The sequence below is a fragment of the Tachyglossus aculeatus genome, chromosome X3 (genome assembly GCF_015852505.1).
Source record: "Tachyglossus aculeatus isolate mTacAcu1 chromosome X3, mTacAcu1.pri, whole genome shotgun sequence".
In the NCBI taxonomy this organism is placed as follows: Eukaryota; Metazoa; Chordata; class Mammalia; order Monotremata; family Tachyglossidae; genus Tachyglossus; species Tachyglossus aculeatus.
Window position 1 is genome coordinate 2,202,172 of NC_052099.1, and position 576,716 is coordinate 2,778,887.

The 576,716-nt window shown below is 47.5% G+C and overlaps 3 protein-coding genes and 2 non-coding genes across 5 annotated transcripts; 3 read left to right on the plus strand and 2 right to left on the minus strand.

Moving 5' to 3' along the window:
• The first annotated feature begins 11,808 nt into the window (after window positions 1–11,808).
• LOC119948966 lies at window positions 11,809–11,946 on the plus strand. The gene has a single exon (XR_005457067.1). It is a non-coding gene; the product is annotated as a small nucleolar RNA SNORA7 (small nucleolar RNA).
• Window positions 11,947–61,653: 49,707 nt separating this feature from the next.
• Window positions 61,654–333,229, minus strand: FARS2 (phenylalanyl-tRNA synthetase 2, mitochondrial). The gene is made up of 8 exons (XM_038770346.1): window positions 333,179–333,229; window positions 324,325–324,398; window positions 320,970–321,585; window positions 319,408–319,567; window positions 305,289–305,420; window positions 214,038–214,198; window positions 176,558–176,709; window positions 61,654–61,949 (listed from the first exon to the last, which is right to left on the minus strand). The coding sequence occupies exons 3-8, from the start codon at window positions 321,561–321,563 to the stop codon at window positions 61,811–61,813; spliced, it is 1,338 nt and encodes a 445-aa protein (XP_038626274.1). The 5' UTR covers window positions 321,564–321,585; window positions 324,325–324,398; window positions 333,179–333,229; the 3' UTR covers window positions 61,654–61,810.
• On the minus strand, window positions 140,336–140,473 carry LOC119949003. The gene has a single exon (XR_005457102.1). It is a non-coding gene; the product is annotated as a small nucleolar RNA SNORA7 (small nucleolar RNA).
• A 71,831-nt stretch (window positions 333,230–405,060) lies between the features above and the next one.
• Window positions 405,061–520,234, plus strand: LYRM4 (LYR motif containing 4). The gene is made up of 3 exons (XM_038770345.1): window positions 405,061–405,159; window positions 438,900–439,020; window positions 519,801–520,234. Exons 1-3 carry the CDS (start codon window positions 405,074–405,076, stop codon window positions 519,867–519,869), a joined length of 276 nt encoding a protein of 91 aa, XP_038626273.1. The 5' UTR covers window positions 405,061–405,073; the 3' UTR covers window positions 519,870–520,234.
• Window positions 520,235–541,900: 21,666 nt separating this feature from the next.
• RPP40 (ribonuclease P/MRP subunit p40) lies at window positions 541,901–554,481 on the plus strand. The gene is made up of 8 exons (XM_038770365.1): window positions 541,901–542,071; window positions 544,842–544,986; window positions 547,761–547,829; window positions 547,961–548,056; window positions 551,093–551,218; window positions 552,593–552,791; window positions 552,901–553,035; window positions 554,260–554,481. The coding sequence occupies exons 1-8, from the start codon at window positions 541,949–541,951 to the stop codon at window positions 554,456–554,458; spliced, it is 1,092 nt and encodes a 363-aa protein (XP_038626293.1). The 5' UTR covers window positions 541,901–541,948; the 3' UTR covers window positions 554,459–554,481.
• The last annotated feature ends 22,235 nt before the right edge of the window (window positions 554,482–576,716 follow it).

A 576,716-nucleotide genomic window follows, 5' to 3' on the forward strand; every position in this document is an offset into this window, starting at 1 on the left:
AAATGAAAATCCAGGTCTCCTGTACTCCTTCACTCACCCAATCGATCACATTATTGAGCACTTACTGTGTGTAGAGCACTATACTAGGTGCTTCGGAGAGTACAATACAACACAATAGGTGGTAGGCCCATTTCTGTTCAAACCACTCTCCTATGTTACTCCTACGATATTCCTACCACCTTCTTACCATAAAGCCTTCCAAATACACTGATTCCCAAAGCTTGTTGAACTGTGCTTGCAAACTGAAATAGCAGATTATTCAACCTCAGATTATTTAAACAACTCTTTGCTTTTAAATGAGCAGTTAAAAATGAAATCTCTAAATTATGAACATAGCCTTATTTTTGTGTTTTTGGAATTGAAATTCTTTAGCATAATAACATTAACAGCCTCACAGTTAATGACTTAATAAATGACTCCCACTTTTGGCTTGGTAAATATTTCTTTCTCTATAATCATTTATTCTCTTGCAGGAGGCATATTCTGAGTCATAAACTCAGCCACGAGAATTGTTTTAAGTTTATTTTATGCAATGTTTAGTAGAAACTTCTGAAAACATCCGTTGGGGGGATACTGGATTTCTTTCTCTTTTCTTCATTTCCAGCAGGCTATTTCTTAAAATGAACATTTAACCCATCTGGGCCTGGGCCTGCATCTTTCTCAAATGGAGGAAATTTAGAACTAAGCACGTCTGAAATTCTCTACCAGGGAAGAAACCTGATTGTGTATTGTTTCCCAGGCTGTCGGAGGGTTCTGTGGGATTGGGAAGGAGGGTTGGGGAGGATGGTGGGTCTTATACTAGTGTTTTGGTTGAATTTAGGTAGAGAAGAGGAGAACTCTGCCTTTTTTATCTGGCGTTTTCTTTTTTTTAAACAAACTGATTTTGTTATCATTTCTTTCCCGGCTGTGGGCTTAGAAGAACTCTCAGAATGCTCCCTCCCTGAGGTGGTGAGGCGGAATTAAGGGGAACAAGGAGCCCAGGGGAAACAAGATAGAGGGGCACCCTTCGGAGCTGGACCCACACTTCACTGAAAACGCTGATTTCCTGAAGCCACAGGGAAATTCCAAAATGTTCAGTCCCTCGACTTCCTTCGGGTGGAATACAACTCGGCCAATAGGAAAAGCAGGAGGCTAGAGCATTCTAGGCCCGGAGGGACCCCGCCACTAAGCTTCAGGGCGGAGAGAGGGTCACAGTCAGGGAAACTGTTCACTGACATTTATAAAAGCACTAGACACCTTCAACTTTGGCAATTGCTGAAGAAATTCATCTGTACCAAGAAATTTACCAAGATCCTCAGGCTACTGTACCCCGGAATAGCTGGGCAAATGAGGACTGAGGTTCCCTGCCTGGCTCTTTCCCCATTACCAACGGAGTGAAGCAGAACTGTGTGGTAGACCCATTTCTGTTCAAACTATTCTTCTCTGCCATGCTTGTGGGGGTAATGAGAGATCTGGAGGCTGGGGTCAGGATTTGCTTCAGGTCGACCAGGAAATTCTCCAACTAAACAGGCTCTGAGCATCACCTGCAGTCTCTGAGATGATGACTGGGGACTTTAGGTATATACACAAGAAGATGGGCAAATTACTATAGCACTATGAACTAACAAGTACAGGCCCATAGCCAGAAAATCCCTACAGATAACCAGCGATTTTTACTGGCAACACAGAACTTAAAGCGGTTAACAAATCCCGTTATCTAGGCAGTCCAATGATGCACGGGTAAATAAAGAGAAGGAAACCAACTTGAAAAGACCATCAGGTTTTTCGGAAGACTCCAGAGTAGGGTTTAGCAACAATGCGACAGCAAGTTAAGGTTTATAAGGCTGTTTTTCTGACCAACCTCCTTAAATGTCAGTCAGTATTTTCAGTCATGCCCTTGGATGCTTGCTTCATCGTAGCTTTTAATCATCTTTCCCATCTTCCTGGCTTGTGTATGTGTCTTCTTCAATTCCTCATGCAGGAGTTGCTCGGGAAGTCTGTTGTCATGAAATCATACGCTCCACCTAGGAAAGCTGTGTTGCTGTGAGCATTACATTTAAATCACCCTTCTAAAAATGTTCCGAAAAATGCAGTGTTTCTTACTGTAGTGTTTGTTCAAAAGAGAGATGACTGTAGTGTGAAATCTCCCTAATGTTTGGCTGGCTAGAGTATGAGATACCACCGTGATTTAAGAAATTTCAAAGTTTTGTCTACATGTTTACCTTCCCATTTGGTTCACCCTGTGCAGATCTAGCCATTCAGTTTGGCAGTAGACTACAACAGATCTGTTAATACGTTCTTACAGACCAGCCTTGTTATTCATGGGAATTACCCCGGTACAATCAGAAGAGGTACTCTTTTTTATATTATTATAAATATAGTAACGTCAGTTGTTAAGCACTTATTGTGTGCCAAACACTTCGCTAAGCACTGGGGAAGATACAAGATAATCAGGCCCCACATTGGGCTCACTTGAATCCCCATTTTCCAGATGAAGGAGCCGAGGCACAGAGCAGTTATGTGACTTGGCCCAAGGTCACACAGCAGACAAGTGGCAGAGCAGGGATTAGAACTCAGGTCCTCCGACTCCCAAGCCTGTGCTCTTTCCACTAGGCCATGCTGCCTCGTACTCCTTTACTGTAGTCAGTTATTTATTGAACATGCTTTCGTTTATCTGGGTAGATGTGCTGAAATACATTGCTACAGCTGTTCTTGATTGGTAGAAGCGCTTTGCCTTTGGTCAAGATCCCAATATCCATTGATTGGGTGGAATGGACTTCGTCCTCCTCGCTCTCATCATTTCCTCCTCCCTTCTGAGGAATGGTCATGAAATTCCCAAATTGAGAGATCAGTTTCCGGAATAGTAACACCAGGTTTCAATCTCAGATGTATTTAATTAGAATTCATAAATTAATAGCGCTTCTTCACTAAAGATCTATCCTAAAGCCCTTTGGGATTCAAGGAACTGCTCAACTGAAACAACTCACCAGCTCTGCCATCCTTAATGAACATACAATTTAATCTAAGAATAGCAAGGCATTGTTCTAAAATTAAAAATCATCACCAAAGCTGGGTGGCAGGATGGCTTGATGTGGGGTCTCAACACACCTGGTTGATACAGATTTAATTAAGGAGTTTAATTTGCATCAATAAATTATCATCAAAAGTAAAATAAAACTTAGTTTGTTAACATTCGATTTCATTTAGGTGTACAATTAGTGGTTTTAGTCTTTTGTAAAATAATTCAGCCAAGAAATCAATTTTAGCACCTACAGAGAGCACAACTGAGTCTATAATTACAGTCTTCCAAATGCTAATTGGAAACAGTTCCGAACAGGAAATGCACATATATATTATATCCCTGCTTACCAGCAGTGACTAGAAACGAGTTGAAAATTGATACCTCATTGGATATTTCAGTAATTCACCTTTAGTATTGACACTCCGGAAAAAAAAAAATAAGGTATTGGATCGTTTCTTTTGAAGACTGTTTTTTATTTGACCCACAAGATCATTTCAATTTTCTCATTAGCTTTGATTTTGTTGCTCATTCTACTCAAAGAAAAAGTGAAATTGAGTTGGAAAAATGGAAACAGATACAACAAGGTCACTAGAATAGTGGAATGACCCAGTGACTAAACAGAACACTGGGTTATGCTTCTCCATTAGGCAGATTTGTGATCTGCCCGGATTTTATTGGCGTCATTAAAGCCGGCACCAAATTCTGCTACCTCGTCAGTACCCTGTCTCATGACGCGTGGCTACTCAAAAAGACAGGAAACAGAATTGAAAAGCCCAGCGTGGCTTTTAGCAGATGACAAGACAGAGTGGAGACCCCTGAGCAGCAACCTTACGGCCAAGTTGAAAGTTAATAAGGTTGTTCTGATTCTATATCAATCAGTAAATGTTATTACTCTGGGCAGAGTATTATGCTAAGTACTTGGGGGAATACAACAGACTCGGTAGGCGAGGTCCCAACTTTCGAAGAGCTTACAGTCCAGTGATGGAGACAGACATTAGAATAAAACACAGGTAGATGGACCTGTAAGTAAGAGCTGCGAGGATGGGTGGTGGGATACCAAGTGATCAGTAGGAATGGACTCAAAAGCCTAGGCGATGCACTGGGGAGGGAAAATAGGTTGGAGATATGAGAGATTAGGGAGGGGAGGCTTCCTGGAGGAGGGCTTTAAAGACGGGGAAAGTAATGGATGGCAGTGAGACCTGAGCTACTGCAGAGGACCCATCCCTCTCCTGGAGAAATTGCATCAGCATGAGCTCTATAATCCATCAAAACCCAAACTCTGTCCTCCTGACTTCCCCATCACTTAAGACAGCACCACCATCCTCTCTGTCTCTCAAGCCCCTTAGCCTTGGCATTATCCTCAACTCATTTCTCTCGCTCATGTCACACATTCATTCTGTAACCAAATCCTGCCAGTTCTACATTCACAAAGTTGCAAAAATCCGCCCTTTCCTCTCTGTCCAAACGGCTACCACGTTGATGAAGCAATGATCTTACCTCGTCCTTGAGAACCGCATCAGCCTTCTCACTGACCTCCCTGCCTCCTGTCTCTCCCTGCTCCTGTCCATAATTCACTCTGCTGCCCGGGTTATTTTTCTAAAAGCAGTTTAGTCCACGTTTTCTCACTCCTCAAGAACCTCCAGTGTTGCCCTTCCACGTCCTCATCAAACAGAAACTCTTTCCCATTGCCGTTAAAGTAGTCAATCAACTCTTTCCTCCTACCTTACCTCGCTTATATCCTACTAAAACCCAGTAAGCATACTTTGCTCCTCCAACACCAACCTATTCACTGAATCTCTATCTTGTCTAACTTATTGCCGATTCCTTACCCATGTCCTGCCTCTGGCCTGGAATGCCCTCCCCCTTCATATCTACCGACTCACCCCTCCTTCAAAGCCTTATTAAAAGCACATCTCCTCCAAGAGACTTTCCCTGACCAAGCCCTCATTTTCTCTACTCCCTCTCCCTTCTGTGTCATCCTCGCACTTGTATCTGTGCTCTTTACTCAGCCCCTCTCAATACAGATATGCACATATCCTTTATTCAATTTAATGTCTGTCTCCCCTTCTAGACTGTAAGCTCCTTGTGGGTAGGGAACGTGACTCCCAACTCTGTTACACTGTACTTTCCCAAGCTCCTAGTACAGTGTTATAGAGAAGCAGCGTGGCTTAGTGGAAAGAGCACGGGCTTGGGAGTCAGAGGTCATGGGTTCGAATCCCGGCTCCGCCCCGGTCAGTTGTCAGCTGTGTGACCTTGGGCAAGCCACTTAACTTCTCTGTGCCTCAGTTGCCTCATCTGTAAAATGGGGATTAAGCCTGTGAGCCCCACGTGGGACAACCTGATCACCTTGTATTCATTCATTCATTCATTCAATTGTATTTATTGAGCGCTTACTGTGTGCAGAGCACTGTACTAAGCGCTTGGGAAGTACAAGTTGGCAACATATAGAGAGGGTCCCTACCCAACAGTGGGCTCACAGTCTAGAAGGGGGAGACAGAGAACAAAACAAAACTTATTAACAAAATAAAATAAATAGAATAAATATGTACAAATAAAATAAATATCCCCCCAGCGCTTAGAACAGTGCTTTGCACATAGTAAGTACTTAACAAATACCATTATTATTATTATTATTATTATTATTATTATTATTATGCCCTTGGGTAAGTGCTCAATAAATACAATTAATTGATTAATTGATTGATCAATTAACATCAAGTGATGGGGCAGGATTCCCAAATAGTCATTCAATCTGTTCAATCATATTTATTGAGTACTTACTGTGTGCAGAGCACTGTACTAAGCGCTTGGGAAAGTACAATACAGCAATTAAGAGAGACAATCCCTGCCCACAACAAGCTCACAGTCTACAGAACTATGAGGCCTAGAGTCCAGTAGCTCACCAGCACTGAAGCAATGCTCACAGCAACACAGCTCCACCTGCACAGGACATGTGGGGTGAATGGACAATAATAATCATAATTATTATTGTTATTATAATTAGTGATACTAATAATATCATTTGTTAAGCATTTACTATGTACCAAGTAGATAATGGGGTTGGTGGACACAGTCTCTGTCCCACGTGGGGCTCACAGTATAAATTGGAGGGAGAACAGGTATTGAATCCCCATTTTACAAATGAGTAAACTAAGGCCCAGGGAAGTTAAGTGACTTGCCCAAGGTCACACAGCTGGCAATTGGCAGAGCTGGGAATAGAACCCAGGGCCTGAGGCACAAGCAAGCCTAGAAGGCAGAAAAAAAAAACAATTTAAAGCCATGGTGAAGTGCTGTCTCAAATAATGTGACTTTAAAAGAGGACCATGGGAAGACCCACTGCAGCAGCCAGACCAGCTTGGCAACCAGCAATTGGGAGAGAGATGTCTTCCTTCAGCAAAGGTGTCAAGAAGACAGCAAGAAACGGAACAGCAAATAGACAGCACTGGATGGACAGAGAGGATCTCCCTTTAATGCTGAAAGGAGCAGTGGTTTGTGTCAGTCTCCTCAGCCATGCCTGCAGACATGGGTAGGATCTTACCCGTGGAAATGTCGGGATGGATCCTTGAGGATTAAGGCCGTTTCCCCCACCACCACACCACCACCACCACGATTGGAACATCTGGACACCTTCCCTGTATTACCCTCCGCTGATTACTTCCCATCCAGGGCAGCAGCCGGGCATTGTATAGGGATGGAGATTCCCCCGGCTCTCTTCCACACTGGGGAAGAACTGCCCGGAACAGCCTGGTTTCATTCTCGGCGACATTCACATGAAAGAATATGCGTGCGGATTTCGTTCGATTTTTCCGCCCACATTTCGTCACCGACACCTTGACTTTAAAACTATGTTTATTTCTCTACCTTACTGTTCTGTGTCTTCACTGGGAATCACACCAGTCACTACATGCCTTATTAACAAGTAACTGCTTATTACAGGATTTTACTCCAATCCCTGCTAGTGTCACTCCAGGAAAACGCATCACTGAAACGCTCTGGGATCATCAGAGCTCTACTGCAATGAGGGGTGTGTGACAACTCAGTTCATCCAAGCCACCAGATGGGACGGCAAGGCAGATTGCCTTAGAGTCAGAGGAGGAGGCTACGCCCTGATAGTCCAGCTGGCCGACCCTGAGGAGGTTGGGGGGGGGAGGGAGGGGTTCTCTCTTCAATCAATCAGTAGTATTTATTGAGTGCTTATTAGGTGCAGAGCATTGTACTAAGCTCTTTTTTTCTGTTATTTGTTAAGCATTTGTCAAACACTGTTCTAAGCACTGGGATACGTACAAATTAATTAAGTTGGACACAGTCCCATCCCGCATAGGGCTCACTGTCTATGTAGGAGAGAGAGCAGCTATCCCCATTTTACAGTTGAGGAAACTGAGGCTTGCCCAAGATCACACAGAAAGCAATCAACAGAGCCACATCAGAACCCAGTATTGATGTCTGTCTCCCCAAGTCTAGATTGTGAACTCAATTGTGGGCAGGGATTTTCTCTATCGCTGTACTGTACTATCAAAGCGCTTAGTATAGTGCTCTGCACACAGTAAGTGCTCAGTTAATATGACTGAATGAATGAAGGTCCTTCTGACTCTAAGGTCCACATGGCCTCTCCACTAGGCCACGCTACTTCTCTTGGGAGAATACAATACAATATAGTTGATAGACACAGTTCCTGCCCACAAGGAGTTGACAATCTAGTGGGAAAGGAGGCATTAAAATGAATTACAGATTGGGGAAATGGATATGTATAAAATTGCTGTCAGGCTAGGGGTGGGGAGAATACCTCCTAATTAGCATTCTACAAGGCAGCCTGTGCGTATCCTAAAAACCTGCTCTATCTAAATCTTCTTCCTCCTGAACAAACAGGGTCATTTAGCTCATAACATTCACGTTCTAATCATGTTGTCCTTTTTTAGATTGGAAAAAGCTTGGTCTCGCCTGCTGTTTTCTCTTTGATGTCCAAATATGTTTATGCCTTCCGCATATGCTCAGGATTCCTTGGATGCAACGAGAATTCTGAGCCTTTAAAAAAGAGTCGATATTCAAAGCCATGGTGGGGGGAAATTCACCGGCCGGAAACTGGGAAGAGTGAAAGACAGTGAATGGAGCACAGAGAATGTGTTTTAGTTGGGAGCAAGCACTCAGATATAACCTCACCCACTCTTCTAATTGCTCTGCCCCAGTACGAACAGCTCCACCTGGATCCTCAGGGAAATCTTCTGTTTGAATGAGGTTGGTGGACAATCCTTCCATTCCCATCAGATGCTGGCAGTATCTGTCAAAAAATCCAATTTCAGGCAATAAATGTACAATGCACCTCTCAGCGCCACAGCTCCACTCCACCCCGGCCGAGGAACGGAGAAGCGGCACGGCCTAGTAGAAAAAGCAGGGGCCTGAGAGTCAGAGGTCCTGAGTTCTACTCCGGACTCCACAGCTAGTCTGCTATGAGAGCTTGAGCAAGTCATTTAGCTTCCCTGGACCTCAGTTTCTTCATTTGTAAAATAGGGATTCAATACCTGTTCTCCCTCCTCCTTAGACTGTGAGCCTCATGTGGGATAGGACTGTCTTCAGTCTGATCATTTTAAATCCATTGCAACATTTGGCACAGAGTCAGTATTCAACAAATGTCATTATTATTTGAAACAGGCTTGCCTCTTCCTCCTGTCTCAGCTGCTCTCCATTTGAACTGTCTGCCTGGGAACTCCCTCCCACCTCCCAATCAAGTTGCCGTATTTTCTGGGAGATCATTTCCTCTGGCTAGATAGATGCCCTAGTGAATGATAGTATGGCTAGTGAGCCCTGAACTCATCAGTGCTCCCTCCCTTTGGCTGTGGCTGGGGCAGAGACACCCTGGCTGGGATAGAACATCAAATCTCCACATTTTCCCTCTAAGTGACCACTGTGAGATGTTCAGCAGGAGTCATTATGTTCAAAGAAAAACCGGAAGGCCCCCGTAACATCTTCCTTGAGTAACAGGGTGGGAAACAGGTCAGTCAGTAACTGCTACCTAAGTAACTGCTACCTAAGTCAGTAACTGCTACCTAAGTCAGTAACTGCTACCTCAGGCCCAAATGGCCAGTGAAACAGAGAGTCAAACCTGTGTTGATTCCAGAAATTGCCGCCTTCCTACTAGTGTAGAGATGCGCCACCTTATATTCACCCTCTTCATCGTCTGTAGTACTTACAGAGCGCAGCACACTGTGCTGCTGGGCAGGGTCTAGAAATCAGAGAAAACAATAGGTCCTCAGGCCCCCTGGATTTATTTGTCCACCATTTAATCCAGCTGGACTGTCCTTCCCTTCCCATGCAGGGAGGTGCAAAGGAGCAAATAAATTAATTTCTCTGTTAATGCAGCCCTGGGCTGGGTGGGGAGAACGAGGTACTTAAAACCTCCTTCATGCAGTGGGAAGGGGGAGGTATTTTCTTTGATGCAGAACTGGAAGTCCTAATAGAAAATGGCAATGTAAATAGAATATGATACCCATGGGTGTCTAAACAGTGCCCTGAGCTATGCATCACTGTACTAAGTGCCAGATGAATGCCATATTAGGTGCTTGGGAACATGAAATAGAATTAAAAGAATGGGAGAATTAAAAGAATGGGAGAGCTGTGGTTTGATGGATTTAGAGGGGAAGGGAGTTCCAGGAAGAGGAAAGAGGAGCAGAAGGAGGAGCAGAAAGGGATGGGGGTGGCCTTGCCTGGATAGCAGAGTGGGAGCCTGAATGCTTTTCTTGTGGAAACCCAACTCCAGTCTCAGTTCTGGAGGCCCGGGGCAAGGAGAGGCCCTCCCAGGGACCACAAGAGGGGCTTTGAGGACTGGGTGCATCGCAAGTTGGCGAAGACAGTCCCCCCTTGCTCTCTTCTCCCTTCCATCCCACCCCCTGCTCTGTGAGAGAGAGCACTGATACCAGCCCCCCGGGCTACCGGGGCACAGGACACCAAGTGGAGGGTGCAGACGCCAGACAGAGAGTGGAAAGTGTAGAACACAGAGCAGAGAGCACATAGTGCAGAATGGAAGGTGCTGAGCTGAGATTGCGGACAGAACAGAGTGGAGAGAGGAGAACAGAGAGTGCCCAGGGCAGAGCACCCACAGAAGGCAGCGGTGTTGTTAGCAACAGCTGCAGCGGCTGAAGGAAACTGGAGCTAGTCCTGGGCGAGTTTCCCGCAGTGTGGTCCTTGCCTCCAGCCTGGGGCCCGCAATACCTCAGGCGATGCTTCTAGACTATGAGCCTGTTGTTGGGTAGGGATTGTCTGTATTTGTTGCCGAATTGTACCTAGCAAGCGCTTAGTACAGTGCTGGGCACACAGTAAGCGCTCAATAGCTACTATTGAATGAATGAATGAATGCTCCCCCGCATTCTCCCTTGCCCCCATTCAGGGAAGGGAAAGGATAGAGGAGGAGAGGGGCAGTACCGAGCGGCAGCATCATGCCCACAATAACAGGTGTTCCTGTCCTGCCCTAGTCTGTCCCTGCCCCAGTCTTTCTGCCCCTGTGCCAGTCAATCTAACCTTTGCTACTCCCCCCCGCCATGCTGTGGCTGGGCTGGGACAGGGGAAGGGAGCTACAAGGGGCCTGTTGGGAAGCAACAAGCTCAGGAGAGATTGGGGCCCGACGGCATGGTGGGGTCTGAGGGGAGGGTGGGTTTCACCTGGCTGAGTTTGCAGGCAGAGGGCTCTCAGCAGAGATGGGCCGAGGGGTTGGCGGGGTTCCTGGCCCATGGGGGCCCTTAGCTGTGACCCCTAAAGTTTCTCTGTTAATGCAGCCCTGGGCTGGGTGGGGAGAACGAGGTACTTAAAACCACCTTCATGCAGTGGGAAGGGGGAGGTATTTTCTTTGATGCAGAACTGGAAGTCCCAGTAGAAAATGGCAATGTAAATAGAATATGAACTAAGCAGAATGACAAGGTGGAAAGAGCATATGAACCCAGGAGACCTGGGTTCTAATCCCAGGTATGCCATTTACCGTGTTTTGTTTTGTCGTCTGTCTCCCCCTTCTAGACTGTGAGCCCGTTGTTGGGTAGGGACCATCTCTATATGTTGCCGACTTGTACTTCCCAAGTGCTTAGTACAGTGCTCTTCACCCGTAAGCGCTCAATAAATATGATTGAATGAATGAATGAATGCAGGGTGACCTTGGGCAAGGCACTTCTCTGTGCCTCAGTTTCTCATCCTACAAAATGGGGAGTTACTATCTGCCCCACTGCCCTCCACCAGCCTTAGACTTTGAGCCCCCTGAGGGACAGGGCCTGAATCTAATCTAATTGTTCTGTGTCTATCCCAGCACTTAGCCCAGTGGGTGGCACATACTGAGCCCTTACCAAATAATCATCATCATAATAATAATGATAGCATTTATTAAGTGCTTAGTATGTGCAAAGCACTGTTCTAAGCGCTGGGGAGGTTACAAGGTGGTGAGGTTGTCCCACGGGGAGCTCACGGTCTTAATCCCCAATTTACAGATGAGGGAACTGAGGCCCAGAGAAGTTAAGTGACTTGCCTGAAGTCACACAGCTGACAATTGGTGGAGCCAGGATTTGAACCCATGACCTCTGACTCCAACGCCCGGGCTCTTTCCACTGAGCCATGCTGCTTCTCTAATAATAATAATAATAATAATAATAATAATAATAATAATAATAATAGTTCCTCCACAGTGAAGTAAACTATTATTCAAGAGGATATAAAATTTATGATTGACTCTTTGTTCACCAACTGTTCAAAGGATTTATTTTGTTTGGCTCTTCTGAGCAAAAAGGCTGCCGACCCCTGAGCTAGGAGGCACGTTTGGAAGGAGGTAACGTAAACTGCCCCTCTCAGGGTCACACCTAGAGAGTTTCCTGTACTCTACCAGTCTCGACTAGGGGAGGGAGAGTCAAGCAGAGCCGTACTCATTCCATTTCTAGCTTGGGCAGTGGCTAGTGAGTGGAAGGCCATCTGCTACAAGTCAAAACTCACCCGTGCTGGGCAGCAGCGACACGGGAGAGAGTCGAGAGCGGAGACTCAGGCTGACTGCATGGAAGGACGTAATGGTAAACCACTTCTGTATTTTTACCAAGAAAACTCTATGAACAGGTGGAGGTGGGGTGTTCTGGGAGAGATGTGTCCATGGCGTCGCTATGGGTCGGAGACGACTCGACGGCGTAAGACAAGACAAAGCGTATGCTGGGAGAAGAGAGCAAGAAGATACAAAGGAGAGAAGTGGCAGAAAGCCTCAAAGCCGATCAGTGGTCTGTAGCTTCTGTTTGATGCTGAACGGTTGAAGTCACTCATAAACCCACCTGTCTGTGCCCCACCCCTGCCCGTCCTTTGCTTACCCAGAGAACTCTCACCACAAGTTGGGTCTACCGCTCCATTCCACCTGGACTCCGTGCATCTCTAATAATAGAGATTATTATAGCATGGCGGGGGGGAATAGAATGGCAGAGGTTAGATTGATTGGCACAGGGGCAGAAAGATTGGGGCAGGGACAGACTAGGGCAGGACAGGACTCTGTGCTCGTCCTTTACTCCACTCTTAAATCCCCATCAGAACCCTAAAAGTCCATCTTTCTGACTAGCTGAATGAGGTTGGGAAGAGGGAGGTCTAGGGAAGGAAATAAGGAGGCAGAGAATGTGCTTTTTCTGTTTGGCCCAGGAAGGTGGAGATCATTTTTTAAATAATAATTATTATTACTATTATTATTATTATTACCAAAGTCCATCTTTCTGACTAGCTGAATGAGGTTGGGAAGAGGGAGGTCTAAGGAAGGAAATAAGGAGACAGAGAATGTGCCTTTTCTGTTTGGCCCAGGAAGGTGGAGATCATTTTTTAAATAATTATTATTATTACTATTATTATTATTATTACCATCGTCCTAACCGTTAGGTCTTTCCACTAGGCCACCCTGATTCCCATAACTTCTACTAACTCTACTGTTCTCTCCCAAGCATTTAGTACAGTGCTTTGCACACAGAAGGCACTCAATAATTACCAATGATGAGTGGATTGATTGACTGATGTACCAAAGACAACTTCCTCAGGAGTGGAGCCTCCCTTATCATGTGATGCTAATCAAGCTGAGTTTCCAGAAAAATTGAGAGGAAACTTGGTTTGGGAGAGGAATTCTGATGTGAAACATCCAAATCGGAACATTTGTGGTGAATAATAATCATGGTATTTGTTAACGCTTACTATGTGCGAAGCACCGTTTGAAGCGCTGGGGGGGGATACAAGGTAATCAGGCTGACCCATGTGGGGCTCACAGTCTTCACCCCCATTTTACAGATGAGGTAACTGAGGCACAGAGAAGTTAAGTGGCTTGGTCAAGGTCACACAACTGACAGGTGGCGGAGATGGGACTCGAACCCATGACCTCTGACTCCCAAGCCTGGGCCGCTTCCACTGAGCCTGTTTCCGCTCTGAGTTTGGGTCCATTAAGTAGCTCAGTGAACAGAGCAAGGGCCTGGGAGTGAGAGGGACATGGGTTCTAATCCCGGCTCCGCCACATGTCTGCTGTGTGACCTTGGGCAAGTCACCTAACTTCTCTGGGCCTCAGTTACCTCAAATGTAAAATGTGGGACAGGAACTGTGTCCAACCTGCTTAACTTGTATCTACCCCAGCGCTTAGAACGGTGGTTGGCACATAGTAAGTGCTTAACAAGTGCCATAATTATGATTATTAAGGTTGCCTCATCCTGGAAAGATGGGGGCAGCCACCTTGACTGTCACTGCAGCCGGAGGTGACCGAGAGGAGCCTAAAACTCTGCCTCTCCAGCTACAGTGCCCTGTCCGCTCCTCTCCTATCTATCCTTCTCCTGGTATTTCGCGGTGTTTTTGTGTTTTTACTATTTCATCCTTCCCTGTGTGTCTGTCACCCAACCCCTCTCCCTCCCCTTAATATCAGAATGTGTGCCCCTGGAGGGCCAGGGACCATGCCCAACTTTCACCTAGGTATTTTTCCTCCAGTGTTTAGTACAGTGCTCTGTACAAAGTAGTGCTTAATAAATGCCATTATTATTCCAACTACTTACATATATGGAGAAGATACGTTTGGGGGTAATTGATTGTCCAATAAAATATGTAATCAATCTACGAATGATATTCAGTCAGTCCCAGACTGAGCCCCCTCTTCCCCATCCTCCCCGCCTTACCTCCTTCCCTTCCCCACAGCACCTGTATATATGTATATATGTTTGTACATATTTATTACTCGATTTATTTATTTATTTTATTTGTACATATTTATTCTATTTATTTTATTTTGTTAATATGTTAAAATATGTTTATTTTGTTAATATGTTTCTCTGTCTCCCCCTTCTAGACTGTATATATGTATATATGTTTGTACATATTTATTACTCGATTTATTTATTAATTTCATTTGTACATATTTATTCTATTAATTTTATTTTGTTAATATGTTTTGTTCATATGTTAAAATATGTTTCTTTTGTTAGTATGTTAATATGTTTCTCTGTCTCCCCCTTCTAGACTGTGAGCCCACTGTTGGGTAGGGACCGTCTCTATATGTTGCCAACTTGTACTTCCCTAGCGCTTAGTACAGTGCTCTGCACACGGTAAGCACTCAATAAGTACGATCGAATGAATGAATATTTATTGAGCGCTTACCGTGCACAGAGAGCAATGTACTAAGCCCTCGGGAAAGTACAGCGCGACAGAGTTGGTAGCTGGTTTCCTGTCCACAATGAGTCTGCTCTAGAATATATAATATATGAATTTATAAAACGTAAGAGGCGCACTCTAGCCTTGGATGAGCAAAAAATTATATTAATAGCATCCCAGGATATTACTATTATCGTGATCACTGTGAGAGTCCAGTTTATCAATGCTTGTACAACACTAACAAGCGATGCAGCCACGGTGCGGAGGCTTAAAGATGAGGAAGGTTGAAAGGCAGATTTCCAAGGGAGGTGAACCTCTACGACACAGGGGCGCAGCTTGAAGCGCCATTGCTCTGGAAGGTCTTTTGGAATCTAAAGAGGTGGATTATTGGAGTTCTAGGGAAGGGTTAATGGGTCCTGCCGCACTAGTGGGGGAATCAGTCCATTTGAATCGTTATCACCTTGGAGTAAAACAGCCAGTGGTGGCTCTTCCTGGTGATGTAATGCTCCGAACCCAGGCTTTCACTGGCTGAGCGTTTTGCTGTGTTCCGGCTATTTATTAATTTCAGAAACAGCAAATGGCATCAACAAAACATAGAAAGAGAAGGGAAAAAACCTAAAGCGCCGATTTCTCCGTGGGGAGGGGGACAGTGGAGTGAGTGGCAGAACGACAAAACCAGCACAGTGGCACCCTGCAGCGGGAGAGCGTCTTTGGTGTTTAAGGGAGTAGGGGGCACCGACTCTGGAAAAGGTGCCAATTCCAGACTCTCCACCGCTAATACAGATTCCGGGCTTCCTGCTTTTGAAATTGCTCCGAGTGCAGGTGGTCGGAAACTCTGGAGTCCCTGCGGATTGATACTTTGTGGTGGCAAGGAAGCCAGAAAAGACAGAAAACAGATGGCGAAGACCCATCCAGACCACATCATCTGTATGGTCCTACCCTCCCTCCCTCAGTCACTTTCCTCTCCTCTCTTCCCTCTAGACTGTCAGCTCGTTACGGGCAGGGATTGTCTCTATTTGTTGCTGAATTGTACTTTCCAAGCGCTTAGTACAGTGTTCTGCACACAGTAAGCACTGAGTAAATACGACTGATTGATCGATCGATTGATTCCCCCCTCCCCAGACACCTGCATTTCGTCAAGCAGCAACGGCTACATACGTTTCAGTGGCCGTGCTCAGTGTTGGGCAACCACCTTCAACTGAGCAGGGGCCGGCTGATCGGCTGCCAGAGGTTGTATGCAGTAGTCCAGTTAATCAGCGATCGGTGGTATTTACTGAGCACTTACCATGTGCAGAGCACTGTACAAAGTGCTTGCAAGAGTACAATAAGAGCTGGTAGACACATTCCCTGCCCGTAAGGAGCTTACAGTCTAGAGGGGGAGATAGACATCAATATACAGATATGTACATAAGTGCTGGGGTCCCTCCCTCCTCATGAAGCGATCCCGAGGGAAATCCCTCCTTAGCCCCTCCCCAGTTGCAGTCTTGCTAATCCTTGATTTTTTTTATCTTATGCTCTCGGGTCGTTTCCGAACCATAGCGAAGCCGTGGACTCATTTCTCCTAAAACGCCCCGCCTCCACCTGCAATCGTTCCGGTACTGTATCCATAGAGTTTCCTTGGTAAAAATACGGAAGTATTTGCCTCCTTCCATGCAGTCAACTTGAGTCTCCACCCTCGACTCTCTCCCGTGCCGCTGCTGCCCGGCACAGCTGAGTTTTGACTCGTTGCAAATTGCCTTCCAGTTGCTAGCCACTGCCCAAGCTAGGAATGGAATGATTATGCCTCTGCTTGACTCTCCGTCCCTTGTCGAGACTGGTAGGGTCCTGGAAACGCTCCAGATGCGACCCCGAGAGGGGGAATCCTTGATTATACTGTGGGTTTTACCTACCTGTCTCTCTGTGTGTCCCAAACGATGGCCCTAAATACCACAGCAGCCCTGGGGACCGCCATATTGTGCTTTCGGACACTTGGGTTTTTTCTAAGTAGGATTGTGAGCCCACTGAAGGACAGGGATCATGTCCGATTCACACCTGTGCATTCTCTCCCAGTATTTACAACAGTACTTTACTCTCAGTAAGCATTTAATAAATATTATTACTTGAGAAAAACCTGAGGAGAGGGTGCTCAGTTGCTTCCCAAGCTTCCCAAGAGCTTTCCTACTCACCTCAGGAATTCCCTCTTCATAGCCAACAGTCAATCACAGCACTTACGTATCTGTAATTTATTCATTTACATTAATGCTTCCCCTCTCCACCTAAGCACGTTGCGGGCAGGGAACGTCTCTACCAACTCTGTTAATAATAATAATAATACTGGCATTTATTAAGTGCTTACTATGTGCAAAGCACTGTTCTAAACACTGGGGAGGTTACAAGGTGATCAAGTTGTCCCACGGGGGGCTCACAGTCTTAATCCCCCATTTTCCAGATGAGGTAACTGAGGCACAGAGAAGTTAAGTAACTTGCCCAAAGTCACACAAAGCCCAAAGTTGACAATTGGCAGAGCCGGGATTTGAACCCACGACCTCTGACTCCAAAGCCCGGGCTCCTTCCACTGAACCACGCTGCTTCTGTTGGACTGTACTCTCCAAAGCGCTCACTACAGTGCTCTGCACACAGTAAGCGCTCTATAAATATGATCGGTTGATTAGTTGATTTGTGAAAGGGGGGGGTCACAATTGCGACCCTCTAAATAAGGGGCCCTCCATTTTAACATGAGGGTCTAGGCTCCCTGGGGCCTGGAAGTGCAGGGATAAAAGCACTTTGGGCTGAGCCTTTGAATCATGACTAGACTCTGGTGGCATCCTTTAGTTCTGGGCTTCTCCTGCTCCCAATGAAAGGGACAGTGGTCCTGTTGCTTAGTGCCTGGGACGTCAGGTGATTCCTGTTCAGTCTGCCCCATCCTTTAGGATCCTCGGGGATGATCCCTAGCCCATGTAAACAGCCGCTAATGAAAATGGGGAGATCTTCCGCTTGGTGTAGAGACACAAACACCTCAAAGCTAGGTGCTTGTAATAGCCTCTCTCTCTCCTGAGCCCACCACTTAATTGGAAATGGTGCAGCCTACGAAATCCCTAGCCTCAATCAAGGCTCTGAGTCTGGCTTCACAAACGCACGGGTTAACGCACCCGGCGCTCCGATCCCCGGGCGGGACCGATCCCGCATCTCCGGGCCTCCGCCTCCTCGCTGGCCGCGGGATGCCGGGAGAGGGGTGAGTTCGGAGGAAAAATGAGCTGTGGGGCCCTGGGTAGGGTGAGGTCGGGCTCTGGAATTAGTCTGAGCTGAACAGAGACCAGAATCTGTTCTAACCCAGGGATATGCTGATAAACTGGACCAATCTTTTGAAGATTGGCCTCCTCGCCCCCGTCTTTCCCCTCTCTCCTGATGAAACCGACGTGAACAAACACAAATATGAACTTTATATTGTAACCTCCTCTTTTTCTTCATGTGTCCTGGTTTCATTTGTCTTTCACAGAATGAAGGCTCCATTCCGCTTTCCAACTTGGACTGTACCAGTCAAGACAAAGGGAAGGTGTCAGGGGAATTTTTTTTCTTCTTTCGTGCCCGTCCTGCTTTGTCTGGGTTTCTGTCCCATTTTCCTTAGTTCCCCTGTTTTCAACACACTAATAATAACTTAGAGAATTAGGGAAGCAGCATGGCCTAGTGGGTAGAGCATGGGCCCGGGAGTCAGAAGGGCCTGGACTCTAATCCTGCTTCACCACTTGTCTTCTGTGTGACCTTGGACAAGTCACTTCACTTCTCTGTGCCTTGGTTACCTCATCTGTAAAATGGGGATTAAGACTGGGAACCCCATGTGGGACATGGACTGTGTCCAACCTGATTAGCTTGTATCTACCCCAGCCCTTAGTACAGTGCCTAGCGTGTAATAAGCACCTAACGAATGATAAAAATAACTGGTATTTATTAAGGCTTACTATGTACCACGCACTCACTGTTCTGAGCACTGGGATAGATAAAATACAATCAGGTCAGACACAGTCCCTGTCCTACACTGGACTCACAATCCAGGGGGGAGGGAGAGCAGGTATTTAAGCCCCATTTTACAGATAAAGAAACTGAGGCCCAGAGTTAACTTGCCCAAGGTCACACAGGAGGCGTGTCAAAGCCAGGATTCAAACCCAGGTCTTCTGCCCCCTAGTCCTGTGCCCTTTTCATTTTACCACGCTGCTTCCCAATATTAAACGGGGCTGGGATCACCCCTACCCAATCTGGAATCAGAGAGGGAATCTGCCGGAAGAGGCTTAGGAAAACGTAAGGAATGGTGGCCAGCGCTGCTGTACTTGACCGAGGAGCGACTGTAGTAGAAGCTCAAGGGCCTCTGAAAGCAGTCCTGGGCCTTTACGTACTGGAAACCAAGGCAGCCGCATGTGGGGAGCAAATGCTGTCAATGGAAAATTCCCCAGAAGAGCTTGAGGCTCTGGGTGAAGAGAAGGAGCTACAGATGTACCGATAATCCACCGGTAGACGACTTTGGGAAGCAGCCAACCTGCGGAGCTCCTCCTCAGAAAGCACCCCGCAAACGCCACCTGATTGCTGAAGACGACAAGACCAAAATCAATTTGGTTACATTGCCACCCAGTTGATCCATATTGTGTTGGGTTTTGCGTCCCTAAGCCAGACCTGCTTTTTCAAAGACCTGATGCTCTTGGCCGTGGCAAACAGATAACGGGCCACTCTTTTTATAGCTTTGTCCTACTCTTGTTCCCACTCGCCCCCCCACCAGCCAGATGATAGCAGGAGATGTCCTCTACTCCCACACAACACGTTTAACACTTGAACCCTCCTCTTTTGGTGGTTTAAGACCCATCAGTTCTTTCCTGCTGGTCAGACAGTGATGAAAATATCCCTGGTTTTCCCTTTGAAAACTCCCGCTCTCCTAAATGCTGCACTACTAAAATAGAAAGGATAAGAGAGGCCCCGCTGCCTCGTTTTCCAAATGCCTGGCGACCCTTTAGTTTCTCATTTTCAAGGAAGGTTCTTCAGGTTGAAATCATAAAGGAAATGTCAATCATCGAATCTTAAGGGTGTTTTGGTAAAGCCACACTTGCTTAGGCAGACTTCTATAAGCAAGGAATACGGAAGCGAAATCTCATCTTTCCCTAACATCGAGGTCACATTTTCCATAATCTTCCCTAACTTCAGTAGGTCCTAGTGAATCAGCCTAGGAATCAGGAGACCTGGGTTCTATTTCCAGTTCCACCACTTCCCCCGTGAAGTAAGCAGGGTAAAGGGGCATTTTTCCTGTTTCAGTCCGGTTGACCCCACGTCCTAAATTCACTGCTACCGTCTCTCCCAAATAAAACCTCTTGCTTTCTTTCTCAGAAATAGGTAGAAACAGATCAGAGCTCTCCAAGACTTCTAAACTAATTTGCTAGGTAGGGCCCCTAGGTTCCCCTGCCTTTGGGAACTCACCTCCTCCAGGAGGCCTTCCCAGACTGAGCCCCTTCCTTCCTCTCCCCCTCGTCCCCCTCTCCATCCCCCATCTTCCCTCCTTCCCTTCCCCACAACACCTGTATATATGTATATATGTTTGTACATATTTATTACTCTATTTATTTATTTTACTTGTACATATCTATTCTATTTATTTTATTTTGTTAGTATGTTTGGTTTTGTTCTTTGTCTCCCCCTTTTAGACTGTGAGCCCACTGTTGGGTAGGGACTGTCTCTATATGTTGCCAATTTGTACTTCCCAATCGCTTAGTACAGTGCTCTGTACATAGTAAGCGCTCAATAAATATGATTGATTGATTGATTGATTGATTGATTTGGTCTCTACATCTACCTCCAAAGACTGTGGCCAGATACGTGCAATCCATAACAAAATCCATTGGCCAGTTTAACGTTACCCACAAGGCTCTTTCTACCCATGTAGTAACTCGGGATCGCAACTCGGAGACCCTATTTGATTGTGCATGGGAACAAAGGGAGGCACAGTGGCTCTTGGGGGTTACTTTTGTCATCAACACTGTAGGGGTGACAAGAGATAAGTGCCTAGACTACTGCGACCCCTAATAATAGCTTCACAGGGGACATGCTGCTTTCTGGAGTTACTCTTTTTTTTATGGTACTTGTTAAGCACTTACTACGTGTCAAGTACTGTACTAAGCTCTGGGGTAAATACGAGATAATCAGGTGGACATAGTCCCTGTCCCACAGAGGGCTAACAGTCTAGGTAGGAGGGAGTAGGATTGAATTCCTATTTTACAGATGAGGAAATTTATGCACAGAGTAGTGATGTGATTTGCCCAAGGTCAAACAGCAGACAAGTAGCAGAGGGGGGATTAGAACCCAGGTCCTATGACTCCCAGTCCCAAGCTCTTTCTTTTAAGCCACCCTACTCCTTCTTTAATCAAGCAAGCAAGCAAGCAGTGACATGTATTGAGCATGTATTCTATGAGTGCACTGTACTAAGCGCTTGGGAGAATACAATAGCACAGAGTTGGCAGGCATGACCCCTGCCCTCAGGGAGCTTACAGTCTAGTGGGGAATCAAATATTGATTTACTGTAAGGAGTGAAGGGGTAGGACACGTCACCCCACTCCTCGAAAAACTCCAGTGGTTGCCCATCCAATCAATCAATCAATCGTATTTATTGAGCGGTTACTGTATGCAGAGCACTGTACTAAGCGCTTGGGAAGTACAAGTTGGCAACATATAGAGACAGTCCCTACCCAACAGTGGGCTCACAGTCTAAAAGGGGGAGACAGAGAACAAAACCAAACATACTAACAAAATAAAATAAATAGAATAGATATGGACAAGTAAAATAAATAAATAAATAAATAGAGTAATAAATATGTACAAACATATATACATATATACAGGTGCTGTGGGGAAGGGAAGGAAGTAAAATGGGGGGATGGAGAGGGGGACGAGGGGGAGAGGAAGGAAGGGGCTCAGTCTGGGAAGGCCTCCTGGAGGAGGTGAGCTCTCAGTAGGGCCTTGAAGGGAGGAAGAGAGCTAGCTTGGCGGATGGGCAGAGGGAGGGCATTCCAGGCCCGGGGGAGGACGTGGGCCAGGGGTCGATGGCGGGACAGGCGAGACCGAGGCATGGTGAGGAGATTAGTGGCAGAGCAGCGGAGGGTGCGGGCTGGGCTGTAGTAGGAGAGAAGGGAGGTGAGGTAGGAGGGGGCGAGGTGATGGACAGCCTTGAAGCCCAGGGTGAAGCCTGATCCACCTCTGCATCAAACAAAAACTCCTCACCATTGGCTTTAAAACACTCCATCACCTTGCCCCCTCCTACCTCACCTCACTACTCTCTTACTACAACCCAACCCGCACACTTTGCTCCTCTAATGCTAACTGTCTCACCGTGCCTCGATCTCCCCTACCTCGACAATGACCCCTCGCCCACGTCCCGCCTCTGGCCTGGAACGCCCTCCCTTCTCATATTAGACAGACAGTGACTCCCCCCCCCCCCCCACCCCTTCATCATCATCAATCGTATTTATTGAGCGCTTACTATGTGCAGAGCACTGTACTAAGCGCTTGGGAAGTACAAATTGGCAACACAAAACCTTCAAAACCTTATTGAAGTCACATCTCCTCCAGGAGGCCTTCCCTGACTAAGCCCCGCCTTTCCTCTTCTCCCACTCCCTTCTGCATCATCCACCCCCCAACCCCAGCCCCACAGCACTTATGTACATATCTGTAATATATTTATTTATTTTTATAATACATAGCAATGTCTGTCTTCCCCCCTCTAGACTCATTGTGGGCAGGAAATGTGTCCGTTTATCGTTGTATTGTACTCTCCCAAGTGCTTAGTACAGTGTTGTGCACATAGCGTTCAAGAAATACAGTTTGAACGAATGAACGACTAAGGTATTGGACTTCTTCCCTCCTCATATTCAAAGCCCTCTTTGAATCCCACCTCCTTCAACCAGCTTTTCTCAATGAACCACCTTCATCCTGAATTTCACCAAGCCTTCAGTTGCCTTTTGCGCTTATATAGTGTGTACTGCAATTGAACATTTCATTTTATTTAATCAATCAACCACCTCTATTGAGCACACTGCTTGTGAATATGCCATGTGGACAGGGAAGGTCCTGGAGACTTAGTGTATTGCCTTCATTAGGCATCCAGTAAATATCATTAATACTACTACTACTACCATTACTGCTTCGTCTTCTTCTTCTACCACTATTACTCCCTGCTATTAAAGATCACCCAACTGTGTTTGTACAGCTAGAGCTAAACCAGAGATGATGATGGTATTTGTTAAGCGCTTGCTATGTGCCAGGCACTGTGCTAAGCGCTGATCGGAGCTGAGGGCCCCTGCTCCGGACCCTCTTTTAATCACCACCCTTGTGTGCGTCATGCCCCCCACCCCATCCCCAGTCTGGGTGGTGTTTTGGGGAGGGAGAAGGAGGGAAGTATCTGAGGGAGGCAGTAAAGGTTGCTTCCGCTCCCTGCCTTGACATCTCCTGTTGCTGCCCTTTTCTTCCGGCCAGTTTTCCACGCTGCCAATTGTTATATTGTACTCAGTACAATACTCTTCACACAGTAAGTGCTCAAGAAATATGATTGAATGAATGATTGATGGCCAAAGCAGGAGGGAACCAGCCCCTGGGGACATTTTCCCTCCCCATGGAGTTCCCAGGGTTGGCTTCCATTGGTCATCCCGTCCCGCCACAGACACACGGCAGCTGCAGGGCTACAATCACAGAGCTACAGGCTGCTGAGGTCATTTGTGTTCAGCTATTTTCTTCTTCCACCGAAAAAGCCAGCTCGAGAAATCCAGTAATTGCAGGGGACTTTTCAATCTCCCAAATAAGCAAGCCGGGGCCTGGGGGTCAGTGGACCTGGCTTCTAATCTCTGCTCCGCCACTTGTCTGCTGAGTCGCTACGGGCAAGTCACTTTGCTATCTCTGTGCCCAAGTTTCCTCACATGTAAAATGGAGATTAAATCCTACTCCCTCCTACCTAGACTGTGAGCCCTATGTGGGACAGGAATTCTGAGTTTATTTCGGGGTTTTAGGGAAGCAGCATGGCTCAGTGGAAAGAGCCCGGGCTTTGGAGTCAGAGGTCATGGGTTCAAATCCCGGCTCCGCCACTTGTCGGCTGTGTGACTTTGGGCAAGTCACTTCACTTCTCTGGGCCTCAGTTACCTCATCTGTAAAATGGGGATTAAGACTGTGAGCCCCGCTTGGGACAACCTGATCACCTTGTAAACTCCCCAGCGCTTAGAACAGTGCTTTGCACATAGTAAGCGCTTAATAAATGTCATTATTATTATTATTATTATTATTATTTGTGGTGCTTATTAAATATTTACTATGTGCCGAGTAATAATAATAATAATAATGGCATTTATTAAGCGCTTACTATGTGCAAATCACTGTTCTAAGCACTGGGGAGGTTACAAGGTGATCAGGTTGTCCCACGGGAGGCTCACAGTATTACTCCCCATTTTACAGTTGAGGTAACTGAGGCACAGAGAAGTGAAATGACTTGCCCAAAGTCACACAGCTGACAATTGGCAGACCGGGGATTTGAACCCATGACCTCCAAAGTCCGGGCTCTTTCCACTGAGTACTGTACTAAGCGCTGGGGCAGATACAAGATAATCAGGTTGGACACCGTCTTGCAATCAGAATGAACACAAATCGTAGTCATTCCAATTCTGTGTGTATTTCAAACTTGGCATGTTCCCCAAACAGACAAAGCACACACACACACACACACACACAAAAAAAAAAAACACACACAGACACCTTTAAGTCATCCACCTCAGGGCTTCCTGAGGCTCATCTCTGAACAAGTTCCCTATGCTACCATTTAACCCAGGAACACCATGGCCCTCTGGCCAAATTTGACTGAGTTGTAGCTCTGAGACCAGAGAAAAAAGGGACCCAGAGCATGTTCCCCTTTCCCCCCAGCTCTTGCCCCTCTCCCCCTGGGACCCCTGGGGTCCTTGGGGCTATTTTTCAAAGGTTCCTCAGCCGGCGAGGGAGGCTCAGTGGGTGGAGGGGACTGGAGTGGGTAGATTCTGGAGAGTGAGTGTTTGAACAGGCGCTGCGAGGAACAGGAAAATGGCTTTTTATAGAGCCGCAGTGGGAGGGCAGGTGAGGAGGACAGGAAAATTTTAAAGAGCGTTGAGTGGGGTGGGGCGGGTGGAATAGCAGAGGAAGGAGCGGTATGGAAGGGGCAAGGTGAGGGTGGGGCTTTCCTGGCCTCCTCCCAGGAAAGACGACACAACAAACACACTTTGTATTTGTACAATATTGTACAAATATTATTGTACAAATAGAGTATTGTACAAAATACAAGTATTGTATTTGTACAATAGAAGTGAAAGTCCCCCTGTTGTGGTTTACCTCTCTCTCCTGTTCTCTCTGTCCTCGCTCTCCTCTTTCTCCTCTCTTCTCTCTCTTTCTCTTCTCCTTTTTCTCTCTCTCTCTTTCTTTTTCACTCTCCCCCACTCTCCCCAGTTGACAGTATAGGCCTGAAATTTCCTTTCCCTCTCATCACAACATTTGGCAAAAGCCTGCAAGGACTCCCTCTTTAAGACCTCTGGCTCTGACAACAGTCAAGAGATACCAGCTCCCCTGTCATCGTGGTTGGCAGTGAGCTAAATCAGTCACAAGGTTGCAAGCCTGCCTTTTCTCCCCTAAGGGAGGGAGAGTACAGTAACACCGCTTTCAGATTCAACATGCCTGCGGAGCATAAAAGCTGCTAGCCTGCACCACGCTGCATACAGATAAGCTGGAGTGCACAAATGTAGCACTGCTGTAGTTTACTGACAAATATTATTTACCAGGCAGCCTTATTACATTTCTAATATGGTAGCCCCCCCGTGCATAGCTTGCCATCTATTTTGATCTCACCGGCCTAACGCTGCAGAAGTTCAGCCACTGTGTGACGTTACCTCGGTAACATTCCCCTCCTTTCCCCTTGACAGGGTTAGAGTTGGGTAGCCCCCGATGCAGTCCCTCAAAATAGAGCTCGGGGGGTGCCGAGGGGTGGGATGAGAGGGAGCTCACAGGGTGTCAGCGCCGGGAATGGGGGACGGGGGTGTGTGAGATGCTTCTGAGAAAGAAGGACAGGGATGAGGTGATTAGAGGAAGGGGATTGAGGGGACCTGGGAAGGTCAGCGTGAATGTTCGACCAGAAGTTCTGGGCAGTTAGAACACGGCTCCTTCTCTCCAGGAATTCATAATGATTGATATCATGATACTATGATAGCAGGTGGACAATGGCATTGTACTGCTCTTCTCAACTGCTTTTAGATACCCGTCCTCCCTCCTCCTTAGACTGATTAACTTGTATCTACCCCAGTGCTTAGAACAGTGCTTGACACATAGTGATTAACAAATACCAGGGATGGGTTCATTGGTCCATTGGTCAGAAGGCTAGATCAACCTTTCTTGGGTCATAATGTTCCCCGTTTCTGACTCAATAGGTCTCACATTATCATCTTCTCCCAATTTCCCTGCTCTTCTGGGATGCAATGGTTCCTAGAGTGTTGCAGGGTTGGGAATCATGCCCATTCCTACAAGCAGTTTAAGGGAGGGAGCAAAATGTCCCATTCTTAGCTGGGAGAGAGGGACCTGATGGAAATCAGTATGAGATGTTGCAAATCACAGCAGGAGAGAAAAGCTCAGTTTAATGAAATCCCGGTCTCCCATGTTCATTCATTCATTCAATCAATCATATTTATTGAGCTCTTACTGTGTGCAAAGCAGATGCATTTTTGGGTGAGTTTCTCTCTCTCTGTGTGTGTGTGTATATGCATGACACACATTCAAAATCCGTTGCACACATTCAGTCATTAAAATAATTTATTTTTAACCAATGAAGTATGTACATATTGATATTGCCTTGGAGCAGCTGTAGTTCTTTGCTAACAAGTTATTGATTTTGTGTGCCTACTTACATTGTTCTGATAGTCTGCAAAATAATTGCAGCACAGTGCTATGGTCTGTACCAGCCTAGACCTGAGGAACTCTACGAACACTGAACTTAAAGCAATCACTGAATTCTGCTACCTAGGCCAGTAATACTCGAGTTGATAGAAAACAGATTCCAAGAGGAGAGCCTGGCCTTCAGAAGGGACTGTAAGACAGAGTTTAATGACAATGGGGCCCATGCCCCACCTCCAGCCCCTCCAGTCTGCTGTCGCTCTGGTCACCAACAGCAACATCTCCACCCCTACACTTTCGGAAAGGTCGGGCGGTTGTGCGATTTTTGTGGCTTTTTGAATGGTATCTGTTAAGCCCTTAAAATATACAGGTACTGCCCTAAGTGCTGGGGTAGATACAACTTAAGTTGGACACAGTCCACGTCCCACATTGGGCTTACGGTCTTAACTCCCATTTTTCAGATGAGGTAACCAAGGCACAGAGAAATTAAGTGACTTGTCCAAGGTCACACGGCAGGTATTGCAGAGTAAACTTTCTGCTGCTTTAAGTGCAGCTGCCGTCGGGCGCAAGTGGATTTTCATGTTTGCACCCCATCCACGCGGGGTTTCTCCAACCAGTCCCCCACAGATGGCGAGGGGCGACTCTAGCTATCCTCTGAGTGAGGATGAGGTTCTCGAGAATCTGAGTAAGTGAAGGGGAAGAGAGAGGAGGAAGAAGAGTCAAAGTCTGGCGGAAATGCAGTGGCGGATCCAGGGGTAATTGCAGTGGCTAGTAGAAATGGACGTTCTGGAATTATAGTTTTGCCTGTTAACTTGTTTTGATATCTGTCCCCCTGCTTGTAGAATGTGAGCCCGTCGTGGGCAGGGATTGTCTCTCTTTGTTGCTGAGTTGTACTTTCCAACCGCTTAGTACAGTGCTCTGCACACAGTAAGCGCTCAATAAATACAATTGAATGAATGAATGAATGAACTTGAAGGAAGAATAGATGAGAGATGGAGCGGGCAAGATACAGCCAAAACAACAGCCTTTGGGTGGCAAAGAACAGGCTGAATCCTTTTCTTTCCATTAAGGCAGGGGTTGAAGGAGGGGACTAATAATAACTGTGGCATTTGTTAAGCACTTGCTATGTGCCAAGCGCTGCTGGAGTAGATATGAGATAATCAGGTCAGACACAGTCTCGGTTTCATATAGGACTAAGTAGGAGGGAGAACAGGTATTGTATCTCCATTTTACAGATGAGGAAACTGAGGCCGAGAAGGAAAGGGATTTGCCCAGGTCGTACAGCAGGCAAATGGTGGAACCAGGACTAGAACCCTTGGACTTCCAGGGCTGTGCTCTAATAATTAGGCCTCGCTGACTTTCTGAGTAGTGGGAGAAGGCGAGGCTTCTCAGGAAACAGCAGCAGCAGAGGGAAAAGAGGAATACTGAAGGAGCAGGAAGGTTTGGACAAGTTTTGTCTTCTTGAGTGCTAACTTTGTAGGGCATCTGATTGGACTATGGATGTGCCTGGGCACCCTTTTCTGATCTTCCAGTACACAGTTGAAAGGGTTGATTTACGGCCTGCTAATGAGCCACATCCTCTGATTGGTTCCTGCGGACGGGATCTGATTCGTTTGAATTATCTGCCAGTCATATGATGCAATAATACATTATTAACATATGCACTTATTAACATGTCCACTTTAATTTAACAGATAGGGCAGGGGAAGGAAGCCCGTGTCTTGTATTTGATACCTCAGCCCCACAGTACTTAGGCAGACATTCTTATACTCTAACATTTCCCCTATCTATAATAATAATAATAATAATAATGGCATTTATTAAGCACTTACTATGTGCAAAGCACTGTTCTAAGCGCTGGGGAGGTTACAAAGTGATCAGGGTGTCCCACGTGGGGCTCACAGTCTAGAAGACTAGACTAGTCTAGAAGACTAGACAGTCTAGAAGACTGTGAGTCCACTGTTGGGTAGGGACCATCTCTATATGTTGCCAACTTGTACTTCCCAAGCGCTTAGTACAGTGCTCTGCACACAGTAAGCGCTCAATAAGTACGATTGATTGATTAATTAATCCCCACTTTCCAGATGAGGTAACTGAGGCCCAGAGAAGTTAAGTGACTTGCCCAAAGTCACACAGCTGACAATGGGCGGAGCTGGGATTTGAACCCATGACCTCTGACTCCAAAGCCTGTGCTCTTTCCATAATGTCTTTCTCCCTTTGCATGTAATGGCATTTATTATTATGTAATGGCATTTATTATTAAGTGCTTACTATGTGCAGAGCACTGTTCTAAGCGCTGGGGAGGTTACAAGGTGATCAGTTGCGCCATGTGGGGCTCACAGTGTTAATCCCCATTTGACAGATGAGGGAACTGAGGCCCAGAGAAGTGAAGTGACTTGCCCAAAGTCACACAGCTGACAATTGGTGGAGCCAGGATTCGAACCCATGACCTCTGACTCCAAAGCCAGGCTCTTTCCACTGAGCCACGCTGCTTCTCTAAAGACTCTAAGTTCTTTGCGGCCAGGGATTGAGCCTTCCGATTCTGTTCTGTTGTACTTTCCCAAGCATTTAGTACAGTGCTCCGCACCAGTAAGTGCTCAATAAATACCATTGATTGATTGGTAGCTAGGAAGAGGTAAGGAGGATGGTAGCCCATTCTCTTTGAAACTATCCCCTCCCATTTCTACTGTGCTTTCATCATCAATCATCAATCGTATTTATTGAGCGCTAACTATGTGCAGAGCACTGTACTAAGCGCTTGGGAAGTACAGTATTGAGTCTTCCAGGGCAGGAGGGAACAGTGCCAGTCACTGAAGTGATGTTGTATTGTGTTGCTGCAGTTATCTTAAAATAATAAAAAACAATTATTCATTCAATCGTATTTATTATTATTATTATTATTAATAATAATAATAATAACAATGGTATTTGCTAAGTGCTTACTATGTGCCGAGCACTGTTCTAAGCGCTGGGGGGATACAAGGTGATCAGGTGGTCCCACGTGGGGCTCACAGTCTTAATCCCCATTTTCCAGATGAGTTCACTGAGGCCCAGAGAAGTGAAGTGACTTGCCCAAAGTCACACAGCTGGCAAGTGGTGGAGCCGGGATGAGAACCCAAGCCCGGGCTCTTTCCACTGAGCCACGCTGCTTCTCTATTGCACGCTCACTGTGTGCAGAGCACTGTACTAAGCGCTTGCTCTGCACACAGTAAGCGCTCAAGAAATACGATTGAATGAATGAATGAATGAATGAATGAATGGCCAGTACAATTCAGCAACAAATAGAGAAAATCCCCACCCATAACCAGGGAGTAGCACTGATAGAATCAAAGTCTAAACAAGCCTTATAAATGAATGAATGAATGAATGAATGAATGAATGAATGAATGGCCAGTACAATTCAGCAACAAATAGAGAAAAATCCCTGCCCATAACCAGGGAGTAGCACTGATAGAATCAAAGTCTAAACAAGCCTTATAAATGAATGAATGAATGAATGAATGAATGAATGAATGAATGAATGAATGAATGGCCAGTACAATTCAGCAACAAATAGAGAAAATCCCTGCCCATAACCAGGGAGTAGCACTGGTAGAATCAAAGTCTAAACAAGCCTTACAAATTATCAATAAATGTGTGAGTCTGTCGGGGTGCTTATCAAGAAGCAAAATTGTCCTATAAAGTGGCAGGGGGTGGGGCGGGAGGGGGAGTTCTTTGAAACTCATCTCACGTCAGACGGAAATAACTGAAGGTGGGGAGGATGGTGGAAGGGTGGGAAAGAGTATTTAAGAATGCTTAAATCATATTCTTCTCCAGTTTTCCTAAACAGCCATGGAGGATTTTGTCTCAGCTGGTAAATTAATTTACTCCTTCGGGTTTGGAGACTTGGGTGAGGTGGTGTGCTGGGAAGGGAAAAATTTTGATCCCAAGCGCTTAGTACAGTGCTCCGCGCACAGTAAGCGCTCAATAAATACGCTCGAATGAATGAATGAATGAAGTGAAGAGACCGTGTCGGGCCCCAACAGAGACTCTTCCCACCCCCTCCAACCTCCCCTCATTAAAGTGGTGTCTAAATTTCAATCACTCTTCTGCGATTGTTTAGAAAATATTCCTTTTATAGTTTCCCTGATTTGTGCTTAATCATTTTCTTCTTGTTTAATTAGACTGGGTTTATATCCATAGCCTGTCTTAATTATATAGGAAGCTGCCCTCACTTTGATTATGTCTTTCATATCTTTCCAAAGCAAGAGTCAGTCAATCATCAGTATTTTACTGGTTTCCACTACGCGCTGAGTAGTGTCCTGGGCAGCGAAGAAGGGGGTTGTAAATGGAACCACCCCATTTAGTACGAATTAGGATAATGCAAAATTTATTTCAGATCTGTTCATGATTTGACCATCCGCTCTCATGCCTGAACTTGATTTCTATCTTAAACCAACTTTGGCTTCGGTAGAGTTCTTACGTTGTGATAAAATGGGAGGGGGATAAAAACCCCACATTAGATGGTTTTCATTTTAAGAGAAAAGGGTGTCTTTGGTAAGCCTTACTTTAGTCATGAATATTGAAGTTATAGGCCAGAGAATGGGAAACAAAATTTAAGAGTTCTCCTTGCATTGACTATTTGATCTGATTTTAAGCTTTTAATCAGTTGAGGCAATAAATGTCTCTTGGCATCAGCTTTCTTTCACACAGTACTCTGCAGATTTGACATTCCCGTTCCTTGATTAAAATGTCAGTTGATCAGCTCTAAGCAGAGTCGACTAGGTAATTTCCCAGCAAACAGAAATTAAAAAGTCTTCCTCCACCAAGCATACATCAACATAACTAATTAAAATGAGTGTACTTTTGAATGAAACTCGGTGACTGCTTTAGCAATTCTCTTGCTGTCACGAGGAAATTGAAGCACAAAGAAGTGACTTTGAACGATAGCGGGCAAGTGGTGGAGCCAGGATTAGAACCCAGGTCCCCTGAGTCCATAGCGTTTACTATATGTGAAGCACTGTTCTAAGCGCCTCTAGTCTGTAAGGTCCTTGTAAGATTCACTGAAACCGAGGCACAGAGAATTAAAGTCACCTCTCTCTTCACAATGCTTCTGAAATATTATTCATTCATTCATTCAATCGTATTTACTGAGCGCTTATTGTGTGCAGAGCATTCATTCATTCATTCATTCATTCAATCGTATTTATTGAGCGCTTACTATGTGCAAAGCACTGTTCTAGGCGCTGGGGGGGTACAAGGTGATCAGGTTGTCCCACGTGGGGCTCACAGTCTTCATCCCCATTTTACAGATGAGGTCACTGAGGCTCAGAGAAGTGAAGTGACTTGCCCAAAGTCACACAGCAGACATGTGGCGGAGCCGGGATTCGAACCCATGACTTCTGATTCCAAAGCCCGTGCTCTTCCCACTGAGCCAGGCCGCTTCTCTGAGCACTGTACTAAGCGCTTGGGAAGCACAAGTCAGCAACATCGGGAGAAGCAGCGTGGCTCAGTGGAAAGAGCCCGGGCTCGGGAGTCAGAGGTCATGGGTTCTAATCCCGGCTCCGCCACATCTCTGCTGTGTGACCTTGGGCAAGTCACTTCACTTCTCTGAACCTCAGTTCCCTCATCTGTAAAGTGGGGACTAAGGCTGTGAGCCCCCCGTGGGACAACCTGATCACCTTGTATCCCCCCCCAGCGCTTAGAACAGTGCTTTGCATGTAGTAAGCGCTTAACAAATGCCATCATTATTATATAGAGATGGTCCCTACCCAACAACGGGCCCACAGTCTAGAAGGGGGAGAAGGGGCTGTTTGGACAGAGAGATGGGGAGAGACTCGAGCACTAGCACATCGCTCGAGGAAGCAGCGTGGCCTGGTGGCTAGAGCACAGGCTTGGGAGTCGAAAGGACCTGGGTTCTAATCTTGACTCCACCATGTGTCTGCTGTGTGACCTCGGGCAAGTCACTTAACTTCCCTGAGCCTCAATGACCTCATTCGTAAAATGGGAATTAAGAGCATGTGGGACAGGGACCGCGTCCAACCGAATTAGTTTACATCGACCCCACTGCTTAACACACAGTAAGTGCTTAACAAGTACCATTATTATTATTTTGGGAGCTGCGGGCAGAACCGAGATCAGCACCCATTTGTCACGGTCAACTGCTCCGCTCCCCAGACTCAGTGCAGATCAGGAGCCGACTAGGAAAAGTGGAATTTCATGGCACGCCCGCTGGATCAGAACCAACTCCCGGAATGCTTCAGGTAAAGTGCCTAAGTGCCCGGTTGCGGCCCTTCTGATAAAGATGCACCAATGAATACTTAATGGTAGGCACTTTCCATAAACTAATACGCTCACTTCATTGTAAGTGTTCCACGGCATGAGATCCATTATTCTCAAGCATTCTGCCAGCCAGAAAACCCTCATTTAGTACTGTTTTCTTTCTTTTTTTTTTTTTCCCCATCGAGACATCACGTGCTCTTACAAAGATGTGCTCCTGGAACAAGGCATCAGATTTGATAGTCACTTAAAAGCCCAGGCGACACCCCATTTGCCCATTAAATGCAGCAGAGTGGATTCCTTAGGTGTTCTCCCTGCCTTTACGGTTCCCAAATCCTCTCACGGATCATTTGAATCCTTAAGTGATTTCCCCCCTTTCCCCAGTAAATTCCAGGCACTTATGATCCGATCGCTGGGCGGTCAAACTGTCTCTTGTTTTAATAAATAGCTCCGAGCAGAAAAGGCCCATTTCCCTGACCCTTGCTTCTTGAAAGTGGTGAGAGCAGCACTGAAAGACGTTGGGTTGGTTGCAAACTGAGTCACCGGCTAATCTTGTTGATTCCTTGATAAATGTTCTGTATATATTCATTCATTCACTCAATCGTATTTATTGAGCGCTTACTGTGTGCAGAGCACTGTACTATGCACTTGGGAAGTACAAGTTATATGTTTGTATGTTTATGCAAGTATATATGTTTGTATGCATTTATTACTCTATTTTATTTGTACATATTTATTCTATTTATTTTATTTTGTTAATATGTTTTGTTTTGTTGTCTGTCTCCCCCTTCTAGACTGGGAGCCCGCTGTTGGGTAGGGACCGTCTCTATATGTTCCCAACTTGGATTTCCCAAGCGCTTAGTACAGTGCTCTGCACACAGTAAGCGCTCAATAAATACGATTGAATGAATGAATGCTAAGAGCTGAGGACGCCGACAGGATTCGGAAGCAGCATGGACAAATAAATGTTCACCCAATTCTTCCTCCGGATAATCTCGACGGTCGGATTCAATGCCTCCTAATGGTTCTAAGACGGACGCCGATCCTTTGATCTTCATCTCAATCCGCTGGCTTCCGCGACCTTGCTCCCAATCCCACCCTGGCTTCCCGCCGTCCGGACTCACCACTGAAACCTGTCTTGACTCAAGGCCTGAGAGACTGAGCTGGTTTGTAAATAAGAACTGTTTACGTGGAGGATGGCAAGCTCCTTGAGGGCAAGGATGGTGTCTCAACTCTGGCAGTGTGCTCTCCCAAGCACTTGGTCTAGTTTTCTGCACACAGTACGTGCTCAATAAATATCACGGGTTGATTAATTGGTTGACTGAAGTCTGAGGAGTCCCACCTCCAAGACCTATTCTGTGTTGGCAGGGTGGTCTCGGTTTCTTGACTCAGTTGCCCTGTCAGCAGCATCTTTCTGTGTACCCCCATCAAGATGGAAAGCTCCGTGTAGGACAGGGATTGGGTCTGATCCGCTTTGTTTATTTTTGCCCCAGGGCTTAGCATAGTGCTTGGCACAGAGTAAGGACTGTGAAGCAGTGTGGCCTAGTGGATAAAGCACAGACCCGGGAGCCAGAGGACCCGGGTTCCAATCCTGGCTCCTCCACTTGCCTGTTGTGGGACCTTGGGCAAGTCACAACTTCTCTGTGCCTCAGTTTCCTCAACTGCAAAATGGGGATTCAGTACCCATTGGGTTTTTTAATGGCATTCGTTAAGCCCTCACTATGTGCCAGGCACCGTTCTAAGCGATGGGGTAGATACAAGTTCAGCAGGTTGGACACAGTCCATGTCCCCAGTGGGGCTCACAGTCTCAACCCCCATTTTACAGATGAGGTAACTGAGGCACAGGCAAGTGAAGCGGCTTGCCCACGGTCACATAGCAGACAGGTGGCGGAGCCGGGATCAGAACCCAGGCCCTCCTGACTTTAGGCCCATGCTGTATTCACTGGGCCGCACTGTTCTCTCTCTTACGTAGACTGTGAGCCCCACGTGGGACAGGGACTGCATTTGGCCCGATCGACTTGTATCCCCTCAGCCCTTAGAACAGTGTTTGACACACTTGACAAATACCACAGCTAATCACTAAATCAGAAAATGGACTACGCTAAGCCACCCTACCGTAGGGCTCTGAACACGTGGATTCACCCGGCAGAGATGGTGTTGGCTAAAAAATAAAAATTGTTTCTTAAAATACAGACTGGACGAGAATTCTTTCCTTCCCCGCGACTGCTCCTTTAGGTAGGTTTTCTAGCAAGTACTGGAGAATGAGTGGGAAGGCTGAGGCAAGGATGTGGTCAGTCCACAAGGTTATTTAATAGGTTCTTGTGAAGTGAACCTCATTGCTTAGGGCAGCCGTAGAGAAACTTTGAAGAATGACATCAGAGGGCTTCCTAAATGCCTCTGAATGATAGGATGTTTCCCTCCAGTGAATTACTAAACCATAAAAGACGTTTGCTCCCTATTGTCCCTGAGACCGTGGTCCTTCAACGGCTCAGATTCCTGGGTTTGGCCAGGCAGTGTGATGGTGCAGCGGAATTTCCCAGGCTGCCCATTCACGTGTAAGGTGGCCACTGAAAGCCCTTGGGAAATATCAGAACAGGAGACACACACAACATCACGCGCGTTCTACTGGGAACACAGAGTGGCATGACGGTGGATGCATTCCTGTTTCGGGAGGCCCAGGAGCATTTTTCCAGGGACATTCCCTTAGAGAAGCAGCACGGCCTAGTGGATAGAGCAACGGCCTGAGTTAGAGCCGTAATCCCGGCTGTGTTGCCGGCTTGATTCTGATAAAATGGGGGTTAAGACCGTGAGCCCCACGTGGGACGCGAACTGGGCCCAGCGTGATTACCTTGCACCTACCTCAGCACTTCGTGCTGTTCCCGCACTTTACAAATACCATTAAAAACAAACAAACAAAAAGTCATTCCTCGTCCCCCACTTACCCCAGAGTCCGGGCGTTTTCTCCCCGCTCCACGCAATATCGGACACTGCTTCTGAGCTGCCGAACATGACAGCGGGAGCCGTAGCCCGGGGAGGCTGAAAATTAAAATTCTGGACATAAGAGCATCTGGTCCTGAATCTCTTGGGGACGGGGGACGGGCCAACGGAAGACTGGACTGTCTATTGCTAAAGCTGGGCAAATGGCCACCTTACCTGCATAGCCCAGCTGGCCGAGCCTTTGTTTAATTAAGTTCTTGCTGACTTGGAGAATCATCCAGAACAGAGCTACACGTTTCCCCGGTTTATTAGATCATTTCAGAAGCTGCTTGAGTGGGCCAGCCTTCCGATTGGTTGATGCAGTGAAAGTAGCTCATTTCTGCTAAACCCACCTTCTGTCTTCGCCTGGCTTCCTGCAAGTGGGGCAGGGAGAAAGTTTTTTTTTTCCCAGTCTTGCTTCCTGGCAGTGACAATCGTTGGAATGCCGGAGGTAACTGGAGGAACACAGAGCTGAGAAGTAGCGTGGCTTAGTGGAAAGAGCATGGGCCTGGGATTCAGAAGGATCTGGGTTCTAATCCTGGCTCTGCTGGGTGACCTTGTCACAAGTCACTTAACTTCTGTACTTCAGTTACCTCATCTGTCAAATGGGGATTGCAGTTGCAAAACTCTGTGTCCAACCTGAGTAACCTGTATCTGCCCCAGTGCTTAATACAATGTCTGGTACATAGTAAGCAACTAAGTGACACTTAAAAAAACAACAATCAAACAGGAACAGAGGTGAGAACCTCATTCCTGATATTCCTCCCTTTTCCGCTGCCAAGCCATGGCTTGTTTTCATGTTAGGTGTTGGTGTCCGAGCCAAGTCACAGCTGACTTTAAAATCCATCACTCTATTTATTTATTTATTTATTTATTTTGCCTGTACATATCTATTCTATTTATCTTATTTTGTTAGTATGTTTGGTTTTGTTCTCTGTCTCCCCCTTTTAGACTGTGAGCCCACTGTTGGGTAGGGACTGTCTCTATATATTGCCAACTTGTACTTCCCAAGCGCTTAGTACAGTGCTCTGCACACAGTAAGCGCTCAATAAATACAATTGATTGATTGATTGATCAAAGTAAGCCCGGAAGGAGATTCGTAGGGGGGAAAGCGAAAAGCACAAACTACAGATCTCCCAGTGCAAAGAGGCTAGTTAAGCCTTCATTCCCCACCGATCATTGGGAATCTCTGGGTGGAGACTGGCTCTTTTATCAATAACAGGATCATCCCACCCCCTGGGTGAGTCTTTTAGACTGTGAGCCCACTGTTGGGTAGGGACTGTCTCTATGTGTTGCCAATTTGTACTTCCCAAGCGCTTAGTACAGTGCTCTGCACATAGTAAGCGCTCAATAAATACGATTGATGATGATGATGATGGGGCTGAATTTTCCGCAGGGAGAGCTGCAGGAGGAAATTCCATTTTTGAGCCTCCTGCGGTGTGCTGTGCCTGACCTTTCTCCCAAGACTTAGCCAGAAGTTCCACGTGGTATAGCCCTACTAAAATCACATTTCCTCCAAGAGCCTTAGCTGTCTAAGCCCTTACGTATTCACCGTCCATTCTGTATCGCCTTTGCGCTTGGGAATGTACCCCTGGAACGCTCCCAGCCCACCCCACTTATGTACATATCCACCTGTAGTTTATTTTAATGTCTGTTAGCTCTTCCTGGGCAGGGATCGTGTCTACCTACCCTATGGTATCATATCCTCCCAAGCAGTTCGTACAGTGCTCGGCACATAGTAGGTGCTCAGTAAATATCACTGATTGATTGATTGATAGCTTACCTGAGGTAAAAAGGAAGCTGGAGTGGGTTAATTTGGCGTTGACCTTAGACTAAGCCCTTTTCCCGGCCAGTTCCCCAAGCAAAGCTTTCAGGCAAGCCATGCAGCTAATCACGTGGCTATTGATTTCCGTTAATCAAATCTTCAAGTTCCGCCCCTGCAGCTTTGAACGTCGGTGGCTGAAAATATCATCCTGTAACCCTGGGCTCTGGCATTTTTCTGTTGCTGTATTCTTTCCACTTTGTAGTGTGGATGATTAAATCCCAGCTTCGGTCACAGGCGTGAGGATCTGGTTCAGCCATGACCACTGGAGCCTCTACAGAGCTCTCCAGTGGGTCCTGGCTGGAGGGTTTAATCCCACATCATCCCTTATAATCGCTCTAAATACCGGACTAATTTAGGCCTAGGTTTGGGGCGGGGGGGTTACAGGGAAGCAGCGTGGCCTAGTGAATAGCGCAAGAGCCTGGGAGCCAGAGGACCAGGGTTCTAATCCCATCACCACCACTTGTCTGCTCTGTGACCTTGGGCAAGTCACTTAGCGTCTCTGTGTCTCAGTACCTCATCTGGAAAATGAGGATTAAATTCTCCTCCCTCCAATTTAGACCGTGAGCCCCATGTGGGACAGGGACTGATAATCTTGCATCTACCCCAGTGCTTAGAGTACAGGGCCTGATAAGTAGGAAGCATTTAACAAGTTGCCATAAGAGAAAAAGAAAATCCTGCCGGTTCCAGGGGATCGCTGAGGTACAGATTTAGGAGGTCCTCTCCCGAATTCCCTAGAGCACACGTGTCCCCTGTCACTGATGTACGCATATTGAATTAGGAGTGGAGGCCTGGGATGTGATATTTGGGATTTCTTCCCACATCTGGGTGGAGGGAAGGAGAAGGAGACAAGACTCTACCAGCCAGCACTGACTGCATTCGTCATTCCCTCCGTTCATACGTGGTAGAAACTGGTAATGAACATCTATAAATTAGGTTAATAGGCTTCCTCTTTAGGGCTTCCAGAACGCACACCCCTCTCTTTCCCTGCTCTAATGGCGATGGAATCCACACATTTCTGTCCTTCACCTAAGCCTTCTGTTTCCCCAGTCTCACAGTAATCCCTGCGGAGACTGAACAAAATATCACCAGAAAGAGTAAACAGCAGCAGCAGCAGCAGCAGCTGCCTGCCCATAAAATCTCAGAATTAATGAACGGGGCCACTCACTCCCAGGTTTAGTGCAAACAATTTTCCTTTTATAGAACCAACTGTACTCTCTGGGACACACATACACACACACACACTCTCACTGGTTATTAAAACAGAGCGGAGAAGCAAAATGCACCTTTCCCAAGCTCTGAGATGCTTTGGGATGCTTTGGGAGTTTCAATTTTGGGAATGAGAAGCGGGGCAGACGGCAGTAGCTCTACTTCCTAATCACTCTTCAAGCAGGCCCATCATCCTAGGCAAATATTGATGCGCTGGCATTCATTCAAGCTCTGTAGAGTTGGGACTTCCCGCATCTTTCATTCTAATAATTATTATTAATACTATTATTATGACGTTTGTTAAACACATAGGAAATGTCAGCACAATACTAAGCACTGGGGTAGATACAAACTAATCACGTTGGACACGGTCCCTGTCTCATATGGAGCGCACAGACTAAGTAGGAGGGAGAACAGGTACTTAATCCCCATTTTACAGCTGAGGAAACTGAGGCACAGAGAAGAGAAGTGATTTGCTCATGGCCTCAGCCGGGATTAGGACCCAGGTCTCCTGTCTCCCAGGCCTGTGCTCTAACCACTAGGCCACCCTTCCCCACACTGTTTTTGAGTGGGACAGCGGGGGGGGGGGGGGGGGGGAGAGGCCCAGCTCTCCTCCCATCCGCAATCCCAGATCTCTCAATGTGGGCGGGGATTGTCTGTCTTTATTGCTGAATTGTTCTCTCCAAGCGCTTAAGTACAGTGCTCTGCACACAGTTAAGCGCTCAATAGATATGAGTGAATGAATCTCTCCTCTCAGTAGTCACTGGTTAACACGGGGCATCAACCAGAGCTAGCATCTCAAGTGAAAGGATTCACCCCACCAGGTACAGAATGCCCTCAGCCCAGTCCTGATCCCTCCAACTCCACTGCCTTGTCACACCATCGGCAGGCAGGGGACTGGACTGAATGATCCCCCAGCTTGCTTCCAGCTCTGAAAAATCAGTTCCCGGGACAGCAGAGATAAGCAAGTACAATGTCGGGACCCTGAAATTTGTCACTTGACTTGGCTCTAGTCTCACATCTTAATAATTCAATTTACAATTGTGCCATTTGTTAAATGCCTATTACGTACCATGCACAGTGCTACGCACTGGGGTAGATACAATCAGATCAGACATAGTCCCTGTCCTACACAGGGCTCGTAGTTGAAGGAGAAGAGAGAACAGGTATTTCATTTTCATTTTACAGATAAGGAAACTGAGGCACAGAGAAGTTAAATGATTCGCTTTAGGTCACTCAGCGATCAGATGGCAGAGTTGGGGCTAGAACCGAGGTCTCCTGCTCCCAGGCCTGAGTTCTTTCCACAAAAGCACACAGTTTCTCCATTTCCCCAATTTCCTTCCAGGTGTCTGCAAACATGTAGACGAGAAGCAGCGTGGCTCAATGGAAAGAGAATGGCTTTGGAGTCAGAGGTCATGGGTTCAAATCCCAGCCCCGTCGGTTGTCAGCTGTGTGACGTTGGGCGAGTCACTTCACTTCTCTGGGCCTCAGTTACCGCATCTTGAAATTGGGAATTAAGACTGTGAGCCCCCCCCCCCCGCCGGGGACAACCCGATCACCTTGTGACTTCCCCAGCGCTTAGAACGGTGCTTTGCACATAGTAAGTGTTTAATAAACGCCATTGTCATTATTATTATGTACCTATAGAATGATTCCCATTGCTCCAGCTGAAGGTAGGAGAGGAATATTTCCAGTGATCTTACTCCCTAGGCAAAGCCGCTCCCACGGGAAATGGGGGAAGCGTTGAATAAATACCACTGATTGACTGATCGATTGATTTTGCTTTGCCCTTGGGTCGACATCCTTTCGTCTGAAGGGGGAAGGGTGGTTATTCCACCATTAGCTCCTTCCGCAAATACCATCGGCTGCCTCCCCCTGTAGCCAGGGGTCCAAGGCCGCCGACCTCTAGACCCCAACTTTGAGTCTTCTAGACTGTGAGCCCACTGTTGGGTAGGGACTGTCCCTATATGTTGCCAGCTTGTACTTCCCATGCGCTTAGTACAGTGCTCTGCACACTGTAAGCGCTCAATAAATACGATTGATTGATTGGTTCGGGCTTCTGCCAAGCCTCTGTTAACCGTTGCAAAGCCTAGAAAGGCCCGAGCTGCAAAACCTAGACGGACTTCGCCCCATCGCTAGGTGTTGAGGAGGAACCTCCTCAGGAGGAATTTGCTGATCGCCGTGGCTGGCAGGCTGGTCTGGCATCGTTTTAAACCGGGACCGTGGGGCAGGCTACGCGGGACAAACCAACTCTGAAGGATCTTTGCAGCGGAAGTGGCAAGGATTCTCCAGCTGCTCCGGAATCCCGGTGCTGGGTCCCCACGGGCTGACTTGGGGAGCAGCGGGAAATCACTCCAGGGAAGGGGAGATACCAAGTACTGGTCCAGGGATTACTTGCTTCCTCCCTCCACGTGAACTCTAGCTAGAAATCGAGGTTCCATGTTGGTGGCTCAGACGTAGCAACAATACATACATAGCCGAGCATGTGCCAGGAAGAAAAATGAAGAGCTGGTATTTTTCTATTAAGGACCCTGTCTGTTTTGTCATTCCTGTGAACACTGCTCCCAGAATTTCAAAGAACTCTTCCCCGCCAATGGCCCACCTGCCTCCCTGCCCTGTGTAGGTGGGTCGGAGGAGGCCGAGTGCTCAACGGCGTGTGACACTGGGGCAGGAGTCATCCTGAATCCAAGGGCAACCCCATCACCTGGGAAGACATCTGGCTGCATCTGAACTGGATTGTGGATGGCAAAAATGATTTCAAACGACTTCAACGGATGCCCGAGGATTTATTAGCGGGGGAGTCTCCCTTGACTCCCGGGTCAAGGGAGAATAGAGACTTCCGGAGTCATGAGGACCCACCGAGGCTGGTGGAATGATGCCTGGGTTCCAGTCCCGGCTCTGCTGCTTGCCTGCTGTGGGACCTTGGGCAAGTGACTTCACTTCTCTGGACACCAGTTTCCTCATCTGGAAAATGGGGATTCAATAGCTGTCCTCCCCGCACCTTGAGCCCCGGAACGGGGACCACGTCTGATGTCCGATAGGAAGCAGCATGGCGCAGTGAATCGAGCACAAGCCTTGGAGTCAGAAGGTCATGGGTTCTAATCCCGGCTCTGCCCCTTGTCTGCTAGGTGACCTTGGGCAAGTCACTTCACTTCTCTGGGCCTCAGTCACCTCATCCGTAAAATGGGGATTGAGACTGTGAGCCCAGTGTGGGACGGGGACTGCGTCCAACCCTGCTCTCTGGTATAATAATAATAATAATGATGCCATTTATTAAGCGCTTACTATGTGCAAAGCACTGTTCTAAGCGCCGGGGTGGTTACAAGGTGATCGGGTTGTCCCATGGGGGGCTCAGTCTCAATCCTCATTTTATGGATGAGGTAACCGAGGCACAGAGAAGTGAAGCGACTTGCCCACAGTCACACAGCTGACAACTGGCGGAGCCGGGATTTGAACCCATGACCTCTGACTCCAAAGCCCGGGCTCTCTCCACTGAGCCACGCTCCTTCTCCACCCCGGGAGCTTAGCACAGTGCCTGGCACATAGTAAGTGCTTAACAAATACCAAAATTATTATTATCTGATTGTCTTGTACCTTTCCCAATGCCAGTGCTTGCAGAGAGTAAGCTCTTAAACAAATACCATAATGATAATAATATCATCATTATTTTTCCCCCCACCAACTTGGAAACACCTCTGCGCTCCATCTGCCCGATCCTTGAATAAGGAGGCTGGACTTTAGGGGCCCTTAGAGTAAAAAGCTGCTGCTACTGCTGCTGCTCTGTTGTCCCGTCTTCTGGGAGTCCCGCTGGTTCGGAGGGCTGCGCTCTCTGGAAAAGATCCGTAAAGACCGTGATTGTTGTTTTGGAACAAATCCTTTCTAATTGTGTGTCTTCCTGGACGTTCCTCCCTTGGCACCTGTCATGGTTTCCCCCCTTGGCCTGTCTCCGAGCCCCCACGGAAGAGGCAGTGGTGCAGGGGACGTTGGCGAGCTGCTCCCACACAGAAGAGCCCGACCATCCCCTCAAAGTCCGGGCTCACCTTCCGCCCACCGCCGCGCCACCTTGTCGCTCCCCCAGACCGGTGAGCCCAGTGGCACGTTCTGCCCCCGTGCTCCACCCCAGCCCGAGCCATACGAGGGGCTTACGTGAGCCCGGCGTGGCAGCCTCCAAACTGCCCTGGAAAACAAAGGTAAGCGGAAACGACCAAAGGAAAAAAGTGCAAAATCCATAGGGGACACCGTTGCCATAGGAACCGATGTTTCAGCTTGCTTCCGATAATTAATGGCGAGCTGTGTGCTATTACAGCATTCCTGAAACCTCACTTCTCCTCGTGCTGCAGTGCAGAATGGAGCATCACCTCCCCGTTCATAAATATTTCATGGCCACTGGCTGCAGCGTTTCATCATCGCTGATAACACTTGGCCTAATTCACCCATTCTTAGACTCTTGTTGTCCTGTCTGGAGAGCAACTTGCATGACTTCCTTTGTCTTCTGCAGTCCTCAGTTTTCTTTTTTCGATAGTAGCCCTGGTAGTATTTATTGAGCACCCTTTTGATGCTGATGAGGATGTTGCTGCCGCTGATGTATGTATTACGTGTTGACTACGTGCCGCAAGTTAATCAGGTCAGATGCATTCCCCGTCCCCGACAGGGCTCCCAGTCTAAAGGGAGAGGAAGAACAGATGCAGTGCATTGTCCTAAGTGCTTGGGAAGTACAAAATCAAAGACGTGGTATGTTCCCTGCCCACACGGAGCTCACGGGTAATACAACCGTAAAAGTTTTTACAACCAGAGTGCTCAAAATATAATTATTTTAGTACACATGGGTGCTGGGATTGGTGTATGTATATATATATTCATAAATTCTAGAGTTGGTTGATGAAATCACGTGTCTCGGCGTCCTGGGACATCAGCCGGGGAGGGCTTGTTGGAGGAGGTGGGAATTTAGGAAGGATTTGAATGATAATAACAATAATAATAATATTTATTACATGCTTACTATGTACCAGGCACCGGACTAGGAGTGGGGTGGATGAAAGCAAATCAGGTTGGACAGAGTCCCTGTCCCACGTGGGGCTCACAGACTTAATCCCCACTTTACAAATGAGGTAACTGAGGCACAGAGACGTGATTTGCCCAAGGTCACACAGCAGGCGAGTAGCAGAGCTGGGATTAGAACCCAGGCCCTTCTGACTCTCGGGCCCCTGATTTCTCCACTCGGCCACGCTGACAGCTGTCCGAGGTGAGATGGGAAGGTGTTCCAAGGAATAAGCGAGGAGACCGAACCAGTCAGGCTGAGAGTGAGGTACAGAGCTTCTTCTAGATTGTAAGCCCCTCTAGGCTGTCAGTTCATTGTGGGCAGGGAACACGTCTAAAAACTCTGTTGTACTGCATCCTACCAAGTGCTCAGTACAGGGCCCTGCACAAAGTGCTCAATAAATATGACTGATTGACTGACTGATTGGCAAATACCCAAATTATTGTCTAATAGGCCACAATGGATGAATCAATAATGCTTATTGAATGCTTACTCTGTGCAGAGAGTGCTGTACTAAGGGCTCTGCACAAAGTGCTCAATAAATATGATTGACTGATTAATCGGCAAATACCCAAATTATTGTCTAATAGACCACAATGGATGAATCAATAATGCTTATTGAATGCTTACTCTGTGCAGAGAGCGCTGTACTAAGGTCTCTGCACAAAGTGCTCAATAAATATGATTGAGTGACTGATTGATCGGCAAATACCCAAATTATTGTCTAATAGACCACAACGGATGAATCAATAATGCTTACTGAATGCTTACTCTGTGCAGAGAGTGCTGTACTAAGGTCTCTGCACAAAGTGCTCAATAAATATGATTGACTGACTGATTGATCGGCAAATACCCAAATTATTATCTCATAGACCACAATGGATGCATCAAAAATGCTTCTTGAATGCTTACTCTGTGCAGAGAGCGCTGTACTAAGGGCTCTGCACAAAGTGCTCAATAAATATGATTGATTGACTGATTGATCGGCAAATACCCAAATTACTGTCTAATAGACCACAATGGATGAATCAATAATGCTTATTGAATGCTTACTCTGTGCAGAGAGCGCTGTACTAACGGCTCTGCACAAAGTGCTCAATAAATATGATCGATTGACTGATTGATCGGCAAATACCCAAATTATTGTCTAATAGACCACAATGAATGAATCAATAATGCTTATTGAATGCTTACTCTGTGCAGAGAGCGCTGTACTAAGGGCTCTGCACAAAGTGCTCAATAACTATGATCGATTGACTGATTGATCGGCAAATACCCAAATTATTGTCTAATAGGCCACAATGGATGAATCAATAATGCTTATTGAATGCTTACTCTGTGCAGAGAGCGCTGTACTAAGGGCTCTGCACAAAGTGCTCAATAAATATGATTGATTGACTGATTGATCGGCAAATACCCAAATTACTGTCTAATAGGCCACAATGGATGAATCAATAATGCTTATTGAATGCTTACTCTGTGCAGAGCGCTGTACTAAGTGATTGGTAGAGTGAAATAAAACAATATAACAGAGTTGGTAGACACATTCCCTGCCCGCAATGAGCTTACGGTCTCCCCACCTTGAAAGCTCTCCTAAAAATCCCATCTGCCTCAATAAGTCTTCCCTGATTAACTCCTCAAAACCCATCAGCTACCTCCGGCACTTTCATATTTACTTATAATAATAATAATGATGGCATTTATTAAGCGCTTACTCTGTGCAAAGCACTGTTCTAAGCGCTAGGGAGGTTACAAGGTGATCAGGTTGTCCCACTTGGGGCTCACAGTTTGCATCCCTATTTTACAGATGAGGGAACTGAGGCCCAGAGAAGTTAAGTGACTTGCCCAAAGTCACACAGCTGACAATTGGCAGAGCTGGGATTTGAACCCATGACCTCTGACTCCAAAGCCTGGGCTCTTTTCCACTGAGCCACGCTGCTTCTCATAATGATGATGGCATTTGTTAAGCACTTGCTCTGTGCAAAGCACTGTTCTAAGCGCTGGGGGGATACAAGGTGATCAGGTTGTCCCACGTGGGGCTCACAGTCTTAATCCCCATTTTACAGATGAGGTAACTGAGGCTCAGAGAAGTTAAGTGACTTGCCCAATGTCACACAGCAGACATGTGGCAGAGCCGAGATTCGAACCCATGACCTCTGACTCTAAAGCCCATGCTCTTTCCACTGAGCCACGCTGCTTCTCTACTTATACCCTCCCTCACCACTTATATAGAGATGTGTGATTGATTACAGAGTCGATGTATTTATCCTGATTGCTCCATTTGTGATAAGCACGGGCCTCGGAGTCAGAGGGTTTGGGTTCGAATCCCAGCTCTGCTACCTTTCTGCTGTGTGTGACCTTGGGTAAGTCATAACTTTTCTGTGCCTCAGTTTCCTCATCTCTCAAATGGGGAGTCAATACTTTTTCCTTCCTACATAGACTGTGAGCCCCATATAGGACAGGGACTATGTCCAATGCGAATTACTGCATCTACACCTCTACTTAAAACAGTGCTAGATGCATAGTAAATGTTTAACAGATTAATTTTAATTCATTCACTCATTCAATCGTATTTATTGAGTGCTTACTGTGTGCAGAGCACTGTACTAAGCGCTTGGGAAGTACAAGTTGGCAACATACAGTGACAGTCCCTACCCAACAACGGGCTCACAGGCTAGAATTCATTGATTAATATATTTTTATGCCTGTATCCCTCGTCAGAGTGTAAGCTCCTTGTGGAAAGGGATTGTGCCTTCTGCTCCTTTGTACTTTCCCAAACACTTTAGTCCAGTTCATCACATCCAATGGATGCTCAATAAATATTTTTACTATTACTATAAGTACTACTACCAGTACTTCTACTACCATTCATTCATTCATTCATTCATTCATTCAATCCTATTTATTGGGTGCTTACTGTGTGCAGAGCACTGTAAAGATGGCATTTATTAAGCACTTGCTATGTGCAAATAATGTTGGCATTTGTTAAGCGCTTACTATGTGCAAAGCACTGTTCTAAGCACCTGGGGGGATACAAAGTGATCAGGTCGCCCCACGTGGGGCTCACAGTCAATCCCCATTTTACAGATGAGGTAACTGAGGCTCAGAGAAGTTAAGTGACTTGCCCCAAGTCACTCAACTGAGAATTGGCGGAGCCGGGATTTGAACCCATGACCTCTGACTCCAAAGCCCGTGCTCTTTTCCCTGAGCCACGCCGCTTCTCTGTACTAAGTGCTTGGGAGAGTACAATATAACAATAAACAGACCCCTTCCCTACCCACAACGAGTTTACAGTCTAGATGGGGGGGGAGACAGGTATTACTATAAATAAATAAATTACAGATATGTACATAAGTGCCGTGGGGCAGGGAAGGGGGATGAATAAAGGGAGCAGAAGGGAGCGGGAGAGCCCGTTATTGGGTAGGGACCGTCTCTGGATGTTGCCAACTTGTACTTCCCGAGCGCTTAGTACAGTGCTCTGCACACAGTAAGCACTCAATAAATACGATTGAATGAATGAATGAGAAGAAGAAAGGGGGGTTTAGTCAGGGAAAGCCTTTTGGAGCAGTGCTTGACACATAGTAAGTGCTTAGGCGCTTAGTACAGTGCTCTGCACACAGTAAGCGCTCAATGAATACGATTGAATGAATGAAGGAATGAATGTATATATGTTTGTACGTATTTATTACTCTATTCTATTTGTACATATCTATTCTATTGATTTTACTTTGTTAATATGTTTTGTTTTGTTGTCTGTCTCCCCCTTCTAGACCGTGAGCCTGCTGTTGGGTAGGGACCGTCTCTATATGTTGCCAACTTGTACTTCCCAAGCGCTTAGTACAGTGCTCTGCACACAGTAAGCGCTCAATAAATACGATGGAATGAATGAATGAATGAACACTACATTTAAAAAAAGGTACTGAATGCCCATTTTCTAAATGAGGAAACTGATCGCAGAGAAGCCCAAGCTCACACGGCAGGCAACTGAAAAAGCTAGAATTAGAACTCAGGTCCCGACACCTAGACCTCTGCTCTTTTTGAAGTTACTTTTATAGTATTTAAGTGCTTACTTTGTGGCTGGTACTGTACCAAGTGTTGGGATAGATACAAACGTATCGGGCTGGACACCGTTCCTGTCCCACGTAGGGCTGGGTCTTCATCCTTATTTTACGGAGGAGGTAACTGAGACACGGAAGAGCGAAGCGACTTGCCCGAGGTCACCCAGCGGACCTGCGGCGGAGCTGGGATTCGAACCCAGGGCCTTCAGACTCCCAGCCCGGTGGTCCATCCAGGCTGCTCCCCGGGGGGCTCCTGCTTGGCTGCGGGGCCGTCTGGGTGTTGGCCATCCTGGTCCCGGTTGGACTGTGCACCTGTGCCTGCTGGAGCCATTTCTCGGACGTCCCCACTCAGAATTTAGTGTGGCTTTGGGGGGTTGGTGATGTGCTCTACGAAGTCACTTGGAACTGGGGTTGAGTTGTGGACAGAAACAGCCCTGGCCGCTTATTTCTCGATCCACTCGTTTATTCCCATCTAGACTCACCATCTTTTAACTACCCGCTATTTCGCCGTTTGTACCTCTCTAGATTATAAGCAGCCGAAAGATGCGCTGTTCTCCATTCCCCCCCAAGTGCCCCATCCAGTCCTCCGCACACAGCTGGTACTGCTGATGAGGGTGACAACGCTAATGCTGGTGCTTCCTCCAGGATAGCAACGGAGCGTGGCCTCGGGGAAATTAATCCATCAATCAATCGTATTTATTGAGCGCTTACTGTGTGCAGGGCACCGTACTAAGCGCTTGGGAAGTACAAGTTGGCAACATATCGAGACAGTCCCTACCCAACAGTGGGCTCACAGTCTAGAGGGGGGAGAAGAGTACGGGCCCGGGAGAGCAGAGGATCTGCATTCTAATTCCTGTTCTGTCAACTGCCTGCTGCGGGATCTCGGGCAAGTCGTTCAACTTGTCGGTGCCACGGTTTCCTCATCTGTAAAATGGAGATTAAATATCTGTTCTCCTTCCCACTTTGTGTAGATCAGGGACTGTGTTCAACCTGATTATCTCATATCTACCCCAGCTCTTAGAACAGCGCTTGACCCAGAGTAAGCGTTTTGGGGGGGGGATTTTTGTTGAGTGCTTACTATGCGCCAGACACTGTACTAAGCGCTGGGGTAGATACCAGGTAATCGGGTTGGACACCCACGTGGAGCTCACAGTCTTAAGGCTCGCAGTGCTCAACAAATACCACCACCACCACCGCCTGGAGGAAATAATCTGATGCTGGATGTGGATGCTAAAATGCAGGTGTTCCAGTAACTACCCGCTGGGACAGTCCAATGCAGATTCAATCTGAAACTCTCCTGAAGAAAGAAAGTGTGGACTGGTATGTGCTAAATCCTAAGTATGCTTGCAAAGGCTTAGTAGTGCCCAGCAAATCCACAATTGTCAACATGCCTTCCCTGAAGGGAGAGAATAGGGCAATTTAAAAACTGGAAGATACACAGTCTTCCACTTGATATTACCCTAATGAGAGGCAGCACCCATCTTCAGCTGCTCCAGCAGGATGGTATCTTTTCTGCATATTCATTCATTCATCCAATCGTATTTATTGAGCGCTTACTGTGTGCAGAGCACTGTACTAAGCGCTTGGGAAGTACAAGTCGGCAACATATAGAAATGGTCCCTACCCAACAACGGGCTCACAGTCTGGAAGGGGGAGACAAAACATGTAGACAGGTGTCAAAATCGTCAGAATAAACAGAATTCTAGCTCTATGCACATCATTAACAAAATAAATAGAATGGTAAATATGTACAAGTAAAATAAATAGAGTAATAAATCAGTACAAATATATACAAGTGCTGTGAGGAGGAGAAGGAGGTAGGGTGGGGGGGGATGGGGAGGAGGAGGAGAGGAAAAAGGGGGATCAGTCTGGGAAGTCTTCCTGGAGGAAGTGAGCTCTCAGTAGGGCTTTGAAGGGAGGAAGAGAGCTAGTTTGGCGGATGTGTGGAGGGAGGGCATTCCGGACCAGGGGAAGGACGTAGGCCGGGGGTCGACGGCGGGACAGGCGAGAACGAGGCACAGTGAGGAGGTTAGCCGCAGAGGAGAGGAGGGTGCGGGCTGGGCTGCAGAAGGAGAGAAGGGAGGAGAGGTAGGAGGGGCCGAGGTGATGGACAGCCTTGAACCCAAGAGTGAAGGGTTTTTGCTTAATTCGTATGTTGACAGGCAACCACTGGAGATTTTTGAGGAGGGGAGTGACATGCCCAGAGCGTTTCTGTACAAAGATAATCCGGGCCGCAGAGTGAAGTATAGACTGAAGCGGGGAGAGACAGGAGGATGGAAGATCGGAGAGGAGGCTGATGCAGTAATCCAGTCGGGATAGGATGAGAGATTGAACCAGCAAGGTAGCGGTTTGGATGGAGAAGAAAGGGTGGATCTTGGCGATGTTGTGGAGGTGAGACAGGCAGGTTTGGGTTAGGCCCCGAACTTAGCCTAACCCATAGCCTAGCCATCTGCGAATGCTCATCTTGGTCCAGCAAGAAAGCTGATTGCGGGGAACGAAGAGGGCTATCTGGGATGCAGTAAGAGGAGAGAGCGATGCGGTAAGAGGAGAAGATCTGATGGCGTCCCTTAAAACCAATGATCAGAGGTTTCTCCTTGATCTGGGTAGGAATGGATTTTCAAGGAGGGGAGTGATGTGTGCAGAGCACGATCTTGGCAGCAGAATGACACATGGAGGCAGGACAGCGGCTGATAGAGCAGTGGAGCCGGGATATGATCAGAGTGTGGCCCGGAGTGGAGACCATTTAGTTGGAGATGAAGGTGTGGATCCAGGAATTGTTTGCAGGAAGAATCAGCAGGATCTACTGACGGTGCGACTTGAGAGTGAGGAGTCGAGCCTTCAGTGACCGGGACGGTGCAGTGTTGGTAACTGACTCGGAGGACTGGATTTGGAGAGGGCTAGCAATCCGTAGCCATGGGAGCCACCTCAATAGCCGCTGCAGACTTTGCCGCTCACATTGACCAGCTTTTTTCAGGATCCCTCAACCTCATCAGCTCTGGCCTGAAACTCCCTCCCCCTTCATACCCAACAAACCACTACCCTCCCCGCCTCCAAACCCCTAATAAAATACCGTCTCCTCCGAGAGGCCTTCTGCAAATAAGCCCTCATTTCTCCTCCGCCCTCTCCCTCCTATGTCACCCTTGCACTTGAATCTGTACTTTTTAAGCACTTGATATTCACTCCCACTCTCAGACCCACGGTACTTACAAACATATCTGTACTTTATTTTAGTGTCTGCCTCCCGCCTACGCTGTAAGCTCCCTTTGGGCAGAGAACGTCTACCAACTCTGTTGGATTGTACTCTCCCAAGCGCTTAGTACAGTGCCCTGCACACAGCAAGCGCTCAATAGAACGGTTGATTGATTCCTGCTGAACCTATTCCCCACTCATGCCACGCTAGTACTCAACAACCTTCAGTACCGATAACACAGCTTCGGCAGGTCGTCCCCACTGCCCAGCGCCCTTGTCGTGGTGTGGTGCGGTTCCAAATTTGGGGAGGTTGCCGTGTGCTGTGCCTCTTTTTGCATATTTTCTTATGGCCCCCACGGCCCCGGCGCGAGCCCAGCTGGCAGGGGAGAAAGGAAAGGCTGCAAGAGGCTCTGTGCCAACCACTAGCTCTATAATCAGTCCCTTCACACAGGAGCGCGATCCCAAACACTTTCTGACCGGCTCTTCCCTCTAGACTGTAAGTTTTTTGTGGGCAGGGAACACGCCTACCAACTCTGATATATTGTATTTTCCCCAGCGCTTATTACACAGTGTGCCCTGCACACAGTAAACGCTCAATAAATTCCACTGATGGATCGCTTGGAAGCAGCGTGGCTCAGTGGAAGGAGTCAGAGGTCATGGGTTCAAGTCCCGGCTCCGCCAACTGTCAGCTGCGTGACTTTGGGCAAGTCACTTCACTTCTCTGGGCCTCAGTTCCCTCATCTGTAAAATGGGGATTAAAACTGTGAGCCCCCCCCCGTGGGACAACCTGATCACCTTGTAACCTCCCCAGCGCTTAGAACAGTGCTTTGCACATAGTAAGCGCTTAACAAATACCATTATTATTATTACTGGATGGAGGCCCATCTGCCATTTACAATGGGTGACTCCACCGGGACAGCCAGCAGGCTATCAGCCAAGGGTCTGAATGCTCGCTGAAGAAATCCAGCTCGCACTCACCTCCCAGCACGCGGGCCCTAATCCACAAGCTTCGTTCCCTAGGGAGACTGTATGCAGCACAGTGCTCTGCACATAGCGAGGGCTCAATAAATACAATTGATTGATTGGCTGACACTAAAGGCAGAGAGCCCCAAAGAGTGTCTCCTTTGAGGAAAATCTGGCATCTAACTAGCCTGGGAGTCAGAAGGTCACGGGTTCAAATTCTGGCTACACCACTTGTCTGCTGTGTGACCTTGGGCAAGTTACTTACTTCTCTGGGCCTCAGTTACTTCATCCGTAAAACGGGGTTAAGGCTGTGAGCGCCACATGGGATCCGGACTGTGTCCAACTCGATTTGTCTGTAGATCCACCCCAGTGCCTAGTACAGTGCCCGGTACAGAGTAAGCACTAAACAAACACCATCACTATTATTAGTAATAATAATAATAATAATAATAATAATAATAATAATAAAAAAACAATCTCCACAGGGTTCCCCGGCCCTAGCCCAAACCCACGCTGCTGCATCTCCAAAGGTCTTGAAACAGTGGAGACAGGCCAGGCATTGAGCAGGTGGGTTTGAGGCCCTTCGTTTCTAGTTTCCTCACGGACACAATAACCATCATATTATGACATGGCACGTTCCTGCATCGGAACCTCGTTGACAGTGCACAGCAGAGACACTTGATGTACCACAGGCTCCCTGGAATTGGACAGGGCAGAAAATGCTAGCGGTTTCTTTTTTTTAAGAGAGAGGAAAATAAATTCATTTAAACGAAAAGATCAAACCAAAAGGCCTCACAGGAGAGAGCCTCTCCTAAAGGTCTGCTGTACTCTCTCAGCCTGATTCCTGAGGTGACCAGTGGAATTGACTTGGGAAACCTTTTTTGAACTCCCTCCACCCAGCAAGCTGGTACGGTCCTAGCCGTTAACCTGCTAAAGAGGAAAGAAGTGACGGTCTCCTTGGTAACTGCCGTTCATTTGATCAAGATCCTATCCTTCCAAATGATGCTCCTGAGTTTAGCTTTTCACTTGGTTTAAATTGTGCTTATTGTCCAGGGGCCCGCAGTGAGATGTACAGGAACGATACACTGATCAGTCACCCTTTGAGGCATCTGCCCGGAGCTAGTTCTAAGACCTTGTTTTTCATATCCAATTGATCATCCTCTCTTCAGAAAACCGAAACTATTTCAGAAAATGAACTATTTCAGAAAATGAACTGATGAAATAACACACTCTCCCCCCTCTTCAAACATCTATAAACATTGCGATTTTAGAAAACCTAGAAGATCCAATATGTGTACTGGCAATCTTCGGGCTTTAAAAAAAGCAAGCCAACAACAACCCTGGCAGCACCAGCCAAAGAAACCTACTGTAGCAACCTTCAGAAGGCCAAATGCCTGTTTCCAATTAGCCATCCATCTTATATTGCCTCGGGTTACTTTCCACTTTGAGGGAGGAACAAGAGCTCGCCAGGTAGCGCGGTAATGACTACAAGGAGTTCCGGACTTTGGCTTATGCGTCCTATAAAACCCATCATCTCCCACGGGAAATATGTCACCAATATGGGACGAAGACCGGGTTTAGTTGCAACTCTACTGATTGGCGCCTTGTAGTTCTCCATTGACGGAGACGCAGAATGCTTGGGGACCGAGTACCGGTTTGGGATCCAATCCATCAAGCGATTATATTTATTAACAATTATGGTATTTGTTAAGTGCTTACTGTGGGTCAAGTGCTGCTCTAAGCACTTTACTGAGTGCTTACTGAGTACTTACTGGGCGCAGAGCACTGTACTATGACTTGGGCGAGTGCAATATGACAGGGTGGTTAACACGTCCATGACAAACGTACAGTCTAGAAGAATCCAACTGCTGCAGTCCCCCTCACCGAGACCAGACTGAGCTAAGACCTCCCAGGAAGAACGGGCACTTAGTGCGCCCAAAAGGGATGTGTTTCCAACTAACAGCCCTCCCTGCCACACGGAAGTAGATCGCCCGGGGGTTTTCAGGGCATCATCTCTCGTCCCAGCTACTGAGTGAACTATATGTAGTATTCATAATAATAATAATAACGATGTTGGTATTTGTTAAGCGCTTATTATGTGCCAAGCACCGTTCTAAGCGCTGGGGGTAGATCCAAGCTATTCAGGTTGTCCTGCATGGGGCTCACAGTCCTCATCCCCCATTTTACAGATGAGGTAACTGAGGCAACGAGAAGTTAAGTGACTCACCCAAGGTCACACAGCAGGCAAGCGGCGGAGATGGCATTAGAACCCATGACCTCTGACTCCCAAGCCTGTGCTCTTTCCACTAAGCCATGCTGCTCCTCTACTGCTTCATCTTTACTCAGGGAGGCGGGAAGGACACTGAGGAGCTAATAGGCCCCCACATATCATCTCACTGAGGGAATCAAATGATGGGATACGATGGGTTGAAAATCGGTCCAGAAGTGCCTTGGCAGACACATGTCTGAAAAATGTAAACCTCAACCATCGCGGCCCTGCTTGCCGCAAAGAGTGTGAACGTGAGTAGGTAAATGAGAGGTCTCTCTTTGTCACCCAATCAGGATGTTTGTTTCCCTTAATGATGACGATGATAATCATTGTTAGTACGGTGCTTGGCATATAACGAGTTATTTAACAAGTATTATAAAAATGTTAATAATAATTATGATACTTGTTAGGCGCTCACTGTGTGCCAAGCACTGGGATAGATACAAGATAATTAAGTCAGACACAGTTCCTGTCCCACATGGGACTCACAGTCTAAGGGGAAGAGAGAACAGATAATGAATCCCCATTTTACAGGTGAGGAAAATGAGGCCCAGAGATGTTAAGTGACTTCCCCGAGATAACACAGCAGGCCCTTCTAACGAAGTGGACTTTGGTGTGCCCAAGATCCAGGCAACATCTTAAATTCTCACAATGGAACTTCTGGCCAGAATAAATACGGGGCCAAAAGGTTTCTTACTTTGTCGACCTCTAGGACTTATAAAACACTATGATCTTCCTCAGATACAAAGGAATCCGGCTTCTGCCAGGCTGAATTGGGACAGAAATTCTACGAATGTTCACTGGCTGACACGAGTGGGGTCACTAGGGACATTAAGAAGCCGGTGTATCCGTCCCGGAATATATTTCGGTCTGGGATCAGGAGTGCCTCCTTCATTCAATAGTATCTATTTAGCAACTGCGGAGTCACAGCACTACAGCATATAGAAACACAGGCACTGCAGGCTCCCACAGAGCTACGTTATCTTACCTGTGAGTCCTCATTTGTCCCTGGCTCCAAAACTTCTTAGTAAAGCATTTTTATAATACCAATTTCAGGGTCCAGTGTAAGGGTGTATAATAAAAAATGTGGTAGTCTGAAGTGCAGCGTTTTCTTTGCAGTGTTTTTCCGGAAGCCGGCTTTTACTCTTTCATTTTCCTAAAACATCATTCTGCACATATCTCCCCACTCCTCCCAGACTTCTACTGGTTATCCATTCCATTCGGCATCGAACAGCACCACTGGTTTTAAGGCAGTCGATCAGCTCTCTCTCCCTCCTACTTATCCACTCTTCTACCCCCACCAAGCCCCAGCGCACTCTTCATTCCTCTCAAACTAACCTACACACCTTGCCTCCTCCTTATCTCTCCCTCTGCCAATTTCTCACTCAAACACTCCCCCCACTGCCTAAAAAGCTCCCTCCCTCTGACAGACGCCAGCTCTCCCCTTCTTTAAAGCCCACCTGCGGTCCCCGATTGGAAGCACTCGGGTGTTGCCAAATCCCTGGGATGTGCAAGCGTGAGTGGTCGGCTCTCAGAAAGTGGGGGGCTGTGGCTCCCATCACCCCTGCGGAGTGGGTAGCATCTAGGGTTGTGGCCTGTGAGCTTCATTCTCATTACGGTAGTAGCAGTATGATGGGTGGAATTCAGAGATGTTACTGCATCTTCACTTTGGGGAATTGCCAGGTAATAGAAGCTGGGTAGCTTCATCTCCCTGCGTGCCCTCGGCCCCCAGACAGGAGCTGAGGAACTCTCTCCTGCCGCCAGCATGCTCTGCACGTGCTGGGATGGGTATAAAAGCCTCTTCGGACCCTCTTCCCGCCCAGCCAAGCTAAACATCTGATAATTCCTTGACTCTCCTCTCTCCTTCAACCCACATATTCAATCTATCACTTAATCCCACCTGTTCAACCTTTACAACATCGTTAAGATCCACCCTTTCCTCTCCATCCAAACTGCTATCATGTTAATCCAAGCTCTTATCCCATCCTGCCTTGATTACTGCATCAGCCTCCTTCCTGATCTCAATGTCTCCTGTCCACCCCAATCCATAGTTCACTCTGTTGCCCGGATCATTTTTCTACAGAAATGTTCAGTCCATGTTTCCCCACTCCTCGAGAACCTCCAGTGGTTGCCCATTCACCTCTGCGTCAAACAGAAACTCCTTTCCATCGGCTTTAAAGCACTCAATCACCTTCCCCCCTCCTACCTCACCTCACTACTCTCCTACTGTACCTCAGTCTCGTCTATCTGGCAACTAGCCTCTCACCCACATCCCACCTCTGGCCTGGAACACCCTTCCTCCTCATATCAGACGGACAATTGCTCTCCCCCACTTCAAAACCTTATTGAAGGCACTTTTCCTCCAAGAAGCCTTCCCTAATCCCTCATTTCCTCTTTTCCCACTCCCTTCCGTGTTGCCCTGACTTGCTCCCTTCATTTCACCCCCATCCCACCCTACAACACTTACGTACATATCTGTAATGTATTTATTTATATTAATGTCTGTCTACCCCTTTATTGTGGACAGGGAACGTGTCTGTTATATTGTTGTGTTGTACTCTCCCAAGCACTTAGCACAGTGCCCCGCACACATTAAGCGTTCAATAAATACAACTGATTGATTGTAACCTCACCTCTCTGCATGTTCCCTCACACCATCGAGGAGACCCTAACCCACCCTGTTTTTCCACCACTCCATTGGAAAAGAGGAGAACAGCACCTGCAGCATGAGGCCTCATATAACTTCAGACTCATGGCCGTGGTAGTAGTTGTTGCGGCTTCAGGTTTACTGTGAACTCTGAACCATAAGGAGCTTGAAATTTTGTTCTTCTAGCTACAGCTCCTTATTGACTTTGGCTTTTATTTTCTGAATTGCCTATTCAACCTCATCCCTTAAGCTGTTTTAGTATTTGACTCGTTTCATTCCTCTTGCCGCGTCTGTCTCCAATCTTCTCCCATCCTTATATTCATTGATTCTGAGCCCCTTGAGGAACAGGTTCCGTTAGAAACCAGCGTACTCTTTGCCAGCACTTAGTACTGTACTCTGTACAGAGTGATGCTTAAAAAATACTATTATTACTATTTTGATGGTATTTGTTGAGTGCTCGCTATGTTCTAGGCACTGTACTAAGAGGAGGGGTAGGGATCAGATAATCAGGTTGGACGCAGTCCATGCCTCACATGGAGCTCGCAGTTTTAATACCCTTTTCCCAGATGAGGTAATGGAGGTACAGGGAAGTGGTCAAGATCACAGAGCAGACAAGTGGTGGAGCCAGAATTACCACTACTACTTGCCTAAAGTCACAGAGCAAAGCAGCATCCAGTGACTTCACTGATATGGTATCAGGATTCCTTGATCTTGGTGCTTGCAAGCTTCTTTGAGGACACTGTTTAGAAAAGGATCAGCAGAAAGCACCAAAAAGCTTCCCTTTTCCCCTGTCTTCCTAGTAAAAAAAAAAAATATCACTTCTGGAGATCAATACAATTACAGAGATTATCAAATAGCCAAAGCTAAACTCACTACATATAGACATTAAATACCATCACTAGTGTGCTAAAGTGAGAGAGCTGGTTGGAAGAGAAGTGGGGAGTGAGGAGAGAAAGCTCTTCCCTTGGTAATTGGGAGGAAAATGGGCTACAGGAAATTAATGAGATTTTGATTATGGTTCTCAGTAGGAGACACTTGTCAAGATAGTATACCTGTTTACCCTTCCCACTAAGGTTATCTGAGAGCAAGTGGCTAATGCCCCAATTCTCTAAATTGCAGAGCAATTTGCTGCTTGGATCCTTTTCCTATCCTAATCTCTTTACCAGAGTGAGGAAACCAGATAAGCCAAATTAAGCTGCAAATTTGCTATCAGGAGCTGGGGCAGAGGCAAGGAGAGAAGGAGAGACAGAGCTTTACATAAGCCCTAAATCCTGCAAACCAACTCCGTAAATACCTCTCTGGTTGCGATCCTGTTTTTCCACTTGAGGTTAAGTGTTAACGCCAAGGTGATATTGGTGGAACGTCTCTAGAAATCTCCCTGGTTCCTGTGGAAGATTCAGGTCTCACAACCATATCGGAAATTGGACCTTACCAACGCCCGGTAGGCCTTCAATTTGGTCTCAATCTTGATGTCACGTTTGTTCCACGTGTTCTTTGAGCTTCACAAAAGTACTCTAGCTTTCTTGATTCCATTTGCTACTTCCTTGTCTTTTCGGGAAACACGCTACTTCAGTAACCACAGTGTCGGGCTGATTCGGAGAGATTTTTCGTAATTATCTCGATGTGTGCATTTCCCAAACCCGGTCAGCAGTGGCGAGGTGGGTGCTCCTGGGTGAGTGATTCAACTCGGTAGCTTCCCCCTACCTGTTATTTATTTTAATGTCTGTCTCCCTTGCTAGATTATAAGCTTCTTGAGGGAACGAATCGTGTCTACTAACTACAGCTGTTCCCTGAACACGGTAGGAACTCAACAAATACCACTGACTTCAAGGTACTCAGTCAGCTTTCTCCCTAGAACTTACCCCGACTCTTCTCCCACTCCATTCCAGCTCGCATTCCCCGTTCCTCTTAAGCTAACCTAATCACTGTGCTTTGTTCCCATCTCTCCTGCCAGAGGCCACTTGCCCACCCCATTCACCCTGCCTTGTGATCTCTGCCCACAAGGAGCTTATAGTCTACAGGGTGAGACAGGCATTAAAACAGATTAGGGATAGGGATGGCACATCAGCACTCGACACTGCCTGGTCATTTATATGTTCATAACCGCTCATAACACTTACATACCTATCCTGCAAGCTGCGAGCCGCTGCCTTTGCTTGCCCGGTCAGAGGAGCCCAGCGGAAATATAACTCATTGCCCTCATTGTCGAGTTCCTTGGGCCATGTAGCAGGAATTTGAATTAAAATCTGTTGGGCCACAAGGCAAGCAAGAACAAAATTCTTCAAGCGTGAGCCTCTGGTCTTGGAGAACGGGACCTGTGGAGTGGGGCAAAATTAAGGGGAACAGGCACCGAAATGTCTTAGGGTGGGATAGAGAGGGGGAGAGAGGGGCCAGTAGGGCAAGCAGAATCATTCACAAGTATCCCCATAGTGGTCCCAAGTCGAGTCACCGGCCAGGATAGGTCCCTGGGTGCCCCCATGACAGGCCTGTTCTCTAGGTCAACAGGGCTGCTTCCACACGGGCTGCGGCTGTGCCGTCCTGGGTGGATGGCCAGACTGGAGTTTGTAGGGCGGAGGTGGAGGGATAAGGAGGCACCATTTTCCTGTCTTCCCCCTGTCCCACCTCTCTATGAAGGAGCGACATGCACACCACACTGACAGCCTTCCCACCCGGCCCTTCCCTTCGGGTGGGAGGCACCCACATTCAGCCAAACGTTTTGTTTCTTCGGCTTTGTGGGGGCACAAACGTTTTTCGTAAACCGTAAAGCGGGAGATGGGGCAGAATGGCCAATTGGGACGTTTCAAGCTGCCCTTTCTGCTGCGGGCTTCCGCTGAGACTAATGCCGGAGGCTGGTGCTGCTTGGGAAGTCCAAGGAGGGAGCGGACCGTAAAGGAGCCTTTCTTACGGGCACTTAGCGGTCCAGCCCACTCTTCATGGTCATTTTGGACTTTATCCTCCTTAGGGACGAAAGGCAAAGGAACCCACTCCTTGAACAGGGAATGCTAAGCAACTGTTTCAGGTAAAGCAAATGAAGTCAGTGGTTGAAGCGGCGTGGCTCAGTGGAAAGAGCCCAGGCTTTGGAGTCAGAGGTCGTGGGTTCAAATCCCGGCTCCGCCACTTGTCTGCTGTGTGACTTTGGGCAAGTCACTTAACTTCTCTGGGCCTCAGTTCCCTCATCTGTAAAATGGGGATGAAGACTGTGAGCCCCACGTGGGACAACCTGATCACCTTGTATCTACCCCAGCGTTTAGAACAGTGCTTGGCACACAGCAAGTGCTTAACAAATACCTACATTATTATTATTAAAGTCAAAGACTGTGCCCCTTTTGTCTATGGGTTGCCTGCCATTCCCCTGTTAGTCAACAGTAGTGGTAATATTGGGTACAGAGCACTGTACTAAGCTCTGGGAGAGAATATCCGGGTGGCCCTCGTCCCTCGGCAAGGTGGCTCACAATCTAAAAATAAAGAGGAGTGAGGGGACTGGCGACAGATAGATAAGGGGAGATGAAACAAAAGACTACAGGAGCATGAAGACCAAACACAAAGCAGTCGGGTACTACGGCAGGTGGAGTAGAATCTCAGGCTCCCCGTGGGTCAGAGTCCCCAGTCACAACCGTAGCCCTCCGGCAGCAGCCCCCCGGTCTTCCGGAGCTTTTCTTCCGGAGGTTTAGGGGAGGCGATGCCAGGCTGCGGTTGCTTTTCCCCATCCCGAGGGGCCGGTGGGAGGCAGTCTGGGATGGAAACTCTCCGTGACCCAGGGGAGAGCCGGTGAGGGGTCCCGGGCAGCCTAGTACAGGGGAAGGCTGAGGGCCCTGTGAGCCGTAATTGGAGGCTGAAGGGGGGCAGCAGGTACCCGGAGGAGTCGTACGGCCATCTGATGGAGAGGCCCGGGGCACGACTGGCTGCGGTGTAAGTCCACTCAGGCATCCCGCGGTGCACAGGGCATGCTGGGAGCAGCCGCAATGGGGAAGAAGAGTCCTGAGCGGGGGCCCTGAGGCGACAGCACAATACAGTACAATATAATCAGCTCAGACCCACTCCCTGCCCCATGTGGGGCTCACAACCTAAGCGGGAGGAAGAAGAGATAATGAACGTCCATTTTACAGATGAGGAAACTAAGGAACAGATAAGCAAAGTGGCTTCTGCGTCGCCCTGACTTCATTCATCCCCCTTGCAGCCCCACAGCACTTATGTCCATGACCCTAATGCAATTATTTATATTAATGTCTGTCTCCCCCTTTAGATCGTAAGCTCCTTGTGGGCAGGGAATGCGTCCGTTTATTATTGTATCGTACCCGCTCAAGGGCTTAGTAGAGAGCTCTGCCTACAGTAAGCGCCCCAAAAATAGGACCGACTGACTTGTCCAAGGCGAGACAGCAGGCAGGTGATGGGACCAGCATTAGAACCCAGGACCTGTGACTCCTAGGATTTGGCTCTTTCTGCTAGGCAATACTGCTTCTGAGGTGAGCCCTGAAGTGGGCCCTTTTTGAAACCCAGCCAGAAGCAGAAGCAAACACTCCTCTATATTTGGAGTTTGGAACTGTGTCCCTGCTTCGCTTACCTCTAAATATGGATGGCAGGTATTGTGAACAAGGGAACACACCTGGCGTTTGTATGTTAATAAACCCCGGGGACCTATTGACCATGCATAGACCCACCAGGCACATCTTTTATAGCGTTAACAGGTTATTGCCTCTTCCCTCTTTTCCCCTTCCCAAAACAAAAGGCAAATATCCACAGTAATCTTTAATTCTCTTAAAGCCCTGAAAGCAATCCATTTATCAAAAGCTGTTTGGCATTCACATGCAGACCCAGTAGCCTTTCCTGATTTGGAAAAATCTCCCCGAGGCAGGTGGCCATTCCCGGTAACCCAGCTGAACCATGGGGACGTCAAAACCTGCCTTCCACTCCCAGCACCTTCACGACTGCCTTCTGAATGGCTCCATGAACCTGGGCTACCTCTTCCTTGGTGAGCATCTTCTCCTTGCGGTGGTAAACGATGCGGTAACAACGGCTGACCTTCCCAGTCCTGGAAAGAGGAAAAGGAAAAGAGAGGGATGAGAAATGATCTCACAGTGAATGGCTGGTGAGATTATACCTGGTCAAACTCCCTGCATCTGCAACGGGTGGGGCAGTGATTGTCTCTCCTCTTTTAAGTATGGATGTGCACAGCTTGGAGAGTTCGCCCCTTCCCTTGGCAGGTTCTCTAAGTACCCTACGGCCAAAGAGTTCCTCCTCCACTGAACCAAACCCTTCCTTGCTATAAAATGCCAGTCCCTTTCCTGTGATTCAGTGCTCCACGAGGCAGGAAACGGCTGGTCACAGTCCTCCTCATAATACCTGAAGGCAGTTATTACGCTTCCCCCCTCTCAGTGGGCAACTGGAGGTTCTGGTTGGCCAGTCCACAGCTACCACAAGGCTAAATCTGCCCCTGGTTTCCGACATTTGGGTATTAGCGAAATATTCCACCCCGCACCCCCTCTTCACTGTCAGGGCTCGCCAGTGGTCCAAATGAGGCCTCTGCGGTAGGCCAGGGCGCAGAAGTTGGTCTGTTCAGGATTAGCCAGCGTGATGGTGCCAGCTTCTAGGGCACCTGAATTCCTCCTGCGCCCTGGCCACCCCTCTTGGGTAGGGCTCAACAGTGGACATGCTTCCAATGGTAAAGCATGGAAGGGCTGTGAAGACAATTTCACAGCGTCAGTGACAATCTGCTGGGCTACGGTGAACCCCGGAGACTGGGTCTGAGGGTAAATCCTCACGGCTACCTCAGCTACCTGGGAATCGTCACCTCTCCCCATGAAGCCTAAGACAATTTCTCACATTATCTCTGGGTGATGGCAAATCTATTGGCCTGAGGGATCGACACACTTTGGCATTCAGTGTGGTCCAAAGCCTGGAGCAGTGCGGCCTGGTGGAAAGAGTACGAGCCTGGGGGTCAGAGGCCCTGGGTTCTAATCCCAGCCCTGCCGCTTGCCTCGTGTGTGACCCTGGGGAAATCACTTAACTTCTCTGTGCCTCAATTTCCGCATCTGTAAAATGGGAATTCAATACCCGTTCGCCCTCCTACTTAGACTGTGAGCCTCACGTAGGACAGGGACCGTGTACGACCCGATTATCTTATATCTACCCAAGTGCTTAGGACAGTGCTGGACACACAGTAAGCACTTAAAAATACAATAACAGCAACAACGACGATGACGATGAGGATGATAACGACTCCCTGTAGATTTTTCCACAGCTCCAAACTTGAGAAATGGTAAATTTTCCCCTCGGTTTTCCTTTGGCGCTACCTAGGGCCGAGGCCGGACCTGTGGCGAGCATCCAAATCAGGAACATCGAGTTTGGTGGGTACCGCTGCTCTCTGCACCGTAAACATGTAGTTTCCGGGCCCCCGCTCCTTTCTCTTTTCATTAAGCCTTAATTGATTTGTGTCCTATGTATTCTGAGCCAGCCTAGGGCTTCCAAATAATGAAACACAGTAAATAACAAAACACGGCTCAGCAGGGAAAAGGAGGGGCCGGAGGGATGTGATTTGCTGTGACTAGAAAAAAAGGCAAGGCAGGAGTTCTCCAGATGGAAAGCCTTGTTTATAGTCCTTTGACCGTTTCCCTAAATACTTCTGGTGGAAGAGGCTTGAAGGGAAGTAACTAGTCCACCCTCCCTAATAGCTTTTATAGCCATTAGGTCTGCAAAAATGATGCCAGGCTTGCAGAGCCGCTGCTCGTATTCATCTCCTCTCCTACTGTTCCTTGAACCCTAAGTCTGAGGATATGAGCATCTACCTCGGCAACTCCGAGTTCTCCCCGTATATGAAGCTGTCACAAAACCCAACACGGATGACACAGAGGACGGAAGATGATGATGATAATGGTATTTGTTAAGTGCTTACTACGTGCCAAGCACTGTACTGAGCGCTGGGGCAGATACAGGGTAATCAGGTTGTCCCACGTGGGGCTCACACTTTTAATCCCCATTTTCCAGATGAGGTAACTGAGGCACAGAGAAGTGGAGTGACTTGCCCAAAGTCACACAGCCGACAAGTGGCGGAGCCAGGATTAGAACCCACGACCTCCGACTCCTATGCCCGTCCTCTTTCCATTAAGCCATCAGCAGTGCACTGAAAATTCTAGGAGTGTGCTCCTAATCGTTTCCATTAATAAATCGTATTTATTGAGCGCTTACTGTGTGCAGAGTGCTCTACTAAGTGCTTGGGAGAGTACAAGCGCTTGTAGAATTGGTACACATTCCTGCCCACAATGATAGTGTTGAGTAGAGTTTCCCACTGAACATAATCGCCGACATAATCATGGAAATAATAGCCCAGAAGTGGCGAGGTGACGGTTGGGGGATATAACCTGGGGCGATTTGAAATTAATCGGGGAAGGCCTCTTGGAGGAGTTGGGGTTTCAGAAGGGTGATTTCGAAGGCTGGTTTAATCCTCACGTGCTGCGTTAAGTGGCCTGACTTCCTGCCGGAGGATGATTTGGCTTTGGCAAGAGGGGCAGTGCGTCCCCAGTCCCCCGTTTCAGCTCCAAATAGCAATGGGGCTGTTGACCGTGGAGACGCCGGGGCACCCCGGTGCTGTATGGGGACGAAGGAAGGCCTTCGAGTTGTTTCAAAAAATTAAGAAACAATTTGGAAGAAAAATCACATACTTAAAGAAACTTGCTTAAAGCAGGCTGTTGGCTAAAGTCGGGAAAAATTAAAACAGTTTTACCATAAGTCTGCACTTATACCAACAGCAAACTGTGAGCTCCTTGTGGGACAGAGACTGTTCTGACCTGATCAACTTGCATCTACCCCAGTGATGAGCGCTCAATAAACAGCACAATCATGTATTAAGCTGCTAGCACCAAGCAAAATAATAACCGGGGTATCTGTTAAGTGCTTACTTCGTGCCAGGCATTGTTCTAAATGCTGGGGTGGGTACAAGCAAATCGGTTTGGACTCAGTCCCTGTCCCACATGGCGTCCACAGTCTTACCCCCCATTTTTCAGATGAGGGAACTGAGGCCAGAAAAATGAAGTGACTTGCCCAAGGTCATACAGCAGATAAGTGGCAGAGCCAGGACTAGAACCAAGGGCCTTCTGACTCCCTGCTTCAAACCGCAAAACTGATCACTTTCGCTTATAGTTAAAGACTATAAACCAATCAAAGAATTTTTGCTAGGAACAATGTGTGGAACATTTGCCCCATTCATCCTAAACGGTAATCCAGCAAAAATAAAACTCTACAATACCCTGTCTTTGCTCCCGAGAGGTAAAATCCTGTCACATTTATCTTTTCACTTACCTTGGCAAACTACTAGTGACCAAGGTAGGAGACGTACTATGTCGTCCCTATTCCGTGGCTAGGAAAACCAAGATAAGCTGACAGACGTTCCACGGAGTTGGTCATCATCACTACCAGTTTTTCCTGAGCACCTTCTGGGGGAGAGCACTGTCATGGGTACCTGCTGTGTGCAGAGCACTGCACTATGTACTTTGGAGCATACAGAAAAAGCAGCTGACGTGGGCCTCCCGGGAGTTCAGACTGGAGCCCAAATCTTCCATTCCCCAGCCCAGGGCTCTTTGAAAAAACTGAAGAACCTAGAAAATTGTAAGTAAAACCTGCTGGTTTCTGTGTTCAGCTGCTTGTTGTCCTCAAGCCTTCTCTTCTATTTGACTTCCGGGGCCAATTAATATACTGAGAAAGCTAATAACCCGGGCCTTCAACAAACATCTTTTAATAATGGCATTTATTAAACGCTTACTATGTGCAAAGCACTGCTCTAAGCGCTGGCGGGGGGGAATACAAGGTGATCAGGTTGACCCACACGGGGCTTACAGTCTTCACCCCCATTTTCCAGTTGAGGTAACTGAGGCACAGAGAAGTGAAGTGACTCGCTCCAAGTCACACAGCTGACAACTGGCGGAACCGGGATTTGAACCAACAACCTCTGACTCCAAAGCCCGGGCTCTTTCCACTGAGCCACGCTGCTTTTCCTCCTTTCCTGCCCGAGTTTCCAAAGTCCTGCCAGCAATTTTTCAGTTAACGGGCCCCACGTACTTTCTCAAAAACCTGAAAATTCGGTACCGATCTTTCAGCATTTTTCCACAATCCTAATCTGACTCCCGCTCTACCCTGTCCCAAGGCTCTGCAGCTTCTCAGAGGGGCAAGAGGGGCACCTAGCCTCTTTTTGGCTGGCTCTGTAGAAGGACCGTGGCTGAGGTTTCTTGAAAAATGGTTTGGCTGTGAGTATCCCAGTAGTCAGGACTGTGTGCATCTAAAGGCCTTACTGTGGTTATAAGGAAGAGAATGGGGAAGGGCTATAAGTTTCCAGTTGTCTTAAATAATAGATTAAAGAAAGGAGGCATAAATATTTAGCAGGACTTCTTTGTTCTCCACCTTTTTTTTGGACCAGCTACATGGTTCAATTAATGAGTACAAAAAGACTTACTAAAAATAATGTCGCTGTCAAATTAAAAATGTATCCGATAATGGGCTTAAAAGGGAATTTATAACAGAATTTAAAACCATCAAGCCCCGTAAGAAAGAAGTCAGGCTGGAGCAGAGCGACAGCAGGGGCCAAAGTATTTTCTATTACACAACCATTGGGTTCACATTGGCAACAGAACATGCTGCAGTCTTGGAAAAAATAAAAGCAAGAACCCGTCGAGGGACACGGCCAAAAAAATAATCTCCTGCAACAGTCTCAATGGTTTGTCTTCCCCTCTCTGTGCACACAGCCGTTGTCCGGTGTCCTTGGGACGGTCAGCTGTCCCAAAATAGACACTTTACGATCCAAGCGGCACAGCGGTACGGCCGGTATACGACCAAGGCATTACTCAACAGGTCAAGATTGAATAGGCGAGGCCGTCACAGGGTACCTTTCCGGATGCCTCTTGCTTCTATCCGACACGAGTCTCAGTGTGCCCCGACACCAAGCTTCGGAAGGCACCAAATGATAATAATAATAACGTTGGTATTTGTTAATCAATCGTTCAATCAATCAATCAATCAATCATATTTATTAAGCACTTACTGTGTGCAGAGCACTGTACTAAGCGCTTGGGAAGTACAAGTTGGCAACATATAGAGACAGTCCCTACCCAACAGTGGACTCACAGTCTAAAAGACTGTTAAGCGCTTACTATGTGCCAAGCACTGTTCTAAGCACTGGGGGAGATACAAGGTTATCCCACGTGGGGTTCACAGTCTTCATCCCCATTTCACAGATGAGGGAACTGAGGCCCAGAGAAGTGAAGTGACTTACCCAAGGTCACACAGCTGACAAGTGGCGGAGCCGGGATTAGAACCCATGACCTCTGGCTTACCACTGAGCCACGCTGCTTCTCATGTTCATTAATTCTTTCAATCGTATTTACTGAGCGCTTACTGTGTGCAGAGCACTGTACTAAGCGCTTGGGAAGTACAAGTTGGCAACATATAGAGACGGTCCCTACCCAACAGTGGGCTCACAGTCTAGAAGATCATCCCACCTCAAAGGGGAACGCATCCAGCCCATCAATCTGCTACAGTTGACCCCTCCCTCAGCCCCACAGCACTTCTGTACATATTCGTAATTTATTTATTTATTTACATTAATGTCTATCTCCCTCTCTAGAACGCAAGCTCATGGTGGGCAGGGAATGGGTCTACCAGCTCTGCTACACTGTATTCTCCCACATGCTTAGTACAGTGCTCTGCACACAGTTTTGTGCCTGTCTACATGTTTGACTGTCCGTCTCCCCCTTCTAGACCGTGAGCCCGTTGTTGGGCAGGGATTGTCTCAATCTGTTGCCAAACTGTACTTTCCAAGCGCTTAGTACAGTGCTGTGCACACAGTAAGCACTCAGTAAATGCGATTGAATGAATGAATGAAGAAATCAATAGACTGACTGATTGCTCAGAGAGCAGTAAATGGAGAAATGCGCAGTGAATCCAGGATGCCACTTGCTCAGCAGGACTGGCCCAACCAACCCCATTTTGGGCCTGATGCCAAATCTCTTTGCCACCGACTCGGGCAACACCTTCTTCACGAGGGACTTTTGGAAATCAGTTGGTTGACATTTGAAAATCATTACAGATACACGGGTGTTCAAAGGCCCTTAAATAATAAACTCTTTTACAGCACATTGAGGGGTCCTTATTAAATGCAAGCCAAAGGGAAAAGATGCAACTAGAATGGGGTAGCGTTTGGAGTGAGAGAACCCAGCTCCATCTTTGTCGTGGCATAATGGTTTTACTTATAAAATAATAATAATTCTGGTATTTGTTAAGCGCTTTCTATGTGCAAGGCACTGTACTAAGCGCTGGAGTGGACACAAGCAGATCGGGTTGGACACAGTCCCTGTCGCACAGGGGACTCACAGTCTCAACCCCCATTTTACAGATGAGGTAGCTGAGGCACAGAGAAGTTAAGTGACTTGCCCAAAGTCACACAGCTGACAAGTGGCGGAGGCAGGATTTGAACCCATGCCTCTGACTCCCAAGCCTGTGCTCTTTCCACTGAGCCACGCCGCTTCTCTACGAAGCTATGATCTCGCTCACCAGATCTGGTTTTGAACCGTAAAGATGCCTCATGCTCTTACTGCTTGGCTCAGTGGAAAAAGCCCGGGCTTTGGAGTCAGAGGTCACGGGTTCAAACCCCGGCTCTGCCAATTGTCAGCTGTGTGACTTTGGGCAAGTCACTTCACTTCTCTGGGCCTCAGTGACCTCATCTGGAAAATGGGGATTAAGACCGTGAGCCCCCCGAGGGACAACCTGATCACCTTGTAACCTCCCCAGTGCTTTGCACATAGTGCTTAATAAATGCCATCATAATTAAATGCCATCATTACTGCTTCTATATTCTTTTCTCCAAGAATGCTGTCCCCCGGAGTAAGCCGCAAGATGCAAGCCCAGTGCAGACTTCTAATCCAGTTCTTGAGGAAAGAAGACTGGGGGCAAGAGACCCCAAAACGGTGTTGAGTTTCAAATACACATTTTTCATTTCTGCTCTCGTTCCGTGTCGCTGGAGAGGGCCACGGGGACCTGTGCTTTGCAGGTGACTTGCGTTCTGAGCCAAACGTTCACTAAAGTCCAGAGGGAGCTCTGAAGCCCCCAGGACTGCTCCAATTTTCACAACCCGGAGCTTCTGACTGAGCGGGACACGCCAAGCCCCTGAAATACATACAGACCAATAGGTTGCCCGTGGCCTGGAGATCAGCTGAGCTACACATCCACGGACCCCCACTGGGCTTCGGAAGTGTAAAAAGTGAAAACATTTGGCTTGAGGCCAGCTGGGGATGGATGCAAATCGAATTTGGCCACAGGACCCCACTCCTACTGTACAACCAGATTCTTCTACTCCTGGCCAACCCTGCTCCCTTTGGTTCTCTTCCCCCCGACCCCTCCGAGGGCACCTGGAGTCCAAATCTTCCCTAGCAGAAGTTGCCCGGAGGCAAATCCTGCAACTCTGATAGGAGACGCAGCAGCATGACCTAATGGGCAGAGCACGAGCCTATGAGTCAGAAAGACGTGGGTTCAAATCCCAGCCCCGCCACTTGTCTTCTGTGTGACCTTGGGCAAGTCACTTAACTACTCAGTGCCTCAGTTACCTCATCTGTGAAATGGGGGCTTCATGTGGGACAGGGACTGTGTCCAACTACCTTATACCTACCTGGACACTTAGTACAGTGCCTGGCACACAGTAAGCACTTAGCAAATGCCATAAAAAAAAAATCCTCGCTCCTCACTTTCACACTCAGTCTCCTACTAAGACCTATAGATTTTTCCTCAGAAATATTGCACGGCGCTGTCCCTTCCTCCCTACCCAGTCTTCACTCTGGTTCTAGCCCTTGTCCTCTCGTGATCGGAGTGTGGCACTGGTCTCCTCGATGGTCTCCCCGATTCCAGCCTCTTCATCTTTCAGTCCACACTTCACCCTGTTGTCCGTCTTTCAGTCCACACTTCAAAACCCTCCAATCTTTGCCCACCTCTCCGCGTCGAGTAATGGGCTTCATGGCTTTCCACCACTTCCCTTTACCTTATTTTTCAGCTCTCCTCATCTGCTACTTCCTTGCCCACGTGCTTCGCTCCCCTCAAGCCCAGCTCCCGGCTATAACTCACTCTCATCTTGCCGACACCTGACCACAAGTCCCGGGAGCCTGACCCCCACTTTCCCCACTTTCAAAGTCCTCATAAAATCCCACCTCCTCCATCAAACTTTCCCTGATTATATATAATTACTTGAAATCTTGTTAATCCATTGGCTGTCTCTTGCACTTATTTCTTTCTTTATGGCCATCCTCAGCATTTGGGTACATATGCATAGTCAATATTTCTTTATCTGTACACTCCCGGTGGGCAGGGAAAGTGTCGTGTGTCTTTTGTATTTCCCAAATGTTGAAAACAGAGCAATGAAATCAGTAGGCACTCAATAATTACTACTACTAAAGAGAAGCAGCTTGGCCTAGTAGAAAATGCACAGGCTTGGGAGTCAGAGGAGCTGGTTTCTAATCCTGGCTCCGCCACTTGTCTGCTGCGTGACCTTGGGCAAGTCACTTAACTTTTCTGTGCTTCACTTCCCTCATCTGTAAAAGGGGGATTAAGATTGTGATCCCTCCGTGGGACAGGGACTGTGTTCAACCCGATTTGCTTGTATCCACCCCAGCGCTTAATACAGTGCCTGGCACATAGTAAGTGCTTAACAAATACCACAATTATTATTGGTGTTATTACTACTGCTGTTACCATTAAACAATAGGTTACTGATGTTTAATGTTTGAGAATTTATAATAAAAGGAATTTCACATTACTTTCCCAGAGGATCTGGAACAGCTACTAATTCACAACATGTCAGTCAATGGGAAATGACACAACCACATTTTCAAGTTGTATCCTGCAACTATAAACCTTTTTATTTCTAATGTTTCACGAAATGTCATATGGCCCAATCAGATGAAAAAAAGGAAGCATCATTGGAAGATGAAGACGAAGATAAAGGGGTTGTCATTTGAGTAACAGTGTTGAGATTGTTTCATGCCCTATATACAGCAAGAAATCAGTAATAGGCTTCAGTGGCCACTGCCTCTTCACAAAATGTGCTTGCTTCTGACCTGGGACTGAGTGATGTGAGATCCTGTTGAGGAAACTGCTTTTCAGGCCAAAAAACCTGGCAGCCTTCAGTAAAACTCTTTTTGCCTGAAATGCATGACAATGACAAGAGTTGAAGATTCAATGTTTAATAGAATTGATTTTTTTTAAAGATCTACCTGTAGTCCGTTCAGCCAAAACCTGTCAAAAACTCAAGAATACGGTGAGATTTAGCCAGTGGCTTGGAAATTTGGGCTCTAGACTGGGTCACAGCTGGAGCTGCATGCTTTAGAACCCTTTTAAACGCCTGGCCGACAGCCTGTCAAGAAAAGACCAGAAGAACTACACAACTCAGGGTGCAAAGGCAGTATACCTCCTTTAAGCCATTGGGAGCATTCTAGGAATAGCTTGGCTTCTCTGCCAATAATGGAAGAGCCATATGTGGCTCGACCCTCCTCTGGATGGGGTGGAGTTTACTGCAGTGTTCTGCACACAGCAGACACTCAATAAATACTACGGCATTGGTTGATTGACTGGGAAAAAAAGGCTGGCGTGTTGTGTTGTTTACCGCTCCCCAAGAACGCAGCCAGAAAAATTCCTTGTGGTGAGTTATCTCTCTCTGCTTAGACCATGCCTGGACAAAAGGGAAGTTACAATGAGCTAATTTGGGGTCATTTATACCGAACACTTTTCCATTCACTTTTCTCAAGAAAAGTCTTCAGATGCCAACCCCCCCTTTTTTTTGGGTACAGTACGTGTCCAAACACATAGCGAGTGGCTTCTCACTATGTGTATCAGAAAATTCATTCATTCAATCGTATTTATTGAGCGCTTACTGTGTGCAGAGCACTGTACTAAGCGCTTGGGAAGTACAAGTTGGCGACATAATCAAGATTTGCATTTGTAGCTTTTAATTTCAGTGTCATTAAATATCATTCCATATACCTCCATCATTCTCTCTCTATTGATAATCCTTCCAATAAGCAATTTTGATTGAATCTTGACTTTGGCTATTATTCTCTTTGGGAATCCAGTTCAACCACAGTGACTGGGGTCTTTGCAGAGCTGCGGGTTATTCTGAATATGAGGGTCCTGATTTTTGTCCTTTTTAGTACTAGTTCAGTGCTATTAGGCGGCCCTAACCTTACTCTCATGAATCAAAAGCTTTTGAATCTAACAGATCAGTTGAAAACATGATGATCCCATTTAAACTAGATGAATGCCCATCCTACGCGGAGTAGCCAAAATGCTGGATTAGGTTTCTAATTGGATAAGTCAAATTGACTGCCCCTAAACCTACTCCCCAATCACAAGTTATGGATTTGATTGAGCTCATGAGAGGGAAGTGCTTTCAGGACTTCTGTAAAAATCCCCAGTATGAAGTAAACAACAGAGTCGAATCAGTTAAATATGTCTTTTCTCCCAAAACACTGAGAAGAACTCGTCCTTTCCAGCTTTGGCACTTCCCCCATTTCGAAAAGACATCCTGAATGTGTCTTTCTATTTTTTTTTGTGCCGAGAATCTCAGAGAAGTAATTCTCCTGAGCTAGAATCTGACAAGAGTTAATGAAAAACAATTGGTGGAGAGCAGCGATGCCAATGGCTACGGGCTTTTGTTTTAAGCAAGAAGAAAAGAGAGGTTATTGGAAGTTTTGAGGAGGAGAGTGACATGGGTAGCTACATGCATGATAAACCACAGAGGACAGAAGCTAATAATAATAATAATAATTATGGTATCTGTTAAGCCCTTACTATGTGCCAGGCACAGTACTAAGCGTTGGGGCGGATGTAAACAAATCGGGTCGGACACAGTCCCTGTCCCACGTGGAGCTCACAGTCTGGATCCGCATTTTACCTCACAGATGAGGTAATTGAGGCACAGAGAAGTTGTGACTTGCCCAAGGTCACACAGCAGACAAGTAGCGGAGCCAGGATTAGAACCCGTGACCTTCTACTCCCCAGCCCGTGCTCTATCCACTACGCCGTGCTGCTTCCAAAAGAAGCAGGAAGACCAAAAGCAGGAGAAAGAGTGCAGAACTACTGAGCTGTAGTTGGTGAGGGCTTGCCCCTGCAAAGTCCTGCAATTTACACCTGACTGGAATGATTTCCAGGCAACAGTACGTGCCCGCTTGCCTACTTTTCAGAATGAGGAAAACAATTACTGCAGATCCTCTGGAGCAAAGTCAGAGCGGGGAAGGCCAGTTGGCTGGAGTGCCCTGTCCAGGGGCTGGGCAAACTAAAGCTACAGAACTCAATTCGGGCTATTCCTATATACTTTCATTCATTCATTCATTCTATCGTATTTATTGAGCGCTTACTGTGTGCAGAGCACTGCACTAAGCACTTGGGAAGTACAAGTTGGTAACATAAAGAGACGGTCCCTACCCAATAGCGGGCTCACAGTCTAAAAGGGGGAGAGAAGTGAGAGGGGCAGGAATCAATCGTATTTATTGAGCGCTTACTGTGTGCAGAGCACTGTACTAAGCGCTTGGGAAGTACAAGTTGGCAACATATAGAGACGGTCCCTACCCAAACAGTGGGCTCACAGTCTAGAAGGGGGAGACAGAGAACAAAACCAAACATATTAACAAAATAAAATAGAATAGATATGTACAAGTAAAATAAATAGAGTAATAAATATGTACAAACATATATACATATATACAGGTGCTGTGGGGAGGGGAAGGAGGTAAGATGGGGGGGGATGGAGAGGAGGGCGAGGGGGAGAGGAAGGAGGGGGCTCAATCTGGGAAGGCCTCCTGGAGGAGGTGAGCTCTCAGTAGGGCCTTGAACGGAAGGCATGGAAGACACGGGCTGCAGGCTGCACTTGTGTAGATGAGAAGACCTCACCTGCCTGATTTATATTCCCACTCACCTAAACCCTCTGGATTTGGGAAGAGTGAAAGAAAAAAAAAATATTAACGCTCACAGTGCACTGCTGAACACCCAAGGTAAAAAAGATGGACAGAGAGATGGAAGCTTTCAGTAAATGTGTTATTTGACTGTACAGCTGGACAATTTCTTCCTCTTGGACAATGAAACAATTACTGAGAAAGGTAATTAGTGACTTTCATTAACAAAATCTCTCACGCGCATACACACAAACCCCTCCTCCCCTACCCCAGCTCCCCTAGGGCTCTTAGTACACTATTCGGTCAGGGAAGTTGGTTTTCAGGTAACAATAAAAGAGGCTGAGAGTGAGTGAGAGAGAGAGAGAGAGAGAAAATACCGATTCCAAGAGGGCTGACTGGCTGGTTTATCCCACACCAGACACAATAGCTGCTTTAAATGCACATGCCCATCATGCATGCCACAGACATGCTGGAGCCGTCTGACGCAGAACCTCGCTTCCGATTCCTTGCCTAAGATGCTATAAGGCAGCTAAGTGGATTCAGGGAACTGCGGAGTCATTGTCATGAAAGATCAAGTTGCTTCGGACTGATGATGAAACCGATATTGCCAGCGCCCGAGAACGTTTTCTCTGGGATTAAAAAGGGAGCACGGAAGCAAATGTGTGCAGATGTCGCGTGTATCGGTTTTCAAGAAAAATGAGTAATTAAAAATTAACAACCTACAATTACAAAGCATCCACAACATTATTTTGCCATTTATCTTTTAATTACAGATGTTCCACGGTGCGGACTAAGCTAGTTATGAAATCTGCGCAGACTTTTAATGGGGAGAGGGGAGTGGGGGTGGAGAGAAATACAGTCAATTCACGGCACTTCTGTATCAGTTATGACACATTTTTCACATCGAAAGAAGACGGAGGGTCGGGGGTGGGGGTGGGGGATTCTTCAGTACGTCATATAAATCATTGATCTTTCACCTCTCAGGACATTTTTACATTCCGACCGAGATGCTAAATGAATCCAGCCCTTAACGTCTGAGCCCAAATTACAAAACCACCACTGTGCACATAATTCATCCTGAAGTAGCAACTCAATGAAAAGCCCAAGGCACAGCTAGTCTGAGGACTATATTATCTTTCATCCACGGTAAGGATGATTAGTAGGGGAAATGTCACATTCATGGTGTTAAAAAATGTTCGGTAGAACACGCACGCCCTTGGGCGTGAACTGGGGGAAAAGAGATCAGAGCGCCTCTCCCTTGGTGATTTCCAGGGGCCCTTTTGAGTGATTGATAATTGGAGCTTGGTTTGCTCAAGGTGACTTTGTGGAGTCACCTGGTCACTGATTTAGAGTCCATGCCAGCTGTTCTTGGGGGTAGAGGACCAGTTCCTGTTTGTAGCTGGGCCAGCCCCCCGAGGCGCCAAGAATTCCTGTCTGAGTTCTTCTGTCTTCTCCAAAGGGCCACTGGTGATACACAAGATGGGTGTGCGCGTGTGTCGGAGCAGGAGGGGGGTGGCATGATGATGATGATGGCATTTATTAAGCGATTACGATGTGCAAAGCACTGTTCTAAGCGCTGGGGAGGTTACAAGGCGATCAGGTTGTCCCGGGGGGGGGCTCCCAGTCTTGATCCCCATTTTACAGATGAGGTCACTGAGGCCCAGCGAAGTGAAGTGACTTGCCCAAAGTCACACAGCTGACAGTTGGCGGAGCCGGGATTTGAACCCCTGACCTCTGACTCCAAAGCCCGGGCTCTTTCCACTGAGCCACGCGGCTTCTCATGTTCTCCCCCTGCCTTCTGGGGAACTGAGGAGCAAAGAAGTTGGCAGGGAATACGAGTAGACTAGACTGTAAGATCCTCTGTCGGACCGTCAACTCCTTGAGGGTAGGGAATGTGTACACTAGCTTGACTGTGTTCTCCCAAGCACTTAGTACAGTAAGCACTCAATAAATGCCCTCAATAAAAGCACTCAATCAATCAATCAATAAATAAATAATCCACTGATTATTTAAACCAATCTCCTTGGGGGGATTTATTGGCTAGTGACGTCCAGAGATTGTAGTGTGCAAACGAATCAAATTCTTATTTTTGGTCATTCTTACCCCTCACTCATTAGGAAAGCTGAGCCCGCCAGACGGCTCTGGAGTCTCGGTCTTCCCACCAGCAACTCTTCACGCAGCACCACTGCCTTCCTCAGGAAACTGCCACCCTCAGGAAAAGAGGGCCAAGCATCCCAAGAGCAGGGTTTTAATCGATGAATCGACAGTGTTTACTGAGGGCTTACGTGTGCCGAGCACTGTACTAAGCGCTTGGGAGAGTACAACGGAATTAGCAGACACGTTCCCTGCCCATAACGAGCTTACAGTCTAGAGGGGTTTTAGATTCAGGTTTACTGTTCTCCTTGATCGCTGCCTGATTCCATCAGCAGAGGAAACCGCTCTGAAGATTTTTAAGTTAGAATTCAACACCTTCAACAATTTTATGGAAAGACTGATTTCCCAGGTACCTAGTACAGTGAGACGCACTAAGCAGGCACTCAATAAATGCTGCTTGAGGTTTTGGAGGGACAGAGAAGAATGGACTGTAGAATACCGCGCGGCAGCCAACCAAACAACACAGCAGAAAGCGATGACTGGGATGAAGGCTCTAAGTAGCTAAAGCTAAAAATAGGGGAGAAAGAGTAACCTCCCTAATTGACAGAGGGTCTAATAATAATAATGATAATAACTGTGGCATTTACTAAGTGCTGATAATCAGGACAGACATAGTCCTTGTTCCACGTGAGGCTCACAGTCTCAGGGGGAGGGAAAACAGGAATTCAATCCCCATTTTACAGACGAGGAAACTGAGGCACAACTGAAGTTCAGTGACTTGCCCAAGGTCACACGGCAGCCCAGTGGCAGAGCTGGGATGAAAACACAGGTCTCCTGATGCTATGGCCACTCAGCCTCTTTCCACAAGGCCACTTGGACCTCTGAAGCTGCTCAGGATTCTCTATCACTTTGTTTCCATCTCACCGCCGGCAGCCGGAACGGCCCATAGTCTAAGACCGAATAGCATCGACTTCCTGGTATGGTTCAAGCAAAGCACATCCTGGCCTTAAGTGTAGTTAAAATCTACAAGGATAAACGGAAGCGATGGAGAAGAAAGGCTTGGGGCAATGCAGGGGCAGAGCTCAGCGTGGAAAGGCGCATGCAGGCTGAGTTACAGTAAATATTTTCTCTTGATGGATCTAAACGGCTTTGGAAAAAGCTTCCCGAGGGATGTGGTGTAATTTTTTTCCCATTTGCCATTTAAAAGCTGCTACACCATATATAAGATGAAGAACCCAAGCAGGGAATACTCCTTCCCAGCCTGGCTTTTTCCATCTCATTTCTGTTCCTTCATTTCTCGCTTTGGGGAAGTAAGCAACCTAGGGCCTCTCTGTCTTGCTTCAAAGGATAGTTTGGGACAGGATTCCCCGTGTCTTGCTTTTCCTTATAACGGAAAGGGACTAACTTTTTGGCCTAGATCTTACCGGCTACTCCCTCCTGATAATAATAATTGGGGTATTTTTTTTTAATGGCATTTGTTAAGTGCTTACTATGTGCCAGGCACTGTACTAAGAGTTGGGTATTTACAAGCTAATCAGGTTGAACACAGACCCTGTCTCACATGGGGCTCACAGTCTTAATCCCCATTTTACAGATGAGGTAACTGAGGCACAGAGAAGTGAACTGACTTGCCCAAGGTCACACAGTAGGCAAGTGACCAAGCCAGGATTAAAACCCAGGCCGGGGCTCAATCCACTAGGCCAAACACTGTGCTAAGCTCTGGGGCAGACCCAAGATCACCAGGTTGAGCACAGTCCCTGACCCACATGGGGCTTACAGTTGCAGGGAGCAACTCAGCAGCATGGCCTAGTGGGTACAGCCCGGGCCTGGGACTCAGAAGGACCTGGGTTCCAATCCTGCCTCTGCCACTTGCTGCTGTGTGATCTTGTGTAACTTCTCCGTGCCTCAGTTACTTTATCTGTAAAATTGGGATTAAGGCTGTGCGACAGGGACTTTGTGCGACCCCAGTTTCTTGTATCCACCCCCAGCGCTTAGTACAGTGCCTGGTACATAGTAAGCGCTTAGCAAATACCACAATTATTATTATCATTAGTAACTGCCCAAGTCCTATTTGATACAATATATTGGATGTGCTGAAGGGAGGGGGTTTGTGCGACCCCAGTTTCTTGTATCCACCCCAGCGCTTAGTACAGTGCCTGGTACATAGTAAGTGCTTAGCAAATACCACAATCATTATTATTATTATCATTAGTAACTGCCCAAGTCCTATTTGACACAATATATATTGGATGTGCTGAAGGGAGGGGGTTTGGAGGAGTGAATCGTACAGTACAGAGAATATTTTTCCTCACCAGGGAAGTGAGGCTAAGTGCCTAATGTCTGAGGTGCCTAAACCGGTCAGCTAGTTCCACCTACCAGCCATCTCTACTGTCTCCACATCCATCCGATTAGGCAAGAGCTTCCTTAACAGAGATTCACCGCCGGGGTCAGGGTCAGCCAGCGCGGGAAAGTGCCCAGGGCAGCAGGGTCCCAGTTAGGCCTCGCCTTGGGCCAAGTCAGGGGTCTCCTGCCCCACTGGGTTGTACTGGATGGAAGGAAGGACCTATTCTTCAACCATTCAGTTGGTAACTGGTTAGTGCTGTTCAGAAACAAGTGAGATCTGTCCACCTTCTTTTCATTTAGTAACCGGTAGCTGCAGTAGTAATAGTATTTAAGTGCATACAGAGCACTGTAAGTGCTGGGAAAGAATACACAGTCACGGTCCCCTGTCCCTCAGGGGACTCACAGTCTGAAAACAGAAAGGGGGTGGAGGGCACTGGGAACGTGTATGTGAGGGGAGAGTAAGGGAGATACAAAGAAAACATAAAGGCAGTAGACAAAGAGAGCAGTTGGGCACTGTGGCGGGAGGAGCGGAATCGCAGGCTCCACGCGGCTCAGAGTCCACGGTCGCAACCGCGGCCATAGCGAGCACTCCAGCGGGAGCCGCCCGGACTTCCCGAGGATTTATGGATGCGGCGCCGGGTGGCGGCCGCTTTTCTCCATCCATCCCGCTCTCTACAGGTGCAGCCCCGTCCATTAGTTCTAATAATCCTCCGAGGCTGGGAAGCAGACTTTTCTCCCTTCCGATGGGGGACATTAGGTTAAGCTTAGACACCGGACCCCTTATTCTGGGTGGAGTTTTTATAGCTGTCAAAGGGAAGTGCGGCAGCACACATGGAAAGCTGGCCTACTCTATTTTCGCAATGCAGCAGTCCTGTAGGTAAACCCAGGCTCTCTGGCCGCCGGAGCCTTGGACCGGGGGCAGTGTGGACTAGTGGAAAGAGCATGGATCTGGGACTCGGAGGATCTGGGTTCTCATCCCAACTCCATCACTTGCTTGCTGGGTTAAGTCTCCTAACTTCTCTGTGCCACAGTATCCTCATCTGAAAATTCCTGTCCCGCCCCCCTTCCTACTTAGACTGCGAGCCCCATGTGGGACAGTGACTGTGTCCACCCTGATTATCTTTTATTCCACCCCAGTGCTCAATACGGTGCTTGGCATATACTAAGCGCTTAACAGATATCACAATTATTATTATTAGTTAAACGTGAGAAGTCCATACTGGCTCTTGTAAGAGGATGAAAACCACTATACACACTAGGGGCTTGATTATACCAATACGATGATAATACCTTCAATTTCTATAGCACTTGTTTTTCCAAAGTGCTTTTCTACATCAATTCTGTAAGGTAATTTTCCAAATTTCCATGTAAAAAATGGAGAGACAGGCATTATTATGGCAATTATATAGCTTAGGAAGCTAAGCCCAGAGAGACTTAAGTGACTTGCCCCAGTTCAGAGTAGGTCAGTAGCACAGCTGGGATTAATTCATTCATTCAATCGTATTTATTGAGCGCTTACAGTGTGCAGAGCACTGTACTAAGCGCTTGGGAAGTACAAGTTGGCAACATATAGAGACGGTCCCTACCCATTAATGATAATGGTGGTTTTTGTTAAGCGCTTACTATGTGCCGGGCACTGTTCTAAGCACTGGGATAGATACAAGGTCAACAGGTTGTCCCACGTGGGACGTAGCACTCAGGCCCTCTGACTCCGACCCACGTTCTTTAATAACGGTAATAATAATAATAATGGTATTTGTTAAGCACTTGCTATGTGCCAAACACTGTTCTAAGCGCTGGGGTAGATACAAGGTAATCAGGTTGTCCCACGTGGGGCTCACAGTCTTAATCAGCTTACTGTTATACTGTACTCCCCCGAGCACTTAGTACAGTGCTCTGCACACAGTAAGCGCTCAATAAATACGACTGACTGACTGACATTTTTTTCTCCGAGGATTTCTTTCACTTTGCCAGGTAGCCATGCAAGGTTTCTATTTGTTTATTGGTGATCTTGTTTTGTGCCACACATTCTTTCCCGGGGCTCTTATATGACCTTTTAAAAGCAACGTCCAAGGTTACCGTTTTTTCAGTTACCCCTTGCCCTAACAACAGTTCAGATTTTATCATCGCCTCCTTTATTAAAAAGTAATAGTCTTAGGGTTTTTTTGCTTTCCCTCCCCAGCAAAAATAGTAAATCAAGCAATGGTATGTATTGAGAGCTTAACCATGTGCAGAGCACTGTATCCAGCGCTTAGAACAGTGCTTGGCACACAGAAAGCGCTTTACAAATACCATCATTATTTTTATTCAAGCACTTGGGAAAGTACAATAGAGTGGGTAGACATGATCCCTACTCTTCAGGAGCTACTAATCTAGTCGGGGATTGAATTTTATTTATTTTATCTCTTTATTTTTTTATGGTATTTGTTAGGTGCTTACTATGTGCCAGGCACTTATTAAGCACTGGATTGAATTTAGCATAATTGAATTATGATTTCTATTACAGAAGGTAGCTGAACCTCAGATACTCCCGTCCCAGGTTTTGCTATGTAGGCTCTAGGATTAGTTCTTCTGTAAAAAGTCATTTTTTCTGCCCCCAAATCTTCCCTCTACATTTTGTTCCGATGAGTTATTCAGCCAATCTATGTGATAATAATTGAAGCTTTCCAGAATTACTACCTGCCTTCAGCTACTTCTTTATGATGTGAATCTCTTTATGACTTGTACTTGGTAAACTGCAAATATGCCAGAATAAGGACGTTATCTGTCTGGGAACAGAATCAAGGTCAGGACAACCTTCATTTGCTCCTTTATGGATTCATTTTAGAATTTCTCCAGGGTTGAGAATTGCTGTCCCAAAGACTGGCTGTGTGCCTTGGAAAACTGGATAGAGTTTCTTCTTTCATTGTGCAGGAAAAGTTTACTTTTCCCCTAAACCACTACCTGTCAGTGTAAACTTCCCTGTGCCTCGGTTGCCTCATCTGTAAAATGGGGATCAAGAGCGTGAGCCCCAGGTGGGACAGGAACTGTGTCCAACCTGATTGGACTGTATCTACCCCAGGGCTTAGAACAGTGCTTGGCACATAGTAAGCGCTTAACGAATACCATCATTACTATTATTGTTGTCAACAAAAGGAATCTGAGGGAAAAGAAACAGCCCCTCTATTAAGCATCCAGCAGGGGTGGCTTCCGTCAACCTGGTGTGGGAAATTCTGTCACTGTTCCAGAAATAATAATATTTAATATAATATAGAAATATAAATAATAATAATACATAATAATAAATAATTTAATATAATATAGACATATAATAATATTTAATAATAAATAATTGTGGTTTTTGTTAGGCGCCTACTATATGCCAAGCATGGTACTCAGTGCTAGGGTAGATACAAGATAATAAGGTCCCACATGGGGCTCACAGTCTAAAGGAGAGGGAAAACAGGTATTGAACCCCCATTTTGCAGATGAGGGAACTGAGGCACAGAGAAGTTGAGGTCACACAGCAGGTAAGTGGCAGAGCCGGAATTAGAACTCAGGGCCTGTGACTCCTAGCTCTGTGCTCTTTCCGTTGGGCAACACTGCTTCCCTAAATCTTTTAAATACCCTGCCAGTAAGAAAGGCAGATTAGCAGGCCATCTATCAGGCAAGCCGCTTTTTCAGAATTACACAAAAAACATTCTGGTTCTCTAGCAAAAGCCGAAGTAATAATATCTTGTGGAGCGCTACAAACCTAAGTATCAATTGATGAAAACAATGCTGATGATGAACAAACGAGACCCTAACAGGAACTAGTTGCAGTCAATGGGATACCTGGGATTCCCCCATTTTGGGGGCAACTATTGAATCCCACATGCCATTTTCATACTGCCAAACTGCCGCTACATTAAACAACCTTCCTCTGCACTACAGATTTATTACTCTATTTATTTTACTTGTACATATTTACTACCCTATTTATCTTATTAATGATGCACATATAGCTACAATTCTATTTATTCTGACGGTTTTGACACCCGTCTCCATGTTTTGTTTTGTTGTCCGTCTCCCCCTTCTAGACTGTGAGCCCGTCGTTGGGTAGGGACCGTCTCTGTGTGGTGCCGACTTGTACTTCCCCAGCGCTTAGTACAGTGCTCTGCACACAGTAAGCGCTCAATAAATACGACTGAATGAATGAATGAATGAATGGTGTTTCTGTCCGACCTCTGAGCCGCCTTTCGCCAGCCCTCCCGAGCAGCACGAGGCCACGAGCCGAGCCGTGGGTTTTCAAATAGGGCATGCCCTTTCCCTCAGGGCTCAGGATACCTAGGAGGTGCTGGGCCGCTCTGTTGTGTCACCGCTCACAGCCCTGTAAGGCAGGTGAGGCCTAGCAGTTACTTTTTGAGTGTGGACTCCCCATTTTCATTCTATCTGCAAACAACTTATTTTCGGCCAGGGCAGGGATCCACGCAGGTGCGCCCTGAGATTGCCTGCCCGTTTGCTGCCACCACCTCCTCTCTCAATCGATCAGTGGTATTTATTAGCACTTAATGTGGGCACAGCACTGTCCTAAATGCTTGGGAGAGCACAATACAGAAGAGTTGGGAGAGACATTTCCCGCCCACCAGGAGCTTACGGGCTAGAGAGGGAGACAGACATTAAAATAAATTATGGCTAGGTACATAACTGCGGTGGGGCTGGGGGAGGGATGAATGCTTAGTACCCCCAAACAGGGAAGAATTTGAGGTTCAGCTAACTTCTTCTACCCCTGCTGGGTGGCGGCTGAGAATGGGAGGGCATCATACGTAGTGGCTAGCCTTACCCTGCAATGGGGAGTCTCACCGAATTATCAGTTCACCGTGCACAGACTCCTCAGGAGCTCTCTTTACTTACAAGCCAATAAACTAGTGTTTATTTGATTTCACAGCTTCAACAGCAACGGGAACTGAACAATGAAATCTTCAACCAGATCCAGCAATAGACATGCTCCCCGACCTTATATTCGTTCCTGATCTACAGCTGGGAGGGGTCCTGAGGCATGAGCAGTTTCCTCAGCTTCCCTACCCCAGTACTTAACAAAGTGCTTGGCACATAACAAGCACTTAACAAATACCACAATTATTATTATTACTGTGTGAGTCTGGCCTGGACCAGCCCAGCATAACAATGAATAAACCGTGAAAATCAACCGTGAAAATCAATCAATCAATCGTACTTATTGAGAGCTTGCTGTGTGCAGAGTACTAAGCACTTGGGAGAGTACAACTGTGAGCCCCCCAGGAACACTGTGAGCCCCCCGGGGGACAACCTGATCACCTTGCAACTCCCCAGCGCTTAGGACAGTGCTTTGCACATAGTAAGTGCTTAATAAATGCCATTATTATTATTACTACAACAGAGTTGGTAGACATGTTCCCTGCTCACAGCAAACGTACGGTCTAGAAAATGTGTGGAAGTGCAGGGAAAAACATACTCCCTATGTCCCTCCTCACCTGCATTTGGAAAATTGGACTCTGGACCAGCTTCTCAGAGTGGCGAGGGGCCTGAAACCCACTCCTTTTGCCACACCGCTAAAATCCTCCCTTTCCTCTCCATCCATTCGGCTACCACGTTAATACAAACACTCATCCTATCTCGCCCGGATTACTGTATCAGCCTTCTGTCTCTCCCCACTCCGGTCTATATTTCACTCTGCTGCCCGGATCATTTTTCTACAAAAACATACCACCCCGCTCATCAAAAAACTCCAGTAGTTGCCCATCCACCTCCATATCAACCAAAAACTCCTCTCCACTGGCTTTAAGGCACCTTGTCCCCTCCTACCTCTCCTCACTTTTCTCCTTCTACAACCCAGCCCACACACTTTACTCCTCTAGGGCTAACCTTCTCACTGTGTCTCAACCTCGCCTGTCTCACCACTGACCCTGGCCCACGTCCTGCCTCTGGCCTGGAACGCCCTCCCTCCTCTAATCCGACAGACAACGACTCTCCCTCGCTTCAAAGCCTTACTGAAGGTGCATCTCCTCCAGCAGGCCTTCCCAGATTAAGCCCCAGTTTTCCTCACCTCCCACTCCCTTCTGCGTAGCCCTGACTTGCTCCCTTCGCTCTTCCCCCCACCCCAGCCCCGCAGCAGCACTTATATACATGTGTGTAATTTTGTAGATTTGTACTGATGTCTGTCTTCCCCCTTCTGGACTGTGAGCTCATGGTGTGCAGGGAATGTCACTGTTTATTGTTGTACTGTACTTTCCCAAGCGCTTAGCACAGTGTACACAGTAAATACTTAATAAATACGAATGAATGAATGAAAGAACCTACAGTAACTGCTCACCCATCTCTACATCAAACAGAAACTCCTTACAACTGGCATTAAAGCACTCAAACAGCTTTCCCCCCCACCATATCTCACTATTCTCTTACTTCAGCCCAGCTTGCATATTTCACACTTCTAACACCAACTTGCTCTCTGTGCCCCAGTGAAGATGATGATGACAGCCCAATTGCAGCAGTCTATTTTCCTAACACTGCCCGGAGCCCTCTAAAAATCCAGGATTGTCCAAGAAACTCCATGATGTTTGGTCAGACGCGTCAAGATTAGGCGCTCAGGGGTGTTAGGAGAGTCACACTCATTACTGTTCCTTTTTCCACCACCATTAGGGTTAACAAACTCACTCTCCTACTTATCAGAGCCAGGTGGATGAGCGGATACCCCTGAGAGTCATTTGGAAGTGCAGAAACCCGGAACCAACTGAATAAGTAGTTACCACAAAGAGCACAGAGCACCTGACCGTGTGGTTTGCATTGGGTGAAAAAAAATCAACGCTTCCTTAGCTTGTTATCCCTCCCTGTGCAAAACTCAATGGATGTTCGATTCATAGATGAAAAAGTGACATGATTCGTGAGGACTGAAACCCGGACGAAAGAATTAGAAAACCCATACTGATTGAACTTCTGCCCACAAATCCAATGCTCTGCTGACAGGGATAAGTTTAGGCCAACAGGGAAATCTAGGTTTGAGGGTTATCTTAAGCATCAGCTCTAGCTTGGGACCCTCCCTTCTCTTGCCCCTCCACCTTCTTTATGCATGTCCAAGCTCAGATTCTGGAATGGGATAAGGACTTTGGAATTTTCATTGCTTCTGTTCGTAGACTATTTTGGGAAATAAGGAAAACTCTGCTATAGAATGACTAAATTTAAATGCAAACAATCAAAACTCCAATTAAATATTTTCATTGGGTAAATGGCATAGAAAACAGGTATATTTGTCTTTTAAAATTACTTTAAGTACCTGAAGATTTAAGCCTGTCTGTTTTTCCTCCACAACATTTCTCAGATCTGCCTGGAGATCTCCATCCTGCTGCCCTCCTAAACCCAGTTATGTGTCATATCATGTGTCGGGAAGCAGCGTGGCTCAGTGGAAAGAGCCCGGGCTTTGGAGTCAGAGGTCATGGGTTCAAATCCCGGCTCCACCACCTGTCAGCTGGGTGACTTTGGGCAAGTCACTTCACTTCTATGGGCCTCAGTTCCCTCATCTGTCAAATGGGGATGAAGACTGTGAGCCCCCCCGTGGGACAACCTGATCACCTTGTAACCTCCCCAGTGCTTAGAACAGTGCTCTGCACATAGTAAGAGCTTAATAAATGTCATTATTATTACTATTCTTATTATTATTATTATATCCCGGACTTGACTACTGCATCAGCCTCCTCCCTGGCCTCCGGGCCGGCAGGTCTCCAGCCTCTACCCTCTCTGCTCTACATTTCACTCTACTCCGCAAATCATCTTATGTCTCTCTCTCCACATTGTACAGAAACTCCTGTCCATTGGCTTCAAGCCCTCCATCAGCTCACTCCCTTTCACCAATCCACTTTTTCCCCCCTAAGAAGCCTCAGCTTGCACTGTCCGTTCATCCCGAGCTCACTCTCCCACAGTGCTTCGTTCTTACCTTCTCCCAATTCTGACCCCACCGCAAACCCTTCCTCCTATCTGGAACTTCCTCCTCATTCAAATCTGCCAGATTTTTTCTCTCCCCATATTCAAAGCCCTTCTGAAATCACACCACTTCCAGGAAGCTTCCCTGAATGAATTTTTCTTCTCCCAGGTTACAGGCTCCAAGCTATCATCTCAGCACTTTGGCACGTACAATCTCTCACTGCACTTTCAACCACCTTGACTTAGATCATCAATCAGTCAATTAATCCAATTGAGCATTTACTAGATGCAGAACACAGTATACAGAGTTGGTAGACACGCTGCCTGCCCACAGTGAGCTTACGGTCTAAAGGGAAAGACAGACATTAATATCAATAAACAAATCATGGATACGTAGTGCTGTGGGGCTGAGGGAGGGGTGAATAAAGGGTGCAAATTCAAGGGTGATGCAGAAGGGATTGGGAGAAGAGGAAATGAAGGCTCACTTGGGAAAGGCCTCTTTGCAGAGAGTCAATATGACTTTTAAGGTGGGGAGAATGATCCTCTGAGATGAAGAGGGAGGAACTTCCAGGACAGAGGAGGGATGTGGGAGAAGGGCTGATGGTGAGATTGACGAGATTGAGGAACAATGAGTAGGTTGGCATTAGCAGAGTGGGCTGCTGTTACTGTGTTATCAGGGAGATAAGGTGTCAGAGACAAGGTGATAGAGTGCTTTAAAGCTGATGGCAAAGGAGCTTCTTTGTGATGTGGAGGTGGATGGGCAACCACTGGAGGTTCCTGAGGAGGGGGGAAACATGGACCAAAAGGTTTCGTAGAAAAATGATCCGGATGGCAGGGTGAATTATGAACTGACATGGGGAGAGACAGGATGCAGGGAGGACAGCAAGGAGGCTGATGCAGTAATCAAAGCAGGATAGTAATCAACGTGGTAGCAGTTTGGATGGAGAGGAAAGGGCGGATTTTAGTGATGTGCAGGTTGAACCAACAAGATTTGGTGACAGATTAAATATACTTGATTTAAGCACTCTTCCTCCGTTCTGTAAGTTACTAGGTGAAATCGAAGCTCCTTAAGTGCAGGGATCATGTTTCCTACATATACTGGGCTCTCCTGAGCGCTTAGTATAGGGTTCTGCCCCCAGCAGGTGCTAACTGGCTACGATTGATTGACAGATAGCACCATTTACAGGGTTTTCATGTCGGTGAGTACGGGAATGAACTTCTGGGCATACTTCTCATCTTTCTTCCCAACCTCTCTCCTCTGCCCCAGTTTCCCATCACTGTAAACACCACCACCCTTCTTGTTACGCAAGTCTGCAATCATGGCATTGCCCCTGACCCATCTCTCTCATTCAACCCTCATTTTCAGTGAGTCACTAAATCTTGTCGATTCTACCTCCTCAACACCTCCAGATTTCACTCCTTCCTCTCCATCCAAACTGCTACCGCATGGTTCAGGCACTTGCCATAATCAATTACTGCATCATTTTCCTCACTGATCTCCTTGCCTCCAGTCCACACTTCGCTCTGTTGCCTGGATCACCTTTCTAGGAAAGCATTCTGTGCATGTCTTCCTACTCCTCAAGACTCTCCAATGGTTGCCCACCCACCTCCACATCAAGCAGAAACTTCTCACCATCGGCTTCAAAGCTCTTAATCGACTCTCTGTCCCTTATTTATCCTTGCTCTTCTTCCACTATGACCCAACCCACCTACTTCGCTCTCTCATACCACCCTACTCACTGTCTTTCGCTTTCTCTCCTTACCCACAGTCAACCCCTCACGCCCTCTCTCCGGCACAGAGCTCCCTCCCCCTACATATCCAACCGAACAGCACTCATCCTATCTTCAAAGCCCTGCTGAAATCACATCTCCTCCAGGAAGTCTCCCTGGACAAAGCTCTCATTCTCCCCTGACCCACCACCTCATTTTCCCTCTCTCCGTGGCTCAGTGGAAAGAGCACGGGCTTTGGAGTCAGAGGTCGTGGGTTTAAATCCCAGCTCCGCCAACTGTCAGCTGTGTGACTTTGGGCAAGTCACTTAACTTCTCTGGGCCTCAGTTACCTCATCTGTAAAATGGGGATTAAAATTGTGAGCCCCCCTTGGGACAACCTGATCACCTTGTAACCTCCACAGCGCTTAGAACAGAGCTTTGCACATAGTAAGCGCTTAACAAATACCATTATTTCCCTTCAAAGCCCTATTGAGAGCTCAACTCCTCCAGGAGGCTTTCCCAGACTGAGCCCCCTCCTTCCACTCCTCCTCCTCCCCCTCCCCATCCCCCCGCCTTACCTCCTTCCCCTCCCCACAGCACCTGTATATATGTATATATGTTTGTACATATTTATTACTCTATTTATTTTACTTGTACATATTTATTCTATTTATTTTATTTTGTTAACATGTTTTGTTTTATTGTCTGTCTCCTCCTTCTAGACTGTGAGCCCACTGTTGGGTAGGGACCGTCTCTATATGTTGCCAACTTATACTTCCCAAGCACTTAGTACAGTGCTCTGCACACAGTAAGCATTCAATAAATACGACTGAATGAATGAATACTGCCTCTTCCATGCACTTAGTCCCACTCCCTACGCAGTTAGGCGCACACCCCCTCCCCTCCAAATCCAATCCTGACAGCACTTAAGTACACTTCCTATACACAGTTGCTTCGCCTACGTAAAATTCATTTTAATGTCTGCCTCCCATTAGACTGTAAACTCTTTGAGAGTAGGGATCAGGTCTACCAACTGTACTGTATTCTCCCAAGGATTACTTTGCTTTGCACAAAATAAGTGCTCAATAAATACCACTGATTGACAGTGTTGATGAGACGTGACCTGGGGGGGGGGTTCAAGTGTGGTTAATAAGACTCGTCTAACAACCCCTTTCTCATCGTATGCAAGCTTCTGCTGTCATTAGAATCATCTAATTTCAAATTTCTGAACAACGGGTTGTTGCTCCGCTGCTTCGCTGCTATCCACGGTGACGTCTCATCACCTCAACTGTTGGTCTGTTTTGTGTTCAAGTGTTTCTCCAGCTCTTGCTGATGGCTATCCCTTAAGAGCTGAAGTACTTGGCTATCCCGTTGGCAAACGTTTTCTTCACATGCCCTACCTCGTGAATCATTTCGAAAAGAAGCAGCGTGGCTTAGTGGAGAGAGCATGGGCCTGGGCTGTAAATTGCGGATACCCGTTCTCCCTCCTGCTTAGACTGTGAGCCCCATAAGGGACAGGGACTGTGTCCGACCTAATTAAATATGTACCTGCTCTAGCGCTTAGAACAGGGTTTGATACATAGTAAGTGTTTAAATACTATAAACAGAGAACAGCTCTTGTAAAAAACCAAGAATGAACAAGGACTTGCTTGGTCTGTGTCAACCATGTGAGAGTCTGTGCGGTGAACGTATCCTTCCTCGTGCCTCACATAAGATTCGAACCCCAGCTGGGGCCCCCGAGACTCCATGGGAAGGCTGTCAACTTGCCTAGGCTTGCGGATGGAAGACAGATAAACTGGTGGGGGAGGCTCGGGTGGAGAGAGCAGGAAGGTTGACTACAGACACGCTCAGCAATGTTAATTCTGGTTGTGACTCAGGTATCTGAATTTTAGACTATCAACCATTCATTCGTAGCAATTGAGCCCTTACTGTGCACAGAGGACTATACTAAACACTTGGGAGAGCATACTACAACAGACTTGGTAGACCCATTCCCTGCCCACAGGGAGCTTACAGTCTAGATTCAACGTCATTATTGGTGAAGATCAATGGTCCTTCCAGGCTGGTGTTCTGTCTCTCATCAGGACATAACGACGCCTAGTTGACATCCATCCCAGTGGCTTGGGATATCAATCAATCGTATTTATTGAGCGCTTACTGTGTGCAGAGCACTGTACTAAGCGCTTGGGAAGTACAAGTTGGCAACACATAGAGACAGTCCCTACCCAACAGTGGGCTCACAGTCTAAAAGGGGGAGACAGAGAACAAAACCAAACATACTAACAAAATAAAATAAATATGGGAAATGTCATCCAACAGCCTTAAAACCCTGCTTTAAGCCATAACAATTTTGTTTCCTTTCTGCCCCGGCAACTGGATCCCTTCTACAGCAGTGCAGAATCCTCACCTTCCCTACGCCACACTAGATAGGACCCAACTATTTCCAAGATCTTTTAGCTCTTTACAACGCTACCCAGAACTGTTCAGCATACTGCAACATCTCTATGACATAAGGAAAAAAGCTGTATTAGGACGATTTTAAAGATGCCCCAGGCATGTGAAGAATCTCTTGTCCGTTACCTATCAATCAATCAAATTTACTGAGCATTACTGTGAGGCGGAGCACTGTATGAAGCACTTGGGAGCATACAACACAATATAACAGATTCCCTGTCAAAACTTATGTGAGGTAGACCTGCATTGTTTCTCATTACTATATATTACTACCTTCTACCTCCAGAAGGAAATGTGGGCTGCTTGCATGTTTTTTCATGCAAGTACATTTTTGCCTTTATTTGCAAGGCTGGTTTGTAATCTACCAAGGGTCCTGACAACCAATTTCTTTTAAGAATCATAATAATAGTAATAATTGGAAAGCGCTTATCATGCACCAAGCACAATCAGAATAATAATTAATAATTGTAGCATTTGTTAAGTTCTTATTGTATGCAAAGCACTGTACTAAGCACTGGGATGGATTCTCTTGTAAAGATAATCAGGCCCCAAATGGGGCTCACGGTCCAAGAAGGAAGGAGAACAGGCGCTGAATCCTCGTTTTGCAGATGAAGGAACTGAGGCACAGAGAAGTTAAGTGACTTGCCCACGGTCACTCAGCGGGTACATGGCGAGGAGGGGATCAGAACCCAGTCTTTTGAATCCCAAGCCCGTGCTCTTTCCACTAGGCCCTACTGCTTCTCAGAACAAAAGGTCTTCAGCACTGAGAAAACACGTTTTCCTACTTAAGCAGGCATGCGGGGATAGAAAGAACTGGATTTCTTCCCTGACCTTTTTCATCTTCATTAAAGAGGGCTTTCAAGCCTTAGACTTTCAACTCAAGTACATTGTCAATGACTCTCCTTCCAAAGAGTAAGCTATACTGTTGGCCACTCTCATTCCTCACACTGTGGCACCACCACCCCTGTAATGCTTCATTCACAAAACCGTAAAACGTGCCATGAGCGAAGGGTGCTCACTACAGCAACACAAAGTGTAACAGTTGCCAGGCTTTCGTTCTGATCATCTTCTAGCATTAAACTTTCACACGGCTGTGTGAGCATGACTCTAACCGTTTGATACTCGGGCTGTTTGTGAAGCTACAAATGGATAACCAAACTATTAGCACTGATTAAGCGCTGTCATAAATCAATAACAACACTGCAGCCTTTCAACACCTGTAAGAACTGTAATGCTTCATCTTAGCCCAAGACTTTCCAATGCTTTAGACTGTCTGAAGAACTGCAAATTAAGGGGAACTTTGGGAACTACGAAAATAGTGCCGGGTGGGTAGAGACTGCCTGCTTCTTCCAATGAAATGGCACGGATGTGACTAAACAAGCCACCAATCCTGGGTATTCTTGCACTGTATTAATTCATTCATTCGATCGTATTTATTGAGCGCTTACTGTGTGCAGAGCACTGTACTAAGCGCTGGGGAAGTACAAGTCGGCAACATACAGAGACAGTCCCAACCCAACGACAGGCTCACAGTCTAGGAGGGGGAGACAGACAACAAAACAAAACATGGAGACAGGTGTCAAAACCGTCAGAATAAATAGAATTATAGCTATATGTGCATCATTAATAAAATAGAGTAGCAAATATGTGCAAGTAAAATAAATAGAGTAATAAACCTGTACAAATATACACAAGTGCTGTGGGGAGGGGAAGGAGGTAGGGCTGGGGGCGGGATTACTACGTGCAGAGCACTGGAGGAGTACAATACAACAGAGTTGGCAGATACATTCCCTGCCCACAATAAGCTTACAGTCTAGAGGGGGGAGACAGACATCAGTATCGAGAAATAATTTATAATATGTAATTATAGATGTGAACATAAGTGTTGTGAAGGTGAGGGTGGGCCGACTATCAAATAATCAAAGTTCAGATCAGACTTCAGGTCAGACTCCCTCAGGTTTTCCTGAGAAATCTGAAAAAGGAGCTGCCAGGAAAGGAATAGGGAGACAAGAAAGATGAAAATGGTATAATGAATATATAAAAAGAGATAACCTAAGGAGGTAGGGAGCAGGCGAACCAGTCTGAGCTTCTTAGCACATTAAATTCACCTTGACTTTCAACAGAAAGTAAGGAACTGAGGCAAATTGCTGTTGAATGCTTGGATACCCAGAAGTGTTACCCGGTTCCATTTCCTTTTACTTGCTAGTAGAATTTGACCGACTCTCAGCTTTGTTTTCTAGACACTCAAGCCTGAAAGGGTTAAAAAAAAATCAATGTTTGCCAAATAGAAGAGAAGTGTCTTTGTAGGGAGACTTTTTTTTTTAATACTTCTAAAGAGACTTTCTTCCAGTTCACTTCTCATTGAAGTGAGTCCTTAGAAAGTAATACATATGATGGAAAAAATAAAACATACCGATAAAAAACAACCCAACACAATCCTTGGGAACTGAATCCACTTCAGGGCCAGCAAGGGCTTTATTCTTTCAAAGGAACTGTGTTTGGAATCAAAGGGATGAAGAAGGGATGTGGGAGGGGGGGGCCGACAAAATTGAGAGGCTGGGAAGCGGTGTGTAAAGAGTGAATGCAAAGTGATGGATGGTGAAAGCTTCCCACTGCAGATTGGATCCGTGGGAGATAAGAAACCCTCAAAAAATGCCTGGCTCTCCCTCTGCTGCAGGAATCTGAATGGTGAACAATACAAAAACTCTTCCGCGGCATATGCAACGGTGTCCGACCCGATTGCCTTGCTTCTAGACGGGCAGTTAGTGCAGTGCTTGGAGCACAGTTAGCGCTTAACGAATGCCACTATTATCATTATGAAACACTGAAGATAAGCCACAGGATCTCAAAGTTGCCACCGACATCGCCATCTCCGAGAAGACCGGCGATAAAGCCCTTTGTAGCAACTACTGTGGTCACAGCAGTACGCCGAGATACTCTCATCTATCCTGCTGTCCACCCGTTGCCCACATCCTTTCTCAAGCCTGGAGCTCCCTCCCTCTTCCCATCCAACAGCCCACCACTCTCCCCACCTTCATAACCCTCCTAAAATTACATTTCCTCCCTGATTAAGTCCTCCTTTCCCCCACCCATTCTCCCTTGGCCGTGTATCCTTCGAGCACTTTGATACACCCCCCCAGCCCCACAGTCTCATCTTGTCTCACGCTGTCAAGTCGTCTGCGACCCACAGCGACTCCACGGACACATCTCTCCCAGAACGCCCCACCTCCATCTGCAGTCGTTCTGGTAGAGTATCCCTGGAGTTCTCTGGGAAAAATACGGAAGTGGTTTTCCACTGCCGCCTCCTGCGCAGGAAACTCGAGTCTCCGCCCTCAACCCTCTCCCAAGCAGCAGCTGGCCAGCGTGGGTGAGTTTTGACTTGTAGCAGATGGCCTTCCACTCGCTCGCCACTGCCCAAGCTAGGAATGGGATGAGGAGGCGTCTGCTTGACTCTCCCTCCTGTAGCGGAGACCGGTGGAGGACTGAAAACTCTCCAGGTGCGATCCTGAGAGAGGAGCCCCACAGTACTTATGTAACTATCCTTTTACTCCACTATTTCCCCTATCCTTAATTTATTTTAATGTGTCTCCTCTTATAGACTGTAAGCTCCTTGTAGGCAGGGATCGTGCTTACCAACTTTATATTTCCCAAGTGCTTAGTACAGTGCTCTGTGCAACAGTGAGCGCTCAATACATACCCTTGATTGGTTAATTGACCTCAGAATCCTCCATCACAGGCAAAATCCTAGCCTGAGTTCTCCCAGATTAGTTCAATCATCAACCGATGGTAATTATAGAGAGACCGAGAGTTAGCTATAGAATACCCTTCCACTCTTTCGGGAATCTCTATATGCAAACGATAGGTGTAAATGATTATAAACTGCCTTGCCGAATCAGTTAGGCATTACGGAAGCGCAGTGCATCGAAAGAAAACCGAGATGACATATCAGCCTACACCAGGGAAGCGATAAACATTTGACAATTTATATTGGCAACACAGAGCGTGATATCGCCATAGACTTCTACTACCTACGTAGCAACATTAATCAACAATGCAACGTTAGAAAACGAAGTAGAAAATCAAATAAAGACGCCCAGCGCGTCCTTTGGGAGACTGGCAAACACGGTGAGGTGGTCGGGCCCAGACCAAAGTAAAGTTCTACGGCCTTGAAGTGCTGTGCAACTTTTCTCTATGGCTGTAAGACCTGGACACTCCACAGATGCCACACCCAACTCCTTCAGCAGTTCCGGCGGCGTCGTTTCTGGACTCTTCTCAACATCAAATGGTGTGGCCAGGGGCATAAAGCCTGGGCTCCGGAGTCGGAAGGACCTGGGTTCTAATCCCGCCTCCACCACCTGTCTTGCCCTTGACAAGTCACTTCATTTCTCTGTGCCTCAGTTTCCTCATCTGTAAAATGGGAATTGAGGCTGTGGGACACGGCCTGTGCCCAACTTGACTAAGCCTGTGTCTACCCCTGCACCTCGAACCAACTTAACAAATACCACAATTACTATGAAGACAGTACCCCAGAATGAAGTCAGTCTCCTAGCATGGAAGCTACGCGCACACAGCTGGGCCGGGTGGGAAATGTGAGGAGGACAGACAAAAGTAGGCTACCCCACCAGCTGCTATATGGTGAGCTGAAATTTGGAAAGCGAAAACACGGGAGGACAGAGGAATCATTTTAAGGATGCAGTAAAACAAAAGCCTTAAAAGCAAGCTGAAAATCTCAGCTTGAAGACAATGCCAGCTGAAAACTGGAAGTCGACTGAAGTAAACAGACCACCACGGTGCCCGGCAATCAAGAAAGGAACAGCCCTTTTAGACAGCTGCAAACCTTCTGTAATATATGACTGGATTTTAAGCCTGCATGTTGGCTTGTTCTAAGGCCCTTTTCTGGGCCAAATGGGGATAGATAGGGCCATCGGAGCTGAAACTGCTAATACAAAGTTGCCAGGGTGGACTAATCACCCACTACCTACCTTTTTATACGGATTTAAAGACGACCAGGGGTTGATTGGGTAAAATGGTGGAAAAGCAGGGCAAAGAGAAGTGAATAATCAGCCTCTGATACTAGATCCGACAAACTGCAACTGACCCATTTTATTTTTATAGAGTTTAGTGATTTGGATCACGGATTCGACCACACAGATACCTGGTGGTAATAAGACGCCACTGAGAGCAGGGCATGTGAATCATTCTTGACTTAAAGGAGCTGCCTACAGGGTACCACTGAACGAAAAGCAACAAAAGTTCTGGTGCGTAAAAGCCTTCAGTAGCATCATTTTTCACAGATCACAGAAGAGGAAAGTGTTTCCCCTTATTTGATTCCAGGGATAATGGTCCCAGTTCTTTGAAGATGAAAGCTGTCTCCCGTTGGCGGTTTCCCCTGGGCCCATCTGGAGCACGGTGGTGTCACCATTTCTGACTTGACGCAAGCAGAGAGATAAATGAAAACTAACTCGAGCTGTGCTAAATGAAAATTCCTAGTGGCTCTACCAAGACCCTGGTCTTTTCAAAAGTCCCTAAGTGGCCATCTGGTCCTTGGAGAAGGATTTTTCTCCTCGGATGAAAAGAGGGCAGAGGAGGGGGAGGACGGAAGATGTTTTCTAGCGTTCTGCTTCCCACTGTGGCTTTCGGCTAAACACTCATTCATTTAATGAGGACCCTGAGGTCCTGGCCTCGGATAGTTTGTGATCTTGGCACACAACCCTCCATTTTCTTCCATTTATACAGTTCCTTCTCCCACTCTCCACAAATACGCACGCAAGGAAAATGTCAGGCACGGACCCTAGCGTAACAGCCTCGTAGGCCGGGTTCACACGGAAGTTTTTCACTTCAGATCCTCACTCGAGATCCTTTTTGTCCTGGCGAAAGAAAGTGCTTAACTCCGGGGCCTCATTAAGGCGTTCCATCCGGTAGTTCAGACTTTCCATCTCTCTAGAAAGATCTTTCTCCAAAATGTTGCCCATAGAGTTAGAGTTACATCTACTTTACTCTCCAGGAGGTGCTCAACAAATACAAATAGAGAAGGAGTGTGACCTAGTGGATGGAGCACGGGCTCGGGAGTCAGAAGGACCCGGGTTCTAATCCCGGGTCTGCCACTTGTCCGCTGTGTGACCGCGGGCAGGTCACTTCACTTCTCTGGGCCTCAGTTACCTCATCTGTAAAATGGGGATTGAGACAGTGAGCCCCACATGGGACGGGGACTGTGATCAACCTGATTAACTTCTATCTAACCCAGCGCTTAGTATAGTGCATGGCACATAGTAAGCGCTTAACAAATACCACAATTATTATTATTATTATTGAGTTTTGTGTACCTTCCTTCCTACTCCTTGCACTCTGAGGTCAAAAAATGGGTTCTTTGAATCCTAGTATGAAAGGTTCAAAGAGTACGATGAGTCCACAGCCGCCCTAAGGCAATCTCCACAACTCGACAATGTGTTCCTCAGCTCCTTGGAAGAGAAACACTACACAAACAGAAAGCCAGTGAAAGAGGGTTTTCAGGCCAGCCTTTCCACAGCATCTCTGTCAAGATGTTTAGGATGCCAAGACTGGAGGAATAAAATACTCTTTTGAAACCCCGAGGTGAAGCCTTTGTCTCAGAAGCCTGAGGGGATAGTTGATTCAAGATGCACGTTTGACGTCATTTGGGGCAAAAAAAAAAAAGCAGTGATCTGGCTGGTCCATCTGCTGACCTGGGAGCATGCCACACCATTTGTCCATAGGCAGTGGCCTTTCCCACTCCCTGCTTTCATCAATCTGGAATTGAGTGGAAGGCTGACATTAGCAGCCAGATTTACGTCACTGGATAGTCCTCTCCTTTGCTGGATTAACCTGGTGTCATTTGGGCCCTTGTTCAGAGTCCAGGTTGGCTGGGTAAAATAGGCCCTAATAATAATAATGATAATGGCATTTATTAAGCACTTACTATGTGCAAAGCACCGTTCTAAGCGCTGGGGAGGTTACAAGGTGATCAGGTTGTCCCACGGGGGGCTCATGGTCTTAATCCCCATTTTACAGATGAGGTAACTGAGGCACAGAGAAGTGAAGTGACTTGCCTGACCTCAGCCTGGCTTTGCATAGCACGGCACAGGCCCACTCTGGCTGGCTCTGCCCCCGGGCACCACGGTCAGGATTCTATGTGCCAGTCGACATCCTCTTCCACAGTAGGTTCTAACAATAATAATAACGGTGGCACGTGCTAAGCAATCAATCAATCAATTGTATTTACTGAGCGCCTGCTATATGCAAAGCACCGTATCAAACACTGAGGAGAGTACAGCAGAACAGAATTATATAGACACATTTCCTGGGCACAACGAGATTACAGTTGAGGGTGGGGGTAGACAATAAAACAAATAATTTATGGATTTATACATAAGTGTTGTGGGGTTGAGCGTGGGGTGAATGTGTGCTCTGGGGCCACTATGTGCCCAGAACTGTACTAAGCCCCGCAGTAGATAAGAGATAATCAGGTCAGATACATTGGGTTCACAGTCAAAGGGGGAAGGAGAACAGGTATTGAACCCCATTTTACAGATGAGGACTCTGAGACACAGAGGAAGATAAGTGACTTGTCCAAGGCCACAAAGAGGGCAAGTGGAGGAACTAGGATTAGAACCCGGGTCCTCTGATTCCCATGTCCTTGCCCTTTCCACTAGGCCACGCTGCTTCTCTAGGGCCACATCCATACTCTTGGGCCCCTGCTCTCTTCTTGCCACGGCCTTAGAGACTTGCCTAAGGATACTGACATAAATGCTATGTTGATGGGGTGGGTGGGTATCAAAGTGCTTAGGGGACCATGACTCAAGTGTCTAAGTGATGGAGAAGGGAGGGAGAATAGGGAGCAAAGATGAGAGATTAATTAGGGTTGGCTTCCCGGAGATGGGATTTAGCGGGGTTTTTGAAGACGGGGAGAGCGTAGGTCTGTCGGATGTGAAGGGGAAGGAGGGAGGAGGTGAGGAAACGGTTGAAGGTGAGAGAGAGGTGCCTTGTTCTTCTACCAGCTTTTATCCATGCAGTTTATTAGAGGGACTAGGAAATTACACAGACAGAAGTACATTCCCAATCAACAATGGGAAGATGGGACTGATGCCTGAGTAAACTGCTGCTGCTGCTGAAAAGTCATTTCAATGCCAAACGATGGAGAAATCACAAGGTCCCACTCTGAAGTCACTGAAAATCATACCAATGAAAGAATCTTAAAAAAAAAAAAGTTGGATGTTTTCAGGAAACCTGAAACTTCAACTTTTTTCCAAACGTGGGGTCTAGCAGTACATGATAAGTGTGTGAATTTAATTGCTGGAAATGTAGGTGTGACTAGATTCGTGACTGGTAACCATGTCTTCCTTCTGTTACCATATGGTGTTTCCTTTAATATAAAAACCCTACAGAAATAATGACCAAAAATTATTCTGAAGCATTTGTATAAGTTTGATTTTCTTTGGCATAGAAAAACCCAAAACTTCTTTATTCGAGGTGGATTTATATCTCATTAATATGAAAGATCCAGCCCGGGGTCTTAAATTTCTGATCGATCGATGGAATTTATTGAGCGCTTACTGTGTGCAGAGCACCTGGGGGTGTATGATACAAGAGCTGCCATGCTACCTCCTTTCCAAAAAGTAGATTACTGGGGATTTGCTCATCGCTGAGACTTTTTGAGAAGAATAGTGTTTGTTAAATGCTTACTACGTGTCAAGCACTGTTCTAAGCCCTGGAGTAGATACCAGCTAATCAGGTTGGACCTAGTCCATGTCCCACATGGGGCTCACAGTCTTAATCCCCATTTTACAGATGAGGGACCCGAGGCACAGAGAAGGGAGGTGACAGCAGACAAGTGGCAGAGCCGGGATTAGAACCCAGGTCCTTCTGACTCCCATGACGGTGTTCTATCCACGCCTAGGTGCTTCCCCGGTTATTTCATCTCGTTCGCTGCTTCTCGAGCTTTGCCGTACATTCGTCTGCAAAACTGTGCCAGTTCCCCACACTTCTTCTTCCCTTCCAGTCTTCTCTTCCCAACCTTAGTACTTCGGCATTCACAGCCACCTGAAGCCCGTTTATACACGAGGATTTACAAATTCTGCTATCGAAGCACTTATTTATTCCCCATCTTTCCAATTACTTTCTGTAAAACGTTTTGTTCGTCTCCCTTTTTAGATTCTAAGTTTGTTAAGGGCAAGGATTGTGCCTTTTGGCTTTGTTGGACTCTCCCAAGAACTCAGTACAGCGTTTTTCACAGTAGGTGCTCAACAAATGATTGATCTTCCCAGCAGGGCCTTATCCTCCTTGTTTTCAAGAAAATGTCTTACTCTCTGCTTCCGAAGAACCCCATATCCAGGTCTGAATTTGTGCTGTTTACCCAACGAGGGCTGCTCTGTTATTTCTCCAGATATGGTTATTTATCATCTGCCCACACAGTGTATGCAGCCTTTCTCTAGTGCTTGAGATTTGCACCTACACAGTTAAACTGCAGATCCTTGGATGAGTGCCTTGAAGAAAATTCAAAAGCAGCCAAAGTTTTCCACAAACATCATTTTTCAAAATTAATTACATCGACTGGGGAGTGGGGATTGTCTACACACAGGGAGGGGCCAGAAAAGGGAGTGAGGGAAGCAGTGTGGCCAAATGGAAAGCGCCCAGGCCTGGACCTGGGTTCTAATCCTGACCCTGCCGTCTATGTGACCTTGGGCTAATCACTTTACTTCTCTGTGCCTCAGTTTCCTCATCTGTAAAACGGGGATTAAACACTTCTCCTCCTTCTTACTTCGACTTTGAGCCTCATGTGGGGCAGTCACTGGGTCCAATGCGATAAACTTGTATCAACCCCAGTGCTTAGAACAGTGCCTGACGCCCAGTAAGTACTTAACAAATACGATCATCATCATCATTACTATTATTAGAGAGCAAGAACACAGGGGATTTTATAAGATGTGTAATTGTAAAGATTAAACAGGCTTGATATGTGCAGCATTTCGAAACACCCAACCTCTCCGTCACGGGGCAAAGAGGATCACTTGAAGGTCTGAAATGGTTTTAGGTTCATTTCAAGGGACTGGTTTTTCCTGTTCCATTTAAAACTGTCACCATTTTCCTAATAAACAGCCCGAATACCATAGTAAAAACTCCCTTGGGGCTGAGATTAACATACCAATTTCAAGCTTTTTTAGAGAGAAAAATAAAATTTTAATCAGTTGTCCTTTTTGCTTTTTGCTGATAATAAAAAAGGAACAAAATGACAACTTGGGGGCATATCTCCGAGCGAAACTGAGGTAAGCATTCTAAATGAGTCGGTTGGCAAGACTTAGAGGGTCTGGGGAGGCTATTAAGGCAAAAAGAGTCTCGAGATGGGGATTTTACTAAAACAATTAGGGGCACTTGGGTAACAATATGATGGCGTCACACACAGACAGTATCACCTTCGGCAGTTATCCCGCTTTATCATTTGGTAGATAGGGAGGCAAGGAGGGGAATCCTGAGTCACAGCAACTACGGTGCCAACAGGGCAACACAGAAGAGGTGAAGGTGGGGGGAGACTGCCCAGTCAGTCAACCTGACCTCTCGCTCTACACCTTGGGGTGTTGGGAACTAGCTAGGGAAGGTCTGTTGAAGGAGGTGGGATTTTAGGAGGGCACTGAATGTGGGGAGAGCAGTGGTCAGTGGTATTTGTGGAAGGAAGAAGGAAGGAAGGAGCCCCTGTATGGGCAGAGGCAGGAGAGATGAGTGAGGTCAAGGTTGCCCTGTTGGCACCATAGCTGCTACGGTCAGGAATCCCCTCCTTGCTCCCCTGGCTCATGGTAGCAGTTTGGATGGAGAGGAAAGGGCCGATTTTAGCAATTTTGGGGTGGCTTAGCTTGAGGAGAGTGGAGAGAGGAAGCCGGGGAGTAATGGGTGAAGAGGGCAGATATGTAAACTGGGGCGAGTGGGTGAGTGAATGATCAGGATTCAGGCTGGATCCATTCCCTGTCCCGCCAGTTTTATCGGGGTCGAGCTCTGTCCTGCTAGAGTGGGGCAGGAAGTGCAAGAAAGTGGCGACTGTTGGTCAAGGAATGGGCCTGTTTTAATAAGCCCACTATTGGGTAGGGACTGGCTCTATATGTTGCCAATTTGTACTTCCCAAGCGCTTAGTACAGTGCTCTGCACACAGTAAGCGCTCAATAAATACGATTGATGATGATAACGATGATGGTGTTAAGTGCTTACTATGTGTCAAGCACTGCTCTAAGTACTGGAGTAGATACGGGCTAATCAGATGGGACACATTCATGTCCCACATGGAGCTCACAGTCTTAATCCCCATTTAACAGATGAGGGAACTGAGGTACAGAAGAAGTGAAATGACTTGCCCAAGGTCACCCAGCAGACAGGTGGCGGTGCTGGGATTACAACCCAGGTCTTCTCTTTCACCTGGAAGAATTGGTACTTTGGCCATTCAGGTTTAACTCGTTTAATGTGTCTTTTTGCCCCGAGCACTTGGTGTGCTTTACTCGGCCATTAGCCCAAAAACGATTAATTCTGGTTACCTTGAAATGAAGCTTAGGCAGTACATACTCAAAATCAACTCAAAACATCAGTACATACTGACAGTACATACTTGTACATATTTACTATTTTACTATTCTATTTATTTTATTTTGTTCATATGTGTTGTTTTGTTGTCTGTCTCCCCCTTCTAGACTGTGAGCCCGCTGTTAGGTAGGGACCGTCTCTATATGTTGCCGACTTGTACTTCCCAAGCGCTTAGTACAGTGCTCTGCACACAGTAAGCGCTCAATAAATACGACTGACTGAATGAATGAATCAGTAGTTTGGGTCCTAGCCCCTTCCTGCTGTGGGATGCTTGATTTTGCCTGTTTCCTTTAAGTGCTCTATTCAGTTTATTTTTGAACAATGAGAGCTACAGATACTTGTTATATGAATGAATTCTGTGGCTGCTAAGAGCCACTGGAAACTAAAGTTAAGTCACAGAATACCCGCAGCCATATAATAGACATTAATCAAAAATACTCTTGTTTTCCTGGTAGTAGGTACATCGTTTTCTTTCACTATGAAAAGAGAAGAGGTGGACTCAAGATTTAGTGCCCTTGACCCTGACATTTCACCTCCTTAACCACAGCTGGGAATTTTATGACTGCTAGGCCGAGAGAACCCTGAAATACTGTTGCTCCTTTCACACTAATCTTCATCTCTGTTTTTTGTTATTTGTTTGCCTTTCCTCATATCACTGTTGCCAACACCCATCTCCCCTACCTGACCATGCTCATCGTTAAGATTGCAAGCCCTTTCTTCTCCAGTGCATAGACCAATGCTCTGCACAAAGAAAATGCTTAATAAATACTATTACTATTCCAAAGAACACATTTTTCTAATTCCACGATCTTCTGGAATATGTATGTATTGAGGAGGAGATGGACATACAGTGGATTTTAAAGGAATTTGGGCCGTGAGAAACACATCACGTTATATCCCATCGCGTCCCTAAAAAAAAAAAGAGAGAGAGAAAATTTTCCCAGATTCCCCATAGCATCAATTGGTAGGGAATGAAAAACAGGATAGCAGTAGCAAAACCATCATCTTTGGTAAACTGGAGATGCTGGCTTTTGCTTCTGGTTTTCCGTCTTAATTCTCTACTAATGCTGTCTATGTTGTCTCCTTTCCTCTCAAAATCCCATCTACAAGGCTGATGCGTGTCACACTTGCTCCGGCCCACACTACTACTACTAGTAATAACAATAATAACAGTGGCATTTGTTAAGCGTTACTATGCGCCAAACTGTTTTGAGCTCTGGGGGTAGATACAAAATAATCAGGTAAGTTACAGTCCCTGCCCCACATGGGGCTCACTATCTTAAATGGGAAGGGGAAGAGGTGTCTAGTCCCGGTTTTACAGTTGAGGAAACTGAGTCCCAGAGAAGTGAAGTGACTTGGTCAAGGTCACACAGCAGGCGGGTGAGGCAGAGCTGGGATTAGAACCCAAGGCCTCTGATTCCCAGGCATGTGCTGCTTCTACTAGGCCCACATGCATCAATCCTGCCCAGTGCTCTATGCTGTTGGGCCACCTACACAATAATAATAATAATAATAATAATTGGCATTTGTTAAGCACTTACTATGTGCAAAGCACTGTTCTAAGTGCTGGGGAGGATACAGGCTGATCAGGTTGTCCCACGTGGGCTCACAGTCTTAATCCCCATTTTACAGATGAGGTAACTGAGGCCCAGAGAAGTTAAGTGACTTGCCCAAGATCACACAGCAGACATGTGGCAGAGTCAGGATTCGAACCCATGACCTCTGACACCAAAGCCCGTGCTCTTTCCACTGAGCCATGCTGCTTCTCTAATGTCTGGGCATGTGCCCTAAGCAATTTTAACAAAGCGTAACGTCAATCGCATTTCTGGCATGAGACTTGGCCACTATGCAAGAAGCCAAGATTGCACTGCATGACATGAGATTAGACAGGGTAATTTGCCCCACCTCAGCACCAGTTAAGCCCCAAATAATCAAACGACTAGACTTTTGAAGCACAAGGGGCTACTGCCTCATTTTTCGATGCCCGGTCACGCACTGGAGGGTTTGCGAGCCCTGGTCACCTGTCCCCGAGGTACGGTCGATTCATGAATTATCCACATGGTGGATTTCATGAAATAGATGTTTACAATCTCGGTGGCCGCAAGCCTAAAGAGACCACATTTTCTTGATCTTACGGTGGAATAGAGGCAGGGAATGAGACCCCTAAGCAGGAAGACAAGGAAGACAAACAAACTGCACACCCACACACATTCATGCAGTGAATCAGAGAAGTGCCCAAGGCTACTCTTCCCCTGCTGCTAACCGCTCTGCTACCTGTTGAACTGTCATTATGGCGGCAGCTGCAAGCTGTCTTCCAGGGGTTTTCAGCGCAGCCACCCTGAATTGAGTTCTGGCCCCCAATCTAGTTCTTCTCCTTCTCAGTTCCTTTTCTGGGCTCCTCCTGCCTCCCACCCCCTAACTAAAGGAATCCCTCAAGGCTTGATCCCGGGGGGTCCCCTTCTAGTCTCCACCCACCTTCGGAAAACTCATTCAGTCCCATGACTTCAACTACCATCTCTATGCAGATGACTCCCAAATCTCCATCTCCAGCCCTGATCTCTCCTCTTCTCTGCAGTTTCCGCATTTCCTCCTCTTCCTGCCTTCAGGGCATCTCGACTGGGATGTCCCACCGAGACCTCAGACTTAACATGCTCAAAATTGAATTCCTAATCTTCTCACCCAAACCTTGTCCTCTTTCCCATCACTCTAGGCAACAACACCATCCTCTCGGTCTCAAAAGCCGGCAACATTGGCATGTTCTTCAAATCATCACTCTCTTTAACCCACATATTCAACCTGTCACCAAATCCTGTCGATTCAACCTTAACAACATCACTCAAATCTACACTTTCCTCTCCATCCAAACCACTACCGCGTTAATCCAACCTCTTGTCCCATCCTGCCTTGATTACTGCATCAGCCTCCTTGCTGACCTCAATGCCTCCTGTCTCTCCCTGCCCCAGCCCCTACTAGACTCCGCTTCCCGGATCATTCTTCTACAAAACCATTCAGTCCACGTTGCCCCGCTCCTCAGGAAACCTTCAGTGGTTGCCCATCCAGCTCCACCTCAAACGGAAACTCTTTAACATTGGCTTTAAAGCACTCAATCACCTTCCCTCCTCCTACCTCACCTCACTACCTACACACTTTAGCTCGATCTTCTCTATCTCGCTGCCACCCTCTCACCCACGCCCTGCTGCCGCCTGGAATGCCTTCCCTCTTCTTAACTGACAGACCATTACTCTCCCCACCTTCAAAGCCTCACTAAAGCACATCTCCTGCAAGAGGCCTTCCTTGACTAAGCCCTCATTTCCTCTTCTCCCACTCCCTTCTGCACTGTCCTTGCAATTGGATTTGCACCCTTTATTCAGCCCCATAACACTTATGTACATAATCGATAACTTGCTTGTATTAATGTCTGTCTCCTCCTCTGGACTGTAAGCTCACTGGGGGTAGGCGACGTGCCTACTAAGAGAAGCAGCGTGGCTCAGTGGAAAGAGCCCGGGCTTTGGAGTCAGAGGTCGCGGGTTCAAATCCAGGCTCCGCCACTTGTCAGCTGGGTGACTTTGCGCAAGTCGCTTCACTTCTCTGGGCCTCAGTTCCCTCATCTGTAAAATGGGGATTAAGGCTGTGAGCCCCCCCGTGGGACAACCTGGTCACCTTGTAACCTCCCCAGCGCTTAGAACAGCGCTTTGCACATAGTAAGCGCTTAATAAACGCCATCATTATTATTATTACTAATTCTGTTATACTGTCCTCTGCACACAGTAAGCGCTCAATAAATATGACTGATTGATTCCAGACTTTTTCTCTAAGCAAATGCTTCTGGGAATATGCGTTCCAGGTCCCCCCTTTTTTAAAAATGATATTTGTAAAGGGCTTACTAAGCGTTAAAAGCTGTACTGTGCGCTGAGATAGATACAAGATAATCAAGTTTGGGCACCATCCATGTCTCACACGGGGCTCACAGTCTCAACCCCCATTTTACAGATGGGGGAACTGAGGCACAGAGAAGTTAAGTGACTTGCCCAAGGTCACGCAGCAGTCAAGTCGGTGGAGCCGGGATAGCAGTGTGAGGCTGTGACATCAGGATCAGACAGCATTTCTGGGGCAATGAGTCCAGGTTTCTCATTTTATATTTATAGTCACCCTGTATGCATGTAAAGTTCCTGCCAGATGGATCTAATTCCTGTAGAGAATGGCTCCTTACTGTCACTTTACTCAAGGAAAGAATAATTCGAGTATTTTACTCAACTTGGCCGAAAGCGAAAATCATTTTGAAGACCACATTCTTTCTAGATCAGCGGCATTATCCTGTCTCCAGTCAATTTGGTTTACGAATATCCTCACTTCAGAAGCGAGGAAAGCGAGAAAACAATAAGCTATAATGGACTAAAATCCATAATTCACATTCTACTTTCAACATTATAATGGGGTAATCTCTGCAAAAGACGGCAAAAAGCATCGTCATTCACAGTTGTTAGTTCAATCTGGAATAAACACAAAATTACTGGATGAATATGCAGGCCGGGCAGGATTCTGCTATTTAAGTTTTCCAAGAAACTACATCCGTGCGACTCTGACCTCCCACTTCCAGGCAAAATGAACAAAGGATGCGGCAGCTGTTAATGAAACATTAATGGAGAATTTGCAAGAGCGCGAGATGCTCAGTTCACCAAAGGTTCATTACTACACTAAATTTCCATTTATCAGTGCACTGTCTGAACTATTTAGCATTCGATACGTTCAGCATTTTAAGCTCTGAGAACCATTTCAACGATACTGTACTGTTTACCTTTTAATACCTGAGCTTTCTGAAAAATATCTTCTGAGATGGCAAATGAACTGTGATAAGGGAACGGCCTAATTTCGAATAGTCGCTGCCGGCGATTTCTGCATTCGTTTCACTCCAATACTGTGAATGCATGGCTGTGTGCAATGACACGCAGCATGGGTGAGTCTTCAGGAGTCTGAAATCGGATTTCCCATAGTAGGTAGCTCCGAAGGCCATTTTGAGCAAAGAAAGCTCCCTAAACATCCTAAAAAAAGCACAGAAGTAACGCTGCTTTGGGTCATACAAGTGGCAGGCGTAAATTAGTAGATTCATATTCGATACACTGAATGGTTAATCAAAATACTCATATATGAAGTGCTGTGGATGGGCATAAATTGGAACATAAAGTGCTCAGGCAACTGTTGAGCTGATATGACTTGCGGTGTGGACAGTTATTCAATCAATCAATCAATCAATCAATCGTATTTATTGAGCGCTTACTGTGTGCAGAGCACTGTACTAAGCGCTTGGGAAGTCCAAGTTGGCAACATACAGAGACAGTCCCTACCCAATTCAAGGAAGGCTTGTTGGAGGAGATGGGATTTGAGGAGGGTCATGATGGCGCAGCGTGGCCTGGTGGAAAGAGAACGGGCTGGGGATTAGAACCCAGAGGACCTGGGTTCTAATCCCGGCTCTGCTGCTTGTCTGCTGTGTGACCTGGGCAAGTTACTTAACTTCTCTGTGTCTCAGTCACCTCCTCTGTAAAATGGGGATTAAGACTGTGAGCCCCATGTGGGACAAGGGCTGCGTTGTTGTCTGCCTCCCCCTTCTAGACCGTGAGCCCGCTGTTGGGTAGGGACCGTCTCTACATGTTGCCGACTTCTACTTCCCAAGCGCTTAGTACAGTGCTCTGCACACAGTAAGCGCTCAATAAATACGAATGAATGAACAAATGATGATTTTGCATATACCAGTACTTAGCACAGTGCCTGTCATGTAGTAAGCTCTGAAGAAGAAATGAAACAAGACAGATCTGGCAGGTTTTAGAGGGACGGGAGTTCCAGGCTGGGAGCCAATCGATCGATGGCATATTCCGATTAATGGTATTTATCGAGCATTTACTGTGGGCAGAGCACTGCACTATGTGCTTGGGGGAGTAATAATGATAGTAATAATTATGGCATATGTTAAGCGCTTACTATGTGCCAAGCACTGTTCTAAGCGCTGGGGTAGACACAGGGTAAGCAGGTTGTCCCACGTGGGGCTCACACTTTTAATCCCCATTTGACAGATGGGGTAACTGAGGTACAGAGAAGTTAAGTGATCTGCCCAAGGTCACACAGCAGACGTGCTCAGTGGCAAGAGCCGGGGCTCTGGAGTCAGAGGTCACGGGTTCAAATCCCGGCTCCACCACTTATCAGCTGTGTGACTTTGGGCATGTCACTTCATTTCTCTGGGCCTCAGTTCCCTCAGCTGTAAAATGAGGATTAAGACTGTGAGCCCCACGTGGGACAACCCGATCACCCTGTAACCTCCCCAGCGCTTAGAACAGTGCTTTGCACATAGTAAATGCTTAATAAATGCCATTATTATTATTATTATGTGGCAGAGGCGGGATTAGAACCCATGTCCTCTGACTCACAAGCCCGTGCTCTTTCCACTAAGCCACGCTGCTTCTCACGATACAATATCACAGAGTTGGCAAACACGTTCCCTGCCCACCACGAGCTTACAGTCTAGATGGGGAGACGGACGTTAATCCAAGTGACTAAATTCCGGATATGCACGTAAGTGCTACCGGAGCTGAGGGTGGGGTGAATATCAAAGTCTACAAGGGTACCGGGCAAGGGCCAACATGGGCTAGGAGCTAGAGAAGAGTGAGCCCAGAGTAGGGTACAATTAGGAGGTGGGTTTGGAAGGAGTAAAGAGTGCCAGCTGGGAGTTCCGGGTGAGGAGAGTAGACATAGAAGACGGACAGAGGTAGCAGATGGCCTCGAAACATTGTACGAAGACTTAAAGGATTAGTGGCTCTTGCACTAATCATCACGTTTTGGTGTAGCAAAACATTTGCCCCCTTCCTTCTCCCCTCCCTAACTGCCATCTTCAACTGTTCACCCTCCAACGGCTTCTTCCCCACTGCTTTTAAACACACTCATATCTCCCCTGTCCCCCCCAAAGCCCTCCCTTGACCCCACAGACACCTCCAGTTGTCTCCCCATCTCCCTCCTATCATTCCTCTCCAAACTCCCCAAGCGAGCTGTCTCCACCCGCTGTCTCCAGTTCCTCTCCTCCAATTCTCTCCTTGACCCCCTCCAATCTGGCTTCCGTCCCCGTCACTCCACAGGAACCGCCGTCTCAAAGGTCACCAGTGATCTCCTTCTTGTCAAATCCAACAGCCTCTACTCCATCCTAATCCTCCTCGACCTCTTTGCTGCCTTTGACACTAACCACCACCCCCTTCTCCTGGAAATATTATTCAACCTAGGCTTCAATGACGTTGTCGTCTCCTAATTCTCCTCCTATCTCTCTGGCCGCTCATTCTCAGTCTCCTTTGTGGGTTCCTCTTCTGTCTCCCAAACCCTGCCCTCTCCCTGACTTTCCCATCACTCTAGACGGCACTACTATCCTCCCCGTCTCACAAGCCCGCAATGTTGGTGTCATCCTCGACTCCGCTCTCTCCTTCACCCCTCACATCCAGTCCGTCACCAAAACCTGCCGGTCTCACCTCCGCAACATCGCCAAGATCCGCCCTTTCCTCTCCATCCAAACCGCTACCCTGCTGGTTCAATCTCTCATCTTATCCCGACTGGATTACTGCATCAGCCTCCTCTCTGATCTCCCATCCTCCTGTTTCTCCCCGCTTCAGTCTGTACTTCACTCTGCTGCCCGGATTATCTTTGTACAGAAATGCTCTGGGCACATTACTCCCCTCCTCAAAAATCTCCAGTGGCTGCCTGTCCACCTATGAATCAGGCAAAAACTCCTCACTCTCGGCTTCAAGGCTGTCCATCACCTCACCCCCTCCTACCTCACCTCCCTTCTCTCTTACAGCCCTGCCCGCACACTCCGTTCCTCTGCCGCTAACCTCCTCACTGTGCCTCGTTCTCGCCCGTCCCGCCGTCGACCCCCGGCCCACGTCCTTCCCCTGGCCTGGAATGCCCTCCCTCCGCACGTCCGCCAAGCTAGCTCTCTTCCTCCGTTCAAAGCCCTACTGAGAGCTCACCTCCTCCAGGAGGCCTTCCCAGACTGAGCCCCCTTTTTCCTCTCCTCCTCCCCACCCCACCGCCCTACCTCCTTCCCCTCCCCACAGTACTTCAAATATATACATTTCAACTATATATATACACAAATACATACATACATATAAATATATACTTCAAATATATACATTTATACATATTTATTACTCTTTATTTTACTTGTACATATTTACTACTCTATTTATTTTATTAATGACGTGCATATAGCTATAATTCTATTTATTCTAACGGTTTTGACACCCGTCTCCATGTTTTGTTTTGTTGTCTGTCTCCCCCTTGTAGACTGTGAGCCCGTTGTTGGGTAGGGACCGTCACTATATGGTGCCGATTTGTACTTCCCAAGTGCTTAGTACAGTGCTCTGCACACAGTAAGTACTCAATAAATACAATCAAATGAATATTCAATCTATCACTAAATCCTGTTGGTACAACCTTCCCAACGTCGCTAAAATCCGCCCTTTCCCCTCCATCCGAACTGCTACCACGCTGATCCAAGCACTCATCATTTCCCGCCTTGGCTACTGCACCGGCCTCCCCCTCGGCCTCCTGGCCTCCTGTCTCTCCCTTCTCCAGCCCATATTTCACTCTGCTGCCTGGGTCCGTTTTCTGAAAAAAACCTTTCAGTCCATATCTCTCCACGCTTCAAAACCCTCCAACGCCTCCATCCACTTTCACATCAAAGGGAAACGCCTTTTCATTGGTTTTACGGCACTCACCCCTACCTCGCTTCTCCCTTTCCGTACCACCGGTCTCCCTCTTCAAGCCAAGCTGGATGTAGCTGTGGCCGAGCGGTTAAGGCGACGGACTCAGGTTCGAATCCTGCTGACCACCGAATGTTTGCCCGGGCTTAGTGCCGTGAAAATAGCAGTATCACACAGGCGGCTGCCCTGCATTTTATGGCACCATGCTGCAGCGTGGGTACGATGCAGTCAAGTCAATGGTACATGGATTTTGTATGTAGAAATCCTGCACACACCTCGCAGCCTGCTGTAACCCGTCTGTTTGCTTGTGGGGTAGGAACGTGACTAGCGGGGATAAGAAGATGCGGGAGGGCTGCAGCGAGCCCCCGGGACCGCCATGATCGGTTTCTTCACGCACGTCTTTGGTCCCCGCATCTTCAAGGCTGGCCAAGGTTTGTGCACCGCTAATGCTGGGAGACTCCGGCAGAGAAATCTGCCCCATGCGAGGGATGGAGCTGGCTCAGAACTCTCACTTGCACCAAGACTCGGGGAGCATAACAGCTTGGAATCAGTGTGGAGCCAACTGGAAAGCTGGCACCATCAAAATGGCATGTGAATCAAGGAAACCCGGCTCCCCGGGGCAGAATCGCCGGCCAAGCCCGTGTGCCAGTAGCAGATGTCGCCGGAGACAGCTGCAAGATACATTTCACATGGAATGGCCAACCGGAGAGGCGGCCACTGAAGCGCAATCGGCCCAGAAGCGCCGCTTCCCGGAGTTCGGCTTCACTGGCTTAGGTGTGGGAAGCGGATGCATAATGCGGCTAAAGGGGGAGGCAAACGGGAGCAACTGGAAGCTGGGGAAGAAGAGGAGGAGGAGAAGGGGAAGAGGTGGGGGAGGAGATAGCTGTAAGCAGGGAACGTGCCCACCAGCGCTTCTCCTAAGCGCTTAGTACCGAGCTCTGCTCATGGTAAGCGATCGATAAACACCACTGATTGAAAGGGAAGTACAGAATAAAGAAACGACAGGTTCCCCTCCCACAAGGAGCTTACGTTCTAATGGGAGAGACACACATTAAAAATAACTGTAACTAGAGCGGTCAAAATAAACAATTGAGTACCAAAACATAAAAATGCCAAATCGGCCTGTAGGAGTTTCCGGGAGCTCCCAACCAGGCCCTGAAGAGGTGACAGTTAAATACATTATCCCATTACGGGGCATGGCTTCCATTTAATTGGCGTAAGTTTTAAATTCCTTACCTCCCAATTCCAAATCCCTCTAAATGAATGAATGTTTCCTCCTGCAGAGACTCACAGTGGATTAAAAGAATCATTCTGCACAATCCTTCTGAAGAATGACTTAAGCCAACATCACTGGAAACACAAAGCCCTCCCAAGCTCCCCAATTAAAAACCCAACACAAATACCGTCCAAATAACCATGACAAATTGCTGTCTTTCGTGACGGGATCTTCTCTCACGCACACCTAAGAACAAACTTCCCCATCCCTGGCTCCCTCGGCCTTTCCAGGGCCCTGAAGGGGGAAAGAAGCAGAAACCAAGAGAATCGCTGAGAGCGTTGAATGCACCCAAGGAATAATTCAGATTTAAAGGAAGGAGTTACAATGGCCAGGCAGAAAAAAAAAAACTGTTTTGCTCAACTTTGTGGACGGTCACCATGTTGGTCCCGGAGAAACGAGAAAGAAAAGGTTGTCAATTTTGACCCCTGCATGCATACAAGTGGCCTTATGCCCCAACCTGGTTAGATCAGCGATCATCCGGGTTCACGTAATATCTCCGGAAGACACAGGGCCACCCTGGGGTCACCCCCGAGGAGAGAGGAGGCAACCCTTTCTGACTGGACTCATTAAAACTAATTTAATCAATCAATCGTACTTATTGAGTGCTTACTGTGCGCAGAGCACGGTACTAAACGCCTGGAAGCGTACAATATAACAGACACGTTCCCTGCCCACAGTGAGCGTACAGCCTAGAGGGGGAGACCGGACGTGAATCCAAACGAATAAACTCTGGATATGTACACAAATCAAGATATGTCATTTAAAGACTGCAATTTTAAAATATGCGGTTTAAAGAATGAATATGGGAGGGGAGGGGCATTCTTCCGGGGTGGAAATCTCTGTTTTCAGTTGCCCACATAGCTTTGTCAAACACTTACTTTCAAACTTGCGTTTCCCAGAGTTTGCACAAAACCAGTTACAATACTTCTTTGGAGGAGAAAATCTGTGCAAATCCTACTTAGCTATTGCGGAAGGGGTGAAAAGAAACACATTTTCCCTCTTGTCCAAAATGCACTCAACATTTTCTTGTACTCCGGGGGTCAAAAAGCTACGAATTTAAAACTCGGCGGACCGAGAGGCAGAAGAAAGGAAGTGAAGCCAAATTTAAGGAAAATCCGATCAGCATTTTTAAAGCGACGAAGGTTGAATATATGCTGCGCTAGACGTATGCAGCAACACATTTTCTACTTAACTTTAAGAGGCTACGGCAAACAAGACCTAGAGCTAAAGTGCTCCAGCTCCCCCCTTCACTAACGTGCATTTGTCACCCTAAAAAGAACGAGAAGATGAAACTCAACATTAGGCTGTGTCAAGAACGGCAAAATTAAAGATTCTGCCTATCGATCGATCAAGCAGTCAATGACATGTATAGAGTGCTTACTATGTGCAGAGCACTGTATTGAGTGCTTGGGAGGGCACCGAAGCAGCGTGGCCTAGTGGTTTGAGAGTCAGAGGCCGTGGGTTCTAATCCCGGCTCCGCTGCCTGTCTGCTATATGTTGCCAACTTGCACTTCCCAAGCGCTTAGTAATAATAATAATAATAATAATGGCATTTACTAAGCGCTTACTATGTGCAAAGCACTGTTCTAAGCGCTGGGGAGGTTACAAGGTGATCGGGTTGTCCCACGCGGGACGCACAGTCTTCATCCCCATTTTACAGATGAGGGAACTGAGGCCCAGAGAAGTGAGGTGACTTGCCCAAAGTCACACAGCTGACAAGTGGCGGAGCTGGGATTTGAACCCATGACCTCTGACTCCAAAGCCCGGGCTCTTTCCACTGAGCCACAGTGCTCTGCACACAGTAAGCGCTCGACAAATACGACTGAATGAATGAACGAATGCTGTGTGACCTTGGGCAAGTCCTTGAACTTCTCTGTGTCTCAGTTACTTCACGTGGAAAACGGGGATTAAGACTACGAGCTCCACGTGGGACAGGGACTGTGTCCAACCTGATTACCTAGGGACTGTCTCTATATGTGGCCAACTTGTACTTCCCAAGCGCTTAGTACAGTGCTCTGCACACAGTAAGCGCTCAATAAATACGATTGATTGATTGGTTGATTACCTTGTATCGACCCCAGTGCTTAGAACAGTGCTTGGCAAACAGCAAGCACTTAATTCATGAAATGCCATAATTGCTATTATCAATTCAGTTGGAAGACGTGATCCCTGCTCTCGCGGATTTTACAATCTAGTGGAGGCGCTTACTTCAGGGACCATCAGCTAGTACATAGTTGTCTCTCCTATGGAAAGACGAGGCCCACACCGTGCAACTTTCCCATGGGGGTGGGCGATGAAAAGACTGAGTCCTTCCCATGAAGATTGACCCCCGCTAGGCTGATGTATTTTCCGTCGCAGTGACTGCTGCTATTTTTGACCTCTTAGTCTCCCATCCACTTACAAAGAGCCACTCTTAAAATAATAATAATAATAATGGCATTTATTAAGCGCTTACTATGTGCAAAGCACTGTACTAAGCGCTGGGGAGGTTACAAGGAGATCAGGTTGTCCCACGGGGGGCTCACAGTCTTCATCTCCATTTTACAGATGAGGGAACTGAGGCCCAGAGAAGTGAAGTGACTTGCCCGAAGTCACACAGCTGACAATTGGCAGAGCCGGGATTCGAACCCATGACCCCTGACTCCAAAGCCCGGGCTCTTTCCACTGAGCCACGCTGCTTCTCTTCTAGGAGGCTGGAGGTGATGCCTGTTTTTTCCTATTATTTCTAGCGTGCCGGGAAGCAGTGAGGCCGAGCGGAAAGAGCCCGGTCGCGGGAGTCGGAGGAACTGGATTCTAATCCTGCCTCTGCCTCGCCTGCCGTGTGACCCTGGGCGCCTCAGTTCCCTCATCTGCAAAATGGGGATTTATTACCTGCTATCTCTCACCCTTACTGTGAGCCCCATGTGGGACAGGGACTGTGTTCAACCTAATTTGCACCTATCTCAAAGCTTAGAACAGTATTTGACGCAGTGCTTAAAAAAACACAATTAACAGCATGGCACACAGGATAGAGCAGGCGCCTGGGAGTCAGCAGGTCATGGGTTCAAATCCCGACTCCACCACTCGCCCGCTGCGTGGCCTTGGGCAAGTCACTTCACTTCCCTGTGTCTCAACTACCTCATCTGTAAAATGGGGATTAAGACCGTAAGTCCCAGGCGGGACAGGGACTGTGTCCAACCCGATTTGCTTGTATCCACCTCAGCGCCTAGTACAGTGCCTGGCACACAGTAAGCGCTTAACAAATACCATTATTATTTCTTTATACATGGCTCACCAACGTTGACTTTGTGCAACAAGCAAAAATACCACTGTTTTATCCTTCCTCTTTGCTTGTAGATTTCTGCTCATTTTTTTCTGCTTCGGCTTGATGTTTTCTCTTAATGTCCCCGTATCTTATCTGGGTGTTTGCTACCTATACGTAGGATTACGTGCTTCATCCTGAATTTTTCCTGCACCACTGGAGATCTGATAGGTGTATCTGCTGAACCTGGGTTTTACACTAAAGATGGCACATTCAAACCTTACATAGCCCCTATAACGCTTGAGGTCTCCATTTTAATAGTGCAGAAATGAATCTCTGCATAGGAAGCAGCTACAGTGCCTGTCCTGGTCATCTTGTACCTATGCTTGGATTCTAATCCCAGTTCTCCCACTTGTCTGCTGGGTGACCCGGGGGAAGTGGATTAACTTCTCTGCGCCTCGGTCACCTCATCTGTATAATGGGGGTGAAGGCTGTGAGCCCCATTATATCTAACCCGATTCGCTTGTACCTACCCCAGCGCTTAGTACAGAGTAAGCACTTAACAAATACCAGAAAAAACTTCAAACAATGAACCACCGTTTCATAAATGGTTCACAGATAATACAGTTCAGAAAAAAAATGCTTTCAACATGATTTATCTGATCTTATTTATCTGATCTTATCTTATCTGATCTGATTTATTTATCTTTATCTTATGCTCCTGGATCTTGAGAACTTACACAGAGCTTCTGCTGCCACCCCAATGTCTTTTTTTCTTTCTCTCTTTGTTGTGCGGCTGTTATGAGGCAACCGGCCAGGAAAAGATGGAAGCGCGTGGGCCGCAGCGCCTGGCTTTAGAAAAGGAGCTGGAGGGAGAGAGCAGGATGCTGGCTCACGCTGTGGCTCTTCCAGCCTTCCTTGGGTTCTCTTGGGCTTTCCTAGGCTCTCCCAGAGCCTCCAGTCTCTCCCGGGCTGCCAAATCGTTCTGATAACATTGGACACAGTCACATTTCCAGCATGGCCTACGCAGAGCCAGAGTGACCAGTACAGAACAAGGTCATCTCTTTCATCACTCTCCCCGACCCTGCCGTGGACTTACGGTTTCACCTACTGGCGTGTAGCCCCACAGACTTTGCAAAGCCAAACGCGGCCGACGAGAGCCGACTCTTGTGATTCGGGGAACGATCATCCACGGGGCTTCTCCTCACTCTCCCCCGTTGGCCATCGTTTGGCTGGTTCCTCCCGGCTAGCCTTTCCAATCGAGCGTGGGTTCAGATGGGGGGAGTAGGAAAAATCTAATCGGTCTGTGTTCCTCCTTGCTAGCCAGGATTAAGGACGGAGAAATGGAAAAAAAAACTGAGGGCAAGAATGGGATTATTATTACTGTTATCCCCCTCTAGACTGTAAGCTTGTTGTAGGTAGAGAACATGCCTAGCAACTCTGCTGTACTGTACTCTTTCAAGCGTTCAGTATAGTGCTCTGAATGCAGACTACACTAAGTCCTCACTAAATAACACTGATGATGATTCGAAGATTTCGATTATTCTACCTCTTGTCAAGAATGCTTCCAGAAAGACATAATGGAGCGATTACGATCCAGATTCTGTCCTTGTTAAGAGAACAGAAGGTAGAAATCAGAAGGGTTGGGGGGGGGTAGGGACTGTCTCTATATGTTGCCAACTTGTACTTCCCAAGCGCTTAGTACAGTGCTCTGCACACAGTAAGCGCTCAATAAATACGATTGATTGATTGATTGATTGATTGATGGCCCTTTCTGCCCTTACATGGGCCTACGTTATTCCATTCTTACAGGGTGACTCAGGTCCCCAGCGATATCTTCGGGGCCCCGCTACATTTTCTCAGTTTATTTTCTTACCTTATAACACGAATGTGGCAGGTCTGCTCAAATCGAGACGTCGCCTCCTGAACCGTCACCTCTCACCTCCCTCCCTCCGCCACCACTCTTCAAGCCCCCTAGTTCTCCAGAAGCCCCGTGTCCACGGAAGGCAGATGGTGAAGTGGGGCTTCGGTGGAGCTAAACTCATCACCTCCTGGCTCATCGCCGGATGTAGAGAAACAGGACGGAGGAAGAGGAGAAGGAGAAAGAGGAGGTATCCCCGGCTGAGATGGCCAACCTGATTTGAGCCTCTCCAGTTTCAAAGAGCTCCCTACGGAGAACTGCTTTCTACCCTAGCAAAGAAATAGAACGCATGGGATTTCCAGGTCCATTTTAGACAGAAACATTTAAACACGTTCAGTTCGCTCCCATCCACTGATTCAGGTAGATGTGCCATGCAACAGCAATGAGATGGTCTGAACATCTGTACCAAGGTACAGCTACGTTGAATTTCACTTGGAGGCAGTCTTAGAGTCTCTGAAGAATGCTTTTCACAAGCTCCTCATCAGGTATTTCGAGAAACATTTGGAATAATCTTTCAGACTGAAGATCTTGGGGGGAAAAGGGGTGATTTATCCTCCGTTAAATTCAAAAGAAAGGTGCTCTTCATACGCTGGATTCAATAATGTTTGGCGGGGATGGATCAAGGGCTCCAACTGCTTGGTTTGCTGCAGCCATTACAGATTCCCCAATTCCCAGATCAGTGTTGCTGACACACCAACTTGCTCCTGGCAACAGCTAAAACCTTTCCGAGTTGCCACCTTGCTCCGTTTCATCTGAAACCAAAGTGGCGGCCATTTGCCGACTTTGCTGGGAATGCTGTTTAAACGGAATCGAACGAGGAGAAATAGTTTCTGGTCTAATTTTCATGTAAACCCATCAGATCCCCAGCTCCCAGTTTGCTGTGAAATCCCTAATAGAAGCCCAAGCCATATTTAGAAAAGGTGACGGGCTATCTCTGAAAAACCAGACTTAATAATTTCACATTCGATTTACAGTGGAAGATCCTCTGCCAGCAAAAGAAGGGTGCATGGCTTTTTAACACATAATATTTTTTTTTTTACTGCAATGATGTGACAGTGCTAATCTGTGAATAGCATAAGCAAAGATGTTGCTGATGGAAAAATATAAACAAGATTAAACTGGGAAGCTCCGCACAACCAAAGCTTTCCTGATGAGGCACACAACAGACTGCCTGTGGTCAAATCAGACATGTCCCTCTCTGGCCCACAGAGAACTGTACGTGTTTCTGAGTGGCAGCCTTGACTGATTTCCTGCCCTAGTGGGAAAAATCCAGGCCCGGGGGTCGGCGGACCTGCGTTCTAATCCGGGCTCCGTCCCTTGCCTGCTGTGTGACCTTAGGGAAATCACTTAACTGCTCTGGGCCTCCGTTTTCTTATTTGTACAATGGGGATTCAATCCCTGTTCTCCCTCCTATTTAGACTGTGATCCCCATGTGGGACATGGACTGCATGTGACCCGCTTACCTTATAATTGTACCAGGGAGTACTACAGTGCTTGGCACATGCTTAGTGCTTAATAAATACCACTCCATCCTAGTGCAGGCTCCTCGACAGTCATCAATAACTCAGCATTAATCACATGCCTCTTGTGTGCACAGCACTGTACTAAGTGCTGCAGAACATAAGAGAGAAGCAGCGTGGCTCAGTGGAAAGAGCCCGGGCTTTGGAGTCAGAGGTCATGGGTTCGAATCCCGGCTCCGCCACATGTCTGCTGGGCAAGTCACTTAATTTCTCTGAGCCTCAGTTACCTCATCTGTGAAATGGAGATTAAGACTGTGAGCCCACCGTGGGACAACCTGATCACCTTGGAACCTCCCCAGCGCTTAGAACAATGCTTTGCACATAGTAAGCGCTTAATAAATACCATTATTATTATTATTATTATTCAAATCCCAGTTCCGCCAACTGTCAGCTGTGTGACTTTGGGCACGTCACTTCACTTCTCTCGGCCTCAGTTCCCTCATCTGTAAAATGGGGATTAAAACTGTGAACCCCCCGTGGGACAACCTGATCACCTTGTAACCTTCCAAGCGCTTAGAACAGTGCTTTGTATATAGTAAGCACTTGATAAATGCCATCATTATTATTATTATTATTAAGAGAGAAGTAAAAGCTCACTCTGTCCCAGAAGACTTTGTAATCTGATAGGAGACACAATATCTTTTCTCAATGAATAACATTTATTGTGTGCTTACCTTATACTGAGAGAGTACAATAATAGATTTGGTAGACATGACCCCTGCCCTCAAGGAGATTATAATGTAGCAGGGGATAGAGACATTAAAATAAATGAATGACTAATAAACACTGGTTAATATACACCCCTTACTCTCTTTCAACTCTCAAGTTCAGTCCGTCACTAAACGTTGGATTATCCTCCACCACATGTGCCAGATCTGTAATGAGAATCAGGGAAGATTTCCTTTTCGTTTTCCCCGTCTTTCTTTCTTCTTGAGGATGGTGACCGTGGTGGCATTTCCTTGGTGATTCTCAGGTAGAGGAAAACCCCATGCGGATGTTTGAGGATTAGGGCCCCTCCTTGCTTGTGCGCTCATTTGAATCTGCCTTCTCCTCCAAATTCAATTCCCTTACCCACCCCCAACCCCATTCCCGGATGTTCTTGCACCACTAACCTCTAACTCCCACCTTCCACTCCCTCTGCTCCTGTACTTGAGTAAGTTGATCACAGCAGGAGGAAATCCAGGCACCAGGCTGCGCTGCTAAACAGAGCTCAACTCTGCGGCTCCACAACCCTTTTATTCTGCCTTTATCAACTGCAATGCCCACAACCCCACCAATGAGAGCCCTACTGAGAGCTCACCTCCTCCAGGAGGCCTTCCCATACTGAGCCCCTTCCTTCCTCTCCCCCTTGTCCCCCTCTCCATCCCCCCATCTTACCTGCTTCCCTTCCCCACAGCACCTGTATATATGTATATATGTTTGTACATATTTACTACTCTATTTATTTATTTTACTTGTACACATCTATTCTATTTATTTTATTTTGTTAGTATGTTTGGTTTTGTTCTCTGTCTCCCCCCTTTTAGACTGTGAGCCCACTGTTGGGTAGGGACTGTCTCTATATGTTGCCAACTTGTACTTCCCAAGCACTTAGTACAGTGCTCTGCACACAGTAAGCACTCAATAAATACAATTGATGGATGGATGGATGGATGGATGGATGGATGGATTCCAAACTTTTCAGTCCCTCCTGAGGGCCCCATCACCTCCCTCTCTAACACTGATGACCTCACCGATCCTTTCTTGGTAAAACAGAATCCACCAGGACTGAACTTTCCACAAGTGACCTCCACCGCTTTCTTGCCACTTCTACCTTCTCCTCCTTCCCTGCTGTCTCACTCTATCCCCTCCCACTTCTTAAAACACTTGCTCCAATTTGCTTCCCTCACTTAACACTACCTTCAACCTCCCTCTCCTAAATGGCTCCTTCTTCTCTGCCTTCAAACAAGTCTTCCCTATACTTTAAAAAAAAAAATCTCAGGCTCCCTCCATCCCTTCCAGTTATCACCTCGGCTCCCTCCATCCCTTCCAGTTATCACTGAGACTGAGCCCCCTCCTTCCTCTCCCCCCCGCCTTACCTCCTTCCCCTCCCCACAGCACCTGCATTTATGTATATATGTTTGTACGTATTTATTACTCTATTTATTTTATTTGTACATATTTATTCTATTTATTTTATTTTGTTACTATGTTTTGTTTTGTTCTCTGTCTCCCCCTTCTAGACTGTGAGCCCACTGTTGGGTAGGGACCGTCTCTATATGTTGCCAACTTGGACTTCCCAAGCGCGTAGTACAGTGCTCTGCACACAGTAAGCGCTCAATAAATACGATTGAATGAATCGCTCTCATCTCCCTGCTCCCATTCCTGATCAAACTCCTTCAGCTGGTTGTATACACTTGACACCTTCACTTCTTCTTCACCAACACCCTCCCTTTCATTCGTTCATTCAATCGTATTTATTGAGTGCTTACTGTGTGCAGAGCACTGTACTCAGCGCTTGGGAAGTACAAGCTGGCAACATATAGAGACGGTCCCTACCTGACAGTGGGCTCACAGTCTAGAAGGGGGAGACAGACAACAGAACAAAACATATCAACAAAATAAAATAAATAGAATAAACATGTACAAGTAAAATAGAGTAATAAATATGTACAAACATATATACAGGTGCTGTGGGGAGGGGAAGGAGGTAAGGTGGGGGGATAGGGAGGGGGAGAGGAAGGAGGGGGCTCAATCTGGGAAGGCCTCCTGGAGGAGGTGAGCTCTCAGTAGGGCTTTGAAGAGAGGAAGAGAGCTAGTTTGGCGGAGACCCACTACAATCAGGCTTTCTGCCTCTTTGCTCCCCTGAAACTGGACTTTAGAATGCCATCAATGACCTCCTCATTTCCAAATCCAATCAGGGCTTATTGTGGGCAGAGCACCGGACTAAGCACTCGGGAGCGAACAATACAACCGCGTGATCCCCGGCCACAAGGAGCTTGCAGACTGGATTAGCCCCTTCCTCTCTACCCAAATAGCTACTGCTTGGCTCCAAGGTCTTGTTATATCAGGGTGAGCCTCCTTCCCTTCAGTCTTCCCTCACTTCAGTCTAAACCACACCCTATCGCCCACATCGTCTTCCTAAAGCGTGGCACCCATGTCTCCATTCCTCGGAGACCTTCAATGGTTACCCATCTCTCTTTAGATCATTTAGAAACTCTATACTATCAGCTTCAAGGCTCTCCATCAGCTTCTTCCATTTAAATATCCGTTCTCTTCATCTGCTGCTTCCCAGCTCAGAGACTTTATTTCCCTCAAGGTCACTTTTCAGCTGCACTCACTCTCCCGATGCCTGGCTAAATCTGTTGCCCACATATAAACTTCCCCTCCCACAGACTCTGACAGACTAAAGTACTCCCCATCTATTTTTTTTAATGCACTTCTTAACCCCTTTCTACGTGCCAGGCACGGTACTGAGTGCTGGGGTGGATACAGGTAATCAAGTTAGACCCAGTCCCTGGCCCACAGTGGGCTCACAGTCTAAGTCAGAGGGTGGAAGATTTAATTTCCACTTTTACAAAGGAGGTAATTGCGGCACAGAGAAGTTAAGTGGCAGCAGACAAGTGGTTTAAGCAGGATTAGAACCCAGGTGCCCTAACTCCCAGGCCCATACTCCTTCCATAATAATAATGATGGCATTTATTAAGCGCTTACTATGTGCGAAGCACTGTTCTAAGCGCTGGGGAGGTTACAGAGTGATCAGGTTGTCCCACGGGGGGCTCACAGCCTTCATCCCCATTTGACAGATGAGGGAACCGAGGCCCAGAGAAGTCAAGTGACTTGCCCAAAGTCACCCAGCTGACAACTGGCAGAGCCGGGATCCGAACCCATGACCCCCGACTCCAAAGCCCGGGCTCTTCCCACTGAGCCACGCTGCTTCTCTTTCCATCTCCAAAGACCTGTTAGCCTTCCCTGATTAATTCACAATATCCCCAGTTACGTCCACCCAACAGTCCTACCCTCAGCACTTTTAGGTATATTTTAGTTGCCTAGTCAACTCTGTAGCTGCTGCATGCCGATACTGCCCTATTTCCTGTTGTATCCTTACCCTTCCTCCTGCTCCCATCGTTTAGAAATATTTTTTGCCTGACTGTCTGCCCCATTACATTGTAAGCTCCTGGAGGGCAGTGAGCACTGTCCTCCTCCAGGTGCTTAGTATATTGCTTCCCGCACAACAGGTGTCCAACGGATTTCGCTGATGATGATGCTGACGAAAAAAAACGATGATGACCGGTGAAGTTGCTTCTAAAGAGAATGGGTTTAGGGTTTTCACTGAGGCTAATCGTGTACTCGTGTAAACCCAGCGGCCTAGTTCTAATAATAATCATACTCATAACAGTAATGATTGTAGTATTCTTTAAGCACTTAACACGTGTCAAGTTCTAAATTCTCTTCCGAGACCGCATTTACTTTTCAGTTCCCTATACTGCTGGTGAGAGATGGTTCCCTGATCGGTAATGGAAAGGCAGGTTTTATCAGTACAGATTACTTCACCTGACGCTTCTCTGAATTAGCCCCATGCTGATATCCCAAAATGAGGTAGTGACAGGGACCCGATGGGAGAAATTTGTTTCTTTCAGCTGATATGGCAACAAGATGATGATACCAAGCGGCTCCTTAATGCGAAGGAGCGAGAGAAACAAAGCCGAAAGAAGAAACGCGAGTAGGCGCTGACAGAAGCCCGGGGGCTCTGCGCTGATTGTGCCTTTGGAGCACAGCCACACGCAAAACATTTGTTTCGCTCCCCACACTTTGGAGAAAATTCACCACAAGCTACTCAACGGTCATTACGGGTCCACCTGGCTTGGAAGCAGCAGAAACTCCCCTACAGAGACGGGAAGGCCGTCCCGCCTCCGTCACTGCATCCCACGGAGCACCGGTCTCCTGAAATGCCGACAGAGTCACTTCCTTCCACAAAACTCGGCGAGTCACAAAATCACGCTGGCACCTTAAGTGGTTTTCCACCAGCTTCAACGCTTGAATCCACTGGGAAATGGTTGCCCGAGTACAGATGGCAAAAAGTCCCCAGATCGATGGCAAGCTTCGAGATGCACTTACACGCGCAGAAATCCCGCATCTGTTTTGGAAAGGCTCTCCTGTGTTTGGGTAACACAGACCGCAACACTGGGCCCCGTTCTTTTCCATTTTTTGAGACGGTGTCAACTGTTCCTGGGAAAGGGCGTGCTCCCCTGAAGTTCCTCCTCATCCTCACAGGCAGGACTAGGACACAGCCTAGAAGACCAGAAGCACGGCCGAAACAGCCCGAGGAGACACGCGTACGAGAGGGAGCCGCTTGCGCGCGAGCGAACTCGTGTCTCAACCGCCGCCCGGCTGCTCCTAAAGACACAACGTGGGCTTTTCTGTTCAATTAGGAACTTTCCAACGTCTTCCCGACTGCGCTCCGATTTTATAAAATAAGTGGACAAATATTACAATTTTGCTTAATGAACACAGCTCCCTTGAGTGGGCTCGGTGCTCTCCCCCTCCCCCGACCCCATCTGCTTCATCCTCTTTGTTATATTGAGAAACATAAGCAGGAAGATAAAGCTCCCAACACAGAGGGCAGCAGATGCCATTTTTTTTTTATTATGAGTAGAATTAAATTACCACAAGTGCCAATGGTTAAATATGCATTAGGCTCTTGTCGGGGTGGTGAAAGATCGGAAATAAGGAGGAAGGAAAATGAGGCTTTTATCTGATATTTTACTGTGTCCATTTGGTAACTCCCAGGGCTGAGCTGCCTTCAAGAAAGCCCCTCCCACCCCAACTCCTTTAATGGACTGAATTCCGCTTCTTCTGTGCAATCTACCACGTGCAGGCTTTCAAAAAGTAACAGCAACAACGTGAGTCCCGGTTTAAAAGAGTTAAGGGCATTATTTACTCAAAACAACAATTTCTTTTTTCAAAGGCACCTCTGCCTATTACTGCCTACCCAGTATTATTATTTCTACCTTGGACTGAGAAGATCCTCCTATTTTTAAGGAGCTTTCACATCGATCACCCCACTTCGTTCTCGCACCACGCTTCCGACACCCAGAGGGTGTCGAGGCAGGGGGAACCGAGGCACGGCGGGCACGCCGTCCTTTCCGGGTGATGACCGTCGTCATCATCCTGAAGCGGCTTCTCGGTCGGCTGGGGCACGATATGGAAGTGGCATTTGTAGACAGCTAGAAAAAGTTAAACTCTTAAAAAGACGGAGGCTCCCAGTCGGCGCCGTACCGGTAGTAATACTCCGTGTGGCTGTCCCTGAGGCCCTTTCCACTGTCCACCTCCTCTCACTCCTCAACTCCAACGACCTCCTGCTCCACCCCACCTCACACTCTCACCAACTCGGCCACACTCGCGGTCTCACTATCTCCAGTCGCCGTCCAGTCTCGACCCTCCATCGCCTCTGAAATGCCTCCGTCAGGCCAACGACCTCCCCCCCTCCTCTCTTTCCCACCTCTGGCAAATCTGTCCTACTCCCGGAGACCTCTGATCTTGAGAAGCAGCGTGGCTCGGCGGAAAGGGGCCGGGCTTCGGAGTCGGAGGTCGGGGGTTCAAGTCCCGGCTCCGCCAACTGTCAGCCGTGTGACTCGGGGCAAGTCACTTGACTTCTCTGGGCCTCAGTTACCTCATCTGGAAAATGGGGATTAAGACTGTGAGCCCCCCGTGGGACAACCTGATCACCTTGTAACCTCCCCAGCGTTTAGAACAGCGCTTCGCACATAGTAAGCGCTTAATAAATGCCATCATTACTATCTTTTGAACCCTCCCAATATCCTTACCCTTATCCCAATATTCTTACCCCCAGTAAGCGCTCAATAAATATGACTGAATGAATGAATCATGCCCTATTCGATCTCCATACCCAAATTAATCAATCAATCAATCGTACTTATTGAGCGCTTACTATGTGCAGAGCACTGTACTAAGCGCTTGGGAAGTACAGATTGGCATCACATAGAGACAGTCCCTACCCAACAGTGGGCTCACAGTCTAAAAGGGGGAGACAGAGAACAAAACCAAACACACCAACAAAATAAAATAAATAGGATAGAAATGTACAAGTAAAATAAATAAATAAATAAATAGAGTAATAAATATGTACAACCACATATACATATATACAGGTGCTGTGGGGAAGGGAAGGAGGTAAGATGGGGGGATGGAGAGGGGGACGAGGGGGAGAGGAAGGAAGGGGCTCAGTCTGGGAAGGCCTCCTGGAGGAGGTGAGCTCTCAGCAGGGCCTTGAAGGGAGGAAGAGAGCTAGCTTGGCTGAGGGGAAGAGAATTACCTTCTCTTGATGCACAATTAGACAGCCTCAACACCACCCTCTCTATGAACACAACTCCTTTGCACCTGTGGCCCTCCGCAAGTCACCTCGCTTCTCTGCGCCTCAGTTCCCTCATCTGTAAAATGGGGCTTCAGACTGCGAGCCCCATGTGGGACAGGGACTATGTCCAACCTGATTATCTTGTATCCATCCCAGTGCTTATCCTCTCAGGGTCGCACCTGGAGCGTTGCCAGTACTCTACCAGACTCGACTACGGAAGGGCGAGTCAAGCGGAGGCATATCCGCTTAACACAAGCGCTTAGTACAGTGCTCTGCACATAGTAAGCGCTCAATAAATACGATTGATGATATCCGTTCCGTTCCTAGCTTGGGCAGTGGCTAGTGAGTGGAAGGCCATCTGCTACAAGTCAAATATCACCCGCGCTGAGCAGCAGCAGCATGGGAGAGTCGAGGGCGGAGACTCAAGTTTACTGAAGGGAAGGAGGCTATGGTAAGCAACTTCTGTATTTTTACCAAGAAATCTCTACAGATACACTGCCAGATCGATTGCAGGTGGAAGTGGGGCGTTCTGGGAGAGATATGTCCACGGTGTCGCCGTGGGTCAGAGACGACTCGACGGCATGACAGGACCCCAGTGCTTAGAACATAGTAAGCATTTAACAAATACCATTATTATTATTATTAACTATTAAACACCACTGATTGATTGCCTGATCTCCCAACCTCTTCTTCCCAGCTTGGGAACAGGCACTTGAGGCCTCCGAACTCTTAACTCATATAGCTAAACTGCAGCCTAGGGGAAGCAACCCCTCTTAGCTCGCTTTTACATTATCCCCAAGGAGACTTTTTGAGAGTTTCACCCATAGAGAATGCCCAGAATGATGCATTGCCTTTTTAGAAATGCAAGTTCCAATTTTGTGACCTTGAGGTAACGTCTAATTAAGAGAAACTGCACCGCCTTAGGCATTGCCATTTTATCGTTATTCAACACCGGCAACACGCTAGGCCAGTAGATGACAACCAAAAATGGTAGCCATGCCCAATGCTGAGGGAGGTTTGGAGAAATCGGCGCGTACCTGTGTCCGGAATCCTGGGCTCCTCACTGTGACCTTTAGCCCTCTTAGATGTGGTGGACATCAATGGGAAGCAATGGGAAGTCCCGGTCCCTTCTGGGTCTCCAAACCAGAATTTAGACTGCCAACCCTAAAGTGGGCATCGGTGTCCACTGCACGGACATAGCTTGTGTCCCCCCTTGTTCGGCAGCTAAGAAAGCCATCGGCACATCAAACGATCGATCGATCGATCAATGGTATTGATTGAGCGCTTCCTGCGCGCAAAGTACTCTACTAAACTCTTGGGAACGTACACTACAACGGAGTTGGTCAACTCGTACCTTGCCCACGGGGACCTTACGGTCTACGGGGGGAGAAAGAAGCGGTTTTGCTGGTTCAATCGATGGTATTTATTGAGTACTTGCTGTATTACAGCGCTCGGGAGAGTACAATTACAGCAGGATTGGTAGACACTTTCCCCGTCCACTTAAACTTACAGTCTATAAGGGGGAAACAGGCATTGAAATAAATTACGGATATGTCTACGGCAAGACAAGCCATAAATATGCGGGGCTGAGAGTGGGGTGAATAGAAAGCGCTTAAAGGGTAATAATAATAATAATGATAATGATGGCATTTATTAAGCGCTTACTATGTGCAAAGCACTGTTCTAAGCATTGGGGAGGTTACAAGGTGATCAGGTTGTCCCACGGTGGGCTCACAGTCTTCATCCCCATTTTACAGATGAGGGAACTGAGGCCCAGAGAAGTCAAGTGACTTGCCCAAAGTCACCCAGCTGACAACTGGCGGAGCCGGCATTTGAACCCACGATCCACCTGCTTAGGTGACACAGGGGTGGGGGAGTAAGGGACAAGAGGGCTTAATCAGGGAAGGCCTCTTAGAGGAAAAGTTATTTTAATAAGGCTTCGAAGGGAAGGTGGAGAGAGTGGTGGTCCACTGTATATGAAGGGAGAGAGAATTACAAGCCAGGAGGAGATGGGCAAGGAGTCGGCAGCGAGATAGATGAGCTCGAGGTACACTGAGTAGACGGGGTTAGAGGAGGGAAGTGTGCAGGCTGGGTTGTACTAAAGAATCAGTGCGGTAAGGTAGGAGGGGGAGAGCTGACTGAGTGATTTAAAGCCACTGGTCGGGAGTTTCTGTTTGACGTGGAAGTGGACGGGCAACCGCTGGAAGTTCTTGAGGAGTGGGGAGATGTGGACTGAACTTTTGTTAGGAAAATGATCCGGGCAGCAGAGATGAATAAGGCCTGGAATTGTGGAGAGGCAGGAGGTGGGGAGGTCAGTGAGGAGGCAGATACAGTACTCAGGACAGGACAGGATAAGCACTTGGATCAGCACAGGAGTTGTACGGATGGAGAGGAAAGGATGGATTTTAACAATGCTGTGAAGGCAGACGGACAAAATCTGGTGACCGAGTGAATATGGGGGTTGAGTGAGAGGGATGAGTCGAGGATAACGCCAAGGTTACGGGCTTGGGGTACAGGGAGGAGAGTGGTGCTTTCTCTCTACAGTGAAGGGAAACATGCGGAGGACGGGGTTTGGGTGGGAAGATGCAGAGTTCTGTTCTGGACAAGTTGAGTTTGAGGAGTCAGCAGGGCATCCAAGGAGGGATATCCTGAAGGCAGGAGGAAATATGAGACTGGAGAAGGAGAGAGGTCAGCGCTGGAGAGGTAGATTTGGAAACCGTAGTTGAAACCGTGGGAAAGAAAGAATTCTCCAACCGAGTGGGTGCAATGGAGTCTTCTAGACCGTGAGCCCGTGGTGGGCGGGGATTGTCTCTATTTGTCGCTGAACTGTACTTTCCGAGCGCTCCGAACAGTGCTCTGCGCACAGTAAGTGCTCAATAAATACGACTGGATGAACTGAAGGAATAACGGAGATGAGAAGGGGACACAGAACTGAGACGTGAGCCACCCCCGCAGTTAGAAGATGGGAGTCAGAAGAGGAGCCCGTGAAAGAGACCGAGTAGGAACGGTCGTGAAAACAGCTTGAGTGAGGCCAGGGTTAAAATTCAAGCTTCAATCCTCTAACGGTCCAGCCCTAACTCCAACTTTTTTTGCAGTCTTTGCCCTTTAGTACCTGCTTGGGTGGAGGAGTGGAGAGAGGGGACTGGATCCTCTGGGGGAGGGAGGGGGGTGTCGATTCTGCTCCACGTTGGGAGAAGCTGCAGAAAGCTGCACACCACAGCCCCTGCTTTGCAACTGTCTTCTTTCCCCAATAATCGAGATTGATGGTTTGATTCTGCTTAGTTTTTCATTTTCAAAACGTAAAGCCCTCTCTACTGCAAAGGCAAACAGCAGCCCCCCTCCCTCTCCACCGGGCTCATCTTTTCTGTGAAAATTAAGTAAGAGTCAAGGAACGAGAAAGCTCCCTTTCCCGGATCAAAAGGATACATGGGATTTGGAGGATTGCGCGGTAGAAGAATTTACTGCCAGTGTCTCCTGCTGGTTTTGTTCCCCCGGCTGGGTGATTCGAAGGTATCTGGCTGTTCGGATTCATCAAGATTGTCTGCTAGCTGTCCCTGGGCAGCACTTGGAGTGACACCGACAGGGCCTGTTTGCTCTCCAGGGAGAGGCCGTTGGTCAATACTGCAAAGACCCAGTATTAGCCGGGGCAGCACAAACAATCAATAAGTCATCTCGCTCTGGTTTAGCCTGGGAGCATATGCTGAATGCTGCCTCTGAAACCCGTCTCCCTTTTCATCGACGCACGTGAACGACACTATGAATACAGTGCTGAGCGTGGCCTTTTATCTTTTAAGGATTTTTTTTTTAACTTGGGCGCATTATCTACAAATGTCACTTCCACACGGTCCTCCTTCTGAATGGGGGAGCGGGGGCGGCAGGATGAGGACACGGGGTTTTGCACGGAAAGCACGGGATATCTGAGTCGATACTGGCATTTGAGTCAGTCGTTTGAGCACCGGGTGAGGCTGCAGTGTCGGATGGGTGCTCACCACATGCCCTGGGAGAGGCCGGCGTCGCTCAACAGAGTCGGACAGAGGCCGAGATCGCGCCTTTCAGATCTGCCCAAAGACCAAAGTGACTGGCGACCCCCACCATAAGGGCTTACGGACTCACCCCACCTCCTTCCCCGAAGGCACTTCTGTACAGAGCTTAAAACTGGGTTGCTTTCCCTCCCTGTAAGCGTCTGTCTCCCCTAACTAGACTGTGAGCCCAGCACTTAGTACAGTGCTCTGCACAAAGTGCTCAATGAGTGCTCAATAAGTATTCAATAAGTACTAATACTACTACTAAGTAGTAGTATGGCCTAGTGGATAGAGCACGGGCCCAAGAGTCAACCCAGCTCCACCACCTGTCTGCTGTGTGACCTTGGGTAAGTCACTTCACTTCGTCATTCTCTCAGCTGTAAAATCGGGATGAAGACTATGAGCCCAGTGTGGGACAGGGACCGTGTCCAATCCGATTGTCTTCTATCTACCCCGGCCCTCAGAACAGTGCTTGGCACATAGTAGGCGCTTAACGAGCACCGCAGTTATTATTATTACTCCCGACGGGTTGACCGATTGGGAATTGGTACTATCCTCCTGAGGTACCTGCCATTTTCCAGCTCTGGTCTGTGCGAACGTCGATGAGGAGGGTGGGCAGTCGCTGCGGTTTAGACCAAAGCGGTTTTGTATCCTACCTGGTACGGATATGCCACTGGATGATTTCACGAGGGGTGCTCCGGGAGAACTCGGCACATCTTTGCACACCGGCACGCGTGATGTCCGGTGGGGGGGATATAAGGAGATCAGGTTGTCCCACATGGGGCTCTCTGTCTTAATTCCCATTTTACAGACGAGGTAGCTGAGGCCCAGAGAAGTTAAGTGACTTACCCAAAGTCACACGGCTGACAAGCGACGGGGCCAGGATTCGAACCCATGACCTCTGACTCCCAAGCCCGGGCTCTTTCCACCGAGCCTCGCTGCTTCTCTTAAATTAAGAGTTTACTAGGTGCCAGGCACTGCACTCAATGCTGGGGTAGACGCAAACTAATCAGGTTGGACACAATCCACGTGTCACATGGGGCTCACGGTATCAATCCCCAATGTACAGATGAGGTAACTGAGACACAGAGAAGAGACATGACGTGCCCAAGGTCAGCCAGCAGACAAGTGGCGGAGCTGGGATTAGAACCCAGGCCCTTCTAACTGAGCCACGCTAGTGGAAAGAGCCCGGGCTTTGGAGTCAGAGTTCATGGGTTCAAATCCCGGCTCCGCCAACAGTCAGCTGTGTGACTCTGGGCAAGTCACTTCACTTCTCTGGGCCTCAGTTCCCTCATCTGGAAAATGGGGATTAAGACTGTGAGGCCCAGGTGGGACAACCTGATCACCTTGTCTCCTCTCCGGCGCTTAGGACAGTGCTTTGCACATAGTAAGCGCTTAACAAATGCCATCATTATCATTCTAACTCCCAGGACCGTGCTCTATCCGCTAGGCCATGCCCTCCTGACAAGAAAATACAGCTTCTTGTTCTTCCTCCAACAAGCCTTCTCCAGTGAATTTCCCAGCCCGCTGAGCCACGGCATCTCTTCAGCCAAATCTACCACTTATAAACGTACTTACACCCTCCTCAGGAATCTGTGTACTCGGTGTACTGTGTGTACTCAATTATTTATTCTGACCAGTCTAGTTGTAAATATTTTTTAAGTTCGAATGTGAGCTCCTCATGGACAGGGAACACGCCAGTGTCTCCCAAGCAACGCCACTGCTAGTATACTAATGATGAGAAATTGCTCAAACATAACTTCTCTCTATTTAACTTTATACAAACCAATTTTCTACATATAACCAGTCTTTGATTGAATGCATTTTTTTAAGTAGATTAGGGAAATGATAAAAAACAAGACTTAGAATTCCTTTCCAACAGCTCAATTACTCCAAATTCATCATTTTTAACCAAGCATTAAATTCAATTTATCGGCAAATCCTGTGGGAAAGAAGCTGCTTTCTCCAAGTGCAGCCCTAATGTGTAGTGCCACGCTTGGGGAGTGGAGGGAAAGGAGCGGGTTCTGTCGGTCTTAGCATCTCTCTCCTATCCACCGGCTCCGAGCGGGCCGTTTCCCGGCTGGGCCAGGGCCTATTCTTTAAAACAAACCCTGGCACACAGAGAGGGCAGGAGAAGGGACAGACGATTATCCAACGGACTCTCCTCTCCTCCAAAGCCTTACTGAAGGCACATCTCCTCCAAGAAGCTCTCCTCGACTAAGCCTTCCTTTCCTCTTCTCCGTCTGCGTCCCCCTGACTTGCTCCCTTTATTCATCTCCCCTCCCAGCCTCACAGTCCTTATGTCCATACCTGTCATTTATTTATTTATATTTACGTCTAGACTTTAAGCTCGTTGTGGGCAGGGAATATGTCTGTGTATCATGACACTATCCTCTCCCAAGTGCTTACTACAGTGCTCTGCACACAGTAAGTGCTCAATAAATACGACCGACTGACAGACTGACTAAGGGAAGAGTCTTTGGAGGTAGGGCAGGTGAGAACACGTGTGCGGGCTCCTTTCTGACTCGGTTCTGGTCTCTCACATGCCGGGGCAGGGATTACGCGACGGATTCTCCTAATTCACTTTTATTCGGAAAGTGGAAACCTTTTGGATCAACACGATTAATTATTTTCGGCAGGTGGCGGCGACACTGCTGAAAAAAAAATCTACATTTTCACAAAAGCTAAGTGGTCACAATGGGTAATGTCCCTTCTTTACCCAGGAACCAGGCACACGTGGATTTCATGGCATAAATAAGGAAAGAACATTTTCATTTTACATTCTACATCTTTAAGGAGAGGAGTTATTCAGCATGTTTGCCCAGCCGAAATTGCCAGTGAGTAGTTTATTTTCCAGAGAAACTGGAGTATTTCCACATGACGCTTTATGCTCATTTCCTTTCAGCACGGCAATCTTGTAACTGCGAAGGATAAATGAATCCCTAAAGCGCCGCAAAACTTCCGTAGTAAAAATGTAAATGGGTTACCCCCTCCATTAAAACCTCACTGAATGGCAACACTTTAAAAGCAATCATTCACCTGTTGCTCACAGTTTAAAAGCCAAACTATAGCTCTTCCATAAATCACCAGTCTGTTGTAAGATTAGTGGAGTGGGGGGAAGATTTACAGGGATTTTCCTAGGAGAAAATAAAATATTTAGATTATCTTGAAAGTAGGTTTTAGATGGCACATTTTGCTCTTTCATCAATGCTAGCTGACAACATCTGACAACTTTCTGTGTGACTGTTGCCTCCTAAATCCATTCCACCCCAAGGACATTAAAGATTAATGTCGGGTTGTGTTTGCTATCTTTTCCTAGAACTTCAAGAAGTTCTCATTTCGACTTCTGGATGTAGAAAGAACCCTGTGGGGTCAGAAGGCCAACTTATAAATGTATCTGCGCTTGCACTGTGATGGTGAAAGGGAACGATTCCTATGAACTTGGGCCTGAGACTGGATCCCCTTTTGTTTTCCCAATTTCCCCACGTTTCCTTACTTATTAGGAGTCACTACAATATCATCCAGGTCAATCATTCTGCCACTTATGCAACACTATCCCTTGTCGTCTGAAAGGAATTCTGTCTGGCCAAAAAGGTACATTTTTTTCCTCTTGCACCACTGGTTTCTGACCTAAGAGAATTAATTGCCAAATTCACCCAGATAATTACACCCAACGCACAGAACGCCCCCCCACCCCTGATTCACCCCCACTTCTGGTTCTCGGGGAGGAAATAAGATTATTTTTCTAAAAAGGAATAATAGTAATTAACAACTGTGGTATTTGTTAGGCACCTACTTTGTGCCAAACACCGTACTAAGTGATGATGATGGCATTTATTAAGCGCTTACTATGCGCAAAGCACTCATGTGCACAATAATCAGGGTGGAGACAGTCCCTGTTCCACATGGTGCTCATAATTAAAGGGGGAAGGAAAATTTGTCATCAATGCCCATTTTACAGATGAGGAAACGGAGACCAAGATAACTGGGTTGGACACAGATCCTGTCCCACATGAGCCTCGCAGTTGAAGGGGGAGGGAGCACACGCCATGAATCCTCATTTTACAGATGAGGAAACAGAGGTCCAGAGAAGTTAGATGAGTCACCCAAGGTCACCCAGCCTTCAAAGAGCAGAGGCAGGATTAGAACTCGGGTTCTTTGACTCTCAGGCCTGTGCTCTATCCCGTTAGGCCACGCTGCTTCTAACTGCACCAAACACTTTTCATTCTGAAAGCAATCTTCTCCATAAGGCCTGTAAACCTGGTAAAAAAAAAAAAAAAAAAAAAAAAAAAAAACCACAGCACTTTCCTCTGTCAGTGACAATCTCTTCCTCCCCAGGCCACAGCTTTGACTTTGTCTATGACACCAAAAATCTGTCTTTTTTTTTCTTTCTGCCTGTATCTCGCCCTTTCTGTCTCACTCCATCTCTATCTCCCTCCCCCACCTTTTTGGCTCACTCTTCCTCCCTCTTTCTGTTTCTGTCCATCTGTCTCTTTCTTTCACTTTCTTCCCACTACCCCTTCCCAAAGCCCCCTGTAAGGACAACACACTCTTACAGGATTTTTCAGCAACTGACGGGACGCCTGAGGGGACAAGAATTCTGCAGATCTGACCCCAGCCTTCCCGCTCCATGACTTTGAATATGACATCTCCATTTTCTCATGCGCAAAGTGGAGATGACACATTAAGGGTTAACTAACTGGCTGCGAGGTTCTCCAAAAATATGAAATCACAACTAAATGCAAAATCACAGTGCCTATCTGATGCCAATACTACACGACTGCAGAGGTGAGTTGTCATTTGTATGCATGCAGCAGTGGTTAGCACCCAGAATTGCTGCTTGGTTTTTCAAATCTGGATTTTTTTTAAAAAAGGTTAGGAATTCCTCAACCGCCCACTGGGCAGAGAAAACCTGAATAAACCTATTAACCCCAATCACTAAATGAAAAGGAGGAACTTCCTAGCATATTCACAGGTTTATTCACTTCAGGAGTCTGCTTCACATTCCAAAAAAACAAAACCTCCAGGAAATCATTTTGGTGACTTTCTCTTGACTGTGTTGATGAGCAATGACATCCTACTTCTAAATGACATTAAAAACTCATTAATCCTCACCCTATGTGAGCTGGGAGCTGGGACCAGAGAGCATCCTCATTTTATAAATGTAGAAAACGGAGGAAATCAGCAACTTGGACATATCGTGAATTAGAAGGCAACTCTGTAGCTGCCAGCCAAAGCTGGATTGAAAGGACAAATCTATTTCCTTCCACGCCAAGAGCAGAGATGCGGCGGTGGAGAATGAGGTACCCTGACCCCTCCGACAAGCTTTGTACTTTTTATTACTTTTTCTCCACCTCTCTCCCTTCCCCTTCTTTACTTCCCCTTTTCCAGTCTCTCACCCTTAGTCTCCCTTCCCTTTTTCCTTCCAGTTCGCTTCTGTCTCGCCCGCTCCCTCAAAGCCCCATCCCTTCGAAGCACTACCCCCTCAAAGCTCCACTCCTAAATTTGCCCCTGTGCTCCAAATGAAATGTCAGCACCCCTGTTTATGACCGGAAATTTCTGCTAATTCAACGGTCAACTCTAAAGAACAAAAATCAAAATAGGCTTTTGATCTGCTTATAAAACTCTGCAGATAAAAATCTGCTTAGTCTGGCTTCAAAATCTAACACTTCAAAGCAAAGATGTCTCTTGCTCAATGGAAGTTGCCATCATTTGGGGATAAGTATTTTTGCATTTCTGCAGCACCGTTGACGGTGACTAGGCACAAGTGTACCCCAGAAATAACCAGATTATGCCCCTAGTAAGAGGCAACACTAACTTGCAAAAGGCTCACTCACACTCAACTACCCTTCCGTGTCTTTTATATCAACTATCTTTGCATCTTATTCTCCTTCATGAAATCAGGAAGATGCCTTCATTAGCTGACGATTTCTGATGTACGTCTGACTCGGATGTTTACCATACTTTGGCCATTAACATTGATTGTTGTCCCGAGGTGAATTCCCCAAACAAGGCTATTTGGCTTACTTTCTCTGTGGGAAGGAATTTTTTTCAATTGGTCTCAGAAACCAATTTCTAGGTTGGCAAATAATGCCCTTGTTTCTGAGACCAATTTTTAATAATAATAATAATAATAGCATTTATTAAGCACTTACTATGTGCAAATAATAATGATGATGATATTTCTTAGGAGCTAACTACGTATCAAGCACTCTGCTAAGTGCTGAGGTAGATATAAGAGATATCAGATATCAGAGAAGCAGCGTGGCTCAGTGGAAAGAGCCCGGGCTTTGGAGTCCGAGGTCATGGGTTCAAATCCTGGCTCCGCCAACTGTCAGCTGGGTGACTTTGGGCAAGTCACTTCACTTCTCTGGGCCTCAGTTACCTCATCTGTAAAATGAGGATTAAGACTGTGAGCCCCACCGTGGGACAACCTGATCACCTTGTAACCTCCCCAGCACTTAGAACAGTGCTTTGCACATAGTAAGCGCTTAATGCCACCATTATGATTATTATTCTAAGAGAATCAGGTCCCACATGGGGTTCACAGTCAGAGGGAGAACAGGTATTGACTCCCCATTTTACAGATGAGAGAATTGAGGCACAGAGAAGTTATGTGACTTACCCAAGGTCACACAGCAGACAAGTGGCAGGGCCGGAATTAGAACCCAGGTCTCCTGACTCCCGAGCCCGGGCTCTTTCCATTAGGCTTCACTGCTCCCCAAAGGGTATTTCTCTCATAGCGGTGTTGGGGAAGGCTCAGACGATACAAAATGGCAAAAAAAAAGGTTACTTGTTTTGATGTCTGTCTCTCCCCTTCTAGACTGTGAGCCCATTGTGGACAGGAACTGTCTCTCTTTGTTGCTGAATTGTACTTTCCAAGAGCTTAGTACAGTGCTCTGCACTCAGTAAGTGCTCAATAAATACGATTGAATGAATGAATTAATGAATGTCTTCTTGTCAGTAGGACAGAGGTTGTCTCTCTTAACTACACATGTCTGAGCAACACTCAGCTGAACGCCAGAAGTCCGGAAAAGGTTTACTACTGCATCGTGAAAAGATTCTCTCTCAAAATCCACCACGTTTACAGATACGGTCTCACCACTGGCGGCACCATCTTGGAACTGCGGGCCAAGGCTATTGATTTTGTTCGTTGCAGAAGCGCCACAAAACACAAACCACACACTTTGGAGCTCCCGGAATACGGATTCACACTCAGAGTTCCCTTCTAAAACTGCATTTTCTACGGTAGGTGACTCCTATAACAATAGCAATTGTAACGCTGATGGTATTTGTGTACGCTCGTTATGGGCAGGGAATGGGTCCGCTAATTCTGTTGTATCGTACTCTCCGAAGAGCTGAGTAGAGTGCTCTGCACACAGGAAACGCTCGATAAATACAATCGACTGAGTGATTAGGGGCTTACTATATGCCAAGCACTGGTGTAGATACAAAAGCATCAGAGTGGCCACAGTTCTTATTCTACATGGGTTTCGCAGCCTAAGAAGGAGGGAAAAAAGGTATTTTACCACCATTTTACACAGGAAGAAACTGAGGCTCGGAGAGGTCAAATGACTTGTCCAAGGTCATACAGCAGGCAAGCGGTATAGCCGTGACTAGAACCTGCATTTCCTGAATCCCAGGCCTGGGCTCTTTCCGCTAGACCCCTGAAACAACACTGAAGTCGGGTCAAGCTCTTTGTGGGCAGTGAAAGTGTCAGTTTATTGCTGTATTTTCCTCTCCCAAGCACTTAGTACAGTGCTTTGCACATGGTAAGAGCTCAATAAATACGACCGAATGAATGAATGAATGAATGAATTCTGTCTGCGTTGACGGCCAGAAGTTGCTAAACAAGATGGATCAAAAGTCCCTGTGCATCCATTGCGGCTGACGATTTTGCTCAGGGAGCCTCAGCTAAATAAATCGAGATATATTTCTTATTAGAAGCTGCAAACGGCTCCCAAGTGTTTGTAGGCGCGCGCCGTCACGTGCTTGTACACGTGCAACGACATGTCACATCTTGTTCGCAATTCATGTGCTCGTTCAGTCAGAGGGCTGTTTCGAGTTATAAAGCCGTCTTCCCATTAACACCGGTCCGTGTCCAAACTCGCTCGCCTTCGGAGGAGAAACAGAATGGCGCAAGGGGGACGGACGATAAGGTCGCCGAGGTCATCTTACATGTCAAAAGTCACGTGCGCCGCTGTGGGCGTTTTGGCTGCTGACATCACAGCTTCAAGCGCTTAGTACAGTGCTCTGCACACAGTAAGCGCTCAATAAATACGATTGATTGATCACCTCCGGAAAAGCCCCCCTTTCCATCCAGACTCTAGCCCGAGGGAAGACTCAGGACTGTATATATGTATGTACATATTTTTTACTCTATTTATTTATTTATTTATTTTATTTGTACATATCTATTCTATTTATTTTATTTTGTTAGTATGTTTGGTTTTGTTCTCTGTCTCCCCCTTTTAGACTGTGAGCCCACTGTTGGGTTGGGACTGTCTCTATGTGTTGCCAATTTGTACTTCCCAAGCGCTTAGTACAGTGCTCTGCACATAGTAAGCGCTCAATAAATACGATTGATGATGATGATGATGATGATGATGACTCTCTGTCCACCTCCTACGGGGCGGAAAAGCGCGGTGCTGTGGTCTGGAAAGTGCGACTGTCCTGGGCAATTCCTGACCCAGCCCACAGGAAAAAGGCCCACGACCGAAATTGGGACAAATGCTGAGTCTTTGTAGGAAAAAAAGAGTATTTTGGGGAGACAATCCGGAGAGTGAACTGGATATTCCCTAACCACCATGCCCACTAGCTGGCCAATAAGTCTTCCTGAAACCCATCGGTGCTAACTATCAAATTCGAGTGCTGGAATCCGCGGAGGTCAGGGAGTACTTCCGTGCTGATAATAACAAAGTGGTGGTTCACTGGTGGAGGTAGGTGCTCGGGGACTTTTCCTTTTTCCGTATCACTGGAAATTACTCGTAACTAATCACTGGGATTATTGGTAAATAAAGAGAAGCAGCATGGCCTAGTGGAAAGAGCGTGAGCCTGGGAGTGAGAGGATCTGAGTTCTAATCCCGGCTCTGCCGACTGCCAGCTGTGGGACCTTGGCAAGTCACTTAATTTCGCTGTGCCTCACTTACCTCACCTGTAAAATGGGGATTCAATACCTATTCTTCCTCCAATTTAGAAACCCCATGTGGGCAGGGGTTTCTGATAAACTTGTACCTACTCCAGTGCTTAGAATAGCGCTTAGCATATAGTAAGCGCTTAACAAGTACAATGATAAATGAATAACTGAATAAAGGAAACAAAGTGAGGATCTGGAGTCACAGCTCTCTCAGCCAACTGGGTAGGATACTGGGTTTAAAATACGACGGCATCAAATACTGACATTTTCAGGGCATTGATCCATCAGAAGTATTTATCGGACACTTCCTCGATCCTCGGCACTGAACTAAGCACTTGAGAGAGTCACGCTGAGTTAGCAGACGTGACCTCTGCCCGCGAGAAGCTTACAGGCCAGCAAGGGCGACAGACACTTGGAAGTCTGTACAATTAGGGGGAAGCATCAGAGTTTAAACTCTCAGTTTCTATTTTGTAATGTAAACCCTCTCTGAGCCTCAGTACCCTTTACAACAGAATTAAGGGCCTTACATGATGGTGTACAAACTAGGGAAGGCCAGAGGAGAACATGGTGCTGAGAGGGTTTTGAGAGAAGTTGCGCGCCATGGACCGTACTTGGTTTCCCAGCGAGGGTCCTAACACGTGGTTCAGCGGATGCCGGTGGTTCATTCAACACTGGATGAGGAAGTTGCCGTGGTCAGAGACTGCACCCTTACCCTAACCGCCTCTCAGTGCATGCAGCTGGCTACGGGGGACCTGGAAAGAGAGTGTGGATGGCTCAGTGCAATCCATCACTATTACGGAAAAACTAATTTACGCGCTTGGCTTACTGACGGTGGGATAGCTCTTCCCTATCACCGCCAATGCTGTCTTCGAATACGAAAGACAACTACGCCTAACCAACTCTGAGAAGAAGGAATTAGGCAAGCATGATGTTCATTTAACATACGGCCCAGAAACCCAACTCAAAGGCCCTGTGGGAGGAATAGTGAATAAAAATGAACATACAAGCGGTGGTTGTCTTATGCTGTCTGATCCCGTCCGACCCATAGTGACGCCATGGACACATCTCTCCCAGGACGCCCCACCTCCATCTGCAATCGTTCCGGTAGTGTGTCCACAGAGTTTTCTTGGTAAAAATACGGAAGCGGTTTACCACTGCCTCCTTCCACACAGTAAACCCGAGTCTCCGTCCTTCACTCTCTCATGTGAGTTTCGACATGTAGCAGATGGCCTTCCACTCGCTAGCCACTGCCCAAGCTAGGAATGGAATGGAGATGCCCCTGCTCGACTCTCCCGCCCGTAGTCGAGACTGGTAGGGTACTGGAAACTCTCCAGCTGTGACCCTGAGAGGTGACACGGCCCATATAAGCCAAATAACAAGGACTATAATTTGCCTGCAGTCTCTATATGTTGCCAACTTGTTCTTCCCAAGCGCTTAGTACAGTGCTCTGCACACAGTAAGCGCTCAATAAATACGATTGAATGAATCTAGCGGAAGGGTGGAGTTAGTTGTACGGAACAAGCAATGTAAATAATTTCTCTCGGCGTTTCTATTAGTGGGCAAACACGCGACTTCAGACAACTATAAATGCCACAAAGATCTGTATGTACTACTAAAAACGCCAAAACTATGAAAAGGCTGATTTCTCTCCGCTTTTCTTTGTTCCAAGAGCATGTTCTCCAGTGGACTAGCGTCAACATTAACACGAGAGAAAGATACCGCTCCTGAACCGAATGGTTTTGAAGACGCCGTGTTCGGGGATCTCATGTCCATACATCTTCCGTCGCGTCGACCGTATCAGCTTGCCCTCCCTCGGCCCCCGTATATTTGAAGGTGTGATATCCGATAAGACCTGCTTGAGGGTAAATGGGGGAAATCCATCTTTGACAGAGCCGGGAGCCGGGGGCGGATATCGGCCCCGACCGCGGAGTGCGTTCTGGAGAGGGAGGGCCAGCTTGGGATCGGGAGAGGCGCTTGGCGTTTTAAAGCGGGGCACCTCATCTTCCAAACGGACCCTGCTGAAAGCGGCTCCCGTGGCTGAACTGAAAGGATGGGAATTTCGTTGATGGCGACCGAACTCAGCTCCTCTCCTGAATCATCCTGACCTCATTCTGACAGGTCTGGTTGCAACCGGGCCCTGGATCAACGCCAGGCTGTGACTCAGACGTCATAAAACTTCCAAGTGGAAAAAAGAGGGAGAGCGGTACTGTTTCCCCTCGAGCTTTCAAGACCTACCTCTCCACTCCGAAATCAGGCCTGGAAAAGTTAGGCCGCCCTTGAAATTATAGCAATAATTCAATGTATGATTGGGTAGCATCCGTCACACAAAGACGCCTCAAACCCCTTACGAGCCAAAGTCAGCGTAAGCAAACGGGCAAAGGAAAGTTTTCAGAAGGGCCCGAGGGAAGGAGGTGGTTCAGAAGGGGAGGAACAAAAGGATGGAAACCGGCTTGGCCAGCATGGGGTCCACCAGGTTTAGAGGCAGTGTGGGCTAGTGGAAAGAGCAAGGGCTTGGAAGTCCGAAGACCTGGGTTCTAATCACGGCTCTACCACTTTTTTTAATGGTATTTTGTTAAGCGCTTACGATGTGCAAAGCACTGTTCTAAGCGCTGGGGGGATACAAGGTGATCAGGTTGTCCCACGCGGGGCTCACAGTCTTCAACCCCATTTTACAGATGAGGGAACTGAGGCCCAGAGAAGTGAAGTGACTTGCCCAAAGTCACCCAGCTGACAATTGGCGGAGCCGGGATTTGAACCCACGACCTCTGACTCCGAAGCCCAGGCTCTTTCCACCGAGCCACGCCGCTTCTCTGGGGGATGCTGGGCAAGGCACTTAAATCCTCTGTGCCTCAGTTCCCTCATCTGTAAAATGAGGATTAAGACCGTGAACCCCACGTGGGACAGGGACTGTGTCCATCCTGATTCACTATGCCTGGCCCGTAGTGAAGTGATCTGCCCAAGGTCACACAGCAGACAGGTGGCGGAGCTGATTTGCTTGTACCCACCTCAGCACTTAGTACAGTGCCTGGCCCATAGTCAGTGCTTACCAAATACCACCGTCTTCTAAGCCTTAATTTCCTCATCTCTAAAATGGGAATTCAGTCCCTGTTCTCCCTCTTCCGTGGGACGGTCTCCCACCTGATTAGCTTGCATCTGTTGCGCCGTACTCTCCCAAGCGCTTACACAACGCTCTGCACGTAGTGAGCGCTCGACAAATACGTTCGACTGACTGATCTACTTCAGTACAGCGCTTGGAATGTAGTATGTGGTTGACAAAGAGCACCATTATAACTGTGAGAAGATTCTGGAATCGACTGGGGTTGTGGAGGTGGCCGTCGCCATCCTGCTCCCTCCATCTCCGGGAGCAACGGGGAAGCTTCCACAACGGAAGAAGCAGCGTGGCTCAATGGAAAGAGCCCGGGCTTTGGAGTCAGCGGTCATGGGTTCGAATCCCGGCTCCACCACCAGTCTGCCGTGTGACCTCGGGCAAGTCACGCCACTTCTCTGAGCCTCAAGTTACCTCATCTGTAAAAATGGGGATTAAGATAGAGAAGCAGCGTGGCTCAGTGGAAAGAGCCCGGGCTTTGGAGTCAGAGGTCATGGGTTCAAATCGTGGCTCCGCCAACTGTCAGCTGTGTGACTTTGGGCAAGTCACTTCACTTCCCTGGGCCTCAGTTCCCTCATCTGCAAAATGGGGATTAAGACTGTGAGCCCCACATGGGACAACCTGATCACCTTGTATCCTCCCTAGTGCTTAGAACAGTGCTTTGCATATAGTAAGCGCTTAACAAATACCAAAATTATTATTATTATTATTAAGAAGGCGGGCCAAACGGCGACCCCAAGCCACTCCCCCCCCAACCACGGGTCAGGGCAAATACCGAAGCGGTGAAAACGGCATCGGCGACCTTCTGGACCCAGGCTCCTTCGACGCTGAGGAGGGCTTGTCCCTTCTCCACACAGTGGACTTGGGCAGAATAATAATAATGACTACGATATTTGGTAAGCGTTTACCGGGTGCCAGGCGCCGTTCCAGGCGCTGGGGTAGATATAGGACAACCGGGTTGGACGCAGAGCTCACGGTCTTAATCTCCATTTTGCAGACGAGGGAACGGAGGCCCAGAGAAGTGAAGGGACTTGCCCAAGGTCACGCAGCAGATAAGTGGCGGAGCCGGGATGAGGAGCCAGGCCCACGCTCTATCCTCCGGCTGGCAAAATGATATGCGATAGCAGACGATTCGAGCAAACCATCCATCAGCGGTATTTACCGAGCTCTTACTGTGCGCGCAGCACCGGACTAAGCTGTTGTTGGGAGAGTTGGCAGGCACGTTCCCTGGCCATACCAGCTTACAGTCTAGGGGGGAGACAGACATTAAGATAAATAAATAATTTATAATATTTAAATTATAGATACGCGCATAAGTACGGTGGGGCTGAGGGTGGGGTGAATATCAAATGCTCAACGGTCACAGATCCAAATACACACTTTCCCTGGAACTCTCTCCCTCTCCACATCCCGGCAGACCACTACTCTCCCCATCTACGGACAGCCAGGTTGGGTCTCGCGGGGGGGCCAGGTTTCGTAACCCAACTTGTGCTTCCCAAGCGCTTAGTCCAGTGCTCTGCACACAGTAAGCGCTCAATAAATACGACCGAATGACTGAATGAATCAATCTAAAAAGCCCTACTAAAAATCACACCTCCTCCGGGAAGTTTTCCCTGATGAATCTCTGATCTTCGCCCCACCATTCCTTCCCCCTATATGCTTTACTTCGGCAGTTGGGCGCTCAGCCCCTGGGCATTTAGGTACTCGCCGGCCTATCGGCAGCACTTACCTTCATATCTTTAAATAATAATAATAATAATAATAATGATGGCATTTATTAAGCGCTTACTATGTGCAAAGCAGTGTTCTAAGCGCTGGGGAGGTTAACAAGGTGATCGGGTTGTCCCACGGGGGGCTCACAGTCTTCACCCCCATTTTCCAGATGAGGACACTGAGGCCCAGTGAAATGACTTGCCCACAGTCGCACAGCCGACAGTGGCGGAGCCGGGATTTGAACCCATGACCTCTGACTCCAAAGCCCGGGCTCTTCCCACTGAGCCACGCTGCTTCTCCAACTCTAATGGTTCCCCTACCTCTAATTTACTTTTGTGTATGTCTCCCCTGATAGACTGTCAACTCATTTAAGCGCGGGGATTGTGTGTACTATATTGTTCTCGCCCACACACTTAGTATTCATTCAATCGTATTTATTGAGCGCTTACTGTGTGCAGAGCACCGTACTTAGTACCGTGTTCCGCACACGGAAAGCGGTTGATACACCTTCATGAGTGACTGATTTTTTTCCCCTCAATGGTATTTGTTAGGAGCTTACTATGTGCCAGGCACTGTATTACGCGCTGGGACAGATACAAGATAATCGGGTCCCACTTAAGGCTCCCAGTCTTAACCCCCATTTTACAGAAGAGGTAATTTAGGCCCAGAGAAGTGAAGTGACTTGCCCAGGGTCACACAGCAGGCAAGTGGCAGAGCTGGGATTAGAACTCAGGTCTCCTGCTTCCCGGGCCCGCGCTCTTTAAGCGCTTAGTACAGTGCTCTGCGCACAGTAAGCGCTCAATAAATACGATTGATTGATTGATCGATTTCCACTAGGCCACGCTGCTTCTCATGATCGAAAGCTTGAGGATAGGGGTGTGGCGCGGAACGGAGAATGTGGAGAATTCGGTGTTTTATAGAAAAAGCTGCGGTTCAGTTCGACGCTCGGGCCTCTGACTCGATGTTACAGACATTACGTCTATGAGGCAGCAACTGCCTGCGGCCTTTACTTCCCAACCCACTGGCAAGCCGAGCTATTTCGCTGGGAACCGGTGCCCGTCAATCAATAAATACGATTGATTGATTGACACGCTCTCAAGCCTGGCCGGTGCCAAGGGGCACGAAGGAGAGGGGGGCAGGAAAGAAACAGAGGCAGCACGCGCCAACAAGCTCGGGAACATCGGGAAGGCCGCAGCTGTGGCTGTTATTCATCATCATCATCATCAATCGTATTTATTGAGCGCTTACTGTGTGCAGAGCACTGTACTAAGCGCTTGGGAAGTACAAATTGGCAACATATAGAGACAGTCGCTACCCAACAGTGGGCTCACAGTCTAAAAGGGGGAGACAGAGAACAAAACCAAACATACTAACAAAATAAAATAAATAGAATAGATATGTATTCCCGTCATTCCTGGACCCCGCCAGACCCTGGGCGGAGTCTGAAACTCTGCTCCATTGCTCCCGGTACCGCAGCGTTCTTATCTTTCTGATTTTGGGCATTTATCACTGCCCTTGTCTTTTGAGTTGTTTCTACGTTTTATTGCTTCCTCTTTCCTTCATCTGTCCCTTCTCCCCGACTTATTCTTAGATGGGGAGTCCCGGGGGGGCCGGGGACTAATTCGAATTCTCAGCGGTGTATTTTTCTCTGAGAGATTAGTACAGTGCTTTCCACAATGTGGGGGCTCGATAAATTACCACAATTACTACTACTAATTTATGACGGTGGTAAACTAATATTGTGCCTGTCCACATCAATGGGCTGGCCCTTTTAGATTGTGGACAGAATCTAGCTTAGATCCAAGTCCATTTTAGGATACCTTCAGAGGCCACGGATGGTTAAAAAGTGTGGCTTTTCTTCCCCCCCAGCCTTTTATCTTAAAATAGTAAGCTATCATCTGCGGCACATTTTACTTTGAACAATTTCTTCTTCCACTTCTGTTCAGGTCAATCGGTCAGTCAATCGTATTTATTGAGCGCTTACGGTGTGTACAGCACTGTACTAAGCGCTGGGGAGAGTACAATGTAACAATAAACGGAAACATTCCCTGCCCACAGTGAGCTTACAGTCTAGAGGGGGGGGTCCCACTAATGAACTTTTTACTCCCCCTTGACAATCGTATTTATTGAGCGCTTACTGTGTGCAGAACACCGTCCTAAGGGCTTGGGAGAGGATAATACGACGGAGTTGGCAGACATGTGAGCCCCACATAGGACTGGGACGGTGTCCAAACTGACTATATTGTAACTACCCCAGTGGTCAGCAAATAATAAATGCTTATCAAATACCACAATTATTATTATTAACATGACACTCTTTCCAGACTTTGAGAAATGCAACCTGATTCTTACATACCCCACTTCTGTAGGCAATTTATTTATTACCATCCCGTTTTTAACTAATTCAGGACTGCGTTACTAAGGTCACGTCTTCTCCAAGAGGCCTTTCCCCAATATGCCCTCTTTCCCCCGGCTCGCTCTCCCTTCTTGCGTCGTCTACGCACTTTGGGTCTGTGACCTTTGGACGTTGGATATCTGCCCCAATCAATCAATCAATCGTATTTATTGAGCGCTTACTGTGTGCAGAGCACTGTACTAAGCGCTTGGGAAGTCCAAGTTGGCAACATAGAGAGACAGTCCCTACCCAACAGTGGGCTCACAGTCTAAAAGGGGGAGACAGAGAACAAAACCAAACATACTAACAAAATAAAATAAATAGAATAGATATGCCCAAATAAAATAGAGTAATAAATATGCACAAACATATATACACATATACATATACATACATACATACATATACATACATACATACACATATACACATATACATATATATATATACACACATATACATACACATACATGTATATGTATATATACATGTATATATACATGCCCCACCTCCAACACCACAGCACTTAGGTACATACATTTAAATTATACATTATAAATTATTTATTTGTTCTTATTAAGGTCTGAGTCCCCCTCTAGACCGTAAGCTCATTATGGGCAGGGAACCTGTCCGCTAATTCTGTTCTATCGTAGTCTTCCAAGCGCTTAGTACAGTGCTCTGCACATCGTAAGCACTCAATAAATACCGCTGATTGACTGATCCATTGCTTATCTTCCCTATGAAACTGCACGCTCCTCAAGCGCAGGGCTTGAGTCTTAACACAGCGCTTAGAATAGTGCTTTGCACATAGTAAGCGCTTACCAAATACCAAAATTATTATTAACACATAGGACACAGTGTGGAGAAGAGCAGACTGCTTTGTATACCCTAGGTCCTCATTAAATACGTTGTTGATGATGGTGGCGAACCAGAGAAGCAGCGTGACTCGGTGGCAAGAGCCCGGGCTTGGGAGTCAGAGGTCACGGGTTCTAATCCCGGCTCCGCCACACGTCTGCTGTGTGACCTTGGGCAAGTCACTTCTCTGAGCCTCAGTTACCTCATCTGTAAAATGGGGATGAAGACTGTGAGCCCCACGTGGGACAACCTGATCTCCTTGTATCCCCCCGGCGCTTAGAACAGTGCTTGGCACATAGTAAGCGCTTAACAAATGCCGCCATCATCAGCACCATCATCATCATCATCATTTAGCCTCAGTTTTCATCAACCACTCGATCCCCTCAACCTCGGGGATACAGGCCCAGAGGCAGAGTGAAAATGACTCTCATATCGACGGATGGCGTGTTCCTTCCTGGTGGGAAATAACCGTCAAGGGCTCCTGGATAGGGTAACCTCCTCCATCTCAACTGTAGACAGGCAACAAGTTCCAAACGATTTACATTTAACTATAATCAACACGCTCTAAAAAGACTATAATTCCAACTGCACCGTTTGTTTTAAGATAGCATAAGTTAAGCTAATGCACCACAAGTCCCCTGCCATAGGTCGAAATCAATTATTGGAGGCCTTGGGATAACGAGTTTCTTGACACATCATCATCATCAATCGTATTTATTGAGCGCTTACTATGTGCAGAGCACTGTACTAAGCGCTTGGGAAGTACAAATTGGCAACATATAGAGACAGTCCCTACCCAACAGTGGGCTCACAGTCTAAAAGGGGGAGACAGAGAACAAAACCAAACATACTAACAAAATAAAATAAATAGAATAGCTATGTACAAGTAAAATGGAGTAATAAATATGTACAAACATATATACATATATACAGACACATTATTTAGATGTATCACATGAACAACTTACATACTTTACCCTGCCCCAAAACTACCCCACATCTTAGTTCACCAAGTAGGTCTGCACAAACCCGTCTTTAAAATATACACAAGTAAAAATGTACTTAAAAAGCTAAAGAAAATATTACAGAATATATTTAGGTGACTGCTGTATTGTGGCAGGCACGGAGCATGAATATCACTGTTATGCAAATGTCATTTCAGGGGTCATGGAAATTTCAGCAAAACTCCACTTTTCCACTTTCAAGACCTGAATTCACTAGTATTCACAGACGCAGGGCTCAAAGGGAGTCTCTGAAAGAAACCTGGAAACTCCTCTGACAGTCTTTGAAAGGCCCTTTGAGGTGCCGTGAGTTCTCGTAAGTACAGTAAACCAGGATTTCTTAAAATCTTCACGATTTTTTATGGCATGTGTTCAGCACTCACTCACTGTACTAAGTACTATGAGCTAGTCCGGTTGAACACAGTCCATGTCCCACATAGGGCTCACAGTCTTAATCCCCATTTCAGAGATGAGGTAACTGAGGCAGAGAAGTGAAGTGACTTGCCCAAGGTCCCACAGCTAGCAGTTGGCAGAGCTGGGAGGAGAACCCAGGTCCTTCTTGCTCCCAGACCCGTGTTCTAGCCACTGGGCCATGCTGCCTCTCACGTTTTGAGTTTTGGGGATTTTTTGGGGGGCCACGTGACGTCAGCCTTACACACCTACATCTTCTATATTCTGGAGCGGGTCAAAATGACTTTCAATATGAATTTTTTACCAGCCTCCCATATCAACTGGCTTATCCAATTCAACCTGACGCAGTTGAATCAAGCCCCCAGTCTAAGTTATCCCAATAAATGTTTACATGCTTAACGATGAAATGAAGTCCTCCTTCCTCCCTCCCGCCTGAGGTCTCTTGGACATGTGCTCAGTGCGACAGAACTTTAATGGCGACTCTGATTAATCCCCAGGAATTTTGTTTTACCTACCACATGGAAAGTAGCAGCGTGGCTTAGTGGAAAGAGCCCGGGCTCGGGAGTCAGAGGACGTGGGTTCTAATCCCGGCTCTGCCACTTGTCTGCTGTGGGACCTTAGGCAAGTCATTTCCCTTCTCTAGGCCTCAGTTCCCTCAACTGTAAAATGGGAATGAAGACTGTGAGCCCCACATGGGACAACCTGATTATCAAGCACTTAACAAACACCATTATTATTATTTTTAGATAGCATCCATAGCCCAGACACATAATGGAGACGTTATCCTCAGCAATTGTTTTGGCTAAGTCATTCCAGGAGCAAGAGAAGCATGGAGGAAACATGGTGAAGGACGAACTGCATGTGAAATAACCACCAAACCCAACATTTTTTCTGCTTTTGCAGGGGGGGGTCCAAGTCACGTGCACGAATTTCTGGGCAGCAGCTTTGGCCTCCAAAATGTACGGGATTGTATGGAATCCCAATTTCTGGCACTGGGACCAAAGATTCCCCAGCCCTGGACTAGAGATTAGACTGCTCAAGGGATTTCACAGTACCTTTAAGCACCAGGAAGGCAACAGTAAAGTAAGCTTTTCTTTTCTTGGCGATGAAAAAGTTTCTTTTCTCCTTTAAAACTAAATGATGTCAGATAATCTATGGATTAGATGCAATTACATAGCTGAGCTTTCAGGCTGCAGTGGCAGAGTTAGAAAAGAACAGGGGACAAATGTTTGCGTTTATGACAGCTATTGATCTTGAAACAAATAACAGCTGCATATAGCATTGCTGGACCGTGCTGTTCATCCATCATATTCTCCTTGATCTAATATCCAAACATATTACCGTTACTAAGTTTGCATTGGGTGATGCTATTTCCACTGATGCCTACGACCTGCTCCTTTCCTGAACTAAGGAGACGCCACTGCCTCTGGCTGCTCAGATGCTGCTTCAAAGACATCTGCAATGTCCACACAAACAAGATTCTTTTCCGACTCCACACAAACAAGATTCTTTTCCGACTCGTAGCAGAGGTGGATTCTGGACAGTCATAACACGAGGACTTGGCTACGACTGTGGCGATACCCTTTTTGGCTCTCTTCTTTTAGAGATCGTCCAAACTGCCTCCATGCTCATATCCCACGTCGACTACTGCTTCAGTCTCCTCACTGACCTCCCTGCCTCCAGCCTCTCTCCATCCCACTCCACACTTTCCTCTGCTGCCCAGATCATTTTTTAAAAAGAGCATTCAGTTAATGTTTCCCCACTAATAAAAAACCTCCAGCAGTTGCCCATCCCTTTCGTCATCAAGCAGAAACTGCTCATTGTTGGCTTTAAGGCGTTTAACCAGCTCCCTCTCCTCTACTTACCCTCACTAATTCATTCAATAATAAGAATAATAATGATGATGGCATTTATTAAGCGCTTACTATGTGCAAAGCACTGTTCTAAGCGCTGGGGAGGTTACAAGGTGATCAGGTTGTCCCACGGGGGGCTCACAGTCTTAATCCCCATTTTCCAGATGAGGTAACTGAGGCCCAGAGAAGTAAGTGACTTGCCCAAAGTCACACAGCCGACAATTGGCGGAGCTGGGATTTGAACCCATGAACTCTGACTCCAAAGCCCGTGTTCTTTCCACTGAGCCACACTGCTTCTCAATTCAATCGTATTTATTCCTCTTCCAGTACAACCCAGCCCGCACACCTCATTCCTCTAATGCCGACTTACTCACTGTAATAATATTAATAATAATAATTACGGTATTTGTTAAGCGCTTACTATGTGCCAGGCACCGTTCTAAGCGCAGGGGTAGACACAAGATATAAGCAAATCAATTACAGATAGGTATATATGTGCTGTGGGGTTAAAGAAGGGGTGAATAAAGGGAGCAAATCAGGGCGACAGAAGGGAGTGGGAGAAGGGGAAATGAGGCCTTAGGGTGGGCCTCTTGGATGAGATGTTGCTTTCCCTTCTCTGGGCCTCAGTTCCCTCAACTGTAAAATGGGAATGAAGACTGTGAGCCCCACGTGGGACAACCTGATTATCAAGCGCTTAACAAACACCATTATTATTATTATTATTATTTTTAGATAGCATCCATAGCCCAGACACACAATGGAGACGTTATCCTCAGCAATTGCTTAAGTCTATGAAGTGGGGAAGAGTAACTGTCTGTCAGATATGAAGAGGGAAGGCATTCCAGGATAGAGGCAGGATGTGGGCGAGGGGCCAGAGGTGAGACAGACAGGATCAAGGTAAACTGAGTCATCTGGCATTAGAGAAAGTGTGCAGCCTGGGTTGTAGTAGGAGAGCAGCCTAGTGAGGTAGGAGGAAGCAGGGTGAGTGAGTGCGTTAATCAATCAATCAATCAATCATATTTATTGAGCGCTTACTGTGTGCAGAGCACTGTACTAAGCGCTTGGGAAGTACAAGTTGGCAACATATAGAGACAGTCCCTACCCAACAGTGGGCTCACAGTCTAAAAGTTAAAGTCGAGGGTAAGGAGTTTCTGTTTGATGCGGAGGTGGATGGGCAACCACTGCGGGTTCTTGAGGAGTGGGGAGACGTGGACTGAACGTTTTTGTAGAGAAAGGATCTGGGCAACAGAGTGAAGTATGGACTGGAGTGGGGGGAGACAGGAGGCAGGGAGACCCACCAGGAGACTGATTGGCGGGATAGGATAATAGTAATAATAAGTATGGTATTTGTTAAGCGCTTACTATGTTGCCAGGCACTGTACTAAGCCCTGGGGTGGAGACAAGTAAATCGGGGTGCGGGAGCAGTTTGGAGGAAAGGATGGATTTTAGCAATAATAATAAGCACTTACTATGTGCAAAGCACTGTTCTAAGCGCTGGGGAGGATACGAAGTGATCAGGTTGTCCCATGTGGGGCTCACAATCTTAATCCCCAATTTACAGATGAGGAACTGAGGCACAGAGAAGTGAAGTGACTTGCCCCAAGTCACCCAGCTGACCAGCGGCGGAGCTGGGCTTTGAACCCATGACCTCTGACTCCCAAGCCCGGGCTCTTAATATTGTGAAGGTTAAATCGACAGGATGTCACATGCAGGAGCGCAACTGTTTCTTCCCGTGCCGAAATTCATTTTTTTTTCACGGCATCTGTCAAGCGCTTTCTATGTGCCAGGCACTGTATGCTTGCTCCAACTTGTGGATGGAGTCAAACCCAGACTCACGTTGTGGGAAGAACATTTCCAAAACACGGCCATTGTGTTACATCCAACACATGTTCTAGCGGAAATGACTTCATTTACATGGGCCTACAGAAACTACAACTACGGTATCTTTAATTGTTGGCATTTATCTACATTGCTATTTGATGGTGCAGCTATATTACCTGTGCAGGCGGTAAGCTCCTTGTGGGCATTCATTCAGTCATCCAACCCAGTCGTATTTATTAAGCGCTTACTTTGTGCAGAGCACCGCACTAAGTGTTTGGGAAAGTATAATACGACAATAAACAGTGACATTCCCTGCCCACAATGAGCTCGTAGTCTGGGGTGGGGAGAGGGGGGCATCAATACAAATAAATAAAATTACAGCTATAGACATAAGTGCTGCGGGGCTGGGAGTTGCGGGGAGAGCGTAGGAAGCAAATCGGGGTGACACGGAAGGAGATGAGGAAAAGTGGGGCTTAGTCTGGGAAGGCCTCCTGGAGGAGATGTGCCTTCAATAAGGCTTTGAAGCGGGGGAGAGGGATTGTCGGATTTGAGGAGGGAGGGCGTTTTAGGCCAGAGGCAGGACGTGGGCCAGGGGTCGGGGGTGAGACAGGCGAGATGGAGGCACAGTGAGAAGGTTGGCACCAGAGAAGTGACGTGGGCTGGGTTGCAGAAGGAGAGAAGTTGGTGAGGCAGGAGGGGGCAAGATGATGGAGAGCTTTCAAGCCAATGGTAGGGAGTTTTGGTTTGCTACGGAGGGTGGATGGGCAACCACTGTAGATTTCCGAGGAGGGGGGTGACATGTCCTGAACATTTTTGCAGAAAGATGATTTGGGCAGCAGAGTGAAGTATGGCCTAGAGTGGGGAGAAACAGGCAGTAGGGAGGTCAGCAAGGAGGCTGATGCAATAATCTAGGCAGGACAGGATGAGTGATTATATTAAGAGAAGCAGTGTGGCTCAGTGGAAAGCGCCCGGGTTTGGGAGTCAGAGGGCACGGATTCTAATCCCGGCTCCGCCGCTTGTCAGCTGGGCGACTCTGCGCAAGTCACTTCACTTCTCTGGGCCTCAGTTACCTCATCTGGAAAATGGGGACTAAGATTGTGAGCCCCACATGGGACAACCTGATCATCTTGTATCCTCCCCAGCGCTTAGAGCAGTGCTTTGCACATAGTAAGCGCTTAACAAATACCAAAATTATTATTCTTATTATTGTTATTAAAGTGGTACCAGTTTGGATGGAGAGGAAAGGGCGGATTTTAGCGACCGGCAGGGGTTGCCTCTACCAATTCTGTTGCATTGCACTTTCCCAACCACTTAGCCGAGTGTCCTGCACGCACTAAGAGCTCAGTAAATATCACCGATTGTGCTTTTATCATTTAATAAATATACTTATATTGTTTTGGTTAACTTTTTGGACCTCTAGAGTATATTACTGCCCTTTACGTTACTTCCTAGGGGAAATCTATTTCCTTTAGGCTCTTTCACTTAATGCTCCATTTTCATGGAACTAAGAACATTGGGTGGGTAGCACTGTGCCTGCCAATCAACCTTACTCCCTTTGTAAGACAAACTACCTTTGTTCAGGCCTTCAAGAACTTCAATGATCTTTCACACTTCTCTAGTCCCTTCCTTTTCTTAAGCGGACTGTTTCGGATCTGCCCTGCAAACACACTTGGGAGTCCTTAACAAAACAATACAGAGAATCCCGTGACTGCACTTGGACTGAAAAGCCTGTCTCAAATAGAAGGGATCAGGGTCAAGGTAATAATAATAATAATAACAACAATAACATTTATTAAGCGCTTACTATGTGCTCTTTCCACTGAGCCACGTCTCAATCCATTGAGCACAAAGCTGATTCTATGCGGCAGAAGAGATTCCAGAGCAGCAGGCAAGTCAAAGTCATTCCCGTGGATGAGGGGCATCTGTGATTACCCACTCGGCTACTGCTGTGCTTTTAAAAAGCTCGTTTTATTAATAAACGCTTTGCCATCTTACGATTCCCCACAACAAACGGACGTGGGATTGGTGAATGGAATTATGGAGAACTCTGTTAGTGAGTTCCCACCACGGGGGCAGGAATGGTGACCTAAGATTAGCCAGGAGAACCAGGTGAGAAAGGAAACAGAGACAGTTACAACAGAGAGACCAAGCTGGACAATCGATCAATGGTATTTATTTGCAGCTCACTGTTTTCTCTCTGTTAACGCTGGTATGTTTGTGCATTAATATAGTCTGTCTTCTTTTTAGATTATAAACTCTTTGAGGGCAAGGACCGTGTTTTTCATTTTGTTTGCATTTCCCCCAAGCCCCTATCACACTGTGATGCAAACGGTAGGTGCTCAAGAAATTCTGTTTCTTCAGAAACTGACGCAATATCACTTATTCCAGTATTTTACTACTCAGTTCCTGACAATCAGTAAGTTTTTCCTTCTGGCCAGCCAAAATCTCTTCTACTTTACTTCAATTGGTCAACCAATCATATTTACTGAGCGCTTACTGTTGTGCAGGACACTGTACTAAGCCCTTGGGAGAGTCCGACACCACAATATAACAGACACATTCCCTGCCCACAGCGAGTTTACAGTTTAGAGGGGGAAGCAGACTTTTCGAAGCCTAACTGAAGGCACGTCTCCTCCAGGACACCTTCTCCGTGTAAATAAGTCCCGTCTTTCCTCTTCTCCCACTCCTTTCTGCATCACCCTGACTCGCTCCCTTTGTCCTTCCCCCTTCCCAGCCCCAAAGCACTTATGTACATATCTGTAATACGGCTTTGGGGATGGAGAGGGTAATTGTCAGATATGAAACGGGTCAGAGGCAAGACGTGGGAGAGAGGTCGACAGCAAAGTGTGCGGGCTGGGTTGTAGGAGGAGTATAGTGAGGTAAGGTAGCAGAAGGCAAGGAATTTGAGTGCTTTAAAGTCGATGGATTTAGAGGACCTAGAAAATAACTGGTCAACATCCTCCCCATAAAACCTTTCACACATTGGACAACAATTACGAAGCCGCTCGGCTTCCTCCTCCCAGGGAAATAACCACGGACCGTCAGCCTTTCCTCACGGCATTTATCTTCCGTTTTTTCCTTCATTTTGGTTGCTCTAGAGAAGCAGTGTGGTGCAGTGGATAGAGCACGGGCCTGGGCATCAGAAGGTCATGGGTTCTAATCCCGGCTCCGCCACTCGTCTGTTGCGTGGCCTGGGCAATTCACTTTACCGCTCTGTGCCTCATCTGTGAAATGGGGATTGAGACTGTGAGCCCCACATGGGACAGGAATTGCGTCCAACCCGAGTTACCTGTATCCACCCCAGCACTTAGTACAGTGCCTGACACAGAGTAAGAGCGTAATACCACAATTGCTATTATTCTCTGGACTGACAACAATTTCTCAATATTCTTTTTTAGTAGTAATTGTTAAGCATTTACTCTGAGGTAGATATACTACAAGCACATCAGACAGAGTCCCTGCTCTCCACGGAACTCAATGGTCTAGTGTGCGTGGGGACCCAAAATGGACATAGAAATCTTCACACGCATGTGCATCCAGACGGAGGTAGGTTTCTCCGCCGGCTCGAAAATAAACAAACGAAACCGTTCACATTTATTAATATACGATACCTAAACCTATCTTTTCCATCTGAGATTGGTGGCCTGAACACTGACCGTATCGCAAGAAAACAGCGAAATGAGCGGGGTTCCTTGATTGACCGCAGTGGCCTGGAATCGAGCTGGCCTCAGGAGTAATGAGGTTACGAACACGAAACAACAAGCTTCCTTCTAAAACAATGATGACTGACGGAAGAAAGGCTCACGGGAACTAAGCATAAGAAATGTGTGAAGAGGATTATAGGGTGAGCTGTGTAAACCTGGAAGTAAGTTCACAATGAAACAAATATATTTTTTAGAATAGAAAACAGTTTTATGATTATTGAAAATGTTATCATTAATACATTAAAGAGGGGCCAGTGGGCAGCAAACTAAGCCTTCCTTCTTCTCTCCTCTCTCTCTCTCAAAACCCTGCCCAGCCTATCCCCAAAATGCCAAACCTCCCGACTCTCCCAAAGACTCTGCTTCCAATCCCACTCCATCTCTGTGAGATGGGCCTTCTGAAGGGTTGTGGGAGTCCTCCCAGTCTTGTGCAGGAACAGGCAGAAAGGAGAGGGAATGCGTGAAGAAACGGAAAGAATTTGTTCAGTAAAGGGAAAAAGGGAAGCTGAGAATGCAGCCACAGACTTGCTATTTCTGCTAATAATAAATATTATCTGACTGACGCAGGCCAATGGTCAAGGGGAGAGGAACAGGTAATGACTGAGACAGACTGTGAAGAATTGCAACGGGGAAAAAGTTTACAGAAGATCTCTTGCACTGTAAGAGCAAGTTTACAGTGAGGTCCCCCCCACTCACCGCTCTCTTCTCACCATGTCTTCAACACCACTGACTGATCATTACTTCTGAACTGATGGAAAGAAATCAAGGAACCACGGAATCTACCTACGGTGTGATTATACAGAGGAGAAAGAGTTGGGGGAAATCACAAGCAAAACACTGGTTTCTGTCCAAAGTAGATATATTTCAAGGAAGTGTCTCCCCCGACTGCAGAACGGCAGTGATTCTAAATTCATGAAAGAAAAGGCCGGGTGCCAGTACTGAGTTCTGCCACGACGAAGCAGGCAGTCGTTGCATAGAAGCCCAAATAATTGAAAACAAAAATGAAGTATGCATAGACACATCCAATCTAACAGTTTATGGTTAAGTGTTTGGCACCAAGGTTTTCAAAGTCTAACAACTTTGTTCTTTGCGAGGAAAAACGAACAAATCCCCGTTACCTCCTCACCCGCCATTAAAGTTTCTGTGCCAATAATCCCAGGCCCATCTGTTATTTGCAATTCACTTTGTGCTAGGAAACCTGGGAAAATTCAACTCTTGATAGTAAGGTGGTGATGATTTTCCTCTTGATCAATCAATCAATCAATCAATCGTATTTATTGAGCGCTTTACTGTGTGCAGATCACTGTACTAAGCGCTTGGGAAGTACAAGGTGGCAACATATAGAGACGGTCCCTACCCAACAGTGGGCTCACAGTCTAGAAGGGGGAGACAGAGAACAAAACCAAACATATTAACAAAATAAAATAAATAGAATAGATATGTCTCGATGAAAAGCAAAGAACACAAATTGTTGTTAATTAGATTTCAGTTCAATGCTACAAATCACATATTGTTTACAGGAGATTCTGTGTACTTCCCCATCTGATTTAATTTAATTTTATAGGGTGGAGACTCAAGAACTGGAGTTTGGAAATGGCATCTTGATGACCCCGAAGTTGTACCAGGAAGGGAGGTATTCCCACTCCCTTTGTCTGTGATTCCCTGAGCCCCAAAGTTCCCACTCTCTCCCCGTTGCGAACTACAACTCATCTCTAGTTTCTATTCCATTTCTCTTTCTGGGTGCCAACATCAGAATCAAAGGAAAGATATGTGGAACAGAGGACAGAAAATTCATTATTCTCCAAAGTCCCTACTTTATATATGCCTCCCTCTCCTTTTGAAGGCCTTAGAAATGAAACTATTCTCTTCTTCTGCATCATCTTCTTTCAAAACTGCCAGTTCAATCGAAGCTTACTATAGCTTCCAAAATTAGCTCCCCAAACCAAAATCCGCTTCATGAGGTAGGGAAAGGCACTAAAAGCTAGATGCATGCAAGCCTATCTTGGGACAGGAGCCAACTGCCCCTGTTCCCCAGCACTTAAAACGGTGCTTGACACTTGGTAGTAAGAGAGGAGGAGGAGGACGGAAAGGAGAAAGAGGAAGAAAAGGAAGAGGAGGAGGAGAAGTCCTTCCACAGTGTGTAACTCTCTCTCTCTCTCTGTACTCAGAGAAAGAGAGAGAGTCCCCTAAAGTTAACTCCAGCAGCTCTTACAACAACAGCAAATACTAAAAAGCTCTCCTCGGCTTGTTCGCCCATGTCATTCCCTCTTCCATGCTTGATCAGGCAATCTGCTTGGTGCAGTAATGTGGAAAAGTTGCCTTAATTGCATAAAGTGATCATGAATTTGCAGTTTCCAGTGAAGCCAGGGGGATCTGAACCCTCAGGCTTTTTGTTTAGACTAAGCTATCTTCACAGAGATTCAGGGGTCAACACGTTCTCAACTAAACGACTCCTCTCTGGACGTTTCTAATCGTTGTCGTTGCTTTGGTATTTGTTAAGCACTTACTATGGGCCAAGTGCCGGGAAAGATACCGGATAATGAGACCGGACATAGGCCCCGTCCCTCATGGGGCGCACAGTCAAAGCAGGAAGGAGTAGGATTTAACCCCTATTTTACAGGTAGGAAAACTGAGGCACAGAGAAGCTATGTGACTTGGGCCACACAGTGAACGAGCCAGGATGAGAACCCAGGTCGTACGCGTCTCCAGAAGTCAAGTCAATCAATACATCAATCGTATTTACGGAACACCTACCGCGTGTAGAGCACGGTACTGTAAGAGACTCATTCTCTGACCACAGCGAGCTTACAGTCTGGAGGAGGAGACATGAATATAAATAAATAAACTACGGATAGGTACCTAAGTGCCGTGGGGCCGGGAGTGGGGATGAATAAAGGGAGCACGTCAGGGTGAGGCAGAAGGGAGTAGAAGAGAAAGAAAAGAGGGCGCAGTCAGGGAAGGCCTCAGCGACGAAGAAGCGTGGCCCAGTGGAAAGAGCCCGGGCTTTGGAGTCAGGGGTCATGGGTTCAAAGCCCGCCTCTGCCACTTGTCAGCTGTGTGACTTTGGGCAAGTCACTTCACTTCTCTGGGCCTCAGTTCCCTCATCTGTAATACGGGGATGAAGACGGTGAGCCCCACATGGGACAACCTGAGCACTTTGTAACCTCCCAGCGCTTAGAACAGTGCTTTGCACACAGTAAGCGCTTAATAAATGCCATCATCATCATCAACGAGGCTGATACAGTAATCAAGGCGGGATAGGATAAATGCGCGGATTAACGTGGTAGCAGTTTGGATGGAGAGGAAAGGGTGGATTTTTGCCATGTTGTGAAGGCTCAACTGACAGGATTTAGTGACAGACTGAATCTGTGGGTTGAATGAGAGAGAAGAGTCAAGGATCAATCAATCAATCAATCAATCAATCGTATTTATTGAGCGCTTACTGTGTGCAGAGCACTGTACTAAGCACTTGGGAAGTACAAGTTGGCAACATATAGAGACAGTCCCTACCCAACAGTGGGCTCACAGTCTAAAAGGGGGAGACAGAGAACAAAACCAAACATACTAACAAAATAAAATAAATAGATATTAATATTAATAAATATTAACAAAATAAATAGAATAAATATGTACAAATAAATAAAGTAATAAATACGTACATATATACAGGTGCTGTGGGGAGGGGAATGAGGTAAGATGGGAGGGGAGGGTGCTCAGTCTGGGAAGGCCTCCTATATCATCATCATCATCAGTCGTATTTATTGAGCGCTTACTATGTGCAGAGCACTGTACTAAGCGCTTGGGAAGTACAAATTGGCAAAGGATAATGACAAGGACATGGGCCTGAGAGACAGGAGGGGTGGTGGTGCTGTCTACAGTGATGGGACAGTCAGGGGGAGGACAGGGTTTGGGTGGGAAGATAAGGAGTTCTGTTTCCAAATACCAGTGAACTTCAAGACCGTTGGTGCTTTGAAGATCAATCAATCAATGTTATTCATCGAGTGCTTACTTTGTGCAGAGCATTGTACTAAGCACTTGGGAGAGTACGATGAAACACAGTTGGTCGACACATTCCCTGCCCACAACAAGCTTACAGACTAGAGGGGAAAGAACAAACTAACAAAAACCAATGGGCTATGCTGCTCCCTGCCAAACTTGGGGGATTAAGAGAAGAATTACAAGCATATAGATGAATGTGGTTCACCCAGTGTTTAAACTAATACCTGGAAGTAAATTTAGGCACTTCACTTTAAGAATTTCCATCAAGTCTCTCAGGCGGGTCATACCTACAGTGCTAAGTGCTTAGTACAGTGCTTTGCACACAGTAAGCACTCAATATATAAGACTGAATGAATATTCGTTATTTTTTTGGCACCTAAGCAGATGTAAAACACTGGGGATTGCAATGGCTTGCGTCTAGAAGAACAGAGCCACCACCAAACGTCTCTTGACGGATTTTGGCCAGTCAAGCAATCAACGGAGCACTTGGGAAAGTGTGACAACAGAGTTGGTAGATGCAACCCATGCCCAAAAGGAGCTTACAGTCCAAAAGGAGGGAGAGAAATTGAAATGAATTACAGAGAGGGGAAACAGTAGAGTATAAGGAGGTGCCCCCCTCTCTCAGGATGGCACCTGGAGTGTTTCCAGTGCTCTGCCAGTCTCGGCTACGGGAGGGAGAGTCAAGCAGAGCCATCCCCATTTCCATTCCTAGACTGGGCTAGCGAGTGGGAGACAATCTGCTACAAGTCAAAACTCACCCGTGCCGGGCAGTGGGAGAGAGTCGAGGGAGGAGATCTCAACTTTACTGCGCGGAAGGAGGCGACGGTAAACCACTTCCTTATTTTTAAGGAATTTAAGGAATTGATTGATTGATTGATTTTACCAAGAAAACTCTATAGATACACTTCCAGAATGACTGTAGATGGAGGTGGGGCATTCTGGAAAAGATGCGTCCATGGGGCAGAAACGACTCGACAGCAATAAGACAAGAGAAGGGTATGTACATCGGCGAAGTGGGGCTGGTCATCATCAATCAATCAATCAATCGTATTTATTGAGCGCTTACTGTGTGCAGGGCACTGTACTAAGCGCTTGGGAAGTACAAGTTGGCAACATAAGGAGACGGTCCCTACCCAACAGTGGGCTCACAGTCTAGAAGGGGGAGACAGAGAATAAAACCAAACATACTTAACGAAATAAAATAAAATAAATAGAATAGATATGTACAAGTAAAATAAATAGCAAACACAGTCAAATGCATAGGTAACACAGAGGGGAGGGGGGATGCAGGAAATGAGAGTTTAGTCAGGGAAGGCCTCTGGGAGATGTGACTTTAGAAGGGTTTCGAGGCGGGGAGAGTGGTGGGTTGTCGGATACGGGAGGGAAAGGAGTTTCAGGCCAGGGTGAGGACGCGGCCAAGGGGTTGGCTGCAAGTGAGAGGAGATCAAGGAACTGAGAATAGGATGGCAATAGAGGAGTAAAGTTTTTACCAATGTTCATTTTTATTTTTTTATGGTATTTGTGAAGTGCTTATTACGTGCCAGACACTGTAGTGGGCACTAGGGTAGACACAAGCTCGTCAGGTTGGACACAGTCCCTGTCCAAAAGTCTTCATCCCCAGTTTACAGATGACATAACTGAGGCACAGAGAAGTGAAGTGACTTGCCCAAGGTCAGACCGCAGATAAGTGGTGGAGCCAGGATTAGAACCCAGGTCCTTCCGATTCCCAGGCCTGTACTCTATCCCCCAGGAACGCTGCTTCTGCTCTTTATTTGTCTTCCGGATCCTGGGCTGGTAAAAGGGATTTGTCCTCTGTGGAATCAAACTGTTTAGATTTTGCACTGGGAACATACAGATGTGTTCAGTGCGTGTTTAAAGCAGCTGAAGCATTTCCACTCTTAAAAAGGAACCAGAACCATATAAAATCAAATGTATTAGCCAAAGTCTGGTCAGTTAGGTCGCTGGAACAGAAACAAAATCAATCATATTTATTGAGCGCTTACTGTGCGCAGAGCACTGTATTAAGTGCTTGGGAGAGTACAATAAAACAGAGTTGGTAGACGCTTTCAATGCCCACAATCACACTTTCCCCCCTTCAGAGCCCTACTGAAGCCTCGCCTCCTCCAGGAGGCCTTCCCAGACTACGCCCCCCTTTTCCTCAGCTTCCCCTCCCATCGCCCCGACTCGCTCCCTTTGCTCTAATAATAATAATAATAATGATTGCATGTATTAAGCGCTTACTATGTGCAAAGCACTGTTCTAAGCGCTGGGGAGGTTACAAGGTGATCACGTTGTCCCACGGGGGGCTCACGGTCTTAATCCCCATTTTACAGATGAGGGAACTGAGGCCTAGAGAAGTGAAGTGACTTGCCCAAAGTCACACAGCTGACAGTTGGCGGGGCCGGGATTTGAACCCACGACCTCTGACTCCAAAGCCCGGGCTCTTTCCACTGAGCCACGCTGCTTCTCTTCTTCTTCTCTACCCACCCCTCTCCACCCCACAGCACTTGTGTATATACATACACATCTATAATTCTATTTATATCAATGCCTGTTTACTTGTTTTGATGTGTATATATCATTCTGTTTATTTATATCGATGCTGTTGATGCCTGTTTACTTGTTTTGATGGCCGTCTCCCCCGTTCCAGACGGTGAGCCGGTTGTGGACAGCGGCTGTCTCTCTCTGTTGCTGAATTGTACTTTCCAGGCGCTTAGTACAGTGCTCTGCACACAGTAAGCGTGGCTCAGTGGAAAGAGCACAGACTTGGGAGTCAGAGGTCATGGGTTCAAATCCCGGCTCTGCCAACTGTCAGCTGGGTGACTTTGGGCAAGTCACTTCACTTCTCTGGGCCTCAGTTCCCTCATCCGTAAAAACGGGGATTAAAACTGTAAGCCCCCCGTGGGCCAACTTGATTACCTTGAAACTCCCCAGTGCTTAGAACAGTGCTTTACACATACTAAGCGCTTAACAAATACCATTATTATTATTATTATTAATAATAAATACGATCAAATGAGTGAATGAGCTTAAAATGAAAAGAGATGCGATATATAGAAGAGACAACGGAGAGGGCAGAATTTGATCTACTTTAGATTATTTAGGCTGCTTGAGGAGAGCACACCCGTGGACAAAGGAAAACCACAAATAATCGCAAATTCTCATTATGAGGAAATTTAAGGTACTCAATCAATCAATCAATCGTATTTATTGAGCGCTTATTGTGTGCAGAGCACTGTATTAAGCGCTTGGGAAGTACAAGTTGGCAACAATCGATCGCTCTCCCACCTGCTTCTCCACTTTCTTCTCTCACTAACCTGCAGCACATACTCTCCACGCCTCCCCAGCCTTCCCTCCTCACTGGGCCTCTTTCCCGTCTTTCCCATCACCAGTTCCTCTCCCACACCCTTCTTGCTTCCTGGAATTCCCTCCCCTGTTAGCTATGCTGGACCACAGACGTCCTCGTTTTCAAAGCCCTCGGGAATTCAGGTCTCCTCCAGGATGTGATTTCTCCCCGCAACTACTGATCGAGCTCTTCCGTGGCACTTTCACGTTTATGTACCTCGTGGACCACTTCTGTACCTAGCTTATCTACTTAAGCACTAACTCCCAGACATATTCCCTCTTCCTTCTTCCACATAACTGTATTGCATTTTAGCGTCTTTCTCCCCCGCAGGACTGGATAATCCCCGAGGGACCGTATCTATTCTCTCTATCGTACCTTCCCCAAGCGCTCAGTGCTGTATTCTGCACACAGTGGGCTCTCACTAAAAAAACCTACTTACTGATCGATAACCTTCACGTATCGGAAGGTTTCCGCTGGAAGTGATTCTTTTGCCTTTTGCTGCGGCCCTGCCGCTGGCCAAAGTGAAAAAATTCCGAGCACCAAGAATAAGTCTTTCTCTTCCAGTGCACGCTTAATAAATATTCAACTGTCAGCCCAGTTCGGATTTTTTTCCTTTATTCATTTTCTGCCCCTCTGATCTCACATCTTGTTTTTAATCACAGCCTCGAGTGAAATGCGTGTACAGTAATTACTCTTCAGTGCGCTGTGTTAGTGCGCATTGATTAGAAATCATCCTCAGAATGAAAACTGTAACAAGGAAGTTTGATCAAAGGATTATTTCAGTCCTTTGTCTCACCCATATGCCACTGCCTCCTTCTTTCAAAAATAAATTTCACAAAATTATACAAACTATGGGAGAGATGGGAGACTATTCTTAGACTGGAGCTGGTTATTAATACAACCTAAATGTTTCACAAAAATATACGTCTCTTCCCCAAAATATATGCTCTGCGCTTTCAATGTTAATCTCAATGCGGTGTCTCTGGAGTGAAGCCCGAGTTAGTTATAGAAAACATGAATGAAGATGGGTACAGATACAACTTGACTCATTAAGGGCCTGGGGAAATTAGCTCCCATTAACCATTTCAGGGCACCCCAGGGCCGCTACATTAAAGGTCCCTTCCTAAGTATTAAATGTGGGCTTCCCGGCTCTCCTTTGGACCGGACCTTAAAATACAACGTTCCCAGCGGACCCGGCTTCAGGCGATCCGTAATAAGTCTCAGGGTGGCAGGCAGGTTCCTTGACCTATTCGAGATGGCCACCACTCCAGAACTGAGTCTCAGTCGGCCAACTCGGATGCCGCAGGTGGGTGGAGAGGAAGCCGGGGTAGGGCCTGCAGGCTGTAGAGCCCCGGAGAGCAGGGGGATCTGCTCTGATGGTGAGGCTTGGGCACCACCCGGCCCCATGGCGGGGCCGTGGTTTGCGCTAGTTACTGTGGGCACTGACTCAACGCCCAACAACTGTTGTATCTGTTAAGCGCTTACTAGGTGCCAGACGCCGTACTAATCGCTGCGGCGGATACAAGCTAATTGGGTTGGGCACAGTTCCTGTCCTACGTGGGGCTCACAGTCTCAACCCCCATTTTACGGATGAGAAGTAGAGTGACTTGCCCAAGGCCGCACAGCGGCCTCCTAGGCCCTCCCCTGCCCCATTCTCCGTCAGCCCAAACCTGGGGCCGACGGCATCCTCCTAGGACCCCGTGGAAAGCCAGGGGCTGCCTAGGACTGGACGCCACGCAGAGGGCATATGATATCGAAAGAGCCCGGGCTTTGGAGTCAGAGGTCAGGGGTTCGAATCCCGGCTCCACCACAAGTCTGCTGTGTGACCTTGGGCAAGTCACTTACCTTCTCTAAGCCTCCGTTCCCTCATCTGTAAAAATGGGGATTAAGACTGTGAGCCCCACGTGGGACAACATGATCACACTGTGTCCCCCCAGCGCTTAGAACAGTGCTTTGCGCATAGTAAGCGCTTAACAAATGCCACCATTATTATTATTATTATCAAACAGCCCACCAGCCGACATCACCAGGCTCCGTGGTGGAGTGGTCAACGGGACTCTTGCATCGGGCCAGTCAAATGCCTGAAGGCAACCCCGGCCACGGGGCAACGTGTGGCGACAATGGGCCACCCGAACCCCTTACCAAGTCGAAGGCTGCCTTAGTGATCAACCTTCTCTACGCCTGAGAGACTTGGATTTTCTTCAGCAGTTCCAGCCGGTCCCTAGACCGCTTTCACCGGCGTCCCCTACAAACCATACTCACTATCCAACGGCAGGATGAGACCACCCACCACAAGGCCCGAAATCAGCAGAGAGGCTCGGCTCACCCCAGTACAGCTCCCCTGGGAGGGACAAGTGAGGAGCCTGGCCACCTGCTAGATTCCAAGCAAAATATTTACATTAATCTCCGCCTCCCCCTCCAGATTGTAAGCTCCTAAATATGGGTCCGGCTCACCCCGCCTGTTTATTACACAACTCCAGATCCTCACCGAGACCAGCCTAAGCTGAGGTTTCACGGCAGCTGCCACGACAGTCCGACACCCCTTCGTGGGTGACGGGTTAGGCTCGGGTTAGGCTTCAGGATGCTTCAGTTCGATGAAAGGTGCCCTCGCCGCGTGCAGGACGTTTTTCTAAATTATCATTTGCCAACTTTCCCTAAATAGTCACTTAAAAACAGAGAATTCTTATTATTCTATTATTAATAATCAGAATTATTAAATTATGTTCCTTCTCGTCGGGCCCTTGGAGAACCAACTTAGTTCATTCATTCATTCATTCACTCGTATTTATTGAGCACTTACTGTGTGCAAAGCACCGTACTAAGCATGTGGGAAGTACAAGTTGGCAACATACAGAGACGGTCCCGACCCACCAGTGGGCTCACAGTCTAGAAGAATAGTTCTATTTAAAACTGCCACTATTTCACTGGCGTTATCCAAGGGTGTTTATTTTAACGTAGTGCGCAATGAATTTTTTGGCTTATTCATTACACTTCCCCGACCAGAGATATTAGTATTCAAAGGCCAATATTGCAATTCCTCATCCTGTACTCTGAAAGAAGGAAAATTACCTGGAGCAAATTAGTGCAGGCTGCATGTGTCTCTAGCTAGATTTGAAGTATTATTTCTACCATGATTCTGATTCTAAAGCATCCATACATCATGATAAAATGATTTCACCTTGTCAAAATTGTGTGCATTCTTTAAAGAACACAACCAAGAGCTATTAAAATTCAGTAACAACAGTAAACATCATCACAGTAACTGCTCATTACATTCCAAATCAGCCTTTACCTGCAGTTCTGAGGAAACACCCTCCCCACACCTTCTCTTAATAATAATAATAATAATAATAATAATAATAATAATAATGATAATAATGGTGGTATTTGTTAAGCGCTTACTATGTGCCAAGCACTGTTCTAAGCGCTGGGGGGGGTACAAGGTGATCAAGGTTGTCCCACGTGGGGCTCACAGTTTTAGTCCCCATTTTCCAGATGAGGGAACTGAGGCCCAGAGAAGTTAAGTGACTTGCCCAAGGTCACACAGCTGACAAGTGGCAGAGCCGAAATTCGAACCCATGATCTCTGACACCCAAGCCCGTGCTCTTTCCACTGAGCCACACTGCTTTTCTTCCTATTAAAACACGGTTTGGTGGACTTCAGTGCATGGACGGTGCCTGTAAAACTGCCATTTTAGACTATGGGAATTTATAGTAATCATTTTGTTGAATTAAAATAATTGCATCATTGCAATACAAAATTTTGAGATGGGTAAGCACTTTTTGAAACCTGTGAAAGTAAACGTTGATCGGCACTGGATTTTCTGGACTTCAATGTCCCAAATAATAATAATAACAATAAGAATTGTGGGAATTTTAAATACTTATGGTATTTGTTAAGCACTTACTAGGTACCATGCACCGTACTAAGTGCTGGGGCAGATACTAGGTTGGACACTGTCCCTGTCTCACCCAGGACTCACATTCAAAGAAAGAGGGATTAGGATTTAATCCCCATTTTACGGATGAAGAAAACGAGGCCCAAAGAAGTTAAGTGACTTGCCTAAGGGCCCAGAGCAGACACCGGTGGTGGAGCGGGTTTTATTTCCATTAGGCCTTTGCTGTCTGTTAAACGCTTATTAGGAACCAAGCCAAGATAGTAAGCACTGCGGTAAATACAAGATAATCAGGGCAGACGCTAAAGTTCAGGGTGAGATAGAACTTTAATTTCAGGAGTGTCCTGCTGAAATCAGGTTGCCACCTTAATCTCATGTCCTCTTCCGAACACGCCTGTTCCCTAATGTTATAAAACTATATTTTCTCTCAAAAATGGTAATCATCACTTAAGCTTTGACCCAATCCCCACTGGCTCACATGAATATATGTAATAAATTTACATTCCTTCTACATGAAGGATAACGATAGCATAAGAAATATTTGTTCGCTTTTAGGGTTTTCCAAGTGCCCTTTATTGCTATATAATTAGTGTGAAAGTGCAACCTTTCCACAGATATTGATAATTCTGACTTCAGCCAGTTTTGCTAAGATCTTGCTGGGGTAACCCCTTCTCTGCCGGGGTTGTGGAAGGCAACGGGAGGGAGAAACAGCTGTAATCGATCAGATCAAACTGAAGGAAGTACTGTATTTTGTCCTAGCCTAAAATCAGATTGGTACTATTATTTAGGAAAAGTGTGCATGCATCTAAATTGTGCTAGCTATCTATGGCCTGATTGATTTACCATCTGGTGCCTTAAAATGGCTCCAGGAACACCTTTTTTTGCAAAATAGCTCACCGCGTTGTTCCAAAGGTCCGTTTTTCTTAAGAATGATTTCCCTTCAAAATACTAAGACGCTCTGCTCCCCTGACACCCTCCTCCCAAGACTGCATTCTATCAGCTGCTTACTGACAAATCCAATGTGCTGGAGGCCCAAGAAAGCGTGGCTCTGATACCGTAAAATATAGGTCGCTTGAAGAAGAGAGGGGCACAGGCACAGAGCTCTCCCTGACACACAGAAAGACAAACAGATCGAGATTCACGACACATTTTCTCTCTCTCTCTGGCTCTCCGCCTGCTACACGTACACTACGGAGACCTCGGGACGGCGGGGGAAGAGGGGATGCAGCCGGGGCAGGAAGGGTTATGAAACATCGCTCCCCGCAAGACCCAACCTGGCTCCCCGGGAGTCCCACCACTGCTGCCTAATGCAGTTAGGCGATAGCCCTTTTCTGAGGATAAAGACGGCGAGGGCTAGAGGCAAGAAGCTCCAGGGAGCCCATTAGGGAGCTCCCGATCCCGCAGCTTGCCCTTGCTTTGGGCTCCTCTTGGTCTCGCTTTCCCTCCAGTGCCACCGTGACCGGAGTGTAGCGGTTTGTTAGGCCCGTCGGCCCTCCGGCAGGAGGTGAGAATGAGGGATGGGAAGGATAATCTCCCTCCTGTTGCCCCTTAAATCAGGACGGCCGGGCTGGGGGATGGAGGGATTGTGACGGCCGGAGGGCCGTGTTGGTAAGAGGAACCGCTAAGTGAAAAGATGCAGCGTGAAACTATCTCTTCCCTTGTTCCCATGCCTCCAAAACGACCCTCCTGCTCTGGGCTAAGTTCAGGCCTTTATTTCCGTGCTCCTTTTGGGAGAAATCACCCCATCTCTGTGCCTGGAAAAAATAAATGCAGACAAGGCTGGCCGTTCGGTTTGACAGGGGACAGTGTGCTTTCCAGCAGGCCTGCCCTGCCCACTATGGATTCGACACCAGGCACTTAGGTGTCCTGTATTTGGACTGTGAGCCCACTGTTGGGTAGGGACCGTCTCTATATGTTGCCAACTTGTACTTCCCAAGCGCTTAGTACAGTGCTCTGCACACAGTAAGCGCTCAATAAATACGATTGGTTGATTGATTGGACACCAGATCCTTCCAGCCTGACGCCTAGCGCCAAGTTCCGTCCAGGTTCGCCGGGACCGGACAGGGGAACACAAAGGTTTTGGCGAAAGTCAACGTGGGAGGGAGGGGACGCGATGCCACCAAAGCTCTCTTGAAGCAATAAATGCTCCAGGATCAGCCCAACTCAAAGTGCTGCCGCAGAAGGGCCCGTGTGACATCATCCCGCCCAGGTGAACGCACTGCCCGGTAACCACAATCAATCAATCAGTCGTATTTATTGAGCGCTTACTGTGTGCAGAGCACTGTACTAAGTACTTGGGAAGTACAAGTTGGCAACGTATAGAGCCAGTCCCTACCCAACAGCGGGCTCACAGTCTAAAAGGGGGAGACAGAGAACAAAACCAATCATACTAACAAAATATAAATAGAATAGATATGTACAAGTAAAATAAATAAATAAATAAATAGAGGGCCAAAGTCAGCGGTTGCCCTAACTCAGACACAGACAGGTTTAGTGCTCTGTATAACCATCAGTAACATCACCATCATATGAGTATAATGTGCATTCTTCGGTACAAGGAGGCGAAAGAGTTAACAGCGCCAAGCACTGCAAACATCAAGCATGATAACACAACAAGGGAAAACCTTTTTACGTGCACGGGACAGGGTCCCACGTTGACCTTTTCAGTTCAAGGTGAACTGAATTTCACCACCGATAGGGTCTTTTTCAAACACAAAGGACCGCTATAAGGGTATTCAATACACATGTTCCCCTATGCCTTTATTGAATATTGTGTACTGCACGACTCCTTATTTTACGCATTTATTTCATTATTGGCTTTCTCCTTCACTGTACTCTCCCATTTCCTCCTGAATAAGGACGGCCCTAGTTAGACGCCCCACCGCCGCTTCGAACTTAACACGTCCCATATAGAACTCCTCATCTTCCCACACAAACCCTTTCCTGCCAGCCAACACCTCAAACTTAGCACATCCCAATTTTCTCCCTGAGACTCTTCCGTCGCTATAAGACAGCCATCCTCCCTCTATTCATTCATTCACTCAATCGCTTTTATTGGGCGCTTACTGTGCGCAGAGCACTGTATCTCACAAGCCTGCAACCTTGGCATTCATTTCTCATTCATTCATATTTATTGAGCGCATACTGTGTGCTAAGCCCTTGGGAAAGTACTACTACTAACAATAATAATAATAATGCTATTTGTTAAGTGCCTCCTAGGTGTTGGGCACTGTACTAAGCGCTGAGGTGGATCCAAGCAAATCGGGTTGGACACCGTCCGTCTCCCATGTGGGGTTCACAGTCCCCATCCCCATTTTACAGATGAGGGAACTGAGGCCCAGAGAAGTGAAGTAACTTGCCCAAGGTCACACAGCAGACAGGTGGTGGGGCCGGGATTAGAACCCATGACCTTCTGAGTGCTCTGACCACAACGAGTTCGACTCATCGCTCTCATTCAACCCACATGTTCACTTGTAAAACAGATGAAATCCTCCAACTTATTCTGTGAGGCCCGCATGGGACAGGGATGGTGCCCAACCTCATTATCTTGTATCTACCTCAGAGCTTAGTACAGTGCGCGGCATATAGCATGAGCTTAACAAATACCACAATTATTATTATTAACAAGTGCCATGAGAAGCAGCATGATCTTGTCAAAGGGAGTCAAAGGACCTGGGTTCTAATCCCAGCTCTGCCTCATACTCTATTTATTTTACTTGTACACATTTCCTATTCTATTAATTTTGTTAATGATGTGCATATAGCTATAATTCTATTTATTCTGACGGTTTTGACACCTGCCTCCATGTTTTGTTTTGTTGTCTGTCTGCCCCTTCTAGACTGTGAGCCCGTTGTTGGGTAGGGACCGTCTCTATATGTTGCCGACTTGTACTTCCCAAGCGCTTAGTACAGAGCTCTGCGCACAGAAAGCGCTCAATAAATATGACTGACTGACTGAATGAATGAATGAGAGACCTAGGGCAAGTCACTTAGCTTCTCTGTGCCTCAGTTCCCTCATCTGCAAAATGGGAATTCAATGCCTGTCCTCCCTCCTACTTAGACTGTGAGTCCTATGAGGGACCTGATTATCTTGTATCTACCACAGTGCTGAGTACAGTGCTTGGTACATATTAATAAGAATAATAAGCACCATTTTAAAAAAAATATTCTGTCTGCACATCTTCTCTGCACATTTAAGACTGACAGGTGGGGAGTCAGCAAACCCAACAGCAGGTGAAAAGAAGTTTTGATGTAAGACATCGAACAAGCAGAAGAGCTACATCCAGGACCCTGAATGGGAGGCCCATTTCAGTTGATGAATGGCAATTTTTTTTGCCTGGTGAACTAAGCTAATCTTTGCTGAGCCTGGTTATGAGTTCCAGTTTTGACAGTGCTGGATCGAAAAAATGACTTTTGTAACTGGTGTGCTGACGGTGAAAGGGCTGGAGGGGTGGAGAATTGGGGAGGTGGCGGGGGGGATGGCCCCAATTCCCTCTGCTCTCACCTCCCCATCATTCGTCCGTTCAAGGATTTTCTTATACGGGAGTCAAGGGAGAGTTCAATAAACAGTCGGGCCAGCCCCACTTACTTCCAGCACTGCTTTGATCGCTCTGTGTAAAGTGAACATACTTAGCTCCTCTAACACCAAGCTACTCACTGTACCTCACTCTCTCTCTCTCTCTCACCATTGAACTTCTTGCTTCCACTTTCCCTCTTCACATCGAGCAGCCCACTGCTCTCCCCATCTTCAAAACCCCCTCGTCCAGGAGGCCTTCCCTGGTTGAATTTCTCACCTCCCCACCTTAATGCCTCCTTCGCTCCATCACTTGAGTCCTCATCCATCCTCTTAGCATTTAGGGAGCTCACCCCACTCCTTTTTCCAGTAGCACTTAGTGTACGGGACCTTTAAGTTGGCTGCCCCTCCACCCCCAACCTGTAATTTATTTTCATGTCTGTCTCCCCGACTAGACTGCAAGCTTCTTGAGGGCAGGGACTGTATCTAAAGACTCTATTCTACTCCTAGTACAGTGCTCGCATAGGGCAAGCACTCAATAAATGCCCCTGATTGATTAACAGAGGGCTCAAAAATGGGAGGAAGAAGGCTTTTCTACTATCTCAGAGAATTTAAGAGACGTACTTTTTCATTTCCTCTTTCTGTCTCTCTTTTCCCTACTCTTGAGTCACGGCCACAGACAACGTGCCACCTTAGGTGGGTACTTGGGCCAGGCGAGCCAACTCTGTCCCGAGAAAAACTACAGCCACATCATCTGAAAAACCATGCCCTTATATGTGGGGAATGCCAGGGCCCCCGTCATGTGTTTAAGGCTTGTTCCCCCATTCATCCTGCTTTTTCCAACTTACCGAGCATGCTTAGTGCTGGATGAGGGAGCGGCCAGGGGAATTGCTCCATTCACTGTACGGGATTTTACTGGAAGTGAGCGGAAATGGTCAGATTCCACCTGTCGCCCTCCCAACTCACTTTCCAACAGCTTCATCCTGTCCGCTATTACAAAATCTGCCACTCCCAGGAAGTGACTCAAATTATAAGTAAAGGCAGGATGCGGGGTTTATTTTCACTGAAGGAAGAGATACTGTCCACGGTGCAGAAGACGTCCTGATTTCCAATTCACAAGCTTTCCGGAAACCCAATTATTAGACTAGCTGCTGGTCCAGGGCTACGTCCAGACTGCCCGAGTTTTGGGTCACAAAGACCCAAGAATGAGCGAGGGAGAGAGGGAGGATCATGTGAACCTATTGTACTCCCCCAAGCACTTAGTACAATCACATTTATTGAGCGCTTACTGTGCACAGAGCACTGTACTAAGTGCTTGGGAGACTACAATAAACAGACACATTCCCTGCGCACAACAAGCTTACAGTCTAAAGAGAAGGCCTGTCACGCAGTAGACACTCGGTGATTGGTACTGATGGAGCGCTTTGTGCAGAGCAATATACCAAGTATTTGGGAGAGTACAAAATAACGGTCGGTAGACATGTTCCCTGCCCACAAGGAGCTTACAGTGATTGACCGGAGAACAACTTACAAAATGGTCCAAAAGCTATTCAAGAGAGCCCCACCTCCGAATCTATCAGCTGGGGGTCAACGGATGTGGTGGTTTGAAGGGAATCTAGTTTTCAAAGGGCCTACTGTGAATTATTAATGGGATGCAAGAATAGACTGTGTCATTTATCTGACCAAAGGAGTTTAGGAAGCAGTAGAGTTCTAACGGAAATAGCTCATTAAACAGAAGCCTCTGTCCACCCCTCACTTTCTGCTTCCCCAGAACCTGGGGAGGGAGACGGGAAAAGAACCCGCTAGGGCAACTGTAAAGTTAATCTCCGGGAATCCTTCTGCAAATTGACATGTGCTGGGGGGATGAGAAAGAGCAAGGCGTTTGGGGAAGGAATTGACTGCGCCTGAATTTATCTAATGCCGGTTGCAACCAGGTCTGCTGTGCTATACCGCGGAAACGCACTTATAAAGCCAGGCTCAGTGAAAGGGGCAAAAAGGAAGAAAACGCATTCACAGTGCAACCTAAAGATGGTCCTGGAAGCACCGTTCACTTTAATTGCTGAAAAGAACAATACCTTACCTTGTGATTTTTAAAAATTAAGGAAGGAAAAGAAACTCGGTAATTGCGATCGGGAACTATGACGGCCCAGTCCGTAGCCTACTTTTTCGGTCTCCACCAAATTGGACCCTTTTCCCGTCAACATTCAGATCAACAGTGCTCTGCACACAGTAAGTGCTCAATAAATACCATCGAATGATTGATTGATTTCTCAGTATCCTCAGTAGTCAGAGCCTCAAAATTGTGAGCATGGCGTCCCAGGCCATCTCAGCCCTAGGCATATTCCTTCATTCAGACAGTTGTAAATGTACAAGGAACCGCTATCCGCAGTCGGTTCCCAAGTAATTTATTCCTGAAATACATTAGCCAGCCCCCACTTTATGCCAACTTTTGGAAATACCGCACATAAGCTCAATGTGGGCAGGGAACAGGCCTGCTAATTCTGCTGTATTGTACTCTCCCAAGTGCTTAGTACAGTGCTCTGCACATAGTAAGCACTCAATAAATACCACTGATTAATTGAGAAATATTCACCATATTTGCAAGATGATTTTGCTTCTTAGCTCCCAGGTGCCTTCACGGAGTATTTTCAGTTGTTCTGATTACAAATTTAATCCGCTAAGTACCACTAAAAGTGTGGTTCATTTCTGCATGAGGGTTTTATACCTTGCTTAGGCGGTTTTGCTTCTCTACCTGAACTTCCCCAGGCAGACTTACTCTCCAGCCAAATCTCGAGGTTTCAGCCCTCCTAGCATCAGGGTAGTTCTAAGACAGAACACCAGAGCCAGCATAAATACTGCCTTTTAGGAATTATAAATAAGCCACGTTCAATGGCATCAACAGCCTCTTTCCCTCCAAACACCGCTCCACACTCTGGTGGCAATCTGCCTTAACTTTCGGCCTCCTGTTCCTCTTGATGTGAGGACAGGAGACAGCAAGGTCCGGCTTGGGGGTCCACCACAGCGGTGCCTTTGCAGCCACACGATCAACTCTCTTGGCCCCTGGGAAATTCGTGGAAGTTCACCGAGGCAATCAACTTTGATTTGACTTTTAAAAAAGGGTCAAGAGATCAGCCAATATAGAAGACCGAGTAGTAAAGTTGAATTACCGCAACAACGCAGAGAGGAATTGGTCCACTAACAGTGCAGACAGGCGCTTGCCCAGTGACGAGAAAAAGCAAGGCTGAAGTGACGTCAGAGGGTGCAAACGGGGGATTTTCGCAGTACACCCTTTCGGGTGAAAAGTGACTGAGCGAGCATTTCTCTTTGTGACTTGGGAGCTTCGACGGACATTCTCAGGTGCCAGAGGTGGCATACTGAATGACCGCAGATAAAGAGAGGTGCCAAAGGGTCCTCGATTTTAAAGCATCAATTGATAGGACTGGCAGAAATTTTGGAGGGTACTGAATGCTAGGGCAGAATGGTAAAGTGTTACGACGTTGTAACTCTAGTTCCAGGGATTGGATGTCACATTCTTTTTCGAGCAGCCTTTTGAGGGAATTCACCTACCACAGGAACAAGTCTGCCCACCGACGGCTCCCCACCCTCCCCTCCCCTAGAACTCACTGCTGTTGGCGCCGGGCTCCACACAAGGGTCTAGCCAATGCAGCCGGACTCTACAAGGTCAGACCACGGTCAAACCACTGGCTCCTTCCAGAGGGTTAGGATCCTCCCATTTAGCCCTTTTACCGGCCACCCAGATGCTGGAAGATGAGAGTGCATCTGGCTGCTCTCCGCCGGGAGCGGATCGCGGTCGGCGTTCTCTTTACGGGCTTCTTATCCAGGCAGAGTCCTCGCTTCACAATATGTCGATACCCTGCTATGGATGTGATTTTTGCTGACATCTTCTGGAGCTCTTGCGGTTGGGATTAGCAGATCTACGTCTGCTATTGATTCTTTAGGTGAACCTTGGTCCAATTGTTTCAGGGGCTTCCTTCAGGTTTCCTCCGCCTGAAGGTAACGTGAGGGAAGGACAAGCCCCCTGTTTTGGATTTTTTCTTTTCTGAGGGAGATGCTTCTATACGGATAGCATGGCGCTCTTCCTAACCATGCAATTATTCACTTATTTATCGGCCATGATGGGACTGGACCCGTTTTAACAAATGACAGGGGAGACCTGGTGAAGAGGGTACGGCTACAGGAGGCGGGGAGGTGAACTGGGGAGGGTGAGAATAGAGGGAAGATGCCCAGAGGGATCAAATTTTGAAATGCAGGAAGGAGGGGCTCTGACCCGATGGAGTACAAGGACAAATTTATTGTGGAGTTTCTGCCCCTTGGATAGTGGATAACAACAGGACACTGAAGCAACTGCTGAGCAGGAAGTGGAAGTAAAGGGAATACCAGAAAAGTAGGAGAAAACAAGAGGCATTCTGGCCTGCGGGATCTTACAACGTGGGACGATCGTTTTACGGACGGGTAGCAACGGCCACCCATCAGACTCGGAGTGTTTTACTTTGAGCAAAGGCGCCACGCTGCCTGTGGAATAAAAAAGCTAAGCCCTCAAGCAGGCCAAACAACAACCATTACTGCTAACCAGCCGAGAAGCTACGTCTCTCCCACGAACGGAAAGGACTGCAGTTCACCAGCTGACCTTTTCAAACATCTAACTGGAAATGCCGTTCACCGTATCGTCTTAGAGTTTGTACTCTCTGTCTATCACACACGTTGTTTACCCCACAGGAAATGCGAGGGCCCCAGTGAACAAGCGTTACGTTTCCAGACAGCATTTTCCACCCGGTTAGAAGAAACGCCACAGAGAGCTTTACTTACTTTGGATGTTCAAACTGGTCTATGAGGTCAACCTTCTTCACTATTTCTTTTCCAATCGTTCGAACTAAATCATAGAAGTCGTCAACGGCGAAAGTCCCAGAAGGCAGCCAGAAGGAGATGTCATTTGTCAAAGGAGGATATTTGCTAAGAGGCTAAAAAAAAATGAGAAAAAAGCCAACGAACCGTTAGTGTGAATGGGAACACTCTGATCTTATGTGAAGATTTCTGACCAACTGACCGTGAAAAAACCCATTAATTAGAAAAGGTAGATCTTTTGTTAATTTTTAGAAGATTCGTTTTCAAAGTTACAGAGTCCTCTCCCATGTATGTTTAACCAAATTCCTGGGTAGAACAACGAGCTGCAGAAAATCGAACAGGCGATGGTCAATCATCAACAGGCACAATTCATCAGCAATTTTCAAAAATTCAAGTCGCTCAATGCAAATGATCGCAAACTCAATCATCAACAAATTCCTCGACGAGCTGCCGCCACTCAGAACGGGACCGGAAATCTCCCCCTGGATGGAGACTTCTACTCCTGGGTTCTCCCTCCGGAGAGGAGCCATCTCAAGAAGGAAACCGGCTCCACCTGATCAGAAATGGTTTCTGATGGGCTGGAAAGGAAGCAAATCTCCAAAATACTTACATATTTTGCCTTGATCAATGCTTGGACTGCCAAAATTCAACTTTTTTTTTACTGGAAGTCTAAGCCTTGACCATTATTTGCTTGCCTGTTCACCTGTTACATAAACAACTCAGGTAAAATGGGATTGTGGAAGACGTCATAAAAAAACACAGTAGTGTATTCTTTGTGTTCGCAAGACCTCAGTCCAATACATATCTATTCTATTTATTTTATTCTGTTAGTATGTTTGGTTTTGTTCTCTGTCTCCCCCTTTTAGACTGTGAGCCCACTGCTGGGTAGGGACTGTCTCTATATGTTGCCATCTTGTACTTCCCAAGCGCTTAGTACAGTGCTCTGCACACAGTAAGCGCTCAATAAATACGATTGATTGATTGATTGATTCCTTCCCAGCTGAACTTGCGCACCTTGAAGAATGGAGAAGAATGGGATGCGTTGTTATCTCCCCAAATGTTCAGTTTAATATAAAACATTTGGGCTTATCCTTTCATCGTGTTCAGTCGCTAGTAGACTAGAGAAGACAGAAAGTTCAGACCTGAGAAGCAGAGGCTTTTTTAAATTATTATTCCTTATAGTACTTAGGGAGAACCCCTGTGGACAAAAATCTTCGAGGCCATTGGCTATTTCAAAGACTGATAATTCTATTATTTATAATGATCAATTATTATATTAAACTTAAATATTGTGGTTCCATTATATTTTTTTCTAAAACAGGGCAATACTACAAACAGAACTGCAATCAACACGAAGACCAAAAGTCCTTCCCTTTCCTTGCTATTAACCAATTGATCGATATTTAGCATTTTTCCATTACAACAACAAAAAATACACTGTGAGGCAGGAAAGCCGAGAGGAAAGATCACAGGAACCACCGCCCCCCCCCCCCCCCCCCCCGCCGGATCCTGTTCCAGATGTGTACCTTTTCTGCTGTGTGTCCTTGGGCAAGTCACTTAACTTCTCTGTGCCTCAGTTTCCTCATCTGTAAAATGGGGATTCAATACCTGTTCTCTCCCATTCCTTGGACTGTGAGACCAGTGCAGGACAGGGACCGTTTCTGATCTGTTTTTACTGGGTCTACCCCAATGCTTGGCACGTAATAAGTGATTAATAAGAACCAACGTAATCATTATCAGATCCTGTAAAAGCAGTTTAGGTCGGCCAAGCATAAGCCACCCCCTCTGTTCCATATTGTGTACTAAATCCATCAATCATGCACACTTTGTATGGAAAGGTTTCACGGCAGTTGGGAATTACTAAGTGAATCCCTGATACAGCTTGTTAGATAAATTTACCCTGCACTGATTTATCCAAGTCTTACGTAACTTGTACATCTTCAATGACTGTCTGATGAGGACTTCAGAACAACTTTTAAATAAACTCTCCAGAGAATCACAAATGATTATTCAACCTGCGGGATGCATAATGTTGTCAAATGAATTTACCTCCAATGCACACATTTTAAAATTACAATTTAAAAAAACCTACTACATACATAGAAGGGTGAGAGGCCCGCGAAACCCCGACCTCCCGTGACCCCTTTACCTCTATTTATTCTGACTTATTTATTTATTTATTTTGCTTGTACATATCTATTCTATTTATTTTATTCTGTTAATATGTTTTGTTTTGTTCTCCGTCTCCCCCTTCTAGCCTGTGAGCCCGCTGTTGGGTAGGGACAGTCTCTAGATGTTGCCGACTTGGACTTCCCAAGCGCTCGGTACAGTGCTCCGCACACAGTAAGCGCTCGATAAATACGATTGAATGACTGAATATGTATATATGTTTGTACATATTTATTACTCATTTATTTTACTTGTACATATTTATTCTATTTATTTTATTCTGTGAATATGTTTGGTTTTGTTCTCCGTCTCCCCCTTCTAGCCTGTGAGCCTGTTGTTGGGTAGGGACCGTCTCTAGATGTTGCCGACTTGGACTTCCCAAGCGCTCAGTACAGTGCTCCGCACACAGTAAGCACTCGATAAATACAATTGAATGAATGAATATGTATATATGTTTGTACATATTTATTACTCATTTATTTTACTTGTACATATTTATTCTATTTATTTTATTCTGTGAATATGTTTGGTTTTGTTCTCCGTCTCCCCCTTCTAGCCTGTGAGCCTGCTGTTGGGTAGGGACCGTCTCCAGATGTTGCCGACTTGGACTTCCCAAGCGCTCAGTACAGTGCTCCGCACACAGTAAGCGCTCGATAAATACGATTGAACGAATGAATGAACAGTCTTGATAAAACACCAAAGCCAACTGAAGTCAGAAATATTTTCCTTTTCTACTGCAAGGTTGTAACTGTGATGTTAAACAGTCATCTAGGTTAATGGTCAGTGCAGTTAGAGTGACTAGTAAGAAAAAAAAAATCTTTCTGTGGTGTTTTTCTTTTGCCCACCCATGCAGCGTGGTGATACTCTCCCGTTCCAATAGATCACGGCAGCTCGCTGAGCTAATTTAAAGGCATGAATTATTAAGTCAAAAGGGGCCTTATTTGCCAAGAATAAGCAGAAATCTCCTCTCCAGTATATTCAAGCTGTGCTATACATACCACCCAGCAGCACTGCATGAGAAAAGAGAATGAGAATAAAAGAACAGGGAAGAGATGGCTGCTCGGGGCCGGATGAGTGCAACTCTGTAGAAGCCTTCTCGTAACAGCGGCCAAATTAGGCCCCGATTCTACCACGCTGTTACTCAGAAAACTTGTTTCTTCCCAAGACACACGTTTCCCTAATGTCTTAGGAAACCAAAGTGCTGATCTAAGTGGATATTTTAAAAGGCTATTATGGGGGGCATGCTTTGTAAAAAAAAAAAAATACATATATTAAAACCATTCACCATCTGCTCGATTTCTAAGGTCACAAATGACCCTCTATCACCAGAGGCAAAATGTTTTACTCCATCCTGATCTTCCTCTAACCCCTCAGCTGCCTTCGACACTGTACCCCACTCCCTCCTCCTCGAAACCCTATCAGATCTCTGTTCGACTGACGTGGTGCTAAGCTGGTTCTCCTCCCTACTCTCTGGCCGCTCTCACGTTCGCTCGCAGGCTCCTCTTCCGCCTCTCGGGCGTTTCTCAGAGCTCTACTCTTCCTTGCTCGACACACACTCCATTTGTGAGCTCATCCGCTCCCATGACCCCAACTACCCCTCGGTCAATTATTGGTGCTTACTGAGCACTTACTATGTGCACAGCACTGTACTAAGCACTTGGGAAAGTACAATACAATAAAATTGGTGAGCATGACCCCTGCCCGAATTTGAACTTACCCAAATCTCTCCTCCGGCACCCAGCTCCCAACTAGAATCTCCCCTGACCTCCAAGACATCTCCACTTGGATGCCCCAGACTTCATTATCTAACACCAAACCACTCACCTTCCCCCCGAGATCCATTCAATCGTATTTATTGAGCGCTTACTGTGTGCAGAGCACCGGACTACGCGCTTGGGAAGTACACATCGGCGACATATAGAGACGGTCCCCTACCCGACAACGGGCTCACAGTCTAGAAGGGGGAGACAGGCAACAAAACAAAACTTCTCCTGACTTTCCTAACACCACTAGCCCCCGACCCAAAAGTCGGCAACCGCGACTCGCTCCTCGCTTGTCCTGACCCGCCCCATTAAACCTACTGCCAAATCCTGTTGAGTCTTTTGAGACAGCAGCTCCTTGAAGCAATTCCTTCGCCTCCACCCACACAGCTTTGGTCTCCGGTCCAAGTTCTGGTTAAGCCGCAGCTAGACAACTGGTCTCCTTGCCTCCTGTCTCTCCCCTCTCCAATATATACCACCCGTTGCTCTATGGATCATCTTCCCCAGTTTCCCAGTCCTCAAAACCCTCCGCCGGCTCCCCATTTCTCTCAGCATCTAGCAAAAAAATCCTCACAACTGGCTTCAGGGCTTTCCATCCGCTCGCTCCCCCTTACGTGCGGGCTCTCTTCACCTCCCATTCTCCAGCAACCCTGCCGATATTTTGTCCTGTCTTTGGGAGGCAATGCGTGAAGGTTTTTCAAGAGACATAATATTTATCCTGGAACTAAAATGATCACTTTACTCCTCTGCTGAGTGCCGAAACACAATCTCCGCTTAATACAGCAACAGGATTTAAAAGGAAGGGGAAAATGTAACCGCAAAACACTGGTTAGCTCAGTAAATGCTTGCAGGCAGGGAAGACGCCTATCAATTCTACTGCACTGTTCTCTCCTGAACGTCTAGATTGACGCTTGGTACACAGTAAGTACTCAATAAATACCACTGATTAACACTAAGCCCTCACTTCCCCTATCCACCCGCCCTCAGCATCAACTTTCCACCTGGCTGGATACTCCTGCACGACGATAATCACCCCAGCCCCATAGCACTTCTGTCCATATCCTTATTCTCGACTATTTCGCCGCTCTGTAGTTTATTTTAACGCCCATCCGCCCCTGGAGAATGAAAGCTCCTCTTGGGCAAGGATCCCATCTCCCAACTCTACTGCAATGTACTCTCCCAAGCACTTAATACAGTGCACTGCACACAATAAGCACTCCACAGATAATAATAATAATAATAAAGGCATTTATAAAGCACTATGTGCAAAGCACTGTTACCTTCGATTGATTGATTTAATTGGATTTGTGATCAATACGATGAAGGACACTTATTCCAAACAAACGAACGGCTATTGTACTAAACAAGTTGCACCCTTTTGGATCGTAAAGACTTTCTCAGGCAAAGAGTGGCGAAAAGGATCCCCCGGGGAATCGTGCCATCACATTCAGGAAAATACGCAATTGAGAAAGACACGTATTTCAATCCCGTATCACTGTGTGTTAAATAAATCCTGCCTCCAGAGAACATTAGGAGTTCTTCCCATCAATATGAAGCTTAAAAATTTAATTGAAAACTGCTTAGTGCACAAGTACGGAACAAGAGGCACAACTAGCGGTAATTGAGTTTTGAAACCAGCTTTCCTCAACAAATTGTTCTCGTTCTCCGCCAAGGCCGAAACTACACAAGACGGGCATTTACAAAACACTTTTCTTGACTTCCAGTTCCTCTCATTAAATTGCCAAGTGGAAGCTTGGCAGACTTGCTGAAGAGAAATGCATGTGAGAAAAATGAGCGCGAAGAATAAAAATGGAAAGGCTCGCCAGCTACCCACTCCCCCCCCCCCCCCCCCCACGCCAGCGGGCTGGCTTCAGGCAGCGAGTCAGCTGCCATCACCCAAGGGCATCAGGTTGTGGGTTATAATAATAATAATAATGATGATGGTATATGTTAGGTGACTTCCACGCTCAAGGAACTTAGGATGTGGTGGGGGAGAAAGGCCCTAAAATAAATTACGGGGAAAGGAACGGAGTTCACGGGTAGGTACGTAAGTGGTCCGGGGGAGAACGTGAGTGCCCACGTGGCGGTAGATGGGGGAAACGGAGTGGAGAGATGAGCAATTAATCAGGAAACCAAACGAGTGTCCCTGGCCGTGCATCTTAGCCCACCCACAGCAGGAAAGACACAACCTTCCTCATGTTGCCAGCCTGTGCTTCCCAAGTGCTTAGTACAGTGCTCTGCACACAGTAAGCACTCAATAAATACGACTGAATGAATGAATGAACCTTCCTGGATGGCTCATCCCGAGGCTTGCTACCCTGGTTGCCGCAAATCCTCCCCTACGATAAACTCACCCGAAATCTCTTCCTGGTGCGGCCGACGGCACGCTCCCGTTCCCGACAACTGGGAAATGGTGAAGACGACACCCTCCCCAATACACTAACTCTCCAGATGTACTTGAAGATCGGCCTTCAGTGTGCTCTTCTTCAGCTCAAAAATTCTAATGCCTTTAACCGTCCTCCATAAATTCGATTTTTCAGGCAATTATGCTTGTTGCTCTCGCCACATTTTCCTTTCGCTTCTTAAATTGTGCTGCCTAAAATCGGGCGCGTTATTTGTAGAAGGTTGTGACCACGCCGAGGAAAACGGGCAAATTACCTTCCAGTTCCTTATTTCTACATCTCAGAATAGTAACAATAGTCATTTTCATTATTATCATCAATCGTATTTATTGAGCGCTTACTATGTGCAGAGCACTGTACTAAGCGCTTGATTATTACCATTGATTCATTATTACGGTATTTGTTACGAACTTACTATGGGCCAAGCACTCTACTTGTGCAATTCTAATCATGTGCACTTCTAATATAAAACAAAATCCTATAAAACACCCCAGTATATTCCTCAGATTCCCCAACTGGTCCCTTTAGCCCCTCTTTCTATTTAGAGAACAAGAGGGCTAAACAGGATCAAACCAAACAACCACTGCTTGAATATTATCCACATTTTCCCCTAAGACTCAGCTCTTTTTGATGAGTCTTTCGCAGTTATTTTTCCATTCATTCATTCATTCATTCATTCAATCGTATTTATTGAGCGCTTACTGTGTGCATTCATGGGGTCGTGTTTCAATCTAAACACACCTGGACCACTTTTTTCCTGCAAAACCGCAAGGTGCAGTATCAAATTAGTAAACTAAAGTCCAAATATATTAACAATCCCTGCACTTCCTTTATACACTGATTTTGTAATCTAACAAAAATAAACTCAGGTTTGGCTGGCCGTTACCTGTTCTATAATAAACACGCTGTTCCAATGAATGGACCCATTATCCTCTGTATGCCTAGAGATTTTTCTCACTTGGTCTGCTATTTAATTTATATTATTATTTCATTTCGGCCGGTGCCAAGGCACGCTGGGTGGAATGTGTAGGTAGGTAAATCCCTCCTCGGGAGGTCTTATTCCATGACTTCACCAAGGATTTATGTGAACCAGACCATTTTCCCAAACTTTTTTTTTTGAAGTTTCCCCTCATACTGGCTTTCCGTTTTCTTTTGGTACGGCCCAGAGTAACTGCAGAGCCACCTTCAATGTCAAGACAATGTCAATGTCAAGTTGTGTTGCCAACTTGTACTTCCCAAGCGCTTAGTACCGTGCTCTGCACACGGTAAGCGCTCAATAAATACGATTGAATGAATGAAGACAGGGTTGTCTAACTTCTCTGTGCCTGTTACCTCACCTATTAAACGGGGATTAAATCCTCCTCCTCTCTCTGATTTAGACCGTGAGCCCCACGTGGAACGGGGACTACGCGCAGCCTGATTATCCTGTATCGACCCCAAGACTCACCTCCATGTCTGGCACACAGTAAGTGTCTACCAAGAACCATTAAATTAAAAAATGCCACCAACAAGATCTTGGAATCCAATCCAATCACCAGCACCAAGGCTATGTTCCTTGCGACACAGCTTTGCTGGGTGGGACGTTAGAGGAGAACGGATGTAGTAGCAGTAATGGGGTCCATTTGCTGCAGCACATTCATAAGCTCCTTCCCATCGGCATTAAAGCACTCGGTCACCTCGCCTCCCTCTTACCTTACCGTGCTCATCTTCTACTACAGACCAGCATGGTCACTTGGCTCCTCTAATACCAAAGTAGCCACTGTAGCTCCATCTCGTCTATCTCGCCGCCAACCCTCGGCCTGCAACTCCCTGCCTCTTCATACATGGCGGAACGCTGCTCTCCCCGCCTTCAAAATCCTTCAAAAACCACATCTCCAAAAGGCTCTCATTTCCCCTACTCCCTCTCCCTTTCTGTCACCTACACACTTAGAACCGGACCCTTTATGCACTTGATATTCACCCCACCCTCAGCCCTACGACACTTTTGTAACACAGCTGTAAGCTCCCGTGGGCACAGACTATGTCTACCAACTCTCCCAAGTATTGTACTCTCCCAAGTATTTAATACGGTGTTCGGCACACAGTAAGTGCTCAGTAAATATCACCGATTAATTGACTGGAAATTGACATTTTCCACGCCCCGAAGGAGGTCAAACCCTGAAGGGGGAGATAAACCTAAAAATACTTACAACTAGAGTGGTCAAAATACGGTTTCCTAAGCAGATGCTGGGCAACAACTTGAAACTGGGCACAGGCAAGTGGGGAAAACAGAAAAACTATTCTACAGACGTGACAAAACATTCTCAAAAATGCGACATAACAGTGGGCAGTTAGAGACAGCAGCAGCAAACAGACCATCCCGAGAGGGCAAGCAGGAGAGGGAGAGCTCTTTGTGAACAGCGGCTACTGGAAGACCTCCACGGCAAGAGGCGAATCTGAAAAGAGTGACAGGCGCTGCAAACAGCAAGCATATCGGCACAATACATGATAGTCTTTACATGCACGCAGAGGAAAATGCATTGTCTGTTGCCCATCGGTCCTACAGATGCTGCTTTATCCCCCTGTGAAATCATGGATGCAAGTCAAGTAGGCCTTCTATTTTCCAGATACTGTAGTGAGCTTGCCCGGCTTCTGACAAATAGCTATTTATATAAAAAAAAAAATCTTCCATCCTCAAAAACTGTCAGTCAAAATTCATGTCACGTTTTTTAAGTCATAGGGCATATCTTCAGCTGTTACAAATCATCTACAGAACTGCGGTACCCGTTAAGCACGTATACTATGTCCCAAGCACAGAACTCAACGCTGGGGGAGATTCAAGACCATCAAGTTCCAATGAACAAAGAAATTATATAATTCCAATATCCAAAAATATGATCATCAGGACAGATTTCAATGCACAGGAGCCTGAACACAGCAACAAATAACTGGTCTGTGCCTCTGTGCCTCATCTGTAAAACGGGGATTCCAAACGTGTTTCTCCTTCCTACTTAGACTGTGAGCCCCAGGTGGGACAGGGACTGGACTCTCTTGCATCTACCCCGGCGCTTAGCACATATTAAACATTCAACAAATACCACCATTATCATCATTATTATCTAAACCATCAAGCAGACTAAGTATCGAAACTCCTGGAAAATAAGGACGCCTACAAGGTGCCCCGGGACAACGACATCAGTTTATCGATCGATCGATGGAATTTATTAAGCGCTTATTGTGTGCAGAGGATTGTCCTAAGTGTTTACTAAACAAAGCAGCTTTGGGGGGCAAGGAATGAATATGCATTTTTCAGGGACACAGTTGAACAGTTACTAATGTGCACGGCAGGCACCATTAAGACTACACGTTGTGGGCAGGGAATTTGTCTGCCTGTTGTTATACAGTCCTCTCCCTTAGTACAAGTTTCTTGTACTCGGTTTCTCTCCCAAGAGCTTAGTACAGGTTTCTACACACAGTAAGTGCTCAATACATACAAATGAACGGATGCCTCGAGGAAATTATTCAGAGACTGAAAAACTACTTGCAGCAAAGCAGAAAACAGGTTAGAGCTCCTCCCGATCATAACAAAATGGAGGCCTACAAAAACCTGTAATGGAAAATAAAGATCAATCTATATTCGGTTACATTGGCTCTTCCAGGCTACCGTGGTGCTCAACCTTTTATACGGCCACGAGACCTGGACTGACTACATAGGGAACTTCCAGGTTCCGAAGCAGTTTTCCCAGTGCCGCCCATGACGTGCCCTGTAATACAGTCAACTCTCCGTCATCCATACCTACATAAGGAGAATAAACCCAAGTACACCACAGAAATTCCCGAACGGTGAACTGACTGGGGACGCATACGGAGGGGAACAGCAGAAAATGTGAAGACTCAGAGCAGCGCAGACTCAAGTACTGGGATAGAGCAGTGGACTCCGGGGAGCCCCGAGCAGCGGAAGGATCGGCCTGATGGGCAGCCATCGGGAGACGGGTTTCTGTCGACTTTTACTATCTTTATCTCTCTCTGGCTTCAGCTGCAAGCAATGGAGGCGGAGGTGTCGATCACACATTGGGTCTTTTCAGTCAGACATGCACGGATAAATTAGGCTCATCTTTGAAAGAGAAGGACATACACACTCATAAACGCAAAGGAAAAGCTAGAGACGTCGAAGGAAAAACCATCTGGATGTTAGATGCCGCATCTAGACATTAGGATCAATGTAAAAGAGCGCGACCACCGTGGGGTTCTTCCAAACATCCTATGACTATCAATCAATCCACTGATAGCATACACTGAGTGCTTACGCTGTGCTCAACTGCAGAACAGTGCTTGGCACATAGTAAGCGCTTAGCAAATACCACCATCATCATCATCATTTGGGAGAGTGTCATATAATTGTTTCGTACAGTAGAGTGCTGAGGAGAGCCGGTAGAAGGGGTTCGCACCCACAAGAATCTGGGCAATGATAATCAGAAAAAACAGTTATGGTATTTGTTAAGTGCCATGCACTGAACTAAGGGCAGGGATGCAATGCAGCATTGGCAGATCGGACACGGTCCGTGTCCCACACAGGGCTTACAGCCTAAACAGGAGGGAGAGCAGGCAGGCAATCCTCATTTTTTAGATGAGGAAACTGAGGCACCGAGAAATGAAGTGACTCGTCCAAGGTCACACGGCAGGCAAACGGAGAATCCAGGCCTTTGGATTCCCAGGCCCGTGCTGTTTCCAACAGGGTGACACGGAAGTGCTGGAGTGGCAGCACGACGGGGGTAATACTACAGTCGGGGATTGCCACTGGCCACTAGTGGATCCAGTAATGGGACCCAGTAATGGCATTGCTTAGTTTCTTACGCTCCGAGGAATAATTGCTGCTGATACCATTCCAGGGAGGAAAATAAATAGTTTCATTATCACGCGCAAAACCTTGAAACAAAGATTTTGCAATGCACTCGGTGGAAATGTCTGTAATGGGAATCCAGCCAATTTTAAATTATCTTTGCTTGTTGAGAAAAGGAATAGTATGGATAAATTAAATCGGTAGATAATTTTCAAACCTCAATTTTCCCTTAAGTTTCAACTGCCCCTCTTCCGAACCTTTTCAAATCGCGGCTTAAGAGGAATATTTAACTGATTTGAGGTTCACGGTCTTTTCTCTCCTTCCCCCCCCATCTTCTGGCGGAGGTGTTAATAATCGATAAAATTGCTGAAACGCTGGCAGCAGGAGGAAGGAGGAGATCTGGGAAATTCCCCAAGGGGCAGATTAATGTTGTTGTCAAAACTTCAACCTGGAAGTTGTACTCCCTATACTCAATGGGGAATTTCCCTCAAACCGACTAGCCTATAAGTCTTGAACCTGTTCAGAAATCAGCAAATTCTACCACCCCCATCTCCCTTCCGTCCTCTCCAAACTCTCACTGACTGTACACACTCGCTCACTCTTGCCCTCCTCCCCTGATATCTCTTTCTCAAAACAAAAATCATACGTGTCCTTCGTTAAGCACGCACTTTGTACCGTTCATTCATTCGTTCAATCGTATTTATTGAGCGCTGACTGTGTGCGCAGCACTGTATTAAGCGCTTGGGAAGTACAAGTCCACGTCCCAGTCTAAGTGGGAAGGAGAATGAGGATTTAATCCCCATTTTACGGATGAGGGATCTAAGGCACAGAGAAATTAAGCGACTTGGCCAAGGTCACAAAGCAGGCAAGGGGCAAAAACCAAGATTAGCCCCCGAGTCATCTGGTGCCCAGGCCCACGCGCTTTCCATTAGGCCACACTGCAAAAATGATGAGCAATGCAGTTTCTGAGGTGGAAAAGTCAGTAAATCTTTTACAATCAGTCCATTATCTACATGGCATTGTTGGAATATAAAGAACAGTGAGAGAGAAGCCGCAAAAACTGAATGAATGCTGAGGTTAAAAAAAAGGAAACATGAAATTTCTTCCCGAGAGCAGCGTTCGGAAGGAGTCCTGTAGGAATCCAGATTTTACAGGACTCTTTCCGAACACTGCTCTCGGGAAGAAATTTCACGTTTCCTATTTTTAACCTCAACATCCATTCAGTTTTTCTGGCTTCCTAACCTGATTTTTGCCCGTATTACCTGTCCCGGCGAAGTTTCATTCATACATTTCCCTCACCGTACCCACCTCTGAATATTTACTCCCATTCATCTCAGACACGCTACCGTGCCCACACGATGCTCGTAGATATTCGAAAGAGGCATCCTGTCTTTCGTCTCGGGGTTACCGCCGCTCAGACACAACGTAACCGCAGAGACAGGTCGGCCGGTTGACAAATTCACCTAGAAAACCTTCAACTTCCCTTCGGTTGTTCCACACGTTAATCTGTCAGCGTCAAACTGAATCCCGCCTGCGCTTTAAGGCGGGCCTTGGTTAGGCGTGAGTGCTACTGATGAACCATAACCATGTCATATTTACATTCCTCGCGATTCTGACAAGGACTCTACTACCGTGCTTATCCGTTCAGCCTGTTCTCTGGCAAAAAAGCAGAAAGGGGGCCGGGGAGTGGAGAAGAGGTCTGAGGAATGATGGACGGGGGACCCGGGGACGTTGGCCGATCACCTAAAAAAGCTGAGGCTGAAAATGGACCTTGAACTTCCGCAACTACGGTGAATGTGAGGGATGATGCTGTGGAGCTATTAAAATGTTCATCTTCCAAAAAATCTCGTAACTAGCACGTCCCTTCTGCCGGGACCACTCTCATGGCGGGGCACGACTTGGCACTGACGGATCGTGAACGTGTCGTGCGTAGGAATGATTTTCTTGGCGAGGGCGAGTGGGTGGGAAGGCATGAAGAAGGCAGAATCACACTCAAGATCAATCAATCAATCAATTGTATTTATTGAGCGCTTACTGCGTGCAGAGCACTGTACTAAGCGCTTGGGAAGTCCAAGTCGGCAACATATAGAGACGGTCCCTACCCAACAGTGGGCTCACAGTCTAGAAGGGGGAGACAGACAACAAAACCAAACATACTAACAAAATAAAACAGAATAGATATGTACAAGATCCTAGTGATCTCTCGGGTCGGCGACGGACGCTGACCGAAATAAGGGATCGGCGTGAAATAGCCGATCCGTGGCTCAGTGGAAAGAGCCCGGGCTTTGGAGTCGGAGGCCGTGGGTTCAAATCCCGGCTCCGCCACTTGTCGGCTGTGTGACTTTGGGCAAGTCACTTCACTGCTCTGGGCCTCAGTTCCCTCATCTGTCAAATGGGGATGAAGACTGGGAGCCCCTCGTGGGACAACCTGATTATCTTGTATCTACCCCAGCGCTTAGAACAGTGCTTTGCACATAGTAAGCGCTTAACAAATACCAACATTATTATTATTATTAAATAAGAGAAGCGGCATGGTCTAGTGGATAGAGTCAGAAGGACCCGGGTTCTAGACCCGGCTCTGCCGCTTGTCTGCTGTGTGACCTGGGCAAGTCACTTCACTTCTCTGTGCCTTAGTTACCTCATCTGTAAAACGGGGATTAAGATCACGAGCCCCACGTGGGACAGGGATTGTGACCAACCTGCTCATCTTCCATCTACCTCACCTTAACAAATACCAAAAAAAAAAAAAAAAAAGATCCATTCAGTTGAATGGCAAACATTTTTTTTTTCGGTTCTCCGGAGCAGTCATTTTATCAGTTTAATAAATAAAGAACTTGTTCCTGGGGCTAAATCTGTTTCAGTTGAGGGATGGAAGTCACTTTTCTATTGGTTTTCTTATTATTTCCTAAGCAAATTCTTTTATGTGATTATAACTGACAGCTGTGGTTAGAAACCCTTCATATTAGAGCTGGACCAAAGGAAAAACGAAACACTATTAATTTTGATTTGGCCAGGGGAGAGGATCTACAAGGTCTATCAATCACAATGGCAATGATTCCCCCCCGCCCTACCTCCTTCCCCTCCCCACAGCACCTGTATATACATTTGTACGTATTTATTACTCTATTTATTTATACATATTTATTCTATTTATTTTATTTTGTTAATATGTCTTGTTCTGTTGTCTGTCTCCCCCTTCTAGACTGTGAGCCCACTGTTGGGTAGGGACCATCACTATATGTTGCCAACTTGTACTTCCCAAGCGCTTAGTACAGTGCTCTGCACACAGTAAGTGCTCAATAAATGCGATTGAATGAATGAATGAATTTATTACTCTATTCATTTTACTTGTACCTATTTACTATTCTATTTATTTTATTTTGTTAACATGTTTTGTTTTGTTGTCTGTCTCCCCCTTCCACACTGTGAGCCCACTGTTGGGTAGGGACCGTCTCTATATGTTGCCAACTTGGACTTCCCAAGCGCTTAGTACAGTGCTCTGCACACAGTGAGCGCTCAATAAATATGATTGAATGAATGAACGGGTTCTATTCCCTACCCTTCCATCTGTCTGCTACGTGACCTCAGGCAATTCAGTTAATTTCTCTGTGCCTCAGTTACCTCATCCGTAAAATGGGAATTAAGACTACGAGCTTCACGTGGGACAGGGATTGTGTCTAACCTGATTAGCTTGTATCTACCCCAGCGCTTAGAACAGTGCTCGACACATCATCATCATCAATCGTATTTATTGAGCGCTTACTGTGTGCAGAGCACTGTACTAAGCGCTTGGGAAGTACGAGTTGGAGTGTAGTAAGCACTTAACAAATACCATCACCGTTATTATTATGCTCTGAATTACTTGGTGGAGATTAAACAATAGTTAAGTGAGGCTTAAGCCTTCATTAGAGAAGCAGCGTGGCTCGGTGGAAAGAGCCCGGGCTTTGGAGTCAGAGGGCATGGGTTCAAATCCCAGCTCCACCAATTGTCAGCTGTGTGACTTTGGGCAAGTCACTTCACTTCTCTGGGCCTCAGTTTCCTCATCTGGAAAATGGGGATTAAGACTGTGAGCCCCACGTGGGACAACCTGATCACCTTGTATCCCCCCAGTGCTTAGAACAGTGCTTTGCACATAGTAAGCGCTTAATACCATCATCATCATTATTATTATTATTAGATAGCCTGTAAAATAATTTCCTATTCTTTCTCCAGAGGTTTCTGATAAAGCCATTCAAGATACAACCAAGGTTTCAATGACTATAATCCCACTGTATTGTGGGATCTGCCTATATCTGCTCCAGGCAATCAATCAGAGGTATTAATAATAATAATAATAATGACGGCATTTGTTAAGAGCTTACTATGTGCCAAGCACTGTTCTAAGCGCTGGCAGGGCGATACAAGGTGATCAGGTTGTCCCCCGTGGGGCTCACAGTCGTAATCCCCATTTTACAGATGAGGTCACTGAGGCTCAGAGAAGTTAAGTGACTTGCCCAAGGTCACACTGAGTTCTTCTTGAGTCCTTACTGTGGGCAGAGCACTGTACTAACACTTCCTAAGGCGGATCGTGCAGTTTGGGATTCGGGGAAGGGGCGGCCTAGCCTAGGATACGGACAGAAGCTATCGGTAAAAATCAGTGAAGCAAACGGAAATTTTCGTTGGCCTGAGGAATTTTGAAAGCGACTTTTCACCTCCTCATTACTCTTCCAGTTTTCCCCACGTTGGGATCATCCCAAACAATCGGGCTTCTGAATGAATATCGTCTGGCGGCTCTACCCATCCGCAGCTAATAACAGTAAGAATGAGGACGGCACCCGTTAAGCGCTTACTATGTGCCAAGCACTGTTTGAAGCACTGAGGTAGATACACGTTAGGTAGGACACAATCCCTGTCCCACACAGAGTTCACACTCTTGATGATGATGGCATTTATTAAGCGCTTACTATGTGCAAAGCACTGTTCTAAGCGCTGGGAAGGTTACAAGGTGATCAGGTTGAACAACGGGGGGGGGGGGGGGCTCCCAGTCTTAATCCCCATTTTCCAGACGAGGGAACTGAGGCCCGGAGAAGTGAAGTGACTTGCCCAAAGTCACCCAGCTGACAAGTGGCGGAGCCGGGATTTGAACCCATGACCTCTGACTCCAAAGCCCGGGCTCTTTCCACCGCTGCTTCTCTCTTAACCCCCATTTTCCAGATGAGGCCCAGAGAAGTGAAGTGACTTGCCCAGGTTCGCCCGGCAGACACGCGGCGGAGCCGGGATTAGAACCCATGACCTTTAGATTCCCAGGTCCCTGCTCTACCCACTGAGCCACGCTGCCCCTCCAAGTCCCGCAGCGGAAACCAAGACCCGATGGATCCTCTCGGGATCTTTCTTCCAGCAGCAACTTGAGGGTTTTCCTCCTTTGCCTCCAGAATCCTGAAGATTCGTTTCTTTTTTCCATCGTGCTTTAGGGAGTAATTCACAAAGATCCCCACGACCAAATTCCGGGATGACGGAGTAGGAGGGACGAGTCCTACAGCACATCGTTCAGCCTCGGCTTCCAGGCGTTGGACCCCTTCTCTGAAGCCTAATTCTTATTCTGCTCGGAGAAGAGGCTGAAAACCGGGATTTTATTAATGCCATATACATCTGGCTGAGTTAATACACACATGCACAAACACTCCCTCCCTCCTGTTTCCGAATTACACTTTCTACAGCTGGGCGTTCCTGCCTTTTCACGATGCAGACGATGATCCCCGTGTATTTTTTACAGCTTAATTTCCCCTCCTTTCTGGGGCAGGTGGCTATTTGCAGGACGAGATGCCTGTTCGGATGCGGTTAAAACAGTCAACAGGGAAACCGGCTTTTGACAGAACCCTAGATGCTCTTTCTCCCGGGCCACTATTCAACGGAATAAAGAGCGCGTTTCATATTGGCTTCAAAAACCTCTGCCTACAGATCCCTTTGTGTCGCCAAGCCAGTGCCGACGCAGCAGAGACGATGACTAGAGCTTGTAGAAACAAAAACGAGATAGGATGCCCATTTTTTAGCGTAAAGATTGATCAGTTCATTTGGAAATCTGGGCAGTTCTGCTTCATCTGCTGCCCGGGGTGGGTGAGCCGAGAGACGGAAGGACAGGAGGGGACTCGAGACCGGGGACGGACCCAGACCTTTAGACCTTCTATTCAGGGATTCATAATATTTTATGAAATAACAGACCGCCTATAATTGACGGAGGCACCAGAAGCAAGCACGTTCTCCCTTCTGACGTGAATGGAAATTATTCTTTTTTCGTGGGCAGAGGTAAACAAGAGAAGGGACTTGCCCCAGGTCGTGGAGTAAAGTGAACGGCGATCCGCTGTTGACCCACCTGAATAAGCGATCCCCTCTTCGGGAGGAAGTCAAACTCCGTTCTGTATCCTGGATTTTCTTCCAAACAATAATAATAATTGTGGTATTTGTTAAGCCCTGACTCTATGTCAAGCACTGTACTAAGGGCTGGGGCAGACACAAGATAATCTGTAACTTGATGATCGATTGTAAGCCTTGCTTGCTGCATCAGGCTCCCGGCTGACCTCCCTGCCTCCATTCGTTCAATCGTACTTATTGAGCGCTTACTGCGTGCAGAGCACCGTATCGGGCGCTCGGAAAGCGCAATTGGGCAACAAATAGAAAATCCCTACCCGACAACGGGCTCACAGTCTAGAAGGGGGGATAATTTGGTAAGCACTTACTCTGTGCCAAGCGCTGTTCTAAGTGCCGGCAAGGTTGGCAGGTGGTCCCACGCGGGGCCCATAGTCTTAATCCCTATTTTATGGATGAGGTAACCGAGGCACAGAGAGGTTGAGTGACTAGCCCAAAGTCACACAGCTGACAATAATCATAATAATGATGGCATCTGTTAAGCGCTTACTATGCGCAAAGCGCTGTTCTAAGCGCTGGAGGGGATACAAGGTGATCCCCTTGAAGTGGGGGAGAGCAATTATTCATTCAGTCAGTCGTATTTACTGTGTGCAGAGCACTGTACTAAGCGCTTGGGAAGCACAAGTTGGCAACATATAGAGACGGTCCCTACCCAGCAGCGGGCTCACGGTCTAGAAAGATCTTTCCACTGAGCCACACTACAGTGCTCTGCCCTGTATCCCCCCCACTCCTCTCTGCAACGTACCTCTATCCGCTCCAGTTCGCACTCCATCCTGCTGCGCCAATTATTTCCCTTCAAAAACGTTCAGACAGTTCTCCCCGCTCCTCGAGGAACTCCAGTGGTTGCCCACCCACCTCCAGGACAAGCGAAAACTCCTCACCACCGACTTGAAATCGCCTTTCCCCTTGCTACCTCACATGGCTGCTCTCATACTGCAACCCAGTCCGCAAACATCGCTCGCCCGGCGCTCACCTTCTCGCTGTACCTCCAGCTCGTGCTCTGCACAGAGTAAGCGCTCAATAAATACGATTGATGATGATCTCGTCTACCTCTCCGCTGACTCTCACCCACACCCGACCTCTGGCCTGGAATGCCCTACCTCCTCATTTCTAGACCGTGAGCCCGCCGTTGGGTGGGGACCGTCTCTACATGTTGCCAACTTGTGCTTCCCAAGCGCTTAGTACAGTGCTCTGCACACAGTAAATACGGCTGACTGAATGAATAATTGCTCTCCCCCACTTCAAAGCCTTATCGAAGGCACATCTCCTCCAGGAAGCCGTCCCTGACCGAGCCCTCTTCCCCTCTTTCCCCCTTCTCCCGCTTCCTTCTGCGCTGCTCATATAATAATAATAATAATAATAATAATGGCATTTATTAAGCACTTACTATGTGCAAAGCACTGTTCTAAGCGCTGGGGAGGTTACAAGGTTGTCCCACGGGGGGCTCACAGTCTTCATCCCCATTTTCCAGATGAGGTCACTGAGGCCCAGAGAAGTGAAGTGACTTGCCCAAAGTCACACAGCTGCCAGTTGGCGGAGCCGGGATTTGAACCCATGACCTCGGACTCCAAAGCCCGGGCTCTTTTCCACTGAGCCACGCTGCTTCTCATACTCTGATCCCTCATTCACCCTCCCTTCCTTCCCCACAGAACATATGTATATAGCTGTAATTGATTTATTTGTTTATTTAATCATTTATCTTCTATTTATTTATTTATATTAATGCCTGTCTCCCCCTCTAGACTCTGAGCTCACTGCGGGCAGGGAATGTGTCTGATCTTATATTGTACTCTCCCAAGCGCTTAGTACAGTGCTTTGCACACAGTAAGCGCTCAATAAATACGATTGATTGACTGATTGATTTGCACACAGTAAACGCTCAATAAAAACAACTGAATGAATGGATGGACTATCTGATAAAAAAAATCCTTTGAGGCCATTTAGGCATTTTCAATATAGAGTTGCGTTCCATAGTTTATTATAATAACAAATTATTATATTGTATTATTTATGTTATTAATATAAATTACATGATTAACATATTATTATATTATTCATTCATTCATTCAATCGTATTTATTGAGCGCTTACTGTGTGCAGAGCACTGTACTAAGCGCTTGGGAAGTACAAGTTGGCAACAGAGACGGTCCCTACCCAACAGCAGGCTCACAGTCTAGAAGGGGGAGACAGAGAACAAAACAAAACATATTAACAAAATAAAATAAATAGAATATGTACAAATAAAATAAATAGAGTAATAAATATTAAGAGCTTACTATGAGCCAAGCACTACGGTGGATACAAGCAAATCAGGTTGGACACAGGCTGTCATTCATTCAATCGTATTTATTGAGTGCTTACTGTGTATTATATGTTATTATTAACTTGTACTTCCCAAGCGCTTAGTACAGTGCTCTGTACACAGTAAGCGCTCAATAAATACGATTGAATGAATGAATGAATAAGAAGAAATCTAATAAAAAAAGGAAGGATTATGTATTCGGCTTCAGGAACCTGCACTTGCAAGCTGCTTTTTAAAAAAGGTTTCACTAGCCTAATGATAAATGAGTGACGCTTAGAAATCCCCAAGCCCTGCAGCACATTTATTTATCAAAGCATATTAGGTTTCTGCTAAGCAAGCATTAAGCAGCAATCATCAAGCCCCCTATCCATGCGATACGGTCAGGAAACTCAAGCCACTGAATTGTGAGATTGAAAGTAAAAGAGAAAATAACCCATCGTGTCATCTGCTAGACTATAATACTGTCAGGTTACTCACGACAACCTAAAAATCAGGTTGTTTTTTTTCCCGGACATTGTAACTTTCAGCGAGTGCACCCGCTATATCCAGATGAAACTCAGGGTATGGATTTTTCAAGCCCAAGAGAGAGTTTTTTTATTTATGCATTCGTTCATTCAATCGGATTTACTGAGCGCCCAATGCGTGCAAAGCGCTGTATTAGGCGCTTGGGAAGTCCAAGTGGGCAACATCTAGAGACGGTCCCTACCCAACAATGGGCTCGCAGTCTAGAAGGGGGAGACAGACAACAAAACAAGACATGTACCAATCAGGCTATTAAAGGCGTTCACTCTCCAAACCCTTGCAGATTCTGCGAGCGCTTAGGATGCGGGCAGCACAAACACTGGGACACTTCAAAACCGGCAAACCGAGCAGTCAGGATAGAGCCTAACCAGGAAATGGAAAAATTTCCAGGATTGATCCTGGGTAGACGCCTCCAGTGACTGGTCGGTCCGCAGTCTGCTGAAGGAGAACTGACCAAGTAGAAACAAATCCCATAAAACAGAATAAAAACTTCTTTTTTTCCCCCCCTTATAGGAAGCAGCTGCCAGATGGAGGAAAATTCTGGGTGCGGAAGAGCCAGTGTCCATACACACTGGACACAGTGCAACTGATTCTGGCCAGGTTGCATGTATGGAGTCCTAGGGACAAATGTTAAGTAACAAAACTGGCACAGCTAGGAGCCTGTGGCAATTTCACTGAATTTCTTTCAAGGAAGGGCAAACTAAAGATCTTTCAAAATCTCTCAAAAAATCCACCTTTACTGCAAAGGTTAGCGCTACATTTCCCTTCAGTAATTGGTAATTCTGCATTGAACATCATCACCATCATCATCAGGGGTATTTAGGAAGCGCTCACACTGCGCAGAGCACTGTACTAAGCACTTGGGAGAGTACAACAGAGTTGGCAGCCAGGTTCCCTGCCCGCAACGCGAGCTGTAGACGGCACCACCATCCTTCCTGTCTCACAAGCCCGTAACCTCGGTGTCATCCTCTCCCCCTTCTAGACTGTGAGCCCACTGCTGGGTAGGGACCGTCTCTCTATGTTGCCAACTTGGACTTCCCAAGCGCTTAGTACAGTGCTCTGCACACAGTAAGCGCTCAATAAATACGACTGAATGAATGAATGAACGAATGAATCCTTGACTCCTCTCTGTCATTCAACCCACATATTCAATCCATCGCTACATCCTGTCGATCCCACCTTCACGGAATCGCTACAATCTGCCCTTTCCTTTCCATCCAAACCGCTACCACGTTACTACAGTCACTCACCCTATCCCACCTGGATTACTGCGTCGGCCTCCTTGCTCCCCTCCCAGCCTCCTATCTCTCCCCATTCTAGTCCATACTTCTTCCTGCTTCCCGGCTCGTTTTCCCACCGAAACATTCAGGACATGTTCCCCCACTCCTCAGAAAACTCCGATGGTCGCCCATCCACCTCCGCATCAAACAAAAACTCCTCACCTTCGGCTTTAAAGCAGTCAATCACCTCGCCCCCACCTACCTCACCTTACTAGTCTCCTATTCCAACCCAGCCCACACACTTGGCTCCTCTAATGCTAACCTTCTCACCGTGCCTCGATCTCACCTATCTTGCCGCTGACCCCCGGCCCACGTCCTGCCTCTGGCCTGGAACACCCTCCCTCCTCCGATCTGACCGACAATTACTCTCCCCCCTTCAAAGACTTATTGAAGTCACATCTCCTCCAAGAGGCCTTCCTTGACTAAGCCCCCCTTTCCTCTCCTCCCACTCCCTTCTGCATCGCCCTGACTTGCTCCCTTTCTTCTTCCCTCCTCCCAGCCCCACAGCGCTTTTGTACATATCTGTCATTTATTTGTTTTTATTCATGTCTGGCTCCCCCCTCCAGACTGTAAGCTCGTTGTGGGCATTGATTGTTTCTTGTTCTCAAGCGACCGGTACGGGGCTCTGCACACAGTAAGCGCTCAATAACAGTTTAGAGGGGGAGACAGACGTTCCTACGGATGAATAATTTCTAATACGTAATTTATAGATACGTACAGAAGTGAGCAGAACTGATTTTGTCTTTAGATTACAAACCTTTGTGGGGGGGAGGATGATGTATTCGTGCTTTCTGTAAACTGCTAAGGGCGGCCAGGATCCTAAATATTTAATAAATAATGAGGGACTCAAAGAGAAATCCTTCTCAGGCACCCCGGAGACTATATCGCTTCAGAGAGTTTGGCCATGACTGGCAGGCACAGGCTAATTGAGGATCTGGCCTGCACCAGCCTGAAGTTGCATGTTATCAGCCTGAATGGAAACAGGAGCCTTATGGTGGGCTGACAGGCAACTCTGGCTGTGAGCCTACCAAAGCTCATTCCTGGTTTAAGCCATTGTGACAGTGACAACAACAGCACCAATGACGGGTAAACACAGGGACTCCCCATAACGCACTAGGGTCAAGGTCTCTGAATCTGTGTGTCGTACGCTGGAGTATATTTTCCCTTAGTTGGACGTGGTATAGATTAGGATCCATTCCAGAACCTTGGGAAGAGAAATTGGCGAGTCCTCCCTGTGCTTGGTGTACCGGCATCACTCAATCAATCAATAGTACTTACGGATCACCCACACCGAGCCCCGAGCACTTGGAAGAAAGCAATATGGACACGATCCCTGCCCTCAAGGAGGAGAGAGGCATCAAATAATATACAAAAACTGCTCAAATATTTGAGTATGCACACAGATGCGTGCAACGGTGGGGTGAAAGGTAGCTGGCGTATAAATCCTGAGGTGGTGAAAAAATCCTAAGATGATAATAGGAAGGCTATGGCCTGGGGAGACGAAAATTTAATCAGGGGAGCCTTCCGGAGGAGGTGGGATTTCAGAAGGGCTTAGAAGATGGGGAGACCTTTGGAGGTTCAAAGGCAGGAGGAAGGGCGAGAGTCGGGAGGTGGGAGAGTCAAGAATAAAACAGCGTGAGAAGACGAGTTTGGGAGGATGGAGCAGGCCAACAGGGGCATAGTTATGGGAAGAGAGTTAAGAGGTGAGAAGGAGGGAGGGAGCGACTTAGAGTTGAGGATCTGTTTGACACGGAGAGGAACAGGCAACCACTGGAGGTCTTTGAGGAGTGGGGAAATGTGGGCAGAACGTCAATTAAGAACAGCTCTCTGAGCAGCAGAGTGAGGTCAGAAGGGACAGACTGGAGACAGGGAGGTCAGCGAGTAGACAAGTTGGGATCAATTAATCAAATTATCTGAGCGCTTACTGTTTGCAGAGCACTGCCGTTAGCAGAGTTGGTGGAAACGTTCCCCGCCCACAACAAGAGGGATACGACAAATGCCTCCACCAGCGTGGGGCAATTGGGATGGAGAGGAAGGAGTGGATTCTGGAAATGTTTTTGAGGAACAGCCAACAGGCTGAATAAGGAGTTTGAAAGGCCAGAGAGTCAAGCATAATGCCAAGGTTAACTGTAATTGTGGCATTCGTTAATCACTTACTACGTGTCAAACACTTTAAAGCACTTGGGTGGATACAAGAAAACCAGATCACAGTCTCCTGTCCACCTGGGTTCGCAATCCAAGGGGGAGGAAAAACGGGTGTTTTAACTCCATTTTGCAGATGAGGAACCAGAGAAGTGAAGTGGCTTGCCCAAGGGCACACAGCAGGCAAGCGGCAGACCTGGCTTTGCGAAACGGAGAGGACGGTGGTGTTGTCAAATGTGATGGTGAAGTTAGGAGGGGGAGAGGACTGGGGAGGGAAGGTGAAGAGTTCAGTTTTCGGCATATTGAGCTTGAGGTGACAGCGGGATAACCATATGGAGATGACCTGCAGGCACGAGCAAATGCAGAATTCCAGATGGGGAGAGAGGCATAAATGTAAGATCCTACAAAGACGCTATAAAGCGAACAGCAGTGGTGTTTACTTCTTAGGGCTCTAGGTGCATATCTGAAGCAGGCCTTGGGAGGGAACTTGGGCCAGGATCAATCGACCAGTCGCATTTACTGAGCACTTACCGCGGGCAGAGAACTGAACTGAGCACTCGGCAGAGAGTTGGTAGACACGCTCCTTGCCCACGATGAGCTTCCAGTCAACGAGCAGTGCTGTGGATTCTTGTCCCTCAGTGCTTGGTCAGACTGCTCAAGGTGTCACTAAATCGATCCATCGATGCTACTGGGGGCAGAGCACTGTACTATGTACTTGGGAGAGTTCAACCGAACAGCTGGTCCGCACGATCCCTGCCCACAAGAAGCTCAGAAACTGTTGTGGGACGATTCTCTTGGCTGAGGTGCGGGGAATCGGCTGATGTTGCGTATCTTCTTGGGGAGCTCTTCAATGCCTGACACAAACCACGGGCAGGACTACATCCTACAAGGTTACACCTTGTAACCTCCCTGGCGCTTAGAACAGTGCTTTGCACATAGTAAGTGCTTAATAAATGCCATTATTATTATTATTATTATTATTATTATTAAGTCACTTCACTTCTTGGGGCCTCAGTGACCTCATCTGGAAAATGGGGTTGAAGACTGTGAGCTCCCCGTAGGACAACCAGATCACCTTGTAACCCCCACCCCCAGCGCTTAGAACAGTGCTTTGCACATAGTAAGCGCTTAATAAATGCCATTATTATTATTATTATTATTACATCCAAGATCCATACACTGTTGACGACCTAATCTATTTCTTTTAAAATGGCATCTGCTAAGCATTTTCTGTGTGCCAGGCACGGTACAGAGCACTTGGGTTAGAAACAAGCTGATCAGGCTGGACGCCGTCCTTGTCCCGCGTGGGGCTCACAGTCTCAATCCCCATCTTACAGATGAGGGAACTGAGGCCCAGAGATGGGAAGTGACTTGCCCAAGGTCACACAGCAGACAAGCGGCGGAGCAGGGATTAGAACCCAGGTCCACTACGCTATTCTGCTTCTCTACTCTTAGCAGGGGAGGGGAGGGGAAGGGAGCGATTTAGTTGCTGCGGCACTCAGCTGGGACGTCATCTCGGGAACTCCTGTATGCTGTGCATATTTACACGTCCCACAATCTTCTGCTGCGCTCGGGACGAAGGAGCTGAATACCAAAATAAAGGACATTCCCAGGTATTTAACTCCTTTCCCCACCCTCTCCCTTGCTTCTAAGCCTAAATAGACAAGGCTCACGATCCCTGAGCCGAGAGCCGGGAGGAGAGAGGCAGGGAGAAGGGGAAATGAAAACAAGATGGCACGGGGGGGAAAGGAAAGGGGAGAAGGAAAAAGGCATTCAACGGCCCCTGTGGCTACCACCGCCTCTCACCATCCTCGGCCGGCGAGGCAAAGGAAGCAGCAGCGCAGACAAGGTGCGGCCAACTGAGTCACAGCCAGACCTTTGGGGTTCTGGCCAGCAACTCCCATCACACGCGGCCTCGGCAGGTCGGAGCGGCTGCTCCAGAAATCCCGGCAGCAGCTGCTGCTTCTGCTGGAGAGACGGGGGGCGGGACGAGGAGAAGTGGGGGACGTGGGGGAGCAGGAGGAGGAAGAGGCTGCCGCGTTGCCACCATCGTTGACGCTGAGAGTGAGGTTCTCCCTCCGGGCCACTGGTTAATCCATCAATTAATCGCTCGATCGTACCGACTGAGCACCGATGTGAGACTGGGCGGGGAAGGCCTCTTGAAGGAGACAGTGTACAATGCGGGTCTGGGATTCAGAAGGACCTGGGTTCTAATCCTAGCTCCTCCACTTGGTTGCTGTGTGGCCTTGGGCACCTGATTGAACTTCTCTGTCCTCAGTTACCTCATCTGTAACATGGAGATTAATACCATGAGCCCGATGTGGGACACGGACTGCGTCCAGTCTGACTAGCTTGCACCTGTCCCTGTGCTTAGAACAGTGCCTGGCACCTAGTAAGCGCTTAAAAATATTATTGTCATTATTATTTGCTTTTAATAAGGCTTAAAAGGTGGGGAGAGTCCCAGGTTCGATTTTGCCACCGTATCGGCGAGCTGGCCGGCGAGCTTTGCACGTCAGATGGTTGCCCGGCTTACGTGCTCACGCTATCATCAGCGTCATCATCAATCGTATTTATTGAGCGCTTACTATGTGCAGAGCACTGTACTAAGCGCTTGGGAAGTACAAATTGGCAACATATAGAGACAGTCCCTACCCAACAGTGGGCTCACAGTCTAAAAGGGGGAGACGGAGAACAAAACCAAACATACTAACAAAATAAAATAAATAGAATAGATATGTACAAGTAAAATAGAGTAAAATAGAGTAGACTTCCCTCTTCACGCTAGACTTCCCTCTGATTTTTATGATTTTTATGAAGACTTCAGACAACCTACCTTCTCCCTCGTCCTCTTGCATGGATCTTCAACGTTAGACGCAGGCCCGACTGCCGGCCAGTATGTGGGGAGCTTCACATGCCACGCTCCTGCCACTTCACGGTAAGCTCCTTGAGGGCTGAGATCTGTGTACCAGCGCCATTGTACTCTGCCACATTCTCCGTACAGAGTGAGCGCTCTTTAAATGCCAGCGATCGATTGATTAATTAACGCTTTTGAAAGTACTTGAGTAGGGCGTAAGACACACGCTAGGGATATGACACCCAGTTCCGCCCAGTGTTGAGTATGTCACTGGCCATCAGGGCAAGACAGTGCCAACAGAGAAGTTGGGGCGATTACAAGTGAAACCGTACCGAGTTGTCACAGGGCTTAGCCAGGCTCTCGAACAGTACACCTGTAGTTTGGTATTAGCTTTACAGGGAAGAAGCATGGCCTGCTTGCTGTGTGAACTTTGGCAAGTCACTTCATTTCTCTGGGCCTCAGTGACCTCATCGGGAAAATGGGGATTAAGACGGTCCCCAAAGTATGGGACAGGGACTGTGTCCAACCTGATTACCTTGTATCTACCCCGGTGCTCAGAACAGTGCTTGACACACAGTAAGTGCTAACAGATACCATCATTATTTATAGTGCAGTACCACTTGGGAAGCCCTCTCAGGGTCACACCTGGAGAGTTTCCAGTACTCTATCAGTCTCGGCTATGGGAGGGAGAGTCGGGCGTTCGATTCCATTCCCAGCTAGCGAGCGGAAGGCAGTCCGCCGCGAGTCAAAACTCACCCGTGCCGGGCAGCAGCGGCACGGGAGAGTCGAGGGCGGACACTCGAGTTTACTGCGCGGAAGGCGGCAATGGTAAACCACTTCCGTACTTTTACCGAGAAAACTCTCTGGGTACACTCCTGGAAGGACTGCAGATGGAGAGCGGGGCGTCCTGGGGGGGAGATGTGTCCGTGGTGTCGCTACGGGGCGGACACGACTCGACGACATAAGACAAGGCCATTCAGGAAAGCCTCTTCGGCCCACGTTAACCAAAGTATGCCTGTCCGGCTTGAGGAGATAGGCCAGCTTTGGAGATAATGATGATAACGATAATGAGAATCATAATAACTGCGGTATTTGTAAAGTGCTTATTATGTCCCAGGCACTTTCCATAATTGGACACAGTCCCTGCCCCCCAGGGGGCTCACAGCCTTAATCCCCATTTTACACACGAGGTAACCGGGGCACAGAAAAGTTCAGTGTCTTGCCCAAGGTCACACAGCAGACAAGTGGCGGAGGTGGAATTAGAACCCAGGTAATTCTGACTTCAAGGCCGGTGCTCTATCCACTAGGCCATGCTGAGATCTATGCAGTGCAGGATCCCATCTGGGTTCACAGAAAAAGCATTCTGTCTGAGACACAAATCACGAAAATCACAAGAATATTTCTGCGGCATCGATTTAAACGGTAAGAAATCAGCTTACGGCTACAGGAGAGTCCAACTACAGTTTGCGGCTTAAATCTCCCGCGGCCTTTACTGTGTGATAAAGGAGAGACAGCGGATATCCCGGAGTGAGAGCAGGACGATCCGTAACGAAATGAGTCTACGCCAGTACTCTATTTCCTCATCTGCAAATTGGAGATCTGCCTCCAGATCCATCCCGCACGTCACTGTGCCGGAGGATGCGGTGGCCAGAAGAAGAGGACGTCTGCCGGGGCTGCGCCATCAATACAGAAGGTGCCTCGCCGAAAAACCAACCGGGGCATCTGTCGTGGTGGACGGGGCCTGAGGAAGTTTTTTAAATAGCCGGCTGCAGTGGGTAGGGAAGATTGCAATGGCTGCCCTGGCAGCCGCCCGCTGGCATATGGGCAACGGTAAGCTATTGGCATTAGGCTGCGGGTCACCTGGGACGGACGTCGGTTTTGTATGTAACATTCTGCCCAGCATTTTACCATATCCTGTCCCCTTCGGAAAGAGCTTGGGCCTGGGAGCCAGTGGACCTGGGTTCTAAACCAGGCTCTGACACTTGTCCTCTGTGTGACCTTGTGACTTAACTTTTCTGGCCCTCAGTTTCCTCATCTCTAAACCTGGGGACGAAATACCTGCTCTCTCTCCCCTTAGACTGCGAGTTCCAATGTGGGACAGGAACTGTGCCTGACCTAATTATCTTCTACCTACCCAAATGCTCAACACACTGGTTGGCACAGAGTAAGTGCTTCCCAGACACCACAAATATTATTATTACTGTTATTCACTTGCCGAACTTATGAATTTCCCCAAGCTTCCCCGTCACCCCTCAACTCTCTATTGCTTTCTCAGGTGTTTCTCAAGATGAGGTCCCGCGCCTGCGACACCATAAATCCAACTCCTCCTCTTGAGCCTCTGACCCCCTCCCCTCTCGTCTTCTAAACTCATTTGCTCCTACCCGGCGGCACTACCACTTTCAACATCTCATTCTCTGATGGCTCCTTCACCTCTGTCTTCAGGCCCGCTCAGAGTTCCCTCACTATAAGAGCTCTCTACGGATCCCACTGCCCGCTCCAGCTATCTGTCCGCTTCCAGGCTCCTACCCAAACTCCTTTAAATGGGATCACACACACCCTCTGCCTTGATTTCCTCTCCACAGACTCTCTTCAGGAGCCTCTACAGTCTGTCTTTCAGCCCCTTCGCTCCACCAATGACCACCTCAGAGGCAGTCCAGAGGGCTACTGTACTCTGTCATCCTCCTCCTCCTCAACTCGTCAGCTGCTTTTGGCCCCGTGCACCGCTCCCTCCTCCCGGGAACACTATCGGTCCTCAGTTTCACTGACTGGGTGTTAACCAGGTTCTCCTCCTCCCTCTCTGATCACTTCTTTTCAGTTTTGTTCACTGTTTCCTCCTCTACGGCTGCTTCTCTTCCTCTTACTGTGCGTGGGCATCCCCAAGATTCTCTTCTGGGTTCCCTGCTCTCCTGGCTTTACACGCGCTCTCTCAGAGCTCTCATTCACTCACATGGCTTCAGCTACCACCTCTCCGCGGACGACCCAAATCTACCTCTCGGCCCTGACCGCTCATCTGACCTGCAATCCATCATCATCATCATCATCAATCGCATTTATTGAGCGCTTACTGTGTGCAGAGCACTGTACTAAGCGCTTGGGAAGTACAAATTGGCAACATATAGCACCTCCTCTGGTCTCCAGGCCATCTCCGCTGGCACCTTCATCTCCAGACACCTAAAGCTGAACTCCCCTTCTTTCCCCCTAAGCCCAATTCCTCTTCCTGACTTTGTCATCTCGGTCACTTACACCGCCAGCCTCTGGTCCCAGAACCTAGCAACCTTGGGCTCATCCTCAACTCCTTGCTATTTTTTCAGCTCTGTCATTCAATCCACCGTCAAATCTCACTGGTTCTTACTGTACCGTCCAGCCTCTCCCCCAACGTATACTGTATGCTGCTGCACAGATTATCCAAGTGATGTTCAGCCCACATCTCTCCCCTTCTAAAACCCCTCCAGTGGCTTCCTGTGTCTCTCTGCATCAATCAAAAAATCCTGATAGGCAGCTCTCCAACAACTCGCCCCGCTCTGCCCATCTACTCTTTCCACCCGCTATTCCCCAACTGGCTCCCTACGTTCCTACCAAGTCACCCTCCTAGCCGTGCCTCGCTCTCAATTCTCCCGTCTCCTCCCTTCACTTCAGCTGTTCCCCCGAATGGGAATTTCCTCCCTACCCAACTCAACAAGCCTACCGCTCTTCCCACAACCGACACCCTCCTAAAACCCCATCCCTTCCAACGGGCCTTCCCCGATTAATTTCCCTGCACCCTATAGCAAATAAACCTATCAATCAACTCTAGCACTTCCTATCCTATTTATACCCGTGCTCAGCAGATGGGTATGACCGACTGACTCTCATATATGCATATATTGAGTTGTACATCCAACTATTCATTTTAACTACTCCTGCTGGTATTTTTATGCTTGTCTTACCCATTACAGATTAAACTTCCTGTGGACAAGGAAAGTATCAGTACTTTATTCTGTACTTCCTACATGTCTAGTTCAGAGCACTGCACCAAACGACTGATAAAAAATAGTATTAACACACCATCATTTACCCAGCATTTAGCACAAAGCCTGGCTCATTAATTCATTCATTCGCATTTACTGAGCGCTTACTGTCATTCAATCGTATTTATTGAGTGCTTACTGTGTGCAGAGCACTGTACTAGAGCACTGTACTAAGCGCTTGGGAAGTACAAGTTGGCAACATATAGAGACGGTCCTGTACTAAGGGCTTGGGAAGTACAAAGACCAAGCAGTTGCAAGAGTATTTATTGAATGCTCAATAAGTGCAATGCGCTGTATTAAATACTTTGAAGATATCATATCGAAATACATGTCAAAAATCACTGTTTGCCAATATCAAATAATAGCCAAGTTGCCATGGTAATTTTTCATTTGTCAATTAAGCAGGCCTACCTCTTCAGAAGTCACGCATGACTGAGCTTATAAATGATTGGCCACGGCCAGTCAGATTTTTGTACTGTTTCTAGGTAAATTACATTTCACTCAAATGTTCAAACGTTTTTGGAGCTATTTCCTTCCTATTCCCTGACAAAAAAAAAAATCTTAACATTTTTGGTTTTAAATGATACGGCCTCATGCCACTAATCCACAGCTCTGGATCACTTCCACAGCCCACCTCCTTCGCTCTTGTGCACCAGCCACAGGGCTCCGCTGGCCGAAATCTGGATATCAGGCCGACTTGGTCCACTTCAAGTTGATCCTTGAATGCTTTAACTCTGTCCTCTCCTCTGCCCGGCAAAACTATTTGTCCACCCTTATTGACACCCAAGCCCATCACCCGCACCAGTTGTTCCAGACATTTAACTCCCTCCTTAGGTCCTCTGTCCCCCCGCCTTGCCCCCAGTGAGCTGGCCACCTATTTTATTAAGAAAATGACGCTATCAGGCGTGATCTCCCTAAAATTGCCCCTGTCCCTCATCAGCCCCTCCCACTTCCCTCTTCAACTTCCCATCCTTCTCAGCAGTATCTCTACAGGAGATTTCCAGCATCCTCTCAAAAGCCACCCCCTCCACCTGCGCATCTGACCCCATTCTTTCGCACCTTATCAAAACTAGCTAGCTTCTTTCCTAGCTTCTAGCTTCTTTCCTCCCTAACAGCCGTCTCCAACTCTTTGCTCTCCAATGGCTTCTTCTCCACTGCTCTCAAACACGCCCACGTCTCCCCTACCCTAAAAGAAAACCCTCCCTTGACCCCACGGCTCCCTCCAGTTATCGCCCCATCTCCCTCCTACCATTCCTCTCCAAGCTCTTTGAGCGAGTCGTCTACACCCGCTGCCACAAGTTCCTCTCCTCCAATCCTCTCCTTGACCGCCTCCGATCTGACTTCCGTGCCCTTCACTCCGCAGAAACCGCCCTCTCAAAGATCACAAGTGACCTCCTTCCTGCCAAATCCAACGGCCTCTACTTCAGCCTAATCCTCCTCGACCTCTCGGCTTCCTTCGACATGCTCGGCCACCTCCCTTCTACTGGAAACATTATCTGGCCTCGGCTTCACTGCCACTATCCTCTCCTGGTTCTCTTCCTATCCTTCTGGCCGCTCATTCTCTTGTCTCTTTCACGGGCTCCTCCTCTGCCTCCCAGCCGCCAACTGTGGGTGCCCCTCACGGGTCAGTTCTGGGTCCCCTTCTATTCTCCATCTACACCCACTCCCCTGGAGAACTCATTTGCTCACATGGCTTCACCTACCTCCTCTGGGCGGTTAATACCCAAATCTACATCTCCAGCCTCGATCTCGCTCCCCCATCATTGGCTTCAGAGCCCTCAATCACCTCGCCCCCCGTCCCCCAGCTCACCTCGCTACTCTCCTACTACAACCCAGCCCTCACACTTCACCCCTCTGCTGCTGACCTTCTCACTGCACCTTGATCTCATCTATCTCGTCGCTGACATCTTGCCCACGTCCTGCCTCTGGCCTGGGATGTTCTCCCATTCGCTCTTACATCTCCTCTAAGAGGCCTTCCCAGACTAAGCCCCCCTCTCCTCCTCTCCCACTCCCTCCTGCCTCAATCGGACTTGCTCCTTTTGTTCTTCCCCCCTCCCATCCCTATAGCACTTATGTACATATCTGTAATTTCTTTACACTAATGTCTATCTCCCCCCCCTAGACTGTAAGCAGGAAACGTGTCTGTTTATTGTTGCATTTAGTACAACGCTCTGCACACAGTAAGCACTCAATAAATCATTGACTAACTTGCCTAATTAGATCTTTTCTACGCCATCGTCCGCTTTAACTTCACTTTCCTTTAAAATGTGTTCACAATCTTAAGGCAAGATAATTACCACCCACGTAGCACGCCGCATCACACTTGTGTTAGCAGAGGGACAGGTCTGAATGAAACCAGACAGAAGAAATGGTATTTCCCGAACGTATACAAACAATCCTATATGCTTATTTTCTCTGATTACACTACAATTAATTAGCCAATAAATAATGTCTAATGCTGAACTTTACTCGCTCAGGGACTCAAGTTGAATTTACATACTAATGGTTGACTGTTTACCTTTATTAGATCTGAAAATAAACATAATAAATGGATAACCATTTAAGAATGAAGTTTGCCCTATCTTGATGAAAAGTCTAAAACTGAGGCAGTCAATGAATCTACTTCTCCTACTCTAGGCAATAAAGCTAATCCGCGGAAAGGATGATAAATGTAAATCATTTCAGAGCGGCACGCTAATGGCAGACCATCTGGGATGTTCTTTTAAAGGATTGCACAGAAGCTGATGGAAGAGCGCAGTCCGCTCGCAAGGCTCCTTGCTGTGTGAGTCGGAATCAGACGGGCAGCAGTTGAGCCCGGAAAGGTGCTTCTCCATCCTTCCTGTCGATACTTTCTGGGTTTCGTTTCCGGTTCGATAACCAGGACAGGTTCTACCGATCAGTCAACTCGACAGGACTCTACGCCTGGAGATGCCGGCTCCTCGGCAATCGAGTCACCCCGCTAACTGTGGGCCTTGCCGCCTCGGGGCTGCTGGATCTCGGTCAGACTCCCAGGCGCTCGCTCTTTCCTCGATTCCCTGCTCTTCATGTCTGCAACCCTTTCACGGTGGGGGTAGAACAAACCCCCTCCTACCCCTACTCCCTGGGAGACAATCCTCATCTAAAAAATGAGGATGAAATACCCGTTCTCCCCATCCCTTACGCTGTCGGCCCCAGGTGGGACAGGGACTGTCTCTGACCCGACAGGGACCGTCTCTATATGTTGCCAACTTGGACTTCCCAAGCGCTTAGTACAGTGCTCAATAAATACGATTGATTGATTGACTGATTAATAATAATGAATAATAATTGCGGCGCTTGTTACGCGCTTTCTACGTGCCAAGCACTGTGCTAAGTGCTGGGGGTAGATACAAGATGAACGGGGCCCGCATGGGGCTCACGGTCTAAGCAGGAGGGAGAATTGGTTTGGGGCTCCCCATTCTGCAGATGAGGGAACTGAGGCACAGAAAAGTGAAGTGACTTGCCCCAGGTCACACGGCAGACAAGCGGCGGAGTCAGCATCAGCGCCCTGGCCTTGTGATTCCTAAGACCGTGCCCTTTCCACTCAGGCCATGTTGCTTCTACAGTACTCAGGAGGTACTTAGTAAGCGCTCAGTACGGCGCTCGTAATTAGTAACTGCTTAACAAGTACCACAGTTTTTATTGTAATTATAATTACTCCCCAGTTGCTCCGAGACTGAGCTGAGCCCCCAGCCCAAGGTAGCTCTTTGGGCAGTCCCCTCGGGGTCATTTATGGGCCAGGGTCTACATCCCATAGCCCAAAGAGATGGGGAAAAACAGAGTTCTGCAACGATAATCAGTCTCCCAGCCTTGAAGCTATGCTCACCTTAACAGAGTTATTACACAGAGCGGGACACGGGAAGAGAACGGGTGACCGCAGGGTCCCGAAACACCTGCTAGTTGAAGAAAAGGAACTGGGAAACTGAAAGCCAGGAGGGCCTAGGGCGCATTATAAGGCCAAGGGAACAACACTTCAGGAAATGATGCATCCTGGATGAAAGCTGGGCGCCAGCTAATAAAAATAATGATAATTATGGTATCTGTTAAGCACTTACTATGCGCCAGGCTCTCTACTAAGCGCGGGGGTTGGATACAAAGCAAATCGGGTCGTCCCACATGGGGCTCATGGTCGGTACACCGGGTACGACAAACATTAAGCATGGGACGGGATTTTCGTGTGCTCACTTTGGCCTTCTCGGCTGCACAGGTACTCGTAGGTGATCCTTACCATCAGAGGTCTCTTCTTGGAATCATCATCATCAATCGTATTTATTGAGCGCTTACTGTGTGCAGAGCACTGCACTAAGCGCTTGGGAAGTCCAAGTTGGCAACATACAGAGACAGTCCCTACCCAATAGTGGGCTCACAGTCTAAAAGATATGAAGCCCGACACAGAAAGAATGACTTGGAACGGAAAGACTTCTGCGCGTCTAATTTCTATAAATCTGCGCAGAGGATAAGAACTTAAGACTGTTTCTAAAAAGATTATTTTGTGCTATTTTGCTCACAGGAAAAAGCTGCTGGCTTTTTTTTGTGGGTTACTTGGAAGAATATCTCTTGATTTAACGGAAATGTTGTGACAAATGTTGCCTGTGTTTATGCGCAGGAATCGGAAGAACTATCGTGTAATCTGTTATCTTCAAGTTCCCTAGACTTTGAGTTTCACAATATTTTGTCTTTTTCTCTTTAATAAAACTTCACGAGTTTGAGAATGAGGAACTTGGCTAAATACCAATTACTTCTGATAAAGCAAATGGCTGTTATTATTCAAATCGTTCGGCTGTGAACAAAATCAGATTTTTGGGGAAGTTTTATGAGGTTACCCTATTTTCACTAGAAGGCCATTAATAATTGGAAAACTTTGGAAGTCCCAGTTTAAATTTCCTTTTCTTTTATGGCTTCTCGATTTATCTCTAAACTGTAAGCTCACTGTGGGCAGGGAACGTGTCTACCAAGTCTTTTGGAGTGGGCTCTCTCGAGCGCTTAGTACAGTGCTCTGCACACAATAAGCGCTCAATAAATACCATGGAATGATCTCCCGAGACAAATTTACCTTCACAGTATTCTCCCTCGCTATTCCCTTCAAATGAGTCAATGTGTTCAATCTGATTATATCGAATCCACGCCATTCATTCATTCAATCGTATTTACTGAGCGCTTACTGTGTGCAGAGCACTGTACTAAGCGCTTGGGAAGTACAAGCTGGCAACATATAGAGACGGTCCCTACCCAACAGCGGGCTCACAGTCTAGGAGGGGGAGACAGACAACTAAACAAAACATGTAGACAGGTGAATTATCAGCCCAGTGCTACGGTAAATTGTAGGTGCTTAACAAATACATAATATATTACACATATTGAGAGCCTCATAATAATAATAATGATGGCATTTATTAAGCGCTTACTATGTGCAAAGCACTGTTCTAAGCGCTGGGGAGGTTACAAGGTGATCAGGTTGTCCCCCGGGGGGCTCACGATCTTAATCCCCATTTTCCAGATGAGGGAACTGAGGCCCAGAGAAGTGAAGTGACTTGCCCAAAGTCACACAGCTGACAACCGGCAGAGCCGGGATTCGAACCCATGACCTCTGACTCCAAAGCCCGGGCTCTTTCCACTGAGCCACGCCGCTTCTACTTCTAGGCTGTGAGCCCGCTGCTGGGTAGGGACCGTCTCTATACGTTGCCGACTGGGACTTCCCAAGCGCTTAGTCCAGTGTTCTGCACACAGTGAGCGCTCAATACATGGCTCAGTGGAAAGAGCACGGGCTCTGGAGTCCGAGGTCATGGGTTCGAATCCCGGCTCCGCCGCATGTCTGCTGTGTGAGCTTGGGCAAGACACTTCACTTCTCTGTACCTCAGTTCCGTCGTCTGTCAAATGGGGATTAAAACCGTGAGGCCCCACGTGGGACAACCTGATCACCTTGTATCCCCTCCCGGTGCTTAGAACAGTGCTTGGCACATAGTAAGCGCTGAACAAATGCCATCATTATTATTATTATAATAAATACGATTGAATGAATGAATCTCCTTCAGTCTCTGCATTTGCACTTGGTTCCTCTCACGCTAACCTTCTCACTGCACCTCGATCTCATCTAACGTCTGACTGCCGACCCCTCGCCCACGTCCGGCCTCGGTCCTGCAACGCCCTCCCTCCTCAAATCCGACGGATAATTCCTCCCCCCTCCTTCAACGTCTTATTGAAGGCACTCCTTCTCCAAGAGGCCTTCCCTAAGCGCCCCCCTCCCTCTTCTCCCACTCCCTTCTGCGTCACCCGGATTTGCTCCCTCGGCTCTTCCCCTCTCCCAGCCGCGCGGCACTCATACACATACCTTTAATTTATTTCTTTATATTAACGTCAGTCTCCCTAGCTCTAGACTTTGGCTCGTTATGGACGGGGAATGTGCCTGTTTATTGTTGTATTGCACTCTCCAAGTGCTTGGTATAGTGCTCTGCATATAGTAAGCGCTCGATAAGTACGACTGAATGAACGAATGAACTGGAGCAGCACGGCATAACGGATGGAGCACGGGTTCTAATCCCCGTTCCGCCACTTGTCTGCTGTGTGGCCGTAGGCGAGTCCCTTCATTCTCTGTGCCTCAGTTGCCTCATCTGCAAAACGGGGGTGAAGACTGCGGGCCCCATACGGGACGGGCACTATGTCCAACATGATTTGCTTGCATCCAACCCAGCGCTTAGTACCGTCCCTGGCACACTGTAGGCCCCTCACAAATACCGTAATTCTTATTAGTAGCGTTATTAAAAATGTACCTGAAACTGGATGTTCTCATTGATGTCAGGCACACGGAACTGTTCCAGGAATTCCTCATCTTCGCTCCAGAACAAGCGAATGTCAGGGATGTTATACAGGATCATGGCCAGCCGCTCCAATCCCAGGCCGAACGCCCATCCAATCTTCTCCGAAGCCCCAGCTTCAATTTGGGAATTAAAAATAGAGATCAGGGATGGGCTGTAGCGATACTTACGTAAGATATTCATTTTTCCTCGTAATTTCCCAGAAGCAGCCAACCGAAAAATTTAACAATAAAAGTTAGGTGAGTCTCTTCCTATTCATTCATTCAATCGCATTTATTGAGCGCTTACTGTGTGCAGAGCACTGTACTAAGCGCTCGGGAAGTACAACTGGCAACATCTAGAGATGGTCCCTACCCAACAGCGGGCTCACAGTCTAGAAGGGGGAGACGGACAACAAAACATATTAACAAAATAAAATAAATAGAATAAATAGACCCATCATGCGATGGAATTGGAGGCGTGAGGAGGAAAGAAAGGTAGCGAAAAGTGTGCATGACTATGAGAACATTTAGGAAATACTGGCACTGGGGATCTTTTTTTTCTTAATGGCATTTGTTAAGCACTTATTATGTGTCAAACACCGTTTTAAGCACTGGGGTAATAATAACAATAATAATTCTGGTATTTGTTAAGCGCTTACTGTGTGCCAAGCACTGCACTAAGCACTGGAATGGATACAGGCAAATTGGAATGGACACAGTTCCAGTCCCTCGTGGTGCTCACGGTTTCATCCTCCGTTTTACAGATGAGGAAACTGAGGTACAGAGAAGGGAAGCGACTTGCCCAAGGTCACACAGCAGACAAGTGGCGGCGCCAGGATTAGAACCCAGAACCTTCTGACGCCCAGGCTCCTGCTCTATCCACTATGCCCTGGGTAGATCCCATTAATCAGGTCGGATATAAGCAGCGTGGCTCGGTGGTAAGAGCCCGGGCTTTGGAGTCCGAGGTCATGGGTTCAAATCCCGGCCCTGCCACTTATCAGCTGTGATTTTGGGCAAGTTACTTCTCTGGGCCCCAATGACCTCCTCTGGAAAATGGGGATTAAGACTGTGAGCTCCACGTGGGACAACCTGATAACCTTGTAACCTCCCCAGCACTTAATAAATTAATAACAGTGCTTTGCACATAGTAAGTGCTTAATAAATGCCATCATCATCTATTTCCTGTCACACTTGGGGCCAACAGTTTAATTGGGAGGGGAAACAGGTTTCGAACCTCCTCACTGGGCCCCATTTTCGCCTGTCCCGCCGTAGACCCCTGGCCCACAAACTAGCTCTCTTCCCCCCTTTAAAGCCCTGCTGAAAACTCGTCTCCTTCCCACAGCACTTGTGTATATATATCCACATTTATTATTCTATTTATTTTATTAATGATGTGTATCTACGATTCTATTTATTTATAGGACACTATTGATGCCTGTCTACCTGTTTTGTTTTGTTGTTTGTCTCCCCCCTTCTAGACTGTGAGCCCGCTGTCGGGTAGGGATTGTCTCTATCTGTTGCCGAATTGTATTTTCCAAGCGCTCCAAGTACGGCGCTCTAAGCGCTCAATAAATATGATTGAATGAACTGAATGAATCCCCATTTTACAATTGAGAAAACTGAGGCATAGAGAAGCAGCGTGGCTCAGTGGAAAGAGCCCGGGCTCGGGAGTCAGAGGTCGTGGGTTCAAATCCCGGCGCCGCCAATTGTCAGCCGTGTGACCTTGGGCAAGTCACTTCACTTCTCTGCGCCTCAGTTACCTCATCTGTCAAATGGGGATTCAATCAATCAATCAATCAATTGTATTTATTGAGCGCTTACTGTGTGCAGAGCACTGTACTAAGCACTTGGGAAGTACAAGTTGGTGACATATAGATACAGTCCCTACCAAACAACGGGCTCACAGTCTAGAAGGGGGAGACAGACAACAGAGCAAAACACGTGGACAGGTGTCAAGTTGTCAGAATAAGTAGAATTAAAGCTAAATGCACATCATTAACAAAATAAATAGAATAGTAAATATGTACAAGATAATAATGGCATTTGTTAAGTGCTTACTAAGTGCAAAGCACTGTTCTAAGCACTGGGGAGGATACAAGGTGATCAGGTTGTCCCACGTGGACAACCCCCCATTAATCCCCATTTTACAGATGAGGTAACTGAGGCCCAGAGAAGTTAAGTGACTTCCCAAAGTCATACAGCTGACAGCAGAGTTGGGATTAAAACTGTGAGCCCCCCGTGGGACAACCTGATCACCTTGTCACCTTCCCAGCGCTTAGAACAGTGCTTTGCACGTAGTAAGTGCTTAATACCATTATTATTATTATTATTATTATTAAGTGACTTGCCCAAGGTCACACAGTACGCGATTAGCAGAGCCAGGGATTAGATCCCAGGTCCTCTGACTCCAGGCCCATGCCGCTTCTTGGATTCCACGGCACGTCTCTTCTACGGAACGCTGCTTTCTGGCCCAAGTCTTTTCTTCAATCCTACGGTTCCTCAGCCTTTAACTCATCATCATCGTCACCATCATTACTCTAAGCATTTATTATTCCCGCAAAGCGATTCTCGGGAGCCCTCCCTTCTGGCCTGGCAAAGCCCCCAGATTTTCCTCTGGTTCCAAAAGGTTCGGCCACTTATCATACTGACTGGCTGCTCCCTCCAAATTCTTGGGCAGGGGTCCAAATCATCTAGGTGATTCATCAGTGTTTGCAAACAGATGAGCAGCAAAGATGCTCATTACTTTATCTCAAGCTAGAGTTTGGGGGTCCTTGGGGTGTTTCGGGAGCGTCTGAAGTGGTCGTGGAAATTCAAACCGGAGTTTGGTCAACACTGTTACAACACCTCTTTCCCACTGATCACCACTGCTTCTGAATTTTCTCCCCTGCCGCCCTTCTCCCTTATCACCTCCTGCCCCATTTTTCATCATTATTGGTTTTTTCTTTTCCAGCCCCTAACTCTAGGTCTACTTCTGAGAGGAACAACGCGCCAAAAAGGATACGACTGCTGAGACGCGCGGAAGGCTTCATACATTTCCATGTTTGGGGAAAGTTGGGTATGAAAGGCAGAGGGAGTCGAGGGGGCACTCAGCAAGTCTGCGTGATGAGGAACTTACGAAGAATAATAATTCTGGCACTTGTTAAGCATTGCTTATGCGCCAAGCACTGTATTACAAATTTGCCACATATTTGTATATCTAGTTCTTCTGGATGGACTGGAAGTGAGGGGAAAATCAACCGTAGCTTACAGGGAGGGAAGAGGGAACCAGCTGGTAAAATAACGTCACCAACCAGGGTATGATGGGCCACAGTGTGACTTGGGGAGGCTTTAGTTACTTGCTGTTGACCTCTGGCTCATGTCCCTCCCACCTCATTCCACCGGGAACTTGCTTCCCCATCTTCAATCACATTTCCTCCAGAAGGCCTTCCCTGGATGAACTCTCACCTCTCCACCCTAAACTCCCCGCCTGCGACCGCAGCTTCGCACTTTAACTGTTCACATCCTCCTCCCGGTTGTACTTACGGACATACCTTCATATTTCTACCGGGAATTTTATGTCAGTGTCTGCCTCCTTTGCTAAGATGAAAGCTCCTTGAGGGCAGGAGTCATGTCTCACTGTACTTTCATCTCTCGGCCACCCTCTTGCTCAATCCCTCCCTCATCCTTCAAATTGAATCTCCTTCAGGCAGTGCATCACCTATGCACCTGAGTCCTCACCAGCTAAGCACTTAGGTGCTTCCACTTTCTCCCTCCCCCTCACATCACTTACGCATGTTTCTGTAAATTCTGCTGCTTCCCCGGACCCGTTATTTATTTCGGTGTCTCTCTCCCCCGCTATAATGTAAGCTCCCGCAGGGCAGGGATTGTGTCCACCAACTGTACCGTCGTCTCTGAAGTGCTTAGTACAGTGTTTTCTGCACAGAGTAATTGTTCAAGAAGTAAAAACGAATAAAGAAATGGCAGTGCCCAAACTGGATCCCTTCCACCTTAGGTCTCTAAAGCTTCCCAACATTTACAGGCTGCTCCGGAGCAGTCCCCACCATTATAACCCCCACAGACTCTGGAAAGAAGAGGAGGGGGTGCTTAGTCGGAGTTTGAACACCGTTGCCTTTTCCCCCCTGCCAAACCACAGGCTCAGTGGATATGGCACGGGCCTGGGAGTTCGAAGGACCCGGGTTCTAATCCCGGCTCTGCCACTTGGGCAGGTCACTTAACTTCTCTGGATCTCAGTTCCCTCATCTGTAAAATGGGGATTAAGACTGTGAGCCCCAGGTGGGCCATGAACTGTGTCCAATCTGATTAACTTGCATCTACCCCAGGACTTAGAACAGTGCTTGGCACATGGTAAGCGCCTAACAAATGCATTAAAAAGAAAACTGCTCTAAACTCTAAGACCAAAGGAAAAAAAAGGCATTCTCAATTATCCAGGCTTTAACCACCAGTCTTAATTCCTTGATTGAAGGAAAATTTAGCTAACAAAAATCAGATTCTTCCCCTTCTCACCACCTCTCCTCTTCTCACATGTCTCTTTCTCCCTGCCCCTCCCCTCCGTCCCACCTCTTCAGGATTAACAGATTTCCACCTTGGCTGTTCCTTTTTTCCGTCCCAAATCGCGTCTTTTCAGGCAAACCTGATCTCACCTCAATTCCTCCTCAATCGACCGAGAGATTCTGGAAATAGAGTGGATTCTTGGGGAGGGTGGGGGGCGTGAGCCTGTTATCCAGATTCGGTAACTAAGGAACACCCAGGACCTCTCCAAATTATGATGAATGAGGCCCAGGAAAGAAAGTGCTGTGTGAAGTCCCAGTAAGCAGAATGTTAATCAAGTCAGGTTAAAAAAAAAATCCACAAACACTCTCATGGACTGAAATGCTCTCCTCATCTGCAGCAAAATTCCTCCCCCATCTCCGTATAATTGATATATATGGGTTCCCCATACAATCTGGTTCAAATTCCCTTATAAAAGGAAAACGGCACCGGGCATCTCTGAATGCTAAACAACTCGCTGATCAGAACTCCAGGCAAAAAAGTAAACATTTAATTATCGCCTTAAGGGGAAAAGGTGCTCCCGTTCTCGCCCATCAAATCCAACCCTATCTTCCTTTGGGGGAGAGATTTTATCATCCTGTTAACTGCTTTCACAAAACACTACTGTGAGTTGTGTCAGAGTCTGCTCTGTTCTCTCTACTTGGAAAATCAAGTAAGGAACTTCCAGTCAAAAATGACTTATTAGGAGCATCTTCCCTTGTGCAGTACCTAATATAGCACTGCAGAGGTAGGCTAATGAATTACTGAGAGTTTGGGATGGGATTTCTATATTCATACTTACAGCTGCTCGATGCTCAACGGTGAGTGTGTTGACAATTAGCCTAAGTCACCAACTGAAAAGAGCTGCTGCTTTTCAAAGAATTCCAAGGAAAGGGGAGGTAAGAGGGAATACTGCCAGCAAGCGGGGAACAAATACGACGGGAAAATGGCAATACAGCCATGGCAATGAGATCTTCAGAGATTATTTTTAGCAAACAAAAGGCTCAACTCGGAATAGCAATTTTGTGCAGGGGTGGCCTGGAGAATCCGGAGTGCCAAGGACTAAACCTTTCCCTCCTCTCCAGCAATCAACCAATAACGGTATCCAATCAATGGCGTAGTGGATAGAGCATGGGCCTGGGAATCAGAGGATCATGGGTTCTGATCCCTGCTCCGAAACTTGTCTGCCGTGTGACCTTGGGCAAGTCACTTCACTTCTCTGGGCCTCAGTTACCTCGTCTGTGAAAGGGGGATTGAGACCGCGAGCCCCACACGGGACAGGGACTGCGTCCAACCCGCTTCGCTTGCATCTACCCCAGCGCTTTGTACATTGCCTGGCACAAAGTAAGTGCTTAACAAATACCGTTATCATTATTACTATTATTGTTCACTGAGTGCTTACTGTGTGGAGATCACTGGACCAAGCCCGTGGGAGAGTACAGGGCAATGAATTCGCAGCAAAGTTTCCTGCCCCAAATGAGCTTACAGTCTTGAGGAGACAGAGGGAGGGAGGGAGAGGGTGGTGATTCTGCACAGAGCTTCAGACAGCTCTAGGCGGGAAGGAAGGGGAGAGAGGGGGTGGTGAAGCTACAGGTAAAACTCAGGTCCAAGAGAGGGAAATGGAGCCTTGCCAGGGGAGGGGAGGAAAGGCTGAGATAATGACTTTAAATGGAGAGGATGCCTTTAAATGATTTCGAGCCCAGGCATAGGTTGAGGGAGTAATTGTTTCTCTCACAGTCTCCTGGGAAATGTGTCTCACTGGGTCCCGTTGTGGCCCCCTCCCCGCTGGTGCTTCCCATTCCCCCCCTACTCACTCCTGGAAGAGGAGGAGGATTCGTGAGAAGGCACCGGGAAAGGCTGAATGTTCTGTGAAATCTGAGTTGTTGGACTCTCGGTCATATCAATCAATCAATCAATCAATTGTATTTATTGAGTGCTTACTGTGTGCAGAGCACTGTACTAAGCGCTTGGGAAGTACAAGTTGGCAACATAGACAGTCCCTACCCAACAGTGGGCTCACAGTCTAGAAGGGGGAATCAGTCAGTCAAGGGTATTTGAGTGCTTACTATGTGCAGAGCACTGTACTAAGCGCTTGGGAGAGCCATATCCAGGTAAAATTCACCGGCCGTTACTAGAGTTTGGAGTGGGTGCTAGAGGTGGATGAGATGGGAAGGGAAAGAAAGGGATGGGGAGGTGGAGTGGTGCAAAAGCGGCACTGGGGCACGAGAAGGAAGCCGGCACCTCCTCCTCTCCCAGTGAGTCTGGGGGAGTGGAAGAAGAGGAGACCCCGCTCAGGAGAGAGCAGCAGGGGAGACCATGTTGTCTGAGGACAGCCAGGTGCCAGCGATGGCACAGAGGAGGAGAGAGCGGGATACAAACAGGTCGAGGAGGGAGGGGAAGCATCCCCAGGATGGAGAAGGGGTTCCACTTGGTTGAGGCTGGGGAGGTGGTGGGGGGCGGCGGGTTCTGGGAGAGCGGGCGGCACGAGGGGTGGGGAGGGACTGGATGGGAGGGAGTTGACAGGGATGGGGTGGGAGAGAGAGATGGGGACGGCGCAAGGGGTGTCAGGGGAGGGCTAGGGTGGAGGGGAAGGTGGGAGGAGAGGACTGGGATGGGCTACATGGCAGGAACTGCACATTATTACGGTATTTGTAGATAAAATTCAAACGAATCAATCAATCAATCGCATTTATGGAGCGCTTACTGTGTGCAGAGCACTGTACTAAGCGCTTGGGAAGTACAAATTGGCAACACACAGAGACAGTCCCTACCCAACAGTGGGCTCACAGTCTAAAAGGGGGAGACAGAGAACAAGACCAAACATACTAACAAAATAAAATAAATAGAATAGATATGTACAAATAAAATAGAGTAATAAATATGTACAAACATATATACATATATACAGGTGCTGTGGGGAAGGGAAGGAGGTAAGAAGGGGGGGATGGAGAGGGGGACGAGGGGGAGAGGAAGGAAGGGGCTCAGTCTGGGAAGGCCTCCTGGAGGAGGTGAGCTCTCAGCAGGGCCTTGAAGGGAGGAAGAGAGCTAGCTCGGCGGATGGGCAGAGGGAGGGCATGCCAGGCCCGGGGGATGACGTGGGCCGGGGGTCGATGGCGGGACAGGCGAGAACGAGGTACGGTGAGGAGATTAGCGGCGGAGGAGCGGAGGGTGCGGGCTGGGCTGGAGAAGGAGAGAAGGGAGGGGAGGTAGGAGGGGGCGAGGGGATGGACAGCCTGGAAGCCCAGGGTGAGGAGTTTCTGCCTGATACTCTTGCCACCTTCCAACGCTCACTGGAGGCGCGTCTTTCTCCAAGGGGCCTTCCCTGATCGAGTCCTCATTTCCCCTCCTCACAGCATGGCTCAGCGGAAAGAGCCCGGGCTTGGGAGTCGGAGGTCGTGGGTTCTAATCCCGGCTCTGCCACTCGTCTGCCGGGTGACTCTGGGCAAACCACTTAACTTCTCTGTGGCACAGTGACCTCATCTGGAAAATGGGGTTTGAGACGGGGAGCCCCACCTGATTACCCGGTGCTTGGCACATAGTAAGCGCTTAACAAATGCCATAATCATCAGCATCTGTACCCTTTATTTGCCTCACCCTCAGCACTTATGGACATATCTGCAATTCATCTGTACGCACGTCTTCCCCTCAAAACTTCCCCTTCTAGACTGGGAGCCCACTGTTGGGTAGGGACCGTCTCTATACATTGCCCACTTGCACTTCCCAAGCGCTTAGTACAGTGCTCTGCACACAGTAAGCGCTCAATGAATACGATTGAGTGAATGAATGAATGAAACTGTAAATTCCTCGCGAGGAACACGTCTATCAACTCGGCTATATTGTACTCTCCCAAGTACTTAGTACTTAGGAGAAGCAGCGTGGCCCAGTGGAAAAGAGCACAGGCTTTGGAGTCAGAGGTCATGGGTTCAAATCCCGGCTCTGCTGCCTGTCAGCTGTGTGACTTCGGGCAAGTCACTTCACTTCTCTGGGCCTCAGTTACCTCATCTGTAAAAGGGGGATGAAGACTGTGAGTCCCCCATGGGACAACCTGATCACCTTGTATCCTCCCCAGCGCTTAGAACAGTGCTTTGCACATAGTAAGCGCTTAACAAACACCATCATTATTATTATTACTTTGCTGAACACACAGTAAGCGTTCAATGAATACCACTGTCTGACTGATGATAAGTGACTTGCCCAATGTCACAGGGCAGGCAGGTGGCGGAGCCGGGATTAGAATCCAGGTCCTCTAATGATAATAATAATAATAATGTTGGCATTTGTTAAGCGCTTACTATGTGCAAAGCACTGTTCTAAGCGCTGGGGGCGGGGGGTACAAAGTGATCAGGTTGTCCCACTTGGACAATCCCCATTTTACAGATGAGGTAACTGAGGCTCAGAGAAGTTAAGTGACTTGCCCAAGGTCACACAGCAGACATGTGGCGGAGCCGGGATTTGAACCCATGACCTCGGACTCCAAAGCCCGGGCTCTTTCCACCGAGCCACGCTGCTTCTCGGGGTAGCGGAATCGCTGCGATTCTTCTTGCCCAATCCAACGGTTTCTACTCCATCCTAATCCTCCGCGACCTCGCGGCTGCCTTCGACGCCGCGGACCGTGTTCGGTAATTTCCGGAGGACCGCGTCCGACGGGACGGAAGTTTACTGCTGAGTGCCATACACTTGATGAATAACTGTGAGGGTAATGGTTCTTGTCGAAAACCTTTCTGTCGATAGATCCCCCGGCTGTCACTCGGGAGCAGAATTATAAAGCGCATTCCCATAACGTGGGGGAGGATGTAGGAGCAGAATCGAAAGACACTGAATGCAAGCGTAATTGGTCCCTCCCCAGTGTCCGCCTCATAAACTTCACTAACCATAAAAGAGGCTTTACTATTAATCTACTACCAATAATAATAATGATGATGGCACTTCTTAAGCGCTTACTATGTGCCAAGCACTGTTCTAAGCGCTGGGTTGGATACAAGGTGATCAGGTTGTCTCGCGTGGGGCTCACAACTTCAATCCTCATTTTCCAGATGAGGTAACTGGGGCCCAGAGAAGTTAAGGGACTTGCCCAAAGTCACACAGCTGACAAGCGGAGGAGCCGGGATTAGAACTCACCACCCCCGACTCCCACGCCGCGCTCTTTCCACTAATTTACGTCGCTTCTACTTTCCTTGCCCCTTGCTCAGTTCCTAAATGTCTTAAACTGGGCACAGCTCACGTACCACTGTGCACCCTTCATTCATTCAATCGTATTTATTGAGCGCTTACTGTGTGCGGAGCACTGGACTAAGCGCTTGGGAAGTCCAAGTTGGCAACGTGCAGAGACGGTCCCTACCCAACAGCGGGCTCACAGTCTAGAAGAACTGAGCGCTTACTGTGTGCAGAGCACTGTACTAAGCGCTTGGGAAGTCCAAGTTGGCAACATATAGAGGCGGTCCCTACCCAACAGCGGGCTCACAGTCTAGAAGGGGGAGACAGGGAACAAAACCAAACATACTAACAAAATAAAATGAATAGAATAGATATGTACAAGTAAAAAAAAATAAATAAATAGAGTAATAAATATGTACAAGCATATATATATATATCGTGGCTCAATGGAAAGAGCACGGACTTTGGAGTCAGAGGTCATGGGTTCAAATCCCGGCTCCGCCACTTGTCAGCTGTGTGACTTTGGGCACGTCACTTCACTTCTCTGGGCCTCAGTTACCTCATCTGTAAAATGGGGATTAAGACCGTGAGCCCCCTTGGGACCACTTGATCACCTTGTAACCTCCCCAGCGCTTAGAACAGTGCCTTGCACATAGTAAGCACTTAATAAATGCCATTATTATTATTATTACTATTATATACTGGTATATACATATATCTCCATCGAACCCTGTACCCTGTCTCCGTACCTCACCATATCATATTTCGGCATGTCCGGCAGGGACTGCCCTCCCGTAAATCTTCCCAGAAGATGCCGTCTATCGTGTCCTTAAAAATACCCAGAAGGAAATTCCGCCACCTCCTTTACCTGTCCATTCCAGCTGGGGGAAGATCCACACCGAACTACCCCAGGTAGTTTTCTTCTTAATACCGACACGGATGTCGGGCTATTACTCTGCCCACCGAGGATCTGTTTCTGTACGACACTCCAGAAGGCTTTACAGGTTAACAGATTTCTCTTTGCCAGACAAGAGCCCTTTTACCACGTTCGCTGTTCCCTCTCCCCTAAATTGAAATGTTTTCTCTAGACTTCCACTACCTCCTTCAGGCATTTCCATCTCCCTGCTTCCACTGCTGGCCAAATCCCCGAACGGCTTTTATAAAGCCTTTCGTCCAACTTGCTCCCTTTTTAATCCACTACGATCTGGTTTTCACCCCTTTCACACTACTGAGACTCGAAACCCCAAGGCCACCAATGACCCCTGCCTCGCCAAATCCAACGAATTCTCTTCCGCCCCAATTCTCCTTGACCTTTCAAATGCCTTCAACGCTACTGGCCGCTCTCTTCGTCTGCGAACACTATCCAACCTTAGTTTGACTGGCATCTTTATTTTTGGTTCTTCTCTGGCCATTCCTCATTCCATCCTCTAAACGGTAAGCTCTCTGTGGGCAGGGCTGGGCGGCAGATAATAATAATAATAATAATTACAATCAGTCAATCAATCAATCGTATTTACTGAGCGCTTACTATGTGCAGAGCACTGTACTAAGCGCTTGGGAAGTACAAATTGGCAACACATAGAGACAGTCCCTACCCAACAGTGGGCTCACAGTCTAAAAGGGGGAGACAGAGAACAAAACCAAACATACCAACAAAATAAAATAAATAGGATAGAAATGCACAAGTAAAATAAATAAATAAATAAATAAATAGAGTAATAAATATGTACAACCATATATACATATATACAGGTGCTGTGGGGAAGGGAAGGAGGTAAGATGGGGGGATGGAGAGGGGGACGAGGGGGAGAGGAAGGAAGGGGCTCAGTCTGGGAAGGCCTCCTGGAGGAGGTGAGCTCTCAGCAGGGCCTTGAAGGGAGGAAGAGAGCTAGCTTGGCGGAGGGGCAGAGGGAGGGCATTCCATACTGTAATTAATAAATTACAGTATTTATTAAGCGCTTACTACGTGCCAAGAACTGTTCTCAGCGCGGGAGTAGGTACGAGGTGATCAGGTTGGGAGCCCACATGGGGCTCACAGTCTGAATTCCCATTTTACAGATGAGGCAACTGAGGCCCGGAGAAGTGAAGCGGCGGAGCCGGGATTGGAACCCACGTCCTTCGACTCCCAAGCCCGTGCTCTTGCCACTAGGCCACGCTGCGTCTGCCTGTGTGCTTTACGCACAGTAAGCGCTCAATACATACAACTGAATGAATGATATATCGTACTCTCCCAAGAGCTCAGTAGAGTGCTCTGCCCACATTAAGTGCTCAATAAATGCAATTGATCGATTGATCGATTGACCGATTGGCTGGCTCATCCACAAGGCTTGTGTGGCTTCCCTGGCCTTCCACTGTACACTCACTCACTCACTCACATGGGGAGCTCAACCGCTCCAAAGGCTTCAGTTGCCACTTCTGTGAGAATGATTGCCAAACCTACTTCACTAGCCCCAACTTCTAACCTGTCCGGCCGTCTCCCGTTTCCTCCTGCACCCAAGACATCTCTACAGCCGGTACCATAATCTCGACACGGCGATTTACAACTCAGTAGCTGGACGATTTTTACCGCCCCGTCACTCCGCCTCTCAGATCGTGAACTCCCTAATTCCCACCTAGTTACCGGCAACAGCCTTCTTGCTTCTACGGGACTTTCCCAAGGTCCAATGGATGCTGAATAAATATCACTTCAGAAGGCACAGCCCAGGATACAGCCGTGATGTGTTCCTCGAAAAGGGAGATCCATCACAAAAGACTGAATATTTTTCCCTTGGGACTTACGTTCCATTCCGGAATCAGCCCTGACATGACGGCGGGGTCCTACTGCTCAGTAAAAATTATACCGCGGATTCTTCCCCGAGTCCTTCGCTGACTCCCCTTCGGCGATCCCGGGGGCCTTCGGGATCATCTGCTCTCTGAATTCTGCCCCCTCCACCCCTTTTCCCTAATTCCTCTCTCTGGCACTGAACTACTGTTCACATATGTATCTACTCACATTCAACTGCATACTTAATCACTTATTCAGCTCTTCCGCAATGACCTATTTATACTATCTACCCTTGTTCTTCCCTCTGCTCCCATTATCTGCAAGTCACAGCGGTCCGTCTCGTCAACTAGATCGTGAGCTCCACAGGGACGGAGAACGCCCGCTCTGCTTCTGATGTCCTCCTTCCCAAACCCATTCCTCCGATCTTTCCCGGCACGTTAGACTACACCATCCTCCCCGTAATGATAATAATGATGGCATTTGTTAAGCGCTTACTGTGTGCAAAGCACTGTTCTAAGCGCTGGGGAGGATCAGGTTGTCCCACGCGGGGCTCCCAGTCTTCATCCCCATTTTCCAGATGAGGTAGCCGAGGCCCAGGGAAGTGAAGTGACTTGTCCAAAGTCGCACAGCTGACAATTGGCGGGGCCGGGATTCGAACCCATGACCTCCGACTCCAAAGCCCGCGCTCTTTCCAATGAGCCACGACTGCAGTAGCAGTCTCGTCTTCCGCTGCTGAGTCGTTTCCGACCCCAAGTTGCCCCGTGGACGCATCTTTCCCGGAACAGCCCACCTCCGACCTGCAATCGTTCCGCTAGTTTATCCACTGAGTTCTCTCGGTAAAAATAAGAAAGGGGTTTACCCCTGCCTTCTTCCACACGGTAAATTTGCGTCTCCGCCCTCGACTCGGTGTCTCTCGTGCCGCCGCTGCCCGGCACGGGGGAGTTTTTGACTTGTGGTAGATTGCCGCCCGCTCGCTAGCCGCTGCCCAAGCCAGGACTGGAATGGGTAGGCCTCTGCTTGACTTTCCCTCCCAAAACCGAGGCTGGTAGAGGACTGGAAATTTTAAAGCCCCTTGACCACTCCCACCTCACCGCTCTCCTTCTCTTCCCCACAGCACCTGTATATATGTATATGTTTGTACATATATATTACTCTATTTATTCATTTTACTTGTTCATATCTATTCTATTTATTTTATTTTGTTAGTATGTTTGGTCTTGTTCTCTGTCTCCCCCTTTTAGACTGTGAGCCCACTGATGGGTAGGGACTGTCTCTATATGTTGTCAACTTGTACTTCCCAAGCGCTTAGTACAGTGCTCTGCACACAGTAAGCGCTCAATAAATACGATTGATTGATTGATTGATTGATTACTACAACCCTGGCCGCGCACTTCGCTCTGATGCCAGCCTATCACTGTGCCTCAATCTCATCTCTCTCGCCTCTGCCTCTGGCCTGGAATGCCCTCCCTCCTCCGACAGAGTAATCCGACAATTACCCTTCCCACCTTCAGAGCCTTACTGAATCAATCAATCAATCAATCAATCAATCGTATTTACTGAGCGCTTACTATGTGCAGAGCACTGTACTAAGCGCTTGGGAAGTACAAATTGGCATCACATAGAGACAGTCCCTACCCAACAGTGGGCTCACAGTCTAAAAGGGGGAGACAGAGAACAGAACCAAACATACCAACAAAATAAAATAAGTAGGATAGAAATGTGCAGGTAAAATAAATAAATAAATAAATAAATAGTCATAAATATGTACAACCATACTGAAGGCCTGAAGTACTGAAGGCACATCTCCTTCAAGAGGCCTTCCCTGACTACACCCTCGTCTCCTTTTCTCCCGCTCTCTTCTGCGTAGCTCTGATTTGGTCCCGTTAGTCTCCAACCCCAGCCCTTTGGTACATAGCCACCATTTATTTATGCATCTTCCCGTCTCCCCGCTAGACGCGAGCTCGTTGTTGGGCAGGGGATGTGTCTGTTATAGTGCACTCTCCCAAGTGCTTAGTACGCTGTTCGGCACGCAGTAAGCGCTCAATAAATACGATCGACTGATTGATCGTATTAATTTACACTTTTTTTATTTACCCTGTCACACTTCTCTGATCAACGCTGGCAGAACTGTTCTTTCTCTGCACTCCACGATCCATAAATAATCTGCTCCGGTCGCCCCCGCTAGATTGCAAACTCCTTGAGGGCAGAGACCCCAGGTCCAGCTTTTGTTCCACTCCCAGACATACAGGAGGCTCTCAACGGCTGACGGATTTGCCAAGGTGGCTGCCGTGTGGGGGAAGGAGGCTTTGCTTAGGGTCAGGAACCAGGCCTTTCTGGACGTAGTGTGCTTGGACTATCTCCACCAAGAGAACTGCTCTCTTGGCTACTCCTCTCTCCCCTCTTCTCTTCTATCTAGCTGCCCCGCAGACGGGCACCGGGCCTCACCGTCTCCACGGTGGCCAGGCCCACTCTCCAGCCTAAAGGAGGCCTTCAGCCTTAGGCCAAGACCACGTTAAACCGTGTAGACGGGTTGAGAACCTGCCTGTTCGTAAATTCCCGAGGAGCTCCCCAGACTTCCCTCAACAGAACTGCAACTCTTGTTCTGCCGCCTTACAGCTCTATTACTGCCAGGAGTCTAATCAGTTAATCAATCAATCGGATTTATTGAGCGCTTACTGTGTGCAGAGCACTGTACTAAGCGCTTGGGAAGTACAAGTTGGCAACATATAGAGACAGTCCCTACCCAACAGTGGGCTAATGCCCCGTGACACGCTGTATGGCCCGCCGTCTTCACAGCACTACGGAGGGCCTTCCTCTTTCCGGGTACGGGATACGTGAAGAGGTAACTGGGAAAATGCTTATGCATCTTCTACACCGTAAGCTCACTGTGGGCAGGGACTGCGCCTACCAACTCTGTAACACTGTCCTCTCCCAAGTGCTTAGTACAGTGCTCTGCACACGGTAAGCGCTCAATAAACACCACTGAATGAATGAATGCATCCAATCGATCAATCAATCATATTTATTGAGCGCTTACCGTGTGCAGAGCACTGTACTAAGCACTTGGGAAGTCCAAGTTGGCAACATATAGAGACAGTCCCTACCCAACAGTGGGCTCACGGTCTAGAAGGGGGAGAAAAGTAATCCAGTAAGCGCTCAGTGACTGTGATGGGCTGATTGATTGCGCTTCTTTCGGTTGTGAAGCGATGATTAATTCATGACGTATCCCTTCGGATTTTGAAAAACTGCACTTTTATCATCTTTATCAGAAAAATCGTTTCTCAAGATAAAAGTTACGAATGTTCTAAGTGGCTCTTTTTCTCAGAGTTGGTAATTAATTTACTTTTTCTCTGAACAAAGAACTCAATTTAGAATAAGTAATGCAACTGTCACTTAAGAAATGACTGATGAAATAAATGTCAGCTGCTCTAATTCCACAATTCCCAAGTAATGACAATTAATGAAATACTCTTTTCCAGGGGGACTGGTTTTAAGCAGTAGAAAAGGAGCAGCTGAGCTTTTCAAGATTTATTCTCACCACCAAACTGCATCTCTCCTCATTACTACCCACAACATAATTAAAAGTCGACATTTAAAAACAGACATCGAATCGGACCGGAACCCCCTCCAAAAGGAATCCCTTCACTTCTCCTTCGAGGGGTGACAGAAATTTCCAGAGAAGCACGGATCTGTGTTTCTATCTCCAGCCCAGCAAGGAACGTGGAAGAGCAATTCCATCTCTTGAAACCGGTGCATAAAAACAGGCTGTTACCTTAGTTTTTACTGGAGATATTGAGTTGTGTAAATATTCCATGACCCTGCCAAAAATAAACAACAAACCCACAGAGACACAGTTGATCCTCAGACTGCAAAAGGCGATCCAAAACGTATTGGATTGGAGACTGCCATATTCCTAGCAACACGCGAATGACTTTTTTGGGAGGAAGGCTGGCCAGTAGTTTTCCCGAGTCTTACGGCTCACCGGTTGCTTACTCAGAAAACTGAGGTATCGAGTTAGTGGGGATCCTGGGATCTCCCACGGTCCGAGAGCCTATTTCTCGCGGTGTGGACCGTTCAAGCGAACGCAGAGCCGTCCGCTGCAGAAGCTGCGGGCTCGGTGTGCACAGCGGGGTCACCCAAGATGAGCTACCCCGGCTGAGATACCTCGGATCTGCTGGGGTCTTTTCTGAGGTGGGGGGATCTTAGCAAGGGTGATCTTTCTCGTGCAGCCCCACGACTGGATGTGTTGTTTTTCTGTTCTCCCTCGCCCTCCTTTAACGCCTTGATATTCACGCCACCCTCAGCTTCGCGGCACTTCCGAACATATCCTGAATTCGTTTTAAAGTCTCGCTCCCCCTTTAAACCGTAAGCTCCTTGTGGACAGGGCCCACGTCTACCAACCCTGCTGTAGTCTACTCTCCAGATCTCTGCACACCGTAAGCGCTCGGAAAATCCCACCGACTCATGATGTGACTTCCTCCAAAAACTCTGGAGGTCGGAAGAATGTCTCAGCTTTCTCCAAACGCCTCACCCTGCCGGCGGCCGTAGATGCATTTTTCCGTTCAGAGGAGAGAACGACCCACTTATTCCCTCGCAAATGCCATGCATTTTTCGAGCCTCGGCTACAGTTTGGCGAGAGACTCGACAGAATGAAGGGAGTCTAAAAGGGCAGGAGCAGCAGAGTTGGATGAAAATATCCTCATTGTTGGCAAAACCCAAATCACACTTTGGCAAGTCCGTGAACACACTTCTGTGCTATGCTACAGCATGCTAATTAAACTCATACAAACAAAAGGGTTTATCTGTAGATTGATGCAGCTTAACTTCTTTTCATCACGAAAATGTTTATCGGATCCAGAAAAATCCTCAGCTTCTTAGGAAAAAGCCCGATCAACAACTCCAGCGGGGCAGGCCGATTCCCACCGCCGCCGCCATCGCCGCTACGGATGCTGTCTGCGGAGCAGAAAGGCCGATGGCGGTAGCCAAATTACTGAGATTACGGGCCTTTCTCACCCACAGCATTTACGTGCATAACTTTCTACTCGGCCCCTTCCCCTATCTGTAATTTTACCGTAACGCCCGTCTCCCACTAAGTCCCCGAGAGCCGAAATCGTATCTCCCGATTCTACTGGACCGTGCTCTCCCAATTGCTCAGTACAGTGTTCTGCGTACGGTAAGTGCTCGGCAAATATCCCTGACTGACTGGCATTTCAACTCCACAAGTGAAGGATGATGAAAATGCAAGTTTACGGTTCACATTAAAACCCACATTCCGTTCCCGAGCAAGACGAGGGAGCACGAAACCGAGAGGGTGAGAAGCTTCGGTCTCCCCGGGAGAAACGAGACTGCGAGCTCGTTGCGTGGGCGGGGAGTGTGTCTGTTGTTGCGTTCTTCCAGGCGCGGGGTGCGGCGCTTTTGCACGCGGTAAACTCTCGACAAATACGACTGAATGACTGAACGAACTAAACCCCCTCAAATTTCAGCTGCTGGAAGGCTGAGTGAAACAAAAATGGGGTCTGCGGCACTGCCAGACGTGTCTCTCAGCATCAGAACGACCATCCGGGCTGACTTTTAAAAGTCAAAGAACGCTGGGGGGTGAAGGGGGACGGGGGGGGGGGGGGTGTCATGGCATCCTCCCCGCTGTCCATCCTATATGAAAGATGAGTATTGAACTACGTAATTATGTGGGCATTTCTTTCTTTTTTTAAAGCCCTTTCAGTATGTAGCTGGGCCAAGGGTTACTCAAGGCTTCAAGACAGTTAGGAAGAGGATGATACTAAAAAAAAAAAGAGGCAAGGCCTCTTAGGAACTGCTAATGGTCTGTGAAAGAGCTTGGGAACATAGGCTCTGGCTGGCTCAGGGTGTGTTTACTGGTGAATTGGATAGTAGGAGGCTCTCGCTCCATTTGTTACATCGTACCTGGCGGAAGAGAGCCCGGTTTGAGTATTTCGGGAGTTGTGGGCAAATCCACCGAGTGCTCAGTGACCACTCAAAAAGCAGCCTCGAGTTTGCCAGAGATCTCTTTTCTTGCAAGAATTTTCTCTTTGAAAAAGTCACCCTCCCTTTTCTACAGAAAAGCTCTTCCAAAGGAGACGGCGGCTCTTCTCCCCACTGCCTACAAAACAATGGCCTATCTATCTTTCATTCATTCATTCAAGCGTATTTATTGAGCGCTTACTGTGTGCAGAGCACTGGACTAAGCACTTGGGAAGTACAAGTTGGCAACATATAGAGACAGTCCCTACCCAACAGCGGGCTCACAGTCTAGAAGGGGGAGCCAGACAACAAAACAAAACATATTAACAAAATAAAATAAATAGAATAAATATGTATAAGTAAAATAAATAAATAGAGAAATAAATACGTACAAACATATATACAGGTGCTGTGGGGAGTGGAAGGAGGTACGGCAGGGAGGATGAGGAGGGGGAGAGGAAGCAGGGGGCTCAGTCTGGGAAGGCCTCCTGTCTGTCTGTCAGATATGAGGAGGGAGAGTACTCCAGGCCGGAGGGAGAATAACAATAATTATAATTATGGTATTTGTTAAATGCTTATTATGTGCCAAGCACTGTTCTAAGCTCTGGAGCACTGTTCTTTGGGTGAGAGGCTGGCGACAAGACAAAGGAAATGGAGGTACAGTGAGAAGGCAGCCCGTCCAACACAGTAAATGGTGAGGGATTAAGTAGGGGTTCCATTATTTGGGAGAACAGTGTAGTAATAATAATAATTGAGGTATTTAAGTGCTTACTATTTGCCAGGAACTGTACTAAGCGTTGCAGCGACTACAAGCAAATCAGGTCGGACCCAGTCTCTGTCCCACATACTGACTGCCTTTTCATCCATCCCGATTCCCAACTATCCTCTCCACATCCCCAACTTTTCCTTTAATAATAATAGTAATAATAGCAATGGCATTTGTTAAGCACTTACTATGTGCAAAGCACTGCTCTAAGCATTGGGGGGGATACAAGGTGATCATGTTGTCCCACGTGGGGCTCACAGTCTTAATCCCCATTTTGCAGATGAGGTAACTGAGGCTCAGAGAAGCCAAGCGACTTGCCCAGTGTCACACTGTAGATAATGGAAATTAAGAGTCTCCTCCCTCCCAAGCTGCTTTTTAATGTCTAGTAAGACTGCCAACGAGGAAAATATATCACTAATTTCTTATTTATGCATTCTGTACGCATGTATTAGCTATTTACCCCTTTCCAACGTCCTCCCCGTCTATATACGCCGGACCGCCACTCTCCCCACCTTCAAAGCCTTGATTAAAATCCCATCTCCTCCCCCCGGAAATTTGCCTCTGCAGCGTGGCCCGGTGTGGGCTTGGGAGTCAGAGGCCGTGAGTTCTGATCGCGGCCTTACCACTTAGCTGCTGTGTGACCTTAGGCAAGTCACTTAACTTCTCTGTGCCTCATCTGTAAAATGGGGACGTGTGGGACAGGGACTGCGTCCAACCTGATTTGCCTGCATCCACCCCAGCGCTTAGAACAAGGCTTGGCACGTAGTAAGCACTTAACAAATACCATCATTATTAATATAATACTCCCTCTCCTTTATGTGTCACCTACGCACTTACATCTTGTACCCCTTAAGCCTTTGATATTCACCCCACCCTCAGTCATTCATTCATTTAATCGTATTTTTTGAGCGCTTACTGTGTGCAGAGCACTGTACTAAGCGCTTGGGAAGTCCAAGTTGGCACCACATAGAGACGGTCCCTACCCAACAGCGGGCTCACAGTCTAAAAGGGGGAGACAGTCCTCCAGCACTTTTGTACTTTATGTAATTACATGTCTGTAATTTATTTATATTAATGTCTGTCACCCCTCTATCAAATCAATGGTATTCATTGAGCACATACTAGGTGCAGAGCGCTGTACTAAGCACTTCATTCATTCATTCAATCGTATTAAGCGCTTACTGTGGGCAGAGCACTGTACTAAGCGGTTGGGGAGTTCAAGTCGGCAACATATAGAGACGGTTCCTACCCAACAGCGGGCTCACAGTCTAGAAGGGGGAGACGGAAGACAAAACAAAACATATTAACAAAATAAAATAGAATATGTACAAGTAAAATACATAAATAGAGTAATAAATATGGACAAACATATATACATATATACAGGTACACTGTACTCTGCACTTGAGAGAGTACAGACTTGTAAGCTTGTTGTGGGCAGGGACTGTGTCTACCAACTCTTGTATGGACAAACATATCAATCAATCAATCGTATTTATTGAGCGCTTGTGTGCACAGCACTGTGCTAAGCGCTTCGGAAGTACAAGTCGGCAACATATAGAGACGGTCCCTACCCAACAATGGGCTCACAGTCTAGAAGGGGGAGACAGACAACAAAACTAAACACGTAGACAGGTGTCAAAATCGTCAGAACAAATAGAATTAAAGCTACATGCACATCCTGCACACGGCATGCACTGAATCGCTTTATCTACTACTATTACTACTACTATCTGTGAAGGGTGTAGAAGCCGGATTTTTGAATGCCAAAAAGAGAGCTGGAGGAGAGGAAGCGGGAATAGGCAGGAACAGGAGGAGGAGGAGGAGGGGGTGATGGCTGGAGGTCACAGTGGATCCAGGTTGTTTTTTTAAGGCTAGGAGAGATGTCAACATGTTCAAAAGTAGAGGGAAACAAGCCATCAGGGAGTAAGCATTTGAAGACGGTGGTCGGGGAAGGAAGAATGGGCACAAGCGATCTCGGGAAGAAGAGAAAGGATCTGCTTCTAAAGATACATATTAAGAAAAGAAGATTCTTGCTGCTAGATGGAGAACACATCGCTCTGTATCTCAGGAAGGGCCCTTGATTTTGCATGAGCTGCGACTTCCCTCACGCTTACTCAGGCCCCGTTGCGTTACGGAGAGAGTGAGGAACAAGGCTACTTCAAGCCTTCGTATCATTTTCCTGAATATTACCTCGACCACAGCTGAGGCATCAGTGAACCCATGAAACTAAGTATATTTTATTTCCTCTACATTGTATAGCCCATAATGCATATTTTGATCTATTTCTGGGTGCTCGGCATACACCGTGGGTAAGACGTTGGTTCTTAATTGGGCCTGCTCCTGGAGGAAGCTGCGAATGTTATCTATTCGTGATCAATTTCTTTTCGTAATATTTTGTGTTTCGCAACCTCGGGCATATGCCCCTGAAAATTACACATTACACGCAACAGCATGGGGCGATCAAACTAGGTAACCACCCTGATTCCTGTTTAGTTGAAAAGTTGTTCAAGTTTAATTTACAAGCTGCCACTCATCGCCCCACTTGCCTAACCTTCGCTTCTCTCCATTTCCCAACTACGGGAAGACGGCTTTCTTCCTTCTTCTCCAATCCCTTTCTCAATTTAGCTCCCAAATCGGTGGTGCAAATCAAGTTTTCTCTTCCCTTCGCTCTAACTTATGGCTCTAAGGCACTCAATCAGCTATCTCCCTCCTCTCCCACTACAATCCAGCCTGCACATTTTGGTGTCCTAACCCCAACCTTCCCCTCTCAGGGTCGCACCTGGAGAGTTTCCAGTCCTCTACCAGCCTCGGCTACGGGAGGGAGAGTCAACCAGAGGTCTTCCCGGCGCTTAGAACAGTGCTTTGCACATAGTGAGCGCTTACTAAATGCCATCATCATTATTGTTATTATTACCCATTCCGTTCCTAGCTTGGCCAGTGGCTAGCGAGCGACAGGCCATCTGCTACAAGTCAAAACTCACCCGGGCTGGGCAGCAGCGGCACGGGAGGGAGGCGAGGGCGGAGGCTCGAGTTTACCGCGCGGAAGGAGGCGATGGTAAACCACTAATGCCTTTTTACCAAGAAAACTCTCTGGAAACACCACCGGGACGACAGCAGACGGAGAGCGGATTGTTCTGGGAGCGATGTAACGGCTCGACGGCATAAGACGAGACAAAACACCAACCTACTCACTGTACCTCAATCTTGTCTCCCGTCACCGTGGCCCCGTGGCTCCCTCTCTCCTACCAGGAACTCCCTGCCCTTTATTAGACAATGGACCACCACTCCCCCCATCTTCAAAGTCCTGAAACAGTCATATCTTTAGGCCGTATGCTCATTACGGGCAGGGAACGCATTTCAATCAATCAATCAATCAATCAATCAATCAATCGTATTTATTGAGCGCTAACTCGGTTGCACTGTCCTCTCCCAGGCACTTAGTACAATGCTCTGCACCTAGTAAGTGTTCAGTAAAAACCATTCATCGATTGATCTCCACCGGGAAACGTTTCCTCGACTATCCCCTCTTTTCCCCCCTCCCTTCTACGTCGCCAATGTACTGAGGTCCGTAGGAATAGTATTTATTAAGAGCTTTCTCTGTGCAGAGCACTGAACTACCATGATGGGAAAGAGAAGTTTCCATGGTGGAAATTAGACACCGAACCCCGTCCCTTGAGAGACTCACAATCTCTGAATACAGAGAGAGGGGAGAGTAGGGCTGTCTCTTTGTGTTGCCAATTTGTACTTCCCAAGCGCTTAGTACAGTGCTCTGCACGTAGTAAGCGCTCAATAAATACGATTGATGATGACGATGATGAGTAGGGGAGACAGATACATTGGGAGCGACGGAACATTAAAACAGCATAAGGGAGAAGGACGAAGCAGCGTGGCTCGGTGGAAAGAGCCCGGGCTTTGGAGTCAGAGGTCACGGGTTCAAATCCCGGCTCCGCCAACTGGCAGCTGTGTGACTTTGGGCAAGTCACTTCACTTCTCTGGGCCTCAGTTACCTCATCTGTAAAATGGGGGTGAAGACCGTGAGCCCCCCGTGGGACAACCTGATCACCTTGTAACCTCCCCAGCGCTTAGAACAGTGTGGTAAGTACTTAATAAATGCCATTATTAAATTAATTGATACACACAAAAAAACCCAAAAGACAGCAGGGAGCTGTGGCTAGGGGAGCAGAACGTCTGGCGGTTCGGAGTCCGGAGCGTCGGCTACGCGGTTCCTAGCTTTCCCGTGGTTCTGTGAGGTTTCCCGCTGCAGGTGCTGTGCTCGTTCCCGCCTGGGCGGTGGAAAGCGGGACGGGATCGGTGCGGAGGGAGGGGTCTTCCCGGTGGTGCGGGGGGAGGGCAAGGAAGGGGAGCCAGGCGGAAAATGCCGCACGTTTCCCTCGGCTCCGGAGGCGAAGAGGGGCCAAGGTGAAGAGAGGATGAAGAGGTGGGGCGGCAGCTGTTATACCTGGCCCGGTGTGGACAGACAAGGTTGGAGGCAGAGAAAGCTCCTGGGAATACCGAGGGGACGCGAGGCGCTCCTCTGACTCAGCTGCGATGGAAAAGGTCCGCACCCCCAAGCACGGTGACACTCACCCCACCGCACTTCCGTTCACATTCACATGCCCTGTTGCTTCCCCGACCTGTAATTTATCATAATGTCTGCCTCCCCTCATCTGTAAAATGGGCATTAAATCCTACTCCCTCCTATTTCGACTGTGAGCCCCATCATAATAATAATAATAATAATAATGATAAGATTGATGATGGCATTTGTTAAGCGCTTACTATGTGCCAAGCACTGGGGTAGATACAAGGTCATCAGGTGGTCCCAGTCTTCATCCCCATTTTGCAGATGAGGGAACTGAGGGCCAGAGAAGTGAAGTGAGTCATCCGTTCAACTCCTTCCCTCGCATTTACTGAGCGCTTACTGCGTGCAGAGCGCTGTACTAAGAGCCAGGGAGAGGACACAGGGAGAAGCAGCCTGGCTCGGTGCCAAGAGCCTGGGCTTTGGAGTCCGAGGTCGGGGGTTCAAATCCCGGCTCCGCCACTTGTCAGCTGGGTGACTTTGGGCAAGTCACTTCTCTGTGCCTCAGTTCCCTCATCTTTCAAATGGGGATAATAATAATAACAATGATGGCATTTATTAAGCGCTTACTTACATAGTAAGCGCTTAATAAATGCCATTATTATGATTATTCTCTGGGCCTCAGTTCCCTCATCTGTCAAATGGGGATGAAGACTGTGAGCCCCCCGTGGGACAACCTGATCACCTTGTAACCTCCCCAGCGCTTAGAACAGTGCTTTGCACATAGTAAGTGCTTAATAAATGCCATTATTATTATTATTATGAAGTGACTTGCCCAAGGCCACACGGCAGACGAGTGGAGGAGGTGCGACAGGGACTGTGTCTAACCTAATTAATTTGTACTTATCCAAGCACTAGGAACAGTGTTGGACACACAGTAAGTACTTAGCAAATACCATACAAATAACATAAAAAAAGGGCAGGACTCAGGTCTATGAACTCTACCAAGGGCTTGGTACAGTATCCTGCACAAGATAAGCGCTCAATAAATATCACCGACTGACTGATTAAGGTGGTTTTGTTCCTCCATTGGGTGTGGGCGAAAGGGGTAATGGACATAAAAATGAAAAACGTGGCTACGTTTGCAAACCGGTTTTGACCTTTGCTTCGACTGATTATGGCATTTAGCATGCGCCAAGCACTGCGCTAGATACAAGACGATCAGGCCAGACACAGTCCCTGTCCCCCAGTCTAAGCAGGAGGGAGTAGGATGTAATCCCCATCTTACAGATGAGGAAACTGAGTAAAGGGACTTGCCCAAGATCACAGAGCAAGCGGGTGGCAGAGCCCGAATTCGAACCCAGGCCCCCTGCTCTTTCCACCAGGCCCACCTGGCACCACGTTCAAAATGATAATGAATGATTACGGTATCTGTCGGGCGCTGTGCTAAGCGCTGGGGTGGATCTGAGCAAATCAGGTGGGCCACGGTCCAAACTGAGTCCAGACCGGGGCCCGGCAATCAACTACGGCAATGAAATAAATGTTCCTGCCACCCGCGCTGCTGAGATGGTACCTGACCTCGTCGGTCGCCCTTGCCCCCCCGACATCTCGGCCTGCGCCAGGCTGCCGGGACGGCGGGCCGGGAGCGGAGAGGTGGCAGGTGGGCTAGCAAAGCCAATCAGCGTTCAAAGAGATCCGAAATCTGGAACAGCGGTGCACACGCACTCAGACCGTCAGGAGAGCCAAAAAATCCAAATCCGGGGTGGAAAAATCAAATTCGTTTTTTAATAGACACGTACCCCTGACGAGGGAATTCTTTAGAAACATATTTAGCCTACCGGCCTCACCCCGTGGACCCGCTCTGGAGCGGCAAGATCAGCGTTAATGATTTATCCTAAGTCATACCTTCCCTGCTATTTTTTTGTTCAGGAACTTTCGGGGACATTCATCAAGCAGAGCTCACAAGTGCCCAAATAAGCCTCTCCTCCAGCGGGAGGTTCATCCCGTCGGCAGCCCGGCCCGCCGCCTCACTCCTCAATTTGTTCCTCACCTCGCCCCCTCTCCCCCGGACCGCCTCGGTCGCCGTGGGAGCAGGCATTTCGTCGTCAGTTGGATGTCGGCTTGATTTTCTTTTTTCTCTCCTGCCAGCTCATCCGCCTCCAATGTCACTACTGCCTCTTCTTCACTAGAGAGAAGCAGTGTGGACTTGGGGAAAAAGCAAGAGGACCTGGATTCTAATCCCGGTTCAGCTCTTTGCCTGCCGCGAGACCTCGGGCCCACCACGTAACCTCTCTGCCAGTTTCCTCATCTGTAAAGTGGAGATTAAATACCCGTTCTCCCTCCTCCTTAGACCTTGAGCCCCTCAGGTAACCTGATTATCTTGTATTCAGTCAATCGTATTTACTGAGCGCTTACTGTGCGCTTGGGAAGTACAAGTTGGCAATATATAGAGACGGTCCCTACCCAACAACGGGCTCACAATCTAGAATCTACCCCAGTGCTTAGCACACGGTAACTGCTTAACAAATGCCCCAATTATTATTATTAACAAGAGGACAGAAAAAAAAAAAGATGTCCTCGAAGGCAACTGGAAATCCAGGCTGTCAATTTGGGTGACTGGGAGGGAGAAGGCACTCTGGGGTGAAGACAGAAAAACAGCTTTAAGAGACGGTTTCCCCATTTAGTGCAGAGTTCTACAAGATCCTTAATGCCAGCCAGCATGGTGGATGCAGGGGGCTACTAAGTCGGGTGAGGAACAGCGGTGGAATAGTAATAATGAGCATAATACTTATTTAAGCGCTTACGTGCCAAGCCCGACACTAAGCGCTGGGGTAGATAGAAATGCAATCGAGTCAGAGAAAGTCCACGTGGAGTTCAAAGTCAGAGCGGGAGGGAGAAGAGGCATTGGATCCCCACTGAAGAAATGAGGAAAATCAGACGCAGAGAAGTTGGGACTTGTCCAAGGTCACACAGCGGGCAAATGGCAGAGCCTCTCTGGCTCCCAGCTGCGCGTTCTTTCTACTAGACTGAAGCACAGCAAAGTGAAGTGACTTGCCCAGGGGCACACAGCGGGTAAATGGCAGAGCTGGGATTAGGAGCCAGGTCCTCTGACTTCTAAGCCTCTGTTTTTTTCATTAGGCCAGGCTACTTCTCAGCAGCTTTCGAGTCAGCTCTTTCTCCACAAGCTGACAAAACGCCAGGCGACTCAGGTGAAAGGACATAAAACGTCACCACCCGCTTCCTCCCCGGCTCGGGAAATTTAAGTATCCACAAAACGGAAATACGACTGAGCAAAGAGGAATTGGATCAAGATATCCCACAGGCTTTTCATCCTGTGTCAAGTGGACGATCTGCTGACTGGAGGAATTCTTCTGGAAATTATTCCTTCATAAAACAACACATTTGCGAAGGACAGTGCCCCCGGAACTACTTCCTCGGCTTGGTAAACGGGCATGCACCTCTGCCAGGATTTCAGGTGCCCCGTGTAGCAGATCATATCTGGGAAAGGGACGAGGCTGCTGAGGGGAAGTTAAACGCACAGGGAAAGCTGAAAACCAATTCAATGCGAGCAGGAGGCACAGCTGAGCGGCCGCAATACGGAGCAACGCGGCGATTTGAAGGTCACTGAACGCATCCTGGAGAAAGCAGCTTTGCACTGGTTTTCTAGTGTTCCCTGCCATACCGCTTTCAGACGAAGGCTAAAGAATAAATGCTTAGAAGATAAGGAAACGGGACAATTTTGAGTTGCTGGGCTTGGCTCCGGTTTCCTGGCTGAGGGGTACTGCCAGGCCGCAGTCGCCAATGGCTGATGCCCAAAAAGGTTGGTTGCCCCACTCCACCTGGCCAAAGGCACAAAAATCTGGTGGCTCACGATCATTGCTCTGCACACAGTAAGCGCTCAATAAATACGATTGACTGATTGATTGATTGGCGCTTTGAAGGCTGAGCGCTTGGGTGCCAACTCAACCCTCCTCAGGCGTCTTCCTTGGCCAAAGAGGATCTGGTCTGTTCTCACAGGTTCTGTCCCAGAATAGTATCAGCTCAGCCTAGGAGCTGGAGGAAATCCTGAACCATGCCCCAAGTCACATCCCTCATGGCCAGAAAAGCGTTTTCCTCCAGACGGACTGAAAGATAAATGTCCCGTAAGCACTTGCTGAAAATGCCAATGCCCACCTTCCAAGGATGATACCAGTCTCCTGAGGCACTGCTCCTATTTTCAAGTGATCCTGTTTCCATTGATAATGATAGCATTATTAATCATAATAACCGTGGTAAATTCGAGCACTTACTACGACGAGAAGCGGCCCGGGGGTCATAAGGACCTGGGTTGTAATCCCAGCTCTGCCATTTGTCTGCTGGGTGACCTTGGGCGAGTCACTTCACTTCTCTGGGCCTGAGTTACCTCATCTGTAATATGGAGATTGAGACTGTGAGTCCCATGTAGGACATGGACTGTGTAAAACCTGATTACCTTGATTCCACCTCAGCACTCAGAACAGTGCCTGGCACATAGTAAGCGCTTAACAAATACCAAAGGAAACAAATTAGGGCAGCAGAGTGAAGTCTGGACTGGAGTGTGGAGAGACAGGAGGCTGGGGGGTCAGCAAGGAGGCTGGTACAGTGATCAAGGAGGGAGACGGTAAGTGCTTGTACTAACATGGCAGTAGTTGGGATGGATAGGAAAGGGGGGGGGATTTTTAGCAGTGTTGTGAAGGTTCAAACCAACAGGATTTAGTGATGAGCTGAAGATGTGGGTTGAATGAGAGAGAGGAGTCAAGGATAATGCCAAGATTATGGGTTTATCAACCAATCAATCAATTGTATTTATTGAGCGCTTGCTGTGTGCAGAGCACCGGACTAAGTGCTTGGGAAGTACAAGCTGGCAACATATATTTATTTATTTATTTATTTTATTTGTACATACCTATTCTATTTATTTTATTTTGTTAGTATGTTTGGTTTTGTTCTCTGTCTCCCCCTTTTAGACTGTGAGCCCACTGTTGGGTAGGGACTGTCTCTATATGTTGCCAATTTGTACTTCCCAAGCACTTAGTACAGTGCTCTGCACATAGTAAGCGCTCAATAAATACGATTGATGATGACGATGATGATATAGAGACAGTCCCTACCCAACAGTGGGCTCACAGTCTAAAAGGGGGAGACAGAGAACAAAACCAAACATACTAACAAAATAAAATAAATAGAATAGATATGTACAAGCAAAATAGAGTAATAAATATGTACAAACATATATACATTTATAAGACAGAAAGGATGGGGGTGTTGTCCACAGTGATGGGAAAATCACGGGGAGGACAGGGCTTGTGTGGGAAGACAAGGACATGCTAAGTTTGAGGTGTGTCAGTGAGAAGCAGTGTGGCTCAGCGGAAAAGAGCCCAGGCTTTGGAGTCAGAGGCCACGGGTTCAAATCCCGGCTCTGCCGATTGTCAGCTGGGTGACTTTGGGCAAGTCACTTCACTCTTCTGGGCCTCAGTTCCCTCATCTGTAAAATGGGGATGAAGACTGTGAGCCCCCCGTGGGACAATCTGATCACCTTATATCCTCCCCAGTGCTTAGAACAGTGCTTTATATTTTCAGTGCTTAGAACGATGCTTTGCATATAGTAAGCGCTTAACAAATGCCATTATTATTACTATTTTATATATATATACATATATATATATAAAATAATGATTTATGGCTATATATGGTATTTGTTATTTGGTTTGGTACTATATATTATATATATATTATTATATTATTATTGTATTTATTATTATTTATAATAATATTATAATATTATATCAAGTTAATATATTAATATATCCTATATAACATATCATATATAATATAATATGTATAATATAATATATGTAATATGCAATGCAATAATATATAATGGATAATATAATATACGATAATATGATAATATATTATTATTTATCATTATTCATTATTACATCATTATTATATTATATTATTATATATTAGATATTTTATTATATTGTTACACTGTTATATTATTATTAATATATAATAATATGTAATTACATAATATATAATGCAACATATAATGCAATTATATTATATAATATATAATAATATATTAAAACTATAATATCATTAATATTGTTTATTATATATTATTATTATTATTTTATATGTATGATGATATACGGCTATATATGGTATTTGTTATTTGGTTTGGTACTATATATTATATATATATATATATATTATGGTATTTGTTAAGCCCTTACAATACGCCCAGGCACTGTTCTAAGCGCTGGAGTATATACAGATAATCAGGTTCGACAAAGTCCCTGTCCCACATGGGGCTGACAGGCTCGTCCCCATTTTACGGATGGGGTAACTGAGGCACAGGAAAGTTAGGTGACTTAACCAGAGCCACACGACACCAACGTGGCGGAGCCCGGGACGAGAATCCAGGTCCTTCTGCCTGCCAGGCTTGTGCGCCATCCACAAGGAGTGAGTTCAGTGCGGCAGAGAGGGTGGTTTGCATAATACAGTTTGTAGACATGATCTCCGTCCCCAGGCAGCCTACAGTCGGCACTGATTTTACCATCTTCGAAGTTTAGAAATGATTTGGGAAAAATGAAGCAAAAGGGGTTTCCCATCAGCCATGGAAATGGGGAGCAGGGAGAGGATAGGCCATTGAAATACACAGACATCCCCAAACTCATTTCATTAACAATAATAATAATAATGGTATTTGTTAAGCGCTTACTATGTGCCAAGCACTGTTCTAAGCGCTGGGAGAGACACAGGGTTATCAGATTGTCCCATGTGGGGCTCACGGTCTTAATCCCCATTTTACAGATGAGGCAACTGAGGCCCAGGGAAGTGAAGTGACTCGCCCAAGGTCACACAGCTGACGGGTGGCGGAGCCGGGATTAGAACTCATGTCCTCTGACTCCCAAGCAGGGGCTCTTGCCACTGAGCCACGCCGCTTCTCTTAGAAGAAGGCTTGCGGACAAGTTTCAACACTCTTCGCCACCACTGCTACGAGAGCTACTGATTATTGATTTACCTCTCCTTTCCATTCAGTTCTTTTTCTATGGAACTTGTTAAGCGCTTACTACGCGTCACGCACTGTTCTAAGCCCTGGGGTGCATCCGAGTTAATCGCGCCGAGTCCAGTCCCTGACCCACCTGGGGCTCACAGCCTAGGGAGGAGGGAGAACATAATATTGCATTCCGATTTTTCAGTTGAGGAAACTGAGGCCCAGAGAAGTTAAGTGACTTGCCCAGGGTCACACGGCAGGCAAGCGGTGGAGCCGGGATTAGAATCGAGGTCCTCTGGCTCCCGGATCCAAGCTCTTTCCGTTGGGACATGCAGCTTCCCGGTTCTTCCTCTTATATGTGAGTTATTTAGGCTTTGTCTCCCACACTGGACGGCAATAGCGTCTCCCGCCTCTATTGCACGCTCCCAAATGCTTACTACCTTACTTAGCACACAAAAGGGCTTCCCACAAATCAATCAATTTTATTAACTGAGCTCTTACTGAACGCAGAGCACTGTACTAAGCGCCTGGGAAAGAGCAATAGAAAACAGAGTTGGCTAACAAAATCCCTGGCCACCAGAAACTTACGGTTTAGACTGGGGACAGGCATTAAAATGAATTATTGCTAGGGGAAAGGATAAGTCGATAAGTTCCAGGGGTCTAGGGGTGGGGTGAATAGATTAAGGGGTACAGATCCAAGTTTATAAGGGATATGGCGCTTAACAGACACCATCATTATTACCCCAGCGCTTAGAACAGTGCTTGGCACAGAGTAGGCGCTTAACAGATACCATCATCATCATTATTATATTACTGTACATATTTACTGTACATATTGTATACATTTACTATTCTATTTATTTTATTTTGTTAATATGTTTTGTTTTGTTGTCTGTCTCCCCCTTCTAGACTGGGAGCCCGCTGTCGGGCAGGGACCGTCTCTATATGTTGCCGACTTGGACTTCCCAAGCGCTTAGCACAGTGCTGTGCACACAGTAAGCGCTCAATGAATACGACTGAATGAATGGAGTCGGCACTTAACAAATACCATTTTTTTTTAAAAGTACCTACATTTAACGCTGTGGGGCTGAGGGTGGGGTGAATATCCCGCTGTCTTGCTCCCCTACTCTCCCCCGCCTCCCAGCCCCACGGCACTTAACGTACGTATTGTAATTTATTTTCATTAATGCCCGCCTCTCCTTCTAAGCTCACAGTGGGCAGGGAATGTGTCTGTTCTTCGGTGCCCTTAACACAGTAATTGCCCGATAAATACCACCGAATGAATCAACTGATGTGTCTGGATCAACGTAGTAGCAGTTTGGATGGAGAGGAAAGGCTGGATTTTAGTGATGGGAGAACTGACAGGATTTAGTGACGGATTCAATAGATGAGTTAAAACCGATGACTTGAGGAGAACACCAAGGTTAGGGGCTTGTGAGACAGGGAGGATTGTGGTGTCTACAGTCAAAGCAAAGACGGGGGAAGACACGGTGTGGGTGAGAAGATGAGTTCTTGATGAATTGATCTGTCTTCCACGCTTCTGCTGCCTACGTTCTACTCTATATATTACTAAATTCGTTTCCTTGACCAAGTGTCTCTTTTCAGTTGTGTGACTGCGTGCCTTTGTTTTCCAATCTCTATCAGAGTCTTTCCTGATTTTTTTTTCCCTGTCCATAGATCACCCACGAACAAAATGAAGAGCAGATCTCGGGACCAGAACATCTCTTATATAATCTCTAAATTACAACCAGCTGGAATATGAGAGCCAGCTAAATATTAACCTAATCAACTGCAAAAACTTTCACTTGGTATTACCTGTCCCTTTACACTTTCGCCAAAGAATACGTTCTAGCCGACTGGGCTAAGGACTATGAGAGCCGCTTAAATATTAACCCCAACAACTGCGAAAACTTTCAATTGGAATTCGATGTCCCTTTACTTTTTCAGAAAACGAAGTAATATTTGGAGGGAGCAAATACTGGAAAAGTTCTAAAACTTTTTGTTATAGAAGTGAACCAATCAAATGCCTAGCCAACTAAAAACTTAGACCTTAGGATAAAGTCATTAAGCTGAGCATTTATGACATTTTCTAGGAACTGCAGAGAACTTTCAATACCTCTGGCATTAATTTTCAACGTTAATACCCTATTTACCTTTCCAGAAGTTTAACACAAGCACCTTACGGACGGTATTATCTCTTGTTAGAGAACGGTAATGTAGTGTTTTTTTCTAACCGTTCTGATGATAATGGCTACGGAACCAGTTAGCTGAAGTCCCGCTCCGTTTGCCCTTCGTCTCATTTTCGGGAGGTCTAAGTGACGAAACTGACATTAAGCATTTGTCCTAGTTCCGGGAGATGTCGAGATTCAGCTCTGAAGCTGTATTCACCCCTTTATTATAAAACCTCTTCCTGCCAACCCTCTTTCTTTGTCACTTATTGAATACTGAATATTGAATATTGGAGGCCTTCCCCGACTGAGCCCCTTCCTTCCTCTCCCCCTCCCCATCCCCCTCATCTTACCTCTTTCCCTTCCCCACACACCTGTATATATGCATATATGTTTGTACAGATTTATTACCCTATTTATTTATTTTACTTGTACATATCTATTTTATTTATTTTATTTTGTTAGTACGTTTGGTTTTGTTCTCTGTCTCCCGCTTTTAGACTGTGAGCCCACTGTTGGGTAGGGACTGTCTCTATATGTTGCCAGCTTGTACTTCCCAAGCGCTTAGTACAGGCTCTGCACACAGTAAGCGCTCAATACGATTGATTGATTGATACTGAATTAGCGTGGCTCAGTGGAAAGAGCCCGGGCTTTGGAGTCAGAGGTCATGGGTTCAAATCCCAGCTCCGCCAATGGTCAGCTGTGTGACTTTGGGCACGTCACTTCACTTCTCTGGGCCTCAGTTCCCTCATCTGTCAAATGGGGATTAAGGCTGTGAGCCCCACGTGGGACAACCCGATCACCTTGTATCCCCCCAGCACTTAGAATGGTGCTTTGCACCTAGCAGGCGCTTAACAAATACCATCATCATCATTATTATTATTATAACAGTGTTTTTTGTTCCTGCTGTTCTTCTCTGTTTGTTTTTTATTGTTTCTGATTTTTCTCCAGTTTTCCTCCAGAAAGTGGGACAGCCCCCCCGCCCCGGCCTTTAATGAGACATTCTTAATTTAAAAGCTCAATGAGAGCTTACAATGGGTGAGGGCGGAGTGGCGTCGGTTAAAGTCTCGATGGTGACCCGGCCCTCCGCTGTTCCGCCTACCAATTGTTTCAGGTCCAGGGGAGAGGGTGTGGATGACTCAGTGCACAAACCATTCGAGGGCTTGCTCCGTCGGTGGTAGGGCTTGCGGGGGGTTCGGAAAAATGTGTAAAAAGGACTATGTCCCTGGACAAAGCACGGGACTCTGCAGGAGCTCCTCCCTCCAGTGCCGTCTCACTATCATCAGGGTCCTCTTGAAGCTCAGGGACGGTGCTCCTGCTGCTGGCTGAATAAATGGTATAATTGGCAGCCCGGATAGACAGCACTCAAGAAACAGGGCAAATTCATTCATTCGACCGCATTTATTGAGCGCCTGCTGCGTACTAAGCGCTTGTTGGCAACATCTAGAGACGGTCCCTACCCGACAGCGGGCTCACAGTCTAGAAGGGGGAGACAGAGAACAAAACAGAACGTATTAAAATGAAATAAATACGTACAAACATATATACGGGTGCTGCGGGGAGGGGATGCCGGATGCCAAAGGAAAGTTCAAGACCCAGGGCACGGGGCGGTTTGGTGAGGTCGCGGGGATGGGGAGAGCAGGGGAAGAGATAAGGAATAAGGAGCAAGAACAGAGCAGCAGGTGAACCTGCTGAGAGGAACACGCAACCACTCTGAACAACCTCCATTTCACATTTAGACTGTGGGTAGGGACCGTCTCTCTATGTCGCCAACCCGTACTTCCCAAGCGCTCAGTACAGTGCTCTGCACGCAGTAAGCGCTCAATAAGTACGACTGAAGTACGACTCAATAAGTACGACAATAAGTACGACTGAAGGGATACATGAATGAATTTAGATATGCAAAGGGAAGCGGGGTAACGTTTTATGCTTCAGGTTTCGAAAAGGTCAGAAGAAAAATGAAGGTTGGACAGAAAAATTAAAGGAAAAAAGAATGAAAAATTCTGAATTCTGACAGAATTAAAAAAATTAAAAGAAAAAGAAAAAGGTTAGAAAGATAAATTTCTCTAAGGGGACCCGCCGAGAAATTCCTGACAATCACTGGCTTTGTGTAACAGAACGCCACCCCGACACGAAAAAGCCTTCCTCTCTGAAGAAATATCAAATGCTTTCTGCCGGCCATTCGAACAGACAAGTCGGATCGGTCCAATCAATCAATCAATTAATCGTATTTATTGAGCGCTTACTGTGTGCAGAGCACTGTACTAAGCGCTTGGGAAGCCCAAGTTGGCAACATATAGAGACGGTCCCTACCCAACAGTGGGCTCACAGTCACCTTCCTTTTACTTTACTTCTTTATCGGTCCAGTCGGCTTTCATTTATCGTGGGGCCGAAGGCACGGCCTGCGGACTCATCTAGGAGGAGTTCACTTCCCGTCACACTTCGGAGATTTCGCTGCTCGTCAAAATGTCCAGGAAAGGGTGAGGGAGGGAGGAGACGGGGAGTAGTGCAACTCAAATCAGTCCATTTTACAAGCTATCAGCAGCTACCGAAAGGCTGGGTGAGCGAGACTTCCTAACTACGCAGCTGAATGAGATCCTCGGATTGTCTGTCGAAATCACTTAACCACGATAGCTTTGCCCGCCATCGCACGTTAATCAAGACTTGGTCCGCTTTCCTCTCTGCTCTGCTCAGTATGTAGCACACTGACAGAATCCACCAAAATGGTGGGTAAATGACTTAAGATACCTTAAGGAGAGGAAAGAAAAGGACAACTACTTAGCGCTAGAATGTAGTGTGTGAACTCTAGACTTCATCTTACCTCCTTCCCTTCGCCACAGCACCCGTATATAGGTATATATGTTTGTACATATTTATTACTCTATTTACTTGCACATATCTATTCTATTTATTTTATTTTGTTAGTACGTTTGGTTTTGTTCTCTGTCTCCCCCTTTTAGACTGTGAGCCCACTGTTGGGGAGGGACTGTCTCTATAGGTTGCCAACTTGTACTTCCCAAGCGCTTAGTACAGTGCTCTGCACACAGTAAGCGCTCAATAAATACGATTGATAGACTGGGAGCTTGTTGTATCTACCACCTCTGTTGCACTGTACTCTCCCTAACGTTTAGTATAGTGTTCTGCACACAGTGAGTGCTCAATAGGAAACAATGATTGCTTGCTTGTCAGCCCTGAAGTTCCTGGCTTTAGCGACCACCTCTGAGGTGGATAACTGCCCAAATCGACCTAGCACCAACCTGCCAAAGGATCTCACATTACACCGTACTTCCCCGAGCGCTCAGTACAGCGTTCTGCACACAGTAAGTGCTCAACCACTATGATTGATTTCCTCCGGCCTCGGGGACATTGCCACACGGATGTCCTTCTGGCACTTTTCTAACTGAATCCATCTATCACTGAACTCTTCATCTTTCCTCTTATCTTCCCCGTCTCAGTCGAAAACCTCTCCACCACCCCGTACCAGAGGCCGACAAACCCTCGTGTCATCTTGGATTTCTCGCTCTCTTTTAACCCCTTGCCACTTAACTGTGCTGGTTTTCCAGCACCATATTTTTTGGCTCTTCCCCTTCCTCTCCCCCCAAATGGCTACCACCCTGGTTCAAGGTCTCACCGTCTCCAGATTGAACCGCTTTATCAGTCTTCTCGCTTCTCTCCCTGCCTCCAACCTCTCCCCCCGTCAATCTATCATTCACCCTTGAAGTCTGGATCGTTTTCCAAAAATATCGTACCGCTCTTCCCTCATCAAAAGCCACCGACGACTCTACGCGTTCTCCTCCTCATCAACAACCGCGTGTTTTCAGGTCTCTCCACCAGCCAGATGAGTCTTACCTTTCCTTTTTATCCGTTCCTTCATTCATTCATTCACTCAGTGGTATTTACTGAGCGCTTACTGTGCGCAGAGCACTGGGAAAGTACAATGCGACAGCAAACAGGGACATTCCCTGCCCACAACGAGCTCACAGTCGAGCGGTTCATTCATTCATTCATTCGATCGTATTTACTGAGCGCTTACTGTGTGCAAAGCACTGCTCTAAGCGCTGGATCTCACCCCACCCCACCTCCCAACCTAGCTGGACCCCCGACCCTCTTCAAAACTGTCACCCCACAGCGCTTCCCACCTTCAAAGCCCTCCCGACGTCACATCTCCTCCAGGAGGCCGTCTCCAATTAATTTTCTTCTCCCGAGGTCTGCTTCTCCAAACTACCAAGACAGCACTTATATACACTCGGACCCTGAACGTAAGCTCTTTGAGAGCAGGGAGCGCGGCTACCGGTTCTGTTCTCTCTGTAGCGGCTGGTGGTGTTCTGCACACAGCGAGTGCTCAACAAATCCCCCCGACTGACTGGTTATCCGCCCGTTTCCTAGTAAATTTCTGAAAGCGGGGCCGGTCACCTTGGCTGCTCTGTACTCTCCAAAGTGCTAACCCTGGTTTGGGAATGCTGTATACCCAGTGGGCACTCAAAAAGTACCAATGGTCCGTCAATCGATGATACTTACTGAGCACTTACCGTTTGCAGAAGAATGCACTTCTGGGAGAGAAGCGGCATGGCCTAGGGGAAAGAGCACGGGCCCGACAGTCAAAAGACCTGGCTTCTAATCTGGGCTCTACCCACGTTAGTGTGGAAAGAGCCCGGGCTTTGGAGTCAGAGGTCGTGGGTTCAAATCCCGGCTCCGCCAACAGCCAGTTGTGTGACTCTGGGCGAGTCCACTTCTCTGGGCCTCAGTTCCCTCATCTGGAAAACGGGGATGAAGACCGCGAGCCCCACGTGGGACAACCTGACCACCTTGCATCCCCCCCAGCGCTTAGAACAGTGCTTTGCACATAGTAAGCGCTTAACAAACACCATCATTTTTACCTGCTGTGTGACCTTGGGCCAGTCACTTAACTTCTCTGTGCCTCAGTCACCTCATCTGGAAAATGGGGATTAGGACTGCGAACCCCATGTGGGACAGGGACCGTGTCCAACTTGATTAACTTGCATCTACCCCAGCGCGCAGTTCAGTGCTTGGCACACAGTAGGTGCTTAACCGGCACCGTTGACAATAAACGGACACGATCCCTGCCCTTGAGGAGCTTACAGTCTAGAGAGGGCAGGGACCGAATGAATGAACGTGAGGAATGAAAGCGCGATGGCGAGCCGAAGGAGTAGTCAAGGAAGGCTTCCAGGAGGAGGTATGATTTTGGTAGGTTTTTTGATACGGGGAGAGTCGGCCAGAGGTTGAGAGGAAAGGAGTTCCAGACAGGAGGGAGGGTGAGAGCATGGGTGAGAGCAACCATCATCATCATCAATCATATTTATTGAGCGCTTACCGTGTGCAGAGCACTGTACTAAGCGCTTGGGAAGTACAAATTGGCAACATATGGAGACAGTCCCTGCCCACCAGTGGGCTCACAGTCTTAAAAGGGGAGACAGAGAACAAAACCAAACATGCTAACAAAATAAAAGAAATAGAATAGATATGTACAAGTAAAATAAATAAACCATAAGGAGACACAGTGAGAAGGCTGGCTTTAATGGGGCCGCGTGAGCGGGCTGGGTCATAGCAGGAAAGCAGCCGGGATGAATAGGAGGGAGAGAGCTGACCGAATGCCTGCAAGTCGACAGCGAGGAGTTTCTGCTACATGAACAGCCGTCGGAGGTTTCGGGGAAGCGGGACAAAAAGTGCAGAAGATCTTTAGGGAAACGATCCCGGCAGCAGAGTGAAGTACGATAGTAATGATGGCATTACTATTGTTAAGCGCTTACTATGTGCCAAGCACTGTTCTAAGCTTGGGATCAGGTTGTCACAGTCTTCATCCCCATTTTACAGATGAGGGAACTGAGGCTCAGAGAAGGTCACACAGCAGAAGTGAGGCAGAGCCGGGATTCGCACCCGCGCCCTCTGACTCCCAAGCCCGGGCTCTTCCCACTGAGCCACGCTGCTTCTCTGCGTCCGGTCCACTACGGACTGGAGAGGGGAGAGGCTGGAGGCAGGGCGGTCGGCGAGGAGGCTGAGGCAGTAGTCGGGATGGGAAATCAGCGTCGAGGAATTTTAGATGGCGAAGAAAGGGCAAATTTTCGCGCTATTGTGAAATGACAGGATTTGATGGAGGCCTGAATAAGTGGGTTGAATGAGGAAGATGAGTCAAGGGTAATGCCAAGGACATGGGCTTTTGAGATAGGGAGAATGGCGGTGTTGTCTACAGTGATGGGAAAGACATGTGGGGGAAGAGGTTTTGGCGGGGAAGATGGAGCTCCGTTCTGGACATGTTCAGCATGCGGTGTTGGGTGGATGACTTGCATCCGTTTGGGTCGAGGATTCGGAGAGAATACTTTTCTTATCCTACCATCAATTCCCGGAACTTCACAGTCACCTGCCACCTCTTCCCCTCCCTGTTCACTGACCTTTAGTTTGGCAGGGCTCATTTCTTGCTTCCATTATAGAGTAGAAAAGCCTCAGCAGAAGAGGGATTACGTTCCCGTTTCCAATTCATTTTTAATGACGGCAAACAGTTGGCAAAATATCAAGGCCCCATGTCCAATTTCCCCCAGCTCCACTTGGAGCAAAGAGTCTTACATGGGGGAAAATACCGTAACATGGAAAAGCAATCAAGTGGGGGAAAAAAATGACAGCCCAGAGAAGAAAAGGTAAAATGAGGGCAGGAAACTACGTCGCATTTGCATTTCCTAACTAGCCCTCCACTCTGGATCAAAGGCTCGTCAGGCTTTCGCCATTTCCGGAGAAGGGAAAAAATTCCACTCTTCTAAAGAGAGGAAAAACCCAAGCCCCGATCTTACTGACTTCTGGAATCAATGAGAGGACTCCGGACACTACTCACTTTTGGAACATCTGTCCAAACAAAACAGAAATTTCTCCAGTAAACAAGCTGGCCTGGCCAGATTCTGCTTTAAATCCAGGCTTAGAACAGTGCTGTGCACATAGTAAGCGCTTAATAAATGCAATTATTATTATTATTATTATTATTGTTATTATTATTATTATGTATACTTAAGTCTGAGGATGCTAACTGAGCAGATCACTACGAAGTTCAGGGCACATGGGAAGTCCGTGTTGAGTCACAGCCTAGTTCTGTTTTAAGGTGCCAACACGTCATTCATTTCCTGCCAACATAAATCCTCCACACTGCCAGCCCAAATACCTTCCCCGACCTGTCCCTCCAATCATCACGGCTTTATCAATCATACAATCGTATTTATTGAGCGCTTACTGTGTGCAGAGCACTGTACTAAGCGCTTGGGAAGTACAAGTCTCCCCCTCGTCCCCCTCTCCATCCCCCTCATCTTACCTCCTTCCCTTCCCCACAGCACCTGTATATATGTTTGTACATATTTATTACTCTATTTATTTTACTTGTACATATCTATTCTATTTATTTTATTTTGTTAGTATGTTTGGTTTTGTTCTCTGTCTCCCCCTTTTAGACTGTGGGCCCACTGTTAGGTAGGGACTGTCTCTATATTTTGCCAGCTTGTACTTCCCAAGCGTTTAGTACAGTGCTCTGCACACAGCAAGCGCTCAATAAATACGATTGATTGATTGATTGATTGACAGGTCGGCAACATACAGAGGCGGTCCCTACCCGACAACGGGCTCACAGTCTAGAAGGGGGAGACAGACAACGAAACAAAACATGGAGACAGGTGTCGAAATCCTCAGAACAAATAGAATGAAAGCTATATCATCATCAATGGTATTTATTGAGTGCTTACTGTGTGCAGAGCACTGTACTAAGCTATATGCGCATCATTAACAAAATAAATTGAATAGTAGATATGTACAAGGAAATAAATAGAATAATAAATCTGAACAAATATATATATATATGAGTGCTGCCGGGGTGGGGAGGAGGAGAGGAGAAAGGGGGCTCAGTCGGGGAAGGCCTCCTGGAGAAGGTAGGGCTTTTCCCCTTCGGAGCTCAGGTGGAGATCCTGAATTCCCCCCGCAATAATCCAGATGTTACGCTAGAAATCTTAGTCCAAGGCAACCAAAAGCCTTAAAGTTTTCTATGTGGTAGCTGGACATCTATCCTACAAATTCCCCGAAGACGGTAAATTTCCTATCGGAAAAAACCTGAAGTAGCTTACCCTTGGCCTCACTAGAAATGCAGGTCGGCTATTCCGCGACCTTGAAGTTTTATTCCCTAAAACTCACCCACAGAGCCAATCAATCAATCAATCAATCGTATTTATTGAGCGCTTACTGTGTGCAGAGCACTGGACTAAGCGCTTGGGAAGTACAAGTTGGCAACCTAGAGAGACAGTCCCTACCCACCAGTGGGCTCACAGTCTAAAAGGGGGAGACAGAGGACAAAACCAAACATACTAACAAAATAGAATAAATAGAATAGATATATACAAGTAAAATAAATAGAGTAATAAATATGTACAGACATTTATACAGTATACAATCGACAGTATTGGTTGAGTGTCTGCCGTGGGCGGATTACTGAACTGAGCTCTTGGGAGAGTCAACTGAGTAAGAGAAATAGGAGTTGTCTTCAAGGAGCTTACAGTCTAATGGGGGAAATGGCCGGGCCCAAACCCTTCACTTACAACGTAAGAACCAACGTTACAGCTGTCGATGGCAGATAATAATAATAGTGGCATTTATTAAGCACTTACTATGTGCAAAGCATTCATTCATTCATTCAATCGTATTTATTGAGCGCTTACTGGGTGCAGAGCACTGGACTAAGCGCTTGGGCAGCACAAGTTGGCAACATATAGAGACGGTCCCTACCCAACAGTGGGCTCACAGTCTAGAAACGGTCAAAGCACTGTTCTCAGCGCTGGGGAGGTAACAAGGTGCTCAGGTTGTCCCTCGCGGGGCTCACAGTCCCCATTTTCCAGATGAGGGAACTGAGGCACAGAGAAGTCAAGTGACTTGCCCAAAACGGTGGGATAAATGGATACGTACGGGTAAATTCATGTAAATTAAGAATAACCAGTGGAAGAAGCATTTAGCTTCTCTGACTCTGGTCGTCCTCCTATTTCAATCCCTATTTCAATTGCAGAATGAACAATATTGGCCTAATTCGAAGGTCTGATCTGCCCCTGAGTCTGGTTCGGCGTTTAAAAAGAATACCAACACCTCTACGGGGACAAGTGACAATGAAAACAGAACGGGGGAAAGGACGTCGTCCTTTAACCCTACAGAATTTTAGGAATCGTCTACAGCGCCGAAACCCTCCCGTTGGGAGCAGAGGCTTCTCCGCCGAGGAACCCAGCTCCCGTCACGCTAAGCAAATTACGTCGGCACACGGTGGGAAAAAGTTATTAACACAAATTGGTTTAGCGATGCAAGATTTATCACTTTAGACTAATGTGCTTTCTGGCTCCATTCATTCAGACTTCAATTACCTCTACAAAGGCCTCAAAATCATCTAATTATGAAGCCCCAAATACATTTAATAATCGCCAAAAAAATGACGCAGGCACCCATAAAGAAAATGCTGGAAAACTAGATCCATGGTGAAATAAAGGACAAAGGAATGACAGGGGAATGAGGAGTGGCACGGTGTAATCATGATAACGGCATTTATTAAGCGTTTACTATGTATAATAAAGGCATTTATTAAGCACTTACTATGTGCAAAGCACTGTTCTAAGCGCTGGGGAGGTTACAAGGTGATCAGGTTGTCCCTTGGAGGGCTCACAGTCTTAATCCCCATTTTACAGATGAGGTAACTGAGGCCCAGAGAAGTTAAGTGACTTGCCCAAAGTCACACAGCTGACAATTGGCATAGCCAGGATTTGAACCCATGACCTCTGACTCCAAAGCCCGGGCTCTTTCCCACTGAGCCACGCTGCTACTATGTGCCAAGCACTGTTCTAAGCGCTGCAGTGGATAGAGCCGGGGCCTGGGCTACGTAAAAATGGCAAAACAGCACGGTACGGTGGAGAGATCACGGGCGTGGGACTCAGAAGATCATGAGTTCTAATCCCGGCTCCACCGCTTGTCTGCTGTGTGACCTTGGGCGAGTCACCTCCCTTCTCTGGGCCTCAGTTACCTCATCTGGAAAATGGGGATCGAGAGTGTGAGCCCCGCCTGGGCTCTAGCAGGCCCCCTTCTAGACTGGGAGCCCGTTGCTGGGCAGGGACCGTCTCTATATGCTGCCGACTCGTACTCCCCAAGCGCTCAGTACAGTGCTCGGCACACAGTGAGCGCTCAATAAATACGATTGAATGAAGGAACGAATGAATGACAGGGACTGTGTCCAACCTGATTTGCTTGTATCCACCCCGGCGCTTAGTACAGTGCCTGGCACATAATAACCGCCTCACAAATGCCATACCTATAATGATAATTGTTATTATTGTTATAAAATCAGGTGTCTTGCCTCTTCCCTCTCTTCGAAGCATCTCTGTTGACGGTCTATTGATTCGCTCCCTACTATAGTCCAGGCTATGGCTGGGTCGCGGGATCCGCTCTCCCACAGGCTTCCGTAAAATTAGTTAGGTGCCATTCCAAGACCGGCCCTGACGTGACGGCCAAGCCCTAAAGGTATAGATAAATGACACTATAACTCCAAATCCTCGCCCCTACCCCTGTTCTTAGCATCCCCACTGAACCCGGAGTTATGTCCCTCCTCCCGCGTGCCCTCCACCCCACCAAAATGGTACCACAGTCCTTAAAAAAAATTTGTTTTTTGGTGTTCGAATCTGCTGAATCAAAGCAGTCAGATTCCCCATTCTCTCCATTCCCACTCTCCTCCATTCTGGGCAGTCTGAGATCATCGGAGTCGGGGCCAAGGCTGGGAACTTCCCAGAGGCCAGACGAGCCTCCCTGTCCAAAGCAGCAAGGAGCTGACGCGGTCTGCCCCGTCACCTTCCGCTTGGACCACTCTTTGCCCGGCTCGGACCTTCTCCGCTCCCTCTCTCCACGCGTACTTCCCTCCCTTGTTCCCCGCCTCCAGCTGAGCGGCCATGGGAGACAGACCTCAGCCCCAGCCCAAATGGGCGACAATCCCAGAACCATTCACGGCCTCCTGCACGTTACCGCTGCACTTTCCCACGAGCGCTCTGTACGCGGGGGGCACTCGATGAATACCACCGATTGATCGATCGATTGAGGCGAACGGGCCGGGAAGAGGGGTGGGAGGCTGCCGGGGAGTCCACGAGAAGGATTGGCGCTCTTTGGGAACCAGGGGCAGCCACGGTGGCCCACGCGGGCCCTTGGAGGGTAGCTGCCGAGATAGCGGAACTTGGGCCACTAGCCTGTGAGAGGAAGGTTGGAGCCGACCAGACGGCGGTTCCCCCAGTACACCTTGCCAAGAGAGTCCTCCCACCGAACTGGAGATCTTGTTGCCAATGTTGCCAATATATGTTGCCAACTTGTACCTCCCAAGCGCTTAGTACAGTGCTCTGCACACAGTAAGCTCTCAATAAATACGATTGATTGATTGATTGATCTGCTTTTTCTCCTCTTTCTGTAACTCTACCACTCCATCAATCATCCGATAACCTCATTTCACGGCCTGCTTACTGCCTCTTTGAGTCATAACGTGCTCCTCCGACAATCACGCTCGGCTCTTTCTGGTCGGTCTTTCATTTGAAATATGGTCCTTCGTGGAAATGTGCCGCAAAGGATAGTGCGTCGCTCCCTCAGTTTGTCCTCTTCTGATGATGACGGTAACTGGTAAGCCCTTACTATGTATCAAGCACCGTTCTAAGAGCGGGAACAGAAACAAGCTCATCAGGTTGGACGCAGTCCTTGTCCCCCATGGGGCTCACGGTCTTAATCCCCACTTTACAGATGAGGTCACTGAGGCCCAGGGGAGTGAAGTGACTCGCCCAAGATCACACAGCAGACAAACGTCAGAGGCGAGATTAGAACCCAGGTCCAGGCTCATGCTCTATCCACTAGGCTGGTTTGATTATATTCCATCATCTACTACCACAAATCACTGCATGCGTAACAGGACGCCCAGAAAGTTCTTCTAATATTTTTGACATTAATTCATTGAACGGTCTGTCTACATTTGAGCTGAATGCCTTCTCTTCCTAACTTTCTTCTTTGTCTTAATTCTACACCTAAAAGATCAGTAGAGAAGTCTCAAACTTCGATATTTTAACTTCCTCCAGGAGTTTAAACACTGAAACTCAATCAATCAATCACTCAAAGGCATGCACTGTATTAAACACTTCAGAGAGTATAAACGGCAGCCAGGTATGTTCCTTGTCCTCAAAAAAGGCACAGTATAATGGGGCCAACAGACAGGAATCATCTGCAGTTCGTCACAGTGGGATGAACAACAGGCAGAAAGCAGGAGGCAGTACCATCGTACCGGATGAAATAACTGAAGAAACAACTGAATGGGATGGAATCGGAGTACCCAAATGCCAAAGGGTGAAGTTGGTCGGACGTAAGCGGTGTCCTGTGAATTAACTGGGAAAGGCGGGGACGCCTGTCTACGTGTTTTGTTTGGTTGTCTGTCTCCCCCTTCTAGACCGTGAGCCCGTTGTTGGGTGGGGGCCGTCTCCATACGTTGCCAACTTGCACTTCCCAAGCGCTTAGTGCAGTGCTCTGCACGCAGTAAGCGCTCAATAAATACGATTGGATGAATGAACGAATGAAAGATTTCCTGTAGAAGGTGAGATTCTAGGGACACTGGCCACATTTCATTCTTCATCCACTGTTTTCCAAAGTAAATGTTCAATCCTATTTTCGCTCCTTCTGCTTGCACGTCCCGTAATATGCAAGTTCTTGCAATCACTTGCACTAGGAGAATATCATCAGCAAACAATCACGTACAGCGTCTCTCCGTTCACTGGAAAACGGACGGAGACGTGATCTTTATCAACAAACTCCCCCAAACCCCGGAGAACTTTTAGATGAGAGGCTACCGCCCAGCCTCACCTTTCTTTCCATGTCAACTAGGAGAGCATTATTCAGTCGCAAAATCTATGGCTTTGTCTACAGATTTAGGCCCTCCACTATTATTAGACTTAAAGGCAATAAACTGAAATTTAATCAACTTCATCTTTCGGCATCGCTGATATTCACAAGCAAGAGTCCGTTCCCGCTAATAAAAAATAACTTACAACTTGGCCACTCCCGCGGAAAATCCTCAGGACTGGACCCTTCGGGGCTGTGACTGAGTTTAGTAACCTGCTGTTCTTCCTCTCCCTCAAAGAGCAAAACCAAAGAAACGGGGCTTTTCTCATTTGCTCTAGTCCTGCTTAAAGGTAAGAAGGTGGAGTAGACAACCTCAGAATCCATTCCGGATTTGCCCGACTCTTCGATTTTGGTGATAGGAGAGAACTGGGAAACACTGGGAAAGCTGAGACCACCTGGATTTGAAGAACACTTGTCCAAATGACCAGGGTGCAGTGACTGTTTTACCAATTCTGGAACAGCTTACGCGGTTCAGCAGCGAATGTACTGGCTTTCCAATCCTACGAGGCAAAGCTGCTCCACATTCTCAGATGGGAAAGCAAATACATCTATTTTCTTCATGACATCCACCTCTGAAAACCATCTAACTGATTATAATGTGGGAGAGGAAAGCTTATGGAAATCCATTCCAATTACACCTGTCGGGTAGACTAGCCAACGGATGGAGAAACCCCCAGAATCGTTGCCTCGGATGGACCAAATCCTCCTCCTCACAGAAATCAGCAGAGTACCATGGCACGTTCAGACAGGTGGGCCGGTACAAACGAGAAAGGATGTCCTACAGATATAGGCAAGGTGATATACCCACAGGGAGACCTCATCATCACCACAGATATAAAATCGGAGGTGGCTACTTAGAAAGCAGTAATACAGAACAAGACCTGGGGGTTGACTGGATAATGAGATGTGACCTGAAACATGCTGAGAAATTTCTGTTCGGACGGGACCTTTCTGACTTTTCTGGCTTTTTAAAATAGGATACGGTGTCAAAAGACTTTCTGTAATGCAAAGGAAATGACTGTACATCTTCCTACACCACGAAAACAAAGTCAGAACTAAACAGATGGCAGATTGGTCTAAAACAATGACAAGAACGACATCAACCAATATTATTATTCCAGGCCTACCCTATGCAGAGCATTCTAATAAGCGCTCGGGCGAGCAAAAGAGAATAAGTATACACCGATCCCTGCCCTCAAGATCCTTAAAATTTAGCCGGAGCGACAAGAAATCAAATGAATTGCTGAGAGGAGGTCATAATAAAGTAGATAGGTACGCACACAGTTGCTGTGGGATTATCAATACTTAAGTGCTTTGGAGGTACAGAAAGGCTGAAGTGCCAAATGGGAGATATAAAGTGGGCAGAGTACAAATCAATCGGGGAAGACCCACCGGAATGGTGCTTTGTTGTTGTTTTAATGGTATTTGGTGAGTGTTTACATGTGCCAGGCACTGTACTAAGCGCTGGGGAAGATACAGGTTAATCAGGTTGGAGACCGCCCATGTCCCACATGGGGCTCAACAGTCTTAATCGCCAGCTCTAAGCGATGCATGGCTTCTGAGAGACAATCGGTCAGCCAGAAAGCCTAGTCTCATCCTTTTCACATTAATATTTTTCCTTCTTGAAGTCAACTCGGAAGGCCACACCGAAAATGATTCTAGTAGGCCGGGCGCTGTCTTCCCTTATATCACGAGGTGCCTCGTGTCCTTTGCGGGGAGCAGCTTTTAGAATGAGCTCGGGATGAGCGAGGAATCAAAAATAAAGCTGAAATGAAAATATTTTACGGCTACAAGTCACGCTACAGAAGAGAGCCCTGCATCCAAATTCACCAAGGTGAGGACTAGTTTCATAGATCTTGGAACAAAATTGGCACTTCCCAATTTTCCAATTTTCTTCAACTCTCTGGACTGCTTCGGATTTTTCCAAAGATATTAGGATTGATTAACTAGAAGGTTGGAATAATAGCCAACGCTCCTCCACCCGGGAAGCGGGGAACCTTCTTCCCTCTCCCACCTCTTTGATCTCCCTGCTTGCTTTTCAGACTTGCATACTGATCCTTGCATTTGAAGATGTATTATTATTCTTATTATTTCCTGTTCTCCCTCTGTCTTAGACTCTGAGCCCCATGAAACCAAAGATTGATCTTTGCATTAAATGACCAGTCAAAGGAAACAGAGGTCATACACACAAACGCTTTGGTGGAGCGAATGCCCAAGTAACTGGGTGTTACAGAAGTGCTGAAGTAGCAGTACGTGGGGAAATAATAATGATAATAATAATGATAATAATGATGATGGCATTTGTTAAATAGGATAGGGAGTTGAGAGATTAATCGGGGAAGCCTTCCTGGAGGAGATGTGATTTCAGAAGGGTTTTGAAGATAGGGAAAGCAGTAATAGCAGCAGGAGCAGGGCGTGCATAATGGCTGCTGGTGGGAGAGCTTCCAACTGTCACCCCGTTCTCAAATGCCGCCTTCCATGTTGTCGTGCGTCCTCTCCCCAATTCATTCAAAAAAGACTGAATGAATTTGTAGACTGTAAGCTCCTTGTGGTCAGGGATCATGTCCACCAACTCTACGATACCGTATCCATCAACCAATCAATGGACTTTATTGAGTGCTTACTGGGCGCAGAGCACTGTACTAAGCACTCGAGAGAGAACAATACAAGAGCTGGTAAACGTTACTTGTCAACAAAGAGCCTACAATCTACAGAGGGAGAGAGACATCGACAGAAACGAATCATTTACAGTATAAAATTTATAGTTGTAAGTGCTGTGAAGTTGAGGGTGGGGCGAAAATCGAATGCCCAGAGGTCTCAAGTCCAAATGAAGCAGAAGAGAGAGGGAGCTGGGGAAAACCGGGCTTAATAGGGGAAGGTCTCTTGGAGGGAGTGTGACCGAAATAAGGCTTTGAAGGTGGAGAGAGTGGTGATCTGTTGCCAACTTGTACTTCCCAAGCGCTTAGTACAGTGCTCTGCACACAGTAAGCGCTCAATAAATACGATTGATTGATTGATTGATCTGGCATATATGAAGGGGGAGGGAGGTCCAGGCCAGAGGGAGCATATTCGTTCAATCGTATTTATTGAGCACTTACTGGGTGCAGAGCACCGTACTAAGCGCTTATGGGAGAGGGGTGAGTGGCGAGACAGATCAGATCGGGGTACAGTGAGTAGTCTGGTGGTAGAAGAGCCAAGCGGGCACGCTGGATTGTAGCAGGAAATCAAGGCGGTTTAGATAGGATAGGGGCAAGGAGACTGAGTGCTTTAAAGCCGATGGGAAAGAGTTCCTGTTGGATACGGAGGTGGAGGGGCAATCACTGGAGGATCCTGAGGAGTGGGGAGACGGGGACAGAACGGTTTTTTAGAGAAAGGATCCGTGCAGCCGAGCGAAGTACGTACTGGAGTGCGGAGAGACCAGCGGCAAGGAAGTCAGCGAGGAGGCAGATGCAGTAATCAGGGCGGGAGAGGATAAGTGCTTGGATCAATCAATCAATCGTATTTATTGAGCACTTACTGTGTGCAGAGCACTGTACTAAGCGCTTGGGAAGTACAATAACAGTTTGGACGGAGAGAAAAGGGTGGATTTTAGCGACGTCGTGCTTCCCAAGCGCTCGGTACAGTGCTCTGCACCAAGTAAGCTCTCGATGAACATCACTGACTGCTGCCGTGCTGTCATGCCTCCCTGTCTCCATCCAAACCGCTATCACAGTAGTAGAGTCACGCATCCTGTCCTGACTGGATTACTGCATCAGCATCCTTTCTGAGCTCCCAACCTCCTGCCTCTCCCCACTTCAGTCCATACTTCACTCTGCTGCCCGGATTATCTTCTTAGAGAAACGTTCTGGGCATGTCATCCCCCTCCTCAAAAATCTCCAGTGGTTGCCTGTCCACCTCCCTATCAAGCCAAAACTCCTCACTATTGGCTTCAAAGCTCTCCATCACCTTGCCCCCTCCTCCCTCACCTCCCTTCTCTCCTTCTCCATCCCAGCCCACACCCTCCGCTCCTCCGGTGTTAACCTCCTCACTGGGCCTCATTCTCGCCCGCCCCGCCGTCGACCCACGTCCTACCTCTGGCCCGGAACGCCTTCCCTCCTCAAATGCATCAAACAATCATTCTTCCCCCCCTTCAAAGCCCTACTGAAGGCTCGCCTCCTCCAAGAGGCCTTCCCAGACTGAGCCCCCTTTTCCTCCGCTCTCCCTTCCCCCTCTCCCCGCCCCACAGCACTTGTGTATGTATGTACATATCTATAATTTTTTTTAATTTATATTGATGCTATTGATGCCTCTTAACTTGTTTTGATGTCTGTCTCCCCCCACCTTCTAGACTGTATGCCCGCTGTGGGCAGGGATTGCCTCTATTGCTGACTTGTACTTTCTAAGCGCTTAGTACAGCGCCCCGCACCCAGTAAGCGCTCGGTAAACAAGACCGAATGAATGAACGTTGAAGGCTTTGCCTCATTAGCTTTTCATAGTGTTTCTTCTGGCCACCTTGCCAAGGGCTTTTTTTTTTTAATAGCATTTATTAAGCGCTTACTATGTGCAAAGCACTGTTCTAAGCGCTGGCTTTCCCATCTCGGCTCACCACCGGGTCGTCGTTGGGGTGCTGTTGCCCCTTCTTCTGTATTTCCAGCCCGGTGTGAAGGTGACAAGCCCAGACCTCACTGTTTGTGATCTTGTCTTCTCACTTGGTAGAACCATCGCGTGCTGATGGAAAGGGTGGAAATGTCCGCTGGTGGTGGGCAGGGACTGTGCCTTCCCACTCTTTTCTATTGTACTCTTCCCGTCGCTTAGTACAATGCTCTGCACGTGCCACAACTAAATGAACACCACCGACCGAGCGACTGGAAGCCAAATATAACATCTACGCTAGGTCCAGGGCTCACAGTCATAAAGAAGGCCAGACACTCTGACTGTCCTGAACAGCTTCAGTTTGGGCTCAATCTTAATTCCAGGATGGAACACTCTGTCTTTGAGCCTCCCAAAGGACATATCGGCCACCTGGATTTCATTTTCTACCTCCTCGCCTATTATTACATTTTTGAGGAACGTGTTACCGAGGTTGCGGAGTTCAGTAACGGCATTCAGCTCCGTGGCTGAAACGTGTCCAAATGGAACCCCTCATCCGCCCACCAAAACCAAGCCCTCCCCCTGACTTTCCCATCACTGTAGACAGCACCGCCACTCTCCGCCTCACAAGCCCGTAACCTTGGCATTACCCTTGACTCATCGCTCTCGTTCAATCTGTCACCAGAACCTGTTGGTTCTGCCTTCACAACATTGGTAAAATCTGCCATTTCCTCTCCATCCAAATTGCTAGCACATTAATCCAAGCAATCATCCTATCCCGCTCTGATTACCCTATCAGCCTCCGGGCTGACCTCCCTGCCTCCTGTCTCCTCCCACTCCAGTCTATACCTCCCTCTGTTGCCTGGATCATTTTTCTAGAAAAATGATCAGTTCATGTTTCCCTGTGCTTCAAGAACCGCCGGTGGTTGCCTATCTACCTCCGCATCGAACAGAAGCTCCTTAACAGAGGCTTAACACCCTCCACCACCTTGCCCCCTCTTACCTTTTCCACTACAAGTCGGCCCACATACTTCGCTCCTCTAATTCCAACCTATTCACTGTATCCCAATCTAATTCCAACCTATTCACTGTACCTCAATCTCATCTAGCCCACATCCTTTCGCCTGGAATGCCCTCCCTCTTCATATCCACTAGATGATTACTTTCCTCATCTTCAATTACTATTATTATTATTAGTAAATTATCATTATTATTAAAAGCCTCCAAGAGGCTCACTAAGCCCTCATTTCCTCTTCTCCTATTCCCTTCCGTGTCACCCTCGCACTTTTACCCTTTATTCCCCCCACCTTCAGCCCCTGGGAATTTATACATACATATATAAATCTATATATATAAATACACATATACATATATACATATATATGTACATATATATACATATAAATATACATATACATATATACATATATATGTACATATATATACATATAAATATACATATATAAATCCATAATTTATTTAATTTAATGCCTGTATATGCCCCTCTAGACTGTAAGTTCAACGTGGGCAGTGAACATGTCTACCGACTCTGCTACACTGCTCTGTTCCAAGCGTTTAGCACAGCACTCTACGTACAGTAAGCGCTCAATAAATACAATTGATTGATCGGTCTTTACCGATCCTTGACGGTGTTGGAGGGCTTGCCAGATGCGGGTCGGAACAGAAATTTTTTCTGCATCCTAAAGATCGGTCTGTTCTGCTGATTCTGAAAAGTGGTTCGTGATCACCTGTGACTTTTCTTGGGTGTTAGCTTCCAAAGTAAGACCCTCTTCCTATGAAAATTCCCCTATGAGTGAGTCAAAAACCTTGGACGATGCTCGCGGCCTGTGGAGTTGAAAGCCTTCCCCGGGGGAGTTGGAAATGTGTTCCGTCACTAACTTCCAGATCCCTGGTCATCCTTGATCGTGCCTTTGTAAAACAGGTTGAAAAGAAACGGAACAAGTACACATCCCTGACTTACTCCATTGCTTATCCGACAAAGGCCCTTCCATTCCCAGCCTACCATACACCGGCCTTAGCACAAAACGGGTTGGGTTTTTCCCCGACGGCACTTACTGAGTACCTACTGGGCCAGACCACTGCACTAAGCGCCTAGTAGAGTACACAAGAATTGGTAGACATAACTCCCACCCCCCCAATGGAGCTTACAACAGAGTGGGGGAGACAGACCCTGAAATAAATTACAGATAGGAAGAAGGAAAGGGGATATTTAGGTAAGAGAGTACTTATGTCATTAGGCACACACAAAAATAACCATGGGATCGTGTACATTTTCCAGAGCAGGTAAACGTTTTCAGCAGCTGCCAGAGTCTGGGTCTACTGATCAATCAGTCAATCGTATTTATTGAGCGCTTACTGTGTGCAGAGCACTGTACTGAGCACTTGGGAAGTCCAAGTTGGCAACATATAGAGACAGTCCCTACCCAACAGTGGGCTCACAGTCTAAATACTGATGCTATCGAATGATTTTTTTTAAGGTTCGTGACTACAGTACAAAGGACTTGATAGTTGTTCTTCGTATTTCTCCTCTATCGGAGGTGCCTTTTCCTCTCTCTATCTCTCATACCCCGCCTTTCTCTCTACCCTTCCCTCTCTCTCTGCCCCCTCCCCTCGCCCCGCATTCAGAGGCTGGACCACCGACCCCACCTCAGGAAGCTGCATCCTGTGGAGGTCCGGGATGGGACTCTAGAAAACCTGGTGGTTTTTAATCCACGTGAGGAGTGTTTGCGCGGTGAAGGCGGGAGCAAAGCCAAGCTAAAAGGGCTGGGCCCCGGACTACTCTTGCCCCCTCGACGAGCTATACAAAGAGGAGGCTTGTTGCTTAGCAACCAGCAGCATATTGGGAGAAGCCAATCAATAGAGCTCTGACTCTAACCCCTTTACAAACAAAAGTAAAACAGTAATTTACTCTGAAATTCTGATGACAGAACATTCTCCCTTGGGACCTAACCTTTCTCCTCCCCTTTCCCTCCCCTTTGTTGGACAAATATTTATAACTGATTGCTTGCTGACTCACCACAGGGTAAACACTGATGCAGCCTTTACCTGAAGGGGAGGTTAAACTATAAACAAGACATAGGACTGACAGCTAGGAAAACCGGGCAACACTTCTGCACGGAAAACCCGGGTTTGGACTGGTTGGCGATGACCGCACTCAGGGCCGATTTTAATAAAGTGAACCAGTCAACTGCTTACGCCAAGGCCCTCTTTCAAAATACGGGAGTTACAACCCTCGCGTCCCAAATCGGGCGTTTTCTTTTCACGGCTTCCATCAGTTTATTGAAATTGAAAGGCAACTCGGACGTCCTTCAGTCAGTGCGCTGACAAGAACAGAGGCCTTGTTTTTCCAACGTGCGGTTTACAGTATGACTCGGTGACTAACCTTAAAAACACAAAAACGTCCTTCAGGATGCATGAGGATACGTAAGCAAATGTGGCTGCATAGGGACAGCTTTAGTTAAGTCCTTTATGGGCAGAATGAATTCACACATAATTTTCAGATAGGGGAGCGACTGTGAGTTCGTTGATTACTGAACTAGAAAATTCATTATGAAATCAACTAAGCTCAACTAGCTAGAAACGAAGCACGACCCGCAACTCTGAACTACCATACCGGGAAAAAATACCATCTTTCCCAAGGTTAGAAAGACAGTACGTCGTTCATTTTCTCCATTTCTGTTTTCCCTTCCCCACTGCTTGGCTCCTAATGTTAAGTCTCTGTTCCTGTCCACTTCGGGTCTTGTACTTGGGTTTGTTTGGGGTTTTTTAAATGGCATTTATTAAGCATTTGCTAAGTGCTGGGGTAGATACAGGCTAGTCAGGTTGGACACGCCCCGTGTCCCACATGGGGCTCCCACTCTTAATCCCCTTTTTACAGATGAGGGAACAAGCACAGAGAAGGTAAGTGACTTGCCCAAGGTCACACAGCAGACAAATGGCAGACCCGGAATGAAAACCCAGGCCCTTCTGACTCTATCCCTGTGACTTTGCTGTTTCTCCGCTCTCTACCTGGCTCTCGTCACGTATGTGGGCGCTTGAATGTGCGGGTGTGTCTGAATCCCTATGTGGGAAGCGTGTGCTTCGACAGGATCCTACGTTTCCGAGCATGTGAGTTTTTCTTAAACGTACGCGAACTGAATCTACACACGCACGCACGCATGTGTATGTTTGGGATTCATTCATTCCGTGGTATTTATTGAGCGCTTACTGTGTGCAGAGCACTGTACTAAGCGCTCGGAAAGTCCAAGTCGGCATCATATAGAGAGAAGCAGCGTGGCTCAGTGGAGAAGAGCCCGGGCTTTGGAGTCAGAGGTCATGGGTTCAAACCCCGGCTCCGCCAATTATCAGCTGTGTGACTTTGGGCAAGTCACTTAACTTCTCTGTGCCTCAGTGACCTCAACTGTAAAATGGGGATTGAGACTGTGAGCCCCACGTGGGACCTGATCATAACCTCCCCAGCGCTTAGAACAGTGCTTTGCACATAGTAAGGGCTTAATAAATGCCATCATTATTATTATTATTATTATATAGAGATGGTCCCGACCCAACGGCGGGCTCACAGTCTAGAAGGGGGAGACAGACAACAAAACATAGTAACAAAATAAAATAAATAGAATAGTAAAGATGTACAAGTAAAATAGAGTAATAAATCGGTACAAATACTAAGGGAATGATTATCCAGGCACACATTCCTGCCCACTTACTTACAGCAAGGGCTTAAATCAGTCAATCATATTTACTGGGTGCTTACCGTATGCAGAGCACTGCATTAAGCCTTTGGAGGAATGCAATTTAACAGCGTTGGTAGACATGTTCCCCGCCCACAAGGAGCTTACAGTCTAGAGACTAATTATTGCTATTAATATTATTATTACGGCATTTATTAAGTGCTTACGACGTGCCAAGCACTGGACTAATCCAAACACACAAGCACACTCAGCATGTGGCTTGAAGCGCCCGCCATAAAAGCAAGACGGTGATTATGAGGTGACAGGACAGCCAATGTCCACAGAAAACTTCTCTCCGTGCAGGAAAATGAGGGCTGGGAGTTCCGATACGTGTGCGGGGGTAGACTCAGTGTGAGGTGCGGATATACACGTATCAGTAGGATGGGAAGAAAGGCGACGGTGGTTGACCGCGGGGACGGAAGTGGGTATCGTGTCGGGGGGGATCGGCAAGCAAGAGCGAAACCCGCCTGGCCCTGGAGGGAAAAGAATGGGAAGAGAGTGGGAAGGGCTGGGTTAGGGGTGGCAGAGAGGGGAGGAAACGTGCCATAATGGCCATCATCCTCGACGCCCTCCCGTCTTTGAACTCTCCGGGCCGGCCTTTCCACCTAACGGCTCTGAGGTCTGCCCCTTCCCCTCCACCCAAACGGCTACCTCCCCGGTTCGAGCTCTAACCAGATCGCTACTGGACGAGAAGCAGTGGGGCTTGCTGGAGAGAGCGTGGGCCTGGGAATCGGGAGGACCTGGATTCTAATCCCGGCCCCGCCATGCATCTACTGTGTGACCCTGGGCAAGCCACTTAACTTCTCTGGGCCTCACCCGTAAAATGGGGATGGAGACTGTGAGCACCACGCGGGACACGGACTGTGTCCAACCTGGCATCTACCTCAGCGCTTAGCACAGGGCTTGGCACCTAGTAAGTGCTTAATAACTGCCGTAATTATTCCCTCTTACTATATCGGCCGTTTTCCTGGACTCTTAACTTCTCTGTGCCTCACGTCCTCATCTGTAGAAAGGGGATTCAATGCCTGCTCTTCCTTCTCATGTAGACTGTGAGGGAGAGAAGCAGCGTGGCTCGGTGGGAAGAGCACGGGCTTTGGAGTCAGAGGTCATGGGTTCGAATCCCGCCTCCACCACGTGTCTGCTGTGTGATCTTGGGCAAGTCACCTAACTTCTCTGGGCCTCAGTTCCCTCATCTGTAAAATGGGGATTAAGACTGTGAGCCCCACATGGGACAACCTGATCACCCTGTATCCTCCCCAGCGCTTGGAACAGTGCTTTGCACATAGTAAGCGCTTAACGAACGCCAATTATTATTATTACTATTATTTTATGGGACCGGGACCGCGTCCGACCTGACTGTCTTGCATCTTCTACCGTGCTTGGCCGCAGGGTAAGCATTTAATGAGTACCACGGCATTTACTGTCATTGCCGGAAATTTCGGGCACTTCTTCTGAGGAAGAGAAAAAGGGATGGGGCCCGAAATACCCGGCAGAGCCGAGCCAAGTTGCTCTGTCCCTCCGGCATCGCCTGCCCAGCGGTCTCCTCGGCCTGCTCTTGCTAGCTGGGAAGGTAACCGGCCTTCCCTTCCTTCCTCGGTTCCTACGGCCGACACGGGACAGATCCTTCAGACAATTAACGCAAGACATTCCTTCTCGGCGGAGGACCACACGGCGTATATATATGTTCAATGGTAATTTCACCCAGCCCTTTTGGTGGGACACCGGCAGCCCTCGGGAAGGGGGGAAAAGCCACCCATTTCTGCCGGAAAAGAATCAATCGATCGTTGGCATTTATTGAGTCCTTAGTGTGCGCAGAGCACGGTACTGAGAACTTGGGAGAGTACGGTGCAACAGAGTTGGCAACATTAATCATAATAATGGTGTTTGTTGAGCTCCGCTGTGCTCCAAGCCCCGGAGCGACGAGATCATCGGTTCCCACAGTCTAAGCAGGAGGGAGAACGGGTATTGAATCCCCATTTTGCAGATGAGGGAACTGAGGCCCAGAGAAGTGGAGTGACTTGCCCGAGCTCACACAAGCCGACCAAGTGGCGGAGCGGGGATCGGAACTCATTCATTCCTTCGTTCAATCGTATTTCTTGAGCGCTTACTGTGTGCAGGGCACTGGACTGAGCGCTTGGGAAGTACAAGTCGGCAACATCTAGGGACGGTCCCTACCCAACAGCGGGCTCACGGTCTAGAAGGGGGAGACAGACAACAAAACAAAACATATTTACAAAATAAAATAAATAGAATAAATATGTACAAGTAAAATAAATAAATAAATAAATAAATAGAGTAATAAATATGCACAAACCTATATACATATATACAGGTGCGGTGGGGAGGGGAAGGAGGTAAGGCGGGGGGATGAAGAGGGGGAGGAGGGGGAGAGGAAGGAGGGGACTCAGTCTGGGAAGGCCTCCTGGAGGAGGTGAGCTCGCGGTAGGGCTTTGAAGGGAAACAATAATAATGGCATTTATTAAGCGCTTACTATGTGTCAAGCACTGTTCTAAGCGCCGGGGAGATTACAAGGTGATCAGGCTGTCCCATGGGGGCTCACAGTCTTCATGCCCATTTGACAGATGAGGGAACTGAGGCCCAGAGAAGTTAAGAGACTTGCCCAAAGTCACCCAGCTGACAATTGGCGGAGCCGGGATTTGAACCCATGACCTCTGACTCCCAAGCCTGGGCTCTTTTCCACTGAGCAACTCTGCATTTATTAAGTGCTTACTATAATAATAATGTTGATATTTGTTAAGCACTTACTATGTGCCAAGCACTGTTCTAAGCGCCGGGGAGATTACAAGGTGATCAGGCTGTCCCATGGGGGCTCACAGTCTTCATGCCCATTTGACAGATGAGGGAACTGAGGCCCAGAGAAGTTAAGAGACTTGCCCAAAGTCACCCAGCTGACAATTGGCGGAGCGGGGATTTGAACCCATGACCTCTGACTCCCAAGCCCGGGCTCTTTTCCACTGGGCCATGCTGCATTTATTAAGTGCTTACTATAATAATAATAATAATGTTGATATTTGTTAAGCGCTTACTATGTGCCAAGCACTGTTCTAAGCACCAGGGAGATTACAAGGTGATCAGGCTGTCCCATGGGGGCTCACAGTCTTCATCCCCATTTGACAGATGAGGGAACTGAGGCCCAGAGAAGTAAAGAGACTTGCCCAAAGTCACCCAGCTGACAATTGGTGGAGCCGGGATTTGAACCCATGACCTCTGACTCCCAAGCCCGGGCTCTTTTCCACTGGGCCATGCTGCATTTATTAAGTGCTTACTATAATAATAATAATAATAATAATAATAATAATGTTGATATTTGTTAAGCGCTTACTATGTGCCAAGCACTGTTCTAAGCGCCGGGGAGATTACAAGGTGATCAGGCTGTCCCATGGGGGCTCACAGTCTTCATCCCCATTTGACAGATGAGGGAACTGAGGCCCAGAGAAGTTAAGAGACTTGCCCAAAGTCACCCAGCTGACAACTGGCGGAACCGGGATTTGAACCCATGACCTCTGACTCCCAAGCCCGGGCTCTTTTCCACTGGGCCATGCTGCATTTATTAAGTGCTTACTATAATAATAATAATAATGTTGATATTTGTTAAGCGCTTACTATGTGCCAAGCACTGTTCTAAGCGCCGGGGAGATTACAAGGTGATCAGGCTGTCCCATGGGGGCTCACAGTCTTCATCCCCATTTGACAGATGAGGGAACTGAGGCCCAGAGAAGTAAAGAGACTTGCCCAAAGTCACCCAGCTGACAATTGGTGGAGCCGGGATTTGAACCCATGACCTCTGACTCCCAAGCCCGGGCTCTTTTCCACTGGGCCATGCTGCATTTATTAAGTGCTTACTATAATAATAATAATAATAATAATAATAATAATAATAATAATGTTGATATTTGTTAAGCGCTTACTATGTGCCAAGCACTGTTCTAAGCGCCGGGGAGATTACAAGGTGATCAGGCTGTCCCATGGGGGCTCACAGTCTTCATGCCCATTTGACAGATGAGGGAACTGAGGCCCAGAGAAGTTAAGAGACTTGCCCAAAGTCACCCAGCTGACAATTGGCGGAGCCGGGATTTGAACCCATGACCTCTGACTCCCAAGCCTGGGCTCTTTTCCACTGAGCAACTCTGCATTTATTAAGTGCTTACTATAATAATAATGTTGATATTTGTTAAGCGCTTACTATGTGCCAAGCACTGTTCTAAGCGCCGGGGAGATTACAAGGTGATCAGGCTGTCCCATGGGGCTCACAGTCTTCATCCCCATTTGACAGATGAGGGAACTGAGGCCCAGAGAAGTTAAGAGACTTGCCCAAAGTCACCCAGCTGACAATTGGCGGAGCCGGGATTTGAACCCATTACCTCTGACTCCCAAGCCCGGGCTCTTGTCCACTGGGCCACGCTGCATTTATTAAGCGCTTACTATGTGCCGAGCACTGTTGTAAGCGCTGGGGAGATTACAAGGTGATCAGGCTGTCCCATGGGGGCTCACAGTCTTCATCCCCATTTGACAGATGAGGGAGCTGAGGCCCAGAGAAGTTAAGAGGCTTGCCCAAAGTCACCCAGCTGACAATTGGCGGAGCCGGGATTTGAACCCATGACCTGGTGACCCCCAGGCACAGGCTCTATCCACTACAGCAGGCTGCTCCTTATTCCTCTGTCATTCCTTTGGCCTTTTTTAACCTGTTCACTTGTACCGATGTCTGTCTTCCCCCACCGGACTGTAAGCTCGTACATATTTATTACTCTATTTACTGATTTATTTTACTTGTCCATATCTATTCTATTTATTTTATTTTGTTAGTACGTTTGGTTTTGTTCTCTGTCTCCCCCTTTTAGACTGCGAGCCCACTGTTGGGTAGGGACTGTCTCTATATGTTGCCAAATTGTACTTCCCAAGTACAGTGCTCTGCACACAGTAAGCGCTCAATAAATACGATTGATGATGATGATGATGATGATGAGCAGGGGTTGTCTCTCCTTACTGCCGCACTGTGCTTTCCAAATGCTTAGTACGGTGCTCTGCGCACAGTAAGCGCTAAATCAATCAATCAATTGTATTTATTGAGCGCTTACTGTGCGCAGAGCACTGTACCAAGCGCTTGGGAAGTCCAAGTTGGCAACATAGAGAGACGGTCCCTACCCAACAGTGGGCTCACAGTCTAGAAGACATATGACCAAGTGGATGAATACAATATAACGCGTTGCCTGCCCACCGTGGGCTTACAGTCTAGTCCTCCGACCCCCAGCCACGCGTTCTTTCTGCCAGGTCCTGCTGCTTCCCTACGCGCTGCGTTAAGTGCTCTGTGCCCAGCACCGTACCAGCTTCTGAGACCGACAAAAGATAACCGGGACACACGCGGCCCTCGTCCGACACGAGGCTCGCGGCCTACGGTGCTCAGTCCGGCGGCCCGCTACACGGCGGTCGCTCGATAAACGCCATCGGTGGATCCGACTGACAATGGCACTGAATTCTTCGGTTTGGGCTGTACTTTTCATTTTTGCCCTCTGAATGAGGACCTGGAGGTCGGGGGGGGGGGGTGGCGGGGGAAGAGAGAGAGAGAAACGTGAAAAGAAAAATCAAGAAGACCCACCAGTTCATTACGCTTCGGAGCTAGGAGCCCAATTAACACTCCGCAATATGTCCCAGCGCCTTTATTCTCTTCCGAGAAGACCACAGGCCGCATTAACTAGCTAATATATAGTGACGTGGCTAAACGCTTTGTGATGCTTCAGTACTTCTCCCACCTCTCCCCCTCCCCGGCCGCGGCGTCTATTATTTCTCTTTTCCCCCTTGGCTATTAACACATCAGCCCAGCCCAGCGCGGCTCAAGCCATACGGTGCGGCTGGGGACGCGGGAGGGGGAGAGGGCTTCTCTCGCTGGAGGAAGCAGGTGGCAGGCCTATTGACTGGGGAAGGAGGGAGCCTTCAGCCAAAGGGTTTCACTTGACAAAGAGAGAGGAGGCAAGGAGTACGAGGCAAGGACCAGAAATTTAGCCCTTTTCTCCAGCCAGTGGAAGCTGGGGGTGAGGGGTGAACAGATTTTTCCACAACGGGTCTGGTAGCACTGGTGAAACAGATCCAGGAGTCACCCACCACGTGCCTAAGCGTTATTAAGAAAAACACAAACTACAAGAACATGCCCCCGCTGCATTTCTTTCATTTGGTTCTTTGGGGAAAGCTTATTTTACCCTCCAATACCTCGTCGAAAGATTTCTCTCCAGCCAGTGGAAGCTGAGCTGGGGGTGAGGGGTGAACAGATTTTTCCACAATGGGTCTGGTAGCACTGGTGAAACAGATCCAGGAGTCACCCACCACGTGCCTAAGCGTTATTAAGAAAAACACAAACTACAAGAACATACCCCCGCTGCATTTCTTTCATTTGGTTCTTTGGGGAAAGCTTATTTTACCCTCCAATACCTCGTCGAAAGATTTTTCTCCAGCCAGTGGAAGCTGAGCTGGGGGTGAGGGGTGAACAGATTTTTCCACAACGGGTCTGGTAGCACTGGTGAAACAGATTCAGGAGTCACCCACCACGTGCCTAAGCGTTATTAAGAAAAACACGAACTACAAGAACATGCCCCCGCTGCATTTCTTTCATTTGGTTCTTTGGGGAAAGCTTATTTTACCCTCCAATACCTCGTCGAAAGATTTCTCTCCAGCCAGTGGAAGCTGAGCTGGGGGTGAGGGGTGAACAGATTTTTCCACAACGGGTCTGGTAGCACTGGTGAAACAGATCCAGGAGTCACCCACCACGTGCCTAAGCGTTATTAAGAAAAACACAAACTACAAGAACATGCCCCCGCTGCATTTCTTTCATTTGGTTCTTTGGGGAAAGCTTATTTTACCCTCCACTACCTCGTCGAAAGATTTTTCATCAGAAGCCTGTTCCAGACTGAGCCCCTTCCTTCCTCTCCCCCTCGTCTCCCTCTCCATCCCCCCATCTTACCTCCTTCCCTTCCCCACAGCACCTGTATATATGCTTGTACATATTTATTACTCTATTTATTTTACTTGTACATATCTATTTATTTTATTTTGTTAGTACGTTTGGTTTTGCCTCCCCCTTTTAGACTGTGAGCCCACTGTTGGGTAGGGACTGTCTCTATATGTTGCCAATTTGTACTTCCCAAGAGCTTAGTACAGTGCTCTGCACACAGTAAGCGCTCAATAAATACAATTGATGAAGTATACCGACCGAAAATAAGTACCATACTCCCAAACTGGGATAGGGCCCCTTTTTTCCCACACTTTCTCGCTTCCTCAACAACCGAGTCCTCCATCTGACAAAAACCCATCGACGTCCTTTTCTCAGTTGCTCATCACACTGTTGCACCTGATCCGCCCTGGTCACTGCGGCAGGCGTCTTCCCGCCGCGCAACAAGCTGGCCGTTCCCAACCGGTTTTCTATCCCTAATAATAATAATAATAATAATGATAGCGTCTGTTAAGCGCTCACTACGTGGAAAGCACTGTTCTAAGCGCTGGAGAGCTTACACGGTGACCAGGTTGTCCCACGGGGGGGCTCCCAGTCTTCACCCCCATTTGACAGATGAGGTCACCGAGGCCCAGAGAAGTGAGGTGACTTGCCCAGAGTCACCCAGCGGACAATTGGCGGAGCCGGGATTTGAACCCGTGACCTCTGACTCCAAAGCCCGGGCTCTTTCCACTGAGCCACGCTGCTTCTCCAGCGACAACGCCGCCGACAGAGTCGCCGGGCTGACTCGCTCATCCAAAAGGGCTTCCTCCTGCCCCGTGGAAAAAAGCACTCGGGTGGGCCGCTTTCAGGACGCCCGATTCCCTGTTGACTCGGTACCCTAACCCGCGGTTTCCTCGTTCCGAAAGGATGTCCGGGTGCCCCTTGGGGAAAAACGTTCGGGATAGACCGGTTGACTGGGGGAAGTGGCACTTAGGGGACCTAGGGGATCAAGCGCTCAGTACAGTGCTCTGCACACAGTAAGCGCTCAATAAATACGATTGATGACAGGGAAAGGAAGCTGGATTTGAATTCTGGCAGGGGCGCTTCCCTTTAACTTCCCCCCAAAAGAACCAGTAAGCAAACCACATTCACCGAGCCCTGTGAGGTGCAGGTGGCCGCCGGCCGGGGAGTTTCTACGGGAAGTATAATATGTGGTCCCGACCCTCGAGGAGCTTCTAATCAATCTGCTGTTTTGCAACAATACGCGATTCAGTGCAAGGGAAGCGCTTGACAAACACTGTAATTACTATTATTATTCACTGTAAACATTAAATATAACAACATATCAAGAGTGACTTTTTCCTCTGCATTACGTGACTGGGATTTGTCGATCTCTTACTACAAGCCAGCCCGCACACTTGGCTCCTCTAATAATAATAATAAGGATGATGGCATTTATTACGCGCTTACTACGTGCAGAGCACCATTTTAAGCGCTGGGGAGGTTACAAGGCGATCGGGTTGTCCTGCGGGGGGGCTCCCGGTCTTAATCCCCATTTTCCAGATGAGGGAACTGAGGCCCAGAGAAGTGAAGCGACTTGCCCAAAGTCACCCAGCCGACAGTCGGCGGGGCCGGGATTCGAACCCATGACCTCTGACTCCAAAGCCCGGGCTCTTTCCCCTGAGCCACAATGCCGGCTTATTCACTGTACCTCGATTCTCTTCTTTCTCACCTTCGATCCCTCGCCCCCAGATCCTCCCTCTGGCCTGGAATGCCCTCCCCGTTCACGTCGGACAGACCGCCACTCTTCTTTCAGACTGGGAGCCCACTGTTGGGTAGGGACCGTCGCTATATGTTGCCATCTTGGACTTCCCAAGCGCTTAGTACAGTGCTCTGCACACAGTAAGCGCTCAATAAATACGATTGATCGATTGATTCCCATCTTCAGAGCCCTCAGAAAATTTCCTCTCCTCCAAGAGGCCTATCCTAAGCCTTCACATCCTCTATTCGTCCTTCCTTCTGCATTAATTTGGGGCTGTGTTCCTTAAACACTTTGATCTTCGCCCCATTCTCACAGCACTTATCTTAAATTTATTTTAGTGTCTGTCTTCCCCTGCAGACCCGAATGCCCCTTAGGGTAAGGACTGTGTCTACCTCTTCTAATTGCATTTGTACTCAGAGTACTTAGTACAGTACTCTGGCACACAATAAGCACTCCATCCATGACTAGACTGAGCCCCTTCCTTCCTCTCCCCCTCGTCCCCCTCTCCATCCCCCCCATCTTACCTCCTTCCTTTCCCCACAGCACCTGTATATATGTATATATGTTTGTACATATTTATTACTGTATTTATTTATTTATTTATTTTATTTGTACATATCTATTCTATTTATTTTATTTTGTTAGTATGTTTGGTTTTGTTCTCTGTCTCCCCCTTTTAGACTGTGAGCCCACTGCTGGGTAGGGACTGTCTCTATATGTTGCCAATTTGTACTTCCCAAGCGCTTAGTACAGTGCTCTGCACATAGTAAGCGCTCAATAAATACGATTGATGATGATGATGACTATACACCTCTTCTTGACCTTTTCAGACACACACACACAATCATAGGTGACTCCTATCATTCATTCATTCATTCCATCCTACTTACTGAGCGCTCATGGCATGCGGGGCGCTTGGAAACTACGATTCAGCAACAAATGGAGACGATCCCTACCCAACAACGGGCTCACAGTCTAGAAACGGGCAGTGGTGTCTTCTGTAAATACAAAAGACAACCATATACAATCGCCTGGCCCAATTATAACACCCAGGGGTGAGCAGGTAAAATCCCGCGGTTCGCTGCTGGAGCTTTGACATCTGTGAATCCGCCCGAGGAGCAGCGCGGCTCAGTGGAAAGACCCCGGGCTTCGGAGTCGGAGGTCATGGGTTCAAATCCCGGCTCCGCCAACTGTCAGCTGGGTGACTTGGGGCAAGTCACTTCGCTTCTCTGGGCCTCAGTTCCCTCATCTGTCAAATGGGGATGAAGACTGCGAGCCCCCCCGGGGGACAACCCGATCACCCCGCACCCTCCCCAGCGCTTAGAACAGTGCTTTGCACATAGTAAGCGCTTAATAAATGCCATTATCATTATTATTATTAATTGATGACACAAACTCGGCAACAAAGGATCCACCACGACGACGGAAGTAACGCCGTAGATATATCATCATTTAAATGCTGATTTTTGCACTCATGTATGAACCGAAGAAACCATGAATGAGGACAGGTCGTTCCCATTTTAAAGAATGATCTATAAAGAACGCCAGATTACCCATTCATATATAAGTATGTTTATCAGATTGTCCATATGTTCATCTTTTCTAGGTATAAAATACATGGCTTGTTCGTCATTCATTTTACACATACGAGAGCGTGTGTGTGTGTGTGTGTGCGCATGTTTTTCCATTCTTTTTTCCACCCGGATAAGCCAGCAGATTGACATCACAGAGTTTCTTCCTGCTTGAGCGGAATATTGAACAAACAAATATTTATTCTGAGTTATTCAGCTGTGATCCATAAGGGGATTCCCGCCCGGCATGTTACGTCTGCTGCCTACTTAGCTTTTATGGGATAATTGCATGTCGGCCTCCCTAGAACATGGCGTTAACCAAGAGCCTTGATTTTGAAATTTCCAAACAGAGAATGGGCAGGCAGCTCATCAGTCATGCCCGCTGGCAGTTCATAAAAGCGGAGGAACGCCAAATGAACGGGCCAGAGGAAAGGTGCAATAAGAACAAGATTAATCAGGAGGTGATTAATTCAATGTCGGATTAAAACCGATAGTGCCAGCTGTATCGGATCTATTCTGCTGAATAAGTCGGGCGCCTTTCTTTTTGTTACCCCGACCTTCCCTCTGTCACTCTCCCCCCCCGCCCTCCTTTCCCCACCAGCAGCGCCAAGTCCTTGAAGGATCAACCTGCAGGAGAGTTAATTGTCACATACATGGATTTAATCACATTGTCCATGGTGTTTGGGGGCTCTGCCTCCAGCGATCCGTGACTAATTGTTGTGGTAATTTTTCAATCATTAACAGCAGCGCATATGCTGCAGACAAATCCCTGGACACCGCCCCAGCGGCAAGAGGCACGCGATCTGCCATCTTCTCGGCCCCCTCTCCTCCCTCCGCCGCCCCCGCCACTGCGCCGCTCTCGACCCCGCTGTCCATCATCCCGACGGCAATACCACGCATCTTTGGCGGGGAAGGGGGCAGAGGGACCTATTCCGTGCTTTACGGGCCACCAGCTTGGCCGACCGCTTTTCTCCACGGAAGAAGGGACGAAAACCCGGAGGGAGAGGACGGGAGACGGGAAGTCCGGGGGCCCGGTCCACATTCAGCCCCTCGCTCGTTCTCCGTTGAGCTCCTGGGCTTCAGCGAGTGTCCTTTCTTGGGGTTTCAGCCGTATCAGCCATCTCCATGGCAACCACCGGTGCTCGTCTGCGGCACCACACCGCGGCTTCACTCGGCGCGGTTCTCCGGTCGCCCCCCGTGTCAACCGGGGCAGGCTCGACGGACGAGACCTTGCCTAGGGGAGTCCTCCGGTTGATTGAAGCCCCGCTCTAATCACCTCATAATACGAGCGGACCAGATCACACAGAAGTGGTTTTCTTCTCAGATACCCATCACTTGGGCTTTTCGGGGGGCTTTTTTTAATCCTCTGTTAGAGGCAAAACAGAGGACCGTTCTGCGGAGGGGATCACCTTTGCGACGGGCACTACACATAGGAGGCAAATGACGGAAACTCACAAGACCCACGCGGCCACCGCTTCGAACGGGAAAAAACCGTTCAAGCGGTAATTCAATCAGGCAGGTGAAGGGACGACACGGAGCGTGCGGGTGGGAGGTCGGAGGCCGTACTGTACCGCCCTCCCCGTGGGCTCCTTCGGTAGAAGGATGCCGGCCAGGCCTGGGGTTGAGGGAAAGGAAAAAGATTCAGGATTCTGGCAGCAGCCGTACGGACCGTTGCGGTACTTCCTGAGCTCCCGCTTACTGCTGGGAGCGCGGCGCCGTGAATTAGGGTGGGTGCAAAAATGAGCAAATTCGCAAACGGTCCCCGTCCCTTAAGGGGCTCACAATCTCAGGAAGGGCGAACGGACACTTGGAAATGAGAAATAAACTCCAGACGGGGCCCAGGTGATTCTGCCTCTTCGAGGCCCTGACCCCGTCTCCTCGTTACGCCTCAGTCTCCCTCAGGGTAGGCCGGGGGCTTCGGCATATTCTCGCCCCTTCCCACCTCGGAAGATTTTTATGAGGCTTAATTAATATCGGCAGCTTCCTTGCGGCCCCTCCGATGGACGGGATTTCAGATTTCGGGTTATTAAATGAAGCGGGGGGTGCCCTCTGCTGTCACATCACCATCACACAGAGAAGCAGAGCCACATTCTCAGCTCCTTTTCGGGTTTTTCTGAAGCCTGCTGGCTGGGTTTCCCCCTTCCGTGATCTGCGGCCGCAGCCTTCGGAGGCAGAAGGGAACGGGAGAACGGGGAAGAGGAAGAGGGAGAAGCAGAGGGGGCCGAAATCCAAACCCCACAGGTGCCCGGGGAGAGGCAAGTTAAGGGATCGGAGAAAACTTGCTGCGGGCAAGCGATTGTCTAAAGTGCTGAATACTTGATTCCTAATAGAGAGCATCAGGTCAAAAGACTAAGGAGACCAGGCCTCTCAACTTCCTCTTCCACTCCCGCAAAAAAAAAGGAATAACGGGAAGTCTCCTAGAAAAGCCGAGCCCCAAATCCTAATATTCCACGGTACATAAATGCACTAATAATAAAGGCATTTATTAAGCGCTTACTATGTGCAAAGCAGTGCTCTAAGTAGTTTTGGGGTTTTTTTTTTGCTGTTGTTGCTGTCCTTTTTAATGGTATTTGTTAAGCACTTACTACGCGCCAGGCACTGTTCTAAGAGCTGGGGTAGAGACAAGTCACTCAGGTTGGACACGGTCCATGTCCCACGAGGGGCTAACAGTCGTTCATTCATTCAATCGTATTTACTGAGCGCTTACTGTGTGCAGAGCACTGGACTAAGCGCTTGGGATGTCCACGTCGGCAACATCTAGAGACGGTCCCTACCCGACGGCGGGCTCCCAGTCTAGAACGGTCCTCACCCCCACTCGACAGGAGAGGAAACTGAGGCCCAGAGAAGTGAAGCGACTTGCCCGAGGTCACACGGCAGTCACGTGGCGGAGCCAGGATTAGAACCCAGGTCCTCGGGGCTCCCAGGCCCGTGCTCTCTCCACTGTGCCATGCCGCATCTCAAATCAGTTGCGTTCTGAACTTGCGAGACTCCTTCCAGTTCATCAATCAAGGGACTAGAAGCAACGCGGCCTAAGCGGAAAGAGCTTAGGCCTGGGAATCGGAGGACCTAATCCGGGCTCGGCCACTTCCCTGCTGGGTGACTGCCATTTCACCGCTCGGTGCCTCAGTTTCCCCACTGTAAAATGGGGATTACATACCCGTTCCCCCTCTTACTTACGCTGTGAGCCCCATGGGGCCAGAAAGGGTTGCGGAGGAGAAACGTTTTGGTGGGAGGAGGGCCCAGAGAAGTCAAGTGACTTGACCGCAGGGGTGGGGCCGGGATTCGAACCCAGGTCCTCCGACTCCCAGCCCCGGGCTCTTTCCGTCAGGCCACGTGGCTTTTCTCAGGCCATGCGGTCGCTTCGACCAGACACTGTTCTAAGCACCGGGGTAGATACAAGATTTGGACAAAGGTCCCTGTCCGTTGATGGGGGGCGGAGGGGGTGTTTCTAATCCCGGCTCCACCGCTTGTCTGCTGTGACCTTGGGCAGGTCACTTCACGTCTCTGGGCCTCAGTTCCCTCACCTGGAAAATGGGGATTAAGGACTAAGGTCCCAGCTTGTGTCCATCCCAGCACTCAGTACGATGTCGTAAGCACTTAACAAACACCATTAACAAAAAGTGAGGTCACTGAGGCCCAGAGAAGTGAAGCGACCTGCCCACAGTCACACAGCAGACTAGGGGGCTCCCAGACTGAGCCCCCTCCTTCCTCTCCCCCTCCCCATCCCCGCCGCCCTACCTCCTTCCCCTCCTCACAGCCCCCGTTATATATGTATATATGTTTGTACGTATTTATTACTCTATTTTATTTGTACATATTTATTCTATTTATTTTATTTTGTTGTTTTGTTCTCTGTCTCCCCCTTCTAGACCGTGAGCCCGCTGGTGGGTAGGGACCGTCTCTAGATGTTGCCAACTTGGACTTCCCAAGCGCTCAGTCCAGTGCTCTGCACACAGTGAGCGCTCAATGAATACGACTGAATGAACGAGGGGATGTGACGGGAGGGGAAATGGGGCTACCGGGTAGGAGGGGGAGGCTGTCAGGGGAGGATGGTCAGCTGCTGAGAGAAGAGGGTGTTTGGGGATGCAGGGTTTTCAAAAGACAGGCAGGTTTTCAGAGAGGGAGAGGATTTGCTGGGAAGGGGAGGATTTTCATATAGAAGGGGGCACTTCCTCTGTCTTCCTTATATATATTCTGTCTCTCTTTCTCCCCTCTCTCCCCTCCTCTCCCTCAATCTGCCTCTGAGTACCTGTGCCCGCCTGCTTTGCTCTCTCCAATCCCTCATCTCAGCTCTTCTTCCCAAACGCCTGCATTTCTCTCTCAGCTGCCAACCCGCACATGCTCAGACCGCTGTGTGGGAGTGACGCTGAATGTTGTCTGGGGAAAGTCCTCGCTCTACTCGTCCCAAGGACAAAGTCTCCAAGGTAAAATCTGGAAACTTCCCGTGAGGCACAAAAATACCTTGTCCCGGCTATATCAGGGACGGGCGTGAAAGCGGGATATGAGAATTGATACCTCAAACATCGATCGATCGAATCTATCCGGCCGTATCTCATATGATTAGAAGAAACGGGTCTCTTACATCGTATATATCATACGTACTAAGCACTTGGTGCAGTGCCGTACACAGAATAAGCACTCGGTGATGACTGATACAATTCGGTATCATATATTAGATGTCGATATTCAGTCACACATCCAGGTAAATATACACCGCGCTCCCTCGCCCCATACGGTCCCCCGTCAACAACTGGAAGAGGGAGCCCCCAGTCAAGTCCGCGTTTTTGTCTTCACGTTTAATTTCTGCACGAGGGCATCGCCGGCTTAACCTTGCTGAACAGAGTCGGTGTCATTGACACGAGAACACCTCCGGCTGCATCAGCTGCCTCCCAGTCGCAAGCCGCCCGCACGTGACCGGATTCCGGGGACGGGCAGATGGCGTGTGAATCACGGGAAAGGCAATTAGCAGACAGAGGCTGGATTTGGACACTCGGGGATGGGGAGGAGGGTTTTTTTCTCGGCTCGAAGCGGTTGGCACCCGAGGGGATGAAAACCGCCCAGAGAAAGGATTAGCCGCTCTCCCCCGCCCACGGAGCCTGCCCCGGACCAGCCACTCGGAAGTCTTTTGTGCGGAAAAGTCTGCAGCCGCGGAGAGCTGCGAACTTTACACCTTGATGATTGCAAGCCACAGCGGGGGCGGGCAGCCAGGGGCTTGGTGAAAAGAAAGATCTGTACCGCAGAGGGAACACGGCGGGTCCGGCCACCCGGTGTCGCGGCCACGTGGAAACACCAGAGAGCCCTCATTAGCTGGCCGAAAGCAGATCGGGCCCTCCGGGGGCCCGAGGAAATGGCAAAGGTGGGATGAGAAACGGCTAGAGACCGGCTCCTGTCGAAACAGCCGCGGTGGCGACTGGGGTACCTTGGTCGGTTTCCGGCCCCGAGCTCCCCCCGGCCTTGGAACGAAATAGAAACCGGCTAACTGAGGCTGGCGAGTGAGCGTGTTCGCAGATCGCCCGTGCGACAAACTAGCGGGGGAAAGAGGCCCGGGGACACCCGGTCACCAACATCGAGCTCCGGTCACAGAGGAACGTTCACGGAAAACTCTTGGCACCTTGAAAATATTCCTCCAGGAGACCCAGTTTAGTATAGTGGATAATCGTCGAGGGGTGGGAGCCGGAGAGCAGAACAAAAAAGCGGTGCCCCTCTTTAATAAACCCCGCCGTTCTCAGGCACTCATCGCGCCATTCCGAGAAACGAAAGTAACTTCCCATTAATCCTTCACCTGTAATGAAAGTAACTTCCCATTAAGCCTTTACCTGTAGGAAGTCTGATTAACTTGCTAATCACCAGGATATGAAACGGTGTAAGGATTACAACATGACACAGGCAGCTCATTCTGCAGACGAGAAGAAGAGGCGAAAGATCTAAAGAGCAAACCTTGGTATTTAGCAACCGTCCTAGTGAATTGGGGATTTTGAATGGAACCAATCTGAGGCTTTCGGGTCAGTTTCCCCTTCTGAAATATGTACTCAATCAATCGATCAATCAGTCGTATTTATTGAGCGCTTACTGTGTGCAGAGCACTGTACTAAGCGCTTGGGAAGTACAAGTTGGCAACATACAGAGACAGTCCCTGCCCAACAGTGGGCTCACAGTCTAGTCGACTCCTATTACCATGGGTTCTTCTTCAATTCATCTGTGCTCAGAATACAAATGCATCTGCTGGTAATTTGAAAAAAGTTGTTCTAATCATCATCATCATCATCATCAATCGTATTTATTGAGCGCTTACTGTGTGCAGAGCACTGTACTAAGTGCTTGGGAAGTACAAGTTGGCAACATATAGAGACAGTCCCTACCCAACAGTGGGCTCACAGTCTAGTCTACTCCTATTACCGTGGATTCTTCTTCAATTCATCTGTGCTCAGAATACAAACGCATCTGCTAGTAATATGAGAAAAGAAGTTGTTCTAATCATCATCATCAATCGTATTTATTGAGCACTTACTGTGTGTAGAGCACTGTATTAAGCGCTTGGGAAGTACAAGTTGGCAACATATACAGTCCCTACCCAACAGTGGGCTCACAGTCTAGTCGACTCCTATTACCATGGGTTCTTCTTCAATTCATCTGTGCTCAAAATACAAATGCATCTGCTAGTAATATGAAAAAAGAAGCTGTTCTAATAAGAACAGAAATATCTAACCATGACAGAAATCCCCTCTATTTCATTATAGAATTAAAATTATTTTTATTAGCTGCTGGGCTGCAAAATGTAACTGGGAAGCCCTGAAATATGACAGTAGCAGACCTGTACAACAAATGGGGCATTCTAAAGAGGCCAGGAATAACGATCTGCCCCGTCCAGGAGGACGGGAAATATCATTAGGAAAATGGTGGGCTTTGACATTGAAGATGGTGAGAGTTTCTCTTGACATCATCATCATCAGTCAACATTATTACTAAAATCTGTAATAGTGCAGCACTTACAATGTGCCCTCCCTGCTCATATCAGACAGATAATCGCTCCCCCCAACCCCCGGCGACTTCAAAGCCTTATTGAAGGCACATCTCCACCAAGAAGCCTTCCCTGACTAAGCCTCCTCTCCTCTTCTCCTTTTGTGTCGCCCTGACTTGCTCCCTTTATTCATCCTCCCTCCTAGCCCCACAGCACATATGTATATATCTGTTATTTATTTACGTATGCGTGTTAATGTCCGTCTCCCCCTCTAGACTGCGAGCTCGTTGTGGGCAGGGCATGTGTCTGTTGTCATGCAGGAATGACTTCTCCAAGAGAGTGGCTTTAAATGAAGAATAAAAGGGGGCCCAGAACTGAACCTGGAGGGACATAAGGAGGAGAAACAGGATGGGATATTGACCAGACTCACCTCCCTCCCATGGGGCAGGGTTTTCTCCAAAGAACAATTCTGCACAACCCGTCCCCTGGGAGCCAAAATCTCTAACTTTGATTCTCTTAATACTTAAACTGCCAAAGGCAAGTGGCCGTAATTTCTCAAGTCGAAGCGAGAAGACAGTGTTCAGGTCCACAGTTGCTTGATGTGGTGATGGTATTTCTCTTTTTTTCCCCATTTTTCCATTTCCACTAGAGGGAGCGGGGATTATTCATGGGAGCGAAAAATATTAGAGGGGGAAAAAGGGTTATCAGAGCCGGTGTGAGTTAAAAAAATAAAATTGAAGCTGCGAGATTCTGCTAATAATGAGGAGAATGAACCTGACAGCCTTAGACCATGAGCCCCACGTGGGACAAGGACAGTGTACTCCTTAGCCCAGTGATTGGCACACAGTAACCACTTAAAAAACACTACCGTTTTAATAGAGCAACAGACCAGTCACGGAGCCTCTAGGTGACTTTTATCAAGTCACCCACCCCCCCGTGACTTCATTTCCGCCCCCGATCACAGTGAATGAGGATAATATTAATAATAATAATAACCGTTGAGCTTTGTGCCAAGTCGAGGGATAGACGCAAGATACCCCGTTCCGCTCACAGTCTTAAGGGGAAGGGCGAACAGTTATTTAATGCCCTTTTCGCAGATGAGGAGAGTGAAGCCTGGGGAAGTTGTACATTGCCCACTGTTACACAACAGGCAAGCAATCGATCGCTTAGTCTTCTAGACTGTGAGCCCACTGTTGGGTAGGGACCGTCTCTATATGTTGCCAACTTGTACTTCCCAAGCGCTTAGTACGGTGCTCTGCACACAGTAAGCGCTCAATAAATATGATTGATTGATTGGGAGAGTACAATATAACAGCTGATAGGCATGTTCCCTGCCCACAGTGAACTGACAGTCACCGTGGTGGTGGATGTGGGATTAGAACTCAGGTCCTTTGGCTCCCGGGCCCATATTATTTCCGTTAGGGCGCCCTGCTTCCCACTTAAGCTCCTTCGCTTCAAAGTGGCTGTTGATGGTCTCTCTCTGGGGTTTTTTTTTCGTCCTGAAAACAGCCTCCATGGCTGCCTTAGAAGGATGTGCATATTCCATCGAATTTTCGACTGCCACTGTAAGCACACTCACTCCAGGGGCCGGGAGGAAAGAGACCTGCCTTGTGAGAGTGAGGCAGTGCAAGACAAGAGGCGCAGCCAGCGTCAGTCTTCGGTCTGAATGGGCTCTTCCCCCTTTCCTCTCCCCCGCGACAGGCAGGGAGAATTCCCACCCTGCGGGAGGAGGAGAGGCGCGGAAGCGGAAGAGGCTCGGGGAGGAAGGACTGTGGTGGACAGATGAGGCAAGGAGGAGTCCTGACCATTCCTTCTCAGCAGGGATGTACCGCAGCTCTCCTTCACCTTCACCTTCGGCCCCCGGCTGTCTCCGAGCCAGTGAGCCCCCTCCGCTCCAGAGACCACGGCCGATTCACCATCCTCACAACTTTGCTCAGTGCTGAGACCGGTGCTCGGCACAAAGAAGATGCTTAGCAAATGCCAGAAATAGGTCGACAAAAATAACTTCCCTCCCCGACATTCGGCTTCCATCTGCCAAACAATACTGCGGCAGCGTGGCCTAATGGAAAGGACACCGGTCTGAGAGTCAGAGGACCTGGGTTCGAATCCCAGCTCTGCCACTCGTCGGCTGTGTGACCTGGAGCCAGTTATTTCATTTCTCTGTTACCTCATCTGTACAACGGGGATGAAGACTGTGAGCCTCATGTGGGACAGGGGCTGTGTTCCATCTGATTAACTTGTATCCACCCCAATGCTCAGTACAGTTTCTAGCACATAGTAAGCACTTAACAAATACCATTTTTTTTAAAAAAAGTGATGTAGTTCCCTGGGATTCTGAACCCCAAACCCTAAAGGGTAAGAAGTGAGAGGAGGGAGAAAGACACAGAAGACGAAAGCATAAATCCAGGAACAGATTAGACCACTCTGCCTGTGGGCAGGGAACGTGTCTACCAACTTTGTTATATTGTATTTCCTCCCAAGCACTTAGTATGGTGCTCGGCACCCAGTGCCGCTTAGTACAGTGCTCTGCACACAGTAAGTGCTCAATAAATACGACTGATTGACTGATGGTGCGATTGCAGCCCTTACCTCTTGGCATTCCAAAAAACTGGCCTGATTATCTTGTACCTACCCCAGGGGTTCGGTACAATCAATTAATCCATCTGTGCTACTTATCGAGTGCTTACTGTGTGCTGAACACTGTACTAAGTAAGCGCTTGGGAGAATACACCTTGACACCTGTTCACATGTTTTGTTTTGTTGTCTTTCCCCCCCCTTCTAGACTGTGAGCCCGTTGTTGGGTAGGGACCGTCCCTATAGGTTGCCAACTTGTACTTCCCAAGCGCTTAGTACGGTGCTCCGCACACAGTAAGTGCTCAATAAATACGACTGAATGAATGAATGCAAGACAACAGAGTTAGTTGACGTTCCCTGATCACCGGGAACTTACAGTATAAATACTGTGAATGTCACAGGCATGAATTATGAAACACATACAACTTGGTGGAGAACTTTTCACTCTGACCTAAGGAATATATGTTTCTCCAAATGATCTAATCTGTTTTCTAGAAAACAGAAATATAAAGCCTCCTAGTAGGGAAGCAGCGTGGCCTGGGACCTGGAGGACCTGGGTTCTAATCCCGGCTCCTCTACTTACCCGCTGTGTGTCCCTGGGCAAGTTACTTAACTTCCCTGCGCCTCAGTTTCCTCATCTTTAAAATGCCTGATCTCTCTCCTCCGGAGAGACTGTGAGGCCCATGTGGGACAGGGACTTGTGACCAAACCGATTAACTCGTATTTCCCCCTGCGCTCAGAACAGTGTTTACACACAGTAAGCGCTTAACAAATACCATCACTGCCGCGGGATTCTCAGCCCACGAAACCAAAGGTTTGATTATCCGAATGGAAGTAACCGAATACGAAACACGGAAAGAGCAACAGACCAACGTTCTCTAAAAAAATCAGCCATCAGTAAGAACGGAAAGTCAATGTGGGAGATGCTACCGCAAGCCAATTTAGGATCCTCAGCTGGCTCCGCTCTGGAGCACTGTCAATCAGCAGAATTTTGAATAAACAGTAATCTGCAGACCTGTTTGGCATCAAGCCCAGTCCCAAGTTAACCTTAATTGAGTCTTGTTTAACTTGACAAAAGAGTTCTGTTTTCTAACATGACTAATCTCACTGCTTCTACATCTTCACAAGACTGATGTTTGAAGAAGATATTCACTGAAGCTGGCTCCACTGTCGAGCACTGTACGAAGAGCTTGGGTACAGTACAACAGAGGTGGTATACTCTCTCCCCGGGTGAAGCCCTTTAACTTTTCCTCAGAGGTCCCTAACGACCCTGCAGAGAATTAACGTGAGACTTCGCTCATTCCTTTTCTGTCCTCCCAATGGTGAATGGTCTATTTGAAGGCCACATCCCATACCTGGTAAAACCCCCCAAATCCAATATAGACTACACCGGAGGTTTCCCTGATTCCCTAAAGCACCCACAGCAGGGAATGAAAATGGGACACCGGCAGCAGGGGCCATCATCTTCGTTCCCGATGCATCTTCCGCGTAGCCCCTACCCTTCGGCGACCAGCTGCTCGGCTGAAGACGTGAGGCTGCCGGGTTTTCCTGGGCGTCCTTTCCCTGACCCAACAACACAGCTCCTGGACGTGAACCACGCAGTTTCGTCAGTGGCATGGCTTCTGACACAATACAAGAAGACGGGAAACAGCAGAAAGGTCCGCAGAGTTTGCCCAGTGTAGTTTCTGTCTGGAGCTCTCCCTTCACATCTGGCAGAACATCACTCTCCCCAACTTCAAAGCCCTCCTAAAATCATATCTCCCCCAGGAAGCTTTCCAAAACTAACGTCTCACCTCCTTTTCCTCCCTTCTGTGTCACCTGCACACTCGGGTCCGTACCCCTTCAACATCTGGATCCTCCACAGCGACACTGGAGGTCACGGTGATGGCATTCATCAAGGGCTCACTATGTGCGAAGCACTGTTCGAAGCACTGGGGAGGTTACAAGGTGATCGGGTTGTCCCACAGCCTTCATCCCCATTTTCCTGATGAGGGAACTGAGGCCCAGAGAAGTCAGGTGACTTGCCCAAAGTCACACGGCTGACAGTTGGCGGAGCCGGGATTGGAACCCGTGACCGCTGACTCCAAAGACCGGGCTCTTTCCACTGAGCCACGCTATCTACCCCAGGGCTTAGTCCAGTGCTTGGCACCTAGTACGGGCTTAACAACTAGTCATTCATGGGGACTGTCTCTATATGTTGCCAACTTGTACTTCCCAAGCGCTTAGTACGGTGCTCTGCACACAGTAAGCGCTCAATAAATACAGTTGATGATGATGATGATGATTCATTCATTCAATCGTATTTACTGAGCGCTTACTGTGTGCGGAGCGCTTGGGAAGTCCAAGTTGGCAACACATAGAGACGGTCCCTACCCAACAGCGGGCTCACAGTCGAGAAGGGGGAGACAGACCCCAAAACTAAACATATAAACCAAATAAAATGAGTAGAATAAATATGTACCAGTAAAATAAATCAATCAATAAGAGTAATAAATCCGTACAAACATATATCCATATATACAGGTGCTGTGGGGAGGGGAAGGAGATAAGGTGGGGGGGGGGGGGGTAGGGGGAGATAACTATTACTATTAAATATAATATTAAATATTAAATATAACTATTATTATATACTCTGCAGCTTCACTTAACGCCTCCCCCTCTAGATTGTACACTCTCTGGGGCCAGGGATCATGTCTACCGGCTCTACTGTAGTCTCCCGAACGCTCAGCTCAGTGCTCGACGAATGTCACCGACGGACGGCCCGATGCCTCGGCCCAAAAAAGGGAGCACCACCAACACCTACAATGAGATGGATATTATATTGCGTAATGTTACTGCCACATTTAGAGATCTCTGGTGGGTCACGCATCGCCCAACTTGCTTGCCCTGACTACACACCCTCAGCATCCTTCTATATTTACCACCGGCATGATTTCATATCGCTTTTTTTAACCGGCCGTACTACCTTGATGTCTCATGGATTTAGCACTTGTTCGAGCGAGGGACGAGAAGTCCTGCTCTGAGACTGACAGAGTGTGGGTGATCACCACACGAACGAACTCCGTCGGCACAGCTTTCTCGGCGCACTTGAAATATCCCTGGCTATTTCAGGCTTGGGCCTCGGTAACTCAGGATGGCGAAATCCGAACGGCAGATACTCCGATTCCGCAAATGGAAGCATGATGTAATTGGACGTTCGAGTCTCTTCTAAATAAATAAGTAAAGCCCTAGTTGGTTTCGGGGAAGTTCAAGTGGGATTAGTGAGGAGCAGGGTGGCCGAGTGAAAAGAAAGTGGTGTCATTGCGCAGGCTCAGATGTGCTTCCCAGAACACCACCGCCCGGGAGGCGTAACCCGTTTGAGGTTCTAATCCCGGCTCTGACCCCCGTCTGCTGTGTGACCCTGGGCAAGTCGCCTCACTTCTCTGGGCCTCAGTTACCTCATCTGGAAACCGGGGATTGAAACTGAGAGCCCCGCGTGGGGCAGGGGCTGTGGCCAACCCGATTTGCTCGCAGCCGCCCCAGCGCTTAGTACAGTGCCTGGCACATAGTATGCGCTTAACAATCAATCAATCAATCAATTGTATTTATTGAGCGCTTACTATGTGCAGAGCACTGTAACAAGTGCCACAGGGATTATCCTCTCGATCGCCTTGCGGAACACCTCACAGTGCAGTAGTCAAGAAGTTCTTTCATTTAGTGAACATTAAATCTCCCTTCTTGGGAAACAGAGTGACCTAGCGGAAAGAGCACGGGCCTGACGGTCAAAGGACCTGGGTTCTAATCCTGGCTCCACCACTTGGCTGCTGTGCAAGCTCACTTAACTTCTCTGTGCCTCAGTTCCCCCACCTGTAAAACGGGGGCTTCGAAATCCGTTCTCCCTCGACTTGGGACCGTGAGCGACCTGATCACCCCGTATCTAACCCAGTGCTTGGAACAGTGCCCGACCCACCACACGCGTTTAACGGATACCGGAATTACTCAGCGGCCAGCTCTAACGAGAAGATGAGGCAGGCCTACGGCGTTCACAGCCCGACTTCCCGGCGATCCTAGAAATCCAGACGGGCTCAGGACCAGCCGGCAGCAGCCAGACGGCCGGGAAACCAGAGGCGACCATCGTCAATCGTATTTATTGAGCGCTTACTGCGTGCAGAGCGCTGTACTAAGCGCTTGGGAAGTACAAGTTGGCAACTCATCCCCAAGTGGGCACACACTTGCTTCTCATGGGGTGATGGAGCTTCAGTGGGGGGGCGGTGAGGAACCGGGAGGTTTTGTAAAAGCTGGCTGAGCATGGCTCTGTGCCCACTCTTCCCGGCATCGGGAGTTGGGAATACACGGTACCCACTGTTCTCCCTCAGCCCACTGGAGAGACATTTCTTTGGAAACACAATAAGGGAGGGTGGGGAGCGTTCCTTCGGTCAGCCCAAAGTGAGAGCAAAGGCAGTGCTGCCCGGCGATCCGGACGGATCTAGCCAAAGCGATTTTCAGCGCCATCCTCCCCCGATTCGCCGCCTCCGACGTAGGGGGGTTCCCTGGCCCGCTTGCTGGACGGCGGGGTTTTCCGCCGGAGCTGGGCAGGGAATCTGATCGATGGTGACGTATCTCCGTCGTCCCTCATTCCACGTCAAGTGCTCTGCCCCTCCCGTCGAGCCGGGAATCGTGGCAAATGCGAGATTCCCCCTTCACTCCTTTTGCCACTCAGCAGCCACAGCTCGAGCAACAGCTCTGCCCTTTCTTTCTCCTTTCGTTTCCAGCAAGGGGCCAACGGCTCCCTGACCTGAGGCGGGGCCGCCTCCACCCCTCGCCCCTCCAAGGAGAGACGCTTGGTAGAGACAGGGCACAAAAATCATTTCTCAGAGGAGTGCCGCGCCGGTCGCAGCTGGCGTGACCTCCCCTGCCGCGAAAGGACCGAACCTTGCTCGAGCGGAGATCCATTCTGGGGGAAATCGCGGGGCCACCACATCTCTTCGGGAAAAAGGGGACGGGGCTTTCAAATAGAGCAATAATTTGGTGCTGCTCTTGATGTGGAGCTTGCTTGCTCGCTCCCCCCCTCCATCCTCTCCAGGAGAACAGCCACCTTCAGACCTAAGCAGGGCTACGTCAAGCCAGTCTCTGCTCCTACCTTCTTCTCGCCAGAGAAGGGCCAATCTTCCCCCAAATGTCCCTTCCCTCTAACCCTGACCCGAAAAGATCACTAAGTACGGTCCGGGAAAACCCCCCGAGCCGAGTCAAAACTGAGCCTGAAGGATTTGGCTGCGGCACAAAGCTGGGCCTCTGAAGCCGGTTACGTTCTTACGGAAAAATGAAATGCGGGGAAGGACGGAGAGGCTGGCCGCGGCCAATCTAGGTCGAGACTGGCTCATCCCTTCTTGCGCCGCAAAAGGGGTGAAAGTCAATGTGGGAATATTCGGCTTTCTGCTTTGTCGCTGCTTTCCGGAACCTGCCACATTTAGGTCGACAAACGGAAGTTTCAAAATCACTAGACGCTTCTTCCCCCTCAACTACACAGGGAGAGACAGTCTGGAAAAATTTCAAATTATAATGATTTTGCGGTTCCTTTGTTCCCCTGGTCACGCCACAGAATTTTTCGCTGGGAATGTTGAGGAAAACAAGGAGGCTACTAGCATTAAAAAAAAACCAAAACTTTGAATTTTGACTGGGACGAATTCTGCTCTCTGACTCGATTTCCCCATCGGGAAAGAGAAATAATATCATCTCTCAACTTATTAAAGTCATCACACCAGTCCATACAACCGTGGGAAGCAGCGTGGTTCCGTGGAAAGAGCGCGGGCTTGGGAGTCGGAGGTCATGGGTTCGAACCCCGGCTCCGCCGCTTGTCGGCTGTGTGACCTTGGGCAAGCCACTTAACTTCTCTGTGCCTCAGTTACCGCATCTGTAAAATGGGGATTAAGACGGTGAGCCCCACGTGGGACAACCTGATCACCTTGTAGCCCCCCCAGCGCTTAGATCGGTGCTTTGCACATAGTAAGCGCTTAACAAATACCACCATCATTACTCATCATCATCATCATCACCAATCGCATTTATTGAGCGCTTACTGTGTGCAGAGCACTGTACTAAGCGCTTGGGAAGTACAAGTTGGCAACATATAGAGACAGTCCCTACCCAACAGTGGGCTCACAGTCTAAAAGGGGGATTATTATTATTATTATTAGTCCGAAGGGACATCTGGCAGGGCAAAATACTCGGGCCACCAAATGTGACACCATCCGGCTTGTCGTTTCCTAAATCTTAATTAAGGGATGCAGATACATCAGAAAATTCCCTCTTCATCCCACAAAGGACACTCGCCTAGTTAGGCAGAATAATCCCCAACACCAAGTCGGAGTGTTCAAGGGTTTCCATTTTGAACCTTAATCTCAGGCTTCAAAAAAGGAAGTGATGAGTTACAGCTTTCAATGCCTGCTAATTAAGAGCGTGTGAAACTACAGAAATAGCCCTATCTAGAACTACAAGGAAGCTTAATTTGGAATATCTTTCCATGCCTCAGTGACAAATATTGAGGCAATCAAAAAGAAATCGGGGGGATATCCTGATTCGGGACAATAAAAGGAAAGCAACATCTTCCTCTACGATTTCAAAATGCCGCCGCTTGGAACTGATATGACTTGTACATATCTATTCTATTTATTTTATTTTGTTATTTGTTTTATTTTGTTAGTATGTTTGGTTTTGTTCTCTGTCTCCCCCCTTTTAGACTGTGAGCCCACTGTTGGGTAGGGACTGTCGCTATATGTTGCCAATTTGTACTTCCCAAGCGCTTAGTACAGTGCTCTGCACATAGTAAGCGCTCAATAAATACGATTGAAAAAAAACTGCTGAGATTACCTCTCCTACTTGGCTTGAAAAGAACTCCATACACTCCATCAGACGCCACTCAGCTAACCCACTCATAATAATAATCATAATTGTGGCATTTGGTAAGCGCTTACTATGTGCCAGGCACTGTACTAAGAGCACGGGGGGAAAGAAACAAGTTGATCAGGTCGGACACGGTCCCCGCCCCACACGGGGCTCACGGTCTCAATCCCCATTTTACGGATGAGGCAAGTGAGGCCCAGAGAAGTGCTGTGACTTGACCAAGGTCACACGGCAGCCGAGCCGGAATTAGAACCCACGACTCCGAGGCCTATCCACGACGCAACGTTGCTTCCAACTGTACCTCAAGCCAACCGCATACACCCAAGGTTCAAAAGCCATCCCTCCGCTATAAAAGGACAAGGAATTAGGAATAGTTGGAAATTATTTCAGCAAACATTGAAAATGACAGTGCTCGTGGAAAAGCATTTCCTGAATTTTTGCAAGCGAGCATCAAACCACCGAAACAGCTAGTAGAGCTGGATTTTTTTTCCCCCTGGAACAAAAAATGCTGTGTTACGGGGAAGTGCTAGAAAGTATATTGGGAAGAGCAAGCACTATAAATCAGGGAGCATTTCTACCTGGCTCAGGAGGAATATCGAGGCGTGCTCGGAAAATAGTCGCACATTGCTCTCGAGAACAAAATGGCTTGGAAAGATCAAAGTTTTGGGCGAGGACTGTTCTGCACGCAGTAAGTGCTCGATAAACATCACCGTTCACTGGGAGAGGTGTGGGTTGGAAAAGTGGGAAAGTCGGCTGGGAAGGAAATAGGGATATCTCCCAACTGATAGTCCTCCTCAGAATAAGTTCTAATAATAATGGCATTTATTACGCATTTACTATGTACTGTTCTAAGCGCTGGGGAGGTTACAGGGTGATCAGGTTGTCCCGCGGGGGGGGCTCACAGCCTCAATCCCCATTTTACAGATGAGGGAACTGAGGCCCAGAGAAGTGAAGTGACTCGCCCAAAGTCACCCGGCTGACGACTGGCGGAGCCGGGATTTGAACCCATGACCTCTGACTCCAAAGCCCGGGCTCTTTCCACCGAGCCACGCTGCTTCTGATGTGAGTGGTCACAAAGTGGCCTGTCAGTCAGTCTTTCCAATGCTGTTAGCACCTAATAATAGTAATAATAACTGTGGTATTTGCTAATAATAATAATAATAATAATTGGCATTTGTTAAGCGCTTACTATGTGCAAAGCACTGTTCTAAGCGCTGGGGAGGATACAGGGTGATCAGGTTGTCCCACGTGGGGTTCACAGCCTTAATCCCCATTTTACAGATGAGGGAACTGAGGCCCAGAGAAGTTAAGTGACTCGCCCAAAGTCACCCAGCTGCCAGTTGGCGGAGCCGGGATTCGAACCCATGACCTCTGACTCCAAAGCCCGGGCTCTTTCCACTGAGCCACGCTGCTTCTCTAATCACAATGTGCCAAGCACTGTTGGCACAGAGTAATCAGGGGGGACACAGTCCCTGACTCACATAGTCTTAATCCCCATTTTACAGATGAGGTAGCTGAGGCACAGAGAAGTGAAGTGACCTGTCCGAAGTCACATGGCAGACACGTGGCAGAGCTGGGATTAGAACCCACATCCTCTGACGTCCAGGCCCGTCCTTGTTTCGCTGGGCCACACTGCTTCTGGAGAGCGGCAGAGGGAGAGAATAATAATAATAATAATACTAATGATGGCATTTATTAAGCGCTTACTGTGTGCAAAGCACTGTTCTAAGCGCCGGGGAGATTACAAGGTGATCGGGTTGTGCCCAAGGGGGGCTGACAGTCTTCATCCCCATTTTACAGCTGAGGGAACTGAGGCCCAGAGAAGTGAAGTGACTCGCCCAAAGTCACCCAGCTGACAATTGGCAGAGCAGGGATTTGAACCCATGACCTCGGACTCCAAAGCCCGGGCTCTTTCCACTGAGCCACGCTGCTTCTCCTAAGATTAAAGAAGATGAAAGCCACTGGCAGTGTTGATAGAAACTTTGGCGAGGATGTTGAAAGCACGATTTTTTTTTAATGGTATCTGTTAATCAATCAATCAATCGTATTTATTGAGCGCTTAGTGTGCAGAGCACTGTACTGAGCGCTTGGGAAGTACAAATTGGCAACACATAGAGACGGTCCCTACCCAACAGTGGGCTCACAGTCTAGAAGTCTGTTAAGGGCTCACTACACGTCATGCACTGTACTGAGCGCTGGGATAGACACAAACTAATCCATTTGGAGACAGTCCAAGTCCCACATGGGGCTCACAGTCTGAATCCCCATTTTACAGGTGAGGTAACTGAGGCACAGGGAAGTCAGGCGACTCGCCCGAGGTCACACAGCAAGCAAGCGGCAGAGCCGGAATTAGAACCCAGGTCCTTCTACTCACTAAGCCACGCTGGTTAAAATAAAGTCTGTGGATGATCTGTGGATTGCGATTACCTTAGGCTTATCTTTTCATTCAATGGTATTTATTGAGCGCTTACTGTGTGCAGAGCACTGGACTAAGCGCTTGGGAAGTCCAAGTTGGCAACATATAGAGACGGTCCCTACCCAACAGCGGGCTCACAGTCTAGACGGGGGAGACAGGCAACAACACAAAACATATTAACAAAATGAAATAAATAGCATAGTAAATATGTACAAGTAAAACAGAGTAATAAATCGGTACACTCTCGGGTCTCCCCAAAGCCTAGAGTTGGCTAAATACGGAGCACCGGAAATATAAATGACAAAGAGGGCTCCGAGATGTGCAGATTCGGGAACATTTCGATCCACCGACTCTAAAAATGCGCCCCGACCGGATTCCCGAGACTCGGAAAACGGTTCGAGTTCCATCGGACAAATACTAAGTAGATCGTGAGTCCCGGAGACGGGCATAATTGAATTTTCATCAAATGCAATGCAAAGTTTGCTAACTCTATGCAAACACATACGCATTTGCCAGTGAGGCTACATTAATTCTTCCCCTGCACACTATAATTCCGACAAACGTAATGAAACTGACTTGGGTAATAAAGTTCTAAGAGTCAACATTTCTGGGCTAATTCGGATATGTGAAATGGCAGGATAACAATCTGAGGGGGAAAAAAAAAAATCACAGAATCAGAAAGGAACCGGGAAAGACCGCCTCATCCATTCCCGTGGCGAATAACTCATCCGGCATGATGGTACCAAGCGATCAATAATATTTATTGAGCTCCAAGTCTGGGCACAGCACTGTACTAAGCGCCCGGGGAGAGTTCACCAGATTGTTAACAGATCTGATACCTGCTCGCGAGGAGTTTATGATCTGACGCAAGAGATGGGCACTTAAATATAGGCAGGGGAAAGAAACAGAGTTTAAAGATAAAAATAATAATGATGGTACTTGATAAGCACTTACTATGTGCCAAGCACCGTTTCTAAGCGCTGGGGTAGATACAGGGAGATCAGGTCGTTCCACTTGGGGCTCACAGCCTTTATCCCCATTTTACAGATGAGGTACCTGAGGCACAGAGACGCTAAGTGACTTGCCCAAAGTCACACTTTATTGGCGGAGCCGGGATTAGAACCCATGACCTCTGCCTCCCGAGCCCGGGCTCTTTCCACTGAGCCACGAAGCGCGATGGGGGTAGTAGCAAGTGAGTAATCAACTGCCCCGGGATAATACTGAATCAATCAATCAATCGTATTTATTGAGCGCTTACTGTGCGCACAGCACTGTACTAAGCGCTTGGGAAGTACAAGTTGGCAACACAATACTGAAGATTCGTTAGGGGTGTGATATAATCGAGTCATCCATCAACTGTGTTTACTGAGCACGTACTGTGTGCAGAGCACTGTACTAAGCGCTTGGGAGAGCACAATATAACAGAGTTGGGAGACACGATCCCTGCCCACAACAAGCCTACGGTCCGGAGCGGGAGACAGATATTGAAATGAAGAGATTACAAATATGTACGTAAATGCATGAATAAAGGGGGCAAATTCGAGAGCAAGGGCGATGTAGAAGGGAGAGGGAGAAGAGGAAAACCAAGTCTTAGTCAGGGAAGGCCTCTCGGAGGAGATGCGTTTTTAACAAATGTGTGGAGAAGCAGCGGGGCTCGGTGGAAAGAGCCCGGGCTTTGGAGTCGGAGGTCACGGGTTCAAACCCCGGCCCTGCCAATTGCCAGCTGGGTGACTCTGGGCAAGTCGCTTCACTTCTCTGGGCCTCAGTTCCCTCACCTGCGTAACGGGGATGAAGAGCGGGAGCCCCCCCCGAGGGACAACCCGATCGCCCTGTAACCTCCCCAGAGCTTAGAACAGTGCTCTGCACAGAGTAAGCGCTTAATAAACGCCATTCTTAGTAATGAAGCTTCGAGGGAGGGGCGCGAGTGGTCGTCGGGCGGCTACGAAGAGGGAGGTCGGTCCAGGCCAGAGGCAGGACGTGGGCGGGGGGTTGGCGAGGGACTGAGTGCTTTAAAGCCAACGGTAAGGCGCTTTTGTCGGATGAGAAGGTGGATGGAAAACCGCCGGAAGTACTCGAAGAAAGAGCGGGGAAACGTGAACTGAACGGTTTGGCAGGATAACGAATTGAGCGGGGAAAAACAGGTCCGCTCCCCGCTTCGAAGCCTTATTGAAGGCCCATCTCCAAGAGGCCTTCGCGGATTAAGCCCCACTTTTCCTCATCCCCCACTCCCTTCTGAGTCGCCCTGACTTGTTCCCTTTGCTATTCTTCCCTCCCAGCCCCACGGCACTTATGGTACATATCTGTCATTTAATTTATTTGTATCGCCAGTACAAAGCTTAGTACAGTGCTCTGCACACAGTAAGCGCTCAATAAATACGATTGATGATCGATGTCTGTCTCCCTCCCCTCTAGGTCCCCAGCTCACTGTGGGCAGGGACGGTGACCGGTAATTTCGGCACTGTAGTCTCCCAAGCGCTCGGTGCGGTGCTCTGCGCGCAACAAGCACTCGATAATAAAGTGATAAAGTTCCAAGAGTCAACATTTCTGGGCTAATTCGGATACGTGAAATGGCAGGATAACAATCTGAGGGGGGGAAAAAAATCACGGAATCGGAAAGGAACTGGGAAAGACCCGAATGAATGACTGAATTGAGGCAGGGAGGTTGATGCAGTAATGAAGGCGGGGTGAGATAAGTGCTTGGATTAAGCGGTAGCAGTTTGGATGGAGCGATGGGGAGATGAATGATTAATCAGGGAAGGCCTCCTAGAAGAGCCGGGATTTGAGAAAGGCACTGAAGATGGGAGAAACCAGCGGTCTGCCAGATACGAAGGGAACGTCTATTCTTTCCTTAAAGTTTCTCAAGGATAGAAACTCAACGGCCTCCCTTGGTAGTCTGATCCGGTGTATATTTAAATGTTGATAATCACCGAGCTCTTCATTATGCTCGGATGTTAATTTACAGTCATTTCCTTATGGTCGGAGCCCCGTGGGCACAGTGAACAACTGGTTGGCTTCCAACTCATAAAAACCTTTCATATTCTTAAAGGTTGACATTGAGTCTCATTAGGCTTCTTTGCTCTCAATTAAACAACCCCAATTTAACCTTTCCGTCGAAACCTTACTTTCGATTCCTTTAATCATTTTTGCCACCCTTCGGGTGGCCCGCTCTAACCTCTCCATATAGTTTTTGAAGTTCAGTGTTCATCATCAATCGTATTTATTGAGCGCTTACTGTGTGCAGAGCACTGTACTAAGCGCTTGGGAAGTACAAACTGGCAACATATAGAGACAGTCCCTGCCCAACAGTGGGCTCACAGTCTAAAAGGGGGAGACAGAGAACAAAACCAAATATACTAACAAAATAAAATAAAAAGTCCAGCAGAAGTATTACTTGCCAACTCTGTAATCTCCCAATGTGATGACTACGTACACAGCGGACACTCAGTAAATGCCACCGCCTGTTAATCCAGCTCTATATTCTGTCTCCTACATGGATACCATTCATTCATTCAATCGTATTTGTTGAGCGCTTACTGTGTGCAGAGCACTGTACTAAGCGCTTGGGAAGTCCAAGCCGGCAGCATGTAGAGACGGTCCCTACCCAACAACGGGCTCACAGTCTAGAAGGGGGAGACGGACGACAAAACGACACACGTAGACAGGTGTCAAAGCTGCATCATTAAGAAAATAAATAGAACAGTAAATCTGTACAAGTGAAATGAACAGAGTAATAAATCTGTACAAATATATACAAGTGCTGTGGGGAGGGGAAGGAGGTAGGGTGGGGGGATGGGGAGGAGAGGAGAAAGGGGGCTCAGTCTGGGAAGGCTTCCTGGAGGAGGTGAGCTCTCAGTAGGGCTTTGAAGGGAGGAAGAGATGTGCGGAGGGAGGGCATTCCGGGCCAGCGGAAGGACGTGGGCCGGGGGTCGACGGCGGGACGGGCGAGAACGAGGCCCGGCGAGGAGGTGAGCGGCGGCCGAGGAGCGGAGGGTGCGGGCTGGGCTGGGGAACGAGAGAAGGGAGGTGAGGTCGGAGGGGGCGAGGGGATGGACAGCCTTGAAGCCCAGGGTGAGGAGTCTTTGCTTGATTCGAAGGTTGACGGGCAACCACTGGAGATTTTTGAGGAGGGGAGTGACATGCCCAGAGCGTCTCTGTACAAAGATAATCCAGGCAGCAGAGTGAAGCGGGGAGAGACAGGAGGATGGAAGATCGGCGAGGAGGCTGACGCAGTAATCCAGTCCCAAACACTTAGGACAGTGCCCTGCACACGGTAAGCGCTCAATAAATACCAGTGATTCATCGATTTGGGTGACTCTGGGCAAGTCACTTCACTTCTCTGGGCCTCAGTTCCCTCATCTGTAAAATGCGGATGAAGACCGTGAGCCCCACGTGGGACAATCTGATCACCTTGTATCCCCCCAGTGCTGAGAACAGTGCTTTGCACATAGTAAGCGCTTAACAAATATCAAAATTATTAGTATTATCGATTGAGATGTCTCCTCCCCATCCACCCCCCGCCCTACCTCCTTCCCCTCCCCGCAGTACTTGCATATATTTGTACAGAATTATTACTCTATTTATTTTACTCGTACATATTTACTATTCTGTTCATTTTGTTAGTGATGTGCATATAGCTACAATTCTATTTATTCTGACGGTTTGGACACCCATCTCCGTGTTTCGTTTTGTTGTCCGTCTCCCCCTTCTAGACTGCGAGCCCGCTGTCGGGTAGGGACCGTCTCTATACGTTGCCGACTTGGACTTCCCAAGCGCTTAGTCCAGTGCTCTGCACACGGTAAGCGCTCGATGAATACGACTGAATGAACTGAGGGCCTGAGTGAAAAAAGGAAAGGGAGCAGGGATTTCCTCGACTGCGGGGCCCGATCTGATCTTCATTATTATCTACAGGTCACTTCTTTTAAGAGGAGAAATGGTGTGAGAAGCTGGGAGGTAATATGGGGTGATGCAGGGAACTCTTCCTGGTATTAAGAGCCTGCCCTTTCGTCTCTGGATTAGCACAAAAATCCCTACTGATCAAAGGGCCTTCAGGAGGACTACGGGAGAGGAGGAGAGGGAGAGAGGAAGTTCGCCCAAGGCTCAAAAGAAAACTCTTTTTATATCCACTGGATGTCTGCGGGGATGGGGACTGTCACTGCTGCCTTTTACGAAAGGGAGAGGGATGAGTAAAGTCACGCAGGAAAGCACCGTCCCACCCTTCCCCATCCGCTACTGCGGCTCATCGCTTCTGGTCGCCGCCGGGGTGAAGGGGGCCCGGCCAAATTTGGCACCGATCAGGTTTTTTTAAAAACTCAATTCAATTGAAGATGGCTTCAGACTGAGCAAATCCCCAAGGACGGAGAGGAATGAGAGAACCGGGCAACGGGCAAATTCTGACCACTCTCCCCCCTCTGGACTTAAGCTAGCTCATGGCAGGCAGGGAAGATGTCGTGTACTCTCCCAAAGCCCTCAGTACAGTGCTCGGCGCACAGCAAGCATTCAATAAACACCACTGATGACGGTGACGGCCCAGGGCCTGACGACCGCACGCCAGAGAGCCAGCCACTCGGACTCGGAGGACCGCACGCCGTAATCTTTCCTTTGCCGAGGCGTGGATCCCGTGTCGGAATCGGGAAACACAGAGAAAACTGGAGCGTCTTTGGAAAGTTCTGGGACAGTGCCTCATCCTTCACTGTCAGATCTGAACTCTTCCATTAGAGTACTAAATTCTGTACCGGCTAGAAAGCGGACTCTGAAAATTTAATGTACCTTGGATCTAGTCAGGCTCTAAACAAATCCCGAAGGAGTCTCTGTTCTCTTAGTCTATTCTATCCAAGTAATCAAGAATTATTTTCATTTAAAAGGACGGTGCGGTCCGGGGCGTGCCTTTCCACAGTCGGCAAAGTTTGTTATTTTTTCGAAATACCTTCCGAGATATCCGAAAATAACATTTCTGTCCTAACGAGCCTCTCTTTTTGAAGGACTGGCCCTGGCCTTGAGCAGAATTGAAGTTTGTATGACTTTTTTCTTCGAATCGTCGCGAACAGGCAGCACTTGGAGAAGAGGATTAAACGGTCGGGTTGACGAAACGTATTAAAAAGGATACCCAAGGTCTCCCCTCCCGCCGATTCCCTGTTAATGCGGATGATTTCCATGATGATAACGATTAATAAGATTAATTACGGTACTTGTTAAGCACCGACTATGTGCCAGGCACCGTACTAAGCGCTAGAGTGGATACAGGCAGATCAGGTTGGACACAATCCCCGTCCCACGTGGGGCTCACACTCTCGATCCCCGTTTTACAGATGAGGTAACTGAGGCACGGAAAAGTTAAGCGACTTGTCCAAGGTCCCACAGAGGATAAGTCGAGGAGCCGGGATTAGAGCCCACGGCCTCCCAGGCACATGCTCTATCCACTATGCTATGCTGCTTCCTTGAATTTAAAAACATTTTAAATAAAAAAACAACACCCTTCCTTCCCCATCCCACTGAAATCCCCCGGAAGCAGGCTGGGTAGCAGATACGGCAGAGACTCCTTTAAGTGGGAACCTTGGGAGGGGACGAGCTTCCCAACAGAGTGAGCGTGAAGTGCGGAGGGATGGGGAAGAGTTTCCAAGGACATCCACGAAAGGGGACGAAACGGATGGGCCAGAGGAGAGGACGTGTCAGTAAAGCCCGGAGACAGAGGGATTTTAATGTTCCGAGATTGGGGGGAAAAGGGAGCAGGGGAGCACTGCTCTTTATATCCACCCCAACATCTCCACCATTTTCGAGAATGGGACAAGATAAACACGTTCTTCCAGTCAGACACGGGCTGAGTTGCTTACAAGTGTTTAGCGCAGTGCTTTGCACACAGCAGGCGCTCAATAAATCCGACAGTGAATGACTGGGTGTCTAGCCGCTCCGGCGGCCGGCCGCAAATGGGAGACCGTGTACCTTCTTCGCGAGGAAATGCTTGCTCGTGAACACGTCATTAGCAATGGTACCTGAATTCAGTAGCTGCTGCTCCATGACCCCACAGCCCATCACCTCTATCCATTTTCCTTGGAAGTTGATCTCCATTTCAAAGGAAGGATGAGTGAAGGGAAAGTAGCAGTCCACCCATCTAATCTCCAGTCCTGAAATAAAAATAATAATGATAATGGCATTTATTAGGCGATTACTGTGCGCAAAGCACTGTTCGAAGCGCTGGACAAATGTATGAAATGAACAAATACCGAGTGTTACAGGGCTACAGTCACCCTGGGATTAAGGCTGTGAGCCCTTTGTGGGACAGGGACTGTGTCCAACCTGAATAACTTGTATTTTCCCCCGCGCTTCGGACAGGGCCTGACTTATAAACAAACACCATGAAACAAAAATAAAACAGAAAACCAAGGCGTGAGATCTTGAATATGTCCCTCATATTAAATTTTACCCCCAGGCATCACTTCATTCTCTCTACTTCCACCCCTTATCAGGCATTTACTCAAAACTGTCATGCTGCTGCTACTACTACTACTACTACTAATAATAATAATAATTGTGCTGTTTTTTAAGAACTTACTATGTGCTGAGCATTGTACTGAGTGCGGGGGTAGAAACAAGACTGTCATGTCACACAGAGTCCCTGTCCCACATGGGGCTCTCACTCCAAGGGGGAGGGAGGGCGCCGGTTTTTAATCCCCAATTTACAGATACGGCCAGTGAGGCCCAGAGAACAGAAGTAACTTAGCTTAGGTCGCTCAGTCAACAAGTGGCGGGGTCAAGATTTTTTTTTTAATGGTATTTATTAAGCGCTTACTATGTGCAAAGCACTGTTCTAAGCGCTGGGGAGGATCGGGACTCCTGTCTCCCAGTCCTGTGTGCCTTCCTACCACGGTCTGGCTTTGAAAATACACCCAGTCTACGCTCCTTCCTCAGTGCTCATTTATCAGGTGGCTCGGTGGAAAGAGCCCGGGCTTCGGAGTCAGAGGTCACGGGTTCGAATTCCGGCGCCGCCAGTTGTCAGCCGTGTGACTTGGGGCAAGTCACTTCACTTCTCTGGGCCTGTTACCTCATCTGTGAAATGGGGATGAAGACTGTGAGCCCCCCATGGGACAGCCTGATCACCTCGTAACCTCCCCAGCGCTTAGAACAGTGCCTTGCACAGAGTAAGCGCTTAATAAATGCTATTATTATTATTATTATTATTATTATTATTATCAAAACAGTCCCGGCTACAGCCTCTGTCCTTCCAGAGCCCCCTCCTTCCTCTCCCCCTCGTCCCCCTCTCCATCCCCCCGCCTTACCTCCTTCCCTTCCCCACAGCACCTGTATATATGTATATATGTTTGTACATATTTATTACTCTATTTATTTTACTTGTACATATCTATTCTATTTATTTTATTTTGTTAATATGTGTGGTTTTGTTCTCTCTCTCCCCCTTCTAGACTGTGAGCCCACTGTTGGGTAGGGACTGTCTCTAGATGTTGCCAACTTGTACTTCCGAAGCGCTTAGTCCAGTGCTCTGCACACAGTAAGCGCTCAATAAATACGATTGATTGATTGATTGATTAGGGACTGTCTCTATATGTTGCCAACTTGTACTTCCCAAGCGCTTAGTCCAGTGCTCTGCACACAGTAAGCGCTCAATCAATACGATTGATTGATTCCAGAGTCACTGGTCTGTCCCTGTTCAGATTTGCGGGGCCACAATTCCTTTCTGCTTCCTCCTAAATTTGAAAACAAAAAAGACTCTTTGCTGGGTAATATTTTCTTTACACTGAGGGTAAAATCGCTTTACACTGGAGGGTGGGTTCCAGAAACATCCGTTTGGGAGGAGCGGGCGGACGTTAATTCCACAGCCTTTCACCCAGAACAACGGAGGAGTCACTGAGTTGTACTTGCCAAGCGCTTAGTGCAGTGCTCTGCACACAGTAAGCGCTCAATAAATACGATTGAGTGAATGAATTGAGTTTCCAGCTCCGGCTTCTTGTAAGGCATTCTGCAAACCTGGCCCTCCCTAACACCTTGGCAGGGAAGGACACCCTCCCATCTGGTTTGTCTGAGCCCTTGGGGATGTGGCTGCATATATATAAGTGGATTAAACTGCTACTACTATAAATCTAACTGTGATTTTTAGACTGTGAGCCCACTGTTGGGTAGGGACTGTCTCTATATGTTGCCAATTTGTACTTCCCAAGCGCTTAGTACAGTGCTCTGCGCATACTAAGTGCTCAATAAATACGATTGATGATGATGATCTAACATTACACACTGTGTTTTCCTCATCATAGAGAGTAATAATAGAATAATAGAGAGTAATTTTAGACTGTGAGCCCACTGTTGGGTAGGGACTGTCTCTATGTGATGCCAATTTGTACTTCCCAAGCGCTTAGTACAGTGCTCTGCACATAGTAAGCGCTCAATAAATACGATTGATTGATTGATTGATTAATAAAAACCTCCAGTTAGGGCTTCACACTGCCAGACCTTAAAGTTAGTTCTGCCAGTTATCCTCTCCTATAAGTCACACGTTCTGCCACAGTTATCCTCTCCTAAAAGCCACGCTTTATGAAAAACCCAAAAAGAGGGGAATTATTTTTAAAACCTGCTTGACGATCGCATAATTGGGCCCAAGAATGGTAGTTTTTTTGTTGTTGCCGCCGTCGCTGTCAAGAAGGCTGGTTGGTCTTGGCGCTGCTAAGGCGCTGCCGTGGGATTTAGGTTCACAAGAATCCCTTTGCTTAGGCTTTCGCCCTTAAGCTGACCAGGACCACGTCTGCACGGGGCAAGTGCTTCTCTGCAGAGGCAAGTCGAAAGTTAAGCCTCAAGCTAACGTCACCAGGGACCGTGACGGGCAGACAATGCTACCGTAGCGGAGCCTGGTGTCATCTAGTCCTATCTCCAAGTCCGAGCGGGAAAATCTGCCGTCACCAAGTCGGACTACGAAAAGTCTCCCGAGTCCCGGCAAGTCGGCGAGGAAGAAACGCAGAAAACAGAGCTGCAGCATCTGTCGACCGGGTAGGCGTCCGGGCTGATCCAAAGCCGAGCAACTCATGGCGATTTTCCAGAAACAGAGCTCGGTCTGGTCACGGAGGCCTCTCTGCACTGAACTGGGGGTGGGAGGTTGAGGGTTTTTAAAAAAAAATACCATTTTATACCATTAAAGAAAAAGTGCTGAAGAAACACCAGCTGATCAGGCCAGGCGCAGTCCCTGTCCCGCATAAGGTGCCCAGCCTAAGCCAGACGGAGGAGGATTTAAGCCCCATTTTCATTCATTCATTCAATCGCATTTATTGAGCGCTTACGGTGCGCAGAGCACTGTACTAAGCGCTTGGGAAGTACAAGTTGGCAACATATACAGAGAGTACAGAGAGTAGAGGTGAGGAGATCAAATAAGTGGCCGAGCCGGTGAGTGGCTGAGGAGAGGCAGAGCAGGTCGGTGGCGTTGCGCGACGAAGCTAGCAGCGGAATAGGCGTTGGAAACATTCATGCGGACGTTGTAAATCCCTGAGGATCAGAGTAGGGATGGAGAAAGGGAGAGGGAATGTGGGAAAGCCATGGGAGCATTTCAGTTCTCCGAGTGAGTGTGTCGAGTGAGAACAGGGGATTCAGAATAGGGCCTTGCAGAACACCCACTCTAAGTGGATGAGAGGCAGAAGAGCAGCATGGCGTAGTGGACAGAGCACAGACCTGGGAATCAGAAGGTCCTGGGTTCTAATCCTGGCTCCGTCACCTGTCCGCTGTGTGACCTTCAGCAAGTCACTTAACTTCTCCGCGCCTCAGTTCCCTCATCTGCAAAACAGGGAGGCAACGGAGGCACAGAGAAGTGAAGCCACTTGTTCAAGGCTGCGCAGCAGACAAGCGGCAGAGCCGGGATTAGAACCCAGGACCTCGGACTCCCAAACCCGGGCTCTCGCCACCGGTTACAACGAAATTCGGGAAGCGGAAGGTCTCGGGCCGCCGAGGGCTCGGGAAGGTGCTTCGGGTCTTCGCCGTACGTCCGCCCGCGTTCACCTCTGTCTCCAGCCGGACGGGCGGATGAGTTGCCAGACCCAGGCTATATAATAAGCTCCACACGTCCGTCAAGTGATTTTTGTCTCACCCTCTTTAGAATTTTAATGCCGACGCGTACGCTGAGAGACGGTATTTTTGACCGCCCCGAATAGATTATAGCCCATTTCCACTTAACGTTATCATCTGGTATAGAGACGCTGTCATTTTAGTGCGGAGACCGTGCTTTGTGATGAGCAGGCTATGAAAGATGACCCTTGGAAAAGTATAGACTGTATTTACATGTGTTCATAATAATATCTAATAAAAAAACCTCATCCATTATTCATTGCTATTTCATCCTGCAACTAAATTTATTGATTTTTAATCACCGTTTTTGATATACTTATATGGGGTTGGAGGACATTTTGTATCTTAGGGAGGCTTTAAGGCACTTTGATTTATTTCCTATCGGAAAAGTCAGGGAAATAGGTCCATCGTAACGATAATGATGATAATAATAATAATGGCATTTGTTACGCGTTTACTAGGCGCCAGGAACTGTACTAAGCGCTGCAAGCAACCCAGGTTGGACACGGTCCCTGTCCCGCGTGGGGCTCACAGTCTCAATCCTCATTTTACAGGTGAGGGAACTGAGGCCCAGCGAAGTGAAGTGACTTGGCCAAGGTCACCCAGCAGACAAGTGGCAGAGCCGGGATTAGAACCCACAAGCCCCGAATCTGCCCTTTCCTCTCCATCCAAACCGCTACCCTGCTGGTTCACTCTCTCATCCTATCCCGACTGGATTACTGCATCGTGGCTCAGTGAAAAGAGCCCGGGCTTTGGAGCCGGAGGTCACGGGTTCAAATCCAGACTGTGCCAACTCATTCATTCATTCATTCATTCATTCGTATTTATTGAGCGCTTACTGTGTGCAGAGCACTGTACAATTGCCAGCTGTATGACTTTGGGCAAATCACTTCTCTGTGCCTCAGTGACCTCATCTGTCAAATGGGGATGAAGACTGTGAGCCCCCCGTGGGACAACCTGATCACCTTGTAACCTCCCCGGCGCTTAGAACAGTGCTATGCACATAGCACTGATAGCTTAATAAATGCTATCATCATCATTATTATTATCAGCCTCCTCTCTGATCTCCCATCCTCCTGTCTCTCCCCGCTTCAGTCTATACTTCACTCTGCGACCCGGATTATCTTTGTACAGAGACGCTCTGGGCATGTCACTCCCCTCTTCAAAAATCTCCAGTGGTTGCCTGTCAACCTACGAATCAAGCAAAGACTCCTCACCCTCGGCTCCAAGGCTGTCCATCCCCTCGCCCCCTCCTACCTCACCTCCCTTCTCTCCTTCTCCAGCCCAGCCCGCACCCTCCGCTCCTCCGCCGCTAACCTCCTCACCGTTAGGCCTCGTTCTCGCCTGTCCCGCCATCGGCCCCCGGCCCACGTCACCCCCGGGGCCTGGAATGCCCCCAATCCCTCTGCCCATCCGCCAAGCTAGCTCTCTTCCTCCCTTCAAGGCCCTACTGAGAGCTCACTTCCTCCAGGAGGCCTTCCCAGACTGAGCCCCCTCCTTCCTCTCCCCCTCCTCCCCCTCCCCATCCCCCCCGCCTTACCTCCTTCCCTTCCCCACAGCACCTGTATATATGTTTGTACGTATTTATTACTCTATTTATTTTACTTGTACATAGCTATTCTATTTATTTTATTTTGTTAATATGTTTGGTTCTGTTCTCTGTCTCTCCCTTCTAGACTGTGAGCCCACTGTTGGGTAGGGACTGTCTCTATATGTTGCCAACTTGTACTTCCCAAGCGCTCAGTCCACTGCTCTGCACACAGTAAGCGCTCAATAAATACGACTGATTGATTGATTGGTCTCCTTTGCGCTTTACCCAGCGGTTGGAAGCAAAGTGACCTAATGGAGAGAACCCGGGCTTGGAAGTAAGGGGACCTGGGTTTTAATCCCAGCTCCGCCGCTTGTCGGCTGCGTGACTTGGGGCAGGCCACTTCACTTCTCTGGGCCTCAGTTACCGCATCTGTAAAATGGGGATGAAGGCCGCGAGCCCCACGTGAAACAACCTCATTAGCCCGGCACTTAGAACAGTGCTTGGCACATAGTAAGCGCTTAACAAATACCATAATTAGTCATGATTATTTCATTTCTCTGTGTCTCGGTTACCTCATCCGTAAAATGGGGGTTAAGACTGTGAGCCCCATGCGAGGCAGGGACTGTGACCAACCTGATTAGCTTGTATCTTCCCCAGAGCTTAGCACAGTGCCTGACGCCTAGGAAGCGCTTACCAAATCTTAACAGTCTAGTCTTCTAGACTGTGAGCCCGCTGTTGGGTAGGGACCGTCTCTATACGTTGCCAACTTGGACTTCCCAAGCGCTTAGTCCAGTGCTCTGCACACAGTAAGCGCTCAATAAATACGATTGAATGAATAAATAACTGAAAAAAACAGGGCAGCAGAGGTCACTACCTTGATGGGTGACTTTCTCATCCTCTTTCCCTCCTCTGCCTAATACGAATGTCATTCCCTCAGTCTCCCGGTTGAAGGAACGGCCTGGATGGAAAAGACAACGGGTGAGCCCACCGTCGGGAGCGAATGAGGTCACCGAGGGAGTGCGTGTAGATCGAGAACAGAAGGGGACCAAGCACTGAACCTTGGGGAACCCCCACAGTAAGGGGATGGGAGGGGGAGGAGGAGCCTGCAAAAGAGACTGAGAATGAACGACCGGAGAGATATGGGGCAATAACTAGAAGGTGAGGTGGGGTCAAGAGAGGGGTTTTTTAGGATGGGAGAGACATGGGCATGTTTGAAGGCAGAGGGGAAGGAACCAGTGGAGAGTGAGCGGTTGAAGATGGAAGTTAAGGAGGGGAGAAGGGATGGAGCGAGAGATTTCATGAGATGAGAGGGAATGGGGTCAGAAGCACAGGTGGCCGGAGTAGCACTTGAGAGCGGGGAGGAGAGCTCCTCTGAGGATATCGCTGGGAAGGATGGGAGAGTAGCAGAGAGTGTTGAGAGCCGGGGGGTTGGAGAAAGGGGGGAAGAGACTTTGGGGAGGTCGGACCTGATGGATTTAATTTTGTTAATGAAGTAGGAGGCCAGATCGCTGGGGGTGAGGGAAGGAGGAGGGGGAGGAACCGGGGGCCTGAGAAGGGAGTTGAATGTCCGGAAGAGCTGGCGGGGGTGACGGGCATGGGTGTCAATGAGGGAGAAGAAATAGTCTTGTCTGGCAGAGGAGAGGGCTGAGTTAAGGCAGGAAAGGATAAACTTGAAGTGAACGAGGTTGGCACGGTGTCTAGACTTTCGCCAGCAGCGTTCGGCAGCTCGAGCAGAAGAGCGAAGGAGGCGGACGGTGGCAGTGATCCAGGGCTGTGGGTTAGTGGTGCGAGAGCGGCGAAGGGAGAGGGGAGAGAGTGAGTCTAGCTGAGTAGAAAGGGTAGAGTTGAGGGCAGTAATCTCTCTCTTATTAAGACTAAGAGTCTCTCTTAGTGACTCTTATTAGAGAGTCACTCTAATAAGCTCCCCGTGGGCAGGGGAGCTTATTAGAGTGGCCACATGTTAGACTGTTCTCTCCCAAGCGCTTAGTACAGTGTTCGGCACACCGTAAACACCCAGTCAACACAACTGATCGACGGATCATCCTCTGGACAACAGCAGTGTAAACCTCAGAGGCTTTAAATCCTACCTTCTAAGCCTTAAATTCAGTATTTTCTGCTGTGATCATTTTCCAGTTCTTGGTACTAATTAAATTCCCATTTTGATCACGCCTTTTTACTTAATGTGGCCCAGCTGGGGCTGCTGGGGTCTTCCCAGGACTTTCCACTGCATCCTGATGGGACTTTTTAATCCCTTACTTTCCTCGGATAATTGCGTTTTCCGTTAAGTGCTTACTATAGAGCCAAGCACCGTACTAAGAGCAGGGGTAAAGACGACATAACCAGGTCCCACGGGGGGCCCACAGTCTAAGTAGGAGGGAGAACACGCATTCAATTCCCATTTTGCGCTCACAGAGAGGTTAAGTGACCTGCCCGATGTCACACAGCAGGCAAGCGGTAGAACCCCGGTCCTCTCATTAACAGGCCTACGCTCTTCCCGCTGGGCCATGCTGCACCGCTGATATCGGTGGAGACTGATAATCTCAGTAGTCGGGAATTTTCGGCCTAGTTCAGGGATATTCGGCGAACTTCGGTCTCGCGGGGGGAAGGCCCAGTCGGGGTCCAGTAACCTCGGGAACTGGACTAGCGCTGTCGATGACAGCTTGTCAATTACCAGACCCGCAGGCGACAAGAAAAGAAGGCGTTAGATGGGCCCCGAGCTAATAACCGGCCTCGCCTCCCGGGATTCCGGGAACGGGAGGCGGGAGAGGATCGAAGGAGCCTCCGGAGGCTGCCAGGGAGGAGGGAAGACAGACGGGGACGGATGAAGAGGTCGAACTGAAGCGCGGGAGTGGGGACGCCAAGGCACGGTCCAGCGCGTGGCTGTGGCTTTTCCGTTTGGGAAACGAGAACGGAATTAAGCGATCCCAGACGAAACTGATTGGGAACTTTTGGGTCAGGGCTAAAAGGTTGATTTACTGGAGGGGCGGGAGGAGTGCTAACTGGAGCGAGGGCTCCGACTCCGGGCTCGTTCTTCCTTGGGGATTTCCGCCGGCCCTCTGATTAAAGCCCAACTCAGCCGGGGTCCTGTTGGCCCAGAGATTTCTGGGCTCAGGGCTGGGGGAGGCCTGGGTTCGATTTTTTCCCCTTTTCTGGGGAGCTTCAGGGTCGGCCAGAAGCGTGACCCTCGTCTGCTTCCCCGGCCCACATCCATCGCCCGACCGCCCGGGCTGGCGCCGCCCGGCTCGCTTTCGGCACAGAATCACTGACAAATGCCTCCCACGCAGGGAAGCAGCGTGGCTCGGTGGGAAGAGCCCGGGCTTGGGAGTCAGAGGTCATGGGTTCGAATCCCAGCTCCGCCGCTTGTCAGCTGGGTGACTCTGGGCAAGTCGCTTCACTTCTCTGGGCCTCAGTTCCCTCATCTGTAAAATGACGGTGAAGACTGTGAGCCCCACATGGGACAACCTGATCACTTTGTATCCTCCCCAGCGCTTGGAACAGTGCTTTGCACATAGCAAGTGCTTAACAAATGCCATCATCATCATTATTATTATTATTATTATTATTATTATGATTATTATGCAGTTTGGAGAATTGTCAGATGGGAGGGTGCCGCTTTCGGCAGAGCATTTCATATTACGTCTGAGACGATCCGTCACTTATCTGGATTAACCCGACAGTGCTCACAAGGCCCCTGCTACATAATCAATCGATCATTGGTATTTACTGAGCGCTTATTATGTGCACAGTACTGTACTATGCGCTTGGGAGGGTATAATACAACAGAATTAGCAGACACGTTCCCCTCCCGTACGGAGCTTGCAGTCTAACGGGGGAGAGAGAATGGGGAAATAAATTCAATGTTCCCCAACAAAGAATAATCATTAACAATACTTATGGCATTTGTTAAGCGCTCACTATGTGCCAAGCACCGTTCTAAGCACCGGGATAGATACAAGGCAATCACGGGGCTCACGGTCTCCATCCCCATTTTACAGCTGAGGTAACTGAGGCCCAGAGAAGTGAGGTGACTCGCCCAAGGTCGCGCAGCAGACAAGTGGCGGAGCCGGGATTAGAACCCGCGACCTCTGGCTCCCGAGCCCGCGCTCTGGCCACTAGGCCAGGCTGCTTCTCGGACGCAGAGCAAGCAGGGCACTGTAAGTGAAAAACAATGTCGCGCTGCCCTGAACGCCGGTGACGCTCTTCTTACAGGCTGTGAAAGTTACTCGAAAGCAAATTAGGAAAAACACCAAACTCCACTGGTGTAAAACGGTTTCCCGAAACCACGGTCCCCGCAAGGGCAACCTCAAGGCACCGCTACCACCAAGACAGCCAACGAGATATTAAACTGCCGGAGAAAGGAGCCTTGGTAATGAGACCCCAAACCCATACAAGAAGAAGCAGGATGCCGTTGTAAGTTTTATCTTCCCGTAAAAATCGCGTTCAAAAGGCGACAGGTCATGGGGAAAAGCTAAGCTGAAGCAGTTATAAACATAGAAAGGGTTTGTGTGGTTTAACGATCTACCAAGGGTGTCGGTAACTTCAAAAAAAAATCACCTTCTTGGTATTTCCAATAGGTCTCAGAATTCGAAAATTAAGTCAAAACCTCCTCTGTTGACTGACATTACGACTGTGATAAACTTGGATATTTAATGACAGACCAGAACCTAGGATAGTCCACTTTATCTGATCCCCCAGAGGCATCTTCCCAGGCATTTAACCAAAATATATACTAATAATCATCCCTTTCTACGGTGCCTAAGCATGAGCCCGCACTTTTTAAGAAAACTATGAGAAAGGAAATGAAATAATTCTAGTGGGAAGACCCCAGCTCTGACAGCCCAGCATCCGTTTTCATTTTAAAGAAAACACACATACATAGCCGGTGCACATAACCCACCTGTCAATCCATCAATCGGTACTTAGGTCTTGCAAAGCACAATAGGATTCCTAGACCCATCCCCTGCCCTCATGGAGTTTACGGTCAGAGGGTAGTTTTTATTTTGTTTTTCGGTGGTATTTAATCAATCACTTATTTTGCACCAAAGCACCGTGTTAAGTTCTGGGGTAAAGACAAGACAGTAGATCAGAGAGGGCATCTGTCCCACAATAGGCACAGCAGGCGCCTTAGCTCCATTTTACAGATGATGGAACTGAGGCCGGAGAGGTTGAGTGAGTTGCCCAAGGTCACACAGCAGGGCGACGGCAGCGCTGAGATTCGAACTCAGGTCTCCTGGCTCCTAAATCTGTGCTCTGTACCTTCCCCGGGGCTTAGTACGGTGCTCCGAGCAAAGTAAGCGCTCAGTAGGTACCAGCGACTGACTGACGGATGGATCGGGAGGCCCTAAAATACCACAGTCATTCTTAATAAAGAGGCTTAGCAGAGGCGCCAAAAAATAACAATGTCATCCCCCGACAATCGGCTTTGTTTCCAAATAAAAGGAATAAGTGGAAGTACACCCAGAATGAGCATCGCTGCGCCTTTAAGTTTTGGGTTTCGTCCGACTCATCGGTGGGCTTGACGGAGAAAAAGTGTGATATTTTTGCAAACCCCCTTCTATTTGAGTGCGTACGAACTATATATGTTCTCCAAACCGACGGACTGTGTAATGCATCTGAACTGTTTCGCTGACTCCGTAATCTGAGAGTAGGCAACCATTGGGATTTATGAAATAACGGCAAACGCCCCGGCCTTCTCCAGTCTATAATATCTTTTCTCTAATCAAATCGAAGGACTTGCAAGCTGGTTCTGCATCGATAAAAAGCATCAAAGATTCGTCTCCAAAATGAGAAAGCTGCAAAACTCTCTGCCAATTCTGAATTTAAGGATGTCTGCGGTAAGCAGAAAGACTGCTGCGTCAGTAAGGTTTTACAGGCTGCAAAACTCATAATGTGGAATTATTGTTTTTTAAAGGAAACGTCCATGAAAAGAATGCCAAAAGGCAGAGGGAAAATGTGATATTTCATTTATCAATCAATCAATCGGATTTATTGAGCGCTTACTATGTGCAGAGCACTGTACTAAGCGCTTGGGAAGTACAAATTGGCAACATACAGAGACAGTCCCTACCCACCAGTGGGCTCACAGTCTAAAAGAGTGGGCTCACAGTCTAAAAGACTGATTAATTATCAGTTAATTGATCAGTCAATAATATTTACTGAGGAGTTACTGTAAGCGTGGCACTGGGCACTGGGCTTGGGAAAGGACTCATCTTCCTTCACGAATCCTCTCCTCCTCCAAATTTCCCATCACGGTCGACAAGGCCACCACTTTCCCACCCGCAAAGCCCGTGACCCCATCATTCATTCGTTCAATCGGATCTACTGAGCGCTTACTGCGGGCAGAGCACCGTATCAAGCGCTTGGAAAGTGCAATTCGGCGACAGATAGAGCCAATCATCCCGGACCAGTCCTTCTCTTTCAACCACCAAACTCGGTCTGTCCCCAGATCCTACCGTTGGTTTTCCTCCGCGACATTTCCGGATCTTCCCCTTCCTCTCGATCCAATCGGCCACCACGCTGCCCCAGGCACTTGGTCGTATTCCCAATGAGCCACCACCTGGCCCTCCTTGCCGGTCTCCCCCGAGCATCCCGCCTCTCCCCTCTCCGGTCCCTATTTCCCTCCGCTACTTGGATGGTTTTTCTAAAACGTCACTCTGCACAGGGCTCCCCGCTCCTTAGACGCCTCCAAGAGTTGCCCATTCCTCTCTGCGTTAAACAAAATCTGAAGACCGCTGGAATTAAGGCATTCGATCAGCTGCCTCCCACTCACGCAGCCTCTTCTCCCCAGCTGACGATCACCCCTCCTCTCAGGCTAACCTCACTGCGGCCCGTTCTTGTCTCTTGTCACTGAAGTCTCGCTCACGCTCCCTCCAATGCCTAAAACTCCCTCCACAGAAAGCCCTCCCGATGCCAACGTGACAGGCTACACGGCTCTACGCAGCTCCCCTCTTTGTCTCCCCCAGTCACCAACTGCCCCTTCAACAGTTCTGCAACTCAATCGCTTAAACACTCACAACCTCCAATCGCTCCTGGGTACATAGCTTCCTTTTTTTTTTATGGTATTTGTTTAGCACTTACTATCAATCAATCAATCAATGGTATTTACTGAGCGCTTCCAGGCACTGTACCAAGAGTGGGGCAGATACAAGCGATTCAGGTTGGACGCAGTCCATGCCCCACGTGGGGCCCGCAGCTTTAATCTCCATTTTACAGATGAGGTAACTAAGGCACAGGGAAGTCGACTGACTCGTCCGAAGTCACACGGCAGACAAACGGCGGGGCCAGGATTAGAACCCAAGCCCTCTGACTCTCGGGCCTCTGCTCTTTCCACTAGGCCATAACTACCTCATATATACGCCTCATTTCCCTTCTTCTAACTGTAATTGATTTATGTGTCTGTCTCCCCTGCTAGATAGTGAATAATAATAATGATGATGGCATTTGTTAAGTGCTTACTTAAGCGCTGGGGAGGTTACGAGGTGATCAGGTTGTCCCACGGGGGGCTCCCGGTCTTCATCCCCGTTTTACAGATGAGTTAACTGAGGCACAGAGAAGTTAAGTGACACAGCTAATTGGCGGAGCCAGGATTCGAACCCATGACCGCTGGCTCCCAAGCCCGGGCTCTTTCCACCGAGCCACTCCATGGAGGTGATTTCTTCCTATTAATTTTATCGTTCCCCTCCGAAGCGCTTCTAGACTGTGAGCCCACTGCTGGGTAGGGGCCGTCTCTATATGTTGCCAACTTGTACTTCCCAAGCGCTTAGTACAGTGCTCTGCACACAGTAAGCGCTCAATAAATACGATTGATTGATTGACTGATTAGTGCAGTGCTCTGAATGTAGTGGGTGGTCTATAAATATCACTGATTGACCGAAGGGGGGGAGATGTGCGATCCTGCGCTACAAGGATCAGCAGCGTGGCTCAGTGGAAAGAGCCCGGGCTTTGGAGTCAGAGGTCACGGGTTCGAATCCCGGCTCCACCACAAGTCTGCTGTGTGACCTTGGGCAAGTCACTTGACTTCTCTGAGCCTCAGTTACCTCATCTGTAAAAATGGGGATTACGACTGTGAGCCCCACGTGGGACAACTTGATCGCACTGTATCCCCCCCACAGTGCTGTGCACACAGTAAGCGCTTAACAAATGCCATCATTATGATTATCATTGCAAAACAGGAGACCAGCGAAGAGGCGATTCGGCAGCGCGGGTGGGAGACGGCAAGAGATTAAAGCAGGGTCTTGGCCGCATCTCGGTGGGAAGAAAGGGGCCGGAGGAAGAACTGACATGACGCAGCGACGGGCTGAATGTCAGGGTTAAAAGGTATTGAGGAGTCAGAGGCTGCGGGACAGGGACGATGGTCGTCCGGGATGAGGAAGACTGGGATGGGGATGGGTTTGGCAAGTAAACTCCATCGATCCACTACCAGAACGACCGCAGGTGGAGGTGGGGCGTTCGGGAAGAGACGCGTCCGCGGCCCCTGCAGCTGTGAGCCCGGCCCACCGCCAACCCGGCGCGGGGGAGGCACTTACTGTCTCCAAACAGATGCGTTATCAGCTTGTTGAGCGTTTGTTTCAGGTCGAATTCCACGAGCTTCACTGCTTCCATGGTGTGGGTCTCCTGCTTGTGAGCCGTGCGGCAGCTGGGCTCAAACAGCTGGAGGTCCCCTCCATCGGGGATGCCGGCGAACAACTGCAAAACAGAAAGATTCGCGGGGATCTTGTCGCTGAAACGCCAAGTCTTGGGCAACAGAAATGGAAATTTCGCTGTGGGGGAATCGATCAGTCAGTCGACCTAGGCGTCTCACTCCCGGTTGTACATTCTTCCCCAGCACCTTAAATACGCTGCCCCGCACACAGCCGCCGTACGGGAAGCTGAAATCGGGGAACGGAAAGCCAGGAAGACGGAGGTAGCGTTTCTAGGACGGGGTAAAACAAAGCCTCAACAAGCCTGCGTCCCGGCTGAAAACCGAGAGTCAGCTGCCGAGGACGGACCCGTCCGGCGCCACTGGCATTAAGAAGGGGGTGGTTCCCTACGAGCCCAGCTTCACGTGGACAGCGTGACGGCGGGCCAAGCGAGAACACCACCACTGAGCTCGGCCCGAATACGGGAGCCGGAAGGGTGGGCAGAGTCAAGGACGATCGATGACGAGACACCAAAGAGGCGGGATGGCGGTGTTGGCGTCCGCATCGGGTGGAGGAGAGAACTGGAGGGGAAAGTGTGAGTAGGATTTTTTTTATCTTTTGAGCTCGAAGCGCAAGCCGGACATCCGTGGAGAGATGTCCTGGAGGCAGAAGGAAATGCGCCCTTATTCTGCGCGGGGCACCGTACTAAGCGCTCGTCTCATCAAACTAAACCGGACTCACTGGCATGATTATCGTTATGAAATACCACAATCATCATTATCGTCAATACTGGCGTTATTATTCTTCTTAACAAATACCACAATCATTATTACTGTTATAAATACGGGCTTCCCGGCCATTATGCTTTTAATGGCATCTGTTAAGCGCTCACTACGTGCCAAGCACTGTACTAAGTGCTGGGGCGGATACAAGATAATCAGGTTGGACACACGGTCCATGACCCACGGGGGGTTCGGGCTCAACCCCCATTTTACAGATGAGGTAAATGGGGCCCAGAGCAGTCAAGGAATTGCCCAAGGTCATACGACAGACAAGCGGCCGAGGCCGGATTAGAACCCAGGTCCCTCTGACGCCCAGTCCCAAGCTCTTCCCGCCAGGCCACACTGCTTCTCAGCATCGCCAATTGAGCGGATTTGCGGGTCTCGAGGACTAATCTCGCGGGCTCCAACGAGGCGCCTTTACCTTCCTTCCCAAATTGGAGTGTAGCTGACCAGAAAAGAATCACATTCAGAAGAACCAACGACAAATCTCCTTCCTTGGAGCGAAATCGAAAGCGCGATCCAAGCGCTGGGTACGGAACTCGGCGCGGAGGAAGCTCCTAACGAGCCCCGTGATCTAGTTTTTCCCTCAAATACCGGGTCGGCGTCCCGCGGTCCCGGCAACGGCGTCGGAGAACCCGGTCCCGGGGCTCCAGCGGCCGCTCGGGCCGGGGAAGCCGGCCCCCTCACCTCGTGGCCCGAGAACAGCCGGACCCCTTCCAGCTGGTGGAAAACTGGGTAGTGGAGGGCGTCGATGGACTCCCGCCGGTAAACGTCTCCCACCACCAAGAAGGCGTCCAGGCCCGCGTGGATCAGGTCGGACTGGTGGGCCGAGGTGTGAGATCGCAGCATGTGGGTTCGGTTCAGGTAATAGCTGTCTTCTCCGTTTCGGCAGGGATGGTCGGCCGGGATGAGCAGGCTGTCGAAGTTCTGCTGGGTGGTGACCACGGGGCAGAGGTCGTCGTACACAGAGAAGAGCGGGGTGCGCAGGCGGCTTCTATACTGCCGGAAGAAGTGGTCCTTGAGCCGCTCTTTGATGAGCCACAGCGGGTGTTGCCGCTGGTTGTGCAACCGCCTGCCCACCTTGGACAGGATGGTCTCCTTCACGTTGCTGTGGGCGTCCAGAGGGTACGACTTGCCCAGCAGCTCTAGGGTCCCCGAGGGGGCTTCCTTGGCGGGGAAGGGGGCCTTTCGGCCGCTGCCGGCCCACCTGGCCCAGACAGACAGGAGCCGGGGGACGGAGGGACGCGTGGTGACTCTCGTGAGGCTTGATGTGGCTGCCATGGCAGCTTCTTCCGCCCAGCCCCTGCAGAAGGCACACGTGAGATGCTCGTCAGGTGTCATCGCCCTGGCGGGTAACCCTACCTCGGATTGCTCATCTCACATTAATACAGTCACTCGTCCCATCCCGCCCGGATTGCTGCATCGGCCTCCTCGCTGAGCTCCCCCCCTCCCGCCTCTCCCCGCTCCAGCCCACACTTCGTTCTGCTGCCTGGATCGTTTCTCGACCGAAACGTTCGGGACGTGTCACCCCCCTCCTCCAAACACTCCGCCTCCATATCAGACACCAATTTCTCAGCCTTGGCTTTAAAGCAGTCCATCACCTTGCCCCCTCCTACCGCGCCTCGCTTCTTTCCATCTAGTGACTTGCCCAAAGTCACACAGCTGACAGTTGGCGGAGCCGGGATTTGAACCCATGACCACTGACTCCAAAGCCCGGGCTCTTTCCACGGAGCCACATAATAATAATAATTATTATATTACAATAATATAATTATTATAATTATAATATAATTATAATAATATAATTATAATAATGATTATTATTATTATTCTTATGCCCAGAAGGTTTCTGTAGAAAGATAATCTGGGCAGCAGAGCGAAGTTTGGACTGAAGTGGGGAGAGACTGGAGGTTGTTCAATTTGGCGCTATTTGCTCTCGTTCTGTCCCGAGGGGACAAGGAGAACAAGTACAGATTTATGACTCTATTTTACTTGTACATATTTACTTTTCTATTTATTTTGTTAATGATGTGCATCTAAGCTTTACTTCTATTTATTTATTTATTGCTCGGTTTATTTATTTATTTTACTTGTACATATCTATTCTCTTTATTTTATTTTGTTCGTATGTTTGGTTTTGTTCTCTGTCTCCCCCTTCTAGACTGTGAGCCCACTGTTGGGTAGGGACTGTCTCTAGATGTTGCCAATTTGTACTTCCCAAGCGCTTAGTACAGTGCTCTGCACATAGTAAGCGCTCAATAAATACGATTGACGATGATTTTATTTTGTTAATATGTTTGGTTTTGTTCTCTGTCTCCCCCTTCTAGACTGCGAGCCCACTGGTGGGGAGGGACCGTCTCTAGATGTTGCCCACTTGGACTTCCCAAGCGCTTAGTCCAGTGCTCTGCACACAGTAAGCGCTCAATAAATACGACTGATTGATTGATTGACTGATTGATTACAACCCTGCCGGCACACTTGGTTCCTCTAGCGTTAACCTTCTCGCTGGGCCTCCATCGTGCCTGTCTCGTAGCCCGCGTCCTGCCTCCGGCCTGGAAAGCCCTCCCTCCTCAAATCCGACGGACAATCACTCTCCCCCTCTTCCAAGACCTACCGAAGGCACGTTTCCTCCAAGCCCCACTTTTCCTCATCTTCCCCTCCCTTCCGCATCGCTCTGCCTTGCTCCCTTTGCTCTCTCCCCCTCCCAGCCCCACCGCACTTATGTACGCCGCTGTCATTTTCTTTAGGCGCAGGCTGTGAGCTCACTGTGGGCAGGGAACGTCACTGCTCTATTGCTGTGTGGCACTTTCCCAAGCGCTTAGTACAGTGCTCTGCACGCAGTAAGTGCTCGATAAATACGACAATGAACCGCGGGACTGGTCAGGCACTAACTCTGTGACAAGCACTGTGGTTACATGCCGGGGTAGATACAACAGAATCAGGTCAGAAACCGTCCCTGTCCGACATAGGGTTGGGGTCTAAGTAGGAGGGAGAACAGGTATTCATTCATTCACTCAATGGTATTTATTGAGCGCTTACCGTGTGCAGAGCACTGTCAGCTGTGCGACTCTGGGCAAGTCACTTAACTTCCCTGTGCCTCAGTTCCCTCATCTGTAAAATGGGGCTGATGACCGTGAGCCCCCCGTGGGACAACCTGATCACCTTGTAACCTCCCCAGCGCTTAGAACAGTGCTTTGCACATAGGAAGCGCTTAATAAATGCCATTAGTATTATTATTATTATTACTAAGCGCTCGGGAAGTACAAGTCGGTAACGTATAGAGCCGGTCCCTACCCAACAGCGGGCTCACAGTCTAGAAGGGGGACACAGACAACAAAACATATTAACAAAATAAAATAAATAGAATAGTAAATGTGTACAAGATAATAAAATAAATAGAATAGTAAATGTGTACAAGATAAACAGAGTAATAAATCTGTACAAACATATATACAGATGTTGCGGGGAGGGGAAGAAGGTAAGGCGGGGGTGGGGGGTGTGGAGGGGGAGGATGGGGAGGAGACTGAAGCACAGAGAAGTGAAGTGACTTGCCCCAGGTCGCACAGCAGGCCGGTGGCAGGGCCGGGATCAGAACCCGGCTCAGGGTGGCTCACTGGAAGGCTTTGCCAACCGTCAGCTGGGTGACTTGGGGCAAGTCACTTCACTTCTCTGGGCCTCACTGACCTCATCTGGAAAATGGGGGTTAAGACTGCGAGCCCCCCGCGGGACGAGCTCATCACCTTGGAACCTCCCCAGCGCTCAGAACAGCGCTTTGCACATAGTAAGCGCTTAATAAATGCCATCATTATTATTATTATCCTTATCGTTATCCTCTATCAGGGGTGCGCTTTTTCCAGGCTGCTGCTTCTCGCAAAAAAGACGTACACGGGCATCTTCCCCCGCCTCCTCCTCATCTCTCCTCCGAAAGAAAAGGGTCAGTTCAGAAAGGCAATCAATTAATCGACTGCCGGTAACGGAGCGAGCACCTACTACGTGCAAAGCACTGTACTATTAGAAAAAGTGGTATTTATTAAGTACTTACTGAGAGCCAAGAGCGGTATGAAGCGCTGGGAATGGAGTCACACCCTAAGCACAGATGGGCTGACACGAAAGGCGCTGAAACGATAAAAACACAATAAGACGACGTAAGACGAGGGAAACGCACTAAGCAAAAAGGAGACTAATAAGGCTAACGGCATTTATTAAGCGCGTACTATGTGCAAAGCACCGTCCTAAGCGCTGACAACCAAACAGCTGCCGGGTCCGCAGAAGCGGAGGTTCGGCCATCCCCTTTAAAAACGGGTGTGAGGCAGGCTTGGGCGCGTAAATCCGGTGGATCGAATGGACGGTGTCGGCTCAGAGATGGTCCCAGGTGGCGACTGTCTCTACACGGTGCCAACTTGTACTTCCCAAGCGCTTAGTACGGTGCTCTGCACACAGTAAGCGCTCAATAAATACGACTGATTGGGTCACTGAAGATACCCTCTGGCAGCTCCTGCTGTAGGCCGCGCCCTGGCCGAGGTTGTGACTGTGGATTCAGAGCTGTGGGGAGCTGGATCTCTATTCCTACAGATCTCTGCTTCGGTCTTGTGCGCTTAATAAATGCCATATATAAAAAAAAAAAAAGCACCTAGTGCGGTGGTCTACACCCGGTGAGTGCTCCAAACTACCTCTGATTGAGCCCCCTCCTTCCTCTCCCCATCAATCAATCAATCAATAGTATTTATTGAGCGCTTACTGTGTGCAGAGTACCCACCCCCCCACCTTACCTCCTTCCCCTTCCCACAGCACCTGTATATATGTACGGATTTATTACTCTATTTATTTGTACATATTTATTCTATTTATTTTATTTGGTTAATATGTTTTGTTTTGCCTGTATATATGTTTGTACATATTTACTACTCTATTTTACTAGTACATATCTATTCTATTTATTTTATTTTGTTAATATGTTTGGTTTTGTTCTCTGTCTCCCCCGTTACGACTGTGAGCCCGCTGTTGGGTAGGGACCGTCTCTATATGTTGCCAACTTGTACTTCCCAAGCGCTTAGCACAGTGCTCTGCACACAGTAAGCGCTCAATAAATACGATTGATTGATTTATTTTGTTGTCTGTCTCCCCCTTCTAGACTGTGAGCCCGTTGTTGGGTAGGGACCGTCTCTATATGTTGCCGACTTGTACTTCCCAAGTGCTTAGTACAGTGCTCTGCATGCGGTAAGTGCTCAATAAATACGACAATGAATGAATGAATTTCTTTTTTACTCTGGCCTGGATGCCTTTGCTTCCTTATAGCTGTCAATAATAATAATAATAATAATGGCATTTGTTAGGCGCTTACTATGTGCAAAGCACTGTTCTAAGCGCTGGGGAGGATACAAGGCGATCAGGTTGTCCCACGTGGGGCTCACAGTCTTAATCCCCATTTTACGGGTGAGGTAACTGAGGCACAGAGAAGCCCAAGGTCACACAGCCGACAGTTGGCGGAGCTGGGACTTGAACCCATGACCTCTGACTCCCAAGCCCGGGCTCTTTCCACTGATAATAATAATAATAGGCATTTATTAAACACTTACTATGTGCAAAGCACTGTTCTAAGCGCTGGGGAGGATACAGGGTGATCAGGTTGTCCCACTTGGGGCTCACAGTCTTAATCCCCATCTTTACAGATGAGGTAACTGCGGCCCAGAGAAGTTAAGTGACTTGCCCAAGATCACACAGCAGACATGTGGCGGAGTCGGGATTCGAACCCATGACCTCTGACTCCAAAGCCCGGGCTCTTTCCACTGAGCCACGCTGCTTCTCTAGCCACGCTGATCCTCCAATCAATCAATCAATCGTATTTATTCACTTACTGAGGCAGAGCACTGTACTAAGTGCTTGGGAGAGTACAAAATAACCCCCCAAAACCAATGATGATTCCCGGGTACCTCAGCTTTGTTTGCTTTATATGTTGCCAACTTGTACTTCCCAAGCGCCTAGTCCAGTGCTCTGCACACAGTAAGCGCTCAATAAATACGACTGATTGATTGATTGATTTGGGCTTTCTGCTGAGAGGCCTCTATAATCTCCCTGTCGAAAGCCGGTTTTTTTTCCGATCACCCCCCTGAATTGGGATGCCAAAAAAAATCCTCATTATTCTGGAAACCGCTATGGATCCCAGAGAATGATGTCTGCGACAGAACAACTGTTGGACTGTGGCACAGACAGGAGAGAATAGGAAAGACGGCCCCGACTCCCTCCCGAAGCAAATAGATAATAACAGTCGTAGCCGTTAAGTGCTTACTAGATGCCCAGCACTGCGGCACACTTCGGAGGAGACACGCACGGCTTTCCCAGTTCAAAGAGACGGGAGAACGCGTATTTAACGCCTATTTAACCCAGTTCAGAAACCTGAGGCACAGAGAAGTCAAGTGAGTCGCCCGGGGTCACCCAGCAGGTGAGTGACGGGGCCAGGATTAGAACCCAGGACTCCTGGGCGCATGCTCCTGCCACGTTGCTCGTTTGCCCCTCTTTTCATTCATTCGGTTGTATTTACTGGGCGCTTCCTGTGCGCAGAGCACTGTACTGAGCGCTCGGGAAGTCCAAGTCGGCAGCATCTAGAGACGGTCCCTACCCAACAGCGGGCTCCCGGTCTAGACGGGGGAGACAGACAACGCAAGTTGGAATGTACTGGATGCCCACCAGTGTGAATCCCACATTTCTTGGCTTGTTTTCTTAATTTTCTGATCTTCCGAATCGGACGACGTCGGAACCTTTCCCCCAAGCCCGTATACTAGAATTATCCTCCGTTTTAGATTAACATCTAAAGGGGTCTGGCCATGAGGAGCGCGGTGAATAATTTTCTTCGCCACTCGTTTCTGCCGCTCAATTCTGTTTCCAAGTATTTTAACAGGGAGCTGCTGAGAGGCCCCGCGACCCTCCCCGCGGCCTGCCTCGACGCTCGAGGCACAAAGGCCTAAAAATAAATGGAGCGCTGCTAAATCCCGGCGTTGGCTTCTAACATGGGATTTTAATAACCGCATAAAAGACCGTGGAGGATTCTCCAAGGATCCGCCATGAAAGGTTTTCTTATTGATTCTGGGATGTGAAATAACCAGAGCAAACCCTCCGAGGCCGGGGGAGGAAAACGGTCCCGGACCAAGTTAGTGGGAGCAGCCCATTCATCTGCTCGCTCAAAATCCAGAAAGACGGCTCCCTGACTTGAATGGACTCGGTTTAACGGCTCCGACTCCGGTCTCGGCAAGAGGGAACTCTATTTCCCCGCCCGGGGCATGTGGCTTCCGAGTTTTGGCAGAGGGGGGGTTGAAATACGACCGAGGACTCCAGCCGTCGGGAAGATGATGCGAGAAAGCTTGGAAGCCGCACGGAGAAGGTCGGGCGAGCCCTGAGAGATGCAACACCGGAGCACGCTGATCCTAGAGCTCTGGCGATCCTCCGCCTTTCACGTTCAAGTCATCGCTGGCTACCTTCAGCATGGTTATTGGCTTTTTAAATATTAAACGGGCATACGCCTAAAGGAGCAATTTGGAAATTTCCGATTACGCCCTAAATATAAAACGCAACCCTCCCATTCCGACGACTGCATTTGTGCTGTCACCGGACCGCTTCAATCTCCCTTTCGAAACGCTTATCCCTAACGTTTTAGCTAGAAAGAAAAATCAGATTTCCACGAAGGCAAGTTTGAAAGATGCTCTGTCCCATCAGAAGCCACTTAGGTATTCAAATCCTGCGGTATACAGAAAAGGAAAGTGTCCCACGATGGAGAGAAAAATTAAAGGATTCCTCTCTGCAAATCATAGCACTTAGCTACCAAGAGAACGCTGTTCGCCTGTGTCGAGTAAGTAGGTTAAATTCCACAATTAAACGGATTCAAGCAGGAGCAACTTCCGATGCCAGCCCCCCAAAATATTAAATTAAGGTTAATTAACGTGCGTGACAGTGCATTACCGGGGTGTGGTTCGTTAGATGTACTTTACCACTCTCTTCTGATTTTTCACCTCTTTTAGAAGAGAAAGATTTTGAAGATGAAGATAAGAAGGAGGAGGACCTGGGTTCTAATCCTGGCTCCTCCATTTGCCTGCTGTGTGACCTCGGGCAAGTCGCTTAACTTCTCTGGGCCTCAGTTACCTCGTCTGTAACATGGGGGTTAAGACTGTGAGCCCCAGGTGGGGCGGAGAGGGTATCCAACCTGATGAGCTTGTAGAGAAGCAGCGTGGCTCAGTGGAAAGAGCCCGGGCTTTGGAGTCAGGGGTCATGGGTTCAAATCCCGGCTCCGCCAACTGTCAGCTGTGTGACTTTGGGCAAGTCACGTCACTTCTCTGTGCCTCAGTTACCTCATCTGTAAAATGGGGGTTAAGACTGGGAGCCCTCCGTGGGACAACCTGATCACCCTGCCACCTCCTCAGCGCTCAGAACGGTGCTTTGCACATAGTAAGCGCTTAATAAATGCCGTTATTATTACTGTCGTCTACCCAAGTGCTTAGTATAGTGCCTAGCACATAGACGCTTAAGAAATGCCTTAAAATAATCACTGAGGATGTTAGCCAAACAACTGAAATTGCCGATCAGTCCATCGATCAATTGTGAGCGCTTACTAGGCGCAGAGCACTACACTAAGCACTTGAGAGAGCACACTAATAATAATAATTAATAACGGTGGCATTCGTTAAGCTCTTACTACGTGCCAGGCCCTGCAGTATCATAGGTTCCCTGCTCACAAGGAGCTTACAGTCTGGAGTGACCGACTGAATAGGAGAGCAGACAGAGAGTTCAAGAGAATGCCAAGGTCCTGGGCCAAAGAGATAGGAAAGATGGCGGTGGCGTTGTCAACAGTAATCAATCAATCAATCGTATTTATTGAGCGCTTACTGTGTGCAGAGCACTGTACTAAGCGCTTGGGAAGTACAAGTTGGCAACATATAGAGACAGTCCCTACCCAACAGTGGGCTCACAGTCTAAAAGGGGGAGACAGAGAACAAAACTAAACATACGAACAAAATAAAATAAATAGAATAGATGTGTACAAGTAAAATAAATAAATAAATAAATAAATAAATAAATAAATAAATAAATAAATAGAGTAATAAATATGTACAAACATATATACATATATACAGGTGCTGTAGGGAAGGGAAGGAGGTAAGATGGGGGGATGGAGAGGGGGACGAGGGGGAGAGGAAGGAAGGGGCGAAGTGATAGGAAAGTTAGGAGGGGGAGAGGATTTGGGAGGGAAGAGGCGGAGTTTGGTTTTGGAAGTGTTGAGCTGGAGGCGTTGGCTGACATCCACGCAGTGCTGGATGGAAGCAGAAGGAGATTCAAGGTTGAAGAGAAGGAGCGAGGTCGGGGCTAGTGTTTGGTTTTGTTGTCTGTCTCCCCCTTCTCGACCGGGAGCCCGTTACTGGGTAGGGACCGTCTCCGTTGCCGACTTGTGCTTCCCAAGCGCTTAGTACGGTGCTCCGCGCACGGTAAGCGCTCAATAAATACCACTGAATGAATGAGTGAATCCGCTTGGGGGGGTGATGGGATCGCCAGGAGAGCGAGTGCAGACTGAGAAAGGCCTTGCAACCATCTCACGATCAACAAGGTCCCCGGAAAACTCTCACAGCCGCAAAGTGAGGCTCTACTGTGGGACACTGCGTGGGGGGAGGATTTGCGACGGGACTTGGAGGGTGAGGTTGATCTCGTATGAAAACACGACGCTAGGTTTCTACAGAGTCTCGCTCGTTTTCTCCCAAATCACCCGAGAGAGACCGCAGACGCCCTTTCTGATGGTGACATTTCTTTGGGTCTGGGCATGAAATTCCGATGCCACTGGGCAATGTTCTTACAAGGCTGCAGAGATAATTAGGACAAACGTGAAGGCCCCGGGATGACGAAGGGGGAGGACGGAGGAGACTTTTAAAGTTCAAGTCACTTTCCTAAGTCTTCATGGCCTTTAATTGTCTGCCGCTCTAAATTACGCATATAAAACGGAATCTCTGTGGCAAACTTCCATTCTCCAATTCTTCTCTCGGTCATTGGCAGAGAGGTTAAATAAATAAACCTCTCAGTTATCTGGGGATCGTTCATCCCTTGTCTGCTGTGTGACCTGGGCAAGTCACTTCACTTCTCTGGGCCTCAGTTACCTCATCTGTAAAACGGGGAGTAAGACTGTAAGGCCCATATGGGACAGGGACTGTGTCCAACCCAATCTGCTTGTAGCGCTTAGTACGGTGCGTGGCACATAGTAAGTGGCCTCGCTGCCAAAGGGTGGGAATCAATCAATCAATCGTATTTACTGAAGAAGAGATGAAGAGAAGGAAGAAGAGATGAAACTCAGTCAGCTCAATAATTTTGCTGCTTCCTAACAGCTCTAATCAAAGACTTAGTACACTGCGTGGCACGTAGTAAGCACTTAACAAACACCATAATTATTATTATTATCCAGCACGTGGATTTACTCAAACCGCTCGCTGTTTTTTTCTACCTCCCCCTCTTAGTTTTTAGCCATTTCTCTGTTCGTTAATATTAGCAGCAGTAGTAGTAAAAATAAAAACTCATAATGACAGTAACAACATCAACATCCACAATGGTGATATTTGTTAAGTGCTTACACTGTGCTCAGTGTTGGGATACAGACAGCATAATCAGAACGGTCACAGTCCCTGTCACACACGAACCTCAGAGTCTAAGACTCTCGGTGGCCTCGCGGCTAAAGGGTGGGAATCAATCAATCAATCGATCGTATTTATCGAAGAAGAGAAGAGATGAAGAGAAGGAAGAAGAGATGAAACTCGGTCGGCTCAACAATTTTGCTGCTTCCTAACAGCTCTAATCAAAGACTTAGTACACTGCGTGGCACGTAGTAAGCACTTAACAAACACCATAATTATTATTATTATCCAGCACGTGGATTTACTCAAACCGCTCGCTGTTTTTTTCTACCTCCCCCTCTTAGTTTTTAGCCATTTCTCTGTTCGGTAATATTAGCAGCAGTAGTAGTAAAAATAAAAACACAATGACAGTAACAACATCGACATCCACAATGGTGATATTTGTTAAGTGCTTACTGCGTGCTCAGTGTTGGGATACAGACAGCATAATCAGAACGGTCACAGTCCCTGTCACACGCGAACCTCAGAGTCTAAGACTCTCGGTGGCCTCGCGGCTAAAGGGTGGGAATCAATCAATCAATCGATCGTATTTATCGAAGAAGAGAAGAGATGAAGAGAAGGAAGAAGAGATGAAACTCAGTCGGCTCAATAATTTTGCTGCTTCCTAACAGCTCTAATCAAAGACTTCATGGGAAAGAAAGCGGGAACCAGTGGTTAAACTGAAGCTTTGGATTACCTGCGGAATTCACTCATCCTTTCTGCCTCCTTTCCCAACGGCCACCATAGGTACGTCTTTGAGAAGCTCCCTGGAACTTGGTGGCCTAGCTTTTTTAAAATCATTGAAGTGGTACGTTTGAAGCACTTACTATGCGCTGAGCACTGTACTAAGCGCTGGGGTAGACAGAGGATAATCAGTTTGAACACAGTCCCTGGTCCCACATGGGGTCTTCATCCCCGTTTTCACAGACGAGGTGACCGAAGCACAGAAATGGCCCTCCCAAGGTCACGTAAAAGATGCGAGGCCGAACGGAGATTAGAACCTCTGACTCGGACTGTGACTGTTCTGGTGATGCTGTATGTATCCCAACACTGAGCACAGTGCTTTGCACATAGTAAGCGCTTAACAAATATCAGCATTGTGGATACTGATGCTGCTACTATCATTATGAGTTTTTATTTTTACTGCTACTACTGCTAATATTAACGAACAGAGAAATGGCTAAAAACTAAGGGGGAGGTAAAAAAAACAGCGAGCTGCTTGGGTAAATCCACGTACTGGACAATAATAATAATAATAATAATGGTATGTGCCATGCACTGTACTAATCAATCAATCAATCAATCGTATTTATTGAGCGCTTACTGTGTGCAGAGCACTGCACTAAGCGCTTGGGAAGTACAAGTTGGCAACATATAGAGACAGTCCCTACCCAATAGTGGGCTCACAGTCTAAAAGGGGGAGACAGAGAACAAAACCAAACATACTAACAAAGTAAAATAAATAGAATAGATATGTACAAGTAAAATAAATAGAGTAATAAATATGTACAAATATATATACAGGTGCTGTGGGGAAGTGGGTGGCTACAAGCAATTGGGTTGGACACAGCCTTCTAGACTGTGAGCCCGCTGTTGGGAAGGGGCCGCCTCTATATGTTGCCAACTTGTACTTCCCAAGTGTTTAGTACAGTGCTCCGCACACAGTAAGCGCTCGATAAATACGACTGAATGAATGAATGAAGAGTCAGGGAAGCATTAATAGATAATAATAATGATGATGATGGCATTTAGATGGGATGAGAGACGGGATTATGTAGGCTGTGAGCCCCAGGCGGGACAGGGGCTGCGTCCAACCTGATAACCTTGTAGCTACCCCAGCGCTTGGCGCAGAGTAAACGCTTAACAAATACCACAATCATCATTATCGTTAGGAGGTCATCCGACAGTTTCTCCATCCTAACGGGCAACGCACGGCACCTCGTTTTCAGCAAAACCACATTTTATAGACATTACAGGTGGCCACTCGCCCGTCTTGCCAAAGATACAGCTGTCCGGTGCAAAGAAGACACCACCGATGGCGAATTTCACGTAGGTGTGGGCGAAACAGTCAATGCAGCATGCACAGACCCGGCCACATTCACCAAAGGAAAAGGCTGCACTTTTTACCGTGTTTTATGTTTGATGTTTGCAACTCCTGCTGCTGCTTTCCCTTTGTCTCGTTCCCTTTTCGCGGGAAAAGACCCCCTTCCTCCTTACCATCGGCTCGAAAGCGTTCGATCACCTTGCCCCGTCCTTCCTCACCTTGCTACGCTCCTGCTGAAGTGGGGAGAGACGGGAGGTTGTTCAATTTGGCGCTACTGGCTCTTGTTCTGTTCCGGGGGGACAAGGAGAACAAGTACAGATTGATTACTCTGTTTTACTTGTACATATTTACTATTCTACTTATTTTGTGAATGATGTGCATCTACCTTTACTTCCATTTATTCTGATGACTTGACACCCGTCCACACGTTTTGTTTCGTTGTCTGTCTCCCCCTTCTAGACTGTGAGCCCGCTGTAGGGTAGGGACCGTCTCTATATGTTGCCAACTTGTACTTCCCAAGCGCTTAGTACAGTGCTCTGCACACAGTAAGCGCTCGATAAATACGATTGAATGAATGAATGAATGAATACTGCAACCCACGCCCTGCCTCTGGCCTGGAACAGCCTCTCTTTTCATATCCAACCAAAATTTGCTCTCCCCACCTTCAAAGCGTTACTGAAGGCACGGAAGCAGCGTGGCTCACTGCAAAGAGCCCGGGCTTTGGAGTCAGAGGTTATGGGTTCAAATCCCGGCTCCGCCAACTGTCCGCTGTGTGACTTTCGGCAAGTCACTTAACTTTTCTGAGCCTCAGTTACCTCATCTGGAAAATGGGGATGAAGACTGGGAGCCCCCCGTGGGACAACCTGATCACCCTGCATTCGCTCATTCATTCATTCAATCGTGTTTATTGAGCGCTTACTGTGTGCAGAACACTGGACTAAGCGCTTGGGAAGTCCAAGTTGGCAACATATAGGGACGGTCCCTACCCAACAGTGGACTCACAGTCTAGAAGGGGGAGACAGAGAACAAAACATATTAACAAAATAAAATAAATAGAATATGTGCAAATAAAATAGAGTAATAAATACATACAAACATATATACATATATACAAGTTAATGGTTATTAGTGGTTAGACGGCTTAGAGCAACCTCCCCAGTGCTTAGAACAGTGCTTTGCACATAGTAAGCGCTTAATGAATGCCATCAATATTGTTATTATCTCCTCCCAGAGGCCTTCCCTGACTAAGCCCTCATTTCTTCTTTTCCCAGTCCCTTTGGCCTCGCCCTGACTTGCTCCCTTTATTCACTGCCCTCCCCACGAGCCCCACAACACATATCCGTCATTCATTTATTTATATTAATGTCTGTCTTCCCCTCTAGACTATAAACTCACTGTGGGCAGGGAATGTTTCTGTTATACTGTTGTGTTGTACTCTCCCAAGTACTTAGTACAGAGCCCTGCATGCATTAAGTAGCGTGACTCGTCCTAATCCCGGTTCCCCCACATGTCTGCTGTGTGATCCTGGGCAAGCCACTTAACTTCTCTGAGCCTCGGTTCCCTCATCTGTAAAATGGGGATTAAGACTGTGAGCCCCACGGGGGACAACCTGACCACCTTGCATCCCCCCCAGCGCTTAGAACAGTGCTCTGCACATAGTAAGTGCTTAACAAATGCCATCATTATTATTATTTGTAAGTGCTCAATAAATAGGACTGATTGACTGATTGATACTAACGTCTTGGGAAAGTATAACAAGAGTTGGTAGACATGTTCCCTGCCCACAGCGAACTTTATGGATTCCTGAATCAGAAGGCTATGATTTGCATATTTAAAGTAATTTTACTCGAAATCACCAAAATCCTGGGAGATTACACAACATATGAGAGATTAATCTATGGGCAAAGGGTCAAAATGTGGACTGTATAATATAACAGTCTAGCTAAGTCCTGCAAAAAGACTATCTGCGGTACATTAGAATCATACAATGCTATATCTTTGCATATCTTATTTCTTCCACAGTGCATTGTATTGTTAAAGAAACAAATGATTATTCTACAGACAGAAACTTGGGCAATAGACCCCTTTGCTCTAAATCATCTAACCCCTAATAAAATAAGCAATTCTCAACATAAGGCACCGCTCATTTTATGTTTCCTCGAGAACTTCTGCTGGGATCCTACCAATTTCACAAAACATAATCTTACTTATAAGGACTATGAATAAATCTGAATCAAAGGTTGACTTAAAGCACTTGCTAGTTTTTTTTATAACTTTACTGACCACCACCATCAATCAATTAATATCACTTACTGAGTGCACATTGTTTGCAGAAAATACGATGCAAAAAGATGACATGATCCCTGCCCTCAAAAAGCTTGCCACCTTAGGAACTTAGTATCTATATATAGTATATATAGATATATAGATATAGATATAGATATATAGTACATAGATATATCTGTCTATATATAGTATCTATATATAGCTATAAAGTTTATATATATAGATATAGATATATAGTACATAGATATCTATATATAGATATATAGTATCTATATATAGTATATAGATATATATATAGTACATAGATCTATCTATCTATATATATAGTATCTATATATAGCTATAAAGTCTATATATATAGATATCTATATATAGCATATAGATATCTATATATAGATATATAGTATCTATATATAGCTATAAAGTCTATATAGATATAGATATATAGTATATAGATAGCTATATATAGATATGTAATATCTATATATAGATATATAGTATCTATATATAGTTATAAAGTCTAACATGCATTTTCAGCATTTGCTCTCTTCAAAACCATTTTTAATTCTAACTCCCTATATCTGTGCATATATACAGATACATATATAAATATATATATAGATAAATATATGTATAGATATATATACACAGATATATACACAGATATATATAAAAGTCTAACCCGCATTTTCAGCATTTGCTCTCTGCAAAACCATTTTTAATTCTAACTCCCTATATCTGTGCATATATACAGATATATATAAATATATAGATAGATAAATATATGTATAGATATATATACACAGATATATATAAAAGTCTAACCTGCATTTTCAGCATTTGCTCTCTGCAAACCCATTTTTAATTCTAACTCCCTAGTATCATCAACAGGCATTGATTTCATTTCATTGAATTTCATTGTCATTTCATTGAAAAGTGTTGGTCGGCATACAAACAAAATATTCCAGAAACAAGAAAGTTCACCTACGTAACTTATACTGACCTTTCAAATGGTGCACATATTCTGGGTTTTTTTCGGTCTTAGATTGATGGTGTCGCATAGAGCTCAATCAATATCGATCCAACATTCCTAATTTAGCCTACGGGACTGGCCACAGATTCCCAAGTCATCTGAGAACGGCTTATTTGGCTGTATGAAAGCAGATTTCATGCCTTTTATTTCTCTATCCACTCTAGAATAGCAAGCCTACATTTCATTCGCATTTGAATTCTAAGAAACTCTTCGGGTGCATTTCTCTTCTACCCTTCAAATAGTTCACTTGACCAAGTTAGCCTTATTTTACGTTGCTGCCTAATGCTCACAAAATGAAGGGCTGCTCTCATTTCAATCACCGCCCCGCTCCCCCAACCCCACTCACCCCCCATCGCCAGGCTGTACGGAGCTACCGCATCTTGACGTTCTTATAAAAAGCAAAGTACGTCTCTCACAGGGCTCTCTCAGCGGTACGATTTTAAACACATAAACAACGGCCTCTTCTTTATTAACCGGGATGTTTTAAGTACACACAGAAACCCACAAAATCAGTCAGAAACTGACAGAATAGCAAATTCGAATCTTACACCCAAGCAAATCTTCCAACTTCTTCTACCGTCGCAGATTACTGTCTGCATTTGAAACACCGGTTTTAATGATAACTGCCACTGCATCTATACGGAACTTCACATCAGATCATTCTTTCGTCTCCACAGCACTGCTACGAAGGAAAATAGATGAAGTATTATTACGACTGTTGTCATGGGGAGCTAGGGCAGTTTTCCTAACAAGGACGGTGAGTTCCTTCTCAGGCCCCAGTGTCCTTCCTGTGAAGGAGTTGTTTGCCAAACTGAACCCTCAGTTTCCCTTAGTCTCCAACCTATGCAGACACTCAACTAACCCCAATAATATTGTCTCTAAGTGAATCAAACCCTTTTGGATTCCACAGCTTTCCCAATCTGGTCCAAGCATTAGTTCATTTGTCCAAGCATCGTTCATGCATTTTTTCTTGTTAATGCTGTGACCTCAGGCCTTACACCGCTTGAGGGCACGGGCCACTGTCTTTCAACCTGAGTCAACAAGCACGGCCCATTATGCAGCTGAACGCCTAATACGCTTGACGAATTTGAAGATGATGCAGTGGACGCTGACAATAATAAACCCCTGAGAAATTGCTTCTACTGTCCCAACCCCCACCAGATTTGATCAGGCTAACGGGTGAATGCAAAAAAGGCGGCTCGCTGGAAAAGGCCGGCGATCGCGCCAACAGAGGCCCAACGCGGAAGAGTGGTGGATAACTCTATTCTGGATTCCCTTTTCCCAAGCACACCCTAAGGGCCGGATCCACGGCCTCAATAAAAGGGTCCGGCCGGTCACTTGACGAGCTAAGACTCTGTAAAGACTGATGAGCAGCTATTGTTAGCAACGTTCCCCCCTCTCTCTCTCTGTCTCTGCTACTCTGGGACTTAATTAATTTCACTGGTTTCAGATGTCACTATGTGCCACGGCTCCTACCACCGCTATTGAGCAGAACAGCAATAAATGGCACTAACTTGTTTGCGTACAGATGACGGGGTTGAGGCCTTGAGAAAACAGTATGCAAACTCACTGAAAATATCTGCCAGATTGCTCACTGACTGATCATGGGATCCCGTCCCATGTCTTTCCTCCGATCTGGAGCTCCTTCCCCCTCGTATTCCTTGAGCGCTCACTGTGTGCAGAGCACTGTACTAAGCGCTTGGGAAGGACAAGTCGGCAACATATAGGGACGGTCCCTACCCAACAACGGGCTCACGGTCTAGACAGACAACAAAACAGGTCGACAGGTCTCAAAATCGTCCGAACAAATAGAATTAAAGCTCTATGCACATCATGAACAAAATACATAGAGGTGAGGTAGGAGGGGGCGAGGGGATGGACAGCCTTGAAGCCGAGAGCGAGGAGTTTTTGCCTGATGACAGGCAGCCACTGGAGATTTTTGAGGAGGGGAGTGACACGCCCAGAGCGTTTCTGCAATCATATCTGACAGACCACCACTCTCGCCACCTCCAAAGCCTCATTAAAATCACATCTCCTCCAAGAGGCCTTCCCTGATTAAGCCCCCATTTTACCCTACTCCCCCCTCCTTTCTGCACTGCCTATAAATTTGCACCTGAACCCCTCTTGCTAGTCACCCCAGCCTCAGTACTTAAGCACATACCCGTGAGTTGTTTAAATTAATGTCTCTCTTCTAAACGTCAAGCTCTTTGTGGGCAGGGCATGTGTCCACTCTGTTAGTGGACACTGTACTGAGCACTTAATTCAGCACACTGGACCCAGAAAGTGCTCCTTAAATCTCACTGACTGACCTGGCATTAAAAAAAAATACACACACAAAACTCTTGGACTATCCGTCTCTCCTGACCCCAGTCATCCGCCTTCCTTACACCACTAAAAATATAACCACCTCGTAGCGCCAATATTTGGAAGCACGATGCTCTGGGAAGGCCCCCGGTAGCTACGTGCAGCCAAACTTCCCACAGGAAATAAGACCAAAAAAAAGGAATGAGCAGGCTTAGGATCCTCCTGAAGCTGGGCTAAAATCCTGAAGGCAAGGACATGGAAAAAGTACTCTTAATGTCAAAGAAACGCCCGGTAAGAGCAATGCTTAAAATACCCTTTTAAGCTCTAACTTATGCAGAAGCAGCGTGGCGCAGTGGAAAGAGCCCGGGCTTTGGAGTCGGAGGTCATGGGTTCAAATCCCGGCTCCGCCAACTGTCCCTTCTCCCCCTTCTAGACTGTGAGCCCACTGTTGGGCAGGGACTGTCTCTATATGTTGCCAACTTGTACTTCCCAAGCGCTTAGTACAGTGCTCTGCCCACAGTAGGTGCTCAATAAACACGATTGAATGAACAAATGAACTGTCAGCTGTGTGACGTTGGGCAAGTCATTTCGCTTCTCTGGGCCTCAGTTACCTCATCGGTAAAATGGGGATTAAGACTGTGAGCCCCCCGTGGGACAACCTGATCGCCTTGTAACCTCCCCAGCGCTTAGAACAGTGCGTTGCACACAGTAAGCGTTTAATAAATGCCATTATTATTCTTATATAGTTAATCAATTAATCAATCGATGGTATTTATTATTATTTTTTAATGGCATTTATTAAGCGCTTACTATGTGCAAAGCACTGTCCTAAGCGCTGGGGTAGATACAAAGTAATCAAGTTGACCCACGTGGGGCTCACAGACTTAATCCCCATTTTCCAGATGAGGGAACTGAGGCCCAGAGAAGTGAGGTGACCTGCCCAAAGTCACACAGCTGACAAGTGGCGGAGCCGGGATTCGAACCCATGACCTCTGACTCAATCAATCAATCAATCGTATTTATTGAGCGCTTACTGTGTGCAGAGCACTGTATTAAGCACTTGGGAAGTACAAGTTGACTCCAAAGCCCGGGCTCTTTCCACTGAGCCACGCTGCTCCTCTATTCTTTACTGAGCGCTTACTATGTGCAGAGCACTGTACTGGGTGCTTGGGAGAGTACGATACAACAGAATCGGCAGAGACGGTCCCTTCCCATAGCGAGCTTACCGTCTAAAGGTTTGCGTGCTCCCACTGACTTACAAAACATGTACAGGTAACAAAATTCAACAATTTTGTGGTATTGGGGAAGCATTCATTATAACCAGGCACCGCATTAAGCCCTGGGGTACGTATAATATATAAGATAATATAAGATATAATATAATATAATTATATTTATATAATATAAATATAATATAAAGTATAATATAAGATAATCGGGTCAGAAATGGTCCCTGTCTCCCATGGGGCTCACGGTGGGAGCCCCACGGAGAGAGAGAGAAAACACGCACTGAATCCCCATTTTCCAGATGGGAAATCCGAGGCAGAGAAGTGAAATTACTTCCGACAGACGCTCTCCCGGCTTCAAGGCCTTCAATCAATCAATCAATCAATCGTATTTATCGAGCGCTTCCTGTGTGCAGAGCACTGTACTAAGCGCTTGGGAAGGACAAGTTGGCAACATAGAGAGACGGTCCCTACCCAACAGCGGGCTCCCGGTCTAGAAGGGGGAGACAGAGAACAAATCCAAACATATTAACAAAATAAAATAAATAGAATAGATATGTACAAGTAAAATAAATAGAGTAATAAATATGGACAAATATATTTGTCCATAACCAACATTATATTCAAGAGGCCTTCCCTGACTAAACCCTATTTTCTCTCACTCCCTTCTGGGTCACCCTGACCTGCTCTCTTTATTCATCTCCCCAGCCCTTATGGACACGATTTATTTATATTAATGCCTGTCTCCAGGCATTATATTAATATTATATGTATATATTAATATTAAATATATTATATAATATTATATTAATGACTGTAAGCTCGTTGTGGGCAGGGACCGTGTCCGGATAGAGAAGCAGCGTGGCTCAGTGGAAAGAGCCCGGGCTTCGGAGTCAGAGGTCAGGGGTTCAAATCCCAGCTCCACCACTTTGCTGTGTGACTTTGGGCAAGTCACTTCACTTCTCTGGGCCTCGGTGACTTCATCTGCAAAATGGGGGTGAAGACTGTGAGCCTCCCGTGGGACAACCTGATCCCCCCCGGCGCTTAGAACAGCGCTTAATAAATACCATTATTATTATTATTATTGATACATCGTACTCTCCCAAGCCCTTAAGCGTGGCTCAGTGGAAAGAGCCCAGGCTTGGCAGTCAGAGGTCGTGGGTTCGAATCCCGGCTCCGCCACTTGTCTGCTGTGTGACCGTGGGCAAGTCACTTCACGTTTCTGGGCCTCAGTTCCCTCATCTGGAAAATGGGGATGAAGACTGTGAGCCCCACGTGGGACAACGTGATTACCTTGTATCTCCCCCAGCGCTTAGAACAGGGCTTGGCACACAGTGAGCGCTTAACAAATACCCAGGCTCTTTCCACTGAGCCACACTGCTTCTCCTTAAGAGTCTGGCTTGGGAGTCTGAGCTCATGGGCTCTATTCCCGGCTCCACTACATGTCTGCTGCGTGACCTTGGGCAAGTCACTTAACTTCTCTGAGCCTCAGTTCCCTCATCTGGAAAATTGGGATTAAGCCTGCGAGCCCCACCTGGGACAACCTGATCACCAGCGCTTAGAACAGTGCTTGGCACATAGTAAGCGCCTAACAAATGCCATCATAATTATTATTATTTAGTACTTGAAGGCTACGGTCTTTTCCGCGCCTTGCCCGTCAGGGCCATTTGAGTCTTTGCCTTTATTCACGGCCGTTAGCAGTTTCTATCCACTCTCAGGCTGGAAGCTCCCTGAGGGCAGGGAACACCTATGTACTGAGCGCTAAGTACTAAGGGATTCTCCCAATTCTACTGTACTGTACTTTCCTAAGCGCTTCATACGGTGGCCTATACACAGAAAGCGCTCAATAAATACGACCGATTTAGTTGAAGGTGTAGCTATGATGTGCGGTCATACCAATGATAATCATAATTAGGGCATCTGTTAAGTGCTTACTGTGTGATAACCGCTGTCCCAAGCAAGGGGGGTGGCTATGAGTTGATCGGGCCGGACAAAGTCCCTGTTCAATCCCCATATTACATATTACTGTGTGCAGAGCACTGTACTAAGCGCTTGGGAAGTACAAGTTGGCAACACATAGAGACAGTCCCTACCCAACAGTGGGCTCACAGTCTAAAAGGGGGAGACAGAGAACAAACCAAACATACTAACAGAATAAAATAAATAGAATAGATATGTACAAGTAAAATAAATAAATAAATAAAAATAAATAATACTAGCCATAAAGGTGTTCAATCCCCATATTACAGATGAGGAAACGGAGGCACAGAGAAATGACTTGGCCAAGGTCACACAGCCGGCCGGTGACAGGGCCAGGATTCGAACCCAGGTGCGCAGAATCCCGGGGGGGGGGGCCCCTGCCACGTGGCTTCTCCTGCCTGCTGACCCAGAAGAGGCGCTCACCTGGTAATTAAATTCCCTCTACAGAAGGTACAGCTGGAGTCAAAGGGAGGCTAGAGATGGCTAATTGGGTTTTTTCTTCATTTGAGGATGAAACTTTAGCTGTCAGGCTTCTCTCTACGCCGCCCACCTGATTAAGCACCTGTGGCCTCTCACCAAACGCCTTGTGTTAATTAACTCCTCAGCTTGACCCTGACTGAGCCCCCTTTTTCCTCTCCTCCTTCCCCTCCCAAAAGCACTCGTATATATATTTGTACAGATTTATTCCTCTATTTATTTTACTTGTACATACTTACCATTCTATCAATTTTGTTAACGATGTGCATCTAGCTTTAATTCTATTTGCTCTGACGATTTCGACACCTGTCTCCATGTTTTGCTTCGTTGCCTGTCTCAATCAATCAATCGTATTTATTGAGCGCTTACTGTGTGCAGAGCACTGGACTAAGCGCTTGGGAAGTCCAAGTTGGCAACATATAGAGACGGTCCCTACCCACCAGTGGGCTCACAGTCTAGAAGGGGGAGACAGAGAACAGAACCAAACGTACTAACAAAATAAAATAAATAGAATAGATATGTACAAGTAAAATAAATCAATAAATATGAATACAGCATCGCCGTTTCTCAACTTACGTGACCAAACAGCCATCTGAATACTCGCCAATGATAACAATACGCACGCAAACAATTAAATGCTGACCGACGTAGAAATAAAAACCGAAACGGTCTTCACCGCTGGCCCCGCTGAAGCGGAAGCTTTTCCATGTTTCTCTGAGTAGTCGTTCACTTTGACACAATTAATTCAAGCTCTTGTAGTCTGTCACTTGTAGCGGCTGATACTAGTTTGGAGTCTGCTTAAGTAGCCATGCTTTCCCAAAGCTCCCGCTCAAGGAATCCGCAGCATGCCCCCTGTATATATGTTTGTACATATTTATTACTCTATTTATTTTACTTGTACATATCTATTCTATTTATTTTATTTTGTTAGTCTGTTTGGTTTTGTTCTCTGTCTCCCCCTTTTAGACTGTGAGCCCACTGGTGGGTAGGGACTGTCTCTATATGTTGCCAATTTGTACTTCCCAAGCGCTTAGTACAGTGCTCTGCACATGGTAAGCGCTCAATAAATACAATTGATGATGACTGCTGCCCGAACGGACTGCTGCTACGTCGCACTATTCGAGACTTGCTTTGAGATCAAAGAGAGCTGGGCTGTTATTTAGCTGCCGGGTATGTTCAATGTGGAAGCAGCGTGGCTCAGTGGAAAGAGCCCGGGCTTTGGAGTCGGAGGTCATGGGTTCAAATCCCGGCTCCGCCACGTGTCAGCTGTGAGACCTTAGGCAAGTTACTTCACTTCTCTGGGCCTCAGTTCCCTCATCTGGAAAATGGAGATTAGGTCTGTGAGCCCCCCGTGGGACAACCCGATCACCTTGTAACCTCCCCAGCGCTTAGAACAGTGCTTTGCACGTGGTAAGCGCTTAATAAATGTCATCAGCATTATTATTATTATTATTATTAACAGGGAGGCCGTGGGGGTTGATGTACAGCAGTAGCGCGGTCGACGCAAAACACAGAAAGAATCCAATTCGCAGTTTAAGAGTGCAAACATGGCCAAACTGGTGCGCCTATCATGGAGGGACTGAGCCGTAAGAAACACACCCGCATTGGAACTGAAACACTATCGTGAAAAAAGCACCAAGATAATTGTTTTGATGGGGGACAGCTACATTTGCGGGAGGGGGTGGCAGTTTTAGAACTGCCGAGGTTCAAAAAAACCCCCCAAAAAACGAAGAACTATGCGTTTCTACTCCAGGTTCTTTATTGTGTGCAGAGCACTGTGCTAAGCGCTTGGATAATTTCATAATAATTTGTTAAAATAATTGATAATTGCTAAAATAATTTGTTTTATTAATGATGTGGAGATAGCTACAATTCTCTTTGTTCTGACGACTTCGACACCCGTCTCCATGTTTCGTTTTGTTGTCTGTCTCCCCCTATATGTTTGTACATATTTATTACTCTATTTTACTTGTACATATCTATTCTATTTTATTTTGTTAGTATGTTTGGTTTTGTTCTCTGTCTCCCCCTTTTAGACTGTGAGCCCACTGGTGGGTAGGGACTGTCTCTGTATGTTGCCAACTTGTACTTCCCAAGCGCTTAGTACAGTGCTCTGCACACAGTAAGCGCTCAATAAATACGATTGATTGATTGATTGATTGTGAGCCCGCCGTTGGGTAGGGACCGTCTCTATATGTTGCCGACTTGTACTTCCCAAAGTACAGCGCTCTGCACACAGTAAGCGCTCAATCAATACGACTGAATGAATGCATTTGTGTCTTATTGAATAATATTTTGTGTAGGAAAGCGATAGATTTGAAACCTGCATCAATTCAGCGTAGTTTCCAATCCTTTCCCCAGAGCTTCACATCTGAGAAGACCGTCTCTCTCACTGTTTTGATGACGTCCTTTCGACAGCTTTGTAAGTTCTTCCGAAATCGGGTATCGACCAACGTGAATTAGCAGCCGGTTAAGCACCCGGACAGACGGTGCCTCTATGCAATTTTCCTCCCACATCTGAGAGCGAAACAGGTGCAATTCCACCCCAGGAGCACCAGCAGTAGATATTTCACTATTTCTTATGAGCAATTCAATGTGCTGATGCTGGGGAAGGTAAAGGGGCTGAAATTACTTCGTTATAAATGAATCAGTTTCCTGTACGGTAGTTTATTGTGCGCATTTACCTTGGAACATGTATTTCCAACTGGCGCGTCACAAATGGCATAGCTAGTCCTAATGCCCTCGATTCCTCTCTTCTCTAACCCAGTAGGAAAACTTTATTTAGTCATTGCACCAGTAATAGAGAGTACAGGAAAGTGATGGTAAAAACTAGATTTAGGCACTTTTTGGAAATACGTATTTTATTGCTAGAGTATCATTTTTCTTTTAAGAGAAAATTATACTTAGGGGAGCTCACCATACCGCAAATATTTAACGTTCAGGGCTTATTATTTTCAGAGCGGTGTTTTTTATGATTCCTCTTTCCTGCCTTTTGCTTTCTGCCAAACACACTTTCCATTTACCCCAAGGGTTTTATTCGGCAAAACACACCCATTTACGGACTCGAACCTACGGTGGATTTCATTCCGCTGAATTTATAACTTGACAAAACCACATTCACGGCAACAGACTGGAATACCTAATGAAGGGGGGATGGCTTCCCTACAAGTGGAACAGGTGCAGAGAGCCGGGGGAGAGGAAAGGAGGGCGTGTTTCCCACTCAGTGTCCGACTTCGAAGGGAGGTTAAGAAAACAGGAAAGAATAAGGCTAAATCATTTTTCTAATTTCACCCAACATATCCCCAAGAGTACGTACTGCATCAACCCGTAAATCATGCACAAGAAATCATTTTGAACTGGCCCAGTAGGTTGTTAGTTCCTCCCACATCTACAGCTCTGACCTCTCTCTTTCCCTGCAATCCTGCATTTCCTGCTGCCTTCAAGACATAACTACTTGGGTGACTCTCCAACACCTCAAATTGATGAGGCTGATAAAGGTGATCCCTGCCCTGAAGGGGCTGACAGTATAGTTAGAACAGTGCTCTGCACATAGTAAGCGCTTAACAAATGCCATTATCATTATTATTATTATTATTATTATTATAGAGAGGGTGCTGATCAGTTGTTCATTCATTCATTCAATCGTATTTATTGAGCGCTTACTGTGTGCACAGCACTGGACTAAGCCCTTGGGAAGTACAAGTTGGCAACATACAGCGACCGTCCCTACCCAACGACGGGCTCACAGTCTAGAAGGGGGAGACAGACACCGAAACAAAACATGTGGACGGGTGTCAAGCCGTCAGAATCAATCGTATTTATTGAGTGCTTACTGTGTGCTGTATTAAGCGCTTGGGAAGTACAAGTCGGCAACATGTAGAGATGGTCCCTACCCAACAGTGGGCTCCCAGTCTGGAAGGGGGAGACAGAGAACAGAACCAAACATATTAATAAAATAAATAGAATAGATATGTACAAGTAAAATAGAGTAATAAATAGATAAATAAATAAATGCATAGAAGTAAAGCTAGATGCACATCATTAACAAAATAAATAGAATAGTAAATATGTACAAGTAAAATAGAGTAATAAATCTGTACTCGTTCTCCTTGTCCCCTCAGAACAGAACGAGAGCAAATAGCTCCAAATTGAACAACCTCCAGTCTCTCCCCACTTCAGTCCAAACTTCGCTCTGCTGCCCGGATTATCTTTCTACAGAAACCTTCTGGGCATAATAATAATAATAACTATTATTATTATTATTACGTGGCTCCGTGGAAAGAGCCCGGGCTTTGGAGTCAGTGGTCATGGGTTCAAATCCCGGCTCCGCCAACTCTCAGCTGTGTGACTTTGGGCAAGTCACTTCACTTCTCTGTCACCTCACCTGTAAAATGGGGATTGACTGTGAGCCCCACTTGGGACAACCTGATCACCCTGTAGCCTCCCCAGCGCTTAGAACAGTGCTTCATACATAGTAAGTGCTTAACAAATGCCATTATTATTATTATTAATAATTATGGTATCTGTTAAGCACTATGTGCCAAGCACTGTTCTAAGCACTGGGGGGGATACAAGGAAATCAGGTTGTCCCACGTGGGGCTCACCGTCTTAATCCCCATTTTACAGATGAGGCACAGAGAAGTGAAGTGACTTCATCATCATCATCATCATCATCAATCGTATTTATTGAGCGCTTACTGTGTGCAGAGCACTGTACTAAGCGCTTGGGAAGTACAAGTTGGCAACATATAGAGACAGTCCCTACCCAACAGAGGGCTCACAGTCTAAAAGGGGGAGACAGAGAACAGAACCAAACATACTAACAAAATAAAATGAATATATAAAATGTGTATATATATATATATATATAATAAATTAAAAAACTTCACTTCTGGTCACCCCCTTCCTCAAAAACCTCCAGTGATTGCCTATCAAATTCCTTATCAAACAACAACTCCTCACTCTTGGCTTCAAAGCTCTCCATCACCTTGCCCCTTCTTACTTCACCTCCCTTCTCTCCTCAACATCCCAGCGCCCACACCCCCCACTCCTCTGGTGCGAACCACCCTACTGCGCCTCATTCTTCTATTTATTTATATTGATCGTCGTTCTTCTATTTATTTATATTGATCCCCGTTTATTTGCTTTGATGTGTATATATCTACCATTCTATTTATTTACACTGAGGCCTGTTTACTTCTTTTGATGCCTGTCTCTCCCCTTCCAGACTGTAAACCCGGTGTGGGCGGGGACTGTCTCTCTCCACTGCTGAATTGTACTTTCCAGGCGCTTAGTGCAGTGCTCTGCACACGGTAAGCGCTCAATAAGTATGATTGATTGAATGAATGAATGAAGTAGGAGAGACTTTTGTTGGGCAGAAAGGAGAACTTCTCCCCAGTGACGGAGATAATGCCGGAGAAGGCAAACGCAGATGTGGGATTGGGAGCGTGTCCCGTCTTCTAGACTGTGAGCCCACTGTTGGGTGGGGACCGTCTCTATATGTCGCCAACTTGGACTTCCCAAGCGCTTAGTACAGTGCTCGGCACACAGTAAGCGCTCAATAAATACGACTGATTGATTAGACTGGATCTACCTCAGCACTAAGCACAACACTAGGCACATAGCACTTTACGAATACGATAATAACTACCCTTCTCATTATTGAAAAGGAAAAGCACCCAACCACTCTAGATATTTAGTCACCCACCTCGGCAGGGAGCGTGCTCACCAACTCTGCCGCTGGGTATTCTCCCAAACGTCTAGCGCAGCGTTCTGCACACGGTAAAGGCTCGACAAGCACTCCGAGGCGGAGGACCGGACCGGGATTTCTGCTCGGGGCCTTTCCATCTTTACTAAAAACGACCCTTCGTTTGATTCTGCCGTCAGGAGGGAGAAACCCAGGCTGGATGTCTCCGCTCGAAACCACGATCCCCAGTGGCAAACCGTGTCCCAAGGCGGTCCGGGACGAACAAATCCCTTCGGGTGTTTCCGTGGATGAACACGCTCGGCCAAGGGTGAAAATGAAATGGAGCTGCAGCCTGACGGGGGCCTTGGAAAACAGGATTCTAATTCACGTTGGCTTGCTCGACCCGGGCAATCTGGATTTGGCCCTCTTCACGTTGCGTCGGCAATGACGGATATCTAGCGAATTCAAATGACCTGTCTTAATCCTTTAGACTGTGAGCCCACTGTTGGGTAGGGACCGTCTCTATATGTTGCCAACGTATACTTCCCAAGCGCTTAGTACAGTGCTCTGCACACAGTAAGCGCTCAATAAATACGATTGATTGATTAATCCTCCTTGACCTCTTAGTGTCTTGAATACCACAGACCATTCCAGTCTCTCCTCTCCAAACCCTCTGCCCTTTCTTTCACAAATACAACACTCTCCTAGTTCTCTCTGCGCCTCTTAATAAGCACGCTTTCTGAGTTCATAATCTCAGTTAATGATGATTATTATCATTATTATTATCCTCCCCCTTCTGGACTGTGAGCCCACTGTTGGGTAGGGACCGTCTCTATGCGTTACCAACTTGTACTTCCCAAGCGCTCAGTACAGTGCTCTGCACACAGTAAGCGCTCAATAAATACGATTGATTATGGCAGTATTTGCTAAGCACTTACTATGTGCCAAGCCTTGAACTAAGTGCTGGGATGGATAAAAGATAATCAGGTCGGACCCACTCCCTGTCTGAAGCAGGGAAGCTGCGTGACCCAGTGGAAAGAGCCCGGGCCTGGGCGTCACGGGACCTGGGTTCTAATCCTGGCTCTGCCACTTACCTGCTGTGTGTCCTTGGGCGAGTCACTTGGCGTCTCTGTGCCTCAGTTCCCTCATCTGTGCGATGGGGAGCCAATGCTTTTTCTCCCTCTTATTTAGGCCCTGAGCTCCATGTGGGACCTGATTATCTCGCATGCACCCCAGCACTTCGTACAGTGCTTGCCTCAGAGTAAGCGCTTAATAATAATAATGTTGGTACTTGTTAAGCGCCTACTACGTGCCAAGCACTGTTCTAAGTGCTAGGGTAGATACACATGGGGCTCACAGTATTAATCCCCATTTTACAGATGAAGGAACTGAGGCACAGAGAAGTGAAGTGACCTACCCAAAGTCACACAGCTGACATGTGAGGGAGCCGGGATTAGAACCCATGACCTATGAATCCCAAGCCCGGGCTCTTACCACTAATAATAATAATAATGATGATGACATTTATTAAGCGCTTACTACGTGCAAAGCACTGTTCTAAGCGCTGGGGAGGTTACAAGGTGATCAGGTTGTCCCACGCGGGGCTGACAGTCTTAATCCCCATTTTACAGATGAGGTGACTGAGGCCCAGAGAAGTGAAGTGACTCGCCCAAAGTCACACAGCTGACAATTGGCGGAGCCGGGATTTGAACCCATGACCTCTGACTCCAAAGCCCGGGCTCTTTCCACTCAGCCCCGCTGCTTAACAAATACTACTATCGTTATTATTTTCCCACATGGCGTTTACGGACTAAGGGGGCGGGAAAACGGGTATTCGCTCCCTATAATAATAATAATAATAATAACGGCATTTATTAAGCACTTACTATGTGCAGAGCACTGTTCTAAGCGCTGGGGGGGGATACAAGGTGATCAAGTTGTCCCACGTTGGGGCTCACAGTCTTAATCCCCATTTTACAGATGAGGTAACTGAGGCTCAGAGAAGTGACTTGCCCAGGGTCACACAGCAGACACGTGGCGGAGCCGGGATTCGAACCCACCACCTCTGACTCCAAAGCCCGGGCTCTTTCCACTGGGCCACGCTGCTTCTCTAATGGTACACACGAGGAAACCGAGGACTCGAGAAGCCACAGGTGACTTACCTGAGGTCACACAGCAGACAAGCGGCAGAGCTGGGATTAATACTCCCGATGCTGTGACTCTCAGCCCTGGGCAACAACCATCTCTGTTGATGGCACTACCATCCTTCCCGTCTCACAAGCCCGCAACCTTGGTGTCATCCTCGACTCCGCTCTCTCATTCACCCCTCACATCCGAGCCGTCACCAAAACCTGCCGGTCTCAGCTCCGCAACATTTCCAAGATCCGCCCTTTCCTCTCCATCCAAACTGCTCCCCTGCTCATTCAAGCTCTCATCCTATCCCGTCTGGACTACTGCACCAGCCTTCTCTCTGATCTCCCATCCTCGTGTCTCTCTCCACTTCAATCCATACTTCATGCTGCTGACCGGATTATCTTTGTCCAGAAACGCTCTGGGCATATTACTCCCCTCCTCAAAAATCTCCAGTGGCTACCGATCAATCTGCGCATCAGGCAGAAACTCCTCACCCTGGGCTTCAAGGCTCTCCATCACCTCGCCCCCTCCTACCTCACCTCCCTTCTCTCCTTCTACTGCCCAGCCCGCACCCTCCGCTCCTCCACCGCTAATCTCCTCACTGTACCTCATTCTCGCCTGTCCCGCCGTCGACCCCCGGCCCACGTCATCCCCCGGGCCTGGAATGCCCTCCCTCTGCCCCTCCGCCAAGCTAGCTCTCTTCCTCCCTTCAAGGCCCTGCTGAGAGCTCACCTCCTCCAGGAGGCCTTCCCAGACTGAGCCACTTCCTTCCTCTCCCCCTCGTCCCCCTCTCCATCCCCCCTTCTTACCTCCTTCCCTTCCCCACAGCACCTGTATATATGTATATATGGTTGTACATATTTATTACTCTATTTATTTATTTATTTATTTATCTTACCTGTACATTTCTATCCTATTTATTTTATTTTGTTGGTATGTTTGGTTCTGTTCTCTGTCTCCCCCTTTTAGACTGTGAGCCCACTGTTGGGTAGGGACTGTCTCTATGTGTTGCCAATTTGTACTTCCCAAGCGCTTAGTACAGTGCTCTGCACATAGTAAGCGCTCAATAAATATGATTGATTGATTGATTGATTAGGCCGCACCGCTTCTCTCTGTTCCTTTGCTGGCACGCACTTCCCTCCACACCCTTCAACTGGGAATGCCCTGGATTCGGTTCCGGGTTCTCTCCGCTTTTCCATCAGCTCCCCGGGTCTCAGCTACACCCTCTGTGCCGCCGGCTCTTGCACGAGAAGCAGCGCGGCTCAGTGGGCGGAGCCCGGGCTTTGGGTGCCAATCCCGGCTCCGCCACTTCTCAGCTGGGTGACTTTGGCCAAGTCACTTCTCTGGGCCTCAGTTCCCTCATCTGGAAAAATGGGGGTGAAGACTGTGAGCCGCCCCCCCGTGGGACGACCTGATCACCTCGCAACCTCCCCAGCGCTTAGAACGGTGCTCTGCACATAGTAAGCGCTTAATAAATGCTATCATTATCCTTATTCAATCAATCAATCAATCAATCGTATTTATTGAGCGCTTACTATGTGCAGAGCACTGTACTAAGCGCTTGGGAAGTACAAATTGGCATCACATAGAGACAGTCCCTACCCAACAGTGGGCTCACAGTCTAAAAGGGGGAGACAGAGAACAGAACCAAACATACCAACAAAATAAAATAAGTAGGATAGAAATGTACAAGTAAAATAAATAAATAAATAAATAGAGTAATAAATATGTACAACCATATATACATATATACAGGTGCTTTGGGGAAGGGAAGGAGGTAAGACGGGGGGATGGAGAGGGGGACGAGGGGGAGAGGAAAGAAGGGGCTCAGTCTGGGAAGGCCTCCTGGAGGAGGTGAGCTCTCAGCAGGGCCTTGAAGGGAGGAAGAGAGCTAGCTTGGCGGATGGGCAGAGGGAGGGCATTCCAGGCCCGGGGGATGACGTGGGCCGGGGGTCGATGGCGGGACAGGCGAGAGCGAGGTACAGTGAGGAGATTAGTGGTGGAGGAGCGGAGGGTGCGGGCTGGGCAGTAGAAGGAGAGAAGGGAGGTGAGGTAGGAGGGGGCGAGGTGATGGACAGCCTTGAAGCCCAGGGTGAGGAGTTTCTGCCTGATGCGCAGATTGATCGGTAGCCATTGGGGGTTTTTGAGGAGGGGAGTAATATGTCCAGAGCGTTTCTGGACAAAGATAACCCGGGCAGCAGCATGAAGTATGGATTGAAGTGGAGAGAGACACGAGGATGGGAGATCAGAGAGAAGGCTGGTGCAGTAGTCCAGACGGGATAGGATGAGAGCTTGAATGAGCAGGGTAGCGGTTTGGATGGAGAGGAAAGGGCGGATCTTGGCAATGTTGCGGAGCTGAGACCGGCAGGTTTTGGTCACGGCTTGGATGTGAGGGGTGAATGAGAGAGCGGAGTCGAGGATGACACCAAGGTTGCGGGCTTGTGAGACGGGAAGGATGGTAGTGCCGTCAACAGAGATGGGAAAGTCAGGGAGAGGACAAGGTTTGGGAGGGAAGACAAGGAGCTCAGTCTTCGACATGTTGAGCTTTAGGTGGCGGGCGGACATCCAGATGGAGATGTCCTGAAGGCAGGAGGAGATGCGAGCCTGGAGGGAGGGGGAGAGAGCAGGGGCAGAGATGGAGATCTGGGTGTCATCAGCGTAGAGATGATAGTTGAAGCCGTGGGAGCGAATGAGGTCACCAAGGGAGTGAGTGTAGATTGAGAACAGAAGGGGACCAAGCGCTGAACCTTGGGGAACCCCCACAGTAAGAGGATGGGAGGGGGAGGAGGAGCCTGCAAAAGAGACTGAGAAAGAACGACTGGAGAGATAAGAGGAGAACCAGGAGAGGACGGAGTCTGTGAAGCCAAGGTCAGATAACGTGTTGAGGAGAAGGGGGTGGTCCACAGTGTCAAAGGCAGCTGAGAGGTCGAGGAGGATTAGGACAGAGTATGAGCCGTTGGATTTGGCAAGCAGGAGGTCATTGGTGACCTTTGAGAGCGCAGTTTCCGTGGAATGAAGGGGACGGAAGCCAGACTGGAGGGGGTCGAGGAGAGAGTTGTTGTTGAGGAATTCTAGGCAGCGCGTGTAGACAACTCGTTCAAGGAGTTTGGAAAGGAATGGTAGGAGGGAGATGGGACGATAATTATTATTATTATCTACCACTTGAACCCGTCCCCAGTTCACAGCTTCGTCTCTCCTCCTGCCTGTGGATGACCCTCCTTCACCTGGACGACCCACCACTCGGCTAAACTCAATATGTGAGAAGCAGAACTGCTCATCTTCTTGCCCCAAACTTCCTCCTCCTCCTCACTTCCTCATCCTGTCTTACAACAGAGCCATCTTCCCCGTTCCGAAATTCGCAAGCACTCCTCACTCGGGCTAAGTTTTGTCCCTACTACTTCTAGATTTCAGATCCACCGCTTCCTTTCCATCCTCCCTACCGCCGCCCAGATTCCGATTTCTACATCGGAATAAGCACTCCATAAACACCACTGATCACTTGGACTTCCTCGACTCCAGCCTCTCCCTCTTTCCAATATCCTCAGACCCTACTCGGAACACAAAACCCTCCCACGGCTGCAGATTTCTTCCCACGTAAAACAAAAATTCCTAATCACCGGCTTCAAGCAGCGTGGTTTGGTGAATGAACCCCGTGCCTGGGAGCCAGAAGGTCACGGGTTCTAATCCCAGCCCTGCCACCTGTCTGCTGTGTGACCCTGGGCAAGTCACTTCACTCCTCGGTGCCTCAGTTACCTCATCTGGAAAACGGGGATTGAGACTGTGAGCCCCAGGTGGGACAGCCTGATTACCTTGGATCCACCCCAGCGCTTAGAACAGTGCTTGGCACATAGTAAGCACGTAACAAATACCGAAATTATTACTATTATCTCCACTCATGCTCAGTCCCTCCCAAGAAATCTTCCAACTGAACCTTGATCGTGATCGTTCCAAATCCTGCAAAGAACACCCTCCAAAAGAATGCCCTACCCAGCAAACTTCTCCATCCAAGTCCTCCTAAAAAGCCTTTTCCCCAGAGAGGCATTCCCTTGACGATGCAATCAATCCACCAAAGATATATGAGACCAATCAATCAATCAATCAATAGCATTTATGGAGCACTTACTATGGGCAAAGCACTGTCCTAAGCATTTGGGAAAGTAAATACAGCAGAATTAACAGGTACGTTCCCCGCTGATAACGAGCTTACAGTCTAGAGGGGAAGGCAGACATTAATAAGCATAAATAATTGATAATATATAATTCAGAGATACGGACACGAGTGCTGAGGCGTTAGGGTTGGGGCGGATATCAAATTTCCAAGGTCACAGATCCAAGCGCACAGACGACGCAGAAGGGAGAGGGGGCCGGGGAAAAGAGGGCTTAATCGGGGAAGGCCTCTTGGGGAAGATGTGACCTTAATAATGCTTTGAGGGTGGGGGGCCCGGCGTGTACGGAGGGCGAGTTCCGGGCTAGGCGGAGGACGTGGGAAGTGGGAAAAGGGGCGGTGGTGAGATAGACGAGTTGGGGGCACGGGAACTAAACTGCCACTACAGGAGCGGAGCGTGCGGGCTGGGCTACAGTAGATCGGTGCAGTGAAGTAGGATGGGGTAAGCTGAGTAAAGCCGTCGGTAAGGAGTTTCCGTGCACCGCGGAGGCGGACGGGCAGCCGTCTGGAGGAGGCGGAAGACGTGGACTGAACGTTTCTGTTGATAAGGGATCCACGCAGCAGGGTGGAGTGTGGGTTGGAGTGGGGAGAGACAGGAGGCTGGGAGGCCAGAGAAGAGGGAGAAGCAGTAACCGAGACGGGAAAGAATAAGTGCTTGGATTAGGGTGGTGGCAGTTTAGATGGAGAGGAGAGGCAAGATTTTAGCAATGCGAAGGCAGAACCAATAGGATTTGGTGACAGATTTAATACGTGAATGCAGCGCTGGGGAGAGTACAATACAACAGAGTTGGCTCTGCACACAGTAAGCGCTCAATAAATACGATTCATGATGAGGATGATGATGATGATGATGATGATGGGTTCCTTGCCCACAACAAGCCTTCATTCTAGAGGGACAGACAGACGTTAGTCTACCAGCTTATTCCAACCCGGCAGTATCACTCAACGGCAAATCGGTTTACTAATTACTTGATTACTTTTTTGTTGCTGTTTGGCACTGTTTTCACCCTTGAACCTATAGCGTATTTGGCATTTTATGCCCTACATCTTCCCATTATGTCATAAACTCCTCGAAGGTCGGGGCGGTGTGTTTCACTTTTTTTGGCAGGTTCCCCCAGTGCAGAGAACGGCCCAGTTCCGGTCACTTGATGATCTCTCTTCCTGACTCTACCTCTTCTCTTTTACGCAGAAGTCGGGAATACCAGCTCTGTACTGGTAAGGCATTATTTTCCATCCAGATGAACAGCGGAAAGTTGGGTCAAGGGCGATGACCGGGGCGCCGGGTTCAGAGGTGGAGACTCCAGTGGCACCGAGCAAGCTTCGGGGTGTGCAGGTCGACTGTCTGACTGAGCTGTTGATTCGTGGAGATGGGCTCTTCCTCCACCGATATCACCGCTTCTGTCTCCCCCTCTAGACTGCAAGCTCACTGTGGGCAGACGTGTCCGTTTATTGTTATGTTGTACTCTCCCATACGCTTAGAACAGTGCTCTGCACACAGAAAGCGCTCGATAAATACGACTGAATGGGCGGGCCAGCAACCCCGACACGGTTGCCCGCACGTGTTTGAAGGTTGCCTGCGGGACTGTGTCACTGAGAAGTGCCCATTCGCTCTTCACATTGGTCCTTGTGGATGGGGTTCTTGGATGACGATGAAGGCACAGAGCGCTTGGCAGGAGGTTCGCTCTCCAGAAGCTTGACACCGAGCCATTATATCTCAGCCAAGCGTATTTTCCCAAAAGATGCACTTACTTCCCTTCTCTAACACCCCACTGGTAAGACCTATAAGTACCGTCACTCCTGTTGTAGAAGGACAGACGGAAATAATAAAAGTGGCCTAGCTCGGTCCAATCTTCCCGTTCCGAGAGAAGCACGCAAAAAGACCCACTGGGGCTAGGGAAAAGGGAGGGGGAGAAGGAGGAAGGGAACTGGTAGTGAAGCACAGGAGTGGACGGGATCCCAAGAGCGGAGCCTTTTTTTAAAAACATGGTATTTGTTAAGTGCTTACAGTGTGTTGGGTACCGTACTAAGAGCCGAGGTGGATATCAGCTAATTGGGTTGGACGCTGTCCACGTCCCCCATGGGCTCTCGGTCTTAGTCCCCATTTTACAGATGAAGTAACTGAGGCACAGAGAAGTTAAGTGGCTTGCCCGCGGTCACAAAGCAGACAAGTGGTGGAGCCCAGATTAGAACTCAGGTCCAGGAATGTGCTCTTTCCACACCGGCCATGCTGCTTCTCACATGCACTGATAAAGGGAATGCGGATCCCAGGGGAGGACAGAAAGCTTTACATTGGACATGCATAACAAAGAGTCTATCCAAGCAAGGCCCAGGATTGCCAGAGCATAATTCATGAGGCCTGAGGCCCCTGAAGCAGCTTTTCAAGAGCACAAGGCCTGCAGCAAGTGACCCCCAGGCACCCTGGCCCTCCCCAAATACAAATTAAGGACGGTCCCTCCCCTAGCCGGTGGGGTCAGTGATGAATTTCAAACACTTGATTCCCCGGGCAATAAGCATTATCCCTATTAACATGAATCCAGGCTCGGGAGAAATCTGATTTTTCTTCCCCAATATCCACAAGGGAGAGGAGTGCCACAAATGAAGCAAACTGGAACGCATTTTAAACACCACCAGCGTTGGAGAAGATCTGCGTTTAATTCATTCATCTGAATTGTTTCCAGAAGACGTCTCCAAGTCTCTAAATTTCCTCTATCACCTCGGATACTGGATGCGACTTAATGAGGCTAAACCTCTTGATTTAGTACAAATGTTTACTGAAACGCTCCTCGTTCTCTGCGACTGTGGGGTGCACGGAGAGGACTGCGAGTGAAATCGATGGTGGTTTGCCCTGAGCTCCTAGGAACCCAAACGGAGCCGGAGTGGGGCATCAGCAAGGTTTGGGGGAAGCGTGCCGCTGAAGGAAGGCGGGAGGGGGATGGCGCCGGGGTCCTTAGGGTCTCCTTGGCTGGGAAAAGGGCAGTGTCTCGCGTCCTCCTGTGGACCTCCCCAGGCCCCCGCCCCAATGCGGGCGGCCCACCCCACAGCTCTCAGCGGGGGCGGGCTCAGATAAGATTCAAGCGCTTAGTCCAGTGCTCTGCACACAGTAAGCGCTCAATAAATACGACTGAACGAATGAATGAACAGATTACCGCTTCCAGGAACGGCTGGCCAGGGAGCCCGGGGTCGGGGCTCCGTTTGCCGGCGCGCTGCCGGGGACGGGAAAATATAAATAACACAGCCATCCCCAAAGCAATTACGGTGGCAGGTTATTTGCTATTCCTGTAGTCTCATTTGAGACAGATGGGTCCCAAAACAAAGAGCTGCCGGACTGGCTCTTGACTTCCCTCTCCACGCTCCTCCAGGCCCGCCGGCTCTCCCCTGGGCCGATCCCACCAGCGGCGGCAAATCGGGCTGGGGACTTCACGGCCGACTGACTCCCGGGGTGAAGGGTTGGGGTTACGATTACCATTCTCAATTCACGACAAGCGTGCGGAAGGAAAAGACACGGGTGGGGAAAGAGCTTTAAATCAGATTAAGGCATCTTCGGCAGCACGAGCAACCAACGGAAAGAATCGGCGAACAGAACGTAACGCCGCTCAACGATTCAGATTTACATTTCGGGGTGGGAATGGGAATGTTTGTGCCTTACCCAACTACTATAGATATAGCTCAATAAATATGATTGAATGAATGAATGAACTATAATTGCTACTTGGACGGTTTTCAGGTTTTAACTAATGAACTGAATGCAGCCATACATCAGGTGAAATAAAAGTGACCACTGCTTTTCAATCCACTGGGAGACTGGTCCAACTAGTTCAAGATGAGTGACACGAAGTTTGGAGTGGGCTTCCCAACAGAAAAATCCTCTGAGCATCCAGCTCGCCCAAAAGCAAATCTCCCGAAACACCAATGCAATCATCTGACCTCCTTCCCTTCCCTACAGCACCTGTATATATGTTTGTACATATTTATTACTCTATTTATTTATTTATTTTGCTTGTACATATCTATTCTATTTTGTTAGTATGTTTGGTTTTGTTCTCTGTCTCCCCCTTTTAGACTGGGAGCCCACTGTTGGGTAGGGACTGTCTCTATATGTTGCCAACCTGTACTTCCCAAGCGCTTAGTCCAGTGCTCTGCACGCCGTAAGCGCTCAATAAATACGAATGATTGATTGATTGATTGATCGTCTGCGGCGGGCAGAAGGACGGAGGAGGCGAGCGACGAGGAGGTGAATCTGGAGCGTCGTCCGGGAAGGAAACTCAATAATTCCCCGGGGCAAAGGAGACGCCATCCGCCCTGATCACTTGATCCACATTCTCCTCCCTCACTCTTGCCCCAAACCACCCATCCCCATCAACACTACTCCATCAGCTGGCACCCTCCCCTAAACCCTCTCCTCTCCAGCCCACCGCCACCCCTCACAGATCTCGCCCTAAGCCCTGAAAGCCCCTTTTAGACTGGGAGCCCACTGTTGGGTAGGGACTGTCTCTACATGTTGCCAATTTGTACTTCCCAAGCGCTTAGTACAGTGCTCTGCACATAGTAAGCGCTCAATAAATACGATTGATGATGATGATGATGAAAGTTGGTAACCGTACGCGGGCAAAGAACCAAGGCCCGTCTCTTCAGTACTCCTACTAATAATGGCATGTATTAAGCGCTCACTATGTGCAAAGCGCTGGGGAGGCTACAAGGTGATCAGGCTGTCCCACGGAGGGCTCACAGTCTTAATCCCCATTTTACCGAAGAGGCAACTGAGGCCCGGAGAAGTGAAGTGACCTGCCCAAAGTCACACAGCTGACAACTGGCGGAGCCGGGATTTGAACCCCTGGCCTCTGACTCACGGAGAACATGTCCGCCGACTCTGTTGTACTGTACTCTCCCAACCCCTGACCTGTATATATGTTTGTACATATTTTTTACTCTATTTATTTATTTATTTTACTCGTACCTATCTATTCTATTTATTTTCTTTTGTTAACATGTTTGGCTTTGTGCTCTGACTCCCCCTTCTAGACTGTGAGCCCACTGTTGGGCAGGGACCGTCTCTATATGTTGCCAACTTGTATTTCCCAAGCGCTTAGTCCAGTGCTCTGCACACTGGACTCTGCACTCCTCCAGGAGGCCTTCCCAGACTGAGCCCCTTCCTTCCTCTCCCCCTCGTCCCCCTCTCCATTCCCCCCATCTTACCTCCTTCCCTTCCCCACAGCACCTGTATATATGTTTGTACATATTTATTACTCTATTTATTTTACCTGTACATATCTATCCTATTTATTTTATTTTGTTAGTATGTTTGGTTTTGTTCTCTGTCTCCCCCTTCTAGACTGTGAGCCCACTGGTGGGTAGGGACTGTCTCTATATGTTGCCAATTTGTACTTCCCACGCGCTTAGTACAGTGCTCTGCACATAGTAAGCGCTCAATAAATACGATTGATGATGATGATGATTGATTGACTCCAAAGCCCGGGCTCTTTCCACTGAGCCACGCTGCTTCTCCACTTTTTTTACTCGCTAAGGTGACGACTCCAGAACACCAGCAGTTGGCCTAGAGTGAAGAGTCTAACCAGGATGGAGCTAAACAGCCAGGATACGTGTTTTCTCTATTTATTTACACTGCACCGTCAGATAGAAATGGCACCACGATATTCATAGCCTTTTTAGAGCCACCTGGAAATACTAAATACGTGTCCATGAATGCCAAAAAGTGAACAGTGCCCATCTGCTACTAACTCTAGTAAATTATGCTCATTTGGAGCACATAAAGGCAGATAATTCCCTCAGCATGCCTCACATGCTAACAGTTGAACAATCTGTTTAAATATTTATAAAGGGTCAGGCAGGGCTCCACAGTCATTTGTTGCGAGTAAATAAGTCTGTAAGTTCACATTTCGAGCCGGAACGGTAATAATCATCCCTAACAGCAGTCAAGAGCAACCCTTGCTCGGCTTGCGGTCCGAGACGAGACTGGGTGCTTTTCGCGGGGGGCTGCGGACGCGACCACCCTCAAATAACAGTGCTTTGCACATAGTAAGCGCTTAATAAATGCCATCCAAAAATAAAAATAAAAATACCAACGGAGCCGGGGAAGGGGCTCTAAGCTCGTACTCTCCCAAGCGCTTTGCGCTGTGCTCCGCACACAGTTCGCACTCGATAAACACCACCGGCGACGACGATATCATTCGCCGGGCGAACTTTCGATCCGCACGCTCTTGCTGCAGGGCAGAGGTCGAGGGTACCGTCTGCCGCCTTCAGCTTTCACCGACATCCTGGCCTTTCTCTTCTCCGGCCATTCGATCGCATTTATTGAGCGCTTACTGGGTGCAGAGCACTGTACTAAGCGCTTGCCTTTCTCGTCTCCGCCCCCGCGACATCCTCAAGCTCTGCTTCCCCCAGCGACAGACTGATTTGGAGAGAGAACAAGGGCTAAGAAGCTACAGGGAAATTCTGGCCCCGCCTGCCTCTCCTATGAAGGTGGCAGGAAGAAGAAAAAAAATTATTATCAATTATAATAATAAAAAAATCCCCCCCGCCTTACCTCCTTCCCCTCCCCACAATCAATCAATCAATCGTATTTGTTGAGCGCTTACTGTGTGCAGAGCACAGCACCTGTATATATGTTTGTACGTATTTATTACTCTATTTTATTTGTACACATTTATTCTATTTATTTTATTTGGTTAATAGGTTTTGTTTTGTTCTCTGTCTCCCCCTTCTAGACTGTGAGCCCGCTGTCGGGTAGGGACTGTCTCTATATGTTGCCAACTTGTACTTCCCAAGCGCTTAGTACAGTGCTCTGCACACCGTAAGCGCTCAATAAATACGACGGAATGAATGAAAATGAGGAGAAACAAAGTTAGAGCTAAACGCTATCTTCCCCCAAACAGCAATCAATCAATTGTATTTATTGAGCGCTTACTGTGTGCAGAGCACTGTACTAAGCGCTTGGGAAGTCCAAGTTGGCAACATATAGAGACAGTCCCTACCCAACAGTGGACGCACAGTCTAGTAAGCGCTTAACAAATGCCATTATTATTATTATTATTATTATTATTATTATTATTATTTTAGTGTTTGTGTCCCCCACTAGATTAAGAGAACGGGCTTTGGAGTCAGAGTCCACGGGTTCAAACCCCGGCTCCGCCAACTTTCAGCTGTGTGACTTTGGGCAAGTCACTTCGCTTCTCTGGGCCTCGGTCACCTCATCTGTAAAATGGGGATGAAGACTGTGAGCCCCAGGTGGGACAACCTGATCGCCTTGTATTCTCCCCAGCGCTTAGAACAGTGCTTTGCACATAGTAAGCGCTTAGCAAATGCCCTCATTATTATTATTATTCTAAGCTCCTTGAGGAAGGGGCTGTATTTATTTACACTATCATCCTCTCAGGAGCTCAGTACAGTGCTCCGCACACAGTGAGCACAGAAAATCGCATCAAAGAGGATAATTAGAGATAATTAGTCTAAACCGCTTTACCCATATCTACCCAGTCACAGTAAGGAGAAGGGCCGAGCCGTTCATCTTGTGAATTTCGGCAGGACCAAAGAAGAGTCCTGCAAGTTAAGTCGCAAATTGATTTTAATGACCTGAATTACCCACATAAGCAGTCTAAACTGAATTAATTAAGATCGTCTTCCCCTCCACGCGGACTGTGAAAACTGGAGTTGGTACCCAGAAAATACACTCTCTCTTCCTGTTGAAATGGATGCAGTGTGGTGGTATCAGGTTCTGGCTCTCCCCGGGCATTGGGGGGCCACTGGAGATGCTTAAAGGAGGTAGTTTTTTTGTCTCTCCAGAGTCTAAATCACCTTTTCAATCCTCTGGCTTAAATCGGGCTCCTTCACTTGCTAAAACATTATTGTACGCGCATCTCCCCATTCCTCCAAAACCTCCAACTGCTGCTGGAGCCATCTCCGAGCAGAAAACACCGGACCATCCGCTTCTCGCTCCTCCATTAGCTCTCTCCCTGCTGCTGATCCTTGCTCCTCTTCCCCCAGCTATGTAGTTTACTCTATTTATTCATTTATTTTACTTGGACATGTCTATTATCATCATCGATCATATGTGCAGAGCACTGTACTAAGCGCTTGGGAAGTACAAACTGGCAACATCTAGAGATAGTCCCTACCCAACAGTGGGCTCACAGTCTAAAAGGGGGGAGACAGAGAACAAAACCAAACATACTAACAAAATAAAATAAATAGAATAGATATGTACAAGTAAAATAAATAGAGTAATAATCAATCAATCAATCAATCAATCGTATTTATTGAGCACTTACTATGTGCAGAGCACTGTACTAAGCGCTTGGGAAGTACAAATTGGCAACACATAGAGACAGTCCCTACCCAACAGTGGGCTCACAGTCTAAAAGGGTAATAAATATGTAATAAATATGTAATAATATGTAAGTAATAAATATGTACAAACATATATACATATATACAGGTGCTGTGGGGAAGGGAAGGAGGTAAGATGGAATATCTATTCTATTGATTGTATTTTGTTAATATGTTTGGTTGTGTTCTCTGTCTCCCCCTTCTAGACTGTGAGCCCACTGGTGGGTAGGGACCGTCTCTATATGTTGCTGACTTGCACTCCCCAAGCGCTTAGTACAGTGCTCTGCACACAGTAAGCGCTCAATGAGCGCTCCCGGGCTTTGGAGTCAGAGGTCATGGGTTCAAATCCCAGCTCCACCAATTGTCAGCTGTGTGACTTTGGGCAAGTCACAACTTCTCTGGGCCTCAGTTCCCTCATCTGGAAAATGGGGATTAAGACTGTGAGCCCCCCGTGGGACACCCTGATTACCCTGGAACCTCCCCAGGGCTTAGAACAGTGCTTTGCATATAGTAAGCGCTTAATAAGTGCCATTATTATTATTATTAATAAATACGATTGATTGATTGATTCCAAGTGCCTGCTGCTGTTGCTTCCTCTGTCTCTCCCGGCAAGGCAGGTGGGGCAGAACCCGCGTGGCTCAGCGGAAAGAGCCCGGGCTTTGGAGTCAGGGGTTCAAATCCCGGCTCCGCCGCTTGTCAATCAATCAATCAATCAATCGTATTTATTGAGCGCTTACTGTGTGCAGAGCACTGGACTAAGCGCTTGGGAAGTCCAAGTTGGCAACATATAGAGACGGTCCCTACCCAACAGCGGGCTCAGAGTCTAGAAGGGGGAGACAGAGAACAATCCCAAACATATTAACAAAATAAAATAAATAGAATAGATATGTACAAGTAAAATAAATAGAGGAATAAATATGTACAATCATATATACATATATACAGGTGCTGTGGGGAAGGGAAGGAGGCAAGACGAGGGGGATGGAGAGGGGGATGAGGGGGTAAAAGGGTGCAGTGGGCACCGGTGTGTACTCGGGGTGGCGTGGAGCTGTTGTCTTAATAATGAATGACAATTAATAATAATTACGGTATTTGTCAAGCGCTTACTATGCGCCTGGCACTGCGCTAAGCGCTGGGGTGGACACAAGCAAATCGAGTTGGACCCAATCCCTGTCCCACGTGGGTCTCCCGGCCTCAATCCCCCTTTTACAGATGAGGTAACTGAGGCCCTGAGAAGTGAAGTGGCTTGCCCAAAGTCACACAGCAGACAGGTGGCGGAGCCGGGACTAGAACCTATGACCTTCTGGCTCCCAGAAGGTTGACAATCGCGGTGTTTGTTAAGCACTTACTACATGTTCACGGTGTTAATCCCCATTTTACAGATAAGGTAAAGGCCCTGCTGAGAGCTCACCTCCTCCAGGAGGCCTTCCCAGACTGAGCCCCTTCCTTCCTCTCCCCCTCGTCCCCCTCTCCATCCCCCCATCTTACCTCCTTCCCTTCCCCACAGCACCTGTATATATGTATATATGGTTGTACATATTTATTACTCTATTTATTTATTTATTTTACTTGTACATATCTATCCTATTTATTTTATTTTGTTGGTATGTTTGGTTCTGTTCTCTGTCTCCCCCTTTTAGACTGTGAGCCCACTGTTGGGTAGGGACTGTCTCTACGTGTTGCCAATTTGTACTTCCCAAGCGCTTAGTACAGTGCTCTGCACATAGTAAGCGCTCAATAAATACGATTGATGACGCTGATGATGATAAGGTAACTGTCGGCTGTGTGACTTGGGGCGAGTCACTTCACTTCTCTGGGCCTCAGTTCCCTCATCTGTAAAATGGGGATGGAGACTGTGAGCCGCCCCCGTGGGACAACCTGATGACTCTGTAACCTCCCCAGTGCTTAGAACAGTGCTTTGCACATAGTAAGCGCTTAATAAATGCTATTATTATTAGAACTTATTCTGAGGAGGACTATCAGTTGGGAGATATCATTATTACGATTATTTCATTATTATTATATTATATTATTATAATGATAATTATTATAATTATTATATTATTATAATTATAATGATAATTATTATGGTTATTACAATAATAATACTAATTATTATTATTATTATTATTATTGGGCCCCCGGTCCAGAATCGCTTGAAGGCGGCAGCACAGGCCCCCGGCCCAGGTGGGATTCGAAAGCGTCAAAGAGGGAGGTGACGAATGCGTAGCCACTCCACACTATCGCACGGCTGCCGTAATATTGCCATGGCTGCCTTCTGCATCAGAGCGGGCTGAACATTTGACAAGCACCGGGGCTCAGTGGAAATCAATCAATCAATCAATCAATCGTATTTATTGAGCGCTTACTATGTGCAGAGCACTGTACTAAGCGCTTGGGAAGTACAAATTGGCAACATAGGGCTTGGGGTCGGGAGTCAGAGTCATGGGTTCGAACCCCAGCCCCGCCACTTGCCAGCTGTGTGACCCTGGGCAAGTCACTTAACTTCTCTGTGCCTCGGTTCCCTCATCTGGAAAATGGGGGTGAAGACTGTGAGCCCCACGTGGGACGACCTGATCACCTTGTATCCCCCCCAGTGCTTAGTAAGCGCTGAACAAATACCGTCATTATCATTATTATTATTATCATGGCAGCCATGCAATCCAGGCCCTCAATTCAACTCTAAGCATCACTTGTTCTGCGTTTTTTCCGTTTAAAGAAACGGCCTGAATCGGGCTAATAATTATCATTACTTTTAGACTGTGAGCCCACTGTTGGGTAGGGACTGTATATGTTGCCAACTTGTACTTCCCAAGCGCTTAGTACAGTGCTCTGCACACAGTAAGCGCTCAGTAAATATGATTGATTGATTGATTGATTGATTGGGGAGGTTACAAGATGATCAGGTAATCCCACAGGGGGCTCGCAGCCTTTTTATTTTATTTTGTTAATATGTTTTGTTGTCTGTCTCCCCCTTCTAGACTGTGAGCCTACTGTTGGGTAAGGACTGTCTCTATGTACTTCCCAAGCGCTTAGTACAGTGCTCTGCACACAGTAAGTGCTCAATAAATACAACTGATTGATCGATTCAGCCCCATTTTCCAGATGAGGGAACTGAGGCTTCTACTTCCCAAGCGCTTAGTACAGTGCTCTGCACCCAGTAAGCGCTCAATAAATACAACTGATGATGATGAATCATTATGGTATTTGTTAAGCACTATGCTAAGCGCCGGGGTGGATACAAGCGCTTGGGCCTAGAACCTGTCCCGCACGAGGCTCACGGTTTTAATCCCCATTTTACAGATGAGGTAACTGAGGCACAGAGAAGGTAAACGACTGGCCCAAGGCCACACAGCGGGCAAGTGGCGGAGCCGGGTTTAAAACCCACGGCCTTCCGACGCCCGGGCCCGTGTTCTACCCACTACAACCAGGTTGTATCCTGTCGGGTTACCCGATTTCGCCCGGGCTTCCTGCGCGAGGTAAAAACTGGTGACCAAACAGTAGAGAAGCCAGGATGACTCTTTTGAGTCCATTTTTTTATACACCAAAAATGACGCTGGATTCCTTTTTGACGAGCTGACAAGTCGCATACGCTCATGAGATGCATTCCCGTGTAGTAATTTTCGCCTCTGGCAAATCTATCACTTCGAATTTGCTTAAATAAAATCACGCTAATAACCCGATCAATCATATCCTTCACAATCGGCCTTTCTAGCCAAAACGCGCTCCAAAAATTCATGACCTAACAGAAGCGTTCTTCTTCAGCTAGCAACGCTGATGAGAACCGCGCAAAACGTGGATAAACACTGTTTACCGAATAAAAGTTATTTCCGTCAGGCTGCTGGGGAAGTCCTCTCTCCTCCACGGGTTTTTTTTTGAATGTTGAATTGAAAATGCTCCATTTTTCTATAAAAGAAGTGGTTTTGAGGAGGAAAGCTGCGGAGACGCTTCCTCCTCCTTCCCGTGGCCAGAGCTCCATGGCCAGAATAGCGGGAAGGAAGAGGCATTTTGAGTGACACCTTCCAATGGATCCATTTCAAATACCAGAAACTGAGGCATAATGTGTGTACGCCTCCTTCCCTTCCCCACAGCACCTGTATATATGTTTGTACATATTTATTACTCTATTTATTTATTTTACTTGTACATATCTATTCTATTTATTTTATTTTGTTAGTATGTTTGGTTTTGTTCTCTGTCTCCCCCTTTTAGACTGTGAGCCCACTGGTGGGTAGGGACTGTCTCTGTATGTTGCCAATTTGTACTTCCCAAGCGCTTAGTACGGTGCTCTGCACATAGTAAGCGCTCAATAAATACGATTGATGATGATGATGATGATGTGTGAATGCATAAGCATTTTTTAAATCTGCATGGAACCCTCATTATGATCAAAAGATAAGAGTTTTCTGAAAAACGCTTGGATTAAGCATACTTTTCATTAAGAGCGTTCAAGTATTTGAGCACATCTTCTGACGTGAACTATTACAAAGAAAAGCGATGTTTCGCAGCACCATGTTTTAATCAATCAATCAATCGTATTTATTGAGCGCTTACTGTGTGCAGAGCACTGTACTAAGCGCTTGGGAAGTACAAGTTTAGGAAACATTTCATGGCTTGGTGGCTAGAGCACGGGCCTGGGAATCAGAGGGCTGTGGGTTCGAATCCCGGTTCGGCCGCTTGTCTGCTGCGTGACCTTGGGCAAGTCACTTCACTTCCCCGGGCCTTAGTTACCTCATCCGTAAAATGGGGATTGAGACTGTGAGCCCAACTAGGGATGGGGACTGTGTCCACCCCGATTTGCTCGTGTGCACCCCGGTGCTTAGTACAGGGCCTGGTACATAGTAAGTACTTAACAAATACCACGATTATTATTATGGAGAGGCAGTGTGGCTTGGTGGATAGAGCCCTGGCTTGGGAGTCAGAAGGTCGTGGGTTCTAATCCCGGCTCCCCCACGTGTCTGCTGTGTGACCTTGGGCAAGTCACTTCACTTCTCTTGGCCTCAGTTACCTCATCTGAAAAATGGGGACTGTGAGCCCCACGTGGGACAACCTGATTACCCTGCATGTACCCCAGCGCTTAGAACGGTGCTTGGCACATAGTAAGTGCTTATTATCATCATCACCAATCGTATTTATTGAGCGCTTACTAGGTGCAGAGCACTGTACTAAGCGCTTGGGAAGTACAAATTGGCAACATATAGAGACAGTCCCTACCCAACACTGGGCTCACAGTCTAAAAGGGGGAGACAGAGAACAAAACCAAACAAAATAATAATAATAATATTATTAATGTTTGTGGTCAAGCTGCAGCAAAGAGCATTTGCTGTGGTCTGCCACGTTCGGTCTCAAGCTCCTCTGCTCTAATTCTCTCATTGACCCCCTTCAATCTGGTTTCCATCCCCCTCAGTCCACAGAAACCACCCTCTCAAAGGTCACCAACGACGGGATCTCCTTCTCGCCAAATCCAATGGCCTCTACTCCATCCTCTACTCCCCCCTCTTCTAGACTGTGAGCCCACTGTTGGGTAGGGACTGTCTCTATATGTTGCCAACTTGGACTTCCCAAGCGCTTCGTACAGTGCTCTGCACACAGTAAGCGTTCAATAAATACGATTGATTGATTGATTGATCCTAATCTTCCTCAACCTCTCGGCTGCCCACACCGTCGGCCGCCTCCTTCTCCCGCAAACATTATCCGACCTCGGCTTCACTGGCCCTGTCCTCTCCTGGTTCTCCTCCTATCTCTCAGTCTCACTGAGACTCAGTCTCCTTTCTGGGCTCCCCTATCTGCCGCCCACCTCCTAACCGTGGGGGTCCCTCAGGGGTCACTTCGGGGTCCCCTCCTCCTCTCCATCCAGACCCACTCCCTTGGAGAACGCATTCGCTCCCATGGCTTCAATTACCACCTCTATGCAGATGATTCCCAAATCTACATCTCCAGCTCTAATCAATCTCTCTCTCCCTCTCCCGTCTCGCATTTCCTCCTGCCTTTAAGTCATCTCTACTTGGATGTCCTCCCCACACCTCAAACTTAATGCGTCTAAAACTGAACTCCCAATCTTCCCACCCAAACCCTGTCCTCTCCCGACTTTCCTAACACTGTAGACGGCACCACCATCCTTCTTGGCTCACAAGCCCGTAACCTTGGCATTATCCTTGACTCCTCTCTCTCTCTCTCTCAATCAACCCACCCCATATTAAATCCATCACTAAATCCTGTCAATTCCACCTTCAAAACGTCGCTCAAATCCGCCCTTTCCTCTCCATCCAAACTGCTACCACATTAATCCAATCATTTATCTTATCCCGCCGTGATTACTGTATCAACCTCTTTGCTGACCTCCCTGCCTCCTGTCTCTCCCCACTCCAGTCCATAGATCACTCTGCTGCTGCCTGGATCATTTTTCCACAGAAACATTCAGGTCACATCTCCTCACTCCTCAAGAAACTCAAACGGTTGCCCAACCACCTCCGCATCAAACAGTAACTCCTTAGAATTGGCTTTAAAACACTCAATCACCTTGCCCCCTCCTACCTCACCTCGCCATTCTCCTTTTACAACCCAGCCCGCACACTTTGCTCCTCTAATGCTCACCTTCTCACTGTACCTCCATCTCTTCTATCTCGCCGCCGCCATCTCCCCCACATCCTGCCTCTGGCCTGGAATATCCTCCTTCCTCGTATCCGACAGACACCTACTCCCCCTTCAAAGTCTCACTGAAGGCACATCTCCTTTAAGGGGCCTTCCCTGACTAAGCCCTCCTTTCCTCTTTTCCCTCTCGCCCGGGCTTGCGCCCTTTATTTTCCCCCCTCCCCTCCACCTCCCAACACTTATGTACATATCTGTCATTGATTTATTTATATTAACGTCCGTCTCCCGCTCTAGACTGTAATAATAACAGTAATGATGGCATTTGTTAATCGCTTACTACGTGCAAAGCACTGTTCTCAGCGCTGGAGGGGGAATACAAGGTGATCAGGTTGTCCCATGTGGTGTTCACAGTCTTCATCCCCATTTTCCAGATGAGGTAACTGAGGCTCGGGGAAGTTAAGTGACTTGCCCACGGTCACACAGCAGACGTGTGACGGAGCCGGAATTCGTACCCATGACCTCTGACTCCAAAGCCCGTGCTCCTTCCACTGAGCCACGCTGCTTCTCTCTCTGTAAGCTTGCTGTGGGCAGGGAATGTGTTTATTGTTATACTGTACTCTCCCAAGTGCTCAGTACAGTGCTCTGCACACAGTAAGCGCTCAATACATAAGACTGATTGAACTGAATGAATGAATTATGTTATAGTTAACTTACAGTTATTAAGTTGGTAAGGATAACGTCCAGATGCCACATACCACTGAGCCCTTAAACCCATATGGCCATGTTTCTCCAAGTAGCTCAGCTATTACCTTACACTCATATTACACATAAATTATATGTTATAAATCATGTATCTGTGCTATCATCATCAATCGTATTTATTGAGCGCTTACTATGTGCAGAGCACTGTACTAAGCGCTTGGGAAGTACAAATTGGCAACATATAGAGACAGTCCCTACCCAACAGTGGGCTCACAGTCTAAAAGAGTGGGCTCACAGTCTAAAAGATTTGTACTAATGCCTGTTCCCCCTCTAAACCTGAAGCTCAGTGTGGGCAGGAAACATCTCTACCAACTTAGTACAGTGTGCACTAAATACGTTAGTGCTTAATGAATACCATAATTATTATTATTACTGATGATGTGATAACAAGAAAAATGAAAGCCACATGTGTAAATTAGCAAAGGCAGATAGAAAGTTTATAAAAAAAGGGTGCTATAGTACTCACTAAATACTCACTAATACGCTCACTAAATACGGCCGAATGAATACCAACTCTGCTGCACGGTTCCCAAGCACATGGATGTAGTGCTCTGCACACAGTGCGCTCTCGATAAACACCACTGATTGATTACACTATCAATCAATCGTATTTATTGAGCGCTTACTGTGTGCAGAGCACTGTACTAAGCGCTCGTACCTGCTACCGCTCTACCTGCTGGATCCTCGGCTCCTCTATAGCTCCATGCAGGGTACGAGAACGGCGGGGCTCGGTTCGCTGGATTTCACCAATTTGACGCCTGGAAGGAGTGGACTGCGTTTCATACTCCGGAAACCGTAACGGACCCCTCTCAGGGTCGTCCCTGGAGCGTTTCCGGCCCTCTACTCGTCCCGATTAGGGGAGGGAGAGTCAAGTAGAGGCATATCCACTCCATTCCTACTTGGCCAGTGGCTAGCGGGCGGAAAGCCATCTGCTACAAGTCCAAACTCACCTGTGCCGGGCAGCAGCGGCCTGGGAGAGAGTCGAGGGCAGAGACTCGAGTTTCCTGCGCGGGAGGAGGCGAGGGTGACCCGCTTCCGTATTTTGAACCAGGAAAACTCTACGGATACGCTGCCGGGACGGTGATCGATGGAGGCGGGACGTTTTGGGAGAGATGCGTCCGTGACGTCGCTACGGGTCGGACGAGACTCGACAACAAATTCTTACAGGGCCCAGAACAGAACCGACGCACACAGTGGACCCTCAGTAAATGACCGAGCAGAGTGGCCTGATGGAAAGAGCGCAGGCCTGAGGGTCAGAAGATTATACGGGTAGCGCTTGATAATGATAATTAGGGTATATGTTAAGCGCTTACTATGTGCCAGGCACTGTTCTAAGCGCTGGGGCAGACACGCTATAATCGGGTTGGACGCGGTGCCTGTCCCACACGGGGCTCACAGTCTTAATCCCCACTTGTCTGCTGTGTCATCATCATCATTATCATCATCAATCGTATTTATTGAGCGCTTACTATGTGCAGAGCACTGTACTAAGCGCTTGGGAAGTACAAATTGGCAACATATAGAGACAGTCCCTACCCAACAGTGGGCTCACAGTCTAAAAGGGGGAGACAGAGAACGAAACCAAACATACTAACAAGATAAAATAAATAGAATAGCTATGTACAAGTAAAATAAAAAAATAAATAGAGTAATAAATATGTACAAACATATATACATATATACAGGTGCTGTGGGGAAGGGAAGGAGGTAAGATGGGGGGGATGGAGAGGGGGACGAGGGGGAGAGGAAGGAAGGGGCTCAGTCTGGGAAGGCCTCTTGGAGGAGGTCAGCTCTCAGCAGGGCCAAGGTGTCACCTTGGTCAAGTCACTTAACTTCTCTAGGCCTCAGCTACCTCATCTGTAAAATAGGGATTTAATACCAGTTCTCCCTCCTACTCAGGTTCTGAGCCGTACGTGGGACAGGGACTGGGTCTGACCTGATGATCTTGTACCTTCCCCAGCTCTTAGAATGATCCTTGACACCTAGTAAGTGCTTAATAATTATTATTATTACTGATGATGTGATAACTCAAGAAAAATGAAAGCCACATGTGTAAATCAGCAAAGGCAGATAGAAAGTTTATAAAAAAAAGGGTGCTACAGTGCAGTGGTGATTACTCTGCCGGTACATATAATTAATTATTCAGGGCCATTTGGGAGATTCAGCACAGTGAAAACTAATTGGCGGACTGAAGTAGGTCAAAAAACTTCTGAAGTTTTTTTTACAGTCAGCCACTACTGACAGAGCTCCAATTTGTGGGCAGACATCCAGTAGAAACAAACTAAAGTTGGAATGATTAAATTATCCCCATACCGACCTCCGTTACTGTTTCCAAATAAAAAAAAAACAGAAATAAATACTGAAAAGTTGAACCTAAATTCAAACCATCAGCTACGATACACAAGCACAGAACTGACGAGATGAAGAGAGTGGTTTAAGAGTATTTGTCTCCCTCCTGCATTAATTTCGATATCGTGTTATCTCGTCTTTGACAAGACGAGATAGAGATAGACGAAAGAGGTGTATTTGACACCTGTATATATGTGTATATATGTTTGTACATATTTATTACTCTATTTATTTATTTTACTTGTACATATCTATCCTATTTATTTTATTTTGTTAGTATGTTTGGTTTTGTTCTCTGTCTCCCCCTTTTAGACTGTGAGCCCACTGTTGGGTAGGGACTGTCTCTATACGTTGCCAATTTGTACTTCCCAAGCGCTTAGTACAGTGCTCTGCACATAGTAAGCGCTCAATAAATACGACTGATGATGATGATGATGACAACGAGGGCCACCTCTCTCCCTGGCTGGTGCGGCGAGATGCAGGGGTAATTACCGGAAGCCTAGTTTTCCGAAGGTGTCTCGGACTTGTCCTCGTGGAGGCTGGAGATGCTGCTTCCTTAGCCAAGATCATCATCATCAATCGTATTTATTGAGCGCTTACTATGTGCAGAGCGCTGGACTAAGCGCTCGGGAAGTACAAATTGGCAACATATAGAGACAGTCCCTACCCAACAGCGGGCCCACAGTCTAAAAAAGCGCTCAATAAATGCGACTGAATGGATGAATGAATCATCAATCGTATTTACTGAGCGCTTACTATGTGCAGAGCACTGGACTAAGCGCTCGGGAAGTACAAATTGGCAACATATGGAGACAGTCCCTACCCAACAGCGGGCTCACAGTCTAAAAGTCTAAAGTCTAAAAGATGATGCCTGCCCAGTTGCTACAGGGCAGTACGAATCACTGAACTTCTCTGTGCCTCAGTTGGCTGCTTCCTTAGCTAAGATGATGCCTGCCCAGTTGCTACAGGGCAGGCTATGTCCTCCGGTGATTCTCACAGAGTTCATCAAAGGACGCAGCAGCCTCTTCACTCATTCAGTCGTACTTACTGAGCACTTACTGCGTTCATTCACCTCCGTGCCTCCTGTCTCTCCCCACCCCAGTCCATCCCGGATTTTCCTAAGAAACCGCTCGGTCCACGTGTCCCCTCTCCTCATCGCCTTCCACCTCCGCCCCCAAACAGAAACTTCTAGGGTCGGCTTTAAGGCCCTCGATCAGCTCTCCCCATCCTACCTTTCCTTGCTAATCTCTTACTACACACAATTCAGCCCGCAAAACTGGCCGGCTCGACGCCGTTCTGTTCCACACCCAGCGCTTTGCACATAGTAAGCGCTTAACGAATGCCGTCTTTATTATCTCCAACAGACCCCCATCACTCTCCCTACCTTCAAAGCCAACTAAAATCGCATCCGCTCCAAGACTAAGCCTTCATTTCCCTTGCTCCCTCTCAATCAATCAATCAATCAATCGTATTTATTGAGCGCTTACTATGTGCAGAGCACTGTACTAAGCGCTTGGGAAGTACAAATCCCCTTCGGGGATACCCCTTCGGTGACCTCCCTTCGGGGTCACCTCGGCCCGTGTACCGGTAGCCCCTTAGCCTCCGATAATGATAACGACAGTTGGGGCATTTGGGAAGCGCTCACTAGGTGCCAGGCACTGCTCGAAGCGCGGGGGCAGACACACCATAATCGGGCTGGACGCAGTCCCTGTCCCACACGGGGCTCACGGTCTTAATCCCCATTTTGCAGGTGAGGGGACTGAGGCCCAGAGGACCGAAGCGACTTGCCCAAGGTCACACGGCAGACAAGTGGCAGAGCCAGGATTAGAACTCAAGACCTTCCGACTCCGAGGCCTGCGCTCTATCCCCTAGGCCATGCTGCTTCCCGATAGTCACCCGCTTCTGCTCCTTCATTCATTCAATCGTCTTTATTGGGCGCTTACTGTATGCAGAGCACTGTACTGAGCGCTCGGGAGGTACAAGTCGGCGACATATAGAGACGGTCCCTATATCCTTATAATCTGCCATTTACTCTCTCTCTCCTCATCTGGACTGTAAGCTCCTCGTGGGAAGGGATTGTGCGTACCCCTTACGGCTGGGGAACGTGTCTGCTAATTCTGTTGCACTGTACTCTCCCAAGTGCTCAGTACAGTGCTCTGCACAAACAACCGATTGACTAAATCAATCAATCGATCGCATTTATTGAGCGCTTACTGTGTGCAGAGCACTGTACTAAGCGCTTGGGAAGTCCAGGTTGGCAACATATAGAGACAGTCCCTACCCAACAGTGGGCTCACAGTCTAAAAGACTAAACTCTGCTGCACTGTACTCTCCCAAGCACTTCACGGACTGCTGTGCCTACAGGAAGCGCTCAATAATTACCACTGATTGATTGATTCGATGTGAAAGTAAGAAGGGAGGGGTAGGACCCCATTCTTCATTCCACTCCACGGGGGCACGTTACCCACCACGGCCCACGAGGCAGACCCACGAGGTGGGTGTCTTGGCCTAGGGGCTGGGATTCAGAAGGCCCCGGGTTCTAATCCCACCTGTGCCACTTTTCTGCTGTGTGACCTTGGGCAAATCACTTAACTTCTCTGTGACTCAGTTACCTGATCTGCAAAATGGGGATTAAGACTGGGGATTAAGTTTTTTAGGCTGTGAGCCCACTGTTGGGTAGGGACTGTATATGTTGCCAACCTGTACTTCCCAAGCACTTAGTACAGTGCTCTGCACACAGTAAGCACTCAATAAATACGATTGATTGATATTTGAGCACCGTAATCTGTCTATTGCACTCCCAAGCGCTCAGTAAAGTGCTCTGCATGCAGTGGATTGGCAGCTTCTTGGGGGCAGGGACCGCTTGTACCAAGTCTACGGCCTCCCCCTCTCCACCCCCCGCCTTACCTCCTTCCCTTCCCTACAGCACCTGTATATACGCATATATGTTTGTACATATTTATTACTCTATTTATTTATTTATTTTACTTGTACATATCTATTCTATTTATTTTATTTTGTTAATATGTTTGGTTTTGTTCTCTGTCTCCCCCTTCTAGACTGTGAGCCCACTGTTGGGTAGGGACCGTCTCTATATGTTGCCAACTTGTACTTCCCAAGTGCTTAGTACAGTGCTCTGCACACAGTAGGTGCTCAATAAATATGATTGATTTAATGATTGTGAGCCATATGGGGCTCACAGGGGGCTATGGACCGTGTCCAACCAGATTAGCTTGTATCTATTTATTTTACTTGTACATATTTACTATCCTGTTTATTTTCTTAACGATGTGCATCTAGCTTTATTTCTATTTATTCTGATGACTTGACACCTGCCCACATGTTTTGTTGTCTGTCTCCCCCTTCTAGACTGTGAGCCCGTTGTCGGGTAGGGACCGTCCCTATATGTTGCCAACTTGGACGTCCCGAGCGCTTAGTCCAGTGCTCTGCACACAGTAAGCGCTCACTAAATACGACTGAATGAATGAATGAATGAATGAATACACCAGAGCTTAGTACGGTGACTGGCACAGAGTAAGCCCTTAATACCATTTTTTTTTTTAAAAAAAAAAGGGATGCTGTAGCTGTTTTAAGCTTTTCGACTCTCTCTTTGGGTGTGTCCCATTGAATATCTGACCAGTTTAAGGGCAATCTGGGCTGCTTTTGATTTCTGCAGGTAGAAGGGAGAACTTTTAGAGCTAGTGAGGAGAAAGGAGAAGCACAGCTGCTTCCTACACGCTTTCAAACTCTCTCCATCTCAGCTCCCACTTGACCAGACAAAGGCCCGGTCTGAGCGGCCCTGCAGGGAGGCAGGTAATGAGGGGGGAGCAGGGGGCTGCCTGTTATAATAATGATGGCATTTAAGTGCTTACTATGTGCGAAGCACTAGGCTGACCCTGAGAGGAGGGCTAGTGAGCAAAGCTCCGCTCCTTCAGCATCTAATTCCCCAGGAAGGAGTTGCTGGCCGGGGCAGCAGTATTAAAAGTACGGGCCTAACCACTAAAGCTTGCAAAAGGAGCTAAAACCCACTCCATCACTATGAAACCTTCCCCAAATCCAACTAAGGGAAGTAGTAGTGTGGCCCAGTGGAAATTGCACGGGCCTGGGAGCCCGGGGGACCTGGGTTCGAATGCTGCTCCTCCATTTATCTGCTGTGTGACCCTGGGCAAGCTTATATCATTTCTTGGTGCCTCGGTTCCCTCATCCGCAAAATGGGGATTCGATCCCTGCTCTCCCCCCTACTTGGACTGTGAGCCCCGTTTGGGACCCGATTACCTTGTAATAATAATGACGGTATTTGTTAAGTGCTTACTGTGTGCAAAGCACTGTTCTAAGCGCTGGGGGGGTACAAGGTGATCGGGTTGCCCCACGTGGGGCTCACAATCTTAATCCCCATTTTACAGACGAGGGAACTGAGGCACAGAGAAGTGAAGTGACTTGCCCAAAGTCACACAGCTGACAAGTGGCTCCCCCTTCTAGACTGTGAGCCCGCTGTTGGGTAGGGACCGTCTCTAGATGTTGCCGACTTGTACTTCCCAAGCGCTTAGTACAGTGCCCTGCACACAGTCAGCGCTCAATAAATACGATTGAATGAATGAATGACTTCCCAAGTATCTCCACCAAGCCTCTGCTCATTCTCCTCCCTCCCAGTTCCTGATCATCTTGTCAAAATACAACTCAGTTCTCTTAAGCATCCCCTTGAACTGGTTTTAATGGAAGAACTCTGAAAAAACAAATCAAATTGAACTTCTAGAAACTTTTGAGCCTAGCTAATATGGGATGGGAACTATGTCCCACCTGATTATCTTGTAATCAGTGCTTAGTACACTTGTAGCTCCCCCCTTGCGCTTAGTACAGTGCTGGGCCTATAATAAGCACTTAACAAACACCACAATTATTATTATCCATAAGGAAATTGTTAACAAGCATCACCCAAACGCCCAAGGGCAGAAAGAGCATAGCTCCATCTGACAGATATTACGCCTCACAGCAGAATAGACTCGAACGGATACACCCGACAGGTACACTTCTTTCCCAGGGACAATCAATCATCATCATCATCATCATCAATCGTATTTATTGAGCGCTTACTATGTGCAGAGCACTGTACTAAGCGCTTGGGAAGTACAAATTGGCAACATAGAGAGACAGTCCCTACCCAACAGTGGGCTCACAGTCTAAAAGGGGGAGACAGAGAAAAAAACCAAACATACTAACAACATAAAATAAATAGAATAGATATGTACAAGTAGAATAAATAAATAAATATTTAAATTAAATAAATCCTCTCCAAATTGGAGGGAATTATCCCAAAAGGCTCATCTGTATTATTATTATGGCATTTGTTAAGCGCTTACTATGTGCCAAGCACTGACTGTATCACCCCGCTGGATCGGAATATTTAAATCCGTCAGTTCCGTAAACTGCTCTAGGTCAGGGGCTGTATCTTATATTATAATAATAATAACAATAATAATAATAATAATAATAATAATAATGGCATTTGTTAAGCGCTTACTATGTGCAAAGCACTGTTCTAAGCGCTGGGGAGGTTATATCACCCAAGTAATTCTTCCAAAGCCATTCTAGGGTTCAGACACATCGGCTTTTAGACTGTGAGCCCACTGTTGGGTAGGGATTGTCTCTATATGTTGCCAACTTGTACTTCCCAAGCGCTTAGTACAGTGCTCTGCACACAGTAAGCGCTCAATAAATACGATTGATTGATTGATCGGCTCCTGCTGGTAGAATTGGTCATGATAAATTTCTCATACACCCAAAGGCTCTACAAGTCAAAATCCCAGGTTAACGCACAGATCTGAAAAATCCTTATCTGGAGGGGAAATTGTCTAAATTTTAAAATTCCAAACAAAATACTCAACAACAATTCAGAGGTAAAATGAACCACCAAACCAGCATATTGATATCAAACGGCTCTATTTTGATACTGTTCTGTTATGTGTCACAAGAACCTAGTCTCTTCACACACTTCAGTTCCCTTTGTGTCACTGCTGAGTTTCACAATTTCATTTCTAAAAGGGGTAAAAAAAACCCTCATCAAACCGCACTAACAAAAAAAAACCAGAGATATATAAAAATATTCCTTTTTTGACTCACACCCCTCAAAACAACTTGGGTCATAAGTCCGAATGATCTTCTGAAATATTTCTCAAGGAAACTATTTACGGCGGGTAAAGTGATTTTGCTTTCGGCACTGCTCTTAAAGAGCGATTTCTGCCAAAGAGGGAGCCTTTGGAGGGAGACGCCGGTCTTTAGAGTTAATTTTTTAAAGCAAAGCAATAAATCGCCACAATACTGTGGATATATCCGGCATCTCACCTCATACAGTGCTCTATGCAAAACATGTACTTAATGAATACTACAATCAAGCCAATTTCCAGCCATCCTCTCGTTAAACCTGACACAGCAAAGAACTCACAGATATCTAAACTTGAACTGTAGTAACGCTGGACATTTCTTTGAAAAATCTAAAGATAAGGCAGGTTTCTTGCCCTTACTTTGGGGTTGAATGCTCAGACATCTCCTTCCCCCTCCACCAAAGAGTCGTGAGGAGGAATTCTCCTTTCTATGGTATGACCCCCAAATCACAAAACTGCTCCTGGCGGTGCCACGCTGAGGGAAACGTTATTCGGTTGGAATGACGCAAGTTCATTCATTTTTTCAATCACTCAATCGTATTTATTGACAGCTTACCGTGCACAAAGCACTGTACTAAGCGCTTGGGAGGGTACAATACAAAAACAGACACATTCCCTGCTCACAGCGAGCTCAGTCTAGAGAAGGAGACGGACATTAATATAAACAAATAAATAAATTACAGATTCCTACATCTGTGCCGCGGGGCCGGGAGGGAGAACGAATGAAGGGAGCGAGTCAGGGCGTCACAGAAGGGAGTGGGAGAAGAGGAGAGGAGGGCTTAGGGAAGGCACTGACTAAGCGCGGGGGTAGATAAGCAGGTTAGACACGGTCCACGGGGCTCACGGTCTTAATCCCCATTTTACAGATGAGGTCACTGAGGCGGAGAGAAGTTGGGGGACTTGTCCGAGGTCACAGAGCAGACAAGTGGCAGGGCCGGGATTAGAACCCAGGTCCTCCGACTCCCGAGTCCGCGCCCTTTCCACGAGGCCACGGTGCTTCTCTTCACCCCGGGTTGCCGAAATCCATGCCAACTTTGCTTCACCCCTTCTCAGTGTAGCGCCCAGGGACCCCTCCTCGCCAAGCACACCACCTGGTTTTACAAGTGGCCTCCCCAGGTGTATTTCCCGGGGAATTCCTGGGCCCAGCTAGGGAAGTAGAGTGAGGGAGGAGGAGAGGTATGGGGAGGAGCGAGAGGGAGAGAGTGCGCATCACGAGAAGCAGCGTGGCCTAGGGAGAAGCGGCTCCAGACATCTCCGAGGACATTCCCCTACCTAGAGCGTGCAGCTGGCGAGGGGCACGCGGGCGGAAGGGGCGAGAGGACGGACACTCGCCGGAAGGCCGGGGCAGTGGCGCAGGTTCTCGGGGCATGGCCCCTCATCATCATCATCAATCGTATTTATTGAGCGCTTACTATGTGCAGAGCCCTCAGAAACCCCGTAGCTCTCCCCAAGGACAGCCATCTCTGAAGACCCCAAAAGAGGAAGCAGTACAGACCGACATTCCCGGGCTGCCCTGTCTCAAGCAGGAGGCGCGGCTTCTTGAGCGGGAAGGGGGGAAGGAGAGGGGAAGAAATGTGAGGAAAGGTCACTGGAAACCCTCGGAGAAATGCTTTCCAGGTCAATCAATCAATCAATCGTATTTATTGAGCGCTTACTATGTGCAGAGCACTGTACTAAGCGCTTGGGAAGTACAAATTGGCAACACATAGAGACAGTCCCTACCCAGCAGTGGGCTCACAGTCTAAAAGGGGGAGACAGAGAACAGAACCAAACATACCAACAAAATAAAATAAATAGGATAGAAATGTACAAGTAAAATAAATAAATAAATAAATAGAGTAATAAATATGTACAACCATATATACATATATACAGGTGCTGTGGGGAAGGGAAGCAGGTAAGATGGGGGGCTGGAGAGGGGGACGAGGGGGAGAGGAAGGAAGGGGCTCAGTCTGGGAAGGCCTCCTGGAGGAGGTGAGCTCTCAGCAGGGCCTTGAAGGGAGGAAGAGAGCTCAATTCAGGGAAGAGAGGAAGGGAGGAAGAGTTCAATTCAGGGAACTTCCACAGAACGGCACCGTCACGTCATCGCACTGCCCGCCTCCGGCCGGCTCTTTGGCCGGTAGTCGCGAGGGCTGCCGGTGGTCATCCTATTTCACAACAGTGCAACTCGGTCACCCGGGGGACCGGCGTCCAAAGGCCCACCTGCCAAGACACTCCTTGTCCTTGCTCTGATAAGATGCTCCGTGCTGACTGCAGGCAATCCAGAACAGTCTCCGTAGGCGGCAAGCTCCCTGTGGGCAGGTATCTTGTCTACCACCTTGCTTTATCGTCCTTTCCCACGCACTTAGCTTAGTGTTCTGCACATAGTAAGCGCTCAATACACACCATAAGTGACTGACGGTTGACCTAGAGATCTCTCTCATCAGGAGAGTAAGTGAACCTTACCTTCCCACCTGATTATACAGCTGAGAAACCTATAACTTGGGTTTTTTTAATGGTATTTGTTAAGCGCTTAAGCACTAAAGCACTGGGGTAGATACAACTTTACCAGGTTGGACACACTCCTTGTCCCAGATGGGGCTCACAGTCTTAATCCCTATTTAGTGAGGTAACTGCAGCGCAGAGAAGTTGAGTGACTTGCCCAAGGCCACACAGCAGACTAGTGATGGAGGTGGAATGAGAACCCAGGTTTCAAAAATCGTGCCTCTTCATGCCAGTTGGTTATCTGTCGGACACAGATTTGATCTAAGCTGATTAGCGTTTTTTATTGAAAAAGAATTAAAGCTAAAGAAACATTTAAGAAAAAATCAAGTCTAGATGCCACATTACAGTACAAACACGTGAGGGGCTTTTTCAAAGCTTGAAATGTCTGTGTGAAGCAAAAATATTTCAGCAATTAAATTTGACATCTTCCCTAAACAGCGTGTCATCATAATTACAGTTTTGAGGAAAAGACTCGAGAAGAACACTTAATTTCGCTAAATTGGATCTCTCTTGGAGCGAACTATGATCCCCTGCCGATGATATTCTAAAAGTACATTAAAAAAATAAATAAATAAAAATGGCCTTGCTGTCAGAGGCGTCTTCACCTGTACCTGGGTTTGTGTGTACCCGTAATTGTGGGAAAGGCACAGAGATGGGCTATCGGGCCCTTTAGTCTCTCTACTTGCTGAACCGCAATTCCACAAGCGGCAATTGCTGGGGAAATATAACTGCTGTCCGATTTTGAGGGCGGCACGGACCATCCACCAATTTGCCAATTGCCAATTTGTACTTCCCAAGCGCTTAGTACAGTGCTCTGCACATAGCAAGTGCTCAATAAATACGATTGATGATGATGATGATGATCCACCAAAACCGTGCTGGCTTCAGTCGCAGGCAGAACCCAGGATCCCGATCTGACTGGGTTCAGAGCGGCGCCCGATTCATAGTAAGTGCTCAACAAAAACAATAATAATAATAATAATAATAATAACGATACTGAAGGAGAACCTGCCGCTGCATAGAGGAGAGGTAGGAGGGTGCGGCTTCCCTGGCGTAGAATCATCATCATCATCATCAATCGTATTTATTGAGCACTTACTATGTGCAGAGCACTGTACTAAGCGCTTGGGAAGTACAACTTGGCAACACATAGAGACAGTCCCTACCCAACAGTGGGCTCCCAGTCTAAAAGGGGGAGACAGAGAACAAAACCAAACATACCAACAAAATAAAATAAATAGGATAGATATGTACAAGTAAAATAAACAAATAGAGTAATAAATATGTACAATAAATATGTAGAAGTAAGCGGACTCTGCGGTGGTGGAAGGATAAGAGGAGGGGCCTCTCCTCTCTGAGGTCTGGGATACGAGCGGGTGGCGACAGTGGCGGGAGAGTTAATGGAGGGCGGGGGTCTCTCTGCCTTCTTCAATCAATCAATCAATTGTATTTATTGAGCGCTTACTGTGTGCAGAGCACTGTACTAAGCACTTGGGAAGTACAAGTCGGTAACATCTAGAGACAGTCCCTACCCAACAGTGGGCTCACAGTCTAGAAGGGGGAGACGGAGAACAAAACCACACATATTAACAAAATAAAACAAATAGAATAGATAGGTACAAGTAAAATAAATAGAGTAATAAATATGTACATACATATATACAGGTGCTGTGGGGAAGGGAAGGAGGTAAGACGGGGGGATGGAGAGGGGGCGAGGAAGGAGGGGGCTCAGTCTGGGATGGTCATGAGTTCTAATCCTGGATCTGGCACTTGTCTGCTGTGTGGCCTTGGGCAAGTCACTTCCCTTCTCTATGCCTCAATTACCTCACCTGCAAAATGAGGATTAAGACCGTGAGCCTCAGGCGGGACAGGGACTGTGTCCAACTTGATTTGCTCTTTCCCCACCCCAGCGCTTAGTACAGTGCCTGGCACAGAGTAGGCGCTTAAGAAATACCGTTTTATGTAGAAGGGCAGCCCCGGAAGCGGGGTTTAGGTGGTGCAGAAGGGCTGAAGTGGCAGTTGTGGGGGAATGAGACCCACACAGGGCTCGGATGAGGACGGGGAGGGAGGGGGTACGCTCATCACCGGGAGAGCTCGGGCCGTCACTGCCACGGTGGGGGGCATCCCCTGCCCCTTCTCCTCGGCGACCCGACCCCTTCACCCACTTCTCCCCTGCTCCGCCACGTGCCGGAGTCGAGCGGTGGGAGGAGGTGGGCTCGACCCTGCCGAGGGTCTTCTCTCCCTCCCGCCTCCCGCCACTTGTCGGCTGTGTGACCTGGGGCAAGTCACTTAACTCCTCTGGGCCTCAGTTCCCTCATCTGGAAAACGGGGATTAAGACTCTGAGCCCCACGTGGGACAACCTGATCACCTTGTATCCCCACCCAGCACTTAGAACAGTGCTTCGCACATAGTAAGCGCTTAACAAATACCACCATTCTGACCCGAACAAGGACCCTCGTGACACTCAAGTCCGTTTAATAAACTTCCATACCTGGTCCTGTCAGGAGTAGCTCCCGACTCTCTTGGAGACGGCCACGGTGGCGGTCTATTTCTTCGAGGCCTTACCCCAGGTCAGGCCACCTCATTCATTCTCAACCCCGTCGGTGAAGCAACCAATTGGTCGGGGGGCTTTAGTGAGCACTTACTATGTGCCGAGCGCTGTACCGTCCCCATTCCCGCTCACCCCAGCTCTCGTCTTCGACAAGTCGGTCGTGAGGCTACAGTTACAAAGCTGGGGGTCTCAGAAAAGGAGGCAGGGTCTTGCTAGCTACCCAAAACTTCTCGCCCAGGAAACATGCTGGAGGTTCACCGCCTTGGGCTAATCCTCCTAGGAGGTTATTTATTTTACTTGCACAAATCATCATCAATCGTATTGAGCGCTTATTATGTGCAGAGCACTGTACTAAGCGCTTGGGAAGTACAAATTGGCAACATATAGAGACAGTCCCTACCCAACAGTGGGCTCACAGTCTCTATTCTATTTATTTTATTTTGTTAATACGTTTCGTTTTGTTCTCCGTCTCCCCCTTCTAGACCGCAAGCCCGCTGTTGGGTAGGGACCGCCTCTAGATGTTGCCAACTTGGACTGCCCAAGCGCTTAGCACAGGGCTCTGCACACAGGAAGCGCTCAATAAATACGACTGATTGATTGATGTCCATCAGCGCGTGCCTTAGACCCCTCCTTTGCCCCTATTTCCAGCTTTCAATTAACCTCTAGAGAGTTGCGGGGGAGAGTGTGTGTGTGTGTGTACGGCATCTGTTAAGCCCCTACCATGGAAAGAGAAGCAGCGTGGCTCAGTGGAAAGAGCGTGGGCTTGGGGAGTCAGAGGTCGTGGGTTCTAATCCCGGCTCCGCCGCTGGTCAGCTGGGTGACTTTGGGCAACTCACCTCACTTCTCTGGGCCTCAGTTCCCTCATCTGGAAAATGGGGGTTAAGACTGTGGGCCCTACGCGGGACATCCTGATCACCTTGTACCTCCCCCGGTGCTTAGCACATAGTAAGCGCTTAACAAATCATCATCATCATTATCATCAATCGCATTTATTGAGCGCTTACTGTGTGCAGAGCACTGTGCACTACCTACACAGTGGGCTACCCCACTGTGGGCTACCTACATTATTATTATTATGGTGTATTTATTCATATTAACGCCTGCCTCCCCCTACAGACTCTAAGCTCGTTATGGGCAGGGAACATGTCTGCTCATTCTGTCGCACTGTATTCTCCTAAGCACTTAGTACAGTGCTTTGCATATAGTAAGCACTCAATCAATACAACTGATTGACTGATTGATTATCAAGCACTGTTTGAAGAACTGGGGTGGATACAAGTTTATGAGGTTGAGAACCAGTGTGGCCTAGCGGAAAGAGCACGGGGCTAGGAGTTAGAGGACCTGGGTTCTAATCCCGGCTCTAGCACTTACCTGCTCTGTGACCTTGGGCAAGTCACTTACCTTCTCTCTGCCTCAGTTCCCTCGTCTGCAAAATGGGGAATTCAATACCTGCTTTCCCTCCTACTTCGACTGTGAAGCCCCCGTGGGACTTGATAATCCCTTCTAGACCGTGAGCCCGCCGCCGGGTAGGGACCGTCTCTATATGTTGCCAACTTCTACTTCCCAAGCGCTTAGTACAGTGCTCTGCACACAGTAGGCGCTCAATAGATACGACAATGAATGAATGATAATCTTGTAGATCTAGTAGAGTGCTGGGCACATAGTAAGCAGGCGCTCAATAAATACGACAATGAATGAATGATAATCTTGAAGATCTAGTACAATGCTTGGCACATAGTAAGCGCTTAACAGATACCGGAGTTATCATTATTATTTACTACACAGTCCCTGTCCCACATGGAGCTCCCAGCCTAAATCGGAGGGAGGAGGACTCAATCCCCATTTCACCGTTGAGGAACCTGGGGCACAGAGACGTAAAGTGACTAGCCCAAGCTCACACAGCAAGCAACTGGCAGAGCCAGGAGTCTATCTGTCCATTTTTGAGGGTGACTCTGTAGCCCGGGGTTGGGGGGTGGAGGTAAAAGTTCTCCCTGGGGAGTCATTCCAGGAAAGACCCCTCTAATCTCCATCCTCCTCATCCCCCACGCCCCACGCATAAACCTGGGCTACTACTCCAACAGTCACTGCTATTTATTGAGCACTTACCCTGGGCAGAGCCCCGCGCTGAGCACTTGGGAGAACAACAGAGTTGACATTCCCCGCCCACAAGGAGCTTACAGTCCAGAGGGATGCAGCTGTCTCCTCTACATCCTAAAGTCTCTGAGGTGGAAATTATTTCTTCACCGGGAGACCCTTGGCCAGGAGAATCCTTTTCCGCGCATCACAAGGGAGCCCTCCCACGCTGCCCAAATCCCTTCCCCGAGAGATTTCTCACTTTCATATCAACTCGAACATGACACTTCCCAGATTCTTTGCCAAGCGAAAAAGACTTGAAAATTGGGGCTGAGAGGGAGCTCGTCCCATTTACTGATTCACTGGCGACTCGCAGTTGGGAGTTCCTCGGGTCTCTGAATCGTTTGCGGCAATTCCCTGACAACAACGAAAACGGAAAGAAAACCCGGCATCAAAAAGCTGGGAAGACTTGCCTCCCGGGGTGACTGTCCCCTGATTCTTTGACCAGGCCCCCTCCACGTTGAGGGGGCAAGCGGAGAAGCAGCGTGGCTCAGTGGAAAGAGCCCGGGCTTTGGAGTCCGAGGTCCGGGGTTCAAATCCCGGCTCTGCCGATTGTCAGCTGGGTGACTTTGGGCAAGCCACTTCACTTCTCTGGGCCTCGGTTCCCTCATCTGGAAAATGCGGATGAAGACTGAGAGCCCCACGTGGGACAACCTGATCACCTTGTATCTCCCCAGAGCTTAGAACAGTGCTTTGCACATAGTAAGCGCTTAACAAATACCATCATTATTATCATTATTATTAGTATTATTATTACTACCACCACCACCGTCCGGAGACGTGTCCACAGTCAGGCCCCAACTTCCACCAATCCTTCCTTCTCCGACACACCCTGCGGTCCCCCAGCAGGTGTACCCCTTTAACATTTAAGTCTATAGTATCTGTTAAGCACTTACTATGTGCCAGGCACTGTGCTAAGCGCTGGGGTAGGTACAAGATCATCAGGTTGGACGCAGCCCGTGTCCCACGTGGGGCTCACAGATTTAATCCCCATTTTCCAGATGAGGGGACTGAGGCCCAGAGAAGTGAAGCGACTGGCCCGAGGTCACACAGCGGACACACGGCAGACCCGGGTCCTCCGATTCCCTGCCGTGTGGCCTTGGGCGAATCGCTTCGCTTCTCTGGGCCTCAGCCACCTCATCTGGAAAATGGGGATTAAGACTGTGGGCCCCCCCATGCAGGACGGGGACCGCGTCCAACCCGATTTCCTGGTATCCCCCCCGGTGCTTAGTACGGTGCCTGGCACACAGTGAGTGCCTAACAAATACCACAGTTATTATTATAACTTCACCCTCTTAACTTTTAGGAAACTCCGAACATCAACCATTATCTCTTTAAGGGTTGCACAACGTGTCTAAGCGGGAGGGACAAATATTTAATATTGGTGACACCTGGTGAGAAATGATAAGAAATGAGGTAGCACTTCCTGAAACCAGCATTCTTGACCATATCATAGTAATAATGGCATTTATTAAGCGCTTACTATGTGCAAAACACTGTTCTAAGCGCCGGGGGTGGTTACAAGGTGATCAGGTTGTCCCACGGGGGGCTCACAGTCTTAATCCCCATTTTCCAGATGAGGTCACTGAGTGACTGGCCCAAAGTCACCCAGCTGACAAGCGGCGGAGGCGGGATTTGAACCCGTGACCTCTGACTCCAAAGCCCGGGCTCTTTCCGCCGAGCCCCGCCGCTTCGGGTCAGCATCGGCCTGTAGTGCCGTATTGATCCCTGTCAAAAACTACCACTGAAGCTGCTGTTTTCCAAAAAAAGAAAATAAGCTGCAGAAGCACTGCTCGTTTTCAAAGACTTTCTGCGCCTGGCTTGACCTCCTCCTCAAAAAGTTTCGCGGAGATCGCTTCAGGCAACCCAAACAGCCCTCTCGGGTATAAATCCAGGCTCCTCCATGCAAAATTGGATTTTACTTTATAGATCTGCGGTTGTAGGTGGTGGGAGTGTGGCATGCATATTGTGGAAAGATTGGTTAAGTGCAGTGGGAAGTAGTCCTGATGCAAAATTAACCGTCACATATTTCAAGGCTGCAGATAGAAAAGATCGATTTTTGAAAAGTGCCCAGGGCCGAAGTTTGGGCTGAGGAATCGTTGGTTTCGCATTTACAGGTTCCTTCCTTCGGCGTAAAAGAAGATGGCTAAAGAGGCTTGATTGAACGCCTACCCGATATTAAACTGCAATAAGCGAATTACTTTTTTCCCCCTATAATTGCTCATGAGATGAAGGATGAGAATTGGCCCCTCACTGTCGGGAACGGGTGCCGCATCCTTAGCCGCAAAACGGTGTGGCACGGCGGCTAGAGCGCGGGCCTGGGAGTTGGCGGGTCGTAAGCTCCAACCCCAGCCCTGCCACTTGTCCGCTGCGTGACCTTGGGCAAGTCACTCCACTCCTCTGGGCCTCGGTTACCTCATCCGCCAAACGGGGAGTGAGACCGTGGGCCCCACGTGGGACGGGGACTGCGTCCAACCCGATTTGCTTGCCTCCACCCCAACGCCCGGCACACAGTAAGCACTTAATAAACACCTCAATTATTATTATCTCTCTTATAGAGAGATAATATTATCTCTCTATAGAGAGCTATTATTATTAGCTCTCTTCCTCCCTTCAAGGCCCTGCTGAGAGCTCACCTCCTCCAGGAGGCCTTCCCAGACTGAGCCCCTTCCTTCCTCTCCCCCTCGTCCCCCTCTCCATCTTACCTCCTTCCCTTCCCCACAGCACCTGTATATATGTATATATGGTTGTACATATTTATTACTCTATTTATTTATTTATTTTACTTGTACATATCTATCCTATTTATTTTATTTTGTTGGTATGTTTGGTTTTGTTCTCTGTCTCCCCCTTTTAGACTGTGAGCCCACTGTTGGGTAGGGACTGTCTCTATGTGTTGCCAATTTGTACTTCCCAAGCGCTTAGTACAGTGCTCTGCACACAGTAAGCGCTCAATAAATACGACTGATGATGATGATGATATTATCGGTATGATGATGATGCTCTGCACAGGACAGGCGCTTAGGATAAATGACTGCTACACCGATCCCTGGTTCAGAACATGACAACTTGATTTTAATTAGCCAGGACTGCCTGGTCCGAAATGATCCAAGACTAATCACGCGGCACGGGCTGGGAATCAGGAGGACCCGGCTTCCCATCCCGACTCGGCCCCTTACCCGCCGCGTGACCTTGGGCAATCACCTCAGTTCTCCGTGCCTCGGTTCCCTCGTCCGTACGTAGTGGACGGAGCCCGGGCCGGGGCTCAGAAAGCCACGGGTTCCGGTCCCAGGTCCGCCTCTTGACTGATGTGTGATCTTGGGCGAGTCACTTCACTTCTCTGCGACTCAGTCACCTCATCTGTCAAATGGGGATAGAGGCTGTGAGCCCCACGGGGGACAGGGACGGTGTCCAACCCCATTTGCTGCATCCACCCCCGCGCTTAGTACAGTGCCTGGCACATGGTAAGCGCTCAACAAGCACCACGATTATTATTATTAAAATAGGGATTAAGGCTGTGAGCCCCACGTGGGACATGGACGGTGTCCAACCTGAGTAGTTTGTATCTACCCCAGTGCTTAGTACAGTGCCTGGCACATAGTAAGCACTTAATACCAGATTCTTACAGTCCAAGCAGGACAGGAGAAGAGGATGTGGCCTATTCTGGGCCCTCCTGGGAGACTGGATTAACTGAAGATGGGGCAGGACTACTGGGCCAATAATAATAATGGCATTTATTAAGCGCTTACTATGTGCAAGGCATGGGCTAATAATAATAATAATGGCATTTATTAAGTGCTTACTATGTGCAAAGCACTGCTCTAAGTGCTGGAAAGTAATAATAATAATAATGAGGGCATTTATTAAGTGCTTCCTATGTGCAAAGCACTGTTCTAAGCGCTGGATGTTCTAAGCGCTGGGGAGGATACAAGGTGATCAGATTGCCCCACACGGGGCTCACAGCCAACTCGCATTCTACAGATGAGGGAACTGAGGCCTAGAGAAGTAATAATAATAATAATTTTGGGATTCGTTAAGCGCTTACTATGTGCAATGTGCTGGGGAGGATACAAGATGATCAGGTTGCCCCATGTGAGACTCACAATCTTAATCCCCAGTTTACAGATGAGGGAACTGAGGCCCAGAGAAGTGAAGTGACTTGCCCAAAGTCACACAGCTGACAAGCAGCGGAGTGGGGACTCCGGAGTGGGGACAATCTTAATCCCCATTTTACAGATGAGGGAACTGAGGCCCAGGGAAGTGAAGTGACTTGCCCACGGTCACACAGCTGACAATTGTCAGAGCCAGGATTTGAACCCATGACCTCTGACTCCCAAGCGCGAGCTCTTTCCACTGAGCCACGCTGCTTCCCTGGCCAAGCTGGGTGACCTGGTTGGCCACTTAGCTCTGAGCAGCTCTGGCTGACCCGAGTGCCCTTGCCCTGCCAGGAGGCTCATTCAGCCCAGTTCCGTCAGATAATAACAGCAATGGTATTTGTTAAGCGCTTCCTATGCTGTACTAAGCACCGGGGTGGATACAAGCAAACTGAATTGGACACAGTCCCTGTCCCAGGTGGGGCTCACAGTCTCAATCCCCATTTTGCAGATGAGGTAACTGAGGCCCAGAGAATAATAATAATGATTATGTGACTTGCCCAAGGGCACACAGCAGATATGTGGCGGAGCCGGGATTGGAACCCGTGGCCTCCTGACCACAGGGCTCTATCGACTACACCACGCTAAGGCCCTGCTGAGAGCTCACCTCCTCCAGGAGGCCTTCCCAGACTGAGCCCCTTCCTTCCTCTCCCCCTCGTCCCCCTCTCCATCCCCCCATCTTACCTCCTTCCCTTCCCCACAGCACCTGTATATATGTATATACGGTTGTACATATTTATTACTCTATTTATTTATTTATTTATTTTACTTGTACATTTCTATCCTATTTATTTTATTTTGTTGGTATGTTTGGTTCTGTTCTCTGTCTCCCCCTTTTAGACTGTGAGCCCACTGTTGGGTAGGGACTGTCTCTATGTGTTGCCAATTTGTACTTCCCAAGCGCTTAGTACAGTGCTCTGCACATAGTAAGCGCTCAATAAATACGATTGATTGATTGACCACGCGGCTTCTCCTTCTGTGGACTAGCTCAGATCTCCTTCTACGGTCTACGGGCCCTGGCTTCGGGCACCCGGGACTCCCCGAAGCGGGGAAAAGTTGGCTGCCCCTCCCGTTCCGTATGACGACACGCCCGAGTCCCCCCCAACTCCGTCCAAACCTCTGGAAGCCGAGTGTATCCGCAGAGGATTCCCTGGCCCTAATTCCCAGTTCCTGAACCGTGGCATTCGCCCTCCAGGGCCTGTAAATTCCTGTAGACCGTAAGCTCGTCGTGGGCGGGGGACGTGCCCATCAGCTCTGTTATACTGTACTCTCCCAAGCGCTCAGTACAGTGCTCTGCTCCCGGTAAGAGCTCAATATGTACCGCCGACGGATTGATTGATTTTCACAGGGTTGCCGCTTCCTACCCTGGCAGAGGGAGGCTGGGCACTTTCAAATGTGCACCCACCACTGACCCGCAGACGCTCGCCGTCGTGGCCACCTGACTGGCTTGCCCCGTCAAGCCGGCCCTCGTCCCGACCCACCGGCTGGACAGAACCACCACCCACTCCCTCTCCTCCCCCCCGGCAGAACCACGCAGAGATGGCAGTGGTTTCAAAAGCAGCACCGGCATCAGGGGGTGGAAGTGGAGGGGGCTAGACAGACAAAGCGAACAGCTGACGTCCTCCCAAGCAACAAGCAGCCCGCAGAGTCGATCGGTCACCAAATCCTGTCGGCTGTACCTTCACGACATAGCTAAGATCCGCTCCTTCGTCTCCATCCAAGCTGCTACCGCGCTGCATCCAAGGACTTAACCTATTTCACCTTGACAACTGCATGGGCCTCCTTGCCATCCTCCCTGCCTCCTGTCACCCCAATCCGGTCCTTACTTCACCCTGCTGCCCGGATCATTTTTCGGATAAAGGTTCGGTCCGCATCTCCCAAGTCTTCAAGAACCTCCGACGGTTTCCCACCTACCTCCACGGCGAACAGAAACTCCTTCCCATCGGCTTTAAAGCACTCAGTGAGCTTGTCCTTCTAATCTCACCTGTCGATTTCCTCCTACAATCCAGCCAGCACACTTGGCTTCTGGCCTGGAAGCTCCCTCCCCTTTCAAATACGAGCGACCACCACTCTCTCCGCCTTCCGGGCCTTATTACAATAAATTCTTCCCCAGGAGGCCTTCCCCACAGAAGTCCTCATTTCCCCCACTCCCTCTCCCTTCTGTATCACTCATGCACTCGGATAAGCGCTCGATATTCACCATCACCCCCACAGCACTTCGGTACGCAGCCCCGATTTATTTTAATCCCTGTTTCGGCTTCTAGAGCGGAAGCTCCTTGCGAGCAGGGAACGCGCCTAACGACTCTGCTGTATTGCTCGTGTTTAGTACGGGGCTCTGCGCACAGTATAAAAGCAACTGATTGCCTGAGAAAAAAGAAAAGTTCGCGGAGGCTACGGAAAACGGTACCGTTACCAGCTCACCGGTGAGGAACCTGTGGCCCAGCCACTCGGGGTATTTGTCGACACTTACGGGGAACGGAGCAGCGCGGTTGAGAGGGGTTCGGAAGTGAGTTGCCCAAGGTCACCAGGCGCGTTGGAGGCCACGCCAGAAACTAAAACTCAAGTCCCCCGATGCTTCATACCGTGTTCAGGGGGCCCTGCGTGCTCTGGGCGAGCCCGAACTATCTTGCGGCTTTGGCCAATACGAGGCGGAGAGCCGCCACGGCCCGGCCACCGCAAATACTGACGGGTAGCCGGGGCAACCATGTCACACGCCAGCGACAACTGGCAACGTCCTCACAGGGTTATTCCATTGTAGTCCTTTCCCTCCGATGAACCTAGGGTGGGAAAAAAGTGACACACACACACGCTCGTACGCCCTTCGCCAACTTAAATCCCTTCTCAGAGCCTGCCTAGGAAATCTGCACAGCGACTCTGTGGAGGGTGGCCTGAGATACAACCCGATTTCCTACGGACTACAGCATCGGAACTACCAAAGGGCGAGGGAAAAGGCAAAGTCAGAAAATCGGACCTTGCTGTTTCACGGCTAGCGGGCTCCGGAGGGAACGTCAAATTCTCAGGGCCCCCAGTCGTTCAGTTAAGTCTCAAGAGGGAATTCAGCAGCAAGTACTGATTGGTGACTAACCGGCAGACGGATCGTGTCAAACTGTAATGAGCGTTATATGGGAAATCAATAGGAAAGCAACATTTCTGGTTAAGTGACATTGAAGGCCGAGGTTCGTGATCAATTCTCATAGCAGTTGTCACTTTGGGGCAAGTTAAACAAAGCTGTTTCCTATACTACTAAATTTCATCTCAAACACCCTTTTACAACAGTAGCAGTAATCTGCAAATCAAGGAAGAGAGTCTACATGTGCTTTGCTTGCGACGGACTTTAACCCGTGCGTAAATCCTCGGTCATACTTGTTCACAAAAGGGAACGCAATCAGCTGACACAGTCAATTCTGCCATGACACATTTTCACTGTGTGCTTTGGATAGAACGTTTTTCCAAAACGGCTCATCTGCCTGGATAGAGCATGATCCGCTTTTATAATCATCCTCTGGGCAGATGATTCCCAGATCTACATCTCCAGCCCTGCTCTCTCTCCCTCCCCAGCCTCACATTTCCTCCTGCTTTCAAGACATCTCCATTTGGATGTCCCACCGGCACCTCCGTCTCAACGTGTCCAAACCGGAACCCCTTAACTTCCCCCCCCCCCCAAACTCTGTACTACCCGTCACTGTAGACAGCACCACCATCCTTTAGGTCTCACAAGCCCGTAACTTTGGCGTTATCCCTGACTCATCTCTCTCATTTAACCCACATATTCGATCTATCACTAAACCCGGTCCATCCTTAACTAAAATCTCCCCTTCCTCTCCATCCGAACTGCTATCACGTAACACAGTCACTAATCCTAACCTGCCTTGATATCTGCCTCCCTGCTGACCGCCCCGACACCCGTCTCTCCCCACTCCAGTCCACGCTTCACTCCGCTGGCCGGATCACTTTTCTACAGAAACGTTCAGCCCACGTTTCCGCACTCCTCAAGAAACTCCAGTGGTTGCCCATCCACCTCCCCATCAAAAGAGGCTCCTCACCAACCGCTTTAAAAACACTCAATTACCTTGCCCGCCCCCACCTCACATCCTACTACAACCCAGCCCACATGTTTCACTCCTCTAACGCCCACCTACTCACCGCACCTCGATTTCACCTCTCTCGCTGCCGACCTCTGGCCCACGTCCTGCCTCTGACCTGGAATGCCCTCCTTCTTCATCCACATCCAACAGACAATTACTCTCCCCACCTTCAAAGCCTTAGGGAAGCCATGAGGCCTTCCCTGACAAAGCCCTCATTTCCTCTTCCGTTCTGAGGTGCTCCCTTTATTCACTCTTCCCTCAGCCCCACGGCACTCGTGTACACATCCATAATTTATTTATATGAATATCTGTCTTCCCCCTCTAGACTACAAGCTCACTGTGGGCAGGGAACGTACCCGTTATATTGTACTCTCCCAAGGGCTTAGTACAGTGCTCTGCACACAGTCAGAGCTCATCCTCACCAGCTATAACTGCCCTCTCTTCTGTCCAGCAATATTTCTCCATCCTTACTGATTCCAATGCCCAGTGCTCACACCAGTTGTTTCAGACTTTGAACTCCCTCCTCCAACCCCCTTCTCCTCACACCTCCCCACTTATCGCCATTCAGTGGTATTTACTGAACAGACCACTGTACTAAGCGCTTGGGAGAGTACAATCTAACAATAAACAGACCTACTCCCTGCACACGACGAGTTTACCGCTCTAGAGGGGAGACAGACATTAAGATAAATGATACTGTCCCTAATGACACTGCCGCCTATTTTATCGAAAAAACCGAGACCATCAGGCGAAAGCTCCGTAAGACCTTCCATGCACCTCTCCGGTCCCACCCTCTTCATTCCCCATCTTCGCCTCTTCCGTCTGTTCTAACAAGACCTCAAGAGTTCTCCCACCTCCTCTTAAATTTACCGCTAGCACCTCCAACCCCATCCCTTGGTACTTTATTTAAACCCTTGGTTGATTACCTCTTCTTCCCTCATTGACCCTTTCAACCATTCGCTCTCTAATGGCTCTGACTGCTTTCACACACGTCCATTTCCCCTCTCTTATGAAAAGAGCCTCCCTTGCCGCCCCAGCTCTCTTCAGTTATCGCCCCATCTCCATCCTACCATTCCTTCCCAAACCTCGCCAGTGAGTTGTCTGGCCCAGCTACCTCCACTTCCTTTCTTCCATTTTGCTTTCTTTTAATGGCATTTAAGTGCTTACCGTGTGCCGGACCCTGTACTAAACGCTGGCGTAGACACAACCCACGGTCCTCATACCCATTTTACGGATGAGGTAGCTGAGACACAGAGAAGATAAGCGACTTGCTAAAGGTCACCTGACAGGGAGGGAGCCAGGATTAGAACTCGGGTCCTTTCAACTAGGCCACACTGCTTCCATGGAAGTTGCCCTTTCTAAAGTCACTAGTGACCTCTTTCGTGCCTAATAATCCAATGGCCTCTACTTCACCCTAATCCTCCTGGACACCAACACAGCACCACTCTCCCCAACTTCAAAGCCCTATGAAAATCGCATCTCCTCCGATCATCCCAGGCCCGCCGCCTTTACGTACGTACCCAGTAGTAACTGATTTTAATATCTGTCTTCCCCTCTAGTCTGTAATCCCTTTGTGGGCAGAGAACTCTGTTATACTGTCCTCTCCCAAGCACTTAATACAGTGTTCTGAACACGGTAAGCACTTAATAAACACCACTGACTGCATATATAGGGGTGTGCGTGCCAACGAGACAGCTTTTTGAGCAAATAATAATGCCCCACATACATACTCCCTTTCATATGTACCCACTGCCTTCAGTTTGGATAGGAATGGGAACCCTAGGGAGGTGGGGCTTCAGATAGGACCACAGGGAAGGCTTCCCGGAAGAGGTGCGATTTTAGGAGGCCTTTCCACCCCCTCCGGCTTCTCTTTCTAGACCGTCTCTATATGCTGCCTGTATATATGTTTGTACATATTTATTACTCTATTTATTTATTTTACTTGTACATATCTATTCTATTTTATTTTGTTAGTATGTTTGGTTTTGTTCTCTGTCTCCCCCTTCTAGACTGTGAGCCCACTGTTGGGTAGGGACTGTCTCTATATGTTGCCAACTTGTACTTCCCAAGCGCTTAGTACAGTCCTCTGCACACAGTAAGTGCTCAATAAATACAATTGATTGATTGCTGCCAACTTGTACTTCCCAAGTGCTTAGCACGGTGCTCTGCACACAGTAAGCACTCAAGAAATGACTGAATGAATGAATTCCTCCTCAGGAATTCCTCCACAGCCCAGTTGCTCCCTTCTCTCGCTGCCTTCTCCGGTGCATTTGCTGCTGGTCTTCTGGTGGGAGACTTTCCTTTTATTATTAATAATAATAATGGTATTCGTTAAACATTTACTATGCACCGAGCCCTGCCCTAAGCGCTGGGGAAGATACAAGGTGATCAGGTTGTCCCAAGTGGGGCTCACAGTCTTAATCCCCATTTTCCAGATGAGGTCACTGAGGCCCAGAGAAGTGAAGCGGCTTGGCCAAGGTCACACAGCAGACAAGTGGCGGGGCCGGGATTCGAACCCGTGGCCTCTGACTCCCAGGCTGGGGCTCTTTCCACCGAGCCACGCTGCTTCGCGCGTTGACGTGCCAACGGGAGCCGGCAAAGGGACTCAGAAACCCGGAGCAACAAACCAACACCCAAACGCTCGTGTGCTGCTGCACTGATTTCCCAGGCCTTAAAAACATTTTTAATAAAAGCAGTTAGAACCGCAGGCTTAGAGCTGTTAATGAACCTCGGAAGAGACTTCCCAAGAGTCACAAACGTGCATATATTAATAGACAGCTTGAAAAAGCCCCGCTATGCTGATTATCACCAGGGCTTGCCGAAGGGACACGAACAGCAAGAAATGGAAATTTCTCAACCAACGCCTGCCTTGACTACTTTGCTGCTCTAACGATGCCATTTCAGATCCTCTGAATTATTTTGACAGTAGGTGCTGAGTTTAGACAGACCATTTAGTTTTACAAATAGGGTTCACGAGGCATACGCACCTGAGAACGCGTGCGATAAAAAGTGTGTATTCTAATTATGTTAAAACTGTATAACTTTATTTGCAACAGACGGCAACCGGGGCCCGCAACCGCAGATAAAAAACGTCCATCAAAACTAGCTCAGATTATGTCAAGCATGAAATCTTACTCAAATTACACGAACTCCCCAGGTCCTAGAAAGTTAAAGTAAGTACTGACTTACCTGAGAAGGAGCTAAACTAGATCCTTTGATTGTGGGCCTCCAACCTGATTAACTTGTATCTACCCCAGCAATTTGATAGTGTTTAGCACATAGTCGGTGCTTAACAACGACCACAATTATTAGAGAAGTGATTTGGATGACCACTGCACCAGAAGAGAAACTCTTGAAGGGAGGACCAAGACTATCAAGCACTTTCATTCATTCATTCAATCGTATTTACTGAGCGCTTACCGTGTGCAGAGCACTGTACTAAGCGCTTGGGAAGTACAAGTTGGCAACATCTAGAGACGGTCCCTACCCAACAGCGGGCTCACGGTCGAGAAGGGGGAGACGGACAACAGAACAAAACATGTGGACGGGTGTCAAGTCATCATCATCATCATCATCAATCGTATTTATTGAGCGCTTACTATGTGCAGAGCACTGTACTAAGCGCTTGGGAAGTACAAATTGGCAACATATAGAGACAGTCCCTACCCAACAGTGGGCTCACAGTCTAAAAGGGGGAGACAGAGAACAAAACCAAACATACTAACAAAATAAAATAAATAGAATAGATATGTACAAATAAAATAAATAAATAGAGTAATAAATATGTACAAACATATATACATATATACAGGTGCTGTGGGGAAGGGAAGGAGGTAAGATGGGGGGATGGAGAGGGGGACGAGGAGGAGAGGAAGGAATCACCTGCAAATATGGTTGTACAGATTTATTACTCTATTTTACTTGTACATATTCACTATTCTATTTATTTTATTTTGTTAATATGTTTTGTTTTGTTGTTCTATTTCCTTTATTTTGTTAATATGTTTTGTTTTGTTGTCTGTCTCCCCCTTCTAGACTGTGAGCCCGCTCCTGGGTAGGGACCGTCTCTGTATGTTGCCAACTTGTACTGCCCAAGCGCTCAGTACAGTGCTCTGCACACGGTAAGCGCTCAAGAAATACGACCGAATGAACGAATCCGAATAAACAGAAATAAAGCTAGGTGCACATCATGAAGAAAATAAACAGAATAGTAAATATGTACAAGTAAAATAAATCGAGTCATAAATCGGTGCAAACGTACAGACAGGTGCTGTGGGGAGGGGAAGGAGGTAGGGCAGAGGGAGGGATGGGGAGGAGAAGAGGAAAAAGGGGGCTCAGCACCGTGCAAAGTAAGCGCTCACTAAACATCGCTCGTTGTTTAAAAGTAAGCCAATCCCCCTGCCCGGCGAAAGCATCCCTATGTGTTGCCAATTTGTATTTCCCAAGCGCTTAGTACAGTGCTCTGCACATAGTAAGCGCTCAATAAATACGATTGATGATGATGATGATTTCCTAAGCACCGGCATGCAAGAGAGCGGACACAACTGCGTGGTTTGGGATCTTAAGGGAAGTGTAAGCCCCAGACTTGGCCCTCAAGGTGTTTCATTCTAATGGAAGAAACAGATCAAACAGTCCATCATGTCTATTAAGCAATTACTGCGTGCGGAGCACTGTACTAGCCGCCTGGGAGTGTACGAAATAACGGGCTCGGTAGACACGTTCCCTGCCCGCAACAAGCTTACAGTCTAGAGAGGGAGACAGACGTTAATGTAAATAAGTTACAGATATGTACATAAATGCCGTGGGCCAAGGGGTGAAAAGGGATGGAAATGCAAGGGCACGTAAAAATAAAAAGACAAGCAGTAGAATAAGAAAACATAAGGACATAGCAAACGTAAGCACATACTGAGGTGTAATAACGCTTAACTATGGCATTGGTGAAGTGCTCACTATGTGCCAAGCACTGTACTAAGCTCTGGGGCAGATCCGATACAATCAGATGAGGCCCCCATCTTTGCTCTACCTGGGGCTTACGGTCTCAGTAGGCCGGAGAGCAGGTATTTAATCCCCATTTTACAGATGAGCAAAATGAAGCTCAGAGAAGTTACGGAACTTGCTCCAAGTCACCCTTAAAATAAATCCCGTAAAAAAAACCTATAATTCCATTTCTGCCACTCGCCTGCTCCGTGACTTTGAACAAGTTACAGAGCAGGTGAGTGGTGTACACGGAATCAGAAATTCTTCTGATGGTGTTTTTTTAATGGTATTTGTTAAGCGCTTACTATGTGCCAGGCACTGTACTACGCGCTGGGATAGAGACAAGCTAATCGGGTTGGACACAGTCCACGCTCCACAGGGGGCTCACAGTCTCAATCCCCATTTTACAGATTAGGGAACTGAGACACCAAGTGAAGTGACTTGCCCAAGGTCACCCCGCGGGCAAGTGGCAGAGCTGGGATTAGAACCCATGACCAGAAGAAGTTAATATGTTTTGTTTCGTTGTCCGTCTCCCCCTTCTCGACCGTGAGCCTGCCGTTGTGTAGCGACTGTCTCTAGATGTTGCCAACTTGGACTTCCCAAGCGCTTGGCACACAGTAAGCGCTCAATAAATACGGTTGAATGAATGAATTAATGAATGAATGAATTAATTAATGAAAGAAGACTCTAGGCACTATGCCATGCTGCAAGTCAGGGAGTGGGAGAAGAGGAAAGGGGAAGGGCTCTCGAAGGTGGTGTGCCTCAAAAATGCTCTGAAGGTGGGGAGAGTAATTGTCAGATTTGAGGCCGGAGGCAGGACGTGGGCAAGGAGTCGGTGGCAAGGGAGACGAGATCGAGATGCGGTGAGAAGGAGCAAAATTTGCGGGCTGGGTTGTGTAGCAGGAGAGTAGTGAGGTGAGGTAGGAGGGGGTGAGGCGACTGAGCGCTTTAAAGCTGATGGTAAGGAGCCTCCCTTTGTGGAGAGTGGAGGGGCATCCACTGGAGTGCCTTGAGGAGTGGTGAAACATGTCCTGAATGTTTCTGTACAAAATCAATCAATCAATTGTATTTATTGAGCGCTTACTGTGTGCAGAGCACTGTAATTGGGAAGTACAAATTGGCAACATATAGAGCCAGTCCCTACCCAACAGTGGGCTCCCAGTCTAAAAGGGGGAGACAGAGAACAAAACCAAACATACTAACAAAATCAAATAAATAGAATAGATATGTACAAGTAAAACAAATAAATAAATAAATAAATAGAGTAATGAATATGTACAAACATATATAGATATATATATACATATACATATACAAAAGTGATCTGGTCAGCAGAACGAAATATGGACTGGAGTGGGGAGAGACAGGAGGCTGGGAAGTCAAGCAAGGAGGCTGATACAGTAATCAAGGCAGGAGAGGAGAAGTGACTGTATTAACAATCCTTCTCGACTGTGAGCCCGCTGTTGGGTAGGGACTGTCTCCGTATGCTGCCAACTTGGACTTCCCGAGCGCTGAGAACACAGGAAGCGCTCAATAAATACGACTGAATGAATGAATGAACAAGGTAGCAGTTGGGATGGAGAGGAAAGGGAAGATTCCGGAGATGTCGTGAGGGTGGAACCGGGAGGATTCAGTAATGGATTAAACAGATTAGATTTAGAGAAGAGATTAGAGAAGCAGCGTGGCTCAGTGGAAAGAGCACGGGCTTTGGAGTCAGAGGTCATGGGTTCGAGTCCCGGCTCCGCCACATGTCTGCTGTGTGACCTTGGGCAAGTCGCTTCTCGGAGCCTCGGTTACCTCGTCTGTAAAATGGGGATGATGACTGTAAGCCCCACGTGGGACAACCTGATCACCCTGGATCCCCCACCCCAGCGCTTAGAACAGTGCTTTGCACATAGTAAGCGCTTAACAAATGCCATCATTATTATTATTATTATTATTAAATAAGCGGGTTGAATGAGAGAGGGAAGTCGGGGGTCCCTCAATCGTATTCACTGAGCGCTTGCTGTGATGACACCAAGATTAGGGGCTTGTGAGACGGGAAGGATGGCGGAGCCATCTACGGTGATGGGGAAGTCGGGGGGAGGACAGGGTTTGGGAGGGAAAATTCGGAGTTCTGTTTGGACAGGATAAGCTTCAAGCGATGGGAGGACATCCAAGCAGAGGTGTCTTGAAAGCAGGAGGAAAAGCGAGACTGCAGAGAGGGAGAGAGATGAGGGCTGGAGATGGAGGTTTGGGAGGCGTCTGAATAGAGGTGGTAATTGAAGCCACGGGAGCTGTCAGCCAATAAATTAATCAGTGATATCTATTGAGCACTCACTGTGTACAATAAGTAAAACACAGTAGAGTCGATACACACGATCCCTGTCCACAAGCAGTGTGGCCTAACGGACATACCGCGGTCTTGGGAGTCCGAAGGACCCGGGCTGTGATCTCGGCTCCGTCGCTTGTCCGCTGTGTGACCTTGGGCAAGTCGCTTCACTGCTCTGTGCCTCAGTCACCTCACCTGTAAAACGAGGAGACTGTGAGCCCCATGTGGAACGTGGACTGCGTCCGACCTGATTAGCCCGTATCTAGCGGCCCTTAGTCAGAATAATAATAATAATGCTGGCATTTATTAAGCGCTTACTATGTGCTGTTCTAAGCGCTGGGGAGGTTACAAGGCGATCAGGTTGTCCCACGGGGGGCTCACGGTCTCAATCCCCATTTTACAGATGAGGGAACTGAGGCCCAGAGAAGTTAAGTGACTTGCCCCAAGTCACACGGCTGACAATTGGCGGAGCCGGGGTTTGAACCCATGACCTCTGACTCCAAAGCCCGGGCTCTTTCCACTGAGCCACGCTGCTCCCCCAATAATTACTAATTATTATTAGTAATAATAATACTGGTATTTGCTAAGCGTTATGGGGCAAGCACTGTCCTTAGAGCGGGGTAGATACAAGCTAATCGGGTTGGCCACAGTTCTCATCGCAATCTCCAGAGAAGCAGCGTTGCTTAGTGGAAAGAGCCCGGATTTGGGAGTCACGCATTCATTCATTCAATCGGATGCAGAGCACTGTACTAAGCGCTTGGGAAGTCCAAGTTGGCAACATATAAAGTCCCTACCCAACAGTGGGAGTCAGAGGTCGTGGGTTCTAATCCCGCCGCCGCCACTTGCCTGCTGGGTGACTTTGGGCCGGTCACTTCACTTCCCAATGCTTTGCACATAGTAAGCACTTAACAAATGCTATTATTGTATAGCGTATATCACCTGTATATACGTTTGCACGTATTTATTACTCTATTTTACTTGTACATATTTAGTCTATTTTATTTTGTTAATATGTTTTGTTGTCTTCTCTGTCTCCCCCTTCTAGACTGTGAGCCCCTATTGGGTAGGGACCGTCTCTCTATGTTGCCAACTTGGACTTCCCAAGCGCTCAGTACAGTGCTCTGCACACAGTAAGTGCTCAATAAATACGATTGATTGATTGATTATTATTACTATTATGCTCTGGGCCTGTCATTTCATCTGTAAGATGGAGATGACTGTAAGCCCCACGTGGGACCGCCTAATGACCTTGCGTCTCCCCCAGAGCTCAGCACAGTGCTGGGCCCATGGTAAACGCTAAACAAATACCATCGTTATTCTTTCGTTGGGTAGGGACTGTCTCTATGTGTTGCCGACTTGTACTTCCCAAGCGCTTAGTACAGTGCTCTGCACACAGTAAGCGCTCAATAAATACGATTGATTGATTGATTGATTGACTTGCCCAAGGCAAGCCAGCGGACCTGGGGCGGAGACGGGGCAAGAAACGAGGGCCTTCAGCCTCCCAGGCCTGTGGTGATTCATTCATTCATCCATTCAATCGTATTTATTGAGCGCTTACTGTGTGCAGAGCACTGTACTAAGCGCTTGGGAAGTCCAAGTTGGCAACATAGAGAGACGGTCCCTACCCAACAGTCTAGAAGACTGCTTACTATGTGCCAAGCAGATGATGATAATAATAATAATAAAGGCATTTGTTAAGCGCTTACTATGTGCAAAGCACTGTTCAAAGCGCCGGCGGGGACACGAGGCGATCGGGTTGCCCCACGTGGGGCTCACAGTCATTCATTCAATCGTATTTATTGAGCGCTTACTGTGTGCAGAGCACTGTACTAAGCGCTTGGGAAGTCCAAGTTAGCAACATATAGAGACGGTCCCTACCCAGCAGCGGGCTCACAGCCTAGAAGTAGAAGCAGCGTGGCTCAGTGGAAAGAGCCCGGGCTTTGGAGTCCGAGGTCATGGGTTCAAATCCCGGCTCCGCCAACTGGCAGCTGTGTGACTTTGGGTGAGTCAGTTCACTTCTCTGGGCCTCAGTTCCCTCATCTGGAAAATGGGGATTAAGACTGTGAGCCCCCACCCGCGGGACAACCCGATCGCCTTGTAACCTCCCCAGTGCTTTGCACATAGTAAGCGCTTAACAAACACCATCATTATTATCATTATTAGAAGTCTTCATCCCCATCTTCCAGATGAAGAGCGGCTTCCAAAGAAGCTTCTAGAAGCTTCTAGAGAAGCAGCGTGGCTCAGTGGAAAGAGCCTGGGCTTTGGAGTCCGAGGTCATGGGTTCAAATCCCGGCTCCGCCAATTGTCAGCTGGGTGACTTGGGGTGAGTCGCTTCACTTCTCTGGGCCTCAGTTACTTCATCTGGAAAATGGGGATGAAGACTGGGAGCCCCACGTGGGACAACCCGGTCGCCTTGTAACTTCCCCAGTGCTTCGCACATAGTAAGCGCTTAACAAACACCACCATCGTTATTATTATTATTAGAAGTCTTCATCCCCATTTTCCAGATGGGAAGCGGCTTCTAGAAAAGCTAGAAAAGCTTCTAGAAGCTTCTAGAGAAGCAGTGTGGCTCAGTGGAAAGGGCCCGGGCTTTGGAATCCGAGGTCATGGGTTCAAATCCCGGCTCCGCCAATTGTCAGCTGGGTGACTTGGGGCGAGTCACTTCACTTCTCCGGGCCTCAGTCACCTCATCTGGAAAATGGGGAAGAAGACTGGGAGCCCCACGTGGGACAACCCAATCAATCAATCGTATTTATTGAGCGCTTACTGCGTGCAGAGCACTGTACTAAGCGCTTGGGAAGTACAAGTTGGCAACATATAGAGACAGTCCGTCTTCATCCCCATTTTCCAGATAAGAAGCGGCTTCTAGAGAAGCTAGAAAAACTTCTAGAAGCTTCTGGAGAAGCAGTGTGGCTCAGTGGAAAGAGCCCGGGCTTTGGAGCCCGAGGTCATGGGTTCAAATTCTGGCTCCGCCAATTGTCAGCTGGGTGACTTTGGGCGAGTCACTTCACTTCTCTGGGCCTCAGTCACCTCATCTGGAAAATGGGGATGAAGACTGGGAGCCCCACGTGGGACAACCCAATCAATCAATCAATCGTATTTATTGAGCGCTTACTGTGTGTAGAGCACTGTACTAAGCGCTTGGGAAGTACAAGTTGGCAACATATAGAGACAGTCCCTACCCAACAGTGGGCTCACAGTCTAGAAGGGGGAGACAGAGAACAAAACCAAACATACTAACAAAATAAAATAATTAGACTAGATATGTACAAGTAAAATAAATAAATAGAGTAATAAATATGTACAAACATATATACATATATACAGGTGCTGTGGGGAAGGGAAGGAGGTAAAATGGGGGGGATGGAGAGCCCCAATCACCTTGTAATCTCCCCAGCGCTTAGAACAGTGCTTTGCACATAATAAGCGCTTAATAAATGTCATCATCATCATCGTCATCATAAGCGCTTAGTACAGTGCTCTGCACACAGTAAGCGCTCAATAAATACGATTGATGATGATGATCATCATGAGGTGACTGAGGCCCAAAGCAGTGAAATGACTTGCCCAGGGTCACGCAGCAGACAGGGGGAGGGGGCGGGATTGGAACCCACGCCCTCCCCACCCGCGGGGAGTGCCGCACTCGCACTCACACTCACCCTCCGGCTGAAAGGGGACTAGGCCGCAAGCCCGCTGGACGCCGCCATGAGCCGGCGGCTGTCACTCACGGCGCGGCGACCCCGCCCCCTCACGTGACTGCGCGCCTGCGCGCTAGCCGCACTCTCGGCCCGCGCGCCTGCGCACTGCCCGCACACGGCCGGCGCGCCTGCGCACTGCCCGCACTCGGCCCGCGCGCCTGCGCACTGCCCGCGGCCTTCCGGCCTGCGCGCCTGCGCCCTGCCTGCCGGAGCCGCCCGCCGGGCCAAAATGGCGGCGTCCAGTCGCCTTCAGGTGCTCGCCTTGTACCGGGCCATGCTGAGGGAGAGCTACAAATTCAGCGCCTACAGCTACAGGTGACGGGGGAGGGTCTGGATATCTGTTTGTACACATTTATTACTCTATTTTACTTGTACATATTTATTCTATTTATTTTATTTTGTTAGTATGTTTGGTTTTGTTGTCTGTCTCCCCCTTCTAGCCTGTGAGCCCGCTGTTGGGTAGGGCCCGTCTCTAGATGTTGCCAACTTGGACTTCCCAAGCGCTCAGTACAGTGCTCTGCACACGGTAAGCGTCCAATAAATGCAATTGATTGGGAGCTCAGAGGACGTGGGTTCAAATCCCGGCTCCGCCCCTTGTCTGCTGTGTGACCTTGGGCAAGTCACTTCACTTCTCTTTGCCCCTCAGTTCCCTCTTCTGTAAAATGGGGATTAGGACTGTGAGCCCCATGTGGGACAACCTGATTACCTTGTGTCTCCCCCAGCGCTTAGAACAGTGCTTGGCATGTAGTAAGGGCTTAATAAATACCATCATTATTAGAAATGCTCTTAGAAGGTTTTTGGTTTGGTTTTTCTTTTTTTAAGCAGCATGGCCTAGTGAAGAAAGGTCGGGCCTGGAGCCAAAAGACCTGGGTTCTGATCCAGCGCTTAGAACAGTGCTTTGCACGTAGTAAACGCTTAATAAATGCTATTATTAATTAATTAATCCCACCTCCACCACTTGCCTGCTGCGTGACCTTGGGCAAGTCATGTAACTTTCCGGTGCCTCAGTTTCCTCGACTGCAAAATCAATTAATCAGTCCTATTTGAGTGCCTGCTGTGTGCAGAGCACTTTATTAAGCAGTTGGGAGAGTCCAATCTAACAGACAACATTGCCTGCCCACAGTGAGCTTACAGTCCAGACGGGGAGACAGACAATATAAACAAATTACGGATAAGGCTTAAGGGCTGTGAGGATGGGGATGGCGGTGGTGAATAAAGGGAGCAGATCAGGGTGATGCAGAAGGGAGTGGGAGAAAAGGAAATGAGGGCTTAGGGCAGGTCTTTTGGGGGAGATGTGTCTTCAATAAGACTTTGAAGGTGGGGAGAGGAGTTGTCCATCAAAGATGAAGAGGCAGGATATGGCCAAGAGGTGAGTGGCGAGGTAGATAACGGAGATAGAGAGAGTAGGTTGCCACTATAGAGGAGCAAAGTGTGTGGGCTACGTTGTAACGGGAGAGTAGCGGGGTGAGGTGAGAGGGGGCAAGGGGATTGAATGCTTTAAAGCCGCCGGTAAGAAGTTGCTGTGCGATGCAGAGGTGGATGGACCACCACCGGAGGGGCCTGAGAAAACGTGGACTGAATGTTTTTGTGGAAAAATGGTCCAGGCAGCAGAGTGAAGTGGACTGGACTGGGGAGAGACAGAAGGCAGAGAGGTGAGTAAAGGAAGCTGATAAGGGAATCGAGGCGGGACGGGATTCACGTGGTAGCAGGTCTGCTGGCGAGGAAAAGGTGGATTTTAGTGATGTGTAGGTTGAACGGACAGGATTTAGTGGTGGAGTGAAGGTGTGGATCGAATGAGGGAGAGGAGTCCAGGATAGGGTTAGGGCTAATCTCCTCACCGTGCCTCGTTCTCGACTGTCCCGCCGTCGACCCCCGGCCCACGTCCTCCCTCCTCTAGTCTGGAATGCCCTCCCTCCTCACATCCGCCAAACTAGCTCTCTTCCTCCCTTCAAAGCCCTACTGAGAGCTCACCTCCTCCAGGAGGCCTTCCCCGACTTATCCTCTGCTCCTCCTCCCTCCCATCGCCCCCACTCCCTCCTTCTGCCCTACCCTCTTCCCCTCCCCACAGCACTTGTGTAGATTTGTACATATTTATTACTCTATTACGTCCTTGGGAAGCAGCGTGGCTCAGTGGAAAGAGCCCGGGCTTTGGAGGCAGAGGTCATGGGTTCACATCCCGGCTCCGCCAATTGTCAGCTGGGTGACTTTGGGCACGTCACCTAACTTCTCTGGGCCTCAGTTCCCTCATCTGTAAAATGGGGATTAAGACTGTGAGCCCCCCGTGGGACAACCTGGTAACCTCCCCAGCGCTTAATAGAGCGTTTTTCTACCAATCATTTTTCTACAAAAACATTCAGTCCACGTTTTCCCACTCCTCAGGCCCCTCCAGTGGTGGTCCACCCACCTCTGCATCACACAGAAACTTCTTACCGGCGGCTTTAAAGCGTTTAATAAATGCCATTATTCTCATTTTATTAATGACGTGTATATGTCTAAAATTCCATTTATTTTGATGGTATCGACACCTGTCTACTTATTTTGTTTTGCGCTCTGCCTCCCCCTTCCTTCTAGACTGCGAGCCCGTTGTCGGTAGGGACTGGCTCTGTATGTTGCCGAATTGTACCTTCCAAGCGCTTAGTGCAGTGCTCCGCGCACAGTAAGTGCTCAGTAAATGCGATTGAATGAATGAATGAAAGGGCCCGGCAGGTTCTGCCGGGGCCGTGTGCTTGGCGTTACGGCCAGGCACGCGGACTAGGTGGAAACTGAGGCTGTGCCACGAGGGGAAGCAGTTTGCCGATGCCACACGGCATGCCACGTGAAGTCACGGGGCCGCGTCCCGTCCGTGCCCCGGCCCGCCTGCTAGTTCGATCTCCCGCTTTCGGGTGCCTCCTCCGCTCACGGCGGCCCGCTGAAACCCCGAGGTGGATGTTGTTAACCAGAGAGGGTTTGGTAAGTGAGTGTTTTCCTTCCATCTTGCCACTTTATGGCTCGAAGAGAAAAGCACCATTAAGCTCAAGATAAAGCGGAGACTCAAAATCAGTTGGCTCCACTGAGTTGCTGCGTTCTTAATTGGAGGGGAGTTTTTCAGATGAAAGGGCTGCCATGTGGAAATCAGATTTTATACGCGCTCTTTTCTTCCTACAGGTATTTCAGAAACACTCCGGTAAAGGGGAGGGTTTTTTTTTTAAACTTATTTAAATAGCCGAGTTCATTACACGTTTGACTACTTAACGAAGGACGTGCCATCTTTCTGCATGGTGGCAAATTAACTGCGTAGAAATGTCAAATCTGCCACGGTTCTATGAGACAAAATAAAATGGCACATTAATGAAGGCTGTGAAAAAATGGGCCTAATGAGTAGGGAGTTAATAGCCCTTTTTTGAAGGTGCATTCGCTCTTTCAGGCCACTGACAGTAACATTTAGTCAATTACCTACTAAACGGCACCTTAGTGTCCTGAAAAAAACGAACGCCCATCCGCAACAGGAGCAGTTCCTTTGACACTTGGCAACACGTCTGGTCTCGCCTTTCTCCTCCCTCTGCGGGGTATCAAGAATATGCCAATTCTCGGTTTTGCCCCATCCTTCCCCCGGAGAGCTGCCGTGTTGAGATATCCCAAGCCCTGCTCACCACACAGGCATAGCTTAATAATAATAATAATGATGGCATTTATTGAGCACTTACTATGTGCAAAGCACTAGTCTAAGCCACTCCTGCCACACCGGCTGGAAAGATCCGGGTTCTGATGCTTTTCTGCTGTCCCGCCTTTTTTTTTTTTACGGTATTTAAGCGCTCACTATATTGTCAAGCAAAGTATATTGTTTAGATACAGGTTAATCAGGCTGGATACTGTCCCTTTCCCACGTGGGGCTCACAGTATAAACAGGAGGGAGAGCATTGACTCCCCGTTTTGCAGTTGGGGAAACTGAGGCCCAGAGAAATGAAGTGGCTTGCCCAAGGTCACCCAGCAGACAAATGGCAGAGTCAGGATTAGAAGCCAGGTCCCGTGGTCACGGGCCCGTGCGCTTTCCATTAGGCCACGCTGCCTCTCTGGAAGTCAAGAAAACGGGGTCTTGTCAGCCTGGGTGCCGTTCCCGGCTCTGACACGAATTCCTTTGAGCAAGCGATTTAATTCCTCTTTGCCTTAATGCTGCCAGTAGTAAAACTGAATAAAGATGCTTACCTCTGGTCCATCTTTAGAATTCTTGAAGATCCTTCGTTGAATTGCTGTAAAAATTAAACCGCTTATGGTGCCAATTTTGTAAACCCTAGCCATTCTCTGTGCCCGTTCACACCCTTCTTTAAATTTGGAAACCTAAAAGCCTTAGCTGTCCCATCCTCAAATGGTAGAGTAATTCAAATGTTTCGTCAAAGCACAGCTGTCTGAATTTCCACAGAGAAAGTTCTGATTAATTAGAAGACGTGATAAATTAAAGCAATGTATTGCTCTGGGGTTTTCTGCTTTTAGTCCGTACGCATCAATACCATGCATTTGATGGGAATTGTTATCAATTAATGGTATTTATTGAGTGCTTATTTTCTTCTAAGCATCATCATCATCAATCGTATTTATTGAGTGCTTACCGTGTGCAGAGCACTGTTCTAAGTGCTTGGGGGGATACAAGGTGATCAGGTTGTCCCCCGTGGGGCTCACAGTCTTTCATCCCCGTTTTACAGATGAGGGAGCCGAGGCACAGAGAAGTTAAGTGATTTGTCCAAAGTCACACAGCTAACAAGCGGCGGAGCCGGGATTGGAACCCACGACCTCTGACGCCCAAGCCCGGGCTCTTTCCACTGAACCACGCTGCTTTGTTGCTCCACAGTCCGGTGTGACTAGTGCGTTTTCTATAATGCTTGTATTCATTCAGTCAGTCATATTTATTGAGCGCTTACCGTGTACAGAGCACTGTACTAAGCGCTGGGGAAAGCACACTACTGCAGTAATGAGAGGCAGGCCCTGCCCTGCCCATAACGAGCTCATTCTAGAGGAGGGGAGACAGACATCAATATAAATAAAATTACGGATATATACATAAAGCGCCGTGGGGAGAGGGGGGAAGAACAAAGGGAGTGAGTCAGAGTGACAGAAGGGAGTGGGAGATTAGGAGAAATGGGAGAAGCGCTTAGTACAGTGCTCCGTGCACATTAAGCGCTCAATAAATACCACTGATCGTCTCCTCATTGTTCCAGGATGCCCCAAACACACTCAGAGGTGTTACAGGAGTTCATAAACGTCTGCAAAACTCTTTTAGTTTCCAAGCCAGCTCTCCTTTTCTCTGTTAACCATTACTTGTGTTTGTTAAAATAAAATATTAAAATTAAAATATTAATATTAAGATATTAAAATATCTTTGGTTCACGGCAGCAGTTGCGTAACAGCGGCTGTGGACATTTGGTACATTTAATGGAAGAAATAAACGTTTACTGCCCGAAAACTCTCTAATAGATCCTTAACTGGAGGTGTTGGTTGCTTAGAGCCTCCAGTTGGAGGGGAAAGAACAGTAGCTGCATTGAGAGCACCCTAAATCGTGAAAGGAAAAAAATGTTCCCATTATTCAAGATGATCGGGAAGTTGCAAGAATAATGAGCTCGAGTTTTCTCGTGGGATTGATTAATTGACTTGATTTTAGCAAAGTGTCTCAAATTGCCTGCGTGTCGGCTCGCTTTAATCTGAAAAGCCATCTGCATTCTTTATATAACAAATTAGAACCGAAACATTTTTCTTTTGTGCAAAATATAATTAAAGGCGGAATTGGTTGGAGGATTAATGAGAGGAATGGAGAAATCACCGCTTCTGGCAGTGACTCGTGTCAATAATCTCATATGTGAAATTCCTAGTGAGTGGAAAGTAGTTTGTAATATTGGAAAGGCCGTGCAGCGTGAATGTGGAAGTAGTCATACTCCCGTCCCCTTCCAGAAGGGTTAGTTTGTATTCATTTCAGTTCATCCGGTGTCACTCGGGGAGATTCCGTTTTATTCCGGTTAATAGAATCGCCTCTGTTTGACTCCCCCGAATGTCTGGATTTCCCAAGGTCCAAACAGTAGTACGATCTTGTGTGTATGGAACGATTGGGAACACTTCGATTCCCACCCCTGCCCCACGGCGTGTTGATAAATATCCCCCGGCGCTACCATTTCTCCCATTTGTAATTCATTTTAATGTCCGGCTCTCCCTGTAGCCTGTAAGCCCCTTTGGGATCGCATCTACCAACTCTGTTGTGTTGTAGTTTCCCAATCAATCAATCAATCAATCAGTCGCTCAATAAATACGATTGATTGATTGATACAGTGCTTGGCACACAGTAAGTGCTCAGTAAATACCATTGATGGGTGGAGTGATTGATTCCTCAGTCGACCCGATTTCGCTCGCCCGCTCGCTCAGTCCGATTTCCTTCATTCAGTCAGTCCTATTTATTTATTCATTTATTTTATTTGTACATATCTATTCTATTTTATTTTGTTAGTATGTTTGGTTTGGTTCTCTGTCTCCCCCTTTTAGACTGTGAGCCCACTGTTGGGTAGGGACCGTCTCTATATGTTGCCAATTTGTACTTCCCAAGCGCTTAGTACAGTGCTCTGCACATAGTAAGCGCTCAATAAATATGATTGATGATGATGATAATTTCGCTCAGTCGCTTAGGCAACCCGATTTCATTCCCCCCCCATCTTACCTCCTTCCCTTCCCCACAGCACCTGTATATATGTATATATGTTTGTACATATTTATTACTCTATTTATTGATTTTACTTGTACCTATCTATTCTATTTATTTTATTTCGTTAATATGTTTGGTTTTGTTCTCTGTCTCCCCCTTTTAGACTGTGAGCCCGCTGTTGGGTAGGGACTGTCTCTATATGTTGCCAATTTGTACTTCCCAAGCGCTTAGTACAGTGCTCTGCACACAGTAAGCGCTCAATAAATATGATTGATGATGATGATGATGATAATTTCGCTCAGTCGCTTAGGCAACCCGATTTCATCCCCCCCCCCATCTTACCTCCTTCCCTTCCCCACAGCACCTGTATATATGTATATGTGTTTGTACATATTTATTACTCTATTTATTGATTTTACTTGTACCTATCTATTCTATTTATTTTATTTTGTTAGTATGTTTGGTTTTGTTCTCTGTCTCCCCCTTTTAGACTGTGAGCCCGCTGTTGGGTAGGGACCGTCTCTATATGTTGCCAATTTGTACTTCCCAAGCGCTTAGTACAGTGCTCTGCACATAGTAAGCGCTCAATAAATATGATTGATGATGATGATGATGATAATTTCGCTCAGTCGCTTAGGCAGCCCGATTTCATCCCCCCCCCATCTAACCTCCTTCCCTTCCCCACAGCACCTGTATATATGTATATATGTTTGTACATATTTATTACTCTATTGATTTTACTTGTACCTATCTATTCTATTTATTTTATTTTGTTAGTATGTTTGGTTTTGTTCTCTGTCTCCCCCTTTTAGACTGTGAGCCCGCTGTTGGGTAGGGACTGTCTCTATATGTTGCCAATTTGTACTTCCCAAGCGCTTAGTACAGTGCTCTGCACACAGTAAGCGCTCAATAAATACGATTGATGATGATAGTATAGTGTTCTGCAAACAGTGAGCCCTCAATGAGTCCCACTGATGGATTAAAGCTGTAGAAAGCTTGAAGTGACTTCTGCGGACCTCCTTTTCATCCGGTCGTATTTATTGAGCGCTTACTGTGTGCAGAGCACCGTACTGAGCGCTTGGGAAGTACAAGTTGGCAACAGATAGAGACGGTCCCTACCCAACAGCGGGCTCCTTTTCTCCATTAGGATTATGTTGAGGCGTGTTTGTTGTTTTTTGGGGCCGGGGGAGCGTTGCTCAGGGCTCTTCCCCCGACACACACGCACACCAAGCGGCGCCGGGCGAAAAGCGAGTTTGCGAGGAAGGGTCATCTAGAGGATGACAACAACTGATTATTTCTCCTAGTTGGGATTTCCCTGGATGAGAAGAGAGAAGGGGGGGAAATAGTGACATGCCAAAGGAGAAAAGCAGGCCAACCTCCAGTCGGTCACTTCCACGGGGCCTCGTACCGTGGCCGTCGCTCGAGAGGAGATGGCGTTTCCTGGCCGTGGTCCAACAGCTTGCCCTGGTAAAGTCATGGCCAACCCGCCTCCATCGCCCTGGGACACCAGCCCCTGGCCAGAGCTCAGCCTTCTGAGTAGACGGCGGTCCTCCGGACAAGAAGCACCCCTGCGCGACCCCCAAACTGGAAGTTGAAATACCACTCGGGGGTCCCGGCACAGCGGACTGTGGGACTGTCAGTGATCGGCGAGAATAACCTCCTATTTCCTAGAGGAACGGATGGCTTTGGTTATTCCTTTCGTTAGCGGCGCGCTGTGCCTGCTCAGATTGCTTCTGTAGGCCTAATGTTTTGAAATACTGAATGCCGGGGAACGTACATGGAGATGCAGGAGAATTTTTTAACTCAGCCTCTCAAGACTTGGATATTAATCCAATTTATCCTTTTGAAAATGTGACACAAGGAAATTGGGGCTAGAGTAAACAAAGAGGCTTAAGAAGGGTGCTTTACATATAAATTCACACCGGCTCTTATCACTCTTTCCCATTTTGTTTGTTGTGCAGCTTGAATGGCATCAACTATATATGGTTGTACATATTTATTACTCTATTTATTTATTTTACTTGTACATTTCTTTCCTATTTATTTTATTTTGTTGGTATGTTTGGTTCTGTTCTCTGTCTCCCCCTTTTAGACTGTGAGCCCACTGTTGGGTAGGGACTGTCTCTATGTGTTGCCAATTTGTACTTCCCAAGCGCTTAGTACAGTGCTCTGCACATAGTAAGCGCTCAATAAATACGATTGATTGATTGATCAGCATAATATTTGCTTCTTGGAAATACAGGGCTGCTGTTTTTTGCATCAGATTAAACTGAGTTTGGCTGTATTTTTAAACTTCACTAAAGTCTTCCCCGCATAGCCTTGTCCAGTTCCCGTCAGACGAGTAACTCATTGGCACTTTATAGCTCTAAAGTATGGTTTTTTTAAGTTTCTAGTTTTTTATGTTTTGAAATGCCCTTTTATGTGGGTCAGTCATTAGGGTAAGATGCATCCGTCTGTCCCGTCATCTGGCCAATTCATTTATGTGCTCTTCGGGGGGAGGAACCGTGTCTTTCTGTTTCCGCACGCGTCTCCCCGCTCCTCAGGAACCTGTAGTGGTCATCCACCCGCCTCAAACAGAAATTGCTCACCAGTGGCTTTAAAAGCAGTCAGTCATCTCTCTCACATCTATCGTCGCTCCTTTTCCGCTCCAGCCCAGCCCGTACACTTCACGCCTCTGACGCCAACCTGCTTCCTGCACCCCGCTCTCGTCGCTCGCGCCCTCGCTGTTGCCTGGCGTCACCCCCGCCTTCGGATCCAGCAAACCACCACTCTCCCCGTATTCAAAACCCTACCTTTTTTTCTTTTTTATTAGTATGGTATTTGTTAAGCGCTTACTACGTGCCAGGCACTTGGGCAGATACGAGATAATGAAGTTGGGCACAGTCCCTGCCCCACGTGGGGCTCACAGCCTTAATCCCCATTTTGCACACGAGCTAACCAAGGCCCAGAGAAGTGAGGTGACTAGCCCGAGGTCCCACAGCAGACAAGTCTTTGGGAGTGGGAGCCAGAGGGCATGGGTTCTAATCCCGGCGCCGGCGCCTGTCAGCTGTGTGACTTTGGGCAAGTCACTTAAATTCTCTGTGCCTGTTACCTCATCTGTCAAGTGGGGATTAAGACTGTGAGCCCCACGTGGGACAACCCGATCACCTTGTATCCACCCCAGTGCTTAGAACTGCTTCGCACATAGCGCTTAACAAATGCCATTATTATTATTATTGTTGTGTCTGCCTTTCATCATCAATCGTATTTATTGAGTGCTTACTATGTGCAGAGCACTGTACTAAGCGCTTGGGAAGTACAAATTGGCAACATATAGAGACAGTCCCTACCCAACAGTGGGCTCACAGTCTAAAAGTCTGTGTCTAAGAGTCTTTCCCCTCTATTAGCTTGGAAGTTCCTCAGAATGTGGGATTTATCTTCTATTTTTTTGATTCGTTCCTTCCCCTTCCTCTTGCCTGGACCTGCCCTTCTCTTCAGACACTCCAGCCCCCAGCTTTCCCCATCTTTAAAGCCCTTCTGAGATCCGCCAACTCCCGCAGATGCTTAGTCCAGTCCTGTGGACGCGGCAGAGCACTCCATAAGTTCTAACGATTATAATAATGGTATCTGTTAAGCGCTTACTATGCGCAAGGCACTGTACGAGACGCTGGGGTGAGTACAAGCAAATCGAGTTGGACACAGTCCCCGCCCCGCAGTCTTGATCCCCGTTTTACAGATCATCATCATCATCAATCGTATTTATTGAGCGCTTACTATGTGCAGAGCACTGTACTAAGCGCTTGGGAAGTACAAATTGGCAACATATAGAGATAGTCACTACCCAACAGTGGGCTCACAGTCTAAAAGGGGGAAATATTGCCAATTTGTACTTCCCAAAGTGCTTAGTACAGTGCTCTGCACATAGTAAGTGCTCAATAAATACGATTGATGATGATGATGATGATGACAGAGAACAAAACCAAACATACTAACAAAATTAAATAGAATAGATATGTACAAGTAAAATAAATAAATAAATAGAGTAATAAATATGTACAAACATATATACATATATACAGGTGCTGTGGGGAAGGGAAGGAGGTAAGATGGGGGGATGGAGAGGGGGATGAGGGGGAGAGGAAGGATGGGGCTCAATCTGGGAAGGCCTCCTGGAGGAGGTGAGCTCTCAGCAGGGCCTTGAAGGGAGGTCACTGAGGCACAGACGAGTGAAGTGACTTATCCAAGGTCACAGCAGACAAGCAGTGGAGCTATGATTAGGACCCGGGCCCGTTCTCTATCCACGAGGGCTTCTCGAGTTCTACGGATCGACGTTCCCAGGCCTGCGGAATCGTACGCAGCACGAGCATTCGGAGACCAGGGCCGACGGAGAGCCAGACCGGAGGACTGAAGATGCAAGCCGAGCGGTCGTGGAGCCATGATGATGATTTCCGCCTTTTGTCCGCCTTGGATTTACTCTTCCGGAGCCAATCCCGCCGGAGTCCAAGCTGGGGCGAGGTGTGCCCTCTTCCATGTGCATCTATCTACCTTAGAAACCGGCGCTTCTCCCCGGCGGGTTGAATTACTGTCCGGTACGCGATGCGGGGTGACCTTTGAAGACTGTGCCCCAGTTCCCCGGTTAATTGGCGTTAGCCTCCGAGGTGACATTGCCCGAGCGCGTCACAGCCCGAACTGGCAGGCTGTCGATCTCTAGGTGGAATTCGGCTTTCGAACGGCGGCCTGTGAAACGCGAGAGGCCGCGGGGCCTATTTACCCCGAGCTTCTTGCCGTTTGCGCCTTCGCAAGGCAGCGCAGGCCACAGATTCGAACTGAGGAAAACCGAAAGAGGGACGCTTTGCCCAAAGGAATCTCATCCGCCGCCCTGCATTTCAGAGGAGAGCGGTGTGCTGGCCTGCAGAACACTGTGCTAGACCGATCATCTTAAACTGGCATCTCTTAGTGGATGCCGTGGTAGATCCTGGGAATTGTTTTTCTGTTTTAGGTTTCCTAGCTAAACGGTTTGTGTTTTCTATGTGTGCCTTAGGGCAATTTTTAAACAAAGAGCTCCTTTGTAGAAATTAGAAAGACATTAACTTGGGTACTTGCCATGTCCCAAAATAACGGTAGGAGTGAGGAATGGTAATGAAAATTAGTGTTCTTTGAAGCTACCGGAAGGAATGGAAGGCAAATGGGAAATCGGAAGTGAGATTTTGTCGTATGTACGTGGAGCGGAAGGGACGGCGTGGAATAATAATTGTGGTAGTTAAGTGCTCACTATGTGCCAAGCACTGTTCTAAGTACTGGAACAGATAGCTACAATTCATTCATTGTCGTATTTATTAAGTGCTTACTGTGTGCAGAACACTGTACTAAGCGCTTGGGAAAGCACAATGCAACATACAGTACAATGTAAGCACATCGGGCGCAGTCCCTGTTCCACGTGGGAGGCTCGGTCCAAAGGGCAGGGAGAAGGAAACCGCTATTTGACCGATGAGGAAACTGAGGCACAGAGAAGTTAAGTGACTTGCTCCAGATCCCCTAGCCGGCAAGTGGCAGAGCAGGGATTAGAAACCAGGTCCTCCGACTCCGAGACGTGTCCGCTTTCCATTAGGCCATAGTGCTTCTCATAAGAACATTAGAGGGAAGGAAGGTGTGGAGAAGTCTTGGGAAAATACAGCAAAGGGCGGCAGTTTATTGGGGTTTCCTCAGGACCTGTCCGTTCTGTAAAGTGTCTGTGTCGCATGCTTCCAGGCCATCTTCTGACCAGAAGCCTGAAGAAGATTTAAATGGAAAGAACAGTTGAAGCGGAATCAGTCACAATCTCCCTTCTACTTTGACCACGAGCCCCATGCGGGACAGGGACCGTGTCTGACCCGATCAGCTCTATCTACCCCAGCGCTTAGAACAGTGTTTGACACATAGTAAGCACTCAAGTAGCGCTGAACTAAGTACTAAGTACCCGGACTGTAAGCATGTGGGCAGGGAATGGTCTTTCCCGAGTGCTTAGTACGGTATTCTGCACACAGTGGGTGCTCAATAAATGCCATTGATTGATTGATCATCAGACAGGGGAGGTTTGGATTAGACACCTAAAGAGGTACGCCATACCCACAAAAATGTCTAGCTGGCTCAAAACACAGTTTCTTTCTTCTTTAAATGGTATTTGCTAAGTCCTCACTACGGGCCAGGCACTGTACTAAGCGCTGGGGTAGCTACGAGCTAATCAGGGTGGACGCAGTCCACGCGCCGCGTGGGGATCACAGTCGTAGTCCCCATTTTACAGGTGAGATAACTGAGGCCCAGAGAAGCGAAGGGGCTTGTCCAAGGCCGCACGGCAGACACGCGGCTGAGCCGGATTTTTTTTTTTCATTCAGTCGTATTTGTTGAGCGCTTACTTTCCACTAGGCCACACTGTTTGAGCGGTCAGGGCTGGGAGTCGGGGTATCGGCCCCTATCTGCAATGGATATGTGCTCTGCACATAGTAAGCGCTCAATAAATACGATTGATTGATTGATTGATTGATTGGATGGGACAGGACTGGGAGAAGCAGCAGCGTTGGGAGAAGCTACAGTGCAGGCCTAATCGGGAATTCCCCTGGGAATCCCATTGGCGATGCCAAGCAGTCAGCACGCGGAGTAGAGCAGTGTCGAGAAGCAGCGTGGCTCAGTGGAAAGGGCCCGGGCTTTGGAGTCCGAGGTCATGGGTTCGAATCCCGGCTCTGCCAAGTGTCAGCTGTATGACTTTGGGCAAGTCACTTCTCTGGGCCTCAGTTTCCTCATCTGTAAAATGGGGATGAAGACTGAGCCCCCCGTGGGACAACCTGATCACTTTGTAACCTCCCCAGCGCTTAGAACAGTGCTTTGCACATAGCGCTTAAGAAATGCCGTTATTATTATTAACTGATTCCAGAGACGTGTGTCTTAAGGCTGTAAGCTTGGGGGCAGGGAACGTGTTTTACCCCATCTGTTATAATGTACCCTCCTAAGCGCTTAGTACAGTACAGAGCACTGTATTCTTTTTGAATGGTGTTCGCTAAGCATTTACCGTGTGCCAGATGCAAGATAATCGGATTGGATCCCGTCCCTGTCTCCCTTCTCCGGTTCCTGTCCCAAAACTCCAGGAGAAGCGGCGTGGCTTAATAGATAAACCACGAGCCTGAGAGTCAGAAGGACCTGGGTTCTAATTCCGGCTCCTCCACTTGTTTGTTGTGTGACAGATTCACTTCTCTTTGCCTCAGTTACCTCATCTGTAAAATGGGGTCTAAGACTGTGAGCCCCACGTGGGACACGGACTGCGTCCAGCCTGATGAGCTTGTGTCTGCTCCAGTCTGAATGCAGCGGCCGGCACTTAGTAAGCACCTAACACGGGCCGTTTAAAAAATAAAAAGTCAAACTCCCTTTTGGAAAGCTGCAAGGGGCCGTAAATTTAGACGTGCGTGCGAGTGCCGCTTTTCGTAAGTGCCGCTTGTCTTGACTTGAAGCATCTTTAATTGAGGACTGCCTGAGAGTAAATTAACTTAAAATAAAAACGCCCGGGAGTTTTGTGCAGGCAAAGCACATATTCCGAAGTTAAGAAACGGATTAACCGTCCTGCGCTGAAATGCGGCTGTGAATGCCAACTGCTAATAAGGTGTTTGTTGACTTTGCCCACGGTTTGTGGGGATCGTAACAGTGTAAATAATTTAGTTTTAAAGGACTGATACCTTTCTCTTCTGAGTAGTGGTGTATACTGAGAGTCTGTCCTGGCTCCAGGCCATATACTAAATATTCTGTGGAACTCAACCTGAGTTTTGATCTCCAAGTCTTTTTTGCTTCTAAATTAGCCATTCGTAGTTATTGAACGCTTACCGCGCGCAGAGCACTGTTGCAAGTGCTTGGGAGAGTACGGTATAAAAGAGTTGATAGATACATTTCCTGCTTTTATTCCCCAAATGGTCCCTCATTATCACTAGACTAAGCTCATTAAGGGCAGCGGATGTGTATACTAACTCTGTTATATTGTACTCTCCCAAGTGCTTACTACAGTGCTTTGCACACAGTAAGGGCTCAATAAATGCGATTGAATGAGTTAAATACGATTGATCGATTGACCCCACTCTTCTCCTCATAGATTTTCTGAGAGGTGGGAAAAGGCAGGTGTTACTAGCCCCATTCTAGAAATAGGGAAACTGAGGCCCAAGTAGGTAAAGTGATTTGTCCAAGATGTCACAGCAGGCCAGTGGCAGAGTTAGGACTAGGACCTCAGCCCCCCACCCCGAGACTGTTCCACTAAATTGTGCGGCCAAGGCGATCTAATATCCTGACAGCCACAGTGAACCATACTGGGTGATGATTCCAGAACTTGAGAGGAAGATCAGAGGTGCCCTTTCACTCCACCAAGACCGCTCTTTCCGAGCTCTCCGAAGATCTCCTTCTTTCCAAATCTAAGGAACTCTCCTGTGATCCTCATCCTCTCAACTGCCTTTCACTCTGTGGACAACCCCTCGTTCCCGGCATCGATCGGTCGGTGGTGTTTATTGAGCACTTACAGTGTAGGGAACACTGCGCTGAGCACTTGGGAGAGTATATAATACAGCAGAGTGGGCAGACCCATTCCCTGTCCACAGAGAGCTTACAGTCCAGAGGGGAACACTGAAAACGCTCGCTTACTTGGGTTTTTCGAACCAGTCGTCTTCAACTTCGACCTCTAGGCTGATGTCTGCCACATCTACCTCTCCAATCTTGCAATTCACCCTGCCTCCAGGACGTCTCCAAATGAATGCACAACCGACGCCTCAACCTCAAGATTTATAGAACTGAACTCATCTTCCTTCCCTGATCCTGCCAACTCCACTAACTTTCCTGTCACAGTTGACCTCACCACCATCTTCCCTGATTGCAAGGCCAGTAACCTTGGCGTTAGCCATCAGGCAATCGGTGAAATTTATCAATCAGTTAATCAATCAATCAGTCGTATTTATCGAGCGCTCACTGTGTGCAGAGCATCATCCTAAGCGCTTGGGAAAGTAGAGTGCGGTAGAGGTGATAGACACGATCCCTGCACACAAAGAGCTCACAGGCTAGAGGTGAGGAGCGTCATTTAAGTGCATTACAGAAAGAGGAAATGGCAGAGCGTAAGGTTATGTGCCAAAGTGCTGTGAGGCGAAGGGTGGGATGAGTGCCAAGTGTTTAGGGGGTTCACGTCCGGGTGCGGAAGCGACGCAGAAGGCCTGTCGGAGGAGATGTGATTAAGTTTGTCACTAAATCCTGTCAGTTTTTCCTCCACATTTCCATTATCTGCTCCTCCTCCTCCATCCAAGCAACCACTTCACCGGTCCAGGTATGTGGCGTGCCTCGGCTTTACTATCGCATCGCCCTTCTCGTTGACCTCCCTACCCCCCGGCTCTCCCCACTCTAGTCCATACTTAAGGCTGCAGCCCGGCCCGTTTTTCGAAAATGCCGTTCTGTCGACGACTCCCCCGCCCCTGAAAAACCTCCAGTGGTTGCTCATTCTTCTCTGTATCAGGCAGAAACTGCTGATCACCTGCTTTTGCGGCATTCAGCCAACTCCCTCCTGTCCCGCCTCCGCCAGCTAACTCCCGTTTCCTGGAACTCCTTCCCCTTTCCCATCCGGCAGAGCGCTCTTCCCACCCATCTTCCGAACCCTCCTGAAATCACATCTCCTCCGGGAGGCTTTCCCCAATTTCTAATTTCTCGTCATTTCTCCTTATTTCCACCCCCTGCAACTCGTCCCCACCCCAATTCCACTTTTTCATCACCTAAACACTTGGGTACTCATAGATTTGCAGCACTTACGTTCGTATCTTTATACTCTCATTCGATCATTTATTGAGCGTTCACTGTGTGCAGGGCACCGTACTAAGCGCTTGGAAAGTACAATTCAGCAACAGAGACAATCCCTACCCAACAGCTCCTACTTCCTCCTATCTGTGATCCATTTTACCGTCTTTCTTGGCCACTAGATTCGAAACTCCTTGAGGGAAGGGGTCACGTCTACTAACTGTACTCTGCCAAACGCACAGGACAGAGGGGTGCGTGAATACCGACGACTGATCGATGAATCGGTCAAAAGGACAAAGAAGATTTAGTACTCTGCGATTTTTTTTCTGAACGGGAAGTCTTTCCTCTCACCTTTTCCCTGTTCTGCGTGCTAATTCCTTAAACCTGAAAACTTCAAACGCTTTAATCTCTGATGTCTCTCCCCAACTGGAGTAGGAATGTGGATCACAGGCTATGGAGGATGCTCTCCCGTCAGCCAGTGGAACAACCTTTCCTGTGAGGTTCCTGTTCCAGTTCTGCCACTTGCCTACTGTGTGGCTTTCAGAAAGTCACAACTTCTCTGTGCCTCAGTTTCCTCATCTGTAAAGTGGGCTTAAACCCCACTCCCTCCGACCTAGAGTATGAGCCCCATGTGGGTCAGGGACTGTGTCCAAACTGATAACCTTGTATCTACCCCAGCGCTTAGAACAGCGTCTGGCACATTGGATGTGCTTAATAAGTGCTATCATTAGTACAGAATCAATCAATCGTATTTATTGAGCACTTACTGTGTGCAGAGCACTGTACTAAGCGCTTGGGAAGTCCAAGTTGGCAACATATAGAGACAGTCCCTACCCAACAGTGGACTCTCAGTCTAAAAGAATCATTAGAGAAGCAGCGTGGCTCAGTGGAAAGAGCCCGGGCTTGGGAGCCGGAGGTCGTGGGTTCTAGTCCCGGCTCTGCCGCTTGTCGGCTGGGTGGCTTTGGGCAAGTCACTTCACTACTCTGGGCCTCAGTTACCTCACCTGTAAAATGGGGATTAAGACTGTGAGCCCCACGGGGGGTAACCTGATAACCTCGTATCTACCTCAGCGCTTAGAACAGTGCTTGGCACATAGTAAGCACTTAACAAATACTAGTCGTAGTAAAAAAAAAAGAAAGGGATGAGTGCTTTTCCCGTGATCTAGATCCTTTATCTGCTGGCAATCAGACAGTCACCTGTAGGTTATGGTAAAGTCGCTCAGACAAGAGCCGAGATGGTTCATTTATCTTTCATTCGGGGGTATTTATTGAGTGCCTGTCGAGCTCTGAGTACCTGGGAGGATACGACAGTAGTCTACTGGGGGAGCAAATCAGACAAAAATAATACGCGGAGAGTTGGAATAGGAGGAAGCACGAGGCTATGCAAGTATGTCAGGAAGAATTTGCTAAATAAATCATGGAACCTTCATAAATATCTAAGGGCTGAGGGAGGGAGAAAATGCATAGAAGTAGTTGCTGTGTACTGTGAATTAACCGGGGAAGGCTTCCTAGAGGACAGCGGATTTTAGGAGGACTTTGAAGGTGGGGAGATCTGTGATTTAATGGATTTCCGTGGGCATCTCTCACCCCCGGTAGATTGAAAGCTTCCCGTAAGCAGGGATCTTGTCTACCAGCTATCATATTGTACAATCCCAACCGCTGAGAAGAGTGCTCTGCTCCTGTAAGCATCCGGGAAATAACATTGATTAAGGAAGTTCCTGGCAAGGGCGTGAAGATGGAAGAGGTTTGCGGGGGTGAGGGTTTAATTTTGGGGGGTTTTTTGGTCCTTAAACGGTATTTGTTAAAAGCCTACTTGGGTAGATACCAGGTGGGACCCAGTCCATGTCCCACGTGGGGCTCGCGATCTTAATCCCCTTTTGACAGATAAGGTAACTGAGGCACAGAGAAGTAAAGTGACTCGTCCAAGGTCACCAAACTGACATGCGGCAGAGCTGGGACTAGAACCCGGGTCTCCCGGGCTCGTGCTCTTCTCATTAGGCAGCGCTTAGTACAGTGCCCTGCACACAGTAAGCGCTCAATAAATACGATTGAATGAATGAATTAGGCCACGGTGCCAAACGTTGCAGTAAGCACTTGGGAAAGAACAATATAATCAGAATTATACCCTCAAGGATCTCGCGGTCAGACGGGGGGAAGAGGCATAAAACAATGCGTCTCCTGCTGCCCCGTGAGTCAGAGAGTTTGTAAAAGGGGCCAACTGGTCATTACGCTAGATTTCATGAATTTTTAATCTAGCCTTTGAAAAATGAATAAATACAAATTGTCGCACTCTCTATTCTATTATTTAATCAGGAGTTCTGAAAGTACGTTTATTTTTTCCGTCGTTCATTGTGAACGGGTCACTTAAGAGCCGTGTTAATTTATGGGAAATTATCCGAGCTTGTGTCTATTTTCGAAGGATGTTATTGGCGTAAAGAAGGGGATGTACGTGAAATGCTGTGATCGGTTTTTCAAGGAGGGTACAAATAAAATCCAAGGCATGACTTTTATTATAAATGTATGGACATTGTTTAAGCAGGAAGGCCTCCCAAAAACCCAATTTTTTGAATCCATAAGATTGTTCCCCCGTTGCAGACGTCATTTTCCGATGGAAAATTAAGAAGGAAAGTTTGGAAGAGGGACAGGGGGGTTCTGGCCTGGCCCCTGTCAGTGCCTGAGGTAGCAGCAGAGCAGGGCAAGAGACATTCCCAGCATCAGCAGGATGTGTGTGACTTTGGGCAAGTCATTTCACTTCTCTGGGCCTCAGTTACCTCATCTGTAAAATGGGGATTGAGACTGTGAGCCCCACGTGGGACAACCTGATCACCTTGTATCCTCCCCAGCGCTTAGAACAGTGCTTGGCACGTAGTAAGCGCTTAACAAATGCCCTCATTATTATTATTATTATTATTTGTGGCTCAGACGCCATTCGGGAGACGCCCCAGCCGCATTTCTAGAGAAGCAGCAGGGCCCAGTGGAAAGAGCCCGGGCTTGGGACTCAGAGGTCGTGGGTTCTAATCCCGGCTCTGCCACGTGTCCGCTGTGTGACCTTGGGCAAATCACTTCACTTCTCTATGCCTCCGCTACCTCATCTGTAAACTGGGGATCGAGACTGCAAGCCCCATGCGGGGCAAGGACTGTGTCCAACCTGGTTACCTCGTATCCACCCTGGTGCATAGAGCATGTAGTTAGCGCCTAACAAATACTATTATTATTATTATTATTATTATTATTATTATTATTATTATCATCTCCCAGCCCTCGTGCTCAGAGCCACAGCCCGGAGCGGGCGCTGGCATCACACGCCCCGCTCAACACTCGCGTTGTCTTTCTCACGGTGTCTGTTCAGTGCTCGTTCTGTGCCGGGCAGTGTCCTGAGCGCTGGGGTAGACACAGACTAATCAGGATGGACACGATCCGTGTCCCACGTGGGGGTTCCCGGTCTTAATCCCCATTTTACGGAGGAGGAAACCGAAGCAATCAATCAATCAATCGTATTTAAGGAGCCTCCCTTTGTGGAGAGTGGATGGGCATCCACTGGAGTGTCTTGAGGAGTGGGGAAACACGTCCTGAATGTTTCTGTGCAAAATCAATCAATCAATCAATCGTATTTATTGAGCGCCTGCTGTGTGCAGAGCACTGTACTAAGCGCTTGGGAAGTACAAGTCGGCAACGTATAGAGACAGTCCCTACCCAACAGTGGGCTCACAGTCTAAAAGGGGGAGACAGAGAACAAAACCAAACATACTAACAAAATAAAATAAATAGAATAGATATGTACAAGGAAAATAAATAAATAAACATGTACACCCATACATAAATATATACAGGTGCTGTGGGGAAGGGAAGGAGGTAAGATGGGGGGGATGGAGGGGGGAGAGGAATAAATAAAGCTAGATGCGCATTATTAACAAAATAAATAGAATAGTAAATATGTACAAGACGTTCAGTTCAGCCATCCTAATTACTAAAGGACGTGCTTAGCTGGGATGGTAAAGCGCTTTGGAAAAATATATATATATATAAATATATGCTATATATTATGTATATTAATATGTGCTGTATATTATATATATCAATATATGCTATATATATTGTTATATAATATGTATTATATATTATATTATATTATATATTGTATAATATATTGTATATATTATATGTTATATAATATATATATTATATTATTTTATGTATTATGTAATATATAATATATATTATATATAGCATATATTACATATATCGTGGCTAAGTGGGACTTGGGCTTTGGAGTCAGAGTTCATGGGTTCAAATCCCGGCTCAGCCAATTGTCAGCTGTGTGACCTTGGGCAAGTCACCCAACTTCTCTAAAAGTAAAGTGACTTGCGCAGCGGGCATGATTAAAACCCAGGTCGTCTTACTCCCTGACCTGTGCTTTTTCCACTGGGCCACGCTGCTTCTCGCACTCATCCTCTTCGATGCTATTTTCGGTGCTCACTGTGTGCGGAGCACTGTACTGAGCACCTAAGAGGATGATAGTACAGTGCTTTGCACACAGTAAGCGCTCAATAAATACGATTGATAGTGTAAATAAATACAGCCCCTCCCTCGAGCGTAGAATAATAATAATAATAATGAGGGCATTTGTTAAGCGCTTACTATGTGCAAAGCACTGTTCTAAGCGCTGGGGAGAATACAAGGCGATCAGGTTGTCCCACCTGGGGCTCACAGTCTTCATCCCCATTTTACAGATGAGGTGACCGAGGCCCAGAGAAGCGAAGTGACTTGCCCAAAGTCACACAGCTGACAGTTGGCGGAGCCGGGGTTTGAACCCGTGGACTCTGACTCCAAAGCCCGTTCTCTTAATCTAGTGGGGGGCACAAACACTAAAATAATAATAATAATAATGGCATTTGTTAAGCGCTTACTAGACTGTGAGCCCACTGTTGGGTAGGGACTGTCTCTATATGTTGCCAACTTGTACTTCCCAAGCGCTTAGTACAGTGCTCTGCACACGGTAAGTGCTCAATAAATACGATTGATACTATGTGCAAAGCACTGTTCTAAGCGCTGGGGAGGTGATCACGTTGCCCCACGTGGGGCTCACAGCCTTAATCCCCATTTTACAGATGAGGCTCAGAGAAGTTAAGTGACTTGCCCAAGGTCGCACAGCAGGCGCGGGGGGAGCCGGGATTAGAGCCCGTGACCTCTGACCCCCAAGCCCGTGCTCTTTCCACTGAGCCACGCTGTCTCCTAAATAAATGACAAGTAGGGGCAATCAATCAGTCAATCAATCGTCTTTATTGAGCGCTTACTGTGTGCAGAGCACTGTACTAAGCGCTTGCGAAGCACAAGTTGGCAACCTATAGAGACAGTCCCTACCCAACAGTGGGCTCACAGTCTAAAATGTTTGGAGATTGGCATAGGTGCCGCGGGAGTGGAATTCAAGCGATAATTCGATGCGTTCATTTCCGATTTGTGGTGTGGCGGTTTTAAAGGGGTCCAGAGCCCTTTGAAGGAAAATGCTGGCCTTGCCGTTTTTTTACAAATTCGTCTATTAAGCGTTTCTGAGCTCCTGCTACTGGCCGATAGTGCGTTTTACTAAAGGACTTCTAATCTTGAACTTCATTGTTTGCATTGCCCACCTTCAAAGGCCTATTTAGTGTGTTACTCCCTCAGCAACCCACTCTTTCAGGTGGAGGTGCCAACTGTTCATCGTAAGCAGTGGGGAGGGATCGTGGGTGGTGTGGAAAAGGGGACAGGTGCGAATAGAATTGCTGCTTGGTTTATATATATATATATATATATATATATATATATATATATATATATGTATATATATATAAAAGCCATTATCAAAGTTGTCTGCGCCCAAGACTAGTTTATTTTTACCTTGCTTCTGGTCCCTTTCACAGTATTGGACTCACCGTACTCGTGACAGTGAGAAATGAAAGAAGCCAAGCCGATCCGGTGAATCATCATCCCAAGCAGTTATTTATAGAGTATCCAGGAGCTTAGCCGTGGAGTAGGATTGAAAGTACAGGCAAGGCATAATCTGAAACACGAGGGTAGGGAAAGTCAAGATGGAGAGGCAGACAGACGTATATATGCGTGTATACGCACACACAAGCGTAGAGGTACAGAGTTTGGCCATTAAAATGTTCTCACTATAGGCATAATTGAGGTTGATTTTTACCCTTAATTGCAAGTGGCATAGCAACGTCTCAGCTCTCGCCTGATCTGTAGCTTAACCGAAGAAGAATAATGGTATTTGTTAAGTGCTTACTATGTGCTTGGCACTGTACCATGCGCTGGGGTGGATACTAGCAGATCGGATTGAACACAGTCCCTGCCCCGCATAGGGCTCGCTCTTATTCCCCCATTTTACAGGTGAGGTAACCGAGGCCCAGAGAAGTGCCGTGACTTGCCCGAGGTCACACGGCAGACGGGTGGCGGAGCCAGAATGAGAACCCATGACCTTCCGACTCTATCCACTGCACCACGCTGCTTCCCCTTAATCGAATGCCCGTTGGTCTTCAAGTGATTCTCTCACCCCAAAAATCATCAAGCGGAGTCCCGTCTGGTGGCCGAGGGACTCCTCCTTGTGCTGAATGGCCGCGTGGCCCCGTGATATTTTCATCTGTGAGTCACCAAGGGTGGCAAGCGAGCTTGGCAGTGGAGCTCGTGGGCGGTGTTCATTCAGGAAGGCCCTCCGGAGAGTTGGGAGAAGGGAAGATTACCCGAGGCACAGGAATCGGCCCGTTGGCTAAAGTTGGGGCGGAGGTGGGAGAGTGGGGCATCGGAGGTCGAGGGCTTGCTTATCTGAAATGACGGTCCCGCCGGAACGCTATTTATCTGAACGTCTGCCATTCTGAGTGACTGGTTCGGTCAGAGGCCAGTTTGGATGATGATGATGATGATGAATCGGGAAATTCAACGCAGCTGGGCCGGTGGTATTTTGTCGAGGGTTACGAGCTCCTGGTTGAGGCAGGACCAGCAGGTGAAGGTACTTGATATTTCCAAGTTGGCACTAGATGTTGATCCAGAGATTGATGGGGAGCAATTTTAGGGCTTTGAATAAGGCGGGGAGCAAACCCTGCCAGTTTTTCCTCCCCAGTATTCACTAGGTCTACCCCTCGATCCCCGCTCCTGAGTCCACACCCTGGTTCAAGGCCTCATCACCTGTTGCCTTAGCTACTGTGTCGGCCTTTCTTTCATGCATTCATTCAGTCGTATTTATTGAGCGCTTACTGTGTGCTGATCACTGCGCTAAGCGCTTGGAAAGTACAGTTTGGCAACAGATACAGTCCCTACCCAACGACGGGCTCACAGTCTGGAAGGGAGAGGCAGACAACAAAACAAATAGACAGGTGTCAATACCATCAAAATGGATAAGTAGAATTATAGATCTAGGCACATCATTAATAAAATAGAGTAATAAATATGCACAAGTGCTGTGGGGAGGGGAAGGGGGAAGGGGGGAGGGAGGGGAGGAGGAAGAAGGGGGGGTTCAGTGTGGGAAGGCCTCCTGGAGGAGGTGAGCTCTCAGTAGGGCTTTGAAGGGAGGAAGAAAGCTAGCTTGGCAGATGTGCGGAGGGACGGCATTCCAGGCCAGGGGGAGGACGTGGGCCGGGGGTCGATGGCGGGACAGGTGAGAACAAGGCCCGGTGAGGAGGTTAGCGGTGGCCGAGGAGCAGAGGGTGCGGACTGGGCTGGAGAAGGAGAGAAGGGAGGTGGGGTGAGAAGAGGCGAGGTGATGGGGAGCTTTGAAGCCAATAATAATGGCATTTATTAAGTACTTACTATGTGCAAAGCACTGTTCTAAGCGCTGGGGTAGATACAAGGTAATCAAGTTGTCCCATGTGGGGCTCACAGGCTTAATCCCCATTTTCCAGATGAGGGAACTGAGGCCCAGGGAAGGGAAGCGACTTGCCCAAAGTCACACAGCTGACAAGTGGCGGAGCCGGGATTCAAACCCATGACCTCCGACTCCAAAGCCCGGGCTCTTTCCACTGAGCCCCGCTGCTTCTCTGAGAGGAGTTCTCCCTAGTGTCCTTCCCTCCAGCCTCTCCCCTTTGCAGCCTATCCTACACTCTGCTGCCCGAAAAAGGCTTTCACTCTGCATTTCAAAGCCTCTAAGGGATGCACAATTCTCTCCGCATCAAGCAGAAGCCCCTGACCTTGGATTCAAGCTGTCCACCAGCTGTTCCCTTCTTACCTTTCCACTCTCTTTGCCCACTGTACCCCAGCTCACACTCTTCGCGCTTTCCAAGCTAATGTGTTAGCTGTACCTCATGTTTGCGCTTTCCAAGCTAATGTCTTAGCTGTACCTCATTCTGTCTTCTTCTGTCTCCCACCCACTGAGTATGCCCTTTCCCCTGCATGAAAATCCACCCCTATATATATATATATATATATATATGTGTGTTTGTGTGTGTGTGTATATATATATATATATAATACACACACACACTAAACTCTTCCCTCCCCCCACTTTTAAAGCCCTCCTACAGACCAAAAAAAAAAAAAAAATCCTTTCCCAGGAAGCGTTCCCTGACTCCTCCTACCTCCCTCTCCCGATCATCTGATCGGTCCATACTGTCAGTCACTTCGGCACCGACAATTATACCAGTTTAGTAATAATATTGATAATGGTGGTATTTGTCAAGTGCTTACCATGTGCCGAGCACTGTTCTAAGCACTGGGGTAGATGCAGGGTAATCGGGTTGTCCCATGTGGGGCTCCCAGTCTTAATCCCCATTTAACAGACGAGGCAACTGAGGCACAAAGAAGTTAAGTGACTTGTCCAGAGTCACACAGCCGACAAATGCCAGAACGGGGATTAAAACCCACAGCCTTTGGCTCCCAAGTCCGGGCTCTTTCCACTAAGCCACACTGCATTTGTGTCTTAATGTTGCTGCTGAGTGTGTTTTCCCTTTTGTGCCCATTTCCCCTATTGCGCCCATTGCCTTTCCCATTGAAAACAATAAACTCCTTGAGGAACAGGGAATGCACCTTCTATTTTTATTCCATACTCCCAAGTATCTAGCATAGTGTTCTGTCTGTGTTGTGCACTTAAAAATGCTATTCTATTTATTTTGTTAATGATGTGCATCTAGCTTTACTTCTATTTATTCTGATGACTTGACACCTGTCCACATGTCTTGTTTTGTTGTCTGTCTCCCTCTTCTAGACTGTGAGCCCGTTGTTGGGTAGGGACCATCACTTTATGTTGCCAACTTGTACTTCCCAAGTGCTCTGCACACAGTAAGCGCTCCATAAATACGGTTGAATGAATGAATGATGATGGGTTAGAGTGGCCTTCACGGAAGATGATTTTAGAAGCCAACTGCAATATAAATTAAAAATGAGAAAAAACTTGGGAATTGAGGGCGGCCAGTTACCCAGTTCTTCCATATTGCATGGTTTAACTGTGTATTTTGGATAAAAACCCGTAACCCAGCAGGGACAGTTCTTCCAACACCACCAGGCCTGTCTGGCAAGAAAGCAATTGTGATATTGGAAGAAACAACCGGGGGCGGACGCTAAGCATGAGTCAAAGTACGCATAATATAATGCATATTTGAGGTTCATCGGGAACACAACCCGCACATTATAGGAGAACTGAGTGTATTCGGAGTGCCAGATGGCCAGCGACAAGCTAAGGTGGTGGAGAAGAAGAAAGGCATGGCGAGGCTTACAGCTGGAAGGGTATGTAGGAGTGAAAGAGATTGAGTCACTGAAGATAATCCCAAACTTTCAGTGGAGGGGAATATGTACACAATGATCTGTTCCACTAGGCCACGGGAAGCAGCGGGATCTAGCGGAAGGAGTCCGAGGACCTGGAGTCTAATCCCAACTCCACTCTGTGACCTTGGGCAATCACGTAGCTTCTCGGGGCCTCAGTTACCTCACCCATAAAATGGGGATTCAGCACCTGTTCGTCCGCCTACTTAGATTGCGAGCCCCGTGTGGGACTCGGACTGTGTCTGACCTGATTATCTTGTACCTTCCCCGGCGCTTAGAACGGTGTTTGACACGTAGTAAGCACTTAAATACCACAGTTATTATCATGATGATAATACGGTATTTGTTAAGCGCTTGCTAGGTGCCAGGCACCGTATCATTCGTTCTCAGTGGTGGGGAATTTGGGTAGGAGAAAACCTAGAGAAGGAGAGAGATTGGGCCCTCATCATTTGAGTTTGAGGTAATGGCAGAACAACTTGGTGAGAGATGCAGGATTGGATGGATGGAAAAGGGTTCGTGGGTCGGAAGGAGAGTTAGAATAATCAACAGAGTAGAGAGTTTGGAAGGAACAGAAGTCATTTAGTCTGGGACAGATGTTTAGCCGTTTCTCTGGGCGATTCTGCTTTTGCACAGTTGATGATCGTCGTTATGTTGCCCTTTATGTGTTCATTTTTCATGCCTTATTTCAAGCATCATATGACTCGCATTCCAGTCACCGTAATGCAAAGCGTTGCGCAGCATCTGGCTGTTGTTTTCCTTGCAGCATCTGTACAGTTTTCTTGGAAATGCTCTCGTTCAGTGATACAGTCAGAGCGACGAGATGCGTCGCGTGCTGAAAAATCAATGTTTTACCTTGACTTGCCAGGGGGAAAAATGGCAACTACGAAACGGAAGGCAAAAGACAGCATTGGGCTAATCGGAGACTGTTTCTTTTCTGCGGTGCTTGAGAATTCCAGTGAATGCGTGGTAGCGGTCGCATTTTTGGAAAAGACGCCAGAGAAATCAGCCCCTTAGGTATTAGCTGTCTGCCTTACAGTCTCCGTTTCCCTCGAGGCAAGTCTAGCCGAAAGGGCCTTCCAGCCGTTTCCGATGGACCAGGCGTTAAGGAGGCCGTTCAGATTGGGTCTTCTGGGCCATCCTGCAGGCTGGGACCTGCGGTCAGCAGATTAATAATAATAGCAACGGTTGTCGTACTCGTTAAGCATTTATATGTGCCGAGCACTGGGGTGGATCCAAGGTAATCAGGTTGGACGCAGTCCCTCCCACTCGTTTATTCAGTCGTATTTATTGAGCGCTTACTGTGTGCAAAGCACTTGGGAGAGAACAATATAACAGACACATTCCTGCCCACAGCGAGCTCCCAGTCTAGACGGGGGTGGGGCTCACAGTCTTGATCCCCATTTTACAGACGAGATAAGCGAGGCACGGAGATGTTAAGTGACTGGCCCGAGGTTACGCAGTAGATGCGCGGGATTAGACCCCGCGTCTTCTGGCTCCCAAGCCTGTGCTCTCTCCACTAGGCCACACTGCTTCTTTGTCTCAGCAGATCAGTCTGGGCTGACCCGTACCATTTCCGAGTTTTCACCCCCTGCCAAGGTTGTCCCAACGGGTTAAGGCTGAACAAGAACCCTCACCCCATTTTCTAGAGTCCCCAACCGTCTGATTATGGCGTGTCAACCTCAGCGCTTAGCATACTGCGTTGGCCTCTAGAAAGTGATTAGTAGACCCCCTTATCATCATGATAATCGTCATTGTTGTTATTAATAACCAGCACCTATAGGTAAGGAGCTTGAAACCAGGCAAGCCGATGGCCGGTTTTTTTGGTGGCTAGCTCTGAGGCAGCGGCAGCGACCAGTTCTTCTGGGTTGATCGGGAAGCCCAGGGCTCCTTTGGCAACCGAGTCCGTCCGGATTGGGTCAAAAAGTGCTTAGCTGCAGGTTTCCTCGCGTTAGATTAAAAGCAAAGCGGATAAAGCTTGCGGAGTTTGGAAACGTGAGGTCCGTGAAATTTCGTTTTCCTTTCCAGCCACCATGCGGTCTACCTCACGGAGACAGGTTGGGGGTCATTTCCAAGTTCAAGAGAGACATAAAAAGGAAGGGAAGACTGCATGCCGGCTTCGTCCGTCAGTCCGGTTGGGGCTGCCCTTAGGAAATGGCCAGTAGCTTTAGGGCAAGGATTGGCCAAACCCAATATGCAAGTCAGAGGGTTTCCTGTTTGATGCCCCAACCCTCGTTTGGTATTGACAGCAACGTGGTTAACTTGCATGCCTACCATCAGGGCCAGAGTAACCCAAGGGCTCACAGGGCCAAAATCCCAGGCTTTGGGCTCGAGGCCCATTGGGATTCAGAAGCCGCATCCCCCCCAGCATTCCAATAATGCCGTAAGGAAGTCATGCTCCGCCACACGTGCTTCTTCTATCACCTGCACGGTGAGTCACATGGGGGCCCCCGAAAGCCCGGTAAGGCCTGGGCTTCCAGAAGTCCATCCCTGCTTAACACGTGCCAGATACCTATCCAGGAACTTGGGGAACAGGCAGAAATAGTAAGATGCGACCCCTTCCCACCAGGAGTGTGATGGGGGAGAGAGTGGAGAAACAGCTTGGCGTAGTGGATAGACCACGGGCCTGGGAATCAGAAAGTCATGAGTCCTAATCCCGGCTCCGCCACTTGCCTGCTCCGTGACCTTGGACAAATCACTTCGCTTCTCCGGACCTCAGTTCCCTCATCTGTAAAATGGGGATTGAGACCGTGAGCCCCACATGGACAGGGACTGTGTCCAACCCGATTTGCTTGTGTCCACCCCAGCGCTTAGTACAGTCCTTGGCACATAGTAAGCACTTAACAAGTGCCATGATTATTATTAAACTGTAAGACCCATGAGGGCAGAGATTTTGTCTTTTTATCTCTCTTCTACTCTCTCAAGTACTTAGTACAGTGCTCTCAGTAAATGCCCTTGTTTTCTTGGCTCTTAATAGAATGGTCTGGCATGATGAGACAGTGGGGTGACTGACTAAGATGAGCTTCTTGAGAGAGGTGACAGTTCTTCCTTTGAAAGAGGGAAGCCATGAGGCTGGCTCTCAGTTGCTGCTATCCATGCACTATTCCAAAGTAGTGAGTTGCTCTCCCCTACCCTCAGTTTACCTCCTGTGTCCCGAGCTCATCTCTCTCCCCGCCGACTCCTCCTTTCCCACATCCTCCCCCTAGCCTGGAACTCCCTCCACCCCCTTTATACTCCAGATCACTAGTCTCCCCACCTTCAAAGCGTTATTAAAGTCACATCTCTTCCAAGGGGCCTTCCCCAATTAAGCCCTCTTTTCCCCGGCTCCCTCACCCTTCTGTGTTGTCTGGGCGCTTGGATCTGTGACCTTTTGGCATTTGTTATTCATCCCACCCCCATCAGACTGGCACAGCAGTTGCCAAAATCGCAGGTACGTCCTGGACCTTAACTAAGGCCTGCGTATGTATCCGCAGAACGGGACAAGGGAAGCCCAATATTCAGGACCCTAAGATAGCACTAAACCCGCTCGTCCTAAATTGTTCAGAAGACTTAGAAGTGCTGGGTAGTTCCTCTTCTACTTAAAGCTTAGGAGAAATGCTATTTTTGTTGGCAGAGATTATCTGTGTCAGCCGCTAGCACTAAGACTAGCAGGTCTGGAAATGTGGATATTGGTTGGTGCTGGTTTTCCTTTTCTTTCTCGAAGGCTTATACAGTCTGTGAGTAAAGAATTTCAGTGATAGAAATGGAATTGGCAGGTAGGTTCCCCAAGGAAATTTCTGTCAGGTGATCCGATTCACAGATGTTGGAAAATAGCAACCAAATGAAACCCCCCTTCTTCCCTCCTTCCTTGCTTTTCTCATTCCCTCTTTCCTCCCCTCCCTTCCTCCCTTCTGAAAAAGAAGATACAGTTGGGTGGAGTTGAAAGAGGAAGGTGTCATACCAATCTCCATTCTGTATTTAGACAGACCTACCAAATGAACGAAAAAAACCCTACCATTTTTTGTTGTTTCTGTCCCAAAACCGTTGAGCGATTTTCCTTACAATCTTGTCTGTTACCAGAGGCAGATGAGAGAGTCCATTTTTATAAATGTCATTGACAAGACTCCTCCACAGGACAGTCTAGGTGAACTGGCCCAATCCTAATTAAGAGTGTCCACCGTTTGCTGGTCCATGACAGCGGGGCAGCATTTATAGTCATAGCAGCCCTTGTGATGGGAATGTAAAATTTATGAGCTCCTGTGGTAATATGTCATTAGGCTCATACACAGTTGAAAGCTTCTCTTTACCTTCTCATGGGGCAACAGGGGAGAGCCGCTTGTTAAGCTGCCTTTTTTTCTTCATCTAGGTATTTGGTGGCTTGCCTTTTTGCTGCTTTATATGTAAATACCACTTTTATGATTTTTCTTCCCTTGCACGCTGGCTGTTATTGTCCGAAATCAGATTGTGCCTTTTCTAAAGTAAGGTCTAAAGTAAAGTAAGTTTCACTGTCTTTTCTCCCTTCTCTTCCCCCTTCTCGAACCCTCCTTATTAAATTCAACAAAAGCAAGGGTGATTTGAAAGTTCTGAAGATGGAGTGAGACAGCCCAGACACCAAGGCGTTTTAACGGAATCCAACCAGAAGTCCTGGAATTAGAATATTTTAAATATAGCTAAGGGTGAAGCACCTTTTAGAAGAGTTGGGAAAGGAACAGAAAGGGGATAGACTTCTTCGATCGATAAATCGATCAGTTGTATTTGAGCGTTTTCTTTATGCAGAGCACTTGGGAGAATACGGTGCAACGGATTTAGTGCCCGCCCACAAGGAGCTTACAGTCGAGAGAAAGAGACACACATTAATGTAAATTACAGATGGGTGTGTAAGTGCTGTGAAGCTGAAGGATACAAATCCAAATGAAAGGGTAGTGAAGGGAGGAGAGGGAGGGAAAGTAGGGAAAGGCCTCTTGGAGGAGATGTGATTTTTAAAAGGAATTGAAGGTGATTGAATTGAATTGAATTGAAGAATTTAAAAGGAAATGATGGTCCGCCAGATCTGAAGTAAGCTCATCCCTCTAGACTGTAAGCCCGTTGTGCGCGGGAAATGCACTCTCCCAGGCGCTTAGAACGATGTTCTGCATACAGTAAGCACTCAATAAATATGATTAAATGAATGACTATGAAGGGGGATGCAGTCCCAGGCCAGAGGCAGGACTTGGGCGAGGGGTCAGTAACAAACTAGTTGAGATCAAGGTAGCGTGGCTCAGTGGAAAGAGCCCGGGCTTTGGAGTCAGAGGTTCAAACCCTGGCTCCGCCGATTGTCAGCCGTGTGACTTTGGGCAAGTTCACTTCACTTCTCTGGGCCTCAGTGACCTCATCTGTAAAATGGGGATTAAGACTGTGAGCCCCCCGTGGGACAACCTGATCACCTGGTAACCTCCCCGGCGCTTAGAACAGTGCTTTGCACATAGTGCTTAATAAATGCCATCATTATTATTATTATTATTATTCCAGTGAGTAGGTTAGTGTTAGAGGAGTGAAAAGAGCGTGCTGGGGTGTAGTAGAAAATAGGTAAGATAGGAAGGAGTGAGCTGATTTACTGCTTTAAAGCCAATGGTGAGGAATCTCTGATGAGGGAGTGGATGAGCAACGACTGGAGGCTGTTGAGGAGTCAATCAATCAATCGTATTTATTGAGCGCTTACTGTCTGTAGAGTGGGGAAACAGACTGAACGGTTTTATAGCAAAATGATCCAGACAGCCGAGTGAGGTGTGGACTGCAGAGTGGCAAGAGACGAAAGTCAGGGAGGTTAGAAAGTAATCAAGTCGGGATGGGATAAATGATCGGATTAGCACGGTAATAGTTTGGATGGAGAGAAAGGGGGAGATTGTAGCACTCTTGCAAAGGTAGAACCAACAGGGTTTGATATGGTGGAATATGCGGGTTGAGTGAGAGAGAAGAGTTGAGAAAATGCCATGCTTGTGAGGCGGGGAGGATGGTGGTGCTGTCTACGGTGATGGGGGTTTGGGTGGGAAGATGAGGAGTTCCGCTTCGGACATGTTAAGTTTAAGGTGTCAGTGGGACATCAAGTAAAAATGACCTGAAGGCAGAGGAAATGCTAGACTGCAGAGAAAGAGAGAGATCTGCGCTGGAGATGTCGATTTGGAAATCGTCCACACACAGATAGTAGTTGACACCATGGGAGTAATTGAGTTCTCCAAAGGAGTGGGTGTAGATGGAGAATAGAAGGGGATCCAGAATTGAGCCCTGAGGGTCTCCCACAGGTAGGGGATGGCGAGGAAAGAGGAGGAGCTCGCTAAGGAGGCTGAGAATTAGCTTCCAGAGAGATAGGAGGAGAACCAGGAGAGGCCGGTGTCAGTGAAGTCAAGGTTGGATAACGTTTCCAGGAGAAAGGGGTGGTCAGCCGAGGGGGTCTAAGAGGATTAGGATAGAGTGGAGGCCATTGGATGTAGCAAGAAGATCATTGATGACCTTGGAGAGGGCAGTTTCTGTGGCGCGAAGTGGGCAGAAGGCAGATCGGAGGGGGGTGAAGGAGAAAATTGGAGGAGAGGAAGTGGAGGTGGTGCATATAGGCAACTTGTTCTAAGAGTTTGTAGAGGAGTGGTAAGAAGGAGACGCAGTGATGAGCGGGAGGGTAACCTGAAGGAGCCATGGAGTCAAGGGACGGGTGTATTTTTTAGGATGAGAATACTTCTTGCACCGAAAAATCTAATTTTGGCAGTCGGATTGCTGAACTCCGGCAGTCGACTCCTCTATCGGTGGTGTTCTTCCCGATGGGTTGTGTGGTCAGCCTTCACCACGGTCCCACGCGATTCCAGGTGTGGCTTCTGGATGGATCCTGCATTAGACCCGACCCAAAGGCTTGGTGGAGCCAGAAGCTCACTCGGGCCCTGGTCCAGACTGTGCCGTTATCTCACTGTCTCTTTACCTTGCCTGTTCTCCAGCTTCTTCGTCTATGGTAAATAAAATAGAGCCGGCCCAGGTCACCTATGTTGCAGGGATACTGAGGTCAAAAGTTAGTTAGCCTCTGCTAAGCTTTTGGTGGAAATTGCTCTGCAAATCCAAAATTGTTAGTGTGGTTATGAGGGGGGACGCATTCTGCTATGAAAAATTAGCTGTGTAACTGGGAATATAGCCTTACGTGAATTTTATAGAGCAGTAGCGGTGCTTTATTTCACGACAGCAATAACAAACAAAGCAATAAGGATACGATTTCTCTTGAGGTCCCTCATGGAGGTGAAAAAACGTGCTGTTGCTCATCAGACATATATGTAGTCGGTTGAGTAACTTTAATGAAAATGTGCCCTACCTGATGCAACCTACTTTGGCTTTTTTTCTCTTTTTCTCACCCAATACACGTTCATACCCACTCTTTGAGGGAAAAGGAAAGAGGAGTAGAGGGCTGGGAAAGGAAAGTGGGGTAAAGAGGAGGGAAGTGGCCGTCAGAGTGGCATCGGACATCCGTCTGTTGTTTCTCTTGAGAGACGATCACGTTCCTAAGAGACAGTAACGGAAAGAATATTCCTTCCACATATCAGTGGTCGGCACATAGTAAGCGTTTACGAAGCACCGTAACCACCATTTAAATGAATTAAAGTGTCCACCCTCTAAATTGCGTCACGGTGGTTTACGGCAATCACGTCTGTTAATGGCCGTTACAATTTAGGAGCTTTTGATATATTTCTGAAAGCCAGAAGGCAAGTAAAATAAAGTACTGTTGTGGTTTCCATAGATTTTGTGGTGGGATAGAGAACAGCAGAGGGGAGTGAGGAAGGATGAGGCCACGTATTTGGGACCAGATAAACGGTAGATGGGTGTATAAGAATTATGTTTAAAGACTCTGTGGTCGCACTTAGCGGGAAAATTATTTCAAAGCCTGAATTGCGACATATTGACCTTCATTTTTTCTTTTTCTACATATGCGCAGAATGTATGCCATCAGAAGGATAAGAGATGCCTTCAGAGAAAACAGACACGTAAAGGATCCTCCACAAATTCAGATTCTCCTGAATAAAGCCAGGAAAGACCTAGAAATAATTCAGCGACAGGTAAGTTCTCGACTTTGTACGTTCCCTCCTGGCTGCTTCTGCGTAGGCCGTAATCCGTTGCTTGCTCCCCTCTTGGCCCTATCGGCCGTGGTTGATCTGCTTTTAGCTTCCAGCTATGGTCCCCCTACTTGCCAAAGCCCAGCAGGAGGACAGTAGAATGGCCCCAGCCCAGAGCCATTTGGAATAGGCCCTAAACACCCTTAGACTGGTCTGGATTTACAGCAGATTGCTCTAATTGCCTGGGACTCTCAGCCCCAAGCCCCCGAGGTAGCGGGGCTTCATCCAAGACCATTAGCAGAGTCTCCGAAAGACGGGGAGGGGTGACACCTCATCATTCTGTGGAAACGACATGCATCCCTTTCCACACTTGTGAGTTAGCACCAGGAAACTCCAACAACCCATTCCAGGGACCCAGGCGGATTTGATTTGGAGATTTAGGAGACTGTACCCTTATCGGCAAAGAGGGCACGCGTTCCCCTAAATCCTACTAACGAAGGGAGTTTACTTTCGGAGGCCTTCTGTCTACTCTTCTCCCCTCCTCATTTCAGACTCTTAATAATAAAAAAAAGCTCTAATAGGGTCACATTCCAATCATCCTCTTTTTCTTCGGCCAGGTTGTTTTGTAAAAGCTGTAAGGACCAAAGCCAACATGTCCAGACAGACTACCCCCCACTTCCCTCCATCTTCATCATGCATCCCTACACTGCCCTTCTTTCGAAAGTAGTTTTTTTCCTCCAGGAACAATAAATGCCTTGAAACTCAAGAGCGGCAAGCACAAAAATGCTGACCCTCAGCAACTTGCCATCAGTTTAACCGGTGTGAGCTGAAACTTCCAGACCAATCTGTCAGTCGGGAAGGAATTTGCCAGTTGAATAACTTTGTTTCTTCTTGGGCAAAATATCTATTACTGATTTACTGCAGCTTGGGTGGTTAATTCCCATCACACGGTGGTCAGAAACCACTATCCACCTGAACCATTGTGGATGGAGCACCTTGTGAGTTTCCCAAGGAAGTGATTGTCTGGGAGAGCACATATGTGGCCTAGTGAGAGCATCTTTCCTATTTCATTTCCTCAAAGCTGTATTAGAATCACATCTCCTCCAAGAAGCCGTCCCTGACTAAACCCTCAGTTCCCCTCCCTCCCTTCTGTGTCACCTGAGCACTTGGATCTGTACCTTTTCAGTCCCCGTTGCTCACCCCACAATGCTATATAGTATATTTATTTAAATTAATATCTGCCTCCCCCTCTAGACTGTAAGCTCCTTGTGAGCAGGGAATGTGACTACCAACACTTTTGTATAGTACTCTCGCCAGGTGCTTAGTACAGTGCTCCGTGCACCATAAGTGCTCAGTAAGTATCATTGATTGATTTCCTTTCACAACCGTCTGTATTTGGCAGTAACTGAAGTTTACGGGCGACTCGTCCTCTCAGGGTCTCCCTCAGTGTGGAGTGCAGTGGAGGAGTCGGCCTCAGAAACCCGTTTTTAACTTGCATGCCAAATACAGATGGAAGGAAACATGTTCGGCCTCATCTGGTGACCAGGGAATGTAAATGTAGAGAGAGGTGAGGGGATCTTTTTTCTGCTTCGTCAACGGGCGCCCACCAAAATAATTGGGGTATTTGTTAGGCACTTACTGCGTACCAAGCACTGTACTAAGCACCAGGGTAGATACAAGATAATCAGGTCCCAGATGGGGCTCACATTTTAAATAGGAGGAAGAACAGGTATTGAATCCTTTCTGCAGATGAAGGAGCTGAGGAGAAGTTAAGTGACTTGCCCGAGGTCACATGGCAGGTAAGTGGCCGATCCATCCGGCGTTAGAACCCAAGTCCTCAGTCTCCCGGGCCCCTGCCCTTTCCGTTAGACCGTGCTGCTTCACGTGAACCAAAGAAAATACTATTGTTTGTACTTAACCACCTGTTTTTCTCACCCTGGCTGGTTTTTGGCCTGGTAACATTTTAATTGATTAATTCAAATAGGGAATGCTTCGGACATAATATCATGAACCTGCCTTGGCAGACATTACGTAAAGCCTTTAAGCATGCAAGCACTGAAGCACGTGTTATATGGAGTCTGCATTTGGCTTTTATTAAGACGTAGCACATCCTTTGTTTTGTGGCTTTTTTATTTTGCTTTTTTGGCTCGCTTATAAAAATGAGTAAGAAAAATGCCTTTTCAGAATGTTTTGAAGCTTTAAAATGAAATGTATTTCTGTTCTAGAATGCTAATTTATGGTTTTAAAATTGACCACTGAAGAGTAATGTTCATAAATAACAATTTGAATGTGCCTGGTAAGAAAATAGGGGGATTGATGACTATCATCACTTGGTATCAGTCATAGCAAAATCTGCCTGAATGTTCTGGCAGTTTCTGTGTAGCAGAGGAACACAAATACCCATCTCTGCCTTCCTCAGCAAGCCTAGCACTTCCTATTTTGGATTTGGGAGGGGGTAATTGCAATGTGGGATTGGACCGTGTCCAACCTGATTAGCTCATATCTGCTCCGACACATAGTAAGGGCTTAACAGATATCGTTAAAAATAAGTTTCTAATAGAGAGAGTCAATGGGGAGGGAAAATTTAAATGCAACTCTCTAATCTGTCTGTCAGTATAAATCCATCTTTCTGTCCTGATTGTCCTTTTCCCTCTGTATTGTGCCTTCTAGCCAGCGTCTTTGGGTTTTTCCCATCCTTCCTTTGCTTTCCAAAAGGATGGTGGGAATTGTAGCCTTTCCCAAAAGTCTCCTTCCTGAGTTTGGCCCAGACCCCGCCCCTTCTTCTCTTCTCTCCCCACTCCCCAGTCAAATCTCCCTGAGAAATACATTTATGATGAACCCTCTTGAGACATTAGAGAAGCAGTGTGGCCTAGTGGAAAGAGCCCGGGCTTGGGAGTCAGAGGTTGTGGGTTCTAATCCCGACTCTGCCTCTTGTCAACTGTGTGGGAGCAATTGGAAGGACAAGGCAAAAACATAGTAACAAGAGTTTGGATGGATGAGATAGATGACTAAATAAGGGATTTAGTGGGAGACGTGCTAAGGGGAGGGAATACTTAGAGGAATAAAATAGAACTCTCTGCGTAACCCTCTTGAAATGTTCTCACACTCCCCACCTTCAGTTCACAGGTCCCCAGCTCCCAAACTTAAAAATAGCAGGCGCTCAATAAATAGTTCTGAATGAACGGTTTCCACGGGCCACTCAAAATGCCACAAGCAGTCTGTGCTTGTTTGGAGCAATAGGGACAGTGCGAGCGAAAACCCCATTTTGACTGTGATGCAGATAAAGGGTGACTACAAATAGCAGTGTGTCATTTAGGCCGCATTTTGGTAGGCAGTTCCCGCGGGAGAGCCTAAACCACGGACCTCTCCTTCCAACTGAAAATATGAAGAAGAATGAGGAGTACGGGATCTTGTTCATCCTTTCATTAAATGCATATTCGATGGGCGTGGATTGTTGTCATTTTTCATAATGAAACTCCTCCTTTAACAACACCTAAATCTCAAGAAAATGGAAGTGACGTGTCCGCCAGCATCAGGGAAGTCATAGATACAACCAAAAGTATACATTGGCGATGCAGGGCTTAAATCTGTGGAAGGATTCAGGCTCCTAGGCAGCACACTGACCAACGATTCAGTGATAGGTGAGGAAATGGAAAACAGAATTTAAAAGGCCGGCAAATCCTTCGGGAGACTGTCAGAATGTGGCAGTAGCGTCATGGAGTCCAACCTTCCCTACGGCCGGGAGACCCGGATCCTTCACCAGTTCCACCGACAAGCTGCTCCTTTGATAGTAAATGTTGCAGCTTAAGGACAGGATTCTGAAACAGTCGTGTCCACCCTAGAGAACAGTCAGCATTCCGATTTGTTGTTCCTTTTCCCTATCCTTCCTCCCTGAAGCAGGTTTCTTCACTGAGTGCTCCTAGTATAAGGAGAGGTTGGAGGGTGGGGGAATTACTTGGTTTTATTTGCGTCGTCAAAATGCCCCATCATAAAAGTGATAATAGCAGCATTCTCTCAAGAAGCATCATCTATTTGCACTTCGGTGGATCAGGCTCTGTGTATTTTTTTTAGCAGCGGAGATCTCACCCCAAGCTCACGTTGTTAGGCATTAAAGCCGAGCAGACTTGAGCAGATCAGTATGACTTCAGGAGAATTAGTTTACGCTTTTATGTATCGGGCATACTAAATTGTCAGTTCAGGTCTGTCGGTATTGTGGCATTTGAGTTCTTGGGTATTGTGGAACTTGGGTGGAGTTGGGCAGGAGAGGTGGCCAGCCAGCCCCCACTCAGGGTGAGATGCCAGTGGACTGCTTTAGTCTGAAAGGAGGGAGGGGGAGAAGTGTATGTGTTTGTGTCTGTCTGAGGGAAACTAACTGCCTTCTATCTCAGAGAACTTCTATCTCTTCTATCTCTCTAGTTAAAGGCCCTGAAACTTCCCAGAGCCCACCCAATTCTGGCCTCGTTAATGTCTGGACTAACTGAGGCCGCCAGCCCCAAATCCCGGGAGACGAGCACCTGCAGCCTTGTGAAGCCGAAACCAATCAGATCTGGGGTCATCAAAAATTTAATAGCCCCCTTCATCCCCCATCCAGAGATGCTAAAAGGAGTCAGTCAGTCAGTCAGTCGTATTTACTGAGCACTCACAACGTGCGCTTAGGAGAATACAAATATCACAGACATTCTCCCTGTCCACAGCAAGCTTACAGTCTACACGGGGAGACGGACATTAATATAGATAAATTACAGATATGCACATCAGTACTGTGGGGCTGGGTGGGGGGATGAAATGAAGGGAGCAAGTCAGGGCGACGAGGAAAGGAGGGCTTAGGCGGGGAAGGCCTCTTGGAGGAGGTGGGCCTTCGATAAGGCTTTGAAGCGGGGGGCTTCATTGTCATTGTCGGATATGAAGAGGGAGGGCTTTCCAGGCCAGAGGCAGGATGTGGGTGAAAGGGTGGCATTAATAATAATGGTGGCATTTATTAAGCGCTTACTATGTGCAAAGCACTGTTCTAAGCGCAGAGGAGCAAATGGGGGGGCTGGGTTGTAGTAAGTGAGGCAGGAGGGGGATAAGGTGATTGGGTACTTTAAAGCCAACAGTGAGGAGTGGCACCATGGTTGAGAACCCAGCCCAAAGGAGAAAAAGGCTCAGGGTCGTCCCCTCTGAGGGGTGGGGGTGATAGGAGTTGAATGCCGGGGGGCTTTCGTGCTTCTCAGAGACTGTGCAGTCAACTGGGGTGCCCCCTCCCCGCTCAGGTCCCAGGGACCCTGGCTGTGGCGCTGAGTTGGGCATAGGGAAGATTGTACTCTCCCAAGTGCAAATTTAAGACCGGTGCATTGAAAAAATTAAGCGCTCAATAGATTAACGGGAGATAAAGTCCGGGGGGGGGTGGGGATGGGGTGTGGGGATGTGTGAGAGAGAGGGGGAGAGAAAGAAAGAAAGAGAAAGAGTTTGCGCGCATTTCCCTTTGGGGCTTCACTTCTTTGGCTACCTGAAATTCCAGGAAACAAGGGTCCTTATACATACAAAATAGCCTTAGTATGCCCCATCCCCATGCTGCATTTGAGTGTTGGAAGACAACGTACCCTCTAGACTGTAATAATAATAATAATAATGATAATGGCATTTGTTAAGCACTTACTATGTGCAAGGCACTGTTCTAAGCGCTGGGGAGGATACAAGGTGACCAGGTTGTCCCACGTGGGGCGCACAGTCTTAATCCCCATTTTACTGATGAGGTAACTGAGGCACAGAGAAGTTAAATGACTTGCCCAAAGTCACACAGCTGACATGCTGCGGAGCTGGGATGAGAACCCATGGCCTCTGACTCCCAACCCCATGCTCTTTCCACTGAGCCACGCTGCTTCCTTGTGGGCAGGGAATGTCTGTTTATTGTTAATATCGTATATCGTATTCTCAATTTCCTCATCTGCAAAATGGGGATAAGATCTCCGCCGTCCCTCTTTAGACAGTGAGTCCTTTACGGAACCAAGAACGGTGCCTAATGCGATTACTTTCTATCTACCCCAGTGCCTCGTATGGCGCTCGGCACATAGTGAGTACTTAATAAATGCCATCATTATTACTATTTATCATTATGACCACTAGTCAGAAAGTCTTCTAGTACCTTTTGACTTGCCTGGCCATCTAAAAAAAAAGCCACCCTTAAAATGACTGTTTAACATTCCAAAAATTGTAGTTCATCTTCTAGCCTTTTTACCCATTTCCACCCATTGCTTGTACTGTGTGTGTGTGTGTGTGTGTGTGTGTGTTGTAATGGCAATAATTTAAAGACCTTAATTTTGTCCCTTTTTTCTTGTCTTGCGTTTACTGTTCAGCTATCCTGCCACTGGCTACAGGTGCCCGAATAAAGGTGTCTGAAGAAGTTTCGGGGAAAATGGATGCTGACACTTCCAATTCCAGGGGAGAGTGAATTAATGTGACAATCTACAGATCCCTTCACTGGGGTGACTTAAAAAAGGGAACTTCATGCAACCAGTGTGTTTGTGAAAGTGTGGGAGTTGTTGAATTATGTAATACTTGAGTTATATAAAGGTAGTCAGTCTCAGCTAGCAACACACAGAACAATTGAGGAAGGCCTTCAGCTGAGGATTTCTAAAAGCTTTTCCCACCCTCAGTGGTGGGAAGACTGTTATCCTGATCACAGATGACTTCTGAGGTCTGTGAACTGATGTGCTGAACTGCCCTTTCCTGCTGGTAGAGAGAATGGATACCTCCTATGCTAATGACATCTTTTTCATTGATGCTTACCAGTGTAATATATTTGGGTGGAAGGAGCGCAGAATGTAGCGATGGAAACTAATTTCCCGGTTGCTTGCAACAGACACCTCTGCGGAGCTAAATTTAGATTTTGAAGTTGATCATTAACTCTTGCTTAGAATTTTCAACTCTCTGTGGATAGACCTTCTAATGTCAAGAGTTTTCGCTGGAGCTTTCAAAACTTGCTGGTTTGCTTGTAATTAGATCTCTAAAGGAACTGATGCAAATCCATTTTCTTCCCTTCATTTAGGTCAGAAAGCCTGTGTGAAATTAGTTTCCATTTCTTCTTTCTCCTCCTCCTCCCTCCTCCCTCATGCCTGCCGTACTGGTTCTCCCTTCCTAAAAATGGTTTTTGAGCATTAGGGGAATTTGCATCCCTTTCCATGACCTCATCCATCCGCCTTAGTGTCCCCTCGCGACAGCTGCTGTGCTTTCTGTGAAGAATAATGATGATATTTGCCAAGCACCGTACTGAGCGCCGAGGGAGCTACAATATAATCGGTTCAGACGCGGCCTCTGACCCACGTGGGGCTCACTCTCTAAATAAGAGGGAGGACAGGTATCGAATCCCCGTTTTATAGAGGGGGAAACTGAGATTCAGAGAAGTTAGGTGCCCAGTGTCACACAGCAGGTAAAAGTGGAGAACCCAGGTCCTCTGACTCCCCGGGCTTGCTTTTTCTATTAGGCTGTGCTGCTTCTCGTGGAGGTACTGTTAGTAGTATTTATTGAGCGCTTAATAGCTGGTGTGCTAAGCATCGTGCTATGTGCTGGGTTGATACAAGACAGACTTAGATGAAAAGAGGGAGGAAGAACAAGTATCTTACCTTCATTTTACAGACCAGGTCACTGAGCCACAGGCAGGGTAAATGACTTGCCCAGGGTCACCCGGCAAGTCAGTGGCAGAGCCTGGACTAGAACCTGGGGCTCCCGACTGACATTCCCGGGCTCTTACCTCGATTGACTTGAAACTCAGAATCTTTGGTGAGAAGGTACCCCGAAACTCCTCTGATACTCACCCCAGCTCCCCAATACTTCTGTAAATTATACTCTTCTATTTCCCCTATTCCTAATTAATTTTAATGTCTCCCCTCGTAGACTGTAAGCTCCAGGAAGGCAGGGACTGTGTCTATCAACTCTGTTGGAAAATAATGGTATTTGCTCTGCACGTACTATGTGCCAAGCACTGTACTAAGCGCCAGGGTTGATACAAGGTAATCAGGTTGTCCCACGTGGGGCTCACAGTCTTCATCCCCATTTTACGGATGAGGTAACTGAGGCTCAGAGAGGTTAAGTGACTTGCCCAAAGTCACACAGCTGATAAGTGGCAGGGTTGGGATTGGAACCCTCGACCTCTGAGTCCCAAGCCACGCTGCTTCTCCCAAACACTAAATACAGTACGGTGCTCTATACGTAGAAGGTGCTCCGTAAATACCATCGATTGACTGATAGAAGTTTTTCTACTTAAGAGCTGTGGGCAGGGCTGGGATCCCCCAATAAGCAGAAAAAGAAATAATCACATTTTAATCCAAAGATACTGTCTCCCCTCCAGGCCGGCTGCCCCTGCTCACCCCAGATTTATGCAAAATTGCTCCGACTTGAAGCACATTTCAGAACTCTTATATTTGTTGCGAGAGTTTTCCCCTGGCATTTATGGTCCAGTAAACTCAGTTTTAAGATTCCTTTCCCTCTTTGTCACCCTCCTTTAACCGAAACGCAAAAAAACCCGCTCTGATGATCGTCCTTTTGTGGCCACTTTCCAGAAAGGCAGTTGCAAAACTGTTTAAAAGATGTTTTGTGTAGTGACCTTCACAGATTCCCTCACTGGAAAATAGTTATGCTGCTGTCAAGGTGGGGAGGATGTAATCTTTGCCGTGATAATATGTTGGCTATCGGGTAATTGATGGTAATTGGCATACTTTTGTGACCTTTTCGGTGCTATTGTGGTGTTTCCTGCTGCTGCTGCTGCTGCTGATTGCAACTCTTCTAAAGCGAGCAGAGGATCACGTCTGCTCTCAGCAAATCAGCAAGTTTTGCAAGCTCCATTCAATTATGATGATTTGCGGTGTTGGGGGTTTTTTTAAGGTATTTAAGTGCTCACTAGGTGCCGGGAACTGTACTAAGCGTGGGGTAGATGCAAACTAATCGAATTGGACGCAGTCCATGACCCACTTGGGGCTCACGGTCTTAATCCCCACTTTCCAGATGAGGAAACTGAGGCACAGAGAAGTAAAGTGACTGGCCCGAGGTCACCCAGCAGACAGATGGTGGGGCCGGGGTCCTTCTTACTCCCAGGCCCGTGCTCTAGCCACTAGGCCTTGCTGTTCCCGTATCTACGGTGCCCTTTATGGCAGATTGCGGTCCATCCCGTGGCCTTCGAGTGCAGATAAAATTATTAAGCCTAGTGGAATCCAGTCATCTTTCTGCCATTCCAGTTAAGAGAATGTGTTTAGATAGAGGGTGGATGTAGAGATCGTTTATTTAATTTGGCGTGTCATCGAGGGCTGTCGGACCTGATCGTGTTTGAGACTTCCCCGTAGGACAGATCTGCTTTTAGGGCCATTCTCAGATGTTCGCTGCCAAAACAGCGACCGTGAAACGTCTCCTCCCCGCCCAGGTCGCTGTAAACTGTAGACCGGGGAAGAAACGGCGGGGAAGCAGCGTGGCTCAGTGGAAAGAGCCCGGGCTTGGGAGTCAGAGGTCGTGGGTTCTAATCCCGGCTCCGCCACTTGTCAGCTGGGTGACTTCACTTCTCTGGGCCTCAGTTCCCTCATCTGGCAAATGGGGGTGAAGACTGTGAGCCCCACGTGGGACCACCTGATCACCTTGTATGTACCCCAGCGCTTAGAACGGTGCTCGGCACACGGTAAGAGCTTAACAAATACCATCATTATTATTATTATTATAAAGTGCAGCGAGGGGGACATACTCTGAAGAGGGACTGTACAATAGTAATAATATTTATTACTACTAGACTGTGAGCCCACTGTTGGGTAGGGGCCGTCTCTAGATGTTGCCAACTTGCCCTTCCCAAGCGCTTAGTACAGTGCTCTGCACACAGTAAGCGCTCAATAAATACGATTATCGAGTGCTTACTGTGTGCAGAGCAGTGTGCTGGGAAAGAGTAGACACGTGGGAATTGGACATGGATCCTGTCTGAGGGACTCACCATCAGTGAATTTAGGTGGAGGAGCCCCGGGAGCTAAGTGCTTGGAGAGAACGATACCTGCGCACAAGGAGCTTGCAGGCTAGAGAGTATTTTTCAATTGTATATAATTTTCTTGTATATTTTATATTTTAAAGCATTTTATAGTTGACTACCGTCCATTAGCATGAGATGAGGAAGTGGGTTCAGTTTTTGTCAAAAGGGAAATTTTGAAGTGATCCGGATTCCAGCTTCCCGTGTTCTCCATGTCCCTCTTTCCTCTTGATAATCAAAAGTTGATTATCTATAAAGTAGCCTGACCAGTTATGATCAAACCGGTGCAGGAAAAGGGGAGGAGGGGGTGTGTTGCAGGGGTGTGTGTGTTTACGTACACAAACCTTACTCTTGTCTGGTCAAATCAGGGGACCTACCTTGTGATTCCATTGGGTTTAAATATGGACCTGGTGCATACCTTGTCTACTTAAGGAACCTTAATTTTCATTGAAGGTACCCTTTGTCTTCTGGCAGCCTAATTTCCCCCTGCATTTGTCAGTGGTTGAGTGCTTATTGATGGTCATTATTCTAAGTGCTGATGCCAATGTACTTCTGGGAGGCTGCTCAATCTTACGTTTTTTCTAATTGACATCGATAATGTGTTTGCATTTATCAATACTTCTTAATTGCCAAGGTATAACAGAGGAACCTCGGTAATAAATCATGCTCGGAGATATCTCCGGACCTTTGGGTTTCAGTTTCCCTTAGGTAGTCTGGTGCGTTGGAAATTGCATTTAAGAGACTGCCGGGTGTGTGTGTGTGTGTGCGCACGTGTGTGCGGGGTGTGTGTTTGTGTGTGCACACGCGTCAGGGAGAGTCTAGCGGGAAGAAGTAGAATATTGAGTCAGTGGGTCATACACGTCGTTAAACGAGCCGGTGGAACCAGTGCAGTGAGATGAAGATTGCTAGTTTCAGTACAGGCCGACCATTTATGATTAGGAACACCGAAGAATGATTTGTAGGGTATTTGTAGTGAACGTCCAGCATCATCTTTGTCAATTACTGTTTCCTGAGCAGCCCCAGGATGCCTGGGTCTAAACAATAAGCCGGAAAACATCATTCCCGAGTACAGTGTACAGAAAGTGTAGTACCAGTTCTTCAGGGGGCTTTCAGCATCAGGGGGATTGAACTGGGCTTTTCTGCCAAAATATTGATTAATAAAGTATTATGTCCCCAGGCATGCAATTGAAGGAAATATGTATTGTATTGTGAGTTAGATATGGTATTTATTAAGCATTTACTGCTTTCTAAACACCTGAGTGGTTACTAGGTAACCCAATGAGATCCGGGCCCAGCTCCATAAAGAGCGTTCGGCCTAAGGGGTAGAAAGACCGAGTATCTAATCATTCATTCAGTCGTATTTATTAAGCACCTACTGTGTGCAGAGCACTGTACTAAGCGCTTGCCCACAACGAGCTCATCAGTGCAAATAAATAAAATTACAGAAGTGCCGTGGGGCCGAATCGCCATTTCTCAGATCGGGAAACCGAACTGCAGAAAGGTCCCGTGCCTTAGTTTCCCGAAGTCACACAACAAGCCAGTGGCAAAGCGGGGATTAGAACCCAAGTCTCCTCGGTGCCGATCCCGTCTCCTGAGTTTTGAAGATTAGAAAAAACGCTTTAATAGGCTGGTGGGGAATCAGGAGAGGTAGGCTGCCCCAGTCAGAGGCAGCAGCAAACCAAATAAAGTGTGAAAACTTTCTTAAAAGAAAGTTCAGTGAGTTCCTGTTGACTATCCTTGTGTTTTCAGAGCCTTTGAAGGTCTTTCCAAAATGAACTTAGGTCTAATGTGAGTCTAAACATCCTGAGTATTTAGCTCCGGAAAGGGTTTAATAATAATGATGATGATGGTGGTATTTAAGCGCTTAACTATGTGCCAGGCGCTGGGGTTGACCCAAGCAAATTGGGTTGGACCCAGTCCCTGCCCCATGTGGGGCTCACAGTCTCAACCCCCATTTTACAGAGGAGGGAACTGAGGCCCAGAGAAGTGAAGTGACTTGCCCAAGGTCACACAACAGACGAGTGGCTAAGCCGGGATTAGAACCCATGACCTTCTGACCGCCGGGCCCGGGCTGTAGCCACTGTGCCATGCTGCTTCTTTTAGACTGTGAGCCCACTGTTGGGTAGGGACTGTCTCTATATGTTGCCAGTTTGTACTTCCCAAGCGCTTAGTACAGTGCTCTGCACACAGTAAGCGCTCAATAAATACGCTAGATGATGATGATGATGCTTCTCATTCCCATGTTGTCCAAAATATGGAATCCCCCAATGCTCTTTCTCAATGGCAGCAGGCACCCAAGGTTGGTGTCTGAACTATCACCAAGGAATCGGTTGCACTGAGCTCCTTGTCCCATAAGAAGATGAAATCACATCGGTATGTTTGGCTTGTGAAGCAGCGTGGCTCAGCGGAAAGAGGCAGAGGTCACGGGTTCAAATCCCGGCTCTGCCACTTGTCCGCTGTGTGACTTGGGGCAAGTCACTTCACTTCTCTGGGCCTCAGTTACCTCATCTGTAAAAATGGGGATGAAGACTGTGAACCCCGTGTGGGACAACCTGATCACCTTGTAGCCTCCCCAGCGCTTAGAACAGTGCTTTGCACATAGTAAGCGCTTAATAAATGCCGTCATTATTATATCCACTGCGCCATGCTGTTTATTCATTCAGTCAGTCGTATTTATTGAGCACTTACGGTGTGCAGAGCACTGTACTAAGCATTTGGGAAGTACAGGTTGGCAACATACTACAGGTTGTAACATACCTAACATACAACACACAACATACCCAAACATGGCAACACATTTAGGTAGAGGGTGGCAATTAATGAATTGCCTAATTTGGGTTGGGAAGAGGATGGAGAATGCTGGAAGCCTTTTCCCTTCTGTGACTTCCCTCAGTTTCCCCAAGTATTCCTGGGACTCAGTCCCCGAAATGGTCCGGGGCGCACAAAGTCATCATCATCATCATCAGTCGTATTTATTGAGTGCTTACTGTGTGCCGAGCACTGTACTAAGCGCTTGGGAAGTACAAGTTGGCAACCTATAGAGACAGTCATCATCATCATCAGTCGTATTTATTGAGCGCTTACTATGTGCAGAGCACTGTACTAAGCGCTTGGGAAGTACAAATTGGCAACATATAGAGACGGTCCCTACCCAACAGTGGGCTCACAGTCTAAAAGGGGGAGACAGAGAACAAAACCAAACATACTAACAAAATAAAATAGAATGGATATGTACAAGTTAAATAAATAAATAGAGTAATAAATATGTACAAACATATATACATATATACCTCCCCCATCGTTCTCCTACCTGTGAGGGAAAGAAGGACAAGGCAGCCAAGCTCTATCCTAAGCCTGGCCCGGGATTTGAGGGCATTTACCCTTGTTGAATTTTACCAATGGATTAACTATTGTGCAGTGGGGAGATGCACTTGGACATATTTACTATTCTATTTATTTTATTTTGTTAATAAGTTTTGTTTCGTTGTCGGTCTCCCCCTTCTAGACCGTGAGCCCGCTGTTGGGTAGGGACCGTCTCTAGATGTTGCCGACTTGTACTTCCCAAGCGCTTAATACAGTGCTCTGCACACAGTAAGCGCTCAATAAATACGATTGAATGAATGAATGAATCAATCAATCAATCAATGAATAAAAGCACAGCAGCTTTTTTTTCCCTTCTATTTTTAGGCCTTGCAGTTTTGGGGTAAGTTATCAATTCTGTGTGCAAAGCAGACAGAAGCACCGTGGTCTAGTGGAAAGAGCATGGGCCTGGGAATCAGAGGACCTGGGTTCTAATCCCGCATCTGCCCCTTGCTTTCTGTGTGACCTCGGGCAAGTCACTTAAATTCTCTGTGCCTCAGCTTCCTCAACTGCAAAATGGGGATTAAATCCTCCTCCCTCCTCCTTAAACTGTGAGAGCCATATAGGGCAGGGACTGTGTCTGCCTTGATAAACTTTCCCCCTACCCAGGGCTTAGCACAGTGTTTGACACACTTAATAAATACCATAAAACAGAACGAAACACTGTATTAAGTGCTTGGGAGAGTCCAGTACAACCGAGTTGGTAGACACGTTCCCTGTCCACAACGAGCTTTGATTTTTATGGCACCCCATGATTTCCCAACTAACTTTTTCCCATTATAAATTAAAAACCAAGCCATGGTCGTGACCTCTGCTGAAATATTTTCTGATTACAGCGATGATCAGATTTTGTCCAAAAAAAAAAATGGGCTGGCCTGAATTTTTTAGGGAAGCAGTCTGGCCTGTTGGAAAGAACACAGGTTTGGGAGTCCGGGGACCTGGATTCTAATCCTGCTCTGCCATTTGCCTGCTGTATAATAATAATAATAATGGCATTTATTAAGCACTTACTCTGTGCAAAGCACTGTTCTAAGCGTTGGGAAGGTTACAAGGTGATCAGGTTGACCCACGGGGGGCTCACAGTCATTTTACAGATGAGGTAACTGAGGCACAGAGAAGTTGTGTCTTGCCCAGAGTCACACAGCTGATAACTGTCGGAGCCGGGATTGACCTTAGACAAGTCATAACTTCTTTGAGCCTCAGGTTCCTCATCTGTTAAATTGGAATTAAATATTTGCTCTCCCTCCTACTTAGTCTTTGTGTGCTCTGTGTGAGACATGATCTGTATCTGATTGGATTGTATCTATCCCAGTGCTTGGCACACAGTAAGTACTCCACAAATACTGTTATTCTCATTATTATTAAACGTGGAGAATGTCATTTGGAGGACCTCAAGAACATTTTTACCTATAAAAGAATTCTGTATGAAGCCTCTCGGTGGGGGAGATTACCAAATACCTAGGTTTTTATTTGGAAGGCAGGCAGGGCTTTAGAGTCTCTGAAAAATCATTATTTTCTAAATCAGTCAGTGATATTCCTTGAGACCATACTGTGTGCAGACATTGTACTAAGCACTGGGGAAAGTACAGTTCAACAGAGTTGGTACACGAGGTATATTTCGATTCTTTATAGTAGTTCATGCTCATACCAGCCTAGGAATTTAGAAGTTTAGCTTACAGTGTAGACTGTATATATATATATATATATATATATATATATATATATATGTTTGCATGTATTTATTACTCTATTTTACTTGTACATATTTTTACATATTCTATTTATTTTATTATTTTATTTTATTCTATTTATTTTATTTTGTTAATATGTCCTGTTTTGTTCTCTGTCTCCCCCTTCTAGACTGTGAGCCCACTGTTGGGTAGGGACTGTCTCTATATGTTGCCAACTTGTACTTCCTAAGCGCTTAGTACAGTGCTCTGCACACAGTAAGCGCTCAATAAATACGATTGATTGATTGACTGTAAGCTCCTTTTAGGCAGGGAGCATGTCTGCCAACTCTGTTGTATTGTACTCTCCCCGGGCTTAGTAAAATGTTCTTCCCAGTAAGCTCTCAATAAATACAATTAATTGATTGATTGAGTGTTCTCAGTAATCAAAGATAGAGTTGGTAGTTGGGCTGGAGGAAAGCTAGACTTTCCTGAAACCTAAGGGAAATTCACGGTGTTCTCCGTCTGCCATTACTGTTCATTGTGTTGGGCTTTCCTGTGTCCTGTTCATCTTTCAACAGGTGACCTTCCTTTTCATTGCCACGCTGAACCCGAAGTTAGGACAGCTTTGGGGGTTTGAACCTGGGACAGAGAAAGCTTTTGAAGACCTGTTAAAAATCTAGCCCCTGGATATAGTGGCTGAAAGCCACTATATATTAGACCCACCTGACCGCATGGACTTAGTCCTGATGGTCAATGTTAAGAAAAGCTATGAGGTAACCCAAGATCTGACGCTAATGACCACCTTATTGGCAGGCTCAGGAAAGAGGAGCAATACAGAAAGGGCAGTAGAAAAGCAAATTACCTTCTCACACCTCTTCTCCTAATCACGGCTATTAAGCATTCACACCAGGCACTCAATGGTAGCTCTAGAAATCAGAGAAAATGCCCCGTTCTTCCTTCAAGGGATCATTTTGCTTGCATTGTGCAGGTAACAAGACAGAGTAGACACACACACACTCTCGCTTTCTCTTTCTCTCTCCCCTTCTCCCCCTTTTTGTCAGACATTGGTAATGAGGTTGCCATTTCTGGTCTTTACCTTCACTCTTCCCATTTCTAATGGCCCAACCAGCCCTCCTCTCTAGGGAAAAAGGCCAGAGGGCAGAGACCCAACTGATTGGATGGATGTGGATAGAGGAAAGTAATGATTCCCATACTTGGAAGTAGCAGGAGAGAGTGATGAACTCACCTTAGCAACTGAAACTCCTAATGCATGTCTAAAGCGGCTGTGATCATATTGGCATCTCAAGCCTCGCTCATATTTTCAGCTTGATTTCTTCTTTTACGAAGATGTAAATATTTGATGCGTGTCTTTTCAGCATGGGCGAGTTAGACATTTTTAAGGACCCTAAATAATGCATCCCTCTCCAGATGAGGTTGTAGTGCTTCTTCAAGAATCATGTTTTGTGATGTTGAAAAGGAGATACTACCAAGGGCTAGTTTTGCTCTGCTCTCATGAAAAAGAAAACAAAATAGGGACAGAGGGGGAGGGAGGGAAACGGAAGTAGAGAGACCCGAGATTTCCCACAGTACGAAAACGGAGGCGACCTTTTGTATCGGGGCCTCTGAATCGCGTACCAGCCAGCATGATTTTTTTTTAATAAGTTCCCTGCTGAATCTCAGGTTTGATTTCAGTGGGGTTGGGGGAGGGTTTCAAAGTTAATTCAGTAAGGTCCAAATAAACCAAAAGCAATCTGTGCTACTATAATTGAAGTCGGTTGTGTGGGTTACGTTATTTTGTGGCAGTTTCGGCTTTTCTGCTCTGCACCCAGTAAGCGCTCAATAAATGCGATTGAGTGAATATTGCGTGCATTCCTTTCTTTAGCTGCAGTATCCATCCTGCATGCCCTCGCCCCCATTTTCCTATTCCCATTCTCCACCCCCTTTGGATTCACCATCAAGCCGAACTAAAAGTCCCTTAATTGCCCTGTGCTTTTTCCCCGCCTGATAGATTGGGAATAATATAATCATGCAGCATCCCAACAAAGAGCTTGCAAACTAAACTCTCGGTGGTGTCTCTGATCATTCCTGCTCTGTGCCCATTTTTCATCCTTGGCTTGACTCCGTATTGTATGTGTTTCATAGAGAAGGTAAACGGTATTTCTAAACCCGAGTGCTTTGCTTCTGCTTGAATGGCTCCGCATTTTAAAGACGTGTAAGGTCTTCACGTTGTCACGCGTGTCTGGTCGTTGACAGTTTTCTCAGGGACTATTTTGGTCATTCTTTCCATCTCCTTTGAGCTAGTTTGGCTTTCTGAAATGATATCGATGATGGGATTGAGGGTGGGGGCTGCTCCTTAATAGCCACTGGCCCCTGATCTTGAGAAGCAGCATGGCCTAGTGGAAAGAGCACAGACCTGGGTTTCAGAGGACCTGGGTTCCAATTCCAGCCCTGCCACTTATCTGCTGGGCGACCTTGGGCCAGTCACTTAGCTTCTCTGTGCCTTGGTTGCCTCATCTGTAAAATCTGGATTATGTCTGTGATGGGAAGGGGATGGAGGATGCTGGAACCAGTTTCCCTTCTGTGACCACTCAGGTCCCGAGTATTCCTGGGACTGTGAGTCCAACCTTGTATGTATCCCAAGGCTTAGTACAGTGCCAGCACAATCAGTCAATCATATTTATTGAGTGCTTACTATGTGCAGAGCACTGTATTAGGCATTTACTAATGATGTGTATATATCTATAACTCGATTTCGATGCTATTGATGCCTGTCTACTTGTTTTGTTTTGTTGTCTGTCTCCCCCTTCTAGACTGTGAGCCCATTGTTGGGTAGGGATTGTCTCTATCCATGGCCGAACTGTACTTTCCAAACGCTTAGTACAGTGCTCTGCACACCGTAAGCGCTCAATAAATATGATTGAATGAATGAGGGTGCAGTATGACAGAGTTGATTGACACATATCCTCCCCACAAGAATCTTACAATCTAGAGGGGGAGACAGACATTAAAATAAATTATGTGCGTAAGTGCTGAGGGGCCGAAGGAGGGGTGAATAAAGGGTACACATCCAGGTGCAGAGGTGACACAAAAGGGAGTGGGAGAAGAGGAGATGAGGGCTTCATCAGGGAAGGCTTCCTGGAGGAGGTGAGCTTTTAATAAGGCATTGATGGTGGAGAGAGTGATTGCCTGTCAGTTCTGAAGAGGGAGGATCTACCAAGGCAGAGAAGGAGGTCGTGGGTGAAAGGTCATCAGTGAAATGGACAAAATCAAGGTACAGTGAATAAGTTGACGTTACAGGAGCGAAATGTGCAGGCTGGGTTATAGTAAGAAATAAGGGAGGAGGAGCGTGAGTGCTCTAAAGCCGGTGGTAAGGAGTTTCTGTTTGACGTAGAGGTGGGTGGGCAACCATTGGATGTTCTTGAGGAGTGGGGAAACCCTGAACTAAACGTTTTTGAAGAAAAATGATCCTGGCAGCAGAGTGAAGTATGGACTGGAGTGGCGGGGAGACGGGGAGGTCAGCAAGGAAGCTGATGCAGCAGTCAAGGCAGAATAGGATAAGTGCTCGGAATAACGTGGTAGCAGTTAGGATGGAGAGGAGAGGATGAATTTTAGAGAAGTTGTGAAATCCGAAATCCGACAGGATTTGATGACAGATTGAAGACGTGGGTTGAATGAGAGAGATGAATTGAGGATACCTCCAAGGTTACGGGGTTGTGAGACAGGGACGGTGGTGATGCTGTCTACGGTGACGGGAATTTCACGGGGGGGACCGGGTTTGTGTAGGAAAATGAAGAGTTCTGTTTTAGATCTGTTAAATTTGATGTGTCGGCGGGACGTCCAAGTAGAGGGGTCCCGAAGGCAGGGGGAGATGCGACACTGCAGAGGAGGGGAGTGATCAGGGCTGGAGATGTAGATCTGGGAATCGTCCACATAGAGATGGTAGTTGAAGCCTTGGGAGGGAGGGAGTTCTCCAAGGGAGTGGGTGTAGATGGAGAATAGAAGGGGACCCGGGACTGAGCCTTGAGGGACCCCCACAGTTAGGGGGGTGGGAGGCAGACGAGGAGCCCATGAAACAAACTGAGAACGAATGGCCAGAGAGATGTGGAGAACCAGAGGAAGACAGTGTCAGCGAAGACAAGGATGAGTAATGTTTCCAGGAGAAGCGGGTGGTCAGCAATGTCGAAGGCAGCCGAGAGGTCGAGCAGGATTAGGATGGAGTAGAGGCTGCTGGATTTGACAAGAAGGAGATCGTTGGTGAGTTTTTAGAGGACAGTTTCTGTGGAGTGAAGGGTGTGGAAGCCAGATTGGTGGGGGTCAAGGAAAGATTTGGGGGATAGAAATCGGAGACAGGGGTGTAGACAACTCACTCAAGGAGTTTGGAGATGAACGATAGGGAGATGGGGCAATGACTGGATGAAGCTGTGCGATAAGGGAGGGTTTTGTTAGGATAGGATAGACACGAGCATGTTTGAAAGCAGTGGGGAAGAAGTCATTGGAGAGTGAACAGTTGAAGATGGCTGTCAGGGAGGGCAGCACTTAAACACCATTAAAAAAAAAAATCTTGGCGTGATTTCCCCAGATTTGGAATTGGCAGGATCATCCATCTGACCCAGTAATGGCATTGTTTGCATTCTTTAAAAGTTAGGGAATGGGGGTAGTTGTTGCTTGCTGAACTGAAAAAGAGAGTAGTGTTAATAGACATCTTGGAGCCGGGTGTCCTTAAGAATTCTGCTTCTGTTCCCTTCCGCCATTCCCATCACTTCCTGTCCTTGTTTGTCATTATTTCTTTAATTTCACTGTGTTATCATTGCTTTACACCACCCCAAACTCCGCCCAGTGGAAGAGATTGTGGATCTGGAAGATAGCAGCCTCAAGTTGTACTCCCAGCCCTCAGTCAGACCTTGGGGAAGTCACTTAACTTCTCAGGGTCCTCATGTGTAAAATAGGGTAAGTTGTGTGCCCTCCCTACCTCTTATAATATAAGTCCGACTAAGGTCAGGGATTGTCCGATTTGGTTATTTTATATCTACTTATTCTGTATCTCCCTACGCTTAGTACTTAGTAAGCACTCTCGTTCTCAATCATAATAATAATGACAATAGTGGTATTTGGTAAGCATTTTACAACATGCCTAGCCCGGCACTAAAGCACCGGGGTAGATACAAGATAATCAGGACGGACACAGGCCTTGTCCCACGGGGAGCTCACAGTCTAAGGAGGAGGGAGAAGAAGTATTTAATCCCCATTTTACAGATGACAAAACTGAGACGGAAGTCAAGTGACTTACCCAAGGTCGTACAGCAGATGATTCGAACCCAGGTCGTTTGATTCCCAGGCCTAAGCACTTTCCACTAGGCCACCCGGCTGCCATCGCTCTGCTGTGACCCATTGAGTGGGTGTATTCTCTGCTGTCCGTATAGCACATTCTGGTCATGACCCCAAATTTATCCAGGAATTGTTAAGTATTATTATTGTTAAGTATTATTATTAATAATAATAATAATTGGCATTTGTTAAGCGCTTACTATGTGCAAAGCACTGTTCTAAGCGCTGGGGAGGATATAGGGTGATCAGGTTGTCCCACGTGGGGCTCACAGTCTTAATCCCCATTTTACAGATGAGGTCACTGAGGCCCAGAGACGTTAAGTGACTTGCCCAAGATCACACAGCAGACATGTGGCGGAGTCGGGATTCAAACCCATGACCTCTGACTCCGAAGCCCGGGCTCTTTCCACTGAGCCACGGTGCTTCCTCTCTTCTGGAAAGGATCTGTGGTGATCTACCTGTGGAAAAGAAAGTGGAGATTTGGTAATGGTCCAGTAATTTTAATTCATGACGAAAACCCACTTAGATCATGTAAATGAAAAATATACGCTCAAGTGTGAAATTATCCAGATTGAAAGGAAATCGATAGCGCATAAACCGGGTTTCCTCTTCACTCTAAGCTGTGTAGACCTAGCAAATACATTGTGGTTTTAAGGTATTGTTTTACTCCTTGGCTCTAAAGCCATCTTCAAGATTACAGCATTTTCAAAATTATATAACGGAAAAATTGAGAGCCAAATAGCAAAGAACCATTAACGGATCATATAATTGTGCCCGTTCATGTTGGAAACACATATAATGTTTTCATTTTCACTGCTTTAAAAAGTTCAAGTTCTGTAGTTGAAAGGAAAGTTAAAATGTCTCAGGAATGGCAGTGTTCAGGCAACTTGAAATCAAGGTCTCAGCCGTTCCGAGTGATTTTTTAAAAAATATTTTTTTTCTTCCCATTCTAGCCGACTTGGAAGGAAACGATTCTGTTCAGTTCAAGCACACGTTATGATTTTCTGGATCTCTCCATTAAATACAAATTATAAAGCAGAAGTCATTACAGTGGCGAGGATAATCAAAAGACAGGCTTTTCACATATCAGATACAGCAATCTCCCATTAAAGCATTCTTCTTTTAGCATTTTTTTCGTGACGGTGCTATTAAATTTTAATGCTGCAGTGTCTTCCAGGGATCTAGCGTCTTGCTGTATCAGCTCCTGCTTTGCCACGTGTGGCTAATGAGCCACGTACCTGCCCTCTCTGTGTTAGACATACATGGGTCATTGGTCAGCTGCCTTTATATCGATCGATCAGTGGTATTTATTGAGCACTAACTGCATGCAGAGCACTGTACTAAGCCTTTGGGAGAGTACAATACGGCAGAGTTGGTAGACATGATCCCAGCCCTCAAGGAGCTTGCAGTCTAGTGGAATCATCATCATCAACATCATCAATCGTATTTATTGAGCACTTACTGTGTGCAGAGCACTGTACTAAGCGCTTGGGAAGTACAAGTTGGCAACGTATAGAGACGGTCCCTACCCAACATTGGACTCACAGTCTAAAAGGGGAATCCTCTAGACCACAAGCTTTTTGTGGGCAGGGAATGTGTCTACCAACTCTGTGTTTTCTGCACTCTCCCAAGCGCTTAATACAGTGCCCTGAACGCAGTAAGCACTCAATAAATGCTACTGATTGATCTTGTGAATATATAATAGGTAAATATATCATGACTTGGAAGCAAATATGAAATAATGCAGCCCTAGTAATATTTTCCTGGGCAGGAACTGAAGTATATGTGGTAGTAATATCATAATAATAATAATAATAATAATAATGGTATCTGTTAGATGTGTCAAGCACTGTTTGATACAAGCTAATCAGTTTGGACACAGTCCCTGTCCCACGTGGTGTCCACAGTCTTCGTCCCCATTTTACAGATGAGGTGACTGAGGCCCAGAGAAGTTGAGTGACTTGCCCAAGGTCACAGAGCAAGCAAATGGAGCCGAGATTAGAACCCAAGTCCTTCTTGCTCTATCCACTCAGCCATGCTGCCTCCCAGCAGACGTAGTAATAATAATAATAATAATAATCGTGTTTGCTAAGCTAATCGTGTTACTATGTGCAGAACACTGTGCTAAGCACTGATAGAGGATGTACAGGTGAGAATTAGGGTGCCTGGGCTGACATGAAGCAGACTGGTGACCCTTTGAGCAGAGTCAAGCATCGCAGGTAGCAAATGTCGAAAGAACTCAAGTCTGGAAGTGAAATAAGGTGGGCTGGAGTGTCTGGACTCACTTGCGAATTAAATCAATCTATGTAGATCATTTAAAAGGATCATTTAAAAACGGATTTAAATATGTGAACATTCGATTATTTGAATTCATAATTTATGAATTTACGAATTAAACCAAATTCATTGGTTAATATTAATGGCCGTCTCCCGCTCCGGACCGTAAGCTCGCTGTGGGCAGCCACCGACTCTGTTGTATTGTACTCTCCCAAGCTCTTAGTACAGTGCTTTGCATGCAGTAATCGCTCAATAAATTCCAGTGATTGACTGATATGTCATTGGTACATGTTACATTGCTGAATGAACATACGATGATGATGATGATGGCATTTGTTAAGCGCTTACTATGTGCCAAGCACTGTTCTAAGCACTGGGGGGATACAGAGTGATCAGGTTGTCCCTCATGGGGCTCACAGTCTTAATCCCCATTTTACAGATGAGGTAACTGAGGCCCAGAGAAGTGAAGTGACTTTCCCAAAGTCACACAGCTGACAAGAGGTGGAGCCGGGATTAGAACCCACGTCCTCTGGCTCCCAAGCCCAGGCTCTTTCCACTGAGCCACGCTGCTTCCCGTGATATGCTTTACTACATATCAGTAGTAAAAGCATTTACTGCACTCCAGCCAGTGGGCTGCTAAATGCTTGGTGTTAATCATATGAGTTCATAAGTAGTGTGAATGCTTTTTTTTATCCCTTTTAAAATATAGATTTATATTCATGGGGAAACTGAGCTTCATTTAACGCTCTTTCGATCAATGTCCTTTTCATTTAAGAACACTAACCAGAACTTTTCAATATCTTGTTTGTCTCAATCATCTCCATTGTATTTATTTGATTCCAGACTATGACATAACCACCTGCTTTATTTGTTCATAGCTTCTGATTGTGGCAAGAAGCAAAAAGGCCAACTCTTTTAATGTGTAGGGCCAGTGATGATGATGATGATGATGATGGCATTTATTCGTTCATTCGTATTTATTGAGCGCTTACTGTGTGCAGAGCACTGTACTAAGCGCTTGGGAAGTACAAGTTGGCAACATATAGAGATGGTCCCTACCCAACAGCGCTTACTATGTGCCAAGCACTGTTCTAAGCACTGGGGTAGACACAAGGTGATCAGGTTGTCCCACGGGGGGCTCACAGTCTTAATCTCCATTTTACAGATGAGGGAACTGAGGCACAGAGAATTTAAGTGACTTGCCCAGAGTCACACAGCTGATAAGTGGCGGAGCTGGGATTAGAATCTACGACCCCGGGCTCTTTCCACTAAGCCATGCTGTTTCTCTGTATGCCACTTTGATTCCTGACCTTTGGAAATGATGAGAGTATAGGAGTGTCTGCTGCTGCCTTTCTCCCCCTCCCTCCCTACCCATCCCATCCCATCCCTCCGTGTGGGATGGTGGTATCCTAGGGATTGGGTAAGAAAAAGCCCATAATTATTATGGATAATAATGGTTGTGGTATTTGGTAAGCTCTTAGTGTGTGCCAAGCGCTGTACTAAGCGCGGAGGTAAATCCAAGATCATCGGGTCCTACCTGGGGCTCGCAGCCTGATTAGGAGGTAAAACAGGTATTGAATCCCCATTTGCAGTTGAGGAAACTGAGGCACAGAGAAGCGAAGTGACTTGCCCATGGTCATACAGCAGGCAAGTGGCAGAGCCATGAATGGCCCAATGCAGCTTCTCTCAACTATTGGAAAAATTAATCAAAGTGCACGTCCCTTCTGGGGGTAGGGTGTCTCCTTCCTTTCTTTCTTCCCATCCCTCCCTCTGTCCTCCTCTTGAAATTCCAATAATACTGGACTCTGCTCACTGAAGGGATAGCAATGCCACAGGGCAATCCAGCTTTCTGACCTGCCCTGTTCAGAATTGCAGAAATCATCCTTATTTGGCCATAGACTGAAAAAGGTGGTTTCAAGGTTTCAGTTTCTTTCAAGAGAAAGCGACTGCCTCTCCCTAACGCACATAAAACACACACACATAAAATGGATGAATTCTCACCGTCAACCAACTTCGTCGTCTTAATACAAAGGACACGTATCTAATGTGTTGATAAATACATCCAGAGACGGTTCACTCAATGATACTGACTCATATTCTGCTTTTTATTTGGGGTACAAAATGTTAAAACAGTTGACTTCCAATTCCAAAGCACTGAAGTGACCAGTCTGTCCCAGTCCTAAAAAGATAAGATGGCTTGGTAGTTGGACTTCCCGTATTCACTGTCTAAGAAATAATCTTGTCTTTTTATCATGACTTTCATGTTTTATTGCTAATTGCCAAGGGATTTATCTAGACACTTGGTCAATAGACAGTAGTTAGTCTTATCGCCAAGTTCCACAAGAGCCAAACACCTTGGATCCCTGCCTTGGTGAAGAAGCTTGTTGCCACGGTGACCTCTGTTGACATTTCCAGTGAGAGGACAGTTATCCTGAATTCACTCCGAATCAATAGCTGTATATTACCATCTGGTTTATGTCATGTGCGTTTTAACGACCTCGCCTGTCGCCCCCAAGGACTCCGAAATTTTTCCATCAAATGGGCCGTGCGGCCGTAGCATCTTCCAAGCTTAGAAAGATGCTGGCAGCCCAAAACAGTTTTGATGATCTCAGAGGATGATATTCTGTTTTGAATCAATAATGTCTGAAAACTCCGAGTGGTCCTTGAGTCTCAGAGTTAGCCAGCAAGCTGTTTTGTGGTTGTCTTTGGTTGTGTATTTGAATTAAATCACAGATGGTTTTTGTGTCAAACATCCCATTATAGCTGCCGCGTTCAATTGATTCTCAATTAAGGTAGCTCAGAACCGAGATGGTGTGCACTAAAAACCACAGATACATTTTCCTCTCTGTTTCTCCCGGGGAGAGAATCGGGTCATTCTAAAATGAGTTTGTTTACAAAGAATCCATCTTTCGATCTCTGTTGATCTTAGATCTTAGTTCCGCAAAAATTAAGTACACTCATTTCCGCCAGCACGCTAGGAAATGTCTTTCTGGTAGGGCAAAGCCCGTTTGCGCTTGGCGGCCTCGTTATGGGAAGAAACGATTCGTGCACGTGGACAGCGTTGGAACAGGTGATCACTACCGATCGAGCTCACCGTAGGAAGAGGTTTTGCGAGAGGGCAGCCCTCGTATTTTAGGAGAATGGGTTGTATGGACAAGAGAGCCTTTATAGTACTTTGAGTATATTAAGATGATTGCGGCTACTATTTTCCGGATCATATGTGTTTCATATCGCACTTTGTCCAGCATTTTTGAGCAAAGACTGACCGGAAGGTCCTTATTCCACTGGAAAATAATAATAATAATTAATTGTGGTATTTAAGTGCTTACTATGTGCCAGGCTCCGTACTAAGCGCCGTTGTGGGCAAATCATGTTGGACATATGGGGCTCACGGTGTAGCGATGACATATGGTCTCCTGTAAGGTATGATTGTGCCAGCCTTTCTAGTTAAAGTTGTTTGTCCTAATTAAGTCTGCCGTCGATTGTTGACTTTGGACAAGATCCGTACCAAAGCTGTGTTCCCAGGGCTTAATGGACAGCAGCACCTCTCCCGGGGACTTAAAAGCATTTTATGTCATGCAACTTTAAGCTCCCTTACCCACAGATGCCTACATCTCTGCTGTTCACTGACCCTCTTCTGGTTCTTTTATCTACCCCAGCAGTTAGTACACTCCTTGGCACTTGCTGTACTCCTCTGTAAATGTCAACTCCGTGGTATTTCCAGGTGACAACGTATGGATCCGAAAGCCGGACGGTGAAAAAGCAGGTTAGAAAGAACATCGGTTCTTTTGAAATGTGGTGTTGGAGAAGGCTTTTGCCAATACCATGGACTGCACGAAAGACGAACAAGTGGATTTTAGAGCAAATTAAACCAGAGTGGTCTTTGGAAGGCCAAACGACTCGACATATTTTGAACACATAGGAGGACTAATTCCCTGGAGAAGACACTAATGCTAGGAAAAGTCATTCATTCATTCATTCAATCGTATTTATTGAGCGCTTACTGTGTGCAGAGCACTGTACCAAGCGCTTGGGAAGTACAAGTTGGCAACATATAGAGACGGTCCCTACCCAACAGTGGGCTCACAGTCTAGAAGAAAAGGGGAAAAAGTGGAAGAGGCAGACCAGCAGCTAGATCGATAAGAGACCGTGACAACGATAACGGAAGAAACCATTAAAAAGGTTAGAATGGCAGAAGACAGGACATTCTGGAGAAAGTACATCCATAGAGTCGCTATGATTCGGAAACGACTCGACGGCACTTAATAATAATAATAAAACACAGTAATCGCTCAATAAATACCACTGATTGACTGATTGATGGGTGATAGTAGCAGAGAAGGCACTGGAACCAAGAGCCACATTAGAGGCAGCAGAGAAAATATAGGTGCCAGGATGAATACCGAAGAAGCTCATTTTCAGAAGCGATAATTTTGTTCCCCTGCATCCTGACAGAGATCGGTCAATCGATCGATGGTATTTCTTGAGAGCTTACTGCGTACAGAACTCTGTACTAAGCGCTTGGGAAAGTACAGGGCAATAGTAGGTCGACGCATTCCTTACCCACAAAGCATTTACCGTCTAGAGGAGGAGACAGGCATTAAAATAAATCACGGATAGGGGAAATAGTAGAGTATAAGGAGATAAACCCAAGTGCTATGGGGGCCGGAATGAGTATCAAAGTGCTTAAGGGGAACACAGCCAAATGCATAATCGACACAGAAGGGAGGCGGGGAAGGGAAAATGAGGAGAAAGCAAAGGTGGGTTCTGAGCGGGTGGGATTGATTAAACATGAAAAACTGATTAAGGAGAGTATTAGATATTCATTCATTCATTCAATCGTATTTATGGAGCGCTTACTGTGTGCAAAACACTGTACTAAGCGCTTGGGAAGTACAAGTTGGCAGCATATAGAGACGGTCCCTACCCAACAGCGGGCTCACAGTCTGGAAGGGGGAGACAGACAACAAAACAAAACATATTAACAAAATAAAATAAATAGAATAAATATGTACAAGTAAAATAGAGTAATAAATATATACAAACATATATATATATATATATCAATCATTCATATTTATTGAGCGCTTACTATGTGCAGAGCACTGTACTAAGCGCTTAGGAAGTACAAACTGGCAACATATAGAGACAGTCCCTACCTAACATTGGGCTCACAGTCTAAAAGATATATAGGCATATATATATAGGCAATCCTTGAAATTGTTTGAATTAATAATAATAATAGTATTAAGCACTTACTATGTGCCAAACACTGTACTAAGCACTGGGGTGAATACAAGCAGATTGGGTTGGACACAGTCCCTGTCCCATGTGGGGCTCACAGTCTCAACCCCCATTTTACAAGAGGGAACTGAGGCACAGTGAAATGACTTTACCTGATAGTCTAGAATTTAGCCTGTTTAAAGTAAAATTAGAAAAACGATCTTCCACAGAAGACTCTAAGCCTCTTACTATTTACCCAAGTGATTAGCCAAGCCCTGGATTAAATTCACCCCCAGGCATATTTCACATCTAAACTTTATTTTAATAGTGCACAGGGACTCGGAGTTGTCTTGTGTATAAACATTCAAAATTGAGCAAATACACACTTTAACTGTTCTAATGGCCTCTCTGAACGTAGATAAAGACTGCAAGCTCGTCGCGGGGAGGGAATATGTCTCTTATGTTGTCACCCGCAGTAATCGCTCAATGAATATGATTGATTGATTAAGAGATGTGCTCCTATCCGGGCAGAAAAGTGATAATTTGGCAACTGCAGCGCTTCCAAACCAGTGGTTTTATTTTTATTTGGGTGAAAGCCAGTCCGGAGGAGGCTCTCCTTCTTCTCTCCCCTCACCAGTTCCTTTTCCGAGGTTACAGCTCACTGGCACATACCTTTTGGGTTAGGGATCTAGTGTATCATGTGGTTTAACCAATAACTAGCTATCTTTCCGTTACCATTTGCAGTTACTGTTTGAAAGAGATTGGTAATTTCAAAGTATTTTGATACCTGATGTGCTCATTGAAGGTGCTGCAGCAAAACTAGCAGTTGTGTGTGTGAGACATATGAGTTTCAGCCGGTCACATTTTCTTCCCTTGGTATTTGTATTAAGCATTTGGAGAACTAGATTCCCTACTGTTTGGACACTGCACTTAGATTGTATTAACCAAGGTTATCATGGTTTTTCGACAGCTACTCTTACAGAGCAACTATAGTTTGAAAAAAGCGATATAATGGCTGGATTAGCGTGGTGGCTGCAGTCCTTTCATAAAATATCTTATTAAATTTAACTGTGTTTTATTGTGCTTTCCTAAGCATTTAGTGCAGTGCTCGGCGCAAAGTGCTCAAGAAATACCATTGATCAAACGAATGGTTACAGAGCTGAGGTTTGCAAATAGTGCTGCTGATCCATTTTTGGATAACTTCCTTGTTCATGTGAAAAAGAGGAAAAACTCAAATATTAACAGTGTTTGTTTACAGGCACGTGATACCTGGTCTCCCTCCTGCTTAGACTGTGAGCCCCAGCGCTTAGAATAGTGTTTAACACATAGTAAGCTCTTAATAAATGCCATAAAAAATAACATTTACATGAGTAGTGAATGCTGAGATTGGATAGGGTTTCCAGGAGAAAGGGGGAGGTCAAGGAGGATTAGGATGGAGTGGAGGCCGTTGGATTTGAAAGAGATCCTTGGTGACCCTTGAGAGAGTAGTTTCTTTGCAGTGTAGGGGACAGAAGGGAATCAAGGAGAGAATTAGAGGAGAGTAACTTGAGGCAGTGGGTGTAGACAACTCACTCAAGGAGGGTGGAGAGGAAAGGTAGGAGGGAGATGGGGCAATAACGGGAGGGATCCATAGGGTCAAGATTGGGGTTTGGTTTTTTTTTTTAGAATAGAGGAGGCATGGGTGTGTTTGAAAGCAGTAGGGAAGAAGCCATTGGAGAGTGAACAGGTTAAGATGGCAGTTAGAAAGGGAAGAAGGGAGGGGGCAAGTATTTCGGTAAGGTGCGAAGGAATGGGATCGGATGTGCAGGTGGAGAGCGGGGATTTTTAGAGAAGACAGGAGATCTCTTCTAGAGATACTGCTGGGAGAGGTGGGAGAGTTGCAGAAGGTGCAGGACGGAGGAAGGGCAGGGAAGATTTTAGGGATATCCCACCTGACAAGAAAAGGAGGTGGAATCTTTGCTGGATAAATCCTCAGTCTTGGCCTATGCTGGTGTGTCAGATACAGCGTAGCCCTCCGCTTCAGTTTTCTGGTTTACACACGATACCTTCCTCCCTCTCATTCCCAGTGGTTAAAAAGCCGTGAAACCACGTTTTCCACGAGTTAGCTACAAGTCAGAGTTACGTTCCCTCAGCAATCAATTTTCAAGTGCTTTTAATAAAAGAAATGTATAAAGGTCTTACTGTCAGCCCCAGGTATGAGCCACCTCTGTGCAATTCACATAACATCGCGTGCATACGGTCAATTTTCTAGGCATCTGTTTCTGTGGGTCTGAAAATCGTTGGAACGCTTGCATAGTTAATATAGTCGTTATTCCAAACGCCCTGAGAAGTGAAACAATCATTAAGTTTCCCGTTTGCCATATTGCCTTCTGCTTTCGCGACCACTCTTTGAATGGAGATTTCGAGCTAGAGTCCTAAGTGGGCTGAAAACCTTTGACCCGAGCTTGCCCAAGCTGAATCTCAGGACCAAAGCGACCAGGTCTGGCCTGAGTCTGATAATAAAAGTTGTAATTGTGGCATTTGTTCATCACTCACTATGTGCCGAGTACTGCATCAAGCACTGGGGTAGATGGGAGGTAATTGGGCCAGACAAGACCCCTGTCCCTCCTGCAGCTCACGGTGTAAGGGGGAGAGAGAATAGGCATTTTATCCCCATTTTGCAGATGAAGAAACTGAGGTCCAGAGAAATTGAGTGACTTGCCCAAGGTCAAACAGCAGGCAAGAAAGGGTGGAGTCGAGATCTATTTATTTTATTTTGTTAGTATGTTTGGTTTTGTTCTCTGTCTCCCCCTTTTAGACTGTGAGCCCACTGGTGGGTAGGGACTGTCTCTATATGTTGCCAACTTGTAATTCCCAAGCGTTTAGTACAGTGCTGTGCACACAGTAAGCGCTCAATAAATACGATTGATTGATTGAGATTAGAATGCAGGCCCTCTGCTTCCTAGGCGCTTTCCTCTAGGTCATGCTGCTTCGATGGTAGAGACTGGAAGGGGTTGCAGAGCCCTCCCTCACCTCTTCCGCGTTGAGTGAAAGTACAAATATCTCCTAGAAGCACACTTTGAAATTCACCATTTTAGGATGGAGGCGTATTAAAATTAATATGCTGTAGAAGTAAAGAGGCTGAGCAGGGGATTTTGGATTATAAACTGTGGAGGTCAAAGATCAGGTTTTTAAAACACGATGATGTAGGAGCCTCAGTTGAGCTACAGAAATAATGACCCGGTGACAGAGTCCCCTTAAAGGTGACTTAATGAAAGTCGAAAAGATACGGTTTCCCCCATATCTATTCAAGTAGGGCAAGATATACCTTTACCCTCCTGCCCTTTTCGGTCTCTGGTTACCTTCTTTTAATCATTGCTGAATGTCAAACCCGATGGAATTTTTTCTGACATCATCCTTCTCACAGACTGTTTAGACTTTCCGTCTCTTTCTCCTAGAGGAATATTGTGACCTGATTATAGGTCCATCCAGGCCTAAATTGCAGGTCTACTTTTGGTGGCTCAGGAAGGCTGTGACCTTATTGATTGACATGCCGCACCCTCTGCGTAGGTGACTGTTGAGATTCTCTAAGGCTCAGATTTTGGGGGCCCACCGGATTCTCAGCCCCACGGACCCTGAAAAATTGGGAATTCTGTCCTCCCGGACCCATTTTTTTTTTTTTTTTGGCCTGCACAGCAGGGCTGGCATTTGAAGGGGGCTTGAGAGCACACAGCATGATCCCTGCTCGGGCAGAAGCAAAACATAAACCGCTTTTTCACGTCCTTCATTGTTTTGGTCCATCTCCCACCGAGCTGAAGCCTGAACAGAGATTACATTCAGGTATTCATTTAGTTTCCTTCCTTCCTCCCTTTCCTGCTGGCTGCTTAGCCTTCCCCCTTTCCCACCGTGGGAGGGTGAGAGAGGCAGTAGTTGCCATCCAAAAATGTTTGATTGGGTTCAGCTTAGGTCTGGCTTAGTGTTGTGGAGCAGCTTTATCCCATAAAGTGACTGTGTGACTGTCAGAGAATTGTCGTCTTTCATTTTTATCTATTTTTCGTAAAAAAAATCACTTCCAACACTTCAGTTTTGTGCAAGACAAGGCACTCCAGCCTCCCCCCACAAAACTTTTGGAAACCCTCGAAGGTTAGCTCTCCCCTGTCAGCATGTTCCCGTTCGGCATCATTATACTCTTCGGTTGAATCTTTTACCCTTCTGTTTCTTGTGGCAACCCTACAGATATAAAATAGTCATGGGAAGTATGGAGGAAGGAAGTTAAGAACCCCCCCCCCCCCCCCCCAAACAATCTGGTCCCCAATGGGCATCTGGCACAGAGGAAGAAATTTAATGACTAAAATTAAATCCCATCGCTCATTTTTCTGTTGGATGATGTAGACCTTAATAAGAGCTGTGTGTATATGGTGTGTGTATATATATATGTATATATATATATATATATATATATATATATGTATATATATGTATATATATATATATATATATGTACATATGAATATGTGTGCATATATACACATGTGAATAATATATTTATCCTTGTGTATATGTATAGTTGCCTTATATCAATCAGTAGTATTTATTGAGCGCTTACTACGTGCAGAGCACTACACTAAGCATGCAGCAAAGTTAGCAGATCTGTTCCCTGTCCACAACAAACTTACCGGCTTATATTTGAGGGAGATGCCCTTGATGATGAAAAATCACCTGTTTGAACTCATTCTTTCGATTGTATTTACTAAGCGCTTTCTGTGTGCAGAGCTCTGTACTAAGCACTCCTGTGGGACTGGCGAGATTAATGTGGAAACTATGCTCTCAGCTACATCGTGTGCACCAAAAAGCTATCCCTTGATAGCTTGAAGCGCCGGGAGCTTTTCTTGCTGGGGTTTTGGGGGGTTTTTTGCCTTTAAGTGGTATTTGTTAAGCACTTACTGTATGCCAGGCACTGTGCAGAGTTCTGGGGTCTATACAAGAGTCCGTGTCCCACACTGGGCTCCTAGTCTTAATCCTCACTTTACAGATAAAGCAGCCAAGTCCCAGAGAAGTTAACCGACTTGCCCCTGGTCACACGGCAGATAAGTGGTAGAGGCAGGATTAGAACCCAGGGCCTCGGACTCCCAGTGCCACTCCTCTTTTACCACGTCTCCTGTTCTTTCCCAAAGTCCTGCTTAGAAAGAGCCGCTCCGTTCTAGGTGGCAGCTGATCGATCCTCAGCAGTCGTCTTCCCGTTTTCAGCTGGGATGGAGGCGTAGCTGGGATTGAGACGACCATGGGCTCCGTCCCAGAATTTCATGGCTCGTGATCTTGGCTTGCCATTTTATCGCGAGTCTGGCCCGAAAGGTGGAACTGCTTGAGGAGCTGGGTGGGCGCTTGGGTGGAGTCCGGATCTCACGGCTGTAATAATAATAATAATGATGATGATGATGGTGATGGCGTTTATTAAGCGCTTACTATGTGCAAAGCACTGTTCTGTAGTAGGGAAGGTCGGACAAAACCGACCTGTCATTTATTTATATTAACATCTGTCTCCCCCTCTAGACTGTAAGCTCGTTGCAGGCAGGGAATGTGTCTGTTTATTGTTATATAGACTGAGAACCTTCCTTCCTCTCCCCCTCGTCCCCCTCTCCATCCCCCCCTTCTTACCTCCTTCCCTTCCCCACAGCACATGTATATATGTTTGTACATATTTATTACTCTATTTTATTTGTACATATCTATTCTATTTTATTTTGTTAGTATGTTTGGTTTTGTTCTCTGTCTCCCCCTTTTAGACTGTGAGCCCACTGTTGGGTAGGGACTGTCTCTATATGTTGCCAATTTGTACTTCCCAAGCGCTTAGTACAGTGCTCTGCACACAGTAAGCGCTCAATAAATACGATTGATGATGATGATATTGTACTCTCCCAAGCACTCAGTCCAGTGCTCTGCACACAGTAAGCACCCAATAAATATGAATGAATGAACAAGACGACAGATCTGAAGACTGGAGTCAGAGGTCGTGGGTTCAAAGTCTGCTGTGTGACCTTGGGCAAGTCACTTAACTTCTCTGAGCCTCGGTTACCTCATCTGTAAAAATGGGGATTAAGACTGTGAGCCCTACGTGGGACAACTTGGTCGCTTTGTATCACCCCAGTGCTTAGAACAGTGCTTTGCACGTACTAAGTGCTTGACAAATGCCATCATTATTATTATTATTATACGCTGTAGGTTTTTTTTAATGGCATTTATTGAGCGCTTACTATGTGCTTCTCCCCCTTTTAGACTGTGAGCCCACTGTTGGGTAGGGACTGCCTCTATATGTTGCCAACTTGTACTTCCCAAGCGCTTAGTAAGTAAGCCCTCAATGAATACGATTGACTGATTGATTGGCGTCGTCGGGATTAGAACCCAGGGCCTTCTGACTCCCAGCCCGGCCTCTTGCCACTGAGCCACGCTGCTTCTCCGATTATTTGAGTAGTGATTATTCGTGATTATTTGGCGACGGCTAGCCAATATTGACTGCTCAGGTGGCGATTCCACGGAATGGGGCCCTTCAGGGGCGACGCGCCCGGGCTGCGGGGTGACTCTGTTGTAGCCAAAATCTCACATCTGAATCCACCTGCTGATTCAGGCCAAATGTGCAGAGAACATTTCCGAGCACCAGCAGGTTGTGTTCAACCATTTCAGAGGCCCGTGGCTTTAAACCCCTTTCCAGAACGATTGGATCGAAAGCCGTGGTGGTGGTTCCGTGTCGAGCTAACCCGAGAAAGTGAGAGGTCGGGTGTTTTCGCAGGGTGGATGTTTCCCGCCATGGTTGGAGGGGGAAATCGCCTTAAACGTCCCCTTGATTGAGGTGAAATCAGTGAGATTTTACTGTATATGTGTGTCAGTATGGTGTTTTAGACTGTGAGCCCACTGTTGGGTAGGGACTGTCTCTGTGTGTTGCCAATTTGTACTTCCCAAGCGCTTAGTACAGTGCTCTGCACATAGTAAGCGCTCAATAAATACGATTGATTGATTGATTGATTGTACGTAAGTGAACCGCAAACTGGATGTACTCTTTTAAGCTTCTGCTGCCTGGCCATCGGCTCTTGGCTCGAGATTTGCGAGGTCCAAATGGACGCTAGCGGCTTCTCTGAGGGAAAGTAAAGGAAATCTGAAATTGATTTTTCGGTGCTCATCCTTCCCCCCCGTCTTTCCTTTTCGGCCCAGCTTCTAATTAACGCTGTTCCAGACAGGAAGAATGTCCTGGTGAAAAGAAACAGGAAGGGGGGATTCATTTTGGTTCCTGAACAGAGCCAGCGCCTCATTTTTTTTATTTTTTAAGCAGGTTGCTGTGTGAAAATGACACTCGGCCTCACACTTCCATTGACTTAGTTCATTAACACCTCCAGGTGAAGCTGAAGGAGGATAGATGTCTCATTACCAGCCACGGTAATTGATTTCGAAGCTATCCTTAGCAACGTGGCCGATGCTCTGGGAGGAAATGACTCGTTTTTCTCTCATTGAAGGTAAAAAAAAAAATATAATAATCCTTAATCCTCTGCAGAACCCTCCCAGTGCCGTGAAGCTTCATGTGATTCTCTAAACCATCTCCCCTCCTGTCCCACCTCGTAGAATATCAGTAGAACATTTCAGTAGAAACCGCTACCGCAGAATACTTTCTTGCCGTTAATCCGCGGGAAAATAGATTGATTCTTTCACTCTTAGGGAAGCAGCGTGGCTTAGTGGGTAGAGCGTGGACCTGGGTTCGAATCCAGCCTCCGCCACCCGCCAGCCCGGGCTTCGGCGTCAGAGTTCGTGGGTTCAAATCCCGGCTCCGCCAGTTGGCGGCTGTGTGACTTGGGGCAAGTCACTTCACTTCTCTGGGCCTCGGTTCCCTCATCTGGAAAATGGGGATGAAGACCGGGAGCCCCCCGTGGGACAACCTGATCACCTTGTAACCTCTCCAGCGCTTAGAACAGTGCTTTGCACATAGTAAGCGCTTCACAAATGTCATCATCATTATTATTATTATTCTCTGTGCCTCAGTTCCCTCATCTGTAAAATGGGGATGAAGACCGGGAGCCCCCCGTGGGACAACCTGATCACCTTGTAACCTCTCCAGCGCTTAGAACAGTGCTTTGCACATAATAAGCGCTTAACAAATGCCATCATTATTATTATTATTATTGTTGTTATTATTCTCTGTGCCTCAGTTCCCTCATCTGTAAAATGAGGATGAAGACTGTGAGCCCCCCGTGGGACAACCCGATCAACTTGTAACCTCTCCAGCACTTAGAACAGTGCTTTGCACATAGTAAGCGCTTAACAAATGCCACCATTATTATTATTATTCTCTGTGCCTCAGTTCCCTCATTTGTAAAATGGGGATGAAGACCGTGAGCCCCCCGTGGGACAACCTGATCACCTTGTAACCTCTCCAGCGCTTAGAACAGTGCTTTGCACACAGTAAGCGCTTCACAAATGTCATCATTATTATTATTATTATTATTATTATTATTATTATTATTATTCTCTGTGCCTCAGTTCCCTCATCTGTAAAATGGGGATGAAGACTGTGAGCCCCCCGTGGGACAACCTGATCACCTTGTAACCTCTCCAGCGCTTAGAACAGTGCTTGGCACATAGTAAGTGCTTCACAAATGCCATCATTATTATTGTTATTATTCGCTGTGCCTCAGTTCCCTCATCTGTAAAATGGGGATGAAGACTGAGCCCCCCGTGGGACAACCTGATCACCTTGTAACCTCCCCAGAGCTTAGAACAGTGCTTTGCACATAGTAAGCGCTTCACAAATGTCATCATTATTATTATTATTGTTATTCTCTGTGCCTCAGTTCCCTCATCTGTAAAATGGGGTTGAAGAGTGTGAGCCCCCCATGGGACAACCTAATCACCTTGTAACCTCTCCAGCGCTTAGAACAGTGCTTTGCACACAGTAAGCGCTTCACAAATGTCATCATTATTATTATTATTATTATTCTCTGTGCCTCAGTTCCCTCATCTGTAAAATGAGGATGAAGACTGTGAGCCCCCCGTGGGACAACCTGATCACCTTGTAACCTCTCCAGCGCTTAGAACAGTGCTTGGCACATAGTAAGTGCTTCACAAATGCCATCATTATTATTGTTATTATTCGCTGTGCCTCAGTTCCCTCATCTGTAAAATGGGGATGAAGACTGAGCCCCCCGTGGGACAACCTGATCACCTTGTAACCTCCCCAGAGCTTAGAACAGTGCTTTGCACATAGTAAGCGCTTCACAAATGTCATCATTATTATTATTATTATTATTCTCTGTGCCTCAGTTCCCTCATCTGTAAAATGGGGATGAAGACCGGGAGCCCCCCGTGGGACAACCTGATCACCTTGTAACCTCTCCAGCGCTTAGAACAGTGCTCGGCACATAGTAAGCGCTTCATAAATGCCATCGTTAGTATTGTCAGCTGTTGTGACCTTGGGCAAGTCGCTTGGTTTCTCTGCGCCTCAGTTCCCTCATCTGTGAAATGGGAATTTAAGACTGTGAGCCCCATGCGGGGCAGGGACTGTGTCCAACCTGGCTAATGAGGTAGATTATTAGCTCTACTAATAATCTAGTGCCTAGTACGTAGTAAGCGCTTAACGAATACCCAAAAAAAAAAAAGTCGCGGAACCTGTGCCGTAACGGTGGCTGCTTCCCGTGTGCTTTCTCTTTCTCCATTTCCTCACCCTCCAACCCCACAGCCCCAGTGCACGGCGCGAGGCCAATAGCGGTCGCGTTTATTCTGGATAACGGGGTCCCTTTTGGCTCGTGCCGCTCTCCCCGCCTCCCCTTTCCAAGTCTAATTCCCACCCGTTTACTCTTTCCCAGCACTCTGCCCCGCCCTCAGTAATAAATACTGTTACTGCTAATAAATACCAGCATTACGACCACCAGGATGCTATAAACTATTACTTCTGCTGCCGCGGCCGGGCCGATTCACCTCACTGGGAGATCAGAGCCGCCGTGCCCTTCGGCTGTGCACGTAGCCACTAGCAGGGCGAGTGGCTGCTGAATATTTTAGCTTAATTAATTGGGTGCCAGCTGGGGAGACAGTAGCCTGGGCAAATAGTTTGGGTTTGGCAAATTGTATTCCCAGGGCTAGTTCGGTTATTATTATCGGGGGCTTTTTATTGGGGCCTTTGCCAGCACGCAAGAAACCCGAAGGAGAGGTGAATGGTATCACAAGTTCCCGTTGCGGTTCAAAAGTGGAAAAGTCTTAGAAGTAGAGCACGATGCGTAAAATTCCATTTTGAAGATGAGTATAAGCTCCCAATTCAAAATACCGTTCCCCGAAGATAAATTCCGATGGGGGTAAAAAAAAAAAGCTAACGTTGAAGCATCCTTGCTAATCCTGACTCTTCATTCAGTCGTATTTATTGAGTGCTTACTGGGTGCAGAGCACTGTACCGAGTGCTTGGCACTGAACTGTTTAAAGAGGATAGTTTTTGCGCCATTTATACACTGGCTCAGGCACCAGTGTTCACTGAAACGCCGCAGATTTCCATCCTCGTTATCACCTTGCTACTTGGCTTGAAAGTGGTAAAGCCTGAGAGATGCCATTTGCTGAGGGCACCCGCTCCCTGTTTTAATACCCAAGGTAGTTGCCGTCCTACCAGCCTGACAGTTCCGCGTTCGGCATTCCTGACACGACCGATAAGTTTGATTGCGGGGTTGCTATTAGCAAACATGTAACGACATAAAGAACGGAGCATTGAATTGGATCTTCGACAAATTCGTATTGAAAGAAAAGAGCGCAGATGGCTGAAAAGAGCTGTAAAATATTCCATTACGTGCCTGCAAAAATCATCAGGCGGCAGTTAAGGATGTTATTAACGTGGCACGTTGACTGGGGGAATCGTGTTTGTGTAATGCACATTAAAACAATGATACTTCTGGTATTTCAAATGGCACCGTAGCCCGACACAAGCCTGTCTTGCTCTGCAATTATAAAATTGATTTTCGCTCCGGATAGTTTGTTATTTCTGTTTTCCTGCTATAACCCCAAGCTGCAAACTAAAGCCGGGAATGATCTCTCCGATCCATCTCTGCGAACGTGGACTCTTGTTTTACTAGACATTTGTCAGTGTTAGTTCAGAACTTAGCGTGAGTGGCAAAAGTGCCCTGGAAGAAGGAGGAATTGGGTCTCTAATTCGGATGTCGAAAGCAGATCTCACATTGAAATGCATTCATTGGAGATTTGCTGATTTTGTTTTTAGTCATTCACAACCATCCTGGATGTTTACTTCATCCCCTACTGGCTTGACTCAACCCAGAAAAGGTGTTAGAGATCAACAGGAAAGGCTCGGTGCTATCAAATAGCCCCTAAGCTCAGAAACAACCTCAAAATTAGTCATCTGGAGAAGAAAAAGGTTTATATTGTGCACCAACTTTGCCACCTCCTGAAAGGATGGTGAGCAAGTAAATATTTCTGAGAACTGTTCAGGCTTTTTTACCTGATTTAGGATGTGATTGACTGTTGCTTGTTTCAGGCCTAGAAAAAAGCGTTTGCCCGGTACTAATTGTGGTCTTTGTTGAGCGCTTACTACTCTGTGCCAAGCACTGTACTAAGCACTGGATAGATACAGATAATATATATAATATATCTATAATGTATAGATAAGATACAGATAATCAGGTCAGACACAGCCCTTGTTGGTACATGAGGCGCCCAGGCCCAGCCCCCCCATTTTTCATAGACTGTGAGCTCGTCCTCTAGACCGTGAGCTTGCTGTGGGTAGGAAATGTGTCCGTGTTGTACTCTCCCAAGCGCTTAGTACAGTGCTTTGCACACAGTAAGCGCTCAATAAATGCGACTCAGTAATACGGCGTTGAATGTTCCTGTACAAATCCACAAGAGAAGACTCAGAACTCAAGTTAAAAAAATCACCCAGAGAAATAGTTTTATAATGAAAACATGGCTACAGCAGAATATTGACGATGAACTGTCTGTTAAATATTAAATTGAGAATATTAAATATTTCTCGGAGTTCTAGGTGACTTAAAATTTTGGTGTGGTTATTCTCCCTAAGCTCTCTGGGCTCCTTGGAAAATGAACTATCTCGCTGTTTAACATGCTCAAGCTTTTTTTCTTTATTTATTGACAAAACCGTTCGATCATTTTTGCAGTTGCTGTTTGGAGGTGCCATTCTTTTGCTTAATCTTGAAAATTAATCTTTTTTTAACTTTTTTGCTGAAAGTGCAGAAAACACTTTCTGATAAAGAGGTGCTTTTGATGGTGTTGTGATTTCAGTGTCACAGGAATTTTGAGTGTTGTCATTTTCTCATTGAGAGTTGATTTATATTTACTCTCTGAGAACTTTAAATAAGAATCCATTTCATCTCCCAAGGTACCAGTCTTGTGGAGCAGTTTAGGTCTCCCAAATCTTAAAAATTAATCTTTTTTTAACCTTTTTGCTCAGTCTAGGGAAAACACTTTCTGATAGAGAAAGAGGTGCTTTTGATGGTGTTGTGATTTCAGTGTCACAGGAATTTTGAGTGTTGTCATTTTCTCATTGAGAGTTGATTTATAATTACTCTCTAAGAACTTTAAGTAAGAATCCATCTCATCTCCCAAGGTACCAGTCTTGTGGAGCGGTTTAGGTCTCCCAAATTCCAGCTGCACTTTAAATTTTCAGAAAACTAGGCTTTTTGAGTTTGATTTAGCAGTATTTTCTCAGAAATACACTTGAAGGAAATTTAGTGGAATCAATTGTAGCGTCGCCTTTAGAGCTTAATATATATGACTGGTGTGTATTTTAGCAGTTAAGCAAAACTAAAACATAGCAGCAAAGGAAAAATAGATGCTATGATGCAGTCGATAACCTTGGTGGAAGGAGATTTTTATTCCTGGCGTTACGCCCAGATGCCCACTGATGATACCAAACGAAATGATGCACGAGCTATTACATACATTCCGGGGGACGCAACGAAATGTCCTTTGTTTTACCACTGGATGTGTCAAATGGGCAGTCTGCTTCCCTACATTTTTATTTGTAAAATGGAGAAAACACGTGGCATCAGGTGCCTGGCACATGTTTTAAGGTGCTTGGGCAGTAGAGACTGTAGGAAATCAAAATGCTAGGTGATGACGTGAGGTGGATGTCGAGATTAATGAGTGTGTAAAATAACTTTCACAGTTGAAGATTGCTTTGGGACCTTAAACGACGTATTTATTTCAATATGGTGTGTGTGAATTAAAAGCCTTGCAGCCCCCTTCTCTATTTTTCATTAGACATACTGCACTCCCAGGGTCCGCAACCTTTTCGTGCAGAAGAACAAATAAAAAAAGAGAAAATAAAAATGAAACATTTAAGCAGGTGGTGGATAAAGAACCAATCATGCGCGTTAAATGAACTTGAACGTAGCTTACTTTATTGTGAATGTGTAAAGAATAATAAGGAGAAGGGTAGGGAAAGAGGAAAAAAGACCCGTTCCTGCTTTGTTACCCTCTCCTCCTTTGGGGGAAGATGGCTGCAGGTAGCACTGTTGTGAAGCATTGTGTTTACAAATTAAATAGACTTTTGAAAGGGGGTTAGGTGTTAGTCTTGATTCAAGTTGTAGGGCCAAACCTTTGCTGGCGGGGGAAGAGCTATGTATATATGTTTGTACATATTTATTACTCTATTTATTTATTTATTTATTTTATTTGTACATGTCTATTTTATTTTGTTAGTATGTTTGGTCTTGTTCTCTGTCTCCCCCTTTTAGACTGTGAGCCCACTGTTGGGTAGGGACTCTCTCTATATGTTGCCAATTTGTACTTCCCAAGCGCTTAGTACAGTGCTCTGCACATAGTAAGCGCTCAAAAATACGATTGATGATGATGATGATGATGGAAAAGGAAAGGCTCAGCCCACTAGGTTTCTGGGGAGGAAAAGAACTTGCCGGCCAAAGTAAAATCAAAGAAAGTTTGTCAGTGAATGAGGGAGGGAAGCAGAGAGGCAACTGCTGGGAATCAGTCAATCAATCGTATTTATTGAGCGCTTACTGTGTGCAGAGTACTGTAGTAAGCGCTTGGGAAGTACAAGTTGGCAACATATAGAGACAGTCCCTACCCAACAGTGGGCTCACACTCTAGAAGGGGGAGACAGAGAACGAAACAAAACATATTAACAAAGTAAAATAGAATAGATATGTACAAGTAAAATAAATAGAGTAATAAATATGTACAAACATATATACAGGAATCAAATACATCCCTTGTGCAGAGCCCGGTTCTAAGGCTGGGAAAAATGTCCAAGTGAGAGTTAAATGGGGGTCCCTGCCCCTCTATTGGCTCACCGTCTTAGAAATCAGACGGGGAAGCGTTTGGCAAGAGGCACGGTGAAATTGGATATATACAGAACTGCATCAAAGGCAAAGTTCAGAATCCAGCAGGTTGGTGGTAAAAAGGGAGCCCGCGGGGCCTCGGGTTCGGCCTCTTGGATCACCAGGGCCTGTTACAATAATAATAATAATGATGATGATGATGGCGTTTGTTAAGCGCTTACTAGAGAAGCAGCATGGCTCAGTGGAAAGAGCACGGGCTTGGGAGTCGGGGGTCATGGGTTCGAATGCCGCCTCCCCCACGTGTCTGCTGTGTGACCTTTGGCAAGTCGCTTCACTTCCCTGTGCCTCAGTTCCCTCATCTGTAAAATGGGGATTAAGACTGTGAGCCCCACATGGGACAACCTCATCTCCTTGTTTCCCCCCCCCCCAGTGCCTAGAACAGTGCTTTGCACATAGTAAGCGCTTAACAAATGCCAACATTATTATTATTATTATCATGTGCCAAGCACTGTTCTAAGCACTGGGGTAGATACAGGGTAATCAGGTTGTCCCACGTGGGGCTCACAGTTTTAATCACCATTTTACAGATGAGGTAACTGCCGCCCAGAGAAGTGAAGCGACTTGCCCAAAGTCCCACAGCTGCCGAGCGGTGGAGTCGGGATTAGAACTCATGACCTCTGACTCCCAAGCCCGGGCTCTTCCCGCTGAGCCACGCTTGGCTCAGCCAAAGCTTTGGTCCGTCAGTGGTATTTACTGAGCGCTCACCGTGTGCACAGCACTTGGGAAAACACGGTGCAACGGAGTTGGTAGACGTATTCCCTCCCCACGGGGAGCTTACAGTTTGCAGGGGGCGGGCACAGTTCCTGCTGCCGCTGCTGGGCCCCTACCAGTCATCATCAATCGTATTTATTGAGCGCTTACTATGTGCAGAGCACTGTACTAAGCGCTTGGGAAGTACAAATTGGCAACATATAGAGACAGCCCCTACCCACCAGTGGGCTCACAGTCTAAAAGGGGGAGGCAAAGAACAAAACCAAACAGACTAACAAAATAAAATAAATAGAATAGATATGTACAAGTAAAATAAATAAATAGAGTAATAAATATGTACAAACATATATACATATATATACAGTCGCGCCCCATGGAGGGATGGCAACGGTGGCAAGAGCCAAGGCAAGCTCTCACTCGCCCTGCTCCTCTTGCCCCGCAGCTGAGCTCGGCTGCTCTGTTCATCATCATCATCATCATCAATCGTATTTATTGAGCGCTTACTATGCGCAGAGCACTGTACTAAGCGCTTGGGAAGTCCAAATTGGCAACGTACAGAGACAGCCCCTACCCACCAGCGGGCTCACAGTCTAAAAGGGGGAGGCAGAGAACAAAACCAAACAGACTAACAAAATGAAATAAATAGAATAGATATGTACAAGTAAAATAAATAAATAAATAGAGTAATCAATAAGTACATACATATATACAGGTGCTGTGGGGAAGGGAAGGAGGTAAGATGGGGGGATGGAGAGGAAGGAAGGCCCTGTTCCTGGGCCGGCTGAGCCTGCCATTTCTCTTCCCCTCCTCAGGGCCCGAGGGGAGGACCACCAGCCTGCCTGCCACCCGGCACGGACCCCCTCTCCTTCCCTTCCCGCCCAAAGGCAGCAAGGAGTGGGATCGCCATCCTGGCCCCCCTTGGGCTCCTTTCTGGCCCAAGGGAACGGGCTGGGCGAGCCCCTTCCCGCCCAAAAGCTTGTGATGGCAACCTCTCCCTCGAGGTGCCTACGCTCGAGAACCACTCGTGACATCGAGACAGCCAAGGCCGGTGGCTCCCACCTCCTGCTCGCCCCGTTTTCCTACCTGAAGCGGTGTACGGAGAGCTCGTTAATCAGGCGCGTGCTGAGCGTTGTACCGAGCACCTGGGGGAGTCCAATATATGGGCCGATAGGATGTGTCCCCTGCCCACAGTGAGCGCGTAGTCCAGAGGGGGAGAAAGCAGCAGCGTGGTTCAGTGGAAAGAGCACGGGCTTTGGAGTCATGGGTTCAAATCCCGGGTCCGCCAACTGTCAGCTGTGTGACTTTGGGCGAGTCACACATCCCATCCGCCAAGCTAGCTCTCTTCCTCCCTTCAAGGCCCTGCTGAGAGCTCACCTCCTCCAGGAGGCCTTCCCAGACTGAGCCCCTTCCTTCCTCTCCCCCTCTCCATCCCCCCATCTTACCTCCTTCCCTTCCCCACAGCACCTGTATATATGTATATATGTTTGTACATATTTATTACTCTATTCTACTTGTACATTTCTATCCTATTTATTTTATTTTGTTGGTGTGTTTGGTTCTGTTCTCTGTCTCCCCCTTTTAGACTGTGAGCCCACTGTTGGGTAGGGACTGTCTCTGTGTGTTGCCAATTTGTACTTCCCAAGCGCTTAGTACAGTGCTCTGCACATAGTATGCGCTCAATAAATACGATTGATTGATTGATTGACGGAGTAGGTACAAGGTAATTAGGCTGTCCCATGTGGGCCACACAGACTTCATCCCCATTTTACAGATGAGGGAACTGAGTCCCAGAGAAATTAAGTATGTATGTATATATGTTTGTACATATTTATTACTCTATTTATTTATTTATTTATTTTGCTTGTACATGTCTATTCTATTTATTTTATTTTGTTAGTATGTTTGGTTTTGTTCTCCGTCTCCCCCTTTTAGACTGTGAGCCCACTGCTGGGTAGGAACTGTCTCTATATGTTGCCAATTTGTACTTCCCAAGCGCTTAGTACAGTGCTCTGCACATAGTAAGTGCTCAATAAATACGATTGATGATGATGATGAAGTCACTTCACTTCTCTGTACCTCAGTTACCTCACCTGTAAAATGGGGATTAAAACTGTGGGTCCCAGCGCTTGGAACAGTGCTTTGCATGTAGTAAGCGCTTAACAAATACCATCATTATTATTATTATTATTATTATTATTACTATTATTACAGTGCTCTGCACCCAGTAAAAGCTCAATAAATGCATTTATAATAATAATGATGGTGGCATTTGTTAAGCGCTTACTGTTCTAAGCGCCGGAGTAGATACAAGGTAATTAGGCTGTCCCATGTGGGCCACACAGACTTCATCCCCATTTTACAGATGAGGGAACTGAGTCCCAGAGAAATTAAGTATATATGTATATATGTTTGTACATATTTATTACTCTATTTATTTATTTTACTTGTACATATCTATTCTATTTATTTTATTTTGTTAGTATGTTTGGTTTTGTCTCCCCCTTTTAGACTGTGAGCCCACTGTTGGGTAGGGACTGTCTATATGTTGCCAATTTGTACTTCCCAAGCGCTTAGTACAGTGCTCTGCACACAGTAAATACGATTGATGATGAAGTATATATGTATATATGTTTGTACATATTTATTACTCTATTTATTTATTTATTTTACTTGTACATATCTATTCTATTTATTTTATTTTGTTAGTATGTTTGGTTTTGTTCCGTGTCTCCCCCTTTTAGACTGTGAGCCCACTGTTGGGTAGGGACTGTCTCTATACGTTGCCAACTTGTACTTCCCAAGCGCTTAGTACAGTGCTCCGCACACAGTAAGCGCTCAATAAATATGATTGATTGATTGATTAATATAAATGAATATTAATATGTGTTAATCCAGCATTTGTTGGAAGAATCTTTCTATGCCACGTCTGAACGGTTTTTTTTTTCTTCTCCTCAAAGAGATTCTGTGAAACAGCGGGAGGATAACAAGTAGAGGTTGTTGATGCAGTTCTTTAGAAGAGCATTTACAGAGAAGAGCTTGCTCTTTCTCTCTCCATTATACTTGACAAATGTCAGCGGAGAAGGCGGGGGGCCAGCGGGGAGAGGGGGCACGGTAGGATTTCAACCAGGAGGCAGCCGTGTTTTTGTTCGGCATATTTCCAGGAGCCCCACCTTTGTTTATCCCCTCTTCCCTCCCAACCCTAATGCAGAATTCCCGCTGGAAAGGCAAAAAGGTCGACGCGGGCGTGCCGCGGGGCCGTGCGCCTCACACCCCGGGATTCCGTAGCTCTGCCCGTAATGTTCTGGCCAAACAGTTTTTTATGGTATTTGTTAAGCGCTTACTATGTTCCAGGCACTGAACTAAGCCCTGGGGTAATTATAATAATAATAATGACATTTGTTAAGTGATTAATATGCACCAGGCACTGTACTAAGCGTTGGGGTGGATGCCAGCAAATCGGGTTGGGCACGGTCCCTGTCCCACGTGGGGCTCACGGTCATGGGTTCTGATCCTGGCTCTGCCGCTTGCCTGCTGTGTGACCTTGGGCAGGTCACTTAACTTCTCGGTGCCTCAGTTACCTCACCTGTAAAATGGGGATTAAGACTCTGAGCCCCCTGTGGGACCCGGACTGTGTCCAACCTGATTAGTAAGCACATAGTAAGCGCTCAGTAAATACGATTGATGATTAGTTTGTTTATACCCCAGCGCTGAGGACAGTGCCTGGCACATAGTAAGCGCTTAACAAATACCATAACATTAAATAAATAAATAAATGTGGCGCGGTGATAGTATAGCGTGCGGTGTGCGGGGAGGTAATGGATGTAGGCGGCCGTAAACCGTATGGCTCTTTATGCCCCAACTGCTCAAAGGTTTCTTTCTGTGGGGCTCCTCTACAGAAGAAGGTTGCCTCCTCCTCTAATATGTTTCATACGTCTTGTGAATATTTTGTAGGGGATTTCTCTTTAGAGTTTGTTATAGACAAATGTAATGGTAATGTTCTGATATTATGCCTCGAACGACTGCAACAAAGATCAAACCGTATTTCAGTGATATTTAATTTTCCGGCTTTCCTGTTGTTTTTGCGGCGGTTCTAGACTGGTTCCGTAATTCATAATAGTACGTCTGTGAGAAAAAGTACCGGGCATAGCCATTCACGACACTGTCACGGTTTCAAGAAATGTAGCCCGGGCGTGTTGTGAGCTGTTCCTACACGTGATGTTCTGGCAGCTTCTCGTAAAGTGACGGTAGCAGTTTCTTTCATTATAATACAGCCTTCTCGACAATACGCTCGCCATGGGCAGAGAACCCATCTGCCCACTCTGTTCTGTCGGACTCCGTCTCAAGCAAAAACTCCTCACCATTGGCTTTAGAGCACGCCATCACCTTGCCCCCTCCTACCTCAACTCGCTTCTCTCCTTCTACATCCCAGCCCGCAAACTTCGCTCTTCTAGTGCTCACCTTCTCACTGTGGCTACTCCCCCCCACCCTTCAAAGCCTCGTTGAAGGCCCATCTCCTCCAAGAGGCCTTCCCAAGCTAAGCCCCACTTTTCCTCATCTCCCACTCCCTTCCGTGTCGCCCTGACTTGCTCCGTTGGCTCTCCCCCCGTCCCAGCCCCTCAGCACTTATGTACACGTGTCATTTTATTTATTTCTATCAATGCCTGTCTCTCCCCACCCCCCTCCAAGAATGTAAACTCACTGTGGGCAGGGAATGTCATTGTTTATTGTTGTATCGTACTTTCTCAAGCGCTTCGTACAGTGCTCTGCACCCAGTAAGTGCTTAATAAATACGGTTGAATGAATGAATTTGCCCCCAAGTAGACTAGGGAAGTAGAACTAACCCGCAACTAACCTAGATTGCCAAAGTGCACGCGCTGCCTGGTTGCAGCCCCCTTGGAGGGGGCAAGCCCCCCTACCTTCATTTCTGTAAGGCCAGACCGCCTCCACTGTGAGTCCAAACTCTTGCTCGTTGTTTTTCACTTTCAGTTCACCTCTTCTGCCAGTGAAGAAACGGGGCCACGGCAACATACAAGATAAGCCAAAAATTGGAAGCTCTAATTCTCATCTTGAATACTTTTTGGATTTACTAAGATGTAGAATAACAATATTGATTTTTTTTTTATTTTAGTTTTCTCCTAAGGAGCTCAAAAAACTTCACTTATATTCAATTTATCTTTAGAGCATCCTGGTACCTTTAAGAGGAAACCCCATTTGACTGCTGGGGAAAGCGATGCATTTAGGGCGCATGGTCAAGGCCATACAGCTAAAGAGTGGCAGAGCCAGTATAAGAACTCAGGTATCTTTAGCAAGCTTCGCCTTCCAATAAGAATATACTTTGTCTATTTTCTTTTTTCCTCTCCATGTAGTTACAGAGCCAGAAAGTTAGGTACATCAGTGAACAGAGAGGCGTCTTTCTCCCTTGCCTCTGTGGGAATCATGAAAGACCATGGTGGGTGTCTAGTTTGGGCATGGGACTATCAAGAAATCCAGCTGAAATGATCTGTTTGGGGTTTAGCTTGGGTGTGGGTTCCCTGGAGAGTGATGCTTAAATGTGGGTTTCCGATTGTCAGAAAGCCACGGGCGAGTTTTTGTCAGTTGAGTTTTATACAGTCAATCAGTCAATCAATACAAGAAATAACTCCCAGTTGTTGATAAACATCAATGTTTAGCCCCTAATAGTTTCCCCATGGAATAGTAGACCCGAAACACGCTTGTTTCACAACTGGTCGTAAGTGTTGTGTTAGGGAGTTTATTCATCAGAGAACAGAGATCTTCGTCAGCCCCAGAGTTTGTTGAAATGAAGAACTCCCTTTCTTTGCCCTTCTAAAATGGAACTCTGGATACGTTTCTGTAGGAGCTGGTTCCTTTGGAAAATGGAAATCTGGGCCTTTTAGGGTGTTTCTATGCAAGACGTAGCATGATTTTGGCAATTGTGTGGTCACGGTAGTGATGCTGGACAACTTAGAGATCACTGTTTTCTTTCCCCCTCTGTATAAGAGATATTAGTGCCGAGCCCTAGATGAGTGTGACATTTTCAACCAGCCAAGCATCGACAGCTTTACTTTGGAGGCCATTTGGGTCGTCTTCCTCCGTCGGAAGTTCGGATGCAGAAGTTAGGCCACCTGACATTTTGCCGGTCCTTTGACATTTGGAAGACTTATCAGCCATGATTCAGCAATTTTTGAGCAACTGCAGAGTTGGGCCTGTCTCGTGTTGTTGTTTTTTCCCCCTTTTTCATTTTATGCCAGTTTTTTACATTTGTACACAACGGAAGAAATATCCACCCGAAGGCTAGCTGTCATGTGGACTGAACTTTTGTAAATCAAAGGTCGCGGTCTCGGTCGTAATCAGTCTGTCAGTAAGTAGGAGGATAGATTGGAGCGGAATACGCTGGGGATGAGTGCAGTGGGAAAAGAAAGACTGGCTCCTATCGCTAGCCCTCGGGGTGATGAGAGGATAACAGTTTCAGTTCATCTGATCTGAGGCAGCTCTTAAACTGCCACGGGTCCTTTGTGTCCTGGTGGTTAGCCACTTTTGCTTTTTAAAGACTATAAAGGTCCCAGATTTGAAATATGCATTGTTCGCTCAAAATTTTTAATTAGGATTCAGACACCTAGCCGGCAATAAAATGGTGCTGCCGAGCAGTGGGAGACCAAAGGCAGCTTCCCCCATCTTAATTTCTCTACAGACAACAGCTCATAATCATTATGGTACTTTGAACGAAGCTGGTTGGAATGTATAAGGTATTTATGGATCGCTCTTCACCTGTTAACGTCTACATTGATTTTACATGTCAGTGGAGAGAAAAGTTACCATCAGTATGACCTTCCAGATAGAGCACTGAAATGACACTGTACAAAGCGTAATAATAATAATTATCGTGGTATTAAGCGCTTGCTAGGTACTAAAAGCTGGGGTAGATTCAAGACAATCAGGTCCCACGTGGGGTCCGTAATGGAAGTCGAAGCCCAGAGAAGTTGCGACTTGCCCAGGATCACGCAGCAAACAAGTGGTGGAGTCAGGATTAGAATTCGGTTCTTCTGGCTCCGGAACCCGTGCTCTTTCCACAAGGCCACGCTGCTTCTCGGTGCTAACCGGGTTTGGTGTCTCTCCGCGTATGTTACCGACATTCATTCCTGGGCTTGTGTCAACCCTTAGTAGGAACGAGGAGGGAAACAGGGAGACTGAATGTTTCCGGAAAAAACTCTGTCTTCAGTTTGGCTCCAAGTGCCAGCCGCACTATATCGAAACTTTACATTTACCTTAGGTATTGCCATAAATGATACCTATTGCAATTGGAGAGACCTCTCTCAGATGATGTTTCAATTTGGTCAGAAAAAGAAAGGCAGTTAAACAGAGACCTTGGACCCTGCTCTAAAGTAAGCTCCTTGTGGGAAGAGTTTACCAACTCTGATTATACTCTCCCAAGCACTTAGTACAGTGCTCTGCACACAGTCAGCGCTCAATAAATGCCATTGTTTGATTGATTCCCCTCCCTGGATGAATGCTTCAAATGTTTCAGTGTGAGCCTTCTCATTTATAATTGCAAAGTAGCCCGCGGTTGTGTCCGTGTCATTTGGTGCATATATGAACTGAACCCACACTATCAGTAGGATCAGCTTTGAACCTGAAGGACAGCCATATACAGGTCTGGTCTTCTAATGGAAACGGTGGAAAATGGCAGTGGAAACCGGGGCGGCTAGATAGCGTTAGGAGCCAGAGCGACGTTGCCTGGCTTAAATAGGCTTTATGTGTAACGTCAAGAAATGTTGGTTTCAAACTGCCCCCTAGACTGAGTCCCATGTGGGTCAGAAACTGTGTCCAACCTGAGTGGCTTGGATCTATCCCAGGGCTTACTACAGTGCTCGACACATACCAAGTGCTTAATAAATAATGTTATGTTTCTCAGGATCTCACTTAGAAGTCAATAAGGCACATTTGAAAAAGCAATACACAAAGTTTAATAATACCTATTGTTGTTTTTTTTTTCTACTCTAACTTGGTTTTGAGTTCTGAGAATTCAGCCTGGGTCAGACAGTGAATAAAGTGAATAAGAGACTCCATCCACAGGTACCCACCCTCCAAAACAAATGTGTGGAAAGCAGCTTTTTATTTCCCAGGAGTTGGCTCTAATTTTGTATATTTCAATCTACCTTCATTCCTCTCTTTCACTACCTCTGTGTCTATCTCAATCTCTCTCGCGCGCGCTTTCTCTCGAATTATTTTCAAGTAAATTTGAACAGGAGAAGAATTCTTCAACATCCTCAGCAGGTCTGAAGATACTAGGAGAATATAGAGGTGTTTAAGTCCTCATTATATCTTCACCAAGCTATAGAGAGTTGTCTGAAATGCCAAACTTAGAATGGACCAAAATGTACTGTGTTGGGCTTTTCATCATGGGCCTTTCATGAAACAGTCTGGGAAATCCCGAGAGAAGTAAGGGAGAGCAGGATAGGGAAAGACAATTCCCTAGGAAAAAGCACTGTGGCAGCATATGGGGCGCTTCTTAGCTGTACATCTCCCTGCGTCGTACACATTCTGCAGTTCTTTTCACCCGGAAGAAACTTAAATGTTCCTTGACAGTGATGAGGTGGTGACTATAGCTCTTGCCAGTACTGACTTGGACATAAAAATTGCCTTGTTTGTAACCCCCCTTTCAGCTTTTTTCCCCCTTTTTCCATTAATCGCTTCCCCTCCATGGTTTCCAGTTAATCTACCGTATTTATTGAGCGACATACAAAGTACTTAGGCGCGTACAGTGAAATGCCAACTCACCACCATCTCAGCCCTCCTGAATTTGTATTTGTTTATCCGTCAATCGGTGGTATTTACTGAGTGCTTACTGTGTTCATTTATTCAATCAATCATATTTATAAGCGCTTACTGTGTGCAGAGCACTGTACTAAGCGCTTGGGAGAGTACAGTATAATAGAGTTGGTAAACAGATTCCCTGCCCACAACGAGCTTACAGTCTGAGGGGGATACAGACATGAGTATAAATAAATAAATTACGGATATGTACGTAAGTGCTGGGGGGCTGAGGGAGGGGTGAGTAAAGAGTACAAATCCAACTGCAGGGGCCACACAGAAGGGAATGGGAGAAGAGGAAATCAGGGCTTCATAATAATAATAATAATAATAATGGCATTTATTAAGCGCTTAGGAAGGCCTCTTGGAGGAGATGTGCTTTTAGTAAGGCTTTGAAGGTGGGGAGAGCGATCGTCTTGAACGAGTAAGGCGCTCCAGGCCAGAGGCAGGATGCGGACGAGAGGTCGGCAGCAGATAGACGAGATGGAGCTTGACATTAGAAGAGTGAGGTGCGCGGGTGGGTCGCAGTTGGAAATCAGGGAGGCTAGGTAAGAGGGGGCAAAATGACTGAGTGCTTTAAAACCCATGGTTAGGAGTTTCTGTCTGATGTGGAGCTGGATGGGCAAACACTTGGAGGTTTGGGAGGAATGGAGAAAGATGGACAGACCTTTTTTTAAAAAAAAAAAATTTAGAAAGATGATCCAGGCAACAGAGTGAAGTATGGCCTGGAGCAGGGAGAGACAGGAATGGAGGGAGGCAAGCAAGGAGGCTGACGCAGTAATCAAGTGAGAAGAGGATAAGTAGTGGGACTAATGTGGTAGACGATTTTGACACCTGTCCGCTTGTTTTGTTTTGTTGTCCGTCTCCCCCTTCTAGACCGTGAGCCCGTTGTTGGGGAGGGACCGTCTCTAGATGTTGCCGACTTGTACTTCCCAAGCGCTTAGTGCAGTGCCCTGCACACAGTAAGCGCTCAATAAATGCGATTGAATGAATGGAGAGGAAAGGGCAGACGTCAGCAAGGTTGAGCCAACAGAATTTAGTGACAGATTGAATACGTAAGTTGAATGAGAGATAACGCCTTGGTTACGGGCTTGTGAGACAGGGAAGACGGTGATGCTGTCTACAGTGATGGGAAAGCCGTGGGTTTGGGTGGGAAGATAGGATCTCTCTCCCAGGCCCGTGCTCTTTCCACTAGGCCATGCTGCTTCCTATCATAATCTTTCTGGGCCTCTCAGCTGCTTTCAACACTGTGTACCATCCCCTTAGCCTGGAAACATGATCTAACCTTGGCTTCGATGACACTGTCCTCCCTTAGTTCTCCTCCTGTCTCTCTGAATCCTCTTTCTCAGCTTTCTTCACGGGCTCCTCCTCTGCCTCTCACCCACTAACTGTGGGAGTCCCTAAAGGTTCAGTTCTGGGTCCCCTTCTATTTTCCATCTCCACCCACTCCCTTGGAGAATCCATTCACTTCCACAGCTTCAACTGTCGTCTCTATGCAGGTGATTCCCAAATCCGCGTCTCCAGCCCTGATCTCTCTCTAGTCTGCAGTCTCACATTTCTTCCTGCCCTCAGGACATCTCTACTTGGATGTCCCACCAACACCTCAGACTTAAGTTTCCACTACAGAACTTCTTATCTTTCCACCCAAACCCTATCATCCCCTTGTCTTTCCCATCACTGTGGATAACACAATCATCTTTCTCCCCCTCCTTCCCCTCTCCATCCCCCCGCCTTACCTCCTTCCCTTCCCCACAGCACCTGTATATATGTATATATGTTTGTACGTATTTATTACTCTATTTATTTTACTTGTACTTATCTATTCTGTTTATTTTATTTTGTTAATATGTTTTGTTCTCTGTCTCCCCCTTCTAGACTGTGAGCCCACTGTTGGGTAGGGACCGTCTCTATATGTTGCCAACTTGGACTTCCCAAGCACCTAGTACAGTGCCCTGCACACAGTAAGCGCTCAATAAATACGGTTAATTGATCTTTGTCCATCAAGCCCGTAAGCGTGGCGTTACCCTCGACTCGCCGCTCTGATTCGACCCGCATAGTCTGTCACCAAATCCTGTCAGTCCTGTGTTCGTAACATCGCTAAAATCTGCCCTTTCCTCTCCATCCAAGCTACCAGGCTGATCCAGGCGCTTTATCCTATCCTGCCTGACTCCTGCGCCAACCTTCTTGCTGACCTCCCTGCCTCCTGTCTCTCCCCACTTCAGTCTGCTGCCCAGATCGTTTTTCTTAAAAGCCATTCAGTCCACTTCTCCCCACTCCTCAAGAGCCTCCAGTAGTTGCCCATCCACCTACATACCTAAAAGGCACGCCTTACCGTTGACTTTTAAAGCACTGCCCCATCCTCTCTTACCCTGTTAACTTCTTTCTACAACCTAGCTCCGCACTTCGCTCCTCTAATGCCAACCTAATCACTGTACCTCAGTCTTGTCCATCTCACTGCCAACACCTTACCCACCTGCTCTCTCTCTGGCCTGAGACTCCCTCCCCCTTCATATACTACAGACCATCACTCTCCCCACCTTGAAACCTCTCTAAAATCATAAGTCTTGCAAGAGGTCTCCCCTGACTAAGCCCTCATTTCCTCTACTTGCTCTCCCTTCTGCATTGCCTGTGGACTTGAATCTGTACCTTTTAAGTACGTCATTCATTCAGTCGTATTTATCGAGCGCTTTCTGTCTGCAGAGCACTGTGCTAAGCGCTTAGGAGAGTACAATATAAGAGTAAATAGGCACGTTTCCTGCCCACGGTGAGCTTACAGTCTAGAGGGGGAGACGGACATTAATAGAAATAAATTGATTACAGATATTTACATGAGTGTTGTGGGGCTGAATCAGGGGAGCAAGTCAGGGTGATGCAAAAGGGAGAGGGGGAAGAGGAAAGAGGGCTTAGGCAGGGAAGGCCTCTCGGAGGAGATGTGCCTTCAATAAGACTTTGAAAGGGGAGAGAAGGGCGGATTTGGGAAGGGAGGGCGTTCCAGACCAGAGGAAGGACTTGGCCGAGAGGTTCGCAGCGAGAGAGACGAGATCAAGGTACGGTGAGAAGATTAGCATTAGAGGAGAGAAGTGATATTCACCCCAGTCTCAGCCCCACGACACTTAAGTCCATGTCTGCAACTTATTATAATGTCTCTCTCCCCTTCAAGACTGTAAGCTCCTTGTGGGCAGGTAATAGGTCTACCACCTCTAATGTACTGTACTCTCCCCAGCTCTTAGTACAGTGTCCTGTACAAGTGCTTAATAAATACCACTGATTGACTGATCCCTGTCCTTTCACCACATGGGGAAAAAAAAGACACAAATGGGTGAATGTACTATAATGAGTATTGGGGGAAATAAATAGAAATGATAGACACGTGAATAAACACGTAAGGCATGTGTAGACAATGGTGAGGAATGGTAGAAAGGTGTTGGGGCAATAACCGGAGGGAGCCTCGGGGTCAAAGGAGGATTTTCTTTAGGGTAGGAAAGACTTCAGCATGTTTGAAAGCAGTGGGGAAGAAGCCACTGGAGAGTGAAGAGTTGAAGATGGCCCTCAGGGAGGGAAGGGGAGAGGGAGGAAGCGTTTTGATATGATACAAAGGGATGGGGTTGGAGGTGCAGGTGGAGGGGGGTAGACTTGAGAGGAAGCGGGAGAGCTGCTCTTGAGAAACAACTGGGAAAGAGTAATAATCATGGTATTTGTTAAGGGCTTAATATGCGCCAGGCACCGTACTGAGAGCTGGGGTGGATACAAGCAAATCGTGTTAGACACGGTTCCCTTGTCCCACGTGGGGCTCCCAGTCTCAATCCTCATTTTACAGATGAGGTAACTGATGCCCAGAGAAGTGAAGTGACTTGCCCCAGTTGTCACAGCAGACAAGTGGCAGAGCTGGGATTGGAACCCATGCCCTTTTGTGTCCCGGGTCTGTGCTCTGTCCAGTAAACCACGCTGCTTCTGGGAAAGATGGGCAAGTTGAAGAAGGGACAGGACTCTGTCACTACTCTGCACACACCGATGATGATGATGAAGAAGAAAAAGAGTTAGAGAATGGACAGGAGCCGGGGAGATTTTAGGGAGAACATGCCTGGTGGTTTCAATTTTATAGATAAGGTACGTGGCAAGGTCATTAGGGGTCGGAGGTTGGGGAGGGCTGGGGTGATTGAACAAGAAGTTTTGGTTTCCCCAAAGGGAGCATTTTCCTAGAATTTTTTTTGGTTTATCCCAAGTGCTATATTGGCAGTAACTCCTAGATCTTAACTAAAAGGCCTCTCTGCTAAAGCTGGGCGGCCAGGCTCATTCTCGTTACTTGATTCCTTAGTGTGTGCTTTTTTAATGTGTATTCCGGTTATTAATGCTGGCTTGCGTGCATTTAGATCACTGCACAGAAACCCTTTCTTCAAAAAGTACAAAGGAAAACGTCTATCCTGCAGCGGTAGACGTTCGCATTAGTTTGGGAAATATTATTTTGATCGGCTATCTAAAAAAATCCCCCCCCCGCCCAATAATCACTGCTTTGTGATTATTTTTCAGTCCCCACAAATTAAAATGAGTCTTCTTTTTTCATCACCTTGTAGTTTGTTTCCAAGACCCATTTTTTGGCCTACATTAAACGCTACTGAAGGGGACGGTTGACGCAGTCTTGGCCAGGATGAGAGCATTTACAGTAATCCTTCACAGAGGACCTAATTTAAATCCAGTGTGCACCACTCTTAAACGCAAATGCTGTGAAAATGGAGAGATGCATTCAATTTTAAGGACGAACAAAGTAAATCCATTTCATAAAGAAAAATCCACCCAGCTCACCCGCAGGAACGCCGTGGACTAGTGCGTTGATCTTTTAGAGAAATGGGGAGTCATTTTTTCCTCTTTTAGTGATTAAGTGAGATGAGATGGAAACCACACTCTTTCTCCCAAATGCTCCCTTTGGGAATTTTAGAGAATGGACGTATTTTAAAGTAGCCTGAAGGGCTTCTTCTCTTGACAGGCTACTGAAAGTACTGAATTGGATGTTTTGAGGGGGGGTTTTTTTGAAATTTGAACATCTTCAGCAGGAACCCATTCACAAGACTCGCCCTACTCCTGTGATTGCTGTTTCAATATTGATCTACTGTAATTTCTAATCCTGTGAAAATACTTTGCTGTTTACCTTGACACATCAAAGAAATGATGAGCTGAACCACTGCGCTCTGTCAGTAATGAGTAATAAAGTGTTTATTATCAAAAGAGTTATCACAGTCTAGGTGAGCCCCGAAGTCCTTCATCTCGATAATTTTCTTTAAAATTAGCAACTCTTCTCTCGTAAAATAAAAACCTTGGGATTAGATTTAAACTTTCCGAGTAAGTGCCCAGTTTTGAAACTTGGGGAGAGGGAGGAATGATTTTTCTGTAGTCATAAAACAGCGTTCCTTATTCCTCACTCACCATCTAACTGCATCAGAGGCATCATTCATCTGCTCTTAGAGAAATTAGAGAGACATTCATCTTTTCTCTATGCGGCATCTTGACGGGTAATGTACTCATAGTCCAGCTGCGTGTGACGCATCAGCCAGAGCTGGAAGAAAAAAGAACAAGGTAGGGCATTTTGATTTCTAAACTAAATTCCAGAGGACGTCTTCCCGAGTTCTTTCGTCCCTCAAGGAGAAAGAGAATTCACCGTCTCATCTTTCTCCAGTGAAATATGTCCCTTCCAAGAATCAATCAATCAATCGTATTTATTGAGCGCTTACTGTGTGCAGAGCACTGTACTAAGCGCTTGGGAAATACAAGTTGGCGACATATAGAGACAGGCCCTACCCAACAGTGGGCTCACAGTCTAGAAGCAGGTGTATAGTCTTAAAAGGTAACCTGGGAGTGGGTGGCGTCTCGCAGGTAGCAGTCTGTTAACATACTTCATCAGGAGCGCCTAGTACAGTGCTGTGCACGCAGTAAGCGCTCAATAAATCCGATTGAATGAATTAGTGAATGACTACTCCTCTTGGGTGTTCTGTTGGTCCTTCTCTCCCTCAGGTTCAATAAAATATCTCCAAAGTGGAACTCTCAGTTAATGGTGCTTATTGAGTGCTTATTGTGCGCAGAGCACTGTACTAACCTCACTGTGGGCAGGGAACGTGTCTGTCAACTCTTGTGTAATAATAATGGTATTTGTTAAGCGCTCACTGTGTGCCAAGAACTGTTCTAAGCACTGGGGTAGATACAAGGTAATCAGATTGTCCCATGTGGGGCTGAAAGTCTTAATCCCCGTTTCCCGGATGAGGTCACGGAGGCCCGGAGAAGTTGAGTGGCTTGCCCAGAGTCACACAGCAGACAAGTGGCAGAGCCAGGATTAGAACCCACGTCCTCTGACTCCCAAGCCGGGGCTCCTTCCGCTGAGCCACGCTGCTCTCCCGAGCACTTAGTCCTTCTCTGTGCCTCGGTTACCTCAAGCAGGGATTAAGACCGTCAGCCCCATGTGGGACAGGGACTGTGTCCAACTTGATGAGCGTCTATCTGCTGCAGCTCTTAGAACAGTGCTTGACACGTAGTAAGCACTTATTATCGTTATCATTATCTTTATTACTTGGAGCGAGGCTGTCTTCCTTCCAGGATGGGCAGCGGCTTCAGTGCCGTGGGATTCCATGACCGTTCTTGCACAGCATTGTAGGCTTCTTGAGGGTGCTCTTCTTTAATCTACCCCGAGAACGCAGGCGCTCTCTATAGCCGCACAAATCCCGTTCGCCGAGGGCTCGGGTGTATTGCAGAACTACTTCAAAAACCTACAGCTTCAAGTCCACGTGGACACCGGGATCCCATCAAACATATTCCGTTGCCTGGGACAATTCCTGCTTCCGTCTCCCCCGTTAGAAGGTAGGCTTCTTGTGGACGGAGAACACGCCTTATCTTTCTGTTGTACTTTCGCCTCAAGGAAGCACTCGATAAATAGCTTTACTTCCACTAGATCCAGGTCATAAAATGCTGCGTTTGTTCATTCATTCATTGTCGTATTTATTGAGCGCTTACTGTGTGCAGAGCACTGTACTAAGCAATTGGGAAGTACAAGTTGGCAACATCTAGAGACGGTCCCTACCCAACGGTGGGCTCACAGTCTAGAAGGGGGAGACAGAGAACAAAACAAAACATATTAACAAAATAAAATAAATAGAATATGTACAAGTAAAATAAATAGAGTAGTATTTTACTCTATTTTTACTAATGGATGGGTTCCCCCTCTCCATTCCCCCATCTTACCTCCTTCCCTTCCCCACAGCACCTGTATACATGTATATATGTTTGTACATATTTATTACTCTATTTATTTATTTTACTTGTACATATCTATTCTATTTATTTTATTTTGCCCCCTTTTAGACTGTGAGCCCACTGTTGGGTAGGGACTGTCTCTAGATGTTACCAATTTGTACTTCCCAAGCGCTTAGTACAGTGCTCTGCACATAGTAAGCGCACAATAAATACGATTGATGATGATGATGATTTTGTTAGTATGTTTGGTTTTGTTCTCTGTCTCCCCCTTTTAGACTGTGAGCCCACTGTTGGGTAGGGACCGTCTCTATATGTTGCCAACTTGGGCTTCCCAAGTGCTTAGTACAGTGCTCTGCACACAGTAAGCACTCAATAAATACAATTGATTGATTGATTGATTCAATTCTGGTCTTTCAAAGACTATGGAAACAGATGTGGGGTCAGGGCCAGCGAGCTCCAAGAACACAACTACCCTCGCTTAAGTGTGCGCTTAGGTAATATTTGCTGAGGACTGAGGAGAAGAAGGCAAATTCCCCAGGAGTTGGAAGCCAGCCCCTGGATATCTTGAGTTCTTGGTAATATCAGGAGCAAGAAATGGCCATATTTATAAGCCTATGCAAATACCCTTATAACAATAATAATAATAATAATAATAATGGCATTTATTAAGTGCATTTATTAAGTACTAAGCGCTGGGGAGGTTACAAGGTGATCAGGTTGCCCCATGGGGGAGGGCTCACAGTCTTAATCCCCATTTTACAGATGAGGTAACTGAGGCCCAGAGAAGTGAAGTGACTTGTCCAAAGTCACACAGCTGACAATTGGTGGAGCCGGGATGTGAACCCCTGACCTCTGACTCCAAAGCCCAGGCTCTTTCCACTGAGCCACGCTGCTTCTCTAACTGAAATAACTATTTCCCCTGTCCGTAATCTCGTTGTATATTGTACTCTCCCAAGTAGCCAAGTGCGGTGCAAGTGCTCTGCATAAAGTAAGCGCACTTAAATAAGTGTGATTGCCTCTTTGATTGATCTTTTGACTGATTAAGAGGATGGGGGACTTCAGTCTGTCCATTGGCCTTGCAATCCCTGAGACCGATCAGGAGATGCCTAAAATAAAAAGACCAGCCAAAGCTATTTTCTCCCACTCTTCCGCAGAAATCTCGTTACAAAATGACCCATTTCCAGTGCCAGTGACACAAGACCTGTAAAAACGAAAAAGGATTTTGTGTTCATAACACCAAAGGAGTTTGCGCTTCCTCGGTTATTTAAAGAAAGCCGAAAAATTGCCCTCTGGCTTTCAGTGTCTTTTTTTATTTGTTTAGCCAACTCCACAGCCTGGCTGCTTGCTGCCCTTGAGACCAAGTTGAGGAATTCCCGAAATTTCATTGGCAGAATTTGTTTTCCCTCTCTCCCTCATTTCTCTCCCACGCAAGAGAACGGTATTCCGTCCGCAAATTAAGTTACTGCGAGTTATTAGGACAGCCTGGGAAACCCCCTTCCTGCTTTTGATGGTTTCTATTGTGGAGGCGGTCTTCCTTCGAGGTAGTCTTCGGTTTAAAGGTGGCTCCGCCACATGTCTGCTGTGTGACCTTGGGCAAGTCACTTAACTTCTCAGAGTCTCAGTTACCTCATCTGTAAAATGGGGATGATTGTGAGCCCCACGCAGGACAACCTGATCACCTTGTATCCCCCCAGCGCTTAGAACAGTGCTTTGCACATAGTAAGCGCTTAACAAATGCCATTATTATTATTATTATACGGCCAGGTTGCCTCCCATTCCCCAAACCAGCTGTCGCGCGATGTTTGCCACAGGTCACAGAGGAACCAGGTTGAGAGAGGGTCAGGGTGTGGGCTATCACCACTACTGCAAAAACAGGCTTCACTGGCGCTTAGAACAGCGCTCGGCACGTAGTAAGCGCTTAACAAGTGCCATCATTATCATTCAGACATAACTCTTCCCTCTTAACCATTGATGGCTTCTATAGGCCCCCCCAAAATAATAATAATGGTATTAGTTAAGTGCTTACTCTGTGCTGAGCACTGGGGTACGTGCAAGGTACTCAGGTTGTCCCCCGTGGGGCTCACAGTCTTAATCCCCCTTTTCCAGATGAGGGAACGGAGGCCCAGAGAAGTGCAGTGACTTGCCCGAGGTCACACAGCAGACAAGTGGCGAAGCCGGATTAGAACCCATGACCTCGGGCTCCTTCCACTAAGCCATGCAGCTTCCCAGAAGAGAGCAGCTATGTCTAACCAGTGTGCCAAGCAGGTGATTGTGTGTCGCTTCGTAGTGTATTATTCAGCCACAGCCTTTGTCGAGCAACTTCTGGATGCAGAGCACTGTACTAAATGCCTGAGAGAGTAAAATGGCTATAGGAAGCACTGTCCTTGCCCGCGAGGAGTTTCCAAAGTAGCAGGATTATAACACCTAGTTGTTTTTCTGAAAACCTTTTATCGGTCGGTTGTGTTTGTTGAGTGCGTGCCGCGTGCAGAAGAACACTGTACTAAGCACTTGGGAAAGTACAGTGCGATAAGTTAGTAGACACGGTTGGTTGTTTCGTTTTGTCCTCAAAACATCCCCCTTCTAGACTGTGAGCCCACTGTTGGGCAGGGACCGTCTCTATATGGTGCCAACTTGTACTTCCCAAGCGCTTAGTACAGTGCTGTGCACACCGTAAGCGCTCAATAAATACGATTGAATTGAATGAATGAATGAATCCTTGTTTTTATGCCCAGTTTTGACACCCTTGTATCTGTCACTTGGGATTTTTTTTTTTTAGTTCAGTAGTAATACTAATAGTATTTACTAAATTCTTACTGTATAGAGCATCGTACTAAGCACAGGGAGGGAATACCTTGGTGGGTAACAGGCATAGTCCTTAGGGACTGTCTCTATATGTTGCCAGCTTGGACTTCCCAAGCGCTTAGTACAGTGCTCTGCACACAGTAAGCGCTCAGTAAATACGATTGATTGATTGATTCTCTCTCAGGGAGTGCACAATCTAATAAAAATGGGGAGAGATGAAACGAAAACCAAGATCAGCAGCACGGCATATCCCTTAGGAGTCAAAGGCTCCGGGTTCTAATTCCCAGCTCTGCCACTTTCCTGATGTGTGACCGTGGGCAAGTCACTTCACTTCTCTGTGCCTCAGCTTCCTCAGCTGGAAAATCAATCAATCAATCAATCGTATTTATTGAGCGCTTACTGTGTGCAGAGCACGGTACTAAGCGCTTGGGAAGTACAAGTTGGCAACATATAGAGACGGTCCCTACCCAACCGTGGGCTCACAGTCTAAAAGACACAGTCTAAAAATGGGGATTCCAGTATCATCATCATCATCATCAATCGTATTTATTGAGCGCTTACTATGTGCAGAGCACTGTACTAAGCGCTTGGGAAGTACAAATTGGCAACGTATAGAGACAGTCCCTACCCACCAGTGGGCTCACAGTCTAAAAGGGGGAGACAGAGAACAAAACCAAACATACTAACAAAATAAAATAAATAGAATAGATATGTACAAGTAAAATAAATAAATGAATAAATAAATAGATAGATAGATAGATAGAGTAATAAATATGTACAAACATATCTCTCCCGGCTAGACCGTGCGGCTCATATGGGTTAGGGACTTTGTCCTCCCCGATCATCCTGTAATAATAATGATAATGACGGCCTTGATTAAGCGCTTACTGTGCGCAAAGCACTGTTCCAAGCGCTGGGGAGGTTGCGAGGCGATCAGGTTGTCCCACCGGGGGCTCACAGTCTTAATCCCCATTTTCCAGGTGAGGTCACTGCGGCCCAGAGAAGTGAAGTGACTTGCCCAGGGTCACACAGCTGACTATTGGCGGAGCCGGGATTTGAACCCATGACCCCGACTCCAAAGCGCGTGCTCTTTCCACTGAGCCACGCTGCTTCTCTAAGCTGGGCTGACCCACAGTAAGGGTTTAACAGGTACCACAGTTATTATTATTATTTTCGGGGTAACTGTGGCTAGAGGAGCAGAATCCCGGGCTCCCCATGCCACAGTTTTGCGGAGGCGGCACCTCTTCTCCATGCGGTTTTCTCGAAGACGCGGAGGCGAGCCGGCGGCGGCGGGCGGTCCCGGAAAGGCAGCGTGGTAGAGGAGGGTACAATCAATCATCTTTATTGAGCGCTTACTGTGTGCCGAGCACTGTACTAAGCGCTTGGGAAGCCCAAGCTGGCAACATCTAGAGACGGTCCCTACCCAACAGTGGGCTCACGGTCTAAAAGGGGAAGGCAGAGAACAAAACCAAACACACTCACAAAATAAAATAAGTAGAATAGATAGGTACAAGTAAAATAAATAAATAAATATGTACAAACATATATACAGGTGCTGTGGGGAAGGGAAGGAGGTAATCAATCAATCGTATTTATTGAGCGCTTACTGTGTGCAGAGCACTGGACTAAGCGCTTGGGAAGACCAAGTTGGCAACATATAGAGACAGTCCCTACCCAACAGCGGGCTCACAGTCTAAAAGGGGGAGACAGAGAACAAAACCAAACATACTCACAAAATAAAATAAGTAGAATAGATATGTACAAGTAAAATAAATAGAGTAATAAAGATGTACAAACATATATACAGGTGCTGTGGGGAAGGGAAGGAGGCAATCAATCAATCGTATTTATTGAGCGCTTACTGTGTGCAGAGCACTGTACTAAGTGCTTGGGAAGTCCAAGTTGGCAACACATAGAGACAGTCCCTACCCAACAGTGGGCTCGCAGTCTAAAAGGGGGAGACAGAGAACGAAACCAAACATACTAACAAAATAAGATAAATAGGATAGATATGTACAAGTAAAATAAATAAATCTGTACAAACATATATACAGGTGCTGTGGGGAAGGGAAGGAGGTAAGATGAGGGGGATGGAGAGGGGGAGGAGGGAGAGCCCCCCAAAGGGGGCAACTTGGCCCCGGACTGTGGCGGGAAAACTTTTCTCTTCTTAGACCCCCGCCCCACCTCAGCCCCCCGACATGGGGCCTAGGAGTCCCTTTCCTTCCCTCCCTCTCCCATTTTAGGGGAGCCACGATAAGAGGGTGGCCGAGGAGTCGTGGGGCCTTCAATCCCATGCGCAAGGCGAGCGGGGAGCCACAATGGAGGGCTCTAGGCGCCCAGAAGGATCGGTCACACTGCCCATCCGGTGAGGAGCGATGCCCAGAAAAAGCCCAGCAGAGGCGTTAGTCCACTGGCATAGGCACGGGGCACACTGGGAGCACCGGGAGGTCGTCGGGTGGAGAGGGATGCCCAGCGAGCCCCCGGCAGCGGCTTACATCCACGTGGCCGGTGGTGCCCGGGGCTTGCCGGAAGCAGGAATAATAATAATAATAATAATAATGGCATTTATTAAGCGCTTACTATGTGCAAAGCACTGTTCTAAGCTCTGGGGAGGTTACAAGGCGATCAGGTTGTCCCACGGGGGGCTTACAGTCTTAATCCCCATTTTGCAGATGAGGTAACTGAGGCCCAGAGAAGTGAAGTGAATTGCCCAAAGTCACACAGCTGACAAGTGGCAGAGCCGGGATTTGAACCCATGAACTCTGACTCCAAAGCCCGGGCTCTTCCCACTGAGCCACGCTGCTGTTGGGGGCTGGGGACGGCGGGGCGGGGGGGTCACGTAGCGGACTGGTGGAGGTTGCATAAGCAAGACGTTGTGGTCATTACAATAACGTAACAATAACCACAGCAGCCCGTATCTGTAAGCTGCTCTCAAGTGCTTTCGCATCAGTGACCCCGTTTTATTCTCACAACATCCCCGTGAGGCCTCGTTCTCCGGCCCGTACCTGAGAAAGTAATTCCGGGAGCCCCCAGAATGAGTTTTTTGCATCACGTTTCAGAACAGCTTTATTTTGAACGAATTTACAGGTGTTGTGGGAAATTTCCTTTCCGGTTTTAGTTTCCTCATTAAACTCCATTTTTTTTTTTTATCGTTGACTTTATGGGCTCACATTTGGTGAGCTGATAAGATTGAAGCGGTTTAGGCAAATCGATCTTTCTGCTAAGGACATTTGGGTTCCGAAAGAATAGGTAGGCCTTATGCCGGTGAAAAATCATTTAAAAATTCCAGACTGATATTGATTAAAATGGCTTGAAGATTAGAGATCCAGAGTATACAGATTTGTCTTCCTCTTTTATTCGGTGTACGAGGCAGGAGACACTAAGCGTTCTGTGAAAAGGGTTGTTCCCAACATTTACGACAACATTTCGGCAAGCCATCTTCTTTATTGGATGCAGTGGGGAAGGAATAATTTAGATACGGAGATCGGCCAAAAAATGAAGACGAAGCGAAGAGTTTGGATAATCCTCGCCTAAGGTCGCACGGCAGGCAAGCGGCAAGGCCGGAACGAGGACCCAGGTCCTTTGATTTACAGGCCCTCGCTCCTTCCACAATGTCACCCTGCTTCTCTAATCCTGCCAGAATGCAGTAGCGTTTGCCTCTGAAGCAGTCAGAGCTTCAGGTAGCCCTCGCTAATACATCCCTGATCAGTAGCTGGGCTGTCTGTAATTCGTCAATGGATTTTTCTTCCTCCTTTAATCGGTAGTCAGAAAGTTGGAAAACGTTAAAAGCGGACTTGGCTTGTGTGCATCGTTGCGTGTTTCATAAAGCTTACGGCTGTCGCTTCACTTCGATACGTTAGAATTTGTTTTTTCCAACTCCAGTGGAGTGGATGGATGGGAGCATATACAGTTCTACTGTTTTTAAATGTCCGTTTTATCTGACCCGAATCAAGGCTGAATATTTGGGCCCGTCAGGAAAAAAAAGGCATTCCAGAATCGTGCCACACCCCAATTTTAGGCACATTTGGTGTGAATGCGGAATGTGTGCTGTTTGTTTTAGATCTCATAGATCCCCCTCATCCCCCTCTCCATCCCCCCCATCTTACCTCCTTCCCTTCCCCACAGCACCAGTATATATGTATATGTGTTTGTACATATTTATTACTCTATTTATCTTGTACATATCTATTCTATTTATTTTATTTTGTTAGTATGTTTGGTTTTGTTCTCTGTCTTCCCCCTCTAGACTGTGAGCCCACTGTTGGGTAGGGACCGTCTCTATATGTTGCCAACTTGTACTTCCCAAGCGCTTAGTACAGTGCTCTGCACACAGTAAGCGCTCAATAAATACGATTGATATGAGGGTTTGTATTTTGATGTGATTTGTGGGGGAGAGGGGCGAAAAATCACTTTCACTTTTACAGGGAGAACTAGGAAAAAAGTCTCCAGGATTGCAGAAAGTGGCCAAAGTGGATCGCCGAAAGTCACGTGGACTTAAATTGATCATTTTTTTTTCTCCCAAACGTGTAGAATTTGAAAGAACTCCCGCAAGACAAACTAAGTAGACTAGCGACCAGAACGGTGGCTTCAAAATCAGACAAGTAGGTTTCTGTCCCCGGGCTGTGACTCTTTGCCTGACCTTCAATGAGCCAGCGACGCCTCCCAGGCCGTGGTTTCTGTACCTGTAAAATAACGAGGCTGATGTCGCCCCTGCTATTTGCGTCCTGAGGACTTGTGAGAATAAAGAAGTTGATATCCATAAATGACTCGGAGAGGCTTGGATATAAGCCCCTTTCATGTAAAGTCTTATCGGTATCGGAGACCCTTGTTCTCAGGTGCTTTTCCCACATGCTACGTTTTTGGTTCCCGTTCCATTATATCATCTCATTACTTCCTTTCCCCGCATGTTCCTTTTAGGGCCCTGAAAATATCACACATACTAATGAAGCCTCGCTGAATGATTAGTACGCACCCAGAAATTTTCCACCAACACTAGAGTGACTGAATGATCCCTTTAACAATAGCATTAGGAGACTCCTGCATGCCTGAAAACTCTAGTGCTTAAAGATATATTCAAGGTATAATTCAGAAATATGAAAATAGGTGGCTAGCAGGAGCAAAGATTTCAGCGAAATTGCTCCTATCACAGAAGATTAAGAAATGCTCGCTTGAGGACTAGCAGGAAAGAATCAGGGAACCCGCCAAGACTGCTTTTAGTTTCACCCAATCAGTCAATCGGTTGTATGTATTGAGCACGCGCTCTGTGCAGAGCACTGTACTAAGCACTCAGAGGAGTAAAATAGAGTTCTCGGGCATAATCCCCGCTTGCAAGGAGCTAACAATGCAGAGCAGGAGACACACTAAAATCAAATAAAATGCATGTAGCGGGGGGCGGTTTAAAGAATCATATATTAAGTGCTACAGGTGTGAAGGGGTTAGTATCCAAGAGGGTGAAGAGCTAAGAGTTTAATCAAGGAAGGCCTCGTGGACGAGGGAGGAAGGAGGCAGAGAGATGAGAGTCTAATCAGGGAAGGCTTCCTGGAGGAGTTGTGATTTCCGGAGAGCTTGGAAGACGGAAAGAGCAGTTGTCTATCGGCTGTGAGGGGAGGGAACGGGGAGGAGGGTGGGTGTAAGCAAGGGCCTGGCGGTGAGAGGGACAAGAATGAGGCACAGTGAATAGGTTGGCTTGAGAGGAGCGAAGCGTACCGATGCAGAAGACGACATTTTTACATCACAAGAAACTCATTTGCCTGGTCACGCCAAGCGAAGGTTACATAAATTTTTATCGCCCATAATGGTCAGTTGATGTCTCCCAACTCCTCAAGAACCTCTGATGGCTGCCCATCCACCTCCACATCAAAGGGCAACTCCGTTTCATCTGGACCTTGTAGCGCTTTCCCCTCAACCCCCCGGGTCTTCGTGTTAACGACGGGCTCCAGAAAGTCCTGTCCTTAGCGCTCTGCTAATCTCCCCCACCAGAGGTTCCCCAACATTTAATTCGATGCCACTTGTATAAAGTCCTTCAAAATGATTTAATTAAGGAGGCTGGCACTTTCTGGAGTGGTTATCGATTCAGTACTGGAAGAGTTGATGCCTCTGACACTGTGAAGAGAATAGTCTCCGATCTGTGGCTGGGGTTCAGCCAGTCTGAAACTCAGATTCGCGGTTTAGCACCGACCAGGGCTATTTCCGCGTCTGATTAGTTCTCATAACCCCCACGTCATGGGGGGTCAGAGTTTTTAATCCGTTTTGTACATGGGAACATTCGGAATTATAGGAAGTCAAGCGGCTTCTCCGGCGTCACTCTGCAAATGGGCGGCAAGACCCAGGATAGAATTCAGGGGTTCCTAACTGTCATGCCATCGTTGCAGAAATGGAAAATTTTATCAAGTGGCTGTTGGTGACTGGCAAAAAAAGCTTTTTAACCCCTGCCTCTGGACAGTAGCAATCAATCAGTGGTATTTATTGAGTGCTTACGGTGTGCAGAGCACTTGGAAGACAACAATGAAACAGAGTCGGTAGAAACGTTCCCTGCCCACGACGAGCTTACAGTCTAGGGGGTGAGACATTTCTGCTGGGCTGAACAAAAGGAATTCATCGAAAGAATCATTTAGAGTTTATTCTTTTTGTTTACTTTCCAAAAATCGCTCATCAGATTTCATCAAGCAAAACCAATACAGATCCAGTTGGTCCAGACAATTCCTACTTGCTTCCATTTTGGAATGCAGGTGGGATTTCCTAGTTACTGTGACCCTGCTGTGGGTGTCTGCGGCATCTTTTCATGCACTGTTTTCATGATGTGTTTATTTTTAACCTACTTTGTGGGGGGAAGGTAAATAACCTTTCCTTGCTTGTTTTCCCTCCTTGTACTACAACTGCTAAATTGGTCATTTCAAGACAAGCGTAGAGATTAATTTCCCCTTTTGCATATTTTTAACCTACTTGGGGGTAATAACAAGAATAATAATTATGGTATTTGTTAAGCACTTACTATGTGCCAGGCACTGTACTAAGCGCAGGGGTGGATACCAGCAAATTGGGTTGGACACAGTCCCAGTCCCACGTGGGGCTGACCGTCTCAATCCCCATTTGCCAGATGAGGTATCTGAAGCCCAGAGAAGTGGAGCGACTCGCCCACGGTCACACAGCAGACAAGTGGTGGAGCCAGGCCCGTGCTCTATCCACTAAGCCGTACTGCTTCCCCTGCTTCACACCATTTTCGTGATATGTTTATTTTTAACCAGCTTTGTGGGGATTGGGGGGGAAGGTAAATAACCTTTTCTTGCTTGTTTCCCTCCCTGAACAACAAATTTCCAGGCAGGCATAGGGATGAATCAGTCAATCCATCAGTCAGTGGTATTTAATGAGCATTTACGATGTGCAGAGCCCTATACTAAGTGCTTGGGGGAGAGTACAGTACCACAGAATTAGCAGAGCCGCTCTCTGCCCGATAACGAGCTTACGGTCTGGAGATGTCAAAAAAAAAAAATCAACTGCCTCTCCTGGGGCGTCGGGAGAGAATGGCCATACTGGAAGTGGTGAATCAGACTAATGGGGTCATTTGAAGATAGCAGATTTGCTAGGGTGCGCTTTGTTGATATATGGCACAGAGTTTTCTCAACCCTTGAATTATTAGAATAATAATTGCAGTACCCGTTAACCGCTTACTGTGTGCGTAGCACTGTACTAAGGCCTGGGGTCGATACGAGATAATAATCAGGTTGGACGCAGTCTCTGCCCCACGTGGGGCTCACGGTCTACGTAGGAAAGAGTGAGACTGAATCCCCATCCATCGATAAATCACTGGTATTTATTCGAGTGCTTGCTGTGCGCAGAGCAGCGTACTAAGCGCCTCGGAGAGTACGATGCAGTAGGGTTGTCAGGCACTTTCCCTGCCCACACAGAGCTTTGTCTTGAGGGGGAAACAGACATTAACATAAAGAAATAAGGTATAATCCGTAATTCACCGTTACGTTCGTAAGTGCTGCGCGGCCGAGGGTAGGGTGAACGCCAGAGACCCAAAGGCCACCGATCCGCGTGCGTAGATGGGATAGAAGGGCGAGGGAGCCGGGGAAAAGAGGGCTTAACGGAGGAAGGAGGGTTTGAAGGTGGGGGAGAGCGGTGCTGTGGTATTTATGGAGAGGGAGGGAGTCCCAGGATAGACAGAGGACATGGGAAAAACATAGAGGAGATTGGGGCACAGGGAGCAAGCCGGCACTAGAGGAGCAAAATGTGGCGGCGGGGTGAGAAGGGGCTGGAATAGGAGATCGGTGAGGTGAGGTAGGAGGGGGCAAGGTGATGGACTGCTTTCCAGCCAACGGCCAGGAGCTTCTGTAAAATGCAGAGGTGGATGGGTAACCACTGGAGGTTCCTGAGGAGTGGGGAGACGGGGACCGAACGTTTCCCCAGAAAAGTAATCCGGGCTGCGGAAGGAGATACGGGCTGAAGTGGGGAGAGACAGGAGGTCAGCGAGGAGGCGGATGCAGTAGTCACGGTGGGGTGGGGCTAAGTGCGTAGGGCAGTGTGGATCAATCAATCAATCAATCGTATTTATTGAGCGCTTACTGTGTGCAGAGCTCTGTACTAAGCGCTTGGGAAGTACAAGTCGGTAACATCTAGAGACAGTCCCTACCCAACAGTGGGCTCACAGTCTAGAAGGGGGAGACGGAGAACAAAACCGTGGAGAGGAAAGGGCTGATCTTAGCCACGTGGGGAAGGTAGGACCCACGGGCTTTGAATATGAGGCACCCGAGGCACAGCGAGGTGAAGTGACTGGCCCGAGGTCACGCAGCAGACAAGAGGCGGAGGCGGGATTGGAGCCGGGGGCCTCTGACCCTCAGGCCCGGGCTCTTTCCACCAGGCCACGCTGCTTCCACGGGAATGACGTGTTTATCCTGAAGAAGCAGCCATTTGCTTTCAGGGGGCTCTCTGGGGCTTGGGAATTACAACATGGAGTCTTTGAATCTGAGCTCAGCTGGGAGTGCCGAATGATCAGGTAATGTTTTATTCAGGGCTGCATATATAACATTAAAATGCAGTCTAAATACATTAATCACGTATACAATAGCCAGTTAAACACTGCCTTGCTGCCTTAAAGGGCTGGTGGCTTGCAAAGTCCTCTGTTGCCACCTTTTGGCGAGCTGGCCTCTTTCCCCGAAAAAAATCCCTGCCGCCGTCGAAAGGGAAGGTCGTTTGTGTCCAAGAGTTATTATCATCATCATCAGTCATATTTATTGAGCGCTTACTATGTGCAGAGCACTGTACTAAGCACTTGGGAAGTACAAATTGGCAACATATAGAGACAGTCCCTACCCAACAGTGGGCTCACAGTCTAAAAGGGGGAGACAGAGAACAAAACCAAACATACCAACAAAATAAAATAAATAGAATAGCTATGTACAAGTAAAATAAATAGAGTAATAAATATGTACAAACATATATACATATATACAGGTGCTGTGGGGAAGGGAAGGAGGTAAGATGGGGGGATGGAGAGGGGGATGAGGGGGAGAGGAAGGAAGGGGCTCAGTCTGGGAAGGCCTCCTGGAGGAGGTGAGCTCTCAGCAGGGCCTTGAAGGGAGGAAGAGAGCTAGCTTGGCGGATGGGCAGAGGGAGGGCATTCCAGGCCCGGGGGAGGACGTGGGCCGGGGGTCGATGGCGGGACAGGCGAGAGCGAGGTACGGCGAGGAGATTAGCGGCGGAGGAGCGGAGGGTGCGGGCTGGGCTGGAGAAGGAGAGAAGGGAGGTGAGGTAGGAGGGGGCGAGGTGATGGACAGCCTTGAAGCAGAGGGTGAGGAGTTTCTGCCTGATGCGTAGGTTGATTGGTAGCCACTGGAGATTTTTGAGGAGGGGAGTAATATGCCCAGAGCGTTTCTGGACAAAGATAATCCGGGCAGCAGCATTAGCGCTGATCCAGTCTTTACTCTCTCTAGCTCGTCTTGGGGGAAGGCAGACGGCCCACAGAGCGTCCTCACCTACGGGAACCTCAACCAGTCTGTCAGCGGTGGGGGGTTTGAAGTGGTTTAATATGCGCCAAAAGCACCATACCAAGTCCCATAAGGGGAATGTTCAAAGCCCTACTGAAGGCTCACCTCCTCCAGGAGGCCTTCCCGGGCTAAGCTCCCCCGTCACCCCAACTCGCTCCCTTTGCTCTCCCCCCGGCCCCACAGCACTTGTGTCTCTATGTCCATATCTATAATTCTATTTATTTATATTAATGCCTGTTTACTTTTATATCTATAATTCCATTTATCTATATTGGTGCCGTTGATGCCTGTTTACTTGTTTCGATAATAATAATAATGATGGCATTTCTTAAGCGCTTACTATGTGCAAAGCGCTGTTCTGAGCGCTGGGGAGGTTACAAGGTGATCCCACGGGGGGCTTATAGTCTTCATCCCCATTTTGCAAATGAGCAGACTGAGGCCCAGAGAAGTGAAGTGACTTGCCCAAAGTCACACAGCTGACAATTGGTGGAATCGGCTTTGAGCCCCTGACCTCTGACTCCAAAGCCCGGGCTCTTTCCACTGAGCCACGCTGCTTCTCGATGAGCCCCCTCCTTCCCATCCCCCCGTCCTACCTCCTTCCCCTCCCCACAGCACTTGTATATATGCTTGTACAGATTTACTACTCTATTTTACTTGTACGTATTTACTATTCGATTTATTTTATTTTGTTAATATGTTTTGTTTTGTTGTCTGTCTCCCCCTTCTAACAATAATAATAATAATGATGATGGCATTTGTTAAGCACTTACTATGTGCAAAGCACTGTTCTAAGCGCTGGGAAGGCTACAGAGTGACAACTTCTCTGGGCCTCAGTTCCCTCATCTGTAAAATGGGGACAACCTGCTCACCTTGTAACCTCCCCAGCGCTTAGAACAGGGCTTTGCACATAGTAAGCGCTTAATAAATGCCATCATTATTATTATTAAGGTGATCGGGTTGTCCCACGGGGGGCTCCCGGTTTTAATCCCCATTTTTACAGATGAGGTAACTGAGGCCCAGAGAAGTGAAGGGACTTGCCCAAAGGCACACAGCTGACAGTTGGCAGAGCCGGGATTTGAACCCATGACCTCCGACTCCAAAGCCCGGGCTCTTTCCGCTGAGCCACGCTGCTTCTGGACTGTGAGCCCGTTGTCGGGTAGGGACCGTCTCTATATGTTGCCGACTTGTACTTCCCAAGCGCTCAGTCCAGTGCTCTGCGCACAGTAAGCGCTCAATAAATACGATTGAATGAATGAATGAATGAATGTCTCCCCCCTTCTAGACTGCGAGCCCGTTGTGGGCAGGGATTGTCTCTCTTGGTCGCCGAATTGTACTTTCCAAGCGCTTAGTACAGCACTCTGCACGCAGTAAGCGCTCAATAAAGACGACTGAATGAATGAGTGGAGAGTTCAGGGCTGAGTGAATCACCAGCCCAGAGCTCTAGCAGAAACACGGTGTCAGGATGGATGGATGGTCAAGAAGAGATTCCGGCAAAAGTCTCTTATAATAATAATAATAATAATGGCATTTATTAAGCGCTTACTATGTGCAGAGCACTGTTCTAAGCGCTGGGGAATTTACAGGGTGATCAGGTTGTCCCACGTGGGGCTCACAGTCTTCATCCCCATTTTACAGATGAGGGAACTGAGGCCCAGAGAAGTTAAGTGACTTGCCCAAAGTCACACACCTGACAAGTGGTGGAGCCGGGATTTGAACCCATGACCTCTGACTCCAAAGCCCGGGCTTTTTCCACTGAGCCACGCTGCTTCTCTTCAGCTCAGCTTGGCCTTTGACCAGCCATGAATATTATAGTTGGCCTGTGTTGCGGCTGCACTTTTCTAATCCATCAGTGGTATCTCTTGAGCACTTATGAGATGCCAGTACAACCGAGTCGCTAGACACGTTCCCTGCCCTTAAGGAGCTTACAGTCGAGACTGAAGTAGCCTCTCACAGTACCCAGGCGTGGTCAGCGTGGACGTAATAGCAGTACACGGAATCAAATGTTCCCATTAAAAGTAACTCACTCACCGTAGCGGTATATCACCAGGCAAAAGCGATTCATCGGGCTTTGCCTTCCATTATCAGTCGGGAAAAGGAAAACGAGACGGGATGTTAGCATTCGCGTTCAGAGCACCCACCCTGAGAGACGGAGGGATTCTGGACTTGGAAGCCATCAACACGACTGGGGAGGAACAGCCGGTAGTAGCCATCCGTCTGTCACTCAAGATATGAGTCATTAGTCGCCTTGTGCCCAGTCATTCAGGGCTGCCATACATTTCTTGTACTTCCCCAGCGCTTAGTACAGTGCTCTGCACACAGTAAGCGCTCAATAAATACGACTGAATGAATGAAAGAATTTCTTCACGGCTGTTGACAAAAATGGTGGCCCATAACCCTTCCCCTCGCCACCTCCCCCCCAGAAAGTGTGTGCTTTGGCAGTCCAGAGCATGTCAAATTTCAATCATCCATTCCTCATTCGCCTTCATAGAGCCCTTACTGTGTGCTTACTAACTTGGGGAGTTACTTCCCCTCAGAGGCTTCTGTCTGATTTTCAGTCTCCCCCGCAGTGTCTGAATCCTCTTAGTTTGAGTCTTCATTAAAAAAGAAATCCACACCCATAAATCACTTAAAACGGTGGGATTATTATAACCCTACCTATCGCGTTAATGCAGAATTGATCAATTTCAGTGACTTCCTAGTGCTGAAATTCACCCTGTAAGTGTTAGTTATTATCCGTGCCGGTTATCTGTTGTGACGGCTGCATATTAGGAAATGATGGGCCTTCTTTTGTTGTCATTCTTTCATTGTCCTCCACCATAGTCTTTCATCAGATTGGAGCTGTACCAGATGACTCAATTGTAATATTTATTGAGCACCTGCTGCGTGCAGAGCATTGTACTAAGCACCTGGGAAAATGCACCAAAAGCAAAGGACCAGATATCAGCCCTCACGGTGCTTACAGCATAAGGGAGCGACAAACACAAAATCATTTAGGGTGAAAAAGAGAAAGATGAAGCGCTGGAGTCGGTAAATTGATTTGTTCAAAAGTGAGTGGGTGTGAATACCAAAGTCCTGAGGTAGCTAGTAGCTGGATGAATGTGCCTTGGGAAAAAGAACATTTATCAGGGACTATCTCCCGGAGGAGGTGGGATTTCAGGAGAGATGGGGGAGAGCTGTGGTCCGGCTGATCTGACGTTGGAGGGATTCCCAGGCAGAAAGAGAAGGTGCGCAACGGGTCAGGGGCAGAAATCCCAAACAAAGCGCAATAGGAAGGTAAGACTGGGAGGAATGAAGAGCGTGAGCTGGGGCGTAGTGGGAGAAGGGAGCTGATGAGAGGCAGAAAGCCGTGGGTATGTCTCCGAGTCAGTGTTAGGAGTTTCTGTTTGATTTGGAGAGTGCTAGATAGCCATTGGGGGGTTCTGAGAAGTAGCAGAGAGATGTGCGGAGAATGACTTTTGAAAAATAATTTAGGTGGCAAAGTGAAACATCAGTCGACGGCTCGAGGAGGAGGCTGCTGCAGTAGTTTAGCACGCAGTAAATGCTCGATAAATACGACTGATTACTTGAAAATGCGTCCCAGCAGCAGGCCGACGAGGCCTGTTGCCTGGATGGGATTTCCTCCAAAGATATTTCCCTCTCCGAAAGGCGCCGTGCCTCTGCCAGCTTTGCTGTGGGTCTCGCCGGTCATCCGGGGAAGTCGAGTGACAGAGGGCCGGGGGCCTAGGAAGCCGACTCCGAAAGCCAGGAGGTCCCGGACGCCCGGGAAGCTTCGATCCTCCTGCCTCCCGGTGACCCCGGCCGGGCGGACGCGTGTGCGGACGGGGGTCTCTCCCGTTCTCGGCTGCTCCTGCACAGGTGGTCCGTGGTGGCCCCCTCTATGTTGGCAACTTGTAGAGGAGCGGCGTGGCTCAGTGGAAAGAGCCCGGGCTTTGGAGTCAGAAGTCATGGGTTCGAATCCTGGCTCTGCCACGTGTCTGCTGTGTGACCTTGGGTAAGTCACTTCTCAGAGCCTCAGTTACCTCATCTGTAAAATGGGGATGACGACAGCCCCACGTGGGACAACCTGATCACCTTGTATTCCCCCCAGCGCATAGAACAGTGCTTTGCACATAGTAAGTGCTTAACAAATGCCATCGTTATCATTATTGTACTTCCCAAGCGCTTAGTACAGTGCTCTACACACAGTAAGCTCTCAATAAATACGACTGACTGACTGACTGAATGAATGAATGAATAAAAGAGCCCCAAACTCCTGGAAAGAAACCGATTCCACATTCAGCGCTTAGAACAGTTCTTTGCACATATTTAAGTGCTTAATAAATGCCATTATTATTATTATTATTATTATTATTATTATTATTATTATTTCGGCAAGGACGAGTCTGACCATAGGCCCACTAACTGAAACCATTGTGGATACTGAGGTCACCTTCGCCTCGCTTTGTCACATCAAATAACTCACTTTCTGGGGCTGTAAGAAGGGAAGGACTCCTTGAGGGCTAAGATGCTTTGACCAGATGCCAGCAGTATCTCTCTTCTATAAAGAATGACCCTCTCGGGCAACTCTAACTCGTTGGAGGAAAATCCATTTGCAGTTTGGAATTTCGTGTTTATTTGCCTGAGAAAAGTAAAAGAGGCCCGGAGCCTGAGGAGTGGGCTGGAATGGAAGGAGAACTCCCAGGGGTAGAGGGAGACGACTCGGCGGATATCAGTAGCGGGATACTGTACATATTCGATTTATTTTATTTTGTTAATACGTTTTGTTTTGTTCTCTGTCTCCCCCTTCTAGACTGGGAGCCCACTGGTGGGTAGGGACCGTCTCTAGATGTTGCCAAGCTGGACTTCCCAAGCGCTTAGTACAGTGCTCTGCGCACAGTAAGCGCTCAATAAATACGATTGAATGATAGCCGGATGGGCCAGACGTTTTGGCTTCCTAGAGTGGTACCACCTTGAAAGAGGCAAGGGAATTCATAGCCACCCTTGATGATAATACAGATTGTGGTTTTTCTTAAGCGCCTACTATGTGCCGGGCACTGTACTAAACACCTGTCTCCATGTTTTGTTTTGTTGTCTGTCTCCCCCTTCTAGACTGTGAGCCCGCTGTTGGGTAGGGACCGTCTCCGGATGTTGCCGACTTGTACTTCCCCAGCGCTCAGCACAGTGCTCTGCACACAGTAAGCGCTCAATAAATACGATTGAATGACTGAATGAATACAAGCAAATGGGGTTGGTCAGGCACAGTCCCAGGCCCACGTGGGGCTCACACTCTCAATCCCCATTGTACAGACGAGGTAACTGAGGCCCGGAGAAGTGAAGGGACTTGCCCACGGTCACGCAGCAAACACGTGGCGGGGCGGGATTAGAACCCGTGACCTTCTGCCTCCATCCCGGGCGCTGCTTCAAAGAAAGCACGTGGACAAAGGCTGTTGCCTTCATTTAATTGTTTCCAACACGGGAATGAGAAGATCGTTCCATTTGGCATCAGTGTAAAACTCAAGTGAGCTGGAAATTTTGAAACCTTCAGGACTTGAGGGCTCCAGAGAACGGCAGCAGCACTCGGGAAGCTAATTCCATCCCCTCTCCAAGCCCCATACGTCTGAGGCGGGAAGCCTTTCCAAGCTTTTCCAAGCCTTTCCTTGGGAGGCGGGGCGGAGAGGACACCAAATATAGCAGCCTTGTTCTATTTTACCTCCCCGCCGTCGTCATATTTAGTGAAACTTTTAGGTGGGGCTGATCTGTCCCCCTGGCATTTGTGACTAGCTGTGCCATGGGGGCCTTCTCCGTGCCAGGCCAGTTCATTCATTCATTCGGTCGTATTTATTGAGCGCTTACTGCGTGCAGAGCACTGGACTGAGCGCTTGGGAAGTCCAAGTTGGCAACATAGGGAGACGGTCCCTAGCCGACAGCGGGCTCACAGGCGAGAAGGGGGAGGCATATTTGCCAAGCACCGCTCTAAACGCTGGGGTAGCTACAAGGGAAATCAGGTTGGTCCATGTGGGGCTCACGGTCTTCATCCCCATTTTACAGATGGGGGAACTGCGGCCCGGAGAAGTGAAGCGGCTCGGCTGAAGTCACACAGCCGATCAGTGGACTGTGAACTCCGTGTTGGGTTCCCCAACTTACAGCTTACGGGGGCGGTCCGGGAGCACGATGGATGGGAAAGGAGCGTGGCCTAGTGGAGAGAGCAAAGTGGAGTCAGGGGACCTGAGTTCCAATCCTGGTTCCACCACTTGCCTTTCCGTCACCTCCAAAAGCAGAAGCTCAGTTCGTTCAGCGGAAAGCTGTATCGATTAGTCAGTGGTATTTATTGAGTGCTTACTGTGTGCAGAGCACTGTACTAAGCCCCTTCCTTCCTCTCCCCCTCGTCCCCCTCTCCGTCCCCCCCACCTTACCTCCTTCCCTTCCCCACAGCACCTGTATATATGTATATATGTTTGTACATATTTATTACTCTATTTATTTATTTTACTTGTACATATCTATTCTATTTTATTTTGTTAGTATGTTTGGTTTTGTTCTCTGTCTCCCCCTTTTAGACTGAGAGCCCACTGTTGGGTAGGGACTGTCTCTATATGTTGCCAATTTGTACTTCCCAAGCGCTTAGTACAGTGCTCTGCACATAGTAAGCGCTCAATAAATATGATTGATGATGATGATGAGTGCTGTATGCCCCTGTGGGAAGACTGTTTAGAACGGCGAATCCAAATGTCAAAGCTGAATACCTTGGAGCGCAGAGCACACCACCAAAACAGTTCCATCCTCACATTTCTACACTGGTCACAGGAACGGAAGGTGAGCCCAAGTTACTTAGACCTTTAAGGATACTTAAATCCCACTTGCCAGCTGGGATTCATATTAACCGCCCTGGGCCTCGGTTTCCTCCTCTCAGTCGGATCCCCCGAGGGGCTCACAGCCTAAGCAGGAGGAAGAACGGGCTTGGTCGCCCCATCTTACAGATGAGGAAACTGAGAAGTGAAGGGATCTGCTTAAGATCAAACAGCAGACCAGTGGCAGGGCAGGGATTAGAACCCAGATCCTTGGCCTCCCGGGCCTGTGCTCTTTCCGCTAAGCCGTAAGAGTTGGCGGGTGGGGGTGTACACAGAGGCAAGGGGTGGAACGGGAAACCTCTCTGACCGTCAGTTACGGATGAGTAACACGGTTACATTTATGACTATACAGTTCTGGGTGATTTAGGTAATAATTAGAGTATCCCACTTTTGTTCCAGAACCAATCCGTCATTTATCGCGTTTTCCTGGGAGAAAATGGGTTCTGACTGCCGCATTTTGACCAGATGCAGTTTTCAGGAACTAATTGGGTCATGAGTCCAGAGACTATCCGTAATGAATATACATCTGTGTCTGCTTTGAATGCAAATTTACCTAAGCTTTTTGATGGGCGCTGGGCCCGGGGCGGGGGGGAAATACATATTTTACTTCTGTATGGCCCTCTTGTGCTCCGCACCCAAGAAAGTTCTGGCTAATGATGTTGATTACAGAGTGAAAGTAATCAACATCATTAGCCAGAACTTTCTTGGGTGCGGAGCACAAGAGGGCCAAAAACATAGTGAAAGTTTTTGGAAGAGTTTCTCCCTCTCAAGAGTCCCGTAGTTGTACAGGCCATCTTGCCGTCAGGAGCATCATCTTCAAACCCGAGGGCAACTAACTCGGCTGCTTTTTATTGAATTGCCATGGGGCACTAAGTTTGTGTCTTTTTGTGGCTTTTCACATATTAATTTGTGTTATGAGAAAGTAAATGAATGGAGGCAGGGGTGTGAGAGAGAGAGAGAGTAGCACATAGCATAGCCTAGTGGAAAGAGAATGGATTTAGGACATAGAGGACCGCAGTTCTCATCCCGGAATGAAATAATTAGTCAATGGTATCTATTAAGCACTTACCGCATGCAAAGCACTGTACTAAGTGCTTGGGAGAGAGTTCACTACAATAGCGTTGATAGGCACAGTTCCTTCCCTCAAGGAGTTTACAGTCTGGTTGGGGGAGAGATAATTAAAATCAGTTCTAGATGGGGGAAGCATCCGAGTGTAGAGATAAGTACTGTCGGGCTGGGGGGGGTAAGGTGAGTATCAGTCTTTTAGACTGTGAGCCCACTGTTGGGTAGGGACTGTCTCTATGTGATGCCAATTTGTACTTCCCAAGCGCTTAGTACAGTGCTCTGCACATAGTAAGCGCTCAATAAATACGATTGATTGATTGATTGATTGATCAAAATGTTTAAGGGGCACAATCCCAAGTACGTATGTGATGGAGAGGGGAGGGCAAATAGGGTGGGGAAATGAGGGGCTAGAAAGGGCCTCTTGATTTTCGGAGGACTCGGAGAATGGGGAGAGCGGTTGTTTTGTTGGCCGAGAAGGGGAGGGACGGCCAGACCAGAGGGAGGATGTGGGCAAGGGGCAAGGCCAGATAGGTGAGCTCGAGGTACAGAGAGTAGGTTGGCATTATGGAACTAAGCCGCCCCTTTTCCTCCGCCCCCTTTGATCTACCCCACCACCCTGCCCCACAGCACTTGTGTATATATGTACATATTTATAATTGCAATTCGATTTATTTTTATTAAAGATGTGTGTATGTCTATAATTCCGTTTATTTCTAACGATGCTACTTTTGCCCGTTTACTCGTTTTGCTGTCTCTTCTCCCCCCCACCCCCCAGACTGTGAGCCCATTACGGGCAGGGATTGTCTCTATTTGTTGCTGAATTGTACTTCCCAGGTGCTTAGTACAGGGCTCTGCACACAGTAAGCGCTCAATAAGTACTGTCGAATGAACGAGTGAATGAGAAGCAAAGTGTGCGGGCTGGGCTGTAGTATGAGATGAGTGAAGTAAGGGAGGAGGAGGAGAGCTCACTGAGTGTCTTAACACCAAAAATAAGAAGTTTCTGGTATGGAGGTAGATAGGCAACCACTGGAGGTTCCTGAGGAGTGGGGAGTTGTGGACTGAACGGTTTTTCCCGAAAAAGACGCGGGCAGCAGAGAAGTGCGGACTGGAGTGGGGAGAGGACAGAGATCCCCCCAAGTTCCTCAGGGCCCCACTGCTCTCGACCCAGCCTTCCTGACAAGAGTTTTCAATTTTGTTTTCAGGTCCACATCGGTCAACTATATTCAACCGACAAGCTTGTCGTCGAGAATCGAGAGAGACCTTCCACCTAAGCCGAGCCCGGTGATCCCGCAGTGGCAGCAGCCACGCCACGGACCAGCATCGCCCGTCGGCGCCCAGAAATGTTCCCAGCGTGGACCACGCGTGGCCTGCGACGCAGCATCGTATACTAGTTAGAACTCTCATTCGTGAGAAGCTGATTATCCGCGAAACCCGCTTCCATCGTTTTGCAAGCCAAGGGGTACAGAGTGACCGTCTCGTGGCTCACGGGCTAGGCTACGGAGCTAGAGTTCTGTGGAAATAATGCTACGCGTTATTTTTCCATCTCGTTTGTGATTTTTTTGCCTCTGGTAAAGAATATTTTCAGGCTTTTGTTTCTTGGTCTCGTTTGGCAATAAACGAAGAAAAAAGTACGATACACCTGTCCTCTTTGGTTTTCCACCCGAAATGAGCGTTCAAAAGCATTATTTCGTCTGCACGTTATTGGTCTGCATCTCGGGGTGAAATGCATTCGGCTCTTGATGCTTTCCGGTTTTTGGAAAACAACTGCATAGACCTGGCAAAGGAGAAAGGAGTGATGAGGCAGGGCTGCACATTTCCCCCCCCCTCCCGGCATTCCTGCAACCAATCAATCGATGGTATTTATTGAGCACTTACTGTGTGCACAGCACTGTACTAAGCGCTTGGTAAAATACAACAATCGATACACGTGACCTCTGTCCACGGGGAGCTTACAGCGTGAGGGGGAAGCAGGCATTTAGATTAGGGGTAGGGAAAGTGGGTGGGATATTTAACCTCATAACTACGTGGGCTGAGGTGACTTTCGAAGTGCTTAAGGCGGACCCCGCCAACTTCACAGAGGGGAGGGAGGATAGGAGAAATGAAGGGCTTCGCCTGGGAAGGCCACTTGGACGAGATGAGATTTTTAGGAAGGTTTGGTCCCGAGTTGTCATAGAAATAGTACTCAGCAGACACCTCCTGTGAGCAAAGCACACAGTCGAGTGTCGGGGGAAAAACATACGGTCGAGAATGAGACGGTCCCTGAGCCACCGGCGACGCAAAAACTGCAGGATGGAGGCTTGCCCCTGCTGATACTGGGGACCCCTGCCCACGCACGGGCTGAAGTTCCAGGGAAGTGGAAACTGGGCAGAACTGGGGGGTAGGAGGAGGCCCAGCCTCAGAAACTCCTGCCCATCGACTTTAAGGTTTTCAGTCAGCTCTCTCTCCCCTCTATTTATCCACTCACTTTTCCCCAGCTCCCATCCTTTATTCCTTTAAAGTTAACCTACTCACTGTGCCTCATTCTCACGACTCCCCTTTAACCCAAGCCCTTCTCCCTGACTGGAATCCACTCCCCCTTCACGTCTGCCAGATGTTTGTTCTTCTCCCAAATCACATCTGCTCCATCCAGCTGGCCTCTCTGACGCTTTCCCTTCTACCTCCTCAGCACATCTGTACGTAGCTTATATTCACTATTACGTATTAACTCAAATGATTTGAGTGTGCTGCCCCTGCTAGGCTCTATCCTCTCACGTGCTCATTAAATGCTACTGATGGGGAAGAGCGGAGGCAAAGACATATTTCCTCATCTTACTGTTAGGAAAAGTCGCCTGTTGAGGCTAGGGCTTCTCCATTTTGAAGTGGGTGGGATATTTAGCTTCACTGAGGACTGTGCTTCCTCATCTCTAAAACTCCCCAAATGTGCCCAATACTAGCAAGCCTGTCCAGAGGGGGAAAAAAAGGTGTCCACTTAATAATAATAATAAGGAAAGCCCCTGCTTAGCATACAATTTTCTTCATCCTACAAGGTCACATTGAAAGACCTGAAACCAAAAACATCTTTAGGAAGCAGTGCGGCCTAGTAGAGACAGCGTGGGCCCGGGCGTCAGGGATCTGGGGTCTAATCCCAGCTTCACCACTTTCCCGCTCTGTGATCTTGGGCAAGTGAATTGACTTCTCGGTGCCTCAGTTGTCATCTAAAAAATGGGGAATAAATGCCCCAGCGCCTGGAACGGAGTAAGTGCTTAAAATCCACAAATATTATTATTAATAGATGGGGAATGGTCCCGATAATTGTCTTAAATCTTCACTTTGCTAACATAGGCTTTTCAGTGGCTATTTCTGAATGCAAATTTTTCTTCAATTGATGAAATTGATATTTCTTGAGCACCTGCTGTGGGTAGAATACCGTATACTAAGTAATTGGGAGAACACAATAGTCAGTACACCCCAACGCCACCCTTCCGTGTCTAGCCAGTGGATGCTTGACATTTTAATTTTGGAAAAATCTGGGGGGAGGTCTGGTGAAAACACCTTACTAGTGAACACTGTCCAGGTGAACCAACTCACCAAAAACCTGCGTCATTGTCATGACTCAGGGAACTAGCATGAGAAGTAGTGTGGCCTAGTGGAAAGACCACAGGCTTGGAAGTCAGAGGGCCTGGGTTCTAATCCTGACTCAAGTGACTTGCCCGAGCTCACCCAGCATGAAAGTGGAAGAGCGGGGATTAGAACCCAGGTCCTCTGACTCCCGGGCCTGTGCTCCTTCCAGCAGGCCAGGCTGTTTGTGTGCTCCTGGTAACGTGCTCGCCTACTCGGCGCTTCCACAGGAACACCACCGGCTGGGATGAGACAGCAGGTGGTGTTCCACAAACGACCAGCACTGGAGTCAATTGTTTTGCACGGGTCCCAGCGTGGCCTAGTTCTAATCCCGGCTCTACCGCTTGTCTGTTATAATAATAATAATGGCATTTATTAAGCGCTTACTATGTGCAAAGCACTGTTCTAAGCGCTGGGGAGGTAACAAGGTGATCAGGTTGTCCCATGTGGGGCTCACAGTCTTAATCCCCATTTTACAGATGAGGGAACTGAGGCACAGAGAAGTCACACAGCAAAATGGTGGAGCCACGATTTGAACCCCATGATCTCTGACCCCAGAGCCCAGGCTCTTTCCTCTGAGCCACGCTGCTGTTAGGTGACTTTAGGCAAGTCACTTAAATTTGGCCTCAGTTACCTCATCTGTAAAATGGGGATTAAGACTGAGTCCTTTACAGACAGGCCCAATCTGATGATCTCGTATCTACCTCAGTGTTTAGTACAGCGCCTGGCACATAGTAAGAACTTAAACACCGTTAAAAAAAAGACAAAAAGTCAGGACCGAGACTTATCCAACATTCTCAATGGAAGGCCTCCTTGCTGGCCTCTCTGCCTTCTGTCTCTCCCCACTCCGATCCATACTCCATTCTGCCGCCCTGACTTTTTTTTCCTTCAAAATTGTTCAGGCCGTGTTTCCCCGCTTCTCAAGAAACTCCAGTGGTTGCCCATTCACTTCCGCATCAGACAACAACTCCGTACCCTCGGCTTTAAGGCACCCGATCACCTCGCCCCCTCCTACCTCACCTCCCTACTCTCCTACTACATCCCAGCCCGCAAACTTGGCTCCTCTGATACTAAGCTTCTCACTACGCCTCGGTCTCGTCTATCTCGCCGCCGACCTCTCGCCCTCATCTTGCCTCCGGCCTGGGACGCCCTCCCTCCTCAGATCAGGCAGATAATTGCTCTCCCTCACTTCAAAGCCTCACTGAAGGCACGTCTCCTCCAAGAAGCCTTCCCTGATTCGGCCACCTCTCTTCTCCCCCTCTCTTCTGCATTGCCCTGCCTTGTTCCCTTCCTTCACCCTCCCTCCCATCCCCACTGCACATCTGTATATACCTGTAATTTATTTGTGTATATTAACGTCTCCCCCCTCTAGACTGTGAGCTCATTATGGGCAGAGAATGTGTCTGTTTCTTAAGTTGCACATTGTACAGTGCTTTGCACGCACTAAGCGCTCAATAAATACGACAATGAATGAATGAGGCCGTCATCCTCACCCTTCCTACAGGGAGCAATTTCTGATTTTATGCTCGAAGGATCATCGTCATCATCATCAATCGTATTTATTGAGCGCTTACTATGTGCAGAGCACTGTACAAATGGCTTGGGAAGTACAAATTGGCAACACATCGAAGGATGTGACATATCCAGAATACTTCATTCTTTGATATGGGTGAGAACAATCAGCTCTGCTATTCCCATGTACCAGAGAAGTGCACTGAGTGAAATACCTATATAATTGTAAAAAGTATGAGGTTTCTCTATAATATTGGCTCCTCTCGAAAATAAGTTACTAGCAAAAGCTAGTGATCATCCTTCAATACATAAGATTGAATCGTCTCTCAAAAGCATTCATTCATTCAGTCGTATTTAGTGAGCGCTGATGGACATCAATCAATCAATCAATCGTATTTATTGAGCGCTTACTGTGTGCAGAGCACTGTACTAAGCGCTTGGGAAGTACAAGTTGGCAACATATGGAGACGGTCCCTACCCAACAGTGGGCTTACAGTCTAGAAGACTGTAAAAGCATGTTAGGTCACTACCACAGTCTGGCACTTGTTTCAAGGGAAAACACGCAGCAAGGCATCCGTGAAACACCTGCATAACATACACTTGTGCAAGTGTCAAGAAGGGAAAGATTTTCAAGCCATCGACCTCTCGGGGACAAAATGAGTGTTAAAACCACGTTTCGCCTCCCTCGATACTGAATTTAAACAAATATCAAAATTGCCTTTGCCAGAAAACTGTAAGGCATATGAAAAATTCAACTCAACCAAATGAACCATAACGGGAGTTTTATCCCTTGAATTTATTTCTTTTCTCATTAGACACCAGATGATGCGCTTTAAAATTATGTAAGCCTGCTAGTATTATACATTTCAAAATACAATATTTGGCTTCACTTTCCGAACACAGATCTCTTCCAGATCTGAGATTCCCACGGAAACCGGAATTGTGTTTTTCAGTGGGGCCAGCCTTCCGAGTACATCGAAGACAGAACAGAGAGAACGGCGGGGGCTTCCACGGTCCGGACACCCATCCAGCCAAGCTAGCCTTTATCGACTCCATAGAAATAAAGCTTTAATTTTATACATATATATATATTAGTACAGTGCTCTGCACGCCGTAAGCGCTCAGTAAATACGACTGAATGAATTTAAAAGCTGAAGCCTTAAAGTGCTGAACAAGCTTACCGCAAAGTTGGTTCTCATCAGACGGGATCTGGAGATCGACCGACTATGCAGGTTGAAGGAGAGAGAAGACTCAAATCCTCCACTCCTCCGGAATCCACCCCTTCGTCTCCAGCTAAATTGTTGCCACACTGGTCCGGGCACTTGTTCTACCCCATCTGGACTACTCACAGACTCCGTGTCTCCAGTCCAAACTTCCCTTTGTAGCCCAGATCATTTTCCCGAAGCACCATCCCGTGGGCATTTCCCCACTCCCGATGGAAGCCCGTTCCTCTCTGCATCAAGCAGAAATTCCTGACTGATGCTAAGACCTTCTCTGATGGGTCTCTCATCTCTTCCCACCTTCTCTCTCCCTCTTCTGCTACTTCACCACTTCCATGTCACCTAAGAACTTGGGGGCTCATTCCCCCCGTGGCCCTTTGTGCACGTTTTTCCACTCCTACCCGTAAATCACTCGATCAGTGGTATTTACTGAGCACTTACTGTGTGCAGAGCACTGGGAAATTGGTAGACGAGATCCCTGCCCACAGGGAGTTTGGGGGTCTGCACAGTTGGGGAGAGGGAGGGCAGACATTAGAATAGATTAGGGGTGGGGAAAGCATAAAATAATTTATTTTAGTGCTCTAGATTATAAGTAAGGGCAGGGATCGGGTCTACTAATTCTATTGTACTATTCTAGGTACTTAGCACAAAACGTCTCAATAAATACCACCGATTGATTGAAGCCTGGTGCGTAATAGATGCATTGTACTTAAACTTTTAAGATGTAGAAAGCTTAAGCATAGGTCTCTAGTGATTAAAACATTTCCAATCAATCATTTGTGTCACTGGGCAATTTTCTGCAAGTTACAAACTTGAAGATTGAACAGTCTTTTACAGTGATTACTTATTTCCTGTCATTAGTGTACATTAGGGATACCGCTACATCCAACATGGAATCCTCTTCCCACAGATGTCTTGGAAGGAGGTGAAACCACAAATCCTCAAGAGGCAACTGAAAGAAAAAAAGAAACAAACATTTAAAAATATTACTCTCCTCCTGAATCTCTCATTCTGGTCAGCATTAGTGAAACATTCTCTCAGGGCCCACCTAATTGTGTAAAAGCCAAGACTGTGTATAATAATAATAATAATGGTACTTGTTAAGCGCTTACTATGTGCAAAGCACTGTTCTAAGCGCTGGGGGGATACAAGGTGATCAGCTTGTCCCACTTGGGGCCCACAGTCTTAATCCCCATTTTACAGATGAGGGAACTGAGGCAGAGAGAAGTTAGGTGACTTGCCCAAAGTCACACAGCTGACAATTGGCGGAGCGGGATTGGAACCCATGACCTCTGACTCCAAAGCCCGTGTTCTTCCCACTGAGCCACGCTGCTTCTATTTTTAAAAAATAAGAAGATCAATGAACGGTATTTATTGGCCCTTTCTTTGTTCAGGGCACTGTACTAAGCACGTGGGAAAGTGCATTACAATAGAGTTAACAGACGCGAGCCACAGCCTAGCGGGTAGAGCACGGGCCTAAGAGTCGGGAGGACATGGGTTCGAATTCCGCTCCGCCACCTGTCTGCTGTGGGACCTTGAGCAAGTCACTTCACTTCTCTGGACCTCACTGACCTCATCTGTAAAATGAGGATTAAAACTGTGGGCCCCACGTGATCTGCTTGCATCTACAGCGTGGCTCAGTGGAAAGAGCCCGGGCTTTGGAGTCAGAGGTCATGGGTTCAAATCCCGGCTCCGCCACTTGTCAGCTTTGGGCAAGGCACTTCACTTCTCTGGGCCTCAGTTCCCTCATCTGTAAAATGGGGATTAAGACTGTGATCCCCACGTGGGACAACCTGATCACCTTGTATCCCCCCAGCGCTTAGAACAGCACTCAGCACATAGTAAGCGCTTAGCAAATACCATCATTATTATCTACCCCAGCAATTAGTGCACACTGCCTGTCACATAGTAACCACTTAAATACCACTATTATTATTATTATTGTTGTTGTTGTTATTAAAGAGTCCAGGCCTGGGTGTCAGGGGGCCTGGGTTCTAATCCTGGCTCTGCTGCTCGTCTGCTGCATGACCTTGAACAAGTCACTTAACTTTTCTGGGCCTCAGTCACCTCATCAATAAAATGGGGCTTAAATCCTACACTCTCCGATCTAGATAGTGAGCCCCAGGTGGGACAGAGACTGTTCCCAACCTGACAAGCCTGTACTTACCCCAGCACTTAGAACAGTGCTTGGCGCATAGCAGGCTCTTAAAAAAAGGCTTTAGAGTCTAGAAGGGGAGGCAGTCATTAAAACAAATTACAATCAATCAATCGTATTTATTGAGCGCTTACTGTGTGCAGAGCCCTGTACTAAGCGCTTGATAGGAGACTGGTGGCATGAAACGATATGTGCCTTAGTGCTGAGGGTGGGATGAACAGCGAGTGAGAGTTAGCACACCCTACACTCTTGTAACGCCATTCAATCAATGGTATTTACTGAGCGCTTACTACGTGCAGAACGCTGTACTGAGTGCTTGGTAGAGGACAACTCTACTGATGGAAGCTGGAAATCCAGGGTCTAAACAGCCCAGTTCCCGTCCGTGCCCGACCCAGCCTGCTACCGGCGATCGAAAGAGCGGAACTGAGCACCTGAGCGACGAGACGGGCGAGACCGAGGCCCAGGGAGGAGGTGAGCACGAGAGGGATGAAGCGTGCGGGCTGGGTTGTAGAAGGAGAGAAGGGACGGGGCGAGGTGATGGAGAGCCTTGAAGCTGAAGGTGAGGAGTTATTGTTTGATACGGAGGTGGATGGGCAACCACTGGAGATTTTGGGGGAGCCGGGGGTCCGTTTTTGTAGAAAAATGATCCGGGCGGCAGAGTGAAGTATGGACTGGAGCGGGGAGAGACAGGAGGCAGATGCCATAATCCAGGCGGGTTAGGATGAGTGATTCTGTTCACGTGGCAGCAGTTCGGACGGAGAGGAAAGGGCGGATTTTAGCGATGTTGTCAAGGTGGGGCCGGAAGGATTGAGCGATGGATTTAAAACGGGCGTTGAGTGACGGAGAGGAGTCGAGGATAACGCCAAGGTTACGGGCTTGTGAGACAAGAGGGAGGGTGGTGCCATCTACGGTGATGGGAAAGTCGGGGGGGGGGACGGGGTGTGGGTGGGAAGATGAGGAGCTCCGTTTCGGACAGGTTAAATTTGGGGTGACAGCAGGACATCCAAGTAGAGAGGAGGCAGGAGGAGATGCGAGACTGGAGAGAGGGAGAGGGATCCAGGACCGCTTTGGATTTGCACTACAGTGCTTCCCCGGCGAAGTTGCTCTCCTCTCCAAGTGGTTTCAGCTCAACCGTTGAAGGATCAGGCTGAGCAGCCCTGACGGTATTAATGACACAGGTAAACGCTGTCAGCAGGAGAAATCTCTCTCATCAGGTTTTTTTCAAATGACTTGTTCCAGAATGATTTGTCTTTAACCGGTGAAAGGAAGCCAACATTCTCTCTAGTCACATAAAGGCCTCACACCGCTTATTTAAAATGCACTCGGGAGTTATTTCAGCCGGTATTCTTCACTAGTTCTCTCAACTTCCACTCAGCCGAAATGTCATTCAGTTAGTCCTCGCCAAAACAGGCTGTTCTCACGGCCGAGGTCAAATAACTAAACTTTACAAAATAGAGGAGAAACACTACGAAAGAAAGAAAGATGGCTTTAACCCTCTGGCTTGCCTAAACGCATACCGGTCCAATGAGCCGCCACTTCTACAACCCTATTAACCCAAGATTAAAGGGCAATTACAGAGAAGCGGCTTGGCCTAGGGGAAAGAGCCCAGGCCTGGGCGTCAGAGGAACTGGGTTCTAATCCTGCCGTATGACCTTGGGGAAGTCGCTTAACTTCCCTGTACCTCAGTTGCCTCATCTTTATAAAATGGGGATTAAGACCGTGGGACAGGGACTGTGTCAAACCCGATCATCTGTCTCTACTCTGCGTAGAGAAGCAGCGTGGCTCCGGGGAAAGAGCACGGGCTTTGGAGTCAGAGGTCATGGGTTCAAATCCCGGCTCCGCCAACTGTCAGCTGGGTGACTTCGGGCAAGTCACTTGACTTCCCTGTGCCTCAGTTACCTCATCTATAAAATGGGGATGAAGACCGTGAGCCCCCCGTGGGACAACCTGATCACCTTGTAACCTCCCCAGCGCTTAGAACAGTGCTTTGCACATAGTAAGCGCTTAATAAATGCCATCATCGATATTATTATCGCCCCAGCACTTAGTAGAGTGCCTGGAACTTAGAAAGCGCTTAAATACCGTAAAAAAAAAAATACTGAGACCCTTTCAAATGCACCGTGCAAACCAAGGGTTTGGCTCTGGCCCGTCCCCCCCGCCCTACCTCCTTCCCCTCCCCACAGCACCTGTACATATGTTTGTACAGATTTATTACTCTATTTATTTTACTTGTACATATTTCCTATTCTATTTATTTTCTTTTGTTAATATGTTTGGTTTTGTTGCCTGTCCCCCCCTTCTAGACTGTGAGCCCGCTGTTGGGTAGGGACCGGCTCTATATGTCGCCAACCTGGACTTCCCAAGCGCTTAGTCCAGCGCCCTGCACACAGTAAGCGCTCAATAAATACGGCTGAAGGAATGACTGAGGAAAATTATGTGGCAACCCATTTTTATTACCGAATGAGGGCTGAGCTGATTGTCAGAGCAGGAATGTAAAAGTAACTCCACTTACTCTCCTGCAAAGTTTCCCAAATGTTTTCCAGAACCTCTTAGCTTTCTGTCCGCCGTCGGCAGTTGTCTTCGTTGCCGGGGGCCTGACCAAATGCTTTGCTAAAACCCATTTATTGAGGGGGCTAAAGGGGAGATTGGATGGCTTTTGTCCTCTCCCTTTGGCCTGTAAAACAGAAACCTGTCTGCCAGGAGGCCAGCCACTGGCTAGAGCCTAGAATCCTCACCCACCTCCTCGCCTGGACACCATTAGTCAAATCAGCCCCCAACCCAGCACTTAGAACAGTGCTTTGCGCCTAGTAAACGCTTAATAAATGCCATTAAAAAACAAAAAAAAAAAACGGAACCCAAGTCCAGAGCTGCAGGGAAGGGAAAGGCGAGCTGAGAACCGCTGGGCTAGCCGCTTCTCCCTCCCAGTACTCTCCTGGAACCCAAGTGGCCGACCAGACAACCCATCCTCGTCAGTGGCATTTACTGAGCGCCCGCTGTGTGCGGCGTATGAAGTGCTTACTACTGCTACTAATAATGCCATTTGTTAAGCGCTTACTATGTGCAGAGCCCTGTTCTAAGCGCTGGGGGGGATACAAGGTGATCAAGTTGTCCCACGTGGGGCTCACAGTCTTAATCCCCATTTTACAGATGAGGGAACTGAGGCTCTGAGAAGTTAAGTGACTTGCCCCAGGTCACACAGCGGACATGTGGCGGAGTTGGGACTCGAACCCATGACCTCTGACTCCAAAGCCCGTGCTCTTTCCAATGAGCCACACTGCTTGCTTAGTGAAGCACAGAGTGGGCAGACATGCTCCCTGCCATCAATGATGCTTATTTAAATCCTTGCCCAGCCGTCTGAGCGGAATAAAAACACGTGTAGCGCCTATCAATGATGCTTATTTAAATCCTAAATAAAAACATGTGTGGCGCCTATCAATCCTGACTGTGACCTTGGGGAAAAGAGCGCAGGAAGGCAGGAGACCCAGGCTCTAGCTCAGCTTTGCCACTTTCCTTTTGTGTGACCTTGGGCTAGTCATCAATCGTATTTATTGAGCGCTTACTGTGTGCAGAGCACTGTACTAAGCGCTTAACTTCATTAAGTCTTTTAAGTCATTAACTTCTCTGTAAAATGGGGAGGCAATACCTGGTCTCCCCTCCCCCTCAGACTGTGAGCCCTGTACGGGCCAGGGAGTGGATCCAATCTGATTATCCGCTATCTATTCCTGAACTTAATACAGTGCTTGCCACAGAGGAAGCCCTTAAATACCACAGTCATTGTCACCAACCACATCCAAGAAGCTTTGTTTTCATTTAGGGTTTCTTCAATTGGGCAGAAAGCTTGATATTTGCCCACCACGATGAAATTCATAGTTTTGAAACCCATCCTTTCCTTCAGAGAGGAACCAATCGATGGAATTTCTTCAGCGTTTGCTATGGCCGGAGCGCTGCACTAAGTGCTCGGTGCCCAAGGTACCTCACCGAGTCAGGGCACGTTACCACCTGGGTCAAGGGGAACCTGGAGAGGGATACGATGGCTCTGGAGTGAAGTTGAGGGGGACACTACGTTACACTGCGGGTCACGCACCAAATGACGATGATGTTTCAGAGAGCTGCAGAGGGGGTCGGGGGAAGGCGGGTGGGTCACAAATATCTCCTTGCCTCGGGCGACCAAATGTCTCAAGCTGGCCCTGTTCTGAGAATTATTATTTACTCAAATGCAAATCTCAAATCAACATACAACACAGGCAACGTGAATTAACACCAGCACTGAGCGTGTCGTTTAACTGGGTCTGAAATTGGGGGCATTTTTAGAATAAAATGACAGTTCAGGTATTGATATGCGATTACACGAGTAAGAAGAGCTCAAACACTTGTGAATTTGGGAAAACCGCGACTCACGAAGCAGCGTGGGCAAGAGGAAAGAGCAAAGGCTTGGGAGTCGGAGGTCCTGGGTTCTCGTCCCGGCTCTGCCACTGGCCTGCTGTGTGACCCGGGGCAAGCCACTTAACTTCTCTGTGCTTCACTTTTTGCTCAACCGTAGAATGGGGATTCAGTACCTGTTCTCCCTCCCTCTTAGACTAGAGCCCACTGTGGGGCAAGGACTGTGTCCAACACGATTATCACGAATCCACCCCAGTGTCTAGTACGGTGATTGGCACGCAGTAAGCGCTGAAATATCACATTATGAAAGGCTTCACAACATCGCTAAAATACATCCTTTCCTCTCCAGCCAAACAACTACCACGTTAACCCAGGCACTTCTCCTATCCCACTTTGATTACTGTATCAGTCTCCTTGCTGACCTCCCCGCCTCCTGTCTCTCCCCACTCCAGACCATACTTCCCTCTGCTGCCTGGACCATTTTTCTGCAAAGGCGTTCAGTCCCTATTTCCCAACTCGAGAATCTCCAGAGGTTGTCCATCCACCTCCACATCAAAAAAACTCCTTTCCGCCGGCTTTAAAGCAATCCCCCGTCCCCTCCTACCTCACCTTGATGCTCTCCTGCTACAAGCCAGCCCACACACTTCACTCTCGTAACGCCAACCTCCTCACCGTGCCTCCATCTCGCCTATGTTGCCGCGGACCTCTCGCCCACGTCCCGCCTCCGGCCTGGAGCTCTTCATATCTGACAGACAACTGCTCTCTTCACCTCAAAGCCTTACAGCCTCTCCCCCTTTTAGACTGTGAGCCCACTGTTGGGTAGGGACTGTCTCTATATGTTGCCAACTTGTACTTCCCAAGCGCTTAGTACAGTGCTCTGCACACAGTAAGCGCTCAATAAATACGATTGATTGATTACAGAAGGCCCATCTTCTCCAAGAGGCCTTCCCGGACTAAGCCCTTATTTCTCCTTTTCCCACTCCCTTCTGCGTCACCCAGCCCCGCAGCACTTCTATACATAGCCATAATTTATTTCTGTTCAACGTCTCCCCGCCAGACTATAAGCTTGTGATGCGCAGGGAATGTGTCTGGTATATTGTTGTCTAACTTGGCCAAGCGCTTAGTACAGTGCCCTGCACACAGTACGCACTCAGTAACTATGATTGCTTAGTTTACATGGGAAATCCCTGACTAATGGTCGTTCTGCTTCTCATTAGACATGCCATTTCCCACACCTGGGATTTCATCCATCCCGCGAACACTCCCCTTCTCTTCCTCACAACTCTTCGAGTCCCCCAACTCTTGCAGGATTACCTCACCTTCACCCTGGTCGTGCCATCTGCTTCAACTTCCTCGGGACGTCACGTGTATTTATATACATTTGGGTGTGAAGGTACCAATTTGTGTCAACTTGCAAATATTTCTGTATTTTCCTTTCATGCTTAAATATTTTGCACATGTCTACGTTTCGTCCCATTCTTCCAGTAAATTCCTTAAGGGCAGGGAGCATATCCGTTTTATCTTCCGTAATTCCCCACAGCGCTCTGCACTAAATAAGCAATCCATACAATCACTGTGGATGACGCTGAACGAAACACCTTTAAATCCAAGTCCGTGAGCGGGGGCCAAATTTTAGCAGTCTGGAGAGATTTGGCTCGGGATTGAATTATAAATCCATAAGAAGGCACATTGGCGGGGAAGTAAGCTGGTCGATCCAGATAGAAGTTCTTCAGATTGTCCCCATGGATCCAAAAGTATTTAGATTTTTTCCCTCTCTAGTCCTGTCCTATCTAATATCAGGAGATCTATTTCCATCTGAGAATTCAACGAGCAAATCAATTCCCTGGTTGGGTCCTACCATCACATCCAAAAAACATATTTCATCCACAGTATCATTTGAGACATTGGAGTGATGGAAAATCGATGCTTTTATCTGTGAAAGATCTTAGGGTTAGGGTGCTTACCTTAGAAAAGCAGCGTGGCTTAGTGGAAAGAGCCCGGGCTTGGGAGTCAGAGGTCGCGGGTTCTAATCCCGGCTCTGCCGCTTGTCAGCTGTGGGACTTGGGGCAAGTCACTTCACTTCTCTGGGCCTCAGTTACCTCATCTGTAAAATGGGGATGAAGACTGTGAGCCCCCCGTGGGACAACCTGCGACCTTGTTATCTACCCCAGCGCTTAGAACAGTGCTTGGCACATTGTAAGTGCTTAATACCATCATTATTATTATTATTATTATTATTATTATTATTATTTTTACCCCATTCACTTTAACAACAACCAGAACTCCTGCGGGAATCAAAGGAGCCCTGGAGACTTGGGTCGGATGTCTTGGGTGTCCGAATTTTTTCTTCCCCGTGGTGCAGTCTTCATCTCCTGCTGCCTTAGGAACACCAGGCTGATACTTGCTTAGAATAAAGTGTAATCCGGCTTATTACTTCCCTCCCTGCAACACTACCAATTTGATGGTTCCTTTGTTTTCTTTCATTATAAGTTCATTATAAGAAGATACTAGAATCAAAGGTTTTCCTGAGTTAGGAATATAGCCTTCTGTTTTCTACATAAGACGAATATGGCTTCCAAAACTAGAACACGGGCACTGGGAAAAGTCTGACATAATTTCCTCTCTTAGAGTCAAGCTGCTAGTTTACATATTTTTGTAATATTTCAAAAAAGGATTAATGCAAAAAAAAGGGGGTACGTCTTTCTGTAAAATTAATGAGGGCAATATTTAACTATCACTGTGAAAAATGTTTAGTCGGGTGTCTACAGAAATCCCTTGGGAGTTATTCTGATTCTGGCAGAGGCAAGAATATATTAGCTATAAAAACATGACAAAATGTGAACATCACAATTGGAATTTTTAGGCGAGTGGGTTACGGAAAAGTGATAACTGGAAAGCATTACTGAACTGCAGAAAAGGTGGAATTTTCTTTAAATCCAGCACAGATTTCTTTTGGTTTCTGGAAAAACAAGCACATCTCTAGATTCCCCGCCAGAGCCGCTCCATAGGTTTGGATCGTCTGTTTGAAGCCCACATTTAAAAACAAACACACGCCCGTCCCAAGCCCCCACTGCTGTTTAGTGACATTTTGTTTTGAAACATTTCGACGCTCTCCAGATGCAGAACGATCGACCAACCGTCTCCGATCTGGGTTGCTTGGGGCTTCTGGCCGCTGACCCGGATAAATACCCGCGTGTTGGGAGGGTGCAGAAGGAGCGGGTGTTTCAAGCCTAAGTAGCAACACCTGAGGAAATAGGAAAGGAGGAAGGCAAGAGAGGGCTAACGCGTAGGTCATTTGGAGAAGGAGCAGAGGAAAGGGGAAGGCTGAGGCGGAAAAAGAAAAGAGAGAGAGAGAGGGAGCAGCGTGGCCTTAGCGGAAAGCACATGAGCCGGGAAGTTGGAGGACCCGGGTGGGAATACTCGTTCTAAGCTCCGCGGAGGATACAAGGTGATCCGCTGCGAGAGAGGGGAGAGGAGCGAGGAGAGGATCCGGGGCGGGCCGGCCAGGGCGCTTGTTGCCAGCTTGTACTTCCCAAGCGCTTAGTCCAGTGCTCTGCACACAGTAAATACGACTGAGTGGAAGTGGCGGGGCCGGGATTAGAACCCGTGACCTCTCTCCTCTCTCCTCCCTCAGCCGCACGGGCCCCCCTCGGAAGGGGGGAAAGAAAGAACTTACCCAAGGTCACCCAGCTGCCAAGCGGCGGAGACGGGATTCGAACCCACGGCCTCTGACTCCCAAGCCCGCGCTCGGCCACGCTGCTCTTCTAATTCCGGCTCTGCCACGTCTCTGCCGGGTGGCCTCGGGTGAGTCACTTTACTCCCCCGGGCCTCAGTTACCTCATCTGTAAAACGGGGATTGAGACGGTTAGCACGACATGGGACAGGGACCGCTGGGCCCAACCCGATTTGCTTGTATCCACCCCAGTGCGTGGCGCATAATAATAATAATAATAATAATAATGGTATTTGTTAAGCACTTACCATGTGCCAAGCACTGTAAGCACTTCACAAATACTGTAATTAATTAATAAATTAATTTGTTTTCCTCCTGCCTTCCTTCCCCGATCAGCTGGCCTAGCCTCCCCTGACCTTTGCGTTGGTTCCCACTAACCAGGGTGACATTTCTCGACGGCATTTCCCGCACGTGGCTGGCACGGCCGCCGGGGTTATTAGCCAAGTCAATTTCTCCATCTTTTTCTTGCCCTTCCATCACTCTTCAACCTTCTATTTTGACGTTTCCTTTCCTTCTTTTCCCCAGTTTCCCCCACGGTACCCATCCTTGCAGGTAGCAAGTACAGTGCTCTCCACTAATTCGGTTGCATCGTACTCACCCAAGCGCTTAGTACAGTTCGCTGAATGTACTGAGCGCTCAGTAAATGCCACGGATTGATCCGGTATTGCTCTGCTTTGCACACAGTAAGTGCTCAATAAATACGATTGATTGATATTATTATTATTATCATTATTACTATATTTGTAAACGCTTACTGTGTGTCAAGCACTTTTCCAAGCATAGATACAAGTTAGGATGGACAAGGTCCCTGTCTCACGTGGGGCTCTCACTCTAATAATAATAATAACAGTGATACTTCCCGAGTACTGCGTGCCTGCACTGTGCTAGACGCTGGGGTAGATACAAGATAATGGACACTGTCCTTGTCTCGCATGGGGCTCACAAAGTAGAAGGGAGTTGGTTTAGATCCCCATTTTATAGATAAGGAAACTGAGGCACAGAGAAATTGAATAATAATAATAATGGCACCTGTTAAGCGCTTACTATGTGCAAAGCACTGTGCTAAGCGCCGGGGTGGGGGTGGGGATACAAGGTGATCAGGTTGTCCCACGTGGGGCTCACAGTCTTAATCCCCATTTTACAGATGAGGGAACTGAGGCTCAGAGAAGTTAAGTGACTTGCCCAAGGTCACACAGCAGACAAGTGGCAGAGTCGGGATTATTATTATTATTATTATTTTTCCCAAAAGCATAGTGAAAGCGTATGTTGTGGATTGACTGATTTCTTCAGCATCCTTATTTTTCTTTTTCCTCCTTCCCTTTCTCTTTCTCTCTCCCTCACACACACACACACGCACACACAATCAGTGTGGAGGAGCAGTGTAGCCCAGTGGAAAGAGCATGGGCTTGGGAGTCCGAAGAGCTGGGTTCTAATCCCGCCTCCACCCCTTACCTGCTGTGTGATCTCGAGCAACTTCCTTAACTTCTCTCTGCCCCAGTTCCCTGTGAAATGGGAATTCCATCCTGTTCTTCCGGGTGAGAAGCAGCGCGGCTCAGTGGAAAGAGAGAAGTTAAGGAAGTTGCTCGAGATCACACAGCAGGTAAGGGGTGGAGGCGGGATGGAATTTATTAAGCATTTCCCACGTCCCAAATGCTAGCTGAAGTTTTATTTAGAAAGCGCCATTCCGCTCAAACTCACGCTGCTGAATGAGGGCTCGGGGTATGCAAACAAGCTAGTCCGACCAGAATGGGTCCCTGACGCGGATTCCTATAGATGAGGAAACCGAGGCCCCGAGTCACACAGCACATCAAGGACGGCACTGGGATTGGAAACCCAATCTCCTGACTCCCAGCCCTATGGCCTTTCCAGGGGACCGCTATTGCTTCCCCAGTTATAGCATCATAGCAAATTCTTGGGAATTGCAGAGACTTTTCTTCGCACGCTGTTTGGAGGTGAGGAATCGGGTCAATTTGAGATCAGCAGTAGTTGCTGCAACTTTGTGATTTGTGCAGGCGGGCTGCTGATTCACTATTTTCTTCCTCGGTTCTGCTTCTAAAATTAACCCTAGAAGGTCTATCTTTTGTCCGGGCCGAAGGGCACTGAGGGTTCGGGATTATTAAAAGATCTGGGAATGCGGAAGAAAAGCTGCACGGACTCTGCGTTGTGTTTAAGAAGGGTATTTCAGAGAAAAGTTTATTACTCCTCGCGCTTCTTCCCGCTGTAGTAGGGCGAGGCGGTCAAGGGGCAGAGATTCCCCTGCGAGTCAAGGCCAGCTCGGTTCACAGCTTCATTTTATATAGTACAGCGACTAATTTAATCCAAGTACAGTGCAAGATAAATAAATCAGGAGGGGCAGGAACACCCCTTGGGGTGGGGTTTTCTAGAGCATTGGCGTGGGGGTCAGGGGTCAGGGGTTCTAATCCCGGCTTGGCCACTTGTCTGCTGTGTGACCTTGGGCAAGTCACTTAACTTCCCTGTGCCTCGGTTCCCTCATCTGTAAAATGGGGATTAAGGCTGTGAGCCCCACTTGGGACAACCTGATTACCTTGAACTGCGCTTGGCACGTAGTATGTGCTTAACAAATACCATTATTATCATTATGATTATTATTACCCTCTCAAGGTGATTACTTAAACCCACTCGACCCCACTAAATAATAATAATAATAACGGCATTTATTAAGCACTTACTATGTGCAAAGCACTGTTCTAAGCACTGGGGAGGTTACAAGGTGATCAGGTTGTCCCACGGGGGGCTCACAGTCTTAATCCCCATTTTCCAGATGAGGGAACTGAGGCCCAGAGAAGTTAAGTGACTTGCCCAGAGTCACACAGCTGACAATTGGCAGAGCCGGGATTCGAACCCATGACCTCTGACTCCAAAGCCCGGGTTCTTTCCACTGAGCCACGCTGCTTCTCACATCTTGTTTTCAGCTACTTCTGGACCACAAAGTGAAGACGTATTGTGAACTGGACTGCCGTGGTAACCAGAGGCAGGCCTACAGCTGAAAGGATTCGGAAAGAAGGGGGCAAATACAAGACTTTGACCATTATGCTCCCACAGGAACAAAGAAGATTATTTGATATGACTGGGTAATAGAGTACAGTCTATAGTCCTTTTAGACTGTGAGCCCACTGTTGGGTAGGGACTGTCTCTATATGTTGCCGACTTGTACTTCCCAAGCGCTTAGTACAGTGCTCTGCACACAGTAAGCGCTCAATAAATACGATTGATTGATTGATAGTCCTCTAGCTTTGTAATCTTGCCTACCAACTCCGTTTTCTTGTACCCTCCCAAGCGCTTAGTATGGTGCTCTGGTATCCCTTTTGTTTGTTTTTTTGGGGGGGGTTGTTGCTTGATTTGTTTAGACTGTAAGCTCTGACAATTCACGCCTGACAGTTCTATTGTACTGCATTTTCCCAAGCGCTTAGTACAGTGCTCTGCACGCTGTAAGCGCTGAAGAAACCAACACCGCTGACTGCCCGATTTTGCTCTGCTTCTGCACTTTTCCACTCCAATCCCCAACTCTTAGTAAGATGCTTACCTTGTGCGGAGCACTGTGCTGAGCACTCGGGGGAATACCACACAACAGAGTTGATAGACGTGTTCCCGGCCTCAACTGGGCCTAAACTGCCTGAAATGGCTCTAGGCTGAGCATGGGAGACGGGGGGCCTTTTTGGGCTAGTGCTTGGGGGGGATGCCCTTCGGGAATCTCACTTCCTCCAAGAAGTTTTGGCCAATTCATTTTTCTTTTCCACAGGTTACATCCTTCCAAATTCCATCCCAGCCCATCCGAGCACGTTTGTGCTCAGACTCCTGTTCATTCATTCATTCATTCAATCGTATCTGAGCGCTTACTGTGTGCAGAGCACTGTACTAAGCGCTTGGGGAGTACAAGCTGGCGACATACACTGTTGCACTTCTGTCCCTATCCATTTACATATCCCGCTACTTAAGCATTTCTTCCTATTTTGAAATTAGGTCTGTCTCCCCTGGAGTTGGAGTTTAAGCCCCTTGAGGGAATGGATCGAATCTACTGCACTCTCCCATGTCGTACAATCCCCTATCAATCAATCAAGAACGCTTTAATGGAAGGTCAGCATCAAGCACTAAAATGAAGCAAAAACCAAGTAAAATAAAATCCAACTTTCAATTGCACACGAAACCCTGATTGAAAGGAATTTTTGGAATAAATCAATCGCATATCCATTGTAATAATGATTTGGCGTATAAAAAATGTAAATCATGACACTAATGAAAGGTCTTGAACCTATGAAATGATGCCTATAGAATTTTTGTCATTCATTCAATCGTATTTATTGAGCACTTACTGTGTGCAGAGCACTGTACTAAGCGCTTGGGAAGTACAAGTTGGCAACGTATAGAGACAGTCCCTACCCAACAGTGGGCTCACAGTCTAGAAGGTCATGAGGGTCAAGGAGATTTTCTTCCTATTTTCTTTTACCTGTATTATTAACTGTTACAGAAAATAGCTCTCCATCTTAGACAATCTGAATACATTTCACTTTTAATGGGATATGATTCATCTAATAAATACACTTGAACCTCCTTCCCTTCCCCACAGCACCTGTATATATGTATATATGTTTGTACATATTTATTACTCTATTTATTTATTTATTGTACTTGTACATATCTATTCTATTTATTTTATTTTGTTAGTATGTTTGGTTTTGTTCTCTGTCTCCCCCTTCTAGACTGTGAGCCCACTGTTGGGTAGGGACTGTCTCTATATGTTACCAACTTGTACTTCCCAAGCGCTTAGTACAGTGCTCTGCACACAGTAAGCGCTCAATAAATATGATTGATTGATTGATTGATTGATCCCTGTTGCCATAAGCACTGATGACAGTACCAGAAAAAAACATTTCTGGTCCAGGCTTAGGGTCTAGGTTATGTCTGGGGGTTTTTTTTGCCCTAGACTGGAAACTCCTTAGGGGCAGGTATCATGTCTACTAATTCAAGTGGAATAGGCACAAAGTAAATCAATCAGTCAATGGTATTTATTGAGCACTCACTAGATGCAGAGCACTAAAAATAGACACTAAGTAAATCAATCAATGGTATTTGTTGAGCACTCACTAGATGCAGAGCACTAAAAATAGGCACTAAGTCAATCAATCAATGGTATTTATTGAGCACTAACTAGATGCAGAACACTAAAAATAGACACTAAGTAAACCAATCATTGGTATTTATTGAGCACTAACTAGATGCAGAGCACTAAAAATAGGCACTAAGTCAATCAATCAATGGTATTTATTAAGCACTCACTAGAGGCAGAACACTAAAAATAGGCACTAAGTCAACCAATCAATGGTATTTATTGAGCACTCACTAGATGCAGAGCACTAAAAATAGGCACTAAGTAAATCAATCAATCAATGGTATTTATTGAGCACTCAGTAGATGCAGAGCACTAAGGGCTTGGGAAAATACTATGCAACAGAATTAGCAAACAATATATTCATTCACTCATTCAATTGTATGTACTGAACGCTTACTGTGTGAAACACTATAGCTTGATGTGAGGGGAAACGTTGATTTCTTTACCTGGGTGGCCTCATGGAAAGAGCACAGGAGTCAGAGGACCTGGGTTCCAATCCTGTCTCTGCCCCGGTCTGCAGTGTGACTTTGGGCAAGTCACCTAACATCTCTGTGCCTCAGTTTCCTCATCTGTAAAATGGGGATTGAGACCGTGAGCCCCACGTGGGACTCCTTGGACGCACCCCAGCGGTTAGTACAGTGCCCGGCACAGAGTTAAGCACTTAGCAGACACCATTATTATTATTATTATTACATAATAATAATATAATATAATAATATTGTATTAGAGGTCATTATATTATATTATATAGAGGTCATGGGTTCGAATCCCGACTCCGCCACCTGTCTGCTGTGTGACCTTGGGCAAGTCACTTCACTTCTCTGAGCCTCAGTTACCTCATCTGTAAAATGGGGATTAAGACTGTGAGCCCCCCGTGGGGCAACTTGATCACCTTGTATCCCCCCAGCGCTTAGAACAGTGCTCTGCACATAGTAAGCGCTTAATAAATGCTATTATTATTATCATTATTATTATTACTATTATTATTCCAGGGCAGAGGTGGAAGTCCACGTGGGCCTAGCGATGGTTCCCCTGCCGCCCACCGCACTGAGCATGCGCAGCAGGCGCCGAGGGCGGGGCCGACAGGAGCGGGAGGTCACGTGGACTAGCGGGGGTCGCCGCACTGCGCATGCGCGGAAGGCGCCGAGGGCGGGGTCGACAGGAGCGGGAGGTCACGTGGACTAGCGGAGGCTCGCCGCACTGAGCATGCGCGGCAGGCGCCGAGGGCGGGGCCGGCAGGGGTGGGAGCCCACGTGGACTAGCGGGGGGGGGGGGTCGCCGCACTGAGCATGCGCAGCAGTCGCCGAGGGCGGGGCCGGCAGGGGTGGGAGCCCACGTGGACTAGCGGGGGGGGGGGTCGCCGCACTGAGCATGCGCAGCAGTCGCCGAGGGCGGGGCCGGCAGGGGTGGAAGCCCACGTGGACTAGCGGGGGTCGCCGCACCGAGCATGCGCGGCAGCCTCCGGGGGGCGGGGCCGACAGGGGTGGAAGCCCACGTGGGCTTAGCGGGGGTTCCCCTGCCGCACTGGGCATGCGCGGCAGTCACCGAGGGCGGGGCTGAAGGAAGCGGCAGCCTCGGCGTCCCGGGCGGAAGGCGGGCAGAGGACCGGCGGCGAAGGAGGGACCATGTCCGTCTTGCGCAGGCTACGGGAGGCGCCGCGGCACCTGCTGGTGTGCGAGAAATCCAATTTTGGGCACGACGAGTCCCGGCACCGGCAGCACGTGGAGAGGCATTACTTCAACTACAGGGTGAGTCCGCTGCCGAGCCTCCAATCTCTTTGTTGCACTTTCCAAGCGTTTAATACAGTGCCCTGGACCCAGTAAGCGCTCGGTAAATACGATGCAATTCCTCCAAAGCGCGTGCACCCTGGAGAGCGCTCTTTGGCGGGGGCGGAGCCAGAGCGCATGCGCGCGCGCGCGTTGGGGCTGGAACTACAATTCCCATAATGCCTCGGGCTGCCCCCTTCCCTCTCCCTTCTGTTGGTGCAATTCCAAGTCGGGAATTTTAAGTGGCATCCAGAGGGAAACCGGGATGTGGAGCTCATGCATTATCCTTGCTCAGAGGGGCAGGCCGCAGCCCGAGTGGGATGGGGCCTACTGGGAAAACCCCAGGGCTGGAATATAATAATAATGGTGGTATTTGTTAAGCGCTTACTATGTGCAGAGCACTGTTCTAAGCGCTGGGGAGGACACAAGGCCATCAGGCTGGCCCACGTGGCAAGTCTCAGTTTCCTCACCTGTTAAAGGGGGGGTAAAATAGCTTGTGTGGGACGGGGGTTGGACCAAATCTGGAATAATTGGGGCAGGCGGTGGGCATAGGAGTCAATAAATTTAGCAGAGTAAAGGTAGAGGCCTCTCGGGTAAGGATGTGCTTGTGGTGGATAATAATTAATAATAATGGTACTTGGTAAGTGCTTATTGTGTGCCAAGCACTGGCGTAGATCCAAGGTAATCAGGATGGACACAGGCCCTGTGGAGAATGAGTGATGTTATGTAGGTGGGAGGGAACCTATTGAGTGCCAGTGGTTAGGAGTTTCTGTTGGAGGCAGAGGTTTTCAAGGAGTGTGTAGAATGGTTTTTTGGGTTTTTTTTTTTTTTTAAGAAAACTGATCAGGACAGCTGAGTGAAGTGTGGACTGGAGAGGGAAAAGACTAGAGACAGGGAGGTCAGCCAGGAGGGTGATTCAGTAGTCGAGGCGGTTCAGTAAATTGTATTTTATGCAAAGCATAAAGAATACAGTAGAGTTGGCCGACGCATTTTCTGCTCACAGAACCTTACAGTTTAGAGGGGAAAAGAGCCATTAGTATAAATAAATAATTTACAGATAAGTATATAAGTGCTGTGGGGCAGAGGATGGGGTGAATTCCAAGGGTGCAGAAGGATTCATTCATTCAGTCGTATTTATTGAGCGCTTACTGTGTGTGTTCTAAGCGCTTGGAAAGTACAACTCAGCAATAGAGACATTCCCTACCCAACAATGGGCTCAGAGTCGAGAAGGGGGGAGACAGACAACAAAACAAGTGGCCAGGCATCAATAGCATCAAAATAGATAAATAGAATTATAGATCTATGCACATAATTAGCAAAATAAACAGAGGGATATGATAAGTACTTGGGTCAGCGTGGTAGCAGTTAGGGTGGAGAGGAAGAGATGGATTCTAGGGATGTTGCGACGGTAGAACCGACAAGGTTTGGTGACAGACTGAATGTGGGTTGAGTGAGAGAGGTGAGTTGAGGATAAAGCCAAGGTTGTGGGCTTGTGAGACAGAGAGGAAGGTGGTGGTGTCTGTAGTGATGGGAGAGTTGTAGGGGAAGAAAAGGTTTGGCTAGGAAGATGGGGAGTTTTGTTTTGGACATGAATTTTTTTTATGGTATTAAGCACTTACTATGTGCCAGGTGCTGTTCTAAGCACTTGGATAGGTATAAGGTAATCAGGTTGGACACAGTCCCTGTCCCATATGGGGCTCACCGACTGAATCCCCATTTTACAGATGAGGGAACCGAGGCACAGAGAAGTTAAGTGACTTACCCAAGGTCACACAGCAAAGTGGTGGAGCCGGGCTTAGAACCCAGGTCCTTCTGATTTCCAGGCCTGTGCTCTGTCCTCTAGGCCACACTGCTTCTCAGAAAGGGAACAGGGATGTCGGGGTCAGAGGCACAGGAAAAGAGGGTAGATTTTTCAAAAGCAGAGGGGGCTAAGAACTATGAGGGAATAGATGTGGGGGTGGGAGGAAGTTGAACAGGTGAGGGGAAACTACAGGGAGCTCACGCTTGATGCTTTTACTTTCAGTCATTCATTCAGTTGTATTTATTGAAGCGCTTAGTACAGTGCTCTGCACACAGTAAGTGCTTAATAAATGCGATTGATTGATTTATTGAGCACTTACTGTGTGCAGAGCACTGTACTAAGCGCTTGAGAAGTACAAGTTGGCAACATGTAGAGACAGTCTCCACCCAACAACGGGCTCACAGTCTAGAAGGGGGAGACAGACAACGAAACATGTGGGCAGGTGTAGAAAAGAGTAGTTGGGAATGTCATCAGGGCAAGAGAGGAAAGAGACGGGGCATTAATGGTTTCCGTTGTAGCTCCATTTCTCTCTCCTACCTCCCCTTATTTTAAATGTCTCCATTTGATTGAGCTCCTTGGGAGCAGAAACTATGCCTCTTACCTCCACTGTACTCGCCCAAGTCCTCACTACAGTTTTTTGCACGCAATAGACACTCAGTAAATGCCACCGACTGATGGACTAAGTGGGAGGAGTGCAATACGAAGAATCAATCACTCGCTCACTGTGTGCAGAGCACTTAAGGAGAGTACAACATAACAGAGTTAGTAGGCAAGTTCCCTGCCCACAGTGAATTTACGGTCTAGAGGGGGAGAAAGAAGACTTGATTTAAAAAAAAAATCTGCTTTTTAAACACTCCAAACACAATTTCTGCCGGGGGCTGGTAGGCGTGGTTATAATGGATAGTTTGCTATGGAAAAAAAAAATACTATCTGGATTTCTCATGCGAATAGGTGTCTCTTCTGATTCCTGATTGTGTGGTACCACCAAAAGAGCTGAAAAATATCGTCACGGATAGTGGACCTTATTACCTGGTGAAGAACTTATCTCTTCATGAATTAGTCGATCATGAATTTATCAGCACCTTTGTGAAGAAAGGTCAGTGGTTTCTGTGAATGCTAGTGGAATGAAAAACTAAATGTAGTTCTTCTAGACAGCTTGTTTACTTGTCTTCAGATAATGTTTTTACCGGGATAGCGACTCTCTCTCGTCATCCTTCACTTTATCCCCTTCTCCTCCACAGAGACTCTGGGACTCTGATTAATAAAGTCATGCAACTCCAGGGCAGCATTTATCTAAAAAACAAGAATTAAGAAAGAAGTGCCACTGTGTATGGGGAGATTATTTGAATTATGTAACACCTTTTATTTAGAGAGCTCAAAGGTTCCCTATGCTATTAACATATCCCAGCTATTGCTAGCTGCTTGTAAGAGTACTGAAAACGATGTTAAAGAATCAATTGTTTTTGGCCAATACATATAGATATATAGGCCAAAGATATACTTGGCCATATATATAGCTATGAATGGAATGAACTCCCCCAATTAAAAGCATGGTTTTGCTGCTAATTAAAACCACGACGTTCAGGTAGTGCCCTGGACTCTTGGTTCCTGAAAACTGTATCTTGAGTCAAAGCATTGTATGTCGGAACAGCATATCCACTTGAAGAGTCAGAGAGGTTACCCCGCAGGGTAGCTAACTTCTACTTTATTGCAAGTGAAATGGATGTGTCGTAGTGGGAGTAATGGTATGTATTGAATAACCCCTGTTCTAAGGACTTGGGAAAGTACAGCAGAAATACAGACGAGTTCTCTGCCAACAAGGAACTTCCTCTTTAATATACAAATATTTACAAGTGATAGCATCAGAACAAGTTATCGATTGTACACCTGAACCGAAGCAGCTTGGCCTGGTGGCTAGAGCCCGGGCCCGGGAGTCAGAAGGACCTGGGTTCTAATCCCGGCTCCACCACGAGTCTGCTGTGTGACCCTGGGCAAGTCATTTAACTTCTCTAGGCCTCTGGGCTTAGAACAGTGCTTGGCATATCGTACCATGCACATATAATGGCAGATGCTGGAAATCGGATAGTCAGTCTATCAGTGATATTTATTAAGTGCTTACTGGGTGCATAGCACTTATACTAAGCGCTCGGGAGAGTACAGTACGACGGAGTTGGTAGGCGCATTCCCTACCCACGCTGAGCTTACAGTCTGAGTAAAAGTGGTTACAGATAAGTGGTGGATGTGGATTTATAATAATTAGGACATATATTAAGAGCTGAGTGTCTGCGAGATTATAAGGTTGGACACAGGCCCTGTCGTACAAATGGCTCACGATATTTTCTTATCCCCATTTTGCAAGTGGAAAAATAAAAAAGAAAAGTGGGTCCCAGACCATTTAAGTGAACTGCCCCAGGGCACACAGGCCATTTGTAGGGCTGGGGCTAGAACCCTGATGGACTCTTTCCACTGGGCCACCTGCCTCCCAACATGAGTTGAGGTGTTGGGAGTTAACAAGGAAAGGCGTGTTGGAGGTGGACTTATATGAGGGCATTGCCGACGGTGAGGGAGGGCCGGGATCTGACGGATTTAGGGAGCGGAGGAGAAATTCCAAGCCAGGGGAAAGCGCTTAAGTTAGGAGTTAGAGATGGATGAGGCAAGAACGAGGAACTGTAAGCTTCTTATGTGCAGGGAACGCTTCTACCACCTCTGTCGGATTGTACTCTCCCAAACAGGGCAGTGCTCTGCACATTGAAAGCGCTCAATAACTGGTTAATTGAAATGAGCCTGTATGGAATGAAGAATGTGAGCTGGGTAGTAGTGGGGAAGAGAACTGCAAGGTAAAATGGAGAGATCTGGGGAAACCCTGGAAGCCAGCGGTAAGGAATTTGTGTTTTTGGGGGAGGGAGATGAGCAACCACTGAAAGATTTTGAAAAGTGTAGAGTCGTGAGCTGAACGACGACGTTTCAGCAGACCGAAAAGGGAAGAGATTGGCGGTAGGGAGACCGACGAGAAGGCCGACAGAGGAGACTAGCCCTGGTTAGGTGAGGGCTTGGACCAGGTTGGTGGTGGTTTGGATGAAGAGGAAGGGGAGGATGCAGGATCTGCTTTGGAGGAAGAATTTAGCAGTCGATTGGCTGGGAAGCGGTTTGGGGAGTAATGCCTGCACACGCGTATGGTGTCGATGAGTTTTCCTGAATGTGGGATTTGGCAAAAAGGCAGCGCCCTCGTTATCAGTCGATCACTGGTATTTATTGAACGCTTACTATTTGCAGAGCCCTGTACGAAGTGCTTGGGAGAACAAAATACAACAGAGTTGGACACATTCCCTGCCCTCAACAAGCTTACAGTCTTGAAGGGAAGAATGACATTATTATAAATGACGATTTATAATAATAATGATAGAGTGAGGTATACTAAAAACGGTGACACGCAGGGAGACGTGTATCTTGGTTCACAAATGAGAATTTTTCCCTAAGCTCTAAATTGGAACCAATCACTTCACGAGCTGACTGGCTATTCAAAACTCCAAGTGACAAAACAGGCTTTTCCTTGTCTTTCCATAAGTAAGAGGCTATGCTCCTTAACCTTTGGTAATCTCGCTAATAATAATAGTAACGATCTCTATCGTTTTGACTCCAGTCCTGCCTTCCTCTCCCTGATTTTTTGATTCCGGTGAGGGAGCTGGAAAGTCGGTGAGCAAGTTAAGGGTTCAGTTTCCTGGTTGCCTGCCGGGCCCGGGTGCTGGGTCGCCTTTAGGGAATCCGAGGGGGCTGAAGCGTTTTGTTGGTCTTTGCGGAGTCCGAAAGAAATACTGCCGGTGTCTTTGTGTGTAGCCGGTTTTTATAACTACGTCTCCTGTCCCGTTTCAGGTCCTTGCTACGCCCTGACCTACAATACAAATATCGACCAGGATAACACAGTTGCGGTGCTGCCAACGGGTAATCGTATTTTTAATCGGAAGGATGCGAAACGTCTGAAGAGTTGGTTTCTTTTACTCAGGTTTAACTAAATGAAAACTGTTATATATGATTTTTATCATAGTTCTCATGTGAATCGTAATTTGCTATAGGGAGACTCATTTTGTCCCTGGACAAAGACACTTATGAAGAACTTGGACTCCAAGGCCGCCCGTCTCAATATTCTGGGAGAAAAGCCATGAGATACAGTAAGTGTTTGAATCATTCGATTTGTTTAAACAGCCAGTTGATCAACTTACATTGATTTATTCCGTGCCCAGCCCTGTATTAGGTGCTCGGGAACGTATGGGGAAGCAACGTGGCCTAGTGGCAAGAGCACAGGCTTGGGGGTCATTCATTCATCCAGTCGTATTTATTGAGCGCTTACTGTGTGCAGAGCACCGTACTAAGCGCTTGGGAAGTACAAGTTGGCAGCATATAGAGACGGTCCCTACCCAACAGTGGGCTCACAGTCTAGAAGGGGGAGACAGACAACAAAACAAAACATGTTAACAAAATAAAATAAACAGAATAAATATGTACAAATAAAATAGAGTAATAAATACGTACAAACATATATACATATATACAGGTGCTGTGGGGAGGGGAAGGAGGTAAGGCAGAGGGGATGGGGAGGGGGAGGAGGGGTCAGTAGGTGTGGGTTCTAATCCCGGCTCTGCCACTTGTCGACTGTGTGACCTTGGGCGAGTCACTTCACTCCTCTGTGCCCCAGTTAGCTCATCTGGACAATGGGGATTCAGACTGTGACCCCTACGTGGGACAGGGACTGTGCCCAACCTGATTACCTTTTATCTGTCCTAGGGCTCAGAACAGTTGTTGGCCCATAGGAAGCGCTTAACAAATGCCACAGTTTTTATTCTCATAAAAGTAAAGCGCCCAGGCCCTTAATAACTGTAGCATTTGTAAGTGATTACTTAAGTGCTTGAAGCAGCCTGGCCTCGTGGGAAGAGCACGGGCCTGGGTGCCAATCCCGGCTCGGCCACTTACCTGCTGTGTGACCTTGGGCAAGTCACTTCATCACATCTGCAAAACGGGCTATACCTGTTCTCCCTCCTACTGAAACCCTGAGCCCTGTGTGGGACCTCATTATCATCGTGTATCTGCTAAAGAGCTTAGTACACTGCTTGACCTAGAGTAAGCACTGTGCAAATACCATAATTATTATTACTATGAACGAAACACTGCCTTAAAGCTGGGTTAGCTGCAATACAGAAAGATCAGACGTGGACCACATGGGGCTCAAAGTCTGAGGGAGCAGGAAAACAAGTCTTTAGTCCTCGCTTTACAGGTGAGGAAACTGAGGCACAGAGCAGTTAAGTGACTTGCCATAGGTCGTACGCAGCCACGTGGCAGAGCCGGGACTGGAACCCAGGTCACTAGGCTCCCAAGCCTGTATCTTCTCGAGGAATTTGAGCAGGAAAGGGAACTGGGAAATGTGGTGGAGTCAGTGAAGACTTAGTACAGTAGAGGCACACAGCAAGTGCTCAGTAAATAGCACCGGTGATTGAGTTAGAGGCCTGGATTGGTTGGTGAAGGCTGTGCGCCTGGGAGTCGAGGGAGGTTGAGTAGTAGTGCTGAGCAGAAGACGGGGCGTGCTCGAGGGAAAATGGCCCAAGTCAGCCGAGTTTGGGGATTTCTGCCCAATATGCTCAGCAGTATGAGTGCGGGAGTGGGGGGAGAGACTGACCGGGGCAGTCGAAGGACAGAGGGGAAGGATCTTGCGTGAGGGCATAGACCTTTACCGCTAGGAGAGGCACGGTAGCACAACCAACGCGGAAATGAATTTCCAGCGTCCGAGAACGGACTCCGGATGAAACACCGATCGAAGGAATTTACCCCTGGTGCCCACAGAAACGTAAACTCCTATACAAAGATTTAGGCCTCTAAAGGTTCCAGGCGAAAATATTTCACATTTTAAATCCGAGTCAGAGTTTTGTGTAAATCACTACAACCCATTAATTTTTTATTTCAGTTTTAAATGGGGTATAGTTTTTTGGGGGGGGGGCGGGTTTTTTTGGTCCATCCTGTAGAATTGAATATAGAGGAGCAATCAATCGTATTTATTGAGCGCTTACTGTGTGCAGAGCACTGTACTAAGCGCTTGGGAAGTACAAGTTGGCAACATATAGAGACAGTCCCTACCCAACAGTGGGTTCACAGTCTAAAAGGGGGAGACAGAGAACAAAACCAAACATACTAACAAAATAAAATAAATAGGATAGATATGTACAAGTAAGGAGCAGTCTTGACAGATGGATAGGTAACAGCCCTGGGAATAATAGTGAATAATAACTGTGTGGTATGTGTTAAGTAAGCACTTAGTTTGTGCCAAACACTGTACTGAGCTCAGGGGTAAATAAAAGGTGATCAGGTCTGATGTGGTCCCCGTCCCAGATGGGGCTCAGTCTACGGCGACCAGGTACTGAATCCCCATTTTACAGGTGAGACAACTGAGGCACTAAGAAGCAAGTGATTTGCCCAAGGTCACAGAGCAGGCAGGTGGCAAAGTTAGGAGAGCTGGGTTCTGATCCCAGTTCTACCTCTTGTCTGCTGGAATGATGATCAGAATCGCAGAGGGGCCACTCAAAAGCTTCTGTCCCAAAATAACAAGGTTGCCTCTAAGCCCCGAACCACGTAGAGAAGCAGTGTGGCCTAGTGGCAAATGCCCGGTCCTGGGAATCAATCCGCCTCTGCCGCTTGCCTCATGGGTGAATTTGGGCAAGACATTTAACTTCTATGCCTCAGTGTCTTCATCTGTAAAGTGGGAATTGAATATCTGTCTTTCTTCTCCCCTTAGTCTGTGAACCCCTTGTGGGAAAGGACCTACGTCTGATCCGATTATCTTGCATCTTGGCACGTGATAATTGCGTGACAAATCATTATTATTATGGAACGTGGTTGGGACCCAGTTGGTGAATGGTTTAAATTACTGGCCGTGGACAACAAAAAGCTAGATATAAAGAATACTTTTATTCATGAACAGCAGGGTTTGTGTTCTGTATTGGTTGTGCAGTTTGGTAGGAATCTTTTTGTAAACAGAATAAAGCACATAATTGAAAGTTCTTCTCTAGCATTTCTAATGGGTGAAAATTTTAGATGCCATTTATTATGTTTATGATTTGTTTACCCTTTGCAACTTTCAACATACCACTTTCTCTGTGGTAAAACTTGAGTGAGGAGAATGCTTCTTGTAAACTTGTGCTTTTTCCTTCTTTCTTTGAAAGTTGTTGCCATTGAACTGACTGACGACTCCTTTAATCCCGAGACCAAGAAGTATAAAAGAGCCGTCTGGGCCTTGAAAGAAAAGAAGCCATTGAAGTTTGACTTCCTTTTCGCTTGGCATCATACAGGTATTGAGAATTCCCTGCAGGGCAGTTTCCGGAAGTTAGAATGGAGCAGGAGAGAAGGAAGCAGTTGTGGACTGGGACCTAATGGCCAAATGATGGAAAGTGCAGCAAAGTTACTGGTTTTAAAATGAAACCCTTTGGTACCTGGGCTTCTGTTTCCGCGTGTGTGCCGTATGACAAACAGGCTTGGCTGGTGGTCACAGTTGAATGTATGAGTCTTTACAGACTGGGACGGGTGCGTTCAAGATTTCCTTGTTGAATTGCGTGGAGTGGGTGGCTGTAATCTGTCACTTTGGTGCCGTCCATCAGAAGGAGCTCAAAAACAAGGGGGGAGTGTAGGAGGGAAGTGTCTTTGTTGTCATGGGTCACCGATTCCTGCAGAACCAAACACGATGGGATGTCAAATAATTAGGGTACTTGTTAAGTCCTTCCTATTTTCCAAGCCTTGTACTGAGCACCGGGGGTAGGTACAAGATAATCAGGTTGGCCACAGTCTCTGCCCAGTTGGACTCGGAATCTTATAGAGGAGGAAACCGAGTCACAGAGAAGTGACTTAGCCGCAGTCACACAGCAGGCAAATGGTGGAGCCGGGATTAGACCCTCGGTTCTGTGACTCTCAGGCTTGTGCTCTTTCCACGAGGACCGTAACGCTTCTCAAGACCTGTAAAATTTGCCTTGCCAAATAAAGGCTCCCGCATGTCCCTTGTCCTTCCCCGCCTCGAGAAGCGCCCGGGGTGTAGAGGAAAGAGCGTGGGCTTGGGAGTCAGAGGACCTGGGTTCCAGTCCCGGCTCTGCCACTTGCCCGCTTCGTGACTTTGGGCAAGTCACTTCTCTGTGCTTCAGTTTCACCATCTGTAAAATGGGGGTGAAATTCCTCTTCCTCCCTACTTCTGAGACTGTGAGCCCCATGTGGGACAGGGACCGGAATTCTTTCATTCATTCAATCGTATTTATTGAGCGCTTACTGTGTGCAGAGCACTGTACTAAGCGCTTGGGAAGTACAAGTTGGCGACATATAGAGACGGTCTCTACCCAACAACGGTCCCTTCTTTTCCAAGGAAGGAAGGAAGATGAACATACTTAGAGGTTTGGGAGCGGATCAGTGAGTAGCGCTAAATGACTCAAATGCGAGCGCAGACTCGGGCAGCTCCCCTCCCCGTCTGTCCCAACACAAGTCATCATCATCAGTCGTATTTATTGAGCGCTTACGTGTGCAGAGCACTGGACTAAGCGCATGGGAAGTACGAGTTGGCAACATATAGAGACAGTCCCTACCCAACAGTGGGCTCAGTCTAAAAGAGCGTGAAAGGTTTCGGGGGTTCCAGTACTTGGTGTGTTTAGGGTTGCAACTCTCCAACAACTTTTTGTGGCGTTTAGGTGGAGAAGAATCAACGCTGATGTCGTATTTTTCCACGTACCAGATTCAGGCGCACCAGCCAAAAATAACAGTAAGTTCGCTCAAAGATCTGCAGTGTCCGGTGCTTCAAAGTAACGAGCTGAGGGGAAAGCCGGAAGAATCCTGCAGCGCACAGGAAGTTTTTGACTGGCTCGGCGCTGTCTTTAATAACGTCGACATGTAGGTATCTGAATTGGCCCTAATTCTGCGTGTCCCGCGTCTTTTGCAGTTGCTCTTAATGCACTGCAACAGAGCCGATCCAGACCTGTCTGTTTTTCCTTCGTGGCAGGGACAATCAGTCCTTCAATTTCTTGTCAACGTATTGCTGTTCGCAGCCGAGCATGGAGGTGGGGAAGGCTCATTTGTGTACGGTCACCGGTTTCATACTTCCTCAGACGATATGCCTGTTATTGGAGCAGCTGCGGTAAGCGCTCTCTTGCCGGGAACCCGTGGCCTTTCTGTCGGTTTCTCTTATCCCTCTGTGGCAGGGCTCCTTGGGCCGCCGCGAGGCCCACCCGGGCCTTCCAAGTGGTGGGCCTTGCAGTCCTGGCCAGCGGGAGGGCTCCTCTTTGGTCTCTATGTCTTATCCCACCTCTGTGGCCCGAGGATGTGTGTGGGGGGCCTCCGTTCTGTACGGTTAAGAATGGCCGTCGACAAGCTCTGCCCTGTGCCGTGTAGCAGGAGCCGAGTGGGCTGGGGAGGGCAGCTTTACTGTGCCCCTTCTCCGTTCAGGCCCGGAGCCTCCGCCGCGCTCCTGGACCGCCTTCCCTCGGCCCTCCCTTGTGGAAGCCACAAGGAGCCACGGGCGTCTTCCAGGAAGTCTGCTTTCCAGCAGGCTTTGTCCCTTTTGGGGGCAACCTGGGCCACTGGGCTTGCAAATCCCACCCCCCGACTGGCATGCTGAGGCAATAAGGCCCAATGGCAGAGTTAGTCCAACGGTGGGGAAAGGAGGAGAGAACATGCTTCTTCTTTGAGGAGAAACTCTCACTTGTTGGAGCTAAATGAGCTTTTCCAATGATTTGGCGCTATAGAAGCATTCATTTGCTTCAAAAAAACCGGTTCACCCTGCCCTCCCAGGATTCGGCACAAGGAACATTTTTATTCCGACCGGATGTTTGGATGCCCAGCACTGCCCAAGAGAGAATTTCACACGCCTCTTGGGACTTCACTGTAAATGGGGCCCTGACAGGAGCCGTTGTTTCGAGACCCTTTAATTACGGGCAAGGAGGGCCTTCCGTGTCTTTATTTGAGTGCGTTTGATTGGCTTTTTAAAATTGTTTTGCGTCCTTTTTGTATATTTTGTTGTTTCTCCTGGTAGATTGGTACTTTTACTTTCATTAATAGAAATGTGGATCTACTGAAGACTAGAGCAGTTATTTTACGGTGTTTTAATCAGAACAGATTCTGAAAATGGTAGCAGCTGTGGAGTTAAATGCCCAAGGAGGAAATTTATCCCTGTGTCCTTTGCTGGGGCTTGGTGCCCGTTTTAGATGAATACGTTAATTTATGTTTATTGTTTTTACACCAGGGCATCAATAGTTGTAATGCACTGTCTTCTAGAAAGCTACAATTTAAGTTTCTTTAGAACATTACAAAAATGATTTCTCCATAGTACCTGAGTGGTAAAATTTGTTTTTCTCTCTTTCAGTCACTATTTTGATGAACCAAAGTTCACCTCGTGGGTCTCGCTGTCTGTGCAGGGATTTGCCGATAGTCCCGTTTCTTGGAGAGAAAGCGAACACGGATTCCAAAAGGGGGGAGAAAATTTATACAATTTTGTCATTTTTAGTAATCAGGACTATTGGCTTCAGATGGCTGTTGGAGCAAATGATGACTGCCCACCTTAAAATAAAATGACTTTCAAACTTGGGTTCAGGTGTCTGTTGGCGAAAAATGTGTAAATGTAGAGAAATGTACCTGAGCAGGATTAGCTAGAGTTTGGGACTTTCACTGATTTCTAAATCATTGAGAAGGAGTTGGACTTGTAAGAGGCCCTGGTTGTTGGCCCGCAGGTCCACCTGCCCGATATCTTACTCCGAGGAGAGCAACACGTTGAATCGACAGGTGGGCGGCTACTCTGCTACTCCCAAACCAGTGGCTTCTGGCAAGGAGCACGTCTACCAACCCTCTTAGTTACACTGTGCTCTCCCAAGTCCTTAGTACAGTGCTCGGCACACAGTAAGCACTCAGATACCGGTCATTGGTTGAATGATTGCCTCCAAAAGAGGTACCAGTGATGAATGTTTCCAACCAACAGGTGGGATAGGATAAGTCCTTGGATCAACATGGCATGGTGGCATTTTGGGTGGAGAGGAAAGAGTGGATTTTAGCGATGTCGTGAAGGTAGAACCGACAGAATTTACCGGCAGATTGAATGTGTGGGTTGAATGAAAGAGGTGAGTCAAGGGTAACGTCGAGGTTACGGGCTTGTGAGACAGGGAGGATGGTGGTACTGTCTACAGTGATGGGAGAGTCATGGGGAGGGCCGGGTTTGGCTGGGAAGACGAGGAGATCTGTTTTGGATATGGTAAATTTGAGGTGTCGGCATGATCTCCAAGCAGAGGTGTCCTGAAGGCAGAAACGCGAGACTGCCGGGAAGGAGAGAGATCAGGGTTGGAGATGTAGATTTGGGAATCGTATGTATAGAGATGATTGTTGAAGCCATGGGAGTGAATTGAGTTCTCCAAGGGGTGGGTGTAGATGAAGAATAGAAGTAAACCCCAAACTGAGCCTTGGGGGACTCCCAGAGGAGGAGCCCATGAAAGAGATTGAGAAGGAGCGGCCAGAGAGAGAGGAAGAGAACCAGGAGGACCGTTTCAGTGAAGCTGAGGTCGGATAGTGTTTCCAAGGGAAAGGGGTAGTCGACAGTGTTCTCGGCAGCTGAGAGGTCGAGGAGGATTAGGATAGGGTAGAGACCATTGGATTTGGCAAGAAGGAGATTGTCGGTGACCTTTGAGAGGGCGGATTTCGTAGAGAAAGAGGGCAGAAGCCAGATAGGAGAGGGTCGGAGAGAATCGGAGGAGAGGAAGTGGAGGTGGCAGGTGTAGACGGCTCGTTTGAGGAGTTTGGAGAGGAATGGTAGGAGGGACCCGTGGAGTCGAGGAAGGGGGTTTTTTTTCGTTTGTTTTTAGTTTGGGGAGACGTGAGCATGTTGAAAGCCTTGGGGAACGAAACAGTTGAAGTTGTGGTCAGGGAACATGTCTACCACCTCTGTTTTATTATAATCTCCCAAAGCACTTAGTACAGTGCTCTGCACACAGTAAGAGCTCACTAAATGCGATTGATTGAAGATAGTCAGGGAAGTAGGGCGAGGGCAAGTGTTTTGACCAGGAGTGAAGGGATGGGGTTTGGAGGCACGGCTGGATGGATTGGATTTTGAGAGGAGATGGGAGATCTCTCGAGATCGGTTGGGAAAGGTGGGAGAATTGGAAAGGGGCCGGTGGAGGGAGGAACTGGAGACGAGCAGGGAAGATTTAGAGAGGGTCCCACCTGATGGTCTCAATTTTGTTAATGAAGTATGTGTCCCGGTCACCAGGGGCAAGAAATGGTTGGGGAGTTGGAGGAAGGAGTTAAACGTCCGGAACAACTGGAGAGGGCAGCGGTTGTGGGAGTCAATGAGGATGGAGAAATCATGTTAGCGGGCAGAATTAAAGGAGGCAAGGACGAAGTTGAGATAGACAAGGCTGGCCTGCTATCTGGATTTCTGCCAGCAGTGCTCTGCGGCTTGGTGCACAAGAGAGAAGGAGGTGGACAGTCCGTTTTTGGGTAGGGATTGTCTCTATTTGTTGCCGAATTGTACTTTCCAAGCGCTTAGTTCAGTGCTCTGTGCACAGTAAGCGCTCAATAAATACGAGTGAATGAATGAAGAGATCCAGGGCCGTGAGTTAGCGGCACGTGAGTAGCCAGCGAACAGGGAAACGAGTGAGTCGAGTTCGGTAGAGAGTGTGATGTCGAGGGCGTCAGTTTGGTTACGGAGACTAAATGGGGCACGACGACTTGGGAAAATCGGTACCGGTCAAAAGATCTGAGGTCTCGGTGCGGGAGCAGGACAGATTTGCAGGGCAGGGCTGTGTGGGACAGGAGGCTGTGGTCAGATAGAGGGATTTCAGAGTCCGTGAGGATAGAGATTGCACAGTGACTAGAGACGATGAGATTGAGTATGTGTCCAGGTTGGTGAGTGGGTGAGGTGGGGTAATAGAAAGTGGACAATGGAAGGGTCTTCAGAAACATCCACGTTGATAGTGAAGTCCCCAAGGATCAACGTAAGGATGGAGAAAGAAGGAATGCGAGAAAGAGATCAAAGCACCTTATACTCTGCCATTTCTCCTATCTGTAATTTTTTTTAGGGTCCGTCTTCCTTGTTAGACTACACTCCCTGAGGGTGGGGAGAATGTCTACCGATTAGCGTACTCTCTCGAGTACTTAGTACAGTGCTCTCAGTCAATCAATCATTGGTATTTCTTGAGCGTTTATCGTGTCAGGAATATAATAATAATAGTAATGGCATTTATTAAGCGCTTACTATGTGCAAAGCACCGTTCTAAGCGCCGGGGAGGTTACAAGACGATCAGGTTGTCCCACAGGGGGCTCACAGACAATCCCCATTTTACAGATGAGGTCACAGAGGCACAGAATAATAATAATGGCTTCATCTGCTTCATGTGAAGAGGACGGGAACCACTGGAGGTTTTTGAGTGGAGAGAGATGTGAAATGAGATGTTTTAGAACAATGATCCGGGCAGCAGAACGAAGTGTGATCTGCAGAGGCTGAAGGCAGGTTGGTGTACAAGGTGGCAGGTTGGATGGAGAGGACCGACGGGATGGAATCTAGAGATGATGGGAAGAAAACTGGTGGGATGTGGTGACTGACCAAACGTTGGGATTGAAAGGGAAAGGAGTCAAGGATAATGCCAAGGGTTTTTTGAATGATTATTTTGGTATTTAAGCACTTACTATGATCCAGGCACTGTATTAAGCGCTGGTGTAGATGCAAGTTAATCAGATTGGACACAGTCCGCGGCCCATGTAGGGCTCACGGTCTTAATCCCCATTTTACAGATGAGATAACTGAGGTCCAGAGAAGTTAAGCGACTTGCCCAAGGTCACAAAGCCCACAAGTAGCAGAGCTGGGATTCGAACCCAGGTCCTTCTGACTCCCAAGGCCCCGTGCGCTCGCCACCAGGCCGTGCTGCTTCTCTGCAGTTATGGGCTTAAGGGACAGGGAGGACGGTGGCCATTGACAGTGATGGGAAAGCTGAGAAGAGATGATTTGGAAGGGAAGAAAAGGAGTTCAATTTTGGTCATACTGAGCCTGAGGCATAGGCAAGACAGCCCCTATAGAAATGTCCTGGAGGCAAGAGATGTGAGATTGCAGAGAGGGAGGGAGATTGGGCTAGGGAGGTAAATATCAGCATCATTTGTTATCATTTGGATATTTGATATTTGCCCCACCTCCAATCCCACAGCACTTCTGTACATATCTTTATATATAATGTTACTTATTCATATTAATATTAATGTCTGTCTCTCCCTCTAGACTGTAACCTCATTATGGGCAGGGAATGTGCTAATTCTGTTGTACTGTACTCTCCCAAGTGCTTAGTGCAGTGCTCTGCACATAGTAAGCACTCAATAAATACAATTGATTAATGATCTGTGGAGAGGTGGTAGTTGAAGCGCGGTAGTTGAAGCTGAGAGAGCAGATGAGCTCCCTAAGGGAGTGGGTGAATACTGGGAAGAGAAGACAACCCAGAGCTGGGCCTTTGAGGGGTACCCACAGTTAAGGAGTGGAAGGCAGAGGTAGGGTGTGTTTGGGGGAAAAAAAAACTGGGAAGGTAGAAAGGTAGAGAACCAGGAGAGGAGTCAGCCAGTCTTATTTATTGAGTGCTCACTGTGGGCAGAGCACTGAACTAAGCACTTGGGAGAGTACAATGAATTTAACAGGCACGCTCCCTGCAGACAACGAACTTACAGTCTTAGAGGAGGAAATCTGTGGTTAGATAGTACTTGGGAGAAGGGGCTTAAGCCAACGAGCTCAGCTCAATCTGCTACACGGTTATGTGGTGGAGCTGAGACATTTTGAAATGTTTACCATGTGCTTATTAATTGGGGCAGAGTTAATGGGGAGATTTGTGTTAATTTAGATGGCAATTTTCCCCTTATCCTTCCTCCCCCCGCCCCCCCAAAGTGAGTGCACTTTGCTCTCACTTCTGCTGCCAGAAGGAAGTAGATTTTGATATAAAGTAGGAAGTGTACAATGTAGGATCTACGCTGTAGTTAACAAAAGCCTCAGTGAACCAGCCCCAGGAGAATAGGCAGTGGCAGGAGACTTACCAGGAAGAAGAGACCCAGAACATTCCTGTCAATAGCTGCCTTCCAGGCAATTCCAGGAAGAGATGTCTGCAGAAACACCCAGTTACAGACAGTATAAAGGCACACGCTCACTGTTGTATTTAAAAATGGCATTAAAAATGTTTTATACTTTGGATTTTTTTTTAGTGATTTGGAGCAACCTCTCATCTCTAAATCAGTGAAGCTTTATTGTGATTTTTAAATTTCGACAAGCCATTTAGACAGCTATTTGACAGCATTCATCACTATAAAGGGCGTAAAAGCAGATAAAAGAAGAGTAATTCCAATTATTAGAGCTAGGATTAGGATCACAAATTGAAAATGGGGTATCAAAGGCGATTTTCTAAGAAACCACAACTCCAAAAGCCCCGCAGTTATATTTTAAGAGTGTGTGGGAACAGCTGCAGGACTGATTGTACAGGGCCTTGTGTTTGAGTCCAAGAACTAAAAAAGTTACACTAAAATTTGTCCTTTTAGATCAGATTGTTCCTTAACCCTTTTGGAGTGATTTAGCAGCACGTCTTTGCTGTAGTTGCAGAGTAGCAGCTGCAAGCAGATATTCTTAAATATATTGAAATGAAAGAGTCTCTCCTGCTGAGTGACTAGATGAAGCCAACCGATTAAACCCGTGCCCAGTGCTGGATTCCTACTTCTCAAGTGGCCGTTAATAGCACAAAAGACTTGTTTCCTTCTTCACCATTGGGTTAAACCAGTCTTCCTCTTCCTCTTCACTGGTCCAGGTCTGGTTTCTGTCAGTGCTTTTAAGGTAATGAGCGTGTTCTCTCTTGCTACAGCGGGATGGTCTATTCTTATCCTCTACTTTTCCTCTCCCCGTTCCTTTAGGCTGTGCTAGTTCCCGAAACCTCTTCCAGTGCCGTCAACGTTAGAAAGGCGCTTATCCAGCAGTGAAACACATTTCGCAATTCCTTGCTGGGAGATCAACTTTAAATATTAAGGTGGAGAGAATCAGGGCATGTGCTCTGAGAACATAAAACGCCCCATGTGTGGGTTGGTGTTACGTGGGTCTTTAGGTAAACAGATGAAGGTCTCGCTGAGGCACATTTAAACGATTGCCAAATCATGATGGTCCCGGGAGGAAGAATCTCTTGGTTTGGGAATGATTTTCTTTTCCAGATCCTGTGATGGCGGAAGGGAGGGAGTTGAGAGAGTGTAGCCCTCGCGGGCTGAAGGCTGACCACCAGTGACTGTCCCCGCCGGGCAGCAGGGCCATCGATCGGTGCGGCTCGGGTTGGAGCGGAATGTGTGCGCATGGAGTCCTGCGGTAGCTTTCCTGGGGTCCCTCCGCACTAGAAACTGGAATGTATTACGTTGTGGTGGAAGATCTTTGTGGTCAGGGAACAGGTCTACTGACTCTGTTGTATTATACGCTCCCAAACGCCTAGTACGGGGCTCTGAAATCGGAAGTGCGCAGTAAATGCTACTGCTTGATTTCTTCCCTTCAGCTAAGGGGAAAAAAGTCTGAGCAACTCTGAGGCAGACACACCTGATTTTTTTTTGCTTATAACAGGCAGTTTTAGAAAACCAATCTGCTGAGGGAAAAGCATCCTTTTTGTGTATATGTGTCTGTATATATGTAATATATGTGTGTATATACGTGTAGTATTTGTTCAGTGCTTATTGTGTTTCAAGCACTGTTCTAAGCACTGGGATAGATACAGGCTAATAGATTAGGTCAGACACAGTCCCTGTCCCGCATGGGGCTCACAGCCTAAGTAGGAGGGAGAATAGGTATTTAATCCCCATTTTACAGTTGAGAAAATTGAGGCACAGATAAGTGACTTGTCCAAGGTTACACATCAATCAACTGGCAGAGCTGAGATTAGAACCCAGGTCCTCTGACTTCCAGGCCCAAACTCTTTCCATTAGTCACTTAGCTTCTCTGTGCCTCAGTTACCTCATCTGTAAAATGGGGACTAAGACTGTGAGCCCCCCGTGGGACAACCTGATCACCTTGTAACCTCCCCAGCGCTTAGAGCAGTGCTTTGCACATAGTAAGTGCTCAATAAATGCCATTATTATTATTATTAGGCCACACTGCTTCCCCACCCTGATTACATTGTGTACCCTAGTACCCCAAAAAGTGCTTGACACATAATAAGCACTTAGAAATACCATAAAAAAAGACAGAGCCAAGTTTAGATGATTGAGCACCAACAGGCAAAGTGTCTAAATTCGAGCACCAGCCTTATCCCGTCTCATGCTGAAGTCCCAAAGTCAGCCATCCCTCCCAGGCCCGTATCACCTGAAAATAGAAGGACAGTAATGCAGATGAGGGACAACTAAGACAAGGAGTGGTGACCATACTCTGCTCTGAGCCATTAAAACTTTGAGTAGCAAAGATCGCTCTTACTACCAACCCAGCGTTGGTAGAGACAGTCCCCTGGCCACAACAAGTTTACAGTCTAGAGGTGTATTTTCCCAAGCGCTTTGTGCAGTGCTCTTCACACAGAAAGCATTCTGTAAATACTACTGACTGGTTGACAATTAATTGTCTAGAAACTGGAATCCTTGAAGACTCCAGAAATGAGGATGCAGCAGAAGGTTATTTTGCCTTTGTGTGTGTGTGTTTTGTAAGAACCTTGAATGGATTTGATTTGGGTTGCTTTACCCTAGGTGATTTTCCTAGCAATGGCAAGAATATAAGTGTTTTGGGAAAAAGCTATGCTACGGCAGAGAAGTGAGCTATTTTATCATGAAGGAAAATCCAAACACACCCTTAATCTGAGGATGAGCTTTTTCTCATTGCCATGGACTCAACTCGGCCATTGACTCCTCTTCCCCCTTTGTCTTACCCTTATCCCCTGCAAAATGCAACTGGATTCAGGCCAGGCTCATCTGACCGCTGGCATTCCCTCACCGCCACCATATAGGATCAAGCTAAAGGTAAGATGGCCACGGCGCTGGGGTCTTCATGAACTGTGGGGCTATAGTTCCCAACAGCACCACACACTTATCAGTCAATCCATCAGTGGTATTTATTGAGCGCTTACTATGTGCAAAGCACTTGGGAGAGTACAATGCAACAGAGTTAGCAGACACCTTCTCTGCTCACAGCGAGCTTACAGTCTAGAGGGGGATGCATGTTTGTCCTCATCCTCGTTCTCCTTTTCTCACCATTTTCCTCCCTGGTTTGGGCCATCTTCTGATTCTAACTGTGGCAGACTCAGGTGTATGTTTTTAGATTTGCGATGGGAGCAGGGGAGGATCTGATCCAGAACCTAGCAGGATGGGTTGGGCCAGAAAAATCCAACCCATACAGGGCTGTGGACGAATGAGGCCATGAGGCACTAAAATAAGTGGTACGAAACAGCAGCGAAGAGTTCAAAAATATCAGAAATCAGGGAGGAAGAAGCTGTTAGGCTAGCTTAATGCAAGTGCTTTGCATCCACTAGCCAGTTAGTTAATACCACTGATTGAGTCCTCTGCTTGGCTATTACCTGCTGATTCATTTTGAGCTGATTTTGATTTATTGGCCATTGGGAGCACCTTGTTTTATCTCTAAGTCCACATCAAATGAGGCGGCAGCATCAAGGGAATGAGGTACAAGGCTGTTGCTAAGTGCCTTGGGCCAGAGGCCTGGCAGTGCAGCAAACATCCCGTAAGACCCAAAGCGTTTGAGCCCTGCTGGGGAAATAATTCTTCTCCTCAAGTTCACGTGGAGCAATTTTTTCCTAAATGGCATTTGTTAAGCACTTACTGGGGTATGTATGAGCTAATCGGAGTGGACACAGTCCATGCCCCACTTGGGGCTCGGATTTAATCTCCATTTTAAGATGTAACTGTGGCACAGAGAAGTTAAGTGACTTGCCCAAGATCACACAGGAGATAAGTACCGGAGCCGGGAGTAGAACCCAGGTCCTCTGACTCTCAGGCCTGCCTTATTTCCACTAGGCCATGCTGCTTCTCTGAATTGAAGTGTAATGAGGCAATCAGTCATATCTTTTGAGTGCTTACTATGTGCTAATACTGTACTACAGTGCTTACACTGTACTGAGTGCTGGGGGAGAGTACAATGTAATGGAGCTTACAGACGAGAATGTGCACTGCTTTCCCCTCTTCAGCCTAACAAATTCATTTCAGGACTGCGTGTTTGTAGGCAATGTTTACCCTTGTCACCCAGCTCCTTTTCCCCCTTCCCTCAGGAAACTATATAGTGTGGTACCAAATCTGTGATTCTGTGAAATCCTGCCAAACTGAGCCACCCTGGGCAAGAGGTCAGAACAGCTGCCGACCAGGATGTGAGACAATCAGGCTCCGTGCGTATGATTAATCTGCAGTCTCACAGCTTTCAGAACACCCAGGTTGAATCCGGGTCTGGGCCTCGATTTCCCCTTCGAACCGAGTTCCAAATTCTGTAGAAGCAAGATTTCACGTAGTAACGTTCAAGCCGAAAACTAGCAAATAATCCCCAGTTTTCCCGTCACTTGGGGCTTGCATTTTTGCAAAACCCCACGTCTAGGAAAGCCGTGTTGTAGTGCTGTGTGTCTGTCACTGCATGCCTGAAACATTCCTTAACTCTCTAACGGTTTTCTAGTCAAAATGTGCAGCCTGGAGAACTGCCTATATCATCGCCCTTCCCAGTGCCTTTCTCTTTCATTCTTACAAGTTTGACCGCACTTTAAATGTGAGCCCTCTGGGGTCTAAAAATGAGAGTAAATGGTCCTGCCATTAGAAGCTGTGATCACAGCCGCTCAGCAGGGAAGAATTAGGGCAAGGTTTCTCAAAGACTGGTGCATTCTTGAGCTGGGGAGTGGCAGAGAGGGGCCCTGTTCCGTCCACCAAGGGATTCTTCGGGCTCAGTGGGGCTGCCAATAGGGCAGGAACCCTGAGGCTTAAGACTGGATGAATGAAAACCCAAAGAAGAATTGCAATTTCTTTATTGACTTGTGGGCAGGAATCGCGTCTACCAGCCCTGGTATGGTACTTCCCCAAGTGCTTAGTACCGTGCTGTGTACACAGTAAGCACTCAATAAAATCAATCAATCAGTTATTTATTGAGTGCTTACTGTGTATAGAATAAGCACTTGGGAGAGTTGGTAGACATGTTCCCTGCCCACACGAGAAGCCGCGTGGCTCCGTGGAAAGAGCACGGGCTTTGGAGTCAGAGGTCGTGGGTTCAAATCCCGGCTCCGCCACTTGTCAGCTGTGTGATTTGGGGCAAGTCACTTAACTTCTCTGGGCCTCAGTTTGGGGGTTGGGGATTAAGTTGGGGATTAAGACCGTGAGCCCCCCATGGGACAACCTGATCACCTTGTAACCTCCCCATCACTTAGAACAGTGCTTTGCACATAGTAAATGCTTAATAAATGCCATCATCATCATCATCACAATTAATTTATAGTCTCTAGGGGGAGACAGACAATAATATAAATGAAACAGTGTTTTGCACATAGTAAGTGAGCCCACTGTTGGGTAGGGACTGTCTCTATATGTTGCCAATTTGTACTTCCCAAGCGCTTAGTACAGTGCTCTGCACATAGTAAGCACTCAATAAATATGATTGATGATGATGATGAAGTGCTTAATAAATGCCATCATCACAATGAATTTATAGTCTCTAGGGGGAGACAGACAATAATATAAATGAATAGATTACAGAGATGTACATAAGTGCTACGGGGCTGAGAGGGGTGAGTCAAGGGTACAAATCCAAGTGCAAAGGTGACAGAATGGAGTGGAAGAAGAGGAAATGAGGCCTTAATTGGGGAAAGTCTCTTGGAGGGGATGTGTTTTAAAAAGACTTGGAAGATGGGGAGAGTGATCGGCTGTCGGATGTGAAGAGGTTCCAGGCCAGAGGGGAAACATGAGCGAGAGGTCTGGATAGAGGTAGACGAAATCAAAGTACGGTTGAATAAGTTGGCATTAAAGGAGCACAGTGTGTGGGCTGCGTTGTAAGGAATCAGGGAGGTTGGGTAGGAGAAGGCAAGGCGATTGAGTGCATTAAAGCCGATGGTAAGGAGTTTCTGTTTGACGTGGAGGCGGACGGGAAACCACTGGAGGTTCTTGAGGAGTGAGGAAACGTGGACGGCGTTTTTCTAGAAAAATGATCCGGGCAGCCGAATGAAGTGTGAACTGGAGGAAGGAGAGACAGACAGGAGGTAGAGAGGTCAGCAAGGAGACTGATGCAGTAATCAAGGTGGGCTAGGATAAATGCTTGAATTAATGTGGTAGCAGCTTGGAGAGGAAAGGGCAGATTTTAACGACGTTGTGAAGGTTGAACCGACAGGATTTGGTGACTGATGGAATACGTGGGTTGAAGGAGAGAGATGGGTCGAGGATAATGCCCAGGATACATGCTTAGGAGACAGGGAGGATGATGGCAAGAAAGTCAGGGGGAGGTCAGGGTTTAGATGGAAAGATGAGGAGTTCTTTTTTGGGCACGTTAGGTTTGAAGTGAAGGTGGGACAACCCGGTAGAGATGTCCTGAAGGCAGGAGGAGATGCAAGACTGCAGAGAAGGCAAGAGATTAGGGTTGGAGATGTAGATTTGGGAATCATCCCGCCTAGAGATGGTAGTGAAGCCATGGGAGCGAGCATGTTATTCAAGGGAGTGAGTGTAGACGGAGAATAGACAGGGACCCAGTACTGAGCCTTTTGAAGGACTCCCACGGTTAGGGGGTGGGAGGCGACGGAGGAATCGCTGAGTCTCTCCCTTCTAGGCTGTAAGCTCGTGGGCAGGGAACTTTTCTACCACCTCTATTATAGTGTACTTTCCCAAGTGCTTAGTACAATGTTCTGCACATAGTAAGTGCTCAGTAAATGCTATTGATTGATACTGAGTGCAGTGCACATATAGGTGACGTGTTCCCTGCCCCTAAGGGGGTGGGGGGCTATAAAAATGTGTGCAAGACAGATATAAAATGTTTACAAGTAGACTGATTTGTACTCCCTGGGTTGTTCAAAAATCATAAGGATAAGGGGAGATGGGGACTGAGATGTGGAGGGAAGCAAAGCAGTTACGAAGGGTATCCAGGAACTGAACTTGAGACAACTCCCCCAGCGGACTCGAACGCTGCCCTGGAAGAGGTCATTTGCTACGTGGTCCCTACTGCCCAAAGTGGGGAAAAAAAAAACCATCTCTCCACAAACGGTCTTTTTCTCTTTGAAAGGAGGAGGCATCCTTGTAGTGTCAGCCCTTTAGTCAGAGGTCGTAGGTTCTAATCCCGGCTCTGCCACGTGTCTGCTGTGTGACCTTGGGCAAGTCACTTAAATTCTCTGCTCCTCAGCTACCTTATCTGTTAAAGGGGGATCAAGATCGTGAGCCCCATGAGGACCATGGACTGTGTCCAACCTGATTATCTTGTATCCACCCCAGCGCTTAGAATAGTACTTGGCACAGTAAGCACTTAACAAATACCACAATTATCACTATTAACCATTCACACAGGAGAGACTGAGGTATGAAATGGCTGAATGTTCTTTTCCAAGTGCAGGTCTCAATGGCTGCTTCTCCCACGTCTCCCGTGCTTCCTGTTCTTTTCTGTGTTTTTCTTCCTCTCTCTGTAAATCTTCCTTTGCTTTTTAAAATGAGAAAGCAAGAAGCAAAGGGTTGAAGCGGTTGGCGCTAGAGAAGCCTCTGTCACTGGTCCCCCAAGGAATGCAGATTGGCCCAGAGGGCGCGGGGCACAGTGTGGTCTTCTGCCATGGCCAAATAGGCTGAGCGAGAAATCAGAGGTCCCGGGGAGTTCCTGGAGCGAACAGGAGGAAGGGGGGAGGTGGTGCAGGACACGGAAGCTCAAATCTGTGCGAGATGAAAGTCGGGAATCCCAGGCCACCCCATCTCTGCACTGACTCACTGCTCAACGTGGCGAGTCCCTTCACCTCTTGGTGTTTCAGCTTCACCACTGTTCCTTCTCTTCCACCTCACTCTCTCACCTCACTGGGACGTTATAGGGTCCACACAAAAAGTGACTGAAGGCAAGCTTGTTTGGGGAAGACGCAAACCTACGTGCTTCTTAGCAGCACTAAAGAAAGCGGCCTTGCTTTCCATCCAACGACAGGAAAGGGGCAACTAATTCTGTCTGTCAAATGTTTACCGATGAACCGAACTCTGAACTGCTAACAGGCAGTTTCCTTCCATTGCACTTACAAACTTATTTATACCGGCCTCCCACTGAGTGCTTATGTATCTATGTCTGCTTCATTTATTTTTGACCTCTCCAGCTGAAAATATTTTCACGTCTGTCTCCTTCAGTAGAATGTAAGCTCCTTGTGGGCAGGGAATGTGTCTCGTCGTTGTTCGATACTCCCCAAGGGTCTACCGCAGCAGAGCTCCGTAAATGTTGCCGCTGCGACTCTGACTACAGTTGGGATCATAGGAGTTGCCCCCAGTCGATCCAGGAAACTTCCATGATTTGCACGTACTGTTTCTCAGTCAATGATGTTTATTGAGCGCCTACTATGTGTAAATGACTGTACTAAGCTTGTTCTGGGCAGGGAATGTGCCTGTTGGTGCGTGTATTATACTCTCCCAAGCACTTAGTACAGTGCTCTGCACACAGTAAGCGCTAAATGAATACGATTGAATGAATGAGCTCATTGTGGTCAGGGAATGTGTATTGTAATAAGCACTTGGGAGAGTTGCTTAGTACAGTGCTTTACACACAGTAAGCGCTCAATAAATACGATTGAATGAATGAATGAAAGTCTAGATGGGGAGACAGATGTTAATATAAACAAATATACATTATAAACATATATATAGACCATATCAAATAATTTCTAAAGATAAGCGCTGTGAGGTTGAGTGTGGGGCGAATATCAAATGTCCAAAGGTCACAGATCCAAGTGCATAGATGATGCCGAAGGGCGAGGGCACCGGGGAAAAGAGGGCTTAATCGGGGAAGATGTCTTGGAGATGTGAACATTGTATACCATCTGTCTCCCCCTTTAGACTGCAAGCTCGTTGTGGTCAGGAAACGTATGTTATGTTGTATTCTCCCGAGTGCTGAGTAGTGTTCTGTACATGGTAACTGCTCAATACGTACCACACTGATTGAGTGATACTCTGTACTGGGGAAAGTACAATATAGTGAGTTTCCTATCTAGTGGAGGAGATGGACACTTAAATACATGCACGTGGGTTCCGACCCATTAATTCTTCAATACTCACTCCACCCCCACCACACTTATGTATCTATCCTTATACTTGGTTGCTTTCCCTCCCCGTAATTCATTTTAATTTCTGCCGACTCCACTATATCGCAGACTCTTTGAAGGCAGGGATCACATCTACTTAGGCTGATGCTTGGTACAATGCTCTGCAACCAGAAAGTGCTCAAATACCATCCACTGGTTGATTGTGTTTAGTTGGCACAGATGGACTGAAGTGGCAGTTGGGCGGGGGCGTAGGGTGGGGAAATTAAAGATTAAATAGGGAAGGCCTGCTGGAAGAGAAGTGATTTTAAAAGGACTTTAAAGATGGGGAGAGCGGTGATTTGTTGGATGTGAAATGGAAGGAGTTCCAGGGAGGAGAGAAGGTGGTGAGCAAGAGGTCGGCGGAAGGAGGGAGGAGAACGAGGAACGGTGAAAAGGTTCATTTGAGAGGAATGAAGAGTGTGAGCTGGAGGGTAGTGGAAGAAGAGTGGATAAGTTGAGCGGAGAGAACTGATGGAGTGCCTAGAGTCAAATGTCAGGTGTTTATGTTTGATATGGAGAAGAATGGGTAACTATTAGGGGTTTTCATTTCCTCACTACTCTGCAATCCCCCTCTCCTCTTCTTTCTCCATCCTGGCAGTTTCTCGTGCTCTTTAAATCTGTGCCTTTACCTGTGACTCTGATTCCAGCCTTTCACCTCTTCCAAACTCTGGCTCCCTCTCTCCTCCCCTCCCGTACCGCGATCATCAACCCCTCGAATGGTTTACACTCTGTCTTCAAACATGCTTCAGACTTACACGAAAAAGCTTTCATCGGATCCCACGGCTTTCCTCCAGTCATCACTTCATTTCTGACTAAATTGCCTGATTGGGCTTTAAGAAACAGCGTGGCGTACTGGAGAGAGCGTGAGCCGCGGGGTCAGAAAGACCTAGGTTCTAATCCCGGCTCTGCCAGTTGTCTGCTGTGTGACCTTGGGCAAGTCACTCCTCTGTGCCTCAGTTCCCTCATCTGTAAAATGGGGATTAAGACTGGGAGCCCCATGTGGGACGTGGACTGTGTCCAGCCTGATTAGCTTCTATCAACCCCAATGCTTACTACGGTGCCTGGCACATAGTAAATGCTTAACAAATACCACAAAAAAAGGCTTTAAAGCACTCAGTCACCTTGTCTTCTACTTTACTTCCCTGATTTCCTTCTACAATCAAGCCCAGACCCTTCACTCCTCTAATACCATCCTACTCACTGTACCTGGATCTCGTCTATTTCGCCGCCAGCCCCTCGCTCACGCCCTGCCTCTGGCCTACCCTGCCCATTCATATCCAACAGATGATCCCACCTTCAAAGCCTTATTCAATCAAATCAATCATTCTATTTATCGAGCACTTACTGTCCGCAGAGCACTGTACGAAGCACTGGGGAGAGTGCAGTAAAACAGTCGGTAGGTGTGTTCCCTGCCCACAACGAGCTTACAATCGAGAGACGAACTTATAGTCTAGATATAAAAGCACATCTCCTCCAAGAGCCTTCACCGACTAAGCCCTCATTTCCTATTTTCCCACTTCCTTCTGCTCCCTCTTACACTTGGATTTGTATCCTTTATTCACCCCACACTCAGCCCCACGGCACTTATGTACATATCTATAACTTATTTATATTAATGTCCGTTTCCCTTTCTAGACTAATCTCCTTGTGGCCAGGGGACGTGTCTACTAACTCTGCTATATTCATTCATTCAGTCGTGTTTATTGAGCGCTTACTGCGCGCAAAGCACTGTACTAAGCACTTGGGAGAGTACAGTATAACAAAAGACGACATTCCTGCTCACAGTCTATTGTACCCTCCCAAGCACTTAGTACAGTGCTCTGCCCACAGTACGGTGCTCAGTAAATGTCGATTGAGTGCCTAGTAGTGAGGACTGAAGGGCATATAATAATAATAATAATAAGGATAGCATTTATTAAGCGCTTACTATGTGCAAAGCACTGTTCTAAGCGCTGGGGAGGTTACAAGGTGATCAGGTGGTCCCACGGGGGGCTCACGGTCTTAATCCCCGTTTGACAGATGAGATAACTGAGGCGCAGAGAAGTTAAGTGACTTACCCAAAGTCACACATATGGATTGAGCAGGGGAGGCAGGGTGAATTTGAGCAGTGAAGCTCCTTGGCTTGGGGAGGTAACGTTATGTCCCAGAAACAAATTTATTGGGAGGTGCCAGCCTCTGGTGCCAGGGTGGAACGTGGCAAAGCCCTGGCAAACATCGAGCTCCGGATGGGGACCGGCAGAAACTTGCTCTTCGACCTCCGAGACTGGTTCCCCAAGCTTTTCAGGTCAGCACTCTCCCTGCCCCTAGGAAGAAAGGACGCTGACTCCGGACATCCGTGCTAACTGATCAGCGTCGTACCAGTGGTCATAGGGTGCAGTAAGTTTCCCTACCCCTCGCCACTCACGATAAACACCCCAGGATCTCGTCAATGAGATGAAGAAAGAAGGACACTGAACAAAGCTGGATCGGGACAGATTTTCCGGAGGAACTGAATACTTGACGCGCCTCCAAAATCCATGCTGCCAAAGGACGGGCTTCCTTGACGATCTGCTGACCCGTTTGAGAAATAACATAGGCATTTCTGAAATGTCTGAAAAGCAGACTCGACCCTCTCTCCAAAGTCCGTAATTGGCTTAAGGCATTTGTTTGAGGCCTCGTATTTCCACATCCGAGGAATAACCTACTGTCAAGTTAAACTTAAACCAGAGCAGCCCCCAAGTACCGTCATTCCGGGAGAGAGCGGGGTTGCCAAGACTTTCTTCCTCACTGGCTTGGCTTTCCTTTTGATTTCGTCGAAGAGAGGCTGGCAGAGGGGGGTGGGGGGAGTGTCTGTGGCTCTTCAACCCTGCTGAATTTCAGCAATCATGCCACTAGCAGTCTGTCTTTTCCTCCCTTCCTCTTGGAGCGAAGGGAATCAGAGCTGCAGACTCTCGAGTCCTCCTGCCAAGGGGAAAGGTCTCCCAGCTGCCAGAGAATCTGAGCCTTGGGTTCCAAACCATTCCCCGCTGCACTGCTGTTTTCATTCAGAACTTTCTGGAATTTGGAAAGTTCAGGACCGAGGTTGCGCTGGAAGCTTCGGCCTTTCCAGGGACGTAGTCGTCGATGAGACCCGTGTAGCTGGCTCCCGGCGTTCCGTACTTTGGGGAAGAGTCCGAGGAGTGAGCAGAGGCTTAGCAGGAAGGGGAGCTGGGCTGAGAGTTCAGTTCTAGGTGTGGCCTGCACACTGTTTAGGACAGTGTTGTGCAAATTGGTGTTCTCCAATCAATCAATCAATCATATTTATTGAGCGCTTACTGTGTACAGAGCACTGTACTAAGCGCTTGGGAAGTACAAGTTGGCAACACAACAGGGTCAGAGACCCAAAGCTGGGAAACCGCCAATGCCCCTGGACTTCCGGTTAATTCCAAGGGCTTTTTCATCCCTTATAGGATGCTTCCAGGACACCATAGGTGGAGACTCAGAAACCAGGGAGTTTAGGGAAATGATTTTCCAGGGCCGTGACTGGTGTCGTGTCCACGGATTGCGGGAAAGGGCGGGGTTTCCTCTCACTGGCCAAGGTGCATCAGCCGCTGTGGTTTCCGCCACGTCTGACTCCTTGGATTTGGATTTGTGCCCCTAATTCACCCCACCCTCAGCCCCACAGGCTGTAAATTTGTTGGAAGTGTCTACCAACTCTGTGGTATTGTGCTCTCCCAAGCGTTTAGGATGGTCTGGTCTTGTCTTATGCCATCGAGTCACATCACGGATGCCCCGCTTTCCATCTGCAATCATTCTGGCAGTGTATCTGTAGAGTTTCCTTGGTAAAAATACGGAAGTGGTTTACCATTGCCGCCTTCGGTGCAGTGAACTCGAGTCGCCGCCCTCGACTCCCATGCCGCTGCTGCCCAGCATGGGTGAGTTTTGACTTGTAGCAGCTGGCCTTCAATTTGCTAGCCACTGCCCAAGCTAGGAATGGAATGGGTATGCCCCTGCTTGATTCTCCCTCCCGTAGCCGAGACTGGTAGAGTACTGGAAACTCTCCAAGTGTGATCCTGAGAGACTGTTTAGGACGGTGCTCTGCACGTAATCAGCACTCAGTACAGATTGTACAGGGCACTGCCCCTCAGCTTCTCCCTGCCCAACCCTGGGCAAGCGTTCGGGATTTCTCCGTGTGATCGATAATTGTAAGAAAACCCTTAGAGAAACATTTTGACATTAGTCTTGAACGAATAAGAAACAGTCAAAATCTGGAAGAGCTTATCAGCATTTCCACCAGGGAGACGGTGTGTGAACCGTTAGCATGGCCTAGTGGAAAGAATCAGGCTTGGTAGTCAGGGGATCTGAGTGCTAATCCTGGCTCTGCTAGTTGCCTGCTGTGTGACCTTGGGCAAGTCACTTAGCTTCTCTGTGCCCCAGTGTCAGCTTCTTTAAAGTGGGGATTCAATACCTGTCCTCCTTTCCTCTTAGACTGAGCCCATGCGGGACAGGGACTGTCTGACGTGATTATCTTGAATCCATTCATTCATTCAATCATGCTAATTGAGTGCTTAGGTGTGGAGCACTGTACTAAGTGCTTGGGAGAGTAAGATATAACAATAAACAGACATTCCCTGCCCACAGTGAGCTTACGGTCTAGAGAGAGAGAAAAACAATATAATTACAGTTATGTACATAAGTGCTGTGGGGCTGGAAGGGGGGATGACTAAAGGGAGCAAGTCAAGGTGGCGCGGAAGGAAGTGGGAGAAGCGGGTGCCCCGGTGCTTGGTACATCCGAAATATTATTATTATTCCTGGTAACTCAGCAACGAGAGCCACTTCTTGCTTGTCCAGAAAGGTCATATGTGGGGTTAATCCTGGCTGCTTTGTTCTGGGAGCAAAATCACCACCTCCAGCGGGTGTTTTCGAGGCCTCCAATCATTCCCTCCAATGGTACTGCTGTGTGCTGGCAGGGGGGTAAGGCCTGGACCAGCCCCCCTACCCCTCCTTCTCCGCCCCGCGCCCCAACACACACTGAGGCTGAGCATTCTTGGGACAATTGGTTGGAAAAACAATTCCAAAGCCCCCATTTCCTACTGAGTCCAAATGGAAGCAGCTCATTTTGAATCAGATGAAAGTACTTAGGGTACTCACTCATCAAATCAATCAATCCAGCAGTGGTATTTATTGAGGCTGATGCCTAAATCTACATCTCCAGCCCTGATCCTTCTCCTTCTCTGCCGTCTCATATTTCCTCCTGGCTGCTCGTATTTCCGCCACCTCAAATTTAACATGTTCAAGACAGAACTCCTTATCTTCCCATGCCAACCCTGTCCTCCCCATGACTTCCATCACTGTAGACAGCACCGCCATCCTCTCTGCCTCACAAGCCTGTAGCCTTGATGTTATCCTAGACTCATCTCTCTCATTCAACGCACATATTCAATCTGTCACCAAAACCCGTCGGTTTTACCTTCGCTACGTCACTGATTCGCCTTTTCCTCTCCATCCAAATTACTACCACGTTGATCCAAGCACTTACCCTCTCCCACCTTGATTACTGCATCAGCCTCCTTGCTGACCTCCCTGCCTCCTGTCTCTCCCCTCTTCAATCCATACTTCACTCTGCTGTCCAGACAATTTTTCTAAGAAAATTCAGTCCGTGTTTCTCCACTCCTCAAGAACCTCCAGGGGTTGCCTATCCACCTCTGTATCAAACAGAAACACCTTACCGTTGGCCTTAAAGCACTCAATCACCTTGCCCCCTTCTATCTTACCTCAATGATTTTCTACTACAACCCAGCATTGCCAGTCTAAGGCCAATCTACTCATTGAACCTCAATCTCATCTATCTTGCTGTCAACCCCTCGCCCATGTCTTTTTTTTTATTTTTTGGTATTTAAGTGCTTACTATGTACCAGCCACTGTACTAAGGGCTGGGGTAGATACAACCTAATCAGGTTGGACACAGTCCCTGTCCTACGTAGGGCTTACTGTCTTAATCCCCATTTTACAGATGAGGTTACTGGGGCCCAGTGGAGCTAATTGATTTGCCCAAGGTCACACAGCAGACAAGTGACAGAGCTGGGATTATCCATTATTGGATAATCTGAGCTGTAATCTGTCCATTAGGTCACATTACTTTTTGTGAATGATTGATTGACCGATTGTACAGATCCTCAGCATCTCCTTGCCCAACTCTTGCAGGGTCTGATGGGGTGGGGGGGCATGTGTCGATCCAGATTGGCTTTGGGGGAGATCCTGGGACCTGGGATTTCGAAAGGGCTGAATGTGTTTATCCATATAGTTGGCTTTCATTGTTGACGTTGATGGTATTGACAATGAGAGCTCCTCACTGCTTGTGAGACTGCAAAGCCAGATGGATGAGAGACCTGGGATCCCTCTTACCTGGGATCCCTCCACTTGTAGCTGTGAGGAGGTGAGCACAGTTTCAGTGCTAGGAGATTGAAATGATTCCAGAACGTCACTGTTCATGATCTTGTCTTGCCATCTGTCATCCATTCATTCAATCAATCATATTTATTAAGCACTTACTGTTTGCAGAGCAACAGAGGGGGAGACAGACATTAATATCAATCAATCAATAAATTAATAATAGGTATATACATAAGTTCCATGGGCAGGAAGGGGTGATGAACAAAGGGAGCAAGTCAGGGCGATACAGCAGGGAATTGGAGAAGAGGAGAGAAAGACTTGGTCAGGGAAGGTTTCTTGGAGGAGATGAACTTTCAATAAGATCTTGAAGGCGGGGGGAAAGCAATTGTCTGATATGAGGTGGGAGGACGTTCCAGGCCAAAGGCAGGATGTGGGCGAGAGGTCGACGGCGAGATGGATGAGAATGAGGTAGAGTGAGAAGGTTAGCATTAAAGGAACAAGGTGTCCGGGCTGGGTTGCAGTAGGAGAGTAGTGAGGGTGAGATAGGAGGGGGCAAGGTGGTGGAGTGTTTTAAAGCCATTGGTGAGGAGTTTTTGATGTGGAGGTGGCTGGGCAACTACTGGAGTTTCTTGTGGAGTGGGGAAACACGGTCTGAATGTTTTTGTAGGAACATGATCCGGGCAGGAGAGCAGGCTATGGACTGGAGTAGGGAGAGACAGGAGGCAGGGAGGTCACCAAGGAGGCCGATACAGTAATCAAGATGGGATAGGATGAGTGCTTGGATTATCGTGGTAGCAGTTTGGATGTAGAGGAAGGAGTGGATTTTAGCGATGCTGTGAAGATAGAACTGATAGGATTTAGTGATGGCTTGAATATGTGGGTTGAATGACAGAGAGGAGTCAAGGATAATGCCAAGGTTACAGGCTCGTGAGACAGGAAGGATAGCAGTTTCATCTACGGTGATGGAAAAGTGAGCGGGAGGACAGGGTTTGGGTGGGAAGATAAGTAGTTTTAGTCATATTCAGTTTGAGATGATGGGAGATGTCTTGAAGGCAGGAGGAAATGGGAGACTGCAGAGAAGGAATGAGATTAGGGTTGGAGATGTAGATTTGGCTACCATCCACATAGAGGTGCTGGTTGAAGTCATGTGAGCGAATGAGTTCTCCGAGGGAGTGGGTGTTGTTGGAGAACAGGAGGGGACCCAGAACTGAACCCTGAGGGACCCCCCCACCCTGCTTATGAGGTGGGAAGCAGAGGAGGAGCCTGAGAAGGAGACTGAAAATGAGCAGCCAGAGAGATAAGAGGAGAACCAGGAGAGGACAGTGTTGGTGAAGCCGAGGTTGGATAATGTTTCCAGGAGGAGTGGGTGGTCGACAGTGTTGAAGGCAGCTGAGGGGTCGAGGAGGATTAGGATGGCAAGAAGGAGGTCATTGGTGACCTTTGAGAGGGTGGTTTATGTGGACTGAAGGATAGAAGCCAGATTGGAGAGGGTCAAGGAGAGAATTGGAGGAGAGGAACTGGAGACAGTGGGTATAGACAACTCACTCAAGGAGTTTGGAGAGAAATGGTAGGAGGGAGATGGGGTGAAAGCTGGAGGGAGCCATGGGGTCAAGGAAGAGGTTTTTTTTAGGATAGGAGAGACATAGGCATGTTTGAAAGCAGTGGGGAAGAAGCCTTGGAGAGCAAACAGCTGAAGTTGAATGCTTGAAACAACTGGCGAGGGCGATGGGCGTGGGTGTCAATAAGGATGGAGAGAGAATTTTTCCAGGAGAGTTAAATCACGCAAGAATCAATTAGAAGTGGACAAAGTCAACCTGCTATGTAGATTTCCGCCAGCAGAGCTCTGCGGCTCCTGCACCAGAGCGAAGGAGGCGGACTGTGGAGATGATCCGGGGTTGTGGGTTAGTGGTACGAGATGGACGAAGGGATAGGGGAGCGAGTGAGTTGAGTTCAGTAGAGAGGATGGAGTATCAGTTTGGTCATCAAGAGAAGGTAGTTTGGGCATGGAGGCTAAATGGGACTTGGTGAGTTGAGAAAATTGGATGGGGTCAAAAGATCGGGAGGTCTCTGGAGGGGGGAACAGGACAGATTTATGGATTTATGGGGAGGAGGTGTGTGGGAGAGAAGGCAGGTGAGGAAGCCGTGGTCAGGGAGAGGGATTTCAGAGTTGGTGAGGGGAGAGATTGTGTGCGGTGGCTAGAGATGATGAGATGGAGTGTGTATCCAAGTTGGTGCGTGGGCGAGC

Bases quoted from the DNA above. Each gene is read 5' to 3' on its own strand.
- FARS2 (XM_038770346.1), bottom strand. From the start codon at position 321,563: ATGGCAGCCACATCAAGCCTCACGAGAGTCACCACGCGTCCCTCCGTC. The intron at 305,421-319,407 runs GTAAGTGCCTCC...TTTTTATTTCAG, and splicing joins AACGCATCTGTTTGGAGACA to GACTGGAGATTAGATGGGTG. The intron at 61,950-176,557 runs GTAAGTAAAGCT...TCCTCTTTCCAG, and splicing joins GACCAGTTTGAACATCCAAA to GACTGGGAAGGTCAGCCGTT.
- RPP40 (XM_038770365.1), top strand. From the start codon at position 541,949: ATGTCCGTCTTGCGCAGGCTACGGGAGGCGCCGCGGCACCTGCTGGTG. The intron at 548,057-551,092 runs GTAAGTGTTTGA...TTTCTTTGAAAG, and splicing joins GAGAAAAGCCATGAGATACA to TTGTTGCCATTGAACTGACT. The intron at 552,792-552,900 runs GTAGGTATCTGA...CCTTCGTGGCAG, and splicing joins GTCTTTAATAACGTCGACAT to GGACAATCAGTCCTTCAATT.
- LYRM4 (XM_038770345.1), top strand. From the start codon at position 405,074: ATGGCGGCGTCCAGTCGCCTTCAGGTGCTCGCCTTGTACCGGGCCATG. The intron at 405,160-438,899 runs GTGACGGGGGAG...ACATATGCGCAG, and splicing joins TTCAGCGCCTACAGCTACAG to AATGTATGCCATCAGAAGGA. The intron at 439,021-519,800 runs GTAAGTTCTCGA...TTTTGTTTTCAG, and splicing joins TAGAAATAATTCAGCGACAG to GTCCACATCGGTCAACTATA.